Raw genomic sequence first — 425,826 nt, forward strand, 5'->3', positions numbered from 1 at the left:
AGAAAATATACTTTACAAACATGGCAGAGAAAACTCTACATATGAAGTATTTTGTCAATTACCTGGTGAAGTTAATACATTATAATGTTTGTGTTTTTTGTATGTAAAAATAAGTTGTTTAATTTTATGAATGAAGAGAAAAGTATAGACAGGTGCATCATTATTCCCATTGAAAATATATTACTGTATGTAGGCTATATGCATTTCTCCCTTACTTTTCTCCCCCATCTTTAGTCCACTCAGCAGATTAATGCTCTCTGGTCTGTCTTCTACTGTCTCCTCTTTGACCAACAACAGATCAGGCTTCCCATCCTCCATGTCTACTGACTGTAAGAGATACAGAGTGAGAGGATGTTGGATCAAGAAAGCTGATATGAGCACCTGCTATTGAGCATCTTCTGATTGGGCAATGAAGGGTTGCCATGAGTACTATGCAAATGTTAGTTGATTTGATTACTAGACACTCTTTAATGGTTTGATCATTCAAAGGCATGTTCCCACACTTAAGACAAAATCAATCAAGACCTTTGAATCAAATTTTATTGGTCACGTACACATATTTTGCAGATGGTATCGCAGGTGCAGCGAAATGCTTATGTTTTTAGCTTCAAGAGTACCTAACAATACAAAACAATTCACAGAATAACAATATTTAAGAAGAATCAGAACGCGTAATGTCAGAGTCCGGAAAACAGTGTAATGGTTTGGGGATGCTTTGCTGCCTCAGGACCTGGACGACTTGCCTTAATAGAAAGGAACCATGAGTTCTGCTCTGTATCAGATAATTCTACAGGAGAATGTCAGGCCATCCATCTTTGAGCTGAAGCTGAAGCACAGCTTGGTCATGCAGCAAGACAATAATCCAAAACAAACAATCAAGTCTACATGAAAATGGTTAAAAAGCAACAAATGTGAAGTTTTCTAAAGGCCTAGTCAAAGACCAGACCTAATCCCAATTTGGATGTTGTGGCCAGACTTGAAACAAGCATTTAATGTTTGAAAACCAACAAATGTCGCTGAGTTAAAGCCGTTCTGCATGCAAAAGTGGGCGAAAATCCCTCCACAGCGACATGAGAGACTGATCAACAACTACAGGAACCATTTGGTTGCAGTCATTGCAGCTAAAGGTGGCACACCCAGTTATTGAGTATAAGGGGGCAATTACTTTTTAACACAGTGGAATTGGGTGTTGCATAACTTTGTTAATTAAATAAAATATATATTTTGGGGGATTATTTGTAAACTCAGGTTCCCATTATCTGATATTAGGTTTTGGTTGAAGATCTGATGACATTCAGTATCAAAAATATGTGGAAATAGAGAAAATCCTAAAGGAGGCACATACTTTTTCACTTTTTCTAATAAAATGACAACAGATTTTTTTTGTTAATTAAAAATATCACAACGTCCCTTGTTTCATGAGCCGTTATAAAAGTTCTCAGAAATGTTCCATACACACAAAATCCTGCTTCTTCACCTGCGGGATCGTCTGAGCCACCCAGACAGCTGATGAAACTGGGGGTTTGCACAACCGAAGAATTTCTACACAAACTGTCAGAAACCACAAACTGTCAGAAACTGTCTCGTTGCCCTCACCAGGGTCTTGACATGCCTGCAGTTCGTCGTTGTAACCGACTTCAGTGGGCAAATGTTCACCTTAGATGGCCACTGGCCCGCTGGGGAAGTGTGCTCTTCACGGATGAATTCCGGTTTCAACTGCACCGGGCAGGTGGCAGACAGTTTGGCGTCTTGCGGGCGAGCGATTTGCTGACGTCAACGTTGTGAACAGAACGCCCCGTGGTGGTGGAGTTATGGTATGGGGAGGCATAAGCTATAGATAACGAACACAATTGCATTTTGAATGCACAAAGATACTGTAACGACATCCTGCAGATTTAAATCAGGACTGAGTCTGGACCACTCAGGAACACTCAGGAGTCCCATTGTTGTGCCACTCATCCGCCACCATCACCTCATGTTTCAGCATGATAATGCACAGCCCAATGTCACAAAGATCTGTACACAATTCCTGGAAGCTGAAAATGTCCCAGTTCTTCCATGACCTGCATACTCACCAGACACCATTGAGCATGTTTGGGATGCTCTGGATGACGAGTATGACCGCGTGTTCCAGTTCCCGCCGATATCAAGCAACTTCGCACAGCCATTGAAGAGGAGTGGGACATTCCACAGGCCACAATCAACAGCCTGATCAACTCTATGCGAAGGAGATGTTCGCGCTGCATGAGGCAAATGGTAGTCACCAGATATTGGCTGGGTTTCTGATCCACTCCTCTACCTTTTTTTACGGTGTCTGTGACCAACAGATGCATATCTGTATTCCTAGTCATGTGAAATCCATAGATTATGACCTAATTCATTAATTAATTTCAATTGACTGATTTCCTTAATATGAACTGTAACTCAGTAAAATCGTTGAAATTGTTGCATGTTGCATTTATATTTTTGTTTAGTATATGATCCGTTATTGATGTCACTTGTTAAATACACTTCAAACAGTGTAGATGAAGGTGAGGAGACAGGTCTGTTCACCCTTCTACCATCCAGACGGTGGAGACAGTACTGGTGCATCAAAGCTGGAACAGAGAGAATGAAAAACAGCTTCCATCTCCAGGCCATCAGACTATTAAATAGTCACCACTAGCTGGCTTCCGCCCAGTATCCTGCCCTGAACCTTAGTCACTGTTAATAGCCGGCCACCACCTCGTACTCTACCCTTCACCTTCGACTGCTGCCCTATGTACATAGCCACTGAACACGCGTCACTTTAATAATGTTTACATACTGTTTTACCCACTTCATATGTATATACTGTATTCTAGTCAAGGCTCATCCTATATAACTACTGCTGTACAGACTTTTTCTATTCATATGCTGTCCATAATGTCTATTGACATATTTATAGATGCACAAACACACTAAGTATAGAAAACATTAGGAACACCTTCCTAATATTGAGTTGCAACCCTCCATTTTGCCCTCAGAACAGCCTCAATTTGTCAGGGTATGGAATGTCAGGGTGTCGAAAGCGTTCCACAGGGATGCTAGCCCATGTTGACTACAAGGCTTCCCACAGTTGTGTCAAGTTGGCTGGATTCTTTTTAAGTCTTTATAAATCTATATTTTTTATTTATATATTTTTTTATTAACCCCGCCTACAGCTTCCACACGATGTCACCAGTACTGGCATTTCATTGCAAGTTTATCCTTGGTGGGATGACGTATAGGCACTTCCTGTCTTGGGGTGCACCCAGGAAATTATGAAAGTGAAAAAAATGGACGATGATTTCAAGATTTGCTGCTATCGAATACAGATCGCCCCGTGATCAATTTGAACGATTATTAACGTTTATTAATACCTAAAGTTGGTTTACAAAAGTAGTTTCAAGTGATTTGTAAAAGTTTATAGGCAACTTTTTTAATTTTAAAAAGTGACGTTGCGTCTTGTAAAGGTGAATTTTCCTTGGATCAGACGGCCTTCATAAATTGACATTTTGGGTATACAATGACGGATTTAATCGGGAAAAAGACCCAATTGTGATGTTTATGGGACATATAGGAGTGCAAACAAAGAAGCTCGTCAAAGGTAATGAATGTTTTATATTTTATTTCTGCGTTTTGTGTAGCGCCGGCTACCGCTAAATCTTTTGTTTAGGTCTCGTTCAGGTATTTCGGGGGGTGCATGCTATCAGATAATAGCTTCTCATGCTTTCGCCGAAAAGCATTTTACAAATCTGACATGTTGGCTAGATTCACAACGAGTGTAGCTTTAATTGAGTACCTTGCATGTGTGTTTTAATGAAAGTTTGAGTTTTATCGAGTACTACAGGTGCCGCTCTGAAATTTCCGCAGATTTTGGATCCTGTACAGGAACAACAATACGTAAGAGGTTAATAATCTACTGCAGAACCATTTTGGGTTTAAGTATAATTTATGTATGAGTGAAGCTTTTAGTGAGAGGTTTAAAGCTTTAATATTTAATAATTTTAGCCCCCCAAACTCATATTCATTATATAAATAGCCACATTTTATTTGGTCTGGCTTAGCCTTCCAAATCAAATGAAATATTTTTTGCTCATGTGATTAAAAAAATGAGTCATCTGGAGTAGGCAGTGCCATTAGTAAGTAAGTAAACTGTGATAGGACCAAAGAGTTAATCAATGTGATTTTTCCATAGAGTATTTACCTCTCCATGGTTGCAGAATCGTATCTATTTTTGCTAACTTTCTATTGAAATTAATTGTGGTAAATTCAACTATATTTTTTAGATGTGAAAACCAAGTATGTCTACTTCACCATCCGCCCATTTTATTGGTAAACTACATGGAAACACTATGTTTTTTTTTACGATCCAATACATAATATGTGCACTTGTCGTAATTAGGTTTTAATCCAGAGAGGCTAGAAAAGTGATCAAGACCTTCAATGAGACTGTGCAGGGATCCAGATTGTGTACTTAAGACAAAACTAGAATCATCGGCATACATTGACACTTTTGTTTTTATCCCCTGGATTTCTAACCCCCTGTTCTTGTTGGGTCTAATTTTAATAGCTAGCATTTCAATGGCCATAATAAATAGATATGGAGACAACGGACAGCCTTGTTTTACTTAAAAAGCTCAATATTTTCTGAGAAGTACCCATTATTTACTATTTTACATCTGGGGTTGCTGTACTTAACTTTAACCCATTGTATAAGAGATTCACCAAAATTAAAGTAATCCAGGCATTTATATATAAATTGTAGTCGTACTTTATAAAACGTATTTTCAAAATCTGGTATGAAGATCATACCTGGTATCTTCGATGTTTCATAATGTTCAAGTAATTGTCGTATATTATCTCCAATATATCGTCCATGTAAAAAACCTGTCTGATCAGGATGAATAATATCTGGTAAAATCTTTTTTTTTTAAACACAAGGCCAAATCTACACTGGAGTTGCTTACCAAGAAGACAGTGAGTTTTCTTGAGTGACCGAGTTACAGTTTTGACTTAAATCGACTTGAGAATCTATGACAAGACCTACAAATGATGAACAAGCAATTTGATAGAACTTGATGAAGTTTGAAAATAATATGCAGGTTTAGAAAGCTCTTGGAGACGTACCCAGAAAGATTCACAGCTGTAATTGCCGCCAACAGTGTTTCTACAAAGTATTGACTCGGGTGTGAATACTTACATAAATTATACATTTCTGTACTTAATTTTCAATAAAATTTCAATAAACCTGTTTTCACTTTGTCATTATGGGGTTTTGTGTGTAGATGGGTGATAAAATGTTTTTAATCCATTTTTAATTCAGCTGTAACACAACACCATGTGGAATAAGTCAGGGGGTATGAATACTTTCTGAAGGCACTGTAATCTAATCCAATGAGAAGGGACTGGAACCGGTACAGTAGCAGTGTATACTCTGAAGGGTGCCTAGATAAGGAAAGGGAGGGTCTGGTCATAGATGAGGTGACTGTGAAAGTGGAGGGCGATGCTCTTCTGACATGGAATTCAGATGAGACTCTAGATAACAATTTTCAGGTCTTGCCATAGATTCTCAAGTAGATGTAAGTCAAAACTGTAACTCAGCCACTCAGGAAAATTCACTGTCTTCTTGGTAAGCAACTCCAGTGTATATTTGGCCTTGTGTTTTAGGTTACTGTCCTGCAAAGGTGAATTCCTCCCAGTGTCTGGTCGAAAGCAGACTGAACCAGGTTTTCCTCTAGGATTTTGTTTAGCTCCATTCCGTTTCATTTTTATCCTGAAAAACACTGCAATAATTAATGATTACAAGCATACCCATAACCACCTTTATGCTTGAAAATGTGGAGAGTTGTACTCAGTAATGTCTTGTATTGGATTTGCCCCAAACATAACACTTTGTATTTAGGACAAAAAATGTATTGCGTTGCCACATTTCTTGCAGTATTACTTTAGTGTATTGATACACCATCCAAAGTGTAATTAATAACTTCACCATGCTCAAAGGGATATACAATGTCTACTTTTTTCTTTTTACCCATCTACCAATAGATGCCCTTCTTTGCGAGGCATTGGAAAACCTCCTTGGTCTTTGTGGTTGAATCTAATCTGTGTTTGAAATTCATTTCTCGCCTGAAGGACCCTTGCAGATAATTGTAAAACACTGTTTTGCACACAGAGTGAGTCATTGCAACTTATTATGTGACGTGTTAAGCTCATTTTTACTCCTGAATGTATTTACGGGTGGAATACTTATTGACTAAAAATGTTTCAGCTTTTCATTTTTTTAAATTAATTTGTCAACATTTCTAAAAACATTTTCACTTTGACATTATGGGGCATCGTGTGTAGGCCAGTGACAAACAAATAAAACATGTAAATTCAGGCTCGAACACAATAAAATGTGGAAAAAGTCAAGAGGTGTGGATACTTTCTGAAGGCATTGTATATGCCTTATATATCACAAAATGTCTGGACACAATATAGACTACCCAGGAATATTCAACACATCTGTTACTCTAGTAATTCCAAATGCATCTGTGTAACACTCACCACTGCATCCTGTATCAAAAGGTCGGCTGGTCCTCATTAAAGTCTCTTTTTGTTACAAAGCTTTTACTACACAAGTTTCCAACTTACCTAACTTCGTTGTTGAAGTATAAAAACATGAGATCCCAAACCCGTTTACAGGGTTGGTTAACTCTTGAGGTTCCTCGGATCTCCACTTTTAGTTTTAAATGCACCTCATTCATGGAACCAACTACAAAATACATTACAATTGGATGTTCTGGTCCGTTCGGCAGTTCTTACAGAGGAATGTAACTGTTTTTCTTGAACATTTGTGTATTTCTTTCTTTTACATTGTATCTGATTTTATTTTGTCCTATTCATTGTATATGCATTGTATATGCTCCCTTGTGAAAGAGACCCTGGTCTCAATGTTTACTCCCTGTTAAAATAAAGGTCAAATCAAAAATATATTTTCTGCTGACAATAATGACAATTGATGTTTGTTTTTAATGCCTCGCAGTCTCGATTAAGAGGAATAGTTACTTTCTATGTTATAGAGTGGAATGGTTTTTCTGCAGGTGTATCCTGAGGTAACTCCTTTCTAAAAACCTCCTCCTGCAGTGCGAACCACCTCTCTCCCGTGTGGATCTTCAGGTGCATCTTCAGCTGCTGCTAGCAGGAGAATCTCTTCTCACACTGGGGTCAGCTGTATTGTTTCTCCTCTGTGTGGACCCTCTGGTGTCTCTTCAGGTTGCCAGCATGGGCAAAGCGCATGTTACACTGGTTACAGCTGAAGGGTTTCTCCCCTGTGTGGACTCTTTGGTGCCTATTCAGACTGGACGATTGGGAGAAAGTGGCCCGGCACAGGTGGCAGCCATATGGTTTCTCCCCCGTGTGCATCCTCTGGTGGATCTCCACTTGTTGGGGGAAACTGAAGGCTTTCGCACAGAAGGAACACGTGAAGCGCTTCTCTATGGCGCTGCCACCTTTACTGATTCTGTCTCTACTACTGTCATTTGTCAATGGGCTTGTGTAGCCATTTAGTGTTGAGGAACTGGCATTGTCTGATGTTTGGTTTAACATAAGGAGAGTGTGAGGAGGATGAAGGCCAGGGAGTGTCTGTGTTGTCACAGGGTCCATGTTCCAGTTGATAGATCCTATAGGAGGCAGGCTGAAGGCAGCACCTGTTAGGGGGTTAACCTGAGGAGTCATCAGTCTCTCTGAATCACAACTATAGGAGCAGGACGGAGCATCGCTAGCTGAGTCTGTGTGTGTTCTCTCCCGCCCCATACCGACACCTTCCCGTCCCTGGAGACCAAAGCAATGCCTCGCCCTGGTCTCAGCCAGTCTGTTGTCATGGAGACTAAGTTCGGTTGTTGTTTTGTGTTCGACGGTCTGTTTCTGGTTAACAGTGTTGTTCCCCAGCCCAGAGTTCAAGACGCTGTCCCATCCACTGACCTCCACTATGTCGCCTCTGGTCCTGGCCTGCTCAGTGATGTTGTCCCTTAGGCCCTTGGCTGCACCGGTCTGGGTCTGGTAATCCAAGATGGTCGCCCAGTCTCCTCTGTTAGCCTCCAGCCAACCACCTGCAGGAAGAGTTTAGAAAATAGACTTTACAAACATGACAGAGAACTCTACATATTACATTTTTTTTGTCAATTACCTGGTAAAGTTCATACATTGTGTGTGTTTTTATATGCAAACATAAGTTGTATTGATTTAATTTGATGTATTGAATGAAGAAAAAAAAATTGCCGGATCACTATTCAATGTGCTATATGTATTTCTCCCTTACCTTGCTCCCCCATCTTTAGTCCACTCAGCAGATCAATGCTCTCTGGTCCGTCTTCTATTGTCTCCTCTTTGACCAGCAGCAGATCAGGCTTCCCATCCTCCATGTCTACTGACTGTAAGAGATACAGAGTTAGAGGATGTTGGATCAAGAAATCTGATATGAGCACCCTACTATGGGGATTGCTATGAGTACTATGCAAACATGATAGTTGATTTGATCACTTGATACTATTTAATGATTTGATAATTCAAAAGGCATGGTTCCACACAAAATGAATCAAGACCTGGGCCCGTATCCACAAAGAGTATCGGAGTAGAAGTGCTGATCGAAGATCAGGTCCCCACTTGTCTACATTGTCATTCATTATAATCTAAAAAGAAAAACTGATCCTAGATCAACACTCCTACTCTGAGAGGCTTTGTAGATACGGGCCCAGGTCTTGATTCATTTTGTGTGGAACCATGCCTTAGTAGTAGTTTACAGTGGACTCACCTCAGTGAGACTGTGTGTGGTCCTGTGCTGCTCAGCTGGTTCCTCTGTGGGTTGAGGACGAGGTGTAGTCTGGTTTTCCTCCATGACCATGGTCCCCTCAGGGTTCCTCAGACCCTCCTCACACCCCTCCTCTTTCACCAGCAGCATCTCTGGACCCTCCTCCTCCTGGAAGAGGCAGGTGATACAGACATACACTCCCTCAGGTATGTACACACAGATAATAAACACACTTTCAACATGGAGTGTTTACCCATCCCCACTATGTTTGAGTCCTATACTGTAGTTACAGAATGACTTAATTGTTGTTAAGCCCATCATGGTGGACATGAATATGATGTTGTTGGTAAATATTAGTCGCCTATGATAAGTCAAAAGTCGTCATCAGCCAAACCCAACTAAACTATACAAAAATATAAACACAACACTCAACATTTTCAAAGATTTTGCCGTTCATATAAGGAAATCAATCAACTGAAATAAATTAACTAGGCCCCAATCTATTGATTTCAAATGACTGGGCAGGGGTGCAGCCATGGGTGGGCCTTGGAGGGCATAGGCCCACCCACTTGGCAGCCAGGCCCAGCCAATCATAATGAGTTTTTCCCCACAAAAGGGTTTTATTACAGACAGAAATACTCCTAGGCTGACGTGGTCTATAGCTGTGAGGCTGATTAGATGTACTACCAAATTCTCTAAAACGAAGTTGGAGGCAGTTTATGGTAGAGAAATTAACTTTAGATTCTCTGGCCTAAGCTCTGGTGGACATTCCTGCAGTCAGCATGCCATTTGCACACTCACAAAAAAATTGAGACATCTGTGGTATTATGTTGTGACAAAACTGCACATTTTAAAGTGGCCTTTTATTGCCCCCAGCACAAGTTGCACCTGTGTAATGATTACACTGTTTAATCAACTTCTTGATTTGCCACACCTGTCAGGTGGATGGATTATCTTGGCTAAATATAAATGCTCACTAATAGGGGTGTAAACAGATTTGTGCATATAGAAATGAAACATAGGACCAACACTTTACATGTAGAGTTTATATTTTTGTTCAGTGTGTTTTGACGTGTACAGTAGGTGTTTGTTCATGTGTGGGTTTTTGTAGGTATATTTAGTAAGTCTATAATGGTTATAAAGCGCTGTTGGGTGTATGCAGAATAGGGTGAGATCGGATGTGATGTGTACTAAAGAAAGTCTCAATGAAAGTCTTAAAATGGGACTTTTTATTCTGTTTTTATTAAACATAAACAAGTTTGAAAGCTGCAATATGTAACTTTTTGGGCAACCTGACAAAATGCACATAGAAATGTGAGTTATAGGTCTGTCTATAAGTCTAAGAAGTAGTAGATATGTTCTATATGAACTTTTTCTATGCTTCCCCTTTTTAAGTTTCATCTTTGCATCTTTTACACCAGCTTTAAAAAGCTGAAAATACAACATTTTTGGTTATGGAAAACATATTTCACAGCGGTTTAAATGGTACAATGATTCTCTACACAATGTCTACTTGCTTTGTCACAAACTATTAGAATTTTAGCAACCAGGAAATGGAAGAGTGATTTCTGCATTTTGCATCTTTAAATACACCATATGAAAACCATACATACAAAAAATCTGCATGAACTTGATCAACTGCATTAATTTTCTTATTAAAAGTGTCTTAGAAAATAATTAAGTAGTTGAATGGAAGTGATGAAAATAGGCACTTGTGAACATCATATAGCTTACACAGTACAAACACAATATGTAAGTGTATTTTCAGGCTTATATATGCCTTATAAAGTGCCTGGTGAAGTCTACCCACCTCTTGCATTGTATACATACAGTATTAAATTGAACGTTTTTCCTACTGATCTACACAATCTACTCCACATTTTCAAAGTGAAAGAAAGATTATAGAACATAGTGTGGCAGAATTATGTTATGGGTATGCTTGTCACCGGCAGGGACTGGAGACTTTGTCAGGATCAAAAGAAATATGAAAGGAGCAAAGCCCAGGTAAAAGGCTAGAGGAAATCCCCCATCAGTCTTCTGAAAACCTAACTCTGGGATAGTGTTTTATTGTTCAGCAGGACAATTATACACATTTAATGCCAAAGACACAGCAGAATAGCTTTCCAAGAGATGTTGAGTATTCCTGAGTAGTCCAGTCTCAGTCCTGAACTAATTTGCTTGAAATTCAGAGACAAGGTTTGAATATTGCTCACCGTCAATGATTCCCAACCAAATTTACTGAGCTTGAGCAATTTTGACCAAGAGTTGTGCAATTTTGGTTCCTAAGAGTTGTGCAAAGTTGGTAGAATCTTATTCAAAATGATTCACAGCTGTACTGGCTGCCAAAAGTGCTTCCACCAAGTATTAACTCTGGGTTGTGAAGACATATGCAATCAAGACATGGTCGTTTTTCAATTTTTTATACATTTGGAAAATTATCTATAATTTTTATTTCACTTTGAAAATGTGGAGTAGGTTGTGTAGATGGGTAGGAAAGAAACTCCTGTAATCCCTTTTTAGATTTAATTTGAAGACAGCAAAATGGGAAGACTGTGCAAGGGATGTGTAGACTTTCACCAGCAACTGTATATCCCACAATGTCTGGATGCAATATTCCACCCAGGAATATTCAACACTGAAATCTGTTAAACTCAGTTCAGATACATAAGATGAGACGGTCTTAAGGAGCTAGCTAGCTATTTTGCTACACATAGCTAGCCTATCTGACAAGTTATTATGGCCTCGATTCTGACCCAATTTAAGAGTGCGTAAATGGAACATAATTCACTTTTAATGCGCTTTTCTCTTTATGCGTATTCTGACCTTGAACCTAAACATTAGAACAGCATGCCATTCACCCACTATTTGTTTGAGGTGAAGCTCGAATAAATGAAGGTGTGAAGGAGCTGTATCTAGATACGCAGTATTCTGACCTTGACTTAATTCCCCCAACTTTACGCGCGAGGAAACCATGCACAAGGTCAAGCCAACCTGCCATATTCCAAGTGGAAAAAGTATCTACTTCATTTTTTCTGATAGAAATAACATAATTTTCCATGCACTGTAATTTATAAATTGATAAGAGCTATTGGTAAGAGCTAGGTCAATGAGTAATCCGTTTGGAGAAGGGGATTGTAAATACACATGGCAATTGTTTTAGATTATTTTTCCTTATGATCCCCGGAGGAAAATGTGAAACCAGCCATATGGAAGCAAACCGAAAATCATATCAACATGACATGTATTGAGGGCCCTTTCCCACAGTGAAATAAGATGTAAATAGCACCGCCGTTATTCTTAATTTTAATTGTGTGCCCTCATAATTTGCGTTTCTGGTGCATGTATTTCATGACGCTCACTTGCTACAAGTGGCAACTTTGTTGCATCATGTCATTGACGAGGCACCATTACCGTGGAAACGGTCTCAACTGCACATCTCGTCTTCTTGATTTGAATGCCTCCTCTTTAGTCAGCTGTTGTACAACATAACATTCGGAAACTAGATAGTTTTATCTTGTCTCATGTCGGCTGTTGCATCTGAACTGGGCTTAACTCTCGTTATTCCAAATGCATCTGTAGATCGTTTGTACTGACAACAATAAAAATTAATCGTAGTCTTTAATGCAGGGTTTGATCTAAGCTATCCAGTGGAATGATTTTTCTGCTGGTGTATATTGAGGTATCTCCTCTCTGAGAACCTCTTCCCGCAGTGTGTACAGGCGAACGGCTTCTCTCCTGTGTGGACCTTCAGGTGCATCTTCAGATGGTCCTGGCGGGAGAACTTCTTCTCACACTGGGGGCAGCTGTAGGGTTTCACCCCTGTGTGGACCCTCTGATGCCTCTTCAGGCCACGAGCCTGGGCGAAGCGCATTTGACACTGGGTACAGCTGAAGGACTTCCCCCCTGTGTGGACCCTCTGGTGGATCTCCACCTTCTGGGGGCAGTTGAAGCCTTTGTTACAGAACATGCAGAAGAACCGTTTCTCTTTACTATTGCCTGATGTGGCTCCCCCTCCCTGAGACTGGGCTATAGCCCTGTGGTTTGAGTTCAATACCTGATCAAAAAGGATGCGGCCATGTGAATTGGAAGGTACCATCGATGTGGACACTGAGTTGCGATCCCTGAACGCGTGCAAGGGGGAGTGGGTCACAACATTTATTTTTGTCTCCAAAAAGTCCCTGGTGTTGCCCTGAGAGTGTCCTTCTCCTAAGTGAGTCTTGTTTGCATTCCATGTCAGAGGAGCGTCGCCCTCCATTTTCACAGTCACCTCATCTAGGACTATAACCTCCCCTTTCTTATCTAGGCAGCCTTCAGAGTCTAGACTACTACTGTACTGGTTCCAGTCCCCTCTAGACAGATCAGTCTGTGTCTCTAAACCCAAAGGCATGTTGCCAGGGTCCATCTCTGTAGTGTAAGAACAAGATGGATCATCACCGCCAGTGTCTAACATGTGACCATAGCCATCCCCACGGGAATGAACCATCCTCTGGCTCTGGTGAAATACCGGTAAATACTCTGAGCCTGAAGCAGGAGGACAGCCCAGTGGCCCCTGCCCCAGTCTCTCTGTGTCTGATATGTGGTCAGATCCTCTGTGTAAGAGCCTTTGTGTTACAGTTAAAGGCTTGGTGTCTGTCTCTGATTTGAGGACGGCGTCGGGCCTTCCACTGACCTCCGTGATGCTGCGTTGGGTCCTGGGCTGGGGCGCAGAGGTGGTGGGGTCCTCCATGACTTCATAGGGCGCACCAGCCACTCCAGTCTGGATGTCTCCACTTTGCATTGGGCCCTCTCCTTCAGACCTGTGCTGCTTGACCCCAGGACCTGCATCCTCTGCATCTGCAGACTGACACAAGCATTGGATAACATTGTTGTAGGGAAGTCTCACAACATCTTCTATGGCAGAACAATTAGGATGTAAGCAAATTAATAGCTGAGGGGAGCCTTTCTGAAATAAACTTGTCACATTTGATATAACACTATTACACTAACCTCTATCACGATAATGTGCTGGGTTGAGGTTCCACTCCCCTCATCAACAGTATCTGGTTGGTCATCTATCCATGTATTGTGTCCTGCTGGCTTCACAAAGCTCCTGTGGCCTCCAGGGAGCTGTCCTTCACCCGAGAGAGTGATTGGGGTAGAAGAGCTGGTTAGGTTAGCTACTGTCAATGCTATACTGTACACTATTGACAGTTGACAAATGTCTAGAATTGACAAGGATATAAGTTAACAATTTGCATAATTTATTGATAAACTATTTATAAACTGATTATGTTCCATGCATCCTATTGTTTTCATTGAGTAAATAATAGGAATGCAGTAAATCAATTATCTGGTTTTAATATGATATTGTGTCTTCGTGCAATATAGTTAAGTAATGAGGGGAATTACTGCATATTATCCAAAAACGGATCATGACCCAATTCTGGGTAACACATCTGAACACATGTACAGAGGGGAAACGGGCGACAGGCCGCTAAGCCTTGGCCTTCTGCAAAATGTACCTCTTGCCATTCCTCTGTATCGGTCGAGGATCTTGACACTACTGGGACGACTGGCGAGGACGCGCTCCCGTGCCACCTTCAGTTCGAGTAGCTGTAGTTTCCTCCGCAATGCCCGGTTTTCTTTTTGGCTTTGAGACATTTCCAAACGAAACACTGCATAGTCGTCGTCTACGAGTTTACAGATGTCAGCCACGGCTGCATTCGCTAGAACCTCCATAATGGAGGCTATTTCAGTGTGAAAAACCATACAGTCAGCCATTGTTAGCAGCTAGGTAGCTAACGTTACCTAGATAACATCTATCAACCAAGTCCTCAACGCGAATTAAACACTACCTAAGTATGTGATGCTGGCGCAGTTAAATGAGTCATAGTTTGAGTTCCAGGGTTTTAATAAACGTCTAAATAACAACAATAAAAACGCTAACGTGATAATTGTTCTTGGTCACTTTACATTTCCGTTTACACTGAAGAGAAATTATGTTATTGGGTGGAGTCATCGCTCATAGGGTGTGGCTAAATGAAAAACGGTACTATCGTTATCTTTTGATCTGAGAGCAGACCTGTTTAGAAATAAGTGTGTTAGCAAGAACAGAGTAGAATAAAATACAATACAATATAATTACTTCATTCAATTTACATCACCTCAGTAAGGTAAATAGTCAACTGTCTTAGAAATGTTTGGGGGCATCTGAAGCTAATTTCCTGTATTTCTACACAATCTAATAAGAATATCATATTTTTCTACATTTATACATGAATGTGGATGCTACCATCATTACAGATAATTCTGAATGAATTATGATGAATGAGAAAGCTATAGAAATTTAATACACCTCTCCTGTTATTGTAATGGTGAGAGGTTAGTATGTCTTGGGGTATGATATTTGTGCGTCTAACTTTCTCACTAATCATTATTCACGATTCATTCACGATTATCCGTAATCAGTGTAGCATCCACATTAACTTAGAAGGGTTTATAAACATTATATTATTATTTACAATAAAAGTGACTCCAAAATGACACAATATATTATGTACAATTAATTTATATTGACAAAAACATTTCTGTACACAACCAAAACAAACAGCAAATTAATCCAAAAAAATGTGTATAGTCATAAACTTAATTTAGTCATTGCGTGCTATGAATGTGGGACCAAATACTTAACTTTAATACACATAAGTGCATTTGTCCCAATACTTTTGCTCCTCTAAAATGGGGGGACTGTGTAAAAGAAAATGGCTGTAATTTCTAAATGGTTCACCCAATATGGATGAAAATACCCTCAAATTAAAGCTGACATTCTGCACTTTGACTTCATCAAGCCTTGTTTGAGTTCAAGTCCACAATTTGAGTATAGAGCCAAAATAATAAAAAATGCTTTACTGTCCAAAGAATTATGGAGGACACTGTAATTCATATCATAGGCATAATAGTACTGTAGATCTCTTTTTACTTGCACACAATATATCTGGATCTCCCCGTCCTGCCTCTAGGGGTCCACAACCCATAGGATCTTAGTGAAACATTCATTATTGGTTACAAGTGTGTTAGGCCAAGGCCAGAGTGACAACCAACAGTAAGGCAGACCCCCAGAACTGAGCAGCCCAGCATCTAGGGATAGCCTAAATAGGCATAGGCATCCCCCCTGATTTGGGCATGTTTTCAATACAGACTCCTTTTGTTGTACAGTATTCCATAAAAGGCATCCATAATTTACAAATGTTGCACAGTATGTCTTTAAACTTGTAATAAATCAAGTGATACATAACTTGACATTTCTGCCATTATTGTGACATTGTGGGAGGATTACCAACCTTCCAATTAAGGGCAATGGATGTCTTAGCCGCTATAAATTCTAGGTTACACAGTTTCTTCTGTTAAGTCTCCAGTGTCAATATTTCCAAACAACAACAAAAAAAGAAAGGAGAAAGGAGAATCTGTAGAAATGCCAGCCTTCACAAGAGCATAACATATGCAAATATGTCCCCTTTTGTGTTTTACATCTCCAGCAGTGGAATTACATTTCTCAGTGCATGATATTCAGTTTAACTGGCATATAGGATGTTCTATGGATGGTCTTAAACTGCAGTAGTTTATGTCTGAAATGATATGAACATGACTGGGCATTCAAATATATCTGAATCCATTCATTATCCTCAATAGTCTCCCAGGTCTTCCTCACATTTCTGTTTTACATGTTTTGCGTCATCGGGAAAAGCCTATATCAACCCTTGAAACAGATTGGAAATCAACTAAGCTTTGACAGCCTTCCTTAAAATATAGTGAACAAAAATAAACACAACATGCAACAATTTCAACGGTTTTAAAGAGTTACGGTTCATAAGGAAATCAGTCCATGAAATTCATTAATTAGGCCATAATCTATGGATTTTACATGACTGAGCAGGGGAGCAAGGGAGGGCCTGGGAGGGCATAGACACACCCACTTTCTAGTCAGGCCCAACCACTGGGGAGCCAGGCCCAGCCAATCAGAATTTGTTTTTCCCAGACAAAAGGGCTTTATTACAGACAGAATTACTCCTCAGTTTCATCAGCTGTCCGGGTGGCTGGTCTCAGACGATCCCGCAGGAGAAGAAGCCAAATGTGGAGGTCCTGGGCTGGTGTGGTTACACAGGGTCTGCGGTTGTGAGGCCAGTTGGACATACTGCCAAATTCTCTAAAACAATGTTGAGGCGGCTTATGGTAGAGAAATGAACATTAGATTCTCTGGCAATATTGATAGAATAGCGCCGGAGGGGATGGTTGCCGTTTTATGGGCTCCTAACCAACTGTGCTATTTTGTGTTTTTTTGCGTTGTTTGTAACTTATTTTGTCCATAATATTGCTGCTACCGTCGCTTATGACTGAAAAGAGCTTCTGGATATCAGAACAATGATTACTCACCTCCAACTGGACTGGACTGGATTTTTGTCTTTAATGTGTCCGACGCAAAGGATATACTGCTTCTCTGAGACCAATCCTAAATCCCCGTCATTCATGTGAATAAAATACGGAAATACAGGGGCCGGAGATCGGAGTGCCTTGTGAGAATTAGTTGGCGAGTGGGTAACCTGCCTCTACCATCCATTCTATTGGCCAACGTGCAATCACTGGAAAATAAACTGGATGATCTCCGCTCAAGACTATCCTACCAACTGGACATTAAACTGTAATATCTTATGTTTTACAGAGTTGTGTCTGAACGACGACACAGATAATATACAGTTGACTGGGTTTTCCTTTCCTCTGGCGACGCCATCCCACAGTGACCGTATGTACATATCCCAAACAGAAGCCATGGATTACAGGCAACATCCGCACTGACCTAAAGGCTAGAGCTGCCGCTTTCAAGGAGCGGGACACTAATCCGGACGCTTATAAGAAATCCCGCTATGCCCTCAGACGAACCATCAAACAGGCCATGCGTCAATACAGGACTAAGATTGAATCCTACTACACCGGCTCTGACGCTGGTCAGATGTGACAGGGCTTGCAAACTATTACGGATTACAAAGTGAAACCCAGCCGCGAGCTGCCAAGTGACGCGAGCATACCAGACGAGCTCAACGCCTTTTATGCTCGCTTCGAGGCAAGCAACACTAAAGCATGCATGAGAGCACCAGCTGTTCCAGACGACTGTGTGATCACGCTCTCTCCATAGCCAATGTGAGGAAGACCTTTTAAACGGGTCAACATTCAAAAAGCCGCGGGATCAGACCTGGCAAGTGTATTCATTGACATTTTCAACCTCTCCCTGACTGAGTCTGTAATACCTACATGTTTCAAGCAGACCACCATAGTCCCTGTGCCCAAGAAAGCTAAGGTAACCTGCCCAAATGATTACCGCCCCATTGCACTCACGTCATTAGCCAATAAGTGCTTTGAGAGGCTGGTCATGGCTCACATCAACACCATCCTCCAGGAAACTCTAGACCCACTCCAATTCGCATACCGCCTCAACAGATCCACAGATGACGCAATCGCACTCCATACTGCTTTTTACCACCTGGACAAAAGGAACACCAATGTAAGAATGTTGTTCATTGACCAAAAGGTTAGCGTTCAACACCAGAGCGCCCACAAAGCTCAGCACCTTGGGACTAAACACCTCCCTCTGCAACTGGATCCTGGACTTCCTGACGGGCAGCACCCAGGTGGCAAGGGTAGGCAACAACACATCTGCAATGCTGATCCTCAACACTGGGGCCCCTCAGGGGTGCGTGCTTAGTCCCCCCCCCCCTGTACTCCCTGTTCACCCATGACTGCGTGGCCAAGCACAACTCCAACACCCTCATTAAGTTTGCTGACGACACAACAGTGGTAGGCCTGATCACCGACAACGATGAGACAGCCAATAGGGAGGAGGTCAGAGACCTGGCATAGTGCCGGTACCGGTATCCCCTGTATATAGCCTCAGTTGCTACTGTTTGTTGACTTGGCTTTCAAAGACCTTAGAAACGCAGGGTAGGATAGATATAGGTCTGTAGCAATTTGGGTCTAGAGTGTCTCCCCCTTTGAAGAGAGGGATGACCGACGCAGCTTTCCAATCTATGGGAATCTCAGACGTTATGAAAGAGAGGTTGAACAGGCTAGTAATAGGGGTTGCAACAATTTCAGCAGATAATTTTAAAAAGAGAGGGTCCAGATTGTCTAGCCCGGCTGATTTGTAGGGGTCCAGGTTTTGAAGTTCTTTAAGAACATCAGCTATCTGGATTTGGGTGAAGGATAAATAGGTGAGGCTTGGGCGAGTTGCTGTGGGGAGTGCAGGGCTGTTGACCGGGGTAGGGGTAGCCAGGTGGAAAGCATGGCCAGCTGTAGAAAAATGCTTTTTGAATTTCTCAATTCAAGGTGGATTTATCGGTGGTGACAGATATTGGTTGAAAACAGCAGAGGTGTATTTGGAGGGCAAGTTGGTTAGGATGATATCTATGAGTGTGCCTGTGTTTACGAGTTTGGGGTTGTACCTGGTGGGTTCATTGACAATTTGTGAGAGATTGAGGGCATCAAGCTTAGATTGTAGGATGGCCGGGGTGTTAAGCATGTCCCAGTTTAGGTCACCTAGCAGCACTAGCTCTGAAGATAGATGGGGGGCAATCAGTTCACATATGGTGTCCAGGGCACAGCTGGGGGCAAAGGGTGGTCTATAGCAAGCGGCAACGGCGAGAGACTTGTTTCTGGAAAGGTGGATTTTTGAAAGTAGAAGCTCGGATTTTGGGTACAGACCTGAATAGTTAGCCTGCAGAGTTCTGTCTATCTCTGCAGTAGATTGCAACTACCGTCCCCTTTGGCAGTTCTGTCTTGTCGGGAAATGTTATAGTTAGGGATGGAAATTTCAGGGTTTTTGGTGTTCTTCTTGAGCCAGGATTCATACACGGCTGGGACATCCGGGTTGGCAGAGTGTGCTAGGGTCTGGGGCTAGGGTCTGCTAGGGTCTGGGGCTCCATGCAAGATCTCACCTTGTGGGGCATCAATGGTCATGAGGAAGGTGAGGGATCAGCCCAGAACTACACGGCAGGACCTGGTCAATGACCTGAAGAGAGCTGGGACCACAGTCTCAAAGAAAACCATTAGTAACACACTACGCCGCCATGGATTAAAGTTCTGCAGCGCACGCAAGGTCCCCCTGCTCAAGCCAGCGCATGTCCAGGCCCGTCTGATGTTTGCCAATGACCATCTGGATGATCCAGAGGAGGAATGGGAGAAGGTCATGTTGTCTGATGAGACAAAAATAGAGCTTTTTGGTCTAAACTCCACTCACCGTGTTTGGAGGAAGAAGAAGGATGAGTACAACCCCAAGAACACCATCCCAACCATGAAGCATGGCGGTGGAAACATCATTCTTTGGGGATGCTTTTCTGCAAAGGAGACAGGACGACTGCACCGTATTGAGGGGAGGATGGATGGGGCCATGTTTCGCGACATCTTGGCCAACAACCTCCTTCCCTCAGTAAGAGCACTGAAGATGGGTCGTGGCTGGGTCTTCCAGCATGACAACGACCCGAAACACACAGCCAGGGCAACTAAGGAGTGGCTCCGTAAGAAGCATTAAGAAGCATCTCAAGGTCCTGGAGTGGCCTAGCCAGCAAATTAATTACTTAAAAATCATACAATGTGATTTTCTGGATTTTTAGATTTTAGATTTAGATTTTGTTTTAGATTCCGTCTCTCACAGTTGAAGTGTACTTATGATAACAATTACAGACCTCTACATGCTTTGTAAGTAGGAAAACCTGCAAAATCGGCAGTGTATCAAATACTTGTTCTCCCCACTGTAGTAGCTAGTTAGCTGGCTAGCATCTGTTGGGGTTCAGATTCAGGCGACGTTTCAGAAGACGGATCAGCAGGGCTCCGTATGGTGGGTATAGTGGCCAAAGAATTTGTCTGATGGGCCTCTTAAACTAACAGTCCGACGTACTTTAGACAGCTAGCGGGCCATGGCTAACTAGTAGCCAGTTAGCTGGCTAGATTTGATGAGTTCTTAAGTATAAAAATAGCAGATCCGTACCACATTGGGTGAGGCGGGTTGCAGGAGACTATATTCAGTCTGTAGATAAAAAGTGATATTAAAATATTAAATTTGTATACAAGAAAAAAAAACGAACAAGGAAAAACAATGTTTACAAGGGACAGGATGGGACAAGACAAAAACACACGTCCGACTGCTACGCCATCTTGAAGTTTATGGAATTGTGGCTTCTTCCTTACTGAGCGGCCTTTCAGGTTATGTCGATATAGGAGTTGTTTTACTTTTGTACCTGTTTCCTCCATCTTCACAAATTCCTTTGCTGTTGTTCTTTGGATTGATTTGCACTTTTCACACCAAAGTACGTTCATCTCTAGGAGACAGAACGCGTCTCCTTCCTGAGCAGTATGACGGCTGCGTGGTCCCATGATGTTTATACTTGCGTACTATTGTTTGTAGAGATGAACGTGGTACCTTCAGGCGTTTGGAAATTGCTCCCAAGGATGAACCAGCCTTGTGGAGGTCTACAATTTTTTTTCTGAGTTCTTAGCTGATTTCCTTTGATTTTCCCATGATGTCAAGCAAAGAGGCGCTGAGTTTGAAGGTAGGCCTTGAAATACATCCACAGGTACACTCCCAATTGACTCAAATTATGTCAATTAGCCTATCAGAAGCTTCTAAAGCCATGACATTTCCTGGAATTTTCCAAGCTGTTTAACGGCACAGTCAACTTAGTGTATGTAAACTTCTGACCCACTGGAATAGTGATACAGTGAATTATAAGTGAAATAATCTGTCTGTAAACAATTGTTGGAAAAATTACCTGTGTCATGCACAAAGTAGATGTCCTAACTGACTTGCCAAAACCATAGTTTATTAACAAGAAATTTGTGGAGTGGTTGAAAAACGAGTTTTAATGACTCCAACCTAAGTGTATGTAAACTTCCGACTTCAAATGTAGCTCCGCATTGACATGAATGGTAACTGATGCAAGCAGTAGAATCAGATTTAAAAAGCAGGTAAAAATACCCCTTATGGAACAACAGGGACAGTGAAGACACACACAAAGGTACAGACACATGCATACGCACACATTATGATATTGTGGTTTTGAACATTTTGTGTTGTGGATATGTGGTGGTGTAGGGATGTTATATGATCTACTGTTTAATCTTTAGCTCATTCAGTGCAAACATAGTTCACTGTTTTATCTGTTGTTTTACATGTAATGTGGGTGCTTTGGTGTGTTTGGACCCCAGGAAGAGTAGCTGCTGCCATTGGGATCCTTTGTCTTAAGTGTGGGACCATGCCTTCAAATGATCAAATCCCCGCCTAGAGTCGATGGACGCACCTGTGTGCCAATGTAATTAACATAATACACAAATCCCTATCGAAATCAGTCTGTTTAAGGTAGAGATGTTTTTTTGCATTGGATGTGTGTCAATCTGCCTATGTCGGCCTTCCCATCTGCCGTGGAAAGTGGCAAAGCTACAGTGTTGTTTGTCAGACCAGCAGACATTCCAAAAATCTTTATTTTCATGAAAACTGATTGTCCGACAAACTAATATGACCAGTCTAGGGAAAGAGGAGGCTCTGACGAACACGCTGGTGTTCTCCGTTTTGCCTCGTGGAACTCGTCGCCAACTTGTGTTTGTAGTGTCCAAACCGTTTAGGCTACAAACTGATATGACCCAACTGTAGAAAGGGGAGATAAGTTTTGTTCTACGACCCCCACAAGTTTCACTGGACTTGTCTGAAGGTAACCCGGTACCGGTTAAAAACATTTATGGAAGTAGTTTTGTGCCTGCAAAAAAGGGTTAAATATGTGTACAAAAAAAATCATATCTCCTAGATATAGGACAGACACTTTAAACCTTAAGATGAAAGAGAAGGGATCTTGGTTGCCGTCACAGCTCAAAAGGGTATGTTAAATTAAATTAGGGATGCGTGGTGTAAAGTACTTAAGGAAAAATACTTTAAAGTACTACTCAAGTAGTTTTTCTGGGCATCTGTACTTTTTATTTAACTAATTTTACTTCACTACATTCCTTAAGAAAATATTGTACTTTTTACTCCATACATTTTCCTTGACATCCAAAAGTACTCGTTACATTTTGAATGCTTAGCATGACAGGAAAATAGTCAAATTTCTGCACTTATCAAGAGAACATACCTGGTCATCCCTACTGTCTCTAATCTGGCGGACTCACTAAACACACTGTGCCCGCGGCTTTCAGTAAATAAATAAAACAAGAAAATCTTGCCATCTGGTTTGCTTAATATAAGGAATTTGAAATTATTTATACTTGTACTTTTGATACTTAATATATTTTAAACAAACTACTTGTATACTTTTACTTAAGTATAATTTTACTGGGTGACGTTTACTTGAGTCATTTTCTATTAAGGTATCTTTACTTTTACTCAAGTAGAATTGTTGGGTACTTTTTCCACCACTGATTACACATCATATCTCCTATGAGTATCTTTCAAACTGAGAACAGACTTGTTTAGAAAGAACAGTGTGATAGTAAGTAGAGGTCGACAGATTAATCGGAATGACCGAATAATTAGGGCCGATTTCAATTTTTCATAATAATCGGAAATCTGTATTTTTGGACACCGATTTGGCCGATTTTTATTTTTTTAACTAGGCAAGTCAGTTAAGAACACATTCTTATTTTCAATGACGGCCTAGGAACGGTGGGTTAACTGCCTTGTTCAGGGGCAGATTGACAGATGTTTACCTTGTCAGCTCGGGGATTCAATCTTGCAACCTTACAGTTAACTTGTCCAACGCTCTAACCACCTGATTACATTGCACTCCACGAGGAGACTGCCTGTTACGCAAATGCAGTAAGAAGCCAAGGTAAGTTGCTAGCTGGCATTAAACTTATCTTATAAAAAACAATCAATCAATCATAATCACTAGTTAACTACAGATGGTTGATGATATTACTAGTTTATCTAGCATGTCCAGCGTTGCATATAACCGATGCGGTACGAATTTGCAAAAAATGACTGTCTTGCTCCAATGTGTACCTAACCATAAACATCAATGCCTTTCTTAGAATCAATACACAGAAGTATATATTTTTAAACCTGCATATTTAGCTAAAAGAAATCCAGGTTAGCAGGCAATATTAACCAGGTGAAATTGTGTCACTTCTCTTGCGTTCATTGCACGCAGAGTCAGTGTATATGCAAAAGTTTGGGCCGCCTAATTTGCCAGAATTTTACTTAATTATGACATAACATTGAAGGTTGTGCAATGTAACAGGAATATTTAGATTTATGGATGCCACCAGTTAGATAAAATACAGAGCGTTTTGCCAGCAGCTCGTCGCTGTGCTTCAAGCATTGAGCTGTTTATGACTTCAAGCCTATCAACTCCCAAGATTAGGTTGGTGTAACCAATGTGAAATGGCTAGCTAGTTAGCGGGGTGCGCGCTAATAGCGTTTCAAACGTCACTCGCTCTGAGACTTGAAGTGGTTGTTCCCCTTGTTGTTGTTCCCCTCTGCAAGGGCCACGGTTTTTGTGGAGCGATGGGTAACGCTGCTTCGAGGGTGGCTGTTGTCGATGTGTTCCTGGTTCGAGCCCAGGTAGGGGCGAGGAGAGGGACGGAAGCTATACTGTTACACTGGCAATACTAAAGTGCCTATAAAAACATTCAATAGTCAAAGGTATTTGAAATACAAATCATATAGATAGAAATATTCCTATAATAACTACAACCTAAAACTTCTTACCTGGGAATATTGAAGACTCGTGTTAAAAGGAACCACCAGCTTTCATATGTTCTCATGTTCTGAGCAAGGAACTTAAACGTTAGCTTTCTTACATAGCACATATTGCACTTTTACTTTCTTCTCCAACACTTTGTTTTTGCATTATTTAAACCAAATTGAACATGCTTAATTTTATTTGAGGCAAAATTGATTTTGATGTATTATATTATGTTAAAATAAGTGTTCATTCAGTATTGTTGTAATTGTCATTATTACAAATAAAAAAACATATTTTTTTTTATTTTTTTTAATTGTCCGATTAATCGGCATCGGCTTTTTTGGTCCTCCAATAATCGGTATCGGTATCGGTATCAGCGTTGAAAAATCATAATCGGTCGACCTTTAATAGTAAGAATAGAGTAGAAAATAATAGAATGACTTTATTCCATCTACATCACCTCAGTAAGGTAAATATTAAACTGTCCTTGTTTTAGCCTAGGTTTACTGTCTCTCTGAAAACAGGTATTTACATAACCCTGTTTCAAATGACAAGTTACCAAAGGGTTAATGAGGGGTATGTGGTTAATTACCCTCTTATCCCAAGACACTTCACACGATAACTATAATATATACAACCAGAATATAACCATTCTAAAGAATGGTTCCCAGAAATCCCCTGTGTACATCTCAAGCCACACTGCTACGAATTCTTCCCGTTGTGGACACTTATGTCTGGTAAGGTTAGTCAGGAAAGAGAAGCTCTTGTAACAGTTTGCACTTGAAGGGCCTCTCCTTGGTGTGAAATGTCTGATGCTCCTTCAAATAGTTTGCCCTAGTGAAGCACTTCCCACACGTGGGAAAGCAGTAGGACTTGTCGGCGTCTGTCCTAACACTCATGTTGTGACCCAATGACACCAGATGAGGTAGAAGCAGGACCCACCACCCTCAGGTGGTGAGTCTTTGAGATCCATCCTTGATCTCTAGCCATTGTTTGGGTGTTGTTGGGATTGTTATAGGTTAGGTACCTCTTGTGATGAATGCCCATCCTGACCCTGTCTGTATTCGTGGGGTAACCATGATCAGGTAAGCTAGACCCAGGTCCAGGCTGTCTACGAACCCAGTCACCAGGCTTTAGACGAGACCCTGAAGGAGAAGACAGACTTGCTGATATACTACCACCAGGGGCGTCTCCCACCGCTCTCTGTGAAGGCTAAAGCCCAGGGTGACCTGCTCTGTTCATCATGGATAGTGTGGTGTTTGTATCATAGGAACAGGAGGATCTATCTCTATCAGCCCCAGGCCCTGCTTCATCCCTGCACTGAGACTGTGAAGAGAAGGGTCTGGGCTGCGGACTGGATCCCTGACTGGAGCCTCTGTCTCTCTGATGACCACCAGGACTGAGGTTGTTCAGTCCACCTGTCCACTGGTTGTCTTCTGTGTGGTGGTGGAGCCTCTGTCCCTCGGGGTTGGGTCCTGGTTCCGACTCAAGAAGGAACCATGATGGCTCCAGTGTTCTGATCTGGGGCAAGGTTTGGTGACCAGTCACCTCAGAGATCCAGTCTCTCCTACCAGCAACACCGGATATCAGCAGGTTCTCATGGACTGCAGACTGTAAAAACAAATTGAACAGAAGAGCATTTAAAAGTTTATATATATTAAAATAAAACAAACGCTTTGCTGTACACACAGAAACATGACATTATATTATATAATGTGTACCACAGTCAAGCTCATCCCTAACACTGTGATTCAAGTACCTAACAATATTTTCTATTTTTGTTGTTGTAGTTTTACCCCTTTTTCTCCCCAATTTCGTGGTATCCAATTGGTAGTTACAGGGGCGGCAGGGTAGCCTAGTGGTTAGAGCGTTGGACTAGTAACCGAAAGGTTGCAAGTTCGAATCCCCGAGCTGACAAGGTACAAATCTGTCGTTCTGCCCCTGAACAGGCAGCACTGTTCCTAGGCCGTCATTGAAAATAAGAATTTGTTCTTAATTGACTTGCCTAGTAAAATAAAGGTAAAAAAACAGTCTTGTCTCATCGCTGCAAGTCCCGTACGGACGCGGGGGAGACGAAGGTCGAGAGCGTCCTCCGAAAGACAACCCAACCAAGCCGCACTGCTTCTCGACACAATGCCCGCTTAACCCGGAAACTAGCCACACCAATGTGTCGGAGGAAACACTGTACACCTGGCGACTGTGTCATCGTCCATGCGCCCGGCCCGCCACAGGAGTCGCTAGAGAGCGATGGGACAAGGACAATATGGCCGGCCACACCCTCCCCTAACCGGAACTACGCGGGGCCAAATGTCTCGGCCGGCTGCAACACAGCCTGCGCCACTCTGGAGCCCCCCCCAGCCCAGCATTGAGGACACTTTCCCATCCCAAGTCGTTGTGACCTGCTCAGTGATGTTGTCCCCTGGGCCCTTGGCTGCATCCGTTTGAGTCTGGGAATCCAAGATGGTCGCCCAGTCTCCTCTATTAGCCTGCAGGAAGAGGTTACAAAATAGACTTTACAAACATGGTAGAGAAAACTCTACATTGTTTCAGTCAATTACCTGGTGAATTGTGTGTTTTGTATTGATTTCATTTTATGACTGAAGACAAAACAACAGTATCACTACTCCCATTGAAGATCTATTACTGTATGTAGGCTATATGTATTTCTCCCTTACCTTGTTCCCCCATCTTTAGTCCACTCAGCAGATCAATGCTCTCTGGTCTGTCTTCTATTGTCTCCTTTGACCAGCAGCAGATCAGGCTTTCCATCCTCCATGTCTACTGACTGTAAGAGATACAGAGTGAGAGGATGTTAGATCAAGAAATCTGATATGAGCACCCTGCTATGGAGCACATTCTGATTGGCTAATGAGGGATTGCTGAGTACTATGCAAACATGTTAGTTGATCTGATTGACACTTGACACTCTTTAATGGTTTGATAATTTAAAAGCATGGTCCCACACTGAAGACAAATTGTATCAAGACCTGGGCCCGTATCCACAAAGAGTCTCAGAGTAAAAGTGCTGATCGAGGTTCAGGTCCTCACCTGTCTATATAGTCTTATTCATTATGATCTAAAATGAAAAACTAATCCAAGATCAGCACTCCTTCTCAGAGAGGCTTTATGGATACGGTCCCTAATACCACAGTAGTTTACATTGGGCTCACCTCAGTGAGACTGTGTGTGGTCCTGTGCTGCTCAGCTGGTTCCTCTGTGGGTTCAGGGGCAGGTGTAGACTGGTTGTCCTCCATGACCATGGTCCCCTCAGGGTTACCCACACCCTCCTGCTTCACCAGCAGCAACTCTGGACCCTCCTCCTCTTGGAAGAGACAGGTGATACAGATCACACAGACATACACTCCCTCAGTGTTTACCCATCCCCACTACATTTGATTCCTATACTGTAGTTACTGATTGACTTAATCGTTGTTAAAGCCATCATGGTGGACATGATTGATTGATTTTATTTACCAGTAATTTAAAAAAAATTATTATATAAACTCAGCAAAAAAAGAAACATCCTCTCACTGTCAACTGTGTTTATTTTCAGGACTTAAAATGGGTAAATATTTGTATGAACATAAAATTCAACAAAATCAAAAGTAACAGTCAATATCTGGTGTGGCCACCAGCTGCATTAAGTACTTGTTAGTTGGATTTATCTGTTAATTGAATGACTAGAATATTCCACCCTGAAACATATAATTGTATGGAATTGATTAGAATGTATAAAATTATAATCAATAAATGTGTGGTTCTAGTCAGAATTAGGGTAAAACAATATAGCTAATGTTTATGTCTTAATGGTATTTTAAACACAGACTATCTGAGCAAAATCCGGCGCCGACCTGACTAGAGATTTGGGAGAGAACGGGGAGTACGTCTCAAGGTCAAGGTCTCCCTAATCTCTGTCGGCTGGGTAGTGAGACAGTATGTGCGTAGGATACCTTCTGTTTGTATGTATGTGCATAGGATATCTACTGTTTGTGTGGAAGTATGTTGTCAGCTATAAAATGGATGTCTTTGTATTCTTGACTTTAGAACGTTCCCGTGAATAAACCTTTTTGACTATTTTAGCTGGGCCTCCGTCTGTTTCATTCGACCTGTACCTTACAAATTCCAGGTCGCAGACTGAGTAGTATAATTGAATTGGGTTATGAATGAACATTGAGAACATAATTATCTTGACAGTACTGCAGTGCATCTCCTCCTCATGGACTGAACCAGATTTGTCCGTTCTTGCTGAGATGTTACCCCACTCTTCCACCAAGGCACTTGCAAGCTCCCGGACATTTCTGGTGGGAATGGCCTTAGCCCTCACCCTCCGATCCAACAGGTCCCAGATGTTCATTAATTGTTTATGGTTCATTGAACAAGCATGGGAAACAGTGTTTAAACCCTTTGCAATGAAGATCTGTGAAGTTATTTGGATTTTTACGCATTATCTTTAAAAGACAGGGTCCTGAAAAGGGGACATTTCTTTTTTTGTTGAGTTTATATATACATACACGCAGTACAAATATGTTTTTTTTACGGAAATATCACATTTACATACAGTAAGTATTCAGAGTCTGAGTCTTTACTCAGTACTTAGTTGAAGCACCTTTGGCAGCGATTACAGCCTTGAGTCTTCTTGGGTATGACGCTACAAGCTTGGCACACCTGTATTTGGGGAGTTTCTCCCATTCTTCTTTGCAGATCCTCTCAAGCTCTGTCAGGTTGGATGGAGAGTGTCGCTGCACAGCTATTTTTAGGTCTCTCCAGAGATGTTTGTCCGGGCTCTGGCTGGGCCACTCAAGGACATTTAGAGACTTGTCCCGAAGCCACTCCTGCGTTATCTTGGCTGTGTGCTTAGTTGTCCTGTTGGAAGGTGAACCTTCGCCCCAGTCTGAGGCCCTGAGCACTCTGGAACAGGTTTTCATCAAGGATCTATCTGTACTTTGCTCCGTTCATCTTTCCCTCGATCCTGACTAGTCTCCCAGTCCCTGCCGCTGAAAAACATCCCCACAGCATGATGGTGCTACCACCATGCTTCACCGTTGGGATGGTGCCAGGTTTCCTCCAGACGTGACGCTTGGCATTCAGGCCAAAGAGTTAAATCTTGGTTTCATCAGACCAGAGAATCTTGTTTCTCATGGTCTGAGAGTCCTTAGGTGGCTTTTGGCAAACTCCAAGCGGGCTATCATGTGCCTGTTTTACTGAGGAGCGGCTTCCGTCTGGTCACTCTACCATAAAGGTCTGATTGGCAGAGATGGTTGTCCTTCTGAAAGAATCTCATCTCCACAGAGGAACTCTGGAGCTCTGTTAGAGTGACCATCGGGTTCTTGGTCACCTCCCTGACCAAGGCCCTTCTTCCCTGATTGCTCAGTTTGGCCGGGCGGCCAGCTCTAGGGAGAGTCTTGGTGGTTCCAAACTTTATCTATGAAAGAATGATGGAGGCCACTGTGTTTTTGGGGAACTTCAATTGTTGGTTTCCATGGCCCAGTAGCCGCACACAAGCCTAAGATCCCCATTGGCAATGTCAAGTGTCGGCTGGAGTGGTGTAAAGCTTGCCACCATTGGAATCTGGAGCAGCGGGACCATGTTCTCTGGAGTGATGAATCACGCTTCACCATCTGGTAGTCCGAATCTGGGTTTGGTGGATGCCAGGAGAACACTACCTGCCCCAATGTATAGTGCCAACTGTAAAGTTTGGTGGAGGAGGAATAATGATCGGGGGCTGTTTTTCATGGTTTGGCCTAGGCCCCTTAGGTCCAGTGAAGGGAAATATTAATGCTACAGCATTCAATGACATTCTAGACGATTCTGTGCTTCCACCTTTTGTGGCAATTGTTTGGATAGGGCCCTTTCCTGTTTCAGCATGACAATGCCCCAGTGCACAAAGCGAGGCCCATACAGAAATGGTTTGTTGAAATCGGTGTGGAAGAACTTAACTGGCCTGCTCAGAGCCCTGACCTCAACCCCATTGAACACCTGTGGGATGAATTGGAATGCCGACTGCAAGCCAGGCCTAATCGCCCAAAATCGGTGCACGACCTCACTAATGCTCGTGGCTGAATGGAAGCAAGTCCCCGCAGCAATGTTCCAACATCTAGTGGAAAGCCTTCTCAGAATAGGGGAAGCTGTTATAGCTGCAAAGGGAAGACCAACTCCATATTAATGCCCATGATTGTGGAATGAGATGTTTGACGAGCAGGTGTCCACATACCTTTGGTCATGCAGTGTAAGTCTCAACTAAAAATCTGCATGATGAACTACACTGTACAAAAATATAAAAGCAATATATAAAGTGTTGGTCCTCTGTCATGAGCTGAAATTAAGCATCACAGAAATGTTCTATATGTTGTTGTTTGTTGTTTACATCCCTGTTAGTGAGCATTTCTCCTTTGACAAGATAATCCATCCACCTGACAGGTATGGCATTTCAAGAAGCTGATTAAACGGCATGCTCATTACATAGGTGCACCTTGTGCTGGTGACAAAAGGATACTAAAATGTGCAGTTGTCACACAACACAATGCCACAGAGGCTGCACATTTTGTAGGAGCATACAATTGGCATGCTGACTGCAGGAATGCTCACCAGAGCTGTTGCCAGATAAATTAATGTTCCTTTCTCTACCATAAGCCGCAGCCAACATTGCTTTAGAGAATTTGGCAGTTCGTCCAACTGTCCTCACAACCGCAGACCACGTGCCCAGGACCTCCAAATCTGGTTTATTCACCTGCGGCATCGTCCAGCCAATGAAACTTTGGGTTTGCACAACCGAAGAATTTCTGCACAAACTGTCTCAGTGAAGCTCATCTGTGTGCTCGTCATCCTCACCAGGGTCTTGACTGCAGTTCGACGTTGTAACCAACTTCAGTGGGCAAATGCTCACCTTCGATGGCCACTGGCACGCTGGAGGTGTGCTCTTCATGGATGAATCCCGGTTTCAACTGTAATGGGCAGATGGCAGACAGCGTGTATGGCATAGTGTGGGTGAGCGGTTTGCTGATGTCAACGTTATGAACAGAGTGCCCCATGGCGGCGGTGGGGTTATGGTATGGGCAGGCAAAGCTACAGACAACAAACACAATTGCATTTTATCAATGGCAATTTGAATGCACAAAGATACCGTGACGAGATCCTGAGGCCCATTGTCATGCCATTCATCCACCGCCATCACCTCATGTTTCATGTCGCAAGGATCTGTACACGATTCCTGGAAGCTGAAAATGTCACAGTTCTTCCATGGCCAGCATACTCACCAGATGTGTCACCCATTGGGCATATATGTTTGGGATGCTCTGGACCGACGTGTACGACAGCGTATTTCAATTCCCGCCAATACCCAGCAACTTCGCACAGCCATTGAAGAGGAGTGGGTCCACAGGCCAGAATCAACAGCCTGATCAACTCTGCGAAGGAGATGTATCGCGCTGCGTGAGGCAAATGGTGGTCACACCCGATACTGGCGGGTTCTGATCCACGCAGCTAACCTTCTTTTTTTTAAAGGTATCTGATGCATATCTGTATTCCCAGTCATGTGAAATCCATATTTTATCGCCTCATTTATTTATTTAAATTGACAATATTAACTGTAACACGGTAAAAATGTCTAAATTGTTGCACGTTGCATTTATATTTTTATTCAATTGCTATTCTCATTAAAAGTGTCTTGGGGAACAAAATTAAGTAGTTAAATGGAAGTAATAAAATAGGCATTTCTGAACATCGTATAGCCTACACAGTACAAACACAATATGTCACAGTCGTTTTATGTCTGGATGCAAAAATATGCATTTACATCGATTTCACCTGCTTTATAACTAAACAAACTGGCATTTAATACATGGGTCCACTCAGTCATCGTGTCTAGAATGCAGGAAAATACAGGTCAGTTCAAGAGGATGCTATGTTAAAATGTAGTTCTCTTTATCTTATGTCATTATAAATCATACAATTATTATATTATCTGAACAATAGTATAGCCTTAATTAATATGCTTGAACTGGACAGTGGTGATGAAATACGAACGCAATAATAGGTGTGTTGGATAAATGACCAGCTCTTGACACGCATCATTAATTCATTCTGAATCAAATTTATTTGACTTAATTCTTCATTAGTGTAACCACAATCTTTCGTTGAAATGACAGATGCACTCACAATTGGACACACCAACAGTAGGGACATCTTATTGATCAAATATATGAAATGTGGATTTGGGCTAATTTACCATCTGATGAAAAGGAAACTCCAAATGCATTAGCTAGAATGCTAATACAATATGCTGCTGGTTAATGTAACAGTTAACCCCTGTAAGTCTATACCGTTGTTGGGGGAGGGTTCAAAGCTGACATATGGAATTGTTTTAAGATGGTCATACTATGAATAATTTAGCTATTTGATCCTGAATTTTGACGCTCCTTTAAGTATCAAAAACATATACTCCTACTCTTACGGGTAAAAATAAAAGCTATGCATGAAGCCTCTTTAGTAATAAAATCCCACATACTCAACAGATACTTAGGAGACCTCATGAGCTGTCCTAACCAGTTAACCCCTAGTCAATGTCCACGCCCCCGCGGAAATTTAATTAGCATAATAAAATGGATGAAACATTTCAGATAAAAGCAGAGTCTATTTAAATATAAAAATGTGGAACTTGAAATTGAATGTCATGGTCAATACGCCTGCGTTTTCAGAATGCAACACGTTTTTTTGCTGCTATTGTGAACTCCATGGTTTAATTTGAATAATCTGCAAAATCTTTGATGCGATTTTTGATAGCTTTTATGTCAAAGTGATTAGAGGGACACTAGAGCGCTGAGTACCAGGCCATTAGCAACTTGACAGCCATAAGCAAGTTTGATAACCTACTAACACTCATCAGCACCGTTCATTTACAGAGCACAGTTTTGGAGTAGCCTAGATACCGTGACTCAACGGTCATGTGGAATTTGACTGCAATCCGCCAGTGTGGCGTTAATAAGAACACAGTAACAGCCCAATGTACAGGTGTTACAACCTCTCTCCCGTGTGGACATTCAGGTGCATTTTCAGATGATGCTGGTGGGAGAACCTCTTCTCACACTGGGGGCAGCTGTAGAATTTCTCTCTTTTTGTGGACCCTCTGGTGCCTCTTCAGGTTGCAAGCCTGGGCGAAGCGCATTTGACACTGGGTACAGCTGTAGGGTTTCTCCCCTGTGTGGACCCTCTGGTGAATCTCAACCTTCTGGGGGCTGCTGAAGCCTTTGTTACAGAACATGCAGAGGAACCGTTTCTCTTTACTATTGCCTGATGTGGCTCTCCCTCTTCGAGACTGGGATCTAGCACTGTCGTTTGAGTTCAATACCTGATCAAAAAGGACATGGACGTGTGAATCAGAAGGTGCCATAGTCGTGGACACTGAGTCGCGATCCCTAAGCGTGTGTAAAGGGGAGTGGGTTGCAAAGTTTGTATTTGTCTCTAAACTTTCCCTGTAATCCCAGAAGTCACTGGTGTTGACCTGCGAGTGTCCTTCTCCTAAATTAGACTCTGCATTCCATGTCAAAGGAACTTCACCCTCCACTTTCACCTCATCTACGACCAGACCCTCCCCTTTCTTATCTAGGCACCCTTCAGAGTATACCCTACTACTGTACTGGTTCCAGTCTCCTCTCATTGGATTAGTCTGTGCATCTAAACCCACAGGCATGACACCAGGTATCATCTCTGTCTCCGTAGCGTATGAACAGGACGGATCATTGCCAGTCAGTAACGAGTCACCTAAATCCCGATGGGACAGAACTGTCCTCGGGCTCGGGTTACTATAAAGTAAATACTCTGAGCGGGGAGCAGGAGGATAGCCCAGTTGCCTCAGCCCCGTTATAGTCTCTGTCTTGAGGATGGCGTTCGGCGTTCCACTGACCTCCATGATGCTTTGTCTGGTCCTGGGCAGTGTTGGGGTGATGGTGGGGTCTTCTGTGGCTACAGGGTGCGCTCCAGCTGCTCCAGTCTGGATGTCTCTGCTGTGCCGTGGGTCCTCTCCTTCAGACCTCTCCTGCTTCACCCCAAGACCTGCAGCCTCTGCATCTGTAGACTGACACAAGAAGAGATGAGGTTATTACCGGCACAAGAGTTGAATTGGACAACAATGTTGTTGGGAAGTCTAACAAGTTCCACTATGGCAGATACAGTGGGGCAAAAAAGTATTTAGTCAGCCACCAATTGTGCAAGTTCTCCCACTTAAAAAGATGAGGCCTGTAATTTTCATCATAGGTACACTTCAACTATGACAGACAAAATGAGAAAAAAAATCCAGAAAATCACATTGTAGGATTTTTAATGAATTTATTTGCAAATTATGGTGGAAAATAAGTATTTGGTCACCTACAAACGAGCAAGATTTCTGGCTCTCACAGACCTGTAACTTCTTCTTTAAGAGACTCCTCTGTCCTTCACTCGTTACCTGTATTAATGGCACCTGTTTGAACTTGTTATTAGTATAAAAGACACCTGTCCACAACCTCAAACAGTCACACTCCAAACTCCACTATGGCCAAGACCAAAGAGCTGTCAAAGGACACCAGAAACAAAATTGTAGACCTGCACCAGGCTGGGAAGACTGAATCTGCAATAGGTAAGCAGCTTGGTTTGAAGAAATCAACTGTGGGAGCAATTATTAGGACATGGAAGACATACAAGACCACTGATAATCTCCCTCGATCTGGGGCTCCATGCAAGATCTCACCCCGTGGGGTCAAAATGATCACAAGAACGGTGAGCAAAAATCCCAGAACCACCTAGTGGATGACCTGCAGAGAGCTGGGACCAAAGTAACAAAGCCTACCATCAGTAACACACTACGCCGCCAGAGACTCAAATCCTGCAATGCCAGACGTGTCCCCCTGCTTAAGCCAGTACATGTCCAGGCCCGTCTGAAGTTTGCTAGAGAGCATTTGGATGATCCAGAAGAAGATTGGGAGAATGTCATATGGTCAGATGAAACCAAAATATAACTTTTTGGTAAAAACTCAACTCGTCGTGTTTGGAGGACAAAGAATGCTGAGTTGCATCCAAAGACCACCATACCTACTGTGAAGCATGGGGGTGGAAACATCATGCTTTGGGGCTGTTTTTCTGCAAAGGGACCAGGACGACTGATCCGTGTAAAGGAAAGAATGAACGGGGCCATGTATCGTGAGATTTTGAGTGAAAACCTCCTTCCATCAGCAAGGGCATTGAAGATGAAACGTGGCTGGGTCTTTCAGCATGACAATGATCCCAAACACACCGCCCGGGCAACAAAGGAGTTGCTTCGTAAGAAGCATTTCAAGGTCCTGGAGTGGCCTAGCCAGTCTCCAGATCTCAACCCCATAGAAAATCTTTGGAGGGAGTTGAATGTCCGTGTTGCCCAGCAACAGCCCCAAAACATCACTGCTGTAGAGGAGATCTGCATGGAGGAATGGGCCAAAATACCAGCAACAGTGTGTGAAAACCTTGTGAAGACTTACAGAAAACATTTGACCTCTGTCTGTCATTGCCAACAAAGGGTATATAACAAAGTTATTGAGATAAGTATTTGGTCAATAACAAAAGTTTATTTTCCACCATAATTTGCAAATAAATTCATAAAAAATACTACAATGTGATTTTCTGGATTTTTTTCTCTCATTTCGTCTGTCATAGTTGAAGTGTACCTATGATGAAAATTACAGGCCTCATCTTTTTAAGTGGGAGAACTTGCACAATTGGTGGCTGACTAAATACTTTTTTGCCCCACAATACATGAAGATGTACAAGTAAGCAAATAAATAGCTGAGGGGAGACTTCCTGAAATAAAACGGGCCACATTAGATGTACTGTAATTTATATGTTACACTATGACACTAACCTCTATCACCATAACGTGCTGGGTTGAGGTTCCACTCCCCTCATCAACAGTGATTGGTTGGTCATCTCTCCATGTATTGTCTCTCGCTGGCTTCACAAAGCTCCTGTGGCCTCCAGTGAGATGTCCTTCACCTGAGAGAGTGGTTGGGGGAAAATATCAATGCTCAACACTATATTGTAAAGTATTTGACACGGTCTACAATTGGCAAGTATATAAGGTAACACGTCACATAACAAGTCACATGTAAGGTAACAAGTCACAAAACTATTCATAGATCGACTGATTATGTTCCATTCATCATTTTGTTTTTAATGAGTAAGTGATCGGAAATGCACTAAGTCAAAAATATGATATTGTGTCTTTGTGCAAGATTGTGAAGTAATCAGTGGAATTATTGAATACAATCCATGTATGGATTGAAGGTAGAAGCAGAAGTGTTTATTAGTTTACTCCAATTGGGGGATCGGCGGAAGGGTTTAATAATAAAGGTATATTCTTTAAAAAAGTATGTATGTCTATATAGGTATGTGTATGTATATATGTGTATATGTATGCATGCGTGTATGGATATATATTTACCCAAAAAATATGGGGGATTGGAAATGATGCAGACAATTACAATGGAAGCAACATTCTATCCGCAATATTAAGCTGATCCACCCTCAAAAAAAAAAAAATACAAATATACAATCCAAAAACTGACCAAGACCCAACTCTGCTTAACACATGCGCAGAAGGGAACGGGCCTTGTGCAAAATGTACCTCTTGCCATTCCTCTGTATCGGTCGAGGATCTTGACATTACTGGGACGACTGGCGAGGACGCGCTCTCGTATTGTCCTCTCTGCGCGCTCCCGTGCCACCTTCAGTTCCAGTAGCTGTAGTTTCCTCCGCAATACCCTGTTTTCTTTCTGGCTTTGAGTTATTTCCAAACGAAACACTGCATAGTCGTCGTCTATGAGTTTACAGATCTCTGCCACGGCTGCATTCGCTAGCACCTCCATAACGGAGGCTATTTGAGTGTGAAAAACCATTACGTTACAGTTAGCCATTCTTAGCGGCTAGATAGTTAGCATTACCTAGATAACATCTATCAACCAAGTCCTGTCTTCAACGCGAATTAAACACTACCCTGGGGTAAGTGTGCGATATTTTCAGTTCCAGGGTGTTAATAAACGTCTAAATAACAACAAAACGTTAACGTCGAAACTGTTCCTGGGCACGATTCACTTCCGTTTACTACTTCTTTGTGTGAATTTCCGGCAGACAATACGATGTGTTGCCCATTGCTGCCTTTCACAGGTCGGGAATGCGGATTGCGCATTTTGGTCACAAAAAAGTTCAATAGTAATGGACCAACCCTGTACCTATACACTATCCCCGAAAACCACCACCCATCCCACTACTTTGGCCCCAAGAGATCCTACATCAGTCCTGGGAAGATGGAACTCCTCCTCTCAAAACTCCCTGTAGATCTTCTGCACTAAAATCTCTCACCCTAATATTTCTCTGCTGCTGCAACTATCACGTCTATCTTCTATTATTTCTGCTCCATCAGTGCAGTTGATTACCATGGCTATAAACGCAAGAAATCCAACCTTAGTAAAACTCCTCTCTGGATTTCTCTCTTCAGGCCTATTCACTGGGTGGCTCCCAGTCGAATCCCTCACCCTTGGGCTATTGAAGTGTTATGGGTTCTAGGTGAGCAACGATTAGCAGCCAGAAAGTAGGCAGAGTGCCCATTAAGCTTGAATAACTGGGCCTGCTTGGAGCATATGTGGTCACATTATTATAGGGTGACTTGGGAGAATGATGATCCACAATAGAGGCTGGCATTGCAGAGGTGGCACGTTTCAACATCTCTGCTCTCCACATCACTCAAGTGTTGGCAGTCTGCGCTGGCCAAGTGATGGCTGCATTGGTCATGATGCAGACCCACCTCTGGCTCTCCATGACTTCCATCCAGGAGACAGAAAAGACCCCTTTGCTCAATGCACCCATCTCTGAAAAGGGCCTCTTCGGAGAAACCATGAGAAAGACAACGGGGCGTCTCGTGAAGTTAGGGTAGGAAAAGAAGCAGCTGCCTCTTTCCTGTGGTGCGTCGGCTCCCAAACAGCCGACCTCCGCCTTCTTCATGCCCGGGAGCAGCAGCTCGTGGCCAAAAGCTTGGCGAGCAGCTCCAAGAAACTCCTAGCCCCCCGGTGGAAGCCCCAGTTGCCCCAAAAGCGCTGCCGGACCCCCAGCAGCCTTTCTTGAAGCCTAGATGAGTGCCTGCACCAACCTGTCAGAACGCTTTCGGAAGCGCCACCGAACCTGATTGGCGGAAAAGTGACCTGAATAAAAACCTTTTAATAAAAGAGAGAAACAGACACCGTGTCTATTTCCCCGTTGTGGACACTCCCATGTCTGATAAGGCTACTCAGGAAGAAAAAGCTTGGTCAAATAGTTTGCGCAAGCGAATCGGTTCCCACACGTAGGGCAAGAGTACGACTTGTCGCCATTCGTCCTAATGCTCGCCCTCCCATGTTGTGACCCAATGACAGTGGAGGAGGTAGTAGCACGTGCCACCACCCTCAGGTGATTCGTTTTTGAGCTCCCTCAAGCCATTGTTTGGGTGTTGTTGAGATTGTGTGCTGTTTTATAGGCTTGGTAACTCTCGTGGTGAATGCCCATCCTGGCCCATCTGTATGCTAGACCCAGGACACTGCTTTCTATGAATCCAGTCACCAGGCATTAGATGATATCGAGAGGGAGAAGACAGACTTCCTGTTAGACTCCCACCAGGGGGGTCTCCCACCTCACTCTGTGAAGGCTGAAGACCAGGGTGACCTGCTCTCTATCTGCCCCAGGACCGGTTCATCCCTGCACTGAGACTGTGAAGATTAGGGTCTGGGCTGGTGACTCTGTCTGACCACCAGGATTGAGGTTGTTCAGTCCACAGGTTGTGGTGGTGTCTCTGTCCCACGCGGTTGGGTCCTGGTTATGACTCGGGAAAGAAAAGCGATTGCTACTGATCCATGGTTCTGATCCGGGGCCAGGGTTTGTGACCAGCCAACTCAGAGGTCCTGTCTCTCCCACCAGTAACACTAGATACCAGCAGGTCTTCATGAACTGCAGACTTCAAACAAATATTGTACAGAAAAGCATACAGGTTTATAGAGGTGACTCCTTGCTGTACACACAGAAACATTACTTTATAAAATGTTAACCAGTCAAGCCCATCTCTAACACTGTGATTCAGGTACCTAACAATGTGGAGCCATTGGAGTTTATTATTTAAAAATATCCATGTGTGTTGATTCAATAAATAAGTCTAATGTTTTGGTTAGACTGAGATAAAGGAAACTCAGTCCCTGCAATGATACAAAAATAACCAAGTCAGTTAGCACAGAGTCAATTTTGTATTTAATTTAATTAAAATGGTCATACATAGTGAAGTACAGAATGTTTACTGCACAAAACGATACGTGACAAGTAGGATAACTTTTCTCACTATGGTAACACACTACCTTTTCTGTAAATCTGCCACCCTTGCTTTGATTTAAAAAAATATTTTAGAATACTTTGGAAAAGGTTCATAACATTAAAAAGGCTTCACTATTTTATGTCAAGTAAACATGAATTAAGGCACTATCTTATCTTACTATAAAACACCAGCATCAACCTAAAGGGAATTAGTCCACTCTTCATCAGTGAAGCATTTTTACAGATACCATCACACCAACCATCACCATATCATCTACTCTGCCTCATCATACTCATTCTTTTCTCAGTTCCCTAAACATTCAAAACCAACATAATTAATTACAAACAAACTAACTAGCACAATGTTACATGTATACTCTATACATGGACCATGTGCATTTTCTGCTGATGTATCCTGAGATAGCTCCTTTCTGAGAACTTCTTCCCACAGTGTGTACAGGCGAACGGCCTCTCTCCCGTGTGCATCTTCAGTTGGTGCTTGTGAGAGAACCTCTTCTCACACTGGGGGCAGTTGTAGGATTTCTCCCCTGTGTGGACCCTCTGGTGCCTTTTCAGCTTGGACGAGTGGGAGAAACTGGCCCAGCACAGGTGGCAGCCGAACGGTTTCTCCTCCGTGTGCATCCTCTGGTGGATCTCCACCTGTTTGGGGAAACTGAAGGCTTTCCCACATAATTAACATGGGAAGTGCTACTCTTTGCCACCAGATATACTGATAGCGTTACTACTACTGTCATTTGTCAATGGGCTTGTGTAGCCATTTACTGTTAAGGCACTGGCATTGTCTGAGGTCTGGTTTAACAGGAGACTGTGAGGAGGATGAAGGCCAGGGAGTGTCTGTGTTGTCGCAGGGTTCATGTTCCAGTTGATAGATCCTAAAGAAGGCAGGCTGAAGGCAGCACATGTTGGGGGGTTAACATGAGACGTCATCAGTCTCTCTGAATCACAACTATAGGAGCAGGACGGAGCATCGCTAGCCGAGTCTTTCTCTGTTCGTTCCTGCCGCATACGAACCTGGCCTCCCCGTCCCCGCAGACCAAATCTACACCTCGCACTGGTCTCATCCATTCTCTTGTCATGGAGACTAAATTTGGTTGTTGTTTTGTGTTCCACTGTCTGTTTCTGGTTAACAGTGTTCTTCCCCAGGCCAGAGTTGAAGACGCTGTCCCATACACTGACCTCCACTATTTTATCTCTGGTCCAGGCCTGCTCATTGATGTTGTCCCATGGGCCCTTGGCTGCACCGGTCTGGGTTTGGGTATCCAAGATGGCCACCCAGTCTCCTCTGTTAGCCTCCAGCCATCCCCTGCAGGAAGACTTTAAAAGTATTGCAGAGAAAATTAAATTAACTGCTCAAGTCCATACATTGTGTTTTTGTAAGCAAACATAAGTTGCTGTAGGCTATATGTATTTCTCCCTTAACTTGCTCTCCCATCTTTAGTCCACTCAGTAGATCAATACTCTCTTGTCAGGGCCCGTGTCCACAAAGTCTCTCCAAAGTAGGAGTGCTGATCTAGGATCAGTTTTCCCTTTCAGATAACAATAAATAAGACCATGTAAACAGGTAGGGACTTGAGACTCTGTGTGGATATGAGCCCAGGTCTTGGATTAATTTTGTCTTAAGTGTGGGACAATGCCTTTGAATTATCAAACAATTAAATGGTGTGTAGTACTCATAGCGATCCCTCATTGCCCAATCAGAAGATGCTCCATAGCAGGGTGCTCATATCAGATTTCGTGATCCAACATCCTCTCACTCTGTATCTCTTACAGTCAGTAGCCATGGAGGATGGGAAGTCTGATCTGTTGCTGGAGACAATAGAAGACGGACAAGAGAGCATTGATCTACTGAGTGGACTAAATATGGGGGAGCAAGTTAAGGGAGAAATACATATAGCCTACAGCAACTTACACTGAGGGGACCATGGTCATGGAGGACAACCAGACTACACCTCCTCCTGAACCCACAGAGAAACCAGCTGAGCAGCACAGGACCACACACAGTCTCACTGAGGTGAGCCCACTGAACTACTGTCTGAATACCATTCAGGAGGTGTAGTCTGGTTGTCCTCCATGACCATGGTCCCCTCAGTGTAAGTTGCTGTAGGCTATATGTATTTCTCCCTTAACTTTCTCCCTTAACTTAATCCCCCATCTTTAGTCCACTCAGTAGATCAATGCTCTCTTGTCCGTCTTCTATCGTCTCCTCTTTGACAACAGATCAGACTTCCCACAAACCTGACTAACTATTTTGACATGTACAGTAGGTGTTTGTTAGTGTGGGTATGTGTAGTTATATTTATTAGGTGTATATTGGTTATAAAGCGTGAGATCAGATGTGATGTATATTAAAGAGTCAATGAAAGTCTTAAAATTAAAAGTTCAATTGTGTTTATTAAACATGAACAAGTTTTAAATACACCATATGAAAACTACACTAACTAAAAATCTGCATAAACTGCATACATCTTTGTCATTAAAAGTGTCTTGGCAAAAATTCAGTAGTGGAATGAAAGTAATGAAATAAGCATTTGTGAACATCATATAGCCTACACAGTACAAACAAAATATGTAACAGATTTTTTAAGCCTTATAAATCACAGAATGTCTGGATGCAAAATTTTATTCAGGAATATTCAACACTGAAATCTGCTACTCATTATTCCAAATGCATCTGTGGATCTTTTCAACTAACAACCAATGAAAATTAATCTTTGTTTTTAATGCAGGGTTTGTCTAAACGTCAAAAGCGATTGAGTGGAATGTTTACTTTCTATGTTATAGTAGAATGATTTTTCTGCTGGTGTATCCTCAGGTAGCTCCTTTCTGAGAACCTCTTCCTGCAGTGTGTACAGGCGAATGGCCTCTCTCCCGTGTGGACCTTCAGGTGCATCTTCAGGTTTCCAGACTGAGCGAAACGCATGTGACACTGGGGGCAGCTGTAGGGTTTCTCCCCTGTGTGGACCCTCTGATGCCGCTTCAAGTTGCCAGCCTCAGCGAATCGCATGTGACACTGGGTACAGCTGAATGGTTTCTCCCCTGTGTGGACCCTCTGGTGGATCTCCACCTTCTGGAGGCAGCTGAAGCCTTTGTTACAGAACATGCAGAGGAAGCGTTTCACTTTACTACCACCTGATGTTGGTCCCCCTCCCTGAGCCTTGGCCTTTTGTACCTTTGAGTTCAATACCTGATCGGAAGGCCCCATAGACGTGGACACTGGTTCATGATCCCTGAGTACGTGTAAAGGGGAGTGGGTCGTGACATCTGGATTTGTCTCTAAGCTTTCCCTGTAATCTAAGAAATCTCTGCCTTGTGAATGTCCTTCTCCTAAGTGAGTCTCATTCCATATCAGAGGAACATCGCCCTCCACTTTCACAGTCACCTCATCTACGGCAATAACCTCCTCTTTCTTATCTAGGCTCCCTTCAGAGTATAGCCTACTACTGTACTGGTTCCAGTCCCCTCTAGACAGATCAGTCTGTGTCTCTAAACCCAAGGTCATTTTGCCAGGGTCCATCTCTGTAGTGTAAGAACAAGACGGATAATTGACAGTCTCTAACGTGTCAACTGAGTCCTGATGGGTATGAACCGTCCTTGGGCTACCATAAAGAAAATACTCTGAGCCGGGAGCAGGAGGACAGCCCAGTCTCTCTGGGTCTGATCCTGTGTGTAAGAGCCTTCGTGATACAGTTAAAGTCTCTGTGTCTGTCTCTGACTTGAGGACAGCCTTCGGTGTTCCACTGACCTCCGTAATGCTACGTCGGGTCCTGTGCTGGGGGGTGGTGGCGAGGTCGTCCGTAGCTACAGGGGGTGCCACTCCAGCCGCTGCTCCAGTCTGGATGTCTCTGCTGTGTTGTGGGTCGTCTCCTTCAGGCCTCTCCTGCTTGACCAGAGACGATCCTCCAGGATCTGCAGCCTCTGCAGACTGACAAAAGAAGAGATTAGGTTATTATCGGTACATGAGTTCAGGGAAGATAATAACAATGTTGCCAGGAAGTCACACGAGTTCCCATATGGCAGATAAATAAGGATGACCATGTAAGCAAATGAATGGCTAAGGGGAGCCTTTCTGAAATAAATTAGCCACATTTGATGTACTTTCATTTTGAATGTTACACTATGACACTGACCTCTATCACAATAACATGTTGGGTTGAGGTTTCAGTCCCCTCATCTATAGCTATGGCTTGGTCATCTCTCCACGCATTGTGTCCCGCTGGCTTCACAACGCTCTTGTGGCCTACAGTGAGATGTCCTTCAACTAAGAAAGTGATTAGGGGAAAAGTGGTAGTTAAGTTAGGTACTGTCAATGCTCAATGTATATTTTACAATATTGGCACTCTACAATTGGCAAGGATGTAAGGTAACACTTATTGATCAATGTATTGTGTTCCATGCATCACATTATTTTAATTTAGTAAATAATAGGAAATTCAGTAAATCAATAATCTGGTTAGAATATGATAGTGTCTTTGCACAAGTGCTTGCTATCCAAAAACGGACCAAGACCCAATTTTTGTTAACACATCTGCAGAAGGTAACGGAGCTATTAAATGAACGGCGACAGGTCGTGCAGACTCAGCCTTCTGGAAAATGTACCTCTTGCCATTCCTCTGTATCGGTCGAGGATCTTGACACTACTGGGACGACTGGCGGGGACGCGCTCCCGTGCCACCTTCCAGTCCATTAGTTGTAGTTTCCTCCGCAACCCCCTGTTTTCTTTCTGGCTTTGAGACATTTCCAAACGAAACACTTTATAGTCGTCGTCTACGAGTTTACAGATCTCTGCCACGGCTGCATTCGCTAGCACCTCCATGATGGAGGCTATTTGAGTGTGAAAAACCATACAGTTAGCCATTGTTAGCAGCTAGCTAGCGTTACGTAGCTCTATCAACCAAGTCCTGTTTCCAGCGCGAATTAAAGACCACCTGCGATAATTATGTGATGCTGTGCAGTTAAAATAGTCATATTTTGAGTTCCATGATGTTAATAAACGTCTAAATAACAACAAAAACGCTAACGTGGAAATTGGAAAAAATGCCAAATTACTGTTCACTTCCGTTTTCCACTTCTTTGGTATCATGGTGTTTTTGCATGCCGCCACCTACCGTGTGATCGATCACGTTACATTTTGTGATACAAAAATAAAATCGGGGGAAAAAACACCAACTAACCCTACACCTATATACCACTATTTCATTAAACAAATAAAAATCACCTCACAATTCCCCAACTTTAATGGTTTGGGAGAATGGGACTCTTTTGTTCAACGGACCTTGTAACTCTTCTCCAGTAAAACCTGGTAAATCCAAGTACTTAGCAGCTGCCACCACAACATATATATTCTGTGATTTATGTTCCATTTCAGCGGTACAGTTGATAAACATGGCAATGAATGCTAGAAAGCCAACCTTACTGAAGCACAAATTCGTATCACTCTGTATTGGCCAAGGCCCTTGACCCATCATCCTCTGCTCTCCCTGGCAACCTCAGCCTGTCTCTTGCACTGGGCACTTCTGATCCCCAGCAACATGGGCACCCCCACTTTTCAACCTACACTACACATTCCTTTGTCCCTTGCCCTCCTGCACACTTTTCACATTTTGGAATCTCACCCCTAAACACTGCTGCAACATGACCATAAGCTTGGCATCTGAAACACCTTAGTAGGTTCGGCACAAAAGCTCTCACGGGATAACTGACATATCCCATCATGACTATCAGGAAAAGACTGCTTCAAAACTCGAAAAGGACAGACAGTTTCTTCTCAGTTTCACAACGCTCACCAGAGGGAATCTTCAATTTTAGTTGCACCACCCCAGTAATCACTCCTTTCAAAGGCAAGTCACATGTCTTGTCCCTAGGCACGTAACACAAAGAAACACAGACAGAACACAGAAAACCATCACAAGTCCATTTCGACTAACATCACCAATTTAACAGTTCCCAACTTATTTTTACCCAGCCTGGGTCAGCCAAAAGGCAGAGATCCACTTTCTCCAAAAATGTCACTCCCACTGGGACAGAACCATCCTTTACATGACCATCGGGGCGAGGCTTGGACTCGGAGGTCTTCACCACACCTGCCACCGCAGGTAATTCCATCCTCACTCTCATCAGGTAAAATTCCTGAGCCATCAGACAGCAGAATACAGTTTGTACTTGGCACAACTCTTCTTCAACACACATCTTCCCATTGCACTTCCTTCTTCTACTTATTCCTTGCGGTCCATAACTACGTCTGTACGTTTACCACGCTCATGCCGCGCCATCATCCGCTGAATTGCTTGCAGCACACACACTGATGGCCTTTGTTCAATACCCACCTTCTGCTCCTTAGACCAATCTATATCTGGCCTCTCCATGCACCCAAAACTTGCCACAGTTGTCAGGTTTCCTCCTCGTCATCCATCTTAACTTCTTCTTCTGTGGTTTTAATGGTGGATTACATCCCAAAAAGGTGTATTGACACCAACAACTGGATGGGGTTAAAAAAAAATATATGTAAATAGTAAATTCATACGTGGTGTAGACAAACTTAATCCACACAACTCAAAATATTATATTTACAATACTCCCAATTATTCTGTCCTTCAAAGCTCCAAATCTCCCTTCTTAGGCTCTGGGGCCTGAGCGGGTGGAACGGTTCGTGACAATACTCCATGCAACTCCTCCGCTGAGAGGTCTTCCAGACCCAGGAACCAAAAAACAAGTCTGTGTCATGTGAGAATACCGCATACCTAGATGCTCAACTGAGGGACTTAGAAATACATTTAAAAAACTCTTATCCCAGGACACTTCAGAGGATGATAAAATAATCAGCTAAAGAATCGTTCCCCTGCATAGATCTCAAGTCACAATTTCTCCCTGTTGTGGACACTCCTATGTCTGATAAGGTAACTCAAAAAGGAGAAGCTCTTGTAACACAGCTTACACTTGAAGGGCCTCTACTTGATGTGAACGGTCTGGTGCTTTGTCACAGTTCACCTTGGAAAAGGGCTTCCCACACGTGGCGCAGGTGTATGGCTTGTCTGCGTCCATCCTAACCAGAGGAGGTAGAAACAGGAGCCACCAGACTAAGGTGGTTAGTCTTTTAGCTCCCTCTTGCCATTGTTTGGGTGTTGTTGGGATTGTGTTCTGTGTTATAGGCTAGGTACCTCTCTTGGTGAACACCCATCCTGACCCACCTGTATTGGTGGGGTAACCCTGAGGTAACTGAGGAAGGCTAGATCCAGGCCCAGGCTTTTTATGAACCCAGTCACCAGGCATTAGACGAGACCCTGAAGGAGAAGACAGACTTGTTGAAAGACTCCCACCAGGGGGGGTCTCCCATCACTCTGTGTGAAGTCTGAAGCCCAGGGTGACCTGCTCTGTTCATCATGGATACTGTGGTGATTGTTTGTTCGTATCATAGGAACAGGAGGGTCTATTTCTAGCAAACTGTTACTGTAGGACCTAAGCCTTCAGAGGGACCAAAAATCTTCCAATAGCCTACATTGTATCTCCTGTAGTCGGACCATTCAAGTTATAGCGAAGGAAGAGCAATGCATTTTGGTGACATTATGAATGAATCAGACAGCCCTGGCCAAGCTTCGGGCTGCGCTTACACAGAGACAGAACCAGCAGACAGAAATGTAACACACAGCAGAAAATAATGCGACCAGAAAAACAAAAACCACTGTTTACACAACCTACGGTAGCCCAACACCACTATCACACCATCACCAACAGCGACAACAATAGTGACACATCAAAGGTGACAGGCTCGTGGTGCTGAAAGGACAGTGACCATAATACATGCACACTCCATGGCTAAAACAGAGCGTTGTTTTGGTCAAACACATAGATATGGCAGATAGACAGCATCAAATAGTGTTAAAGAATAAGCATCCATTCACAAAAACATTAAAATCAATCTATATATTCTCTCTGAAGGCTCCCAAGGTTCCCAGGATGACATGCTCAAATCAAATTGTATTTGTCCCATACACCTGGTTAGCAGATGTTAATGTGAATGTAGCGAAATGCTTGTGCTTCTAGTTCCGACCATACAGTAATATCTAACAAGTAGTCTAACAATTTTCCAACAACTACCTTATACACACAAGTGTAAAGGAATGAATACGAATATGTACATAAAAATATATGAATGAGTGATGGCCGAACGGCATAGGCAAGATGCAGTAGATGGTATAGAGTACAGTATATACATATGAGATGAGTAATGTATGGCATGAAAACATTATATAAAGTGAGGGTGGAAAACATTATATAAAGTGGCATTGTTTAAAGTGGCTAGTGATACATTTAATTACATCAAGATGGCAAGATGCAGTAGATGGTATAGCATACAGTATATACATATGAGATGAGTAATGTAGGGTATGTAAACATTATATAAAGTGACATTGTTTAAAGTGGCTAGTGATACATTTATTACATAAATGTATTTATTACATAAATGTATTTATTTATTTATTATTAAAGTGAGCTGGAGTTGAGTCAGTGTGTTGGCAGCAGCCACTCAATGTTAGTGATGGCTGTTTAACAGTCTGATGGCCTTGAGATAGAAGCTGTTTTTCAGTCTCTCGGTCCCCGCTTTGATGCACCTTTACTGACCTAGCCTTCTGGATGGTAGCGGGGTGAACAGGCAGTGGCTCGGGTGGTTGTTGTTCTTGATGAGCTTTTTGGCCTTCCTGTGACATCGGGTGGTGTAGGTGTCCTGGAGGGCAGGTAGTTTGCACCCGGTGATGCGTTGTGCAGACCTCACTACCCTTTGGAGAGCCTTACGGTTATGGGCAGAGCAGCTGCCGTACCAGGCGGTGATACAGCCCGACAAGATGCTCTCGATTGTGCATCTGTAAAAGTTTGTGAGTGTTTTTGGTGACAATTTGAATTTCTTCAGCCTCCTGAGGTTGAAGAGGAGCTGCTGCCCCTTCTTCACCACGCTGTCTGTGTGGGTGGACCATTTCAGTTTGTCTGTGATGTGTACGCCGAGGAATTTAAAACTTTCCACCCTCTCCACTACTGTCCCGTCAATGTAGATAGGGGGCTGCTCCCTCTGCTGTTTCCTGAAGTCCACGATCATCTCCTTTGTTTTGTTGACATTGAGTGTGAGGTTATTTTCCTGACACCACACTCCGAGGGCCCTCACCTCCTCCCTGTAGGCCGCCTCGTCGTTGTTGGTAATCAAGCCTACCACTGTAATGTCGTCTGCAAACTTGATGATTGAGTTGGAGGCGTGCATGGCCACGCAGTCTTGGGTGAACAGGGATTACAGGAGGGGGCTGAGAACGCACCCTTGTGGGGACCCAGTGTTGAAGATCAGCTGGGTGGAGATGTTGTTTCCTACCCTCGCCACCTGGGGGCGGCCCGTCAGGAAGTCCAGGACCCAGTTGCTCAGGGCGAGGTCGAGACCCTGGGTCTCGAGCTTAATGACGAGTTTGGTGGGTACTATGTTGTTAAATGCTGAGCTGTAATCGATGAACAGCATTCTTACATAGGTATTCCTCTTGTCCAGATGGGTTAGGGCAGTGTGCAGTGTGATGGCGATTGCGTCGTCAGTGGACCTATCGGGGCGGCAAGTAAATTAGAGTGGGTCTAGGTTGTCAGGTAGGGTGGAGGTGATATGGACCTTGACTAGTCTCTCAAAGCACTTCATGATGACGGAAGTGAGTGCTACAGGGCGGTAGTCATTTAGCTCAGTTACCTTAGCTTTCTTGAGAACAGGAACAGTGGTGGCCCTCTTGAAGCATGTGGGAACAGCAGACTGGGATAAGCCAGCTGGTCTGCCCATGCTCTGAGTACGCGGCCCCGGATGCCGTCTGGGCAGCCTTGCAAGGGTTAACACGTTTAAATGTTTTACTCACGTTGGCTGCAGTGAAGGAGAGCCCGCAGATTTTGGTAGCGTTTTGTGTCTGTTGCACTGTATTGTCCTCAAAGCAAGCAAAGAAGTTGTTTAGTTTGTCTGGGAGCAAGACATCGTGGTCTGCGACGGGGCTGGTCTTTCTTTTGTAGTCCATGATTGACTGTAGACCCTGCCACATACCTCTCGTGTCTGAGCCATTGAATTGCGACTCCACTTTGTCTCTATACTGACGCTTAGCTTGTTTGATTGCCTTGCGGAGGGAATAGCTACACTGTTTGTATTCTGTGAAGTTTCCGGTCACCTTGCCCTGATTAAAAGCTCTGCGCATCATGGATACTGTGGTGTTTGTATCATAGGAACAGCAGGGTCTATCTCTTTCAGCCCCAGGCCCTGCTTCATCCCTGCACTGAGACTGTGAAGAGAAGGGTCTGGGCTGCAGACTGGATCCCTGACTGACTGGATCCCATCTCTGATGACCACCAGGACTGAGTATGTTCAGTGCTCTGTGTGGTGGGGGAGTCTCTGTATTTCGTAGTTCGGTCCTGGTTCCGACACGGGAAGGAACAGCGATGACTCCTGATCCAGGGTCCTGATCCGGGGCCATGTTTTGTGATCAGCCGCTTCAGAGATCCTTTCACTGCCCTAAAAACAAATTGTACAGAAGAGCATATAAAGGTTTTATATGTCTTTTCTGAACATGACATATATAAAATGTTAACCACAGTAAGGCCCATCTCTAACAATGTGATTCAAGTACCTAACAATATGGAGCCATTGGAGTTTATTATAAAAATTGCCCATGTGTGTTGATTCAAGAATTCAGTATGTTTTGGTTTGACTGAGATAAGGGACACTTAGTCCCTGCAATGACACAAAAATAACCAAGTCAGGCAGCACAGTCAATTTTGTATTTAATTTGAACAAAATGGTCACACATTCACGTAACCTGGTGTACAGTACTTTTATTGTACAAAACTTTTCTCAGTATGGTAACACTTGACCTTTTCTGTAAATCTCGCTTTGATCAAAACTTCACTACTTTATGTCAAGTAAACATGAATTAAGGCACAATCATTTCCTCATTATAAAACACCAGCATCAAACAACAGGACAAGGATGTCACTTTCATCAGTGAAGCATTTTTAGACACCATCACACCAACCATCACCATATCATCTACTCTGCCAGGTTTTCTGGGATTTTGCCTGTGCTTAGCTTCATTCCCTTTCTTTTTTATCCTGAAAAACTTCCAGTTCCTTAACAAAGTTCAAGCATACCCATAACATGATGGAGCCAGAACTCTGCTTGAAAATAGTGGTACTCAGTAATGTGTTTTATTGGATTTGCCCCAAACATAACTTTTTTTTCCAGGAAAATTAAGTGTTAATTGCTTTGTCAAGTTTTTTGCAAACAGGATGTATGTTTTGGAATGTTTAGGCTTCCTTCTTTTCACTCTGTCAATTAGGTTAGTATTGTGGAGTAACTACAATGTTTTTGATCCATCCTCAGTTTTATTATATCACATCCATTAAACTCTATAACTATTTTAAAGTCACCATTGGCCCCATGGTGAAATCCCTGAGTGGTTTCCTTCCTATTTGGCAACTAAGTTAGGAAGGACGCCTGTATCTTTGTAGTGACTGGATGTATTGATACATCATCCAAAGTGTAATTAATAACTTAATGCTCAAAGAGATATTCAATGTCTGCTTTATTTATTTATTTGTACCCATTAACCAATAGGTGCCATTCTTTGTGATGCATTTGAAATCCTCCCTGGTCTTTGTGGTTGAATCTGTGTTTGAAATTCATTGCTCGATTGAAGGACCTTAAATATAATTGTATGTGTGGGGTACAGAGATGAGGTACTCATTTAAAAATAACTTTAAACACAATCATTGCACACAGAGTGAGTCCATGCAACTTATTATGAGACTTGTTAAGCACATTTGTACTCTTTCGACTCTGTCAATCAACACATCCTCATCGGCAGACTCGATAGCCTTGGTTTCTCAAATGATTGCCTCGCCTGTTTCACCAACTACTTCTCTGATAGAGTTCAGTGTGTCAAATCCGAGGGCCTGTTGTCCGGGCCTCTTGCAGTCTCTATGGGGGTGCCACAGTGTTCAATTCTTGGGCCGACTCTCTTCTCTGTATACATCAATGATGTCGCTCTTGCTGCTGGTGATTCTCTGATCCACCTCTACGCAGTCGACACCATTCTGTATACTTCTGGCACCTCTTTGGACACTGTGTTAACTAACCTCCAGACGAGCTTCAATGCCATACAACTCTCCTTCCGTGGCCTCCAACTGCTCTTAAATGCAAGTAAAACTAAATGCATGCTATTCAATCAATCACTGCCTGCACCTGCTCGCCCGTCCAGCATCACTACTCTGGACGGCTCTGACTAAGAATATGTGGACAACTACAAATACCTGGGTGTCAGGTTAGACTGTAAACTCTCCTCCCAGACTCACATCAAACATCTCCAATCCAAAATTAAATCTAGAATTGGCTTCCTATTTCGCAACAAAGCATCCTTCACTCATGCTGCCAAACATACCCTCGTAAAACTGACCATCCTACCGATCCTCGACTTCGGCGATGTCATCTACAAAATAGCCTCCAATACCCTACTCAATAAATTGGATGCAGTCTATCACAGTGCCATCCCTTTTGTCACCAAAGCCCCATATACTACCCACCACTGCGACCTGTACACTCTCGTTGGCTGGCCCTCGCTTCATACTCGTCGCCAAACCCACTGGCTCCAGGTCATCTACAAGACCCTGCTAGGTAAAGTCCCCCCTTATCTCAGCTCGCTGGTCACCATAGCATCACCCACCTGTAGCACTGCTCCAGAATGTATATCTCTCTGGTCACCCCCAAAACCAATTCCTCCTTTGGCAGCCTCTCCTTTCAGTTTTCTGCTGCCAATGACTGAAACGAACTACAAAAATCTCTGAAACTGGAAACACTTATCTCCCTCACTAGCTTTAAGCACCAGCTGTCAGAGCAGCTCACAGATTACTGCACCTGTACATAGCCCATCTTTAATTTAGCCCAAACGTCTACCCTACTGTATTTATTTATTTTGCTCCTTTGCACCCCGTTATTTCTATTTCTACTTTGCACATTCTTCCACTGCAAAACTACCATTCCAGTGTTTTACTTTCTATATTGTATTTACTTCGCCACCATGGCCTTTTTTTTCCCTTTACCTCCCTTATCTCACCTCATTTGCTCACATTGTATATAGACTTATTTTTCTACTGTATTATTGACTGTGTTTGTTTTACTCCATGTGTAACTCTGTGTTGTATGTGTCGAACTGCTTTGCTTTATCTTGGCCAGGTCGCAATTGTAAATGAGAACTTGTTCTCAACTTGCCTACCTGGTTAAATAAAGGTGAAATAAATAAATAAAATAAAAATGTAGGCTTGCCATAAAGGGGTTGAATGCTTACTCAAGACATTTCAGCTTTTCATGTTTTATTAATTTGTAAACATTTCTAAAAACATAATTATACTTGAAATGATGGGATATTGTCTGTAGGCCAGTGACCAAAACATCAACATTTAATAAATGATAAATTCAGGCTGTAACACAACAAAATTTGGAAATATCAAGGGGTGTGAAAACCTTCTGAAGGCAGTGTACATATGACTATACATGCGCTGTGTACATTTTATGTTGGTATATCCTCAGGTTGCTCCTCTCTGAGAATATCTTATCCTGTGTGGACCTTCAGGTGCATTTTCAGGTTGGAAGAGTCTGAAAAACTGGCCCGGCACAGGTGGCAGCCGAAAGATTTCTCCCCTGTGTGCATCCTCTGGTGGATCTCCACCTGTTCAGGGAAACTGAAGGCTTTCCCACAGATTGAACACGGGAAGCACTTCCCTTAGGCGCGGACACCTTTACAGATTCCATCTCTATTACCATAATTTGTAAATGGGCTTGCGTAGCCATTTAGTGTTTCGGCATTGTCTGAGCTATGGTTTAACATTAGGAGAGTGTGAGAAGGACGAAGGCCAGGGAGGGTCTGTGTTTTCGCAGGGTCCATGTTCCAGTTGATCCTCTATTGTCTCCTCTTTGACTAGCAGCAGATCAGGCTTCCCATCCTCCATGTCTACTGACTGTAAGAGATACAGAGTGAGAGGATGTTGGATCAAGAAATCTGATATGAGCACCCTGCTATGTGGCATCTTCTGATTTTTTTAAAAGCTTTCGGTTACTGGCCCAACGTGCTAACCACTAGGCTACCTGCCGCCCCAATTGGGCAATGAGGGATTGATATGAGTACTATACAAACATGCTAGTTGATATGACACTATGCAAACATGTTAGTTGATTTGATACTATACAAAAATAAACGCAACATGGAACAATTTCAAAGATTTTACGGAGTTACAGTTATAAGGAAATCAGTCAATTGAAATACATTCAGTAGGCCCTAATCTATGGATTTCACATGACTGGGAATACAGATATGCATATGTTGGTCACAGATCATTTAAAAAAAGGTAGGGGCATGGATCAGAAAACCAGTCAGTATCTGGTGTGACCATTTTCCTTGTGCAGCGCGACATCTTCGCATAGACTTGATCAGGCTGTTTACTGTGGCCTGTAGAATGTTGTCCCACTCTTCTTCAATGGCTGTGCAAAGTTGCTGGATATTGGTGGAACTGGAACACTCTGTCAATCCAGAGCATCCCAAACATGCTCAATGTTTGGAATTGTGTACAGATCCTTGCGACATGGGGCCGTGCATTATCATTCTGAAACATGAGGTGATGGAGGCGGATAAATGGCACGACAATGGGCCTCAGGATCTCTTCACGGCATTCTGTGCATTCAAATTGCCATTGATAAAATGCAATTGTGTTTGTTGCTTATGCTTACCCTTAGCATAACCCCATCGCCATCATGAGGCACTCCGTTCAGAACGTTGACATCAGCAAACTGCTCACCCACACATCACCAGACGCTGTCTGCCATCTGCCCAGTACAGTTTAAACCGGGATTCATGCATGAAGGGCACTCTTCTTCAGCATGCCAGTGTCCATCTAAGGTGAGCATTTTCCCACTGAAGTTGGTTCTGACACCGAACTGCAGTCAGGTCAAGACCCTGGTGAGGACGATGAGCATGCAGATGAGCTTCCCGGAGACTGTTTCTGACTGGGTTTGCATCAGTGTTTCTGCAAAAACTCTGTTTTATCAGCTGTCCAGGTGGCTGGTCTCAGATGATCCTTCAGGTGAAGAAGCTGGATGTGGAAGTCCTGGGCTGGCATGGTTACACATGGTCTGCAGTTGTGAGGCCGGTTGGACGTAGTACCAAATTTTCTAAAATGAGCCTGATAGTAGAGAAATTAACATTCAATTATCTGGCAACAGCTTTGATGGCATTCCTGCAATCACATTTTACAGTGACCTTTTGTTGTCCCCGGCACAGATCTTCTTGGTATGCCACACCTGTCAGGTGGATTATCTTGGCAACGGAGAAATGCCACCTAACAGGGATGTACAAAAATGTATGCACCACATTTGAGAGAATACATTTTTTTTGTGCATATGGAAAATTATTTCAGCTCATGAAACCAACACGAAGTTTACCTAGTTACCCAGTTGAGAGTTTGTTTGTAAATAGCACAACAGGCGGGAGCAGGTAAGTCCAGCTGTGTTTTGACAGGGGTCGCGTTTTATTTTGAAAGTCAACCGTGCGTTTTTTGCTTAAATAGAGTGATCAGGGACGTGCAACTAGAGTTTTCCTTCACAGACAATATATTAGTGCAACACATTCAGCAGAAAATAGCTTAATTTTAATCGGATGACAACAGAAGTGCAACGCTATTTGGCTGGCAGCCACACAAGTAAACGAGTTTACAACGTCTTTTTTTCAAAAACGGATAGCCATTTTTCTAATGTTTAGGACTATCATAGAAATAATGTAGGCAGCTACATTTCCTAATGTTTTGCTTAAAGTTAATATTGCATTTTACCAGAGAAACATAGGCTGGCTAAACCAAGAAATGTGTAGCTTTTCTTCTCAGGTACATCAGTCGGAGTACTGTCTGCTGAATGCCTGTTCGTGAATTCTCATTCGAGAGGTGCAACTGAAGTACAAAATTGCTCTGATGCCGAGCAGAAATTACAATAAGAAGCATTTACAAAACGCAGCAAGATATTTGCGTTTTTCCTGAATTATGCGTTAGCACGACCCCTAGTTTAACTTGCTAAGTGTCTGCATTAACACAATATGATGCCCCATCACCTTATCTTTCTGCCATGTTTGAGAGGCCAACGCCATTTCGATTAGTTATTTGTACAGCTGCCACGTATCTTGATTTCCTTGCATTTCTCTTCTCAGAGCAGGCAGGCAGGCCCATTGCCCTAGCGACTCCAGTTGTAGACATGCTGCTTGAGAGCCAGTTCTGCATCAAAACTTTGTTGTTTACAACATTTCCCCATGGGGACAATAAAGTCAGTAAGTAATGTATCTCATTCGCTTGTAATTGTCCAAACTGAACCAAATTACATTCGGAAGCTCCTACCTATATATGTTTAATTTTATTAACGGGATTGCTCGTCTTTGCAATTTGTATTTTTTTTTGTTTATTTGCGCTTGTTGGCATATTTAGCTAGCAGCCTCCATGGAAATTCGCTATTTAATTGTGACAATTTTGTTAGCATTCTAGTAAGAGAGGACGATATGAAAATCTGGATACCGCCCAACCCTATTTAAGTGTAGAGTACCATCTAAACCGCTGTGAAATATCTGGTTAATGACCAGAAAGTATTTTCAGCTGGTGTACAAAACCGAAAGAACGCTACGCATGGAAATAGCGAACATATAACATATCTACCGCTTCTTAGACTTGCTTTCAATGAGAATGATAGATCTATAACTGACATTTAAGTGAATTTGATGTGGTCGCCCAAAAAATGTACATAATGCACCATTGATGGTTTGATAATGATGGACTTTCAACATGGTGTGTTTACCTATCCCCACTGTAGTTACAGAATGACTTCATTGTTGTTAAACCCATCATGGTGGACATAAATATGACCTGGGTAGAAACAAGTCAGCTATGATAAATCAAAAAATCTTCATCAGACAAACCTGACTAAACAACTTGTGTACAGTAGGTGTTTGTGTGTAGGTATATTTAGTAAGTGTATATAGGTTATAAAGTGCTGTCTGGTGTATGCAGAATATGGTGAGGTCAGATGTGATGTATACTAAAGCGAGTTTCACTGAAAGTCTTAGAATGAAAAGTCCCATTTTGTGTTTATTAACCCTTTCCCCTCAGCCCATCATTCCGTATACGGGTTGAAAATACAAGATTGTCACAGTAACATGCTATACATGACGTCAGAGCTCCGCTTCCCATCACTGTACGGGATTTGACTGACATCCGTTATAAACTTGAGCACTGCGCAACAAGATATCCCTCCTGTTAATTGGGTTACTTTAGCACATTTGTTGTTGTCTGAGTGAGGAGAATGCTGGAAATTGAGTTCACGTGTTCAGAAAGACGAGACGTTGAGGATTATAATAAATACCACTGATGTCATCATACAAGCAAACCACACCTGTGAGTCCAAATGTGCACTTCACATTTCCATATTTGAAAACTCATGTAATTTACAGTGTCAATGTTTATCGCTATGTTTGTTACAAAGATGACATGCGTTATACCCTGGGTTGTCCTGAACACAATGAGCCTGCGTTTGTCGTATTGTGAAGAAACTTAGCCGCATAACACTCACTTACTTGAATGCACTCATGAATTCTATGTGCACCAAAATTACAATCCGTTTGTCTGAAGTGCCTTTTGAAAGCCTAACACTTTATTAGCTAGTCATGTCGGCAATAGACTAAGCTGTCAAATGAGGCCTGACCCAGATTGCGATTTAGAATGGAAACATTTTAGTTTACATAAACAGCAACAGTACTTCGTGTCCTTGGGAGTATAAAGTTCTATCTGCGCAACTTATAGTTGAGAGACAGTGAGCATCAAAGTTCACATCCCAGAACTGAGAACTGTTTTGTAATGAATTCTTCTTTCATAAACCAATAAAGGTCCTCACTTTAAAAGTACATGAAGTGCAGAGTATAAAAATCTTGAGACATTTCCAAAAAAAACACATTTTTGGGGGTGGTGCATTCACAGATATGGCTGAACCCAGATTGACATTTCAGAGCCTAAGATTCTCAGGCATAGAATGTTACTATTATTTAAATTGAAAAGTACAGACACTTAATGAGTAAAGTAAGAGAATATTTTTCCTTTCTAATCACATCAAATATACTAATTCATGTTCATCACATTTGTTAAAGCGGTAGTTTACTAAAGTGACAAATACAACATATCCCATGGAGAACGAGCAACAGCTAAAGATTAGCTCTGAATGAGTAAACTTAAGTTATTTGGTCTCTGACACCCCCAGTCAATAAAATACTTGCTAGTTATCAATAGCATTTAGTAAGTTTGTCATTTTTGTGAAATACCCCTTCCATGGAGGTTTTTGTATTGAAAAACAGCAATGCCTCTCTAATGGGCCTTAAACATGCTCTAAGGCACCTGTATTTATTTGTAAAGAGCTTCAATTATGGCCGTTCTTCTGAAAAAGCCTAAGTAAGTAATTCCAAAAGAGGATCAGAACCTATGATATGACTAATCAAGGACTTGGCCCTATAAGAGTATTTTTTAAGTACCAGATCTCAGAACTGTTTTGTGGTGTCATTCATCATACATACAATCATTTTTTATTGACGACACATTGTTGTGTGATTGGATTGCAGATAGAACCTTATAGCACCAAGTTCAAAGGTGTTTGCGCAGATATAATTTTTCAAAGAAATCACATCACACGTGAAAGAGCACCTATGTGAATAATACATTTGACCAAAATGTGTGAACCTTATAAAGTTAGTCAGAAGTTTACATACACTTAAATTGAAGTCATTAAAACTTGTTTTTCAACCACTCCACAAATTTCTTTGTGGCCTACAAACCTGACTCAGTTACACCAGCTCTGTCAGGAGGAATGGGTCAAAATTCACCCAACTTATTGTGGGAAGCTTGTGGAAGGCTACCCAAAACATTTGACCCAAGTTAAACAATTTAAAAGGCAATGCTACCAATATTAATTGTATGTATGCAAACTTCTGACCTACTGGGAATGTGATGAAATAACTAAAAGCTTAAATAAATCACTCTACTATTATTCTGACATTTCACATTCTTAAAATAAAGTGGTGATCCTAACTGACCTAAGACAGGGAATTTTTACTTGGATTAAATGTCAGGAATTGTGAAAAACGGAGTTGAAATGTGTTCAAATGTAGTCCCATGGTCTTGATTTTGTGTGATGGTGGGGACGCAGGGCTGTGTTCCAAACAAAAAACTGCAAGTGTGCTTGCTTCAGTTCCTCAATGGCATGGCTAGCAGAGCTAAAATTAAATAAAAAACACCTTATAGTAGAAGGCTCTTTCCTTGAGTCATAAGTGCATTGAAATGACTTAGGAACAGTGCACACTTTGGACAGGTGTGTGGCCACTTAGACACCAGTCAGACCTCACTCAAACCATTTTTACTTATCTTGCCCCTACTCCAAAATGTAAATGAATATTCATATGATGTTTACAGAGATTCAGATTTATTGACAAATGCCATGAAAAGTACAGTAAATGCCAAATGCACATAATCAACAGTGTAATGTTTGGATTCAGTCTTGTCAGGTGAGCTGTTGTTTTCACCTTTGGTCAAAACATTTCCCCATCAACTCTAAAGTGTTCTCTTTCAATTTCTACCATTGTAATGCTGCATATGCTTTTTATAATTTCTGTTAAAATGTCAATTTGGCCCTATCCATGTTGACCAATTTCCATGAGTTGAAGTGGTTAAACATAAACAAGTTAAATATACCATATGAAAACTACACATCAACAAAAAAATCTGCAAGAACTTGATCAACTGCATTCATTTTCTCATTAAAAGTGTTTTGGGAAAATTTGTGATCATATCCTACACAGTACAAACACAATATGAAACATACTTTTTAGGTTTATATATGCCTTGTACATTGAGTGTACAAAATATAAGGAACACCTTCCTAATATCGAGTTGCACCCCTTTTGCCCTCAGAACAGCCTCAATTTGTCAGGACATGGACTCTACACCTTCACTTCCAGTAGCTGTAGTTTCCTCCGCAATCTGGCTTTCTTTCTGGCTTTCAGTTATTTCCAAACGAAACACTGCATAGTCGTCGTCTACGAGTTTATAGATCTCTGACACGGCTGCATTTGCCAGCACCTCCAGGACAGAGGCTATTTGAGTGTGAAAAACCATACAATTAGCCATTGTTAGCTAAGCAGCTAGCTAGCGTTACCTAGATAACATAAATCAACCAAGTACCGTCTCCAACGCAAATTAAACACTACCTGAGGCATGTATGTAATGCGGTGTAGTTCAATTAGTCATATTGAGTTATATGGTGTTAAACGTCTAAACAATAAAAACACTAACGTGAAATTTGTTTTTGACCACTGTTGACTTCCGTTTACTTCTTCTTCTATAATATTATGGCGGTCCTCAAACGTTAGTTACATTCCGCCACATACTGTACTGGAGTGTGTAGTGAATCACAGCTAAATGAATAGACTAAATAAATAAAGAAACAAACATAAAAATAAACCCTGCTATCTAATCCTGTATTACTGAGAAAATTAAAAGAGCCCTGTACTTACATCAACACATGCATCACTGTTTCTTCAACCATACACTCTGTACACCAACCATTTGCATGCTTGCCAATCAAATATAAGGACGAGTTCAATGTACAATGTCCTAAACGCAAACACCACCTCTTCCTTCCTAATTTGAATCTTGGTCCACCGACCTTTCTATGGCCAGCATTTATATGCCAGGTTCTGAGTCCCACCTCTTCTACCACACATCTATCATAATTGCTCTAATCTTACCTTTGGCCTCACCTCGTGGAGCATGAATATAACTTGCATCTTGTTTTTAAAGTCCTTTTGACTACCTGGGACCCAGCCACTTCCGTTTACACTGAAAATAAAGGATCTTATTGGTTGGCGTCATAGCTCAAAATTAAATGTGGTTAAATTTGTTAAAGTATGCAAGCTGTTTTTTGAAATATGGTACTGCTTATCACATTACACATCACATTTCCTATGATCAGTATCTTTTAAGCAGAGAGCAGACTTGTTTAGAAAGAACAGCATGTTAGCAAGAATAGATTAGAGCATAATAAAATGACTTTATTCCATCTAGTCAGTCAGGTAAATATTCAATGTCCTTGTTCTAGGCTAGGTTTACTGTCTCTAAAAACATATTTACACAAGCCTCTTTCAAATGACAAGTTACCAAATGGTTAATGAGGGGTATGTGGTTAATTACCCTTTTTACCCCAAGACACTTCACATGATAACTATACTATGTCAGCTAAAGAATGGTTCCCAGATCTCCCCTGTGCACATCTCAAGCCCCACTGTTACGTTTCTCCCCGTTGTGGACACTCCTATGTCTGATAAGGTTATTCTAGAAGGAGAAGCTCTTGTAACATAGTTTGCACTTGAGATTGTTTTAGTTGGACCACAGAGTGAAGGAAAAGCAGTGCTCAGCATATATGGGAACTCCTTCAAGGCTGTTGGAAAAACATTCCTCATGAAGCTGGTTGAGAGAATGCCAAGAGTGTGCAAAGCTGTCATCAAGGCAAAGGGTGGCCACTTTGAAGAATATCAAATATATTTTGATTTGTTTAACACTTTTTTTGGTTACTACGTGATTCCATATGTGTTATTTCATAGTTTTGATGTGTACACTATTATTCTACAATATAGAAAATAGTAAAAATAAAGAAAAACCTGGAATGAGTAGGTGTGTCAACTTTTGACTGGTACTGTGTATACATATATATATATATTATAGATAACACCCTGTTCTTTCTAAACAGTCTGCTCTGAGTGTCACGGATACTGATCATGAAAAGTTGTGATTGTTAATTTGTATTTATGTATATTTCAGTGGTGGATACACTATGGCTGAATTTTTTGGATGAATTTATAATGCAGCAAGCAATAGCATTTCAAAGAGCAGCTCAGAGCACTCCTTGTTCCATTTAATCACGCCCCATGACGCCAACCAATCAAATCCTTTCTCTTCAGTCTAAAAAGGAAGTAAACAGTGACCGATAACAATTTAAACGTTAGCGTTTTTATTGTTATTTTTTAGACATTTATTAACCTAATGGAACTAAAAATATGACTCATTTAACTGCTAAGCATCACATACTTACCCCATGTAGTCTTTAATTCGCGTTGGAGACAGGACTTGGTTGATCGATGTTATCTAGGTGACGCTAACTAGCTGCTAACAATGGCTGACTGTATGGTTTTTCACACTCAAATAGCCTCCATTATGGAGGTGCTAGCGAATGCAGCCGTGGCAGAGATCTGTAAACTCGTAGACGATGACTACGCAGTGTTTCGTTTGGAAATAACTCAAAGCCAGAAAGAAAACCGGGGTTTGCGGAGGAAATTACAACTACTGGAACTGAAGGTGGCACGGGAGCGCGCAGAGAAGACAATACGAGAGCGCGTCGTCGCCAGTCGTCCCAGTAGTGCCAAGATCGTCGACCGATACAGAGGAATGGCAAGAGGTACATTTTGCCCCGTTCCCTTCTGACCACATGTGTTTGGATAATATGAAATAATTCCAGTGATTACTTTATCTTGTAAGAAGTTATGAGAAGTGTTACTTCCATCCTTGCCAATTCTAGACTGCGTCAAAACTCAATAGTGTACAATGGTCAATAAAGCATTGAGCATTGACAGCACCTAACCTAACTACCTCTTTTCACCCAATCACTCTCTCAGGTGAAGGACAACTCACTGGAAGCCACAGGAACTTTGTGAAGCCAGCGGGCCACAATACATGGAGAAATAACGAACCCATAGCTGTAGATGAAGGGAGTGGAACCTCAACCCAGCACGTTATCGTAATAGAGGTATGTGCAACAGTGGTCCATTAAAATTACAGTACATCAAATGTGACAAGTTTCAGAAAGGCTTTCCTTAGCTATTCACTTGCTTACATGTGCATCCAAATGTATCTGCCATAGGGGAGACTTCCCCACAGCATTGTTATCCATTTCCACTCATGTACTGGTAATAACCTCCCCTCTTTTTGTCAGTCTGCAGATGCAGAGGCTGCAGGCCCTGGGGTCAAGCAGGAGAGATCTGAAGGAGAGGAGAACCCACGGCACAGCAGAGACATCCAGAATGGACCCTATGAAGCCACGGAGGACCCCACCACCGCTGCTGCCGCATCCCAGCCCAGGACCCGACGCAGCATCATGGAGGTCAGTGGAAGGCCGGATGCCGTCCTCAATTCAGAGACAGACACCAAGACTTTAACTGTAACACACAGGCTCTTAGACACAGGATCTGAACAAATATCAGACCCAGAGAGACTGGGGCAGGGGCCACTGGGCTGTCCTCCTGCACCCGGCTCAGAGTACTTACCGGTATTTCACCAGAGCCAGAGGCCTGTTCATTCCTGTGGTGATGGTGACACGTTAGACACTGGTGGTGATGATGATCCGTCTTGTTCTTACACTACAGAGATGGACCCTGGCAACATATCCTTGGGTTTAGAGAGACAGACTGATATGTTTAGAGGGGAATGGAACCGGTATAGTAGTAGTGTATACTCTGAAGGGTGCCTAGATAAGAAAGAGGGGGTTATAGTCGTGGATGACGTGACTGTGAAAGTGGAGGGCGACACCCCTCTTCCATGGAATGTAGACAAGACTCACATAGGGGAAGGACACTCACAGGGCAACACCAGTGACTTCTTAGACTACAGGGAAAGACTACAGACAAATCCAAATGTTACGACCCACTCCCCTTTACACGTGTTCACGAATCGCGACCCAGTGTCTACGTCAATGGCACCTTCCGATTCACACAGCCGTGTCCTTTTCGATCAGGCATGGAACTCAAATGACAGGGCTAGAGTCCAGGCTCGGGGAGGGGGAGGAATATCAGGCGGTAGTAAAGAAAAACGGTTCCTCTGCATGTTCTGTAGCAAAGGCTTCAGCTGCTCCCAGAAGGTGGAGATCCACCAGAGGGTCCACACAGGGGAGAAACCCTACAGCTGTACCCAGTGTCACATGCGTTTCACCCAGGCTGGTGACCTGAAGAGGCACCAGAGGGTCCACACAGGGGAGAAACCTTACAGCTGCCCCCAGTGTGAGAAGAGGTTCTCCCGCCACCACCATTTGAAGATGCACTTGAAGGTCCACACAGGAGAGAGGCCGTTTGTCTGAACGCACAGCTGGTAGAGGTTCACCAGCAGAAAAAACATTCCACTCTATAAAACAGCTGACGTTTAAATCAAACCCTGCATTAAAGAAGATTTTTTTTTTATTTGTTGTCTGCAGAAAAGACCCACAGATGCATTTGTAATAACGAGAGTAACAGATTTCAGTGTTTAATATTCCTGGGTAGAATATTGCATCCAGACATTGTGTGATATATGGAAATGTGTGAGCTGAAAAAGTCTGTTACATAGTGTTTGTACCGTGTAGGCTATATGATGTTCACAAATGACAATTTCATTACTTCTGTTCAACTACTTAATTTTTTCTCAAAGACTCTTTTTGCAAATTTTTATTTGAGACATTTGAATGTGTGGTTTTCATATGGTGTATTTAAAACGTGTTTGTTTAATAAACACAAAATGGGACTTTTCATTCTGACTTTCATTTAAATTTCCTTTTAATATACTGTGCTTTAAGAACATATTCAGACCCCTTGACTATTTCCACATTTGTTACATTTTAGAATAAGGCTGTAAAGTTTAAATTATTTTTTTCCCCTCAATCTACACACAATACCCCATAAGGAAAAAACGAAAACAGGTTTTTAGAAGAAAAAAAAACTCATTTACATAAGTATTCAGACCTTTTGCTATGAGACACGAAATTGAGCTCGGGTGCATCCTGTTTCCATTGATCATCCTTGAGATGTTTCAACAGCTTAATTGGAGTCCACCTGTGGTAAATTTAATTTATTGGACATGATTTGGAAAGGCACACACCTGTCTATATAAGGTCCCATATTTGACAGTGCATGTCAGAGCAAAACCATGTCATGAGTTTGAAGGAATTGTCCTTAAAGCGCAGAGACAGGATTGTGTCGAGGCACAGATCTGGGGAAGGGTACCAAAACATTTCTGCAGCATTGAAGGTCCCCAAGAACACAGTGGCCTCCATCATTTTAAATGGAAGAAGTTTGGAACCACCAAGACTCTTCCTACAGCTGGCCGCCCAGCCAAACTGAGCAATCGAGGGAGAAGGGCCTTGGTCAGGGAGGTGACCAAGAACCTGATGGTCACTCTGACAGAGCTCCAGAGTTGCTCTGTGGAGATGGGAGAACCTCTCTGAAGGACAAACATCTCTGCAGTTCTCCACCAATCATGCCTTTATGGTAGAGTGGCCAGACGGAAGCCACTCCTCAGTAAAAGCCACATGACAGCCCGCTTGGAGTTTGCCAAAATGCACATAAAATCTTCAAACAAGATTCTTTGGTCTGATGAAACCAATATTGAACTCTTGGCCTGAATGCCAAGCGTAAAGTTTGGCAGAAACCTGGCACCATCCCTACAGTGTTGCATGGTGGTGGCAGCATCATGCTGTGGGGATGTTTTTCAGAGGCAGATACTGGGAGACTAATCGGGATCGAGGGAAAGATGAACGGAGCAAAGTAAAGAGGGATCCTTGATGAAAACCTGCTCCGGACCTTATCCTGGGGCCAAGGTTCACCTTCCAACAGGACAATGACCCGAAGCACACAGCCAAGACAACACGTGAGTTGCTTCAGGACAAGTCTCCAAATGTCCTTGAGTGGTCCAGCCAGAGCCCAGACTTCAACCCGATCTAACATCTCTGGAGAGACCTGAAAATAGCTGTGCAGCGATGCTCCCCATCCAACCTGAAAGAGCTTGAGAGGATCTGCAGGGAAGAATGGGAGAAACTCCCCAAATACAGGTGTGCCAAGCTTGTAGCGTCATACCCAAGAAGTCTCGACACTGCCTAAGGTGCTTCAACAAAGTACTGAGTAAAGGGTCTGAATCCTTATGTAAATGTAATATATCTGTTTATGTTTAATAAATGTGCAAAAAATGTCTGTTTTTGCTTTGTCATTATGAGGTATTGTGTGTAGATTGATGAAAGGGAAATAAGGGTTTAATCAATTTTAGAATAAAGCTGTAACATAACAAAATGTGGAAAAAGTCAAGGGGTCTGAATGAACTGCACATCAGATCTGATCTCACACTATTCATACACACAACAGCACTTTATAACCAATATACACTTACTAAATATACTTACACATACCCAGACACTAACAAACACCTACTGTACACTTCAAAATAGTCTAGTCAGGGTTGTATGACTTGATTTATGATAGCTAACTTATTTATCCACAACAACATATTTATGTCCACCATGATGGGTTTAACAACAATTAAGTAATTCTGTAACTACAGTATAGGACTCAAGTGTAGTGGGGATGGGTAAACACTCCATGTTGAAAGTGTGTTTGTCTGTGTGTACGTACCTGAGGGAGTATATGTCTGTAGTCTGTATCACCTCTCTCTTCCAGGAGGAGGGTCCAGAGGTGCTGCTGGTGAAGGAGGAGGGGTGTGAGGAGGGTCTGGGGAACCCTGGGGGTACCATGGTCATGGAGGACAACCAGACTACACCTCCTGAACCCACAGAGGACCCAGCTGAGCAGCACAGGACCACACACAGTCTCAGTGAGGTGAGTTCACTGTGAACTACTGTCTGAATGGTATTAGCCTCTCAGAGTAGGAGTGCTGATCTAGGATCAGTTTTGCCTTTTTAGATCGTAATGAATAAGACCTGATTCTCAATCAGCACTTCTACTCAGGGTATCTCAGAGTAGGAGTGCTGATCGCTGTTCATAATAAATATGATTGTATGGACAAATCCTATATCAGCACTCCTACACCAAGACACTTTGTGGATACGGGCCCAGGTCTTGATTAATTTAGTCTTAACCTTTCTCGGGCAGGCGTTTCGCTAGCGGAACCTCTCGACAACATTCCGCTGAAAAGGCAGCGCGCGAAATTCAAAAATATTTTTTAGAAATATGTAACTTTCGCGCATTAACAAGTCCAATAGAGCAAATGAAAGATAAACTTCTTGTTAATCTACCCATCATGTCCGATTTCAAAAAGGCTTTACAGCAAAAGCACAACATATGATTATGTTAGGTGATAGCCAAGTCAAAAAAACTGCAATTTTTCCAGCCAAAGATAGGAGTCACAAAAAGCAGAAATATAGATAAAATTAATCACTAACTTAATCACTAACTAATCTTCATCAGATGACACTCATAGGACATCATGTTACACAATACATGTATGTTTTGTTCGATAATGTGCATATTTCAATCCAAAAATCTTAGTTTGCATTGGCGCGTTACGTGTAGTAATGTTTTGATTCCAAAACATCTGGTGATTTTGCAGAAATACTCATCATAAACATTGATAAAAGATACAAGTGTTATTCACAGAATTAAAGATAGACTTCTCCTTAATGCAACCGCTGTGTCAGATTTGTTTTTTACTTTACGGAAAAAGCATAATCTGAGTACAGCGCTCAGAGCCCAATCCACTCAAAGAAATATCCGCCATGTTGGAGTCAACAGAAGTTAGAAATAACATTATAAATATTCCCTTACCTTTGATGATCTTCATCAGAATGGACTCCCAGGAATCCCAGTTTGACTATAAATTACTGATTTGTTCCATAAAGTTCTATAAAGTCATAATTTATGTCCAAATAGCCACTTGTTGTTAACGTGTTCAGCCCAGTAATCCATCTTCATGATGTGCGAGCACTACGTCCAGAAAAAAACTCAAAGTTCGATTACAGGTCGTAGAAACAAGTCAAACGATGTATGGAATCAATCTTTAGGATGTTTTTAACATAAATCATCAATAAGGTTCCAACCGGAGAATTCCTATGTCTGAAGAAAAGCACTGGAACGAGAGCTAACTCTGTCGGGAGTGCACGTCACGAGCCTGAGACACTCTGCCAGACCCATGACTCATTCAGCTCCCATTCCCCCCTCCTTTTTAGCAGATGCCTGAAAAAAGTTTCTAAAGACGGTTGACATCTAGTGGAAGCCTTAGGAAGTGCAACTTGACCCCATAGACACTGTGTATTCGGTAGGCCAAGCTTTGAAAAACTACAAACCTCAGATTTCCCACTTTCTGGTTGGTTTCTTCTCAGGTTTTCACCTGCCATATGAGTTCTGCTATACGCACAGACATCATTTAAACAGTTTTAGAAACTTCAGAGTGTTTTCTATCCAATACTAATAATAATATGCATATATTAGCATCTGGGACAGAGTAGGAGGCAGTTCACTCTGGGCACGCTATTCATCCAAAAGTGAAAATGCTGCCCCCTATCCCAAAAAGGTTAAGTCTAGGACCATGCCTTTGAATGATCAAACCATTAAAGGGGTAAGTCAGATGAACTGGTGGATACCATTTTTCATCTCTGCGTCCAATATCCAGGAAGTTAGATGGAATTTCACGAGCCAGTGCTAACTTGCTTAGCACAAAAACTGGATTAGGTGTAACCGAAGACTTCCTTTCTTTGCACTAAGCTTGTTAGCACAGCCAGTTGCCAAAATCCCAAACTATCCTTTTAAAGAGTGCCAAGTAATCAAATAAATGACAATGTTTGCATAGTATCCATGGCAATCCCTCATTGCCCAATCAAATCATATCAGATTTCTTGATCCTCTCCCTCTATCTACAGTCAGTAGACAAAGAGGATGGGATGCCTGATCTGCAGCTGGTCAAAGAGGAGACAATAGAGAACAGACCAGAGAGTGGACTAAAGATCTGGGATGAAGGTAAGGGAGAAATACATATCGAGAACATATATATACTATGTGTATATATACATCAATAGGAATAGAGATGCACCTGCATAACATGAAATAAATACAACTTGTGTTTATCTACTAAAACAAACATTATAATGTTTGAACTTGACCAGGTAATTGACTCAAACTCCATATGTTGAGTTTTCTGCCATGTAACCTCTTCCTGCAGGTGGTTGGCTCGAAGCTAACAGAGGAGACTGGGCAGTCATCTTGGATTCCCAGACCGGTGCAGCCAAGGTTCCTGTGGACGACGTCACCGAGCAGGCCAGGACCGGAGGCGACATAGTGGAGGTCAGTGGATGGGAAAGTGTCCTCAGCTCTGGGCTGGGCAACAACACTGTTAACCACAACCAGAAACAGACAGTCAAACACAAAACAACATCTCCATGACCTCAGACTGGCTGAGACTAGGGCGAGGTGTAGATTTGGTCTACGGGGACGGGGTGTCCGTATGTGGTGGGAAAGAACAGACACGGCTAGTGATGCTCCTATAGTTGTGATTCACAGAGACTGATGGCGCATCAGGTTAACCCCCGAACAGGTATTACCTTTAGCATGCCTTCGATTAGCCTGATGACTCACACCAAATTATTTATCTTCTTATTTAGCTTCACACTTTACTCTGAGACTGCCATCATTGAAGTCGTTTGTGGTGATGAGGGGCGTTGTACAAAACAAAGTCATCAGCGATTGTATCGTCTCTAACCAGTCAGAGTATTTGTATTTATGAAGGATATCGTTGTGGAAATCTTTTGAAGCTCAAGTCGGCTACACAATGCAATGCTCTTTCTATTGGCTGGCTGGCTAGCTATGTAGCAAGCTAGCAAACATAGCTACAAACAATAATACCAAATATAAAATCAGCATGTGACGTAGCTATTTAGCTGTTAAATCGCCTAAACAACCTGCAATATCAATCTCACCATGTTCAACCTGCAGATTGATGTGCCTCACAATGGAGTCTAACATTGGCAACAGCAAATATACTTTTGAGGAGATGCCAGCATGGTGCATTCTGAGCAATTCAAAAACTCAACATTAGCACAATGTTTGTCAAGAAGAAGTACAACATTACAAATATTTTCAGAGATTTTAAATAACTAACTTGCTATCTGTAATATCATGTAGCTTTGGAATCGTGACATTATGTACTTTAGAGGAAAATAGGCATGTTTCTCGACATATACACTGACTTTGAGAAGGGATTGCGTGATGATTAGCTTAGAAACTGCGTGACGCAGTATGACAACATGAATGCGATTGGTCGACAGTCTGCTGGGTGGGGCTTTAAACGTTGCTTCATTCATTGGATTCCTATCTCCTTTCTGTAACATCTTTGTCAACGGCACCATGCAATGCACCCTGGACTAAAGAGGCAGACAAATAGGAAAAATGTGCAAGACCCTCTGTTAAATTACACATTTCTTGAGGTAGGAATATCGCCAAAATATGTTCCAAGGCTCATTGGAGAGAAGACATCCTCCCTGAGTTATGACATTGGCCAGTATTGAAATCTGAGATGTATGATAGATGTTTTCACGATCTAAAGTAATATTCCTATTAACTTCCAGTGTAGTGAGAGACTTAATGCGGTGCTACATCATACCGGACGCATTTCTGCCTGCTTGAACGCCAGTAACTCAGATACGCATGAAAACATGAAATGGCCCAGGGAATCGATAGAACATCACTCAGAGATGCACAAAAACAATATAACATTCAAAATGGGTGAACCTTGCCTTTAAGGCAGCTAGTATATATACAAATATTACATGACATTACACTTGCACTTTTCACAACACCTTAAGTATGTGCCCTCAGGCCACTACTCCACAACATCTTATTTACAACACAAAATCCATGTGTACGTGTGTGTAGAGTGCGTGTGTTAGCATGTGTATGTTTCTGTCTGTTCCTATGTGTGTGTGTCTCTTCATAGTCCCCGCTGTTCCATAAGGTGTATTTATCTGTTCTTTAAATCTGATTATACTGCTTGCATCAGTTACCTGATCTGGAATAGAGTTCCATGTAGTCATGGCTCTATGTAGTACTGTGGTCCTCCCATAGTCTGTTCTGAACTTTGGATCTGTGAATAGACCTCTGGTGGCATGTCTTGTGGGGTATGCATGGGTGTCCGAGCTGTTTGCTAGTAGTTTCAACAGACAGCTCGGTGCATTCAACATTTTAACAGTACTTACAAAACAAGTGATGAAGTCAATCTCTCCTCTACTTTGAACCATGAGAGATTGACATGCATATTCTTAATGTTAGCACTCCGTGTACATTTAAGGGCCAGCCGTGCTGCCCCGGTTCTGAGCCAATTGTAATTTTCCTAAGTCCATATTTGTGCGCCAAAACTAGGGCCTGTAGAACCTGCCTTATTGATAGTGTTGTTAAGAAGGCAGAGCAGCACTTTATTATGGACAGACTTCTCCCCAGATTTAGTTGAAGTTTGGGGTTTAGAGTATCAAAGCCAATGACAAATTTTCAAACTGCCGCTTTACCCATGTGTGTTCTGGCTCTGGCCCAACCCATCGGTTTCTGGACCAATCAGTCGGGCCCGAATGCGTTCGCATTGGTGAAGGGTCGGGGAGGTACTCAGATCCAGACTCATTGCGGAGAAGAAAATTACAGTTGCAGTCGGAAGTTTACATACACCGTAGCCAAATATATTTCAACTCAGTTTTTTGCAATTCCTGGCATTTAATCCTCGTAAAAATTCTCTGTCTTAGGTCAGTTAGGATCACCACTTTATTTTAAGAATGTGAATAGTAGAGAGAGATTTATTTCGGCTTTTATTTCTTTCATCACATTCCCAGTGGGTCAGAAGTTTACATGCACTCAATTAGTATTTGGTAGCATTGCCTTTAAATTGTTTAACTTGGGTCAAACGTTTCGGGAAGCATTCCACAAGCTTCCCACAATAAGTTGGGTGAATTTTGGCCCATTCCTCCTGACAAAGCTATTGTAACTGAGTCAGGTTTGTAGGCCTCCTTGCTCGCACAAGCCTTTTCAGTTCTGCCCACAAACTTTCTATAGGATTGAGGTCAGGGCTTTGTGATGGCCACTCCAATACCTTGACTTTGTTGTTCTTAGGCCATTTTGCCACAACTTTGGAAGTATGCTTGGGGTCATTGTCCATTTGGAAGACCCATTTGCGACCAAGCTTTAACTGATGTCTTGAGGTGTTGCTTCAATATATCCACATTATTTTCCCACCTCATGTTGCCATCTATTTTGTGAAGTGCACCAGTCCCTCCTGCAGCAAAGCACCCCCACAACATGATGCTGCCACCCCGTGCTTCACGTTTGGGATTGTGTTCTTCGGCTTGCAAGCCTCCCCCTTTTTCCTCCAAACATAACAATGGTCATTATGGCCTAACAGTTCTATTTTTGTTTCATCAGACCAGAGGACATTTCTCCAAAAAGTACAATCTTTGTCCCCATGTGCAGTTGCAAACCGTAGCCTGGCTTAATTATGGCGGTTTTGGAGCAGTGGCTTTTTCCTTGCTGAGCAGCCTTTCAGGTTATGTCATGTCGATATAGGACTTGTTTTACTGTGGATATACTTTTGTATCTGTTTCCTCCAGCATCTTCACATCCCCCCTCTACTGGGGGATGGATGTAAAAATCGCTCAAAATCAGCCATTGGAGCCCATACAAATTAGAACCAAGGTTGTCTTGTTAAAACTTTTTAATTCTCTTACTTTAAATACTATGACTGTTTTCTCATTAGCTGAGATTTGTGTTTGAAATGTCCCATACTTTGTTGTTATCTTTATCAACCCACTGCATACCCCTAATAATATATATTTTCAGGTGCAGGGTGTGCTATTAGCATGCTAACAAACAGGCTGGTAGAATAGTTAGCATAGTTAGCCATCGTTAGCATTCACTGTCTGAAGTAACCGTAGTGGAGTGTAGTGGAGTTGACTAATGACTGACATGAATATATATATATATAATTCACAACATTTGGACGGAAGCTATAATCTAGTTAGTTAAAAATATATATATCTGTGTCATTATTGCTTGAATTCAGGCTTGGCTTAAGTGCTTTCAATGGGAAAGATTGCTTCAGTACCACACTTCTGTGATTTTCGTTGAAAACGTCACTGTCACATATGGAGTGTATGACCATCTTGTTGAAATCAAATACAAAACTGAATCTGTGCTGACGGACTTGGTTATTTTTGTATCATTGCAGGGACTGAGTTTCCTATATCTCAGCCCAACCAAAACATACTTCATTCTTCAATCAACACAGGGATTTTCTTAAAAAAAAAAAAAACTCCAATGTTTCCATATGGTTAGGTAGTTGACTGTGGTTAGCATTTTATAATGTCATGTTTCTGTGTGTACAGCAAGGTGTTTCTTATATAAAAATGTATCAATTTGTATTTACAGTCTGCAGTCCATGAGGACGTGCTGATATCTGGTGTTGCTGGCGGGAGAGACTGGACCTCTGAAGCGGCTGGTCTCAAACCCTGGCCCCGGATCAGGACACTGGATCAGGAGCCGTCACTCTTTCTTCGCGAGTCAGAACCAGGACCCAACCGCGAAAGACAGAGACCCCACCACCACACAGAACACAACCAGTGGACAGGTGGACTGAACAACAGTCCTGGTGGTCATCAGAGAGACAGAGGCTCTAGTCAGGGATCCAGTCTGCAGCCCAGACCCTTCTCTTCACAGTCTCAGTGCAGGGATGAAGCAGGGCCTGGGGCTGATAGAGATAGACCCTCCTGTTCCTATGATACAAACACCACAGTATCCATGATGAACAGAGCAGGTCACCTTGGGCTTCAGCCTTCACAGAGAGTGGTGGGAGACCCCCCTGGTGGGAGTCTAACAGGAAGTCTGTCTTCTCCTTCAGGGTCTCGTCTAATGCCTGGTGACTGGGTTCATAGAAAGCCTGGGCCTGGGTCTAGCCTTCCTCAGTTACCGCATGGTTTCCCCACCAATACAGACAGGGTTAGGATGGGCGTTCACCACAATAAGTACTTATCCTGTAACATAGCACATAATCCCAACCACACCCAAACAATGGCTAGAGGTCAAGGAGGGAGCTCAAATACTAACCACCTGAGGGTGGTTGCTCCTGCTTCTACCTCCTCTGGTGTCATTGGGACACAACGTGGGAGGCCGAGCATTAGGACGGACGCCGACAAGCCATACACCTGCCCCACATGTGGGAAGCGCTTCACTGAGGCGAACTATGTGAAGAGGCACCAGACCGTTCACACCAAGGAGAGGCCCTTCAAGTGCAAACGATGTTACAAGAGCTTCTCCTTCCTAAGTAGCCTTATCAGACATAGGAGTATCCACAACGTGGAAAAATTGTAGCAGTGTGGCTTGAGATGTACACAGGGGATATCTGGGAACCATTATTTAGCTTAGCAATTCTCAACTGGTGGGTCGCAGGAAGGTTTGGAATGGGTGACGGGTGTCTAAGTAAAAATGCTTATATATACAGTTGAAGTTGGAAGTTTACATACACCTTAGCCAAGTACATTTAAACTCCGTTTTTCACAATTCCTGACATTTAATCCTATTAAAAATTCCCTGTCTTAGGTCAGTTAGGATCACCACTTTATTTTAAGAATGTGAAATGTCAGATTAATAGTAGAGAGAATGATTTATTTCAGCTTTTATTTTTTTCATCACATTCCCAGTGGGTCAGAAGTTTACATGCACTCAATTAGTATTTGGTAGCATTGCCTTTAAATTGCTTAACTGGGCCAAAAGTTTTGGATAGCCTTCCACAAGCTTCCCACAATAAGTTGGGTGAATTTTGGCCCATTCCTCCTGACAGAGCTGGTGTAACTGAGTCAGGTTTGTAGGCCTCCTTGCTCGCACAAGCCTTTTCAGTTCTGCCCACAAACTTTCTATAGGATTGAGGTCAGGGCTTTGTGATGGCCACTCCAATACCTTGACTTTGTTGTCCTTAAGCCATTTTGCCACAACTTTGGAAATATGCTTGAGGTCATTGTCCATTTGGAAGACCCATTTGCGACCAAGCTTTAACTTCCTAACTAATGTCTTGAGATGTTACTTCAATATATACACACAATTTTCCTGCCTCATGATGCCATCTATTTTGTGAAGTGCACCAGTCCCTCCTGCAGCAAAGCACCCCTACAACATGATGCTGCAACCCCAGCTCTTCACGGTTGGGATGGTATTCTTCGGCTTGCAAGCCTCCCCCTTTTTCCTCCAAACATAACGATGGTCATTATGGCCAAACAGTTCTATTTTTGTTTCATCAGACCAGAGGACATTTATCCAAAAAGTACGATATTTGTCCCCTTGTGCAGTTGCAAACCGGCTTTTTTATGGCGCTTTTGGAGCCTTTCAGGTTATGTCGATATAGGACTTTTACTGTGGATATACACTGCTCAAAAAAATAAAGGGAACACTAAAATAACACATCCTAGATCTGAATGAATGAAATATTCTTATTAAATACTTTTTTCTTTACATAGTTGAATGTGCTGACAACAAAATCACACAAAAATTATCAATGGAAATCAAATTTATCAACCCATGGAGGTCTGGATTTGGAGTCGCACTCAAAATTAAAGTGGAAAACCACACTACAGGCTGATCCAACTTTGATGTAATGTCTTTAAAACAAGTCAAAATGAGGCTCAGTAGTGTGTGTGGCCTCCACGTGCCTGTATGACCTCCCTACAACACCTGGGCATGCTCCTGATGAGGTGGCGGATGGTCTCCTGAGGGATCTCCTCCCAGACCTGGACTAAAGCATCCGCCAACTCCTGGACAGTCTGTGGTGCAACGTGGCGTTGGTGGATGGAGCGAGACATGATGTCCCAGATGTGCTCAATTGGATTCAGGTCTGGGGAACAGGCGGGCCAGTCCATAGCATCAATGCCTTCCTCTTGCAGGGACTGCTGACACACTCCAGCCACATGAGGTTTAGCATTGTCTTGCATTAGGAGGAACCCAGGGCCAACCGCACCAGCATATGGTCTCACAAGGGGTCTGAGGATCTCATCTCGGTACCTAATGGCAGTCAGGCTACCTCTGGCGAGCACATGGAGGGCTGTGCGGCCCCAAAGAAATGCCACCCCACACCATGACTTACCCACCGCCAAACCGGTCACGCTGGAGGATGTTGCAGGCAGCAGAACGTTCTCCACGGCGTCTCCAGACTGTCACGTCTGTCACATGTGCTCAGTGTGAACCTGCTTTCATCTGTGAAGAGCACAGGGCGCCAGTGGCGAATTTGCCAATCTTGGTGTTCTCTGGCAAATGAAAAACATCCTGCACGGTGTTGGGCTGTAAGCACAACCCCCACCTGTGGACGTCGGGCCCTCATACCACCCTCATGGAGTCTTTTTCTAACCGTTTGAGCAGACACATGCACATTTGTGGCCTGCTGGAGGTCATTTTGCAGGGCTCTGGCAGTGCTCCTCCTGCTCCTCCTTGCACAAAGGCGGAGGTAGCAGTCCTGCTGCTCGGTTGTTGCCCTCCTACGGCCTCCTCCACGTCTCCTGATGTACTGGCCTGTCTCCTGGTAGCGCCTCCATGCTCTGGAGACTACGCTGACAGACACAGCAAACCTTCTTGCCACAGCTCGCATTGATGTGCCATCCTGGATGAGCTGCACTACCTGAGCCACTTGTGTGGGTTGTAGACTCCGTCTCATGCTACCACTAGAGTGAAAGCACCGCCAGCATTCCAAAGTGACCAAAACATCAGCCAGGAAGCATAGGAACTGAGAAGTGGTCTGTGGTTATCACCTGCAGAACCACTCCTCTTGCTAAGTGCCTTTAATGTCCACCTGTTGTCTATTCCATTTGCACAACAGCATGTGAAATTTATTGTCAATCAGTGTTGCTTCCTAAGTGGACAGTTTGATTTCACAGAAGTGGGATTGACTTGGAGTTACATTGTGTTGTTTAAGTGTTCCCTTTATTTTTTTGAGCAGTGTAGATTTGTAGTACCTGTTTCCTCCAGCATCTTCACAAGGTCCTTTGCTGTTGTTCTGGGAGTGATTTGCACTTTTCGCAACAAAGTACGTTAATCTCTAGGAGACAGAACGCGTCTCCTTCCTGAGCAGTATGACGGCTGCATGGTCCCATGGTGTTTATACTCGCGTACTATTGTTTGTACAGATGAATGTGGTACATTTAGGCGTTTGGCAATTGCTCCTAAGTATGAACCAGATTTGTGGAGGTCTCCAAATTCTGAGGTCTTGGCTGATTTCTTTTGATTTTCCCATGACGTCAAGCAAAGAGGCACTGAGTTTGAAGGTGGGCCTTGAAATACATCCACAGGTAGACCTCCAAATGACTCAAATTATGTAAATTAGCCTATCAGAAGCTTCTAAAGCCATGACATCATTTTCTGGAATTTTACAAGCTGTTTAAAGGCACAGTCAACTTAGTGTATGTAAACTTCTGACCCACTGGAATTGTGATACAGTGAATGATAAGTTAAATAATCTATCTGTAAACAACTGTGTCATGCACAAAGTAGATGTCCTAACCTACTTGCCAAAACTATAGTTTGTTCACAAGAAATTTGTGGAGTGGTTGAAAATAGAGTTTTAATGACTCCAACCTAAGTGTATGTAAACTTCCGACTTCAACTGTATATATGTGTAAATATATATAATACATATATACTGTATATTTTTCTTCTTTATTTTTACAAAAATACTAGTCTCAACTTAAACGACTTAAACCACTTAAAGAAAGTGTGTAGAAATGATAATGAACTTACATTTTTCAGAGAATAAATTACTTTGAAGATTTTTTTAATCACAGTATTTTAATATAGAGTTATTAGCAGTGCCATTTTTTATTAATTTTGTGTTCTCAAACCAGTGAGTATTTATTGACAATGAAAGAGGTGGGAATGTTGTTCAATTGTCATATAATTGCTACATTTAATATCAATATGGAATTAAAAATAGTTTTCCAGATTGCATTTTTTGCGGTTATTTTTCGTGATGTGAATATTGGGTCGCGACTGAGACAATCTGGTTCAATTTGGGTCCCGAGGCAAAACCAGTTGAGAACAATTCTCTTTAGCTGACATATTATAGTCATCATGTGAAGTGTACTGGGGTAAGAGTTTTTAAAATTATTATTACTAAGTCCCTCAGTTGAGCATCTGGGTACGCTCACATTGTCACATGATACTGACTTGTTGTTTGATGTTCTGGCATAGCCAAAACACTGTCATTTTATTAAAGTTTAACACTATTTACTAATGATTGGGGGTGGGCATCGATACATTTACATATCAGGATATTATTTTTTACAATATATTGTATTATTTTTGCGTTAGTCGGCTGTACCTGCACCAAAACTCCAGTATTTTTCCTTCATAGCTTGTTCTCCATCTTCCTTTTCAAGATGGATCCAAGATATTTTCAGCACTTATTTTCATGACTGATTAAAACTAGTTTTGTAATGTCTCTCTTGTCCCAATGCAGCAGACATATGTTGAGCAATATGTTTGGAACATCGAATTGCAATAAAGTTACAGTATTGAATCCCAATACATATAGAAGCGTGAGAATCGCAATACATATCGTTTCGGCATCTAATTATCGTTTTAGTATAGTATTGAGAGGTCCCTGGCAGTTTCCAACATTACATACGAACATATACTGAACAAAAATATAAACACGCAACAATTTCAACATCCCTAATCTAGGGATTTCACATGACTAGACAGGGGTGCAGCCATGAGTGGGCCTGGGAGGGCCCCAGCCAATCAGAATTAGTTTTTCCCCACAAAATGGCTTTATTACAGACAGAAATACTCCTCAGTTTCATCAGCTGTCCGGGTGGTTGGTCTCAGATGATACCGCCGATGAAGAAGCCGGATGTGGAGGTCCTGGGCTGGTGTGGTCACACCTGATCTGCGGTTGTGAGGCCGGTTGGACATACTGGCAAAATCTTTCAAATTACATTGGAGGCGGCTTATAATAGAGAAATTAACAATCGGGCTCCTGAGTGGCGCAGCGGTCTAAGGCACTGCATCTCAGTGCATGCACAGCTCTGGTGGACATTCCTGCAGTCAGCATGCCAATTGCACGCTCACTCAAAACTTGAGACATCTGTGGCATTGTGTTGTGTGACAAAACTGTACATTTTAGAGTGGCCTTTTATTGTCCCCAGCTCAAGGTGCACCTTTGTAATGATCATTCTGTTTAATCAGCTTCTTGATATGCCACACCTCTCAGGTGGATAGATTATCTTGGCAAAGGAGAAATGCTCACTAACAGGACGTAAACAAATATGTGCACAAAATTTGAGTGAAATAAGCTTTTTGTGCATGGGGAAAATTTGTGGGATCTGCTATTTCAGCTCATGAAAAATGTGACCAGAACTTTACATGTTGCGTTTATATTTTTGTTCAGTATATTTACCCTCTGAATTTGTTTTTTCTTATGTTCTATTCATAAAATATACCATGTTTTTTTATAACACCTTTATAACAAGCCAAGTCTGCTGAGATGTAAACCTGAGGTCTTGCTTTCATTGGGGAACAAGTCCAAAAACAACCCTTACTGTGGCCTTTCCCCTATAGCCCTCCCATGGCACTATGTAGTAGCTAAAGATATTTTTTCGTCCTCCCCTGTATCCACTTTAATCTCCCATATCTGTTATTATGTGTATTGTGGTTATGAATATCCCAATGGCTGTAGCAAACATTGACCCTCAGTAATTGACTTTCTCAGTCACACACTCAAAGTTGGCTTTATTTATACTGATGTACGTCACTGATAATTTCTCTATTATCAATGCAACAATCACCAAAACATGCTCAAGTCAAGTCCCTCAACTGTTTCTCTTATTAAAACCCCAGAGCTCAAATGCTTATCTATCATCTGTGGTATGGGATCTTTACAAACAGTCCTTGACCTCAAGCTGTTTGTAGTAAATGGCTTGTGATGACAGGTGTGATGACAGGTGAAATATTAAACATGAACTAAAGTACACCTGTACTTGATATTCCAGATTGAAAACTAGGGAGTGTACATCCTTTTAACTTCTGATCAGGAGGGTAATTAACCACATACCCCTTCATTAACCCTTTGTTAACTTGTCATTTGAAACAGGCTTCTCTGTTTTTTTAAAGACCGTAAACCTAGGTTAGAACAAGGACAGATTAATATTTACCTTTCTGATGTGATGTAGCTGGAATAAAGTAATTATATTATTTTCTACTCTAGCTAACACACTGTTCTTTCTAAACTAGTCTGGTCTGAGCTTTTATTTATTTTACTAGGCAAGTCATTTAAGATCAAATTCTTATTTTCAATGACAGCCTAGGAACAGTGGATTAACTGCCTTGTTCAGGGGCAGAACGACATATTTTTTTTATCTTGTCAGCTCAGATCTTGCAACCTTCCGGTTACTAGTCCAATACTCTAACCACTAGGCTACCTGCCGCCCCAAGCTTGAAAGATAGTGATCATGAATAGGAGACACTTCAAGTATGCACACTTCAAAGAACAGTGTGCATACCTTTTTCATTCGACGACACCCTTTGAGCTATGATGCAAATCAGTAAGATCCTTTGTAAACAGAAGTGAACATTGACCGAGAACATTGAAGCAAGGCAGTAAGTCACAGAACAGTAATTTTCCGGTCACATCTGGGAAACCGGAATGCTTACAGACCTGCTCTCAGATGCAGAGTAGCCCACATTTTGCGAGCAAGGAGAGGCCAGAGATAGCCAGACTAATAAATTGGACTAAGGAACAGATGTTGTGTATTGGAGAAAGGCCATCAGTGCGGGTTCTGCAAACAATACAGTGGGTGAAGGCGCGGCATGAGCATGGTGAACGGAAAGATGTGGTTATGGACAGGGAGGAAGAAGAGCCTAGTGTAGGGAAGCTGTGTGTTGAGGAAGAATGCTGCCAAGTACAAACCGTACTCTGCTGTTTCTGATGGCTCAGAAATTGAACCTGACAAGAGTGAAGTTGAAGTACCTCTGGTGGCAGGTGTGATGAAGACCTCCCAAGTCCAAACCTCGCCCCGATGGTCATGCGAAGGATGATTCGGTCCCAGTGGGAGTGACATTTTTGGAGAAAGTGGATCCCTGCCTTTTGGCTGACCCATATGTAGTCTCAAGCTGGGGGGGGGGGGATGATTTGGGTACTGTTAAATTGGTGAAGGTAGCTCGAAGTAGACTTGTGATGATTTTCTGTTTTTCTTCTGCCCAGAGGGAGCAGGTGCTTCACGTCACAGGCCTCGGGACAAGACCTGTGACTTGAAAGGAGTGATTACTGGGGTGGCGTTGAGGTGGAGCAACTGAAATTGAAGATTCCATGTCTGTGATGCCTGCCGTTTGGTGCGACGCATACCCGGTGGCGAGCGTGGTGAAACTGAGAAGACACGGTCTGTCCTTTTGAGTTTGAAGCCGTCTTTACCCGATAAAGTCATGTTAGGACATGTCAGTTGTCCCGTGAGAGCTTTTGTGCCGAACCCACTAAGGTGTTTCAGATGCCAAACTTATGGTCATGTTTCAACAGTGTGTAGGAGGGCATAGGACAATGGAATGTGTAGTATCGGTGAAAAAACGGTGTCAACTGTAGGGGTGCCCATGTTGCTGGGGATCAGAAGTCCCTTGTGCAAGAGAGACCGGTTGAGGTTGTCAGGGTCAGAGTAGAACAGAAGGTATCATATGCCGAGGCAGTGACGAGAGTAGTGGATGATGGGTCAGGTGTGAGGAGTAGGCCAATACATAGTGATATGAATTTGTGCTTTGGTAAGGTTGGCTTCTTAGCGTTCATTGCCATGGTTATCAACTGTGCCACAGTAATGGCACGTAAATCACAGAAAATAGCTGTTGTGGTGGCAGCTGCAGAGAAGTACTTGGGTGTACAAGGTTTTACAGCAAAAGAGACAAGGTGTGTTAAATGAGTCATGTCCTCCCCAGGCCGTTGGCCTGTTGTAGGATCAGTTGGGGTCAAAGTAGTGAAAAGGGGTGGTGTTTATTCATTAAATAATATATAGGTGTAATGTTAGTTGGTGGTGCATTAAAATGTACCCCTTTTAATTTTGTATCACAAAATATAACGTGGTCGACCACACACTCCCGTACAGTAGGTGGCGGTATGCACAAACAAAATGTGGAACGCCGTGAAAACAAAGAAGTCCAAGAACCATTTCCACGTCAGCTTTTTTAAATTGTTATTTAGACGTTCTATAACACATACTTAAACCATGTAGTCTGTAATTCACGCTGGAGACAAGACTTGGTTGATATATGTTATCTAGGTAAAACTAGCTAGCTGCTAACAATGGCTAACTGTGTGGGTTTTCACACTCAAATAGCCTCCATTATGGAGGTGCTAGCGAATACAGCTGTAGCTGAGATCTGTAAACTCGTAGACGACGACTATGCAGTGTTTCGTTTAGAAGTAACTCAAAGCCAGAAAGAAAACAGGGTATTGCGGAGGAAACTACAGCTACTGGAACTGAAGGTGTCACGGGAGCGCGCAGAGAGGACAATGCGAGATCGCGTCCTCACCAGTCGTCCCAGTAGTGTCAAGATCGTCGACAGATACAGAGTAATGGCAAGAGGTACATTTTGCAGGCCGATGCGGCACGGCCTGTCGCGGTTCTTCTCAGTGCCTGTAGACCCGTTCGCCTCTGCACATATGTTGAGGTGTTACCCAGATGTGGGTCTTGGTCAGTTTTTGTATGCAATAATTCTCCTGATTTACTTAGCTATCTTGTGCAAAGAAGAGCCAAAATCATAGTGTAGGTATTGTACAGTCATTGCAACTCAAACCATAGAGATCCTATTGTGCTCACCGTGTGTTGGCACGCCCCCTGTAATCCTATTGGCTACTATTGTTCATGGTTATTTCATATATAGTGGGCATGCGTCTGGTGATTGTCTTCATTTGCTTGATGGTTAACGAAACGGGATTGAAGCACTGTTTATCTTGTGCCAAAGCTAAGCATTCTAACACATACTAACGAACCGGTATACCCTTAGCTAGTTGCTACTAAACTCACACAGCACAGTGTGAATATCTTACTTGAGGAAGGTAATAAACAGCATCAACCAGAGTATTCCTTGTTGTGGCCTCATTGTAACCTACGCATCATATAAAAGATGACCCACAACAAAATTCTAACCAGATTCTTGATTTACTGCATTTCTTATTATGAATTCAATTATTTACTTACTGTGATGCATGGAACATAATACATAAATCTAAAAATAGTATATCAATAGGTTATGAGAAGTGTTACCTTACATCCTTGCAAATTCGAGACAGTGTCTATAGTGTACAATATACCGTTGCATTGACTGTAGCTAACCTAACCACCTCTTTCACCCCCAATCACTCTCTCAGGTGAAGGACATGTCACTGGAGGCCACAGGAGCTTTGTGAAACCAGCGGGACACAATACATGGAGAGATGACCAACCATTCACTGTTGATGAGGGGACTGGAACCTCAACCCAGCACGTTATCGTGATAGAAGTTAGTGCAATAGTGTTGCATTAAAAATTAGTTACTTTGTAAATCAAACATGGACGGTTTATAACAGAAAGGCTCTCCTCAGCTATTCACTTGCTTACATTTCCATCCTAATTTATCTGCCATAGGTGAGCTTGTGAGAATTCCCTACGACATTGTTATCCAATTCAACACATGTACTGATAATATCCTCCTCTCTTCTTGTGTCAGTCTGCAGATGGAGAAGCTGCGGGTCCTGGGGTCAAGCAGGAGAGGTCTGAAGGAGAGGTAGACCCACGGCACAGCAGAGACAACCAGACTGGAGTGGCAGGAGAGCCCTCTGTAGCCACGGAGGTCACCACCCCAGCACCTCCCAGGACCCAACGCAGCATCACGGAGGTCAGTTGAAATCCGAACACTGTCCTCAAGTCAGAGACAGACACAGAGACTTTAACACACAGGCTTTTACACACAGGATCTGACCACTGATCAGACCCAGAGAAACTGGGCTTGGGGAGACTGGGCTGTGCTCCTGCTCCCGGCTTAGAGTATTTACCGGTATTTCATCAGAGCCAAAGGATGGTCCATACCCGTGAGGATGGCTATAGTGATGCGTTAAACACTGGCGGTAATGATCCCTATTGTTCTTACGCTACAGAGATGGACCCGGGCCACATGCCCTTGGGTTAAGAGACCCAGACTGATCTGTCTAGAGGGGACTGGAACCCGTACAGTAGTAGTGTATCCTCTGAAGGGTGCCTAGATAAGAAAGGGGAGATTATTGTTGTAGATGAGGTAACTGTAAAAGTGGAGGGCGACGTTCCTCCCACATGGAATGCAGAAAGTCACCTAGGAGACAAACTCACAGGGCAGAGATTTATTAGATTACAGGGGAAGATTAGAGACGAATCTAAATATTGCCACCCACTCCTCTTTACATGCGTTCAGGGATCGCGACCCAGTGTCTACGTCGATGGGGTTTTCCGATTTACAGGGCAGCGTCCTTTTCGATCTGGTATTGAACTCAAACGACAGGTCTAGAGCCCAGGCTCAGGGAGGGGGGGCAACATCAGGTAATAGTAAAGAGAAACGGTTCATCTGCATGTTCTGTAACAAAGGCTTCAGCTGCCCCCAGAAGGTGGAGATCCACCAGAGGGTCCACACAGGGGTGAAACCCTTCAGCTGTACCCAGTGTAACATGCGCTTTCTCCAGGCTGGTGACCTGAAGAGGCACCAGAGGGTCCACACAGGGGAGAAATCCTACAGCTGCCCACAGTGTGAGAAGAGGTTCTCCCGCCAGGACCACCTGAAGATGCACCTGAAGGTCCACACAGGAGAGAGGCCGTTCGCCTGTACGTACTGCGGGAAGAGGTTCTCAGAAAGGAGATGCCTCAGGATACACCAGCAGAAAAAACATTCCATTGGATAACATCGAAAGTAACCATTCCGCTCGATAGCTTCTCACATTTAGATCAACCCCTGCATTAAAGACAAAAATGAATTTATTGTTTTCAGCAGAAAAGATTCCCAGGTGCATTTTGGAATAACCAGAGTAACAGATTTCAGTGTTGAATATTCCTGGGTAGAATACTGCATCCAGACATTGTGTGATATATAAGCCTAAAAAGTCTGTTACATATTGTGTATATACTGTGTAGGATGTATGATGTTCACAAAATTTCCCAAGACACCTTTTATGAGAAAATGACTGCAGTTTATCAAGTTCATGCTGACTTTTTTTGTTGAGGCGGGTACGTGTGTTTTTCAAATGGCGTATTAAACACTAAACACTTATGTTTAATGAAAACAAAATGGGACTTCATTCTAACGACTCTATAATAACAAACCTAATGCAATGATAAATCTTAGCCCTGGCGGCAACGCAATAGGTCCAGGGTTGTGTCTAAAAAAATCTTTGCTATTTTCACAGTGATAATTGTGGTTGCAGTAGCTAGTGGTGGCGCAAAAGGGCTGAGTTTTGATGAATACATAAGTTGTAGGAGTGTCAAGGTTTGACCCCTCACTTGGCCAATCAGAACATGCTCCATGGCTAAATACTGTATTGCGGTTGTGTATTTACGGTCTTTTATGTGTTGCCTTATCCTCAACTCCGATTGATTTGATTTGTCGGTAAAAAAAATAATACATGTACACACAGTACAAATATATGTTTTTCAATGTTATGGATTGTCTGGGACTTATTTACATTATAGACTCATTTAAAAAATATGAAGAAAATATACATATACAATAACACATACCAACACATTACAGAGATACAGACAGAAAATAGTTAGTTACTCATTAGCCAGCTTTTGACATTTTTTTAAAAGGTGGTTATGATTGGTATGGCTGAGTTGCTGTGGTAGTTAGTTCCATTCAACAGCGCCAGTATATACAAATGTGTTCTTACCAGGTAGAATGTTAACAAGGAATATTATTATCTGGCTAGTTGGGGATAGGGTCCTGGGGGCTGAGTCTGGGATAATGTTGTAGACCAGACCAAGTTGAATTAATAGTACTCTTTTTTGTTCCCAACGGATAGCCAGCCAAGCAGCATAAAATGCTCGACCCCCTAGAGTTGATGCCCGCGTGGAAATTAAATTAGCATTCAAAAATATCCCCATCAAAATCTGTTTAAGTTAGAGACATCATATTTTTTTGTGTATGGGCTGCGTCGCAATCCTCCGCATCCGCCAATAGCAGCCTTTCGTATCTGCGGTGGAAGGTGGCCGAGCTACAGCGGTGTTTGTTAGACCATGAGACATCTCTCAAATCGGTTTTCTCACAAAAACGTCTGTAGTGTCCAAACCTGACCATAACCAGACACTCCAGTACAATCAGGTAGCTTCTCAACCAAATGTGTGGCAACTGTTGTGAAAAAGGTATTGAAACTATCAGCTACCACTTCCTTGTCTGATTGTATTTCCCCATTGACCTCCAGACCAATGCTTTTACAATTTGCATTCTTCCCTGTCGCTATGTTTAGTGACTGCCACAACTTCCTATTTTCACAAATTTGACCTCATCTGACTAGATTTGTTCCTTAGGGTTGTGTGTCTATTGAGAGCCTCTTCATCTTCGGTACTGTTATATTCTTGAAAATAAGTATTTCTTCATTTAATGGCCTTAATGATTTCCTGATTCATTCAAGGTTCAGTTCTTTAATTCTAACAGTTTTCCATGGAGGCAAAGTATTCACAATGCTTAAGAAACATTTGTTCAAATAGTTCTATCCTGTTTATTTTTTTAACAAAACCACAAAAAATATATATATATTTTAGTTTTTCTCATTTTATAATCCATATCTAGACATGTAAGTACCGGGTCCCAGTTAACTTTACTCAATTGGTCAATAAATGCATCTTTGTTATCATGTTTCAGAGATCTCACAGTTATTGTGTCATAACGTGGTGTAAAACTTGCCGCCATTGGACTCTGGAGCAGTGGAAACGCGTTCTCTGGAGTGATGAATCACACTTCACCGTCTGACAGTTCGATGGATGAATCTGGGTTTGGTGGATGCAAGGAGAAAGCTACTTGCCCCAATGCATAGTGCCAACTGTGAAGTTAGGAGGAGGAATAATGCTCTGGGGCTGTTTACCATGGTTCCAGCGAGGCCTATTAGTTCCAGTGTAGGGAAATCTTAACACCACAGCATACATTGACATTGTAGATGATTCTTTGCTTCCAACTTTGTGGCAACAATTTGGGGAAGACTCTTTCCTGTTTCAGCATGACAATGCCCGCGTGCACAATGCGAGGTGCATACATCAATAATTTGTTGAGATCGATGTGGAAGAACTTGACTGGCTTTAACCCATTTTATAAGAGATTCTCCTAAATTAAAATAGTTCAGGCATTTATATATAAATTCCAGTCGTACTTTATCAAAGGCTTTTCCCACAATTTTTCATAGGGTTCTATTGTTTCCAGTACTTGTCTTGCAGTGCATTTGGAAAGTATTCAGACCCCTTGATTTTTTTTCACATTTTGTTACGTTACAGCCTTATTCTAAAATTGATTAAATTGTTTTTTTTCCCATCAACCTACACACAATACCCCATAATGACAAAGCGAAACAGGTTTTTAGATGTTTTTGCACATATATTAAAAATGTAAAACCGATACCTTATTTACATAAGTATTCAGACCCTTTGCTATGAGACTCAATTGAGATCAGGTGTATCCTGTTTCCATTGATCATCCTTGATGTTTCTACAACTGGATTGGAGTCCACCTGTGGTAAATTCAATTGATTGGACATGATTTGGAACGGCACACACCTGTCTATATAAGGTCCCACAGTTGATATGGCTTGGTTTTTGCTCTGACATGCACTGAGGTCGAAGGAATTGTCCGTAGAGCTCCGAGACAGGATTTTGTCAAGGCACAGATCTGGGGAAAGGTACCAAAAAATGTCTGCAGCATTGACGGTCCAAGAACACAGTGGCCTCCATTATTCTTAAATGAAAGAAGTTTAGAACCACCAAGACTCTTCCTAGAGCTGGCTTCCCGGCAAAACTGAGCAATCGGGGGAGAAAGGCCTTGGTCAGGGTGGTGACCAAGAACCCGATGGTCACTGACAGAGCTCTAGAGTTCCTTTGTGGAGATGCGAGAATCTTCCAGAAGGACAACCATCTCTGCAGCACTCCACCAAATCAGGCCTTTATGGTAGAGGTGCCAGACGGAAGCCACTCCTCATTAAAAGGCACATGACAGCCCACTTGGAATTTGCCAAAAGGCACCTAAGGACTCTCGGACCATGAGAAACAAGATTCTCTGGTCTGATGAAACCAAGATTGAACTCTTTGGCCTCAATGTCAAGCGTCACATCTGGAGGAAACCTTGCACATCCCCACAGTGAAGCATGGTGGTGGTAGCTTCATCATGTTTTTCAGAGGCAGGGACTGGGAGACTAGTCAGGATTGAGGGGAGAGCTGAACGGAGCAGAGTAAAGAGAGCTCCTTGATGAAAAAAACCTGCTCCAGACTTGGGCGAAAGTTCACCTTCCAACAGGACAACAACCCGAAGCACACAGCCAAGACCATACAGGAGTGGCTTCGGGACAAGTCTTTGAATGTCCTTGACTGGCCCAGCCAGAATCCGGACTTCAACCCGATCATTCTCTGGAGAGACCTGAAAATAGCTGTGCAGCGATGCATACAACCTGACAACTTGAGAGGATCTGCAGAGAAGAATGGGAGAAACTCCCCAAATACAGGTGTGCAAGGCTTGTAGTGTCATAACCAGGAAGACTCGAGGCTGTAATCTGTAATCGGTGATTCAACAAAGCAAAAAGGGTCTGAATACTTATGTAAATGTGATACGTTTTTTTCCAGTTTTTTTTCTAAAAACCCGTTTTTGCTTTGTTATTGTGTGTAGATTGATCAGGGGGAAAAACTCATTTTAATCCATTTTAGAAAAAGGCTATAAAGTAACAAAATGTGGAGAAAGTCATGGTCTGAATACATTCCAAATGCACTGTATATTATTTCCATTGTATTGTCCATGTAAAACACCTGTCTAATTAGGCTGAATAATATCCTCCAATACCTTTTTTAATTCTATGCGCTATGCATTTGCTAGGATTTTCTCATCACAACACTCGAGTGTAAGGTGTCTCCAGTTTTTTAGGTGGACTCAATCTTTATATTCACCATCTGGGTCCTGTTTCGGTAATAGTCAAATAAGACCTTCTTGCAGAGTTTCTGGTAGTCTTTATAGGAGTGGTCAAAACATGTTAATAACGGACCTTGGAGTAAATCAATTTTTGGGGGGGATATACTTCAACGGGTAAGTCATCCAGCCATGGAGTTTTCCCAGACTTGAGACTTTAATTGCATCTAGAATTTCCTGCTCTAATTAGGCCTTCACATTAGTCTTTCTGTATAACTGTTAATTTTATACTATTAATAGAAAACAAATCTTACAATTAACTTCCTTTAGTGGAAATGGAGGAGACTCAAATGGAAACATATGCTTTAAGTACTTTGCTTCCTCTTAAAATATTGTTGGTGAGTCATTGAGGACGTTATCTGTAACAAGTTTCTATAAAACATTTTTGGTAGCATTTCAATGTCGGAAGATAATCTTATTTGGTGCATTTTTCCCGATATTCCATCCAGTTCAGTTTATTTTTATAATATATTACACTTGGTCTTTCTTGAATACATTCCTCCATTTCTTTTTGTTTTTCCTCTAACTTACTCTGAGCCTCTATGGTACTGTTTTTATAGCTATCTATCTCTACTGTTAGTTCCTCTATTTCCTTTTTCAGATGAACTCTTGACCTAAAATGTTTTTGTTGAATTGCATGGCCTCTTAAGGCACATTTAAGTGTCACATACAATAATGGTATATGCTGTACCTATGTTATGTAGGAAAAAGTGATTTATTCTGTCTTGTTTAAAAAACTATTTGTCATCCAGTAGGCTTAGTGTAGTGCTACAGCAAAAACCAAAATGTGCACTCTTTGGGGTCCAGAGGACCGAGTTTGGGAACCATTGGATTAGGCTAAGATCAACATACTGTATGTTCTTGTATAAAACCACAGTGGCACATTTCTTATTGCCACAGATGGCCCAATAACAAGGTCCCTGAGTCCATATTCATCAACCATTTTCCCAATCTCTGGGCCAAAAGATTGCCTATCTGCCCCCCAGTCATGCACAACTATTGTCCTCATAAGATTGAATACTTTCTTACATTTAGTCTCAATACATGTAATATGACGTCTCTCTCCAAGTAAGCTTTTCATCAAACCATAGCCCCAAATACTTAAATTATGTTACCCTTTTCAATTATTGTCCATATAATCGAACACTGACATCTTCCTTTGTCTTTTTGTTAGCAAACAAGATATGAATACAGATAACTTCAAACCCCATGATAAGGATCATTCCTCTACTGCTAAAACAGCTTGTTGCCTTTTATCTATTACAATGGCACCATTATCTGCATATAAGGCCGCCCCTATACCCTGTATCACCGTGAATAAGGTGGGACTAATGGTGCTACCCTGTGGAGTTCCATTTTCCACCTCATATTCTCTTGATAACTCCGATCCCAACCTGACCTGGAAGGTTCGATCAAGCAAATCCATAATCCAGTTGTACATTCTCTCACCTATACACACATTCAATTTAACCAGTAGCCCTTCCCGCCACATTGTATCAAATGCTTTTTCTATGTCAAAATATACAATAGACATCACTTCCTTCATTGCCAAAGCTTTGGTCACTGCAGTACTAATTGTAACCAATACATGAAGGATAGTCCTTATTTTTCTGAATCCACTTTGAGATGGACTTAGATCCCTATGTTCCAGATAACACAACAATCTACCCACAATCAACTTTTCCATTAGTTTTCAGAGATTTTATGTAAGTGCAATAGGTCTATAACTAGCAGGACTGGATGGATCTTTACCAGGCTTCAGCTGATTTCTTTTTACCCACAACATGATGGGTTTAAAAAATAATGAAGTAATTCTATAACTGCAGTATAGGACTCAAATGTAGTGGGGATGTTGAAAGTGTGTTTCTCTGTGTGTACCTGAGGGAGCGTATGTCTGTGTAATCTGCATCACTTCTCTCTTCCAGGAGGAGGAGGGTCCAGAGGTGCTGCTGGTGAAGGAGGAGGGGTGTGAGGAGGGTCTGGGGAACCCTGAGGGGACCATGGTCGTAGAGGACAACCAGACTACACCTCCTCCTGAACCCACAGAGGAACCAGCTGAGCAGCACAGGACCACACATAGTCTCACTGAGGTTAGCCCACTGTGAACTACTGGCTGAATAGTATTAGGTCAGGGCCTGTTTTCAAAAAGCAGCAATGCTGATCTAGAATCGGTTTTGCCTTTTAGATCATAATGAATAAGACTATATAGACCGGTAGGGAATTGATCCTTGATCAGCACTTATACTGGATACTGGCCCTGGTCTTGATTATTTTTTTGCTTTAAGTATGGGACCATGCCTTTCAATTATCACACCATTAAAGTGTCAAGTAATCAAATCAACTAACACATCATTTGCATAGTATCACATCAACCAACAAGTTTGCATAATACTCATAGCAATCCCTCATTGCCTAATCAGAAGATGCTCCATAGCAGGGTGCTCATATCAGATTTCTTGATCCAACATCCTCTCACTCTGTATCTCTTACAGTCAGTAGACATGGAGGATGGGAAGCCTGGTCTGCTGCTAGTCAAAAAGGAGACCATACAAGACAGACCAGAGAGCATTGATCTGCTTAGTGGACTAAAGATGGGGGCGCCAAGTAAGGGAGAAATACATATAGCCTAAATACAGTAATAGATCTTCAACAGGAATTTTCTTCATTCATTAAATGAAATCCAACTTATGTTTACATACAAAAACACACATTAATGTATGAACTTGACCAGGTAATTGATGACAACTACATGTTTTTAAAGTCTATTTTCTAACCTCTTCCTGCAGGTGGTTGGCTGGAGGCTAACAGAGGAGACTGGGCGGCCATCTTTGATTCCCATACCCAGACGGGTGCAGCCAAGGGCCTGGGGGAGGATATCACTGAGCAGGCCAGGATTACTGGTGACATAGTGGAGGTTAGTGGATGGGACAGCGTCTTCAACTCTGGGCTGGGGAACAACACTGTTAACCACAACCAGAAACAGACAGTCGAACACAGAACAATGACCGAACAAAGTCTCCATGACAACAGACTGGCAGAGACCAGGGCAAGGCGTAGATTTGATCTACAGGGACGGGGAGGTGTCCATATGGAGCGGGAGAGAACAGACACAGATTTGCCTAGCTATGCTCCGTCCTGCTCCTATAGTTGTGATTCAGAGAGACTGATGGCGCCTCAGGTTAACCCCCTAACAGTTGCTGCCTTCAGCCTGCCTTCTATAGGATCTATCAACTGGAACATGGACCCTGCAACAACACAGACACTGCCTGACCTTCGTCCTCCTCTCCTTATGTTAAACCAGACTTCAGACAATGTCAGTCCCTCAACAATAAATGGCTATACAATCCCATTAACAAATGACAGTAGTAGCGCTATCAGCAGATCTAATGGCAAAGATAAGCGCTTCTCTTGTTCATTCTGTGGGAAAGCCTTCAGTTTCCCCAAACAGGTGGAGATCCATAAGAGGATGCACACAGGGGAGAAACCATTTGGCTGTACCCATTGTCAGATGCGCTTTGCTGAAGCTTGTCACCTGAAGAGGCACCAGAGGGTCCACACAGGGGAGAAACCTTTCAGCTGCCACCTGTGCCGGGTCAGTTTCTCCCACTCGTCCAGCTTGAAGAGGCACCAGAGGGTCCACACAGGGGAGAAACCAAATAGCTGCCCCCAGTGTGACAAAAGGTTCTCCCACCAGCACCATCTGAAGATGCACTTGAAGGTCCACACGGGAGAGGGGCCAATCACCTGTACGCAATGAGTTTCTCAGAGAGGAGCTATCTCAGGAAAGACCAGCAGAAAATGCACATGGCCCATGTATAGAGTATACTGACATGTTATGTAGTACTAGATAGTTTGTTTGTAGTTAATTCTGTTGGTTATGGATGTAGTAGGGAACTGGATGAGGTGAACTGAGGAAAGAATGAGTATGATGAGGCATGGTTGGTGTGATGGCGTCTGTAAAAATGCTTCTCTGATGAAAGGTGACAACCTTGTCCTGTTATAATGAGGAAATGATAGTGCCTTAATTCATGTTTACTTGACATGAAGATGAGTAATGTAATGTTGAACCTTTTCCGAAGTATGTTTTCAAAGCGAGGGTACCAAATGTACAGGAAGGCAGAGGCTACGAATATGGAGTTTTCATCCCCGCTTCACCCCTCTGGAAAGGTCTTTCTCAAATCTAAGGATCCAAATTACATTCTGCGCATGTGTTATTTACTCATGTTCACGTTTCTCTATTTAGGTCACCCTCTTCTGGACCCGAAACCAATTTGAGCGATATGATAATCTAGCCGGTCTTTGCCTCATATGTCTGAACAGCTGCGATTTGAATGAACTTTCCAAAAATATGTATGAAGGCTACAACCTTCTCTGTCTGGTGTAATGGATATTGCCGTAGCAATAGTCTCAGACAAGACAGTCTACACATTGCATTGGGACAAAACAATTTGCGTTTGATGTGATGCTATAATCTTTATAGTCATGCTAGTCTGCCTCCTGTTTAGCCATTGTTTGTTAATGATGATGAAAGAATAACATTGCTAGACAACTGTTAAAGACAAATAACTGATAGTTCTAACTGTTTTGTGTACAAGCGGCAGTGGAGTCACATAAGGACTCAGCACTGAGCAGCAACTGAAAGGAGAAGGCTAGTAGATCCCCGCATGCGCAGAAATCTCTGTATTTTTAGCAACAGCAAGTTGGGTTCCAGAAAATCTGGAAACGCAGCCACTTGGTTACTGAAAAAGTAAAGTGTTATCATATTGAGAAAAGTTATTCAACTCTTCATGTATTGTTTTGTGCAGTAAAAGTACTGTACTTCACGCTATGCATGTGTATGACCATTTTGTTGAAATTAAATACAACATTTACTCTGTGCTGACTGACTTGGTTATTTTTGTATCGTTGCAGGGTCTGCGTTTCCCTTATCTCAACCAAACCAAAACATTATACTTAAATTATTGACTAAACAGTTATGGAAAATTTTTTTAAACTTCAATGGCTTCATATTATTAGTTACTTGAATCACAGTGTTAGAGATGGGCTTGACTGTGATTAAAAACATTTTGTTTCTGTGTGTACAGCAAAGAGTTTCTTATATTAACCTTTATATGCTCTTCTGTAAAATTAGTGTTTGCAGTCAATGAGGACCTGCTGATATCTGGTGTTGCTGGCGGTAGAGACTGGACCTCTGAAGCGGCTGGTCACAAACCCTGGCTCCGGATCAGGAGCCTTCACTCTTCCTTCCCGAGTTGGAACCAGGACCAAACCACGAGGGACAAAAACCCCACCACCACACAGAACACAACCAGTGGACAGGTGGACTGAACAACCTCAGTCCTGGTGGTCATCAGAGAGACAGAGGCTCCAGTCAGGGATCCAGTTTAATATTTACCTTACTGGAGGTGATGTAGATGGAATAAAGTCATTCTATTGTTTTCTACTCTATTCTTGCTAACACTGTTCTTTCTAAACCAGTCTGCTCTCAGCTTTCAAGATACTTTGAGGAGTTTTAATGTGTAATGTAATAAGCACTACCCTATTTCAAAGAACCGTGCGCATACCTTTTTCATTTAACCATACCCTTTGGTGACTATTTAACAGTCGGATGGCCTGGAGATTGAAGCTGTTTTTCAGTCTCTCGGTCCCAGCTTTGATGCATCTGTACTGTCTCCACCGTTTAGATGGTAGCTGGTGAACAGGCCGTGGCTTGGGTGGCTGAGGTCCTTGATGATCTTCTTGGCCTTCCTGTGACACCGTGTGCTGTAGATGTTCTGGAGGGCAGGCAGTGTGCCCCTGGTGATGCGAGGGGCTAACCGCACCACCCTCTAGAGAGCCCTGCGGTTGCGGACAGTGCAATTGCCATACCAGGCGGAGATAGAACCTGACAGGATGCTCTCAATGGTGCATCTTAAGGGCCTGCCTCATGAGGTTGAAGAGGTGCAACACCACACTGTGTGTGGATTGACCATTTCAGGTTGTCAGTGATCTGCATGCAAAACAACATTAAGTATTTTTTTATGGGTTTATTTTTGTGTTTTTGTATTATGTAGTTCCCCCCTTTCCTAAAATGTATATTTTTTTCCTATGGGTTACCACCCTGTACAGTAGGTGGCGGTATGTACCTCTAACAATTGTTTACAAACCGCCGTAATACCAAAGAAGAGAACAGTGACCGAGAACATTATCCACGTCAGCGTTTTGTGTTATTATTTAGACGTTTATTAACACCATTTCACTGCACAGCATAATATACTTACCCCATAATTCGCGTTGGAGATGGGACTTGGTTGACATGTTATCTAGGTAACGCTAGATAGTTGCTAACAATGGCTAATTGTATGGTGTTTCACACTCAAATAGCCTCCATTATGGAGGTGCTAGCGAATGCAGCCGTGGCAGAGATTTGTAAACTCGTAGATGACGACTATGCAGTGCTTCGTTTGGAAGTAACTCAAAGCCAGAAAGAAAACAGGACATTGCGGAGGAAACTACAACTATTGGAACTGAAGGTGGCACAGGAGCGTGTCCTTCCCAGTAATGTCAAGATCCTCGACCGATACAGAGGAATTGCAAGAGGTACATTTTACAGGAAGCTGAGGCTGCGGGGCCTATCGACCCCTTCCCGTCTGCGCATGTGTGAATTCAGATGTGTTAACCAGAATTGGGTCTTGGTCCATTTTTGGATAGTATGCTATAATTCCACTGATTTATTTTGCAAAGACACCATCATATTCCAACCAGGTTATTTGCTGCATTTACCATTATGACACATGGAACATAACCAATCGATCTATAAATAGTACATCAAAAAGTGATGCTTAGTGTTTCATCCTTGCCAATCCAAGACAGTGAGTACGTTGACATGCACAGTAATAATACGATATTAAACTGATTATGGCAGTTGGCGGATTATTCAATAATCATGTAAACACACTGTTTATCTTAATCAGCATAATGTCCAAATCGAATGAATCATACGGCAATTAAAATAACCTGGTTTTTTTTTTAGCAATGTTTTATATTATTAGAGCATATAAACACCTAAATCTGCGTTTCAGTTTTGTATTTGATCTGCCATGTGCTAGCACCAGCCGAGAGAGCCTCCCTCTTTTACGCAAGTGAAGTGAAGCCTGACCGACAACGTCATTGCGTCAATTTCCTTAATTCTGCTTTCAAACGTAATCCCAAAATTTTTCCTGGATATGTGTGCAACAAAAGTTCATCATTCACCTTTTCCTACTAGTTCTGTCAAGTCTATGCATACAATATGATGCATGTGTTGAAGATATCCAATGCATGCACCACACAGAACACTCTGCAACAGCAATGCTGTGAGGGCAAACAGGAGTGCGATGGCAATGTCTGTGTAATGGAGGCGTGAGTTCTGAACAACGGAATGTAGTTTTCATGTTACAAAATGTTCATGGCCGAACTCTGAATCAAAGATCCTTCCCAAAAAGAACATGGTCCTGTGGTAGAACGTTTTATTTTGATTGGTAATTTTCTGCATTCATCAGGTAGCCTAATTTCAGATGTGTCCACATATAGAGGATTATTAGGGAAATCGTTGTTCTTGCAAAACATGTAAATGTTTAATCAAACTCTTCTATTAATCTGTACTGTAGTCCAGATTGGACGTATAAATAAATAATTCCCTCGCTATGTCGATCACAATTTATTTATCTCAAAGTTGCTTTGTAGAGATCACGAGAAACAATAAATAGGAGTGGACGCATTGATGATAGATTGACAGTATGGCTGAGCAGAGCATATGGTGGATCAGCGCATATGTTTTTGTTGATTGCTACACTAAGGGATGGTACATTTCATGCTAACATCATGCTTTCATTTGTGTTTGGAACTCATTATCAGTTTATAAGTTAGAATGTTAGCAAGCTAAATGTCCCTTACCTTGAGCTAAGAGCTCTTGGGGCATCTAAACCCTCGTGGGGCATTTAAGCCCTGAAAGAGCTCATTCCCCCAGGCTGTTTTCCACCCCCAAGACCACAGTCAATCGCATGCAAGCAACAACACAGCTACAGAGCCTTCAGAAATCCATGAGCAGTTTCCTTCCTCTCCAGCAACTGAGTTAGGAAGGATGCCTGTATCTTTGTCGTGACTGGGTGTATTGATACATCATCCAAAGTGTAATTAATAACTTTACCATGATCAAAGGGATATTCAATGTCTGCTTTTTTCATTTCATTTTATCTACCAATAGGTGCCCTTCTTTGTAATGCATTGGAAAACCTCCCTGGTCTTGGTCTTTGTGGTTGAATCTGTGTTTGAAATTCACTGCTCGACTGAGGGACCTTACAATTATCTGTATGTGTGGGGTACAGAGAGGAGGTAGTCATTGAAAAATCATGTTAAAAAAACTTGTTAAACTTCTTATGGCTGCGATCCCGTTAACAGGATCGATATGACAACAGCCAGTGAAAGTGCAGGGCGCCAAATTCAAAACAGAAATCTCATAATTAAAATTCCTCAGACATACAAGTAATTTACACCATTTTAAAGATAAACCTGTTGTTAATCCCACCACAGTGTTCGATTTCAAAAAGACTTTACGACGAAAGCACACCAAACGATTATGTTAGGTCTGCACCTATTCACAGAAAAACACAGCCATTTTTCCAGCCAAAGAGAGGAGTCACAAAAAGCAGAAAGAGAAAATTAATCACTAACCTTTGATGATCTTCATCAGATGACACTCATAGGACTTCATGTTACACAATACATGTATGTTTTGTTCGATAAAGTTCATATTTATATCCAAAAATCTCAGTTTACATTGGCACGTTACGTTCAGTAATGTTTCGCTTCCAAAACATCCAGTGATTTTGCAGAGAGCCACATCAATTTACAGAAATACTCATCATAAATGTTGATGAAAATACAAATTATGCATGGAACTTTAGATCAACTTCTCCTTAATGCAACCACTGTCAGATTTCAAAAAAACTTTACAGAAAAAGCACACCATGCTACAATCTGAGTACAGTGCTCAGAGCCCAAACAAGCCATAAAGATATCCGCCATGTTGTGGAGTCAACAGCTGTCAGAATAGCATTATAAATATTCACTTATCTTTGATGATCTTCATCAGAATGCACTCCCAGGAATCACAGTTCAACAATAAATGTTTGATTTGTTCCATAAAGTCCATCATTGATGTCCTTTTTGTTCTCGTGTTCAGTACACAATCCAAACTCTCGACGTGCGGGCAAGTCCATGCGAAAGTTCAGACGAAAAGTCATATTACAGTTCGTAGAAACATGGATGGTTTTAACATAAATCTTCAATAATGTTCCGACCAGAGAATTCCTTTGTCTGTAGAAATGTGAAGGAACGCAGGTCTAACTCTCACGTGAGTGCACGTGACCAGCTCGTGGCACTCTGGCAGACCCCTGACTCAAAGAGCCCTCATCATCATTTTTTCTCAGGTTTTTGCCTGCCATATGAGTCCTGTTATACTCACAGACATCATTCAAACACTTTTAGAAACTTCAGAGTGTTTTTTTTATCCAAATCTACTAATAATATGCATATATTAGCAACTGGGCATGAGTAGCAGGCAGTTAACTCTGGGCACCTTATTCATCCAAGCTACTCAATACTGCCCCCAGCCATAAGAAGTTAAGCAAATTTGTACTCCTGAACTCTTTTAGGCTTGCCATAACAAAGGTGTTGAATAATTAATGACCCAAGATATTTCAGCTTTTCAATTTTTGTTAATGAGTAAATATTTTAGAAAACACTTCCACTTTGACATTATGGGATATTATGTGTAGGCCGGTGACAAAAAATATCTACATTTTAATCCATTTCAAATTCAGGCTGTAACAACAAAATGTGGAAAAGTCAAGGGGTGTGAATACTTTGAAGGCAGTGTAACTTGTCTAATCTTGTTAGCTAGGTAGACAGCTTGTTATACAGTAACAGTCAAACATTTGGACACACATACTCATTCCTCATTTTCTTTATTTTTTACTATTTTCTACATTGTAGAATAATAGCGAAGACAAATTATGAAATAACACATGAAATCATGTAGTAACCAAAGAAAGTGTTAAACAAATCAAAATATATTTAATATGTTAGAATTCAAAGTAGCCACCCTTTGCCTCTGACAGCTTTGCATAGTCTTGGCACTTTCTCAACCAGCTTCACCTGGAATGCTTTTCCAACAGTCTAAGGAGTTCCTACATATGCTGAGCACTTGTTGGCTGCTTTTCCTTCCTTCTGCAGTCCTACTCATCCCAAACCATCTCAATTGGGTTGAAGTCGGGTGATTGTGGAGGGCAGGTCATCTGAAGCAGCACTACATCACTCTCCTCCTTGTTCAAATAACACTTACACAGCCTGGAGGTGTGTTGGGTCATTGTCCTGTTGAAAAAAAATTATAGTCCCACTAAGCACAAACAAGATGGGATGGCATATCGCTTTGGTAGCCATGCTGGTTAAGTGTGCCTTGAATTCTAAATAAATCACTGACAGTGTCACCAGCAAAGCACACACCACCTCCTCCATGCTTCACGGTGGGAACCACACATGCCGAGATCCGTTCACCTACTCTGTGTCTCACAAAGACACAGCGGTAGGAACCAAAATCTCAGATTTTGACTCATCAGACCAAGGGACAGATATCCAGATATTGCTCGTGTTTCTTGGCCCTAGCAAGTCTCTTCTTATTGGTGTCCTTGAGTAGGGGTTTCTTTGCAGCAATTCACCCATGAAGGCCTGATCCACAAAGTCTCCTCTGAACAGTTGACGTTGAGATGTGTCTGTTACTTGAACTCTGAAGTATTTATTTGGGCTGCAATCTCAATTGCAGTTAACTCTAAAGAATTTATCCTCTGCAGCAGAGGTAACTCATGGTCTTCCTTTCCTGTGGCGGTCCTCATGAGAACCAGTTTTATGGTGGCGCTTGATGGTTTTTGTGACTGCACTTGAAGAAAGTTCTTGACATTTTCCGGATTGACACACCTTCATGTCTTAAAGAAATAATGGCCTGTCGTTTCTCTTTTCTTATTTGAGCTGTTCTTGCCATAGTATGGACTTGGTCTTTTACCAAATAGGGCTATCTTCTGTATACCTCCCCTACCATGTCACTACACAACTGATTGTCTCAAATGCATTAAGAAGGAAAGAAATTCCACATAACTTTAAACAAGGCAACCTCTTAATTAAAATGCATTTCAGGTGACTACCTGGTTGAGAGAACACCAAGAGTGCGCAAATGGTGGCTACTTTGAAGAATCTCAAATATAAAATATATTTTGATTTAACATTTTTTTGGTTACTACATAATTCCATACATGTTATTTCATAGTTGATGTCTTCAATATTATTCTACAATGTAGAAAATAGTACAAATAAAGAAAAACCCTGGAATGAGTAGGTGCATCAACTTTTGACTGGTACTGTATATGCTGGTTGTTTGCATGCATAACTGATGTTTATAATTGTAAGGGACACTTCCTGTTTTGTGGATAATATTTATATTTACAGTGGGTGAGCTCCATTCCTGACAGGCTGATCAGATTCAATAGCAGTCTGAGGCAGATAAGTCAGGATTCTACCTTGTAGGCAGTTTTATTGCTGATGCTTTTTGCAGGCAGACTAGCAGTCAGTGCATTATATATATGATCAAGACTGGGTGGGCTCTATTCCTGGCGGGCTGATCAGATTCATTAGCCGCCTCAGACACTGATAAGACAGGATGCTGTCTAGTAGGCTGTCTGCAAGGAGCTTTACATATCAAACAGCCTTCAAGGCAGTATCCTGATTTATCAGCCTCTGAGGCTGTTATGTAATCTGATCAGCCTGCCAGAAATAGAGCTCAACCCTTGGATCAGATATGCATCTGCCCGTAAAGCACTATGACAGCTAATCTGCCTGCAAGGAGCCTTACCTATGAAACCGCCTCCAAGGCAGCATCCTGACTTATCAGCCTCTGAGGCTGAAATTGAATGTGATCAGCCTGTCAGGAATGGAGCTCACCCACTGTAAATGTAAATATTATCCACAAAACATTATTTCCGCAAATAATTATATACATATCAGTTATGCAAGCTAACAACCAGAGTTGATAACAAGCTAGCTTGCTAACAAGACTACGTAGCTAGCTAACTAGCTAGCTCCCAAGGCTAGAAACGTTAGCTGCATTGTTCCTTGCATGCTATTGGCTGTGGTCTTGGGGGTGACATGCAGCCTGGGAGACGGTGCAGCCTGGGAGACGGTGCAGCCTGGGAGAAGGTGCAGCCTGGGAGACCGTGTTGCCTGTCAGGCATTGTTCAGGACTTAAATGCCACCTGTCAGGCATTGTTCAGGACTTAAATGCCACCTGTCAGGCATTGTTCAGGGCTTAAATGCCTCGCATTGCAATCAATGCAACCACAAGGCTTCTTGATGAAGTGGTTATTGTGCATCTGAGCAAATTAATGGATAATGCGTGGTACTTTTGATTATCTCGTGATCTCGACAAAATAACTTATGTTGTGATCTTGAGGGAGCTATTTAATTTATTTATATGTTCTCTTTGGACTTCCATAAATCTGACTATCCACAATAATCACATTATTGTATTATTGTGTGTATGTAACTGTACTCTGTGTCAAATCTGTCAATAGTGTACAATATAGCTTTGAGCATTGGCAGTACCTAACTTAACCACCTCTTTTCCCCCAATCACTCTCTCAGGGGAAGGACATCTCACTGGAGGCCACAGGATCTTTGTGAAGCCAGCGGGACACCAACCAGTCACCGTTGATGAGGGGAGTGGAACCTTTATCATGATAGAGGTTAGTGTAATAGTATTACATCAAAATTACAGTACATTAAATGTGGCCAGTTTATTTCAGAAAGGCTCCCCACAGCTATTCACTTGCTTACAAGTACATCTGAATTTATCTACCATAGAGGAGCTTGTGAGACTTCCCTAGGACATTGTTATCCAATGGAACTCATGTACCGGTAATAACCTCCTCTCTTTTTGTGTCAGTCTGCAGAGGCTGCAGGTCCTGGGGTCAAGCTTGAGAGGTCTGAAGGAGAGGGAGACCCAGGGCAAAGCAGAGACATCCAGCTTGGAGCAGCTGGAACGCCCCCTGTAGCCACGGAGAACCCCACCACCGCCCCAGCGCCCCCCAGAACCCGATGCAGCATCATGGAGGTCAGTGGCACGCCGAACGCCGCCCTCAAGTCAGAGACAGACACAGAAACAGAGACTTTAACGGGGCTATTGCGATTGGACTGTCCTGCTCCTCGCTCAGAGAATTTACTTCATGGGAACCTGAGCCCGAGGAAGGTTCTGTCCCATCAGGACTCAGGTGATGCGTTACAGACTGGCAATGATCCATCCTGTTCATATGTAGCAGAGACAGAGATGATACCTGCTGACATGCCTGTGGGCTTAGATACACAGACTAATCTAATGAGAGAGGACTGGAACCAGTACAGTAGTAGTGTATACTCTGAAGGGTCTCTAGATAAGAAAGCGGAGGGTCTGGTCGTAGATGAGGTGACTGTGAAAGTGGAGGATGACGTTCCTCTGACATGGAATGAAGACCAGACTCATTTAGGAGGACAGTCGCAGGGCAACACTAGTGACTTCTTAGACTACAGGGAAAGCTTAGAGACCAATCTAAATGTGTTCAGGGATCGTGACCCAGTGTCCGCGTTGATGGGACCTTCTGATTCACAAGGCTGCGTCCTTTTTGATCAGGTGCTGAACTCAAACGACAGGACTAGAGCCCAGGCTCAGGGAGGGGGAGCAACATCAGACAATAGTAAAGAGAAACGGTTCCTCTGCATGTTCTGTAACAAAGGCTTCAGCTGCTCCCAGAAGGTGGAGATCCACCAGAGGGTCCACACAGGAGAGAAACCATACAGCTGTACCCAGTGTGATATGCGCTTCGCTGAGGCTGGCAGCCTGAAGAGGCACCAGAGGGTCCACACAGGAGAGAAACCCTTCAGCTGTACCCAGTGTCATATGCGCTTTTCCCACTCATCCAGTCTGAAGAGGCACCATAGGGTCCACAACCCTACAGCTGCCCCCAGTGTGAGAAGAGGTTCTCCCACCAGAACCAGGTGAAAATGCAGCTGAAGGTCCACACGGGAGAAAGGCCGTTCGCCTGTACCCACTGCAGGAAGAGGTTTTCAGAGAGGAGCTACCTCAAGCTACACCAGCAGAGTAACCATTACACTCGATAGCTTCTGACGTTTAGCTCAAACCCTGTATTAAAGCAAAGATGTATTTTTATTGTTGTCAGCAGAAAAGACCCACAGATGCATTTGGAATAAAGAGATTAACAGATTTCAGTGTAGAATATTCCTGGGTAGAATATTTCATCCAGACATTGTGTGATATATAAGCCTGAAATGTCTGTTACATATTGTGTTTGTACTGTGTAGGCTATATGATGATCTCATTAATTCCATTCATCTACTTTCTCAAGATACTTTTAATGGTCAAGTCTATGCGGTTTATCAAATTCATGGAGATTTTTAGTTTAGACAAGTGTATGTGTGGTTTTCATATGGTGTATTTAAAACTTGTTTATTGAATAAATACAAAATGGGCCTTTTCATTCTTAGACTTTCATTGAGACTCGTTTTGGCCCTGTACTTCAGCACTTTGGATTTGAAAATGACTGAGGTTAATATGTAGACTGTCAGCTTTTATTTCAGCGAATGTATTTTCATCCATATAACCTTTTAGAAATTACAACACTTTTGGTACATAGTCCCCCCTTTTTAAAGGACCAAAAGTATTGGGTCAAATTCACTTAAGTGTATTAAAGTAGTCAAACATTTTGTTTTTGGTCCCATACTCCTAGCACGCAATTGATTGGGGCGGCAGGGTAGCCTAGTGGTTAGAGCGTTGGACAAGTAACCGAAAGGTTGTAAGTTCAATTCCCCGAGCTGAAAAGGTCAGCTCTGTCGTTCTGCCCCTGAACAGGTAGTTAGCCTCCTGTTCCCCTAGGCCATCATTGAAAATAAGAATTTGTTCTTAACTGACTTGCCTAGTTGAATAAAGGTACACCAAGCGTGTGACTCTACAAAATGATTGGATGCATTTGCTGTTTGTTTTGGTTGAGTTTCAGATGATTTTATGCGTCTAACTTTATCACTCATCATTATTCAATATTCATTCAGTACTATCTGTAATTATGGTAGCATCCACATTAATGTAGAAGTGTTTAGAAACATTCTATTCTTATTTACAATAAAAGTGACTCAAATTATTTACCATTCATTTCTACTGGGCACAAAATAATTTGAAAAACAACCAAAACAAACAACAAATGCATCCAACAAGTTTGTAGCGTCACAGGCTGGATGTAGTCATTGCGTGCTAGGACTATGGTACAAATGTAAAGAAATTACACAAGTGAATTTGTCCCAATACATCTGGTCCATTAAAATGAAGGGACTATGTACAAAAAGTGCTGTAATTTCGAAACGGTTCACCCGATATGGATGAAAATAGCCTCAAATTAAATCTGTCGCTCTGCACTTTCATTGTCATTTCATCATTTCAAATCCAAAGTGCTGGAGTACAGAGCCGTAACAGAATTGTCACTGCCCCAATACTTTGATCTCACTGTACATCAAATTTGATCTCACCCTATTCTGTATACACCCAACAGCGCTTTATAACCAATATACACAAAATGGGACCTTTTTATTTATTTATCTTTCTCCCCAATTTTGATCATGTCTCATTGCTGCAGCTCCCCAACGGGCTCGGGAGGCGAAGGTCAATTCATGCATCCTCCGAAACATGACACGCCAAACTGCACTTCTTAACACCGGGCCCGCTTAACCAGGAAGCTAGCTGCACCAATGTGTCAGAGGAAACACCGTTAAACTGACAACCGAGATCAGTCTGAAGGCGCCCGGCCCGCCACAAGGAGTCGCTAGAGCACGATGAGCCAAGTAAAGCCCCCCCGGCCAAATCCTTCTCTAACCCGGACGACACTGGGCCAATTGTCCGCCACCCTATAGGACTCCCGATCACGGCCGGTTGTGATACAGCCCGGGATCGAACCCGGGTCTGTAGTGACACCTCTAGCACTGCGCCACTAGGGAGGCCAAAATGGGACTTTACATTTGAAGACTTTTAGACCCACATACTAACAAACACCTACTGTACACGTCAAAATAGTTTAGTCAGGTTTGTCTGACGGTTACTTAACATAGCCTACTTATATTTACCCACAACGTTATATTTATGTCCACCATGATGGGTTTAAAAACGATGATGTCATTCTGTAACTACAGTGTAGGACTCAGACGTAGTGGGGATGGGTCAACACTCCATGTTGAACGAGTGTTTATTATCTGTATGTATGTGTGTGTGTGTGTGTGTGTACGTACCTGAGGGAGTGTATGTCTGTGTAATCTTTATCACCTCCCTCTTCCAGGAGGGGAGGGTCCAGAGGTGCTGCTGGTGAAGAAAGAGGGGTGTGGGGAGGGTCTGGGGAACTCTGAGGGGACCATGGTCATGGAGGACAACCAGACTACACCTCCTCCTGAACCCACAGAGTGTCACTGAGGTGAGTCCATCCAGGTCTTGATTCATTTTGTCTTAAGTGTGGGACCATGCCATTAAATGATCAAATCATTCAAGTGTCAAGTAATCAAATCAAATTTTATTTGTCACGCTCTTCGTAAACAACAGATGTAGACTAACAGTGAAATGCTTACTTACGGGTCCTTCCCAACAATGCAGAGAGAAAAATAACTAGCATGTTTGCATAATACTCAAAGCACTCCCTCATTGCCCAATCAGAAGATGCTCCATAGCAGGGTGCTCATATCAGATTTCTTGATCGATCCAACATCCTCTCTTACAGTCAGTAGACATGGAGGATGGGAAGCCTGATCTGCTGCTGGTCAAAGAGGAGAAAATAGAAGATGGACCAAAGATGGGGGAGCAAGGTAAGGGAGAAATACATATAGCCTACATACAGTAATAGATCTTCAATGGCAATAGTGATGCACTTGTTTTTTTTGTTTTTTTTTTCTAAATTCATAAAATTATATCAATATGTTAAAATATAAAAACACACATTATAATGTATGAACTTGACCAGGTAACTGATTTAAAACTTATTCCCTCTACAATGCCTGTAAAGCCTATTTTGTAACGGTGGTTGGCTGGAGGCTAACAGAGGAGACTGGGCTGCCATCTTGGATTCCCAGACCCAAGAGCCCGGGGACGACCGCGCAGGCCAGGACCAGAGGCGGCATAGTGGAGGTCAATAGATGGGACATCATCCACAACTCTGGGTTGGGGAACAACACTTTAAACCACAACCAGAAACAGACAGTAGAACACAAAACAACAACTGAATTTAGTCTCCATGACAACAGACTGGCTGAGACCAGAGCGAGGCGTAGATTTGGTCTGCGGGGGCAGGAAGGTGTCTGTATGCGGCTGAAGAGAACAGACACAGACTCGACTAGCGGTGCTCCGTCCTGCTGCTATAGTTGTGATTCAGAGAGACTGATGGCGCCTCAGGTTAACCCCCTAACAGGTGCTGCCTTCAGTCTGCCTTCTATAGGATCTATCAACTGGAACATGGATCCTGCGACAACACAGACACTCCCTGGCCTTCATCCTCCTCACACTCTCCTAATGTGCAACCAGACCTCAGTCAATGCCAGTGCCTCAACACTAAATGGCAACACAAGTCCATTGACAAATGACAGTAGTAAGTGACGTTATCAGTAGATCTGGTGGCAAAGAGAAGCGTTTCCCGTGTTCATTCTGTGGGAAAGTCTTCAGTTTCGCCAAACAGGTGGAGCTCCACCAGGGGATGCACACTGTTTCAGCCTGTAGAGTCCATACAGGGGACAAATCCTGACGTTGCCCCAGTGTGAGAATAGTTTCTCCCACCATTACCAGCTGAAGATGCACCTGAAGGTCCACACGGGAGAGAGGCTGTTCACCTGTATGCACTGCGGGAAGAGGTTTTCAGAGAGGAGCTACCTCAGGATACACCAGCAGAAAATGCACACAGCCCATGTATAGAGTATACTGACATGTAATATAGTACTAGTTCATTTGTAGTTCATTCTGTTGGTTTTGGATGTAGTAGGGAACTGGATGAGGTGAACTGAGGAAAGAACGAGTATGATGAGGCAGAGTAGATGATATGGTGATGGTTGGTGTGATGGTGTCTGTACAAATGCTTCACTGATGAAGAGTGACAAACTTAGTCCCTTTAGGTTGATACTGATGTTTTATAGTGAGTTAAGGATAGTGCCTTAATGCATGTTTACATGACATGAAGATGTATGTAATCTTGAACCTTTTCCAAAGTATTCTCAAATTAATTTGATCAAAGCGAGGTTACCAAATTTACAGAAAAGGTAGCGTTACCATAGTGAGTAGTTATTCTACTTATATAGTTTTTTTGCAATAAAAGTACCGTACTTCAAAGTTATGTGAGTGTATGACTATTTTGTTGAAATTAAATAGAACATTTACTCTGCTGATTGACTTGGTTATTTTTGTATCACTGCAGGGCAGGGACTAAGTTTCCCTTATCTCAGTCGAAACTCCAATGGCTCTATATTGTACTTGAATCACAGTATTAGATGGGCTTGACTGTGGTTTACATTTCATAATGTATTGTTTCTTATACAGTGCCTTGCGAAAGTATTCGGCCCCCTTGAACTTTGCGACCTTTTGCCACATTTCAGGCTTCAAACATAAAGATATAAAACTGTATTTTTTTGTGAAGAATCAACAACAAGTGGGACACAATCATGAAGTGGAACGACATTTATTGGATATTTCAAACTTTTAACAAATCAAAAACTGAAAAATTGGGCGTGCAAAATTATTCAGCCCCCTTAAGTTAATACTTTGTAGCGCCACCTTTTGCTGCGATTACAGCTGTAAGTCGCTTGGGGTATGTCTCTATCAGTTTTGCACATCGAGAGACTGAATTTTTTTCCCATTCCTCCTTGCAAAACAGCTCGAGCTCAGTGGGGACAGTGGGGATGGTGTGTTTAGGGTGATGAGCTGTGTTGCTTTTACGCCAAACATAACGTTTTGCATTGTTGCCAAAAAGTTCAATTTTGGTTTCATCTGACCAGAGCACCTTCTTCCACATGTTTGGTGTGTCTCCCAGGTGGCTTGTGGCAAACTTTAAACGACACTTTTTATGGATATCTTTAAGAAATGGCTTTCTTCTTGCCAATCTTCCATAAAGGCCAGATTTGTGCAATATACGACTGATTGTTGTCCTATGGACAGAGTCTCCCACCTCAGCTGTAGATCTCTGCAGTTCCTCCAGAGTGATCAGGGGCCTCTTGGCTGCATCTCTGATCAGTCTTCTCCTTGTATGAGCTGAAGGTTTAGAGGGACGGCCAGGTCTTGGTAGATTTGCAGTGGTCTGATACTCCTTCCATTTCAATATTATCGCTTGCACAGTGCTCCTTGGGATGTTTAAAGCTTGGGAAATCTTTTTGTATTCAAATCCGGCTTTAAACTTCTTCACAACAGTATCTCGGACCTGCCTGGTGTGTTCCTTGTTCTTCATGATGCTCTCTGCGCTTTTAACGGACCTCTGAGACTATCACAGTGCAGGTGCATTTATACGGAGACTTGATTACACACAGGTGGATTGTATTTATCATCATTAGTCATTTAGGTCAACATTGGATCATTCAGAGATCCTCACTGAACTTCTGGAGAGAGTTTGCTGCACTGAAAGTAAAGGGGCTGAATAATTTTGCACGCCCAATTTTTCAGTTTCTGTTTTGTTAAAAAAGTTTGAAATATCCAATAAATGTCGTTCCACTTCATGATTGTGTCCCACTTGTTGTTGATTCTTCACAAAAAAATACAGTTTTATATCTTTATGTTTGAAGCCTGAAATGTGGCAAAAGGTCGCAAAGTTCAAGGGGGCCGAATACTTTCGCAAGGCACTGTATACTCCGGAATGTTGTGAAGAGTGATCAGGTGAATTGCAATTAATTGCAAAGTCCCTTTTTGCCATGCAAATGAACAGAATCCCCAAAAAACATTTCCACTGCATTTCAGCCCTGCCACAAAAGGACCAGCTGACATCATGTCAGTGATTCTTTTGTTAACACAGGTGTGAGTGTTGACGAGGACAAGGCTGGAGATCACTCTGTCATGCTGATTGAGTTCGAATAACAGACTGGAAGCTTCAAAAGGAGGGTGGTGCTTGGAATCATTGTTCTTCCTCTGTCAATCATGGTTACCTGCAAGGAACACATGGCGTCATCATTGCTTTGCACAAAAAGGGCTTCACAGGCAAGGATGTTGCTGCCAGTAAGATTGCACCTAAATCAACCATTTATCGGATCATCAAAAACTTCAAGGAGAGCGGTTCAATTGTCAAGAGGCGGGTGGACAAACAAAAACCCACAAATTCTGACACAAACTCCAAGCATTGAATATGCAAGAATGGGCTGCCATCAGTCAGGATGTGGCCCAGAAGTTAATTGACAGCATGCCAGGGCGGATTGCAGCGGTCTTGAAAAAGAAGGGTCAACACTGCAAATATTGACTCTTTGCATCAACTTCATGTAATTGTCAATAAAAGGCTTTTACACTTGAAATGTGTGTAATTATACTTCAGTGTTCCATAGTAACATCTGACAAAAATATCTAAAGACACTGAGGCCGCAGACTTCGTGAAAATTCATATTTGTGTCATTCTCAAAACTTTTGGCCAGGACTGTACATTTAGACTAAAGCTGTCCCCAACCTTGGTACCACCAACATGATCATCCTTCTGAAGTCCCACCCCATCTCCCATAGCCTTTGATTCCAAACAAGAGGCAATATTTTCACCTATGGAGTGACCTATCTGCTTAACAATGCCCGCAATAAATCCATAGACACATCCCCATTCCTAGGACTAGGTGAAACTGGCTCAAATGCACTGAGTTGAGGTAGCTCTAAATCATGTGGAAGGCGCACACTTGCCTGTGGAGTTGACCTGGTAAGTGGAGAAATAGCTATTCTCCATTTTAAACTTTTTTGTGTGATTGTAAATAAAAATCAATATGAATACTTTTATAAAATCAGGTTAAACATAATGCACTCAAAATAAGTTCAGTAGTAGTAGCACCTGTCGACACTGATTAGACACAGAAAAGTAACAAGAAACGCCCTCATTTAATAGCTCTGTTCCCACCTGGTGGCGAACAATGGCATGGCACTCATGTTAATTGGCGTTGTAAAGTTACTAGCATAACATCACAATTACATCACTAAATAATCATACTATCACCACATACAAGTAATAAACAGTATATTATATTTCCCCCACTCACTCATGCTATCAAGAGCTTTCTGAGAGTTCCACTTGTGCAGAATGCCCAGACCCCTTAAGTTCATATCAGATCCATGCCAGACCCCTTACATTATTTATAATTCTGGATACCTGGGGCTTCCCAGGTGGCGCAGTGGTATCTGTGCCACCAGAGATTCTGGGTTCGAGCCCAGGCTCTGTAGCAGCCGGCGGCGTACAATTGGCCCAGCGTCATCCGGGTTTGGCTCAGGGATATCCTTGTCTCATCGCGCACTAGCGACTCCTGTGGCGGGCCCAGGCGCAGTGCACGCTGACCAGGTCGCCAGGTGTACAGCGTTTCCTCCGACACATTGGTGCGACTGGCTTCCGGGTTGGATGTGCATTGTGTCAAGAAGCAGTGCGGCTTGGTTGGGTTTTGTTTCGGAGGACGCATGGCTCTCGACCTTCCTCTCCCGAGTCCATATGGGAGTTGCAGCGATGAGATAAGACTGTAACTACTACCAACTGGATACCACGAAATTGGGGAGAAAAAAGGGGGTAAAAAATAAAAAATCATTGATACCTGATCAGGTCTCGAGTATTTGGGTACATGTGGATCCTTGAAGACCTCTATATAACCCTAATCTATACCCTCTGAATTTGTTTTGTCTTATGTTATATTCATAAAATACACCCTCTTTTTTTGTAACACCTTATAACAAACTAATTCTGCGGAGATGACACTGAGGTCATGCTTTCATTGGGGAAGAAAAACAACTCTTTACTGTGGCCCTTTCCCCTATAGCACTCCCATGGCACTGTTGCAACCCCTATTACTAGCCTGTTCAACCTCTCTTTCGTATCGTCTAAGATCCCCAAAGATTGGAAAGCTGCTGCGGTCATCCCACTCTGTTATCCGAACCTCTGGCAGTCTCTATGGGGGTGCCACAGGGCTCAATTCTCGGGCCGACTCTTTTCTCAGTATATATCAATGATGCGCTCTTGCTGCTGGTGATTCTCTGATCCACCTGTACACATACGACACCATTCTGTATACATCTGGCCCTTCTTCCGACATTGTGTTAACAAACCGCCAAACGAGCTTCAATGCAATACAAGACTAATTTCGTGGCCTCCAACTACTTTTAAATGCTTGTAAAACCCGCCTGGCCGACTAACATCACTACTGTGGACGGTTCTGACTTAGAATATGTGGACAACTACAAATACCTAGGTGTCTGGTTAGACTGTAAACTCTCCTTCCAGACTCACATTAAGCATCTCCAATCCAAAATTACATCTAGAATCGGCTTCCTATTTCGCAAAACATACCCTCGTAAAACTGTCTATCCTACCGATCCTTAACTTCAGCGTTGTCTACTCAGCAAACTGGATGTAGTCCATCACAGTGCCATCCGTTTTGTCACCAAAGCCCCATATACTACCCACCACTGCGACCTATGCTCTCGTTGGCTGGCCCTCGCTACATATTTGCAGCCAAACCCACTGGCTCCAGGTCATCTATAAGTCTTTGCTAGATAAAGCCCCACCTTATCTCACCCGTAGCACGCGCTCCAGCAGGTATATTTCACGGGTCATTCCCAAAGCCAACACTTCCTTTGGCCACCTTTCCTTCCAGTTCTTTGCTGCCAATGACTGGAACGAATTGCAAAAATCACTGAAGCTGGAGACTTATATCTCCCTCTATAATTTTAAGCATCAGCTGTCAGAGCAGCTTACCGATCACTGTACCTGTACACAGCCAATCTGTAAATAGCACACCCAACTACCTCCCCATATTGTTATTTATCTTTTTGCACCCCAGTATCTCTACTTGTACATCATCTGCACATCTATCACTCCAGTGTTAATGCTAAATTGTAATTATTTTGCCTCTATGGCCTATTTATTGCCTTACCACCCTACTCTTCTACATTTGCACACACTGTACATATATTTTAATATTGTGTTATTGACTGTATGTTTGTTTATCCCATGTGTAACTCTGTGTTGTTGTTTTTGTCGCACTGCTTTGCTTTATCTTGGCCAGGTCGCAGTTGTAAATGAGAACTTGTTCTCAACTGGTCTACCTGGTTAAATAAAGGTGAAATAAATAAAATATAATAAAAAACTGGGTAGTTGGTAGGAGTTGTTCTTAATATATCTGATTATGTGTATAGTTACAAATCTCCCATGGCTTTAGCAAACATTGCTACTCAATAATTGACTTACAAGTCACACACTGTTGTCTGTATTTATATTGATGTACAGTACCAGTCAAAAGTTTGGACACACCTACTCATTCAAGGGTTTTTCTTTATTTGAAGTACATGCGGTGACAGGTGTGGTAGAGACTTCCAACATTTTCCCTGAGAATCCTACCAGAGGTGATTTTTGGATAGGTAGGAGTTAGATTTTGGTAGAAAAGTGGATCCCTGCTTTTTGGCTGACCCATAAGTTGTTTCAAGCTGGGTAAATGACTAACAGAACTGTTACACATGTCAAAGTTTCAAGAAGTGGATTTTTTTTGTGCATCCTCCACCCAGAGGCACGGATTGCTCCGCATCATGCCCCTCTACGATCGACCTGTGTTGTGCTTTGCTCTCTGGAGCAGGGCGGCGCTCAAAGGAGTGATCAATGGGGTTCCATTGAGTGTAGAAGTGGATCAAATTAAAAAATAATATTTCTGGTGTTTGTGACGCCCTCCGTTTGGTGAGATGTTGACCCGGTGGCAATGGCAAGACTGAGAATACCCTGTCTATCTTGTTGATCTTTGAGACCGTTTGTTATTTTGTGACGGCCTATGTTCCGAACCTGCTACGGTGCTTTAGATACCAAGGATTCGGACATGTTGCAGCAGTGTGTAACAGGGAGATCCCATGACCTGTGCAGGAGGGCATAGTCAGGGAGAGTGTAAAGTTGGGAAAGAGAATGTTTGGGGACCAGAATAAAAAAATACACCATCTGGAACATGACAGTGTTAGATTCTGGAAATGGTCCTCTACAAGCTGGAATGTTGATTAAAATTATATTTGAACTTACTCTGCCAATTTTCCCATAGTTTTGGTCCTTCAAGATAAAATATCCACAGGAAAGTATTGTTTACCTGACTTGTTAGAGAACCAGTACTGAAATAGACATTTTTATCACCTGCGCAAAACTATGTAAACACCTGCAAGACTTCTATTAGTATGCATGGTTCGCGTGTGTGTACCATCTTGTATACCTGCCTTCGGTCATAAGCAAAACATATTGATTTCCACACACAGACCCACTTTTTGAAGTTGGTTTAATAATACTTTCCTGTGGTCAACCGGCAGAGTAAGTTTAAATATAATTTTATTTAATTCGTGACAGATAAGGAATATGTAAATGTGCGTGGTGTTGTCTACATAATTTAGTGACTATGATAGAGAAAGCACAGTGTGTCAACTTTGGGGGCGCCCTAGCCCAAGATGTAACGTTACTCTTAAAAAGTCTAAATCGATTATCAGTTCTAGAAACAAAGCCCTTTACTTCATATCACATCAAAATAATTTCACAAATGCAAAATATACACTTACTGTACACTGTTTTAAATGACTGACAGTTTCCGCCAACAGTATTTTTCAGTTACAAGTTTCTGGCAGCCTTCTTCCGCTACCCACAGGTGTTCGGAGCATGCTAGATAGCTAATTAGCACAGGTGGTCCCTCTGTCTTCTGTAGACACAGAGATATGGACGTGAGGGAACACCAATCCTAATAACTTACTACAGGCCTTGATAGGGCTAACGTTTTTGTGTGGTCTTGGCCATAGTGGAGTCTTGGCCATAGTGGAGTTTGGAGTGTGACTGTTTGAGGTTGTGGACAGGTGTCTTTTATACTGATAACAAGTTCAAACAGGTGCCATTAATACAGTTAACGAGTGGAGGACAGAGGAGCCTCTTAAAGAAGTTACAGGTCTGTGAGAGCCATAAATCTTGCTTGTTTGTAGGTGACCAAATACTTATTTTCCACCATAATTTGCAAATAAATTCATAAAAAATCCTACAATGTGATTTTCTGGATTTTTTTTTCTCATTTTGTCTGTCATAGTTGAAGTGTACCTATGATGAACATTACAGGCCTCTCATCTTTTTAAGTGGGAGAACTTGCACAATTGGTGGCTGACTAAATACTTTTTTCCCCCACTGTATGTATATTGTAGCTAAGAAACTAATACTAAGTGTATGTTGTGTAGTAAGCTGTTAGTAGCCCATGTGCCTCACCCTAATAATTTGGTTTATTTTCAACCAACGCTGTATTGTACACACATCGTTCATGGCCTGTGTGTGCTTGTTTTGTACAGCTTTGACTGTGCTACTGATAGTAGTGGTGGTGCTTAGCTTGCACGTGCAAATTCAGCACTGACAACACTCTAGAATAGAATTGTGTTATTTGACGTGTCAAATGAAAAGCTTATTTAACGTGCCAAATAGTGTTGTATGACGTGTATCTTTTTTGGCACGCAAAAACCGAAACGACATTCAATGTGCCTCATCCTAATAATTTGGCCTATTTTCACCTCTTAATTTCACCTTCTATTCTAACTTGGTGGTGCACATGTAGCCTATAACCTGTTTTAGAGAAATGTAATCGTTGACTATTGTAAAAGCTTTCATTGTCTGTATGCCCCCTTTATTTATCCTACGGTTCTGACTTGTTGTACAGGGAGTACACTGTAAGAACGGCCCATGTTCTGAATTCTGTCTCTGTACATTTCAAAAGTGCTGAACAAATTGTTTGACTACATCCGTCGTCGCTAACTCATTGTCTTAATCGAAATTACGGATTGCCTCTTACCCGCTTGTCATCCCCTTATTTCATAGTTTGTACATCTCAATTGTCAGTAGAAACCACATTTGTTTAAGCAAGTCAGCTATGTTTCTTTAAAAGGCAGTAAATGAGGCTGAATGAACTGTTTCGCTGCCAGATTTTTGTTCTGCTTTGTTTGCCACACCAAGATTTACATGATAAAATAGCCACTTCCCAAGGGTGAGTGATTTCACTGTGAGCCCCCCAGTGAGCAGGTCTGAAGAGAGAGATCCAGAGAGGATGAGTTTTAGTAAAGTGGGATTGCCTGCTTTTATTGCCATGGTTATTAATTATCTGCACTGATGGAGCATAAATCCCAGAAAATAGATGTGGTAGTGGCATCAGCTGTTGGCCTGCAGTAGAATCTTGTAGGGCTAAAGTATTGTTAGAGTGTTGCATGTGTAGGGTTAGATAGTGGTGAGATTTATTTTTCCCCTTCCTTTTCTGTGACATATTGTGCAATTCGCACTCCGACCCCTAAAAGTCAGCAACACTGCGTCTAATCTGCAGGAAACTCACAGGAAAATGAAGTAAACGGAAGCAGAGAGGAAGAGGCGAAGCGAGAGGATTTAAACCGCCCAAAATCGGTCCTCGTGAGATAAGATTTAGAAGTGTCGAATTACGTGAGGCTTATTAAATTGAATATAAGTTACGTAATATTTAGGCTGTTCTAAATGTACTGATATAAGTGGACGCACGTGGAATTCAAGCAACTGAGAAAAACGACTTAGTTGTAAATAATCTTTACGGAAATGAAGTGTCCAATAACAATTTCCACGTTAGCGTTTCTATTGTTATTTAGGCGTGTATTAACACCCAACTAAAAATATTACTAATTTAACTGCATAGCGTCACATACTTAATTCGCATTGGAGACAGGACTTGGTTGATATATGTTATCTAGGTAACGCTAGCTAGCTGTTAACAATGGCTAACTGTATGGTTTTTCACACTCAAATAGCCTCCATCATGGAGGTACTAGCGAATGCAGCCGTGGCAGAGATCTGTAAACTCGTAGATGACGACTATGCAGTGTTTCGTTTGGAAATAACTCAAAGCCAGAAAGAAAACAGGGGATTGCGGAGGAAACTACTGGAACTGAAGGTGGCACGGGAGCGCGCAGAAAGGACAATGCGAGAGCGCGTCCTCGCCAGTCGCCCAAGTATTAAGATCCTCGACCGATACAGAGGAATAGCAAGAGGTAGGTCAATTATTGGATAGTATGTAATAATTGCCCTGATTACGCAAAGACAAAATATAATGTTCTTGATTTACTGCATTTCCTATTATTTACTCAATGAAAACAATGTGATGCATGGAACATAATACATCAATCAATAAATAGAATATGAAGAAGTTATGCAAAGTGTTAGCTTACATCCTTGCCAATTCTAGACAGTGTCAATAGTGTACAACATACCAACAACTGTCAATAGTGTACAATACAGTGTTGACAGTAGCTAAACTAATAGTAGCTAAACTAATTGCCTCTCTTCTTCCAATCACTCTCTCAGGTGAAGGACATCTCACTGGAGGCCACAGGAGCTTTGTGAAGCCAGCAGGACACAATACATTGAGAGATGACCAACCAATCACTGTTGATGAGGGGAGTGGAACCTCAACCCAGCACATTATTGTGATAGAGGTTAGTGTAATAGTGTTGCATAAAGCATTAGTTACTTTGTGGCCCCTTTATTTCAGAAAGTCTCCCCTCAGCTATTTACTTGCTTACATGTACATTCTCATCAAAGGGGACTTGTGAAACTTCCGTACAACATTGTTATACAATTCAACTCATGTACTGGTAATAACCATCTCTCTTCTTGTGTCAGTCTGCAGGTCCTGGGGTCAAGCAGGAGACATCTGAAGGAGAGGAGAACCCACTGTACAGCAGAGACCGCCAAACTGGAGCAGTGGGAGCGCCTCCTGTAGCCACGGACAAACCCACCACCGCCCCAGCGCAGCCCAAGACCCAATGCAGCATCACGGAGGTCAGTGGAACGCTGAACGCCATCCTCAAGTCAGAGACAGACACTTCAACTGTAACACAAAGGCTTTTACACACAGGATCTGACCAAATGTCAGACCCAGAGAGAATGGGGCTGGGGAGACTGGGCTGTCCTCCTGCTCCCGCGTCAGCGTACGTACTTTATGGAAACCCGAGCCCGAGGACGGTTCATTCCCATCCGGACTCAGGTGACGCGTCAGAGACTGGTAATGATCCTTCTTGTTCTTATATTTCAGAGATGGACCCTAGCAACATGCCCTTGGGTTTAGAGGCACAGACTGATCTGTCTAGACGGGACTGGAACCAGTGCAGTAGAAGTGTATACTCTGAAGGGTGCCTATATGAGGCAGGGGAGGGTATGGCCATAGATGACGTGACTGTGAAAGTGGAGGGTGACATTCCTCCCACATGGAATGCAGATAGTCACCTAGGAGATGGACACTCACAGGGCAGAGATTTCTTAGATTACAGGGAAAGCTTGGAGACCAATCCAAATGTCGCTGCCCACTACCCTTTACATACGCTCAAGGATCGCGACCCATTATCCACGTCGATGGGGCCTTCCGATTCACATGGCAGCATCCTTTTCAATCAGGTATTGAACTCAAACGACAGGACTAGGGCTCAGAGAGGGGAAGCTACATCAGGCAATAGTAAAGCTAAACGGTTCCCCTGCATGTTCTGTAACAAAGGCTTCAGCTGCCCCCAGAAGGTGGAGATCCACCAGAGGGTCCACACAGGGGAGAAACCCTACAGCTGTGCTCAGTGTCACATGCGCTTCACCCAGGCTGGCAACCTGAAAAGACACCAGAGGGTGCACACCGGGGAGAAACCCTACAGCTGTACCCAGTGCCACATGTGCTTCGCCCAGGCTGGTCACCTGAAGATGCACCTGAAGGTCCACACAGGAGAGAGGCCGTTCACTTGTACGCACTGTGGGAAGAGGTTCTCAGAGAGGAGCTACCTCAGGATACACCAGCAGAATAAACACTCCACTCTGATAATATAGAAAGTAACAATATCACTTGATAGCTTCTGACATTTAGATCAAACCCTGGATTTCAGCAGAAAAGCTCCACAGATGCATTTGGAATGACAAGAGTAACAGATTTCGGTGTTGAATATTCCTGGGTAGAGTGTTGCATATAGACTTTGGCATATTTAAGCCTACAAATCTATTACATATTGTGTTTGTACTGTGTTGGCTATATGATGTTCACAAATGCCTATTTCATTACTTCCATTCAACTACTTACATTTTTCCCCAAGACACTTAATGAGAAAATGAATGCAGTTTATCAAGTTCATGCCTAATTTTTGTATATGTTTGGTTTTCATATGGTGTATTTAAGTTTTGTTTAATAAACACAAAATGAGACTTTTCATTCTAAGACTTTCATTGAGGCTCTTTAGTATACTGTATACACTTATCTGTATACACCTGACAGTGCTTTATAACCATATACTTACTAAATATTCCCACACCCTTACGAATAGCTACGGTAGACTTCTAAATAGTTTAGTCAGGTTTCTCTAATGATGACTTTTGACTTATCATAGCTGACTTATATTTTCCCCACATCTTATTTATGTCCACCATTATGGGTTTAACAACAATGAAGTCATTCTATAACTACAGTATCAGACTCAAATGTAGTTGTGATTGGTAAACACTCCATGTTGAAAGTGTGTTTATTATTTGTGTGTATGTGTGTATGTACTGGAGGGAGTGTATGTCTGTGTTATCTGTATCACCTCTCTCTTCCAGGAGGAGGGTCCAGAGGTGCTGCTGGTGAAGGAGGAAGGGTGTGTGGAGGGTCTGGGGAACCCTGAGGGGACCATGGTCATGGAGGACAACCAGACAACACCTCCTGAACCCACAGAGGACCCAGCTGAGCAGCACAGGACCACACAGTCGCACTGAGGTGAGCCCACTGAACTACTGTCTGAACGGTAAAAACCTGGAAGTGGGAAATCTTTCAACGCAGCCCCTATTGAATACACAGTGGGATATTGGTTATGTTGCACTTCCTAAGGCTTCCACTAGATGCCAACCGTCTTTAGAAACTTGTTTGAGGATTCTACTGTGAAGGGGGGCTGAATGAGAGGAGATTGAGTCAGAGGTCTGGCAGCAGTCGCGCTCTGGTCACGCGCATTTCACATGAGAGGTAGCTCGCGCTCCTTTGCTTTTCTGAAGACAAAGGAATTCTCCGGTTGGAATATTATGGAAGTTTTATGTTAAAAACATCCTAAAGATGGATTCCATACATCGTTTGACATGTTTCTACGGACAGTAACGGAACTTTTTGACATTTCGTCTGCAACTAGGGAATGCGCTTCATGACTTTTGGATTTGTTTACCAAACGTGCTAACAAAAGTAGCTCTTTGGACATAAATGGACATTATCGAACAAATCAAACATTTAATGTGGCACTGGGATTCCTGGGAGGGCATTCTGATGAAGATCATCAAAGGTAAGTGAATATTTATAATGTTATTTCTGATTTCTGTTGACTTCAACATGGCGGATATCTCTGTTTTCTGAGCGCCGTTCTCAGATTATTGCATGGTTTGCTTTTTCCGTAAAGCTTTTTTGAAATCTGACACAGCAGTTGCATTAAGGAGAAGTGTATCTATATTTACATGTCTAACACTTGTATTTTCATTGACATTTATAATGAGTATTTCTGTAAAATGATGTGGCTCTCTGCAATATCACCGGATGTTTTTGGAACTAGTGAACATAACGCACCAATGTATACTGAGTTTTTTAAATATAAATATGAACTTTATCGAACAAAACATACATGTATTGTGTAATATGAAGTCCTATGAGTGTTATCTGATGAAGATCATCAAAGGTTAGTGATTAATTGTATCTCTATTTGTGCTTTTTGTGACTTGGAAAAATGGCTGAATTTTTTTGTGACTTGGCGGTGACCTAACAATCGTTTGTGGTGCTTTCGCTGTAAAGCCTATTTAAAATCGGACACATTGGTGGGATTAACAACAAGATTACCTTTAAAATGGTATAAAATACATGTATGTTTGAGGAATTTTAATTATGAGATTTCTGTTGTTTGAATTTGGCTCTCTGCACTTTCACTGGCTGTTGTCATATCAATCCCATTAACGGGATTGCAGCCCTAAGACACTGCCCATACAAACTCTTGAGCCAGGACTAAAATCGACTCATAAAATTTTCTCAGCTGATAATTACGTCAGTTTGAGTTACCGCAAAGGAATGTGATGATGATAATTGAAATTGTTGTAAAGGATGGGGAATAACCAATCACAATGAGGCATCGCCAACTGTGAACTCTATAGCACGCTTTAGACAACCACGGTGAATGTGACTGTACATCAAATGTTGCCATGGTAAACGTTTGATATCATTTTCACCTGACAAGATCACTTTCTCTTAATTATCGCCTAATATGTTGGCATGCATAACCTTTAACATTTTTTTTTTTTTACAATTACCATTATCAACACACTTGTCGCTCCCGTTTAACAATTTTAAATTGCTTTGTCACAGTAGGAATCAAGTCACTGGCTGATAATGTTGTATACAATGTTGCCTACAACATTTTAAAGGTCTATTATTTTAATGAAACACAACCAAAGTTAACATAAGGCCGAGATGCCTTCAATTGCCCAATTTATGGGCATGCCCAATTTAAGTATATATTTTTTTAATAACGTGATATTGCGCTCCAAAAGGATAACTTGAAATAACATAATGTAGGTAATAAAATAATAACACTGCTACATTAATGTGGATGTGTGAGAAAGTTTGAGGCATAAATATCACCTCCCCTCTCAATAAAATAAATAGCTGCTAACCTCCCCTGTTATTGGTAATGCTAAGAGGTTGCATGTCTTGTGGGTATAATCTTTGTGCCTTTGTAAATTTCTGACTCTTCATGATTCATGCAGGACTATCTGTAATCATGGTAGCATCCACATTAATGTAGCAGTGTTCATAAACATATACTATTCTTACTTACAATAAAACTGACTCCAAAATGATACAATACATGATATACCATTAATTTATATTGTGCACAACTTAATCTGTGTTGCCTCATATGAAACATTTGATCTCAAATCCAAAATGCTGGAGTAGGCTATAGAGAAATAACATTTTAGCTTCACTGTCCAAATAAATACATAGGGGAGTGTACGTCACCATGTCACTGTGATCAGAGCCAATTTATGCTTGGTCTGAAAATGTGGTCGGAGGTGACGTATGGATGGTGTGGCGCAATTGGGGAGCCTCCAGAAGCCAAATTGGGCTCCGTACCACATCGACGTGGGCCTCTCAAATTGTGTACCAATGTGGAGGGCTCCATATAGCTCCGCATTGACATGAATGGTTGACGGTAGGTGAGAGTGGGAGGTCTAGTATAAACACACACTCACTTCCTTGACAACAGCTCTGTGCTGCTCGGCGAAGTGCAAGAAGTATGAATGCCCTGACTTCTGCAGAGGCCATATCACTGTGAATGCTGTGCGGTCAATGCAGATGTCGGTTAGACCATACAGCACCTTTTAGTCTACAGTCCTTGACCTCAAGCTGTTTGCAGTAAATGGCCTATAAGCCATGTGATGACTGAGGTGAAATATTATGAACTAAAGTGCACATGTACTTGTTGTTCCAGACTGACTTGTCTATACAAACTGGGTCAGAGTATACTTCTGTTTAGGAGTGTAATTAACCACATACCCCTCATTAACCCTTTGTTAACTTGTCATTTGAAACAGGCTTGAGTAAATACCTGTTTTTAGAGACAGTAAACCTAGGCTAGAACAAGGACAGTTTAATATTTACCTTACTGAGGTAATGTAGATGGAATAAACACATTACTTTCTACTCTAGTCTTGTTAACACACTGTTCTTTCTAAACAAGTCTGCTCTGCGCTTGAAAGATATTTATCATGAATAGGAGATTTGATATGTAATAAGCAGTACCGTATTTAAAAGACAGCGCGCATGTTAACATCATTTAGCGACACCATATGAGCAATGATGCCAATCAATAACATTGTATAGAGATCCCAATAAATTACTAGAGGGGCTTTGTCATCAACCCTAAAAGTTATGTAAAGGTGCGATAATGGCAGCCATGTTGGTCAGGGAGAAATCCAAACCAGTCTAATTGGAATGATTGGCAGTAGGGGCGTAATCCTGATTTTACTTAGACAGGTAAATAAAAGTAAGGCATGTGATATCAAAAATTGTATAATAGAATTCTCGTCAACCTAAAATATTGTCATAATTATAAGTACAGTTTATATGAGTTTTATGAACATTTTCTGTATAAATAGCCTCTAAAGTTGTGTTTTCTTGGAAAGGGGTGAGTGCTATTATACGATAGTATATCAGTACTTATTGCATTTACAACTTGTCTAAGTCCTATCATCAACTGATTTCAGCCAGTGTATGGTATGTTGGCAGTTAATTTGAAAAATTCATAGAATTATTCTTCTAAAACAGACTGGCTAGTTAGCTAACAAACATTCAGTGCAGATACATTCTTAAAATGTATTATTTGAACAAATATTTTAGGACAGCACTGGCAAAGCATGGGTGACCAACTCCCTGACCTTTATCCCATCACAGGCAAAGTCAAAATTGGCTATATTGTAAAAATTCATGAAAACAAAAATTGGGTTTTAATTAAAGGTTAGACATAAGGTTAGCAGTGTGGTTAAGTTTGAAATCACATTTTAATTAAAAAAAACATTGTAGAAATGGGCGGGGCTTATTACTTTGTGGCTGTGGTAACGACCCCATAAGAAGGTTAATGTCCTTTCTAGTACCGGTATTCTAATTCTATGTAACATCCTTTCTCGTCAGTGTAAACGGAAGTGAATTGAACAGTACCGAATAACATTTTCCACGTTATCGTTTTTATTGTTGTTATTTAGACGCGTATTTACCAGCACAGCATCACATGCAGTCTTTAATTCGTGTTGGAGACTGGACTTGGTTCATAGATGTTAACTAGGTAACACGAGCGAGCTGCTAACAATGGCTAACTGTATGGTTTTTCACACTCAAATAGCCTCCATCATGGAGGTGCTAGCAAATGCAGCTGTGGCAGACATCTGTAAACTCGTAGACGACGACTATGCAGTGTTTCGTTTGGAAATAACTCAAAGCCAGAAAGAAAACAGGGCATTGCGGAGGAAACTACAGCTACTGGAACTGAAGGTGTCACGGGAGCGCGCAGAGAGGACAACGCGAGAGCGCGTCCTCGCCAGTCGTCCCAGTAGTGTCAAGATCCTCGACCGATACAGAGGAATGGCAAGAGGTACGTTTCGCAGAAGGCCGATGCTGCGCGGCCTTAGGCGTTCATATGTACAGTAGCTCCACTGGAGCAAAAGTAAAAATACCTTTATTAGAAAATGACTCAAGTTAAAAGTCAACCAGTAACTTATAAATCCAGGGTCGTCACACTACTCCCTCCTTTCAAAGAGTGCGTCCTCGCGCTAGCTTGCGACTCTACGTCTTACAGGAACGCGCTCACCGGCCAAGCACACGCACTGTCGTGGATGCAAGGTCCGATCCCACTTCTGACACTAATGTAATGAAACAGCAGGGAGCAGGTCTCGACCCCGAAGTCCGGCGCGCTATCGACTGTGCCGCAAAAGCATGCTCGTGCGGCAGAGTCGATTTCCGCGCTTATAAACCCAGGGTCGATACAATACTACTTGAGTAAAAGTCTTTGGTTTTAAATATACTTAAGTATCAAAAGTAAATAGAATTTCCAAAATATACTAAAGTATAAAAAAGTAAAAGTATAAATAATTTCAAATTCCTTATATTAAGCAAACCAGACTGCACGTGTTCTTGTTATTTTAATGTAGAGATAGCCCTGTGGCACACTCCAACATAATTTACAAACGAAGCATGTGTGTTTAATGAGTCCACCAGATCAGAGGCAGTAAGATGACCAGATAAGTTCTCTTGATAAGTGCTTGAATTGGACCATTTTCCTGTCCTGCTAAGCACTGAAAATGTAAGGAGTACTTTTGGGTGTCAGGGAAAATGTATGGTGTAAAAAGTACATCATCTTCTTTAGGAATGTAGTGAAGTAAAAAGTACAAGTTGTCAAAAATAAAAATAGTAAAGTAAAGATACTGCCACCGTTTCCCTCTGCCCATGTGTTCAGATGTAGGTTGTAACACCAGATGTGATTTAAGCAACAACAAAAATGATGGTATGCAGGCATTATACTGGGAGTTACATGTTTGCCTATACAAAGCATAGCCAGAGATTTTCCAGCTAACCTGGTATTGGCAATACTATCTTCATTCTCAACTGGTGGAAACAGGAGTCTCCTAAAATGTTTGTGTCCAGTGGCAGAGGCTCCGTTTGAATGTAGAAAATGCTCCATTATTAAAAATAAATCAATGTTTTGCTCCATTTTGTAATCCAACAATGTGTGCGCCACCATCTTGTCTATTTCAATTCTTCTCTCATTGATGAGACAGGTGTCTGTCATGCAGCACTTTGAGGTGGACCCCCACCTGAAATACACAAGTTGTCGGAGTACACATTCTTGGATTAGTTCATGGAGTACGTCATGGAGTCTTTGACACATTTTATAAATTCAAACGGACCCCCTGCCACTGGACACTGACATTTTATGACACTATTTCCACAAATCGAGAACGAAGATGGTATTGCCAATACCAGCTTTGTTACAACATCTCTGCAGACGTTTTGTATAGCCAGACCTGTAACTCCCAGTACAATGGATACCAAAATGTTTGGGTTAAATCACATTATCTGTAACTAATAATTCCCCTGATGACTTAGCCATCTTGGGCAAAGACACCATATTCTATCCAGATTCTTGATTTACTGCATTTCCTATTATATACTCAATTAAAACAATGTGATACATGGAACATAATCGGCATGGACGATTAATTAGGGCCGATTTCAAGTTTTCATAACAATCGGTAATCAGCCTTTTTGGATGCCGATTATGGCCGATTACATTGCAATCCACGAGGAAACTGTGTGGCAGGCTGACCACCTGTTACGGGAGTGCAGCGTCAAAAGAACCTTGTGGCTGCATGGAGCCAAGGTAAGTTGCTAGCTAGCATTAAATTGATCTTATAGAAAACAATCAATCTTCATATAATCACTAGTTAACTACACATGGCTGATGATGGTTTGTCCTTGGGGTTTCGCCTGCCATATCAGTTCTGTTATACTCACAGATAGAATTTTAACAGTTTGAAACTTATATGCACATCCTAGCTTCTGAGCCTGAGTAACAGGCAGTTTACTTTGGGCACGCTTTTAATCCGGATGTGAAAATACTGCCCCCCTACTCAAGAGAGGTTAATTTATCATCGAATCACAGCCTACTTCAACTTCGCCAAACAGCTGATGATTTAACAAAAGCGCATTCGCGAAAAAAGCACAATCGTTGCATGAATGTACCTAACCATAAACATCAATTCCTTTCTTAAAATCAATACACAGAAGTATATATTTTTAAACCTGCATATTTAGTCAAAATAAATGCATGTTAGCAGGCAATATTAACTAGGAAAATTGTGTAATTTCTCTTGCATTCAGTGCAAGCAGAGTCAGGGTATATGCAACAGTTTGGGCCACCTGGCTCGTTGCGAACTGTGTTTCTTCCTAACAAAGACTAATTAATTTACCAGAATTTTACATAATTATGACATAACATTTGAAGGGTGTGCATTGTAACAGCAATATTTAGACTTAGGGTTGCCACACATATATATATATATATATGAAAAATCAGCCAATTAATCTGTAATTGCTTTTTTGGTCCTCCAATAATCGGTATCGCCTTTGAAAAATCATAAATCGGTCGATCTCTACAATCAATAAATAGTATATCAATAAGTTATGAGAAGTGTTACCTTACATCCTTGCCAATTCTAGACAGTGTCAAAACTGTCAATAGTGTACAATAGTGTTGAGCATTGACGGTACCTAACCATCTATTTTCCCCCAATCACCCTCTCAGGTGAAGGACATCTCACTGGAGGCCACAGGAGCTTTGTGAAGCCAGCAGGACACAATACATGGAGAGATGACCAACCAATCACTGTTGATGAGGGCAATGGAACCTCAACCCAGCACATTATCGTGATGGAGGTTAGTGTAATAGTGTTGCATAAAATATGAGTTACTTTGTAAATCAAATGTGGGCTGTTTATTTCAGAATGGCTCCCCTCAGCTATTCACTTGCTTACATTTTCTTGTAAGACTTCCATATGATATTGTTATTAAATTCTAATCATGTACTGGTAATAACATCCTATCTTATTGTGTCAGTCTGCAGATACAGAGGCTGCAGGTCCTGGGGTGAAGCAGGAGAGGTCTGAAAGAAAGGAGGACCTACAGCATAGCATAAACATCCAGACTGGAACGGCTAGAGCGCCCCCTATAGCAACGGAGGACTCCACCACCGCCCCAGCGCAGCCCGGAGCCGGCTCAGAGTATTTACCGGTATTTCACCAGATCCAGAGGACGGTTCATTCCCGTGGAGATGGTGACGCACTAGTCACTGGCGTTGATGATCCATCATGTTCTTACAGTACAGAGATGGACCCTGGCAACATGCCCTTGGGTTTAGAGACACAGACTGATCTGTCTAAAGGGGAATGGAACCGGTACAGCAGTAGTATATACTCTGAAGGGTGCCTAGATAAGAAAGGGGAATGTCTGGTTGTAGATGAGGTAATTGTGAAAGTGGAGGGCAACGCTTCTCTCACATGGAATCCAGATCGTCACCTAGGTGACGGACATTCACAGGGCAGAGATTTCTTAGATTACAGGGAAAGCTTAGAGACAAATCCAAATGTTGCGATCCACTCCCCTGTACACATTCTCAGGGATTGCGACCCAGTGTCCACGTCGATGGGGCCTTCTGAGTCACACGCCCACGTCCTTTTCAATCAGGTATTGAATGCAAACGACATGGCTAGAGCCCAGGCTCAGGGAGGGGGAGCCACATCAGGCAATAGTAAAGAGAAACGGTTTCTCTGCATGTTCTGCAACAAAGGCTTCAGCTGCCCCCAGAAGGTGGAGATCCACCAGAGGGTCCACACAGGGGAGAAACCTTTCAGCTGTACCCAATGTCACATGCGCTTTGCTGAGGCTGGCAGCCTGAAGAGGCACCAGAGGGTCCACACGGGGGAGAAACCCTACAGCTGCCCCCAGTGTGAGAAGAGGTTCTCCCACCAGCACCATCTGAAGAGGCACTTGAAGGTCCACACGGAATAGCCTGTAAGCACTGTCGGAAGAGGTTCTCAGAGGAGCTTCCTCAGGATTCCACTCTATAACATAGAAAGTAACCATTCCATTCAATGGCTTCTGAAGTTTAGATCAAACCCTGCCCTAAAGATAGACTCAGCGAGATGACGTAGATCAATTTCCACAACATCAAAGAGCATTTTGGGATAAATGCGCCTAAAAAGTCAACATAATTTAGCCTACACTAAAGACACTCTTGTTCACAAATTTCAATAATCACTTTTATTATTTATTTTTTGACCACTTTTTCTCCCCAATTTCCTGGTGTCCAATTACAGTCTTGTCCCATTGCTGCAACTCCTGTATGGACAAGGTCGAGTCATGTGAGTTCTCCGAAACACAACCCAGCCGAGCCGCTTCTTGACACAATGCCGCTTAACCCAGAAGCCAGCCACACCAATGTGTCGGAGAAAACACCGTACACCTGGCGACCATGTCAGCGTGCATTGGGCCCGGCCCGCCACAGGAGTTGCTAGAGCGCGATGGGTCAAGAACATCCCTGCCGGCCAAACCCTCCCCTAACCCGGGTGATGCTGAGCCAATTTTGTGCCACCCCATGGATCTCCCGGTTGTGGCCGGCTGCAACAGAGCCTGGACTCGAACCAGGATCTCTGATGACACAACTGTGATGCAGTGCCTTGGACCACTGATTCCACTCGGGAGGCCATCAATAAACACTTTTAATGAGAACATTTATGCAGTTCATTAAGTTAATGCAGATTTGTAGTTGAGATGTGTATGTGTGGTTTTCATATGGTGTATTTAAAACGTGTTTGTTTAATAAACAGAAAATAGGACTTTCATTCTAAGACTTTCCCTGTTGGCCCATGTTGACTCCAATGCTTCCCACAGTTATGTCAAGTTGGCTGGATGGCCTTTGGTTGGTGGACCATTCTTGATACACACTGGAAACTGTTAAACATGAAAAACCCAGTAGTGTTGCAGTTCTTGACACAAACCGGTGCGTCTGGCACCTACTACCATACCCAATTCAAAGGAACTCAAAAATGTTGTCTTGCCCATTCACCCTCTAAATGGCACACATGCACAATCCATGTCTCAATTGTCTCAAGGCTTAAAAATCCTTCTTTAACCAGTCTCCGCCCCTTTATCTACACTGATTTAACAAGTGACATTAATAAGGGATCATAGCTTTCACCTGGATTCACCTGGTCAGTCTGTCAATTAGTACTCAGTGTATATGATCTTCTGTACAATTTGTGTTTACAGTCTGCAGGCCATGAGGACTTGTTGATATCCAGTCTTGTTGGCGGGAGAGAGTGGACCTCTGAGGTGGCTGGTCATAAGCCATGGCCCTGGATCAGAACCCTGGATCAGGAGCCGTCGCTCTTCCTTCCCGAGTCGGAACCAGGACCGAACCACAAGGGACAGAGACTCCACCACCACACAGAACACAACCAGTGGACAGGTGGACTGAACAACCTCAGTCCTGGTGGTCATCAGAGAGACAGAGGCTCCAGTGATCCAGTCTGCAGCCCAGACCCTTCTCTTCACAGTCTCAGTGCAGGGATGGAGCAGAGCCTGGGGCTGATAGATAGACCCTTCCTATGATACAAACACCATAGTATCCATGATGAACAGAGCAGGTCACCCTGGGCTTCAGCCTTCACAGAGAGGTGGGAGACACCCCCCCCCCAGCACACAATCCCAACAACACCCAAACAAGGGCTAGAGGTCAAGAAGGGAGCTCAAAAACTAACCTGAGGGTGGTGGCTCCTGCTTCTACCTCCTCTGGTGCTATTGGGTCACGATGTGGGAGGCCGAGGATTAGGACGGACGCCGACAAGTCGTGCACCTGCTGCACATGTGGGAAGCGGTTTGTTAGGGGAAAGTATTTGAAGGAACACCAGACCGTTCACAATAAGGAGAGGCTCTTCAAGTGCAAACTGTTACAAGAGCTTCACCTTCCTGACTAACCTTATCAGACATAGGAGTGTCCACAACAGGGCAAAATAGGAGCCGTGTGGCTTGAGATGTGCACAGGGCCTATCTGGGAACCATTCTGACATATTTAATCCAATAAAATCATTTTCTCAGTTTAATTTCTCCAGGTGTCCTTTTCAGGTTCTCTCTCAAAATCACTTTTTTAAATAGAAAAACAACATTTGAATAGTCCACCTGAGGTTCGGGAAAAATATTTGATATTTTGATTTTTGGGGTGGAGTTACCCTTTTAATGCAAGTGTTCACCAGCAAGAGACTATCTTTTGGTTGTGATGTTTCTGTAGTGCTCATGTGATTGCAGAGTCTTCTAAACAAATGGCCACTGGATTGATGCAAATAATCAAGCCAGGTTGGTTTAGGCTACATTGTAGTTAACCAAAAACCTAATTTAAAATGTTAAGGCTTTCCATCTCTATTAGAAGGTTATCATTAGCATCATTGCTAACGGCTACACAAAGTGTATACCTAGGCACACATACGGGCATTCCTGTTTCAGGAAGTTGCAGGAAAATACAAATCACTGATGCCTTTTTTTCATGTCTTATCATTAATTTGATACATTTTTTAAAAAATATTGGTGAATTAAGTTTGAAAGTCTGGAATCTGTGATTACGTCCGTTTTCATAGGGCTCTACATATCATGTATAGTGTCTTGGTCAGATACCCCTCATAAACCATTTAACTTTTCATTTGAAACAGGCTTGTCTGAATACCTGTTTTTAGAGCCCGTAAACCTAGGCTAGAACAAGGACAGTGTAATATTTACCTTACGGAGGATGGAAAAAAGTAATTATACTCTATTCTTGCTAAATTAGTCTGAGCTTTGAAGATAGTGATCATGAATAGGAGAGTTTGTATAATGTTATAAGCAGTACCGTAATTAAACGAACAGCGCGAATTCCTATTCCTTTTCCATTTAACCTCAGCATTTTAGCTATGACGCCAACCAATAAGATTTAGTGCGAAGTTAACGTAACCAGGCTTAGTGAAAGGAAGTGTAGTGAGCAAGAACAAGTTCCACGTTAGCGTTTTTGTTATTTAGACGTTTATTGGCACCGTTGAACTCAAAATATGACATGTAACCGCGCTGCACATACTTACCCCAGGTAGTCTTTAATTCGCGTTGGAGACGGAACTTGGTTGATGATGTTATCTAGCTAGCTGCTAACGTTCGCTAACAACAATGGCTGACTGTATGATTTTTCACACTCAAATTGCCTCCATCATGGAGATGCTAGCGAATACAGCCGTGGCAGAGATCTGTAAACTCGTAGACGACGACTATGCAGTGTTTCGTTTGGAAATAACTCAAAGCCAGAAAGAAAACAGGGGATTGCGGAGGAAACTACAACAATTAGAATTGAAGGTGGCACGGGAGCGCGCAGAGAGGACAATACGAGAGCGCGTCCTCACCAGTCGTCCCAGTAGTGTCAAGATCCTTGACCGATGCAGAGGAATGGCAAGAGGTACATTTTGCATTAGGCTGAGGCTGTGGGGAGTGTCGCCCCTTTCACATCTGCGCATGTGTTAAGATGTGTACCCAGAATTGGGTATTGGTCAGTTTTTGGATAGTATTGTAATGAAACAGGCAGAGAGTGCAGCTCGAACCCTCAACCTTCAAGCCCCGCAGAAATCGATAGTGCTAAAAACAAAAACATGATCAAGTGGCAGAGTAGATATCTGCTCTTTTAAACCAGGGTCTGCCACACAACTCCCTCACAGGATACCTTTCTATGAGTATGCAGCATTGCTAGTTATTGTTGATGGCCCTCTCATGATAAATACTTACTTTTGGGGATTATGTAGAATACATTTTGGATTACTTTTAGTTACATTTAACTGGTTTTAATATCGACAGCGTGAAATGACTGTGAACTTTGCCATGATACACACACACACCTTCAATCTCCGTGTTTCTCTCTGCCACCCCCACTGCTCTGTGTGGTTTAATCTGCCCTGTCATGGAACGTATCCGTGAAGGGCATGGGCTTGATGCTGTGCATTGATGACATGACACCTGGGTCCCGCTGGTTATTATATGGGATGTCTTCCTTAATCTGAACTGTCAGTGTCTGTGGCGTGGGCAATGAGAGGGTGTGGTGTCATGTACAGTGCCAGTCAAAAGTTTGGACAAACCTACTCATTCAATGGTTTTTCATCAAACTATGAAATAACACATGGAATCATGTAGTAACCAAAAAAGTGTTAAAGTAGCCACCCTTTGCCTTTGACAGCTTTGCACACACTTGGTATTCTCTCAACCAGCTTCACCTGGAATGGTTTTCCAAAAGTCTTGAAAGTGTTCCCATATATGCTGAGCACTTGTTGGCTTCACTCTGCGGTCCAATTCCTCCCAAACCATCTCAATTGGGTTGAGATCAGGTGATTGTGGAGGCCAGGTCATCTGATGCAGCACTCCATCACTGTCCTTGGTCAAATAGCCCTTACACAGTCTGGAAGTGTGTTGGGTCATTGTCCTGGTGAAAGACAAATGATAGTCCCACAAAGCATAAACCAGATGGGATGGCATATCGCTGCAGAATGCTGTGGTAGCCATACTGGTTAAGTGTGCCTTGAATTCTAAATAAATCACTGACAGTGTCAACAGCAAAGCACCATCACACCTCCTCCTCCATGCTTCACAGTGGGAACCACACATGCAGAGATAATCCGTTCACCTACTCTGCGTCTCACAAAGACGTGGCATTTGGAACCAAAAATCAAAAATTTGGACTCATCAGACCAAAGGACAGATTTCCACCGGTCGAATGTCCATTGCTCGTGTTTCTTGGCCCAAGCAAGTCCCTTCTTCTTATTGATGTCCTTTAGTAGTGGTTTGTTTGCAGCAATTCGACCATGAAGGCTTGATTCACGCAGTCTCCTCTGAACAGTTGATGTTGAGATGTGTCTGTTACTTTAATTCTGTGAAGCATTTATTTTGGCTGCAATTTCTGAGGCTGATAACTCTATGAACTTATCCTCTGCAGCAGAGGTAACTCTGGGTCTTCCTTTCCTGTGGAGGTCCTATGAGAGCCAGTTTCATCATGGCGTTTGATGGTTTTTGTGACTGCACTTGAAGAAATTCACTTTTAAGAAGGCACACCTGTTAATTTAAATGGATTTCAGGTAACTACCTCATGAAGCTGGTTGAGAGAATGCAAAGAGTGTGCAAAGCGGTCATCAAGGCAAAGGGTGGCTACTTTGAAGAATCTAAAATATATTTCGATTTGTTTAATACTTTTTTTTTGGTTACTAGATGATTCCATATGTTATTTCATAGTTTTGATGTCTTCACTATTATTCTACAATGTAGAAATAGTAAACCATCAGCCTTCTGACCTGTAGTCCCATGGAAATTGACTGCCCTAAAAGCATGCTCAAGTTGCCACGCTTATAAATCCAGGGTAGCTACAGGATGCAACAATACTTCCCCTGATTACTTAGCTATCTTGCACAATATATGTGTTCTTTATTTTACCAGGCAGGTCAGTTAAGAACAACTTCTTGCACAAAGGAACTATCATATTCTATCCAAATTCCCTATGTTCATACTCAACTAAAATAATGTGATGCATGGAACAATAAATAGTATATCAAGAAATTATGAGAAGTGTTACCTTACATCCTTGCCAATTGTAGACAGTGTCAATAGTGTACAATATAACTTAACCATCCCCAATCACTCTCTCAGGTGAAGGACCTCTCACTGGAGGCCACAGGAGCCTTGTGAAGCCAGCGGGACACAACACATGGAGAGATGACCAACCCATCACTGTTGATGAGGGGAGTGGAACCTCAACCCAGCACATTATTGTGATAGAGGTTAGTGTAATGGTATTACATCAAAATTACAGTACATCAAATGTGGCCAGTTTATTTCAGAAAGGCTCCCTTCAGCTATTAATTTGCTTACATGTACATCCGTATTTATCTGCCATAGTGGAGCTTGTGAGACTTCCCTATGTTATTGTTATCCAATTCAACTCATGTACCGGTAATAACCTCCTCTCTTCTTGTTTTAGTCTGCAGATGCAGAGGCTGCAGGTCCTGGGGTCAAGCTGGAGAGGTCTGAAGGAGAAGTGGACCCACAGCACAGCAGAGACATCCAGGCTGGAGCAATGGCTGGAGAGGCACACCCTGTAGTCACTGAGGACCTCGCCACCGCTGCAGCGCCCCAGACCAGGACCGGACGCAGCATCACGGAGGTCAGTGGAACGCTGAACGCCGTCCTCAAGTCAGAGACAGACATGGAGACTTTAACTGTAACACAAAGGCTCTTACACACAGGATCTGATAACAGGTCAGATCCAGAGAGACTGGGGCAGGAAAGGCTGGGCTGTCCTACTGCTCCCGGCTCAGAGTATTTACTTTACCGTATTCCGAGTTTGAGGAAGGTTAATTCCTATCGGGACAGATGACTCGTTAGAGACTGGCAATGATCTGTCTTCTTCTTACCCTACAGAGATGGGTTTAGAGAGACAAACTGATCTGTCTAGAGGGGACTGGAACCGGTACAGTAGTAGTGTACACTCTGAAGGTTGCCTAGATAAGCAAGGGGAGGTTATAGATGAGGTGACTGTGAAAGTGGAGGGCGATGCTCCTCTGACATGGAATGTAGACAAGACTCACTTAGGAGAACAACACTCACAAGGCAGATATTTCTTAGATTACAGGGAAAGCTTAGAGACAAATCCAAATGTCGTGACCCACTCCCCTTTACAGGCGGTCAGAAATCGCAACACAGTGTCCATGTCGATGAGGCATTCCGATTCACACAGCGGTGTCCTTTTCGATCAGGTATTGAACTCAATCGACAGTGCTAGAGCCCAGGTTCAGGGAGGGGGAGCCACATCAGGCAATAGTAAAGAGAAACAGTTCCTCTGCATGTTCTGTAACAAAGGCTTCAGCTGCCCCCAGAAGGCGGAGATCCACAAGAGGGTCCACACAGGGGTGAAATCCTTCAGCTGTACCCAGTGTCATATGCGCTTTGCCCAGTGCGGCAACCTGAAGAGGCACCAGAGGGTCCACACAGGGGAGAAACCCTTCAGCTGTACCCAATGTCAAATGCGCTTTGCCCAGGCTGGCCACTTGAAGCGGCACCAGAGGGTCCACACAGGGGAGAAACCCTACAGCTGCCCCCAGTGTGAGAAGAGGTTCTCCCACCAGCACCATCTGAAGATGCACCTGAATGTCCATACGGGAGAGAGGCCATTCAGAGAGTAACTACCTTAGGATACACCAGCAGAAAAAACATTCCACTCTGTAACATAGAAAGTAACCATTCCACTCTATAGCTTCTGATGTTTAGATACAATTTAAAGAGAAAGATGAATTTTCATTGTTGTCAGCATACAAATATCCAGAGATGCATTAGGAATAACGAGAGTAACAGATTTCAGTGTAGAATGTTCCTGCGTAGAATATTGCATCCAGGCATTGTGTGATTTATAAGGCATATAGAAGCCTAAAAAGTCTGTTACAAATTGTGTTTGTACTCTGTAGGCAATATGATGTTCACAAATGTCTATTTCATTACTTACATTTAACTACTTTATTATTTTAACAAATAAGTTTTAAATACACCATATGAAAACCACAGACACATCTCAATCAGCATGATAATGTGATAAACTGGGGGAAAAATGTACACAAAATGGGACTTTTAATTCTAAGACTTTCATTGAGACTGTCTTTAGTATATATTACATCTGATCTTACCCTATTCTGCATACACCCCCAGCGCTTTAAAACCAATGTGATGGGGTCATTGCTGCCGGCTCACCTTCCAGTCACCACAATCGCTAGTCCTTCCTCCTTCAAGGCACTCCGAATCAGAATCACCTTTATTCGCCAAATACATTTGCATGTACAGGAATTATGGAAGCCCTGAAACCCAAGCTGAAAAAAATATATTAAAATTTGACTCTTGGAATTATCTCATTTGAACAACTTAGTATTTTGTTCAAACAACTTAGTGTCTCATTCTAATGACTTAGTATAATGTTTGAATGACGTAGTTAAAGTCACATAAAAGAGATGCTAAGTCATTCAAATGAGATACTAAGTCATTTCAAGGAGATATGAAGTCGCTTAAATTGTTATGCAGTTTGTCAGACCATGTAATGGTTGCTTCAACCATTCATTGACTGTTTCTATTAATTGATATGATTGACAAGTTATTTGATAGCCTAAAGCATGGCTGCTTTTGAATGCCAGATCATGTATGTGGGCGAGCAAGGAGCAGAGCATAATTGAGCTGATTTAAAAAAATAAAAAATAAATTGTAAGCGCTGTAACTGTACACGACTACACTGTCTATAAGACTGATGTACTCAGGCAACTGATTGATCAGACATTCTATAAGAGACTCACTACAAACCCCACATAACTGCTTTTATCTGTAATGAACAGACTGTCACCAAGGGCATGCACAATGGTGAATAGAACACAGATTATTGGTGCGTAAAAACAGCTCCACACTGGTAATCTGCAGTCACTAAAATAGTGTTTGATTATCTAAATCCCCAAAAGGACAGGACGAATCTTCTTTGCGATATCAGACCTGGTTTGGCAGAAGGCATGAAGATCTCTGTTCAGCTTCAAATGCCCTGATTGATAAATATGCCGCTATGTAATGTGACACTTTTGTTTACCAAAGACACAGTTAGACATTTGTTAAAACGTCTTCCCGCTAATAAAAACGACTCCACTCAATATTATTGTCCAAATATTTTTTTTTCTCTCATAGTAGGTGGTTGACTATACCTTGAAGTATTTGAAATAGCTGAATAGTAAGGTAATAATAGTTTATTATAATAACAATAATAAACTGCCTCGACTGCATGAGGCTATAAAACTGCGTGCCACGGGAAGTTGATCCCTGCAATGGGAGGATTTATTTTGCAACCCGTCCAACAAATCCATCCATTAAGCAAGGTTCTCGCATATCATCCATCAAATTAATAGGTATTTGTCATCGGTGCTATTGAAAATCAGATAGCTTCCTTATGTTTTAGTAAACCATTAGCCAACACTTCAACGATTAAACAAAGTTTCATCATGAAATTTTACTATCTCTTCATTTTATTTTGGTGATTAAATGTATTTTTTTCCCTGTTATTGTGAACTATAACCTTTTTAATTGAAGGCCTATCACAAACCTTTTTTTGTAGGCGATTCTGGTAGGCTAATAAAAGCATGTTGTTCACAGCATAAACCCGCCTATTATCTCGGATGTTCATTAATTTATTGGTGATGGATACTTTAACTGTTTGTTTAGACTACTGTTAAAGCGCTCACATAGGCTACTTCTCTGCCAGAGCCCGCGAGATAACTAGTAATTCCCTTATGATAGATATCATGTTACCTCCTTACACATAGGTGGCGCGTCCATAAGGCTATTTGATTAAATTATATAATTACCCTACTCCTGTCTATACAGAAATACATCAATAAAATCATTAAAAAAATAGGCAGCTAAAGCATGATTTGGCCACAGAGGATCATTAGCTTCTTTCAAAAATATTAGTTGTAGATGTTTTAAATCTTATTGCCTACAGTCAGAAGGAAAGGCAGCGCGAGCAATTTGGGCAGCTCTCACAGCAAATACTAAGTAGATGATTGTTGAGTTGCGACTGTCGGTGAAAAGTAATGGCCCGGCAATATAAAATAAATGCGGGGGAAAAAATGTGGAAAGCAAATGCCCTATTGCTGTAAAGAGAATGCAATGAAAATACTCTCATCTGTCTTTTAGTCCGGGGTGCAACCTTCACTGTGCATTTTTGTCCCCCCCCCCCCCCCAGTTTTATAATTGGAATGTGATACAAAACGAGGCAATGGGGTGCTTTAGGACAATGTGGACGACTCCGAGCGGTCGGGTAGGCTGTTTGGAGTGTTTATCTGACTGGAAAATAAAATTAAAAAAGTTATGTCTCTCCCACTTCAAAAACCAAAAGTTTTCCCCCTGCTTTTAGTTAGAAAAATTCTAAATTTAATTGAGCGAACAACCGTATAGCCTATCTTATTGGCATCAGCGGAGAGCATCGGCCATATCCCGGTTTACTGCGCAGATTCACACTTTATCATTGTTGGGTCAGTGCCACTTAAATTTGTTTTTGGACAATAATTTCCCCTTCCAGTTTAGATGGACGTCATATTCTATTTGTGTCTCCCCTTCTCGTAGGTCTATTATATGGATAACGTCGTTTTTATTGATCTGTTTGTCAGTGTCAGCGGTATTAAAACGATTCTGCTTATATAAAGTGATATAAAGTGTAGTAGAATTGCATGAAATGTTTTTACTGTGCAACGAAAGAAGAAATGTTTCTGATATAGGCTAACCTAGGCCTACTCTATGCTATAGGCGCTCAGCCATGCATTGAACGACAAGGTGCAAGTTACGGGGGGGGGGGGGGGGGGGGGGCTTAGCTCCCCTGAATGAGACGTTAGCTCCCCTAAATGCAACAAAAGTCAAACTTGAGGGGGTCTCTAAATAATGCTCATTGAACCATTCTTCTGTTAGTTAAAAATGTAATAGTAAATATGTTTTACAGTGGTAAATATTAAAATAAAAGCTTCCAAATGAAACTAACACCCCCACCTCTTTGTCATGATTTAAACCATTTAAGGTAGCCTAGTGGTTAGAGCGTTGGGCCAAGTAACGGAAAGGTTGCTGGTTTGAATCCCCTAGCCAGACAAGGCTCTGTTGATGTGCCCTTGAGCAAGGCACTTAACCCCAAAACTCCTGTAAGTCCCAGAGCATCTGCTAAATGACTAAAATGTAAACGTATGTAGCGGCGCTGTCCACTAAATAGTGCTGAATTTTGGCCTTTACTTTCCCTTCGTACGTCCTCATTTTCGCCATTTGTTTGCCATGCGTCCTTGATTGTTTTAAAGTCACCATTGGCCTCATGTTGAAATCCCTGAGCGGTTTTCTTCCTCTGTGGCAACTAAGTTTGGAAGGATGCCTTTATCTTTGTAATGACTTGGTGTATTGATACACCATCCAAAGTGTAATTAATAACTTCAAAATGCCCAAAGGGATATTCAATGTCTGCCTTTTATTTTATTTTTTTACTAATCTATGAATAAGTGACCTTCTTTGTGAGGCATTTGAACAGCTCCTTGGTCTTTGTGGTTGAATCTGTGTTTGAAATTCACTACTCGACTGAGGGACCTTACAGATAATTGTACGTGTGGGGTACATAGATGAGGTAGTCATTCAAAAATCATGTTAAACACTATTATGTGACTTGTTCAGCAAATGTTTACTCCTTATTTAGGCTTGCCATAACAAAGGGGTTGAATAATTATTGACTAAAGACATTTCAGCTTTTAATTTTAAATTAATTTGTACAATTTTTGAAAAACAAAATTCCACTTTGACATTATGGGGTATTGTGTGTAGGCCAGTGACAAAAACATCTACATTTAATACATTTTAAATTCAGTCTGTATTACAAAATGTTTTGAACAAAGTTAAGGGAGTGTGAATACTTTCTGAAGGCACTGTACTTTTTGTACTTTCTGAAGGCACTGTATAGACACAGAAATGACACAATCCACATACAGTATGTACATACCAGGCAAAAAGAAAATACAGACTACACTATAAACATCAGTCTAAACTACAGACTACACTATATGCCAGGACACCTCAGTGGGGCTCGACAGGGCAGAACCAGCATCCTGGAACTACCCCCTCGATCCACCACTCAACTCAGCCTTGCCTCCTTACTTCCTACTTGGCTCTGACACCGCTCATTCCACTTCAGGCAGACTCAACAGGATGTCCACTTCTGCCTGCTTGCTTACTGTACATCAGCCACTAGCTTCTTCCTTGCCAGTCCTTCAATGCCAAGTAGCCCCAGAGCTCTCCAGAGTGATTGGCCTGCAAAGCCCCTGCAGCTGACCACAACTGGTAGTTTCCAGGTTCTCCATCCATTCTGCTGACTCTCAAGGATGAGGGACTGGTATTTGAGCTTCCACTCATGCGACAACTCCATTCTCTCCTCCCAGGGCACTGTGAGCGTGATGAGGACCGGACCACCTGCTTGGTGCTTCTAGACCAAAGAACGATAACCATTGGTCAGACCTGCTTGGCAGGAGGAGAGCACATGCTCGGTCGTCCACATATTGAGCTGCTGGGCTTTTTGCCAACCGCCACGTCTGGAGGTTTGTTGGTGTGGGCAAAACATTGTACACAGAGCAAGCCAGCCAAACTTAATCTGCTGCCCTTTCATGTTCCAGATGTGTTGCCGGGTGAGTACCCTGCCTCGCACGCTCTCTCTGCGTGTCCAGCTGCCTTGTTTTTTCATGGCTACAGCTCTGACATGCCTGCTTTCTTCCTCAGCCATTGTGACCTCCCTCTGCACCATGCCTCAGCACTCTGCTTTCTTCCAACTTGATGTGGTTCTGCATCCCTGATCCAGCCTGCCATTGGTTTACCGACCAAACAATGTCAGCGTGTTGCAGCCGTTCCTCCAGCTCTATGAGCGCTCTGCTGGCTGACCACTTGTGACCCGTTCTGACCTCGATCTCTAACCTCCGTTCAGACCTCTCAAATCAAATGTTATTTGTTACATGCTTTGTAAACAATAGGTGTGGACTATGCTTACGAACGGAACCTTACCAACAATCCAGAGGGAAAGAAAATAGAGAAATAATAGAAAAGTGAAAACACATAATAATAGATACATAACGAGTAATGATAACTTGTCTATATATACAAGGGGTACCAGTACCGAGTTGATGTGCAGGGGTACAAGGTAATTAAGGTAGAAACAGTGCCTTGCGAAAGTATTCGCCCCCCTTGAACTTTGCGACCTTTTGCCACATTTCAGGCTTCAAACATAAAGATATAAAACTGTATTGTTTTGTGAAGAATCAACAACAAGTGGGACACAATCATGAAGTGGAACGACATTTATTGGATATTTCAAACTTTTTTAACAAATCAAAAACTGAAAAATTGGGCGTGCAAAATTATTCAGCCCCTTTACTTTCAGTGCAGCAAACTCTCTCCAGAAGTTCAGTGAGGATCTCTGAATGATCCAATGTTGACCTAAATGACTAATGATGATAAATACAATCCACCTGTGTGTAATCAAGTCTCCATATAAATGCACCTGCACTGTGATAGTCTCAGAGGTCCGTTAAAAGCGCAGAGAGCATCATGAAGAACAAGGAACACACCAGGCAGGTCCGAGATACAGTTGTGAAGAAGTTTAAAGCCGGATTTGGATACAAAAAGATTTCCCAAGCTTTAAACATCCCAAGGAGCACTGTGCAAGCGATAATATTGAAATGGAAGGAGTATCAGACCACTGCAAATCTACCAAGACCTGGCCGTCCCTCTAAACTTTCAGCTCATACAAGGAGAAGACTGATCAGAGACAGCCAAGAGGCCCATGATCACTCTGGATCAACTGCAGAGATCTACAGCTGAGGTGGGAGACTCTGTCCATAGGACAACAATCAGTCGTATATTGCACAAATCTGGCCTTTATGGAAGAGTGGCAAGAAGAAAGCCATTTCTTAAAGATATCCATAAAAAGTGTTGTTTAAAGTTTGCCACAAGCCACCTGGGAGACACACCAAACATGTGGAAGAAGGTGCTCTGGTCAGATGAAACCAAAATTGAACTTTTTGTCAACAATGCAAAACGTTATGTTTGGCGTAAAAGCAACACAGCTGAACACACCATCCCCACTGTCAAAGATGGTGGTGGCAGCATCATGGTTTGAGCCTGCTTTTCTTCAGCAGGGACAGGGAAGATGGTTAAAATTGATTGGAAGATGGATGGAGCCAAATACAGGACCATTCTGGAAGAAACCCTGATGGAGTCTGCAAAAGACCTGAGACTGGGACGGAGATTTGTCTTCCAACAAGACAATGATCCAAAACATAAAGCAAAATCTACAATGGAATGGTTCAAAAATAAACATATCCAGGTGTTAGAATGGCCAAGTCAAAGTCCAGACCTGAATCCAATCGAGAATCTGTGGAAAGAACTGAAAACTGCTGTTCACAAATGCTCTCCATCCAACCTCACTGAGCTCGAGCTGTTTTGCAAGGAGGAATGGGAAAAATGTTCAGTCTCTCGATGTGCAAAACTGATAGAGACATACCCCAAGCGACTTACAGCTGTAATCGCAGCAAAAGGTGGCGCTACAAAGTATTAACTTAAGGGGGCTGAATAATTTTGCACGCCCAATTTTTCAGTTTTTGATTTGTTAAAAAAGTTTGAAATATCCAATAAATGTCGTTCCACTTCATGATTGTGTCCCACTTGTTGTTGATTCTTCACAACAAAATACAGTTTTATATCTTTATGTTTGACGCCTGAAATGTGGCAAAAGGTTGCAAAGTTCAAGGGGGCCGAATACTTTTGCAAGGCACTGTATGTAACAGTAACAGCAGCGTATGTGAGGAGTCAAAAAAGTTAGTGCAAAAAGGGTCAATGCAGATAGTCCAAGGTAGCTATTTGGTTAACCATTTAACTAACTATTTAGCAGTCTTATTGCTTGGGGGTAGGAGCTTTTCAGGGTCCTGTTGGTTCCAGACTTGGTGCATTGGTACCACTTGCTGTGCAGTAGCAGACAGAACAGTCTGTGACTTGGGTGGCTGAAATCCTTTAAAAAATGTCTGGCCTTCCTCTGATGTACTGGGCCGTATGCAATACCCTCTGTAGCGCCTTGCGATCAGATGCCAAGCAATTGTCATACCAAGCTGTGATGCAGCTTGGTATGGCACGCCCCCATTGATGTGAATGGGGGCGGGCTCGGCCCTCTGTTTCCTGTAGTCCACGATCAGCACCTTTGCCTTGCTGACGTTGAGGGGGAGGTTGTTGTCCTGGCACCAGACTGTCAGGTCTCTGAACTCCCTTTATGCTGTCTGATCATTGTCGGTGATCAGTCCTACCACGTCGTGTCATCTGTATTCTTAATGATGGTGTTGAAATCATGCACGGCCACGCACCCCTGAGGGTCGCGTGGCGGATGTGTTATTGCCTATTCTCACCACCTGGTGTTGACCACTGAGCTATACTCAATGAACAGCATTCTCACGTAGGTGTTCCTTTTGTCCAAGTGGGAAAGGGCAATGTGGAGTGCAATAGAGATTGCATCATCTGTGGATATATTGCGGTGGAATGCGAATTGGAGTGGGTCCAGGGTGTCTGGTATGATGGTGTTGATGTGAGCCATGACCAGCCTTTCAAAGCATTTCATGGCTACAGAAGTGAGCTCTACAGGGTGATACTAATTTAGACAGGTTGCCTTGGCGTTCTTGGGCACAGGGACTATGGTGTTCTGATGGTAGGTGTTACAGACTGGGTCAGGGAGAGACTGAAAATGTCAGTGAAGAAACTTGCCAGCTGGTCAGCACATGCTCTGAGTACGCATCCTGGTAATCTGTCCTGCGGCCCTGTGAATTTTAACCTTGTTACAGGCTTTGCCATTTATATTTCGAGGTTGGGCATTAGCACGTTTGCACACTGATTGGTGTCACCTCGTTAGTCAGTATGTATTACACCTGTGCTGGTTATTCATCTTGTTAGTTGTAAGGTGTTTCACCTGTGCTTTCCCAGGTAATATTTAAGAGTGGCTGGACCAGTGCTCCAGTTGTCTTGAGAGACATGGAGGGTTAACACCTTTAGTTGGCGGTCCCTATTTGAGTTCTAGACAAACAATCCTTTATCTGATCTTCCCTATTTTTGTTTTGACCACTTTTTGCTTTGCTTCCTGTCTGTAAGTTTGGTGTGGGTTTTTGTTTTGTTTGCCTCTTCTTGGGCAAAGTTTGTGTACTCTCATGGTGGGTTTCTTTCAGGTTACAGTTGTTGCTAGTCAACTTGTCAGTGGACACCCCCATGAGTGTCTTTCAGAACCCCTCCTATAATCCCACCTGTTTTGTTTTGGTTGTGGTCAGTGACTCTTTGTTAGTTTCCCCTTCTGTTTGAGCAAAATTATTTGGTTTACTTGCTGGGGAACGTAACAACCTGTTTAAAGGTCTTACTCGCATCGGTTACGGAGAGCATGATCACATTTGTCCGGAACAGCTGGTGCTCTTATGCATGGTTCAGTGCTGCTTTCCTCAAAGCAAGCAAAGAAGGCATTTAGCTCGTCTGGTAGGTTAGTAGGCTTGTGTCACTCGGCAGTTCACGGCTGGGTTTCCCTTTGTAATTTGTGATAGTTTGCAAGCCCTGCTACATCCGATCAGTGTCAGAGCCAATGTAGTAGGATTTGAAAAAGCCCTTTGCCTTTTTGATGGTTCGACGGACATAGCAGGATTTCTTATAAGCGTCTTGGTTAGTGTCCCGCTCCTTGAAAGCGTCAACTTTAGCCATTAACTCGGTGCAGATGTTGCCTGTAATCCATGGCTTCTGGTGGCCACAATACCTACCTCCAGCCTTTCCACTTGTGAAGCGCATCTTGAAGTTGTCGAAATAGCGTTGGAGGAGCTTCTGGAATCTTGCAGGTAGATGGTCTTGAGTGTGGTTTCCACCAGATTGTGGGGTATGGTTCTGTAGGCATTGGTTAGGTCTAGCCACAGGACAGCCAGGCCTCCTTGGTTACGCTTTGCGTCCTTGATCTTTGAGATGAAGCTTGTGTGTTCAAGGCAGCTTTTAGAAGATTTTACCTTTCACATTGAGGAGTGAGATGGTTTCAGAATTGCTTGATGGTTTGGAATTGCTTGATGGTTTGGAATTGCTTGATGTTTGTGGAGTTAACTTCTTTTGGAATAGGCCTTGGTGCTGATCTTCTCCTGGCCTTCTTGAAAAAGTAATCTCCTGCCAGCTGGGTTCCAACACCTCGAAGGGGATGGTGGCTTCATTGGTTTGAGTTTTGCCATCTCTTACAGCTCATTTTCATGCCTGGGGGGGTCGCTGTTGACTCCACGAATGTGCTCCTCCACCTCTTCCTTTGTTGCTTTGAGCTCTCCTGAACTTTTGTCCCCCAGGGGTTTTGATAGATACTGGAAGGGCAAAGTCTGTCCTCTCCTTCATCTGCCTCCTTCTGTCCCTGCGATGGTATTCACCTCAGCACAAGGTCTTAATACGCTCTCTCAGATTGTCTCAGATCTCCTTCAGTGCTGGTTTCGCTCCCTCCCTTACTTGGTGAAAAGCCTCATTCAGCCTCCGCAGGTCGCGTCTTAGGGTCGTTATATTCTTCAGACATCGGTTTTCTCTTGGCTTGATGTTCGTCTTGAATTTCCTCTTTTTCCCAAAGCTGTCAGCCCCTATGCTCTTGATGATACTTGACATTGCTCAGATATTATTCCCTACATCTCCTGCGAGTGTTACCTCCAGCACTTGATCCACGTCTTGGTCGAACATGTCCCATTCCTTCTTTGCTGACACATTAGGCCATCTTAAGACCGATAGGGCCTTAATGATCATGTGCTCTTATAATCTCCACCCAGCACAGCCAGAAGAGGACTGGCTACCCCTCGAAGCCTAGTTCCTCTAGGTTTCTTCCTAGGTTCCAGCCTTCCTAGGCAGTTTTTCCTAGCTACTGTGCTTCTGCATTGATTGGGGTTTTAGGCTGGGTATCTGTATAGCACTTTGTGATAACTGCTGATGTAAAAATGACTTTGTTATTGATTGATTTCACAGGCTGGTCTCTCCTGTGTTGTTCTGTACATATTGTCTTGTATGTTGTGTGCCTTCCCTTTCCTGTTGGTTCTCTGTCTCCCCTGGTGCATCAGTGATGTTCCGATTGCCACCCCTTGCCTGATAGATCTTCAGACCCCTCTCGTTTTTGAAAATCTTTACACATCTGTAGACCCGAAATAAATTGTTTAGCTGTTCGGTTGTCCTTCATGAGTGGTCATAACAGTGGTCTGTCCTGTACATCGGTCATCCTCCCCCGCTCTCGCCCGAGAGTGGTATCTTTCCATAGCGATTGATGGTGGGTACCTTCTTGGGAAGGTTTTGATTAAGCCTTCCAAGAAAGATATTTAATGTTATGCGACTATTTTGCTTCCACTGGTCCTGGGGATCTTAAGGTCAATGTCATCACTTTACTACCAGGACATTTTAGCCAAAAACCTGCTTGCCTGAAGCTAACCCCGAGCACATATCAAAATCCACATCGAAATGGTAAATTGACCACAAAATGTACATTTTGCAATGGACTTGAACCTCATTGAAAACCTGTTTTTGAATTGAAGAGGGCAGTCCATAAGCACAGACAAAGGATATCAAGGACCTGGAAAGATTATGCATGGAGGAATGATCTCATATGCCTCCCAATGTGTTCTCCAACTCATAAAACATTTTGGAAAAAGGCTGTGTCGTTATCCTCGCAGGAGTAGGGTGCTGGAGTACTGAAATAATTTTGAAACCTATCTTTTTTAGAAGAGAGACATTCCTTGTTAAATCTTTCTCTGAGCAATTCTGTTAGTATAAAATATAATTTTCCCAATTTTGGGAGCATATAATAAGCTCAGTATTTTAATTATTTATTTTATACAGTCTTTTTTGCTCATTTTTATTAAGGGTGCCAATAATTTGAGGTGACTGTACATTTGCATGTACAAGAATTTTACTGGGTGAAATGGTATGGGACTCAAACGTATTGGGGGTGGGTAAACATTCCATGTTGAAAGTGTGTTTATTATAGTGATGGGTAAAAATCAATACAGTTACAATACGCAATACATAGCACCTAAGTATCGTGATAATATCGTATTGTGACATCCCTGGAAATTCCCAGCCCTAGTTTATTATCTGTGTGTGTGTGTAATATTTATTACCTCTCTTCCAGGAGGAGGAGGGTCCAGAGGTGCTGCTGGTGAAGGAGGAGGGCTGTGAGGAGGGTCTGGGGAACCCAGAGGGGACCATAGTCGTAGAGGACAACCAGACTACACCACCACCTGAACCCACAGAGGAACCAGCTGAGCAGCACAGGACCACACACAGTCTCACTAAGGTGAGCCCACTGTGAACTACTGTCTGTATGATATTAGGTCAGGGCCTGTATACACAAAGCCTCTCAGAGCAGGAGTGCTGATCTAGGATCAGTTTAGCATTTAGCATTTTAGATCATAATAGGTAAGATTATATGGAAAGATCCAAGATCAGCACTTCTACTCAGCCTCTTTGTGGATACGGGCCCAGGTCTTGATTACTTTTGTTTTAAGTGTGGAACCATGCATTTGAATTATCAAACCATTAGTGTCGAGTAATCAAATCAACTAACACATTTGCATAGTATCACATCAACTAACATGTTTGCATAGTACTCATAGCAATCCCTCATTGCCCAATCAGAAGATGTTCCATAGCAGGGTGCTCATATCAGCTTTCAATCCAACATCCTCTCACTCTGTATATCTTACAGTCAGTAGACATGGAGGATGGGAAGCCTGATCTGCTGCTGGTCAAAGAGGAGACAATAGAAGACGGACCAGAGAGCATTGACTTGCTGAGTGGACTAAAGATGGGGGAGCAAGGTAAGGGAGAAATGCATATAGCCTACATACAGTGCCTTCAGAAAGTATTCATACCCCTTGACTTATTCCACATTGCGTGTGTGTTGCAGCCTGAATTCAAAATTGATTCAATATTTTTTTTTTCACCCATCTACACACAATACTACTTAACGATAAAGTGAAAACATGTTTTTAGACATTTTAGCAAATTTATTCACACCCCTGAGTCAATACATGTTAGAATCACCTTTGGTAGTAATTACAGCTGTGAGTCTTTCTGAGTAAGTCTCAAAGTTTTGCACATCTCGATTGTACAATATTTGCACATTATTATTTTTACAGTTCTTCAAGCTCTGTCAAGTTGGTTGTTGATCATTTCTAGACAGCCATTTTCAAGTCTTGCCATAGATTGTCAAGCTCATTTAAGTCACAACTGTAACTAGGCCACTCAGGAACATTCAATGTTGTCTTGGTAAGTAACTCCAGTATATATTTGGCCTTGTGTTTTAGGTTATTGTCCTGCTGAAAGGTGAATTTCTCTCCCAATGTCTGTTGGAAAGCAGATTGAATCAGGTTTTCCTCTAGAATTTTGCCTGTGCTTAGCTCTAATGTTTATTTTTATCTCCCCCCAAAAACTCCATAGTCCTTGCAGATGACAAGCATAGCCATAACCTGATGCAGTGGCAGCCACCACCATGCTTGGAAATATGAAGAGTAGTACTCAGTGATGTGTTCAACTTGCCCCGAACATAACGCTTTGTATTCAGGACATTAATTTATTTAATTTATTTATCACATGTTTTACTGTAGTGCCTTATTGCAAACAGGATGCATGTTTTTGAATATTTTCTGTTCTGTACAGCGTTCCTCCTTTTCGCTCTGTAATTTTGGTTAGTATTGTGAAGTAACTACAATGTTGGTCCATCCTCAGTTTTCTCCTATCACAGCCATTAAACTCTAACTGTTTTAAAGTCACAATTGGCCTCATGGTGAAATCCCTGAGCGGTTTCCTCTCCGGCAACTGAGTTTGGAAGGATGCCTGTATCTGGGTGTGACTGGGTGTATTGATACACCATCCAAAGTGTAATTAATAAGTTCACCATGCTCAAAGGGATATTCAATGTCTGCTTTTTAAAAATTGTACCCATCTACCAATAGGTGCCCTTTGCGAGGCATTGAAAAACCTCCCTGGTCTTTGTGGTTGAATCGGTGTTTGAAATTCACTGCTTTGCTGAGGGACCTTACAATTATCTGTATGTGTGGGGTACAGAGATGAGGTAGTAATTCAAAAATCATGTTAAACACAGGTATTGCACACAGAGTGAGTCCATGCAATTGATTATGTGCCTTGTTAAGCACATTTTTATACCTAAACTTATTTAGGCTTGCCATAACAAAGGGGTTGAATTGACTCATCTTTTCATTTTTTAAATTAAATTGTAAACATTTCTAAAAACATAATTCCACTTTGACATTATGGGGTATCGTGTGTAGGCCAGTTACACAAAATCTAAATTGAATCAATTGAAAATCCAGGCTGTAACACAACAAAATGTGGGAAAAGTCAAGGGTTGTGAATACTTTCTGGAGGCTCTGTGCAAATGACGTGCGGTGAGGTCTGTCCGTATGAAAACTTTTCCATATGGGTGACATTCCCCTTGTAGCAGGGCTCCAGACTAACATTTCCCCCTGGTTTTTCAATTGGTGGCACCAGGCCAGGATTTAGTTGCACCCATTTATTTTTGCCGCATCACGCAATATAAAAAATGAGTAGGCCTATAATATGACGTCATTCACAGAGGGCTTTATTAAAACGTCTAATAGACTACTGAGATGGTATTCACTAAATAAGTAAAAAATATATATTTTAATGTGCAATCAGTGATTGTCATGCATTTTGGGTCAACACTTATGCTATTGTTGTCGCCAGTTGCAGGGTGTTTCCTCCGACACATTAATGCGGCTGGCTTCCGGGTTAAGCGAGCAGTGTGTTCAAGAAGCTGTGTGGCTTGGCAGGGTTGTGTTTCGGAGGACGCATGGCTCTCAACATTCGCCGCCTCCGAGTCCGTACCGGAGTTGCAGCGATGGGATAAGACTGTAATTACCAATTGGATGTCATGAAATTGGGGTGAAAAGGTAAAAAAAAAAATTTAAGATAGGGCTCCAGAATTGTCATATTTTTTTTCAATAGAGATTAATTAGCAATTTTCTGTGCTATAATATCATAGACTAATTTATTTGGGGCTAATTCACCACCTGAGTATGTGGAAACCGAACACATTAGCTAGATCACTAACTCTAAACATAATACCCACTCATAGTAGCCATGTATGAATCTAAAAGTACATTAAAGGTCCCAAAAAACATTGCAGTTGTAGCCAACCGTCCGACGAGGCCTATGCACTCGCAACGGCTAATGCACATTTCCCTCGCTCTGTATCTCAAAGGCATATCAAATATCTTTGTAAAATAGTTGCTGTTGACCTCATCATTGAGAGTTGAGAAATACAGAGTATAACACTTAACCAAGGAAAGGAAGTTCACTAAAGTGGTCAACCCTGGCTCTCGTCTGAACATTGATATTGTCCAGTATATGTAGTAGATTTGCCCCCTCTCTACACTGATCGTCTGTTTACTACGAGTTCCTCTATCTGCCAGGCCCAGTTCATTGCCTTTCAGCTCAAATTGCTCATAGAAACTATCAAAGTCTTGTAGCGGCTGTTCCAGTGCTATCAGAGGTGGAAAATTTGTTCTCGATCAGCTTAGATGGAAAGCCACTGAGGATGGTTAGCTGACTCTATAGCTACATCTTTAATCTTTGTCCTCATGCCTGTAGGGAAGCCAAAGTAATTACGCTACCCAAGAGTGGTAACGCTGCCTTTACTGGTTCTAACAGCAGACATATAAGCTTGCTGCCAGCTCTTAGCAAACTTTTGAAAAAAATGGCAGTTTACAATCGAAGAAAAAAACAAGTTATTTAGTCTCCTCAACATGCTCAACAGCCACACCATTCATTACACGATTCAGCTGAGATCTTACGGAATGTTTGTACCCAATACAATGCTCTTAGTTTTAGAGGTGTTCAGGAACAGTTTATTACTGGCCACCCATTCTAAAACTTTGCATGTTGATATTCCATTTCTGTTGTTTATTCAATGCCAGATCTATATGTGAGCTGCCAAATGTCTTAAGAGCTACCGTATCTGGCTTTGGATGTGAGAAAGATTTGTCATGCTTGTTGAGTGCTATAGGCAAGTTGTTGGAAGTCGCAGTAACCAGCTCTGTCCACATGCTGTCGCTGGCGGAGAACAGCAGGCAGTAGAGTCGGCTGCTAGCTTCGCTGCCACAGACAGAGCCAGTCTTTCCGTTGATACCACTAAGATTGAAAATATTTATTTTCTGTCACTTCCTTTGATGTAGGTCCCTAAGCTCAGGTTTTGATCTTCCATCCCTTGTTTCGCAAGAAAATCCAACTTTGAAAACTGTTTCAGATGCAAAGTGTTAGTCATCCTGATCAGCTTACTTTAGCTAGCAGTAAAACTAACATAACCGCCAAAAAGGCGGCAGATGACGTGACGTCCACAGGCAGGAGCAAGCTCTGTCTATACTCCTGCCTAACCCATTACTTTTTTCATTCCAATACTTATTTATTATTTGAGTGCAATGAAAATGAATGGGACATATTGACACATGAAAGGCAGCGAAGCTCTCTGCCTGCCTTTTGAGGTCCGTTAGCTGGCAGTATAAGGCAGAAAAAACAGACGCGCAAGTCATGTCAGTGCCTTGCATTGAGTTTGAAGGGTGGGAAAAAGGGACACAGTGAGGCTGCCTTTCTCCCTGGCCTACTTGGGCATTTTGTACCAGATCACTACACATTTGGGAAGATGACAAGGCACTGCCTACTCTGAATGCACGTCACTATTTCTTACAGTAATAGATCTTCAATGGGAATAGTGATGTGCCTGGCTATTTGTTCTTATTTTTCTTCATTCATAAAATTAAATCAATGCAACTTATGTTTACAAACAAAACACACATGTTATAATGTAGGAACTTGACCAGGTAATTGACAAAAAATCTCCATATGTAGAGTTTTATGACATTTTTTTTCTGTCTATTTTCTATCCTCTTCCTGCAGGTGGTTGGCTGGAGGCTAACAGAGGAGACTGGGAAGCCATCTTGGATTCCCAGACCCAGACTGGTGCAGCCAAGGGCCCAGGGGACAACATCACTGAGCAGGCCAGGACCAGAGGTGACATAGTGGAGGTCAGTGGATGGGACAGAGTCCTCAACTCTGGGCTGGGGAACAACATTGTTAACCACAACCAGAAACAGACAGTCGAACACAAAACATCTGAATTTAGTCTCCATGACAACAGTCTGGCTGAGTCCAGGGCAAGGCGTAGATTTGGTCTGCAGGGGCAGAGGGGTGACCGTATGCGGCTAGAGAGAACAGACACCGACTCGGCTAGCGATGCTCCGTCCTGCTCCTATAGTTCTTATTCAGAGAGACTGATGACGCCTCAGGTTAACACCCTAACAGGTGCTGCCTTCAGCCTGCCTTCTGTAGGATCTATCAACTGGAACATGGACCCTGTGACAACACAGACACTTCCTGGCCTTCATCCTCCTCACACTCCTCTAATGTTAAACCAGACCTCAGACAATGCCAGTGCCTCAACACTAAATGGCTACACAAGCCCATTGACACGTGACAGTAGTAGAGACGGAATCAGTAAAGGTGGCATCGCCAAAGAGAAGCGCTTCATGTGTTCGTTCTGTGGGAAAGCCTTCAGTTTCCCCAATCAGGTGAAGATCCACCAGAGGATGCACACGGGGGAGAAACCATTCAGCTGCCACTTGTGCCGGGACAGCTTCTCCCATTTGTCTAGCCTGAAGAGGCACCAGAGAGTCCACACAGGGGAGAAACCATACCCGTGCCCGCAGTGTCAGAAACGGTTCTCCCACCAGCACCGCTTGAAGATACACTTGAAGATCCACACGGGAGAGGGGCCGTTTGCCTGTACACACTGCGGGAAGAGGTTCTCAGAGAGGAGCTACCTCAGGATACACCAGCAGAAAATGCACACGGCCCATGTATAGAGTATTGTAACATGTAATGTAGTACTAGCTAGTTTGTTTGTAGTTAATTATTTTGGTTGTGGATTTATAAGGAACTGGATGAGGTGAACTGAGGAAAGAATGAGTATGATGAGGCAGAGTAGATGATATGGTGGTGGTTGGTGTGATGGTGGTGTCTGTAAAAATGCTTCACTGATGAAAAGGGACAACCTTGTCCCTTTAGGTTGATATTGGTATTTTATAGTGAAATAATGATAGTGCCTTAATTCATGTTTACTTGTCATAAAGATGTGTGATGTGATGTTGAACCTTTTCCAATGTCTTCTAAAATGTATTTGATCAAAGCGAGTCTACCAGATTTAAGGAAAAGGTAATGAAGTTATTCTACTTGTCACGTATCGTTTTGCATAAAATAAGTACTGTACTTTATGTTTGAGTATATGCCCATGTTGAAATGAAATACAAAACTGACTCTGGTGGTGACTGACATTTTGAATCATTGCGGGGGACAGAGTGCCCCTTATCTCAGTTGAACCTAAACATTATACTTAATTCTTAAATCAACACATGGACATTTTTTTTATAATTCACTCCAATGGCTCCATATTGTTAGGTACACTATATATTCGGAAAGTATTCAGACACTTTCCCTTTTGTGATGTTAGTCTTATTCTAAAATTGTTTTTTTTTAAATCTCTTCAATCTATACACTACCCCATAATGACAAAGCAAAAACAGGTTTTTAGAAATGTTTGCTAATTTATTAAAAATAAAGAACAGATACTTTATTTACATAAGTACTCAGACCCTTTGCTATGAGATTCGGAATTGAGCTCAGCTGCATCCTGTTTCCATTGATCGTCCTTGAGATGTTTCTACAACTTGATTTGAGTCCACCTATGGTAAATTCAATTGATTAGACATGATTTGGAAAGGCACACACCTGTCTATATAAGGTCCCACAGTTGACAGTGCATGTCAGAGCAAAAACCATGCCATGAGGTCAAAGGAATTGTCCGTAGAGCTCAGACAGGATTGTGTCGAGGCACAGATCTGGGGAAGGGTACCAAAACATTTTCTAAAATGGAAGGAGTTTGGAACCATCAAGCCTCTTCCTAGAGCTGGCCGCCCGGCCAAACTGAGCAATCCGGGGAGAAGGGCCAAGAACTCGGTGGTCACTCTGACCGAGCTCCAGAGTTCCTCTGATCTCTTTCAGTCCTCATTTGGACTAATCTTCCAAGAGTCCTTAAACATTAAAATCCAATTTAGAATACGAACATATTTTCACATTTAAACACTTACAAATAGACATAATACACTAACATATTTACCCGATAAATACTCAGTCTAAAAAGATATTGATTCTTCCTCTACTTTAGTCCAATGCAACAATTCTATTATATTTAAATGGTTTTAAAGTATTGTTTAATTGTATATATTGAGAGGTTTCTGGTTTGCTCAGTTAAATTTTCAATTTCTTTATTGCTCTAAATTGAAATGTTATTTTGCCTATTTCTCTTTTCTGTCTGGATAACATAGATGGTGGACAATCTATTCCTAGTATTTACTGAATGTCTGTCTCTTAACAACTGAATACCGTTGTGAATAGAGTTTGCACGTTTTAAATGGTGTATATTATGAAATAAATTATGCACGTTTTTTTCAATTATCTTGTTGATTGTTGACCAACCAAGAGCATTGCTCATGACTACAATAGAACCATATCCCCACCTGAAAACAATCCTTGCTGCTTTGTTCTGTGCACTCTGCAGCCTCCTAATTTCACTTTATGATGCATTTCCCCAGACCACAGAACAGTAGTTCACCTGACTCTCAATTAATGCTTGTGTTATATTCTTAAGAATCTTTCCTGGTAAATATTTAGCTATCCTTCTGATCATGCATGCTGTTTAGATTTTTTTTTTACATAGATGAGTTGAGGCGACCATGATAAGCAGTTGTCTAGCTGCACTCCCAGTAGTTTGGTTTCTGCCACTTCCTCAATTTGTACTCCCCCCATACTTAATTGTATCCCATGCTGTTGGCCTTTTCTTATTGGAACAGACCAACATAACTTTGGTTTCCTTGGTGTTTAAAACAAGTTTGTTCCGGCAAACCCACTCTCTGATATTCTCCAAATCTCCTTGTAAAGCTTGCTGTACCTGTTGAACCGATTGTCTTGCTGTATCATCTGCAAATATTGTAGCTTGCATTACAGATAAGGCATAAGGAAGGTCGTTGGTATATATTAAATAAAGAAGTGGCCCAAGGCAACTGCCCTGTGGCATTCCACAGTTTAAAGCATGAGGGGAAGAAAATGAACAATTGATATAGATGGACTGTTTCCTGTCAGATATGACTGTACCCAATTCAATGCTACCTTCTTAACACCATAATGCATTAATTTGGTCAATTATTTAATGATCCGCTAAATCAAATGCTGCACTTAAATCTAAAAATAGTACACCCACAAACCTGCCATTATCCACAGCGTTGAGCCACTGGTCAGTCATGTCAACCAATGCAGTGGTAGTGGAATGGTTTTTGTGATAAGCATGCTGATTGGCTGTAATCAGATCATTATTTTATGTACTCCCATATTTGTCTACTCACAATACCCTCCAATATCTTACTGAGTATAGGGAGTAGACTAATTGGTCCTATTGGCAGGAGTAATGGGTTCTTTGCTGTCTTTCGGGATAGGACAGTTTCGCATGCTTCTATACATTTGCAAACATCCCCTTTTCCAGTGACCAATTAAATATATATTTCAGTGGAGCTGCAATCTGGGGAGCAGCATAGCGAAGTAAAAAAATTGTCCATAAGATCATAACCTGTAGATTTACCATCGGGTAATGACTTCAATAGGTTTAACACCTCCTCTACTGACACCATTTGTAGACTAAAAGAGCAGGTCTTGTTGCTCATAATATGATCATCAATCCATTGGACAATAGCTTGTTTGGAAGAATGTATGTCTACATTATTGCTCAGTAAATTCATTTTCTTTGTAAACAAATCTGCAAAATGATTGGCAACATCAGCTGGTTTTGTTATTGTTCTCCCGCCAACCTCCACACTAGATGGGCATGATGAGATGGATGTACCAAGTAGGCCCTTAACTGTATTCCATACCTTTTTTAGAATCATTTTTACAATCAATAAAAGCATTTTTGTAAGATAACGTTTTTTTTCTTACGATTCAATTTAACTGCATAATTACATAATGTTCTATAATTCTGTTCATCAATTTCTAGTTCTGATTTGGCTGCTAAGATCTTTACCATATTTCTTTGAGAAAAAGCCTCACCCAGTTCATCATCATTCCATGGAGATGGACGTGCCCCAACTGTACTCTTTCTTACTGGGGCATGATGGTCCATTACCTCAGTGAGCAAATCAATAAAACATTCTGTAGCGTGATTTAAATCATCCTCTAGATAAATCAGAACCCAGTGTATAGCAGCCAAATCATTTTGAAATAGCCCATGAGGAAATGTTTGAAAATTTATCTTGGACCACAATCCTAGGGGGTTTCTTTGGAACCTTGGTGTTCATGGTTATGGTCACAATATTATGGTCTGTCCAGCCCACTGGCATTGATCTGGCTTTTAAGCATTGCATTGGTATATTACAGAAGATCAGATCAATGCATGTGTCTGAACGATGACCCAACTTAGTTGATGATCTAGTAGTATCATTAACCATTTGTTTCATACCACAGTTCTCGGCATATCTCATCAATTTAGTTATATTCAAATTATTATGATCCTTCCAATTTATATTAAAATCACCCAAGATAAATACATCTCTGTTGCTATTTGTGGCCTGGTCAAACCCAGTGCATAAGTCATCCAGATAGGACACACATCCTTCCAATATGGCTGCCTGGTGAGGCACATGTACTTGAGCCCATAGTGCCTCTACTTGACATACATTAAGGTCATCCCTCCTCTTAAAAGGTATATGATTCTGAATGTACAGTGCTACACCTCCACCATTCCTATTCCTGTCTCTTCTCAGTAGACTATATCAATTAATGTTAATTTGCCCATCATTTACAGATGCATCTAAATGCGTTTCGGTCTGAGACAAAATAGGAATATTATTTATGTTGACCAAGTTACAAACCTCATGTATTTTGTTAGGAAGGCTACATTAACCTGAGCTATATGTAAAAGTTTCCTTGTCAAGTGCAGATCAATAGATCATGTATTCATTATAGTTGAAGTTGTTATGATACACTACAACACAAACTCAGATTTGAACATTAAATTCAAATTGCCAGGGAGTTACTCTAGAGTCCCGATACAATTGCCCGTTGATGTAAAGTTTATCCATAACCATGGAGACTCGTTGATTGGTGGCAGATGTTTTTCAGCGGCAGGGATTGGAAGACTAGTCAGGATCGAGGGAAATATGAACGGAGCAAAGTACAGAAAGATCCTTGATGAAAACCTGCTCAGGACCTCAGACTGGGGCGAAGGTTCACCATCCAACAGGACAACAACCCTAAGCACAGTGCCAAGACAACACAGGAGTGGCTTCGGGACATGTCTTTGAATGTCCTTGAGTGGCCTATCCAGAGCCCAGACTTGAACCCCATCGAACATCTCTGAAGAGACTTGAAAATAGCTGTGCAGTGATGCTCCCCATCCAACCTGACAGAGCTTGAGAGGATCTGCAGAGAAGAATGGGAGAAACTCCCCGAGTTACCGGTGTGCCAAGCTTATAGCTTCATACCCAAGAAGACTTAAGGCTGTAATAGCTATCAAAGGTGCTTCAACAAAGTACTGAGTATAGGGTCTAAATACTTATGCACCTTTGGGATGAATTGGAACGTTGACTTTGAGCCAGGCCTAATCACCCAACATCAGTGCCCGACCTCACGAATGCTCTTGTGGCTGAATGGAAGCAAGTCCCCGCAGCAATGTTCCAACATCTAGTGGAAAGCCTTCCCAGAAGAGTGGAGGCTGTTATAGCAGCAACCCCCCAACTCCATATTAATGCCCATGATTTCGGAATGAGATGTTCGATGAGCAGGTGTCCAAATACTTTTGGTCATGTAGTTTACTTAAATCAGAGTGTTAGAGATGGGCTTGACTATGGTTTGCATTTTAGAATATGTAATGTTTCCGTGTGTACAGTAAAGACTTTCTTATATAGATCTTTATATGCTCTTCTCTGAATGTTGTGTTTACAGTCTGCAGTCCATGAGGACCTGCTGATATCCAGTGTTGCTGGTGGGAGAGACTGGACCTCTGAAACAGCTGGTCACAGACTCTGGCACCGGATCGGAACCCTGGATCAGGAGCCTTCGCTCTTACTTCCCGAGTCAGAACCGGGACCGAACCACAAAGGACAGAGACTCCACCACCACACAGAACACAACCAGTGGACAGGTGGATTGAATAACCTCAGTCCTGGTGGTCATCAGAGAGACCAAGGATCCAGTCTGCAGCCCAGACCCTTCTCTTCACAGACTCAGTGCAGGGATGAAGCAGGGCCTGGGGCTGATGGAGATAGACCCTCCTGTTCCTATGATACAAACACCACAGTATCCATGATGAACAGAGCAGGTCACCCTGGGCTTCAGCCTTCAGAGAGAGTGGTGGGAGACCCATCTGGTGGTAGTCTATCAGCAAGTCTGTCTTCTCCTTCAGGATATCATCTAATTCCTGATGATTGGGTTCATAGAAAGCCTGGACCTGGGTCTAGCCTTCCTCAGCTACCTCATGGTTACCCCATAAATACAGACAAGGTCAGGATGGGCGTTCACCACGAGAGGTACCTAGCCTATAACATAGCAGACAATTCTAACAACACCCAAACAATGGCTAGAGGTCAAGGACGGAGCTCAAATACTCCTGCTTCTACCTTCTCTGGTGTCATTGGGTCACAACGTGGGGGGCCGAGCGTTAGGACTGATGCCAACAAGCCGTATGCCTGTCCCACGTGTGGGAAGTGCTTCGCTGAAGCGTACTATGTGAAGATGCACCAGACTGTTCACACCAAGGAGAGGCCCTTCAAGTGCAAACTATGTTACAAGAGCTTCTCCTTCCTGACTAACCTGATCAGACATAGGAGTGTCCACAATGGGGAGAAATCGTAGCAGTGTGGCTTGATGTACACAGGGGATATCTGGGAACCATTCTTTAGCTGACATATTACCACTTACCCTTCATTAACCCTTTTGTTAACTTGTCATTTGAAACAGGCTAGTAAATACCTTGTTTTTAGAGAAATTGTAAACCTAGGCTAGAACTAGAAGAGTTTAATATTTACCTTACTGGAGGTGATGTAGTCGTATTATTTTCTATTCTGTTCTAGCTAACACTTCTTTCTAAACAAGTCTGCTCTCAGCTTGAAAGATACTGATCATAGGATATCTGATGTGTATTGTCATAAGAAGTACCGTATTTCAAAGAACAGCAAGCATACCTTTAACATACCCTTTGAGGTATGATGCAAACCAATAAGATACATTTTCTTCAGAGTAAACAGAGGTAGGTGGAAAGGGGAAGAGATGACTCTGACACAATGGCGGAAACTGATGTTTTGTTTGAAACTGCTGGCGAGTGAAGATGACAGTGAGAATGAGTGTGTTTCACTGGCGAAAAAGAAAGGAAACAAGAGAAGTAAAGTTGTGGTGGACAATAGGAAATTCTTAGACTGTTTTTTGATCGGAGTGAGGGTTTTGGACCAATGGAACCTGGGAGATCCATTTGAAGTGGCGTCAGTGAGAGTCACAAGATGTGGGCTTATTTTTTTTTTGTTTTTGTGTGTCGAGAAATGACATGTGTCTCAATCAATGAGAGAAGACTTGAAATAGACAAGATGGCGGCGTACACATTGTTGGATACTTCGTGGAGCAAAAAAACAGTATTTATTTTAATAACAGAGCATTTATCTCAATTCAAACGGACCCCTTGCAACTGGACACAGACATTTTATGGGACACGAATTGAGGACGAAGAAAATGATCTGTGCTACTCCAAACAGTACCTATCCTGTAACACCCATTAATGGATACCAAAAGGATTCGGATGAATCACATCTGGTGTAACAATCTGTAGCTAAGGATGTACAAGGAATCCTGTACATTAAGGTACTGCCCTCACAGGCCCCTGAACCTGTGTATGGATTTGATTTGGATTGGACTGTGAGTGACTAAATAAGTGGGATGGTTTTAATTGATCTATGTTTGTATTTCGTGTATTGTCACCCCCGTGGTCCACACGGGCAGAGGCTGTTCACCTGTACACACAGCCGGAAGAGGTACTCAGAGAGGAGCTACCTCAAGATACACCAGCAGAAAAACCATTCCACTCTGTCATAGAAAGTAACCATTCCACTTGATAGCTTCTGATGTTTAGATCAAACCCTGCATTAGGAAAAAGGAAACCGCACACTGCTCTTGATAGTATCACTGATATTTAATAAGCTTACGTATCGGCCTTCGTCAGAGCTTTTGTGATTTAAAAACAATGTGCACCCTTATGTAGACCTGGCCCCACCCACATCCGTTCCACACATCAAAGGGGGTTGGAGGCAAAGGAAAAACAAATAAGTTCTACCAAATATAACAATATGCATTTCATAAATATTACAAAAGTGTATAAATAAGACGTATTGAACACGTCTGTAAAACCACAATGAAGACATAGCAAGTTTATTTTGTTTATGGGAAGGATCTGAAAAAGAGCTGTCAGATTTTATGGCACTACTCAATGACATTGACCCCAATCTCAAATTCACTATTGAACGTGACATTCAACGTGTTCATTATCTCGATATGTGGATTGAGAAATCAAATGGAACCCTGTTTACAACTCTGTATAGAAAGAGAAACGGACAGAAATACTCTATTGCAGGGGGACAGCTTCCACCCTGAGCCATTCCACCCTGAGCCACTCTTTTTAAGAGGACTTCCAAGAAGCCAATGTTTTAGACTGCGCCGTATATGCCACTCCACAGAGGATTATCTAGAAAAAGCAGCGGAGATGCGCATTAGGTTTCTAAGAGGAGGCTATTCGTCACAATGTGTGGATGAAGCTCATAATTTGGCATTGGAAAAAACACGAGATGAACTGTTACAAAAAATACCCGCTAAAGAACACTCCGTAATGCTCACAACTACATATACTTTGAATTCGCGAAAAGTGGGAGGTGTGGTCAAGAAACACTGGAATATTTTTACCCAGTTTTGCCGGCTGAATTTAAAAATCCACCACTTATTGTGTATAGGAGAGGTCGCAATTTACGCGATAAATTGGTTCATGCCAACTGCCAGCCCAAAGAAAATCAGCCAGGCTCTTTTACGCCCTCTACCAAATGGTAGCTATAAATGCAGAGGATGCGCACAGTGCAACAATATGATGAAGTGTGAATATTGTGTGACTATGTGAATATTTCTGCCACCCACACACAGGAAAACGGTTCCAAATAAATGACATTATTACGTGTTCCACCACCCATGTTATTTACATTATTTAATGTACATGTGGGCTCTGCTATTTCGGTAAAACCTCCCGCTCTCTCAAACAGAGAATTGGTGAACATTAAAGTTCAATCAGGAGAAACGACATGGATTATCCAGTCGCTGTACATTTCAATGACTTGAAGCATGACATTTCTACCTTTTTAGATTTTGTGGCATAGAGAAAGTTACGATATCAGACAGGGGAGGGGATATTAATAATACTCTGAGTAAAAGAGAATGTTTTTGGATTTCACCCTCCAGACATTATTTCCTAAAGGACTTAATGATTAAATGCCTATGTATGTTATGTTGTGAATTTGAACATGAATGTGCATAAGTAAGATTACTCTGTTTTTCGTACAATGACTAATGAAAACTTGCTATGTCTTCATTGTGGTTTTACAGATGTGTTTCATACATCTTATTTATACACTTCTGTAATATTTATGAAATGCATATTGATATATTTGGTAGCACTTATTTGTTTGCTTCCAACCCCCTTCGATGTGTGGAACGGATGTGGGTGTGGCCAGGTCTACATAAGGGTGCAAATTTATAAAAATCACAAAAGCTCTGACGAAGGCCGTAAGGCCGATACGTAAGCTTATTAAATATCAGTGATACTGTCAAGAGCAGTGTGCGGTTTCCTTTTTCCTTCATCTTGTTCAATTGTTGCCATGCACCTGCAAATAAGATTGCTCAGATGTGCGAGTGCCTTTTGAACATTGTTGTCAGCAGAAAATATCATTTGGAATTGTTGCCATCCACCTGCAAATAAGATGTTGAATATTCCTGGGTAGGATCCAGTGTTTGTACTGTGTAGGCTAAATGATATTCACAAATTCCTTTTTATTACTTTCATTCAACTACTTTATATTTACCTAAATACATTTTTAATGAGAAAAGTTCATGTTCAAGTTCATGCTGTTTTGATGTTTCAATGTGTCACTATGGGATTTGCTTGGGGACAGATTATTTGTTTGAAGTATCCAATCACACATCATCTGTTGGAGACAGAGAGGTCAAGTAGCGCCCACTGGTCAAGGGCTCTGCTTTACACAGAGTTCCCCTGTCCAGTGTCTGTTATTTTGCCCATCTTAATCTTTTGTTTTTATTGGCCAGTCTGAGATATGGCTTTATCTTTGCAACTCTGCCTAGAAGGCCAGCATCTCAGTCGCCTCTTCATTTATACACTTATACACTTTTTTTCACTATTGACATTGAGACTGGAGTTTTGCGGGTACTATTTAATGAAGCTGCTAGTTGAGGACTTGTATAAGGCGTCTGTTTCTCAAACTAGACACTAATGTACTTGTCCTCTTGCTCAGTTGTGCACTGGAGCCTCCCACTCCTCTTTCTATTCTGGTTAGAGCCAATTTGTCCTGTGAAGGGAGTAGTTGGGGAGCATCGGTGCACAGCTATTTTCAGGTCTCTCCAGAGATGTTCGATGGGGTTCAAGTCCGGGCTCTGGCTGGGCCACTCAAGAACACAGACTTGTTCCAAAGCCACTGCTGCATTGTCTTGGCTGTGTGCTTAGGGTTGTTGTCCTGTTGGAAGGTGAACCTTCGCCCCAGTCTGTCCTGAGCGCTCTGGAGCAGGTTTTCGTCAAGGATCTCTCTGTACTTCACTCTGTTCATCTTTCCCCCAATCCTGACTAGACAACCAGTCCCTGCCGCTGAAAAACATCCCCACAGCATGATGCTGCCACCACCATGCTTCACCGTAGGGATGATGCCAGGTTTCCTCCAGACGTGACGCTTGGCATTCAGGCCAAAGCATTCTCCGGTTTCTCATGGTCATAGTCCTTTTGGTGCCTTTTGGCAAAATCCAATTGGACTGTCATGTGACTTTTACTGAGGAGTGGCTTCCGTCTGGCCACTCTACCATAAAGGCCTGATTGGTGGAGTGCTGCAGAGAAGGTTGTCCTTCTGGAAGGGTGTCCTTCTGGAAGGTTGTCCCATCGCCACAGATCAACTCTAGAGCTCTGTCAGAGTGACCATTGGGTTCTTAGTCACCTCCCTGACCAAGGCCCTTCTCCCCGATTGCTCAGTTTGGCCGGCTGCCAGCTTGAGGAAGAGTCTTGGTGGTGCCAAACCCTGTTCCATTTAAGAATGATGGAGGCCACTGTGTTCTTAGGGACGTTCAATGCTGCAGGAATGTTTTGGTACCCTTCCCCAGATCTGTGCCTCAACACAATCCTGTCTCTGAGCTTTATGGACAATTCCTTTGACCTCATGACATGGTTTTTCTCTGACATGCACTGTCAACTGTGGGACCTTATATAGACAGGTGTAGCCCTTTCCAAATCATGTCCAATCTATTGAATTGCCAAAGGGGGAAGTCAAGTCAAGTTGTAGAAACATCTCAAGGAGGATCAATGGAAACAGGATGCAACTGAGCTCAATTTTGAGTCTCATAGCAAAGGGTCTGAATACGTATGTAAATAAGGTATCAGTTAAGAACTTGGTACCCAGAACATCACCACAAATACCCCTATCTGTCTGACCATATACAAGAACTGCAAAACCTGTTTTTAATAGATTTGCAAAAATGTCTAAAACACTGTTTGCTTTGTCATTATGGGGTATTGTGTGTAGATTGACCAGGATTTTTTAAAATTTAATATATTTTAGAATAAGGCTAATAAGGTAACAAAATGTGGAAAAAGTCAAGGGGTCTGAATACTTTCCGAATGCACTGTGTGTATCAAGGTGACATCTAGATGATTATTTCTTGTGTGGGCTGCTATCCTACTAAAAATAAAATCTTGTGAGAGAAAAATAGTAACATTAGCTACCGCCGGCCACACGACTGTGCTACCTAGTAGAAAGCACTTCAAGTCTGATGTCGATAATAGCGCCGGTTTATCTTGTGCAGCCCAATCAACAACGCCAAACGGTCTTGAGTGGCAACAAATCTGCCCAATTAGCTGATTTTCCATACACTCACTGCTTTCGACACACCCACTCGCACATACTCCGGTCGCCATATTGGGCTGCAGTTTCCCATACTTGGGACAAAAGCGAATGTTTCCGGTTTTCAGGGATATAGTATTTTCAACATAACTTCTGTGTCTCCTGAAAAACAGATGTGGGGACTCCGCCAGAGATACTTTTGAGGAGATGGGAAACTACATTGGAATCATTTTAGCGCCCATTGTGTACGTTTCCCACGAGTCTTCAATTGGCCACGTGGTGCATTCTGGGCGAGTGAATGGGAGTCAATTGGAAGCTTGCTCCACAACCCAACATTAGTCATTTGTGTCTCGGACCAGACAGGATATAGTGTATGAGGTTTTGCAGTGCTTGTATATGGTCAGACAGGTACCAAGTTCTTAATGGCATTGTCAATCAGTAAAGCAGAAGCAGTGCCAGAAATATGGGAGGGAAAGGGAGGACTGTTAGATTTGAGGAGCAGTGTGGTTCAAGAGCCAAGATTAAGTCAACTGCTGTGGAAATCTTCAGGGTATGTAGTATTTCATTATGTATTTCGTTTCCTTAAGGAGACAAGACTATTGGGTAGGATTTAGAGCTTCCCTGTCTCTTGTAAGGCACCTTAAAGTTGGTTGCCAACCGCAATATAAAATCCACAGAAGAAGAACCCAACATTATAGCATGAATTTCATCAACAATTAGTACAACATAATATTTTCCAAGATGTGAGATACTAACTTGTTCTCTGTAATATCGTATAGCTTTGGAATCGTGACATTACATAAGGAAATAGGCAGGTTTTATTGAATACATTTTTATTCATAATACAAAAATCAGCAACTTACATTGCTACATTAAACATGTCTAACAAAACAAAACACAGGTATTAACAAGAAAATATTTAAAAAATATAAAATAATTTAAAAAAAATAAACAATTCTAGTGCAATTGTATGACTCACTTGGTCTTTGAATGTACATTTGTGTCATCATTTTGAGAGAACCTTGCACAATACTTATTTACCATTATGAACACTAGCCATGTTTTTGACATAAAGGATATATAATATGTTACTATTGCAAAGATAACAAGACCATTGAAATTGATTGTGATTTTTTAAAATTCTTGTTGCCAAATACTTTATACACAAACAAAAATTCCAAAGTTCTATACCAAAATGACACATTTTTTATTTTTTATTGAATTATCTTAAGACATCCCTAGTGAATAACAACAAGAATAACATCTTCCTGAATCATGACCAAGTCATGGTCTTGCCTCCTCCAAACTGACTTCCATTTTTGAAGTCATTCATTTACATTGTTAGTGCGGCCACTTGACTATCCGGTCAATATAATGGATAATCAGTGGCTCTATGCCTACTACGTCAGGTTACGGAGTATGTGTAGGGATGTGATTCGGATTGGACCCACGTACAATCGAATGGCGGAATGCTCCCAAGTATCTCGAATGCACACACCTCTAACATTTCTTTGTGGAACGTCATACCGTAGAAGAAGAATAACACCCTTCTCTTCAGTGTAAAAGGAAACGAATAGTAACAAAACAGTTTCCACGTTAGCGTTTTGTTATTTAGACGTTTATCAACACCCCTTAACTCAATGACTCATTTAATTGGACAGCATCGCATACTTACCCCAGGTCGTCTTTACTTTGCGTTGTAGACTGGACTTTATTAATGTTATCTAGGTAACGCTAGCTAGCAGCTAACAATGGCTAACTGTATGGGTTTTCATACTCAAATAGCCTCCATCGTTGAGGTGCTATCGAATGCATTCGTTGCAGAAATCTGCAAACTCGTAGACGACGACTATGCAGTGTTTCGTTTGGAAATAACTCAAAGCCAGAAAGAAAACAGGACATTGCGGAGGAAACTACAGCTACTGGAACTGAAGGTGGCACGGGACCGCGTCCTCGCCAGTCGTCCCAGTAGTGTCAAGATCCTTGACCAGTACAGTGTAACGGCAAGAGGTACATTTTGTGGGAGGCTGCGCTGTCATTCGCCGTTCATATATTGGTCATTACACGTCGCCCCGTTCCCTTCTGCACATGTGTTAAGATGCGTTACCCAGAATTGGGTCTTGGTCAAGTTTTGGATAGTATGCACTAAATCCCCTGTTTACTTAGCTTTCTTGCGCACAGACACAATATTCTAACCAGATTATTGAGTTACTATTTACCTAATAAAAACATGATGCATGTAACGTCTGTCTATAAATAGTATATCAACAAGTTATTTGAAGTGTTACCTTACATCCTTGTCAATTATAGGCAGAGTAAAAAATTGTTAATAGTGTACAATATAGCGTTGAGCATTGACAGTACCTAACCATCTCTTTTCCCCCAATCACACTCTCAGGTGAAGGACATCTCACTGGAGGCAACAGGAGTGTTGTGAAGCCCGTAGGACACAATACATGGAGAGATGACCAACTAATCACTGTTAATGAGGGGAGTGGAACCTCACCACAGCACATTATCATGATAGAGGTAGGGCTGTGACGGTCTTTGAATTTGAGGTTATCTAATTAGCCAGGCCATTGTACACGGTTGAAAACATAAGTGATTGGAGGGGTATTACCATTACACTTTATCATCAGTAGTATTTCATTATTGTTATTCAAGTTATTACCTCGATTAGTCTAGTTTTGCCTAAATATTTGCATAACGTTGCAAACCCTGCTGCTGCGGTCGGTCATGTGATGGCAGTGGTATTTGAATATGTTCTTCAGAGAGGACGTTGTAATTAGAGAAATTATGAAGCCTAAGCTACTGAAAATATACACTACCGTTCAAAAGTTTGGGGTCACTTCGAAATGCCCTTGTTTTTGAAAGAAAAGTGCATCTTTTTGTCCATTAAAATAACGTCAAGTTGATCAGAAATATAGTGTAGACATTTGGTGATGTTGTAAATGACTGTTGTAGCTGGACATGGCAGATTTTAGAAAGAGGAGTGGCAGGCCCCGGTGCACAACGGAGCAAGAGGACAAGTACATTAGTGTCTAGTTTGAGAAACAGACGCCTTACAAGTCCTCGACTGGCAGCTTCATTGAATAGTACCTGTAAAACACCAGTCTCAATGTCAACAGTGAAGAGGTGATTCCAGGAGTTGCAAAGAAAAAGCCATATCTCAGACTGACCAAAAAAATAAAAGATTAAGTCATTAAGATGGGCAAAAGAACACGAACACTGGACAGAGGAACTCTGCCTAGAAGATCAGCATCCCAGAGTCGCCTCTTCACTGTTGACATTGAAACGAGTGTTTTGAGGGTACTATTTAATGAAGCTGCCAGTTGAGGACTTGTAAGGCGTCTGTTTCTCAAACTAGACACTCTAATGTACTTGTCCTCTTGCTCAGTTGTGCACCGGGGCCCACCACTCTTTCTATTCTGGTTAGAGCCAGTTTGCGCTGTTCTGTGAAGGGAGTAGTACACAGCGTTTTACAATATCTTCAGTTTCTTTGCAATTTCTCGCATGGAATAGCCTTCATTTCTCAGGACAAGAATAGACTGACGAGTTTCAGAAGAAAGTACTTTGTTTCTGGCCATTTTGAGCCTGTAATTGAACCCACAAATGCTGATGCTCCAAATACTCAACTAGTCTAAAGGAGGCCAGTTTTATTGCTTCTTTAATCAATAAAACAGTTTACAGCTGTGCTAACATAATTGCAAAAGCGTTTTCTAATGATCAATCAGCTTTTTTTTTAAATGATAAACTTAGCTAACACACTGTGCCATTGGACACAGGAGTGATGGTTGCTGATGATGGGCCTCCGTACGCCTATGTAGATACTCCACTAAAGATCAGCTGTTTCCAGCTACAATAGTTATTTACAGCATTAACAATGTCTACATTGTGTTTCTGATCAATTTGATGTTATTTTAATGGACAAAAAATAGCATTTCTTTCAAAAACAATGACATTTCTAAGTGACCCCAAACTTTTGAATGGTAGTGTATATTTTACAGATTCAATCATTACAGGAGGGTTTGATTCTTATTAAAGAAATTAAGTCCAGACAGGCTACTTTAGGAAACATTCTGATGGACAGATAGGCCTATACTGAGGATCGGTGAAAACACACCTGTAAAGGGACCCGCCGATCAATGCTACCAGCATATGTTAGACACGAACAAATATTTCACCTTTCATTAAAACGTATTTAAAAACATAGGCCTACCGTAAGCTTTCTGAAAGTAGGCTATAAGATGGTGAATTGGCAAGGAAAGTAGGCTATGGAGGGGAGAAAGACAGAAATGCGATAGCATGAATGGATAATAATGCACTGTACATCCTTATTTATCTGCCATCGGGGAGCTTGTGAGACTTCCATATGACATTGTTATCCAATTCATGTACCGATAATAACCTCCTTTCTCTTCTTGTGTCAGTCTGCAGATGCAGAGTCTGCAGGTCCTGGAGTCAAGCAGGAGAGGCGTAGAGGAGAGGAGGACCCACGGCACAGCAGAGACATCGAGACTGGAGTGCCCCCTGTAGCCATGGAGGACCACACCACTGCCCCAGCGCAGCCCAGGACCTGCCATAGCATCATGGACGTCAGTGGAATGCTGAATGCTGTCCTCAAGTCAGAGACAGACAGAGAGTCTTTAACTGTTAAACAAAGGATTTTACACACAGAGAGACTGGGCTGTTCACCTGCTCCCGCCTCAGAGTATTTACTTCACGGTAACCCGAGCTCGAGGCCGGTTAATTCTCATCCCAACCCAAGTCAACCGATAGAGACTGGCAATGATCCGTCTTGTTCTTACGCTACAGAGATGGACACTGGCAACATGCTCTTCGGTTTAGAGACTGATCTTTCTAAAGGGGACAGGAACCAGTATAGTGGTAGTGTATACTCTGAAGGGTGCCTAGATAAGAAAGAGGAAGTTATAGTGGTAGACGAGGTGATTGTGAAAGTGGAGGGCGACGCTCCTCCCACATGGAATGCAGATAGTCACCTAGGAGATGAACACTCACAGGGCAGAGATTTCTTAAATTACAGGGACAGCTTAGAGACAAATGCAAATGTTGTGACCCACTCCCCTTTATACACACTCAAGGATCATGACCCAGTGTCAACTTCAATGGGGCCTTCTGATTCTCACGGCCACGTGTTTTTCGATCAGGTATTGAACTCAAACGACATGGCTAGAGACCAGGCTCGGAGAGGGGGAGCCACGTCAGGCGGTAGTAAAGAGAAGAGGTTCCTCTGCATGTTCTGTAACAAAGGCTTCAGCAGCCCCCAGAAGGTGGAGATCCACCAGAGGGTCCACACAGGGGAGAAACCCTACAGCTGTACCCATTGTCACATGCGCTTCACTGAGGCTGGCACCCTAAAGAGGCACCAGAGGGTCCACACAGGGGAGAAACCCTACAACTGCCCCCAGTGTGAGAAGAGGTTCTCCCGCCAGGACCACCTTAAGATGCACCTGAAGGTCCACACGGGAGAAAGGCCATTCGCATGTACACAATGCGGGAAGAGGTTCTCAGAGAGGAGCTATCTCAGGATACACCAGCAGAAAAACCATTCCACTCGATAGCTTCTGACTTTTCAATCAAACCCTGCATTAAAGACAAAGATACATTTTTATTGTTGTCAGCAGAAAGCATCCCCAGATGCATTTGGACTATTGAGAGTAATACATTTCAGAATTGAATATTCCTGGGTAGAATATTGCATCCAGATATTTTGTGGTATATAATCCAAAACAGTATGTTACATATTGTGTTTGGTACTGTGTAGGCTATATGATGTTCAAATGCCCATTTCCTTTCAAAAACGACATAATTTTTCCCAGAACACTTTTAATGAGAATCTATGCATTTTATCATGCAAATTTGTAGTTAAGACCTGTGTTGTTATTTTTTTTTTCATATGGTGTATTTTAAAACTTGAATAAACGCAAAATGGGACTTTTTTCTTCTCATGGAGTCTTGCTTTAGTATACATATTCTGTCTGTAATGAAATGCGCTATAAATGTTTAATACATTATTAGGAGTTCACAGCAAAGTTCTCTGAATTCTTATTTATGTTCTTTTAAAAAATTACGTATCTTATTAAAGGATGTATCATAACAGCTGTATTCTGTCTTTTGAAAGTTATACAGCTTTAAAACTTGATTGCTGACATGCAAAACATTTTGGGACTATATCAACCGTGGACTAATGAAACGAATATGATAGATTTTGAGGAGTTTTACTTTAGCTTTTATCAAACTAAGTTAAGGGATTGGTTAAGAGATGGCTGAGTTATTGATAAATAAAAACGGCTTAATTAAAGGTGCAATATGCAGAAATTGCACTGCCGTTTACTGGTTGCTGAAATTCTAATAGTTTGCCTATTTTCAGTTTCTCACAAAATGAGCAAAAACAAGCAATGTAGAGAATCATTTTCACCATCTTTTCAATAACCAAAAATATTGTTTTTCAGCTGTTTGAAGCTGCTGCTACTCACTTTAATAATTCTATCTACGTGTACATATTACCTCGACACTGGTGCCCCCGCACATTGACATAGACTCTGTAGCGGTACCCCCTGTATATAGCCCCGCTACTGCTGTTCTTTAATTATTTGTTATTCTTATCTCTTTTGTGGTATTTTCTAAAAGCTGCATTGTTGGTTAAGGGCTTGTAAGTAAGCATTTCACTGTAAGGTCTACTACACCTGTTGTATTCGGCGCATGTGACATACGACTTGATTTGTTGTACAAAAGTAAATTACCCAAAAACTCAACTTAAGCATAGAAATAGCGCACACAGAACATATCTACTGCTTCTGAGACTTGCTTTCAAGGAGTGACCTATAACTCACATTTCTATGTAAGTTTGGTTGGGTCACCCAAAAAGTTATATTTTTTTAACCTTTAACTTTTTAGCTAAGTCTGTTAAGAACAAATTCTTATTTTCAATGACAGCCTAGGAACAGTGGATTAACTGCCTTGTCAGCTCAGGGAGCAGAATGACAGATTTGTACCTTGTCAGCTCAGGGATTCAAACTTGCAACCTTTCGGTTATAAGTCCAATACTCTAACCACTAGGCTACGCTGCCACTTTAAATTAATCATAGAAAATGTACTTCTCATGGACTAAAAATCAGATTCACTCCAAATTTGGTCTTTGGGCTCATCACAATAGTACTTAAAGAGTTTGAGAAAATAATGTTAGTGCATTCAAAGATGGCCACACTATACCAGCAGATGCATATTGGCACATACGCTAACATCTTAAAATATGCACACAAACAAATATTTATTCTCATGAACTATAGGTCCAAATGACACCAAATGATGAATGTAGGCCCATGGTACATGTCTTAACTTAGCTTTTCTCAAACTAAGGTAGTGGCAGTTTTTACATGTCCATTTTAAAAACTACTGTAAATCCACTCCACAGTGGCCTATCAACTTGACTTGTCATTGCCATCATGGACGTCCCTAAGATGAACCATACTGAACTCGGTATCTCAAAGAACAAGGAAACTATTAACCACCCGTTCTTTGCAAATGTAATGCAAATCATCTGCAATCATCTTCTCACGAATCAATGAATTAGCCTCTTATGAATTTAAGAATGATTAGTTGCGGCATTCAAAGTCGGGACACTTGACACCACTAGATGGTACCATATCACACCAGGACTATAAGAACTGAACTGGCAGACATGGGGCCGTGAAATTTGATATGTAAACCTTTATGTATATGTCTTTAGAAGCTGTGTGAATATAGTATCACCTTTAGACGGCTACACCAGACTAATTGGTAGCACTGTAGGTGTCATTGGCACCAGTGGCACCATATGATACTAGAACAAAAATATTTATCGAGTGGACTTTGTTTGTCTGCATAATTTAAATAAGACTGTGAAATAACGTGAAAATAACGCTGAAAATACCTTAACATAAACCATTAGTCAAATTGACCCAAAAATGTGTATATAAACTCCATACATTAAGTAATTATGTTAAGGATGATTACTTGCTGCATTTAAAAAAGATGACTAACTAACAGCACTAGACTTAACTTCACTTGTGGTTTTGAGCAATTAACATGGTAATACTTTCACTGATATCACATAAAGGAAGATAGTTCCTACATGATAGAGTACTTGCTTTTTTTTATCCAACTGATCTTGTGTCCTACCTGTGAACCCTGTTAATTGCTGCTCAAAGCTATATTTATTATTATTATTATAATTATACATCACATCTGATCTCACCCTATTCTGCATAAACATGACAGCGCTTTATAACCAATATAAACGTAATAAATATACTTACACACACACACTAACAAACACCTACTGTACACATCAAAATAGTTTAGTCAGGTTTGTCTGGTGATTACTTGACTGATCATAGCTAACTTATTTTTACCCACAACGTACTTATGTCCACCGTGATGGATTTAACAATGAAGTCATTATGTAACTGCAGTATGGGACTCAAATGTAGTGGGGATGGGTAAACACTCCATGTTGAAGTACCTGTATGTCTGTGTAATCTCTTCCAGGAGGAGGAGGGTCCAGAGGTGCTGCTAGTGAAGGAGGAGGGTCTGGGGAACCCTGAGGGGACCATGGTCATGGAGGACAACCAGACTACACCACCACCTGAAACCACAGATGAACCAGCTGAGCAGCACAGGACCACACACAGTCTCACTGAGGTGAGCCCACTGCGAACTACTGTCTGAATGGTATTAGGTCAGGGCCTGTATCCACAATGCATCTCGGAGTAGGAGTGCTGAACTAGCATCAGTTTAGCCTTTTTAGATCATAATGAATACCTCTGTATAGACAGATGGGGATCTGAACCTCGTTCAGCACATCTACTCTGAGACTCTTTGTGGATATGGGCCCAGGTCTTGATTAATTTAGTCTTACGTGTTAGACCATGTCTTTGAATTATCAAACCATTAAAGAGTGGCAAGTAATCAAATCAACAAACATGTTTGTATAGTACTCATATCAATCCCTCTTTGCCCAATCACAAGATGCTCCATAGCAGGTTGCTCATGTCAGATTTATTGATCCAACATCCTCTCACTCTGTATCTCTTACAGTCAGTAGACATGGAGGATGGGAAGCCTGATCTGCTGAGTGGACTAAAGATGGGGGAGCAAGGTAAGGGAGAAATACATATAAGATACAGCATCTTACTGTATGTTTACATACAAAAACACACATAATGTATGAACTTGACCAGGTAATTGACAAAAGAACTCCATATCTAGAGTTACCACTGCCATGTTTGTAAAGTCTATTTTGTAACTTCTTCCTGCAGGCGGTTGGCTGGAGGCTAACAGAGGAGACTGGGTGGCCATTTTGGAACCCAGATGGGTGCAGCCAAGGGCCCAGGGGACAACATCACCAAGCAAGCCAGGACCAGAGGCGACATAGTTGAGGTCTGTGGATGGGACAGCTCCCTTAACTCTGGGCTGGGGAACAACACCGTTAACCATGCCCAGAAACAGACAGTAGAATATTAAACAACCAAGCTTAGTCTCCATGACAACAGATTGACTGAGACCAGGGTGTGGCGTAGATTTGGTCCGCGGGGGACAGGGAGGTGTCTGAATGCTGCGGGAGAGAACAGACCAACTCGGCTAATAATGTCCCGTCCTGCTCCTATAGTTGTGATTCAGAGAGACTGATGGCACCTCAGGTTAACCCCCTAACAGGTGCTGCCTTCAGCCTGCCTTCTATAGGATCTATCAACTGGACACTGCGACAACACAGACACTCCCTGGCCTTCGTCCTCCTCACACTCTCCTAATGTTAAACCAGACCTCGGACAATGCCTGTGCCTCAACACTAAATGGCTACAGAAGCCCATTGACAAAGGGCAGGAGTAATAATTATATTAGTAGATCCGGTGGCAAAGAAAAGCACTTCCCTTGTCCGTTCCGTGGGAAAGCTCACGGGGGAGAAAGTACACGTGTGCCGGGCCAATTTCTCCCACTCGTACGAGCTGAAGAGGTGCCAGAGGGTCCACACGGAAGAAATCATACAGCTTCTCCAAGTGTGAGAAGAGGTTCTCCCACCAGCACCAGTTGAAGAGTGCACCTGAAGATGTTGTTTGCCTGTATGCACTGCCGGAAGAGGTTCTCAGAGAGGAGCTACCTCAGAATACTCCAGCAGAAAATGCACACAAGCCATGTACACTGAATGTACAAAACATTAGGAACATCTTTCTATTATTGCGTTGCACCCCCTTTTGCCCCCGGAAAAGCCTCAATTCGTTGGGGCATTGACTCTACAAGATGTCAAAAGTATTGGAGGGGACTCCAATGCTTTTCACAATTGTGTCAAGTTGTCTTTTGGGTGGTGGACCATTCTTGATACACACAGGAAACTGTTGAGCATGAAAAACCCAGCAGCTTTGCAGTTTTTGACACACTTAAATATATGAGCCTGGCACCTACTACCATACCATGTTCAAAGGCACTTCAATATTTTGTCTTGCCCATTCACACATACACAATCCATGTCTACATTGTCTCAAGGCTTAAAAATCATTTTTTTGTTGTTTTTACATCTCCTCCTCTTCATCTACACTGATTTGAAATTGATTTAACAAGTGACATCAATAAGGGATCATAGCTTTCACCTTGTCAGTCTGTCATGGAAAGAGGTGTTCTTCATTTTTTGTACGCTCAGTGTGTAGTGATACATAGTACTATTTAGTTTGTTTGTAGTTAATTATGTTGGTTTTGGATGTAGTAGGGAACTGGATGAGGTGAACTGAGGAGGGAATGAGTATGATGAGGCAGAGTAGATGATATGGTGATGGTTGGTGTGATGGTGTCTGTAAAAATGTTTCACTGATGAGGGGTGACAACTGTCCCTTTACATGAAATAGTGAAGATGTGTGTAATGTTGAACCTTTTCCAAAGTGTTCTAAAATGTATTTGATCAAGTTGAGGTTACTAGATTTACAAAAAAAAAATGATTTACTGTGCATTCGCAAAGTATTCAGATCCCTTGACTTTTTCCAAATTGTGTTACGCTACAGCCTTATTCTAACATGGATGAAATACATTTTTTTCCTCAACAATCTACACACAATACCCCATAATGACAAGCAAAAACAGTAAATATCACATTTAAATAAGTATTCAGACCCTTTACTCATAACTTTAAAGCACTTTTGTCAGTGATTACAGCCTCAAGTTGTTTTAGGTATGCCGTTCAAAGCTTGAAACACCTGTATTTGGAGAGTTTGTCCCATTCTGTTCTGCATATCCTCTCAAGCTCTGTCAGGTTGGATGGGGAGCGTCACTGCACAGCTATTTTCAGGTCTCTCCATAGATGTTTGATCGGGTTCGAGTCCGGGCTCTGGCTGGGCCACTCAAAGACATTCAGAGATTTGTCCGGAAGCCACACCTGCGTTGTCTTGGCTGTGTGCTTAGGGTCGTTGTCCTGTTGGAAGGTGAACTTTCACCCCAGTCTGAGGTCCTGAGCGCTTTGGAGCAGGTTTTCATCACGGATCTTTCTGTACTCTGCTCCGTTCATCTTTCCCCTCAATCCTGACTAGTCTTCCAGTCCCTGCCGCTGAAAAACATCCCTACAGCGTGATGCTGCCACCACCATGCTTCACTGATGGTGCCAGGGTTCCTTCAGACATGAAGCTTGGCATTTAGGCCAAAGAGTTCAATTTTGGTTTCATCATACCGGAGAATCTTGATTCTCATGGTCTGAGAGTCCTTTAGGTGCCTTCTCGCAAACTCAGAGCGGGCTCTAATGTGCCACCTGGCCACAATGAAGACCTGATTGGTGGAGTGCTGCAGAGATGGTTGTCCTTCTGGAAGGTTCTCCCATCTCCACAGAGAAACTCTTGAGCTCTGTCAGAGTGACCATCGGATTCTTGGTCACCTCCCTGACCATGGCCCTAATCCTCCGAATGCTCAGTTTTGCCGGGCGGCCAGCTCTAGGAAGAGTCTTAGTGGTTCCAAACTTCTTCCATTTAAGAATGATGGAGGCCACTGTGTTCTTGGGGATCTTCAATGCTGCAAAAATGTTTTGGTACTCTTCCCCGGATCTGTGCCTCGATACAACCCTGTCTCGGAGCTCTACGGACAATTCCTTCAACCTCAAGGTTTGGTTTTTGCTTATATAAACAGGTATTTGCCTTTCCAAATCATGTACAATCAATTGAATTTATCACAGGTGGACTCCAGTCAAGTTGCAGAAATGTCTCAAGGATGATCAATGGAAACAGAATGCACCTGAGCTCAATTTCGAGTCTCATAGCAAAGGGTCTGAATACTTGTGTAAATAAGGAATTTCATTTTTTTTTTTGCGAGAATTTAAAAAAAATCTGTTTTTGCTTGTCATTATGGGATATTGCATGTAGATTGACGATTTAAACAAATATTTTTCATGCATTTTAAAATAAGGCTGTAACGTAACAAAATGTGGAACAAGTGAAGGTGTCTGGATATGGATTTTACATAATAATAATAAACTCCAATGGCTCCATATTATTAGGTACTTGAATCACAGTGTTAGAGATGGCTTGACTATGGTTAACATTTTATTAATACATGTTTCTGTGTGTACAGCAAATAGTTTCTTATCTAAACCTTTATGCTTTTCTGTACAATATTTGTTTGCGGTCTGCAGTCCATGCAGAAAAAAGTAGTAGCGCGTGGCTAAACTTCTCAGCTGTTCTGGTTCAACCAATCATTAGGGTGTTTTTGTTTGACCCACACGAACATGACCAAAGCCATGACTGAAACAAAAATGAATTTGCCCTGGATATTTACAAATAAATGTGATGTTTGAGGCTCTCTGTCACTAAGTGATTGTATAATGTACACCTGGTTTGGGCTCAATTTGAATTTCAGGAAGTAAACTGAGATTCCAGTTCAATGATTGAAAAAACTGCATCTATTTGTCAAAATAATATATATACACTGCTCAAAAAAATGAAGGGAACACTAAAATAACACATCCTAGATCTGAATGAATGAAATATTCTTATTAAATACTTTTTTCTTTACATAGTTGAATGTGCTGACAACAAAATCACACAAAAATTATCAATGGAAATCAAATTTATCAACCCATGGAGGTCTGGATTTGGAGTCACACTCAAAATTAAAGTGGAAAACCACACTACAGGCTGATCCAACTTTGATGTAATGTCCTTAAAACAAGTCAAAATGAGGCTCAGTAGTGTGTGGCCTCCACGTGCCTGTATAACCTCCCTACAACGCCTGGGCATGCTCCTGATGAGGTGGCGGATGGTCTCCTGAGGGATCTCCTCCCAGACCTGGACTAAAGCATCCGCCAACTCCTGGACAGTCTGTGGTGCAACGTGGCGTTGGTGGATGGAGTGAGACATGATGTCCCAGATGTGCTCAATTGGATTCAGGTCTGGGGAACGGGCAGGCCAGTCCATAGCAACAATGCCTTCCTCTTGCAGGAACTGCTGACACACTCCAGCCACATGAGGTCTAGCATTGTCTTGCATTAGGAGGAACCCAGGGCCAACCGCACCAGCATACGTGCAGACAAGGGGTCTGAGGATCTCATCTCAGAACCTAATGGCAGTCAGGCTACCTCTGGCGAGCACATGGAGGGCTGTGCGGCCCCCCAAAGAAATGCCACCCCACACCATGATTGACCCACCGCCAAACCGGTCATGCTGGAGGATGTTGCAGGCAGCAGAACGTTCTCCACAGCGTCTCCAGACTGTCACGTCTGTCACATGTGCTCAGTGTGAACCTGCTTTCATCTGTGAAGAGCACAGGGCGCCAGTGGCGAATTTGCCAATCTTGGTGTTCTCTGGCAAATGCCAAACGTCCTGCACGGTGTTGGGCTGTAAGCACAACCCCCACCTGTGGACGTCGGGCCCTCATACCACCCTCATGGAGTCTGTTTCTGACCGTTTGAGCAGACACACGCACATTTGTGGCCTGCTGGAGGTCATTTTGCAGGGCTCTGGCAGTGCTCCTCCTGATCCTCCTTGCACAAAGGCGGAGGTAGCGGTCCTGCTGCTGGGTTGTTGCCCTCCTCCACATCTCCTGATGTACTGGCCTGTCTCCTGGTAGCGCCTCCATGCTCTGGAGACTACGCTGACAGACACAGCAAACCTTCTTGCCACAGCTCGCATTGATGTGCCATCCTGGATGAGCTGCACTACCTGAGCCACTTGTGTGGGTTGTAGACTCCGTCTCATGCTACCACTAGAGTGAAAGCACCGCCAGCATTCAAAAGTGACCAAAACATCAGCCAGGAAGCATAGGAACTGAGAAGTGGTCTGTGGTTATCACCTGCAGAATCACTCCTTTATTGGGGGTGTCTTGCTAATTGCCTATAATTTCCACCTGTTGTCTATCCCATTTGCACAACAGCATGTGGAATGTATTGTCAATCAGTGTTGCTTCCTAAGTGGACAGTTTGATTTAACAGAAGTGTGATTGACTTGGAGTTACATTGTGTTGTTTAAGTGTTCCCTTTATTTTTTTGAGCAGTGTGTATTTTAAATTCAGATCCCTTCCTTAATTGACCGACTTCAATTCAAATTGAGCCCAACCCTTTTGCGCCTTCTTCATCACGCTGTCTGTGTGGGTGGACCATTTCAGATTGTCAGTGAAATGTACGTTGAGGAACTCGAAGCTTTTCACCTTTTCCACTGCGGTCCCATTTAGGGTGGGGTGATGGAAGTAAGAAGGTTTGTAGGGAATTATTTTATTATAAATTCAGGGTTAGTTAAGATAATATAGTGGTATAGATAGGTCGTAACGGGCCTCACACTCCAGTGCAGTAGGTGGTGGTGTATGCACCTGGCAGTTGGTTGCGATTCGCCAATAAAACAAAGAAAAAAAAGAAAACAGAACTGAAAAGCCTTCATGTTCTTCTTTTGACATTTATTAACCAACACCCTGGAACTCAAAATATGATCAATGTAACATCACAGCATCGCATACCCTAGGTCATCTTTAATTCGCGTTGGAAACAGGACTTGGTTGATGTTATTTAGGTGACGCTAGTTAAATGTTAACTGCTAATGTTAGCCAACAATGGCTAACTGTATGGTTTTTCACACTCAAATAGCCTCCATTATGGAGGTGCTAGCGAATGCAGCCGTGGCAGATATCTGTAAACTCGTAGATGACGACTATGCAGTGTTTCGTTTGGAAATAACTCAAAGCCAGAAAGAAAACAGGTTATTGCGGAGGAAACTACTGGAACTGAAGGTGGCACGAGAGCGCGCTGAGAGGACAATGCGAGAGCGCGTCGTCCCAGTAGTGTCAAGATCCTCGACCGGTACAGAGTAATGGCAAGAGGTAAATGTTGCAGGAGACTGCGGGCCCCGTTTCCCCTCTGCGCATGTGTGGCTTTAGATGTGTTTTCCACATTGGGTCTTGGTCAGTTTTTGGATTGTATGCAATAATTCCCCTGATTACTTAGCTATCTTGCGAACAGACACAATATCACATTCTACCCAGATTCTTGATTTACTGAATGTCCTATTATTTACTCCGTGAAAACAATGTGATGTATGGAACATATTACATCAATCAATAAATAGTATTTCAGGAAGTTATGAAAAATGTTAACTTACATCCTTGCCAATTCTAGACAGTGCCAAAACTGTCAATAGTGTACAATATAGCGTTCAGAATTGACAGTACCTAACCTAACCATCTCTTTTCCCCCAATCACTCTCTCAGGTGAAGGACATCTCACTGGAGGCCACAGGATCTTTGTGAAGCCAGCGGGACACAATACATGGAGAGATGACCAACCAATCACTGTTGATGAGGAGAGTGGAAACTCAACCCAGCATGTTATCATGATGGAGGTTAGTGTAATAGTGTTGAATTAAAAATTACATTTACTTTGTAAATCAAATGTGGCCAGTTTATTTCAGAAAGGCTCTCCTCAGCTATTCACTTGCTTACATGTACATCCATATTTATCTGCCATAGGGGAGCTTGTGAGACTTCCCAATGACATTGATATCCAATTCAACTTATCTACCACTAATAACCTCCCCTCTTGTGTCAGTCTGCAGAGGCTGCAGGCCCTGGGGTCAAGCTAGAGAGGTCTGGTGGAGAGGAGGACCCACGGCACAGCAGAGACATCCAGGCTGGTGCAGCGTCTGGAGTGGAACCCCCTGTAGCCACAGAGGACCTTTCCACCGCTGCTGTGCTCCAGTCCAGGAACCGACGCAGCATCACAGAGGTCAGTCGAATGTCGTCCTCAAGTCAGAGACAGACGCCAAGACTGTAACACACAGGCTCTTACACACACTATCTGAATACAGATCAGACCCAGAGAGACTGGGGCCACCGGTCTGTCCTCCTGATCCTGGCTTGGTGTACTTACCGTTATTTCACCAGAGCCAGAGTATGGTTTATTCCTGTGGAGATGGTGATGCGTTAGACACTGGCGGGGATGATCTGTTTTGCTATTACCCTACAGAGATGGTCCCTTGGGTTTAGAGAGACAGACTGATCTGTCTAGAGGGGACTGGAACGGGTACATTTCTGTATAGACCTCACTTTGTGCACGGGGTCATTGTCATGCTGAAACAGGAAAGGGCCTTCCCCAAACTGTTTCCACAAATCGTCTAGAATGTCATTGTATGCTGTAACTTTAAGGTATCCCTTCACTGAAACTAAGGGGCCTAGCCCGAACCATGAACAACTGCCCCAGACCATTATTCCTCCTCCACCAAACTTTACAGTTGGCACTATGCATTCGGGCAGGTAGCATTCTCTTGGCATCTGCCAAACCCAGATTCGTCCGTCAGACTGCCAGATGGTGAAGCGTGATTCATCCCTCTAGAGACAGTGTTACCACTGCTACAGAGTCCAATGGCTTTATACCACTCCAGCCGACGCTTGGCATTGCACGATGTGATCTTAGACTTGTTTGCGGCTGCTCGGCAATGGAAACTAATTTCCCGTCAAACAGTTCTTGTGTTGACGTTGCTTCTAGAGGCAGTTTGGAACTGGGTAGTGAGTGTTGCAACTCGTGGCTGAGCCGTTGTTTCTTCTAAATGTTTCTACTTCACAATAACAGCACTTACAGTTGACCCTGCAGCTCTAGCAGGGCACTCTTATGTAGGTGTCATAACCAGCCATAAAATAACGCAATACATTTCAAAACAGGTTTAAATATGTGTTATGACCATATTATTACAGGTTATGACTGTCATAACGTGTTGACGCTGGGTGTCAAGTAAAGTAAATCCTTCTATAACCTGTCTCCTCCCCTTCATCTACCCTGATTGAAGTGGATTTAACAAGTGACATCAATCAGGGATCATAGCTTTCACCTGCATTCACTTGCCAGTTCATGTCATAGAAAGAGCATGTGTTCATAATGTTTGGTATAAAGCCGAAAAAGTATTTTTCATATTGTGTTTGTGCTGTGTGTCTGATGTTCACATATTTTCCAAAGACACTTTTAATGAGAAAATGAATGCAGTTGATTAACTTCAGGCGGGTTATTTGTTGAGACATGTATGTGTGGTTTTCATATGGTATATTTAAAACTTGTTGATCAATAAACACAATTTGATTGAGACTCTCTTTAGCATACTGAGAGATCTCACCCTATTCTGTATATACACAACAGTGATTTTTCACCAATATCCACTTAGTGCAATAAACATTAGAAACACCTGCTATTTCAATGACATAGACTGACCAGGTGAAAGCAATGATCTCTTATTGATGTCACCTATTAAATCCACTTCAATCAGTGTAGATGAAGGGGAAGAGACAGGTTAAAGAAGGATTTTGAAGCATTGAGACATGGATTGTGTATATATGAATGGGCAAGACAAAATGTTTAAGTGCCTTTGAACGGGTATGGTAGTAGTTGCCAGGTGCACCCGATTTGAGTGTGTCAAGAACTGCAACACTGCCGTGTTTTTTCACGCTCAATAGTTTCCCGCGTGCATCAAGAATGGTCCACCACCCAAAGGACATCCAGCCAACTTGACACAACTGTGGGAATCATTGCAGTCAACATGGGCCAGCATCCCTGTGGAACGCTTCCTACACCTTGTAGAGTCCATGCCCCAATGAATTGTATTCTGGAGATGTTCCTAAAGGTTTGTACACTCAGTGAATACTCACCAAATATACCTACGAATACCCACACACTAACAAACACCTACTGGGTGTGTCAGAGTTTTTAGTCAGGTTTGTCTGATGATTACTTGACTTATCATTGCTGACTTGTTTTTACCCACCACATCATATTTATATCCACCATGATGGGTTTAACAACAGTGAAGTCATTCTGTAACTACAGTACAGGACTCAAACGTAGTGGGGATGGGTAAACACTCCATGTTGAATGTGTGTTTATTATCTGTGTGTAGTTTACCTGAGGGAGTGTATGTCTGTGTAATCTGTATCACCTCTCATCCAGGAGGAGGGTTCAGAGGTGCTGCTGATAAAGGTGGAGGGGTGTGAGGAGGGTCTGGGGAACCCTGAGGGTACCATGGTCATGGAGGACAACCAGACTACACCTCCTCCTGAACCCACAGAGGAACCAGCTGAGCAGCACAGGACCACATACAGTCTCACTGAGGTGAGCCCACTGTGAACTACTGTCTGAATAGTATTAGGTCAGTGCTCGTATTCACAAAGCCTCTGAGAGTAGGAGTGCTGATCTAGGATCAGTTTAGCCTTTCAGAGCATATTGAATAACATATTTAAAGATCAACACTCCTACTCTGAGACTCTTTGTGGATATGGGCCCAGGTCTTGACCATGCCTTTGAATTATAAAACTATTAAAGAGTGTCAAGTGATCAAATCGACTAACAAGTTTGCATACTACTCATAGCAATCCCATAGCAATTACCCAATCAGAAGATGCTCCATAGCAGGGTGCTCATATCAGATTTCTTGATCCAATATCCTCTCACTCTTTATCTCTTACAGTCAGTAGACATGGAGAATGGGAAGCCTGATCTGCTGCTGGTCAAAGAGGAGACCATAGAAGACGGACCAGAGAGCATGTATCTGCTAAGTGGACTAAAGATGGGGGAGCAAGGTAAGAGAGAAATACATATAACCTACATACAGTAATAGATATTCAATGGGAATAGTGATGCACATGGCTGTTGTTATTTCTTCATTCATGAAATCAATATAACTTATGTTTACATAGAAAACCACACATTATAATGTATGAACTTGACCAGGTAATTGACAAAAGAAACTCCATATGTAGAATTATCTGCCATGTTTGTAAAGTCTATTTTTGAACCTCTTCCTACAGTTGGTTGGCTGGAGGCTAACAGAGACTGGGGGGCCATCTTGGATTCCCAAACCCAGACGGGTGCAGCCAAGGGCCCAGGGGACAACATCACTGAGCAGGCCAGGACTAGAGGCAACATGGTGGAGGTCAGTGGTTGGGACTGCATTTTCAACTCTGGGCTGGGGAATAAAACTGTTAACCACTACTAGAAACAGACAATGGAACACAAAACAACATCTTAACCTAGTTTCTATGACAGCAGACTGGCTGAGACCAGGGCGAGGCGTAGAATTGGTCTACGGGGACAGGGAGGTGTCTGTATGCGGCGGGAGAGAACAGACACAGACTGCTAGCGATGCTCCGTCCTGCTCCTATAGTTGTGAGTCAGAGAGACTGATGGTGCCTCAGGTTAACCCCCTAACAGCCTGCCTTCTATAGGATCTATCAACTGGAACATAGACCCTGCGACAACACAGACACTACCTGGCCTTCATCTTCCTCACAGTCTTTGTATGTTAAACCAGACCTCAGACAATGCCAGTACCTCAACACTAAATGGCAACACAAGCCCATTGACAAATGACAGTAGTAGAGATGGAATCAGTAAAGGTGGCAGTGCAAAAGAGAAGTGTTTCCCGTGTTCGTTCTGTGGGATATCCTTCAGTTTCCCCAATCGGGTGGAGATCCACCAGTGGATGTATATGGAGGAGAAACACTCATCCAGTCTGTAGAGGCACTAGAGGGTCCACACGGGATAAATCCTACAGCTGCCACCAGTGTGAATCAAATCAAATGTATTTATAAAGCCCTATTTACATCAGCAGATGTCATTAAGTGCTTATACAGAAACCCAGCCTAAAACCCCAAACAGCAAGCAATGCAGATGTACAAGCACGGTGGCTCAGGAAAAACTCCCTGGAAAGTCAGGAACCTAGGAAGAAACCTAGAGAGGAGAGGAACGGGGTCTTAAGAGTGGCCAGTCCTCTTCTGGCTGTGCCAGGTGGAGATTTTAAGAGTACACGGCCATTAAGTCCAGATTGTTCTTCGAGATGTTCAGAAGTTCATAGATGACCAGCAGAGTCAAATAATAATCACAGTGCTTGTAGAGGGTGCAACAGGTCAGCACCTCGGGATTTAATGTCAGTTGGCTTTTCATAGCCGAGCATTCAGAGATCGAGACAGCAGGTGCGGGGGAGAGAGGAAGATTGAGAGCGAGTGGGTTGAAAACAGCAGGTCCGGGACAAGTTCGCACGTCCGGTGAACAGGTCAGGGTTCCATAGCCACAGGCAAAACAGCAGAAACTGGAGCTGCAGCACGACCGGGTGCTGGGGAAGGGGACAGCCAAGAGTCATCTGGCAAGGTAGTCCTGAGGCATGGGAGAATTAGGGAGAATTAGAGGGAGCATACTTTAAGTTCACACAGGACGAGATAAGACAGGATAATTTCACCAGACAGACTGACCCTTGCCTCCCTGCACAGACTATTGCAGCATATATACTGGAGGCTGAGACGGGGGGACGGGGATAAAACCCCACCCACTTTGCCAAAGGACACACCCCACACCACACCCACACCACACCCCATATCAACAGACCACCAACTTACAACTTACTTTCCTGACCCAAAGGCTGAGTATAGCCCACAAAGATCTCTTCCACTGCAGAGAGTGCGCAGAACCGGACAGAAAGATCCCGTCAGTGACTCAACCCCCCCCCCCCCCCCCCCCCCCCCCCCCTAGGGATGGCATGGAAGAGCACTAGTAAGCCAGTGACTCAGCCCTTGTAATAGGGTCAGAGGCAGAGAATCCCAGTGTAGAGAGGGGATCCGGCCAGGCAGAGACAGCAAGGGCGGTTCGTCACTCCAGTGCCTTGCCGTTCACCTTCACTCCCCTGGGCCAGACTACACTCAATCATAGGACCTACTGAAGAGATGAGTCTTGAGTAAAGACTTAAAGGTCGACCCAGAATCTGCGTCTCTCTCAAGGATAAGCAGACCATTCAATACAATTGTAGCTCTATAGAAAGCCCTGCCTCCAGCTGTTTCCTGGGAAATGATAGGGACAATAATGAGGTCTGCGTCTTGTGACTGTAGCAAACGTGTAGTATTTACGGCAGGACCAAATCAGCGAGAGTTGTAGGAGCAAGTCCATATAATGCTTTGTAGGTTAGCAGTAAAAACTTGAAATCAGGCCAAGCCTTAACAGTAGAGGCTAGCACTGGAGTAATATGATCAAATTGTTTGGTTTTTGTCAAGATACTAGCAGCTGCATTTAACTGAAGTTTATTTAGTCCTTTATCCTGTTAGCCGGAGAGTAGGGCATTGCAGTAGTCTAATCGAGAAGTGACAAAACATGTATTAGCTATCTGCATAATTTTTGGACAAAAGGTTTCTGATTTTTGCAATGTCACGAAGATGGAAAAAAAGTTGCCCTTGAAATATTTTTGATATGTTTGTCAAAAGAGATCAGAGTCCAGAGTAACGCCGAGATCCTTCAGTTTTATTTGAGACGGCTGTACAACCATCCAGATGAATTGTCAGATCAAACAGCAGATCTCTTTGTTTCTTAGGACCTAGAACTTTGTCAGAGTTTAAAAGTAAAACATTTGCCACCATCCACTTCCTTATGTCTCAAACACAGGCTTCCAGGGTAGGACATTTTGGGGCTACATCATGTTTAATCGAAATGTACAGCTGTGTCTTGTCCGCATAGCGGTGAAAGTTGATATCGTGTTTCCGAATGACATCACCAAGACGTAGAATATATAGTGAAAACAATAGTGGTCCTGAAACAAAACCTTAAGGAACACCAAAACTTACAATTGATTTGTCAGAGAACAAACCATCCACAGAGACAAACTGATATCTTTCTGACAGATAAGATCTAAACCAAGCAAGAACAATTAGGTTTCCAATCTCTCCAAATGAAGGTGGTGAACGATGGTGTCAAAAGCGGCACTGTGGTCTTGGAGCACGAGGACAGATACAGAGCCTTGGTCTGACGCCATTAAAAGGTCATTTTCCACCTTCACAAGTGCAGTACTATGATGGGTCTAAAATAAGACTGGAGCGTTTCGTATACATTATTTGTCTTCAGGAAGGCAGTGAGTTGCTGTATAACAGCTTTTTTGGAGGGGGGAGGATTTTCGATATAGTCCAATAACATTTTTTTGTTAAAGATGTGTGTGTGTGTGGGGGGGGGGGGGGGGGGGGGGGGTCAGTTTGGCTTTTTCAGGACTGGCTTTATTACTGCCACTTTTAGTAAGTTTGGTGAACATCCGGAGGATAGGGAGACGTTTATTATGTTCAACATAATAAACTATCTGCCGTGAGACTATCTGCCGTGAGGCCATTAATATTTTCGTGAATGTATCAGGAGACGCAGGATAAAAAAAACTTGTGTCTCCGTTGATCATAGGTCCTGGCAGTTCTATGCAGACTCAGGACAACTGAGGTTCAGAGAAATGCGGAGATTCAATTTGCATTCTAATGATCTTTTTGTTGAAGAAGTTAATGAATTCATCACTGCTGAAGTGAAGGCCATCCTCTCTCGGGGAATGATGTTTTTTAGTTAGCTTTGAGACAGTATGAAAAATAAATGTTGGATTGTTTTTATTCTTCTCAATTAGATGGGGCTTCCGTGCAGCGTTCTAAGGCACTGCATCTGTGCTAGAGTCCTCATTACAGACCCTGGTTCGATTCCAGGCTGTATCATAACCGGCTGTGATTGGAGTCCCATATGGCAGTGCACAATTGGGCCAGCATCGTCCGGATTAGGGTTTGGCTGGGGTAGGCTGTCATTGTAAATAAGAATTTGTTCTTAACTGACTTGCCTAGTTTAATAAATAAAAAATAGGTTGGAAAAGTAGGCTGATCGAGCAGCAGTGAGGGCTCTTCGATACTCCACTGTACTGTCTATCTAAGCTAGTCTGAAGACTTCCAGTTTAGTGGAGCCACATTTAGGTTCCAATTTTCTGGAAGTTTGCTTCAGGGCTCTGACTTTTCTGTATACCAGGGAGCTAATTTCTTGTGACAAATGTTTTTTGTTTATAGAGGTGTGACTGCATCTAGGGTATTACACAAGTTTACATTTAGATCCTCGGTTAGGTGGTTAACTGATTTTTGTACTCTGACGTCCTTGGGTAGGTGGAAGGGGTCTGGAAGGGCATCTAGGAATCTTTGGGTTGTCCAAGAATTTATAGCGCAGCTTTTGATAATCATTGGTTGGGGTCGGAGCAGATTATATGTTGCGATTGCAAATGTAATAAAACGGTGGTGCGATTAGTACAGATTATGAGGAAAAACATTTAGATCCACAATATTTATTCCTCGGGACAAAACTAAATCTGGAGACATATTGGACAAACCCCATTGAGTCGATGATGGCTCCGAAAGCCTTTTGAAGTGGGTCTGTGTGAATATTGAAGTCACCAAAAATGTGAATATTATCCTCTATGACATGACTACAATGTCCAATAGGAATTCGGGGACCTCGGTGAGGAATGATGTATCTCCCACCAGCAGCAGCTGAAGATGCACCTGAAGAGCCTGATGGGAGAGAGGCTGTTCGCCTGTATACACTGCGGATACACCAGCAGAAAATGCACACGGCCCTTGAATAGAGTATGTGTGACATGTATTACTAGTTAGCTTGTTTGTATTTAATTCTGTTGGTTTTGGATGTAGTAGGGAACTGGATAAGGCGAACTGACGAAAGAATGTGTATGATGAGACAGAGTAGATGATATGTAATGGTTGGTGTGATGGTGTCTGTAAAAATGCTACAATGAACAAAAATATAAACGCAACATGTTTCATGAGCTGAAATAAAAGATCCCCAAAAATATTATTCCTCTCCAATTTTGTACACAAATTTGTTTACATCCCTGTTAGTGGGCATTTCTCATTTGCCAAGATAATTCATCCACCTGAAAGGTGTTGCATATCAAGAAGCTGATTAAACATGATCATTACACAGGTGCACCTTGTGCTGGGGACAATAAAAGGCAACTCTAAAATGTGCAGTTTAGTCAGACAGCACAATGCCACAGATGCTTGTATTGGCATGCTGACTGTAGGAATGTCCACCAGAGCTGTTGCCAGATAATTTTATGTTCATTTATCTACCATAAACCGCCTCCAGCGTCGTTTTTAGGGAGTTTGGCATTACGTCCAACCGGCCTCACAACCGCAGACCACGTGTATGGTGTCGTGTGGGCGAGCAATTTGCTGACGTCAACATTGTGAACAGAGTTCCCCATGGTGGGGTTATGGTATGGACAGGCATATGCTACGGAAAACAAACACAATTGCATTTTATTGATGGAAATCTAAAAACGCAGAGATATCGTGACGAGATCCTGAGTCCCATTGTCATGCCATTCATCCACCACCATCACCTCATGTTTAAGCATGATAATGCACAGCCCAATGTCACAAGGATCTGTACACAATTCCTGGAAGCTGAACGTTTCCCAATTCTTTCGTGGCCTGCATACTCACCAGCAATGTCAGCCATTGAGCATGTTTGGGATGCTCTGGATTGACATGTGCGAAACATCGTGTTCAAGTTCCCGGCAAAATCCAGCAACTATGCACAGCCATTGAAGAGGAGTAGGACAACCTTCCACAATCAACAGCTTGATCAACTCTATGCAAAGGAAATGTGTCGTGCTGCATGAGGCAAATGTTGATCACACAAGATACTGACTGCTTTTCTGATCCATGCCCCTACTTTTTTTTAAGGTACTGTATATGTGACCAACAGATGCATTTCTGTATTCCCAGTCATGTGAAATCCATAGAGTATGGCCTAATTTTTCTTTACATTGACTGATTTTGTTATATGAACTGTAACTCAGTAAATCTTTTGAATTGTTGCATGATGCATTTATATGTTCCTTTAGGATGATACTGTTTTTTTTATAGTGAGCTGAGGATATTGCACTAATTAATGTTTACTTGACAAAGTTTTGAAGGTCTTTGTAATGTCATGGTTCTCCTGTTCAGATCTGAAGGATCAGGTTAGTGGCTCCGCTCTACAGAGCTCTCTCTCTCCCGCAGAGGGGAAGAGCGGTGAAGTTGGCCATTTTATGATGGTCATAAATTCCTTGCAGAAACTCTCTTCACTGGACATGCAGTATTGAGAGAGGATTTACTCTGTGAAACAAAGACATTCTTCCCACCAAAACTCCATCATCCAAAAGTGGGGAATAAAACAATATTTCCGCATATCGAAGGGGTTGGAGTGGTCATGGGGTACTCGAAGAACAATTATGTCAGATCAGTTGTGTTTGGGGATCTCATGAAAGACGGTAGAACAAAATATCTATCTCTGAATGTACATATTCCCCCGTTGTCAGGGTCACATCCAAATGTGGGGGAACGGATATGATTAAATATGCAACTATTTGTGAGAAGATGTAATGTGATGTTAGCCTTCTAAATGAGGGAATTGTTTTTAATATGAAGTCTTAACCAAGTCATTGGCCATGCTCCATCTTAGGTTCTTGAATCACAGTGTTGGAGATGCACTTGTCTGTGGTTATCAATATTCATGTTTCTGTGTGTACAGCAAATTATTTCTTATATAAACCTATATGCTTTTCGGTTCAATTTGTGTTTACAGTCTGCAGTCCATGAGGAACTGCTGATATCCGGTGTTGCTGGCGGGAGAGACTGGCCCTCTGAAGCGGCTGGTCACAAACCCTGGCCCCGGATCAGAACCCTGGATCAGGAGCCGTCACTCTTCTTTCCCGAGTCAGAACCAGGACTGAACCGCAAGGAACAAAGACTCCACCACCACACAGAACACAACCAGTGGACAGGTGGACTGAACAACCTCAGTCCTGGTGGTCATCAGAGAGACAGAGGCTCCAGTCAGGGATCCTGTCTGCAGCCCAGACCCTTCTCTTCACAGTCTCAGTGCAGGGATGAAGCAGGGCCTGGGGCTGATAGAGATAGACCCTATTGTTCCTATGATACAAACACCACAGCATCCATGATGAACAGAGCAGGTCACCCTGGGCTTCAGCCTTTACAGAGAGTGGTAGGAGACACCCCTGGTGGGAGTCTTTCGGAAGGTCTGTCTTCTCCTTCAGGATCTCGTCTAATTCCTGATGAATGGGTTAATAGAAAGCCTGGGTCTAGCGTTCCTCAGCTGCCTCATGGTTACCCCACCAATACAGACAAGGTCAGGATGGGCATTCACCACAAGAGATACCTAGCCTATAACACACCACACAATCCCAACAACACCCAAACAATGGCTAGAGGTCAAGCAGGGAGCTCAAAGACTAACCAGCTAAGGGTGGTGGCTCCTGCTTCTAGCTACTCTGGTGTCATTGGGTCACAACGTGGGAAGCCGAACATTAGGACTGACGCTGACAAGCCGTATGCCTGCCCCACATGTGGGAAGTGCTTTGCTGAGGCGAACTATGTGAAGATCCACCAGAGGGTCCACACAGGGGAGAAACCCTTCAGCTGTACCCAGTGTCACATGCGCTTCGCAGAGGCTGGCACCCTGAAGAGGCACCAGAGGGTCCACACAGGGGAGAAACCCTACAGCTGCCCTCAGTGTGAGAAGAGGTTCTCACACCAGCATCATCTGAAGAGGCACCTGAAGGTCCACACATGACAAAGGCCATTCGCCTTCTCTGAGGGTTTCAGAGAGGAACTACCTCAGGATACACCAGCAGAAAAAAACATTACACTTCATAACATAAGAGGTAACCATTCCCTCCTCAGGGTACACATTGTCTCCCCATCATTGGTGTTAGTGCGGTGACATGCTGCCAACCTTCACTTTCTCTCATTAGCTTTAGTCCTGCCCTCTAACCTTTTTTTTGCCTTAGATCTGTTCTTCCCCTCAGCTAACCCTTATGTATTTCTCGCTCACATTCACATTTAGTAGTTCTCTCCTTTTGCCCACGTAACCATGCATGTACTCTTTGAGGGTGTCCCTTTCCCTGTGTTCCTTTTATTTGTGTGTACAGAACATGATTCCTTTCTCATCTTTATCTACCCTCTTATCTTCCTACTTCATGCTGCTCATTGGTTAGCTGTCACAGTGGAAGCCCCCACTAGGCCCACCCCCAAGCTCTGAATAGGCTCAGTCAGCTGGACAAGATCCATAGAGCCAATCAGGATGCTTCTTAATCTTCTCTCAAGACAAAGATGAATTTTCATTGCTGTCAACAGAAAAGATCCACAGATGCATTTGGAATAACGATAGGGACAGGTTTCAGTGTTGAATATTCCTGAATAGAATATTGCATCCAGACATTGTGTGATATATACAGTATAAAGTATAAGTTAAAGGTTTATTACATAGTGTTGTGTAGGTTATATGACGTTCACAAATGCCTATTTCATTACATCTATTTAACTACTTTATTTTTTCCCAAGACACTTTTAATGATAATGCAGTTCATCAAGTTCATGCTGATTTTTAGCATTAATTGAGACGTGTATGTGTGGTTTTCAATGGTGAATTTAACTTGTTTATGTTTAATAAACACAAAATGGGACTTTTCATTCTAAGACTTTCATTGAGACTCTCTTTAATATACATCACATCTGATCTCACCATATTCTCCATACACCAGACAGTTTTACAACCAATATACACTTACTAAATATACTTACACTAAACTATTGTACAATAGGTGTTTGTCAGGTTTGTCTGATGAATTTTGATTTACCATAGATAACTTATTTTTTACCCATACTTATGTCCACCATGATGGGTTTAACAACAATTAAGTCATTCTGTAACTACAGTATAGGACTCAAACGTAGTCAGCCTGGTCTCAGAGCAAAACATTGTTTTACTAAAATCCATGCCACTCCATTTAGCATGATATGTTTACTTTACATTATGTTACATTACATTGGCCTACATAAATCTGGGACACTCAAATTAGTATATGTTACTTTTGGTATGACAGTAGGTTACTTAAGGCAAAAACGAAAAGAGGGTGGATGGGTGGGCGCATAACGCAAACTTCTAGCGACCAAATGTGTGTTATCATGGACAAATGTAGCATTTTAGCAACTGCAACTACTTACCACTCTAGCTACTTTAACTACTCAGCATTTTCACAAACCCTTCCCCCTAAACCTAACCTTAACCCTTATCTTAAAAAGGTACAGAGATTGTTCTGTCCACTGGTGGATCTAAATATTTTTCCTCATAAACCTGGACTCCAAACAAAGATTATCAAAAGTTGCGCTATAAATTCTTGGACAACCCAAAGATTCCTGGTTGCCCTTCCAGACCCCCTCCACCTACCCAAGGATGTCAGAGTAAAAAAATCAGTTAACCACCTAACCGAGGAACGGAATTTAATCTTGAATAATGCCCTAGATGCAGTCGCACCTCTAAAATACAAAAAATTAGCTCCCGGAAATGGCGTTCCACCAAACTGGAAGTCTTCCGACTAGCTTGGAACGACAGTACCATGTAATATCGAAGAGCCCTCACTGCTGCTCAATCAGCCTACCTTTCCAACCTAATTGAGGAGAATAAAATAATCCATATTTTATTTTTGATACTGTCGCAAAGCTAACTAAAAAGCAGCATTCCCCAAGAAAGGATGTCCTTCACTTCAGCAGTGATGAATTCATGAACTTCTTTGACGAATAGATAATCATTTTGGAAAAAATTATGGAGTCCTCTGTGAATCTGCGTATTTCTCCAAAGCTCAGTTGTCCTGAGTCTGGACAGAACTACCAGGACCTAGGATCAATATAGACACTTTTATCCTGTATCTTTCGACACATTCATGAAAATAGTCATGGCCTCTAAACCTTCTAGCTGCCTACTGGACCCTATTCAAACTAAACAACTGAGAGAGCTACTTCCTTTGCTTGGCCCTCCTATGTTGAACATATAGTGGCTTGCGAAAGTATTCACCCCCTTGGCATTTTTCCTATTTTGTTGCCTTACAACCTGGAATTAAAATAGATTTTTGGGGGGGTTGAATTATTTGATTTACAGAACATGCCTACCACTTTGAAGATGCAAAATATTTTTTGTGAAACAAATAAGATAAAAAAAACTTAACTTGAGTGTGCATAACTATTCACCCCCCCCCCCCCCCCCCCCCCCCCCCCCCACCTCTCTTATGTCTCCATAAGCTTGGCACATCTATCCACTGGGATTTTTGCCCTTTTCTGGCCATTCTTCAAGGCAAAACTGCTCCAGCTCCTTCAAGTTGGATGGGTTCCAACCTGATGACTCCTGTCTTTCCCCAGTCCACCTTGTTGTGCTGCTGCTCCAGTTTCAACTGTTCTGCTTGCCGCTATGGAACCCTGACCTGTTCACCGGATGTGCTAACTTGTCCTGGATCTGCTGTTCATTCTCTCTCTCTCTCCCCCCTTTAAATGCTCAGCTATGAAAAGCCAACTGACATTTACTTCTGAGGTGCTGACCTGTTTTACAAAAAATAATATATGTTTATATAAGTAACATTTTGCTGTACACACAGACATGATATTATAAAATGTTAACCACTGTCAAGTCCATCTCTAAGACTGTGATTCAAGTATCTAACAATATGGAGCCATTGGAGTTTATTATTTAAAAAAAAGTCCATATGTATTGATTCAATAATTAAATATGTTTTGGTTTGACTGAAAGAAGGGAAACTCAGTCCCTACAATGACACAAAAAATAACCAGTCAGTCAACACTGAGTCAATTTTGTATTTTCAACATACACAACATACACTCATAACATGAAGGACAGTACTTTTATTGCAAAAAATAATACGTCACAAGTAGAATAACTTCTCACTGTGGTAACACTACATTTTTCTGTAAATCTGGTACCCTCACTTTGATAAAATGTATTTTAGAATACTTTAGTAAAGGTTCAACATTACAAAGACCTTCACTACTGTTGTGACTTTACTTCTGATGACTTATTTATCTAATCAACTAACTGTTTAATTCATTTGGATTTGGGGCACCGCGAGAGCAGTTGTTTAAAGAGTTAGCATCTCCCGAATTAAACTCTAAAGATATTTACCTATCACATCCATAAAACAGTCAACGTATTAATCATAACCTCGCATCATATCTTCATTTTGAACAGCCGTAACCTCCACTATCTGCAAAAACCCCAGTGTTACGTACGCCTCGTGGAGGAGGGAACGCAACACACTGCTACATCTCAACTCCCCGTGGAGTGAAAAAGTATGTGATCGTAGGTGCGGGGAAGGACGACAGAGGCAGAGAAAAATACAGTTTACAGGGAATTTATTATTCCTTAACATGGTAATGTGGGGAAAAGGGGCTGGACGGAACCAAAGCAAAGAAAGTAAAAATGAAAGAGTCCCCTCCTACCTTAGCTGCCTTCCCACTTTTAACCTAACCTTTAGCACCACTTGGCGCGCTAACCAAAATACAGGGGGTGGTCCGCCCAGGTCAAATCTGGAGATTTGACGTGTAATGTAATAAGTAGTACCGTATTTCAAAGGGCAGCGTGCATACCTTTTTCATTTAACCAAACCCTTTGAGCTACCCCAACCAATAAGATTTTTTCTCTTCAGTGTAAATTAAAGTGGGGTGTCTTGATTTAAATCATAGAGAATGAGAGAGGTATCTAGTGACCAAAAGGTCATATTAGCAAGGGCAGCGCCATTGAGGGCTTCCACCATTTTAATGTAGTTAACTTGTTGGGACTTCCAACTTCATTTGCTGATACTTCCTGGTAACCCTGTTGGAGTCATGTCCAACTGGGTCATCGGGAGGGATCCGCCAATCATGAATAAGAAAATGTACTACTTCAAAATGGAGATTGGGCGGCAGGTAACCTAGTGGTTAGAGCGTTGGGCCAGTAACCGAAAGGTTGCTAGGTCGAATCCCCGAGCTGACAAGGTAAAGATCTGTCATTTTGCCCCTGAACAAGGCAGTTAACCCACTGTTCCTAGCCCGTCATAAATAAGTAAGAATTTGTTCTTAACTGACTTTCCTAGTTAAATAAAGGTTCAATAAAAATATATAAAAAAATTGCCTCAATGGCATTGCCCATGCTATCACTGAAGCTATAATGGCACAGATACAAAGATGAGTCCTCTATCTATCTCTATGATTTGTCTAGTTCCCTCTGGCTTATAACACAAACGTGTAAGAATGGGAAGGCGCCAGGCTCAAACCTACATCTTCTGAATATATACCTAGTAATGGTGTTAAAGCGTACAAATCAACTACTGAGTGTGAGATCCTGTCTCCTGTTACAACAAATCACCAACGAGGGTGTGACATGGAGTTTGAGCCAGACCAGGATGAAGTTCCTGCGTTGACAGGTGTGGTAGAGACTTCCAACGTTTGCCCTGAGAGGTGTATTCTGGCTTTTTGGCCAGCCTGTACACTGTTTCAAGCTGAGTAAAGGTCAAACTGGGAACTGTACATCTGTCGAAGGTTTGAGAAGTTTAATTGTTTAGCTTTTTTGTGCACCCTCCGCCCAGAGGCAGCGGACAAACCGCGTCATGTGCTTCTGGGATCGACATGTGTAGTGCTTTGCTCTCGGGAGCAGGGTGCCACTCAAAGGAGTGATCAGTGGGGTAGCATTGAGTGTAGAGGTGGATCAAATGAAAAATTATATCCCTGGTGTTTGTGACACCCACTGTTTGGTGAGACGTAGGTAGACCTGGTGGCAATGGCGAGACTGAGAATACAGTCTGTCTTGTTGAGCTTTGACACAGAGCTTCTACCTGATAAGGTCAGGTTAGGTTATATTTGCTAAACTGTGAGGGCCTATGTTCCAAACCCGCAACGGTGCTTTATGTGCTAAAGATTCAGACATGTTACAGCAGTGTGTAGAAAGAAGATCGCACAATGTGGGAAATGTACAGGAGGGCATAGTCAGAGGTAGTGTAAAGTTGGGATAAAGAAAGCAGTCTCCCCTGTGGGGGAGCCAATGCAGCTGGGGATCCGAAGTGCCCGAGTTCGAGTGGGGCAGAAAATGTCCTGTTCTGTGGAAGTGAAGAGAGTATAGGATAGCCCAAGGGTGAATGATTAGACTGGGAGCCCCCTTGTGAATAAGAGAGGGATCCAGAGAGGATGAGTTTTAGTAAGTAAGGTAGGATTTCTTGTGTTTATTGCTATGGTTAATTGTACTGCACAGATGAAGAATGAATCCCAGAAAATACATGTGGTAGTGGAAGTAGCAGAGACATTTTTGGGTGCAAGGGATCTACAGTGCCTTGCGAAAGTATTCGGCCCCCTTGAACTTTGCGACCTTTTGCCACATTTCAGGCTTCAAACAAAGATATAAAACTGTATTTTTTTGTGAAGAATCAACAACAAGTGGGACACAATCATGAAGTGGAACAACATTTATTGGATATTTCAAACTTTTTTAACAAAAAAAAACGAAAAATTGGGCGTGCAAAATTATTCAGCCCCCTTAAGTTAATACTTTGTAGCGCCACCTTTTGCTGCGATTACAGCTGTAAGTTGCTTGGGGTATGTCTCTATCAGTTTTGCACATCGAGAGACTGACATTTTTTCCCATTCCTCCTTGCAAAACAGCTCGAGCTCAGTGAGGTTGGATGGAGAGCATTTGTGAACAGCAGTTTTCAGTTCTTTCCACAGATTCTCGATTGGATTCAGGTCTGGACTTTGATTTGGCCATTCTAACACCTGGATATGTTTATTTTTGAACCATTCCATTGTAGATTTTGCTTTATGTTTTGGATCATTGTCTTGTTGGAAGACAAATCTCCGTCCCAGTCTCAGGTCTTTTGCAGACTCCATCAGGTTTTCTTCCAGAATGGTCCTGTATTTGGCTCCATCCATCTTCCCATCAATTTTAACCATCTTCCCTGTCCCTGCTGAAGAAAAGCAGGCCCAAACCATGATGCTGCCACCACCATGTTTGACAGTGGGGATGGTGTGTTCAGCTGTGTTGCTTTTACGCCAAACATAACGTTTTGCATTGTTGCCAAAAAGTTCAATTTTGGTTTCATCTGACCAGAGCACCTTCTTCCACACGTTTGGTGTGTCTCCCAGGTGGCTTGTGGCAAACTTTAAACAACACTTTTTATGGATATCTTTAAGAAATGGCTTTCTTCTTGCCACTCTTCCATAAAGGCCAGATTTGTGCAATATACGACTGATTGTTGTCCTATGGACAGAGTCTCCCACCTCAGCTGTAGATCTCTGCAGTTCATCCAGAGTGATCATGGGCCTCTTGGCTGCATCTCTGATCAGTCTTCTCCTTGTATGAGCTGAAAGTTTAAGAGGGACGGCCAGATTGCAGATTTGTCTGATACTCCTTCCATTTCAATATTATCGCTTGCACAGTGCTCCTTGGGATGTTTAAAGCTTGGGAAATCTTTTTGTACCCAAATCCGGCTTTAAACTTCTTCACAACAGTATCTCGGACCTGCCTGGTGTGTTCCTTGTTCTTCATGATGCTCTCTGCGCTTTTAACGGACCTCTGAGACTATCACAGTGCAGGTGCATTTATACGGAGACTTGATTACACACAGGTGGATTGTATTTATCATCATTAGTCATTTAGGTCAACATTGGATCATTCAGAGATCCTCACTGAACTTCTGGAGAGAGTTTGCTGCACTGAAAGTAAAGGGGCTGAATAATTTTGCACGCCCAATTTTTCAGTTTTTGATTTGTTAAAAAAGTTTGAAATATCCAATAAATGTCGTTCCACTTCATGATTGTGTCCCACTTGTTGTTGATTCTTCACAAAAAAATACAGTTTTATATCTTTATGTTTGAAGCCTGAAATGTGGCAAAAGGTCGCAAAGTTCAAGGGGGCCGAATACTTTCGCAAGGCACTGTACATGAGGTTTTAAGAGAAGGGGTTCCATGCTCCCGGTCTGTTGGCCTGGAGTAGGATCTGGTAGAGCTAATGTAGTGGGATAGGGGTGGTGCGTTTTTTGGGTATATCTGTGGGGTTATCAGGGATGGGCAACTCCAGTCCTTAGGTGCCAGAGTGGTGTCACACTTTCCCCCAATCCCTAGCAAACAGCTGATTAAACTAATTGCATTCTAAACTGAAGGTAATAATTAGTTGACTATTGGAGTCATGTTTGTTAGCTGGGGCAAAAGTGTGACACCAATCAGGTCCCACCCCTGGATTAGATGGTGGTGAGATTTATTCCCCTTTTTGTGTGACAATGTGCAACTCACACTCCGACCTGTGTAAGGCAGTAATACTTGTATAGTCTGCCGGAAACTCACACAAAGAAGTACACTGACGTCAACAAGAACAATTTTCACGATAGCGTTTTTATTGTTGTTATTTAGACGTTTATAAACACACTGGAACCTAAAATATGACTCATTTAACTGCACAGCATCACACACTTACCACATGTAGTGTTTAATTCGCGTTGGAGACAGGATTTGGTTGATAGATTAAAACATATATAAAAAAATAGATGTTTTCTAGGTAACGCTAGCTGCTAACGTTAGCTAACAATGGCTAACTGTATGGTTTTTCACACTCAAATTGCCTCCATTATGGAAGTGCTAGCGAATGCAGCTGTGGCAGAGATATGTAAACTCGTAGATGACGACTATGCAGTGTTTCGTTTGGAAATAACTCAAAGCCAGAAAGAAAACATGGTATTGCGGAGGAAACTACTGGAACTGAAGGTGGCACGGGAGCGCGCAGAGAGGACAGTGCGAGAGCGCGTTCTCGCCAGTCGTCCAAGTATCAAGATCCTCGACCGATACAGAGGAATGGCAAGAGGTACATTTAGCAGAAGGCCGAGGCTGTGTGGCCTGTTGCCATTCATTCATATATATAGCTGGTCAGTTTTCAAATACTATGCAATAATTATTTAGCTATCTTGCACAAAGACACTGATATTCTAACCAGATTATTGATTTACTGCATTTCCTATTATTTACTCAATTAAAACAATGTGATTCATGGAACATAATACATCAATCAATAAATAGTATATCAATAAGTTACCAGAAGTGTTACCTTACATCCTTGTCAATTGTAGACCATGTCAATATTGTACAATATAGTGTTGAGCATTGGCAATAGCTAACTTAACCACCTATTTTCCCCCAATCACACTCCCAGGTGAAGGACATCACACTGGAGGCAACAGGAGCTTTGTGAAGCCAGCGGGACACAACACATGGAGAGATGACCAACCAATCACTGTTGATGAGGAGAGTGGAACCTCAACCCAGAACGTTATCGTGATAGAGGTTAGTGTAATAGTGTTGCATAAAAAATGTGTTACTTTGTAAATCAAATGTGGCTGTTTATTTCAGAAAGGCTCCCCTCAGCTATTCACTTTCCTACATGTACATCCTCATTTATCTGCCATAGGGGAGCTTGTGAGACTTCCCTACGACATTGTTATCCAATTCAACTCATGTAGCAATAATAATCTCCTCTCGTGTCAGTCTGCAGATCCAGAGGCTGTAGGTCCTGGGGTCAAACAGGAGAGGTCTGGTGGAGAGGAACCCCCACGACACAGCAGAGACATACAGACTGGAGCAGCGTCTGGAGCGCCCTCTGTAGCAACAGAGGACACCATCACCACCCCAGCGCAGCCCAGGACCCGACACAGCATCACGGAGGTCAGTGGAACGCAGAACGCCGTCCTCAAGTCAGAGACCGACACAGAGACTCTAACTGTAACACACAGGTTCTTACACACAGGATCTGACCACAGATCAGACCCAGAGAGACTAGGGCTACTGGGCTCTCCTCCTGCTCCCGGCTCAGAATATTTACCGGTATTTCACCAGAGCCAGAGAACGGTTAATTCCCGTGGGGATGTTGATGGTGACGCATTAGACACTGGCAGTGATGATCCATCTTGTTCTTACACTACAGAGATGGATCCTGGCAAAATGCCTTTGGGTTTCGAGACACAGACTGATCTGTCTAGAGAGGACTGGAACCGGTACAGTAGTAGTGTATACTCTAAAGGGTGCCTAGATAAGAAAGGGGAGGTTATAGTGGTAGATGAGGTGAAAGTGGAGGGCAATGCTCCTCCCACATGGAATACAGATAGTCATCTAGGAGACGGACACTCACAGGGCAGAGATTTCTTAAATTACAGGGGAAGCTTAGAGACAAATCTAAATGTCGCCACCCACTCCTCTTTAGATGCGTTCAGGGGTCGTGACCCAGTGTTCACGTCGATGGCACCTTCCGATTCACACGGCCAGATCCTTTTCGATCAGGTATTGAACTCAAACGACAGGGCTAGAGCCCAGGTTCCGGGAGAAGGAGCCACATCAGGCAATAGTAAAGAGAAACGATTCCTCTGCATGTTCTGTAACAAAGGCTTCAGCTGCCCCCAGAAGGTGGAGAGGCACCAGAGGGTCCACACAGGGGAGAAACCCTTCAGCTGTACCCAGTGTGAGAAGAGGTTCTCCCGCCAGGACAACCTAAAGATGCACCAGAGGGTCCACACAGGGGAGAAACCATTCAGCTGTACCCAGTGTCACATGCGCTTCGCCCTGGCTGGCAACCTGAAGATGCACCTGAAGGTCCACACGGGAGAACGGCCGTTCGCCTGTACGCACTGCGGGAAGAGGTTCTCTGAGAGGAGATACCTCAGGATACACCAGCAGAAAAACCATGCCACTCTATGATATAGAAAGTAACCGTTCCATTCGATAGATTGACGTTTAGATCAAACCCTGCAATAAAGACAAAGATTAATGAATTGCCAGCAGAAAAGATCCACTGATTACTTTTGACTTACCATAGCTGACTCTTATTTACCCACAACATAATTTATGTCCAACATGATGGGTTTAGCAACAATTAAGTTATTCAGTAACTACAGTATAGGACTCAAACGATGTGGGGATAGGTAAGCTCTCCATGTTGATAGTGTGTTTATTACCTGGGTGTGCATCTATGTCTGTGTAATCTGTATCACCTCTCTCTTCCAAGAGGAGGGTCCAGAGAAATAATTCATATATTACACTAGATGACTGATAAGGGGCGCTGTTTTGAAACCGCGCCTTCATTTGGCACTCCCCCACCCTTGTAAAAGATATTTGGGAAGCTACCCAAATGCATTTATTAATGTCTATATTTGTTTTTGCCCTGTTTATTATTACAGACACCTTATTGCATACTTTTAAATTATATTATGTGAGATAAACAAACATTTAAAAAGGAAAATTTAAAAACATTTTCCTTAAGTATTATTTTTTTAAAGGTTCTAATATTTCTGTCCTTACTACAACAACAAAAAATACTTGAAGCTGCGACCCAACCAAATTCACATAGAAATGTGAGTTATAGATCTGTCATTCTCATTGAAATCAAGTCTAAGAAGCAATAGTTTTTGCGTCTTTTACTTACAGTTTCTTACACCAGCTTCAAACAACTGACAATACAATAAGTTTGGTTTTGGAAAATATATTTCACAGCAGTTTAGATGGTAGAATGATTCTCTACACTATACTTGTTTTATCACAAACTGAAATTAGGTGAACTATTAGAAATGTAAAAAACACGAAATGGCGGAGCGATTTGTGCAAAGTGCAGCTTTAAATACATGTAATTTTGTCCATGAAACATTTAATTGAAATACTGTAGAATTCCATTCATTCCTATGGAGGACTGCGCCTTCTGGGGAGTGCCAATATGGCCGACTGGTGGCTTTGAAGCCTCTCACTGGCCAATAGGTCGTTATCAAGAAAATATCCCAATAAGATGCAGAGTGTTCGATTTGCCTGTTGGGGGGCAAGGAGACCCCAGCTCCTCTAAAGCCATTGACAACTGCGTGCCGTTTAAGGGATTGCAAAATAAAGGTTAACTATTTGGATGTAACCTCTTGAAGAGCATTGTCAGAACTACAAATGTCCATGCAAAAGAATTGCGCACATTTAGCTATATCATCAGAGTTATAAAGCAAGTAACGATATATCTCTCAATAGGGGCCACTTTTAATTGGATAATTGAGTGATATAAAAGTTAATTATATCTGACAAGTATGAGTGGTTTAGGTTCATTTCCCATTGTTTGTGGGCTCTGCCTGTCAAGCAGCAGAAGGGCACATTTACCGATGTAATGTTAGCTGATAATGTTTACTTTGCAATTTAGAAACTTTGTACAGTTGGCTAAACATAGTGGTAAGTTGACCTAATGTACATTTTTCTCCAACCAACATAGGCCTACCTAGCTAAGTTAGTTAACATTATCCCCTTTTCAACATTGTTTTTCAGTGTGTGTAATCACAATTGCTGCTGACAGACATGATAGGCTACATTGATTGATGGACCATGTCATATTGGCTAGCTAGCTAATAACAGATCACATCAATATGGCTGGTTAACAAGCTAACTTTTAGGGGATAAACTAGATGGCTATATCCAAATATTGTTTCATTTGCATGCCATCTATATTGATGATGACAGTAGTCCGACTGACACCTTTTTCAAGACGAGGACTTGCCGATGTCGAGCCTAATCTCCTGATACAGCAAGCTAAATTACGCATGTTGTTTGCTTAGCTAGCTACATGCCAAATGGATAGGCTACCATCGCTTATCTGAAAATACAGTGCCTTCAGGAAGTATTCATACCTCTTGACTTATTCCACATTTTGTTGTGTTCCAACCTGATTTCAAAAGGGATTACCCCATAATGACAAAGTGAAAACATGTTTTTTGTAAACATTTCTAATGTATTGAAAATGAAAAAGATAAATATCACATTTACATAACTATTCAAATCCCTAAGCCAATACATTTTAGAATCATCTTTGGCAGCGGTACGTATCTAAGAGCTTTGCACACCTGGATTGTACAATATTTGCACATTCTTCTTAAAATTCTTCAAGCTCTGTCAAGTTGGTTGTTGGCCATCAGGTCTTGTCAAAGATTTTCAAGTCAATTTAAGTCACAACTGTAACTAGGCCACTCGGGAACATTCAATGTCATCTTGGTAAGCAACTCCAGTGTAGATTTGGCCTTGTGTTTTAGGTTATTGTCCTGCTGAAAGATGAATTTGTTTCCTCGTGTCTGTTGGAAAGCAGACTGAACCTGGTTTTCCTCTAGGATTTTGCCTGTGCTTAGCTCAATTCCGTTTCTTTTTATCCTAAAACCTCCCTAGTCCTTGCCAATGACAAGCATACCCATAACATGATGCAGCCACCAACATGCTTGAAAATATGACGAGTGGTACTCAGTGATGTGTTGTGTTAAATTTGCCTCAGGACATAAAGTTAATTTCTTTGCCACATTTTTTGCAGTTTTACTTTAGTGCCTTAATGCAAACATGAATGCTTTTCACTCTGTTGTTTAGGGTAGTATTGTGGAGTAACTACAATGTTGTTGATCCATCCTCAGTCTTCTATCACAGCCATTAAACTCTAACTGTTTTAAAGTCACCATTAGCTTCATGGTGAAATCCCTGAGTGGTTTCCTTCCTCTCCGGCAACTTAGTTAGGAAGGATGCCTGTATTTTGTAGTGACTGGGTGTATTGATATACCATCCAAAGTGTAATTAATAACTTGACCATGCACAAAGGGATATTCATTGTCTGATTTTTATCTATTTTTTCGCCATCTACAAATAGGTGTCCTTCTTTGCGAGGTATTGGAAAACCTCCCTGGTCTTTGTGGTTAAATCTGTATTTGAAATGCACTGCTCGACTGAGGGACCTTACAGATAATTGTATGTCTGGGGTACAGAGATGAGGTAGTCATTCAAAAACCATGCTAAACACTTATTGCACACATATTGACAAAGGGGTTGACTTAAGACATTTCAACATTTCATTTTTAATGAATTTGCTAAAATGTCTAAAAACATAATTCCATTTTGACATTATGGGGTAGTGTGTGTAGGCCAGTGACACAAAATCTAAATTTAATATATTTTAAATGCAGGCTGTAACACACCAAAATTTAGAAAAAGTCAAGGCTCTTGCTTACCCAGAAAGACTCACAGCTGTAATCACTGCCAAAGGTGATTCTAACATGTATTGACTCAGGGATGTGAATGCTTACATACATTAGTTATTTCTGTATTTCATTTTAAATAAATGTGCAAACCTTTCTAAAAACATGTTTTCACTTTGTCATTAAGGTGTGTTGATGGGTGAGAAATCTATTTAATCAAGTTGGAATTCAGGCTGGAACACATGTGGAACACATGATTGGTCCAGAGGTGCTGCTGGTGAAGGAGGGGTATGAGGAGGGTCTGGGGAACCCCGAGGGGAATATGGTCATGGAGGCCAAACAGGCTACACCTCCTCCTCGAGCCACAGAGGAAGCAGCTGAGCAGCACAGGACCACACACCGTCTCACTGAGGTGAGCCTACTGTGAACTACTGTCTGAATGGTATTAGGTCAGGGCTGGTATCTACAAAGTGTCTGAGAGTAGGAGTGCTGATCTAGGATGAGTTTTCCTTTTAGATCATAATGAACACGATTATTTGGAAAGATCCTACTCTTTGTGGATACGGGCCCAGGTCTTGATTCATTTTGTCTTAAGTGTGGGACCATGCCTTTGGACTATCAAACTATTAAAGGGATAGTTGGGGATTTGGGAAAAAAATTGTATCTACTTCCCCAGAGTCAGAACTCGTGGATACCATTTTTACATCTGAGTCCAGTATGCAGGACGTTAGAGGTAATTTCGGGAGGCAGTGCTAACTAGCTTAGCACAAGGACTGGAAGTCTTTGTGTACAGCTAGCGTGCTGTGTTTTCTCCCACCCGTCCAACCTGAAGAGGCACGAGAGTCCACACAGGGGAGAAATCCTACATCTGCCCCTAGTTTGAGAAGACGTTCTCCCACCAGCACCAGCTGAAGAGGCACCTGAAGATCCACATGGAAGAGACATCGTTTGCCTGTACGCATTGCGGGAAGAGATTCTCAGAGAGGAGCTACACCAGTAGAAAATGCACACTGCCCATGTATAGAGAGTATCGTGACATGTAATGTAGTCTTAGTGAGTTAGTTAGTAATTAATTCTGTTGGTTTTAGATGTAGTAGGGAACTGGATGAGGTGAACTGAGGAGGGGATGAGTATGATGAGGCAGAGTAGATGATATGGTGATGGTTGGTGTGATTGTGTCTGTAAAAATGCTTCACTGATGAAGAGTGACAACTATGTCCCTTGAGGTTGATGCTGGTGTTTTATAGTGAGATAATGATAATGCCTTACTTCATCTTTACTTGAGAGGAATTAGTGAAGCTGTGTGTAATGTAATGTTGAACCTTTTCCAAAGTATTCTAAAATTCATTTTATCAAAGAGAGGGTTCCAGATTTACAGAAGTGGTCAAGAGATACCATAGTGAGTAATATTATTCTACTTGTCACATGTATCTTTTTGTCCAATAAAAGTACTGTACTAAAAGTTATGTGAGTATGACAATTTTGTGGAAATAAATTAAATAAAAATCAACTTTGTACAGACTGACTTGGTTATTTTTGTATCATTGCAGGGAATGTATTTTACCAAGGTTCAATCAGTAAAGCTGGTCTGAATGCTGGTTTAACGTCATCCAGTAAGCATAACATAATTCACATCGTTTCCTATTCTATGGGCATTGTGGGAATGAATACAAACATATCATTATCAGTATAAAGTCTTCTTGCATCTCTTTCCTGTTAGCGATGTGCAGAATGTCATTTACCTATTTACCTTATGGCCTATAAGCACAGCACAATAATGCACATTGCTCACGCTTACTGTTAACCCTATGGGTTCACTCTTGTAATTATCACAGGTCTCTCTCTGAACAAATGGGCGTAAATCTTGGGATGTATTTAATGTGAATTTACCCATGTTCTTTCACTTGCTGTTTTCAGAAACTGTTTTCGGCAACTCATTCACATTGTCTCGGTTCAGATACATTGACATGCCTTTCTTTGCCTATCGTAGCGAATTGTGAACGTTACCTTCTCTTGCAGCCTGCGCTTCGGAGGAAACTTTTGCCGGGAGATTTAGACAATTGTTCTAATTCAATTGGCCTACCTCCTCTCATTTCACTATCCACGCAGTACTGTAGAATCATGATCGCCTAGTTGATAACTTTAGGCTATTCAAACAAGTGAACATTTTCCCAAATCAGAGGAAAAGGGGAAGCGAGAGGGTTTACTCCGCCCAAAATCTATCCATGTTAAGCAGATCATTAATTATTAAGCAAGTGAGGAGTTTTTGAAAATGGGTCAATGGGTGTCGAATTTAGTAAAGAACAACAAATATGTTTATTTTGATACATGAGGCTTAATTGATCTAATAGAAGTTTCGTAATGCTGATGTTGTTTTAAGAGTGTACTATGTGATGCACATAACATCCCAGCAACTTTCTGAAAAACACTTTATATCGGAGTTGTCCCTGTTGATATTCGATCATGCTTATTCATTAGGCTAGTATAGCGTCTCACTCTCCATTCAATACAGGCGGTTAATGTCAACACCCTCATCGAATATTTAAAAAAAGATTTCAAATAATCCAAAATATCCACCAATCCAAATAGGAATAGGCGGGATCTTGACAGCCCGCTGTTTTGCTCTGTGGTGATTATTTTACGCTGGCCCAAATTGAACCGGGCAATAGCGCATTAGGTCATCGGACGAAAGCGTGAAGGGAGTACCACCTTTCTCAAATTAACAGTTATCTTCACTTCTCGGTCATGTCAACAAGGCAGCATGGTGCATGTCCAGAAACATATCTATTTTACATCAAATAAATGCTAGAATTTTCAAGCTAGTTTTCATTGTGAAGGCAGATAACTCACTTTTGTTTTAAGCCAACTTTCTTCTCCGGACAGAGCTGTGGGCACCTGGTCACATGGAATTGTTGTTCAATTTAAATGTTTGAATATGAAATTATTCGTGATGGGATGAAATTTGATTTTATCTTCTAAAATGTGATATTTGGGTTTTCATAAGGTAGGGCTCTGCTCAATCAGTGGCCCGCCCCTGTGAAGGGACATGGGCTATAAACAATTTCAAACACGCCCTCCTCTCCCTTCCTATATAAAGCCTTGACGACAATGTAACCTCCTGTTCCGAAGATGACGGTCCTGATGTCAGAATGGTTCAGAATAACTACAGAACGAAGCAAACATCAGCTTGAGCTTTGGTTGGGAATGGTATGAACTTTGAACTCTTATTCACTACATAAATAATACCTCCTAGCCGTTGAGTTAGCAACAGCCGCTGCAAACGAGGGTTAGGAAGGAACAGACAGAGTATCCTGCCTACCACACAACGACATTACTACAACATATTCAATTTACCAGCAGAGACATTCTTCAAAGGACAAAGGACTCGGTTGGGCAACACGGCCTTCCATCTACCACCAACCTACCCAAGGGCAGCTCAGAGTAAATATTTATTGCATTTTCCTTTTCCGAATGGGCAGTAATTTAGAATGCATAAGATACTGTATTTATGATAGCACAGCCCTTTGTTCCTCAGTCTTCCCGCTCTTTCACTCAAACCCAGCCCCTTTTGTGTAACCAGCTAGGGACGTTTTCCTTTGATGTAATTTGTAATCAAGTTATGATTTAATTTTGTGTATGTGTAATTCTGTGTGATTCGTTAGGTATTTAGTAAATAAATAATTAAACCCAATTTTGTATTGCTGATTCAACTTGCTAGCCAGGGTTCGTGCAGATAACCAAGAATTTACAACTTTCAGATGAGACTGAATTAAGATGACGATTAATATTGACTGCTATTGATGTAAAATATTACTAGGTCTTTAAGAGTTTATTCGGAAGATAACAGCACTATAAATATTATTTTGTGGTACCCGACTCTCTCTAGTTAATTACATTTACATGATTAGCTCAATCAGGTAATATTAATTACGGAGAAATTATTTTATAGAATAGCATGTCATATCACTTAATCCGGCATAGCCAAAGACACAACTCAATTATGCCCCAAAAAATGGCATAATTATGCTGTCATTCCCACTCCATTGCTCTCATCAGCTTCAAGCCTTAAACAGGTCTGTCTACGGGCCGCTAAAGAGGCACATCAACACCGTGTGTGATGCCTGTATGAGGAACAATCCCGGGAAGACAATGTCAATTTATGAAATTCCTGGGATTGTGGCAATCACCTATCCTCTGGCTGCAACTCCCTTGAACATTCAGACTGGCTTTAGCGTGACTGGGGTACAACCTTACAACAGTCATGTATTTCTGGAAACCGAGTTTGCGCCATCCTACGTTACAGATCGCCCCATTCAGAACCCAACCCTGCCAGGCCCCAGCACCAACCCTGCCAGGCCCCAGCACTATTCCAGCCCTGCCAGGCCCCAGCACCAACCTTCCAGGTTCCAGCACCATTCCAGCCCTGCCTTGAACGAGCTCAGACACAGACCTGATCCAGTTCTTATGCTAGCACCAGTTCACCCTTGCCCAGCAATCCCATTTCTGACAGCAGACTACCAACTCCATAGGACATCCGGCCATATCTAAAAGCTGGCCCTGAAAACCAGCTTGCAATGGAAGAAAACGGCGCAATCTAGCAAAAGGCTGTTTCCGAGGAAAGGGAAGCAAGGGGGAGAGTCAAAATCTGGATCTGCAAAGTATAAGAAGGCAGATAAAAATCAGAGAAGAGTCATCATCAGATGAAGAGCAGTGCTTCTGCCTCGTCTGTGTGGAGCCATTTTCAAACAGCCTTCCAAAGGAGACTTGTGTGAAGTGTGTGAGATGCAACAAATGGGCCCGTGATGCTTGCACCTCAGGCCAGGCAATTTATGTGTGCCAGAACTGTGAAGATGAGTCTGATTAGTATGTCGTATAGGCTGTTACTAAACTGTGCATTAGCGTATTTAAACACCACGTCTGTTCTGTTAACTTGCTTAAATGTTTAAAGTCTTATCTGCAGCATTACATTACATTCCGATTCCAACAATTACAGTGGATCTATGTTTACGCCAGAGAACGTTTGTTTTCAAAGTTCAAAGTAAAGTGGTCGTACCACTTAATTAATGTGTGCTCTGTCAGTATTATTGTTTTGATTGAAATACATGATTTGCCAGATTCTCTAGGCATGATTGTTTTTATTTTGATATTCACAATTAATGAGTTGTGTTCTTATTTGTTGATAATCCAATGTGATGATTTACCCGACGTAGTGTGACAATATACCTGCTGATGGGGCAAATTGTCACAAGTACACACTCTCCATTTAACGGTCTACAACTCCGTACTGAAATAACACATGAAGATGTCATTACAACATATGTGCCCAAGACTTCCTTCTTTCATTTGGTATGACATTTTATACCATTGTGATGTATTGTGCCCAGTAAATGTTAGACAGCGTGAAAAGTGTGACAACACACCTTGCTTTCCCCTATTTCTGTACTTATGTTTCTCATCACTGCATCGCATGTCACTGTTGGCATGTTGATTCACGCAGTCCTGTTGCAGTGGTTAGCCGTCATCCCACGTTGATAGGCTATATATAATATAATTCACTTCAGCTATTAGACCTGGTTGGATTTATTGTAAATGCTCCTTTTATGCATAATCGCTCCTAGTCTTTGATCATGACTCTCATTTCCATTACATTACACAAAAGTCATTGGATGAAGGTGTCTTCTGTAGGGGGGAGTTTTTGTAGTAGATTACAAGATACTACATATGGCGATGAGGATAAAAGAGGAAGAAGTTAGGTAAGCAGTTGAACCAAGTTATTTTTTCTTAAAAAATATATATATATACAGTGCCTTGCGAAAGTATTCGGCCCCCTTGAACTTTGCGACCTTTTGCCAAATTTCAGGCTTCAAACATAACAATATAAAACTGTATTTTTTTGTGAAGAATCAACAACAAGTGGGACACAATCATGAAGTGGAACGACATTTATTGGATATTTCAAACTTTTAACAAATCAAAAACTGAAATTGGGCGTGCAAAATTATTCAGCCCCCTTAAGTTAATACTTTGTAGCGCCACCTTTTGCTGCGATTACAGCTGTAAGTCGCTTGGGGTATGTCTCTATCAGTTTTGCACATCGAGAGACTGAAATTTTTTCCCATTCCTCCTTGCAAAACAGGTCGAGCTCAGTGAGGTTGGATGGAGAGCATTTGTGAACAGCAGTTTTCAGTTCTTTCCACAGATTCTCGATTGGATTCAGGTCTGGACTTTGACTTGGCCATTCTAACACCTGGATATGTTTATTTTTGAACCATTCCATTGTAGCTTTTGCTTTATGTTTTGGATCATTCTCTTGTTGGAAGACAAATCTCCGTCCCAGTCTCAGGTCTTTTGCAGACCCCATCAGGTTTTCTTCCAGAATGGTCCTGTATTTGGCTCCATCCATCTTCCCATCAATGTTAACCATCTTCCCTGTCCCTGCTGAAGAAAAGCAGGCCCAAACCATGATGCTGCCACCACCATGTTTGACAGTGGGGATGGTGTGTTCAGCTGTGTTGCTTTTACACCAAACATAACGTTTTGCATTGTTGCCAAAAAGTTCAATTTTGGTTTCATCTGACCAGAGCACCTTCTTCCACATGTTTGGTGTGTCTCCCAGGTGGCTTGTGGCAAACTTTAAACAACACTTTTTATGGATATCTTTAAGAAATGGCTTTCTTCTTGCCACTCTTCCATAAAGGCCAGATTTGTGCAATATACGACTGATTGTTGTCCTATGGACAGAGTCTCCCACCTCAGCTGTAGATCTCTGCAGTTCATCCAGAGTGATCATGGGCCTCTTGGCTGCATCTCTGATCAGTCTTCTCCTTGTATGAGCTGAAAGTTTAGAGGGACGGCCAGGTCTTGGTAGATTTGCAGTGGTCTGATACTCCTTCCATTTCAATATTATCGCTTGCACAGTGCTCCTTGGGATGTTTAAAGCTTGGGAAATATTTTTGTATCCAAATCCGGCTTTAAACTTCTTCACAACAGTATCTCGGACCTGCCTGGTGTGTTCCTTGTTCTTCATGATGCTCTCTGCGCTTTTGACGGACCTCTGAGACTATCACAGTGCAGGTGCATTTATACGGAGACTTGGTTACACACAGGTGGATTGTATTTATCATCATTAGTCATTTAGGTCAACATTGGATCATTCAGAGATCCTCACTGAACTTCTGGAGAGAGTTTGCTGCACTGAAAGTAAAGGGGCTGAATAATTTTGCACGCCCAATTTTTCAGTTTTTGATTTGTTAAAAAAGTTTGAAATATCCAATAAATGTCGTTCCACTTCATGATTGTGTCCCACTTGTTGTTGATTCTTCATAAAAAAATAGTTTTATATCTTTATGTTTGAAGCCTGAAATGTGGCAAAAGGTCGCAAAGTTCAAGGGGGCCGAATACTTTCGCAAGGCACTGTACATCTATAAACGCAACAAGTTCAAAGATTTTACTGAGTTACAGTTCATATAAAGAAATCAGTCAATTAAAATAAATAAATGATGTCCAAATCTATGGATTTCACATGAATAGGCAGGGGTGCAGCCATGGGTGGGCCTTGGAGGGCATAGGTCCACCCACTGGGGAGCCAGGCTCCGCCAATCAGAATGAGTTTTTCCCCAAAAAATGGCTTTATTGCAGACAGAAATACTGCTCAGCCAAAAACGTAAACTTCACGTTAATTTACATTAAAGTCATTCAATCCACTGATCATTGACTTTTCCAAATCTGGATTATTTATTGAAGTCGCGGAGAAAAGTGAACATGCAATTTATGAACAAGTACGATCTACTTGAGATTAAGTGCTTTCCAGACTCTGGCTTCAGCTCACAGTCTTTATTAAATCGCTGCATGAGGTATGTCTGCTCTCCAATGGTCCTGCTGACTTTCTGTACATTGTCAAACTGGACATGGGCCCCTTGAAGTTGGATAAGGTCTTTTGTGAGGCGCACATGGCGTCCACAGTTCTTATATGAAATACTTTGGTATTGCTCTGTGCCGAATACCTTCTAGACATATACCAATTATTTCCAAAGGATCTGTAAGTATCCGTGACTTTGTACCAGAAGTAGTTGTAACTGACCTTAAAGCTGCAATGTGTAACTTTTTGGGGCGACTGGACCAAATTCACATAGAAATGTGAGTTAGAGCTTTCATTAGCATTGAATGATAGAACAGATCTACCGCTTCTTAGACTATGTGCACTATTTATATGCTTCCCTATTTATACCAGCTTCAAACAGATACAATATGTTTTAGGATCTTTCAGAGGTTTATATGGTACAATGATTCTCTAGACAAAGACTGCCATTTTCACTAGAGTATCTATTTCCCGAGAAAGGGCAAGTAACGTTACTAACCACTTTCTGGGGAAGAGTTTGTTTTGCATGACCCGGGTGCTCCGAGTGGGTGGGTATGCTCATTTTCGATCATTCCATTGGTCCTCCAAAGAAGTGCTCTCCGCTGGCACAGGGCCACGCAAAGCAAACTCACCAAGTATTTTCGTAGATAACACGTTGCCACCACGTGCTAATGGTTGAGTTTTATTTGCATAGACCAGTGCCCCAGATGGGTGGAGTTTGCTTATTTTAGTCCATTCCATTGGTCCTTGGGGAAAAAATCTACCCCCACCCGGGGCACCGTCCATACAAAACGAGCTCCACCACTAGGCAAAAAGGGGGCATGAATTGTTGACATAATTGTAATCCAAACCCAACCTTAATTTACTCGTTGTGACGCAAAGGTTCTAAACTCAGTTTTAGAAGGTTGCCTTTATGACAAACATTATCCTATTTACATTTTGTACATTTTGACACTTGATGGCACAGGCCGCTTTCAAAGGGATTAGTTGGTTTGTAGGGGCAGTTGTTCTTTAAGTGTTTAAATGGAAAATGCTACAAATGTGTATGAAAGTACTGTATATTCAAGAATTTAATGTGAGTAGATTTTTTTGGGGCACTTTTTTTTAGCACTTTTCTACTAACATTTTAAAGATTACATATACAGTACCTTGCAAAAGTATTCAGACCCCTTGGATTTCTTCACATTTTGTAACGAAGTAAAAAAAATATATATATTAATACAACTTATAACTCAAATATAGTCATTGCATAAGTATTTAGCTCTCTGAGTCAATATGTTATAAAACACCTTTGGCATCTACAGTTGAGAGACTTCTTGGGTAAGTCTCTAAGAGCTTCGCACACCTTGATTGTGCAATATTTGCCCATTATTCTTTTCAAAATTCTTCAAGCTCTGTCAATATTTGCAATATATTTTCAAGCCGATTTAAGTCAAAACTGTAACTTGGCCACTCAAGAACATTCACCGTTTTCTTGGTAAGTTACTCCAGTGTAGATTTAGCCAACACAAATATTTGGCATTGTGTTGGCATGCTGAAAGGTGAATTCCTTTTCCAGATTCTGGTTTTCCTCCAGGATTTTGCCTGTGCTTAGCTCCATCCAGTTTATTTTTATCCTGAAAAACTCCCCAGTATTTGCCATTGTCAAGCATACCCATACCATGATGCAGCCACCACCATGCTTGAAAATAAGGATTGGATTTGCCCCAAACATAAGGCTTTTTGAGGGGATATTTTTTATTCATTTGCAGAGTATTTTTTGCAGTATTAGTGCCTTATTGCATACAAGATGCATGTTTTGGAATATTTTTACCCTGTATATTTGTATTCTTCTTTTCACGCGGTCATTTAGGTCATTATTGTGGAGTCACTACAATGTTATTGATACATTCTCAGTTGTTTTCTCCCATCACAGCCATTGAACTCTAGCTGTTTTAAAATTACCAATGGCCTCAAGGTAACATTCCTTAGCAATTTCATTCCTGTCCTGCAGCTCAGAAGGACAACTGTATATTTTGTGTGTGGGTGGTTTAATACAAAATCCACAGCATAATTATTAACTTGACCATGCTTAAAGAGATATTCAATGTTTGATTTGTTATTGTTACCCATCTACCAATCACTGTCCTCCTTTGAGGCTTTCGAAAAGCTCCCTGGTCTTTGTAGTTGAATCTGTGCTTGAAATTCAATACTTGATTGAGGGACCTTATGTATGGGGGAGAGAGGAAGGGTTAGTCATTTAAAAATCAAGTCAACCCCTATTATTTCACTCAGTGAGTCCATGTAACTTATTATGGGATTTGTTAAGCCAAACTTTACTCCTGAACTAATTTAGGCTTGCCTAAACAAAGGGGTGAAGACTTGTGCAACGAGTATATTTTAGTTAAGCTTTTTTTTTTTTTTTATCTTAAAAAAATATGATTTGTCTTCCACTTTGACATTAGAGTATTTTGAGTGGATTGTCGACCAAAAAAATTACAATTAAATCTATTTTAATCCCACTTCGTAACAATAAAATGTGAAGAAATCCAAGAGGTCTGAACTTTTGCAAGGCACTGTAAACGGCATATTTGGGATGTTTAATTGTGTTCTCCAGACGCCCTCAATCATTTTAGGAAATCATTGGGCTTTAGGTACCAATTATTTATGTACAGTTGAAGTCGGAAGTTTACATACACCTTAGCCAAATACATTTAAACTCACTTTCACAATTCCCGACATTTAATCCTAGTAAAAATTCCCTGTTTTAGGTCAATTAGGATCACCACTTTATTTTAAGAATGTGCAATGTCAGAATAATAGGAGAGATTTATTTCAGATTTGATTTCTTTCATCACATTCCCAGTGGGTAAGAAGTTTACATACACTCAATTAGTATTTGGTAGCATTACCTTAAACAATTTAAACTTGGGTCAAATGTTTCGGGTAGCCTTCCACAAGCTTCCCACAATAAGTTGGGTGAATTTTGGCACATTCCTCCTGACAGAGCTGGTGTAACTGAGTCAGGTTAGTAGGCTTTCTTGCTCGCACACGCTTTTTCAGTTCTGCCCACAAATTTTCTATAGGATTGAGGTCAGGGCTTTGTGATGGCCACTCCAGTACCTTGACTTTGTTGTCCTTAGGCCATTTTGCCACAACGTTGGAGGTATGCTTGGGGTCATTGTCCATTTGGAAGACCCATTTGCGACCAAGCTTTAACTTCCTGACTGATGTCTTGAGATGTTGCTTCAATATATCCACATAGATAGCATCATGAGGGAGAAAAACTATTTTGTGAAGTGCACCTGTCCCTCCTGCAGCAAAGCAACCCCACAACATGATGCTGCCACCCCCGTGCTTCACGGTTGGGATGGTGTTCTTCGGCTTGCAAGCCTCCCACTTTTTCCTCCAAACATAACGATGGTCATTATGGCCAAACAGTTCTATTTTTGTTTCATCAGACCAGAAGACATTTCTCCCAAAAGTACGATCTTTGTCCCCATGTGCAGTTACAAACCGTAGTCTGGCTTTTTTATGGCGGTTTTGGAGCAGTGGCTTCTTCCTTGCTGAGAGGCCTTTCAGGTTATGTTGATATAGGACTCGTTTTATTGTGGATATCCATACTTTTGTACCGGTTTCCTCCAGCATCTTCACAAGGTCCTTTGCTGTTGTTCTGGGATTGATTTGCACTTTTCGCACCAAAGTATGTCATATCAAATCAAAGTTTATTTGTAACGTGCGCCGAATACAACAGTGAAATGCTTACTTACAGGCTCTAACCAATAGTGCGAAAGAAAAAGGTGTGTGTGTGTGTGTGTGTGTAGGTAAGTAAAGAAATAAAACAACAGTAAAAATACATTGGAAAATAACAGTAGCAAGGCTTTTATACAGACATCGGTTAGTCAGGTTATTGAGGTAGTAAAAGAGGGGTTGGGGGGACACACAATGGAAATAGTCCGGGTAACCATTTGGTTACCTGTTCAGGAGTCTTATGGCTTGGGGGTAAAAACTGTTGAGAAGCCTTTTTGTCCTAGACTTGGCACTCCGGTACTGCTTGCCATGAGGTAGTAGAGAGAACAGTCTATGACTGGGGTGGCTGGGGTCTTTGACAATTTTCAGGGCCTTCCTCTGACTCCGCCTGGTGTAGAGGTCCTGGATGGCAGGCAGCTTTGCCCCAGTGATGTACTGGGCCGTATGCACTACCCTCTGAAGTGCCTTGCGGTCGGAGGCTGAGCAATTGCCGTACCAGGCAGTGATGCAACCGGTCAGGATGCTCTCGATGTTGCAGCTGTAGAACCTTTTGAGGATCTCAGGACCCATGCCAAATCTTTTTAGTTTCCTGAGGGGGAATAGGCTTTGTCGTGCCCTCTTCACAACTGTCTTGGTGTGTTTGGACCATTCTAGTTTGTTGTTGATGTGGACAACAAGGAATTTGAAGCTCTCAACCTGCTCCACTACAGCCCTGTCGATGAGAATGGGGACGGGCTCGGTGCTCCTTTTCCTGTAGTCCACAATCATCTCCTTAGTCTTGGTTACGTTGAGGGATGGGTTGTTATTCTGGCACCACCCGGCCGGGTCTCTGACCTCCTCCCTATAGGCTGTCTCGTCGTTGTTGGTGATCAGGCCTACCACTGTTGTGTCGTCAGCAAACTTAATGAAGGTGTTGGAGTCGTGCCTGGCCATGCAGTCGTGGGTGAACAGGGAGTACAGGAGGGGACTGAGCACGCACCCCTGGGGAGCTCCAGTGTAGAGGATCAGCGTGGCAGATGTGTTGCTACCTACCCTCACCACATGGGGTGGCCCTCACGAAGTCCAGGATCCAGTTGCAGAGGGAGGTGTTTAGTCCCAGGTTCCTTAGCTTAGTGATGAGCTTTGAGGGTACTATGGTGTTGAACGCTGAGCTGTAGTCAATGAATAGCATTCTCACATAGGTGTTCCTTTTGTCTAGGTGGGAAAAGGCAGTGTGGAGTGCAATAGAGATTGCATCATCTGTGGATCTGTTTGGGCGGTATGCAAATTGGAGTGGGTCTAGGGTTTCTGGGATAATGGTGTTTATGTGAGCCATGACCAGCCTTTCAAAGTACTTCATGGCTACGGACGTGAGTGCTACCGGTCTGTAGTCATTTAGGCAGGTTGCCTTTGTGTTCTTGGGCACAGGGACTATGGTGGTCTGCTTGAAGCATGTTGATATTACAGACTCAATCAGGGACATGTTGAAAATGTCAGTGAAGACACCTGCCAGTTGGTCAGCACATGCCCGGAGCACACGTCCTGGTAATCCATCTGGCCCCGCAGCCTTGTGAATGTTGACCTGTTTTTAAAGGTCTTACTCACGTTGGCTACGGAGAGCGTGATCACACAGTCGTCCGGAACAGCTGATGCTCTCATGCATGCCTCAGTGTTGCTTGCCTCGATGCGAGCATAGAAGTGATTTAGTATTCCTCAATGTCATCGGAAGAATCCCGGAACATGTTCCAGTCTGTGACAGCAAAACAGTCCTGTAGTTTAGCATCTGCTTCATCTGACCACAGAATGCGTCTCCTTCCTGAGCGGTATGATGGCTGCGTGGTCCCAAGGTGTTTATACTTGCGTACTATTGTTTGTACAGATGAACGTGGTACCTTCAGGCGTTTGGAAATTGCTCCCAAGGATGAACCAGACTTGTGGAGGTCTACAATTTTTTTTTCTGAGGTCTTGGCTGATTTCTTTTGATTTTCCCATGATGTCAAGCAAAGAGGCACTGAGTTTGAAGGTAGGCCTTGAAATACATCTACAGGTACACCTCCAATTGACTCAAATTATGTCAATTAGCCTATCAGAAGCTTCTAAATCCATGACATAATTCCTGGAATTTTCCAAGCTTTTTAAAGGCACAGTCAACTTAGTGTATGTAGACTTCTGGCCCACTGGAATTGCGATACAGTGAATTATAAGTGAAATAATATGTCTGTAAACAATTGTTGGAAAAATGACTTGTGTCATGCAAAGTAGATGTCCTAACCGACTTGCCAAAACTATAGTTTGTTAACAAGAAATTTGTGGAGTGGTTGAAAAACAAGTTTTAATGACTCCAACCTAAGTGTATGTAAACCTCTGACTTCAACTGTAGATATGGCCATGTGAATCCTGTCTAATATGGCCCCATGGAGCTGGTTGGCCGCCAGGGGGGCAATATGTAAAATCTGCAATGACACTATAGCTAGTTGTGTGTGAAATGTGGGGCCTCATTCACAAAAGTCACAATTATCCTTAAAATGTTACACTTAGCCACGGGACTAATATACACTGAGTATATATTAGGAAAACCTTCCTAATATTGAATTACACCCCAGAGCATGGACTCGTCAGAGGATGGACTCTACAAGGTGTCAAAGCGTTCGACAGGGATGCTGGCCCATGTTGGCTCCAATGCTTCCCACAGTTGTCAAGTTGGCTTGATATCCTTTGGGTGGTGGACCATTCTTGATACACATGGGAAACTGTTGAGTTTGAAAAACCCAGCAGCATTTCAGTTCTTGACACAAACCGTTGTGCCTGGCACCTACTACGATACCCTGTTCAAAGGCACTTAAATATTCTGTCTTTCCCATTCACCCCCTGAATGACACACATACACAATCCATGTCTCAATTGTCTCAAGGCGAAAAAAATCCTTCTTTAATAACGACCCCGGCCACAGCAAAGTTTGATACAAAAGAATTCATAACTTTAAAACCATTACCAGAGAGAGACTTTCAAAGAATACAGCAAAGAGCTGCTGTTTTTGAGTGAGTTCATGTCTAAGATTTTATTCAGCACTGTCAACACTGTTGCAAAACATGCTTCTCCCTACTTCCACTCACGATGCAGCTGCAATGAATGAGTAGCGAAGTGTATCGATAGCCCTGTGTTTTTATTATTATTAGCAGCTCTTCGTGTTTATTTTAATATCAAGGAATATTTCACTTTCTCTGGTCATAGGAACAGTATAAATTTGGGCACGAGGTAGATGCGGTGCAAATCAAGTTTCGGCATCAAGTGGAAGAAAGTGTCCCCTCTCTCTGGTCCGTCTCAGACACTCTGCTGCGCTCTCCGTCCCTCCGCTGAGACTAATGCCTTGTTCAAAACAACTGGGAACTCTGGAGAAAAAAAAATAGATCTGACTGGGAAAAGTCGTTTTGGCATCAAGTGGAAGACAGTGTCCCCATCCAACCATGAATTCCAAGCCAGAAACTCGGGCATCTTTCTAGAGCTCTGACTTCTGGACCTGAAGATCACTGACGTCATGATTTGATCTCTAGTTTCCAGTTGTCTTGAAAGCACTATGACCATCAGATGCCGGTACCATCAGTCCAGTAAAATAATAAAGCAAATGATTTGCAAATGGTATCCATGATGAACAGTTTAATTGGGTAGGGTTCAACTTTTAGACCTACCCTGTCTCTGGTACACACTCCAGTCCAGTTGGTGGCGGTAATGTATCACTAAAGTACGTTGCCAAACCATTGAAAAAGTGTACACGGAAGTGGACAGTGACCAAGACAAATGTCCACGTTAGCGTTTATATTGTTATTTAGCCATGTATTGACACCATGGAACTCAGAATATGACTCATTTAACTGCACACTATCATACTTACCCCTGGTAGTCTTTAATTCGCGTTGTAGACGGGACTTGGTTGATAGATCTGTTATCTAGGTAACGCTAACTATTTAGCTGCTAATGCTAGCTAACTGTATGATTTTTCATACTCAAATAGCCTCCATTATGGAGGTGCTAGCGAATGCAGCCGTGGCAGAGGTCTGTAAACTGGTAGACGACGACTACGCAGTGTTTCGTTTGGGAATAACTCAAAGCCAGAAAGAAAACAGTGCATTGCAGAGGAAACTACAGCTTCTGGAACTGAAGATGGCACGAGAGCGCGTCCTAGCCAGTCGTTCCAGTAGTGTCAAAATCCTTGACCGATACAGAGGAATGGCAAGAGGTACATTTTGCCGAGGTTGAGGGGCCTGTCGCCCTGTTCAAATCTGCACATGTTTGACTTTAGATGTGTTAACCATTGTTGGGAGACCTGATCAGGAAAGTTTTCTTTCAGGACCTCTACAAGCCAGAATGCTTAATAAAATAATTGTACGTACTTTGCCGGTTGTCCGTGCAGTTGGTCCTTTTGCAGGTAGGAGTGTTAGACAAAATATAGGAAATAATGATTACGTCAACGTTAAAAAATATGAATGCACTATTAGCGCTTTTATCACCCGAAGCAGTAAAGTAACTTAAAATATAACTGTATTTAACATACTGTCGTGAGAATAAACTTTCCTGATCTAAAAGCTCATTTATGTCTGAAGTAATGAAATTCTAAATCGAGTTTCGGTTAACTAAACTAGGTTAACTGGAATTGGGTTTTGGTCAGTTTTTAGTTAGTATGCAATAATTATCCTTTAGTTAACTTGCAAAAATAGACACTATCATATTCTAATCAGATAAAACATTTACTGCTTAAATAAAACTGATGCATTGAACATAATACATTAATCTATAAATAGTAAAGTTATGTGTTACCTTAAATTCTTGCCAATTCTACATAATGTCAAAACTGTCAATAGTGTACAGTATAAGCATTAAGCATTGACAATAGCAAACCTAACCACCTCTTTACTCCCAATCACTCTCTCAGGTGAAGGACATCTCACTGGAGGCAACAGGAGCTTTGTGAAGCCAACAAGACACAATACATGGAGAGATGACCAACCAATCACTGTTGATGAGGGGAGTGGAACCTCAACTCAGCACGTTATCGTGATAGAGGTTAGTGTAATAGTATTACATCAACATTACAGTACATCAAATGTGGCCAGTTTATTTCAGAAAGGCTCCCCTCAGCTATTCACTTGCTTACATGTAACATCCTCATTTCTCTGCCAGAGGAGCTTGTGAGACTTCCCTACAACATTATTATCCAATTCTACTCATGTACTGCTAACAATCTACCCTCTTCTTGTGTCAGCCTGCAAATGCAGAAGCTGCAGGTCCTGGGGTCAAGCTGGAGAGGTCTGAAGGAGATGAGGACCCACGACACAGCAGAGACATCCAGACTGGAGCAGCGCATGGAGTGGTGCCCCCTGTAGCCCCCGAGGACCTCACCACCGCTGCCGTGCCCCAGGCTAGGACCCGATCCAGCATCACGGAGGTCAGTGGAACGCCGAACGCCGTCCTCAAGACCGAGACTGAGACAGAGACTTTAACTGTAACACAAAGGCTCTTACATACAGGATCTAACCACCGATCAGACTCCGAGAGACTGGGCTGTGTTCCTGCTCCAGGCTCAGAGTACTTAATGGTGTTTCACCAGAGCCAGGGGTCAGTTAATTCCTGTGGAGATGGTGATGCGTCAGACACTGGCATTGATGATCTGTCTTGTTCTTACGCTACAGAGGTGGACCCTGACAACATGCCCTTGGGTTTAGAGACCCAGACTGATCTGTCTAGAGGGGACTGGAACCGGTACAGTAGTAGTGTATACTCTGAAGGGTGCCCAGATAAGAAAGGGGAGGTTATAGTCGTAGATGAGGTTACTGTGAAAGTGGAGGGCGACACTCCTCCCACATGGAATGCAGATAGTCACCTAGGAGACGGACACTCACAGGGCAGAGATTTCTTAAATTACAGGGGAAATCTAAATGTCGCCACCCACTCCCCTTTACACACGTTCAGGGATCGCGACCCAGTGTCCACATCAATGGCACCTTCCGATTCACACGGCCGGGTGATTTTCGATCAGGTATTACATTTAAACGACAGGGCTATAGCCCAGGCTTGTGGAGGGGGGGCAACAACGGTCGGGAAAGAGAAACTGGCTAACTGGAATGCAGACGAGACTCACTTAGGAGAAGGACACTCGCAGGGCAACACTAATGACTTCTTAGATTACAGGGAAAGTTTAGAGACAAATCTAAATGTTGCAACCCACTCCCCTTTACACCCAGTGTCCACGTCGATGGCACCTTCCGATTCACACGGCCAGGTTCTTTTCGATCAGGTATTGAACTCAAAAGACCAAAGAGCCAAGGCGCGGAGAGGGGAAGCAACACCGGGCAGTAAAGAGAAGCGGTTCCTCTGCATGTTCTGTAACAAAGGCTTCAGCTGCTCCCAGAAGGTGGAGATCCACCAGAGGGTCCACACAGGGGAGAAACCCTTCAGCTGTACCCAGTGTCACATGTGCTTCACCCATGCTGGCAACCTGAAGAGGCACCAGAGGGTCCACACAGGGGAGAAACCGTTCAGCTGTGCCCAGTGTCACATGTGCTTCGCCCAGACTGGTGACCTGAAGAGGCACCAGAGAGTACACACGGGAGAGAAGCCGTTCGCCTGTACGCACTGCGGGAAGAAGTTCTCAGAGAGGAGCTACCTCAGGATACACCAGCAGAAAAACCATTCCACTCTATAACATAGAAAGTAACCATTCCACTCAATAGCTTCTGATGTTGAGATCAAACCCTGCATTAAAGGCAAAGTTGAATTTTCATTGTCGTCAGCAGAAAAGATCCACAGATGCATTTGGGAAAAAGGAGAGCAACAGATTAAAGTGTTGAATATTCCTGGGTAGAATATTGCATTCAGACATTGTGTGATATATAAGGCATATATACGCCTAAAAAGTCAGTTACATCTTGTTTGCACTGTGTAGGTTATATGTTGACATAACTATTCAATTACTTCCATTCAACTACAAAAAAAAATAATCCTAAAACGCTTTTAATGAGAAAATTATTACATTTTATGCAGTTTATCAAGTTCATGATGATTTTTATTTGAGGCATGTGTATGTGGTTTTCATACGGTGTATTTAAAACTTGTTCATCTTTAATAAACCCAAAATGGGACTTTTCAGTCTGACTTTTGAGACTCTCTTTAGTATACATCACATCTGATCTCACCCTATTCTGCATACATCAGACAGCGCTTTATAACCAATATACACTTACTAAATATACTTGTACATACCCACACAATAACAAACACCTACTGTACATGTCAAAATAGTTTAGTCAGGTTTGTCTGATGACTAAAAGCAACTTTTTTACACACATCATTTTATGTCCACCATGATGGGTTTAACAACAATGAAGTCATTCTGTAACTACAGTACAGGACTGAAACATAGTGGGGATGGGTAAACAAAGTGTGTTTATCTGTGTGTGTGTGTGTACCTGAGGGAGTGTATGTCTATAATCTATCACCTGTCTCTTCCAGGAGGAGGAGGGTCCAGAGGTGCTGCTGGTGAGGACGGTCTTGGGAACCATGGTCATGGAGGACAACCAGACTACACTTCCTGAACCCACAGAGGAACCAGTTGAGCAGCACAGGACCACATACAGTCTCACTGAGGTGAGCCCACTGTGAACTACTGTCTGAATGGTTTTAGGTCAGGGCCTGTATACACAAAGCCTCTCCAAAGTAGGAGTACTGATTTAGGATCAGTTTTGCCTTTTAAATCATAATGAATAAGATTAAATGGAAAGATATTCGATCTCCACGTTTGCATAGTATCAAATCAACTAACATGTTTGCATAGTACTCAGCAATCCCTCATTGCCCAACCAGAAGATGCTCCATAGCAGGGTGCTCATATCAGATTTCTTGATCCAACATCCTCTCACTCTGTATCTCTTACAGTCAGTAGACATGGAGGATGGGAAGATTGATCTGTGGCTAGTCAAAGAGGAGACTATAGAAGACAGACCAGAGAGTATTGACCTGCTGAGTGGACTAAAGATGGGGGAGCAAGGTAAGGGAGAAATACATATAGCCTACATACAGTAATATATCTTCAATGAGAATAGTGATAAGCCTGGCTATTATTTTTCTTCATTCATAAAATGACATTGACATAATATACAACTTAAAGTATGTTTAAAAACAAAAACACTCAATGTATGAACTTGACCAGATAATTGAAAAAAAAAAAAAAAGTTCTCCACCATTTTTTTAAAGTCTATTTTCTAACCTCTTCCTGCAAGTGGTTGGCTGGAGGCTAACAGAGGAGAATGGGCAGCCTTCTTGGATTCCCAGACTTGTGCAACGAAGGCCCCTGGGGATTTTATTTATATATTTTTATTTCACCTTTATTTAACCAGGTAGGCCAGTTGAGAACAAGTTCTCATTTACAACTGCGACCTGGCCAAGATAAAGAAAATCAGTGCGACAGAAGAAACAACACAGACTTACACATAAACAAATGTGCAGTCAATAACACAAAAGAAAAATAGAAAAATATGTACAGTGAGTGCAAATGTAGAAGATTAGGGAGGTAGGCAATAAATAGGCCCTATATGCGAAAATAATTACAATTTAGCATTAATACTGGAGTGATAGATGTGCAGGTGATGATGTGCAAGTAGAGATACTGGGGTGCAAAAGAGCAAGAGGGTAAGTAATACTATGGGGATGAGGTAGTCGGGTGTGCTATTTACAGATTGGCTGTGTACAGGTACAGTGATCGGTAAGCTGCTCAGACAGCTGATGCTTAAAGTTAGAGAGGGAAATATAAGACTGTTAACCACAACCAGAAACAGACAGTCAAAGCAACAACCAAACTTAGTATTCATGACAACAGACTGCCTGAGACCAGGGAGTCCATATGTGATGTGGTCTGCGGGGACGGGGAGGTGTCCATATGGGAACAGACAGAGACTTGGCATGCGATTCCCCGGTCCTGCCCCTATAGTCCTTATTCAGAGAGACTGATGACGCCTCAGGTTAACCCCCTAACAGGTGCTGCCTTCAGCCTGCCTTCTATAGGATCTATCAACTGGAACATGGACCCTGTGACAACACAGACACTCCCTGGTCTTTGTCCTTCTCACACTCTCCTTCTGTTAAACCAGACCTCAGACAATGCCAGTGCCTCAGCACTAAATGGCAACACAAGCCCATTGACAAATGACAGTAGTAGTGATGCTATCAGCAGATCTGGTGGCAAAGAGAAGAGCTTCCCGTGTTCATTCTGTGGGAAAGTCTTCAGTTTCCCCAAATAGGTGGATATCCACCAGAGGATGCACACGGGGTTGAAAATCTTTCAGCTGCCACCTGTGAGAGGATGATCTCCCACCAGCACCAGCTGAAGATGCACCAGAAAGTCCATAAGGGAGAGAGGCCATTGCCTGTATAGACAGTGGGAAGATGTTCTCAGAGAGGAACTGCCTCAGGATACACCAGCAGAAAATGCAAACGGCCCATGTATATGTAATGTAGTACTTGTTAGTTTGTAGTTAATTCTGTTGGTTTGGGATGTAGTGGGGAACTGGATGAGGTGAACTGAGGAAAGAATGAGTATGATGAGGCAGAGTAGATGATATGGTGATGGATGGTGTCTGTAAAAATGCTTCACTGATGAAAAGTGACAATCTTGTCCAGTTGTTTGATGCTGGTGTTTTATAATGAGGAAATGAGTGCCTATGTTTACTTGACATTAAGTAGTGTGTAATGTAATGACAGTGTTATAAATGTACATTTTATCAAAAGTGAGGGTACCAGGTTTACAGAAAAGGTCAAGTGTTACCATAGTGAGAAGTTATTCTACGGATTGTTTTGTGCAATAAAAGTACTGTACTTCATGTTATGTGAGCATATGACCATTTTGTTTAAATACATGTTTTCCTTATCTCAGTCGAACCAAAACATACTTCATTTTTGAGTCAACACATTGCCATTATTTTTTATGAACTCCAATGACTATTGTTGGGTACTTGAATCAGTGTTAGTGATGGACTTGACTGGTTAACGTTTTATAATATGTTTCTGTGTGTACAGCAGAGTTTCTTATATAAACCTTTTATATGCTTTTCTGTTCACCGTCTGCAGTCCATGAAGACCTGCTGATATCTGGTGTTGCTGCCGGGAGAGACTGGACCTCTGAAGCGGCTGGTCACAAACCCTGACCCCGGATTAGGACCCTGGATCAGAAACCGTCCCTCTTCCTTCCTAAGTCAGAACCAGGACCGAACCACGAGGGACAGAGACTCCACCACCACACAGAACACAACCAGTGGACAGGTGGACTGAACAACCTCAGTCCTGGTGGTCATCAGAGAGACTGTGGCCCCACCCTGGGCTTCAGCCTTCAGAGACTGGTGGTAGTCTATCAGCAAGTCTGTCTTCTCCGACAGGGTCTTGTTTAATGCCTGGTGACTGGGTTCATAGAAAGTCTGAAGGACCTATGTCTAGCCTTCCTCAGTTACCTCATGGTTACCCCACCAATACAGACATGGTCAGGTTGCACGTTTGTTCACCAGAAGAGTTACATAGCCTATAACACAGCACACAATCCAAACAACATCCAGTCAAGGAGGGAGCTCAAAGACCAACCACCTGAACCACCTCTGGTGTTATTGGGTCACAACATGGGAGGCCGAGCATTAGGACGGACGCCGACAAGCCGTATGCCTGCCCCATATGTGGAAAGTGCTTCGCTGAGGCGAACTATGTGAAGGACCACCAGACCGTTCACACCAAGGACAGGCCCTTCAATTGTAAGCTGTGTTAAGGCGTCTGCATGCTTCCCAGCCAAAACCGTTTGGAAGAGTTTGTGCATATATTATGAGGCAAGCCGAAGTCTACGCCCCTTTGTCAGTTACTGGTCAACAGTAGAGATTCTTCATTAAAGTCTTTGTCATTCAACGAGAGACGACTAGTTGTCGTGCACATTTTTACATTGAGATATACAGCACCAAACATCTTAGTTAGCTGTGAAATTGCGTGACTAAGATCTCGGCAAAAGCGTCCAATTTAATGACAGATTTCTTGAGTTATCTTAGATTAACACGGACTATTTTGAGGAAGTGTCAGACTGGCTACAGCGTCTCAAAATAGACAAACGGTACTATTGCTGTTTTTTTTTTTTTTTTCAAGCAAAGATCTTAAGGGAGAATGCGAGCACTTGTTCGGTTAGGCGCCACACGAACTGAAGAATGCTGACGCCTTTACAAGAGCTTCTCCTTCGGGAGTAACCTTATCTGACACAGGAGTGTCCACAATGGGAGACATTGTAGCACTGTGGCTTGGGATTCTTTCTTTAGCTGACATTATTATAGTTATCATATGAAGTGTCTTGGGGTAAGAGGGTAATTAACCACATACCCCTCATTAACCCTTATTTACCTTACTGAGGTCATTTAGATGGAATAAAGTAATTATATTATTTTGTACTGTATTCTTGCCAACACACTGTTCTTTCTAATCAAATCTGCTCTGAGCTTGAAAAGTGGTGATCAAAGGAGATTTGATGTAACATAATAAGCTGTACCGTAATTCAAAGAACAGTGCGCAATTCCTTTTTCATTGAACCACACCCTTGAGCTATGACGCCAACACATAAAATGCTTTGTCTTCAGTGTAATTACATGTTCCTCTCCTGAAAACCCTGAGCAGTTGACAGATGAACTCTCAGAAATTGAAGGAAAGTGAATAGGAATTATCAGGAAAATGCCCGAGATGAATTAGGCCCAGTGGGAGTACAATTTGTGGAGAGCATGCTAGAGGATAGAGACTTCCAGTCATCGTGCTAAAGCTAGTTAGCATTGGCTTGAAAAACTACTTTAATTGCCTTCATACTGGACACAGAGACATAAAAATGGTATCCACTAGTTCATCTGACTCTGGGGAAGTAGTATCCTGAAGTATCCCTTTAATTGTACTGCACAGGTGGAATGGAAATCCCTGAAGATTGAATTGATAGTAGCAGCAGAGAAGTTTAAAATGTACTTTTTGGGTCACCAGCCACTGTGGCAGGTAGAGAAAAAAACTACCAGCCACTCAGATATGTTTTACCAGTCAAAGTAGTTTAGTGCCATAATGACATACTAAAAACAGACCGTGTTTTGTAATGTTTCTAAAACAAGAAATGTATTAGTAAGAAGTAATGTGGTATATTGCTCAATTTCATTTAAAAAATGTGTGACTTCAGTCTTTTAACCAAAATATCAGCTGAGACAAAATATTCAGCTACCTCTTTAATGTTGGGACGTTACGGTGGTAATGGTCTGAGATTTAGGATCTGACTAGGGCGTTTCTTCGCTATCAGTTCAAGCAGCAGACTCTAACGTTGAAAAACAACCGAGTTTATGAACAAAACGATGTAAACTGCCAAGAACATGAGGACAAAGTCTCACTTTGTGGACTTTAGAGTAAATTAGATCAACTTTTATGCCTGTGGATAGCGCCTCCAAAAATGAATCTATTTTAGCGCACAGCTCTCCTGCCAGGCAGTGTTGCGTCTTGATGTAGGATTCGTATTTATTTGTGCGATTAACATCTATGACACAAAACAGCAGAAATACTTTGAACCGCTACTGCAGCATTTTTCTATAATAAATCGCCACTCGCACATGTGCTCATACTTTTCACTATTTTTATTCGCAAATGTAATGCTCGCTACGTGGCTGGTAAAATAAGACATTCTTACCTAAATCTAATTTTATACCTTGCCTAACATCAATATTTGTGATTTTTTTAAGCACTTATGTAATTTTTACAAAAACACTAAGGCTTCATAATTCATAAAGGTAATGTTAACTAACTGATATTACCTCAGAGAACAAAACCTCCTAAGCCTTTCCCCATAGAAATGGCTGAATGAACCAGAGGTAGTTCGTTCCGTTTTTTAGGACTACCAGCTGGCGCGCTCTACACATCGAGGTATAATGGGGGCGCTCTAATATGGAATAAACGGTGGTGCAATTGCTTCGACTCGACCCCCGCTCCCCCCAACTTCTCTCCCCTTTTTTTTTTTTTTTTTTTGTACAAATGTGCAATGCACTTTCCGAACTGTGAAAGGCAGCAATACGCAACAAAGCGTATAGTCTGCCGGAAAACCACACGAAGAAGTAGTAGACGGAAGTGAACAGTGACCAAGAACGCTTTCCACGTTAGCGTTTCTTTTGTTATTTAGACATTTATTAACACCTTGGAACTCAAAATATGATTAATTTAACTGCACAGCATCACTTATGTACCCCGGGTAGTGTTTAATTAGCGTTGAAGACAGGACTTGGTTGATATAGGTGATATAGTTAACGCTGGCTAACGTTAGCTAACAATGGCTACCTGTAACTCTAATGTTATGGTTTTTCACACTCAAATAGCCTCCATCATGGAGGTGCTAGCAAATGCAGCCGTTGCAGAAATCTGTAAACTCGTAGATGACGACTATGCAGTGTTTCGTTTGGAAATGACTCAAAGCCAGAAAGAAAACAGGGCATTGCGGAGGAAATTACAGCTACTTGAACTGAAGGTGACACGGGAGCGCGCAGAGAGGACAACGCGAGAGCGCGTCCTCGCCAGTCGTCCCAGTAGTGTCAAGATCCTCGACCGACACAGAGGAATGGCAAGAGGTACATTTAGCAGAAGGCAGAGGCTGTGGGGCATGTCGTCCCGTTCCCTTCTGCGCATGTGTTCAGATGTCTTACCCAGAGTTGGGTCTTGGTCAGTTTTTGGATAGTGTGCCAAACTTCCCCTGATTACTTAGTTAGCTGCCGTGCATTTCTTTCCATGTTACGTTTATTTTACCAGGCAGGTCAATTAATAACAAATACTTCTTGCAGCAAGACAATATTCTAACCAGATTTTTGATTTACTGAATTTCCTATTGTCATGCTCAATTAAAATAATGTGATGCATGGAACATAATCAATAAATAGTATGTCAAGAATTAATTATAAGTGTTACGCAGCGCATGTGTCCCCGACCCCCCCCAGATAGCATATGAAAGTCAGCATTGAGCAAATTTTAACATGCAGCTGGCCAAGAACAGAGCAGCACATTTTGCTCTCCCCTGTAATCAGAGGGCTAATTTCAATACTATGCATGCTAGCCTCTCTTGTCTAAGAGTTGAGGAGAGACCGACTGCATCGCTTCTCGTTTTAATAAGAAACAATGTGTTAAATTCCAAATTGCTTGCATAGTCAACTTACACACAGCACTGACACAGACCCCACCAAGCCGCACTGCTTCTTGACACACTGCTCGCTTAACCTGGAAGCCAGCCGCACCAATATGTTTGAGGAAACACCGTACAGCTGGCGACCTGAAGTCAGCGTGCATGCGCCCGGCCTCAAGGAGTCTCTAGCGCGCGATGGGACAAGGACATCCCAGCCGGCCAAACCCACCCCTAACCCGGACGACGCGAGGCCAATTGTGCGCCGTCTCATGGGTCTCCCGGTTGCGGCTGGCTGCGACACAGCCTGGGATCAAACCCGGATCTGGAGTGAACTCTCTAGCACTGCGATGCAATGCCTTAAACATCTGTGCCACTCGGGAGGCCCCAGAAATAGCTTTTGATTTTTATAATATAGCCTATATGTGGTGTTCAATGCAAGCCTACATATACAGTTGAAGTCGGAAGTTTACATACACCTTAGCCAAATACATTTAAACTCACTTTCACAATTCCTGACATTTAATCTCAGTAAAAATTCCCTGTTTTAGGTCAGTTAGGATCACCACTTTATTTTAAGTCTGAAATGTCAGAATAATTGTAGAGCAAATTATTTATTTCAGCTTTTATTTCTTTTGTCACATTCCCAGTGGGTCAGAAGTTTACATACACTCACTTAGTATTTGGTAGCATTGCCTTTTAAATTGTTTAACTTGAGTCAAACGTTTTGGGTAGCCTTCCACAATAAGTTGTGTGAATTTTGGCCCATTCCTCCTGACAGAGCTGGTGTAACTGAGTCAGGTTTGTTGGCTTCCTTGCTCACACACACTTTCTCAGTTCTGCCCACAAATTGTCTATAGGATTGAGGTCAGGGCTTTGTGATGGCCACTCCAATACCTTGCCTGTTGTCCTTAAGCCATTTTGCCACAACTTTGGAAGTATGCTTGGGGTCATTGTCCATTTGGAAGACCCATCTGTGACCAAGCTTTAACTTCCTGACTGATGTCTTGAGATGTTGCTTCAATATATCCACATCATTTTCCTACCTCATGATGCCATCTATGTTGTGAAGTGCACCAGTTCCTCTTGCAGCAAAGCACCCCCACAACATGATGCTGCCACCCCCGTGCTTCACGGTTGGGATGGTGTTCTTCGGCTTGCAAGCCTCCCCCTTTATCCTCCAAACATAACGATGGTCATTATGGCTAAACAGTTCTATATCAGACCAGAGGATATTTCTCCAAAAAGTATGCTGTTTGTCCCCATGTGCAGTTGCAAACCGTAGTCTGGCTTTTTTATGGCGGTTTGCAGCAGTGGCTTCTTCCTTGCTGAGCGGCCTTTCAGGTTACGTCGATATAGGAGTCATTTTACTGTGGATGTCGATATTTTTTTACCTATTTCCTCCAGCATCTTCATAAGGCCCTTTGCTGTTGTTCTGGGATTGATTTGCACTTTTCGCACCAAAGTACGTTCATCTCTAGGAGACAGGGATACACATCAATGCGCTATGTAGATATCAATAATAAGTCATATACGTATCGCCATAGACTACACCACTGCTGTCATCCTTACCTTCAAATTGGATAATCTTTGGATGCCGACAGCAGTCGCACCATTGGAAGCCTACAAAAGCCTATTTCTGCTATTTTCCCGGGATCCATCAAACACATTTGGTGTGTCATCATAGTGGTCTCTGATTTGTGGTCAGACTCACTCAGGTGGAACAAACTTAAACTTGCGACTTTATCAATGCTGATTTGAATGTCATTGAGAAAACAGGAATGCATTTTTTTCTCTCGCAAACATCCTCTTGAATTTAAAAGTAATCCTCAAAGTATCTAATCTGATTACAATATTTTTGCTGGTAATGTAACAGATTAGTTACCGATTTTTGTAATCCCTTACTCCCAGCCCTGTATATAACTGGCCTAATAACTTGCCAACGAGCAAGGAATATCAACTAATGTGCACACACGCGGCAATAATCTCTGATCTGAAAAGTGCATTCACTCGTATGTTTGAAAGACCGCTCGTAGGCTAGCTACCCCGCCAATAGAATTCTACTCCGTTGCGCTCTGGCTCTGCCTACAACAAAATTACAAACTCAGTCTTGTAAAGTTAGATTTGTTTTGGTTTGTTGTATTGAAAAGGGGCTGATTTATAATGTTGATTCGATCACAGAAAAAACATTGATTTATATAGTACAAACTAATGGGGTGAACTCAGTGAAGTTACATCTCTTGGTCTCTGCAGAGGCCTGGCATTTCTTCTGAGCAGCAGTCCTTCGATGAGTTTTAACGGCTGTTGGCAACCAATCAATGTTGCATTACTGCCACCTACTAGACTGAAGTACAACTCCCTTATACAGTGCTTGAATGAATAAATAAATAATAACCCTACCTTCGAACACTACACTCACAAAAAAACACCACCCTACTCCACTATTTAAAACTATTTAGTCCTACCTCAGGCCAACAACCTGGAAGGATGGGACACCACCACTCAACACACCCTGTAACTCTTCTGATGTCAAGTCTCGCACACCCAAATACCTCTCTGCAGCTGCCACCACAACCTCAATTTTCTGTGACTTACATTCCATCCGTGCAGTTGATAACTATAATCTGTTCTATAAATGCTAAAAATCTAATCTTACTGAAACATATTACTTGTTGGCCTATCCCTCTGTACTGGTACATATCTACTACTCACACCACTCCTCTCAGGATCCCTCCCCCTTGACCCATCTTCCTCTACTTTCTTCACTGCCTCAGCATATGACAACTTCTGCACTACTCTAACCCTGGAAACCTCAAACTGCCTCTCTCGCATTTCTGATCCCCAGTCCCATGGGCACCCCTACAATTAACACATACCACCACTTTCCCCAATGCTACACATTCCTTTGTCTCATGCCCTTCTGCACACTTCTCACACCTAGGAACCTCCCTCCAACACACTGCTGCCACATGCCCAGAGCAGCATTCCTGGAGGAGGTGCGCATCTTAGAGGGAACATTGGTTGTGGGTCCCCTGGAGGTCAGCCCCCACCAGATAGCATATGAACAGGTTATAAACCATAACAAATGGGTAGAATTGCAGGAAATTAGCTTGAAATGAGCAAAATGCGTAAAATACCATGAGATTAGCTATAAAACTGCACATTTACCTTGGAGATACAGAGGAGTCCGATATTATTGAAACCCCTGATAACGATGAGAAAAAGGACTGTAAAATAAATTATTCAAATACTGAGCTATATTGTATGACTTTTTTGGAGGAGGAATATATATTATTTTCACCACCACTGGTGGTCTAGTCATCCGACCAAAGCACAGCTTCCAATCCAATTTACAATGCTGTTTAGCAAACTCCAGGTGTTTACATTTTTTGGACGACATTAAAATGGTGGGTTTGAAGTTGAAATGAGGATGCACGAGCAGAAAATAACCCCATACCTACTGTGAACAAGGCTGTAGACCATTCCTCCTCCATACAGAATCCTTCCAAAATCTTGATATCCTTCGTCTGCACTTATGGACTGCCTTCTTCAATTCAAACTATGTTTTTAATAGGTTTTAAGTCCGGAGACTGAGATGGCCATTGCAATTAACCATTTCTTTGTGGATTTTGATGTTTGCTTGGGGTTATTGTCTTGCTGGAAGATCCATTTGCTGTCAAGTTTTAGTCTCCTGGCAGAGGCAACCAGGTTTTTGGAAAAAATATCCTGATACTGAGTAAAGTTCATTATGCCATTGACCATTACAAGGGCACCAGGACCAGTGGAAGCAAAATAGAGCCATAACATTAAAGATCCACCACCCTATATTACAATGGCAGTTTGAAGTGATGCAAATTTTTTTTTTTTGGCATATCTAATTTCAATCAGTTCTTTTTCCTGCAGTCTGACCAGCCAAAAAGCACATGGAATCATATTTCAAGCCATACAAATCTGATTCCTGTCCATGCGAACAGTCAAATCTGATTTATTTTCCCTCAAGTGGTTTTTAGACTTATTTAGCATATCTTGTTGTCTGCTAGCTACTCTGTTGACAGTTTTGACAATAACATGTTGTAGCTAGCTAGCTAGTTGACTACTGTGACTAGCCAAAAATGACTCGTTTTGAAAGTTGGATCTTTAAGTGTTCTTACACTATGTCAGTCAAATCTGATTTATTTTCCCTCAAGTGGTTTTTAGACTTATTTAGCATATATTGTTGTCTGCTAACTACTCTGTTGACAGTTTTGACAATAACATGTTGTAGCTAGCTAGCTAGTTGACTACTGTGACTAGCCAAAAAGGACTCGTTTTGAAAGTTGGATCTTTAAGTGTTCTTACACTATGATTTTGAACATTCAAAGCAACTGGGAAACGTCCATAGCAGGCATTGTTGTCACCTTAGCTTGCTACATAACTTCTGAGTGATAGGAACCATGTGCACCACCACCAATCAGCCTACAAAACTGCGCACACACCCGTCGTTACTATGACAACTGGCGTAGCCATGACAGTAAATGACTGCTGTCTGAATTTGGCCATTTGTAACTTGGAGTTTGGACAGTCAGAGTTCCAAAACAGATTAGAAAACTAAACTGATTTGAGCATTAAGGCCTGCAGTGTGAACAGGGCTTTAGTTCCATGCCCCCTGACATTATCCTTACAAGGTGAGGTATTGAAAGGTATTAAAAACAGGAGTGTCAATAATGTGGACCCCTACCCTTTTTGAGAATTGTATTTATTAATTGTTGAACAAAATCTATTTCTCTGAGCAATTGTATTATTATAAAACATAACCACCCATTTTTCTCCCCAATAACTCTCTTAGGTGAAGGACATCTCACTGGAGGCCACATGAGCTTTGTGAAGCCTGCAGGACACAAAACATGGAGAGATGACCAACCCATACCTATAGATGAGGGGAGTGGAACCTCAAACCAGCATGTTATTGTGATCGAGGTTAGTGTCATAGTGTAACATAAAAAATGTGGCCTGTTTTATTTCAGAAAGGCTCCTCCTTAGCTATTCACTTGCTTACATGTACATCCTGATTTATCTGCCATAGGGGAGCTTGTGAGACTTCCCTATGACATTGTTATCCAATTCAACTCATGTAACTGTAATAACCTCCTCTCTTCATGTGTCAGTCTGCAGATGCAGAGGCTGCAGGTCCTGGAGGATCGTCTTTGGTCAAGCAGGAAAGGACTGAAGGAGAGCACCGACAACACAGCAGAGACATCCAGATTGGAGCGGCTGGAGTGGCGCCCCCTCTAGCCACGGAGGACCTCGTCACCGCGCCCCAGCCCATGGCCCTATGCAGCATCACGGAGGTCAGTGGAACGCTGAATGCCGTCCTCAAGTCAGAGAAAGACACCGAGACTTTAATTGTAACACAAAGGTTCTTACGCACAGGACCTGACCACAGATCAGACCCAGAGAGACTGGGACCACTGGGCTGTCCTGTACCTGGCTCAGAGTATTTACTTTATGGTAACCCAAGCCTTAGGATGGTTCATTCCCATCGGGACTCAGGTGACGCGTTAGAGACTGGCAATGATCTGTCATGTTCTTACACTACAGAGATGGACCCTGGCAACATGCCCTTGGGTTTAGAGACACAGACTGATCTGTCTAGAGGGGACTGGAACCGGTACAGTAGTAGTGTGTACTCTGAAGGCTGCCTAGATAAGAAAGGGGAGGTTATAGTCGATGAGAGGACTGTCAAAGTGAAGGGCGAGGCTCCTCTGACATGGAATGTAGACGAGACTCACTTAGGAGATGGACACTCACAGGGCAGAGATTTCTTAGATTACAGGGAAATCTTAGAGACAAATCCAAATATCGCAACCCACTCCCCTTTACACGCGTTCAGGGAACGTGACCCAGTGTCCATTTCGATGGGGCCTTTCGATTCACAGAGCCGGGACCTTTTCGAACAGGTTTTGAACTCAAATGACCAAAGGGCCAAGGTTTTGGGAGGTGGAGCAAAATCAGGCGATAGTAAAGAGAAGCAGTTCCTCTGCATGTTCTGTAACGAAGGCTTCAATTGCCCACAGAAGGTAGAGATCCACCAGAGGGTCCACATAGGGGTGAAACCCTTCAGCTGTACCCAGTGTCATATGCACTTTGCTGAGGCTGGCAACCTGAAGAGGCACCAGAGGGTCCACACAGGGGAGAAACCCTTCAGCTGTGTCCAGTGTCACATGCGCTTCACCCAGGCTGGTGACCTGAAGAGGCACCAGAGGGTCCACACAGGGGAGAAACCCTTCAGCTGTACCCAGTGTCACATGCGCTTTACCCAGGCTGGCAACCTAAAGATGCACCTGAAGGTCCACACGGGAGAAAGGCCATTTGCCTGTACGCACTGTGTGAAAAGGTTCTCAGAGAGGAGATGCCTTAGGATACACCAGCAGAAAAAACATTCCACTCTATAACATAGAAAGTAACTATTCCACTCGATAGCCTCTGACACTTAGATCTAACCTTGCATTAAAGACAAAAATAAATTTTCATTAATGTCAGCAGATGCGTTTAGAGTAACGAGAGTAATATATTTCAGTGTTGAATATTCCTGTGTAAATATTGCATCCAGACATTGTGTGATACAATGCATATGGAAAGTATTCAGACCCCTTGACTTCGTCCACATTTTGTTACTTTACAGCCTTATTCTAAAATGGATTAAATATTTTTCCTCATCAATCTACACAGAATACCCCATAATGACAAAGCAAAAATAGTTTGACTAAATAAAAATTGTTTGACTAAATAAAAAATAAACTGAAATATCACATTTACATAAGTATTCAGATCCTTTACTCAAGTTCTTTGTCGAAGCACCTTTGGCAGCAATTACATCCTTGAGTCTTCCTGGATATGACGCTACAAGCTTGGCACACCTGTATTTGGGGAGATTCTTCCATTCTTCTTTACAGATCCTCAAGTGTTGTAAGGTTGGATTGGAGTGTCGCTGCACAGCTATTTTCAGGTCTCTCCAGGGATGTTCAACTGGGTTCAAGTCTGGGCCCTGGTTGGGTTACTCAAGGACATTCAGAGACTTGTCCCGAAGCCACTCTTGGCTATGTCCTTAGGGTTGTTGTCCTCTTAGAAGGTGAACCTTCGCCCCAGTCTGAGGACCTGAGCGCTCTCGAGCAGGTTTTCATCAAGAATCTCTCTGTACTTTGCTCCGTTCATCTTTCCCTCAATCCTGACTAGTCTCCCAGTCCCTGCCTGCTGCTGAAAAACATCCCCACAGCATGATGCTTCCACCACCATGCTTCACAGTAGGGATTGTGCCAGGTTTCCTCCAGACGTGACATTTGGCATTCAGGCCAAAGAGTTCAATCTTGGTTTCATCAGACCAGAGAATCTTGTTTCTCATGGTCAGAGTCCTTTAGGTGCCCCTTGGCAAACTCGAAGTGAGCTGTCATGTGCCTTTTATTGAGGAGTGGCTTCAGTCTGGCCACACTACTATAAAAGCCTGATTGGTGGAGTGCTGCGGAGATGGTTGTCCTTCTGGAAGTTTCTCCCACCTCCACAGAGGAACTCTGCTGCTCTGTCAGAGTGACCATCGGGTTCTTGGTCACCTCCCTGACCAAGGCCCTTCTCCCCCGATTGCTCAATTTGGCCAGGTGGCCAGCTTTAGGAAGAGTCTTGGTGGTTCCCAACTTCTTCCATTTAAGAATGATGGAGGCCACTGTGTTCTTGGGAACCTTCAACACTGCAGACATATTTTGGTCCCCTTCCCCAGATCTGTTCCTCGACACAATCCTGTCTCGGAGCTCTACCGACAATTTCTTCGACCTCATGGCTTGATTTTTGCTTTGACATGGACTGTCAACTGTGGGACCTTTATATAGACCGGTGTGTGCCTTTCCAAATCATGTCTAATCAATTGAATTTACCACAGGTGGACTCCAATCAATTTGTGATCAAGGGTGATCAATGGAAACAGGATGCACCCGAGCTCAATTTTGAGTCTCATAGCAAAGGGTCTGAATTTGCAAACATTCTAAAAACCTGTTTTTGCTTTGACATTATGGGGTGTTGTGTGTAGATTGATGAGGGAATTCTTTTTTTTAAATCAATTTTAAAATAAGGCTGAAATGTTACAAAACGTTGAGCGATCTGAATGCTTTCTGAATGCACTGTATATATAATATACACTGAACAAAAATATAAATGCAACATGTAAAGTGTTGGTCCCATGTTTCATGAGCTGAAGCTACCAGAACTTTACCATATGCACAAAAAGGTCATTTCTCTCAAATGATGTGCACAAATGTGTTTACATCCCTGTTAGTGAGTATTTCTCCTCTGCCAAGATAACCCATCCACCTGACAAGTATGGCATATCAAGAAACTGATTAAACAGCATGATCATTACACAGGTGCACCTTGTACTGGGGACAATAAAAGGTCATTTTAAAATGTGCTGTTTTGTCACACAACACAATGTCACAGATGTCTCAATGCCAGATTTATTTTTTTGTGTGTATTTTACCCCACTTTTTCTCACCAATTTCGATCTAGTCTCATTGCTTGAATTCCCCAACGGACTCAGGAGGCGAAGGTTGAGTCCTACTGAAACATGACCCGCCTAACCGCGCTCCTTAACACCCGCCAGCTTAACCCGGAACCCAGCTGCACCAATGTGTCGGAGGAAACACTGTTCAACTGTCAGCCTGCAGGCGCCCGTTCCACCACATGGAGTCGCTAAAACACGATGAGCCAAGTAAAGCCTCCCCGGCCAAACCCTCCCCTTACCCCGACGACGCTGGGCCAATTGTTTGCCGTCCTATGGGACTCCCGCCGGTTTTGGCACAGCCTGGGAATGAACCCGAGTCTGTAATAGCACCTTTAGCACTTCTATCCAGTGCCATAGACCGCTGCGTCACTCTGGAAGCCCAGATGTCTCAAGTTTTGAGGGCGCGTGCAATTGGCATGCTGACTGCAGGAATGTCCACCTGAGCTGTTACCAATTGAATGTTCACTTCTCTACCATAAGCTGCCTCAGCGGTTTGCTGATGTCATGATTGTGAACAGAATGCCCCATGGTGACGGTGGGCTGATGGTATGGGCAGGCATAAGCTACGGCCAACGAACACAATTGCATTTATCGATGGCAATTTGAATGCACAGAGATACCATGATAAGATCCTGAGGCCAATTGTCTTGCCATTCATCTGCTGCCATTTCAGCATGATATTGCACCAGTTTGTCCTTGGCCTGCATACTCACCAGACATGTCAACCATTGAGGATGTTTGGGATGTTCTGGATCGACGTGTACGACAGCGTGTTCCAGTTCCCGCTAATATCCAGCAACTTCGCACAGCCATTGACGAGCAGTGGGACAACATTCCACAGGCCTCAGTCAACAGCCTGATCAACACTATGTGAAGGAGATGTGTCATGCTGCATGAGGCAAATTGTGGTCACACCAAATACTGACTGGTTTTCTGATCCACACTCTGCTTTTTTTTAAAGATATCTTTGACCAACAGATGCATATCTGTATTCCCAGTCATGTGAAATCCATAGATTAGGGCCTAATGAATTTATTTCATTTGACTGATTTCCTTTTATGAACTGCTGTGTGCATATTTTTGTTCCGTATATAAGCCTAAAATGTCTGTTATATATTGTGTTTGTACTGTGTAGGCTATATGTTCACATGCCTATTTCATTACTTCCATTCAACTGCTTTATTTCTTTCCCAAGACACTTTTAATGAGAAAATGAATGCAGTCTATCAAGTTCATGCAGATTTCTTTGTTGGTGTGTGTGATTTTCACATGGTGGATTTAAAACTTGTTTGTTTAATAAATACAAAATGGGACTTTTCATTCGGACTTTCATTGAATCTCTCTTTAGTATACATCACATTTGATATCACCCTATTCTGCATACACCCAACAGTGCTTTATAACCAATATACACTTACTAAATCTACCTACACATACCCACACAATAACAAACACCTACTGTACACGTCAACATAGGTTAGTCAGGTTTGTCTGACTTATTATAGCTGACTCATTCATCCACATCATCATATTTTTGTCCAACATGATGGGTTTAACAGCAATGAAGTTATTCTGTAACTACAGTATAGGACTCAAACGTAGTGGGGATGGGTAAACACTCCATGTTGAAAGTGTGTTTATTATCTGTGTGTATGTACCTGAGGGAGTGTATGTCTGTGTAATCTGGATCACCTGTCTCTTCCAGGAGGAGGAGGGTCCAGAGGTGCTGCTGGTGAAGGAGGAGGGGTGTGAGGAGGGTCTGGGGAACCCTGAGTTGACCATGGTCATGGAGGACAACCAGACTACACCACCTCCTGAACCCACAGAGGAACCAGCTGAGCAGCACAGGACCACATACAGTCTCACTGAGGTGAGCCCACTGAACTACTGTCTTAGTGGTGTTAGGTCAGGGTTTGTATCCACAAAGCCACTCCGAGTATTAGTGCGGATCTAGGATCATTTTAGCCTTTTCAATCATACTGAATAAGATTATATAGACTGGTGGGGACTTGATCCTCGATCAGCAATTCTATTTTGAGACTCTTTATGGATACGGGCCCAGGTCTTGATTAATTTTGTCTTAAGTGTGGAACCATTCCTTACAATTATCAAACCATTAAAGAGTGTTTAAGCATTACATTTACATGTTACATAGCAATCCCCCATTGCCCAATCAGAAGATGCTCCATAGTAGGGTGCTAATATCAGATTTCTTGATCCAACATCCTCTCACTCTGTATCTCTTAGTCAGTAGACATGGAGGATGGGAAGCCTGATCTGCTGCTAGTCAAAGATGAGACAATAGAAGACGGACCAGAGAGTATTGATCTGCTGAGTGGACTAAAGATGGGGGATCAAGGTAAGGGAGAAATACATATAGCCTACATACAGTAATAGATATTCAATGGGAATAGTGATAAGCCTGGCTATTATTTTTTTCTTCATTCATAAAATGAAATCAATACATGTTATGTTTACCTTCAAAAGTTTCAAGTTGCATATGTCGAATGAACAAGTATAGTGAAATGCTTAACTTGCAAGCCCAACCCAACAGTGCAGTATTCAATATCAAATAGTATAACTAATAAAGAAAAAGTATTAAAAAAAAAAAGAGAAATAAGAGAGGAAGCTGTATACAGGGTCAGTGCAGGTACCAAATGTACAATGTAACCGGATACTGAAGTATTTGAGGTGGATGCAGTGCCTTCGGTAAGTATTCACAACAGTGGTGGTCAGTGCCAGAGCATGGCCTTAACACCTTATTAGAGCATATTGAATGACTGTCATTCATATTCCATTCATCCAGCACAATGTAACATCGACAGGTTTAGGATACTACATGATACTCAAATTTCCCCTATACCCATCATGAGGTTGCTACAAAAGGTCAAGAGAAAAATTTGTCATTAAGACAGTTGACACATTCAATACCGCCTTGCACACTCGTGCCTGCATCTAGCTGATCTAGGGTGTAGTCATTAGTCCTACATTTGCAAATGAGAGTTTCTATTTGCCAAATTTAGTTATGTTTATTCCCGTTTCGTTCCGTTTAAGAAATGCTTTTCAACAGAATCAGCTGAATGAATACACTCCTGATCACCGCAAACACAGTTCACTTTCATAGCAGCCACATACAAAAAGCATGATCATTTGCTCGTTGTATAATTCCTACTCGCATCTATGCGCTCTCCTCCTGTCACCTTTTCCCTTGGCTTGTGGACTTTCCAAGCCAAACCGTCATTCCATAACTGCTAACCGCCACACACAGCCTACATCGCTGTCACCTAACGTCATAGTCAACATATTTAGCTACTAGCATTACTAAACCAGCCACAAACGTTAGTGTACAGCAGGCAGTTTAGCATTTACACCGGCAGGCCCCGGTGGCAATAAATTAATAAAACCAAAAGCTTACCTTGGGAGAGTTTCAGTGTTAGATAGCCATATCCAGCTAGCTAACATAGCATCTCTCTCTGTTTGAGCCGGGTGTTTGAGTAGGCTAAACCAACTAGCAGCATTCGCTAGCTAGATAATTGAAAGTATTTTTTTTTAAATATAGCTAGCTCTCTTTCTTAATCCTCCATTTTTTTAAATGTATTTGTTTAAAACTGTTCAACTCCTCACTACATTTTATGCACTGCAGTTACAGCTAGCTGTAGCTTAGGCTTTCAGTACTAGATTCATTCTCTGATCCTTTGATTTGGTCGACAACAGTTCATACTGCAAGAGCTCTGATAGTTTGGAGGACGTCCTCCGGACGTTGTCATAATTACTGTGAAAGTCTATGGAAGGGGGTGAGAACCATGAATATTTTACATTGAAGGCAATATACCTAGAGGAAGATGGAAACTAGCTGTCCTCTGCCTACACCATGGTGCTACCCCAGAGAGTGCTGTTAAGGTTAATGTAGACCTTTATTGCAAAAGTGTGTTTTTAATCAGTTATTTGGTAACATGAATATATTTAGTATAGTTTTATCTAAAAATGATAACTTTTAAAAAATGTTTAATGATTTTTATTTTTATGTAATTCACTGAGGAGGTCCCCTCCTCTGAGGAGCATTCCCTGATTCGCACCCCTTGAGATTTTCCACGTTTTGTTGTATTACAGACTGAATTTAAGATGTATTATATTGAGATTGTCATAGTGGGGAAAATAAAAGATGAAATATCTTAAGTCAATAAGTATTCAACCCCTTTGTTAGGGCAAGCCTAAATAAGTTCAGGAGTAAACATTTGCTTAAAAGTCACATAAGTTGCATGGACTCACTCTGCGTGCAGTAAGTGTGTAACATATATTTTTTCATGACTATCTCATCTCTGTACCCCACACATAGAAGTATCTGTAAGGTACCTCAGTTGAGAAGTGAATTTCAAAACACAGATTCAACCAGGGAGGTTTTCCAATGTCTCGCAAAGAAGAGCACCTATTGGTGAAAAAAAAGTTGACATTGAATATCCCTTTGAGCATGAAGTTATTAATTACACTTTGGATGATATATACACACACACACACACACAGAGTCACTACAAAGGTATAGATGTCTTTCCTAACTCAGTTGCCGAGAAGAAAGACACCGCTCAGGGGTTTCACCATGAGGCCAATGGTGAATTTAAAACAGTTTAATGGCTGTGATAGGAGAAAACTGAGGATGTATCAACAACATTGTAGTTATTCCACAATACTAACCTAATTGACAGAGTAAAAAGCCTGTACAGAATAAAATATTCCAAAACATGCATACTGTTTGAAATAAGGCAATACCATATAATATGAAAACATGTTTTAAAAATGTATTAGCAAATGTATTGAAAATTCAATATAGAAATATCTTTTTATTTTTATTTTTTTTATTTTACCTTTATTTAACCAGGCAAGTCAGTTAAGAACAAATTCTTATTTTCAATGACGGCCTGGGAACAGTGGGTTAACTGCCTGTTCAGGGGCAGAACGACAGATTTGTACCTTGTCAGCTCGGGGGTTTGAACTCACAACCTTCCGGTTACTAGTCCAACGCTCTAACCACTAGGCTACCCTGCCGCCCCAGGCGCCCCAGAAATATCTAATTTACATAAGTATTCACCCCCCTGAGTCAATACTTTGTAGAAGCACCATTGGCAGCGGTTACAACTGTGAGTCTTTCTGGATAAGTCTCTAAACCACACCTGGATTGTGTAACAATTGTGCATCATATTTGCAAAATTCTTCAAGCTCTGTCAAATGGGTTGTTGATCATTGCTAGACAACAATTTTCAGGTCTTACCATAGATTTTTAAGTAGATTTAAGTAAAAACTGGCCACTCAGGAACATTCACTGTCTTATTGGTAAGCAGTGCTTATTGGTAAGCAGTGTAGATTTGGCCTTGTGTTTTAGGTTATTGTCCTGCCGAAAGGAAAATTAATATCCCAGTGTCTGGTGGAAAGCAGACTGAACCAGGTTTTCGTCTAGGGTTTTGCCTGGGCTAAGCTCCCTTCCGGTTGAGATTTTAGATGTTTTTTTCATCCATTTTGAATTCAGGCTGTAACAACAAAATGTGAAATAAGTTAAGGGTTATGAATACTTTCATGTAGACAGGGATTAGGAGAAAATCCTAAAACAAAAATCCACAAAACACACATAATAATGTATGAGCTTGACCAGGTAATTGACAAAAAACAAAAATACTCCATATGTAGAGTTCTCTGCCATGTTTGTAAAGTCTATTTTGTAACCTCTCCCTGCAGGTAGTTGGCTGGAGGCTAACAGGGGAGACTGGGCAGCCATCTTGAATTCCCAGACCCAGACGGGTGCAGTCAAGGACCTAGGGGACAACATCACTGAGCAGGGCAGAACCGGAGGCGACATAGTGGAGGCCAGTGGATGGGAAAGCATCCTCAACTCTGGACTTGGGAACAACACTGTTAACCACAACCAGAAACAGACATGCGAACACAAAACAACAGCTGAATTTAGTCTCTATGACAACAGACTGTCTGAGACCAGGGAGAGGCGTAGATTTGGTCTGCAAGGACGGGGACGTGTCCGTATGCAGCGGGAGAGAACAGACACAGACTCGGCTAGTGATGCTCCGTCCTGCTCCTATAGTTCTGATTCAGAACGACTGATGACGCCTCAGGTTAACCCCTTAACAGGTGCTGCCTTCAGCCTGCCTTCTATAGGATCTATCAACTGGAACATGGACCCTGCGAAAACACAGACCCTCCCTGGCCTTCGTCCTCCTCACACTCTCCTTATGTTAAACCAGACCTCAGACAATGCCAGTGCCTCAACACTAAATGGCTACACAAACCCATTGACAAATGACATTAGTGGTGACGCTATCATCATATCCGGTGGCAAAGAGAAGCACTTCTCATGTTCTTTCTGTGGGAAAGCCTTCAATTTCCGCAAACAGCTGGAGATCCACCAGAGGACGCACACGGGGGAGAAACCTTTCGGCTGTCACCTGTGCCGAGCCAGTTTCTCCCACTCGTTCACCCTGAAGAGGCATCAGCGGGTCCACACAGGGGAGAAACCCTACACCTGCCCTCACTGTGAGAAGAGGTTCTCCCACCAGCACCATCTGAAGAGGCATTTGAAGGTCCATACGGGAGAGAGGCCGTTCGCCTGCACTCATTGTGGGAAGAGGTTCTCAGACAGAAGCTACCTCAGGATACACCAGCAGAAAAACCATTCCCATCTATAACATAGAAAGTAACTATTCCACTTGATAGCTACTGCCATTTAGATCAGACCATGCATTAAAGACAAATATGCATTTTTTGTTGTCAGCAGAAAATATCCACAAATGCATTTGGAATAACAAGAGTAATAGATTTCAGATTTTCATCTAGACTTGTACAGTGCCTTCAGAAAGTATTCATACCCCTTGACTTTTTCCACATTTTGTTATGTTACAAAGTGGGATTAAAGTGGATTTAATTGTATGTTTTATGTTAACAATCTACACAAAATACTCTTTAATGTCAGTGTAAGAACAACTAACATTTGTAAAACATTTATGAAAAATAAAACATTAATATACTGTATCCTGATTAGTATTCATACGGTGCATTCGGAAAGTATTCAGGCCCCTTGACTTTTGCCACATTTTGTTACGTTACAGCCTTATTCTAAAATGGATTCAATAATTATTTACCCTCAATCTACACACAATACCCCATAATGGCAATGCAAGAACAGGTTTTTAGAAATTTTAGCACATTTATAAACCATTGTTTAACTGAAATATCACATTTACGTAAGTATTCAGACCCTTTACTCAGTACTTTACTGAAGCACCTTTGGCAGCGATTACAGTCTCGAGTCTTCTTGGGTATAACGCTACAAACTTGGCACACGTGTATTTGGGGAGTTTCTCCCATTCTTCGCTGCAGATCCCCTCAAGCTCTGTCAGGTTGGATCGGGAGTGTCACTGCACAGCTATTTTCAGGTCTCTCCAGAGATGTTCGATCGAGTTCAAGCCCAGGCTCCAGCTTGGCCACTCAAGGACATTCAGAGACTTGTCCCGAAGGCACTCCTGTGTTGTCTTGGCTGTGTGCTTAGGGTTATTGTCCTGTTGGAAGGTGTACCTTTGCCTCAGTCGGAGGGACTGAGCACTTTGGAGCAGGTTTTCAACAAGGATCTTCGCGCTGTACAGCTTTCCCTCAATCCTGACGAGTCTCCCAATCCCTGCCGCTGAAAAACATCCCCACAGAATGATGCTGCCACCACCATGCTCCACTGTAGGGATGGTGCCAGGTTTCCTCCAGACGTGACACTTGGCATTCAGGCCAAATAGTTCAATCTTGGTTTCATCAGACCAGAGAATCTTATTTCTCATGGTCAGAGAGTCCTTTAGGTAACTCCAAGCGGGCTGTCATTAGGGCTGTGGCGGTCACGCAATTTCATCAGCCGAGGATTGTCAAGCAAATAACTGTCTTGCGGTTATTGACATAAACACATTTAGCATCTCCTGGCTTCCACACTCAGCCTACAAACCACTGATGCAGACCTTTTGGACCATCTACATTTTAAAAAGTCTAATAAATCCATGTAATAAAGCCAACACCTTCACAATAAATCTATTTATTTTAGACAGGTCCAAAGAAGCATGATATGAAGAAAATGTAGTCTTTCAGAATTACAGAATAGCATACTCTGAGTTGTCCTCATGTTAGGTCCTGATTTGGCTATGCCAGTTGGCAGTGGGCTACACTATTGCATTTCTCAGAAAAGATTTGCTTAGAATTCCATTGGATTATTTTATAGTATGAAGAATACAATTGAACAAGCTGAATGAAATACACTGCTCAAAAAAATAAAGGGAACACTTAAACAATACAATGTAACTCCAAGTCAATCACACTTCTGTGAAATATAACTGTCCACTTAGGAAGCAACACTGATTAACAAATTTCACATGCTGTTGTGCAAATGGAATAGACAACAGGTGAAAATTATAGGCAATTAGCAAGACACCCCCAATAAAGACGTGGTTCTGCAGGTGGTGACTACAGACCACTTCTCAGTTCCTATGCTTCCTGGCTGATGTTTTGGTCACTTTTGAATGCTGGCGGCGCTTTCACTCTAGTGGTAGCATGAGACGGAGTCTACAACCCACACAAGTGGCTCAGGTAGTGCAGCTCATCCAGGATTGCACATCAATGCGAGCTGTGGCAAGAAGGTTTGCTGTGTCTGTCAGCGTAGTGTCCAGAGCATGGAGGCGCTACCAGGAGACAGGCCAGTACATCAGGAGACGTGGAGGAGGCCGTTGGAGGGCAACAACCCAGCAGCAGGACCGCTACCTCCGCCTTTGCGCAAGGAGGAGCAGGAGGAGCACTGCCAGAGCCCTGCAAAATGACCTCCAGCAGGCCACAAATGTGCATGTGTCTGCTCAAACGGTCAGAAACAGACTCCATGAGGGTGGTATGAGGGCCCGACGTCCACAGGTGGGGGTTGTGCTTACAGCCCAACACCGTGCAGGATGTTTGGCATTTGCCAGAGAACACCAAGATTGGCAAATTCACCACTGGCGCCCTGTGCTCTTCACAGATGAAAGCAGGTTCACACTGAGCACATGTGACAGACGTGACAGTCTGGAGACGCCGTGGAGAACGTTCTGCTGCCTGCAACATCCTCCAGCATGACCGGTTTGGCGGTGGGTCAGTCATGGTGTGGGGTGGCATTTCTTTGGGGGGCCCGCACAGCCCTCCATGTGCTCGCCAGAGGTAGGCTGACTGCCATTAGGTACCGAGATGAGATTCTCAGACCCCTTGTGAGACCATATGCTGGTGAGGTTGTCCCTGGGTTCCTCCTAATGCAAGACAATGTTGAGGAAGAGGAAGGCATTGTGTGTCAGCAGTTCCTGCAAGAGGAAGGCTTTGATGCTATGGACTGGCCCGCCCGTTCCCCAGACCTGAATCCAATTGAACACATCTGGGACATCATGTCTCGCTCCATCCACCAACACCACAGACTGTCCAGGAGTTGGCGGATGCTTTATTCCAGGTCTGGGAGGAGATCCCTCGAGACCATTCGCCACCTCATCAGGAGCATGCCCAGGCGTTGTAGGGAGGTCATACAGGCACATGGACGCCACACACACTACTGAGCCTCATTTTGACTTGTTTTAATGACATTACATCAAAGTTGGATCAGCCTGTAGTGTGGTTTTCCACTTTAATTTTGAGTGTGACTTCAAATCCAGACCTCCATGGGTTGACAAATTTGATTTCCATTGATCATTTTTGTGTGATTTTGTTGTCAGCACATTCAACTATGTAAAGAAAAAAGTAAGGCTGCATGATGCGACTCTAATGATGTGAAAAAAAGGTCACTTGAAAGGCATGAGCTCTGCTTTGTTTTTTTTTTTGCGCAGGCTGTACACACATTCACAATTTGACAAGCACTTGAAAATGCCTAGAATTTCCCGGCGGCATCTCCTTTGTGTGGCCGTAATGCACCCTAAAAAAATACATGTCTTTTGCGGCCTTTGGCGGTTATGCCCTTCTCCCTGAGTGCTGCGTGCTCGGAATCACTTCACTCTCATTCGCTCACGGTCATGTGATCAGGTCTTTCTCACGTTTACAAGTGAAGACAGACACATCCGGGACGCAGCTGCGAGGTGCATATTGAAGATATTGGAAGAACTATCCACATTTTACTTTTCGTTAGACAGAAAGATGAATAGGCCTAACAAACAGCAAAAGCACTAGCCTGTGTCAATCTACTATCCCCCATAGTACAAAAGTCGACCTATTCATTTCAACATTTCTAACAGTCTGGGACAGTTGTGGGATGCGATAAATCACAAAATAATACAACCACCATCAACAAAAATGTTTTACACAATGTGGCTGACGCAACAGATCAGAACGTTTAGCTTAAAATGTTGATAAACCTATTAGGCTTCACATTTCCTCACATTATGCGCGCACATGGTACGAGGCTATAAGCGCGAATGTTCCATTAGCGGAAAACACCATTATCAAAAGTGACCGAAAATGCTATTATGCATGTAACGCTGTTTTACAAAGGTGCATTTTTATGTTGAAAATGATCTAACCCTAACTTGAAACTCACGCACTGCTTATGTATGCCAGTTAGGCTCTACACCCCTTGTAAAGCGAATTAATGTACTTAATTTTTTAAATAATTAATTTGACCACTTTAGTTGTGATAAACCTTATCAAAACATATAGGCCTAAAGCCTCCCGAGTGGCGCGGTAGTCTAAGGCTAGAGATTCTGGTTCGAGTCCAGGCTCTGTCACCGCCAGCCGTAACTGGGAGACTCATGCGGCGGCGCACAATTGGCCCAGCGTCGTCCGGGTTAGGGGAGGGTTTGGCCAGCAGGGATGGCCTTGTCCCATCGCGCCCTACAACTTCGGTGGCGGACCGGGCGCATGCACGCTGACACGGTCGCCAGGTGTATGGTGTTTCCTCCGACACATTGGTGTGACTGGCTTCCGGGTTAAGTGGGCATTGTGTCAAGAAGCAGTGCGGCATGGTTGGGTTGTGTTTCGGAAGACGCTCGGCCTTCGCCTCTCCGGAGTCGGTACTGGAGTTGCAGCGATGAGACAAGACTGTAACTACCAGTTGGATAACACAAAGTTGGGGGAAAAAGGGGATAAAAATAACATCTAGGCCTATGGGCTAGGCTACACTAGGTCTGTGACTATGATTTGAAAAAAGGCATTGTTTCTTATGCTGGGCATCATTCACAAGTGATAATATATAATTCACAAGTGATAGTCTGATGGGTGACAATATTAACCTGTTCTTGATTTAGTCTTGTCTTTACATATACTAAATAATATGTGTGAAATTTGTTTTGATTTAGAATGGACATTTATCATGCACCTGTATCGAAACGGGCAGCAGGAAAAATACATGTCATCTATGCACTTAAATTGCAAACGCTTTTCCCGTGGTTCATTTTCATGCCAGCCAGTTAGGCTATACACCTGTTGTAAATCTAAGCAATGTGCTTAATATTAGGAAAGTTGAGAAATAAATATAATAGCCCTAGCCTGTAGAAAGCTGATGGGTCCTCTTCTTTTTAGTAGAGGCCATCACTCAATTTTCTTGTGCAATTGCATAGCCTATATAAATGTTGCTCAACATGAGCTCAGTCGTAATTAGTATTACGCGTAATTAGTATTACGAGATTAGACTGATTAATCATGTAACTAATTAACTAGGAAGTTGGGGCACCAAGGAAAAATATTCAGATTACAAGGTTATAATTTCCTAATATAACCTTTCAGATATTTTCATATCTGATCCATAGTCTGCTGATTAATTAATTATTTACTTTACCTCACGTTAGTCTCATTCAAAACATGGTAAATTGTTGGTTATCTGCACAAACCCAGTCTTCACTATGAGTCATCCATACATCAATTGTCTTAAATCATTTATTTATTACTAACTAAGTAATTCACAGAAATGCATAAACAAACAGTCAAACAAGGTAAATGTGGTTACAAGAAATGATAGAGAAATGTTCCCTAGTGGGCTAAACCGGCCTCGCGGCTTGTTAGACAAAAGAGGAAATGGGGGTCGACTAAGAAGTCACTACTGAGGGATAATTATAACAATTCAAATGCTAATCCTTTGCACATGAACGCTCACTCATTCGGGAACAATTGCAATCAATATATATATTTACGCTCAGTGTGTCGTCTTGATCGCTGGTGAAAAGTTTGTTTCTTTTGTAGAATTGTCCGTCTCTCTCTCTCTCACTCTCTCTCTGTTGTGGTTATATATGGATAGTTCAGAGTGACATTCATTCGTTTCGTTATAGAGTGGATGTTTCGGCGGTTGTCGTTCTTCGCGTTCAATGATACTGAATTCCTAGCTGCAGACTAGTAATTAATATCAAAGACTTGTTCTTATTCTGTCGGTATCGATAGTCTAAGAATTTAACCACGTGGTATGGTTAAAAGATTCAGCAATGGTCTACAACCTTTGTCCCCTCCTAATGGAGAAAAACATGGTCTGCAACCTTTAGCCATCTCGTAATTGAGGTAAGCTCGGTCTGCTGATCGAAAACCTGAGTGGGAGTTTTATTCGGAAGGCAGAAAAGGGCTGTCCCAGGACGCCTGACCCTAACTGGGCTCAGGTGCGGTCCTCTGATTTAGTTAACTCAAAAAGGGGATTGGAGTTTTCCTTCATTAAACAGTCCAAAATCATATTACACAATTTTACAAACAGTATCATACTCACTCATACATCTTATACAACAATTAGATGTAAACCTCATATCTGAGGCTATTATATAAACAGCGTTATGGTAATGTGACCACACCGTCTCCCATGAGCTTCCCCAAGTTGTGACAAACGGACCAGTTCATAGCTGGAATCTTCACCAATCTTTTATACTTTCTCCGGAACATGAAATTTGTTCTTACTTTAAGTTCTGAGGTGGAAGAAATTCCTTTGTGCTCCAAGAAAACCTACTCTCTCTATACTGTGTGTCCATGAGGAGATCCTCAGGAATTTACGACGTCTCTATGACCACAGCAGCCTAGTTGAAGGAGGAGAGGGGGAGGTAGGGAGAGGGGGATGGGGCTTGCTATACCCAGAGGCCAACGTCATGACAGCTCCTATGAAGTGTTTGATTGCGCCCCCTCTGGCTCGTGCGGTGGAGATCTTCGTGGGCTATACTTCGCCTTGTCTCAGGGTAGTAAATTGGTGGTCTGTTGATATCCCTCTAGTGTTGTGGGGGCTGTGCGTTGGCGAAGTGGGAGGGGTTATATCCTGCCTGGTTGGCCCTGTCCAAGGGTATCGGGGCCACAGTGTCCCCCGACCCCCCCCCTGTCTTAGTCTCCAGTATCTATGCTGCAATAGTCTATGTCCCGGGGGGCTAGGGTCAGTCTGTCTTACCTCGTGTCCTGTGTGAATTTAAGTATGCTCCCTCTAATTCTCTCTCTCTTCCTCTTTCCCTCTCCTCTTGAAGGACCTGAGCCCTAGGATCATGCCTCAGGAATACTTGGCCTGATGACTCCTGGCTGTCCCCAGTCCACCTGGTTGTGCTGCTGCTCCAGTTTCAACTGTTCTGCCTGTGGCTAGGGAACCCTGACCTGTTCACCGGACGTGCTACCCTGTCTCGGACCTGCTGTTTTCAACTCTCTCTCTTTACCGCACCTGCGGTCTCGACCTCTGAATGCTCCGCTATGAAAAGGCAACTGACATCTACTCCTGAGGTACTGACCTGTTGCACCCTCTACAACCACTGTGATTATTATTTGACCCTGCTGATCATCTATGAACTATCTGGCCTTACATGGCCATGTACTCTTATAATCTCCACCAGGGAACAGCCAGAAGAGGACTGGCCACCCCTCAGAGCCTGGTTCCTCTCTAGGTTTGTTCCTAGTTTCCTGTCTTTCTAGGGAGTTTTTCCTAGCCACGATGCTTTTACATCTGCATTGTTTACTGTTTTAGGTTTTAGGCTTGGTTTCTGTATAGCACTTTGTGACATCTGCTGATGTAAAAATGGCTTTATAAATACATTTGATTGATTGATTACATTTGCATTGATGTCAGAGGGATTAGAAGGACAGTAGAGTGCTGAGTACCAGGCAGTTAGCAAATTTGGTAGGCTACTAATGACCATCAGCAGCATCAGAGCATAGAGAAGCTTATTTACCCTAACCAAACAGTCACGTGGAATTTGACTGCCTTCATGACTCGTGATCGGTGTGGCGGTAATACGGTCACCTCAACATCCCAAGCTGTCATGTGCCTTTTACTGAGGAGTGGCTTCCGTCTGGCCACTTTACCATAAAAACGTGATTGGTGGAGTGCTGCAGAAATGGTTGTCCTTCTGGAAGGTTCTCCCATCTCCACAGAGGAACTCTGGAGCTCTGTCAGAGTGACCATCAGGTTCTTGGTCACCTCCCTGACCAAGGCCCGTCTCCCCCGATTGCTCAGTTTGGCCGGGCAGCCAGCTCTAGGAAGAGTCTTGGTGGTTCCAAACTTCTTCCATTTAAGAATGATGGAGGCCACTGTCTTCTTGGCGTATCTTCATTTTTTTAGTACCCTTCCCCAGATCTGTGCCTCGATACAACCCTGTCTCTGAGCTGTCCGGACAATTCCTTCGACTTCATGGCTTGATTTTTGCTCTGACATGCATTGACAAATATTGGACATTTATATAGACAGGTGTGTGCCTTTCTAAATCATGTCCAATCAATTGAATTTACCACAGGTGGACTCGAATCAAGTTGTAGAAACATCTCAAGGGTGATCAATGGAAACAAGATGCACCAGGCTCAATTTTGAGTCTCATAGCAAAGAGTCTGAATAGTTATGTAAATAAGGTATCTGTTTTTATTTTGAATAAATTGGCAAATATTTCTAAAAATCTGTTCACACTGTCATTATGGGGTATTGTTTGTAGATTGAGGTAAAAATTGTATTTAATCAGTTTTAGAATAAGGCTGTAACTTAACAAAATGTGGAAAAGGGGAAGGGGTCTGAATACTTTCCCAATGCAATGTACACACACACCATTATTTATATTTTTATATATATATATTTATATAAAGGGCCTTCTTCTGACACCGCCTGGTGTAGAGGTCCTGGATGACAGGCAGCTTAGCCCCAGTGATGTACTGGGCCGTACACACTACCCTCTGTAGTGCCTTGATGTCAGAGACCTAGTAGTTGCCGTACCAAGCAGTGGATGAAACCAGATGCTCTCGATGTTGCAGCTGTACACCTGAGGACCCATGCCAAATCTTTTTAGTTTTCTGAGGGGGAATAGGCTTTGTCATGCCCTCTTCACGACTGTCTTGGTGTGTTTGGACCATTCTAGTTTGTTGGTGATGTGGACACCAAGGAACTTGAAGCGCTCAACCTGCTCCACTGCAGCCCTGTCGATGAGAATGCAGACATGCCCGGTCCTCCTTTTCCTGTAGTCCACAATCATCTCCATGTCTTGAATATGTTGAGGGATAGGTTGTTATTCTGGCACCACCTGGCCAGGTCTTTGACCTCCTCCCTATAGGCTGTCTCTTCGTTGTCGGTGATCAGGCCTACCACTGTTGTCATCTGCAAACTTAATGATGGTGTTGGAGTTGTGCCTGGCCACGCAGTCGTGGGTGAATAGGGAGTACAGGAGGGGACTGAGCACACAACCCTGAGGGGCACCAGTGTTGTGGATCGGCTACGGAGGGCTACAGAGAGCGTGATCACACAGTCGTCCGGAACAGCTGATGCTCTCATGCATGGCTCAGTGTTGCTTGCCTTGAAGCGAGCATCGAAGTCATTTAGCTCGTCTGGTAGGATCGTGTCAGTGGGCAGCTCGCGGCTGTGCTTCCCTTTTGTAGTCTGTAATAGTTTGCAAGCCCTGCCACATAAGACGAGCGTTGGAGCCGGTGTAGTAGGATTCAATCTTAGCCCTGTATTGGCGCTTTGCCAGTTTGATGGTTTGTTGGAGGGCATAGCAGGATTTATTACAAGCGTCCGGGTTAGAGCACCTTGAAAGCGGCAGCTCTACCCTTTAGCTCAGTGCGAATGTTGCCTGTAATCCATGGCTTCTGGTTGGGATATGTACGTACAGACACTGTGGGGATGACGCCCTCGATGCACTTATTGATAAAGCCAGTGACTGATGTGGTGCCATCGTATGTTTTACCCTCTGGTTGTGCATTTAACATGTTGATAGAAATTAGGTAAAACTGATTTAAGTTTCCCTGCATTAAATTCCCCGGCCTCTGGGTGAGCGGTTTCCTGTTTTCTTATTTCTTTATACAGCTGACTCAGTGCAGTCTTAGTGCCAGCATCTGTCTGTGGGGTAAATAATCAACCACGAAAAATATGGATAAATAACCCTCTTGGCAAATAGTGTGGTCTACAGTTTATCATAAGATACTCTACTTCAGGCGTGCAAAATCTAGACTTCCTTAGATTTCGTAATGCGTTAGGATGGACGGAGACAAGCCGTAACGCCTGCCCCACTTGTGGGAAGCGCTTTCCTAAGGTGAACTTTGTGAAGAGGCACCAGACTGTTCACACCAAGGAGAGGCCCTTCAATTGTAAGCTGTGTTACAAGAGCTTCTCCTTCCTGAGTGATCTTCAGACACAGGGATGTCCACAAAAGGGGAAAATTGTATTAGTGTGGCTTGCATTTCGCTGCACCTGCAATAACATTCTTTGAAGTGTCCTGAGGGTAAGTGTTTTTTTTCCATTATTACTATGTCCCTCAGTTGAGCATCTGGATATGATCACATTCTCACATGATACAGACATGTTGTTTGGTGTGCTGGCATGGCCAAAACACTGTCATGTTAGTGAATTGTAACACTATATTTCCCCTCTGAATGTAGTTTTGCCTACAGCCTAACACCTTTAGAACAAGTCAGGTCTGCTGAGAAGACATGTATCCAGTGTAAAGCATAGCAGGAGAATTTGCGACAAACCTTTACTTGGCGATACTTCCTTAATTCCCAACTTGGAAGATAACCCATGTCTTCTAAACTTCCATGGCTAGTTGCAGGTGGTTCATTGGAATTTAGAAAACTGTTTTTAAATAAAATAAAATTGAAAACCCTGAGCAGTCGACAAATGGTGAACTCTCAGAAATTAAACCTGACAAAAGTGAAGATGCCAACCAATAATATCCTTTCTCTTCAGTAAAGCAGAGGCCAGGGATTAATAAAAGCAGTGGTAAAAAAAAATGTCAAGAGTTGTGGAATAGGGACGGAAAGGGAAGACACCTGTGTAAGATCTAGGAAAACGTGAGGGCAGGGAGTTCCTCGGCTCGAGAGGGAAACGTAATCACAAGGCTGAGACTCATGAGACTCAACAGCACTTAGAAATTTGTAGGGATACATCCAACTGGGAAGTGTGATCACTGCCAGGAGGAGATTGAGACAGTGGACCAAATTATATTTCAGTGCCATCGGTATTGGAGGGAAAGGGACTATTTGTTATTAGGAATAATGGTATTGAAGAGCCAAGTTTAATTGAATTGTTATGAAACCCTTAAGGTGATATTGTATTTGAATTATGTATTCCATTTCCTTAAGGGGAAGGCCGAGTTTAATTGGGTAAAGTTCAATTTGAGACATTCCCTGTCTCTGTTCCACACTCCAGTCCAGTTGGTGGCGGTAAGGCATTACTAAAAGTTGGTTGCCAACCGCCATTTCAGAACCAGTGAAGAATAAGTTTAAACGGAAGTGACCATGAACAACTTCCATGTTAGCGTTTAAATTGTTGTTATTTAGACGTTTATTTACACATTGGAACTCAAAATATGACTCTTAACTGCACATTATAACATAATTATCCCAGGTAGCCTAAGTCGCGTTGGAGACGGGACTTGGTTGATATTTTATCAAGGTAACATTAGCTAGCTGCTAATGTTAGCTAACAATGGCTAACTGTATGGTTTTTCACACTCAAATAGCCTCCATTATGGAGGTTCTAGCGAATGCCGCCGTGGTAGAGGTCTGCAAACTTGTAGACGACGACTATGCAGTGTTTCGTTTGGAAATGACTCAAAGCCAGAAAGAAAACAGGGTATTGCGGAGGAAACTACAGCTACTGGAACTGAAGGTGGCACGGGAGCGTGCAGAGAGGACAACGCCAGACCGCGTCCTCGCCAGTTTCCCCAGTAGTATCAAGTCCCTCGACCGATACAGAGGAATGGCAAGAGGTACATTTTGCAGAAGGCCTGTCGCACCGTTCACATCTACACATGTGACTTTAGATGTGTTAACCAGAATTGGGTCTTAGTCAGTTTTTGGATAGAATCACATTACTTAACTAACTTGCAGAAAGACACTATCAAGTTTCTTGATTTACTATGATTTACTCATTGAATACAAGATGCCTCGAACATAACAATCGATCTATAAGTAGTATATTAAAAAATTATGTGAAACTTTACCTTACATTCTTGCCAATTCTAGACCGTGTCAAAACTGTCAATATTGTACAATGTAGCATTGACGGTACCTAACCATCTCTTTCCCCCAATCACTCTCTCAGGTGAAGGAAATCTCACTGGAGGCCACAGGAGCTTTGTGAAGCCAGCGGAACACAATACATGGAGAGATGACCAACCAATCACTGTTGATGAGGAGAGTGGAACCGCAACCCAGCATGTTATCGTAATAGAGGTTAGATTACAGTACATAAAATGCTCCCAGTTTATTTCAGAAAGGCTCCCCTCAACAATTTTTTGCTTACATACTGGGATGCTACCAGTATCGTGATACTCATTAGTATTTAACTTATTTAGGAAAACAGCACACATTTTTGGAAACAAACATAATTAAGTTGTCATCTATTTATTTTTCTAGCTATAACAGACAATATTTTACATACAGCAGGTTTTTAAAAGGACCAAAGAGTTTAGTCTGCTTGGTGTTTTAATTTTTCCCTTGGGAAAAATATTGCTATACTGGTATCCTCACAGGCCAGTGTTAAGGTAATGTGCATTGTGTAACAAAAAAAGTAATTTGAGCACATACAAAATCGCAGTCTAAAAGGCAGAATTTATATTTGACAACAAAATGGGAAAGCTGTCTTGACTTTGGCTGTGTTATTTATTGGAAACCAGTGCAATCATCCAATGTAGAAACCACGCTGTCATTTCCTGTTTGCTAAAATTCTACACTGTTCATTCAATGTGGGGTAAAAAAAAAAAAGCACTGAATAGTGTAGGGAATCATTGTACCATCTAGTTAAAATAACAAAAAATATAGTTTTTACATCTGGTTGACTAAAACCGAAAGGCTCAAGCTCAAGGAGTCTCCATGTTACGTGGAAATTGGATGCGGGGGAGGGGAGAGATTGTTTTGAATGTAGCCTAGTGCTGTTGCAATTCATCTAGCTTCCACATGGGGGAGAGATTCATCTGTAGAACCTTTAATTTTGTCACCTATTTTATATTTTGTTTTAGTCTTCAAGAGGTGATGATATTAAAACCAAACAGTTAACATTTATTTAACAATCCCTTAAATGGCATGCAGTTGTCAATGGTTTTAGTGGAGCTGTGGGTCTCCTTGCCCCACAGCAGGTAAATCCAATTCTCTGCACCTTATTTTATTGATAATGGCCTATTAATGTGTAGTTTTAGTCAGTCATTTTAGTCCTATTTTAGTCACAAGTTTTATTTAACAGTTCATACAAACCTCTTAACTTAATTTCCATCATGCACATAAATCAAATCAAATTTTATGTGTCACATACACATGGTTAGCAGATGTTAATGCGAGTGTAGCGAAATGCTTGTGCTTCTAGTTCCGACAATGTAGTAATAACCAACAAGTAATCTAACTAACAATACCAAAACTACTGTCATACACAGTGTAAGGGGATAAAGAATATGTACATAAGGATATATGAATGAGTGATGGTACAGAGCAGCATAGGCAGGATACAGTAGATGGTATCGAGTACAGTATATACATGAGGTGAGTATGTAAACAGTGGCATAGTTAAAGTGGCTAGTGATACATGTATTACATAAGGATGCAGTCGATGATATAGAGTACAGTATATACGTATGCATATGAGATGAATAATGTAGGGTAAGTAACATTATATAAGGTAGCATTGTTTAAAGTGGCTAGTGATATATTTACATTTCCCATCAATTCCCATTATTAAAGTGGCTGGAGTTGAGTCAGTGTCAGTGTGTTGGCAGCAGCCACTCAATGTTAGTGGTGGCTGTTTAACAGTCTGATGGCCTTGAGACAGAAGCTGTTTTTCAGTCTCTCGGTCCCAGCTTTGATGCACCTGTACTGACCTCGCCTTCTGGATGATAGCGGGGTGAACAGGCAGTGGCTCGGGTGGTTGATGTCTTTGATGATCTTTATGGCCTTCCTGTGACATCGGGTGGTGTAGGTGTCCTGGAGGGCAGGTAGTTTGCCCCCGGTGATGCGTTGTGCAGACCCCACTACCCTCTGGAGAGCCTTACGGTTGAGGGCGGAGCAGTTGCCGTACCAGGCGGTGATACAGCCCGCCAGGATGCTCTCGATTGTGCATCTGTAGAAGTTTGTGAGTGCTTTTGGTGACAAGCCAAATTTCTTCAGCCTCCTGAGGTTGAAGAGGCGCTGCTGCGCCTTCTTCACAATGCTGTCTGTGTGAGTGGACCAATTCAGTTTGTCTGTGATGTGTATGCCGAGGAACTTAACTTGCTACCCTCTCCACTACTGTTCCATCGATGTGGATAGGGGGGTGTTCCCTCTGCTGTTTCCTGAAGTCCACAATCATCTCCTTAGTTTTGTTGATGTTGAGTGTGAGGTTATTTTCCTGACACCACACTCCGAGGGCCCTCACCTCCTCCCTGTAGGCCGTCTCGTCGTTGTTGGTAATCAAGCCTACCACTGTTGTGTCGTCCGCAAACTTGATTGAGTTGGAGGCGTGCGTGGCCACGCAGTCGTGGGTGAACAGGGAGTACAGGAGAGGGCTCAGAACGCACCCTTGTGGGGCCCCAGTGTTGAGGATCAGCGGGGTGGAGATGTTGTTGCCTACCCTCACCACCTGGGGGAGGCCCGTCAGGAAGTCCAGTACCCAGTTGCACAGGGCGGGGTCGAGACCCAGGGTCTCGAGCTTGATGACGAGCTTGGAGGGTACTATGGTGTTGAATGCCGAGCTGTAGTCGATGAACAGCATTCTCACATAGGTATTCCTCTTGTCCAGATGGGTTAGGGCAGTGTGCAGTGTGGTTGAGATTGCATCGTCTGTGGACCTATTTGGGCGGTAAGCAAATTGGAGTGGGTCTAGGGTGTCGGGTAGGGTGGAGGTGATATGGTCCTTGACTAGTATTTCAAAGCACTTCATGATGACGGAAGTGAGTGCTACGGGGCGGTAGTCGTTTAGCTCAGTTACCTTAGCTTTCTTGGGAACAGGAACAATGGTGGCCCTCTTGAAGCATGTGGGAACAGCAGACTGGTATAGGGATTGATTGAATATGTCCGTAAACACACCGGCCAGCTGGTCTGCGCATGCTCTGAGGGCGCGGCTGGGGATGCCGTCTGGGCCTGCAGCCTTGCGAGGGTTAACACGTTTAAATGTCTTACTCACCTCGGCTGCAGTGAAGGAGAGTCCGCATGTGCAGGCCGTGTCAGTGGCACTGTATTGTCCTCAAAGCGGGCAAAAAAGTTATTTAGTCTGCCTGGGAGCAGGACATCCTGATCCGTGACTGGGCTGGATTTCTTCTTGTAGTCCGTGATTGACTGTAGACCCTGCCACATGCCTCGTGTCTGAGCCGTTGAATTGAGATTCTACTTTGTCTCTGTACTGACGCTTAGCTTGTTTAAATAGCCTTGCGGAGGGAATAGCTGCACTGTTTGTATTCGGTCATGTTACCAGTCACCTTGCCCTGATTAAAAGCAGTGGTTCGCGCTTTCAGTTTCACACGAATGCTGCCATCAATCCACGGTTTCTGGTTAGGGAATGTTTTAATCGTTGCTATGGGAACGACATCTTCAACGCACGTTCTAATGAACTCGCACACCGAATCAGCGTATTGGTCAATATTGTTATCTGACGCAATACGAAACATGTCCCAGTCCACGTGATGGAAGCAGTCTTGGAGTGTGGAGTCAGCTTGGTCGGACCAGCGTTGGACAGACCTCAGCGTGGGAGCCTCTTGTTTTAGTTTCTGTCTGTAGGCAGGGATCAACCATGTCTCGTTAGCCTTAAGGCATACGCCCCCGCCCCTCTTCTTACCAGAAAGATGTTTGTTTCTGTTGGCGCGATGCGTGGAGAAACCCGCTGGCTGCACCGCCTCGGATAGCGTCTCTCCAGTGAGCCATGTTTCCGTGAAGCAAAGAACGTTACAGTCTCTGATGTCCCTCTGGTATGCTACCCTTGCTCGGATTTCATCAACCTTGTTGTCAAGAGACTGGACATTGGCGAGAAGAATGCTAGGGAGTGGTGCACGATGTGCCCGTCTCCGGAGTCTGACCAGAAGACCGCCTCGTTTCCCTCTTTTTCGGAGTTGTTTTTTTGGGTCGCTGCATGGGATCCATTCCGTTGTCCTGGGTGAAAGGCAGAACACAGGATCCGCGTCGCGAAAAACATATTCTTGGTCGTACTGATGGTGAGTTGACGCTGATCTTATATTCAGTAGTTCTTCTCGACTGTATGTAATGAAACCTAAGATGACCTGGGGTACTAATGTAAGAAATAACACGTAAAAAAACAAAAAACTGCATAGTTTCCTAGGAACGCGAAGCGAGGCGGCCATCTCTGTCGGCGCCGGAAGTACATAATAAACTCAGAAAAAAAAGAAACGTCCTCCCACTGTCAACTGCAATTATTTTCAGCAAACTTAACATGTGTAAATATTTGTATGAACATAAGATTCAACAACTGAGACATAAACTGAACAAGTTCCACAGACATGTGACTAACAGAAATGGAATAATGTTTCCCTGAACAACGGGGAGCTCAAAATCAAAAGTATGTCAGTATCTGGTGTGGCTGCCAGCTGAAGTGGACTGCACCAGATTTGCCAGTTCTTGCTGTGAGATGTTACCCCATTCTTCTACCAAGGCACCTGCAAGTTCCAGGACATTTCTGGGGGGAATGGACCTAGCCCTCACCCTCCAATCTAACAGGTCCTAGACGTGCTCAATGAGATTGTGATCCGGGCTCTTCGCTGGCCATGGCAGAACACTGACATTCCTGTCTTGCAGAAAATTACACACAGAAAGAGCAGTATAGCTGGTGGCATTGTCATGCTGGAGGGTCATGTCAGGATGAGCCTGCAGGAAGGGTACCACATGAGGGAGGAGGATGTCTTCCCTGTAACGCACAGCACTGAGATTGCCTGCAATGACAACAAGCTCAGTCCGATGATGCTGTGACACACAGCCCCAGACCATAACGGACCCTCCACCTCCAAATCGATCCTGCTCCAGAGTACAGGCCTCGGTGTAACGCTCATTCCTTCAATGATAAACGCAAATCCGACCATCACCCCTGATGAGACAAAACCGCGACTCGTCAGTGAAGAGCACTTTTTTGCCAGTCCTGTCTGGTCCAGCGTCTGTGGGTTTGTGCCCATAGGTGACGTTGTTGCCGGTGATGTCTGGTGAGAACCTGCCTTACAACAGGCCAACAAGCCCTCAGTCCAGCCTCTCTCAGCCTATTGTGGACAGTCTTAGCACTGATCGAGGGATTGTGCATTCCTGGTGTAACGCGGGCAGTTGTTGTTGCCATCCTGTACCTGTCCCGCGGGTGTGATGTACCGATCCTGTGCAGATGTTGTTACACATGGTCTGCCACTGCGAGGACGATCAGCTGTCCGTCCTGTCTCCCTGTAGAGCTGTCTTAGGCATCTGCAATTTATTGCCCTGGCCACATCTGCAGTCATCATGCCTCCTTGCAGCATGCCTAAGGCACGTTCACACAGATAATCAGGGACCCTGGGCATCTTTCTTTTGGTGTTTTTCAGAGTGAGTAGAAAGGCCTCTTTAGTGTCCTATGTTTTCATATTTGTGACCTTAATTGCCTATCGTCTGTAAGCTATTAGTGTCTTAACGACCGTTCCACAGGTGCATGTTCATTAATTGTTTATGGTTCATTGAACAAGCATGGGTGTTCAACTTCTTACGGCTGAAATCCCATTAACAGGATCGATATGACAACAGCCAGTGAAAGTGCAGGGTGCCAAATTCAAACAAATCTCAATTAAAATTCCTCAAACATACAAGTATTATTCACCATTTTGAAGATAAACTTGTTGTTAATCCCACCAGTGTCCGATTTCAGAAAGCATATCATGCGATTGTTAGGTCAGCACCTAGTCACAGAAAAACACAGCCATTTTTCCAGCCAAAGAGAGGAGTCACAAAAAGCAGAAATAGAGAGAAAATTAATCACTAAACTTTGATCATCTTCATCAGATGACACTCAGGACTTCATGTTACACAATACATGTATGTTTTGTTCGATAAAGTTCATATTTATATCCAAAAATCTCAGTTTACATTGGCGCGTTATGTTCAGTAATGTTTTGCTTCCAAAACATCTGGTGATTTTGCAGGGAGCCACAATTTACAAAAATACTCATTATAAACATTGATACAAGATACAAGTGTTATGCATGAATTATAGATAAACTTCTCCTTAATGCAACCGCTGTGTCAGATTTCAAAAAAGATTTACGGAAAAAGCACACCATGCAATAATCAGCGCTCAGGTGCCAAAACTGGACAAAACTGATGAAAAAGAGCTTAATGTCAAATTAAATTAGCCTCATATGGAATTCTCGTCTGGTCTCATTTTCGTAAACTAAAATAAAAAGTAATTTGTAATAAAGTTTTTTCCCATTATGGCATAGTTTAGTATTGTCACATCCCTACTTGCATGTACATCACAGGAGGTTGGTGGCACCTTAATTGGGGAGGACGGGCTCATGGTAATGGCTGTAGTGGAATGTTATTGAACATGTTTGATGCCATTCCATTTGCTCCATTCCAGCCATTATTATGAGCCGTCCTCCCCTCAGTAGCCTCAACTGATGTACATCGTCATTTATTTGTCATAGGGGAGCTTGTGAGACATCCTTACGACATTGTTATCCATTTCCACTCATGTACCTGTAATAACCTCCTCTCTTCTTGTCAGTCTGCAGATGCAGAGGCTGCAGGTCCTGGAGGATCGTCTTTGGTCAAGCAGGAGACTGAAGGAGACGACCCACAACACAGCAGAGACATCAAGACTGGAGCAGCGGCTGGAGTGGCGCCCCCTGTAGTTACGGACAACCTCGCCACCACGCCCCAGCCCAGGACCCGACGCAGCATTACGGAGGTCAGTGGAACATCGAAGGCCGTCCTCAAGTCAGAGACAGACACCGAGACTTTAACTGTAACACAAAGGCTCTTACGCACAGGATCTGACCACAGATCAGACCCAGAGAGACTGGGACTGGGGCCACTGGGCTCTCCTCCTGCTTCAGGCTCAGGGTATTTACCGGTATTTCACCAGAGCCAGGGGACTGTTAATTCCCTTGGAGATGGTGATACGTTAGACACTGGTGGTGATGATCTGTCTTGTTCTTACACTACAGAGACGGAACATGTCAACATGCCCTTGGGTTTAGAGACCCAGACTGATCCGTCTAGAGGGGACTGGAACCGGTACAGTAGTAGTGTATACTCTGAAGGGTTCCTTGATAAGAAAGGGGAGGGTCTGGTTGTAGATGAGGTGACTGTGAAAGTGGAGGGCGACGTTCCTCCCACATGGAATGCAGATCATCACCTAGGAGACGGACACTCACAGGGCAGAGATTTCTTAGACTACAGGGAAAGCTTCGAGACAAATCCAAATGTTGCGACCCACTCCCCTTTACACATGTTCAGGGATCGCAACCCAGTGTCCACGTCGATGGGGCCTTCCGATTCACACGGCCGCATCCTTTTCGATCAGGTATTGAACTCAAACGACATGGCTAGAGCCCAGGTTCAGGGAGGGGGGGCAACATCAGGCAATAGTAAAGAAAAACGGTTCCTCTGCATGTTCTGTAACAAAGGCTTCAGCTGCCCCCAGAAGGTGGAGATCCACCAGAGGGTCCACACAGGGGAGAAGCCCTTCAGCTGCACACAATGTCACATGCGCTTTGCGGAGGCAGGCACCCTAAAGAGGCACCAGAGGGTCCACACAGGGGAGAAACCCTTCAGCTGCCCCCAGTGTGAGAAGAGGTTCTCCCACCAGCACCATCTGAAGAGGCACTTGAAGGTCCACACGGGAGAGAGGCCGTTCGCCTGTACGGACTGCGGGAAGATGTTCTCAGAGAGGAGCTACCTCAGGATACACCAGCAGAAAAACCATTCCACTCTATAACATAGAAAGTAACTATTATATTCGATAGCTTCTGACGTTTAGATCAAATCTTGCATTAAAGACAATTCATTTTCATTGTCAGCAGAATGGATCCATAGATGCATTTGGAATAACAAGAGTAACAGATTTCAGTGTTTAAATGTTCCTGGGTAGAATATTACATCCAGACATTGTGTGATATATAAGGCATATATGTAAGCCTAAGAAGTCTGTTATATATTGTGTTTGTACTATGTAGGCTACAGTGCCTTCAAAGTACTCAGACCCCTTTTTCCAAATTTTGTTGTGTTACAGCCTTATTCTAAAATGGATTAAAAAAATCTTCAATCTACATACAATACCCCATAACGACAACAGGTTTTTAGAAATTTTTGCAAATGTATTAAAAATAAAGAACAAATACCTTATTTACTTAAGTATTCAGAACCTTTGCTATGAGACTTGAAATTGAGCTCAGGTGCATCGTGTTTCCATTGATCAGCCTTGACATGCCTACAATTGAATTGGAGTCCACCTGTGGTAAATTCAATTGATTGGACATGATTTGGAAAGGCGCACACCTGTCTATGTAAGGTCCCACAGTTGACAGTGTATGTCAGAGCAAAAACCAAGCCACGAGTTCGAAGGAATTGTCCGTAGAGCTCAGAGACAGCGTTGTGTAGAGGTACAGATCTGTGGAAGGGTATCAAAAAATGTCTGCAGCGTTGAAGGTTCCCAAGAACACAGTGGCCTCCATTATTCTTAAATGGAAGAAGTTTGGAACCACCACAGGGATGTTTTTCAGCGGCAGGGACTGGGAGAAAGATGAACGGAGCAGAGTACAAAGAGATTCTTGATGAAAACCTGCTCCAGGGTGCTCAGAACCCCAGACTGGGGTGAAGGTTCATCTTCCAACAGGACAACGACCATAAGCACACAGCCAAGACAAAGCAGTAGTGGCTTTGGGACAAGTCTCTGAATGTCCTTGGAGTGGTCCAGCCAGAGCCCGGACTTGAACCTGATCAAACATCTCTGGAGAGACCTGAAAATAGCTGTGCAGCGACGCTCCCCATCCAACCTGACAGCGCTTGAGGGTCTGCAAAGAATGGGAGAAACTCCCCAAATACAGGTGTGCCAAGCTTGTAGTGTCATACCCAAGTAGACTCGGATGTAATTGCTGCCAAAGATGCTCAGCAAAAATGTTTTAACTATTTTTGCTTTGTCATTATGGAGTATTGTGTGTAGATTGAGGGAAAATACAATTGAATAAATGTTATAAGGCAAGGGGTCTGAATATTTTATAAAGGCATTGTATATGATGTTCACAAATGCCTATTTCATTACCTCCATTCAGCTAAAGGTTTTTCCCCCAAAGACACTTTTAATGAGAAAGGGAATGCAGTGTATCATGGAGATTTGTAGTTGAGACCTGTATATGTGTGGGTTACATATGGTGTATTTAAATCTTGTTTATGTTTAATAAACACAAAGTAACTTTTCATTCTAAGCCCTTGTTCAAACAAGCATCACCCACCGAACAAAAAATGTCACTGTCTTTGGAAGTGGGGCTAGAGTGCCGTCTGAAACCATCAAGTACGCCTCGTCTAAATGTTGCCGATAGTTCAGCAGCCTCTGCCACTCTTTCGGCGTGGTGCACGTGAAGCACGCCTCTGTTTCATGCAGAGGGCGCCAGAGTGCTGTTCTTCCACTCGGGAGAAATGGTATTGCATATTAAGATATGTTAATTACATGCCAATGAAGGTTGCTCCACACTCACAATGGAAGCACAATCATGCACAGGAGGTTGGTGGCACCTTAATTGGGGAGGACGGGCTTGTGGTAATGGCTGGAGCGGAATCAGTGGAATGGTATCAAATACATGTGGTTGATGCCGTTCCAGCCTCCTGTGTAATCATGGTCTCGGATCTGCAGGTGGAGGACTTGTGTGACTTTTGTTAAGCCTGAATTTGACCCAAAACCAACAAGGAAATTTACTGCAGTGTTGAGGGGTTGTATGAAACCAATCGGTACATCAAGCAAAGCTCTTAACCGTGTCAGCCTGTTCTTAATTTCTATTCAGTTTAACTCGCCATAAGTTTGGCGTCTGAACTGTGAGTAAGACATTTTTCTCATTGTGACTCTTTAGTATACATCTCACCCTATTCTGCATGAACACGACAGTGTGTTATCAATATACACCTACTAAATGAGAATGTTGCCAGAGGGGGATGGCCGCCCTTTTACGGGCTCCTGACCAATTTGCATTTAACTTTTTTTGTACGTAATGTTTCCGCTATCGTTTCCTATGACCGAAAATAGCTTCTTTTACCTCAGAACAGCAATTACTTAGCTCAATCTGGCCAATAATTTTTCTTTAAGGAGTCAGACACAAAGGATATACTGTTCTTCTTGGACCAGGCCAAAATCCCCATCATTCGTAATTAGAGGGGTTCCAGGGGTTGGCGAGTCAGATTCCTGGTGAGACTGCATCGACGAGTGTATAATCCGCCTTTACTCTACTTGCTCACCATGCTAATTGCATGTTCCCTCAACTTGAGACATTTGTGGCATTGTGTTGTGTAACAAAACGGCACATTTTAGTGGCCTTTTGTCCACAGCACAAGGTGCACCTGTGTAATTGTGCTGTTTAATCAACTTCTTGATATGCCACACCTGTCAGGTGGATGGTTTGGCAAAAGAGGAATGCTTACTAACAGGGATTTGTGCACAAAATCTAAGAAATAAGCTGTTTGTGCATATGGAACATTTCTAGGATATTTTATTTCAGCTCAACAACACTTTACATGTTGTGTTTATATTTTTGTTCAGTGTATATATTCTTCGTAGCTGTCTATTTACAACCAAAAACCGCTACTGGCACTAAGACAGCACTCAACAAGCTGAAAACGGCAATAAGCAAACAGGAAAATGCTGATCAAGAGGCGGTGCTCCTAGTGGCCAGGGACTTTAATGCAGGAAAACTGATCTGTTTGACCTAATTTCTTCGAGCATGTCACGTGCAACTAGGGAGGGAAAAAAAACTCAGCTACTCCACACACGGAGACGTGTACAAGCTCTCCCTCACCATCCATTTAGCAAATCTCACCAGAACTAGCCTAATGATTCCAGTTTACTAGCCAAAACACATCGGAAGTGGTCCGATGAAGCGGATACCTCACCGGCTCTGACGCTTGTCGGCTTACAAACTATCAGGGATTACAAATTTAAACAGCCACGAGCTGCCCATTGACGCGAGCCTACCTTCTATGCTCACTTCGAGGCAAGCAATACTGAACCATGCAATGAACTAGCTGTTCCAGGTGACAAGTTTGATCACACTCTCCGTAGCCCATGTAAGACCTTTAAACACGTTAACATTCAACTTTCCCACCTAGTCAAAAGTAACACCTATGTGAGAATGCTGGTCATTGACTACAGCTCAGTGTTCAACACTATAATGCCCTCCAAGCTCATCACTAACTAAGGATGAATGTGGTCCTGGGGGCAACAACACATCCGCCATGCTGACCCTCAACCCTTTAGGGGTGCGTGCTTAGTCCTCTCCTGTACTCCCTGTTCACCCACGACTGCAACTCCATCGAAGGCCTGATCACAGACGACGATTAAACAGCATATAGCAGTGTTACTCACAATCTTTTGTAAGGGGGACACTGGATTGAGACAATCATTCAGGGCCACACAGATCTTTAATTTGTACTTTTCTTGCAAAATCAGAGCAATAGAGCACACGCAACTGATTTGATGTACAGCACATCACAAATATATACATACACACATAAAATAGGCTACATCACATGTATATGACCCATATTAAGTGTTACCTCAGTAGTTGGATGAGTAAAAATGTCCCTTCTGCCCCTTGACTGAATTCATTCTAAATGTATAGTCTGTTGCTATCCTTGTGAGGCAATACAGGTGTGCATTGGTCAGTCTGTTTCTCTGTGTTTATTCCAGCACGGTCAGGACAGAGGTTTGCCAGAAGTTTTAGCTTTTGCTTGGAGCTGGAGATTCACAGTGTTCAGGTGACGTCAGTTAAAAAAGCCAGCTTTAATATCCACTGTGGATTATCCAGTTCTGGCTCCTCTCTCTCCTTGCTTGCAACAAATACACGGATTTGAGGGAAGAGAGAGGAAATCTTTCCAAAACTCTGCCACGAGACCGCCATCTCGCCTCACTGAAATATCAAGTCGCCTTATTCTGTCTGGTATTCCTCCAGCAACTCGAAGAATTGCCGGTGTTTCAGTGCCCTCGCACATAGGCGGAAATCCCAGGGGGGACGGAGGGGACACGACCCCCCCCCCCCCCCCCCCAACCTCTGAATTTTTTTTGTCCCCCCCCCATTATATTACTGTAAACATAACTATGTAATTTCAATAATATGCAATAATGAATATGATTATAGACACTTAATAGCGCGTTTTTAAGTTTCAAAAGATTGCGACCCCCCCCCCGCCCTTTGCCTCACAATGGTTTGACCACTGCCAGTTCCTTATCTGGCAGGTAACAGAGGGTTCGTATCTACTGTCTGAAAGGCACTCAATGCACGTAACTGACGTGAGGTTAATCCAATCAATCGCGCCATAGCAATGTTGTTGTTTTTTTATGTTGGCAGGGTTTATACACACACTAGCTGAATTTGCAGAGCTAGCGGGCAAACATGAACTATTAAGCTAGCTAGTACCTATTCCATTCATGTGGCGTCGTCAAAGATGGAATCTTTGCCATCGTCAGTTTATTCCAAGATCAGCATGCGGCTGTAGTGCTTCAAAGTCCCTGCGATAAACTGAACTCCCAACTGAACAGAACTACACTCTCTTCTACCATTGTCTTAAATATCTTTAATGGTCTCGTAACAAAAGCTAAATTGTCGCTATGGGACTTTGAAGCACATGTGTGCCGATCTTGGAGTAAACTGACGATAGCAAATATTATAGCAAACACCACAGAAACGGAATGTGTGCTCGCTAGCTTTGGAAATTCAACTATTGATGGAAGCCAGCCAATATGAAACAAACTATATTAAAATGATAAAAGGTTGCAGCATATGTTGTGTAAATGGTGAACTCCTACAGCTGTCAACTCTTGTCACTGCAATCCGTTTCACATTTGCTAGCTACCTTTTAGATCAAAGCCCATATAGGATGATAGAAGCCCATCTCCTACTGTAAATAACCTACACACACTGTGTGTGTGTAGCTAGCCAGCCTGCCAGGTAGAAAAATGTCAGAAAAAAGTAGAGCATTTTTCAGTACACCAAAATGCAAAGCAATAACCCTAGTAGCCTAAGACTAGTTGATAAAATGTTCATTAGAAAGAAGTGAAATGCTAATGGAAATGTTTCACAATGATGTCATTAGGCAGATCAGGCAACAGAGGGCACACAGACAGCAGAGCTGGGGACAGATGGGCAGGGACAGACTGGCAGAGACAGGGAGTCTCAGGTAAGTTTGTTGAGTCTTTGTTTGGCAACATTATGAAAGGTTCTCCATTTTTTTGACTTGTAAAATAGGGACATAATTGGAAAATGCCATGGATACCCCCACTCTCAACTTAAACTGGTGACTGAACTAAGATTTGTTTTAAAGGCAATGGTATTGATTAATTGTGTAGTTTTGGGTACCGGTAGTTAGGAGTACAGCAAACACCTTATTTCTTTTCTAGGAGACAGACTGAGGCAGTTAGGGTGGTGAAAGGGAAAGAGCCAAGGAGAGAGACTTCAGAGGACAGTGTCACAGCCACGGCAGGACCAGGTGTCAACCTTGTTGCCAGCTGCACCAGTATAGGGGACAGTGGCACAGCCACGGCAGACAAGGTGTCAACCTTGTTGCCAGCTGCACCAGTATAGGGGAGGTGGCACAGCATTGTTCAGTTACCTCAGTGATGGCACAAAACCATATCAGCCACACCCGCAATTTTATAGAACCGCACACTCTTGCCAACAGAGTGTTGACATTTCAAGAGAGATGGTTTCGCAATTTCCCCTGGCTACATTATAATCCACCAATAAAAGGAGTGTTGTTTTCACTGCAGCCAAGGGTTTTCAAGCCAGCCATCTTTTGGCCAAAGAGCAGATGCTGCCTTCATTAGTGCAGGATTTAGGAACTGGAGAAAAGCCATTGTAAAATTCACAGCACATCAAAACTGCCAAACCCACCGCCACTGTGTAACTGTAACAGCACACCAGCTAAATCCAATCAGTGTCCAGTTATCCAGCGCGTGGGGTAAACAGCAGAAATGACGAAAGATACCTTGCACTGTATGAGAAAGCAACAACATTGATTGACTCCATTGAATCCATTGAGACGCACTCAAGACGATTTGCTGGCAAAGCAGTGGATCAGTGTTGGATGGTGTGGAGGTTCAGTTTGGCGACCGTTTTGACCAGGACAGTCTAAACATTCTGCAAAAGTTGGAAAGAGTGCTTCTCACGGTGGAGTTGGATGAGTCTCTAGATCAGTACCCTGAGCTGAACATAGATTCTCTTTCAGTGCAGTTGCCTCTCTTTCGCAAAACAAATACCCCTGTAGCAGTAGTTGAGAGGCAGCAGAGGTCCTCAGGAGGCTTCCAGTGGAGGTGCGGGGGTTGGTTGACCAAGTTGAGGTGCTGATCAGAATTTTGTCTGTAATGTACATAAAGACAGGCTGGACAGTCTTGAGGGAAAATATCTGCCAGCAATTTGTTGGATCCATTGAAACCCTCAAATGAAACCCTCATATGTTCGGTTCTTTTGTTCAGTAGTGTGTATAGCAGTGGTTCTCAACCTTTTTTGAGTACTGGAACGCCACCATATTATGAGGAAAGGCAGGCAAGGTTTTGAGTGGTCCTCAGGGACCTCCACCCCCTCTATATTATATGTAAAGTTAGTGGAATCCTTGTGCTGCTGAATACATTCATTACACTTTTATTTCATGGACCCCTTGCCATTACACCAGGGTCCCCTAGGGGTCCACATACCCTGTTTGAGAACCCCTGGTGTATAGTATGATATTTGTTATTTTGTTAAGTAGTTTTTCATACATGACAGTACACTTACTAATTATTTATTTAATTTAAAATGGCATACTTTGTGACATACTTGTCCATAGCTGTTGTTTGAAGAGTTGAGACTCTGACTGAACAATAACTAAGTATTTTGGTTGATTTGTTTGGGTTTTTCATTGAAGTAGTTATTTTGCTTTTAGAACTGTACTTATTCTGAGCATTTTGTTCTTGTAAAGATGTTGTAATAGACTCAAACCAGTGGCACATAATTAATGACTATATAAATGAATAAGAAAAAGATAAATAAAAAAAGGTCAGTTCAGTGCGGAGACCAACTTTGTGATGGTTCTCAATGGAGATTCTTTGAGATGAGATCTCACCATGTTCATTGTATTTATGAAACCTGCACCCATACAGTGTACAGTACCATTACCACCTACTGGCCTTGCTTGGTATTGCTGGTTGTAAATACAAATACCTGCATACATACTGGACTGATAAGGAACACTGCTATAACTATTATTAGTAGTAGTATTATAATGATTTAAACATTTTAACAAGTTGGGACAACCCTTCAGTTAACTACTGTACCTATCAATTATCCAGTAGTAGTAATTATGGTTCTTCAATATTCATTTAACATATTACAACGTAGGCTGTGTTACAGCACTACTTTTGGTGTCCCCCTCAGGAATTGCTCTTGAGAAAATTTAATGTAATTGTCCCCTCAAGTTGATTTCAAATTTTCGCCCCTGCCCTCGCAATAATAATGTTCGCCATGCGCACAACTTGCTGCATCACATTTTGTAAGTCAGTCTTTGAGTTTAGCCACAAGTGCTTCACGATGAATGATACAATGAAACGTAACAAATTCGGGAATATCATCTCTTTCTCATCAGGCCTCTGAGTCCCTTCTCCTTCCCTCGCATGATTGGTGCGCCGTCATTGCACACAGATGCCAGATTTGACCAGTAATATTATTATCAGCAAAAAAATGTGACAATGGCTTTCAGAATATCCTCTCCTCGTGTTTGTCCCTGAAGGGGCAGTAAACATAAGTTCCTCTCTGAACGACTTGTTTTAAGGGAAGCGGACCCAAACACACAATTGGGCAATGCCACTTACATCAGTGCTTTCGTCAAGCGCAATACTAAAACACGACGCCACTGATGTGTCAGTAATCACTTGCTTACTTACGGATGTCTTATATGAGTCTTATGGTCGAGTCTGAGAGTTGCAGTCCCTTAATTTGCTTTAAAATAGCTCCCTTGTTTGTGAAACCAGCATACAATATTTTGGCTGAGGCCAAAAAACATTTTGACAATCTCCGCCGCCTTGTTTCTCGCGAGTATCCAAGCAATCGCATATGTTGCCTCTGTCGTTTTCTCTGTCGATCATTTGCTGTTGTGCTATTTTGTTGTTTCTGAGGTTGCTTTGTGGCGGATATGTTTTGTCAAAGTGGGCATGGTGTGACTGCAAATGTCGTTCTAAAATTGCTAATTTAAAACAATTGACTGCCTTTTGAGCTAGTTCCATCATGCAGTACAAAAAAATACTTCTGTCCATTTCATATGGAACTTTGTTTTTCTTGAATCCAATTCCGTATCCTTCTCTAAGCCACCGGAGCCACGTTAGCTAGCTGCATTTCCCCACCGCCATCTTCCCGATTTACCTGGTTCTCCAGTGGTTGTTCATTCAATAGCTGTCACATTATTCTCCAGCTCTTCTTCCTCATTTTCATTGTCAATAGATTTACGTTTATTTTACAATAAGTTGATCCATGTCAACCAGACTGCAAAATTAGCTAGTAGCAAACTAATGTGTCGATCACTGTAGCTGAGCAGTTGCCTTCTATTTCGGCCTTTCTGTTCAACAGCTGCGCTATACTGCCATCTATCTGCCGTCCAGGGAACTTATATATATATATATATATATATTTCAATTAAGTGATTCAGGCCCGCATTAAACACATTGAATTGAAATTGTATCAATATTATGTATTATGAATGGAAAATCACCGCAAGCTGCAAATTAAGGGGCCTGCGGACCGGACCGCGCAATGAGTACCACACCTATAGGGAGGTTGTTAGAGACCTGACAGTGTGGTGCCAGGGCAAAAACTTCTCCCTCAATGTGAGCAAGACAAAGGAGCTGATCGTGGACTACAGGAAAAGGAGAGCCGAGCACACCCCATTCGTATTAACAAGGCTGTAGTAAAGAAGGTTGAAAGCTTGAAGTTCCTTGGTGTCCAAACACACTAACACAGTTGTGAGGAAGGCACGACCACACCTATTTCCCCTCAGGAGACTGAAAAGATTTTGAATGGGTCCTCAGATCCTCAAAAAGTTATGCAGCTGCACCACCGAGCGCATCGTGACTGGTTGTATCACGGCTTGGTATGGAAACTGCTCGGCAGCAAGACGCAAGGTGCTACAGAGGGTAGTGCGTACAGCCCAGTACATCACTGGGGGCGAGCTCCCTGACATCCAGGACCTCTATACCAGGCGGTGTCAGATGAAGGCTACCCAAGTCAGACTGTTCTCTCTGCTACCTCAGGACAAGTGATACAGGAGAGCCAAGTCTGGGACCAAAAGGCTACCCAGACTATTTGCATTGACCCCCCTTGTTTTATTCCTAATTTTTCAAGTGTATGTCTGTATCTCCTGTCTCTTCCAGGAGGAGGAGGGTCTGGAGGTGCTGCTGGTGAAGGAGGAGGGCTGTGAGGAGGGTCTGGGGAACCGTGAGGGGACCATCGTCATGAAGGACAACCAGACTACACCTCCTGAACCCACAGAGCAACCAGCTGAGAAGAACAGGACCACACACAGTCTCACTGAGGTGAGCCCACTGAACTACTGTTTGAATGGTACTAGGTCAGAGGAGTGTTGATCTAAGATCAGTTTTGCCTTGTAGATCATAATTAATAAAAATTATATGGACAGATCCTTTATTCAACTAGGCAAGTCAGTTAAGAACAAATTCTTATTTACAATGACGGCCAAACCCAGACGACCCTGGCCAATTATGCGCCACCCTCCCGATCACAGCTGGTTGTGATACAGCCCAGGATCGAACCAGGGTCTGTAGTAATACCTCTAGCACTGCAATGCAGTGCCTAAGACCGATGCGCCACCCTAGATTGGCACTCCTACTATGAGACACTTTCTGGATACCAGCCCTGGTCTTGACATGCCTTTGAAAGATCCAATTCCAACCCAAATAGTGTCAACTAAACCCAACCTTATTTCTTGCAGTCAGTAAACAACATGGAGGATGGGAAGCCTGATCTGCTGCTGGTGAAAGAGGAGACAATAGAAGACGGACCAGAGAGCATTGACCTGCTGAGTGGACTAAAGATGGGGGAGCAAGGTAAGGGCGACATACTTTTGTGTATGTATAGTGTATGTGAGGATTTTTGCTATTTCAACCACACCCGTGGCTGACCTAAGATCACCAGGCGCAATGCCAAGCGTCGGCTGGAGTGGTGTAAAGCTCGCCACCATTGGATTATGCATAGTGCCAAGTGTAACGTTTGGTGCAGGAGTAATAATGGTCTGGGGGTGTTTTTCATGGTTCGGGCTAGGCCTATTAGTTCCAGAGAAGGGAAATCGTAACGCTACAGCATACAATGACATTCTAAACGATTCTGAGCATTCAACATTGTGGCAACAGTTTGGGGAATTTCATTTCCTTTTTCAGCATGACAATGCCCAGTGCACAAAGCGAGGTTTATACAGAAATGGTTCCTCGATCGTGTGGAAGAACTTGACTGGCCTGCACATACAGTTGAAGTCGGAAGTTTACATAGGTTGGAGTCAAACTCGTTTTTCAACCATTCCACAAATTTCTTGTTAACAAACTATAGTTTTGGCAAGTCGTTTAGGACATCAACTTTGTTTATGACAAGTAATTTTTCCAACAATTTTTTACAGACAAATTACTTCACTTATAATTCACTGTATCACAATTCCAGTGGGTCAGAAGTTTACAAACATTAAGTTGACTGTGCCTTTAAACACCTTGGAAAATTCCAGAAAATCATGTCATGGCTTTAGAAGCTTCTGATTTTGAGTCAACTGGAGGTGTACCTGTGGATGTATTTCAAGGCCTACCTTCAAAGCCAGTGCCTCTTTGCTTGACATCATGGGAACATCAAAAGAAATCAGCAAAGACCTCAGAAAAAAAATTGTAGACCTCTACAAGTCTGGTTTATCCTTGGGAGCAATGAAGGTACCTTGGAAGCAAAGCCTGAAGGTACCACATTCATCTGTACAAACAATAGTATGCAAGTATTAACACCATGGGACCACGCAGCTGTCATACAGCTCAAGAAGGAGACGCGTTCTGTCTCCTAGAGAGGAATGTACTTTGGTGCGAAGTGTAAATCACTCCCAGAACAACAGCAAAGGACCTTGTGAAGATGCTGGAGGAAACAGGTGTTACGTTTCCCAGATTATGTGTTGTAGTTTGTGTATTTGCATGTGTTTATTTCAGGAAATGGCTTCCTGAAATCCCTCAAGCAGCTGATTGGTCAACTCCAGGGCTAATTGGAGAGCTGACCCCGCCCCCTCGTCAAGACACAGCTGTCTCCAGTTACACATTCATTCTGAAGCTATATAAAAGCCAGTGTTCTGTTCAGGGGAGGGAGATTTGCTGGGAGGTCATTGCAGAGAGATTTTGCTAGGAAGTTGGTATGTTTTGTTGCTCAGGTAGAGCTTAGTTGATGTCCTTTGTTTGCTTAGTTTGTTTGTGAAATTGTTTAATATTCTGTTTCATTTGTTCCCGGGGGGAAGGGGAAGGCACCTTGGGAGTGCTTAGGCAAGAGGCCCGCGGGCATACATATACCCGTAGTATATTCATTGTCTAGGCACACTAGGTAAGACCTGGGCGGACCACCCCCTGTATTTTGGTTAGGGCACCAGGTGGTGCTAAATTAGGTAAGTAGTGGGTAGGCAGGTAAGATAGGAGAGGGGGCTTTGAGATTTACTTTCTTTGCTTTGGTTCCGTCCAGCCCCTTTTCCCCATATTACCGTGTAAAGGAATAAAGTCCTTGTAAAACGGTACCACATTCTGCCTGTTATCATCCTTACTTGCACCTACAGTCCATACCTTTTTCACTTCACGGAGAGTTTAGTTGTAGCAGGGTGTTGCGTTCCCTCTTCATAGAGGCGTGCGTAACACAGGTACAAAAGTATCTATATCCCACAGTAAAAGGAGTCCTATTTCGACATAACCTGAAAGGCCGCTCAGCAAGGAAGAAGCCACTGCTCCAAAACCGCCATAAAAAAAGCCAGACTACGGTTTGCAACTGCACTTGGGGATAAAGATCGTACTTGTTGGAGAAGTCTCCTCTGATCTGATGAAACAAAAATAGAACTGTTCGGCCATAATGACCATCGTTACGTTTGGATGAAATAGGGGAAGGCTTGCAAGCCGAAGAACACCATCTCAACCGTGAAGCACGGGGGTGGCAGCATCATGTTGTGATGGTGCTTTGCTGCAGGAGGGACTGGTGCACTTCACAAAATAGATGGCATCATGAGGTAGGAAAATTATGTGGATATATTGACATCATTGACATCAAATATTGACATATATTGACATCAGTCTGGAAGTTAAAGCTTGGTCGCAAATGGGTCTTCCAAATAGACAATGACCCCAAGCATACTTCCAAAGTTGTTGCAAAATGGCTTAAGGACAACAAAGTCAAGGTATTGGAGTGGCCATCACAAAGCCCTGACCTCAATCCTGTAGAAAATTTGTGGGCAGAACTGAGAAAGTGTGTGTGAGCAAGGAGGCCTACAAACCTGACTCGGTTACACGAGCTCTGTCAGGAGGAATGGGCCAAAATTCACCAACTTATTGTGGGAGGCTTGTGGAAGGCTACCTGAAACGTTTGACCCAAGTTTAAATTGTTTAAGGCAATGCTTCCAAATACTATTTGAGTGTATGTAAACTTCTGACGCACTGGGAATGTGATGAAAGGAATACAAGCTGAAATAAATCTCTACTATTATTCTGACAATTCACATTCTTAAAATAAAGTGGTGATCCTAACTGACCATAGACAGGGAATTTTTACTAGAATTAAATGTTAGGAGTTGTGAACAACTGGGTTTAATTGTATTTGGCTAAGGTGTATGTAAACTTCCGACTTCAACTGTACAGTGTAGCCCTGACCTCAACCCCATCGAACACCTTTGGGATGAATTGGAACGCCGACTGCAAACCAGGCCTAATCGCCCAACATTGGCCGATTTAATTATTATTTTTTAAAATAATAAATCAAATATAAAAAAATCCCCTAGAGGAAAGCCTTCCCAGAAGAGTGGAGGAGGGGGATGGGGGACCAGCTCCATATTAATTGCCCATGATTTTGGAATGAGATGTTTACGAGCAGGTGTCCACATACTTTTGGTCATGTAGTGTACATAATAAAAGGGAAAGTTCATACTTTTATAAAGTGTGTTTTATGTAAACATAAGTTGTATCGATTTAATTTTATGAATGAAGAATAAATAATAGCATCCACATCTTCGATTAAGGCAGCCCCCCCCCAACCCCCATCTCTCAGATTCAGAGGGGTTGGGTTAAATGCGGAATAGACTTATCAGTTGAAGGCATTCAACTGACTGAATCAGAGAGATGTGGAGGCTGCCTTAAATCGACATCCACGTCTGCCTTGCTCAGGGGCAGAACGACAGATTTTTACCTTGTCACCTTTCGGTTACTGGCTCAACGCTCTAACCACTAGGCTACCTGCAATGGGAATAGTGATGCACCTTGCTATTATTTATTCTTCCTTCTTAAAATTAAATTAATACAACTTAAGTTTACATTTTTTTAAACACAATGTATGAACTTGATCAGGTAATTGATAAAAAAAAACTAAATATATAGCATTTTCTCTGCCATGGTTGTAAAGTCTATTTTCTAACCTTTTCATGTAGGTGGTTGGCTGGAGGCTAACAGAGGAGACTGGGCGGCCAGCTTGGATTCCCAGACCCAGATGGGTGCAGCCAAGGGCCCAGGGGACAACATCACTGAGCAGGCCAGGACCAGAAGCGACATAGTGGAGGTCAGTGGCTGGGACAGCGTCCTCAACTCTGGGCTGTGGAGCAACACTGTTAACCTCAACCAGAAACCGACAGTGGAACACAAAACAACATCCAAACTTAGTCTCCAAGACAACAGACTGGCTGAGACTAGTGTAAGGCGTAGATTTGGTCCGCGGGGACGAGGTGATGTAAGTATGCAGCGAGAGCGAACAGATACAGACTTCGCTAGCAATGCTCCATCCTGCTCCTATAGTTGTGATTCAGAGAGACTGATGGCAACTCAGGTTAACCCCCCAACAGGTGCTGCCTTCAGCCTGCCTTCTATAGGATCTATCAACTGGAACATGGACCCTGTGACAACACAGACACTCCCTGGCCTTCGTCCTCCTCAAACTCTCCTAATGTTAAACCAGAACTCAGACAATGCCAGTGCCTCAACACTAAATGGCTATACGAGCTCAGTGACAAATGAAAATAGTAGAGATGGAATCAGTAAAGGTGATATCGCCATAGAGAAGCGCTTCCCGTGTTCGTTCTGTGGGAAAGTCTTCAGTTTCTCCAAACAGGTAGAGATCCACCAGAGGGTGCACACGGGGGAGAAACAATTTGGCTGCCACCTGTGCCGAGCCAGTTTCTCTCACTCGTTCAGCCTGAAGAGACACCAGAGAGTCCACACAGGGGAGAAACCGTTTAGCTGTACCCAGTGTCACATGCGCTTCGCCCAGGCTGGTGACCTGAAGAGGCACCAGAGGGTCCACACAGGAGAGAAACCCTACAGCTGCCTCCAGTGTGAGAAGAGGTTCACCCGCCAGGACCAGCTGAAGATGCACCTGAAGGTCCACATGGGAGAAAGGCCGTTCGCCTGTACACAATGCGGGAAGAGGTTCTCAGAGAGGAGCTACCTCAGGATACACCAGCAGAAAAACCATCCCACTCTATAACATGGAAAGTAACCATTCCTCTTGATAGCTTCTGATGTTTAGATCAAATCATGCATTAAAGACAGATTCATTTTCATTGTCAGCAGAAAAGAGCCACCGATGCATTTGAAATAACAATAGTAGCATATTTCAGTGTTGAATATTCCTGGGTAAAATATTGCATTCAGACATTGTATGAGCCTAAAAAGTCTGTTACATAGTGTTTGTACTGTGTAGGCTATATGATGTTCACATTCATTTTATTATTTACCCTCAAACTTAATGAGAAAATGAATGCAGTTCATCAAGTTCATGCTGATTTATTTTTTATTAATATTTTTTGTGTGGTTTTCATGTGGTGTATTTAAATATGTTTAATAAACACAATGGGACTTTTCATTAAGACTTTATATGAGACTCCCTTTAATATGCGTTCCATCTGATCTCACCTTATTCTGCATACACATCAGCAGTTTACCATACTTACTGAAATATCTACACACACATCAAAATAGTTCAGTCGCGTTTGTCTGAGGAATTCTCACTTATCATAGCTGACTCATATTTACCCACATATGTCGACCATAATGTCATTCTGTAACTACAGTATAGGACTAGATAGATAGGACTAACATAGTGGGGGTGGGTAAACACGCCATGTTGAAAGTGTGTTTATGTCTGTGTAATCTGTATCACCGCTCTCTTCCAGGAGGAGGGGTGTGTGGAGGGTCAGGGGAACCCTGAGGGGACCATGGTCATGGGGGACAACCAGACTACACCTCTTCCTGAACCCACAGAGAAACCAGCTGAGCAGGAGCTACCTCAGGATATACCAGCAGAAAATGCACACAGCCCATTGATATGTAATAAAAATATATTTATTTCATATAGCACTTTTCATACAGAACCTACCACTTTTAAAAAACAAACTAAAACAAATTCAGGGAGCTGGCAGTTCATGGAAGAGGGTCACAGCTAGATGACAATGCAGTTCAGTAAAGGAGTAGCTTGACTGGAATCTGCGTTGATGGTACAGGGAGACATCAGTCAGACAGGCCCGGAGCTTTATCAGGCACATCTGTCTCTGCAGTACACACCTCCTCCTCCTCTGTAGGTAGGCTGGAACATCCACCACCTGGGTGATGCATCGGCAGCAATAAGTGCCTGAAAGACCACCACACCTGGGCAGTAATCGGCAACAGTCTCCTATGAGGCGAGCCTCTCATCCCCTCACACTACAGTCCACATCCTTCCATGTAGTGCTAGTTTGTAGTTAATTCTGTTGGTTTTGGATGTAGTAGGGAACTGCATGATGAGGTGAACTGAGGAAATAATTAGTATACTGATGGTTGGTGGGATGGAGTCTGACAACCCTTTCCTGTTTGATTTGATTAGGATCCCCATTAGCCGATGCCATTGGTGACAGTTGGCATTACTGGGGTCTGACACATAATGAAAAATAAATTAGACAAAAAATGTAGTGTGCATGATTGTTTGCATTATCAGTTGTACATACAGTACCAGGCGTGGCTTCCGTCTGGCCACTAACATAAAGGCCTGATTGGTGGATGTCAGTACATATAGTGCCTTCGGAAAGCATTCAGACCCCTTGACCTTTTCCACATTTTGTTACGTTACAACCTTATTCTCAAATGGATTCAATAAACAATTTCCCAGCTAAATACTTTTTACATTTTTGCACATTTCTTAAAAAGAAAAAACATACCTTATGTAAATAAGTATTTAGACCCTTTGTTTTGAAATTTGAGCTCAGGAGCATCCTGTTTCCATTGATACAACTTGATTGGAGTTCACCTGTGGAAAATTCAATTGATTGGACATTATTTGGAAAGGCACACACCGGTCTATATACAGTGCCTTGCGAAAGTATTTGGCCCCCTTGAACTTTGCGACCTTTTGCCACATTTCAGGCTTCAAACATAAAGATATAAAACTGTATTTTTTTTGTGAAGTTGTGAAGAATCAACAACAAGTGGGACACAATCATGAAGTGGAACGACATTTATTGGATATTTCAAACTTTTTTAACAAATCAAAAACTGAAAAATTGGGCGTGCAAAATTATTCAGCCCCTTTACTTTCAGTGCAGCAAACTCTCTCCAGAAGTTCAGTGAGGATCTCTGAATGATCCAATGTTGACCTAAATGACTAATGATGATAAATACAATCCACCTGTGTGTAATCAAGTCTCCGTATAAATGCACCTGCACTGTGATAGTCTCAGAGGTCCGTTAAAAGCGCAGAGAGCATCATGAAGAACAAGGAACACACCAGGCAGGTCCGAGATACTGTTGTGAAGAAGTTTAAAGCCGGATTTGGATGCAAAAAGATTTCCCAAGCTTTAAACATCCCAAGGAGCACTGTGCAAGCGATAATATTGAAATGGAAGGAGTATCAGACCACTGCAAATCTACCAAGACCTGGCCGTCCCTCTAAACTTTCAGCTCATACAAGGAGAAGACTGATCAGAGATGCAGCCAAGAGGCCCATGATCACTCTGGATGAACTGCAGAGATCTACAGCTGAGGTGGGAGACTCTGTCCATAGGACAACAATCAGTCGTATATTGCACAAATCTGGCCTTTATGGAAGAGTGGCAAGAAGAAAGCCATTTCTTAAAGATATCCATAAAAAGTGTCGTTTAAAGTTTGCCACAAGCCACCTGGGAGACACACCAAACATGTGGAAGAAGGTGCTCTGGTCAGATGAAACCAAAATTGAACTTTTTGGCAACAATGCAAAACGTTATGTTTGGCGTAAAAGCAACACAGCTGAACACACCATCCCCACTGTCAAACATGGTGGTGGCAGCATCATGGTTTGGGCCTGCTTTTCTTCAGCAGGGACAGGGAAGATGGTTAAAATTGATGGGAAGATGGATGGAGCCAAATACAGGACCATTCTGGAAGAAAACCTGATGGAGTCTGCAAAAGACCTGAGACTGGGACGGAGATTTGTCTTCCAACAAGAGAATGATCCAAAACATAAAGCAAAATCTACAATGGAATGGTTCAAAAAGAAACATATCCAGGTGTTAGAATGGCCAAGTCAAAGTCCAGACCTGAATCCAATCGAGAATCTGTGGAAAGAACTGAAAACTGCTGTTCACAAATGCTCTCCATCCAACCTCACTGAGCTCGAGCTGTTTTGCAAGGAGGAAAGGGAAAAAAATTCAGTCTCTCGATGTGCAAAACTGATAGACATACCCCAAGCGACTTACAGCTGTAATCGCAGCAAAAGGTGGCGCTACAAAGTATTAACTTAAGGGGGCTGAATAATTTTGCACGCCCAATTTTTTAGTTTTTGATTTGTTAAAAAAGTTTGAAATATCCAATAAATGTCGTTCCACTTCATGATTGTGTCCCACTTGTTGTTGATTCTTCACAAAAAATATTTTTATATCTTTAGGTTTGAAGCCTGAAATTTGGCAAAAGGTCGCAAAGTTCAAGGGGGCCGAATACTTTCGCAAGGCACTGTAAAAGGTCCCACAGTTGACAGTGCATGTCAGATCAAAAACCAAGCCATGAGGTCGAAGGAATTGTCCGTAGAGCGCCGAGATAGGATTGTGTCAAGGCACAGATCTGGGGAATGGTACCAAAGAAATTCTGCAAAATGGAAGGTCCCCAAGAACACAGTGGCCTCCATCATGGAAAAAGTTAACGGGTCTGAATACTTTCTGAATGCACCGTACACACAAAAAGTAGGTCACATGGGGGAGATGTGCTGAGGAGTGGCTTTCATCTGGCCACTACCATAAAGGCCTGATTGGTGGATGTCAGTACATACACCAAAATAGTAGGTCACATGGGGGAGAGGTGTGAGGTGTTGCTTTATTTTTTTTTTAAACCAGGTTTGTTGTTCACTGGCACTGAGATGGTGTTCCATGCAATCATGGCTCTGTACAATACTGTAAGTTTCCTTGAATAGGTTCTGAACCTGGGGACTGTGAAAAGACCCCTGGTGGCGTTTGTGTAAGTTGACTATGCAAGCAATTGGGAATTTCCAACACATTCATATTTTTTATAAAAACAAGAAGTGATGCAGTCATCAGTCTTTCCTCAACTCTTAGACCAGAGAGACTGGCTTATTGATATTAGCCTCTGATTACAAAGAGCAAAACATGCTGCTCTGTTCTGGGCCAGCTGCAGCTTAACTATGTCCTTCTTTGCAGCACTTGACCATATGATTGGACAATAATCAAGATAAGAGATAATATTCTAGACCCTGCATGACTTGGTGTGTGTGGTGTCAAAAAAAGCTAAGCATCTCTTTATCATGGGCAGACCTCTCCCCATCTTTACAACCATGATGCTGGTGTTTTATAAATGAGGAAACAATAGTGCCTCAATTCAAGTAGTGCAGCAGTGCGTAATCTAATGTTGAACCTTTTCAAAAGTATTCTATCAAAGTGAGGGTACCAGATTCACAGAAAAAGTAAAGTGTTACCACAGTAAGAAAAGTTATTATAATTGTCACATGCATCTGTGGTGCAATCAAAGTACTGTACTTCAACGTATTTGTGTGTATGACCTTTTTGTTGAGGTTAAATACAAAATTGACTGTGCTGAATGTCATGGTTATTTTTATCATTGGAGGGACTGATTTAGGGATGGGCACTGTTATTCAAATATCCATGGACATTAGTATTGAATTACTTGGGAGAGTATTCATTTGAGAGAAACATATAGGCCTATTTTAACAACTAAGACTTACGTCTCAAATTAAATACAATTATCTGTGTGACATTTCTACATAGCCTACAAGCATAGACCATTACAGTTTTTATGAGTGCACCCCATAAAGAGGCACAGGTAAAGCTTTTTCTTATTGTCGTCAATCAAAGTGGCGCTACATTCAGAGGCTCCATGCGTAGCAAGTGAAATGGGAGATTTCTAATCGTTGCAAAATGCAATTGCGGAATTTAATTGTCTAAATGAGAAGGAGTAGTCTACAACGATCAACCAACAGGTAGGCTGTTTCATATTAATGGGGTTGTTGTAGCCAAGTATTGGGAGCAAAGCAAAATAGCCTTAATTAGCCTTGCTACTTTTGCTAGCTAGCTAGCTGGCTACTGTAGCTAACTAGCTTCTTTAATGCAATTAAGACAGGCACTACCAGATGGTATGATAGATATGTAAGGCAGCAGCAAGTTTGTCTAACTAGCGCAAGTCGGTTTGGCTACTTTCTCGCACTCCCTCTGTGCCACATATTGACTGTCACACACACCGGCCCCTGCTCCTCTCTCGCCCCTCTACACCCTTCTGACGAAACAAGCAGAGCACAGCGCACCCGTGAGCAGGTCTCCATTGAAGTAAAAAAAATACATGTATTTTTTTAAAACACATGTAGTTCGACTGTCCGGATATCATTCGAATAGTTAAATCATTACAAGTGCTCAGCATACGTGGGAACTCCTTCAAGACTGTTGGAAAAGCATTCCAGGTGAAGCTGGTTGAGAGAATGCCAAGCGTGTGCAAAGCTGTCAAGGCAAAGGGTGGCTATTTTGATTTGTTTCACACTTTTTGGTCACTACATGATTCCATATGTGTTATTTCATAGTTGATGTCTTCAGTATTATTCTACAATGTAGAACATTTTTACAATAAATTAAGAAAAACCCTGGAATGAGTAGGTAAGCTTTTTACTGGTACTGTACTTGTGTAAATACCTGTTTAGAGAGACAGTAAATCTATGCTAGAATAAGGACAGTTTAATATTTATCTTACAGGCTCTAGTTTAGTCACACCTGGACTACTGTTTAGTCACACCTGGACTACTGTTCAGTCGTGTGGTCAGGTGCCACAAAGAGAGACTTAGGAAAATTGCAATTGGCTCAGAATAGAGCAGCACGGATGGCCATTGGATGTACACAGAGAGCAACCATTAATACTATGCATGTCAATCTATCCTGGCTCAAAGTGGAGGAGATATTGACTTTATCCCTACTTGTATTTGTGAGAGGTATTGATTGACATGTGGAAAGTACCAAGCTCTCTTTTAAACAACAAGCACACAGCTCAGACACCCATGCATACCCCACAAGACATGCCAGAGGTCTCTTCACAGTCCAGAACAGACTATGGGAGGCGCACAGTACTACACAGAGCCATGACTACATGGAACTCTATTCCACATCAGGTAACTGATACAAGCAGTAGAAACAGATAATAAAATAAATCCACCTTATGGAACAATGGGGACTGTGAACCAACACAAATATAGGCACAAACATATGCATATACACACATGATAACATATGCACTGCACTGTACACGTGGATTTCGTGTTGTAGATATGTAGTAGTGGAGTAGGGGCCTGAGGGCACACACTTAGTGTGTTGTGAAATCTGTTTTGAATGTATTGTAATGTTTTTAAAATTATATAACTGCCTTAATTTTGCCAGACCCCAGGAAGAGTGGCTGCTGCCAATGGGGATTCATAATAAATCAAATACTGAGGTGATGTAAATGGAATTAACTCATTATTTTCTACTCTATTATTTCTAAAGAAGTCTCTCAGCATGAAAGATACAGATCATAGGAGATTTGATGTGATAAGCAGTACCGTATTTAAAAGAATAGAGCGCATACTTTTTCATTGAACCACACCCTTTGGACTATGACGCCAACCAATAAGATAATTTCTCTTCAGTGTAAACGGAAGTGAACAGTGACTAAGAACAGTTTCTACGTTAGCGTTTTTATTGTTGTTGTGTAGACAATTATTATTACCCTGGAACTCAAAATATGACTAATTTACCTGCACAGCATCACATACTTACCCTAGGTAGTGTTTAATTCGCGTTGGAGACAGAACTTGGTTGATAGATGTTATCTGGTTAACATTAGCTAACAATGGCTAACTGCAACGTTATGGTTTTTCACACTCAAATAGCCTCCATCATGGAGGTGTTAGCGAATGCAGCCGTTGCAGAAATCTGTAAACTCGTAGACGACGACTATGCAGTGTTTCGTTTGGAAATAACTCAAAGCCAGAAAGAAACCAGGACATTGCGGAGGAAACTACAGCAACTAGAACTGAAGGTGGCACGGGAGCGCGCAGAGAGGACAACGCGAGAGCGCGTCCCCGCCAGTCCGAATAGTGTCAAGTTCCTCGACCGATACAGAGGAATGGCAAGAGGTACATTTAGCAAATGGCCAAGGCTGCGGAGCCTGTCGTCCCGTTCCCATGTACGCATGTGTTGAGATGTGTTACCCAGAATTGGGTCTTGGTCAGTTTTTGAATAGTAGTATTCAATACTTCCCCTGAATAATTAAGTACGTAGCTAGCTATCGTGCAGTTTTGGATTTTATCAGGAAGGTCAATTAAGAGCAAATTATTTTAGCAACTTCTAACCAGATTCTTGAGCTCTTATGCAGCTATTGTCAATTCATTCATGTGCAATTCAGTTCAATACACTGGCTCATCTGGCTGGCATGTTTTTATTTTGAGCTTCCCTCCCTTTGTCTTGTCTTACACTAAAGTATGCTTTCATTAGTCATGTTATTATTATTATTTTCCTGTCTCCCTTCCTCCACCACATGGCATAGGCATAGCTCAGTGCTACAGTAGTGCCATTGTGGTTGTACATAATACAAGACATAACAAACAGTTGAATAATGTTGAAATCACAAATACCTAAAAGGGATTCACAACAATGAATTAACCTAATTGATTAATTCAATGAACAGCCTGTGAAAACCAACCTGGCAATAATTATAGAAAAATGTAAAAGGTTTCTATTTTTGTGGAACAGATGTGTCGTGAACTTGTTTATTTTATTTAATAGTCCCACATGGCAGTTATAGACTGAAATATATGGGTATAGGCTAACATCGAAACATAAACAATAAAACACCATTTAGTTGAGAAAACAAAAGTATGAATGAGACTCCTCCGAGTTGGCAGAAATAGGTTATGGGTGATTTTTCTTTTGCTATATCTCTTCTGTCATGTGGGATAGAGAGGAGGTGGGTGCTATGGGTGGTTCTGCCCGTCACTTGCCCTCGATAGGCAGCCAGTGTCGGAAGGGGGACTTGAAGAAGGAGATTGCAAAGTCCAGGCACAGCTGGTCTCTTCGCTCTTGGGAGTGCTAGTGTATGTAGCGCATCTGTGTGTCTCACTGTGCCCAGGATGATATGGCAAGCACACGTTCTTTGCAGATTAGATTAACCAACATGACACTAACAGTAGGTGTAGATAATGTAATGAAAAGTGAGATATTGGAGGGTGGTTCACACTACTGTTTGTGATCACGTCATATCACAGAGTCTGCGTTTAAGTATATGCATTATGTACATAAACACATGCATTCACTCACTCATTTATCAGGAGATGCTGCATTACTCTTGATATTGCATGTTACAAAATGTAACCTGGACTTAAATTGAATCAACATAAGAACATGAGTAAATGTGTAGAAAAAATAGGGAAGGGAAGTGCTGCAGGGATACTGTAGTATATAGATATGGAGACAAGTCAGCCTTGTTTTGCTCCTCTTAAAAGATAAATACTTTCTGAGAAGTAACCATTATTTACTATTTTACATCTGGGGTTGCTGTACATAACTTTAACCCATTGTATAAGATATTCACCAAAATTAAAGTAATCCAGGCATTTATATATAAATTCTAGTCGTACTTTGTCAAACGCCTTTTCAAAATCTGCTATGAAGACCAGGCCTGATGTCTTTGATGTTTCATAATGTTCAATACTTTCAAGTAATTGTCGTATACTATCTCCAATATATTGTCCATGTAAAAAACCTGTCTGATCGTGATGTACAATATCTGGTAAAACATTTTTTATTCTATGTGCTCTGCACATCTGAGCAATCTAATTTGCAGGTGCATGGTAACAATTGAACAAGATGAAGGAAAAAGGAAACCGCACACTGCTCTTGATAGTATCACTGATATTTAATAAGCTTACGTATCGGCCTCACGGCCTTCGTCAGAGCTTTTGTGATTTAAAAACAATGTGCACCCTTATGTAGACCTGGCCCCACCCACATCCGTTCCACACATCGAATAGGGTTGGAGGCAAAGGAAAAACAAATAAGTGCTACCAAATATAACAATATGCATTTCATAAATATTATAAAAGTGTATAAATAAGACGTATGAAACACGTCTGTCAAACCAAAATGAGGACATAGCAAGTTATCATTAGTCATTGGGTACATCGTACGAAAAACAGAGTCATCTTAAATAGGCACATCATTCATGTTCAAATTCACAACAAATTCACAACATAACATAACAGCATTAAAGGTAGAAATGTCATGCTTTAGGTCACTACCTTTAGATTTTGTGGCATAGAGAAAGTTAAGATATCAGACAGGGGAGGAGATATTAATAATAGTCTTATTAAAGAGAATGTTTTTGGATTTTCACCCTCCAGATATTATTTCCTAAAGGACTTAATGATGAAATGCCTATTTATGTTGTGAATTTGAACATGAATTATGTGCCTATTTAAGATGACTCTGTTTTTCGTACGATGTACCCAATGACTAATGAAAACTTGCTATGTCCTCATTTTGGTTTGACAGACGTGTTTCATATGTCTTATTTATACACTTCTGTAATATTTATGAAATGCATCTTTGATGTTATGGGGCTATTTTGCTTCCACTGGTCCTGGGGCCCTTGTTAATATCAACGGCATCATGACCCAGTACCAGGATTTCAGCCAAAAACCCGGTTGCCTCTGCCAGGAGGCGGAAACTTGGCGGCAAGTGGGTCATCCAGCACACATCAAAATCCACAAATAAATGTTTAATTGGTCACAAAATCAAAATTTTGCAATGGCCATCTCAGTCTCTGGATTTGAAACCCATTGAAAGCCTATGGTTTGAATTGAAGAGGGCAGTCCATAAGCGCAAATGAAGGATATCAAGGATCTGGAAGGATTCTGTATGTAGGAATGGTGTAAGATTCCTCCCAATGTGTTCTCCAACTCATAAAACATTTTTGAAAAAGTGTCCGTGCCATTGTCCTCGCAAGGTAAAGTATTGAAAGGCATTGAAAACAGGGATGTTAAACAAAACATCGTTCTCTGAGCAATTGTATTAGTATAAAATATAAATTCCTTTTTTTTGTTGCATACAATGTAGCTCAGTATTTGAATGATTTATTTTAAACAGTCATTTTTGCTCATCTTTATCAAGGGTGCCAGTAATTTCAGAGCCCACTGTAGGTGCCCCAGGTCCCCCGGATGTGGTAGTCTAGCCCTGCTTACATCCTTACCAATTGTAGACGGTGTCAATAGTGTACAATATAGCGTTGAACATTGACAGTAGTACTTACCTTAACCACCCTCTTTCCCCCAATCACTCTCTTAGATGAAGGACATCTCACTGAAGGCCACAGGAGCTTTGTGAAGCCAGCGGAACACAACGCGTGGAGAGATGACCAACCCATAGCGATAGATGAGGGGAGTGGAACCTCAACCCAGCATGTTATCGTGATAGAGGTTAGTGTGATAGTGTAACATAGAAAAAATTACAGTACATTAAATGTGGCCCATTTATTTCAGAAAGGCTCCCCTCAACTATTCACTTGCTTACATGTACATTCTTATTTATCTTTCATAGGGAGCTTGTGAGACTTTGTTATCCAATTCAACTCATATACCGATAATAACCTCCTCTCTTCTTGTGTCAGTCAGCAGATGCAGAGGCTGCAGGTCCTGGGGTCAAGCAGAAGGAGTCTGAAAGAGAGGAGGACCCACGACACAGCAGAGATATCGAGACTGGAGCAGCGGCGGGAGTGACGCCCCCTGTAGCCACGGAGGACCTCGCCACCGCCACTGTGCCCCAGGCCAGGACCCGACGCAGCATCACGGAGGTCAGTGGAACGCCAAACGCCGTCCTCAAAGCAGAGACTTTAACTGTAACACTCGGGCTCTTACACAAAGGATCTGACCACAGATCAGACCCAGAGAGACTGGGGCTGGAGCAACTGCGCTGTCCTCCTGCTCCCAGCTCAGAGTATTTACTTTACGGTAACCCTAGCCCTAGGATGGTTCATTCCCATCGGGACTCAGGTGACGCGTTAGAGACTGGCAATGATTCGTTTTGTTCTTACTCTACAGAGATGGACCCTGGCAACATGCCCTTGGGTTTAGAGACGCAGACTGATCTGTCTAGAGGGGACCGGAACCGGTACAGTAGTCGTGTGTACTCTGAAGGGTGCCTAGATAAGAAAGTGGATGGTCTTATCGTAAATGAGGTGACTGTGAAAGTGGAGGGCAAAGCTCCTCTGACATGGAATATAGACGAGACTCACTTAGGAGAAGGACACTCACAGGGCAGAGATTTCTTAGATTACAGGGACAGCTTAGAGAATAATCAAAATGTTGCCACTCACTCCCCTTTACACACGCTCAAGGATCGGGGCCCATTGTCCACATCGATTGGGCCTTCCAATTCACACAGCTGTGTCCTTTTCAATCAGTTATTGAACTCGAAGGACCAAAGGGCCAACGCTCGAGGAGGGGGAGCAACATCAGCTGACCGTAAAGAAAAATGGTTCCCCTGCATGTTCTGTAACAAAGGCTTCACCTGCCCCCGGAAGGTGGAGGTCCACCAGAGGGTCCACACAGGTGTGAAACCCTTCAGCTGTACCCAGTGTCACATGCACTTCGCCCAGGCTAGCAGCCTGAAGAGGCACCAAAGGGTACATACAGGGGTGAAACCATTCAGCTGTACCCAGTGTCACATGCGCTTCGCTCAGACTGGTGACCTGAAGCGGCACCAGAGGGTCCACACAGGAGAGAAACCCTACAGCTGTCCCCAGTGTGAGAAGAGATTCTCCCACCAGCACCATCTGAAGATTCACCTGAAGGTCCACACGGGAGAGAGGCCATTCAGAGAGTAACTAAGGATACTCCAGCAGAAAAAACATTCCACTATATCATAGAAACTAACCATTCCACTCAATAGCTTCTGACTTTTACGTCAAACCCTGCATTAAAGACAAAGATACATTTTCAATGTTGTCAGCAGAAAAGATCCACAGATGCATTTCAAATAACAAGAGTAACAGATTTCAATGTAGAATATTCCTGGGTAAAATATTGCATCCAGACATTTTGTGAGATAAAAAGCCTAAAAAGTCAGTTATATATTGTGTTTGTACTGTATAGGCCAGGGATTCTCAACTGGGGGGTCGGTAGGATTTTAAGGGGTTATGGGAACTTTGCAAGAATATAAAACATGTAATAAAAAAATATTTTGAAAGGTAACCGCCACACTGAAACTTTTATTTTGAAAGGATACGGCCTCACCGCTTATTGTTGCTGACTTTACATGTACAGTGCGTCAGCAGTGTTGAAATGGCTTGTTACATTTGGACTTGGAGGGTTTTCGCACTGCACACACACACTGACCCCACCCCGCACACACACAGATCCAATGAAATGACAGATTTCTCGACACGTACACACACTGATCCAATAAAAATGTCACTGCAACATCGTTTTGTTTTAAATGTGACATGTCCAATCAGGTAATACAGATCTTCTTCTGACAGCTATCTCGATTGATAGCTAACTATTCAGATGTGTTCTGCAGGCATTGCACATGTGGATTGTTAGCTGTCATTTAACTCATGTAGTTTAGCTGTCAGAGTAAAATCATGGACAAGTTTTTAATACGTGCAGTTCCCTCTTCATCTACTGCTGCTTCCAATGTCAACAACAAGGCAGACAACCCAGGCCCTGTCAAGAAGAGAGAACATGAACCCGACATCATTCGATATAGTTTTACATACACTACCGTTCCAAAATTACAAACACTACCGTTCACATTTTTTGTCCATTAAAATAACATCAAATTGATCAGAAATACAGTGTAGACATTGTTAATGTTGTAAATGACTATTGTAGCTGGAAATGGCAGATTTTTTTAATGGAATATCTACATAGGTGTACAGAGGCCCATTATCAGCAACCATCACTCCTGTGTTCCAATGGCATGTTGTGTTCGCTAATCCAAGTTTATCATTTTAAAAGGCTAATCGATCATTATAAAACCCTTTTGCAATTATGTTAGCACAGCTGAAAACATTTGTGCTGATTAAAGAAGCAATAAAACTGGCCTTCTTTAGACTAGTTGAGTATCTGGAGCATCAGCATTTGTGGGTTCGATTACAGGCTCAAAATGTCTAGAAACATTCTTCTGAAATTCATCAATCTATTTTTGTTCTGAGAAATGAAGTCTATTCCATGCGAGAAATTGCCAAGAAACTGAAGATCTCTTGCAACGCTGTGTACTACCCCCTTCACAGAACAGTGCAAACTGGCTCTAACCAGAATAGAAAGAGGATGCCCCGGTGCACAACTGAACAAGCAGACAAGTAGTTTGAGAAACAGACACCTAACAAGTCCTCAACTGGCAGCTTCATTAAATAGTACCTGCATAACACGAGTCTCAACGTCAACAGTGAAGACTCCGGGATGTTGGCCTTCTAGGCAGAGTTGCAAAGAAAAATCCAAATCTCAGACTGGCCAATAAAAAGAAAAGATGGGCAAAAGAACAAAGACACTGGACAGAGGACCTCTGCCTAGAAGGCCAGCATCCCGGAGTCCCTCTTCACTGTTGACGTTGAGACTGGTGTTTTGCAGGTACTATTTAATTACAAAAATTTAAAACAGCATCTTGTCAAGCTGCAGGTAAAGTTTTGCGACTACTTCCCGGAGGAGAACAGGACACAAGACGACTGGATACGGGACCACTTTCACGGGAAGCGTCACGTTGCCAAGCAACGAAGAGGCTGTCATTTGATCACGGACTGAGCATACGCATCCCGGAAATGACACTGCCACAGTTCTGGTGCAGCTTAGTGGGAGAGTATCCTGCTCTCGCCTGTCATGCAATCAGAATCATGCTACCTTTCAGCAGTAACTATCTGTGTGAAAGTGGCTTCTCTGCTAGGGCCGTGCTGAAAACTAAAAGCAGAAACAAACTGGAATTTTTTGTACATTTTAAAAAAATGTTACATTTAACATTTATTTAACTAGGCAAGTCAGTTAAGAACAAATTCTTATTTACAATGACAGTCTACCTCGGCCAAACCAGGACGCCGCTGGGCCAATTGTGCGCCGCCCTATGGGACTCTCAATCACGTCCGGGTGTGATACAGCCTGGACAGCCAGCATGACCTCCGAGTTGCCGTGTCAACCATCACCCCAGATTTCAATAAACTTATCAAACTGAAGGAACACCCCCAGCTGTCCCACTGATAGGCCACACACAAACACGCGCGCGCACACACACACACACACACAATAAATAAACAGGTTAAAGAGTTATTGTTCACAAGGTTAATTATATTGTTAATTAATTCTGACATTCATATTACATGTTATTGAACTGGTTAAAAACGTATACCTTTAAAAAAAAAAACTATTCACATGGTAATTGGTGATTATTAACTCCTAATGATTGTTGTTCTTTCTATTTTAAAAACTGGTGTGTGTTACTGTTCATTAACATTATTGGACTGGTTTTAATGTCATGTTCTGAGTCTGTTAATGTATTACACCCCACTCCTGAACTGATCGCCTAATTAAAATGGCTTATTCATTTAAATGTATAATAAATGTTTTCTCAGTTAATATGGCTGTGTAATGTCTTTCTTTAATACCATAATAGTAGCCCTATTTTGCAAGTGAAGCCTGCCCAAGAAGGCAGCTGCAATACAACATTACAAAATGTAATCATCAACAGTCCATAATATTGGGTCACGACTCAATTGTCACTGTCAAATTTGGGTCCCCAGGCAAGACCAGTTGAGAACCACTGGTGTAGGCTCTATGATGTTCACAAATGCCTATTTCATTATTTTCATTCCACTACTGAATTTTTTTCCCAAGACACTTTTAATGAGAAAATGTATGCAGTTTATCAAGTTTATGCAGATTTTTAGTATGGTTTTTCATATGGTTTATTTAAAACTTATTTAAAACAAAATGGGACTTTTCATTTTAAGATTTTCATTGCGACTCTCTTTAATATACATCACATCTGATCTCACCCTATTCTGCAAACACCCAGCAGCACTTTATAACTAATATACATTTAAATATAAATAAATATACCTTTACATACCCCTCACACTAACAAACGACTACTGTACACAAAATATTTGTTCACAAAAGTAGTGCACTGGGCCTTTAATAGTCCTGTATTAGTGGAATGATATATCAGTCTACAGCGCCAGCGCTGGAAAAAATATGTGATATTTGTCCAGCACCCCACCCTACCGGCGAAAACAATTGCAGCACCCCCCCCCCCCCCCCCCCCCCCAGGTTTGTCTGATTATGACTTTGTACTTATTTTTACCCACAACATCATATTTATGTCCACCATAATGGGTTTAACAACAATGAAGTAATCCTGTAACTACAGTGTAGGACTCAGTAATCTGTATCACCTGTCTCTTCCAGGAGGAGGTGGCTCCAGAGGTGCTGCTGGTGAAGGAGGAGGGGTGTGAGGAGGGTCTGAAGAACCCTGTGGGGACCATGGTCATGGAGGACAACCAGACTGCACCTCCTCCTGAACCCACAGAGGAACCAACTGAGCTGAAAAGGACCACACACAGTCTCCCTGAGGTGAGCCCACTGAACTACTGTCTGAATGGTATTAGGTCAGGTCCTGTATCACAAAGCCTCAGAGTTGGAGTGCTGATCTAGGATCAGTATAACCTTTTAAATCATAATTAATAAGATTATATACTACTCAGTACTCCTATTCTAAGATTCTTTGTGGATCTGGTCCCAGGTCTTGATTAATTTAGTCTTAAAGGGCGACTGCACTTCCTGATTTGGACTTGTTTTTCATCAATGCACATTAAGAAATGCTGACGGCCATGACTGAAGGCAACGAGAGTTGTCTTGGGGGTGTGTTTTGATCAGTGGAGGCTCCTCAGAGGGGGAAGGGGAGGACTTTCCTCAGTGAATTTCATAAAAATACAAATAGTGAAACAATAAAAAGTTATACTTTTTAGATAACTATGCTAAATATATTCACATATCACACTGTTTTGCAATGAAGGTCTGCAGTAGCCTCAACAGCACTCTCTTGGGTAGCACCAAGGGTGTAGCCGGAGGACAGCTAGTTTCCATCCTCCTCTGAATAGGTTATTTTTTATTTTTTTACCCCTTTTTCTCCCCAATTCATGGTATCCAATTGGTAGTTAGTCTTGTCTCATCGCTGCAATTTCCGTACGCACTCGGGAGAGGCGAAGGTTGAGAGCCATGCGTCCTCTGAAACACAACCCAACCAAGCCGCACTGCTTCTTGACACAAGGACCCGCTTAACCCGGGAGGCCACACCAATGTGGCGGAGGAAACACCGTACACCTGACGACCGTGTCAGCGTGCATGTGTCCATCCCGCCACAGGAGTCGCTAGAGCATGATGGGACAAGGACATCCCTGCCAGCCAAACCCTCCCCTAACCTGGACGATGCTGGGCCAATTGTGCGCCGCCGCCCCATGGATCTCCCTGTCGCGGCCGGCTGCGACAGAGCCTGGACTCGAACCAGGATCTCTAGAAGCACAGTTTCCACTGGGCTACTCGGGAGGCCCCTCTGAACAGTTTTGAACAAATTAATTTATTCAAAAATGAGAGAGAAGTAAGAGCGAGAGACCTAGTTATATTTTGTTGTATTTTTTTTCACTTATCTAACTAGCGAATGCAGCTAGCTAGCTAGTTTAGCCTACTCAAACACCCGGCTCAAACAGCGAGGGATACTATGCTAGCTAGCTAGCTATGTCCATCCAACACTGGAACTCTTCCAAGTCAAGATAAGCTTTTGGTTTTATTAATTTATTGCCACCAGGGCCCGCCGGTGTAACTGCTAAACTGCTTGCTGTACACTGTAAGTTTGTAGCTGGTTTATTAACACATACGTTCTAGTAGCTAGCCATGTTGACTATGACGTTAGGTGACAACTATGTAGGCTGTGTGTAGCGTTTAGCAGTTATGGAATGAAGGTTTGATTTGGAAAGTTTTTTTTCGCTTTGTCACATACAGCTGTTATGTTGTGCACTGAAGTCCACAAGCAAAAGGAAAAGGTGATAGGACGAGAGCTCATAGATGCGAGTAGGAATTATACAACAAGCAAATGATAATGCTTTTTGTATGTAGCTGCTATGAAAGGGAACTGTGTTTGTTGTGATCAGGGGTGTATTCATTCCACCGATTGTGTTGGAAAAACGTTTCTTAAACGGAAGCAAACAGAACGAAATGGGGAGAACCATACCTACATTTGTCCAAAAGAAACTCTCATTTGCAACTGTAGGACTAATGACTACACCCTAGATCAGCTAGATACAGGCAAGAGTGTGCAAGGCGGTATTGAATGTATCAACTGTCTGAATTACTCTCATTTTTCTCTTGACCTTTTGTAGCAACCTCATGATGGGTATAGGGAACATTTTTGTATCATGTAGTATCCTAAACCTGTCAATGTTTTATTGAGCTAGATTAATAAAATACGAATGACAGTCATCCAATATGCTGTAAGAGAAATAAGTCCATGATCATAAAAAACAATGATCCTCTATCATCTTAAATGGCACCGACCGTCACTTGATTTGATGTGGGTGTTTCTTTGCCATTAAATCACAACAAACAAGGGCAGTAGTGAGTACAGCGAGGTAAGCTTAGCTAGTTTAGCTATGAATAGAACTAAGTTTTGAAGTTGAGGCCTTTCTCCCCGGACTGACCATCTCAAGATGGTCAGCTAATTGACCCTTCGCTTAGCCCCGCCCCAGAATTTTGGGTAACCAATCGCAGTGCTCCAATGAATTTCAATTGCTTTCAATAATGTTTCAACTCAAACTGGCTAGTTTTCTAACTTTAGCAAGCCAGTTTGAGTTGAAACATTATTGAAAGTAAGCTGGCTACATCCTATGATTAGCTAGCAAGCTAGTATGCAAGTCCCTTCCCTGTATTGACCGTAAATGCCAATGGGCTACAGTTAGCTGTTGTTAGCAAGGTAGCTAACGTGAGCTATGCACATCTTCCTCAGACATGCTACAGTACATCACATTTCATGTTAAATTGATTAGGCAGAGCAAACCCATTTTGGTGATTTCTGGCATATCATCAAAATAAAAAAAATTATATAATCAAAATAAATCATTGAAGGTCATGCTTAGGCAAATAAACTATAAAGGGAAATAAATGGCTAGTTTACACTTATTCCATGAAATGTTGTTTTTAGAAAAGGGTTGTTTTTTAAAAGTAACACACACGTGTGTTAAAATCCATTTAATCGGTTTTATTTAGAAATTCTTTAGTAAGTAAGTCATATTTAAGCTAAGTCTTGTTGTCTTATTTTAATGATTTAAATCAAATATGGGGGGGAAATGGTGTTGCACATATCACCATTAATATCCGCACTATGAGGAGATTTGATGTAAAATCCCTCTTTTTAACTCACCTGCACATACATTTTCTTTGTTCTTTCTTTGTTGTTCCTTTTCGATACAATCCATTATGCACAAATGCCCTAAATATGATTTGAATAATGCAAGATTTTTTACTTTTTACTTCAGCAGCAAAATGTTTTCAATAGTTGTTTTTAATTCATTTTTAAAAAATCATTGGGATATTGGAATGGAATATAAATAATAACATTCAATAACATTGGAATATAACATTTAAAAACAACTAATTAACTCAGTGTAACATTGATGTGGCAACTCTCTTATGTTCTGCTATTGCACAATTCTAATTTGTACCTGTAGGTAACAAATACAGCTATCCCCAGTCAAATTGGAGCACAACTCATGAGCCCACCCCCTGCACTGCTCACACCCAATCCAGTCCCTACCTGTGACTGAAAACAGGGGGCGAGATGCCATTTGAAAAGCTCTCTCTTAAAAATGTAGATAGCTATCTAACTTAGCTATATGACATTTTATTTTTATTGAACCTTTATAGCTAAAAGGCTATAATGTTGCATTAACTGTAAAGCTATATCAGTCACTAGTGGAAACATTTACAACTGAAATAAAGTTATGTTATCTTTTTTATGTATTTTACCTCAGACGATTTAGTAGTAAGGTTGCTAGCTAGTACTCCTAGCAGCTTATGCTAACTAGCTTGCTGGCTAGCATTTACTGCTAGTGAAGTTGCAAGCTAGCAACTTAGCACAAACTAGCACCCACTAGGCTAGTCATTGTCTAAATGACAGGTAGAAACACATCCATAACCATAAAGGGGTAACTAGCCCCCGGGGGGACAGGGGAGAGTTTCTCCCAAAACACTCATCCAACATATTACTACATTCCAAAAATGTATTGGATTATTTATCGTAAGGCTTTCCTACTTGTATATTTAAAAAATATATATAGATCTAACTTCATTGGACTATACCTACAACTTTTTTTCAATTTTAAAAGATTAGATCAACTTACCACAAAATCGTTTTGTTGAAATATCTCCAAACGTTGTGATGACAAAGAGGAAATATTTTGTTCAGCAAGAACAGTGACAGCCAGGGAAAGTGTTAGGAAAATAATTAGGTGACTTCTTGTGGTCTTTATGTGAATGACAAGGGGGGGGGACAGTTACCCCATACTACCCTACTTTTCTTTTCTAAACGAGCACCTTATGAACTGCACACACACCAAAAACCTTGTTGGTTTGACAAGTGGCAATAAATCACTGATATCAATTTTAAGGGGGAAATCAGGTTATACACTCTGTTGAAATTAACACAGCTAAAACAAACACTGGAGATATTTGTTACATCCAGTGTCAACCTGTCATTCAGGGCAGGTGGGGCTCTGTTTTGAGCCCCACATTTTTAGCAAATAATTTGGTCTATTTCCCCTCTTAATTTCGTTTACTGTTCTGACTTGGTGGTGCACATGTAGACTATAACCTGTTTTGGAGAATTGTAATCATTGAATATTGTAAGAACTTTCATTGTCTGCTTATATGCCCCCTTTATTTATCCTATGGTTTTGACATGGTGTATACGGAGAACACTGTAAGAACGACCCATGTTCTGGATTCTGTCGTACATTTCAAAAGTGCTGAACAAATACAGTTGAAGTCGGAAGTTTACATACACTTAGGTTGGAGTCATTAAAACTTGTTTTTCAACCATTCCACAAATTTCTTGTTAACAAGCTATAGTTTTGGCAAATCGGTTAGGACATCTACTTTGTGCATGATACAAGTCATTTTCCCAACAATTGTTTACAGACTGATTATTTCACTGTATCACAATTCCAGTGGGTCAGAAGTTTACATACACTAAGTTGACTGTGCCTTTAAACAGCTTGGAAAATTTCAGAAAATTATGTCATGGCTTTTGAAGCTTCTGATAGGCTAATTGACATCATTTGAGTCAATTGGAGGTATTTCAAGGCCAACCTTCAGACTCACTGCCTCTTTGCCTGACATTATGGGAAAATCAAAAGAAATCGGCCAAGACCTCAGAAAAAAAAATGTAGTCCTCCACAAGTCTGGTTCATCCTTGGGAGCAATTTCCAAATGCCTGAAGGTACCACGTTCATCTGTACAAACAATAGTACGCAAGTATAAACACCATGGGACCACGCAGCTATCATACCGCTCAGGAAGGAGATGTGTTCTGTCTCCTAGAGATTAACGTACTTTGGTGTGAAAAGTGCAAATCAATCCCAGAACAACAGCAAAGGACCTTGTGAAGATGCTGGAGGAAACAGGCACAAAAGTATCTATTTCCACAGTAAAACAAGTCCTATATCAACATAACCTAAAAGGCTGCTCAGCAAGGAAGAACCCACTGCTTCAAAACCGCCATAAAAAAGCCAGACTGCACATGGGGACAAAGATCGTACTTTTTGGAGAAATGTCCTCTGGTCTGATGAAACAAAAATAGAACTGTTTGACCATAATGACCATTGTTATGTTTGGATGAAAAAGGGGGAGGTTTGCAAGCCGAAGAATACCATCCCAACCGTGAAGCACGGGGGTGGCAGCATCATGTTGTGGGGGTGCTTTGCTGCAGGAGGGCCTGGTGCATTTCACAAAATAGATGGCATCATGAGGTAGGAAAATCATGTGGATATATTGAACCAACATTTCAAGACATCAGTCAGTAAGTTAAAGCTTTGTCGCAAATGGGTCTTTCAAATGGACAATGACCCCAGCATACTCCCAATGTTGTGGCAAAATGGATTAAGGACGACAAAGTCAAGGTATTGGAGTGGCCATCACAAAGCCCTGACCTCAATCCTATAGAAAATTTGTGGGCAGAACTGAAAAAGCATGTGCGAGCAAGGAGGCCTACAAACCTGACTCAGTTACACCAGCTCTGTCCGGAGGAATGGGCCAAAATTCACTTATTGTGAATTTAAATTTAAACTTATTGTGGGAAGCTTGTGGAAGGCTACCTGAAACGTTTGACCCAAGGTAAACAATTTAAAGGCAATTCTACCAAATACTAATTGAGCGTATGTAAACTTCTAACCCACTGGGAATGTGATGAAAGAAATCAAATCTGAAATAAATCATTCTCTCTACTATTATTCTGACATTTCACATTCTTAAAATAAAGTGGTGATCCTAACTGACCTAAAACAGGGAATTTTTACTAGGATTAGATGTCAGGAATTGTGAAAAACTGAGTTTAAATGTGACAAATAAAATTTGATTTGTTTTTGAAAAATGCTCCTAAATACAATTTAACCAGGTGCTCTAGACTAGAGCCTCCAAAGTGTCTGTGCAGCAGCCTGAAAGTTTGATGTCCCTAGTCGATTTTAGATAGCTACGGTATCATTCCCCTTTTATCTGTGGTATCATAGCTAGCCTGGCTTGCTAGCAATATCAAATAATGTTGTATAAACAAAAGTAGCTACTAGCTAGCTAGTACCAAAATTAGTTGTTTGACGGTTGACATGCAGCAGAATTGACCGTGTCGAATGTAATCCATTCCTGGCCATATTGTTGAAATGCATTGGAAGTTTGCATCATCTTTATGGAAAACCATTTTCACTCCTCTTTGCTGTGCTTTGGACCCATATGCAGACTTGACAACAAATGTCCACATAGCAGCATGTTGTCTCTGGGCAATTGGGCATCGTTGGCAAAAGTGGGCAAGTAAGTAATCCATACCAACCCTCCAGTAAGTCGTGACGAACTCACTAACAGAACTCAGTTTTGAACTAGACTGACTTTATGACCAAAATTATCCTATTTACACTTTGTAGTCAATTTTGACACTAGAATGTCAAATCGTAGCCACATAGGCCATTTAAAAACAGAGAAGTTGGTTCTAAACTAAGGGGTTGACCTTAAAGTGTAGGACCATGCCTTTAAATGATCAAACCATTTAAGAGTGTCAAGTAATCAAATCAACTAACACATTTGCATATTATCAAATCAATTCATATTTTTGTATAGTACTCATAGCAATCCCTCATTGCCCAATCAGAAGATGCTCCATAGCAGGGTGCTCATATCACATTTCTTGATCCAACATCCTCTCACTCTGTATCTCTTCCAGTCAGTAGACATGGAGGATGGGAAGCCTGATCTGCTACTAGTCAAAGAGGAGTTTATAGAAGACGGACCAGAGAGCATTGACCTGCTGAGTGGACTAAAGATGGGGGAGCAAGGTAAGGTTGACATATTGTGCAATCAGAAAGTACTCTAACCTCTTAACTTTTTCCACATTTTGTTATGTTCCAACCTTATATTACCCCATGATGACAAATCAAAAACACGTTTAGAAGGTTTTGCAAATGTATTAAAAATAAAAAAACGTATCTCACATTTACATAAGTATTCAGACCCTTTACTCAAAACTTTGTTGAAGCACCTTTGGCAGCGATTACAGCCTCAAGTCTTCTTGGGTATGACGCTAAAAGCTTGGCACACCTATATTTGGGGAGTTCTCCCATTCTTCTCTGCAGATCCTCTCAAGCTCTGTCAGGTTGGATGGGTAGCCTCGCTGCACAGCTATTTTCAGGTCTCTATAGAGATGTTAGATTGGATTCAAGTCCGGGCTCTGGCTGTGCCACTCAAGGACATTCAGAGACTTGTCCCGAAGCCACTCCTGCGTTGTCTTGGCTGTGTGCTTAAGGTTGTTGTCTTGTTGGAAGGTGAACATTTGCCCCAGTCTGGAGCAGGTTTTCATCAAGGATCTCTACTTTGCTCTGGGATCTCAAGGATCTGTACTTTGCTCTGTTCATCTTTCCTAGTCTCCCAATCCATGCTGCTGAAAAACATCCCCACAGCATGATGCTGCCACCACCATACGTCACCGTAGGGATGGTATTTGCCAGGTGATGTCCAGACGTGACACTTGGCATTCAGGCTTTAGAGTTCAATCTTGGTTTCATCAAACCAGATAATCTTGTTTCTCAAGTCTGAGAGTCCTTTAGGTGCCTTTTGGCAAACTCCAAACAGGCTGTCATGTGTCTTTTACTGAGGAGTGGCTTCCCTCTGGCCACTCTACCCTAAAGGCCTGATTGGTGGAGTCCTGCAGAGATGGTTTTCCTTCTGGAAGGTTCTCCCATCTCCGCAGAGGATCTCTGGAGCTCTGTCAGCGTGACCATCGGGTTCTTGGTCACCTCCCTGACCAAGGCCCTTCTCCCCTGATTGCTCAGTTTGGCTGGGCAGCCAGCTTTAGGAAGAGTCTTAGTGGCTTCAAACTTCTTCCATTTAAAAATTATGGAGGTCTTTGTGTCCTTGGGGACCTTCAATGCTGCAGACATTTGTTGGTCCCCTTCCCCAGATCTGTGCCTCGACACAATCCTGTCTCGGAGCCCTACGGACAATTTCTTCGACATCATGGCTTGGTTTTTGCTCTGACATTCACTGTCAACTATGGGACCTTATATAGACAGGTGTGTGCCTTTCCAACTCATGTCCAATCAATTGAATTTACCACAGGTGGACACCAATCAAGTTGTAGAAACATCTCAAGGAGGACTGGCCACCCCACATAGCCTGGTTCCTCTCTAGGTTTCTTCCTAGGTTTTGGCCTTTCTAGGGAGTTTTTCCTAGCCACCGTGCTTCTACACCTGCATTGCTTGCTGTTTGGGGTTTTAGGCTGGGTTTCTGTACAGCACTTCGAGATATCAGCTGATGTACGAAGGGCTATATAAATACATTTGATTTTATTTGATCAATGGAAACAGGATGCACTTGAGCTCAATTTTGAGTATCATAGCAGAGGGTCTGAATACTTATGTTCAATAAGGTATTTCTGTTTTTTATTTTTAATACATTTGCAAGAATTTATATAAACCTGTTTTTGCTTTGTCATTATGGGGTATGTGTGTAGACTGATAAGGGAAAACATTAATTTAATCAATTTTAGAATTTTTCTTCATTTATAAAATAATCTATATAACTTATGTTTACACACATTATAATGAAAATTATAATGAAAATGAAAATGATCCGGTAATACATTTAATATTTGTAAAGTCTATTTTGTAACCTCTTCCTGTAGGTGGTTGGCTGGAGGCTAACAGAGAAGACTGGGCAGCCATCTTGGATTCCCAGAACCAGGCCAGTGCAGCCAGGGACCCGGGGGACATCACCACCGAGCAGGCCAGGACCAGAGGCAACATAGTGGAGGTCAGTGGATGGGACAGCATCCTCAACTCTGGGCTGGGGAACAAAACGGTTAACCACAACCAGAAACAGACAGTCAAACACAAAACAACATCCGATCTAAGTTAGGGATGGGCATTTTTCTGGCACGGAGAGAGAGAGAAAGTAGCCAAACTGACTCACGCTGGTTAGACAAACTTGTTGCTGCCATAGGTTATCTATCATTCCATCTGGTAGTGCCTATCTTGACTCCATCAAATTGTTTGTAAAAGAGCTAGCTAGCTACAGAAGTCAGTTAAGTTAGCTAAGTAGCAAGGCCAATTAAAGCTATTTTTCTGCGCTCCCCGTACTTGTCTACAACTCTATTCATATGAAACATCAGCCTACCGGTTGGATGATCAGTGTAGCCTACTCCTCATTTAGCCAACTTAATTCCGTCATTTTTATTCCATTTTGCATTGATTAGAAATCTCCCTCTCAATGTAGTGCCGCTTTGATTGATTCTAATAACAACAAGCTACATCTGTGAAACATGTGTAGGCTACCGGTGCGTCTTTTTTATGGGGCGCACTCATAAAAAGAGTATATACTTTTTACATTTAATGGTCTATCCTTGTACACTATGTTGCAATGTCACATAGATCATTGTAAACTCAGCAAAAAAAGAAACTGCCCTTTTTCAGGACCCTGTATTTCAAAGATATTTGGATTTTTTACGAATTAACTTCACAGATCTTCAATGTAAAGGGTTTAAACACTGTTTCCCATGCTTGTCCAATGAACCATAAACAATTAATGAACATGCACCCGTGGAACGGTCGTTAAGACACTAACATCTTACAGACGGTAGGCAATTAAGGTCACAGTTATGAAAACTTAGGACACTAAAGAGGCCTTTCTACTGACTCTGAAAACACCAAAAGAAAGATGCCCAGGGTCCCTGCTCATCTGCGTGAACGTGCCATAGGCATGCTGCAAGGAGGCATGAGGACTGCAGATGTGGCCAGGGCAATAAATTGCAATGTCTGTACTGTGAGACTCCTAAGACAGTGCTACAGGGAGACAGGAGACAGAGTCAGACAGCTGATCATCCTCGTAGTGGCAGACCATGTGTAACAACACCTGCACAGGATCGGTACATCCGAACATCACACCTGTGGGACAGGTACAGGATGGCAACAACAACTGCCCGAGTTACACCAGTAACGCACAATCCCTCCATCAGTGCTCAGACTGTCTGCAAATAGGCTGAGAGAGGCTGGACTGAGGGCTTGTAGGCCTATTGTAATGCAGGTCCTCACCAGACATCACTGGCAACAACGTCGCCTATGGGCACAAACCCAACGTCGCTGTACCAGACAGGACTGGCAAAAAGTGCTCTTCACTGACGAGTCGCGGTTTTATCTCACCAGGAGTGATGGTCGGATTCGCGTTTATCGTCAAAGGAATGAGCGTTACACCGAGGCCTGTACTCTGGAGTGGGATCGATTTGGAGGTGGAGGGTCCATCATGGTCTGGGGCGGTGTGTCACAGCGTCATCGGACTGAGCTTGTTGTCATTGCAGGCGATCTCAACACTGCGCGTTACAGGGAAGACATCCTCCTCCCTCATGTGGTACCTTTCCTGCATGACAATGCTACCAGCCATACTGTTTGTTCTGTGCATGATTTCCTGCAAGGCAGGAATGTCAGTGTTCTGTCATGGCCAGCGAAGAGCCTGGATCTCAATCCCATTGAGCACGCCTGGGACCTGTTGGATCGGAGGGTGAGGGCTAGGGCCATTCCCCCCAGAATTGTCCAGGAACGTGCAGGTGCCTTGGTAGAAGAGTAGGGTAACATCTCACAGCAAGAACTGGCAAATCTGGTGCAGTCCATGAGGAGGAGATGCACTGCAGTACTTAATGCAGCTGGTGACATATTTTTGATTTTGACCCCCCTTTGTTCAGGGACACATTATTCCATTTCTGTTAGTCCCGTGTCTGTGGAACTTGTTCAGTTTATGTCTCAGTTGTTGACTCTTGTTATGTTCATACAAATATTTACACATGTTAAGTTTGCTGAAAATAAACGCAGTTGACAGTGAGAGGACGTTTCTTTTTTTGCTGAGTTTATTTAATTTTAGACAATGCCTTTTCATTGTTAAAATAGAGCGATTTTTGTTCTCTGAAAAATGAATACTTTCCCATGTAATCGAATATTAATATCTGTGGATATTCAAATATTCGAAATAACGTGCCCATCCCTAATATTAGTCTTCATGACAACAGACTGGCTGAGACTAGGGCGAGGCGTAGATTTGCTGTGAGGGGACTCCCGTGTCGGGATGTGGCTAGAGACAGGGATGTGGCTAGAGAGAATGGACACAGACTCCGTCCTAGTTGTGATTCAGAGAGACTCAGGTTAACCCCCTAACACAGTGGTATTCAAAGTTGGGGTCGCAACCCTGTGGCAACTGAAGTGGGGTTGCCAATATTTGTTTTTAAATTTATTTTCTGTATTTGTTTTTTGAACAAAAAATGAACAGTACAGTTTATTGTAATGGACAATATACAAACATTTTTGAGAAAGGTAATTTGAAAAATAAAATTTTATTGAGTAAATGTATTAATTGGTTTATTTTCAATTTGATAAGAGATGAAAATGTACTGATTTTTACATTATTTGTTGATGTAAAAATCAAAATATACCGATTTTAAGGTTGTGTCGTTATATTTGGGATGGAGTCACAAGAAATTATTGAAAAAAAATTCCTTCACCCTGCCTTCATAAGATTTATCAACTGGAATATTGACCTTGCGACAACACAGACACTCCCTGGCCTTCACCCTCCTCACACTCTCCCTATGTAAACCAGACCTCAGACAATGCCAGTTCTTCAACACTAAATGGCTACACAAGCCCATTGACAAATGACTGTAGGGAAAACAGAATCAGTAAAGGTGGCGGCATAAAAGAGAAGCGCTTCCCTTGTTTGTTCTGTGAGAAGATTCAGTTTCTCCAAACAGGTGGAGATCCACCAGAGCAGGTATTCCCAAACTGGGGTACATACAATGCCGCCGGGGGTATGCCAAATAAAAATGTGATTCACGTTTATTTTTTTATAATTAAATGATAAAATAAAATTCTTCACATTTTCAAACAACATTTATATTTTCCAACGGGGCTATACATTTTGGTCAGGTTTTTTTCTCACCCGAGTAGCCTCGTTTCACTGCCAAAAATAAAGTTAAACCATCTCGTGTTCAGCGAAGTAACAACACAATGTCAAATACAGGCAGCCTAGTCAAATAAATTAACATCCAATCACATTAACCGTTACTCTCTCGCGGAAATTCCACTAATGTATGTAGCCAAACGTAGCTGCTGCTCATTCCGTTTGCTCGAAAATGTATAAATGGTTTAAAAAAGTAAAGCCCGCATCCATAGACACATTCCAGCTCTACTGGTAGTACTGCTACTACCAGCTGTACTACACCTGCACCTGTTGACGACACAAGTTGTTCTGCTTCCACGAGCACATCCAATGCTAGCATCAGTAATTCTACATTTGTTGTTAGTCCACCTAGCATGGACACTGATAGTTGTGAATAGGATGTAGCTGAAGAGCTACTGCCCCCTTACCCGGGAAAGGACCGAACAACAGACAGGGACATTGGACAATCGAAGAGGTGCAAATATGATGAGAACTACATTGATTTGGGGTTTAATTATATTGAGAGTAGTGCCATTCCTCAGCCACAGTGTGTTATATGTGCAAAAGTACTATCTCACAACTCGATGAAACCTTTACTCTTGTGCAGATTTTTAGAAACAAAACATGCCAATTTGAAAAATAAGCCACAGGAGTTTTTTGAGTGACAATTAAGATGACTTTCGAATAGTAAGACATGTATAAAAGCAACAGATATCATTAATAAGAAGAGGCTAGAAGAGTCTTAAATGGTGAGCTACCGAGTGGCTAGAACAGGCAAGCCCCATACTATTGTGGAGGACTTAATTCTTCCTGCTGCCGCGGGTATGGCTGGGACAATGCTGGGGGAAAAGGCCAACAAAAACTATACAGACAATGCCGTCATCAAACAACACTGTTTCACGATGAATCAGTGACATGGCAGGAGATGTTTTGAAACAATTACTGCTTCGCATTACGAGCTAGTGAATTTTATGCGTTTCAGCTGGATGAATCAACAGACGTGGTGGAACTGGTACAGCTCCTGGTATATGTCCGTTACGTTTATGGGGGGTCAATTAAGGCAGAAATCCTCTTCTGCAAATCACTGGAAACCAGGACAACAGGGGAGAATATTTTTAAAGTACTGGACAGCTTTGTGACATCAAATGGACTTTGGTGGTCAAGATGTGTTGGTATCTGTACTGATGCCACAAAAGCCATGACAGGGAGACATAGTGGAGTCGTAACATGCGTGCAAGCAGTTGCTCCCCACTTAGGTACACTGCAGAATCCACCGAGAGGCTCTTGCTGCCAAGGGAATGCCTGACAGCTTGAAAGATGTTTTGGACACTACAGTGAAAATGGTTAACTTAGTTAAAGTAAGACCCCTGAACTCTTGTGTATTTTCTGCACTATGCAATTATATGGGCAGCGACCATGCAACGCTTTTACAACATACAGAAGTGCGCTGGTTATCAAGGGCCAAAGTATTGACACGTTTTTTTTAATTGAGAGAGAAGCTCAAAGTTTTCTTACTGACCATAATTTCACTAGTCTGACCGCTTGCATGATGATGAGTTTCTCACATGACTGGCCTATCTGGGTGATGTTTTTTCTCGCTTGAATGATCTGAATCTAGGATTACAGGGACTCTCCACAACTAAATTCAATGTTCGGGACAAAATTGAGGTTATGATTAAGAAGTTGGAGCTCTTCTCTGTCTGCATTAACAAGGACCTTCCTCCATGCCCTGCCTCCAGTCCACTTACCGATATCTGAACAAGAGAGCCTCATCGAAATTGCAACAAGCGGTTCTATGAAAATGTAATTTAATCAGAAGCCACTGACAGATTTCTGGATTGGGCTGCGCTCAGGGTATCATACCTTGGCAAATCGCGTTGTTAAGACACTGATGCCCTTTGCAACCACGTACCAATGTGAGAGTGGATTCCCGGCCCTCACTAGCATGAAAACTAAACAGACTGTGTGTGTGATTTATGACTGAGACTCTCTCCAATACAACCCAACATTGCAGAGTTATGTGCATCCTTTCAAGCACACCCTTCTCATTAACCTGTGGTGAGTTATTCACCATTTTTGATGAACAAATAAAGTTTTATATGTAAGATGGCTAAATAAAGAGCAAGATTATTATTTGTGCCCTGGTCCTATAAGAGCTCTTTGTCACTTCCCACGAGCCGAGTTGTGACAAACTCACACTCATTCTTATGTTTAATAAATGTATTGTATATTGTGTGTGTAGCAGGCTTACAATGATGGCAACTATATTTGAGAATGCGCTGACCCTGGTGCTCGAGGGGGCACGCAGCTGGAGGTTGAATTTTGAAGGGGTATGGGACTATTAAAAAAGTTTGGGAACCATTGCACCAGAGGATGCACATGGAAGACAAATTGTTCAGCTGCCATCTGTGCTGGGACAGTTTCCCTGACTCGTCCAATCTGAAGATTCACCCGAGGGTCCACATGGGAGAAATCTTACAGCTGCCCCCAGTGTGAGAAGAGGTTCTCCCACCAGCACCAACTGAAGATGCACCTGAAGGTCCACACGGGAGAGAGGCCATTTGCCTGTATGCACTGCTGGAAGAGGTTCTCAGAGAGGAGCTACCTCAGGATACACTAACAGAAAATGCACACGGCCCCTGTATAGAGTGGTGACATGTAATGTAGTACTAGTTAGTTTGTAGTTCATTCTGTTGGTTTTGGATATACACTGCTCAAAAAAATAAAGGGAACACTTAAACAACACAATGTAACTCCAAGTCAATCACACTTCTGTGAAATCAAACTGTCCACTTAGGAAGCAACACTAATTGACAATAAATTTCACATGCTGTTGTGCAAATGGACTAGACAACAGGTGGAAATTATAGGCAATTAGCAAGACACCCCCAATAAAGGAGTGGTTCTGCAGGTGATAACCACAGACCACTTCTCAGTTCCTATGCTTCCTGGCTGATGTTTTGGTCACTTTTGAATGCTGGCGGTGCTTTCACTCTAGTGGTAGCATGAGACGGAGTCTACAACCCACACAAGTGGCTCAGGTAGTGCAGCTCATCCAGGATGGCACATCAATGCGAGCTGTGGCAAGAAGGTTTGCTGTGTCTGTCAGCGTAGTCTCCAGAGCATGGAGGCGCTACCAGGAGACAGGCCAGTACATCAGGAGACGTGGAGGAGGCCGTAGGAGGGCAACAGCCCAGCAGCAGGACCGCTACCTCCGCCTTTGTGCAAGGAGGAACAGGAGGAGCACTGCCAGAGCCCTGCAAAATAACCTCCAGCAGGCCACAAATGTGCATGTGTCTGCTCAAACGGTCAGAAACAGACTCCATGAGGGTGGTATGAGGGCCCGACGTCCACAGGTGGGGGGTTGTGCTTACAGCCCAACACCGTGCAGGACGTTTGGCATTTGCCAGAGAACACCAAGATTGGCAAATTCGCCACTGGCGCCCTGTGCTCTTCACAGATGAAAGCAGGTTCACACTGAGCACATGTGACAGACGTGACAGTCTGGAGATGCCGTGGAGAACGTTCTGCTGCTTGCAACATCCTCCAGCATGACCGGTTTGGCGGTGGGTCAGTCATGGTGTGGGGTGGCATTTCTTTGGGGGGGCCGCACAGCCCTCCATGTGCTCGCCAGAGGTAGCCTGACTGCCATTAGGTACCAAGATGAGATCCTCAGACCCCTTGTGAGACCATATGCTGGTGCGGTTGGCCCTGGGTTCCTCCTAATGCAAGACAATGCTAGACCTCATGTGGCTGGAGTGTGTCAGCAGTTCCTGTAAGAGGAAGGCATTGATGCTATGGACTGGCCCACCCGTTCCCCAGACCTGAATCCAATTGAGCACATCTGGGACATCATGTCTCGCTCTATCCACCAACGCCACGTTGCACCACAGACTGTCCAGGAGTTGGCGGATGCTTTAGTCCAGGTCTGGGAGGAGATCCCTCAGGAGACCATCCGCCACCTCATCAGGAGCATGCCCAGGCGTTGTAGGGAGGTCATACAGGCAGGTGGAGGCCACACACACTACTGAGCCTCATTTTGACTTGTTTTAAGGACATTACATCAAATTTGGATCAGCCTGTAGTGTGGTTTTCCACTTTAATTTTGAGTGTGACTCCAAATCCAGACCTCCATTGGTTGATAAATTTGATTTCCATTAATACTTTTTGTGTGATTTTGATGTCAGCACATTCAACTATGTAAAGAAAAAAGTATTTAATAAGAATATTTCATTCATTCAGATCTAGGATGTTATTTTAGTGTTCCCTTTATTTTTTTGAGCAGTGTATATAGCCCCACAGTGGAGGTGTCATAATACCCCTAGAACCTAGTGATCAAACAGGGAAATGGTTACAATCTTTTTTCACCATTCATTTTCCCATAGGAGATTTTAGAAACACTTAAGATAAGGTCTGTGTTTAGTGTAGGCTTACTCTGGCGTGACATTTTGATAACCATGTGTCATGACTTGCCCTGTTGGGTGATGATCATAGGTGCCAGATCCCCCCTCCCCCACCAGTTTTATGACCGGTTGAAAATACTGTGTAGAAACTCTGCTGTTGTTGGGTTGGGTTTGGCAGGATTTGAGGAGAAAGAAGCCTCTTGTTATAAGGAGATTCCTCCTGCCAAAAAAGTAACATCAAAAGGTTGAATAATGAAACAATATTTCTGTAATCCTAAACAGTTGGAATGATCTGTGCGTACTGAAAGAACAATCCTGTCAAATTCATTACTAATTGGTGAGGTAACTCAGGACAGTAGAACAACATAACTGTATCTTGGAATGTGCATACTTCCCAGTGATCAGATTCACATCCAAAATGTTGGGGAACTGATATGGTTAAATATGAAACTATTTATGAGAAGATGTAATGTGATGTTAGCCTTCTAAATGAGAGAATTGTTTTTCATATGAAGTCTTAACCAAGTCAGTGGCCACGCCCACGTGAGCACAGACATTACGACAAAAGGAGGGAACGCCCCTTTTCCCCCAAGTGCTTAAATAGAGGACTCGTGACAAATGTACATTAATCAAGAAAATGTAAGGACGGGAGTCCCCACGTTGAAATTGCTACCACTCTATAGACCAGTTACGTGCAGTTCCAGCTGAATACGTTACAAATGGTTAATAAATCTACAAAACTAAAGACTACACATTCACCGTCTGCAGCTGTATATGTAAAATAGTTTAGGAAACTAGACCGAAGACGAGAGGAGAACATTTCCCTATCGAATGACCATTGGTACATCTGACCTATAACAGACACTTCCAGAACAAAAGGAACACGCTACAACTACAAAGGACATGGTGACCTCTGGTGGACAACCAGAGACTTACACAACCAGAGACTTTGTCGACTGACTCTCCAGAAAATGGACCAGCGATTTCAACAGAGACAACAAAGGCATAAAATCGTAAATATGTACATTGCAATTTTTTTCAAATAAGCGGCCGTTCATAGCATTTCCATGAGCATAGTTATCAGCTGTATGTACGATAGTAAAGTCCTTTGTATTTTCTCCTGTTCTTTCTTACATGCCCCTCCTCTTTTCATTTTGTGTAACAAGCCATCTTATCGGTTTAGTCCACTAGGGACCTTTCATTGCATTATGTAGTAATCAATGTGTAAGCTATTTTGCTTGTGTTTATGTAATTCTGTGTGATTATTAGTTAGTAAATAAATAATTAAGCCAATTTGTATATCGCTGATTCATCATTTATGCTAGGGTTCACGCAGATATCCAAGGATTTTGCGACATTAAGAATGAGACTGATAGAAGGCAACAAATAATGATGACTGAAATGACTGAAATGTAAAAGATATTTATTTCTTTAAAGAGTTCATTCGGAAAACGGTAACTCGTTAAATAAACTTTTTCTGTGGCGCCCCAAGATTGAAAATTAGTTCATTGTTACAGGATTAATTTAATCATCGTACTAATTAAACATAGTTCATCGATTTGATAAAACATTCGTCATCACACTAATGATAGCCAACACACGACACATTTTATAATGAGGAAATGATAATAACTTAATTAATGTTTACTTTACATAAAGTAGTCAAGCTGTGTGTAATGTAATGTTGAATATTTATTCTAAAATTAATTTGATCAAATTGAGGGTATCAGATTTACAGAAAATAGTGTTACCATAGTGGGAAGTTATTCTACTTGACACGTATCGTTTTGTGCAATAAAAGTACTGTACTTCACATTATATGAGTGTATGACCGTTTTGTTGAAATTAAATACATTTACTCTGTGCTGACTTTTTGTATCATTGCAAGGGCTGAGTTTCCCTTATCCCAGTCGAACCAAAACATACTTCATTCTTGAATCAACACATTTGGATTAAAAAAATAAAATAAACACCAATGGCTCCATATTGTTAGGTACATTAATCACAGTGTTAGAGAAGGACTTGACTGTTAACATTTTATAATATCATGTCATGTTTTGTGTGTACAGCAAAGAGTTTCTTATATAAACCTTTATGCAATGTGTGTTTACAGTCTGCAGTCCATGAGGACATGCTGATATCCGGTGCTGCTGGCAGGCGAAACTGGACCTCTGAGGCGGCTGGTCACAAACCTTGGCTCCGGATCAGGACACTGGATCAGGAGCCGTCGATTTTCCTTTCCGAGTCAGAAACAGAACCAAACCGTGAGAGGCAGAGACTCCAGCACCACACAGAACACAACCAGTGGACAGGTGGACTGAACAACCTCAGTCCTGGTGGTCATCAGATAGACAGAGGCTCCAGTCAGGGATCCAGTCTGCAGCCCAGACCCTTCTCTTCACAGTCTCAGTGCAGAGATGGAGCAGGACCTGGGGCTGATAGAGATAGACCCTCCTGTTCCTATGATACAAACACCACAGTATCCATGATGAACAATTCAGGTCACCCTGGGCTTCAGCCTTCACAGAGAGTAGTGGGAGACACCCTCGGTGGGAGTCTAACAGGAAGTCTGTCTTCTCCTTCAGGATCTTGTCTAATGCCTGGTGAATGGGTTCATAGAAGGCCTGCACCTGGGTCTATCCTTCCTCAGTTACCTCATGGTTACCCCACCAATACAGACAGGGTCAGGATGGGCGTTCACCACAAGAGGTACCTAGCCTATAACACAACACTCAATCCCAAAAACACCCAACCAATGGCTAGAGGTCAAGGATGGAGCTCAAAGACTAACCACCTGAGGGTGGTGGCTCCTGCTTCTGCCTCGTCTGGTGTCATTGGGTCACAATGTGGGAGGCCGAGTAATAGGACGAACGCTGACAAGCCGTACGCCTGCCCCACATGTGGGAAGCGCTTCGCTAGAGCAGACTATTTGAGGGAGCACCAGGCCGTTCACACCAAGGAGAGGCCCTTCAAGTGCAAACTATGTTACAAGAGCTTCTCCTTCCTGACTAACCTTATCAGACATAGGAGTGTCCACAACCGGGAGAAATTGTAACAGTGTGCCTCGAGATGTACGCAGGGGATATCTTGGAACTATTCTTAAGTTGACATATAGTTGTGAAGTGTTTTGTGGAAGAGGGTAATTAACCACATACCCTTCATTAACCCTTTGTTAACTTGTCATTTGAAACAGGCTTGGATATACCTGTTTTTAGAGAGACAGTAAACCTAGGCTAAAACAAGGATAGTTGAATATTTAAAGCAAAGCATCGCTTTATTACAGCCAGACTTCTCCCCATCTTTACAACCATTGAATCTATGTTTTGACCATGACAGTTGACAATCTAAGGTAACACCAAGTAATTTTGTCTCCCCAACATGTTCAACAGCCACACCATTCATTACCAGATTCAGCTGAAGTTTAGAACTTAGGGAATGATTTGTACCAAATACAATGCTCTTAGTTTTAGAGATGTTCAGGACCAGTTTATTACTGGCCACCCATTCCAAAACAGACTGCAACTCTTTGTTAAGGGTTTCAGTGACATAATTAGCTGTGGTTGCTGATGCATATATGGACACACATGCTTTGTTTAATGCCAGTGGCAGGTCATTGGTAAAAATAGAGAAGAGTAGAGGGTCTAGAGAGCTGCCCTGCAGTACACCACACTTTACATGTTTGACATTAGAGAACCTTCCATTAAAAAACATGTTTTGAGTTCTATTAGATAGATAGCACTGAATCCATGATATGGCAGAGGTTGAACGCCATAACGCATACGTTTTTCAACAACAGACTATGGTCAATAATATTCAATAATATCTCAAATCTAACAGTACAACTCCCACAATCATTTTATTATAAATTTCTTTCAACCAATCATCAGTCATTTGTGTCAGTGCAGTACATGAATGCCCTTCTCTATAAGCATGCTGAAAGTCTGTTGTTAATTTGTTTACAGAGAAATAGCATTGTATTTGGTCACACACATTTTTTCCCAACAGTTTGCTAAGAGCTGGCAGCAAGCTTATATGTCTGCTGTTAGAACCAGTAAAGGCCGCTTGACCACTATTGGGTAGCGGAATTATTTGGGCTTCCCTCCAGGCCTCAGGACAAAGACTTTCCTCTAAACTCAGATTAAAAATATGACGGATAGGAGTGGCTATAGAGTCAGCTACCATCCTCAGTACCTTTCCATCTAAATTATCAAAGATTTGTCATTATTGATCGATAACAATAATTATCTCTAGCCAGCACAAAGACACAATATCATATTCTAACCAGGTTCTTGATTACTGCACTTATTATTATTATTTACTCAACAAAAACTATGTGATGCATGGGACATAATACATTGATCAATAAATAGTATATCAAGAAGTTATGAGAAATGTTGCCTTACATCCTTGCCAATTCTAGACATTGTCAATAGTATGGTATTTAGCTTGTTATCTGTCAGTCAATCGTTAATAGCTGGAAGGACGCGTCAATGCGATAGGCAGACTGCTTCTCCTCGAACACCGCGGTGAAAGGGATGCTGAGAGCACATTGGCTATCGAACGACCAATAGCATGAGACGTGGGCCTTGAATATTTCGATTCACTACCGTAATTCAAAGAACAGCGCGCAATTATTTTTCATTTAACAACCCCCTTTGAGCCATAACGCCAACCAATAAGATCCCCTTCTCTTCAGTGTAACCGGAAGTGAACAGCGACCAAGTACAATTTCCACGTTAGCATTTTTATTTGTGATATTTGGACGTTTATTAACACCCTGGAACTCAAAATATGACTAATTGAACTGCACCGAATCACATACTTACACCCTGTAGTATTTAATTTGCGTTGGAGACAGGGCTTGGTTGATAAATGTTATCTAGGTAACGCTAGTTAGCTAGCTGTGAACATTAGCCAACATGGCTAACTGTGTGGTTTTTCACACTCAAATAGCCTCCATCATGGAGGTGCTAGCGAATGCAGCCGTGGCAGATATCTGTAAGCTCGTAGACGACGACTATGCAGTGTTTCGTTTGGAAATAACTCAAAGCCAGAAAGAAAACAGGGCATTGCGGAGGAAACTACATCTATTGGAACTGAAGGTGGCACGGGAGCGCGCAGATAGAACAACGCGAGAGCGCGTCCTTGCTAGTCGTCCCAGTAGTGTCAAGATCCTCGAGCGAGGAATAGAAAGAGGTACGCACATTTTTCAAGAGGAAGAGGCTGCACATGTGTGACTTTAGATGTCTTAACCAGATATGGTGAAATGGGTCTTGGTCAGTTTGTTGGATAGTATGCAATAATTGCTTGGCTATTTTGTACAATGACAAAATATCTAACCAGATAATTGATTTACGTTATGTACTATTATTTACTTATTGAAAACAACGTGCTGCATTGAACATAGTCAATCAATCTATAAAGAGTATATCAAGAAGTTATGTGAAGTGTTAACTTACATCCTTGTCAATTCTAAACCGTGTCAAAATGGTCAATAGTGTACAATATAGTGTTGAGCATTGACCATAGCTAAACCTAACAACCTATTTTCCCCAATCACTCTCTCAGGTGAAGGAAATCTCACTGGAGGCTACAGGAGCTTTGTGAAGCTAGCGGGACACAAAACATGGAGAGATGGCCAACCAATCACTGTTGATGAGGGGAGTGGAACCTCAACTCAGCATGTTATCGTTATAGAGGTTAGTGTAATAGTATTACATCAAATGTGGCCAGTTTATTTCAGAAAGGCTCCCCTCAGCTATTCACTTGCTTACATGTACATCCTCATTTATCTGCCATAGGGAAGTCTCACAAACTCCCCTATGACAATGTTATCTAATCCTACTTATGTACCGGTAATAACCTCCTTTCTTCTTGCCAGCCTGCAGATGCAGAGGCTGCAGGTCCTGGTGTCAAGCTGGAGAGGTCTGAAGGAGAGGAGGACCCACGACACAGCAGAAACATCCAGGCTGGAGTGCCCTCTGTAGCCACAGAGGACCCCACCACAGCCCTAGTTCCGCCCAGGATCCGACGCAGCATCACAGAGGACAGTGGAACGCAGAACACTGTCCTTAAGTCAGAGACAGACACAGAGACTTTAACTGTAACACAAAGGATTTTGCACACAGGATCTGACCACAGGTCAGACCCAGAGATACTGGAGCTGGGGGGACTGGGCTGTCGTTCTGCTCCCGGCTCAGAGTATTTACTTTACGGTAACCCGAGGACAGTTCTGTCCCATCAGGACTCAGGTGACGCATTACAGACTGGCAATGATCCATCTTGTTCTTACACTGCAGAGACAGGGATGATACCTGGTGACATGCCTGTGGGCTTAGATACACAGACTAATCCAATGAGAGGGGACTGGAATCGGTACAGTAGTAGTGTGTACTCTGAAGACTGCCTGGATGAGAAAGGGGAGGGTCTGGCCTTAGATGATGTGACTGTGAAAATGGAGGGCGACGCTCCTCTGACATGGAATGAAGTCGAGACTCATTTAGGAGAAGGACACTCGCAGGACAACAGCAGTGACTTCTTAGACTTCAGGGAAAACTTAGAGACAAATCTAAATGTCACAACCAACTCCTCTTTACACCCAGTGTCCATGTCAATGACACCTTCCGATTCACAAGGCCTGTTCGATCAGGTATTGAACTCAAATGACCAAAGGTCCAAGGCTCGGGGAGGGGGAGCAAAAATTGGCAGTAAAGAGAAGCGGTTCCTTTGCATGTTCTGTAATAAAGGCTTCAGCTGCCCCCAGAAGGTGGAGATTCACCAGAGGGTCCACACAGGGGAAAAACCCTACAGCTGTACCCAGTGTCACATGCGCTTTGCCCATGCTGGCAACCTGAAGAGGCACCAGAGGGTTCACACAGGGGAGAAACCCTACAGCTGTCCCCAGTGTGAGAAAAGGTTCTCCCATCAGCACCATCTGAAGATGCACCTGAAGGTCCACATGGGAGAGAGGCCATTCAGAGAGTAACTACCTTAGGATACAGCAGCAGAAAAAACATCCCCACTCTATAACATAGAAAGTAACCATTCCACTTGATAGCTTCTGACTTTGACATCAAACCCTGAATAAAAGACAAATATGAGTGTTGTCAACAGAAAAGATCCACAGATGCATTTTGGAATAATGAGAGTAACAGATTTCGGTGTTGAATATTCCTGGGTAGAATATTGCATCCAGACATTGTGATATATAAGGCATATATATATATAAGTCTAATGAGTCTGTTACATATTGTGTTTGTACTGTGTAGGATATATGATGTTCACAAATGTAATTCCTTCCATTCAACTACTTATTTTTTTGCCCAATACACTTTTAATGAGTATACTAATGCAGTCTATCAAGTTCATGCAGAAGTATGTGTGATTTTCATATGGTGAATTTAAAACGTGTATGTTTAATAAATAAACATTTTGACTTTGTTCTCGTTATTTGAAACTCCCTTTAATATACATCACATCTGATCTCACCCTATTCTGCATAAACCCGACAGAGCTTTATAACCAATATACACTTACCACATATACCTACACATATACACACTAGCAAACACCTACTGTACACTTCAAAATAGTTTAGTCAGGTTTGTCTGATGACTTTGACTTATCATAGCCGACTCATTTATCCACAACATATTTATGTCCACCATGATGGGTTTAACAACAATGAAGTCATTCTGTAACTACAGTATAGGACTCAAAAGTAGTGAGGATGGGTAAAAAACGGCGTGTTGAAAGTGTGTGTGTGTATATGTACGTACCTGAGGGAGTGTATGTTAGTGTAATCTGTATCACCTCTCTCTTCCAGGAAGAGGAGGTGCTGCTGGTGAAGGAGGAGGGGTGTGAGGAGGGTCTGGAGAATGACGGGATCAAATTGGGGTCATAATACAGGCTGTACCAAATGTTTGATGTATTATAATAATTGATTATGCTTATGTTGTATTAATAGAAGGGGAAGGGCTATAAGTCCCCTTCCCCACTACATTTATAGTGTCCTAAACTACAGATTAACAATATATATACATAAGGTTTAAAATAGTTTCACAGTTATTTTCTAGTCACTGCCTCTTATAAAGAAACGGTCTGTGAGAAAAGCACCTCAAATATAAAGATAAGAGATAGATAATAAAAGGCAAATGAATTACTTAAAAATCATACAATGTGATTTTCTGGATTTTTGTTTTAGATTCCATCTCTCACAGTTGAAGTGTACCTATGATAAAAATTACAGACCTCTACATGCTTTGTAAGTAGGAAAACCTGCAAAATCGGCAGTGTTTCAAATACTTGTTCTCCCCACTGTATGTAATACAAACCTCCAAATGTTTAGCATGTTTTTCTAGATTCAGAACATAAAACAACATGTATAAAGCAAACATTATCCCGTAGGTCTAGCAAAGCAAGTACTTCAATAGCTTAAGCATATGTTGCAGAACAGTGATTCAAATATTTGTTCATAATATTTACAAAGAAGTTGATCTTAAGGGCCTGGTCACTTGAACAAACAACAGAGTACTCAAACCAACATATTTTCCTCCTATAAAAAAAAAAAAAAGTTCCATACAAATATTTGTAAAATATAAAAAATGCTTCATTTGAAAATCCCCAACCCAGACTGTAAACAAACCCCATATGCACTGTGAATAACTAACCCTGGAATGAGTAGGTGTGTCCAAACTTTTGACTGGTACGGTATATATATATATATATTTTTTGTCAAGTGCCAGTTTCATGAGAACAACCCAGATAAGCTTGTGTTGTGAGCTCTGTTGAGAAACAGTTAAGAGGGACTTGACTTTAGCATGTTTTGGTCGTTGTTGCATTGATGAACACAGTGATATGGTGACTGACATACATCAGTATAAATACAGCCAACCTTGAGTGTGTGACTTGTGTGGCTGAGTAAGTCCATTATTGAGTGACAATGTTTGCTCCAGCCATGGGAGATTTTTGTCGGCATGGTGCCGTAACAGCAGCCAGAGATTGATCCCTTCTATACATTTAAAAAATATTTTTTTAATCATAATTTTAATCATTTTGATGATTCAAATCAGTTAGCTGGCTTGAGGGGAAGAGAGGAAAGGGTCTCGTAAAAGTGGCAACTGAAGTGTGATAAACTATTCTGACCATGAACATTGTGTGGTGAGATTCCAGCGCCTTTGTGGCTACTCGAGTATCATCACCCAAGTGGGTGCTACACGGTGTTAAGCGTTGTACACATCGGTTGCGTCAAACTGTATGCTTTCAGGCAGAAGTCTATTCATTTCATTGGGAGGCAATATGCACCGCTGCAACTCAATTCAATTTCAATTTAAAGGCTTTCTTGGCATGGGAAACATATGTTAACATTGCCAAAGCAAGTGACGTGGATAAAACAAAAGTGAAATAAACAATACAAATTAACAGTAAACATTACACTCAGAGAAGTTCCAAAATAATAAAGGCATTTCAAATGTCATATGTCTATATAGTGTTGTAATGAAAATACATAAACATAAATATGGGTTTTTATTTCTCTGCAGATGAAGGCTCCGTTTGAAATTTTCCAAACTGTGCAGTCTTCTTTAGTCAGGCCAGATTCCATCGAAGAATCGGAAGTTACCAAACCATAGAAGATGAAAATATGTGATTTTCGAAGACGGGTTTATGGGATAGCTAGCAACTTGTATTGATTTACCCATTCCTATAAGTGAGTACTATTTTAATAGTACGTTAAAAAATAAGATGCATTGGCAGTTAAGCCAATTATACTTTATGACTGTTGCTTCCCGTTTTAGTTTTATTGTGATAATTATTATGAGTGAAGATCACTAGCTACAATATAGCCTAGCTTTTAGCTAGCTAGCTATCTGTTCTGTAAGATAGCTTGACTTGCTAGAAAGTTATAGAAACAAGTTAAGGAAAAAGTAAGTAAACAAAACATGATTTAACTGAAACAATGTTAATCTTGAATGCAACTTCCCAAATTAAATGAGATACTATGCTCTCCGAATGCATGAAGATGATGTACGGTGTAATGAAATACAGTATTTTCTATCCGATTGAATCTTTATTTAACTAGTCAGTTAAGAACAAATTCTTATTTACAATGACAGCCTACCAGGGGAACAATGGGTTAACTGCCTTGTTCAGGGGCAGAATGACCTTGTCAGCTCAGGGATTCGATCCAGCAACCTTTCAGTCACTGGCCCAATGCTCTAACCACTAGGCTACCTGCCGCCCTTTACCAGTAAAAAGTTTGGACACCTACTCATTCTAGTGTTTTTCTTTTTTACTATATTGTATCTGTGAACACATACAAACATAGTCACTGTTTTATTACCAATGTCAGTTAGAATAGGTGATATCTCACACACAAACAGATACTATATTGAAGTTTGAACAGGTCAGACTAAACCTACCGGAGCGATGTGGATGGGTAGTCAGGCTAAGCCTGACAAGCTGTGAAAATAGTGAACAGTGAATTAAATAATTTTTGGAGGTCTAAACCATTGCAATCATATTGATTTACATGTTATGATGACAACCTTTGCTCCTTCTGGTAAGTTTTGGTAGGTCCATTCATGACAAGTGAATCACTCTTTCTGAGTAAGTCTCAGAGCTTTCCACACCTGGATTGTGCAACATTTGGCCATTATTCTTTTCAAAATTCTTCAAGCTCTGTCGATTTGTTTGTTGATCATTGCTAGACAACCATTTTCAGGCCTTGCCATAGATTTTCAAACAGATTTAAGTCAAAACTGTAACGCCGTCACTCAAGAACATTCACGGTCTTCTTGGTAAGCAACTCCAGTGTAGATTTGACCTTGTGTTTAAGGTTATTGCCCAGCTGAAAGGCAAATTAATCTCCCAGTGTTTGGTGGAAAGCAGACTGAACCAGGTTTTCCTCTATGATTTTACCTGGGTTTAGCTCTATTCTGTTTATTTTTTATGCTGAAAAACTCCCCAGTCCTTAACGATTACACGCTGTGGCGAAATCTGCACGGAGCCTTCACCGTGCACTGCCACTTTAAGAGCGCATGAGCAGTAAGGAAGGAGAAAATGAAGAGAGCTCATTCAGCTCTTTGGGGAGGGGCTCTTTGGTGGCGCGACAGTTTGATTGTGTGTGCTGTAGAAGTTTTGTTTGTTTTCAGCGTGTGTAGTTTATAGAGTATTTGACTCAATCATCGGTGTAATTGCTCTAGGTCGTGGTTGTTTTCGTTTGGGACCGCGCCCGTTATGGATCGCATGGAGTAGTAGCAACATTGTTGCGAAGCTTTAACATGCAAACCAACAAACCATCGGACAGTCAGACAGTACACCTGCACGCCTGAAGACCACAGCTAAGATCTCTCTTGTTCTCTTTTTCTCTTCCCTCTATCGTTCCAGTGCTTTACCCTGCAACAGACTCTCTATTTTTCCAATGCACTTCCCATTGAAGTTCATTAGAGCTGGACTATTATTGCCATGCCTGAAGTATTTGGACATTTTAGTTAAAAGGGAGGTTGTTTGCAAGTTGTGTATTGTTATGTGAACTGTATTGAGATGTACTAATGACATGTGGCCGAGAAGACTGTGGACATTTTTAAGGCCTTTGTTGTGTCGATGAACCCCCCCCCCCCCCCCCCCCCCCCCCATTCATACCCTCTGCACTCATCCATTAGAAAAGAATACAGATTATTGCAAATCCTCTGATGACTGGGTTCGTTCTTGTATGAAGTTGCTGTTGAATTGCTCTGCCATTATTAGTATTATTGTATGAGGTATTCTTGTTGGAGTTACCCCTGTGCTGTGATGTGGGTTTTATATGGTGTGTATTCTCTTTTTCTCTCCACTGGCTATCTGGTAAACAGGCTGCAGTCTCTTCTGCTGATGTGTGTGGGTCTGGTAGTGGTTCTCTCTATTCTACTCTTTTCCTTTCGGCATGGTTAATACCTGCCTGGCGCCCGAACAAAATCTTTCTTTACCCCTCTAATAAATACCGCTACAACGCATACCCATAACATAATGCAGCCACCACTTTGCTTGAAAATATGGAGTGGTACTCCGTGATGTTTTCTATTGGATTTGCCCCCAAACGTAACACTTTGTATTCAGGACAAAAAGTGAATTGCTTTGCCACAATTTATGCTGTATTCTTTAGTGCCTTATTCTGTACAGGATTCCTCCTTTTCACTCTGTCAATTAGGTTAGTATTGTGGAGTAACTGCAATGTTGTTGATCATGCTTAGGTTTCTCCTATCACAGCCATTACACTATGTAACTGTTTTAAAGTCACCATTGGCCTCCTGGTGAAATCCCTATGCAGTTTCCTTCCTCTTCAGCAACTGACTTAGGAAGGGCGCCTGTATCTTTGTAGTGACTTAGTGTATTGATACACCATCCAAAGTGTAATTTTATAACTTCAATGTCTGCGTTTTTCATTTGATCTTATCTACCAATAGGTACCCTTCTTTGTGATCCATTGGAAAACCTCCCTGGTCTTTGTGGTTGAATCTGTGTTTGAAACTCACTGCTCGACTGAGGGATCTTACAGATAATTGCATGTGTGGGGTACAGAGATGAGGCAGTCATGCAAAAAATCATGTTAAACATTATTATTGCACACAGTGAGTCCATGCAACTTATTATGTGAATTGTTAAGCAAATTTGTACTCCTGAACTTTAGACTTGCCATGAAAGGGGTTGAATACTTTTCAGCTTTTCTTAATTAATTTGTAAAAACATAATTCCACTGTAGATCAGTGACAACAAAAACATCTTTAAAAAATTCAGGATGTAACAACAAAATGTGGAAAAAGTCAAGGGGTCGGTGTGAATGCTTTCTGAAGGCACTGTAATTCTATGCTATACAGACGTAGACTGACTGGCTCCAGATTGGATTCAGGCCAGTGACTCCATTACACTATGTAACCAATTGTGACATGTGCTATGGCCCTTGGCTCTAAAATGATACAATAATAGATATTATCTGCGTATGATGCATTTTACATCATACACAGATTAATTTCTCTATTTTGATAGTTACATATTTTATGATTGAAATGGTAGATCAATGAACAATTAAGTGACTCCAACACACAAATGCTGCGTACACATCTTAAGAATCTAGCGAAAATTACCGCTTTCTTGATTTCCACGGATGGCTGTCGGCATGGTTGTAAACTCTGCAAAAACACAATCATGTTTTTAGTACACAATTATTGATTTTATTACACAGTATGCATACACATTGATAGGCTATACACATGTATTAATAAAATGTATATTTTTTTATATAAAATGCACTGAAACCAAAATGCCTTTAGTTTTTGGTGATCTTCTCAGTTTTGGCTCATTTTCAAGTCCTCTGGTGGTTACAGTGATGCCAACTTAGCAATTTTGTTGCTAGATTTAGCAACTTTTCTGTCCAACAGCACCTGACAACAAATTTAGCTACTTTTAAAAATGTATTTTGAACTTTTAGCAACTTTTGAAAAGTGACTCAAACGATAAAATGCACACATTTTCCCCTCTAAATGACACAAAAACGATTTTCTCTGTCACAACACACGTGCCTGGCTGCAAAACTGCATTGTGAGTGACGTCAGCAGCAGGTGCTCAGCTCGTGCCCAAGCAGCAGCAGGCCAGCAGCAAATTGCAAATCATTGTTGGCTGACTGCAGCAGTACGGGTTCGACAAGCCAAACCCAATGAATATAGTTGGTCACAAATGTTTGATCTTGAACAGAACAAACAACATCAATCAACATAGCCAGAACATAGCAACAAATCAACCTGCCTCTAGCAACTTACCGTGAAAATTAGTTGGCAACACTGGGTGGTTACAGTCCTAACCATTGAACGGGTATCACCATAGAAAGAAGCTGGCTTGCTGAAAACAATGTCCATTTCGTCTGTTCTCTTTGGACGCAATGTCATTTGTTTTTTAGATAAACAGCTCGTTTTTGAATGGTAACTGCGTTAAGGCAGTTACCCCCCCCCCCCCCCTTGGGTTGTGCCGTGGCGGAGGTCTTTGTGGGCTATACTCAGCCTTGTCTCAGGATGGTAAGTTGGTGGTTGAAGATGTCCCTCTAGTGGTGTGGGGGCTGTGCTTTGGCAAAGTGGGTGGGGTTATATCCTTCCTGTTTGGCCCTGTCCGGGGGTGTCCTCGGAGTGGGCCACAGTGTCTCCTGACCCCTCCTGTCTCAGCCTCCAGTATTTATGCTGCAGTAGTTTATGTGTCGGGGGGCTAGGGTCAGTTTGTTATATCTGGAGTACTTCTCCTGTCCTATTTGGTGTCCTGTGTGAATCTAAGTGTGCGTTCTCTAATTCTCTCCTTCTCTCTTTCTCTGAGGACCTGAGCCCTAGGACCATGCCCCAGGAATACCTGACATGATGACTCCTTGCTGTCCCCAGTCCACCTGACTGTGCTGCTGCTCCAGTTTCAACTAAGGCAGAGCCTTATTATTATTCGACCATGCTGGTCATTTATGAACATTTGAACATCTTGACCATGTTTTGTTATAATCTCCACCCGGCACAGCCAGAAGAGGACTGGCCACCCCACATAGCCTGGTTCCTCTCTAGGTTTCTTCCTAGGTTTTGGCCTTTCTAGGGAGTTTTTCCTAGCCACCGTGCTTCTACACCTGCATTGCTTGCTGTTTGGGGTTTTAGGCTGGGTTTCTGTACAGCACTTGGAGATATCAGCTGATGTACGAAGGGCTATATAAATAAATTTGATTTGATTTGAAGAGTACTGGAAAGGTGGGGGTTTCAGGTTACAATAGGCTAAGCATACAGCAGATCGCCGATTGTCCTCACTTTGATTATGCTGTACAACATACTGTAGCACCGTGACCAGGATCTCTATTCATTTCAGTGAGCAGATTAGGGCATTCAGGAGGAACGGAAAACCAACTGAAGACATTTTTAAAAAATACTGGTAGACTTGGATTTTGGTCATGGACAGTGCTATTCGCAAAGCCCAGGAAAATGTACAGGTACAGTAGGCGACAATACTGTAAAGTAGGCCAAATAATGCTAAAAATAAATGCTATATAAAATCAACTGCTGGTTTTTACTGTATGCTGCACATTTTTACATTGTATTCCATTTCCAGCGAGACACTTCAAGCCATCGACTCACTGATGAATGAAGACGATGAGCGATCAGGAATCTGCTGGCATCACCGCACAACATCACTCAAATCAGTCAGAAGAGGACAGTTGAATAAACTTGCATGAAAGGCTCGGTAAGAAATATTATACAGTGGGGCAAAAAAGTATTTAGTCAGCCACCAATTGTGCAGGTTCTCCCACTTAAAAAAACGAGAGGCCTGTAATTTTCATCATAGGTACACTTCAACTATGACAGCCAAAATGGGGAAAAAAAATCCAGGCCCAGGCATGGATCAAAGCTGACGAGACATTCAATGTCGTCATCTTCACAGACGAATCAACCGTGGCGTAGTTGTAGCCTACGCCTCACGGACTTGTTATGTGTTCCACAATAATTCACTGTTGTCTCCTTTTTCAGGTATCATGGAAATCATCAAGAGATATGCTGGGCCCTATGTCAGAGAGGTGTTTCTGGGACCACATCATTTCTTTCAAGGCAGGATTTATAGCAATATTTAGTTATGTTTAGGCCTATTTACATGTATATTTCTATTATTGTACCTAATGTTGGCTGTTAGGCCAAATGTCTTGGCCTAAATGGCTGTTAGGCCAAATGCAGACAATGACCCAACACACTGCCGCCCAGGATTGCATTGAAAATGAGGGCATATACTGGGTCAAGACACCAGCAGAGTAAGTAGACCTTTATGTAGTAAAATAAAGGTTACATTTTTTTTTTTTAAATACATAAATAAAAGACCTACAACACCTACGGTAGGCCTACAGTATATCTAAAAATATAGATTTCTCATCTCTACATGTAGGTCTCCTGATTTAAAACCGATCTAACTTGTTTGGTATCAACTGAAAACATTCATCCGTAACTCTGCCAAGCCAACAAGCAAAGATCAAGATGTTTTGGCTAGAGAAATTGACGATACAACAACTCAACAAATACATTGATCATCTCAGCAAGGTTTTACCCGTGGTAGTGGAGCTGGGTGGAAGTGTGACTAAAATGTAGTTTAAATAAACATCTGCATTTGAATGTTTTTTCTCGTTATTTTATTAACAAAAGCATAGTGGTGATGAAGAAATACTGTACTGCTGTTTTGAGTTAGAAATGTAACACTTTAGAGTACTTAAGCATTGAATACATTGCAAGTGGAGGGGTTTTCACAGCCGTAGCTGGGCTATAAAAAGTCCATTGTCCTGCTAATAGGAAACATTGTTTGCGTGATGGGCCACACCTGCTACAGTACTACAGTAAACTTCTGAAAAACAAGTGTTTGAACATTTGTTTTCAAAATGCCTCCAGTTGTCCATCACTACTGTAAATAAAAACACAGCATCTTGTTTACATTCTTTATTGTAACCACAATGTCACAAATCATTTTTTAAATCGACCTTTCCAATGACTTTTAGAGTTTGGGATTTACAAACGTGTGCTTTTCATTATTCATTCCGTTGTTTTAGTTCCACCGTGCAGACTTTTTTTCTTGAAATTGTTTTATGTTGGATGCTACATTTTTGACTAGTTGCCTTATAAAATAATCCTACTTCTATTAGGCTGCTAAGCCTCATAGCCTACCTCAGCCAGTTAAGTTACTTTATGTAGGTCTAGGCTCCAAAAAAATTGTCTACAATTAAGCCCTCGATGTTTGTAAAGTCAAATTAAAATGAAGATTATTGTTGAAATGAATTGCTCGACTGGTGTAGGTTCTGTTGGTGTGCAACACTTGCACAACAAGTTAGCTATATTTTCAGCACCAGCACCTGTGGAACGCTTGTTAAGACAGTAACAGCTTACAGACGGTAGGCAATTAAGGTCACAGTTATGAAAACTTAGGACACCAAAGAGGCCTTTCTACTTACTGAAAAACACCAAAAGAAAGATGCCACGGGTCCTTGCTCACCTGTGAAAGTGCCTTAGGCTTGCTGCAAGGAGGCATGAGAATGGCAGATGTGGCCAGGGCAATAAATTGCAATGTCCGTATAGTGAGATGCCTAAGACAGCGCTACAGGGAGACAGGATGGACAGCTGATCGTCCTCACAGTGGAAGACCACGTGTAACACCTGCACAGGATCGGTACATCCGAACTTCACACCTGCGGGACAGGTACAGGATTGCAACAACAACTGCCCGAGTTACAACAGGAACGCACAATCCCTCCATCAGTGCTCAGTCTGTCCGCAATAGGCTGAGAGAGGCTGGACTGAGGTCTTGTAGGCCTATTGTACGGCAGGTCCTCACCAGACATTACCGGCAACAACGTCGCCTATGAGCACAAACCCACCGTCGCTGGACCAGACAGAACTGGCAAAAAGTGCTCTTCACTGACGAGTCGCGGTTTTATCTCACCAAGCGTGATGGTCGGATTTGCGTTTATCGTCGAAGGAATGAGCATTACACCGAGGCCTGTACTCTGGAGCGGGATCGATTTGGAGGTGGAGGGTCCATCATGGTCTGGGGCGGTGTGTCACAGCATCATCGTACTGAGCGTGTTGTCATTGCAGGCAATCTCAATGCTGTGCTTTACAGGGAAGACATCCTCCTCCCTCATGTGGTACCCTTCCTGCAGGCTCATCCTGACATGACCCTCCAGCGTGACAATGCCACCAGCCATACTGCTCGTTCTATGCGTGATTTCCTACAAGACAGAAATGTCTTGCCATGGCCAGCGAAGAGCCCGGATCGCAATCCCATTGAGCACGTCTGGGACCTGTTGGATAAGAGGGTGAGGGCTAGGGCCATTCCCCCAAAAAAGGTCCGCAGGTGCCTTGGTGGAAGAGTGGGGTAACATCTTACAGCAAGAACTGGCAAATCTGGTGCAGTCCTTGAGGAGGAGATGCAGTACTTAATGCAGCTGGTACCCACACCAGATACCGACTGTTACTTTTGACCCCCCTTTGTTCAGGGACACATTATTCCATTTCTGTTAGTCACGTGTGTGTGGAACTTGTTCAGTTTATGTCTCAGTTGTTGACTCTTGTTATGTTCATACAAATATTTACACATGTTAAGTTTGCTGAAAATAAACGCAGTTGACAGTGAGAGGACGTTTCTTTTTTTGCAGAGTTTGTATACAGTTGAAGTCAGATGTTTACATACACTTAGGATGGAGTAATTCAAACTCATTGTTCAACCACTCCAAAAAGGTCTTGTTAATTAACAAACTATAGTTTTGGCAAGTCGGTTAGGACATCTACTTTGTGCATGACACAGGTAGTTTTTCCAACAATTGTTTACAGACAGATTATTTCACTTATAATTTCACTGTATCACAAAAGTTTACATACACTAAGTTGACTGTGCCTTCAAACAGCTTAGAAAATTCCCAAAAATTATGTTATGGCTTTAGAAGCTTCTTATAGGCTAATTGACATCATTTGAGTCAATTGGATGTGTACCTGTGGATGTATTTCAAGGCCTACCTTAAAAACTCAGTGCCTCTTTGCTTGACATCATGGGAAAATCAAAACAAAATCAGCCAAGTCCTCAGAAAAATAATTGTATACCTCCACAAGTCTGGTTCATCCTTGGGAGCAATTTCCAAACGCCTGAAGGTACAAACAATAGTACGCAAGTATAAACACCATTGGACCACGCAGCTCTCATACCGCTCAGGAAGGACACGCGTTCTGTCTCCTAGAGATGAACGTACTTTGGTACAAAAAGTACAAATCAATCCCAGAACAGCAGCAAAGGACCTTGTGAAGATGCTGGATGTAACTAACGGGTACAAAAGTATCTATACCCACAGTAAAATGAGTCCTATAATCGACATAACCTGAGCAAGGAAGAAGCTATTGCTCCAAAACTGCCATAAAAAAAGCCAGACTATGGTTTGCAACTGCACATGGGGACAAAGATCGTACTTTTTGGAGAAATGTCCTGTGATGAAACAAAAATAGAACTGCTTGGCCATAATGACCATCATTATGTTTGGAGGAAAAACAGGGAGGCTTGCAAGCCTAAGAAAACCATCCCAACCGTGAAGCACGGGGGTGGCAGCATCATGTTGTGGGGGTGCTTTGCTGCAGGAGGATGGAAAATGACGTGGATATATTGAAGCAACATCTCAAGACATCAGTCAGGAAGTTAAAGCTTGGTCGCAAATGGGTCTTCCAAATGGACAACGACACCCCCAAGCATACTTCCAAAGTTGTGGCAAAATGGCTTAAGGACAATAAAGTCAAGGTATTGGAGTGGCCATCACAAAGCTCTGACCTCAATCCTATAGAAGATTTGTTGGCAGAACTGAAAAGCGTTTGCGAGCAAGGAGGCCTACAAACCTGACTCAGTTACACCAGCTCTGTCCGGAGGAATGGGCCAAAATTCACCCAACTTATTGTGGGAAGCTTGTGGAAGGCTAGCAGAAATGTTTAACTCAAGTTAACCAAATTTACAAGGCAATGCTACCAAATACTAATTGAGTGTATGTCCATTTTTGACCCACTGGGAATGTGATGAAAGAAATAAAAGCTGAAATAAATCACTCTACTATTATTCTGACATTTCACATTCTTAAAATAAAGTGGTTATCCAAACTGACCTAAGACAGGACATTTTTACTAGGATTAAAAGTCAGGAATTGTGAAAAACTGAGTTTAAACGTATTTGGCTAAGGTGTATGTAAACTTCCAATTTCAACTGTACATATATTTTTTCAGAACATTAACCGTGTGTGGGTAGATACATGTGTGTAGGTATATGTGGAAAGGTAGATACAAATTATTTGTTGCTAGTTGGGGAGTTTTTTTCCCCCCACACATAGTTTGGCTATTAGACAATTCTTTAGTATAGGTTGAATAGTCTATTTTTCAGCTAATAGCCCATCCTAGCGATGTTGTTTGCAGAATTCACAGCTTGCTACAGTACGCTTGTGAAAAACAAAATGCCTCCAGCAGTTGAAACACAGAATATCTAATTGATAAAGTGTTTTTAGCCACAATGCTTTTGGTGCAGTCGGTAGCACGCTGGACTTAGGGCTAGAAGGTTGAGGGTCCTACCTGCTCGTTTCATTACATTATTATGCCGGTCTCAGAGCAAATAGCCCGGATTGTTACTCCTATCTCGTTCCTCACCTTCTTCCACGTGTCATTCTCTGCCTGAGTGGCTCGCTTGTGGGCATGCTGGCAGGATATGGCAGCACTTTCGGTTGTGCGTCAACAATTCAGCATAGAAAGTTTGTATGAAGGTCTGGTTATTTACAGGAAAATAGTAATATGCTCTAAATCGCTAAACAAACTTTGCTGCTCTGTTTTCAATCGTCCACATGGCTGGTAGAACCTATTCAAGTAGTTAACTAGCTAGCTAACTTCTATGATGAAGGTAGGGCTAGGCATTATTGATATTATTTGTGTCTGTGGGTGAGGGGTGGGGAGCCTACTTCAAGTACTACTTGACTTGTATCTACTTTAGCTAGCTGTATAATTTTTGAGAGGTTTCAAAGATGGACTGACTAGTATCCTCAAGTCAACAGTGTGCTAACTTTACTTCGGGAAAACAGTTATGTTTGCGGTTACCCTCTGGACAGCAGATCATTAGTATAACTAGTAGGCAAGGCTATGAAACCTTGTTTAGTCCTGCCTGCTATGGTGGGTTTTAAATTAATTGGTTTTCTCACGTTTGTTTTTGAGGTATAATTACTGTCATATTACAAATCGCAAACTTAATTTGCAACTTATTTATTCCAGAACCAAAGAGTGTGCAAATCACCTCTCAACTAGGTCAGCTGTTTCAACCTGGAACTCTATTCTCCTGCTGTGGTCCGATTCAGTCATTGGAAGAAATCCTGAAGAGCAGGAGTGTGTGAAGGGTTTTGTCCCAGCCCCCAGCTCTAAAATTTGACTTCATTATGTAATTAACATAGCCTATCTCCGTGATTCGTTATGATTTGTATTCGGGTATGGGCTGGAACAAAAGCTTCTACACAGTCCTGCCAATCAGATCTGGAGCTGTGCACCCGTTTAATTCATTATTCTCTGTACTATGGGTACAATTGGGGGAGGGGGGGGGGGTATCGATATATAACTTATGATCCACTCTCAAGTTGAAGTTGCAATGGCGGCGGTTGCTAAGGGAGCAGAAGCCTGCAGCCAAGGCAGCACTGGTCCACACCTGCTCTGTCTGTCGGGTGAGTAGTATTGGTTGGTACTGAATGTGCTTGTAGGTTCCTCTCCATGTGTAGGCTATTGTACAGGCCTGTGTGGTACAGTCTTTCATAAGTGTAGAAGTTTGTTGCATCGTATTGCTTAGTTTATCACGTGTCAACTTTGAATTCAATCTAAGCCACAGATTGTTAACTTCCTCCATTTTGTACTTGACCTTTATAGATGCAGACCCGAAGAAATTGAAGCAGAACTTTGAGAGCAAGCATTCCAAGTCTCCAGTGGTCCCAGTGCTGGTTGATGTACAGGCCTAAGTGAGCACACGCACTCAAATGGACCTACAGCTCAGGCAAGATTTTTTTTCAACAAGTTAGTTCTGAATTGCTTTATATAATATAGCAGTGCATTCTGACACCATGAACTGAAATAACTTTCACCTTATTCACATAGTTGGCAGAAATTATAAGGGATTCAATAAAGAACTCCACAGGCTGAATTAGAAGAGGATCTGGTAAAATAAGGGAATGTTACTAATATCATCTTAGGTAGCTAGCTAGCAATATAGCTAATCTGCAAAAAGATAGCCTAGTATTCATGGCACATTATAAATATCTGACTGCTACTAGGATAGTATTCTGTACAAGACAAGACCAAATGCATAAATAAAACAAATGTGTTAAATAAAATATGGAACATTAAATTGAAATGTTCAATATATCTTTTGTTTTGGATCAAGGTAACTAGCTAGCTGATAGCGAAGGTGTCAGCTAGAGATGACGTGCAGGAGCTTGCAGGGATTTGTAGTCTTGAATGATGTCTACTTTGATGTTAGTCAGCATTTTCGTATCTGAGAGTAAATAGAACCGAATGAATAAGTCACCTTGCCCGAGAGATATTTACAGGGTTATCAAAATGTCACTCCAGAGTAAGCCTAGGTTTTATGGGTCTTATGACACGTCCACTGTGGGAGTCAATATAACATTTAAGATTATTGTACATTGTTTAAAAAAATAAGTAGTTGAACAGCCTTATGGACTTATGGACTGGCAAACACCGCTAAAGCCGTTGACTAGTAAATGACCGTGGGGTTCGAGCCCCCCTCGCTTCAAGCATTTTTGGAAAACACTGTCCATGCATACAGTGCATTCGAAAAGAATTCAGACCCCCTTCAATTTTAACATTTTATTACCTTACAGCCTTATTCTAAAATGTATTATTGTGTGTCCCCCAATTCACACACACAATACCCCATTATGACAAAGCAAAAACAGGGTTTTAGAAAATTTTGAAATGTTTTGGTTCCCTTCCCCAGATCTGTGCCAACACAATCATGTCTCTGAGCTCTACGGACAATTCCTTTGACCTCATGGCTTGGTTTTTGATCTGGCATGCACTGTCGACTGTGGGACGTTATATAGACAGGTTTGTGCCTTTCCAAATCATGTCTAATCATTTGAATTTACAACAAGTGGACTCCAATCAAGCTGTAGAAACATCTCAAGGATGATCAATGGAAACAGGATGCACCTGAGCCCAATTTCAAGTCTCATAGCAAAAGGTCTGAATACTTAGGTAAATAAGGTATTTCTGTTTATTATTTTTTTTATAATTATGTAAAAAAAATCCTTTGTTATTATGGGGTATTGTGTGTAGATTGATGAGGAAAATGTTTAAGTAACGTAACAAAATATGGAAAAAGTCAAGTGGTCTGAATACTTTCCTGATGCACTGAAACATTGTACATGTAAGTGTAGGCCTAAACTTCTATATAATATGGCCTGTACTATAGTAGCAACAATGATTTATGTAGCTGTGTCAGTCTGCATTTTTACATTGAAATCATGGATTTCACGAGGGTTTCAGAAGTGATACATTTTTATTTCCGTAGGACTATAGCCTATCGACAATGGAGGTGTACCATGCAAAGTCCCATATGCATTAATAGGTTACAGCATAAGGAGGACACTATCTGATGTGAATGAATGTAGGCTATAGCTCTACTGTTGATTGGAGTTCCTAATTTACAGAATATGAGAATCAGCGAGTTAGATGACAATCAAATAGAAGTAATTCACCATCTGATACTGATACAGCCAAACGTCTTCCTCAATTAAAACGGTCAATTCTTGTCCTCCGGACTCTTGATAAACGTATTTAAAATAAACTGCAATACTGCCATCTGTAGGATGATAGTGAGAGTACAACGTGTAATCCTACTCTAGTACACTTTAATGCTCATCTTCAAGTCAAATAACACATATGTGATGAAGTAGATGACTATAAAAATGCATATAAAAACGTTGTAGGGCTACATTTAGGTGTACACAATCATATTGCATAGGCTGTATTATATGGATATTAGGTCATAGCAGTGTTTGTCTGCAAGGCTGAAGAAATTAAAATCATTCTTAAATTTTCATTTTCAAGCTGTAGGCTTCAAAACACACAAATGTAATTCTACATTTCAAAAGGGGGGGAAAAACTCATGTGAGATTGGAACCCTTGCCACAATCTGGAATCCATGCCACAATCTGGAACCCTTGCCACAATCTGCGACAATTACATGGCGCTAGACACTCTACATAGAAAGCAATTTGATCAGTCAGTAAAATACATGATGTAGTTGCTTTGATTATCGGTACATGCTGTTACACTTCTGTTATGGATGCTGTTGGAACATTGCCTGATGCTTAGTCTGAACATTCGTCAATTTTTTTGCAAGTATGACCCCGGAGTGTTTACCCAACCCCACTATGTTTGAGTTCTATACTGTAGTTACAGAATTACTTTGTTGTTGTTAAACCCATCATGGTGGACATAAATATGATGTTGTGGGTAAAAATAAGTCAGCAATGATAAGTCAAGTCAGACAAACATGACTAAACTATTTTGACATGTACAGTAGGTGTTTGTTAGTGTGTGGGTAATTGTAGGTATATTTAGTAAGTGTATATTGGTTATAAAGTTCTGTTTATGCAGAATAGGGTGAAATCAGATGTGATGTATACTAAAAGTCTCAATGATAGCCTTAAAGTAAAATGTGATGTTTATTAAACATAAGTGTTAAATAGACCATGTGAAAACCACACATACACATCAACTAAAAATCTGCATGAACTTGATAAATTGCATTCATTTCCTCATTAAAAGTGTCTTGGGAAAGCAGTTCAATGAATGTAATGAAATAGGCATTTGTGAACATCACATAGCCTACACAGTACAAACAATATGTAACAGACTTTTTAGGCTTATGTGCTTTATACACTGAGTGTACAAAACATTAACACCTGCTCTTTCCATGACAGACTGGCCAGGTGAAACAAGGTGAATGCTATGATCTCTTATTGATGTCACCTGTTAACCCCACTTCAAATCATTGTAGACGGAGAGGAGGAGACAGGTTAAAGAAGGATTTTTAAGCCTTGAGACATGGATTGTGTGTGTGCCATTCAGAGGGTGAATAGGAAAGACAAAAGATGTAAGTGCCTTTGAAGGAGGTATGGTAGCAAGTGCCAGGCGCAGCGGTTTGTGTCAAGAACCGCAACGCTGCTGGGTCTTTCACGCTCAACAGTTATCCGTGTGTATCAAGAATGGTCCACCGCCCAAAAGACATCCAGCCAACTTGACGGAACTGTGGGAAGCATTGGAGTCAACATGGGCCAGCATCCGTGTGGAACACTTTCGAGTCCACGTCCCGACTAATTGAGGTTGTTTTGAGGGCAAAAGGGGGGGTGCAATTCAATATTAGCGATGTGTTCCTAATGTTTTGTACACTCAGTGTATATCACACAATGTCTGGATGCAATATTCTACCCAGGAATATTCAACACTGAAATCTTTTACTCTCGTAATTCAAAATGCATCCGTGGATCGTTTCTGCCCACTACAATGAAAAGTAATCTTTGCATGGTTTGATATAAACGCAATAAGCTATAAAGTGGAATAGTTTTTCTGCTGGGGTATCCTGAGGTAGCTCCTCTCTGAGAACCTCAGACGAACAGCCTTTCTCCCATGTGGACCTTCAGGTGTCTCTTCAGGCTGCCAGCCTGGGTAAAGCGCATGTGACACTGGGGGCAGCTGTAGGGTTTCTCCCCTGTGTGGACCCTCTGGTGCCTCTTCAGGCTGCCAGCCTCAGCGAAGCGCATATCACACTGGGTACAGCTGAAGGGTTTCACCCCTGTGTGGACCCTCTGGTGGATCTCCACTTTCTGGAGGCAGCTGAAGCCTTTGTTACAGAACATGCAGAGGAAGCGTTTCTCTTTACTACTGCCTGATGTGTTTCCCCCTCCCTGAGCTCTAGCCCTGTCGTTTGAGTTCAATACCTGATCGAAAAGGACGCGGCAGTGTGAATCGGAAGGCCCCTTCGACGTGGACACTGGGGCCCGATCCCTGAGCGTGCGTACAGGGGAGTGGCTCGAGACATTTGGATTTGTCTCTAAGCTTTCCCTGTAATCTAAGAAATATTGTGAGTGTCCTTCTCCTAAGTGAGTCTCGTCTGCATTCCATGTAAGAGGAGTGTCGCCTTCCACTTTGACAGTCACATCATCTACCGCTATAACCTCCCCTTTCTTATCTAGGCACCCTTCAGAGTATACACTACTACTGTACTGGTTCCAGTCCCCTCGAGACAGATCAGTCTGTGTCTCTAAACCCAAGGATATGTTGCCAGAGTCCATCTCTGTAGTGTAAAAACAAGACAGATCATCACCACCAGAGTCTAACGCATCACCATCAGTATTTCCACAGGAATTAACCGTCTTCTGGCTCTGGTGAAATACCGGTAAATACTCTGTGCCAGGAGCAGGAGGACAGCCCATTGGCCCCAGTCTCTCTGCTTCGGATCTGTGGCCAGATCCTGTGTGTAAAAGCCTGTGTGCTACAGTTAAGGTCTCAGTGTCTGTCTCGGACTTGAGGACAGCGTTCGGCGTTCCACTGACCTCCGTGATGCTGCGTCGGGTTCTGGGCGGCGTGGGGGTGGGGTCCTCCGTGGCTACAGGGAGCACTCCAGCCGCTTTAGTCTGGATGTCTGTGCTTTGCCCTGAGTCCTCTCCTTCAGACCTCTCCAGCTTGACCCCAGGCCCTGCATCCTCAGCATCTACAGACTGACACAAGAAGAGGAGGTTCTTACCAGTATATGATTTGAATAGGATAACAATGTCATAGAGAAGTCTCACAAGGATCCCTATGACAGATAAATAAGGATGTACATGTAAGGAAGTGAATAGCTGAGGGGAGCCTTTCTGAAATAAACGAGACACATTTGACACGCTGTACAAAGTAACACTTTATGCAACACTATTACACTAACCTCTATCACAATAACATGATGGGTTGAGGTTCCACTACCCTCATCAACAGTGATTGGTTGGTCATCTCTCCATGTATTGTGTCCTGCTGGCTTTACAAAGCTCCTATGGCCTCCAGTGAGATGTCCTTCACCCGAGAGAGTGATTGGGGGGAAAATAAGTGATTAGGTTAGCTACTGTCAATGCTCAAAGGTCTATTGACAATGGCCGTGTCTGAATACCAATACTAACATACTTAAACTGTATACTTATTTTGGCGTTTTATCTAGTAGAATTCACTCGTCTTTTCTGACTCAAGTTTTTGACAACAGCTGATAATCATAAATTGACGCGTTGTACCAAAATAAACTAATGGCGGGAGTCAATCACTCTTTAGATGACGCATTCGTAGTACTATTTTCTTTTTTGCATACTATTTAGTACACAAGTATGGGTATTGGCAGGGATGTAAAATAACTCTTCGCATAACTTCTTGATATACTATTTTGAGATGATGTTTCATGCATCATTGTTTTCGATGAGTAAATAATAGGAAATGCAGTAAATCAAGAATCTGGTTAGAATATGATGGATACGTAATCAGGGGAATTATTGCATACTATCCAAAACTGAACAAGACCAAATTCTGGTTAACGTATCTAAGGTCACACACGCGCAGAGGAGAACGGGGCGATAGCCCCGCAGCCTCCAGCAAAATGTACCTCTTGCTATTCCTCTGTTTCGGTCGAGGATCTTGACACTACTCGGACGACTGGCGAGGACGCGGTCCCGTGACACCTTCAGTTCCAGTAGCTGAAGTTTCCTCCGCAATGCCCGGTTTTCTTTCTGGCTTTGAGTCATTTCCAAACGAAACACTGCATAGTCGTCGTCTACGAGTTTACAGATGTCTGCCACGGCTGCATTCGCTAGCATCTCCATAATGGAGGCTATTTGAGTATGAAAAACCATACAGTTAGCCATGTTAGCGGCTAGTTAACGTTACCTAGATAACGTATATCAACCAAGTCCTGTCTCCAACGCGAATTAAAGAATACATGAGGTAAACGTGTGATGTTGTACAATTAAATTAGTCATAGTTTGAGTTCCAGAGTATTAATAAACGTCTAAATAACACAAAAAAAAGCTAACGTTGAAATTATTCTTGGTCACGGTTCACTTCTTCTCTAAATTAGTATTGGCGGATCGCAACCGTGACGTACATACAGCGCCACCTACTGTACTGGAGTGTGAGGCCATTCACGGCCTCCCCTTCTTCGATGAGGTTTAACTGCAGTTGGCATCCAATATTTTTTTTACATTTTAAATGTAACCTTTATTTAACTAGGCAAGTCAGTTAAGAGCAAATTCTTATTTACAATGACGGCCTACTCCGGACAACGCTGTGACAATTGTGCGCCGCCTTATGGGACTCCCAATCACGGCCGGATGTGATACAGACTGGATTTAAACCAGATAGTGACGCCTCTTGCACTGAGATGCAGTGCCTTAGACCGCTGTGCCACTCGGGAGGCCAATATGTTGTATTACCGCCACCTACTAGACTGAAGTACAACTCCCTTATACTTTGCTTGAAAAATAAAAATACCCTACCATCTAACTACATTCACAAAAAAATCAACAAATAAATTAAATTAAAACCACCCTCATCCACTACTTAAATCTATTTAGTCCTACCTCATGTCAACAACCTGAAAGGATGGGACATCACCACTCAACACACCCTGTAACTCTTCTGGTGTCAAGTCTCGCACACCCAAATACCTCTCTGCAGCTGCCACCACAACCTCAATTTCTGCAAGTTACGTTCTATCCCTGCAGTACAGTTGATAACCATTGCTATAAATGCTAAAAATCCATTCTTACTGAAACATATCACTTGCTGGCCTAACCCTCTACTGGTACAGATCTACTACTCACACCACTCCTCTCAGGATCCCTCCCCTTGACCCATCTTCATCTACTTTCTTCACTGCCTCAGCATATGACAACTTCTGCACTACTCTAACCCTGGAAACCTCAACCTGCCTCTCTCGCACAGGACATTTCTGATCTTCAGCCCCATGGGCTACCCTAAAATTAACACATACCACTACCTTCCCAATGCTACACATTCCTTTGTCTCATGCCCTTCTGCACACTTCTCACACCTAGGAACCTCCCTCCTACACACTGCTTCCACATGCCCATAAGCTTGACACCTGTAACAACATAATGTATATCGCACAAAAGCTTGTACAGGATAAGTAACATCACTTTGTCAGGCAAAGACTCATCATCAAAACTCAAAAGGACAGACAATGACTGCTGTTTCACCACTCTCACCCCCCTATCTGCGTCGCACCAAACGACAAGCACCACAAACACCGGGAATCTTCCCCTTCAGTTGGTCAACTTTTAAATTTACTGCTTCCCCAGCAATCACTCCTTTCAATGGCGCCCTTTTCTTGAGAGCAAAATAATTCACATTTTTTGCCCCCATTCGTTTAATGCCGAGCGCCTTCTCCCTCTGACCAGCAGAAACACAAACAACTATAATTGAATTCTTCTGTTTTAATTCCCAATTAAAATTAAACACTCTGTCAATTCATAAGAATTTGTAAGACCCTTATTTTATAGGAATGGACAGAGCCCGTCTTAAAAGTCAAGTAACAGCCTTTATTCAAGAGAGTACTGAGTTCATACACATTTTACCACAGGTTATAAACTGAAAATGACGTCAGCGTTTTCTAAATGTTCCGTCTCTTCTTGACACTGGTAGAAAGGCCCTATAGCTCTCAAGCCTTCCCTCCTCGCCTAGAGCCAAGGTCAGTCAGTGTAGATAAGCATTCTAGACAGTCTGGAGATAGTTCATTCATTTGTACCAAGGAACAGACCGTCATTGTTCTAAACCCTTGACTACATTCACTACATTATATTCAATACTGGGATCAAGAGAGAAAATTAATACATGTACAGTAGCATAATAGTATTCTGATTAGTACATCCTGATTGAAATGTATACATAATTAGTCATTATAGATAAAAATTCCCTTAACAATTTACTGCTTCCCCAGCAATCACTCCTTTCAATGGCGCCCTTTTCTTGAGAGCAAAATAATTCACATTTCTTGCCCCCATTCGTTTAATGCCGAGCGCCTTCTCCCTCTGACCAGCAGAAACACAAACAACTATCACAAGACCACTTCTGGTTACCCTCACCAATTCCACAGTACCCAACTCTGTTTTCACCCACCCTGAAACCACAAATCGATCAACCAAAAGGCAAGGGTCCACTTTTTACAAAAACTTCACTCCTACTGTCACAGGCTAATCTTTATCCTGACCCTCGGTGCAAGCCTCGGGCTCCGAGAACTTCCCCTCACCTACCACCTCCAATACTTCGCCCTCATTCTCTTCAGCTCACACTGCTTACACGTTCTACCATTCTCCTTTAACAAATCATCTCCCTTTTCCAAGCCATTTTTAACTGACTAACTGACCATCTTCCTCCTCCTCTCGCTTAGACCTCCTCTGCTTCTCTTTTTCCCTCCATTCCCCCTCCGTATTCTAAGTCTCCTTATGATAATACTGCACTTCTCCTGACATATATCTTGTTATTGCTTTCTCAAGGGACGCCATTTAACCGGCTGTCACAATCAGCACACACCCCTCGGGATGTATTTCTCAACAGTGCATCCCACGTACCAAGCAGCTGCTTCGTCTTGATGTTATTCTTTATCAAAAGCTACCGCGACACTTTTCAAAGTCAAACAAGCGCGCCCTTCCACCCACCTTCCCCGTCTCTGCGAAAGCTCTCCCCAAAATGTCACGTCTGCTGGTCACGGCCTCCGCTATTCATGTATTCCTCTATCTAGCTGTGTGTTTCCACTTACTGCTCTGGAGTGGAAGCTCATTAGACATCATAGAACATTTGCCCTACTAATTAATCATAGACCCAGTCAAAAAAACTCACCACTATTCCACTAGCTACTTGGCCCCATCAGTGTTGTAACGATGTGTAACTAGTTAAAGTAAAAAAGGGGAAAATAAATAAACATAAATATGGGTTGTATTTACAAAGGTGTTTGTTCTTCACTGGTTGCCCTTTTCTTTTGGCAACAGGTCACACATCTTGCTGCTGTGATTGCACACTGTGGTATTTCACCCAATAGATAAGAGAGTTTATCAAAATTGGATGTGGTTTTCAAATTCTTCGTGGGTCTGTGTAATCTTAGGGAAATTTGTGTCTTTAATATGGTCATACATTTGGCAGGAGGTTAGGAAATGCAACTCAGTTTCCACCTCATTTTGTGAGCAGTGTGCACATAGCCTGTCTTCTATTGAGAGCCAGGTCTGCCTACGCCGAACATTCTCAATAGCAAGGCTACGCTCACTGAGTCTGTACATAGTCAAAGCTTTCCTTCATTTTGGGTCAATCAGAGTCATCAGGTATTCTGCCACTCTGTACTCTCTGTTTAGGGCCAAATAGCATTCTAGTTGCGCTGTTGTTTTTAAATTATTTCTAATGTGTCAAGTAATCATCTTTTTGTTGTCTCATGATTTTGTTGGGTCTAATTGTGTTGTCCTGGGACTCACTTGGGTCTATTTGTGAACAGAGTCCCAGGACCAGCCTGCTTAGGGGACTCTTCTCCAAGTTCATCTCTCTGTAGGTGATGGCTTTGTTATGGAAGATTTGGAATAGCTTCCATTTAAGTGGTTGTAGAATTTAATTTAATTTCCTGGATTTTGATAATTAGCGGGTATCGTCCTAATTCTGCTATGCATGCATTATTTGGGGTTTTACGTTGTACGCAGGGGATATTTTGCAGAATTCTGCATGCAGAGTCTCTCAATTTGGTGTTTGTCTCATTTTGTGATTTCTTGGTTGGTGAGCGGACCCCAGACCTCACAACCATAAAGGACAATGGGTTCCATCACTGATTCAAGTATTTTTTGCCAGATCCTAATTGGTATGTCAAATATTATGTTCCTTTTGATGGCATAGAAGGCCCTTGTTGCCTTGTCTCTCAGATCGTTCACAGCTTTGTGGAAGTTACCTGTGGCGCTGATGTTTAGGCCGAGATATGTATCGTTTTTTTGTGTGCTCTAGGGCAACGGTGTCTAGATGGAAGTTGTATTTGTGGTCCTAGCAACTGGACCTTTTTTGGAACACCATTATTTTTGTCTTACTGAGATTTACTGTCAGGTCCCAGGTCTGACAGAATCTGTGCAGAAGACCTAGGTGCTGCACTATCCCTCAACACAACTTCTGCAATAAAATCTAAAATCGCTTACACCCAAGTACTTCTCAGCAGCTGCCACCACCACAGCCATTTCCCACCACGTTCCATTTCTGCGGCACAGTTGATAACCATGGCTATGAACACTAAGAATTCAACCTTACTGAAGTACATGTTATTCTATCACTCGCTATTGGCCTCGGCCTACTCACAGAGATCCCGTTAGTCTCCCTCTACCTGGACCCATCTCCATCTACTACTCTCTTCACTCTCTTCACTACTCTCTTCACTTCATATAACATCTTCTGTACTACTCTGATCTTGGCAACCTCAACCATGTCTCTCTCACCAGACACTTTTGATCTCCAGCAACAACTGTTCACTTCTTCTTCATAGTTGTATTGGCGGATCACAACCAACTGAAACGTACATACATCGCCACCCACTGTACTGGAGTGTGACCTAGAGGTCTTCACAGATCCACCTTTGCCTGAATACCCAGAACCAGATTCGGGACCTAGCATGTCCGGATCAAGAATTCTCAAATAATGTCACAGCTCTGGGTCGGATCTGATTGTCAAGTGTCTGGGGTATGTGTAATGTGTAACTGAATTGTCCGGAAGGGCCCTACATATCTGAACGCTACTGCTGCAGTAGAGAGAGGATTTTTATAATTGATGCTGCTGCTCTTGCTTTCCACGAGAGTGGAGCGTGGCACATGTAGCTTGTTGTTGTTGACCAATCATAAGTCATCAAAGCGGCAATAGGCTACAGTCATAGAGCCTCTGTCTGGGAAAAGTGAAGATATATCTAATCAATGGAAGATGGAATTAAAGTTAAAGGAGAAGGATAGGCTACAACGACCATTTTGTTGCCAACCTTACTTTGCTACCTGACAACTTTAAGTTTTTTACTTTTTAATTACCGTTTATATTTTTTCATTCAACTTTTTCACTCCGGACGCTTTATCTGGACGTGGTTCGTCAGGACCTCCAACAGCCGAAGCTAAGTAGTAACATTAACATGATGCCTTCTAATTGCAGTCACTGTACTCATAATATACAGGAGAACGATCGCCTTACGGCGAGGATAGCTGTATTGCAAGCCCAGCTTCAGACGCAATCTTTAGGCAAGGGTAATTTCAGTGTAGGAAAGGATGAAACAGCGTCTGTGCCACCAGTAAGTACAGATAGTAACGTTAGTATAAATCCCCTTGCACGGTCTCCGCAGCCGGACAACTTTCTCACGGTTTCTGGAGGGAAATGCTGTAGGAATGCTCAATCGGTGTCGCTCATTCAGCCGACAGAAACTTTCAACCGGTTTACCCCATTAAGCAAAGAGTCGGAGTCAGAGCCTTCTCGTGTCTCTACTCCTCCCGTTACGGGGTCTGAGACGCCGAAGCTTCCCACCATTAGCTCTGATAAATTGAAAACTCTAGTCATTGGCGACTCCATTACCCGCAGTATTAGACTTAAAACGAATCTTCCAGCGATCATACACTAGTGGAGTCTGCCACTAGCACAGTCAGTGTAGTCAGCTCAGCTATCCCCATTGAGACCGTGTCTGTGCCTCGACCTAGGTTGGGCAAAACTAAACATGGCGGTGTTCGCCTTAGCAATCTCACTAGGATAAAGACCTCCTCCATTCCTGTCATTATTGAAAGAGATCATGATACCTCACATCTCAAAATAGGGCTACTTAATGTTAGATCCCTTACTTCAAAGGCAATTATAGTCAATTAACTAATCACTGATCACAATCTTGATGTGATTGGCCTGACTGAAACATGGCTTAAGCCTGATGAATTTACTGTGTTAAATAAGGCCTCACCTCCTGGCTACACTAGTGACCATATCCCGCAAAGGCGGAGGTGTTGCTAACATTTACGATAGCAAATTTCAATTTACAAAAAAAAAAAAGACGTTTTTGTCTTTTGAGCTTCTAGTCATGAAATCTATGCAGCCTACTCAATCACTTATTATAGCTACTGTTTACAGGCCTCCTGGGCCATATACAGCGTTCCTCATTGAGTTCCCTGAATTCCTATCGGACCTTGTAGTCATAGCAGATAATATTCTAATCTTTGGTGACTTTAATATTCACGTGGAAAAGTCCACAGACCCACTCCAAAAGGCTTTCGGAGCCATCATCGACTCAGTGAGTTTTGTCCAACATGTCTCTGGACCCACACACTGTCACAGTTATACTCTGGACCTAGTTTTGTCCCATGGAATAAATGTTGTGGATCTTAATGTTTTTCCTCATAATCCTGGACTATCGGACCACCATTTTATTACGTTTGCAAATGCAACAAATAATCTGCTCAGACCCCAACCAAGGAACATCAAAAGTCGTGCTATAAATTCACAGACAACACAAAGATTCCTTGATGTCCTTCCAGACTCCCTCTGTCTACCCAAGGACGCCAGAGGACAAAAATCAGTTAACCACCTAACTGAGGAACTCAATTTAACCTTGCGCAATACCCTAGATGCAGTTGCACCCGTAAAAACTAAAAACATTTCTCATAAGAAACTAGCTCCCTGGTATACATAAAATACCCGAGCTCTGAAGCAAGCTTCCAGAAAATTGGAATGGAAATGGTGCCACACCAAACTGGAAGTCTTCCGACTAGCGTGGAAAGACAGTACCGTGCAGTATCGAAGAGCCCTTACTGCTGCTCGATCATCCTATTCTTCCAACTTAATTGAGGAAAATAAGAACAATCCGAAATTCTTTTTTGATACTGTCGCAAAGCTAACTAAAGAGCAGCATTCCCCAAGAGAGGATGGCTTTCACTTCAGCAGTAATAAATTCATGAACTTCTTTGAGGAAAAGGTTATGATTATTAGAAAGCAAATTACGGACTCCTCCTTAAATCTGCGTATTCCTTCAAAGCTCAGTTGTCCTGAGTCTACACAACTCTGCCAGGACCTAGGATCAAGAGAGACACTCAAGTGTTTTAGTACTATATCTCTTGACACAATGATGAAAATAATCACAGCCTCTAAACCTTCAAGCTGCATACTGGACCCTATTCCAACTAAACTTCTGAAAGAGCTGCTTCCTGTGCTTGGCCCTCCTATGTTGAACATAGTAAACGGCTCTCTATCCACCGGATGTGTACCAAACTCACTAAAAGTGGCAGTAATAAAGCCTCTCTTGAAAAAGCCAAACCTTGACCCAGAAAATATAAAAAACTATCAGCCTATATCGAATCTTCCATTCCTCTCAAACATTTTAGAAAAGGCTGTTGCGCAGCAACTCACTGCCTTCCTGAAGACAAACAATGTATACGAAATGCTTCAGTCTGGTTTTAGACCCCATCATAGCACTGAGACTGCACTTGTGAAGGGGGTAAATTACCTTTTAATGGCATCAGACCGAGGCTCTGCATCTGTCCTCGTGCTCCTAGACCGTAGTGCTGCTTTTGATACCATCGATCACCACATTCTTTTGGAGAGATTGGAATCCCAAATTGGTCTACACGGACAAGTTCTGGCCTGGATTAGATCTTATCTGTCGGAAAGATATCAGTTTGTCTTTTGTCCTCTGACAAATCAACTGTGAATTTCGGTGTTCCTCAAGGTTCCGTTTTAGGACCACTAAAGTTTTCACTATATATTTTACCTCTTGGGGATGTAATTCGAAAACATAATGTTAACTTTCACTGCTATGCGGATGACACACAGCTGTACATTTCAATGAAACATGGTGAAGCCCCAAAATTGCCCTCGCTACAAGCATGTGTTTCAGACATAAGGAAGTGGATGGCTGCAAACTTTCTACTTTTAAACTCGGACAAAACAGAGATGCATGTTCTAGGTCCCAAGAAACAAAGAGATCTGTTGAATCTGACAATTAATCTTGATGGTTGTACAGTCGTCTCAAATAAAACTGTGAAGGACCTCTGCGTTACTCTGGACCCTGATCTCTCTTTTGACGAACATATCAAGACTGTTTCAAGGACAGCTTTTTTCCATCTATGTAACATTGCAAAAATCAGAAACTTTTTGTCCAAAAATGATGCAGAAAAATTCATCCATGCTTTTGTCACTTCTAGATTAGACTACTGCAATGCTCTACTTTCCGGCTACCCGGATAAAGCACTAAATAAACTTCAGTTAGTGCTAAATACGGCTGCTAGAATCCTGACTAGAACCAAAAAATTGGATCATATTAGTCCAGTGCTAGCCTCCCTACACTGGCTTCCTGTCAAGGCAAGGGCTGATTTCAAGGTTTTACTGCTAACCTACAAAGCATTACATGGGCTTGCTCCTACCTATCTCTCTGATTTGGTCCTGCCGTACATACCTACACGTACGCTACGGTCACAAGACGCAGGCCTCCTAATTGTCCCTAGAATTTCTAAGCAAACAGCTGGAGGCAGGGCTTTCTCCTAAAGAGCTCCATTTTTATGGAATGGTCTGCCTACCCATGTCAGAGACGCAAACTCGGTCTCAACCTTTAAGTCTTTACTGAAGACTCATCTCTTCAGTGGGTCATATGATTGAGTGTAGTCTGGCCCAGGAGTGTGAAGGTGAACGGAAAGGCTCTGGAGCAACGGACCGCCTTGCTGTCTCTGCCTGGCCGGTTCCCCTCTTTCCACTGGGATTCTCTGCCTTTAACCCGATTACTGGGGCTGAGTCACTGGCTTACTAGGGCTCTTTCATACCGTCCCTAGGAGGGGTGCGTCACTTGAGTGGGTTGAGTCACTGATGTGATCTTCCTGTCTGGGTTGGCGCCCCCCCTTGGGTTGTGCCGTGGCGGAGATCTTTGTGGGCTATACTCATTCTTGTCTCAGGATGGTAAGTTGGTGGTTGAATATATCCCTCTAATGGTGTGGGGGCTGTGCTTTGGCAAAGTGGGTGGGGTTATATCCTTCCTGTTTGGCCCTGTTCGGGGGTGTCATCGGATGGGGCCACAGTGTCTCCTGACCACTCCTGTCTCAGCCTCCAGTATTTATGCTGCAGTAGTTTGTCGGGGGGCTAGGGTCAGTTTGTTATATCTGGAGTACTTCTCCTGTCCTATCCGGTGTCCTGTGTGAATTAAGTATGCTCTCTCTAATTCTCTCTTTCTCACTTTCTCTCTCGGAGGACCTGAGCCCTAGGACCATGCCGCAGGACTAGCTGACATGATGACTGCTTGCTGTCCCCAGTCCACCTCCAGTTTAAACTGTTCTGCCTGTGATTATTATCATTTGACCATGCTGGTCATTTATGAACATTTGAACATCTTGGCCATGTTCTGTTATAATCTCCACCCGGCACAGCCAGAAGAGGACTGGCCACCCCACATAGCCTGGTTCCTCTCTAGGTTTCTTCCTAGGTTTTGGCCTTTCTAGGGAGTTTTTCCTAGCCACCGTGCTTCTACACCTGCATTGCTTGCTGTTTGGGGTTTTAGGCTGGGTTTCTGTACAGCACTTTGAGATATCAGCTGATGTACGAAGGGCTATATAAATACATTTGATTTGATTTACCCTTAATTTCTTAATCATTTTATTTTTGTGTGTATTGTTCGGTATTCCTGCACTGTTGGAGCTAGAAACAGAAGCATTTCGCTGTACCTGGGATAACATCTGAAAAATGTGTACATGACCAATACAATGTTATTTTATTTGATCCTATTATAATGCACTGAATCTAGATTTGGCACCTCACCTGTTAGGCTACACATCATGAAATATATCAAGGCAAAAATTACAGCCATGGCTTGATATTGATTTCTATATAATTTAAATACACAGTGCCTTCAAAGTATTCACACCCCTTGACTTTTTCACATTTCGTTGTGTTACAGCCTGTATTTAAAATGGATTCACTTGAGATTTGTCATCACTGGCCTACACACCATCCCATAATGTCAAAGTGGAATTATGTTCTTAAATGTTTACAGGTGAATCCAAAATGAAAATCTGAAATGTCTTGAGTCAATAAGTATTCAACCCCTTTGTTATGGCAAGCCTAAATAAGTCCAGGTGTAAAAACTTGCAAAATAAGTTGAATGGATTTTTGAATGACTACCTCATCTCTGTATCCCACACATACAATTATCTGTAAGAGCCCTTGGTCGAGCAGTGAATTTCCAACACAGATTCAACCACAAAGACCAGGTAGGTTTTCCAATGCCCCGCAAAGAAGGGCACCTATTGGTAGATGGGTAAACAAAAGCAGACATTGAATATCCCTTTGAGCATGGTTAAGTTATTAATTACACTTTGTATTGTGTATCAATACACCCAGTCACTACAAAGATAAAGGTGTCGTTCCTGACTCACTTGACAGAGAGGAAGGAAACCGCTCAGGGATTTCACCATGATGAGGCCAATGGTGACTTTAAAACAGTTTGAGTTTAATGGCTGTGATAGGAGAAAACTGAAGATGGATCAACAGCATTGTATTTACTCCACAATACTAACCTAATTAACAGAGTGAAAAGAAGGAATACTGTACAGGATAAGGTACTAATATAGGCACTAAAGTAATACTGCAAAAATTATGGCAAAGCAATTCACTTTTTGTCCTGAAAACAAAGTGTTATGTTTGGGGGCAAATCCGATAGAAAACATCACGGAGTACCACTCTCCATATTTTCAAGCATAGTGGTGGCTGCATAATGTTATGGGTGTGCTTGTAATCGTTAAGGACTGGGGAGTTTTTCAGCATAAAAAAATGGAGCTAAGCACAGAAAGAATCCTAGAAAACCTGGTTCAGTCTGCTGGTCCAGTCTGAATTCACCTTTCAGCAGGACAATAACCTAAAACACATGGCCAAATGAACACTGGAGTTACTTACCAAGACGACAGTGAATGTTCCTGAGTGGCCGAGTTACAGTTTTGACTTAAATCTACTTTAAAATCTATGGCAAGACCTGAAAATGGTTGTATAGCAATGATCAGCAACCAATTTGAATGAGCTTGAATAATTTTTAAAAGAATAATGGGCACATGTTGCACAATCCAGGTGTGGAAAGCTCTTAGACTTACCCAAAAAGACTCAGAGCTGTAATCACTGTCAAAGGTGCTTCTACAAAGTATTGACTCAGTGGTATGTAAATTAAATGTTTCTGTATGTCATTTTCAGTAAATTAGCAAAAAGGTCTAGACATGTTTTCACTTGGTCATTTTGGGGTATTGTGTGAAGATGGGTGATGACCCCAAAAAATTCTGAATGTAAACATTATTAATTAAAGTGACCAGTGTTCAATGACTATGTACATAGGGCAGCAGTTTCTAAGGTGCAGGGTAGAGTACCGGGTGGGGGCAGGCTAGAACAGTGACTAAGGCAAGTGGTGACTATTTGTAGCGGGGTGAACAGGCCGTGGCTCATTGATGATCTTCTTGGCCTTCCTGTGACACTGGGTGCTGTAGATGTCATGGAGGGCAGGCACTGTACAACTGGTGATGTGTTGGGCTGACTGCACCACCCCCTGGAGAGCCCTTCAGTTGGAAGCGGTGCAATTGCCATACCATGGAGGTCAGTGGAACGCTGAACTTCATCCTCAAGTCAGAGACAGACACATCGACTTTAACACAAAGGCTCTTACACACAGGATCTGACCACAAGTCAGACCCAGAGAGACTGGGGCTGGGGCGACTGGGCTGTCCTCCTGCTCAGAGTATTTACTTTATGGTAACCCGAGCAGGAGGGTTGTTCATTCCCATCTGGACAGATGTCAAGGTTAGGAGGGGGAGCCACATCAGGCAGTATTAAAGAGAAACGGTTCCTCTGCATGTTCTGTAACAAAAGGCTTCAGCTGACACAAAAAGGTGGAAATCCAGAGGGTTCACACAGGGGAGAAATCATTCAACTGTACCCATTGTCAGATGCGCTTCACCCATGCTGGCAACCTGAAGATGCACCTGAAAGGTACACCCAGGAGAGAGGCCGTTTGCCTGTACGCACTGTGAGAAGAGGTTCTCGGGAGAGTATGGGAAGCCTGATCTGCTGCTGGTCAAAGATGAGACAATAGAAGACAGACCAGAAAGCATTGATCTGCTGAGTGGACTAAAGATGGGGGAGCAAGGTAAGGGAGAAATACATATAAACTACATACAGTAATAGATCTTCAATGGGAATAGTGATGCCCCTGGCTATTTTTTCTTGATTTTCTTCATTTATAAAATGAAATCAAAACAACGTATGCTTACATACAAAACCAAATTGTAAAGTATGAACTTGACCAGGTAATTGTAAAAAAAAACACAAAAAAAACAGGTGCTTGGCTGCAGGAGACTGGGCGGCTACCTTGGATTCCCAGACCGGTGCAGACAAGAGTCCAGGGGACAGCATAACTGAGCAGGGCAGGATCATCGGCGACATAGTGGAGGTCAAAGGATGGGTCTGACAACCTAACGTCCAAGGACCTGATATGTTATGTTTATAGGGAGACTGGTTCTGGCAGCCAAAACGGTCAAATACTCCATCTAAACGTGGATCGATTCTCAATTGCGATACGATTGTAGAAACATAAAGCCCTTTACTTTAATATCACGTCTAAATAATTTCACAAAAGCAAAATATACACTTACTGCACACTGTTTAGCGGGTTTAACACAGTTACAGCCAAAAGTATTTTTCAGTTAAAACACTTTTCTGGCGTCGTTCCTTCCGTTACACACAGGTGTTCAGAGCACGCTAGATAGCTAATTAGCACAGGTGGTCTCCTCGGGTCTTCCGTCTGTCATCCGTAAATAAAGCGCTGTGTTGGAACCAATTTGGGTGCATCTTATATTCTGGTATTATTCGGGGAATTACACTCGCGACCACTATGGTCAGACAAATGGTGGTGGTAAACACACATCAGGGGATCTATGAAGACACATGTGCTTTAACGTAATGGTGTGTGAGCTCATAGTTCTTATAGCAATCAAACTAATGCAAGAAAACGCCAAACAAGATACAAAGGACTACTATAGTCAATATTCATTCATTCAAGGTAACACCCTATTAAGTTTGAGGTGTGTTAAGAACAAGTCTATTTGCCTTCATCCACTCACCTGGTGACTGATTGGCTACATATAAGTATTGGATTTTCAAAGCAAATTTTCACTACTTGCTGTATATATGTGGGAACCCTAATTAGCCCTATAAATGTGTGTAGTAATCTATCCTTTTTTATTATTATTATTATTTCTAGCTGATATGAAAGATAAGGTTATTGTGTTAAGTTCAAAATTGGCACCGTGGCTCAAAGAAAACCAGAGTAGAATATATTATTTTTTAACTTCATAGACTCTCTAGAATCTATCAATGAAGGTATGTGAACTATATTACCCCTCATAACCCTTTGTTAACTTGTCATTTGAAACAGACTTGTGTAAATACTTTTGTTTTTAGAGAGACAGTAAACCTTGGCTAGAACAAGGACTGTGATGTAGATGGATTAAGATCGTTCTATTATTTTCTACTCTATTCTTGCTAACACACTATTCTTTCTAAAAAAAAGTCTGCTCTCAGCTTGAAAGATACTGATCATAGGAGATTTGGTGTGTAACGTAATAAACAGTACCGTAATTCAAAGAACAGCGCGCATTTATTTTTCATTTAACCACACCCTTTGAGCAATGACGCCAACCAAAAATAATTTAAATTCAGTGCGTAAACGGAAGAGAACAGTGACCAAGAACAATTTCCACGTTAGCGGTTTTTTGTTGTTATTTAGACGTTTATATTACACATTGGAACTCGAAATATGACTAATTGAACAGCACAGAATCACATACTTACTTCAGGTAGTCTTTAATTCGCGCTGGAGACAGGACTTGGTTGATAGACGTAATCTAAGTAGCCGCTAACGTTAGCTAACAATGGTTTTTCACACTCAAATAGCCTCCATCATGGAGGTGCTAGCGAATGCAGCCGTGGCAGAGATCTGTAAACTCGTAGACGACGACTATGCCGTGTTTCGTTTGGAAATGTCTCAAAGCCAGAAAGAAAACAGGACATTGCGGAGGAAACTACAGCAATTGGAACTGAAGGTGGTACGGGAGCGCGCAGAGAGGACAATTAGAGACCGCGTCCGCGCCAGTCGTCCCTGTAGTGTCAAGATCCTCGACCAATATAGAGGAATGGCAAGAGGTACATTTTGCAGAAGGCCGAGACTGCGGAGTCAGTCGTCCCGTTCCCGGCCTTAAGTTTTAGAATCAAGTTTGCTACAATTCAGCACATTTTGTCATGGGGCACAGGCAAAATGTGATGTTTTAAAGCTCATTTCCGGAAATTCTGCACATTTTGCCATGACTTGTGCCATGTTAATATCAGTGCTTAATTTGAGCCGAATCCTGCAGGAAAAGGATCAGGCACGTCACTGTTTTGGACTGTTTTGGACTGTTTCGTTCAGGAAATTCAGCCCAGGCCTGATATTCTAAGAGTTGATTCGGGTTGGGCAGGCCCAGGCTTATGGTTTGTGCAACATTGTAACCTATGTTTGAGACCAATGTGTGACTGTGGCTGTGTGAGACGCGTGCCTGTATCTCTCAGAACTAGAATGAGATGAACTTCATATGATCTCTCTCCCTTCTCTTATAGACATTAGCCTGTAACTCTTCTCTCTCTCTCCAGCGTGGCACGGCATCATCTGTTTCATTATAGAAGTGCGAAGGGTTCTGTAGGAGCTGCAGCACCCCTGATATATTGAAATACATTTTCCAAAGTTATAGAGTTAATGCTGTCTGTTCAGAAATAAATGAAATAATTCAGAATAGCCTACTACACCACAAAAAAAAATGTGTCACAGAGGACCAATAGCTTATTTTGAATAGCCTAGCTGTGGAGTGTAGCCTAATAGCAAGGTATGGTCCTACATTTTGGAATGCACTGCAAATATGTCAGTGAACAAACAGCATGCAGACAAAAACAAGTATTTTGCAATATTTCAAATACAATCACAGGAAAACACAGGTTGGAAAGCAAATGGCTCCTGCTGAAAATAGAATCTAATCTGTCTGCTGTAGGCTACCAAAATATTTGATCAACTTCCAAATATTGTTTTACAAAGTAAAATGAGAGAAAGGCATTTGGCACGAGAGCATCGGTCATCACCAGTGAGTGAGCTGCGCATCATTGGGTGAGTCAGATAAACTGGAAAGCAGTTTTAGGACAAATTTCCTCATATTGTAGCCTATAATGTGTCTCCACACACGTAGGCCTAGTCTATTGATGGATTCAAGGTAAGGTATTTTTTTTTATTGATCTCAGTTTGTCAAAGTAGCCTGTCATAAATAATTTGTGCGGTATTAAAAAACTATTCTGCCAAAGTCTTCAGACATGTAGAATTGCCTGAAATCCATTTTATAAAAGGCCACATTTTTCTGACAGTTTGTGCAGAAATGTTTTGGTTGCGCAAACCTACAGTTTACACATGGTCTGTGGTTGCGAGGCCGGTTAGATGTACTACCAAATTATTTTAAACGATGTTGGAGGCGGCTTGTGGTAGAGAAATTACCATTAAATTCTCTAACAGCTCTGGTGGACATTCCTGCGGTCAGCATGCCAATTTGAGACATCTGTGGCATTGCATTGTGTGAGTGGCCTTTTGTTGTCCCCAGCACAAGGTGCACCTGTGTAATGATCATGCTGTTTAATCAGCTTCTATGCCACACCTGTCAGGTGGATGGATTATTTTGGCAAAGGAGAAATGTTCACTAACATGGATGTAAACAAATTGTCCACAATTTGAGAGAAATAAGATGTTTATGCGCATGGAACATTTCTGGTATCTTTTATTTCAGCTCATGAAACATGGGACCAACACTTCATGTTGCGTTTTATATTTTTGTTCAGTGTAGATAGTCAGTCAGGTGGCTAGCTGCCGGCAGAGACTGTTATTGCAGTAATGTTGAAGGGCTCTGTTTAGTATTACTTAGCTAGCTAGAAGGGTGAAGTAAGAAGCTAATGTTAAACGGAGCCTACTTTAGCAGGAGCAAAATATAGGCTACTATGTTTACTTTAACAGAGAGGAGGTTACTGAGACAGACAGTGATGTGGCGAGGCTGAGGCAGGCTGCAATGCATTCAGGAGGAGGAGCAGAGGAGCTCTGACGAAGGCCAAGGGGCCGGGCCGACCCATGAAGCTTAAAATAAAAAAGTAACGCTAGCAAGAGCAGTGTGCAGGTTTTTTATTCATATTTTTTTTCTTGTGATATCCAATTGGGAGTTACGATCTTGTACGATGAAATAAGTGTGATAAATTTGAGAACAAAAACTACTTACATTTGAACACCACCGCAGAAGCTTCGCTATTTACCATATTCCAAGTTGTTTTGTTATCAAAACTCCTCCCTCTTCCAATGCATTGTGGCTGGGAAATTCCCTAAGTTAATTCTACTAGATGAAAAGCCAAAATTAGTAGAACATCCTACCATTAGATTTTTGAAAGTGTGTGTACTATAAAACATATTTTATTTTCGCATACTCAAACAGCCTAATATTTATGACGCAAGTATGGGTATTCGGCCAGTGTCAGTAGTGTAAAATATAGCTTTGAGCATTAACACAACCTAACTTAACCACCTCTTTTCCCCCAATCACTCTCTCAGGTGAAGGACATCTCACTGGAGGCCACATGAGCTTTGTGAAGCCAGTGGGACACAACGCGTGGAGAGATGACCAACCCATAGCTGTAGATGAGGGGAGTGGAACCTCAACCCAGCATGTTATCTTGATAGAGGTTAGTGTCATAGTGTAACATTACAGTACATCAAATGTGGTCCAGGAGCTTGTGAGACTTCCCTATGACATTGTTATCCAATTCAGTTCATGTACCGGTAATAACCTCGGGGGCTCCCGAGTGGCGCGGTGGTTTAAGACGCTGCATCTCAGTGCAAGGGGTCTCACTGCAGTACCTGGTTCGAATTCAGGCTGCATCACATCCGGTTGTGATTTGGAGTCCCATAGGGTGGCGCGCAATTGGCCCAGCGTCATCTGGGGGTAGGCCGTCATTGTAAATAAGAATTTGTCCTTAACTGACTTGCCTAGTTGAATAAAGATAAAATAAACCTCTCTTCATGTGTCAGTCTGCAGATGCAGAGGCTGCTGGTTCTGAAGGATCGTCACAGGTTAAACAGGAGAGGACTGAAGGAGAGGACCCACGAGACATCCAGACTAGAGCAGCGGCTGGAGTGGCGCCCCCTGTAGCCACGGAGGACCTCACCGCCTCGCCCCAGCCAAGGACCCGACGCAGCATCACGGAGGTCAGTGGAATGCTGGACGCCGTCCTCAAGTCAGAGACAGACGCCGAGACTTTAACTGTAATGCACAGGCGGCTATTACACACAGGATCTGACCACAGATCAGACCCAGAGATACTGGGGCTGAGGCGACTGGGCTGTCCTCCTGCTCCTGGCTTAGAGTATTTACTTTACGGTAACCCGAACCCGAGGACGGTTCATTCCCATCGGGACTCAGGTTACGCGTTAGAGACTGGCAATGATCTGTCATGTTCTTACACTACAGAGATGGACCCTGGCAACATGCCCTTGGGTTTAGAGACACAGATGGATCTGTCTAGAGGGGACTGGAACCAGTACAGTAGTAATGTGTACTCTGAAGGGTGCCTAGATAAGAAAGGGGAGGTTATAGTCGTAGATGAGGTGACTGTGAAAGTGGAGGGCGACGCTCCTCTGACATGGAATGTGGATGAGACTCACTTAGGGGAAGGACTCTCTCAAGGCAGAGCTTTATTAGATTACAGGGAAAGTTTAGAGACAAATCGAAATATTGAGACCCACTCCCCTTTACATGCGCTCGGGGATCGCGACCTAGTGTCCACGTCAATGGGGCCTTCCAATTCACACGGCCGCATCCTTTTTGATCAGGTTTTGAACTCAAAGGACCAAGGGGCCCAGGTTTTGGGAGGGGGAGCAACATCAGGCAGTAGTAAAGATGAACCATTCCTCTGCATGCTCTGTAACAAAGGCTTCAGCTGCCTCCAGAAGGTGGAGATCCACCAGAGGGTCCACACTGGGGTGAAACCCTTCAGCTGTACCCAGTGTCACATGCGCTTCACCGAGGCTGGCAAACTGAAGAGGCACCAGAGGGTCCACACAGGGGAGAAACCCTTCAGCTGTACCCAGTGTCAAATGTGTTTCGCCCAGGCTGGGCACCTGAAGAGGCACCAGAGGGTCCACACAGGGGAGAAACCCTACAGCTGCCCCCAGTGTCACATGCGCTTCACACAGGCTGGCAACCTGAAGATGCACCTGAAGGTCCACACAGGAGAGCGGCCGTTCGCCTGTACGCACTGTGGGAAGAGGTTCTCAGAAAGAAGCTACCTCAGGATACACCAGCTGAAAAAACATTCCACTCTAACAGAAAGTAACCATTCCACTTGATCGCTTCTCACTTCTCGCTTCTCAGATCAAATGCTGCATTAAAGTCAGATGAATTTTCATTGTTGTCAGCAGTAAAGATCCACAGATGAATTTGGAATAACGAGTCATAGATATAATTCTGAATCCAGGCATTGTGTGATCTATAAGCCTTAAAAGTACTGTGTAAGCTATATGTTTATAAATGCCTATTTTATTACTTCCAACTACTTCATGAGAAAATTAATACAGTTTATTAAGTTCATTCAGATTTGTTGTTGACATGCATGTGTGGTTTTTATATGGAGTATTTAACACTTGTTAAATACACTCGTAACCATCACGGAATGGGTAAGCGCTGTATGGGTTTTGACTGAGGGAAATGCCGTAAATTAAGATGACTCGATGTATCGTGAAAGGTGAGACGTTGAGGATTCTTATAAATACCACTGTCATACAAGCAAGCCAAATCTGCACTTCACATCGCCAAATCTAACTCATGTCATATACAGTGTCAACGTTTCTGATCACTATGTTTGATGTGCAGTTACAAGATGTGATGTCGTCATACCCTGGGTTCTTCTGAACAGACTGATCCTATGTTTGTTTATGAGGTGCTGAACACGCACCTGAATGCACTCATGACTCCATTCTATGCGCACCACAATGACTATCTGTTTCTCTGATTTACCTTGTGAAAGCCTAATGCTGTAAGATTTGTATTTTATACCTTAGCTAGTCATGTTTGCAATAGAACAAGCTTTCAGATTGTCCACTTTAGCCAGATTGCGATTTATAATGGACTATTTTGGGATTGTGTAAACAACAGTAATTGTGTGATGGCGGGGATGCAGGGTTGTGTTCCGAAACAGAACAACTACAAGTGTGCTTGCTCTAGTTCCTCAACAGCACCGCTAGGAGAGCAAAAAAAGTACCTTTTATAGTTGAAGACTCTGAGTCATAAGTGCATTGAAATTGGAACTGTGCACACTTTGGAGAGGTGTGTGGCCACTTGGAGACCCCAGTTAGTCCTCTCACTCAAACCCCTGTAATTTTCTGGTCTTATGTTGCACCTACCCCACATTGCCCAGGGATATTCTTACTTTGTTACTGAATGTATGCAGAGTGTGTTCGGAGTTTGTCAACAACTGTTGCAAAATGTACAGTAAATGGAAAATGCACATAAAATCAACAGTGTCATGTTTAGATTGGATCTTGTCAGGTAAACTGTTGTGTGCTCACTTTTGGTCTAATTATCTCAACTGTTCCCTTTCAATTGCTACCATGGTTCTGTATGGTTTTATTTTTTTTAGTTCTGTAAGAAACATTTCCTATCCATATAGTTCAATTCCCACATGTGTAAAGGGTTAATAAACACAAAATGGGACTTTTCATTCTAAGACTTTCATTGAATCTCTCTTTAGTATACATCACATCTGATCTCACCTTATTCTCCAGACAGCGCTTTATAACCAATATACACTTACTAAATATACACAAACACCTACTGTACACTGGATAGTCTATTCGAACATGCCTGTTGCCCAAAATGTATGTTGTATGTCACGCAGCGACCGTTGAGTAGGGACGTTCTGTCAGTTCAGAACAAATTGGCCACGTTAGCAACGTAATACAGCTGCCCGGTGACGCAACAGTGGGACGAACCACGAAACAACGCTGGTCATTCACACCGGCTTGTGTCACGGTGACATCCAGATGGTGCCCAATACTACAAGTTATGAATCACTCGTCCAGTCGAAATAAACAGTCTTTTACAAGTTTTAACTAGCACCATGCTGCTGTTGCCTACAAACTAGCACAAACTAGCTAGCTGGGAAGGCTTCATCAGACTGAAGAGACTCCATTCGTCTCCACTCGACTCTCAGCTGAGCAATTTGGGCACCAAGCCTGTCCATATATAGCCTCTTCCATTTTTCATGCATTTTATTTTACATGTCAAAATAGTTGAGGTTTGTCTGACTTCTGACTTATCATAGTTGACTCATATTTACCCGCAAAATCATATTTATGTCCACCATGATGTTTAACAACAATTAAGTAATTCTGTAACTACAATATAGCAGTGGGATGGCTAAACAGTTATTACCTGTTTGTGTGTGTACGTACCTAAGGGAGTGTATGTCTGTGTAATCTGTATCACCTCTCTCTTCCAGGAGGAGGAGGGTCCAGAGGTGGTGATGTTGAAGGAGGAGGGTCTGGGTAACGCTGAGGGGACCATGGTCATGGAGGACAACCAGACTACACCTCCTGAACCCACAGAGGAACCAGCTGAGCAGAACAGGACCACACACAGTCTCACTGAGGTGAGCCCACTGTGAACTACTGGCTGAATAATATTAGGTCAGGGTGCTGATCTAGGATCAGTTTAGCCTTTTAGATCATAATTAATAAGATTTAATGGAAAAATCATAGATCAGCGCTTCTACTCTGAGAGACTATGTGGATACGGGCCCAGGTCTTGATTAATTTTGTCTTAAGTGTGGGAACATGCCTCTGAATGATCAAACCATTAAAGTGTAAAGTAATCAAATCAACTAACATGTTTGGGCAATGAGGCACTACTATGAGTACTATGCAATCATAAAATGCTCAATAGCAGGGTGCTCATATCAGATTTCTTGATCCAACATCCTCTCACTCTGTATCTCTTACAGTCAGTAGACATGGAGGATGGGAAGCCTGATCTGCTGCTGGTCAAAGAGGAGATAATAGAAGATGGACCAGAGAGCATTGACCTGCTGAGTGGACTAAAAATGGGGGAGCAAGGTAAGAGAGAAATACATATAGCCTACATACAGTAATAGATCTTCAATGGGAAAAGTGATGCACCTGGCAGTTTTTTTTCTACATTTTCTTCAATAATAAAATGAATTAAATACAGCTTATGTTTACATATAAAAGCACACATTATAATGTATGAATTTGACCAGGTCATTGACAAAAAAAACTCCATATTTAGAGTTCTCTGCCATGTTTGTGAGTTCTATTTTCTAAACTCTTCCTGCAGGTGGTTGGTTGGATGCCAACAGAGGAGATCGCTCTGCCATTTTTGATTCCCAGACTGGTGCAGCCATGGGTCCAGGGGACGACATCAAGCAGGCCAGGACCAGAGGCAACATAGTGGAGGTCAATGGATGGGACAGCATCCTCAACTCTGGGCTGGGGAACAACACTGTTAACCAGAAACAGACAGTCGAGCACAAAACAACATCCAAAATAAGTCTCCATGACAACAGCCTGGCTGAGACCAGGGTGAGGCGTAGATTTGGTCTGCGGGGACGGGGAGGTGCCCGTATGCAGCTGGAGAGAACAGACACTGACTCGGCTAGTGATGCTCCGTCCTGCTCCTATAGTTGTGATTCAGAGAGACTGATGGCGCCTCAGGTTAACCCACTAACAGGTGCTGCCTTCAGCCTGCCTTCTATAGGATCTATCAACTGGAACATGGACCCTGCAACAACACAGACTCTCACTGGCCTTCGTCCTCCTCACACTCTCCTGTTAAACCAGACCTCAGACAATGCCAGTGCCTCAACATTAAATGGCTACACAAGCCCATTGACAAATGACAGTAGTAGCAACGCTATCAGTAGATCCGATGGCAAAGAGAAGCGCTTCCCGTGTTCATTCTGTGGGAAAGCTTTCAGTTTCCCCAAACAGGTGGAGATTCACCAGAGGATGCACACAGGGGAGAAACCGTACAGCTGCCACCTGTGCCAGGCCAGTTTTTCACACTCGTCCAACCTAAAGCGGCACCAGAGGGTCCACACAGGGGAGAAACCCTTCAGCTGTACCCAGTGTCACATGCGCTTCGCTCAGTCTGGCAACCTGAAGATGCACCTGAAGGTCCACATGGGAGAGAGGCCATTTGCCTGTACGGACTGAGGTTCTTAGAGGGGAGTTACCTCAGGATACACCAGCAGAAAAAACATTCCACTCTATAACATAGAAAGTAACCATTCCATTTGATAGCTTCTGACTGACATCACACCCTGCATTACAGACAAAGATTCCTTTTCATTGTCAGCAGAAAAGATGCACTTGGAATAACGAGAGTAACGTATTTCATTGTTGAATATTCCTTGGTAGAATGTTGCATGTAGACATTGTGTGACATTGACTTAAGTGCACAACACATTAGGAATACTTGCTCTTTGCACTTCATAAACTGACCAGCTGAAAATTACAATCCCTTCTTGATGTCACTTGTTAAATTCACTTCAGTCAGTGTAGATGAAGGGAAGGAGACAGGTTTCTAAGAAGGTTTTTTAAGCCTTGTTACAATTGGTTTTGTTGTTTTATTTAAATGTTTCACCTGCTTCTGACTCACAGGCCCATCATTACACATATTTAAGTCAAAACTGTAACCTGGTCACTCAGGAACATTCACTGTCTTCTTGGTAAGCAACTACAGTGTAATTTTGCAGTTGTGTCAAATGCTGCAGCCACCACCATGCTTGAAAATAAAGAGGTAGTTTATTCAGTGACGCGTTCTATTGGATTTTCCCCAAACATAAGGCTTTGCATTTAAGCCAAAAAGCATATTCCTTTGTGTTTTTGTTGTCGTATTAGTTTAGTGCCTTATTGCATACAATATGCCAATTTTGGAATATTTGTTTTCTGTATACTTGTATTTTCACTCATTGATTAAAGTCATTATTGTGGAGTCACAAATGTTGATCCATTCTGTTTTCTCCCATCACAGCCATTGAACTGTAACCGTTTTAAAATCACTAATGGCCTCATGGTAACATTCCTGAGTAGTTTCATTCCTGTCCTGCAGTTCAGTTCAGAAGGATGGCTGTCTCTTGGTGTTTTTAAAGTAAGATGATCATGATAGTGCCTTAATTCATGTTTACTTTACATGTAGTAGTGAACCTTTTCCAAAGTATTCTAAAATAAATATTATCAAAGCGATGGTACCAGATTTACAGGAAAGGTGAAGTGTTACCGTAGTGATGTTATTGTACTTGTCACGTATCATTTTGTGCAATAAAAGTATTGTACTTCACGTTGTGAGTGTATGACCATTTTAAATCAAATACAAAAATGACTGACTTTTTTTTAAATACCTTTGCAGGAACTGAGTTTCCCTTCTCAGTTGAACAAAATCATATGGACTTAAATAATTATAATTGGCTCCATGTTAAGTACTTGAATTCGTGTTAAATGGGCTTGGCTGTGGTAACTTGTTTAAGTGTACAGTGACGCGCTTCTCATATAAATATATATATACTCTTGTTTACTGTCTGCATCAAGGAACGATACAAGTAGACCATGGCAAACGGCCTGAGTGTGTTATCTTAATTGATCCACCATCTTGAACTGGCCCTCTGCAGTTGCAGGTCACTGGCCCTGGATCAGGCGCTGTCGCTTTTCCTTCGAGTCGGAGCCAGGACTGAACCACGAGGGACAGAAACTACCACATAGAACACAACCAGCGGACAGGAGGTAGACAGGAGGACTGAACAACCTCAGTAGTCAGTGATCCAGTCTGCAGCCCAGACCCTTCTCTTCACAGTCTCAGTGCAGGGATGAAGCAGGGCCTGGGGCCTAAATAGACCCTCCTGTTTTTATGATACAAACACCAGCCTTCAGAGAGACTCTAGCCTTAGGTCTAGCCTTAGATACCTCATGGTTACCCCACAATTAGTAATTCATTCGTGTTGGAATCAGGACTTGGTTGATGTTCTAATCTAGGTAACGCTAGCGTGTAACCCCGTATTAGCGGCATATGCAACAGCTTTTAAGAAATGTCTTCTACAGTGTTATCCTGTGATCAAGCCTTAAATGTTTTGTGGTTGGTGTCATGTTAGCAATTAGCCTGTTTGACATTTCAGTGGAAATACTGCTATCAGCCCAGTTATTGGCCACCTTACTATTTTGTGTAATTCAAAGATATGTTTTAATTTGGTTCATAACAGACACCAACCTCCTCTCTGAAGTGTTTATTAGATAGTTGGCTAGCCTTTTGATTGAAAGAAATGGACTGGCCTGTCAACTTTTCATTGCTTAAAAATGGTTCTTCAATCTTTTTTCAGTGTTGCATGCAAATGTAAATCTAGAAGTTATTGTACTTGCCAATTATAATATCTAGACTAGGGCAAGTCTGCGCCTATTTTAAACCATGCCTGACCAAGAACAGCACAGTTTAACAACTTATCCTTAAGGCTGTTAAGTGCAGAATCACACTCATTAGTCCAGTCAGTAGGTTTCAACTTTTTGAAGCTGCCAGCTTGCTTCTCGGGCTTCACCTTCCCCCTTCTCCTCTGACCTGCAGTGAGAGCGAAGAGAGTCTTGGCAATAGCAGAACAGTTTGGAATTACATTTTGATAGCAGAATATCATTCCTAGGAAGGATTTGATCCTTCGTACTGAAGGCGTACGCCCATCTTCCTCCATTTGTCATCTTGGATATCACAACCACCTTTGTCGGGGCCACAACCACCCCGTCACCATTGGTCTGTTTGTTTGGGATCAAAGTAGAAGTTGTCATTAACTACTGATCTAGGATCAGATTACTCTTGCCCAAACCTAACCTTAACCATTAGAGGGATTGGTTAGGAGCAACTCTTACTTACTCGACTCGCTCTGTGCCTTTCATCTCATGACATCTTTCATCTAATTTCCGTCAATACTTGTCGTAGTTTCTGGTAGTGGGCAGGCGGAACTCTACGATATGTAGAGCGCTCTTGGAGAACACATCATTGTAGTTAGGAATTAGTTCAGTTACTTATTCTTTTATTGCTTGACTGATTTTACAGGGCTCAATGTCAACCTCTCCCAACCCGACATCTAGCAGTCTCTGCTTCAAATCCACGGAACTGGTTGTGATGGGCCACTTCCCTAGAGTTCCCCCTTCCATCTTGCAGGAGCCTTGGAAAACTGGGAAGTCCTCCACAGCTAGACAGGGACACACATCAGCCAGCTTTCAGTTTGTCTTTAGAGTGATAGGTTTTTCCGATAGGTTAGTGTCTTTCATGGGCACCCACCTGTCGCCCCACCTGGGTGTGATGACTCGGCCCACCATGATGTTTTGTGGCATGGTCTTGGATGAAGTGAGTTCAACCACAATAGTGCTCCCTGGAGACATTGGCACGCTGTTGAGAAGCCACCCCCATACTAGATGCTCTTGTTTAGCAAGGAGCGTGACAGCCTGGTTGAGTTTGACTGTCCCTATTTTTGGGGGGCATTTCTTCACTCTGCCAACATGTCAGGCTAGTCATCATGTTCACGAAGTATTCTCCCACAGGTGAGGGCTGCGAAGTACATTCTGATATGAGTCTCCAGTACTCGTCAGTACCCTTCATTTGATGCATGAGGTGCTTTATCAAGTTTGTACTGAGAATGAGATCATCATGCTGACCTGGGACTATGAGCCCAGAAACTAAACAACTAATCCCATACAAGTTAAGGTCAACTTCATACATGCATTTTGGTTGTGCCGTTTTCCCCCTACACCAATGAGAATAACTGGCTCTGATAGTGGCTTCTTCTCTAGACTAATATTTTCCGCAAGCATTCTTTGCTCTGCTGCCTCGCTTAAAGTACAGGGCATGGAGCCGGTGTCAAGCATCCCTTTCAATTGGAACTGGTTATTTACAGTGACTGGGGCATAAAACAGTTTGTCAAATGGCATTACTCTTTGTTTATTCTGCGCTATGACCCGAACCCCTCCTGGTGCTGCACTACATGCGTTCACATGTAAATCTTCATCACACTCGAAGGTTTGTTTCTCTTGACCCGCACATCTCCCCTCCATATGCTGGCCTGCCAGTTTAACGGCTCCGCTCCATGGGTTGCTTGTGTGGGCTCCTCACTGTATCTAGGCCCAGGCTTCGGACTAGAGGTCGACCGATTTTGATTTTTCAATGCCGATACCGATTATTGGAGGACCAAAAAAAGCAGATACCGATTAATCGGCTGATTTTTATTTCTTTCTTTATTTGTAATAATGACAATTACAACAATACTGAATGAACACTTTCATTTTAACTTAGTATAATACATCAACAAAATCAATTTAGACTCAAATAAATAATGCAAAAACAAAGTGTTGGAGAAGAAAGTAAAAGTGCAATATGTGCCATGTAAAAAAAGCTAACGTTTAAGTTCCTTGCTCAGAACATGAGAACATATGAAACCTTTTAACATGAATCTTCAATATTCCCAGGTAAGAAGTTTTAGGTGGAAGTTATTATAGGACTATTTCCCTCTATACCATTTGTATTTCATATACCTTTGACTATTGGATGTTCTTATAGGCACTTTAGTATTGCCAGTGTAACAGTATAGCTTCCGTCCATCTCCTCGCCTCTACCTGGGCTCGAACCAGGAACACATCGAAAACAGCCACCCTCGAAGCATCGTTATCCATTGCTCCACAAATGCCGCGGCCCTTGCAGAGCAAGGGGGACAACTACTTCAAGGTCTCAGACCGAGTGCCGTCACCGATTGAAACGCTATTAGCGTGCACCCCGCTAACTAGCTAGCCATTTCACATCGGTTACACCAGCCTAATCTCGGGAGTTGATAGGCTTGAAGTCATAAACAGCTCAATGCTTGAAGCACAACAAAGAGCTGCTGACAAACGCACGAAAGTGCTGTTTGAATGAATGGTTACGAGCCTGCTGCTGCCAACCACCGCTCAGTCAGACTGCGCTATCAAATATAAAATCATAGACTTAATTAGAACATAATAACACACAGAAATACGAGCCTTAGGTCATTAATATGGTTAAATCCGTAAACTATAATTTCGAAAACAAAACGTTTATTCTTTCAGTGAAATACGGAACCGTTCCGTATTTTATCTAACGGAAGTCATCCCTAAGTGTAAATAGTGCTGTTACATTGTACAACCTTCAATGTTATGTCATAATTATGTACAATTCTGGCAAATTAATTACGGTCTTTGTTAGGAATAAATGGTCTTCACACAGTTCGTAACAAGCCAGGCAGCCCAAACTGCACCGCATCGATTATATACAACGCAGGATACTCTAGATAAACTAGTAATATCATCAACCATGTGTAGTGATTATGTTAAGGTTGATTGTTTTTTATAAGATAAGTTTAATGCTAACTAGCAACGTACCTTGGCTTCTTGCTGCACTCACATAATATGTGTCAGCCTGCCACGCAGGCTCCTCGAGTGCAATGTAAAGCAGGTGGTTAGAGCGTTGAACCAGTAACCGGAAGATTGCAAGATCGAATCCCCGAGCTGACAAGGTAAAAAATCTGTCGTTCTGCCCCTGAACAAGGCAGTTAACCCACCGTTCCTAGCCTGTCATTGAAAATAAGAATGTGTTCTTAACTGACTTGCTTAGTTAAATAAAGATAAAATAAATAAAAAATATTTATTTTACTTCGATTTGTGTATATTAGGTATTTGTTGTGGAATTGTTAGATATTGCTGCACTGTCGGAACTGGAAGCACCAGTATTTCGCGACTCCCGCAATAACATCTGCTAACCATGTGTATGTGACCAATAAAATGTGATTTGATATAAAGCGGTTTTTCCTCAGAGTTGTCGGGACATCTTATATCAGTACACTCGTAGCAACTGAAGCATTACGAAACTATTATTCGATCAAATAAACCCACATAGCCATAAAACAATTTGTTTACCAAATTCGACACTCATTGACCTAACAAAAACTCATTGCTTGGTTGGCGAAACGACGAAAAAAAACGCCACCTGCTGGGAGGAGACAGATTTTCTGCAGAGTTGGGCATGTTTCTTCCTCTTTCTCTCTGGTATTAGAAAAAGTGACGAAAGTGGTTTCTCTGACGGAAAATCACACGAAGAAGAAGAAAACGGAAGTGAACAGTGACCAAGAACAATTTCCACAATAGCGTTTTTATTGTTGTTATGTAGACGTTTATGAACACCTTGGTACTCAAAATATGACTCATTTAACTACCCAGCATCACATACTTACCCAAGGTAGTGTTTAATTCGCATTGCAGACAGGATTTGGTTGATAGATTGTATCTAGGTAACGCTAGCTAGCTGCTAACAATGGCTAACTGTATGGTTTTTCACTCTCAAATAGCCTCCATTATGGAGGTGCTAGCGAATACAGCCGTGGCAGATATCTGTAAACTCGTAGACGACGACTATGCAGTGTTTCGTTTGGAAATAACTCAAAGCCAGAAAGAAAACAGGACATTACGGAGGAAACTACAGCTATTGGAACAGAAGGTGACACGGGAGCGCACAGAGAGGACAATGCGAGACCGCGTCCTCGCCAGTCGTCCCAGTAGTGTCAAGATCCTCGACCGATACAGAGGAATGGCCAGAGGTACATTTTGCACAAGGCTGGGGCTGTCGCCCTGGTACCGTCTGCACATGTGTTCAGATGTATATTACCCAGAATTGTGTCTTGGTCAGTTTTTGGATAGAATGCAATAATTCCCCTGATTGCTTACTTAGATAGCTTGCACAAATACACTATTTCCCGGAAGGCCGAGGCTGTGCAGCCTGTCACCGTTCATATATAGCTAGTGCCTTTCGCCCCTTTCTGCACATGTGTTACCCAGAATTCGGTCATGGCCAGTTTTTGAATAGTATGCAATAATTCCTCTGATTACTTATCTTGTGCAAAGACAACATATTCAAACCAGATTCTTGATTTACTGCATTTCCTATTATTTCCTCAATGAAAACAATATGGTGCATGAAACAATCAAATTATCTATAAATAGTCTATCAGTAAGTTACAAGGTGTTACCTTACATCCTTGCCAATTCTAGACATTGTCAATTGGGTACAATATACAATTGAGCATTGACAGTAGCTTATCTAACCACCTTTTTCCCGCCCAATTAAATCTCTGTTGAAGGAAATCTCACTGGAGGCTACAGGAGCTTTGTGAAGCCAGCGGGAGACAATACATGGAGAGATGACCAACCAATCACTGTTGATGAGGGGAGTGGAACCTCAACCCAGCACGTTATCGTGATAGAGGTTAGTGTAATATTTTTACATCAAAATTACAGTACATCAAATGTGGCCAATTTATTTCAGAAAGGCTCCCCTAAGCTATTTACTTGTTTACATGTACAGTACCAGTCAAAAGTTTGGACACACCTACTCATTCAAGGGTTTTTCTTAATTTTACTATTTTATACATTGTAGAATAATAGTGAACACATCAAACTATGAAATTACACATACGTAATCATGTGGTAACCAAAAAAGTGTTAAACAAATCAAAATATATTTATATTTGAGATTCTTCAAAGTAGCCACCCTTTGCCTTGATGGCAGCTTTGCACACGCTTTGCATTCTCTCAACCAGCTTCACCTGGAATGCTTTTCTTGAAGGAGTTCCCACATATGCTGAGCACTTGTTGGATGAGTTTCCTTCACTCTGTGGTCCAACTCATCCTAATCCATCTCAATTGGGTTGAGGTTGTGGAGGCCAGGTCATCTGATGCAGCACTCCATCACTCTCCTTCTTGTTCAAATAGCCATTCAACAGCCTGGAGGTGTGTTGGGTCATTGTCCTGTTGAAAAACAAATGATAGTCCCACTAAGCGAAAACCAGGTGGGATGGCGTATCGCTGCAGAATGCTGTGGTAGCCATGCTGGTGAAGTGTGCCTTGAATTCTAAATAAATCACAGACAGCGTCACCAGCAAAGTACCCCCAAACCATCACACCTCCTCCATGTTTCACGGGAACCACACATGCGGAGATCATCCGTTCAACTACTCTTTGTCTCACATAGATACGGCGGTTGGAACCAAAAATCAGACCAAAGGACAGATTTCCACCAGTCTAATGTCCATTGCTCATGTTTCTTTTCCCAAGCAAGTTTCTTCTTATTATTGGTGTCCTTTAGTAGTGGTTTCTTTGCAGCAATTTGACCATGAAGGCCTGATACACGCAGTCTCCTCTGAACAGTTGATGTTGAGATGTGTCTGTTACTTGAACTCTGTGAAGCATTTATTTGGGCTGCAATTTCTGAGGCTGGTAACTCTAATGAACTCATCCTCTGCAGCAGAAATACGCGTTCTTCCTATCCTGTGGCGGTCCTCATGAGAGCCAGTTTCATCATAGCACTTGATGGTTTTTGCGACTGCACTTGAATAAACTTTGTTATTGAAATGTTCCGTATTGACTGACCTTCATGTCTTAAAGTAATGATGGACTGTCGTTTCTCTTTGCTTATTTGAGCTGTTCTTGCCATAATATGGACTTAGACCTTTTTGGTAAATGACCATCTTCTGTATACTACCTTACCAAAACACAACTGATTGGCTCAAACACATTGAGAAGGAAAGAAATTCCACAAATTAACTTTAAACAAGGCACATCTGTTAATTTAAATGCATTTCAGGTGACTACCTCATGAAGCTGGTTGAGAGAATGCCAAGAGTGTGCGAAGCCGTCAAGGCAAAGGGTGGCTACTGAAGAATCTCAAATATTAAATATATTTTGATTTGTTTAACACTTTTTTGGTTACTACATGATTCCATGTGTTATTTCAAAGTTTTGATGTCTTCACTATTATTCTACAATGTATAAAATAGTAAAAATAAAGAAAAACCTTTGAATGAGTAGGTGTGTCCAAAATTTTGACTGGTACTGTACATTGTTATTTCTCTGCCATAGGGGAACTTGTGAGACTTCCCTACGACATTGTTATCCAATTCAACTCATGTACCTGCAATAACCTCCTCTCTTCTTCTGTCAGTCTGCAGATACAGGGGTTGCAAGTCCTGGGGTCAAGCAGGAGAGAACTGAAGGAGAGGACAGAAGACACAGCAGAGACATCCAGATTGGATTGACTGGAGCGCCCCCTGTGTCCAGGGAGGACCCAGCCGCCTCGCCTCAGCCCAGGACCCAACACAGCATCACGGAGGTCAGTGGAACGCCGAACACCGTCCTCAAGTCAGAGACAGACACCGAGACTTTAACTGTAACACACAGGCTCTTACCCACAGAATCTGACCACAGATCAGACTCAGAGAGACTGGAGCTGCGGCCACTGGGCTGTCCTCCTGCTTCCAGCTCAGAGTACTTACCGGTATTTCACCAGAGCCAGAGGACAGATCATTCCTGTGGAGATGGTGACGCATTAGACACTGGTGTTGATGATCTGCCTTGTTCTTACGCGACAGAGATGGACCCTGGCAACATATCCTTGGGTTTAGAGACACAGACTCATCTGTTTAGAGAGGACTGGAACCAGTACAGTAGTAGTGTATACTCTGAAGGGTGCCTAGATAAGAAACAAGAGGTTATAGTGGTAGACGAGGTGAAAGTGGAGGGCGACACTCCTCCCACATGGAATGCAGATGGTCACCTAGGAGACAGACACTCACAGGGTAGAGATTTCTTAGATTACAGAGAAAGCTTGGACACAAATATAAATGTTGTCACCCACTCCCCTTTACACGCATTCAGGGATCGTGTCCCAGTGTCCACGTCGATGGCACCTTCCGATTCACACGGCTGTGTTGTTTTCGATCAAGTGTTGAACTCAAATGACCAAAGAGCCATGGCTCGTGGAGGGGGAGCAACATCCGGCATTAGTAAAGAGAAACGGTTCCTCTGCATGTTCTGTAACAAAGGCTTCAGCTGCCCCCAGAAGGTGGAGATCCACCAGAGGGTCCACACAGGGGAGAAACCCTACAGCTGTACCCAGTGTCATATGTGCTTTTCCCAGGCTTGTCACCTAAAGAGGCACCAGAGGGTCCACACAGGGGAGAAACCCTACAGCTGCCCCCATTGTGAGAAGAGGTTCTCCCGCCAGGACCAGCTGAAGATGCACCTGAAGGTCCACACGGGAGAGAGGCCATTTGCATGTACGCACTGTAGGAAGAGGTTCTCAGAGAGGAGCAACCTCAGGATACACCAGCAGAAAAACCATTCCACTATGTAACATAGGAAGTACCCATTCCACTCTATAGCGTCTGATGTTTAGATCAAACCCAGCATTAAAGACACAGATTAATTTTCAGTGTTATCAGCAGAAAGGATCCACAGATGCATTTAGAATAACGAGAGTAACAGATTTCAATGTTGAATATTGCATCCAGATATGATAGTGTGATATATAAGCCTAAAAATTGAAAATAAGTGCTTGAGGTGGACCTCTGTAGGAGATGAAACATTTTAAAGAAACCGGGAGTACATATGTTTTGAATTGAAATGCAAACAGATTCTAGGTTGGTTGATGTCATAAATATTAAGAACTAAAAGGCGATGGGAAAAGTGGAGAGGAACTGGCACGACTGTCTGAATGAGTTGCCAGCATCACAAAACGTTTTTGGAGAATGAATATGTTACTTTTGTAAGTATTGGCCTAGACCAGGGCTATTCAACTCTTACCCAACGAGGTCCAGAACCTGCTGGTTTTCTGTTCTACCTGATAATTAATTGTACCAGGTCTAAAATCAGTCCATGAGTAGAGGGGAACAATGGAGAAAAAAATGCAGCAGAACTGGCTTCGACTTCCAGAGTTGAGTTTGAGGGGCCTAGACTATATTGCAACATAAGGATGCATTAAGGTGTATTACAGATTTAATATTATTTTACTTGGGATGAGAGGTTGAATTCGTCTGATGACACCAATACTTCTCACAATTTTATTTCAGACAAATGAAATGGGATTTTCCCAGTTAATTATTTTTGTCAATGAGAACACCTTGGAATTTGGTCATTTTAACACAGGGTAGTAAAGGAAATGTATTATTTTTTCGGGCAATAAAATGCATGTGATAGCTTTACATTTTTTTTAGGGACAACTTATTTGATTTAAACCAGTTGTCAACATTTAATTACAAATAAAGTTTTGCGATACTAATCATTGAACGAAAATGCCATGGAAAATGTTATTGGGCTTTTGAGCAGCAGTTTCATTTACAACATCCGACCAGTAGATATCAAAACGTTTTTCTGTAAATATAGCAATGTGTTTGTGATCAAAATTACTGAAACAAATTCTATTGACCTGATTGCTTTGAGAGCTGGTACAAACAAGTTAAAATAACGGGAAATTAAGAGACCAGAGACCAAATACAAGAGACCAGATACCCCCGATTTAAAATAAATGAGTAAATATGTTGTCAGATTGCTACTTGTAGCAGTGATTCTTAAGTATAATAATGGCAAGATATAAGATCAAGAAAGTTATTGATCTTAACTTGATCACTCTTCTGTCGCAGAGAATTTTCCTGCTGCATCGGGAAATTCAAATGAGCCTTGTGAATCCCTGAAAATGATCAGTTCTCTTTCTCTCCATGCAGGGGCAGTCAAGCCATTGGGATCAGTGCTTGCTATTAAAAAAATATATATATTCTCGCTCAATCAAACGCTAGGCCCTATTACTGCAAAATTCAAATGTACAAAAATGTATCTGAAATGCAGCAGCCATATACATCAACAATTGTCATTTTACATAGCTTAATAACACAAGATGGATATTGGTCTTCACTAGGCCACTACATACAAGTGTATCTTAAGGTTACGAATGAACTGTCAAAATATAATTCAATCGTGGTCTTGCGGTTAGGGCTGCTGCCTTCAATACTGTTTTGGCGGGGGTTCGATTCCGGCCAACGCATTTCTGGCACAAATAACTCAATCCCCCTGATTGACTTGATTAAGTTACACATTTCAAATATGGACAGGATATTTTACCCCTGATCTTGATAAGAAATTACCATACCAGACACTTTTGGATAACATAAAAAGGAAACAAAATAATAACAATAGCCTACGCTACACCAACATTAGTTTCCATTCATACAAAGTGTCTGGTAAATTGCCACAGTAGATTTGCCGTGGTAAACAAGGAAATCCTTTTTTCTGTTGTACGGAATGCTTGTCAATCGCCCATAGTCTGTTCAAAAAGAGCTAGGTCTTTCCGATGACAACACCAACCAGAGGGCGAACATATCTAGAAAGTTGCAAGTGTAACCTGATCTCTCAGGGGAGCAACCAACGTCTTTGACCGAGGGCAGGCACTGGTTACAATATGCCATTTGGTTATATTCCAATAAGCTACATTCTGTAGGCTACCCGTAAAAGGCGCTGCATGGTCAATCCGACATCTGCATTGGCCGTGTAGCATTTACGGTGATACTGCTTCGGCAGGAGTCAGGGAATTCATACATCTTGTGCTTCGCAGAGCTGTTGTGAAGGAACTTGTCAGGGAAGTGAGTTTGTGTTTATACAGGACCTCCTGCCCCCCCACCTACCATCAGCCAATCATGTCAATGCGGAGCTATACGGAGTCCTCTGCATTGTTACAAAATTTGAGAGGCGAGAGGCGATGTGGTACGGAGCTCAATTTGGCCTCTGCATGCTTCCGTAGGCGCCGCAATTGCTTCACACCTTCCATAAGGAGCCTCCGACCACATTTTTGCATCAAGCATAAATGGCCTTTTAGCCTATCCATTGTCACATTATGAAAGGTGTGAAAACAGATTATAGGCTATTGTTTGTGTCCCTGGCTGAGTTGATGAGCTGATTTGGGCCATCAGTTGATTGACAGATGTAGGCCTACTGTAGAACGATATATTTTCCTCCAGTGTTGATGCTCGCCTAGTTTTATAATTAGGATGTGTATAATTTGTCAATTTAGTTATTGTCTTTGGTGTGGATTGAAAGCCTGTATTGTGTAGCCTTAATATTTCATTTTGTAAAGCTGTCAAGATGTTTGAGCCTATCCCAGATTATTTTGTTGAGCTGAGACACTTTTCTCAGAATCGTAAATTATCAGACAATTTGTTTTACTTCTGTTTTTCTTCTGGAAAAAAATTGAAATAAATGCAATTCACTTGTGGCCCTAATCTAGGCTCAGGCTTGCCACTAGATCACCCTGCACTGGGCGCAAATTCATGAGGCTCGGGGCCGGAGCACGCTGCTTAGACCTCTGCGCTACTGCAGGTTACAATGCTTGAGCAATTACTTAAATCACTTGTGCTACCCACACTATAGAATAATAATTGGAAATTCTCAAAAACATGTCATTTCAATTATTCATGCCTCTGTTCCAAATTTCCCCACTGTGTCCCTTACAGCCTGTTTTTTTCCTCAGTGAGTACTGGCGGCTAGCTGTTGTTCCACAGGAAGCTTATCTCTAACCCAAACACCAGATGGCTGCCTCTAATTTAATATCAGTCCTAATGCTCAATCCCTCTGTTCGTAATGTGACCTTGTATTGAAACATTTACTTCTTCAAATTACTAAGATATTGCATTATTAGAGTGCTATCTGAAAGCCCATTACCATTCACTTTGTTCCTTCACACTTATTAAATGTCTATTTTAAGATTCATATGTAATTCTTTGGAGGGATCAATATGTATTAACTGGGCTGGCACTCTATATCGGTCCCCTGTATATCGCATGCTCTGTCCATAATAAGTCTCTACCTAGCATTTTAAACGGTTGTTTAGGTGAATACAGAACATCTTTGGTTCTATTTAATAAGGTATGGGGTTTATTTCAAAATGTATTACCAGGGTGGAAGAAAGTGGTTATACTTTTATTGGTTAGGGGTAAGTCAAATCCTATACAATGCTTTAACCCTATCTTTCTCAAATGATCCATCAAGGGACCACTCTGAACATTTCTCAGAATACTTTTTACACCACTTACGTACGTCTAATTGTGGATTAGCAGGTTCTATATATATATTTGTTCTATTGTTTACTTCATCAGATCTCTAGTAACCCATTATACATTTGTTACATCACAAATGCATCCTATACACCAGTGTTCTATTCATACAGGGGTTTAAATAGTCACTCTAGTCTTCTATTTAACAGCATATTCAGGAATAATACTATTTTCTTTCATATCTACATACAGAATCCCTATATAATGTTATAGACCTGAAAACTCAGCTCACACAGAACTGGTTGGGGTATTCATTATTTTCCTTATATAACTATACTTAGGTATTCACATCCACAACACTCCATGTGCATCTTCAACAATTCTAAATGCCTACAATAACACCTTGTGCTATTATCTGTGGTTCTCAGACCACGTTGACTTTTCTATCATTACATCCTATGTATCTTCAACGGTTCTCTTGCCGCTATTTCCTATACACTAGTAGTCCCAGACTACGATGGGCGGTGGTGGATGGAATCCCTAGATTGAGTCCCTACATTATTACCCCATGTGCATCTTAAATTATTCTCTAGTCGTTACTTCCTATGCACAATATGTATCTCCTACTCTGCCTTCTGAAAGTATTCAGACCCCTTGACTTTTTCCACATTTTGTTAGGTTACAGCCTTATTCTAAAATTGATTAAACACTTTTCCCCTCAATCTACACACAATAGCCCATAATGACCAAGCAAAAACAGGTTTTTAGAAATACAAAACTGAAATATCACATTTACATAACTATTCAGACCCTTGTCCTGAAGCCACTCCTGCATTGTATTGACTTTGAGCTTAGGGTCGTTGTCCTATTGGAAGGTGAACCTTTGCCCCAGAGGTCCTGAGTGCTCTGGAGCAGGTTTTCATCAAGGATCTCTCTGTACTGCTCTGTTCATCTTTGCCCTGATCCTGAAGTCTCTCAGTCCCTGACACTGAAAACATCCCCACCGCATGATGCTGCCACCACCATGCGTCACTGTAGGGATGGTGCCAGGTTTCCTCCAGACGTGACGCTTGGCATTCAAGAGTTCAATCTTGGTTTCATCAGACCAGAGAATCTTGTTTCTCGTGGTCAGAGTCCTTAGGTGCCTTTCGGCAAACTCAGAGCGGGATGTCATGTGCCTTTTACTGAAGAGTGGCTTCCGTCTGGCCACTCTACCATAAAGGCCTGATTGGTGGAGTGCTGCAGAGATGGTTGTCCTTCTGGAAGGTTCTCCCATCTCCACAGAGGAATTCTAGAGCTCTGTCAGAGTGACCATCGGGTTCTTGGTCACCCCCCTGACCAAGGTCCTTCTCCCGTTATTGATCAGTTTGGTCGGGCGGCCAGCTCTAGGAAGTGTCTTGGTGGTTCCAAACTTCTTCCATTTAAGAATCTTGGGGACCTTCAATGCTGCAGAAATTGTTTGGTACCCTTCCCCAGATCTGTGCCGACACAATCCTGTCTCGGAGCTCAACGGAAAATGTATTCAACCTCATGGCTTGTTCTTTTGCTCTGACATGCACTGTCAATTGTGGGACCTTTATATAGACAGGTGTGTGCCTTTCCAAATCATGTCCAATCAATTTAACTTACCACAGGTGGACTCCAATCAAGTTGTAGAAACATCTCAAGGATGATCAATGGAAACAAGATGCACCTGTGCTCAATTTCGAGTCTCATAGCAAAGGGTCTGAATACTTATGTAAATTAGGTATGTTGTTGTATTACAAATAATTTGCAAAAACAAATCTTAAAGCCTGTTTACATTTTGTCAATATGGGGTCTTGTGTGTAGATTGCTGAGGATTTTTTAAAATGTAATCCATTTTAGAAAGGCTGTAACGTAACAAAATGTGGAAAAAGTCAAGGGATTTGAATACTTTCCGAAGGCACTGTATATTTAATAACACCACGTGTCATTGTTAGTGGCTGCAGACCACGTATACACTTCAATAAATGTCTAGAGACAGCTGTCAGCGGGGCTTCCATGGTTACTGTTATGCCCTCGCTCTAGTCTTCTATAAGACTATGGGTACCTTTTTATGCATTATTCACCTTAATTGTATTGGTTTTATAATAAATAAATAATAATTTAAAATTGACTTACTGAAATAATTTGCCGTCCTTCAATTGTTCGCAGATGATGTGTCTCCTCCTGGGCAGTTAACAATAAGGGTCTCGTCATCTTTTGGTCAGATGGGAATTTCCCTCAAAATGCGCCACCGGTTTTCCTCGCAGACCCCCAACTGGAAAGCTCCGCAGGTAGAATCAGTCATCCAGTTCGTGATGCCAAATTGTCGTGGAAATTCTTACATGGGGAGTCTCAAAGTCAATCTTAAATTAATCATTGTTTATTATCAGCGTGCTGGAGAGGTTCCAACCAACTCAATGAATCAAGTACACATGTCAATCTACTGGGGCAGTCCCGTTAGTTCTTATATACAGACAAGTTATATTTGCATGATTTAGCTTATTCATCATTCATATTTAATTAATCAGTAACGTTTGCATGTGACAGACCAATACCTCAAAAGGCTTCTCTCTAAGCTGTGTCCTTGAAATGGAGATATCCCTTTCTCTAAACAAGGTTCTGGGCTGCCAAATTGCAGATCGTGATCATGAGGGATTCGTTCAATCAGTCACTTGCATGAATACAGAAATAGGTTTTTACAAAAACACAAACGTAAACATTTCCATCACACACATTCAATACCGCCTTGCACACATCTAGCTGACCTAAGGTGTAATCATTAGTCCAACAGTTCCAAATGAGAGTTTCTATTGGACAAAGCCAGGTATGTTAATCCCCATTTCGTTCCGTTTGCTTCTGTTTAAGAAACGTTTTTCAACAGAATTGACGGAATGAATGCACCCCTGATCACACACAAACAATTCACTTTCATAGCTACATACAAACAGTTTGTTGTATTCCTTCTCGCATGTATGCGCTCTTCCTCTCACCTTTTCCCTTTGCTTGTGGACACAGCACATTGTCTGTTACCAGGCGAAAAAGCATTTCCAAGCAAAACATTCATATCATAACGGCTACACATAGCCTACATCGTTGTCACCATATTAGCTAAAGTAACATCATAGTCAACATAGCTAATAGAACTAATGCATTAGTAAATCCACTACAATCATGCAGTACAGTCACTGGGGTGGCAATAAATTAATAAAATCAAAAGCTTACCTTGACTTGAAAGAGTTCCAGTGTTGGATAGTCATAGCTAGCTAACATAGCATCCGGGTGTTTGAGTAGGCTAAACTAGCTAGCTGCATTTGCTAGATATGAAAACAGTGAACGTTTTGCTCTCTCGCTCCTCCATTTTGGAAGAAATTAATTTGTAACTTTAGCTATTGTCTTTGAGTCAACTACTCACCACATTTTATGCACTGCAGCGCTAGCTAGCTGTAGCTTTTGCTTTCAGTACATTCTCTAATCCTTTGATTGGGTATAAAACGTCAGTTCATGCTGCAAGAGCTCTGATAGGTTGGGGGATGTCCTCTGGAAGTTGTCATAATTTTGCTGTGTAAGTCTATGGAAGGGGGTGAGAACCATGAGCCTCCTAGGTTTTGTATTGAAATCAATGTACCCAGAGGAAGACGGAAACTAGCTGTCCTCCGGCTACACCATGGTGCTTACCTTAGAGTGCTGTTGAGGCTACTGTCAACCTTCATTGCAAAACAGTGTGTTTTAATAAATGATTTGGTATTGTGAATATATTTTATAGTTTTATCTAAAAAGGACAACTTTTTAATTGTTTAACTATTTTTATTAAATTCACTGAGGAGGATGGTCCTCCCCTGAGGAGCCTCCACTTATGAATACAGATGATACATAGGCGCATCATTTTAAATGATTTTGATTAAAGGATTAGGTCAGTGGGCTACAGCCATGTCGCCTGCAGTAGGCCTACTGGGCGGAGGGGGTGAAACTCCAGCTGGTCGTACTTCAGGTACGTGATGTTGCCCCTCTTTTGCTGTTCAAAGAAAGCGGGTCGTTTCTTTTGAGGCGTACTTTTCGGAGAAGTCTTCATTGATTAAGAACTGAGCTCTTTGGCCTTGCACACCAGTGGTGGGTTTGGTGTTGAAATGAGAATGCATACGCAGATAAGAACCCCATGCCCACTGTAATATATGGTGGTGGATCTTTGTTATGGGGCTGTTTTGCTTCCACTGGTCCTGGGGCCCTGGTCAAGGTCAATGGCATCATGAACTTTACTCAGTACCAGGACATTTTAGCCAAAAACCTGGTTGCCTCTGCAATGAAGCTGATACCTGGCCTCCAAGTGGATCTTCCAGCAAGACGATAACCACAAGCACACATCAAAATCCACAAAGAAATGGTCAATTGAAACTAATCCAATTGAAAACCTGTGGTTTGAATTGAAGAGGGCAGTCCATAAGCGCAGACAAAGGATACCAGTGATCTGGAAAGATTCTGTATGGAGCAATGGTCTAAGATCCATCCTCCTAATGTATTCTACAATTTTATAAAACATTTTATAAAAAGGCTCAGTGCTATAATCTTCGCACGGTGAGGTATTGAAAACAGGAGTGTCAATCATTTTGACCCCTATCTTTTTGTGAAAATCTTTCTCTGAGCAATTGTATTAGTTAAAAATATCATACATTTAAAAAATACAATTGCATACAATATAGCTCAGTATTTGAATTATGTATTTTATTCAGTCATTTTTGCACTACTACTGTTTACTTGGTGCATCTACCTCACATCTCGCTGAGTCTACCTTTAAAGCAGGGGTGAGGAGAGTTCCTTACTAATTAGTGACCTTATTTCATCAATCAAGTACAATTGAGAAGCGAAAACCCGCAGACACTCGGCCCTCCATGGAATGAGTTTGACACGTGCTTTAAAGGGACAGTTCACAAAATGACATTGGTTTCCTTACCATGTAAGCAGTCTATGGACAAGGTTTGACATCAGTCCATGCTTTGGTTTAGTTTTCCTGGCACTGTTTCTAAATGCTAACGTTTTAGCATTTGTAGCAAAAAATCCCATTCAAGTCATGGTACCGACATTTTTTTGCATGGATTGGCGTCGTACCTTGACCATAGACTGCTTACAGGTTAAGGAAACCAATGTTTAATTTGGGTAAACTATCCCTTTAAACCTAACCTATGACCTGACCAATCACCTTATGTATTACTGCCACATAGTGGCAAGAAGTGACAAAAATGGCTGTTAGCCTCCCACGCGCAGGTTACTTTCTGTCCCTAAAACGGACACTAAATAATATAAACAAAATATATTTTTTATAAAACTTAAAGTAAATAACCTAAACTACATTTCAAACATAAATCTTAAATCGTATAGAAATGAAAAATGAATATAAAAACACAACTATGGGCCTCTCGAGTGGTGCAGTGCTACCTATGCCACTAGAGATCCTGGTTCGGGTCCAGACTCTGTTGTGGGTCTCTGGGGAGACCCACAATTGGCTCAGCGTCATCCGGGTTAGGGGAGGGTTTGGCCGACAGGGATGTTCTTGTCCGATCGCACACTTGCGACTCCTGTGGAGGGCTGGGCGCAATGTACGCTGACACGGTCACCAGGTGTAATTTGTTTCCTCTGACACATTGGTGCAACAATTGTGTCAAGAAGCAGTGTGGCTTGGTTGGGTTGTGTTTCGGAGGACGCACGGCTCTCGACATTCGCCTCTCCCGAGTCTGTACGAGAGTTGCGGCGATGGGACAAGACTGTAACTACCAATTGGATACCACAAAGTTAGGGAGAAAAGGGGGTATTTAAAAAATAATAATAATAAATAAAAATAACTATAATAACATAGAACATTTTTAAATTGCTTATTTATTTTTAGCTGGGGGGTGGGATTAATTTAAGAGGTAGGGTTTAACGTGTTTGGAAGATGGGCAGGGACTCTGCTGTTCCACCATTGTGGTGCCAGGACAAATAAGAGCTTTGACTTGGCTGAGCTTGAGCTGACCTACCTGTAGGAGTGGGATGGCCAAGAGACCAGAGTTCACAGAACAGAGTGTAAGGGGTGGGGTGTAGGTTTTGAGCATGGAAGAAGTTTGGAACCAACAAGACTCATCCTAGAGCTGGCCGCCCGGCCAAACTGAGCAATCGGGGGAGAAGAACCCGATGGTCACTCTGACAGAGCTCCAGAGTTCCTCTGTGGAGATGGGAGAACCTTCCAGAAGGACAAACATCACTGCAACACCACCAATCAGGCCTTTATGGTAGAGTGGCCAGACGGAAGCCACTCCTCAGTAAAAGTTACATGACAGCTCGCTTGGAGTTTGCCAAAAGGCACCTAAAGGACTCTCAGACCATGAGAAACAAGATTCTCTGGTCTGATGAAACCAAGAATGAACTATTTGGCCTGAGTCGCATCTGGCGGAAACCTGGCACCATCCCTACTGTGAAGCATGTTGGTGGCAGCATCATGCTGTGGGGATGTTTTTCAGCAGCCGGGACTGGGAGACTATTTAGGATCGAGGCAAAGATGAACTGAGCATAGAGATCCTTGATGAAAACCTGCTCAGAACCTCAGACTGGGGTGAAGGTTCACCTTCCAACCAGACAACGACCCTAAGCACACAGCAAAGACAACGCAGGAGTGGTTTCGGGACAAGTCTCTGAATATCCTTGAGTGGCCCGGCCAGAGCCCAGACTTGAACCCGATCAAACATCTCTGGAGAGACCTGAAAATAACTGTGCAGCGACCTGGTCTGCAGAGAAGAATGGGAGAAACTCCCCAAGTACAGGTGTGCCAAGCTTGAAGCGTCATACCCAAGAAGACGCGAGGCTGTAATTGCTGCCAAAGGTACTTCAGCAAAGTACTGAGTAAAGGGTCTGAAAAGTTATGCAAAACATTTTTTTTAATACATTTGCAAAAATGTTTAAACCTGTTTTCGCTTTGTCATTATGGGATATTGTGTGTAGATTGAGGAAAACAACAATTTATTCCATTTTTTTTTTTTATAAATCTGTAACAGAACAAAATGTGGAAAAAGTCAAGGGGTGTGGATACTTTCCAAATGCACTGTATAGTATACACACACTGACAAACACGTCAAATTAGTTTCGTCGGGTTTGTATGAGGCTGACTTGATTTTCTAACTTCACAGCTGACTCATATTTACCCACAACATCACCCACAACATCATATTTATGTCCACAATGATGAGTTTAACAACAATGAAGTCACTCTAACTACAGTATTGGACTCAAACGTAGTGGGGATGGATAAACACTCCATGTTGAAAGTGTGTTTATTATCTGTGTGTGTATGTACCTGAGGGAGTGTATGTCTGTAATCTGTATTACCTGTCGCTTCCAGGAGGAGGAGGGTCGAGAGGTGCTGCTGGTGAAGGAGGAGGGGTGTGGGGAGGGTCTGGGGAACACTGAGAGGACCATGATTATGGAGGACAACCAGAGTAGACGTCCTCCTGAACCCACAGAGGAACCAGCTGAACAGCACAGGACCACACACAGTATCACTGAGGTGAGCCCACTGTAAACTACAGTCTGAATGATATTACATTGGGCCATATTCCACTAAGCCTCTCAGTTGGAGTGCTGATCTAGGGTCAGTTTAGCCTTTTAGATCATAATGAATGACTATGTAATCAGGTGGAGGACCTGATCCTCGATCAGAACTTCTACTCTGAGACTCTTTGTGTATAAGGGCACAGGTCTTGATATATTGTCAGGTAGTGTGGGACCATGCCTTTAAATTATCAAACCAAAGAAGGTAAAGTAATCAAATCAACTAACACATTTGCATAGGATCAAATCAACTAACATGTTTGCAAAGGACTCATAACAATCCCGCATTGCCGAATCAGATGATGCTCCATAGCAAGGTGCTCATATCAGATTTCTTGATCCAACATCCTCTCACTCTGTATCTCTTACAGTCAGTAGACATGGAGGATGGGAAGCCTGATCTGCTGCTGGTCAAAGAGGAGACAATAGAGGATGAACCAGAGAGCATTGATCTGCTGAGTGGACTAAAGCTGGGGGAGCAAGGTAAGAGAGAAATAATATGGTCTACATACAGTAATAGATCTTCAATGGGAATAGTGATGCACCTGGTTATTATGTCTCCTTAATTTTCTTCATTAATAAAATTAAACTTATGTTTACATACAAAAACACACATTATGTATGAAAATTATTAGGTAATTGACAAAACTCAATATGTAGAGTTTTCTCTACATGTTTTTAAAGTATATTTTGTAACATCTTCCTGCAGATGGTTGGCTGGATGCTAACAGAGGAGACTGGGCGGCCATCTTGGATTCCCAGAACGGTGCAGTTAAAGGCTTAAGGGACAACATCACTGAGCAGGCCAGGACCAGAGGCGATATAATAGAGGTCAGTGGATGGGACAGCGTACTCAACTCCCGGCTGGGGAACACTGTTAACCACAACCAGAAACTGACAGTTGAACACAAAACAACCGAATTTAGTCTCCATGAAAACATACTGGCTGAGACCAGGGCGAGACGTAGATTTGGTCTGCAGGGTCGGGGAGGTGTCCGTATGCGGCTGGAGAGAACAGACACAGACTCCGCTAGTGATGCTCCGTCCTGCTCCTATAGTTGTGATTCAGAGAGACTGATGGCACCTCAGGTTAACCCCCTAACAGGTGCTGCCTTCAGTCTGCCTTCTATAGGATCTATCAACTGGAACATGGACCATGCGACAACACAGACACTCCCTGGAGCTTGTCCTCCTCACACTCTCCTAATGTTAAACCAGACCTCAGACAATGCCAGTGCCTCAACACTAAATGGCTACACAAGCCCATTGACAAATGACAGTAGTGGAGATGGAATCTGTAAAGCTGGCAGCGCTAAAGAGAAGCGCTTCCCATGTTCATTCTGTGGGAAAGCCTTCAGTTTTCCCAAACAGGTGGAGATCCACCAGAGGATGCACACTGGCGAGAAACCATTCAACTGTACCCAGTGTCAAATGCGCTTTGCCCGGGCTGGCCACCTGAAGAGCCATCAGAGAGTCCACACAGGGGAGAAACCCTTCAGCTGCCCCCAGTGTGAGAAGAGGTTCTCCCACCAGCACCAGCTGAAGAGGCACCTGAAGGTCCACACGGGAGAGAGGCCGTTTGCCTGTACGCACTGCGAGAAGAGGTACTCAGAGAGGAGCTACCTCAGGTTACACCTGCAAAAAATGCACACGGCCTGTGTGTAGTTCTATTTTGTTTTTTATTTATGTATTATTTACCTTTATTTAACTAGGCAAGTCAGTTAAGAATAAATTCTTATTTACAATGACAGCTTACTGGGGAACTGCCTTGTTCAGGGGCAGAACGACAGGTTTTTACCTTGTCAGCTCGGGGATTCGATCCTTTCGGTTACTGCCCCAACCAACGCTCTAACCACTAGGCTACCTGCCGCACCAAATTTAGTTTGTTTGTAATACATTCTGTTGGTTTTGGATGTAGTAGGGAACTGGATGAGGTGAACTAAGGAAAGAATGAGTATAATGAGGCAGAGTAGATGATATGGGGATAGTTGGTGTGATGGTGTCTGTAAAAATGCTTCCCTGATGAAATGACAACCTTGTACTGTTTGATGCTGGTGTTTTATAGTGAGATAATGATAGTGCCTTAATTCATGTTTACTTGAAATTAAGTAGTGAAGCTGTGTGTAATGTAATGTTGAACCTTTTCCAAAGTATTCTAAAATTCATTTTATCAAAGCGATGGTAACAGATTTATAGAAAAGGTCAAGTGTTACCATAGTGAGAAGTTATTCTACTTGTGATTGCTATTTTGTTTAAATGAAATACAAAATTGACTCTGCTGAATGACTTGGCTATTTTGTATAATTTTTTTATATAAATATGTATACATTTTGTTATAATAAACTCCAATGGCTCCATATTGTAAGGCACTTGAATCAGTGTTAGAGTTGGCTTGACTGTGGTTAACGTTTTATAATATGTCATGTTTCTGTGTGTACAGCAAAGTTTCTTATATAAAGCTTTATGCTTTTCCGTGCAATATTTGTTTGCAGTTTGTAGTCAATGAAGACCTGCTGATCTGGTGTTACTGGCAGAAGAAACTGGACCTATGAAGCAACTGGTCAGGACCATGGATCAGAAGATGTCGTTCTTCCTTCCCGAGTCAGAACAACGGTCCCAACCGCAAAGGACAGAGACTCCACCACAACCACTAGATAGAACACAACCGGTGGACAGGTGGACTGAACAACCTCACTCCTGGTGGTCATCAGAGAGACTGGGGGGTGTCCAGTCAGGGATCCAGTCTGCAGCCCAGACCCTTCTCTTCACAGTCTCAGTGCAGGGATGGAGCAGGGAATGGTGCTGATAGATAGTCCCTCCTGTTCCTATGATACAAACACCACAGTATCCATGATGAGCAGAGCAGATCACCCTGGGATTCAGAGGGAGCACCCCCCATCGACAGGACAGCAGTGGATAAGGTGGAAAGTTCCTCGGCGTACACATCACAGACAAACTGAAATGGTACACCCATACAGACAGCATGGTGAAGAAGGCGCAATAGCACCTCTTCAACCTCAGGGGGCTGAAGAAGTTTGGCTTGTCACCTAAAACCCTCACAAGCTTTTACAGATGCACAATTGAAAGCATTCTGTCGGGCTGTATCACCACCTGGTACGGCAACCGCCCTGCCCACAACCGCAAGGCTCTCCAGAGGATGATGTGGTCTGCACAACGCATCACCGGGGGCAAACTACCTGCCCTCCAGGACACCCACAGCACCCGATGTTGCAGGAAGGCCAAAAAGATGAAGGACAACAACCACTAGACACTTCAATAATGTTTACATATCTTGCATTACTCATCTCATATGTATATACTGTATTTTATACCATCTATTGCATCTTGCCTATGCCGCTTGTGATGGTTAATTTCTATATTATCAAATGAGCAGAAACAAACTTATCACACAAGTCAGAGTTATACTTAAACTGAATCTTTATTTGTGAGAGCTCTGCAACAGCGATGGCTGGTTGACAAACCACCCTCAGATGATTTGTTGAGAGCCACGACACAAAGGCTACTAAATTATTTTCTAGCAAAGATCCACACCCTAGTCGACATGACAATCAACAGATGTGTGGAATGGGTCACACAGTGAGACTTGATAAATGAGAAAGGAGTATCCCACAGCCAGATAGCATTTGCTATGAAGACTGTTCTTATTGTTCAGTTTGGGCCCCTAAGACGAGGCTCCGATCGTTCCTGGTACTTCATAGCACAAAAACACCAACTCATTCTATTGGCAAAAATCAATTGTTAACTCCAGATACTCCCATCTCAAGTAAAACCCCTTCTTGGCCACACTCCTGGACAAGCTCACTGAGGGGAGTGAGCCTCTAGGTCATACCCCTCATTAATTAATACTTTGTTAACTTGTCATTTGAAACAGGCTTGTGTAAAATACCTGTTTTTACAGCGACCGTAAGCCTAGGCTAGAACAAGGACTTGAATATTTACCTTACTGAGTAGATGGAATAAAGTAATTATTATTTTATATTCTTGCTAACACACTGTTCGTTCTAAACAAGTATTCTCTGAACTTGAAAGATAGTGATCACGAACAGGAGATTTGATATGTAACGTAATAATCAGTACCGTATTTCAAAGAACAAGGCGCATACCTTTTTCAGTTAACCACAGCCTTTGAGCTATGATGCCAACCAATAAGATTCTTTCTCTTCAGTGTAGGCGGAAGTGAACAGTTACCCAAAACAATTATCACGATAGCGTTTTTAGTATTGTTATTTAGACGTTTATTAACACCTTGGAACTCAAAATATGCCTAACTGCACAGAATTACATACCTCAGGTAGTGTTTATTTCGCGTTGGAGACAGGACTCGGTTGCTAGATGTTCTAGGCAAGGCTAGCTAGCTGCTAACAATGGCTAACTGTATGGTTTTTCACACTCAAATAGCCTCCGTCATGGAGGTGCTAGCGAATGCCGCTGTGGCAGAGATCTGTAAACTCGTAGATGACGACTATGCAGTATTTCGTTTGGAAATTACTCAAAGCCAGAAAGAAAACAGGGCATTGCGGAGGAAACTACAGCTGCTGGAACTGAAGGTGACACGGGAGCGCGCAGAGAGGACCATTCGTCCTAGAAGTGTCAAGATCCTCGACCGATACAGAGGAATGGCAAGAGGTACATTTTGCAGAAGGCCGAAGTTGCGCTGCACGTCGCCCCAATCCCCTCTGCGCATGTGTGACCTTAGATGTGTTAAACACGTACTGTAGTGTAGATGGTTAACCAGAATTGGATCTTGGTAATTTTTTTGACAGTATGCAATAACTCCCCAGAGTACTTGGCTGTCTTGCGCAAAGACACTATCATATTGTAACCAGATTTTTGTTTACTACACTAATATTTACCCAATGAAAACAATGTAATGCATGGAACAAATTACATCAATCAATAAATAGTATATCAAGGAGTTAGAAGTGTTACCCTACATCCTTGCCAATTCTAGACATTATCAATGGTGTATAATATACCGTTGAGCATTGACAATACCCAACCTAACCACGTCTTTCCCCCAATCACTCTCTTAGGTGAAGGACATCTCACTGTAGGCCACAGGAGCGTTGTGAAGCCAGCCGGACACAATACATGGCGAGATGACCAACCAATCACTGTTGATGAGGGGAGTGGAACCTCAACCCAGCATGTTATCATGATTGAGGTTAGTGTCATAGTGTAAAAAAAAATATTACTTTGTTAATCAAATGTGGCCCATTTATTTCAGGAAGACTCATCTCAGCTATTCACTTGATTACATGTATCTGCCATAGGGGAGCTTGTGAGACTTCTCTGACACAGTGTTTTTGCTGCAGTCATTTATCTGTGGCACTGCGCAACAGCAAAGAAATATGGAACATGAAAAGAATATGTCTGCCTAGGCGCACTTTAAAGATTCTAGAACAGTACACATTTACTTTGCCTCTGCAAACAAAACGAGCAATGCATGACAACCCCATAGTAGAATAGTTTCTCTTTACCTAGTCGGCTTGTTGTTGTGTGTTCTATGTGAGAGAGATATTCCTCTCGAGGCGCATTCAAGTTATGAGTGCCATAGGGCGAAAAACATGAATTCTGATAGGCAGTCAATGCATAACAATTCTTGCAATTACTGGGAAAACAGCAGTTGTAATGGACTTTGTTAAAAACAGAGAGATCCCAATTTTCCATTCCAACTTTATTTATTTCTCAACTCCTTAGCGAACTGCACAATTTTAAACCCATAGTTTTTAGCAGTGGCATGGTTAAGCACATTCCTGCTCCAATTCCCTGTGAGTGTATAGGGGAGAGTGGGGCTAAATGTAACATGGGTCAATTGTAGGGTAACTTGGGGTAAAACACAACCCTTCCTCAAAATATTTTTGGGGAATTACTTACATATTTTTTTGATGAGACAGACAACATTTTTAGTTGAGCAAGAGTAGTGGCAACCAGGGAAAGTGTTGGGGTAGATAGTGACATGAAATGGTTTCTGGGGGGGGGGGGGGTTACTCCAAGTTATCATAAGAGGTAGGCCTATATTATATTTGCTGTGTAATTCATGTTTTATGGGACATAACATTCAGCAATAGGATGCTAACTAGCTAAAAGATTCCATATTTGGAATCTAGCTAATGATTAGCCCAATAGGGTAAATGCAGATGGCAACCCCATGCTTCAGCCTATTTATTTATAGCCACTATGCTGCATCAGTTGGGCTACAGGTGTTAATGCTTATTGCTAAAAGCACATTTGATAATATGGACCATGCATAGGTTATATTTATGGTCCAATATGTTAAAATAAAATCTTGGTCAACCGAGAGTCATCCTGTTATTTCAACCAATCGATTGGTTGAAATGTTTAAACTTATTTTTCCATATATTTTTGAATAAAGCTTATCTAATGCTTTAAGCACATTGTTTGATTCAATAATTAAGACACACAAATTACTCAAGATCCTGATGATCACACTGTGCAACAACAAAAAAGAAGACATGGAGTGGCTCTCTACTGCAGTGAAAAGGCACCAGAGGCACAGCATGTGTTTATTGCGCTGTCGGTGCTGATGCTGCAACCTCATTTCAGCCATTTAGTTTCTTACTTGTTTCTGACTGAAAAGTTAGAAAAACATTCCCTATTCCCTCAACCCTTGCTCTCTTTACGTGAAACATGTAAGCATCACATGCAACCAATAGGGCCTGACCTATAGCCTATCATAATGATGTCAATAAATTGGTTATAACAAACTACGAAAACAGTAACAAGTGACAGCAAAATGGATGCGGAGGATGTGAAAAATATGGGTGAATGTTTACTGGTTGCTCAGGAGGTAAAGGGGAAGTCAGATCTGTGGAAGACATTTGACTTAGTTGTGGAAGCTACTGGAGATCAATAAAAATTAGGGTCTAGGAGCAAGCGCTGCATGAGTTATGTGTGCCAAACAGTTGCTGTTAGATTACAATATTATTATTTTTTCTGACCATTTGAACAGTGTAAACAACACTAAATAACAACACTAATGATTTATAAATCCTTTATTACAGCAGACTAAAAACAGTTGCATGCATTTGTGAATTGCAGTTTATTTCTTGTTTAGGCTAATTATTCAAAGCTGCCTTTGTTATTTAATTTAAAACTAAAATGCTTGATTGCATTCCAAAGCATGAATGTCTCGTATGCTGTGTGATGGCATGAACAAGGGACTCATTGATTGATTATATGGTAGCCTATATATTGAAATATAGGGCTAAGTAAGTTACGTATTAAGACTAAACAGGATGTGCTCTTAGGTCTGTAGCTGGTACAAGGCTACTATACAAAGACGACTAATGATAATGACATTACGTATTATAATGATGATCATAATAATAATTGTAATAATAACAATAAGAAATTCAAGAAAGTGTAGGGTATAGGAGCGAGAGCTGCTTGCATATTATGTGTGACAAACAGGTGTTGTTAGATTACAATATTATTTTTCTGGCTGTTTGGAACAGTGTAAACAACACTAAATAAATAAGAAATGCCAGTCTGTTGTAAAGCCTTTATTAAAGCATAGCAAAGATTAAAATCAGCCAAATCTGTGAAATTGCTTTATCCAACATGTTGGGGTTTCCTCTCTCTTCAACTTTCTTAGACAATTAGGCTAAGGCAAGGGCTGTTTCCTCATCTCTGCTGCTGCTGCCTCCGCCGCATGGGTTCTCAATCCCAATATGCTGGTCAACTTTGCTATTATGCACATAACAACATAGGGAAAGGCAGCCAATGGGGAAAGGCGCCAATTCTACGGCGCACTGAAGATTATGTGGACAGCGACCGTATCCAACACGGGAAAAAGTGCATTTGTTGTCAAATATTATTTGATTTATTAGTGTTAAACCATTTAATTTTTACATAATATAGCCATATACAACTTCAATATCACATTTCTTAGAGTGATGGACTGTGCTATCCCCGTGGCCTCTGCAATGGATGAAACAGGCGCGAATCAGACAGGTGTCTTGTGCACCATGAAAAAAACGAAACATTTAGACTGCTCGACTAAAGAAATCTCGGTCGACCGACAGCCTATAGACCAGACAATTGATCAGTCGACTAAATGGGGTCAGCCCTAAAATAATTTAAACAAATAATTGTACAAATATGTTATTGGGGCCCATTTATGAAGGTATAAATTATATTTTAAATGGTGTCAGCATCATTTTATTTTCATTCATTTTGGATTATAATTCAACCTTTCCCCCCACTGCTACTAATTTTGCCAGAGGAAACACTGCTACGACATTGTTATCCATTTCTACTCATGTACCTGTAATAACCTCCTCTCTTCTTGTCAGTCTGCAGATGCAGAAGCTGCAGGTCCTGGAGGATTGTCTCTGGTCAAGCAGGAGAGGACTGAAGGAGACGACCCACAACACAGCAGAGACATCCAGACTGGAGCAGCGGCTGGAGTGGTGCACCCTGTAGTCACTGAGGACCTATCCACCGCCGCCACGCCCCAACCCAGGACCGGACGCAGCATCGCGGAGGTCAGTGGAAAGCCGAACGACGTCCTCAAGACAGAGACGGACACAGGGACTTTAACTGTCACAAAAAGGCTCTTACACACAGGATCTGACCACAGATCAGACACAGAGAGACTGGGGCTGGGGAGACTGGGCTGTCCTCCTGCTCCCGCCTCAGAGTATTTACTTTACGGTGACTTGAAGACAGTTCATTCCCATCTGGACTCAGGTGACGTGTTAGAAGCTGGCAATGATCCGTCTTGTTCTTACACTACAGAGATGGAACCTGTCAACATGGCCTTGGGTTTAGAGACACAGACTGATCAGTCTAGAGAGGACTGGAACCGGTACAGTAGAAGTATATACTCTGAAGGGTGCCTAGATAAGAAAGGGGAGGTTATAGTGGTAGATGAGGTGACTGTGAAAGTAGAGGGTAATACTCCTCCCACATGGAATGCAGATAGTCACCTAGGAGATGGATACTCACAGGGCAGAGATTTCTTAGATTATAGGGAAAGTTTAGAGACAAATCCAAATGTCGCGACCCACTCCCCTTTACACACGCTCAGGGATCGCGACCCAGTGTTCACATCAATGGGGCCTTCCGATTCACATAGCCGCGTCCTTTTCGATCAGGTATTGAACTCAATCGAAAGGGCTAGAGCCCAGGTTCAGGAAAGGGGAGCAACATCAGGCAGTAGTAAAAAGAAACAGTTCCTCTGCATGTTCTGTAACAAAGGCTTCAGCTGCCCCCAGAAGGTGGAGATCCACCAGAGGGTCCACACAGGGGTGAAACCCTTCAGCTGTGCCCAGTGTCACATGCGCTTCGCAGAGGCTGGCACACTGAAGAGGCACCAGAGGGTCCACACAGGGGAGAAACCCTTCGTCTGCCACGTGTGCCGGGCCAGTTTCTCACACTCATTCAACCTGAAGAGACACCAGAGGGTCCACACAGGGGAGAATCATACAGCTGCCCCCAGTGTGAGAAGTTCTCCCACCAGCACCAGCTGAAGATGCACCTATAGGTCCACATGGGAGAGAGGCCGTTTGCCTATACGCACTGCGGGAAGAGGTTCTCAGAGAGGAGCGACCTCAGAATACAACAGCAGAAAAAACATTCCACTCTATAACATAGAAAGTCACCATTCGACTTCATTGCTTCTGACGTTTAGATCAAACCCTGCATTAAAGACAAAGATTAATTTTCATTGTTGCAGAAAAGATCCACAGATGCATTTGGATTAACGACAGTAACAGGTTTCAGTGTTGAATATATCTGAGTAGAATATTTCATCCAGACATTGTGTGATATATATATATATATATATATATATATATATATATATATATAAGCCTAAAGAGTCTGTGACATATTGTGTTTGTACTGTGTAGACTATATGATGTTCACAAATGCCTATTTCATTACTTCCATTTAACTACTAATTTTTTTATATTTTTTTTCCCCCCAAGACACTTTTAATGAGTATATTAATGCAGTTTATCAAATTCATGCAGATTTTTAGTTGAGACATGACATGTACAGTTGAAGTCGAAGTTTACATACATACACCTTACACATTAAACTCAGTTGTCCACAGTTCCTGACATTTAAACCTACTAAAAATTCCCTGTCTTAGGTCAGTTAGGATCATCACTTTATTTTAAGAATGTAAAATGTCAGAATTAGAGGTCGACCGATTAATCGGAATGGTCGATTAATTAGGGACGATTTCAAGTTTTCATAACAATCAGAAATCGGAATTTTTGGACACCGATTTTGCCATTTTTTTTTTATTTTTACAAAAAAACATTTTTACACCTTTATTTAACTAGGCAAGTCAGTTAAGAACACATTCTTATTTTCAATGATGGCCTAGGAACTGTGGGTTAACTGCCTTGATCAGGGGCAGAACGACAGATTTTTACCTTGTCAGCTCGGGGATACAATCTTGCAACCTTACAATTAACTAGTCCAACGCTCTAACCACTTGCCTCTCATTGCACTCCACGAGGAGCCTGCCTGTTACGCGAATGCAGTAAGAAGCCAAGGTAAGTTTCTAACTAGCGTTAAACTTATCTTATAAAAAACAATCAATCAATCAATCATAATCACTAGTTAACTACACATGGTTGATGATATTACTAGTTTATCTAGCGTGTCCTGCGTTGCATATAATCGATGCGGTGCGCATTCGCGAAAAAGTACTGTCATTGCTCCACCATGTACCTAGCCATAAACATCAATGCCTTTCTTAAAATCAATACACAAGTATATATTTTTAAACCTGCATATTTAGTTAATATTGCCTGCTAACATGAATTTCTTTAAACTAGGTAAATTGTGTCACTTCTCTTGCAACAGTCAGGGTATATGCAGCAGTTTGGGCCGCCTAGCTCATTGCAAACTGTGTGAAGACCATTTCTTCCTAACAAAGACAGCCAACTTCGCCAAATGGGGGATGATTTAACAAAAGCGCATTTGCGAAAAAAGCACAATCGTTGCACGACTGTACCTAACCATAAACACCAATGCCTTTCTTAAAATCAATACACAGAAGTATATATTTTTAAACCTGCATATTTAGCTAAAAGAAATCCAGGTTAGCAGGCAATTTTAACCAGGTTAAATTGTGTCACTTCTCTTGCGTTCATTGCACGCAGAGTCAGGGTATATGCAACAGTTTGGGCCGCCTGGCTCGTTGCGAACGAATTTGCCAGAATTGTACGTTATTATGACATAACATTGAAGGTTGTACAATGTAACAGCAATATTTAGACTTGGAGATGCCATCCGTTAGATAAAATACGTAACGGTTCAGTATTTTGCGGAAATAATAAATGTTTTGTTTTCGAAATTATAGTTTCGGGATTCGACCATATTAATGACAAAAGGCTTGTATTTCTGTGTGTCATGTTATAATTAAGTCTATGATTTGATATTTGATAGAGCAGTCTGACTGAGCGATGATAGGCAGCAGCAGGCTCATAAGCATTCATTCAAACAGCACTTTTGTGCGTTTTGCCAGCACAAAAAAGAAAAACATATCTGGCTTTAGTGTGTAAGCCTAAGCTTTAATTGTATGTACACCAAACAACCTATACACCAAGGGGCAGAAAAGGTTAAACCTGCAATGCGACCCAACCAAATTCACATAGAAATGTGTGTTATCGATCTGTCATTCTCATTTAAAGCAAGTTTAAGAAGCGGTATGTTCTATTTGTGCTATTTCTATACTTCCCGATTTTAAGTTTCATTTTTGAGTCTTTAACTTTCATTTTTTTACACCAGCTTCAACAAGCTGGAAATACAACATTTTTGGTTATGGAAAATGTATTTCTCAGCGGTTTAGATGGTGCAATGATTCTCTACACTATACTTGCTTGTTTTGTCACAAACTGAAATTAGGCAAACTATTACAATTTTAGCAACCAGGAAAGGTCGGAGCGATTTATGCGTAGTTCATCTTTTAGGCTAAAAGCTGCAAAATGGATTGTTGAAAATTAAGAGGGAGAGCTTGAAAAGTAATGTTTGGGAAAGATTTGGTTTAGCGGTAAAAGAGGATGATAGCGGATGTTATGTTATTCGTGATGATTATGGGACTTCAAATAGGCCTATGGCAGGTCAAGGGAACTATAGCTTACTGTTCAGATGGGTTCAATGGAAACTGAAATCTGGACACTGACTGTAAACTCTCACATAGCCTTAATATTAACTCCTGCAGAATTACAGTGACTTCGGGAAGTATTCAGACCCCTTGACTTTTTCCACGTTTTGGTACATTACAGCCTTATTCTAAAATTGATTACATCGTTTTTCCCCTCAATCTACACACAATACCCCATAATGACAAAAGAAACAGGTTTTTAGAATGTTTGCAAATTATTACAAATAAAAAACATATCACATTTACATAAGTATTCCGACTCTTTACTCAGTACTTTGTAGAAGCACCTTTGGCAGCGATTACAGCATTGAGTCAACGCTTCAAGTTTGGCACACCTGTATTTGGGGAGTTTCTCCCATTCTTTTCTGCAGATCCTCTCGCTCTGTCAGGTTGGATTGGGAGCATCGCTGCACAGCTATCTTCAGGTCTCTCCAGAGATATTCGATCAGGTTCAAGTCAGGGCTCTGGCTGGGTCACTCAGAGACTTGTCCCGAAGCCACTCCTGCGTTGTCTTGGCTGTGTCCTTAGGGTCATTGTCTTGTTGGAAGGTGAACTTTCGCCCCAGTCTGAGATCCTGAGTGCTCTGGAGCAGGTTTTCTTCAAAGATCTCTCTGTACTTTGTGCCGTTCATCTTTGTTTCAATACTGACTAGTCTCCCAGTCCCTGCCGCTGAAAAACATCCCCACCGCATGATGCTGCCACCACCATGCTTAACCGTAGGGATGGTGCCAGGTTTCCTCCAGACTTGGCAATCAGGCCAAAGAGTTCAATCTTGGTTTCATCAGACCAGAGAATCTTGTTTCTCATGGTCAGAGTCCTTTAGGTGCCTTTTGGCAAACTCCATGCAAGCTGTTGGGCCTTTTACTGAGGAGTGGCTTCCGTCTGACCACTCTACCATAAAGGCCTGATTGGTGGAGTGCTGCAGAGATGGTTTTCCTTCTGGAAGTTTCTACCATCGCCCATTTGGAAAAGGAAAATGCAATAAATATTTACTCTGAGCTGCTCTTTGATCGGTTGGTCGTAGATGGGAGGCCGGATTGTCCAGCATGGATCTCTGGTCCTCTGAAGACTGTCTAGTGGCGAACTGGGGCGTGGTAGAATGGATACATCATCCGTCCTTTCCTAGCCCACGTTTACAGCGACTGCTGCTAACTCAATGGATAGGGGGTATCACTTCTGGAGTGAATAAGAGTTCAAAGTTCATACCAAGTTGCCATACTTTAAGCTCATGCTATATTCTGGCTGGTATAGTCGAAATTCATCCTTTCGGCGTGTTGACCGTCATCTTCACGTTGAAATTCGATGCTGATTTTGTTAGGTTATCAGAGCCCTTTTAACGTAGGACCGTCGCCCTAACGTCCTCTGAACAGGAAGTTACATTTTCGTCAAGGGGCTTATATAGGATTGGGAAAGAGGGCTGTGTTTCATATTTTTCAACCCATGTATGTTCACTTGGGCGGGGCCTCTGAGTGAGCAGAGTGGTGTTCTTCTGACAAACCGTTCTCTCATTAATTAAGAAGCTAAAAATTACATTTAATCTTTTCACAAATAGTTTCATATTTAAACATTTAAATTGCACAACAATTCCATGTGAATCTGATAACTAGAAGGTGTAGATTTTCCAAGATACAGTTTGTCATCCTATCATCAGTAATCATGTCTCAGACGCCAACTGAACTGACATCATATTCATGAAGTCCCAATGCATATTTTCAACTGGTTGGATTACCGAAATATGGTTCCGTTTCCCATCTTTTGATGTCACCAGAATCTCTTTGTTAACAAAGGGAATTTCAATAGTCACATCGGTAGAGTAGAGAGAGGAAAAAGGGGAAAGGTATTTATGGGGGTCATAAACCTCCCCCATCAAGCCAGCGTCATGACATAGTCTTAACTCTACCTACATGTACATACTACTTCAACTAACCGGTGCCCCCGCCCATTGACTCTGTACCGGCACCCCCCTGTACAGTGGGGCAAGAAAGTATTTAGTCAGCCACCAATTGTGCAAGTTCTCCCACTTAAAAATATGAGAGGCCTGTAATTTTCATCATAGGTACACTTCAACTATGACAGACAAAATGAGAAAAACAAATCCAGAAAATCACATTGTAGGATTTTTTATGACATTATTTGCAAATTATGGTGGAAAACTTTTGTTATTGACCAAATACTTATTTATCTCAATACTTTGTTATATATACCCTTTGTTGGCAATGACAGAGGTCAAACGTTTTCTGTAAGTCTTCACAAGGTTTTCACACACTGTTGCTGGTATTTTGGCCCATTCCTCCATGCAGATCTCCTCTAGAGCAGTGATGTTTTGGGGCTGTTGCTGGGCAACACGGACTTTCAACTCCCTCCAAAGATTTTCTATGGGGTTGAGATCTGGAGACTGGCTAGGCCACTCCAGGACCTTGAAATGCTTCTTACGAAGCCACTCCTTTGTTGCCCGGGTGGTGTGTTTGTGATCATTGTCATGATGGAAGGAGGTTTTCACTCAAAATCTCACGACACATGGCCCCATTCATTCTTTCCTTTACACGGATCAGTCGTCCTGGTCCCTTTGCAGAAAAACAGCCCCGAAGCATGATGTTTCCACCCCCATGCTTCACAGTAGGTATGGTGTTCTTTGGATGCAACTCAGCATTCTTTGTCCTCCAAACACGATGAGTTGAGTTTTACCAAAAAGTTATATTTTGGTTTCATCTGACCATATGACATTCTCCCAATCTTCTTCTGGATCATCCAAATGCTCTCTAGCAAACTTCAGACGGGCCTGGACATGTACGGGCTTAAGCAGGGGGACACGTCTGGCACTGCAGGATTTGAGTCCCTGGCGGCGTAGTGTGTTACTGATTGTAGGCTTTGTTACTTTGGTCCCAGCTCTCTGCAGGTCATTCACTAGGTCCCCCCGTGTGGTTCTGGGATTTTTGCTCACCGTTCTTGTGATCATTTTGACCCCACGGGGTGAGATCTTGCGTGGAGCCCCAGATCGAGGGAGATTATCAGTAGTCTTGTATGTCTTCCATTTCCTAATAATTGCTCCCACAGTTGATTTCTTCAAACCAAGCTGCTTACCTATTGCAGATTCAGTCTTCCCAGCCTGGTGCAGGTCTACAATTTTGTGACAGCTCTTTGGTCTTGGCTATAGTGGAGTTTGGAGTGTGACTGTTTGAGGTTGTGGACAGGTGTCTTTTATACTGATAACAAGTTCAAACAGGTGCCATTAATACGGGTAACGAGTGGAGGACAGAGGAGCCTCTTGAAGAAGAAGTTACAGGTCTGTGAGAGCCAGAAATCTTGCTTGTTTGTAGGTGACCAAATACTTATTTCCCACCATAATTTGCAAATAAATTCATTAAAAATCCTACAATGTGATTTTCTGGATTTTTTTCCCTCATTTTGTCTGTCATAGTTGAAGTGTACCTATGATGAAAATTACAGGCCTCTCTCATCTTAAAGTGGGCGAACTTGCACAATTGGTGGCTGACTAAATACTTTTTTGCCCCACTGTATATATTGTTATTTTTTTTACTGCTCTTTAATTACTTGTTACTTTTATCTCTTATTCTTATCCATATTTTTTGAAACTGCACTGTTGGTTAGGGGCTCGTAAGTAAGCATTTCACCTGTTGTATTCACCGCATGTGGCTAATAAAATTAGATTTTATAGCAACGGGTCTGAATACTTACAGTACCAGTCAAAAGTTTGGACACACCTACTTATTCAAGGTTTTTATCTATTTGTAATATTTTCTACATTATAGAATAATAGTGAAGAAATCAATACTATGAAATAACCCAAAAAAAGTAAACAAATCAAAGTATATTCTATATTTTAGATTCTTCAAAGTAGCCACCCGTTGCCTTGATGACAGCTTTGCACACTCTTGGCATTCTCTCAACCAGCTTCATGAAGAATGCTTTTCCAATAGTCTTGAAGGAGTTCCCACGTATGCTGAGCACTTGTTGGCTGCTTTTCCTTCACTCTGCGGTCCAACTCTTCTCAAACCATCTCAATTGGGTTGATTGAGGTAAGGTGATTATGGAGGCCAGGTCATCTGATGCAGCATACCATCACTCTCCTTCTTGGTCAAATAGCCCTTACACAGCCTGGAGGTGTGTTTTGGGTCATTGTCCTGTTGAAAAACAAATGATAGTCCCACTAAGCGCAAACCAGATGGCATCCCATCTTGGCGCAAACCAGATGGGATGGCGTATCGCTGCAGAATGCTGTGGTAGCCATGCTGGTTAAGTGTGCCTTCAATCCTGAACAAATCACTGACAGTGTCACCAGCAAAGCACCATCACACCTCCTCCTCCATGCTTCAAGGTGGGAACCACACATGCAGAGATCATTCGTTCGCCTACTCTGCGTCTCACAAAGACACGGCTGTTGGAACCAAAAAAGACTCATCATACCAAAGGACAGATTTCCACGGGTCTAATGTTCATGGCTCGTGTTTCTTGGCCCAAGCAAGTCTTTTCTTCTTATTGGTGTCCTTTAGTAGTGGTTTCTTTGCAGCAATTCGACCATGAAGGCCTGACACACACAGTCTCCTCTGAACAGTTGATGTTGAGATGTCTGTTACTTGAACTCTGTGAAGCATTTATTTGGGCTGCAATCTGAGGTGCAGTTACCTCTGCCGCAGAGGATAAATTCATTAGAGTTAACTCTGGGTCTGCCTTTCCTGTGGCGGTCCTCATGAAAGCCAGTTTCTTCATAGCGCTTGATGGTTTTTGCGACTGCACTTGAAGAGACTTTCAAAGTTGTTGTAATTTCCAGATTGACTGACCTTAATGTTTTAAAGAAATAATGGACTGTCATTTATCTTTGCTTATTTGAGCTGTTCTTGTCATTTGGAAATTTTCCTGAGAAATTCTTTGCATTTTCTCCCCGGTCCCTGAAAGTCTTTGCTCTGTGAAAGAAACTTCACCGATGTCAACTAGATAGAATGAATGCTTCAATCGATTTATGACATTCTGGTGAACAATGGTTTATTTTGTCTTCTACGGAAACATGTAATGACACAAGCAGCTTCTCTTCTATCTACACTGAAGAAAAATATAAATGCAACAAATAAAGTGTTGGTTTCATGAGCTGAAATAACAACTCCCAGAAATGTTCCATAAGCACAAAAATATTATTTATCTAATATTATTCATTTAGTGAGTGTGCACAATTGGCATACTGTTTGCAGGAATGTCCACCGGAGCTGTTGCCAGAGAATTTAATGTTAATTTCTCTACCGTTAGCCGCCTCCGTTTTAGAGAATTTGGCAGTAAGTCCAACCGGCCTCAGAACCGCAGACCACGGAGGGGGGGGGGGGACTCATTCTGATTGGCTGGGCCTGGCTCCCAAGTGGGTGGGCCTATGCCTTCCAAGGCCCATCCATGGCTGTGCCCCTGCTGTCATGTGAAATCCATAGATTAGGGCCTAATTTATTTATTTCAATTGACTGATTTCCTTATATGAACTGTAACTCAGTAAAATCTTTGAACAAAAATGTAAATGCAAAATGCAGCAATTTCAGTATAATTATTGACAAGTTGACTAACAAATAGCATACCAAAATGTTGGAAATTAGAAGCAGAATCAGGCAAAAAAAAACAAGACTGAGACTGTGTCAAAAACATTTTTGCCGTCTCTGACTAGCCTATAGTGCATTTTCTATATTTACGGTTATGGTCAGGTACGGGGCCTCTGATTTTCACTTTATCACATATGGTCAGGGTTATCAGCAATTGCTTGCTGGTGCGGGTGAACAAACCCGCATACCACTGTCTGTGTAATTTGTACCACCTCTCTCTTCCAGGAGGAGGGTCCAGAGGTGCTGCTGAGGGAGGAGGAGGGGTGTGAGGAGGGTCTGGGGAACCCTGAGGAGACCATGGTCATGGAGGACAACCAGACTACACCTCCTCCTGCACCCAAAGAGGCACCAGCTGAGCAGCACAGGACCACACACAGTCTCACTGAGGTGAGCCCACTGTGAACTACTGTCTGAATGGTATTAGGTCGGGCCGTATCCACAAAGCCTCTGAGTAGGAGTGCTGATCTAAGGTCAGTTTAGCCTTTTAGCTTATACTGAATAAGATTTAATGGAAAGATCCTAGATCAGCACTTCTACTCTGAGACTCTTTGTAGATATGGGTCCAGGTCTTGATTGATTTTGTCTTAAGTGTGGGACTGTGCCTTTGAATTATCAAACCATTAAAGATTGTCAAGTAATCAAATCAACTAATAAGTTTGCATAGTATAACATTTGCTTGCATTGCCCAATCAAAAGATGCTCCATAGCAGGGTGCTCATATCAGATATCTTGATCCAACATCCTCTCACTCTGTATCTCTTACAGTCAGTAGACATGGAGGATGGGAAACCTGATCTGCTGCTGGTCAAAGAGGAGACGATAGAGGATGGACCAGAGAGCATTGACCTGCTGAGTGGACTAAAGATGGGGGAGCAAGGTAAGAGAGAAATTAACTTGTGTTTACATACAAAAACACACATAATGTATGAACTTGACCAGATAATTGACTCAAAAAAATATCCATATGTAGAGTTCTCTGTCATGTTTGTAAAGTCTATTTTCTAACCTCTTCCTGCAGGTGGTTGGTTGGAGGCTAACAGGGGAGACTGGGCGACCATATTAGATTCCCAGACTGGTGCGGCTAGGTCAGTGGATGGGACAGCATCCTGCATTCTGGGCTGGGGAACAACACTGTTAATCACAACCAGAAACACAAAACAACATATCCATAACAACAGACTGGCTGAGACCAGGGCGAGGCAACAACACAGAGAGGAGCTACCTCAGGATACACCAGCAGAAAATGATTAGTGTCTGGTGAGAAGTAGTAATACTAATAATAATACATGTATTTCTTTATTTTATATAGCGCTTTTCATACATAATCTCAGTCTCTTTTAAAAACTAAAACAAATTCAGAGAGCTGGCAGTTCATGGGAGACGGTCTTCCACAGCTACATGATGATGCAGTTCAGTAAAGGTGTAGCTTGATTGTAGGCAGCGTCGATGGTACAGCCAGGGAGGGAGACACATCAGTCAGACAGGCCCGACGCTTTATCAGGCACATCTGTCTCTGCAGTACACACCTCCTCCTCCTCCTCTGTAGGTAGGCTGGAACATCCACCACCTGGGTGATGAATCGGCAGCAATAAGTGCCTGAGAGACCACCACACACATCAGCAACAGTCTCCTACGAGGAGAGCCTCTGTCATTCCCTCATACCACAGTGCACATCTTTCCATGTAGTACTAGTTAGTTAGTGTGCAGTTAATTCTGTTGGTTTTGGATGTAGTAGGGAACTGGATGAGGTGAACTGAGGAAAGAATGAGTATGATGAGGCAGAGTAGATGATGTGTGATGGTGTCTGTAAAACTGCTTCACTGATGAAGAGTGACATAAGTCGACTATTAAGGTGCTAGATTTACAGAAAAGGTCATATTACCATAGAGAGAAAAGTTATTCTACTTGTCACATGTATGGTTTTGTGCAATAAAAGTACTTTACTTCACATTATGAGTGTATAACCATTTAGTTGAAATTAAATACTAACTTGACTCTGTGCTGACAATTTTTGAAATAATTGCAGTGACTGAGTTTCCCTTCTCATTCGAACCAAAACATTATACTTCATTCTTGAATCAAGACATGGAAATATTTTACAATAAACTCAGATGGCTCAATATTGTTAGGTACTTGAATCACAGTGTTAGAGATGGGCTTAGGCCTCCTAAGTGGCGCAGCGGTCTAAGGCTGTGCCACTAGAGATTCTGGGTTCGAGTCCAGGTTCTGTTTCAGCTGGCCGCGACCAGGAGACCCATGGGGCGGCGCACAATTGGCCCAGCGTCGTCCGGGTTAGGGGAGGGTTTGGTCGGCAGTAATGTCGCGCACTTAGCAACTCCTGTGGCGGGCCGGGTGCAGTGCACGCTGACACCGTCGCCAGGTGTATGGTGTTTCCTCTGACACATTGGTGCGACTGACTTCCGGGTTAAGAGGGCATTGTGTCAAGAAGTACTGCGGTTGGGTTGTGTTTTGGAAGACGCACGGCTCTCGACCTTCACCTCTCCCGAGTCTGTACGGGACTTGCAGCGATGAGACAATTAACTACCAATTGGATACCACGAAAAAGGGGCAAAAGAAGAAAACATAATTATTTAAAATTTTTAAGATGGGTTTGACTGTTTTAACATTTTATATTGGGGTGCCAGGACAGAGAAGAGCTTTGAGAAGAGCTTTGACTTGGCTGAGTGGGAGCTGATCCCCTGTAGGGGTGGGACAGACAAGAGACCTGAGGTGGCTCAGGTTCGGGTGTAGGGTTTTCGCATAGCCTGAAGGTAGGAAGGGGCAGTTCACCTTGCTGCTCTGCAAGCACCTTGGTCTTGTTGGGGAGGTGACAAAACCTTTTTTGAGAGGAAACTATCTTGTTTGCCTCACATCTTAATTCAACTTGCAATAAAAATAAATTGTAGACTTTGAAAAACATTACTCTGGTTGAAAATGAGCAGAAACAAATGTTTACAGAGCAAAAGGGGAAGATTTTAACAGTGCTGAAACATGAGTATAACACCTTACTACGATGTAATTTATAATGCATCACACAAGAGTAACATACTATTCTGAAGGGGAGAATGATAGTAGACTTTTGGCTGCAAGGCTTAGGAAACATTTCATCCAAGCCTTGATGTTTACAACGTTCCTCAAAACAAGGATGTCCATTATCACCAATGCTCTTTGCCCTGTCTTTAGAGCCCCTTTCTCAAGTGATCAGATTGGACCCACTTATTTCACTCATCAATATTAAAAAATTTGCAGCATAAAGTGTCACTATGCCGATGACGCTGTGTTTCTCAGAAGGCCCAAATTCCCTTTGACAGATTCTGAAATGTACTATTTTCAGTTTTTTTTTCTGGATACAAAATGGGCTTACCCCAATTAGTCCACTGGTCAATTGTTTGGTCGATAGGCTGTTGGTCATCAAATATTATTTTTGTAGAGCAGTTGCAAATATATATTTTTTTATAGGCACACAAGACACCGGTCTTATTCGCACCCATCTCAGTTCTCTCTCCTGCTCTCTCCTGCAAATTTGTGCACAATCATTGTTTCATAACTAAATTGTATACATTGTTTGCATATTTCAATTCCCCATTGCAGTAGTACATTTATTGTTAATTGCTAGAATTTCTAATCTACAATGTTTGTTTGGTTATGGTAATTTATGTTAATACATTCAATAGCCTATTATTATTCCAGTCTTTTACGGTCTCATTATCGGAGTGGACACGTTGTTTGCAGAGCGCACAACCTATGCTATGCTTGTGAGAAACAAGTTAAGTTTATTTTATTCCATTCACAGGTTTTGTCAATTTAGTCATTGTCTTCTGTTTGGAGCGCTCCTGTCAATGTCGAGAAAGGACGTGCACCTGATTAAGCATAGAACTAGGCCTATGGGCTGCGGCAAATGTAGACATATGAATGTGCCTATTTATGGATCTGATAGTATTTCTGATTGGCTTAAAGCACCACCACTTCTCAAAGCAATGTTTCCTTCACCTCAAACAGGAAGCAAACAAAGTCTGTTTTTACATCGACTGAGAAAGACAATAGTTCTTCAATGTATTTGGAATAAAATCCAGTTCTCTCCCTTTGATAACAACTCAGCGTGAAAGGTTAAAATGTCATTCTCTGATCCAGTGGAAACGTGATAAAATAGGCCTACCTGATTACTTCTTATCCCTTGCTCAAATAGCCTACAGCTGTGGCTGTCTCAAGCTCATTGGCTCAAGAAACTCGTAAGGGTCCCAAATATTTTATACCATGTTGCAATATTGCTAGCACGGGCTTCGGGCTGGACCCAAGTTAATATACTGGACAAAAATATAACTGCAACATGCCACAATTTCAGTAAAAAAGATTTTACTGAGTTACAGTTCATATAAGGAAATCAGTCAATTTAAATAAATTCATTAGACCCTAATCTATGGTTTTCACATGACTGGCCAGGGAGGCAGCCATGGGTGGAGCCAGGTCCAGGCCCAGCCAATCAACGTAAGTTTTCCCCCGCAAAAGGGCTTGTTACAGACATAAATACTCCTCAGCACCCACCCTCAGACTATTCCATAGGTGAAGAAGCTGAGGTCCTGGGTTGAGAAGTTGAGGAGTTGAGGTCCTGGGGCGCCATGGTTACACATAGTCTGCGTTCGTAAGGCCTGTTGGACTTGATGCAAAATTCTCTAAAACAACGTTGGAGGCAGTTTATGGTAGAGAAATTATTATTCAATTCTCTGGCAACAACTCTGGTGGACATTCCTGCAGTCAGCACGGTGGATGGATTATCTTGGCAAAGGAGAAATGCTCTGGTCTAAGGCACTGCATATTAACTCCTACACAATTAAGCATTTCTTGCAGTAAAATGTATACATTAAATTACATTTTGACTTTGGAACCGGAATGGAGAAATATAGTTAAATAGTGTCTGTAGAGGTGCTATTTTTTTAGCATCATAAAAGCGGATAGGACTTAAAACACGTGTTTCAAAAAACAAATAAAGCAACATCTCACAGCACAACGCCTCACCCCTATGTGACCTACTTGTTGTACTGACATGTATGTGTAACTGATAGACGCACACACTACATGTTAATGTTTTTAAACGTATGTCAATTGTTAAGACTTGTCTAATGTATTTTTCCCTGTGTCGGACCCCATTAAGACTAGCTGTCGCCATTGGCGTTGGCTAATGTGGATCCAAGTAAATCACATAAAAAAAATATGCATCCAAGCCGAACGGAAGTCTTATCAGAAACATGTTGGTTGTTTTCACGTTTCCATTTCCTTATAACCGCGTGTCATTTGGAAATTTTGCACAGAAAATATTTTTTATTTTCTTACTGGGCTTTGCTCAGCGAAAGAAGCAGAGATGTCAGTGAAAAATTAACCCATTGAAACATTGATTCCATCATTTATGACATTCTGTTGAGCAAGGGTTTATTTCGTCTTCTAGGGCAACATATCAAAATCAAGTTTAGGTCAAATACACATTTTTAGCAGTTATTGTGGGTGTGGCGAAATGATTGTAATATGACAGGAGACAAGCTACATGTACATCATTATACGTTGACTAACAAATACCCTACCAAAATGTCGGAAATTATAAGTAGAAACAGATCTAAATTAGGCAACAAAAATGCAGCCCCTGTCAAAATCGTTTCGCAAAAAAAAAATGCAGCTCCTGTCAAAATTGTTTCGCCACCTTTTCATATTTGCGGGTTAAGGTCGGGTGCAGGCCTCCGATTTTCACTTTATCACATATAGTCGGGCGGTTGCAGATAAGTTATTAGCAATTGGGGGTGCGGCTGAACAAACAGCTGAACCACACACAACCAGCGAGCGTACCCTTTTCATTTAACCACACCCTTTGAGCTATGACGCAGTTTCTCTTCGGTGTAAACGGAAGTGAACAACGAACATTTCCACGTTAACGTTTTTTTAATTGTTGTTGTTTAACACCATGGAACTCAAAATAGTATACATTTAACCGCACTGCATCACATACTTAGCCCATGTAGTCTTTAATTCGCGTTGGATAGAGGACTTGGTTTTATGTATGTTGTTATCTAGCTAGGTAACGCTAGCTAGCGGATAACGTTAGCTAACAATGGCTAACTGTATGGTTTTTCACACTCAAATAGCATCTATCATGGAGGTGCTAGCAAATGCAGCCGTGGCAGAGATTTGTAAACTCGTAGACGACGACTATGCAGAGTTTCGTTTGGAAATGTCTCAAAGCCAGAAAGAAAACAGGACATTACGGAGGAAACTACAGCTACTTGAACTGAAGGTGTCACGGGAACGCATACTACCCAGTCGTCCCAGCAGTGTCAAAATCCTTGACCGATACAGAAGCATAGCAAGAGGTACGTTTCCCGTCGCAGTTCATAGATAGCTTAGTGCCAGTCTCCCCTTTCTTCTCTGTACACGTGTTTATATGTGTTACCCAGAATTGGGTCTTCGTCAGTTTTTGAATAGTGTGCAGTAATTCCTCTGATTACTTATCTTGTGCGAAGACATATTCTAGCCAGATACTTGATTTACTGCATTTTCTATTATTTACTCAATGAAAACAGTATGATGCATGGAACATCATACATCAATCGATAAATAGTATATTAAGAAGTTATGAGAAGTTGCCTTACATCCTTGCCAAATCTTGTCAATAGTGTACAATATACCAATTAGCATTGACAGTAGCTAACCAGCACCTCTTTTCCCTCAATCATTCTCTCAGGTGAAGGACATCTCACTGGAGGCCACAGGAGTGTTGTGAAGCCAACAGGACAAAATAGATGGAGAGATGACCAACCAATCACTGTTGATGAGGGGAGTGGAACCTCAACCCAGCATGTTATCGTGATAGAAGTCAGTGTAATAGTGTTGCAGAAAAAATTACTTACTATGTAAATCAAATGTGGCCAGTTTATTTCAGAAAGGCTCCCCTCAGCTATTCACTTGCTTACATGGACATCCTTATTTATCTGCCATAGGGGAGCTTGTGAGACTTCCCTATGACATTATCAAATTCTTAAGGGTCAGTAGCCTACATTGGATGTACAATTTTCAATTACAGCATTATTTATTCTGTTGCCAATAATATTTACACTGAACAAAAATATAAATGCAACACAAACTGTTAGTCCCATGTTTCACGAGCTGAAATAAATTATCCCTGACATTTCTAATCTATGGATTTCACGACTAGAAATACAGATCTGGTCACAGATACCTCTAAAAAAAATGGGCCTCAGGATCTCATGACAATCTTTGTGCATTCAAATTCCACTGACCTCCGTGATGCTGCGTCGGCTCCTGGGCTGCACTGGGGTGGTGGTGAGGTCCTCCGTGGCTACAGGGGGTGCCACTCCAGTCTGGTTGTCTCTGCTGTGTTGTGGGTCCTCCTCTCCTTCAGACCATTCCAGCTTGACCCCAGGATGTTCGTTGTCTGTAGATTATGCCTGCCCATACCATAACCCCACCATGGGGCACTTTGTTCACAACATTGACAGAAAACCGCTCACCTCACGACGCCATACACATTGTCTGTGGTTGTGAGGCTGGTTGGACGTACTGCCATATTCTCTAAAACAACGTTGGAGGGGGTTTATGGCAGAGAAATTAACATTTAATTATCTGGCAACAGCTCTGTTGGACATTCCTGCAGTCAGCATGCCAATTGCATACTCCCTCAAACCTTGAGTCATCTGTGTCATTGTGTGACAACTGCACATTTTAGTGGCCTTTTATTGTCCCCAGCACAGGGTGAACCTGTGCAATGACACCTGTCAAGAGGATGGATTATTTTGGCTAAGGAGAAATGCTCACTAACAGGGATGTAAACACATTTGTGCACCACATTTGAGAGAAAGAAGCTTTGTGTGTGTATGGAACATTTCTGGGATATTTTATTTCAGCTCATGGAACATGGGACCAACACTTTCCATGTTGTGTTTGTTCAGTGTATATCAGTACACTCAAAACCTATTACAACAATTCTATTCAATCAAATAAGCCACATGTAGCAAAGAAGGCATAGCAATTTTTGCTAACCAAAATCGACACGCATTGAGCTCCATATAAAAACTCTACACTTAGTGAGCAAAAAAAAGAAACACCACCACCTGGAGAAGAGATTGTATGCCCACTTATCCCTTTAGCGTCGCCTCTTCCTCTCTACTTCAAGTCGCCATAAAGCCATCACATACATACGTCTCGAATTGTACACGTGTTATGTTTCCAGTTTGAGTGTGTGATATGGGGTTATATTCAGACAAACTTTTATAAACAATAGCAGCTATTTGGAAACTGCCATGTTGATCTGGGCCTTGTTGGAAAACCACTACAGTGCCTGACTTTTGGCTGTGGCAGATGCACCTCCCGATTTCACTCCTCGACTTATGTCTAGTGGGTTTCTTACCACTCACACAAGCCCATTGTTGCCTAATGCACCATGAAAGTTGTACTTTCTTGTTCCTTGTTTTGTAGGTTAATAATTTGCATCGTGAAATTCATAAAACGCAGTCATATAAGACGATGTGTTTCCGAGTGAATTTAGTTAACCATATGCCGGTTTTCAACTTATTTGACGGTCAAGAAGCACAAAGCCGAAAAGTTAGAACTGTTTAATTAGAACTACAACTCCCACCAGCTGTACAAGTCTTTGTCTTTCAACAGTTTGCCTGTCTAAAAACCTTTTTTCTTTGTTGCCTTTTTAAAAAGTACTGGCTGGCAACGTTCAGTTAAAAGGTTCCAGTGTAATTTAATATAACAGACATAAAACTGACTGTAACAGGGTTTTATTGTCCTGTGAGTCCTCAACTTGCGCAAGACTGCTAACAAGGCTGCTGAGTTGTAGTTCAAATGAGACTAACTTTTGCCAATGTGTCTTACTTCTTGAGCATCAAATGTTTTCGGATTTGATCAAATGAATACAAATATCATTTTATATCTTAGGACCGCGTTTTCATGAATTTGATGATATAAGCTTGAAGCCCGTTCAAAAACCATATGGGACTGGAAACAGGAAGTAGGCAGGACTATCATAATAACCTCCTCTCCTTGTGTCAGTCTGCAGATGCTGCAGGTCCTGGGGTCAAGCTGGAAAGGTCTGAAGGAGAGGAGGACCCACAACACAGCAGAGACAACCAGACTGGAGTGGCACCCCCTGTAGCCACGGAGGACCTCACCACCACCCCAGTGCAGCCCAGGAGCCGACGCAGCGTCACGGAGGTCAGTGGAACGCCGAACACCGTCCTCAAGTCAGAGACAGATACAAAGACTTTAGCGGTGCTGGAGCAACTGGGCTGTCCTCCTCCCCCCTGCTCAGAGTATCTACTTCACGGTAACCTGAGCCCGAGGACGGTTCTGTCCCACCGGGACTCAGGTGACGCGTTACAGACTGGAAATGATCCATCCTGTTCATATGTTACAGAGATGATACCTGGTGACATGCCTGTGGGTCTAGATAAACAGACTAATGCAATGAGAGGGGACTGGAATCAGTACAGTAGTAGTGTATACTCTGAAGGGTGCCTAGATAAGAAAGGGGAGGGTCTGGTCTTAGATGAGATGATTGTGAAAGTGGAGGGTGACGCTCCTCTGACATGGAATCCAGACGAAACTCACTTAGGAGAACGACACTCACAGGGCAACACCGGTAAATTCTTAGACTACAGGGAAAGCTTAGAGACAAATGTAAATGTCGCAACCCACTCGCCTTTACACATGTTAAGGGAATGCGACCCAGTGTCCAAGTTGATGGGGCCTTGTGATTCGCATGGCCGCGTCCTTTTTGATCAGGTATTGAACTCAAACGACAGGGCTAGGGCCCAGGGAGGGGCCGCAAAGTCAGGCAATAGTAAAGCGAAACGGTTCCTCTGCATGTTCTGTAACAAAGGCTTCAGCTGCATCCAGAAGGTGGAGATGCACCAGAGGGTCCACACAGGGGAGAAACCCTTCAGCTGTACCCAGTGTCATATGCGCTTCGCTGAGGCTGGAAACCTGAAGAGGCACCAGAGGGTCCACACAGGGGAGAAACCCTTCAGCTGCCACCTTTGCCGGGTCAGTTTCTCCCACTCATTCAACCTGAAAAGGCACCAGAGAGTCCACACAGGGGAGAACCCGGCCCCCAGTGTGAGAAGAGGTTCTCCCACCAGCACCAGCTGAAGATGCACCTGAAGGTCCACACGGGAGAGAGGCCCTTTGCCTGTACGCACTGCTGGAAGAGGTTCTCAGAGAAGATACCTCAGGATACGCCAGCAGAAAAACCATCCCACTCGATAGCTTCTGACGTTTAGATCAAACCCTGCATTAAAGACAAAGTCTAATTTTCATTGTTGTTGGCAGAAAATATCCACAGATCCATTTTAAATAACGAGAGTAGCATATTTCAATGTTAAATATTGCATCCAGACATTGTGATATAAGGTACACTGAGTGTACAAAACATTAAACACCTGCTCTTTCCATAAGACTGACCAGGTGAATCCAGGTGAAAGCTACGATCCTTTATTAATATCACTTGTTAAATTCATTTCAAATCAGTGTAGATGTAGAGGAGGAGACTGGTTAAAGAAGGATTTTTAAGCCTTGAGACAATTGAGACATGGATTGTGCATGTGTGCCATTCAGAGGGTGAACGGGCACGACAAAAGATTTAAGTGACCTTGAACGGGGTATGTGCCAGGTGCACCGGATTGAGTGCGTCAAGAACTGCAACGCTGCTGGGTACGACAAAAGAAGCTCAACAGTTTTATGCTCAACAGTTTCCTGTATATGGGAAGCATTGGCGTCAACATGGGCCAGCGTCCCTGTGGAACGCTTTCGTCACCTTTTAGACTCCATTCCCCGACGAATTGAGGCTGTTCTGAGGGCAAAATGGGGGTGATGCAACTCTATATTAGGAAGGTGTTCCTAATGTTTTGTACACTAAATGTATATGCCTAAAAAGTCTGTTACATAGTGTTTTTACAGTGTAGCCTATATGATGTTCAGTTTCATTATTCCATTCAACTACTTAATTTGAATAAGTTCATGCTGACTCAACCTGTGGTTTTCATGGTGTATTTAAAACTTCTTTGTTTAATAAACATAATGAAAAGTCCCATTTTGTAAGACTTTCATTGAAACTCTTTAGTATACATCTTTCTCCATACACCGACAGCAGTTATAACCAATATACACTTACTGCATCTACCTACACATACCCACACACTAACAAACACCTACTGTACACGTCAACATAAGTCAGACAAACCTAACTAACCTATCATAGCTGACTCATTTATCCACAACATATTTATGTCCACCATGATGGGTTTAACAGCAATGAAGTCATTCTGTAACTACAGTACAGGACTCCAAACGTAGTGGGGATGGGTCAACACTCCATGTTGAAAGTGCGTTTATTATCTGTGTGTACGTACCTGAGGGAGTGTATGTCTGTGTCACCTTTCTCTTCCAGGAGGAGGAGGGTCCAGAGGTGCTGCTGGTGAAGGAGGAGGGCAGTGAGGAGGGTCTGGGGAACCCTGAGGAGACCATGGTCATGGAGGACAACCAGACTATACCTCCTCCTGAACCCACAGAGGAACCAGCTGAGCAGCACAGGACCACACACAGTCTCCCTGAGGTGAGCCCACTGTAAACTGTCTGAATGGTATTAGGTCAGGTCTCGTATCCACAAAGCCTCTCCATAGCAGGGTGCTCATATCATATTTCTTGACCCAACATCCTCACTGTATCTCTTAGTCAGTAGACATGGAGGATGGGATGCCTGATCTGCTGCTAGTCAAAGAGGAGGCAGTAGAAGACCGACCAGAGAGCATTGACCTGCTGAGTGGACTAAAGATGGGTGGGCAAGGTAAGGGAGAAATACATATAGCACATTGTCTTTCGCCAGGTGGTGTCACTCTTACGAGACGCTAGTTCCTCATAGTACCGGTTTCAATCCAAGTACCAATCCCATTTAGCAAACTCCAGAAAGTGCTGTGGTCAGATGACATGAAAATAGAGCTCTTTGGCCACGCACACCAGCGGTGGGTTTGGTGTCGAAAAACAGAAGCATATGCTGGTGGATCTTTGATGTTATGGGGGTATTTAGTAGAGGTCGACCGATTAATCGGAATGGCCAATTAATTAGGACCGATTTCAAGTTTTCATAACAATCGGAAATCTGTATTTTTGGGCGCAGATTTAAAAATAATAATAATAATAATAATAATTAAATGTTATTTTTTTATACCTTCATTTAACTAGGCAAGTCAGTTAAGAACACATTCTTATTTTCAATGACGACCTAGCAACGGTGCGTTAACTGCCTTGTTCAGGGGCAGAATGACAGATTTTCACCTTGTCAGCTCGGGGGATCCAATCTTGCAACCTTACAGTTAACTAGTCCAACGCAATAACGACCTGCCTCTCTCGTTGCACTCCACAAGGAGACTGCCTGTTACGCGAATGCAGTAAGCCAAGGTAAGTTGCTAGCTAGCATTAAACTTATCTTATAAAAAAACAATCAATCATAATCACTAGTTAACTACACATGGTTGATGATATTACTAGATATTATCTAGCGTGTCCTGCGTTGCATATAATCTGACTGAGCATACAAGTATCTAAGTATCTGACTGAGAGGTGGTAGGCAGAAGCAGGCGCTTAAACATTCATTCAAACAGCACTTTAGTGCGTGTGTTCCAGGTTCGAGCCCAGTTATGGGCGAGGATAGGGATGGAAGCTATACTGTTACACTGGCAATACTAAAGTGCCTATAAGAACATCCAACAGTCAAAGGTTAATGAAATACAAATGGTATAGGGGGAAATAGTCCTATAATTCCTATAATAACTACAACCTAAAACTTCTTACCTATATTGAAGACTCATGTTAAAAGGAACCACCAGCTTTCATATGTTCTCATGTTCTGAGCAAGGAACTTAAAACTATAGCTTTCTTACATAGCACATATTGCACTTTTACGTTCTTCTCCAACACTTTGTTTTTGCATTATTTAAACCAAATTGAACATGTTTCATTATTTACTTGAGGCTAAATGTATTTTATTGATATATTATATTAAGTTAAAATAAGTGTTCATTCAGTATTGTTGTAATTGTCATTATTACAAATTTAAAAAAATGTTTAAAATAAATTGGCCGATTAATCGGTATCGGCTTTTTTGGTCCTCCAATAATCGGTATTGGCGATGAAAAATCATAATCAGTCGACCTCTAGTATTTCGCTTCCTTTGGCCTGGGGCCCCTGTTAAGGTCAACCTTTTTTGCCAAAAACCTTGTTGCCTCTGCCAGGATCTGTAAGTGGATCTTCCAGCAAGACAATAACCTCAAGCACACATGAAAATCCACAAAAAAATGGTTAATGGACCACAAAATCAACATTTTGCAATGGCCATTTCAGTCTCCGGACTTCAACCCCATTGAAAACCTGTGGTTTGAATTGAAGAGGGCAGTCCATAAGCACAAATGATATGGAAAGATTCTGTATGGAATAATGGTCTATGATCATTCCCAATGTGTTCTCCAATCTAATAAATCATTTTAGAAAAAATCTGTGTCGTTATCCTCGCAAGGGGAGGGTGCTGGAGTATTGAAAACGGGTGCCAATAACTTTGACGCCTATAAGATTTTTTTTTATTACTTCTAAACAAAATCTTTGACCGATTGTGTTATTATAAAATTATATAATTTTCAAAAATTTTTGAGCATATAATATAGCTCAGTATTTTTTATTATAGTCTTTTTTGCTTATATTTATAATGACGTGACTGTACATATTAGAACATAATATTGGATGTTCACAATTTTTTTCATTCAAGGTTTATAACAAGATGTCCATTCAATAGTACATGACATCAGAAAAACAATAGCATGCTAGAAAAACATCTCTACCATACAGCTCAAGTGTTAGACGATTTAGCATAATTAGAGTGAATAGAATGCCATCACGGCTATGGTCAAAAAGTAGTCACTGCTAATAAATATACCTCAATGTGAATATTGATGCGCCAGGCTATTATTTTTTTATTCATTCATAAAATTAAATCAATACAACTTATGTTTACATACAAAAACACACATTATAATGTATGAACTTGACCAGGTAATTGACTTAATCTCCATATGTAGAGTTCTCTGCCATGTTTGTAGAGTAATTTTTTAACCTCTTCCTGCAGGTGGTTGGCTGGAGGCTAAGAGAGGAGACTGGGTGGCCATCTTGGATTCCCAAACTCAGATCGGTGCAGCCAAGGGCCCAGGGGACAACATCACTGAGCAGGCCAGGACCAGAGGCAACATAGTGGAAGACAGTGGATGGGACAGCGTCCTCAACTCTGGGCTGGTGAACAACACTGTTAACCACAACCAGAAACAGACAGTGGAACACAAAACAACATACGAACTGGCTGAGACCAGGGGGAGGTGTAGATTTGGTCCACGGGGACAGAGAGGTGTCCGTATGCAGCTGGAGAGAACAGACACAGACTCAGCTAGCGATGCGCCGTCCTGCTCCTATAGTTGTGATTCAGAGAGACTGATGGCGCCTCAGGTTACCCCCCTAACAGGTGCTGCCTTCAGGCTGCCTTCTATAGGATCTATCAACTGGAACATGGACCCTGCGACAACACAGACACTTCCTGGCCTTCATCCTCCTCACACTCTCCTAATGTTAAACCAGACCTCAGGCAATAGTGCCTCAACACTAAATGGGTACACAAGCCCATTGACAAATGACAGTAGTAGTATTAATGCTGTCAGTCGATCTGGTGGCAAAGAGAAGCGCTTCCCTTGTCCTTTCTGTGGGAAAGCCTTCAGTTTCCCTAAACAGGTGCAGATCCACCAGAGGATCCACACAGGGGTAAAACCCTTCAGCTGTACCCAGTGTCACATGTGCTTCGCTCAGACTGGTGACCTGAAGAGGCACCAGAGGGTCCACACCGGGGAGAAACCATACAGCTGTCCCCAGTGTGAGAAGAGGTTCTCCCGCAAGCACCAGCTGAATAGGCACCTGAAGGTTCATACGGGAGAGAGGCCATTCGCCTGTACGCAATGCAGGAAGAGGTTCTCAGAGAGGAGCAACCTCAGGATACACCAGCAGAAAGACCATTCCACTCTATGACATAGAAAGGAACCGTATCACTCAATACCTTCTGAGGTTTAGATTAAACCCAGCATTAAAGAGAAATAATAATTTATTGTTGTCAGCAGAAAAGATCCACAGATGCATTTGGAATGACAGATTTCAGTGTTGAATATTCCTCGGTAGAATATTGCATCCAGACATTGTGAGTGTACAAAACATTAAGAATACCTTCCAAATATTTATTTGCACCCCCTATTTTGCCCTCAGAACAGCCTCAATACGTAGGGGCATGGACTCTACAAAGTGTCGAAAGCATTCCACCGGGAAAAACCCAGTAGCATTGCGGTTCTTGACACAAACTGTTGCGCCCAGCACCTAATACGATACCCCGTTCAATAGCTCTTAAATATTTTGACTTGCCCATTCACCCTCTGAATGGCACACATACACGATCCATGACTCAACTGTCTCAAGGTTAAAAATCCTCCTTTAACCAGTCTCCTCCCCTTCATCTACACTGATTGATGTGACGACAATAAGAGATCATATTTCCTTCACCTAGTTAGTCTGTCATGGAAAGAGCAAGTGTTCATAATGTTTTGTACACAGTCATTTATACACTGAACAAAAATATAAAACGCAACATGCAACAATTTAAAAGATTTTACTGAGTTATAGAAATCAGTCAATTGAAATAAATGAATTAGGCCCTAATCTATGGATTCACATGACTGGGCAGGGGTGCAGCCATGGGTGGACCTTGGAGGGCATAGGCCCAGCCAGTCAGAATGAGTTTATCCACACAAAAGGTCTTTATTACATACAGAAAATACTCCTCAGCACCCCCTCAGACTATCCTGCAGGCAAAGAAGCCGGGTGCCCAGGTACTGGACTGGCATGGCTACATGTGGTCTGCGGTTGTGAGGCCGGTTGGACGTACTGCCAAATCCTCTAAAACGAAATTAACATTCAATTGCCTGGCAACAGCTCTGGTGGATATTTCTGCAGTCTGCATGCCAATTGCACGCTCCCTCATCTTGAGATATCTGTGCAAGTGTTGTGTGACAAAACTGCACATTTTAAAGTGTCCTTTTATTGGCCCCCAGCACAAGGTGCACCTGTGTAATGACCATACTGTTTAATCAGTTTCTTGATATGCCACACTTGTCAGGTGGATTGATTATCTTGGCTAAGGAGAAATGCTCACTAACAGGGATGTAAACTGATGTATGCACAGAATGAGAGAAATAAGCTTTTTGTGTGTATGGAAAATCTTTGGAATCTTTTATTTCAACTCATGAAAGATGGGACCAACACTTCACATGTTGCATTTATTTTTGTTCAGTGTACATAAACTCAGCAACAACAAAAAAAGTGTATTTTTCAGGACCCTGTCTTCCAAAGATATTTTGATTTTTACGAATTAACTTCACAGATCTTCATTGTGAAGGGTTTAAACACTGTTTCCCATGCTTGTTCAATGAACCATTAATGAATGAACATGCTCATGTTGAACGGTGGTTAAGACAGTAACAGCTTGCAGACGGTAGGCAATTAAGGTCAGTTATGAAAACTGAGGACACTAAAGAGGCCTTTCTACTGACACTGAAAAACAAAAGAATGATGCTCAGGGTCCCTGCTCATCTGCATGAACGTGCCTTAGGCATGCTGCAAGGAGGCATGAGGACTGCAGATGTGGCCAGGGCAATAAATTGCATTGTCCGTACTGCGAGACAACCAAGACAGCGCTACAGGGAGACAGGACGGACAGTTGATCGTCCTCGCAATGGCAGACCACGTGTAACAACACCTGCACAGGATCGGTACATCCGAACATCACACCTGCGGGACAGGTACATTATGGCAACAACAGCTGCCCGAGTTACACCAGGAATGCACAATCCCTCCATCAGTGCTCAGACTGTCCGCAATAGGCTGAGAGAGCCTCGGCAGAGAGCTTGTAGGCCTGTTGAAAGGCAGGTCCTCACCAGACATCACCGGCAACAACGTTGTCTATGGGCACAAACCCACCGTCGCTGGACCAGACAGGACTGGCAAAAAGTGCTCTTCACTGACGAGTCACGGTTTTGTCTCACCAGGGGTGATGGTCGGATTCGCGTTTATCGTCGAAGGAATGAGCGTTACTTCGGCCTGTACTCTGGAGCGGGATCGATTTGGAGGTGGAGGGTCCGTCATGGTCTGGGGCGGTATGTCACAGCATCATCGGACTAAGCTTGTTGTCATTGCAGGCAATCTCAACGCTGTGCGTGACAAGGAAGACGACATCCTCCCTCATGTACCCTTCCTGCAGGCTCATCCTGACATGACCCTCCAGCATGACAATGCCACCAGCCATACTGCTCGTTCTGTGCGTGATTTCCTGCAAGACAGGAATGTCAGTGTTCTGCCATGGCCAGTGAAGAGGCCGGATCTCAATCCCATTGAGCACATCTGAGATCTTTTGGATCAGAGGGTTTGAGTGTTTGTCACATGCGCTTTGCCCAGGCTGGTGACCTGATGAGGCACCAGAGGGTCCACACAGGGGAGAAACCCTTCGTCTGCCACCTGTGCCGGGCCAGTTTCTCACACTCGTCCAACCTGAAGAGGCACCTGAAGGTCCACACAGGAGAGAGGCTGTATACAGTGCGGAAAGAGGTTCTCAGAGAAGTGCTACCTCAGGATACACCAGCATAAAAAGCATTCACTCGATAACATAGATAGTATCCATTCTACTCGATAGCTTCTGACATTTACATCAAACCCTGCATTAAAGACAATTTTGAATAACAAGAGTAACAGATCTCAGTTTAGAATATTCCTGGGTAGAATATTACATCCAGACATTGTGTGATATATAAGCCTAAAAAGTCTGTTACATATTGTGTTTGTACTGTGTAGGATATATGATGTTCACAAATGCCTATTTCATTACTTCCATTTGACTACTCTTTTTTTCCAATACACTTTTCAATGAGAATATAATTTCAGTTTGAGTTCATGCAGATTTTTTGCTGATGCGTGTATGTGTGGTTTACATAGTGTATTTAATACTTCTTTATGTTTAATAAACACATGGGAATTTGCCTTGACTCTCTTTAGTATACATCATTTCTGATCTCACCCTATTCTAAATATACCTACACATACCCACATGCTAACAAACCTCTACTGTACATGTCATAATAGTTTAGTCATGTTTGTCTTTTGATGACTTTTGTCTTATCATAGCTGACTTATATTTATCTACAACATCATATTTGTGTCCACCATGATGGGTTTAACAACAATGAAGTCATTCTGTAACTACAGTATAGGACTCAAACGTAGTGGGATGGGTAAATGTTGAAAGTGTTTTATCTGTGTGTGCGTGTGTAACACAGGAGGCTGGTGAGAGGACGGCTCATAATGGCTGGAATGGAGTCAATGGAATGGTATCAACCACACCCATGTGTTTGATTCCATTCCATTTACTCCATTGCAGCCATTACTATAGGCCTCCTCAATTCAGGTGCCACCAGCCGCCTCTGATGTGTACGTACCTGAGGGAGTGTATGTCTGTGTAATCTGTATCACCTCTCTCCTCTAGGAGGAGGAGGGTCCAGAGGTGCTTTTGGTGAAGGAGGAGGGGTGTGGGGAGGATTTGGGGGACCCTGAGGTGACCATGGTCATGGAGGACAACCAGACTACACCTCCTCCTGAACCCACAGAGGAACCAGCTGAGCAGCACAGGACCACATACAGTCTCACTGAGGTGAGCCCAATGTAAACTACTGTCTGAATGGTATTTGTTCAGGGCCCTTATCCACAGTGCCTAGAGTTGTACCTTTTAGATCATAATGAATAACTCTATATAGACAGGTGGGGACCTGATCCTAGATCAGGACCCCTACTCTGAGACTCTTTGTGGATATGGGCCCAGGTCTTGATTAATTTTGTCTTACGTGTTAGACCATGTCTTTGAATTATCAAACCATTAAAGAGTGGCAAGTAATCAAATCAACTAACATGTTTGCATAGTATCAAATTACATTTTTACATTTAGATTTTAGTAAATTAGCAGACACTCTTATCCAGAGGACGTACGTGCCTACATTTTCATACATTTTTTCCCTATACTGGTCCCCCAACCCTGGAGTTGCAAGCACCATGCTCTACGAATTGAGCCACACGGGAAATAAACACGTTTGTATAGTATCATATCAACTAACATTGCCCAGAAGATGCTGATATCAGACTTCTAAGTCCAACATCCTCTCCCTCTGTATCTCTTACAGTCAGACATGGAGACATGGAGGATGGGAAGCCTGATCTTCTGCTAGTCAAAGAGGAGTCAATGAGGAGTCAATAGAAGATGGACGAGAGAGCATTGATCTGCTGAGTGGACTGAAGATGGGGGAGCAAGGTAAGGGAGAAATCCAGCGCCTGGATAGCAGGACACTAGGGTCCTGCAATACGTGGTGTTATGATTTTCAGTTTGCTTCCATATGGCTGGTTTCACATTCGTCTCCAGGGATCATAAGAAAAAATCAACTAATACAATTGCTGTGTGTCAATCAATCAAATTGTATTTATAAAGCCCTTATGATGCGGCTGCTGGTTAGTAGCCTACCAAACTTGCTACCTGCCTGGTACTCAGCACTCTATTGTCCCTCTACTCATTCTGACATCAGTGCAAATGTAATCAATCAATCAAATGTATTTATAAAGCCCTTTTTACATCAGCCGATGTCACAAAGTGCTTATACAGAAACCCAGCTTAAAACCCCAAACAGTGAGCAATGCAGATGTAGAAGCATGATGGCAAGGAAAAACTCCTTAGAAAGGTGGGAACCTAGGAAGAAACCTAGAGAGGAACCAGGCTCTGAAAGGTGGCCAGTCCTCTTCTGGCTGTGCCGGGTGGAGATTATAACAGTACATGGTGAAGATGTTCAAACGTTGACAGATGACCAGCTGGGTCAAATAATAATAATCACAGTGGTTGTGGAGGGTGCAACAGGTCAGCACCTCAGGAGTAAATGTCAGTTGGCTTTTCATAGCCGATCATTCAAAGCTAGACAGCAGGTACGGTTGAGAGAGAGTTGAAAACAGCAGGTACGGGACAAGGTAGCACATCTGGTGAACAGATCAGGGTTCCATAGCCGCAGGCAGAACAGTTGAAACTGGAGCAGCAGCACGACCAGATGGACTGGGGTAAACAAGGAGTCATCATGCCAGGTAGTGTTGAGGCATGGTCTTAGGGCTCAGGTCTTCTGAGAGAAGAGAGAAAGAGAGAGAGAATTAGCGGGAGCATTCTTAAATTCACACAGGACACTAGATAAGACAGGAGAAATACTCCAGATATAACAGACTGACCAAGCCCCCCAACACATAAACTCCAGCATAAATACTGTAGGCTGAGACAGGAGGGGTCGGGAGACACTGTGGCCCCGTTCAACGATACCCCCCGGACAGGGCCAACCAGGTAGAATATATCCCCATCCACTTTACCAAAGCACAGCCTCCACACCACTAGAGGGATATCTTCAAACCACCAACTAACTACCCTGAGACAAGGCCGAGTATAGCCCACAAAGATCTCCCCTATGGCATGAACCCGTGGGGGGCGTCAACCCGGACATGAAGATCACATCAGTGAATCAGCACGCTCAAGTGACTACACTCAATCATAGGACCTAATGAAGAGATGAGTCTTAAATAAAGACTTAAAGGTCGAGGCAGAGTCTGCGTCTCTCACATGGACAGGCAGACCATTCCATAAAAATTGAGCTCTATAGGAGAATGCCGTGCCTCCAGCTGTTTGCTTAGAAATTCTAGGGACAATAATTAGGCCTGCGTCTTGTGACCGTAGCGTATGTGTAGGTATGTACGGCAGGACCAAATTGGAAAGATAGGTAGGAGCTAGCCCATGTAATGCTTTGTAGATTAGCAGTAAAACCTTGAAATCAGCTCTTGCCTTATCAGGAAGCCAGTGTAGAGAGGCTAGCACTGGAGTAATATGATCAAATGTTGGGTTTTTAGCAGCCATGTTTAGCACTAACTGAGGTTTATTTAATGCTTTATCTGGGTAGCTGGAAAGTAGAGCATTGCAGTAGTCTAATCTAGAAGTGACAAAAGCATGGATACATTTTTCTGCATCATTTTTGGACAGAAAGATTCGGATTTTTGCAATGTTACGTAGATGGAAAAAAGACATCCTTGAAACAGTCTTGATATGTTCGTCAAAAGAGAGATCAGGGTCCAAAGTAACGCCGAGGTCCTTCACAGTTTTATTTGAGATGACTCTACAACCATCAAGATTCATTGTCAGATCCAACAGAAGATCTCTTTGTTTCTTGGGACCTAGAACTATCATCTCTGTTTTGTCCAAGTTTAAAAGTAAAAAATTTGCCGCCATCAACTTCTGAAACACAGGCTTCCAGGGAGGGCAATTTTGGGGCTTCACCATTTTTCATCGAAATGTACAGCTGTGTAGTGTCCGCATAGCTGTGAAAGTTAGCATTATGTTTCCGAATGACATCACCAAGAGGTAAAATATATAGTGAAAACAATAGGGATCCCAAAACAGAACCTTGAGGAACACCAAAATGTACATTTGATTTCTCAGAGGACAAACCATTCACAGAGACAAACTAATATCTTTCCGACAGATAAGATCTAAACCAGGCCAGAACTTGTCCGTCTAGACCAATTTTAGTTTCCAATCTCTTCAAAAGAACATGCTGATCGATGGTATCAAAAGCAGCACTAAGGTCTAGGAGCACGAGGACAGATGCAGAGCCTTGGTCTGACGCCATTAAAAGGTAATTTACCAACTTCACAAGTGCAGTCTCAGTGTTATGATGGGGTCTCAAACCAGACTGAAATGTTTCGTATTGTTTGTCTTCAGAAAGGCAATGAGTTGCTGCGCAACAGCTTTTTTTGAATTTCTTTGAGAGGAATGGGAGATTCAATATAGGCCGATAGTTTATATTTTCTGGGTCAAAGTTTGGCTTTTTCAAGAGAGGCCAGATTACTGCCACTTTAAGTGAGTTTGGTACACATTCGGTGGGTTGGGAGCCGTTTATTATGTTCAACATAGGAGGGCCAAGCACAGGAAGCAGCTCTTTCAGTAGTTTAGTTGGAATATGGTCCAGTATGCATCTTGAAGGTTTAGAGGCCATGACTATTTTCATCAATGTGTCAAGAGATATAGCATTAAACAACTTGAGTGTCTCCCTTGATCCTAGGTCCTGGCAGTGTTGTGCAGACTTATGACAACTGAGCTTTGGAGAAATACGCAGATTTAAAGATGAGTCCGTAATTTGATTTCTAATGATCATGATCTTTTCGTCAAAGAAGTTAATGAATTTATCACTACTGAAGTGAAAGCCATCCAATTATAACCCTGTTACACTAGTCAGAAGACTTTCAGTTTGGTGTAGAGCCATATCTGTTCCAATTTTCTGGGAGCTTGCTTCAGGGCTCGGGTATTTTCTGTATACCATTGAGCTAGTTTCTTTCGACAAATGTTTTTTGTTTTTAGCGGTGTGACTGCATCTATAGTATTATGCAAGGTTAAATTTAGTTCCTCGGTTAGGTGGTTAAACGATTTTTGTACTCTGACGTCCTTGGGTAGGCGGAGGGGGTCTGGAAGGGCATATAGGAATCTTTGGGTTGTCCGAGAAGTTAAAGTACGACTTTTGATGGTCCTTGGTTGGGGTCTGAGCAGATTATTTGTTGTGATTGCAAATGTAATAAAAGGGTGGTCTAATAGTCCAGGATTATGATGAAAAACATTAAGATCCACAATATTTATTCCACGGGACAAAACTAGGTCCAGAGTGACTGTGGCAGTGAGTAAGTTCAGAGATATGTTGGACAAACCCAACTGAGTCGATGATGGCTCCGAAAGCCTTTTGGAGTGAGTCTGTGGACTATTCCATGTGAATATTAAAGTCACCAAAAATGTGAATATTATCTGCCATGACTACAAGGCCCAATAGGAATTCAGGGAACTCAGTGAGGAATGATGTATACAAGCCTAAATAAGTTCAGGAATAAAACTGTGTTTAACAGATCACATAAGTTGCATGGATTCATTCCGTGTTCAATAATAATGGTTAACATGATTTTTCAATGACTACCCCATCTCTGTACTCCAAACATACAATTATCTGTAAGATTTCTCAATCGAGTAGTGAATTTAAGCACAGATTGAACCACAAAGACCAGGGAGGTTTTTCAATACCTCGCAAAGAACGGCAACGATTGGTAGATGTGTACAAATAAATTAAAAATTACTCAACATCCGTTTGAGCATGGTGAAGTTATGAATTAGGCTTTGGATGGTGTACAAATCCCAGTCACTACAAAGATACAGGCGTCAGAGAGGAAGGAAACTGCTCAGGGATTTCACCATGAGGCCAATGGTGATTTTAAAACAGTTACAGAGTTTAATGGTTGTGATATGAGAGAACTGAGGATGGATCAACAACATTGTAAATTACTCCACAAAAATAACCTAAATGAGAAATTGAAAAGAAGGAAACCTGAACAGAATAAAAATATTCCAAAACATGAATCCTGTTTGCAACAAGACAAACAATGTGGCAAATAAATTAACTTAATGTCCTGAATACAAAGTGTTATGTTTGGGGAAAATCCAACATTACACATCACTGAGTACCACTGTTCAAGCATGGTGGTGGCTGCATCATGTTATGAGTATGCTTGTCATCAGCAAGGACTAGGGATTTTATTTTTAGGTTAAACAGAAACAGAATTCAGCTAAGCACAGGCAAAATCCTAGAGGAACACCCAGTTCAGTCTGCTTTCCAACATACACTGGGAGACAAATTCACCTTTCAGCAGGACAATTACTTCAAACACAAGGCCAAATCTACACTGGAGTTGCTTACCAAGACAACATTAAATGTTCCTGAGTGGCTTAGTTACAGTTTTGACTTAAATCGTCTTGAGAATCTATAGGAAGACTTAAATGGCTGTCTAACAATGATCAACAACAAACTTGACAGAGATTGAAGAATTTTAAAAAGAATAATGGGCCAATATTGTACAGTTCAGGTGTGACTCACAGCTTTAATCACTGACAAATGTGTTTTTAACTCAGGGGGGTGAAAACTTATCTAATAAAGATATAGATTATTGTTACATTTTTTATTAATTTCTCATTTTTTTGTGATTTAGACCAAAAAAAAACAAAAAAAAAATCCATGTTAATCTCACTCTAACACAACAAAATGTGGAAAAATTATAGCGGTATGAATACTTCCTGAAGACACTGTAGATGTAGTGGTTGCAGCAGCAGATAAATATTTGGATGTGAGAGATTTTAGTGCAAAATATCTACAGGGACGGCCTGGTGTAGGATCGAGGGATGGGGTGGTGGGTTTTTGGGAATAGCGTATAAGTGCAGGATTAGATGGTGGTTCAATTTTCCCCTTCTCCCTTTTTTTGCAATAGGGTCTGACTCCAGCAGATAGATTCTCATGCCACAGATGATGCAAGACATACGAGATGAGACAGGATGTCGAATGGTGCCAGAGAGGATGGTGCGTTACCTCCACCAACAGCATGGGTGGTGAAATCTTTGTGAAACGCAGAGTAGGTGAACGGATCTCCTCATGTGGTTCCCACCGTGAAGCATGGAGGAGGAGGTGTGATGGTGCTTTGCTGTTGACACTGTCTGTGATCTATTTAGAATTCAAGGCACACTTAACCAGCGTGGCTACCACAGCATTCTGCAGCGATACGCCATCCCATCTGGTTTAAGCTTAGTGGGACTATCTTTTGTTTTTCAACAGGACAATGACCCAACACACCTCCAGGCTGTGTAACGGCTATTTGACCAAGAATGAGAGTGATGGAGTGCTGCATCAGATGACCTGGCCTCCACAATCACCCAACCTCAACCCAATTGAGATGGTTTGGGATGAGTTGGACCTCAGAGTGAAGGAAAAGCAGTGCTCAGCATATATGGGAACTCCTTCAAAACTGTTGGAAAAACATTCCTCATGAAGCTGGTTGAGAGAATGCCAAGAGTGTGCAAAGCTGTCATCGAGGCAAAGGGTGTCTTCTTTGAAGAATCTCAAATATAAAATATATTTAGATTTGTTCAACACTTTTTTGGTTACTACAGTGCCTTGCGAAAGTATTCGGCCCCCTTGAACTTTGCGACCTTTTGTCACATTTTAGGCTTCAAACATAAAGATATAAAACTGTATTTTTTTGTGAAGAATCAACAACAAGTGGGACACAATCATGAAGTGGAACGACATTTATTGGATATTTCAAACTTTTTTAACAAATCAAAAACTGAAAAATTGGGCGTGCAAAATTATTCAGCCCCTTAAGTTAATACTTTGTAGCGCCACCTTTTGCTGCGATTACAGCTGTAAGTCGCTTGGGGTATGTCTCTATCAGTTTTGCACATCGAGAGACTGAAATTTTTTCCCATTCCTCCTTGCAAAACAGCTCGAGCTCAGTGAGGTTGGATGGAGAGCATTTGTGAACAGCAGTTTTCAGTTCTTTCCACAGATTCTCGATTGGATTCAGGTCAGGACTTTGACTTGGCCATTCTAACACCTGGATATGTTTATTTTTGAACCATTCCATTGTAGATTTTGCTTTATGTTTTGGATCATTGTCTTGTTGGAAGACAAATCTCCGTCCCAG

General features: G+C 42.3%; 22 protein-coding genes, 2 long non-coding RNA genes and 1 pseudogene across 40 annotated transcripts in view; 19 read left to right on the top strand and 6 right to left on the bottom strand.

Moving 5' to 3' along the window:
- LOC110534627 (zinc finger and SCAN domain-containing protein 22-like) overlaps nt 1-36,493 on the bottom strand; it is a 231,841-nt gene extending 195,348 nt beyond the window's left edge. For 3 of the 4 annotated variants that reach the window (XM_036934511.1, XM_036934514.1, XM_036934512.1), the window contains exons 1-3: nt 36,350-36,493; nt 34,385-34,555; nt 27,657-27,806 (exon numbers count right to left, since the gene is read on the bottom strand). In XM_036934511.1, coding sequence (XP_036790406.1) covers nt 27,657-27,806; nt 34,385-34,555; nt 36,350-36,361 — 333 coding nt within the window. In that variant the 5' untranslated portion in view covers nt 36,362-36,493. Of the gene's footprint in view, nt 1-27,656; nt 27,809-34,384; nt 34,556-36,349 lie in introns of those variants that run through there. The other variant, XM_036934515.1, reaches the window with a different exon arrangement.
- On the bottom strand, nt 6,009-14,792 carry LOC110534649 (annotated as a pseudogene).
- A 3,248-nt stretch (nt 36,494-39,741) lies between the features above and the next one.
- Nucleotides 39,742-44,975, bottom strand: LOC110534659 (zinc finger protein 239). Of its 3 annotated transcripts, none has more exons than XM_021619586.2 (4): nt 44,431-44,972; nt 43,962-44,092; nt 43,577-43,756; nt 39,742-41,137 (listed from the first exon to the last, which is right to left on the bottom strand). In XM_021619586.2, exons 1-4 carry the CDS (start codon nt 44,687-44,689, stop codon nt 41,120-41,122), a joined length of 588 nt encoding a protein of 195 aa, XP_021475261.2. In that variant the 5' UTR covers nt 44,690-44,972; the 3' UTR covers nt 39,742-41,119. The 3 variants fall into 3 exon arrangements, with proteins under 3 accessions (XP_021475261.2, XP_021475260.2, XP_021475259.2); XM_021619585.2 differs by lacking the exon at nt 39,742-41,137 and adding an exon at nt 42,200-42,918 and having other exon boundaries at nt 44,431-44,974; XM_021619584.2 differs by lacking the exon at nt 39,742-41,137 and having other exon boundaries at nt 42,200-43,756; nt 44,431-44,975.
- Nucleotides 44,976-66,517: 21,542 nt separating this feature from the next.
- Nucleotides 66,518-74,317, top strand: LOC110534685 (zinc finger protein Gfi-1b-like). Its single transcript, XM_021619617.2, has 4 exons — nt 66,518-66,566; nt 68,603-68,699; nt 68,902-69,023; nt 73,140-74,317. Exons 2-4 carry the CDS (start codon nt 68,624-68,626, stop codon nt 74,076-74,078), a joined length of 1,137 nt encoding a protein of 378 aa, XP_021475292.2. The 5' UTR covers nt 66,518-66,566; nt 68,603-68,623; the 3' UTR covers nt 74,079-74,317.
- A 7,540-nt stretch (nt 74,318-81,857) lies between these two features.
- LOC110534623 lies at nt 81,858-94,487 on the top strand. 2 transcript variants are annotated; one of them, XM_036934481.1, is made up of 7 exons: nt 81,858-82,309; nt 83,095-83,225; nt 83,433-83,600; nt 90,806-90,970; nt 91,373-91,484; nt 91,667-91,794; nt 94,012-94,487. In XM_036934481.1, exons 1-7 carry the CDS (start codon nt 82,027-82,029, stop codon nt 94,036-94,038), a joined length of 1,014 nt encoding a protein of 337 aa, XP_036790376.1. In that variant the 5' UTR covers nt 81,858-82,026; the 3' UTR covers nt 94,039-94,487. The 2 variants fall into 2 exon arrangements, with proteins under 2 accessions (XP_036790376.1, XP_021475216.2); XM_021619541.2 differs by lacking the exon at nt 94,012-94,487 and having other exon boundaries at nt 91,667-93,756.
- Nucleotides 83,611-87,047, top strand: LOC118936897 (protein krueppel-like). Its single transcript, XM_036934543.1, has one exon. It carries the CDS (start codon nt 84,175-84,177, stop codon nt 84,628-84,630), a length of 456 nt encoding a protein of 151 aa, XP_036790438.1. The 5' UTR covers nt 83,611-84,174; the 3' UTR covers nt 84,631-87,047.
- A 368-nt stretch (nt 94,488-94,855) lies between the features above and the next one.
- LOC110534671 (zinc finger protein 16) lies at nt 94,856-103,474 on the top strand. The gene is made up of 3 exons (XM_021619598.2): nt 94,856-95,459; nt 101,589-101,689; nt 101,890-103,474. The coding sequence occupies exons 1-3, from the start codon at nt 95,210-95,212 to the stop codon at nt 102,976-102,978; spliced, it is 1,440 nt and encodes a 479-aa protein (XP_021475273.2). The 5' UTR covers nt 94,856-95,209; the 3' UTR covers nt 102,979-103,474.
- Nucleotides 101,920-362,159, top strand: LOC110533183 (protein krueppel). Its single transcript, XM_036934536.1, has 4 exons — nt 101,920-102,057; nt 105,314-105,445; nt 359,803-359,914; nt 360,156-362,159. The coding sequence occupies exons 3-4, from the start codon at nt 359,812-359,814 to the stop codon at nt 361,031-361,033; spliced, it is 981 nt and encodes a 326-aa protein (XP_036790431.1). The 5' UTR covers nt 101,920-102,057; nt 105,314-105,445; nt 359,803-359,811; the 3' UTR covers nt 361,034-362,159.
- Nucleotides 116,588-118,397, top strand: LOC110534720 (zinc finger protein 271). The gene is made up of 3 exons (XM_021619654.2): nt 116,588-116,649; nt 116,837-116,995; nt 117,249-118,397. Exons 2-3 carry the CDS (start codon nt 116,980-116,982, stop codon nt 118,019-118,021), a joined length of 789 nt encoding a protein of 262 aa, XP_021475329.1. The 5' UTR covers nt 116,588-116,649; nt 116,837-116,979; the 3' UTR covers nt 118,022-118,397.
- On the top strand, nt 125,806-129,061 carry LOC110534706 (zinc finger protein 19-like). Of its 3 annotated transcripts, none has more exons than XM_036934539.1 (3): nt 125,806-126,173; nt 126,354-126,527; nt 128,565-129,061. In XM_036934539.1, exons 1-3 carry the CDS (start codon nt 126,168-126,170, stop codon nt 128,904-128,906), a joined length of 522 nt encoding a protein of 173 aa, XP_036790434.1. In that variant the 5' UTR covers nt 125,806-126,167; the 3' UTR covers nt 128,907-129,061. The 3 variants fall into 3 exon arrangements, with proteins under 3 accessions (XP_036790434.1, XP_021475314.2, XP_036790432.1); XM_021619639.2 differs by having other exon boundaries at nt 125,812-126,173; nt 126,354-127,307; nt 128,565-128,701; XM_036934537.1 differs by lacking the exon at nt 128,565-129,061 and having other exon boundaries at nt 125,813-126,173; nt 126,354-128,137.
- On the bottom strand, nt 128,759-130,748 carry LOC110534733. Its single transcript, XR_002475160.2, has 3 exons — nt 130,400-130,748; nt 129,056-129,153; nt 128,759-128,900 (listed from the first exon to the last, which is right to left on the bottom strand). It is a non-coding gene; the product is annotated as an uncharacterized LOC110534733 (long non-coding RNA).
- Nucleotides 130,260-152,281, top strand: LOC110534728. Its single transcript, XM_021619663.2, has 6 exons — nt 130,260-130,764; nt 132,990-133,120; nt 133,321-133,503; nt 146,065-146,229; nt 146,641-146,752; nt 150,870-152,281. Exons 1-6 carry the CDS (start codon nt 130,482-130,484, stop codon nt 151,832-151,834), a joined length of 1,839 nt encoding a protein of 612 aa, XP_021475338.2. The 5' UTR covers nt 130,260-130,481; the 3' UTR covers nt 151,835-152,281.
- LOC110534723 (zinc finger protein 271-like) lies at nt 133,510-135,226 on the top strand. The gene has a single exon (XM_021619659.2). It carries the CDS (start codon nt 133,763-133,765, stop codon nt 134,519-134,521), a length of 759 nt encoding a protein of 252 aa, XP_021475334.2. The 5' UTR covers nt 133,510-133,762; the 3' UTR covers nt 134,522-135,226.
- On the top strand, nt 164,599-169,169 carry LOC110534661 (zinc finger protein with KRAB and SCAN domains 1). Of its 2 annotated transcripts, none has more exons than XM_036934520.1 (3): nt 164,599-165,220; nt 165,609-165,700; nt 167,641-169,169. In XM_036934520.1, exons 1-3 carry the CDS (start codon nt 164,962-164,964, stop codon nt 168,790-168,792), a joined length of 1,503 nt encoding a protein of 500 aa, XP_036790415.1. In that variant the 5' UTR covers nt 164,599-164,961; the 3' UTR covers nt 168,793-169,169. The 2 variants fall into 2 exon arrangements, with proteins under 2 accessions (XP_036790415.1, XP_021475262.1); XM_021619587.2 differs by having other exon boundaries at nt 164,604-165,220; nt 165,609-165,739.
- Nucleotides 177,697-191,019, top strand: LOC110534611 (zinc finger protein 3 homolog). Of its 2 annotated transcripts, none has more exons than XM_036934499.1 (7): nt 177,697-178,543; nt 178,931-179,061; nt 179,268-179,444; nt 181,650-181,811; nt 182,167-182,278; nt 182,507-182,631; nt 189,111-191,019. In XM_036934499.1, the coding sequence occupies exons 1-7, from the start codon at nt 178,534-178,536 to the stop codon at nt 190,116-190,118; spliced, it is 1,725 nt and encodes a 574-aa protein (XP_036790394.1). In that variant the 5' UTR covers nt 177,697-178,533; the 3' UTR covers nt 190,119-191,019. The 2 variants fall into 2 exon arrangements, with proteins under 2 accessions (XP_036790394.1, XP_021475198.2); XM_021619523.2 differs by having other exon boundaries at nt 177,697-177,927.
- Nucleotides 197,657-200,688, top strand: LOC110534645 (protein hunchback). Its single transcript, XM_021619566.2, has 3 exons — nt 197,657-198,212; nt 198,558-198,688; nt 198,890-200,688. The coding sequence occupies exons 1-3, from the start codon at nt 197,939-197,941 to the stop codon at nt 200,090-200,092; spliced, it is 1,608 nt and encodes a 535-aa protein (XP_021475241.2). The 5' UTR covers nt 197,657-197,938; the 3' UTR covers nt 200,093-200,688.
- LOC110534621 (oocyte zinc finger protein XlCOF29) lies at nt 218,643-244,662 on the top strand. Of its 2 annotated transcripts, XM_036934480.1 has the most exons (6): nt 218,643-219,161; nt 219,855-219,985; nt 220,185-220,367; nt 222,431-222,565; nt 222,854-222,965; nt 243,358-244,662. In XM_036934480.1, the coding sequence occupies exons 1-6, from the start codon at nt 218,900-218,902 to the stop codon at nt 244,317-244,319; spliced, it is 1,785 nt and encodes a 594-aa protein (XP_036790375.1). In that variant the 5' UTR covers nt 218,643-218,899; the 3' UTR covers nt 244,320-244,662. The 2 variants fall into 2 exon arrangements, with proteins under 2 accessions (XP_036790375.1, XP_021475214.2); XM_021619539.2 differs by lacking the exons at nt 222,431-222,565; nt 222,854-222,965; nt 243,358-244,662 and having other exon boundaries at nt 220,185-222,070.
- LOC110534612 (zinc finger protein 34-like) lies at nt 228,050-280,339 on the top strand. Of its 2 annotated transcripts, XM_021619526.2 has the most exons (6): nt 255,274-255,782; nt 256,118-256,248; nt 262,718-262,900; nt 273,590-273,751; nt 274,168-274,282; nt 277,864-280,339. In XM_021619526.2, the coding sequence occupies exons 1-6, from the start codon at nt 255,500-255,502 to the stop codon at nt 278,910-278,912; spliced, it is 1,923 nt and encodes a 640-aa protein (XP_021475201.2). In that variant the 5' UTR covers nt 255,274-255,499; the 3' UTR covers nt 278,913-280,339. The 2 variants fall into 2 exon arrangements, with proteins under 2 accessions (XP_021475200.2, XP_021475201.2); XM_021619525.2 differs by lacking the exons at nt 255,274-255,782; nt 256,118-256,248; nt 273,590-273,751; nt 274,168-274,282; nt 277,864-280,339 and adding exons at nt 228,050-228,567; nt 233,935-234,065 and having other exon boundaries at nt 262,718-264,281.
- On the top strand, nt 234,449-236,156 carry LOC110534707 (zinc finger protein 239-like). The gene has a single exon (XM_021619640.2). The coding sequence runs from the start codon at nt 234,614-234,616 to the stop codon at nt 235,538-235,540; it is 927 nt and encodes a 308-aa protein (XP_021475315.2). The 5' UTR covers nt 234,449-234,613; the 3' UTR covers nt 235,541-236,156.
- Nucleotides 279,754-285,954, bottom strand: LOC110534734. Its single transcript, XR_002475161.2, has 2 exons — nt 285,694-285,954; nt 279,754-280,026 (listed from the first exon to the last, which is right to left on the bottom strand). It is a non-coding gene; the product is annotated as an uncharacterized LOC110534734 (long non-coding RNA).
- On the top strand, nt 285,741-318,526 carry LOC110534675. Of its 2 annotated transcripts, none has more exons than XM_036934460.1 (9): nt 285,741-286,052; nt 289,258-289,388; nt 289,580-289,762; nt 294,366-294,530; nt 301,432-301,543; nt 303,388-303,515; nt 313,200-316,282; nt 316,655-316,785; nt 316,968-318,526. In XM_036934460.1, exons 1-7 carry the CDS (start codon nt 285,767-285,769, stop codon nt 314,139-314,141), a joined length of 1,947 nt encoding a protein of 648 aa, XP_036790355.1. In that variant the 5' UTR covers nt 285,741-285,766; the 3' UTR covers nt 314,142-316,282; nt 316,655-316,785; nt 316,968-318,526. The 2 variants fall into 2 exon arrangements, with proteins under 2 accessions (XP_036790355.1, XP_036790356.1); XM_036934461.1 differs by having other exon boundaries at nt 313,200-314,225.
- On the bottom strand, nt 335,324-338,828 carry LOC110534664 (C2H2 finger domain transcription factor mtfA). The gene is made up of 3 exons (XM_021619590.2): nt 338,303-338,828; nt 337,604-337,728; nt 335,324-337,397 (listed from the first exon to the last, which is right to left on the bottom strand). The coding sequence occupies exons 1-3, from the start codon at nt 338,559-338,561 to the stop codon at nt 336,285-336,287; spliced, it is 1,497 nt and encodes a 498-aa protein (XP_021475265.2). The 5' UTR covers nt 338,562-338,828; the 3' UTR covers nt 335,324-336,284.
- Nucleotides 352,392-384,584, top strand: LOC110534625. 3 transcript variants are annotated; one of them, XM_036934489.1, is made up of 6 exons: nt 352,392-352,899; nt 355,358-355,488; nt 355,835-356,011; nt 359,302-359,451; nt 382,677-382,788; nt 383,015-384,584. In XM_036934489.1, exons 1-6 carry the CDS (start codon nt 352,629-352,631, stop codon nt 383,968-383,970), a joined length of 1,797 nt encoding a protein of 598 aa, XP_036790384.1. In that variant the 5' UTR covers nt 352,392-352,628; the 3' UTR covers nt 383,971-384,584. The 3 variants fall into 3 exon arrangements, with proteins under 3 accessions (XP_036790384.1, XP_036790385.1, XP_021475218.2); XM_036934490.1 differs by lacking the exon at nt 352,392-352,899 and adding an exon at nt 352,906-353,223; XM_021619543.2 differs by lacking the exons at nt 352,392-352,899; nt 355,358-355,488; nt 355,835-356,011; nt 359,302-359,451 and adding exons at nt 366,911-367,455; nt 367,996-368,120; nt 369,855-370,022; nt 382,097-382,261.
- Nucleotides 384,585-385,734: 1,150 nt separating this feature from the next.
- Nucleotides 385,735-416,317, top strand: LOC110534652. The gene is made up of 7 exons (XM_021619577.2): nt 385,735-386,952; nt 387,360-387,490; nt 390,645-390,836; nt 395,848-395,850; nt 400,297-400,458; nt 400,837-400,948; nt 414,248-416,317. Exons 1-7 carry the CDS (start codon nt 386,691-386,693, stop codon nt 415,186-415,188), a joined length of 1,803 nt encoding a protein of 600 aa, XP_021475252.2. The 5' UTR covers nt 385,735-386,690; the 3' UTR covers nt 415,189-416,317.
- LOC110534643 (putative zinc finger and SCAN domain-containing protein 5D) lies at nt 404,634-411,163 on the top strand. Of its 2 annotated transcripts, XM_036934530.1 has the most exons (4): nt 404,634-404,768; nt 406,200-406,424; nt 406,796-406,926; nt 409,129-411,163. In XM_036934530.1, the coding sequence occupies exons 2-4, from the start codon at nt 406,208-406,210 to the stop codon at nt 410,224-410,226; spliced, it is 1,446 nt and encodes a 481-aa protein (XP_036790425.1). In that variant the 5' UTR covers nt 404,634-404,768; nt 406,200-406,207; the 3' UTR covers nt 410,227-411,163. The 2 variants fall into 2 exon arrangements, with proteins under 2 accessions (XP_036790425.1, XP_036790424.1); XM_036934529.1 differs by lacking the exon at nt 404,634-404,768 and having other exon boundaries at nt 405,909-406,424.
- Nucleotides 416,318-425,826: the final 9,509 nt, after the last annotated feature.

Source organism: Oncorhynchus mykiss, chromosome 10 (assembly GCF_013265735.2).
Source record: "Oncorhynchus mykiss isolate Arlee chromosome 10, USDA_OmykA_1.1, whole genome shotgun sequence".
Lineage (NCBI taxonomy): Eukaryota > Metazoa > Chordata > Actinopteri > Salmoniformes > Salmonidae > Oncorhynchus > Oncorhynchus mykiss.

Excerpts from the sequence above, each read along its gene's own strand:
- LOC110534671 (XM_021619598.2), top strand. The coding sequence starts at position 95,210 with ATGGCTAATTGTATGGTGTTTCACACTCAAATAGCCTCCATTATGGAG. Across the intron at positions 95,460-101,588 it reads ATACAGAGGAATTGCAAGAG|GGGAAGGACATCTCACTGGA; the intron begins GTACATTTTACA and ends TCACTCTCTCAG. Across the intron at positions 101,690-101,889 it reads GAACCTTTATCATGATAGAG|TCTGCAGAGGCTGCAGGTCC; the intron begins GTTAGTGTAATA and ends TTTTTGTGTCAG.
- LOC110534625 (XM_021619543.2), top strand. The coding sequence starts at position 367,173 with ATGGCTAACTGTATGGTTTTTCACTCTCAAATAGCCTCCATTATGGAG. Across the intron at positions 370,023-382,096 it reads CCCAACACAGCATCACGGAG|GAGGAGGAGGGTCGAGAGGT; the intron begins GTCAGTGGAACG and ends TGTCGCTTCCAG. Across the intron at positions 382,789-383,014 it reads ACTAAAGCTGGGGGAGCAAG|ATGGTTGGCTGGATGCTAAC; the intron begins GTAAGAGAGAAA and ends ATCTTCCTGCAG.
- LOC110534664 (XM_021619590.2), bottom strand. The coding sequence starts at position 338,561 with ATGGCTAACTGTATGGTTTTTCATACTCAAATAGCCTCCATTATGGAG. Across the intron at positions 337,729-338,302 it reads AAACAGAGGAATAGCAAGAG|GACATCTCACTGGAGGCCAT; the intron begins GTACATTTTGCT and ends TCTCGGGTGAAG. Across the intron at positions 337,398-337,603 it reads ATCATGTTATTGTGATAGAG|TCTGTAGATGCTGAGGATGC; the intron begins GTTAGTGTAATA and ends TTCTTGTGTCAG.
- LOC110534652 (XM_021619577.2), top strand. The coding sequence starts at position 386,691 with ATGGCTAACTGTATGGTTTTTCACACTCAAATAGCCTCCGTCATGGAG. Across the intron at positions 386,953-387,359 it reads ATACAGAGGAATGGCAAGAG|GTGAAGGACATCTCACTGTA; the intron begins GTACATTTTGCA and ends TCACTCTCTTAG. Across the intron at positions 400,459-400,836 it reads CCACACACAGTCTCACTGAG|TCAGTAGACATGGAGGATGG; the intron begins GTGAGCCCACTG and ends TATCTCTTACAG.
- LOC110534623 (XM_021619541.2), top strand. The coding sequence starts at position 82,027 with ATGGCTAACTGTGTGGGTTTTCACACTCAAATAGCCTCCATTATGGAG. Across the intron at positions 83,601-90,805 it reads CCCAACGCAGCATCACGGAG|GAGGAGGAGGGTCCAGAGGT; the intron begins GTCAGTTGAAAT and ends TCTCTCTTCCAG. Across the intron at positions 91,485-91,666 it reads ACTAAAGATGGGGGCGCCAA|GTGGTTGGCTGGAGGCTAAC; the intron begins GTAAGGGAGAAA and ends CTCTTCCTGCAG.
- LOC110534728 (XM_021619663.2), top strand. The coding sequence starts at position 130,482 with ATGGCTGACTGTATGATTTTTCACACTCAAATTGCCTCCATCATGGAG. Across the intron at positions 130,765-132,989 it reads ATGCAGAGGAATGGCAAGAG|GTGAAGGACCTCTCACTGGA; the intron begins GTACATTTTGCA and ends TCACTCTCTCAG. Across the intron at positions 133,121-133,320 it reads AGCACATTATTGTGATAGAG|TCTGCAGATGCAGAGGCTGC; the intron begins GTTAGTGTAATG and ends TTCTTGTTTTAG.
- LOC110534723 (XM_021619659.2), top strand. The coding sequence starts at position 133,763 with ATGGGTTTAGAGAGACAAACTGATCTGTCTAGAGGGGACTGGAACCGG.
- LOC110534661 (XM_021619587.2), top strand. The coding sequence starts at position 164,962 with ATGGCTAACTGTATGGGTTTTCATACTCAAATAGCCTCCATCGTTGAG. Across the intron at positions 165,221-165,608 it reads GTACAGTGTAACGGCAAGAG|GTGAAGGACATCTCACTGGA; the intron begins GTACATTTTGTG and ends TCACACTCTCAG. Across the intron at positions 165,740-167,640 it reads AGCACATTATCATGATAGAG|TCTGCAGATGCAGAGTCTGC; the intron begins GTAGGGCTGTGA and ends TTCTTGTGTCAG.
- LOC110534675 (XM_036934460.1), top strand. The coding sequence starts at position 285,767 with ATGGCTAACTGCAACGTTATGGTTTTTCACACTCAAATAGCCTCCATC. Across the intron at positions 286,053-289,257 it reads ATACAGAGGAATGGCAAGAG|ATGAAGGACATCTCACTGAA; the intron begins GTACATTTAGCA and ends TCACTCTCTTAG. Across the intron at positions 289,389-289,579 it reads AGCATGTTATCGTGATAGAG|TCAGCAGATGCAGAGGCTGC; the intron begins GTTAGTGTGATA and ends TTCTTGTGTCAG.
- LOC118936897 (XM_036934543.1), top strand. The coding sequence starts at position 84,175 with ATGGGGTTTTCCGATTTACAGGGCAGCGTCCTTTTCGATCTGGTATTG.
- LOC110534659 (XM_021619584.2), bottom strand. The coding sequence starts at position 44,689 with ATGGCTAACTGTATGGTTTTTCACACTCAAATAGCCTCCATCATGGAG. Across the intron at positions 44,093-44,430 it reads ATACAGAGGAATGGCAAGAG|TTGAAGGACATCTCACTGTA; the intron begins GTACATTTTCCA and ends TCACTTTCTTAG. Across the intron at positions 43,757-43,961 it reads AACATGTTATTGTGATAGAG|TCTGCAGAGGCTGCAGATCC; the intron begins GTCAGTGTCATA and ends TTCTTTTGTCAG.
- LOC110534645 (XM_021619566.2), top strand. The coding sequence starts at position 197,939 with ATGGCTAACTGTATGGTTTTTCACACTCAAATTGCCTCCATTATGGAA. Across the intron at positions 198,213-198,557 it reads ATACAGAGGAATGGCAAGAG|GTGAAGGACATCACACTGGA; the intron begins GTACATTTAGCA and ends TCACACTCCCAG. Across the intron at positions 198,689-198,889 it reads AGAACGTTATCGTGATAGAG|TCTGCAGATCCAGAGGCTGT; the intron begins GTTAGTGTAATA and ends CTCTCGTGTCAG.
- LOC110534643 (XM_036934529.1), top strand. The coding sequence starts at position 406,166 with ATGGCTAACTGTATGGTTTTTCACACTCAAATAGCATCTATCATGGAG. Across the intron at positions 406,425-406,795 it reads ATACAGAAGCATAGCAAGAG|GTGAAGGACATCTCACTGGA; the intron begins GTACGTTTCCCG and ends TCATTCTCTCAG. Across the intron at positions 406,927-409,128 it reads AGCATGTTATCGTGATAGAA|TCTGCAGATGCTGCAGGTCC; the intron begins GTCAGTGTAATA and ends TCCTTGTGTCAG.
- LOC110534685 (XM_021619617.2), top strand. The coding sequence starts at position 68,624 with ATGCCTGATCTGCAGCTGGTCAAAGAGGAGACAATAGAGAACAGACCA. Across the intron at positions 68,700-68,901 it reads ACTAAAGATCTGGGATGAAG|GTGGTTGGCTCGAAGCTAAC; the intron begins GTAAGGGAGAAA and ends CTCTTCCTGCAG. Across the intron at positions 69,024-73,139 it reads CCGGAGGCGACATAGTGGAG|TCTGCAGTCCATGAGGACGT; the intron begins GTCAGTGGATGG and ends TTGTATTTACAG.
- LOC110534621 (XM_021619539.2), top strand. The coding sequence starts at position 218,900 with ATGCTAGCTAACTGTATGATTTTTCATACTCAAATAGCCTCCATTATG. Across the intron at positions 219,162-219,854 it reads ATACAGAGGAATGGCAAGAG|GTGAAGGACATCTCACTGGA; the intron begins GTACATTTTGCC and ends TCACTCTCTCAG. Across the intron at positions 219,986-220,184 it reads AGCACGTTATCGTGATAGAG|CCTGCAAATGCAGAAGCTGC; the intron begins GTTAGTGTAATA and ends TTCTTGTGTCAG.
- LOC110533183 (XM_036934536.1), top strand. The coding sequence starts at position 359,812 with ATGGAGGATGGGAAGCCTGATCTGCTGCTGGTCAAAGAGGAGATAATA. Across the intron at positions 359,915-360,155 it reads ACTAAAAATGGGGGAGCAAG|GTGGTTGGTTGGATGCCAAC; the intron begins GTAAGAGAGAAA and ends CTCTTCCTGCAG.
- LOC110534612 (XM_021619526.2), top strand. The coding sequence starts at position 255,500 with ATGGCTAACTGTATGGTTTTTCACACTCAAATAGCCTCCATTATGGAG. Across the intron at positions 256,249-262,717 it reads AGCATGTTATCGTAATAGAG|TCTGCAGATGCAGAGGCTGC; the intron begins GTTAGATTACAG and ends TCTTCTTGTCAG. Across the intron at positions 274,283-277,863 it reads ACTAAAGATGGGGGAGCAAG|GTGGTTGGCTGGAGGCTAAC; the intron begins GTAAGGGCGACA and ends CTTTTCATGTAG.
- LOC110534611 (XM_036934499.1), top strand. Across the intron at positions 179,062-179,267 it reads AGCATGTTATCATGATGGAG|TCTGCAGAGGCTGCAGGCCC; the intron begins GTTAGTGTAATA and ends CTCTTGTGTCAG. Across the intron at positions 179,445-181,649 it reads ACCGACGCAGCATCACAGAG|GAGGAGGGTTCAGAGGTGCT; the intron begins GTCAGTCGAATG and ends CCTCTCATCCAG.
- LOC110534707 (XM_021619640.2), top strand. The coding sequence starts at position 234,614 with ATGGTTCATTCCCATCGGGACTCAGGTGACGCGTTAGAGACTGGCAAT.